General features: G+C 31.4%; 10 protein-coding genes, 1 long non-coding RNA gene and 2 other non-coding genes across 18 annotated transcripts; 2 read left to right on the top strand and 11 right to left on the bottom strand.

Annotated features, from left to right (window-relative positions):
- Window positions 1–3,150: 3,150 nt before the first annotated feature.
- On the bottom strand, window positions 3,151–20,733 carry LOC113401419 (protein brown-like). The gene is made up of 12 exons (XM_026641334.2): window positions 20,624–20,733; window positions 17,420–17,546; window positions 17,303–17,351; window positions 16,822–16,999; window positions 16,518–16,667; window positions 15,476–15,714; window positions 14,123–14,278; window positions 11,745–11,850; window positions 10,170–10,394; window positions 6,385–6,520; window positions 5,178–5,384; window positions 3,151–3,334 (listed from the first exon to the last, which is right to left on the bottom strand). The coding sequence occupies exons 1-12, from the start codon at window positions 20,639–20,641 to the stop codon at window positions 3,153–3,155; spliced, it is 1,773 nt and encodes a 590-aa protein (XP_026497119.2). The 5' UTR covers window positions 20,642–20,733; the 3' UTR covers window positions 3,151–3,152.
- Window positions 20,734–23,407: 2,674 nt separating this feature from the next.
- Rab32 lies at window positions 23,408–40,010 on the bottom strand. The gene is given in 6 exon segments (XM_026641338.2): window positions 23,408–24,495; window positions 28,041–28,184; window positions 28,663–28,844; window positions 30,371–30,581; window positions 38,849–39,002; window positions 39,004–40,010. Coding segments are annotated over 6 exon segments (1,809 nt in total). The 5' UTR covers window positions 39,996–40,010; the 3' UTR covers window positions 23,408–24,369.
- An 11,442-nt stretch (window positions 40,011–51,452) lies between these two features.
- Window positions 51,453–62,211, bottom strand: LOC113401421 (solute carrier family 25 member 32). The gene is made up of 6 exons (XM_026641342.2): window positions 61,849–62,211; window positions 61,041–61,194; window positions 60,293–60,545; window positions 55,282–55,395; window positions 54,388–54,533; window positions 51,453–52,266 (listed from the first exon to the last, which is right to left on the bottom strand). Exons 1-6 carry the CDS (start codon window positions 61,997–61,999, stop codon window positions 52,122–52,124), a joined length of 963 nt encoding a protein of 320 aa, XP_026497127.1. The 5' UTR covers window positions 62,000–62,211; the 3' UTR covers window positions 51,453–52,121.
- A 402-nt stretch (window positions 62,212–62,613) lies between these two features.
- On the top strand, window positions 62,614–64,270 carry LOC113401432 (mitochondrial-processing peptidase subunit beta). Its single transcript, XM_026641375.2, has one exon. The coding sequence runs from the start codon at window positions 62,700–62,702 to the stop codon at window positions 64,101–64,103; it is 1,404 nt and encodes a 467-aa protein (XP_026497160.2). The 5' UTR covers window positions 62,614–62,699; the 3' UTR covers window positions 64,104–64,270.
- Window positions 64,204–72,067, bottom strand: LOC113401433 (conserved oligomeric Golgi complex subunit 3). The gene is made up of 11 exons (XM_064216854.1): window positions 71,840–72,067; window positions 71,009–71,188; window positions 70,366–70,492; window positions 69,699–69,847; window positions 69,317–69,570; window positions 68,067–68,285; window positions 67,582–67,721; window positions 67,116–67,273; window positions 65,525–66,169; window positions 65,110–65,292; window positions 64,204–64,617 (listed from the first exon to the last, which is right to left on the bottom strand). The coding sequence occupies exons 1-11, from the start codon at window positions 71,984–71,986 to the stop codon at window positions 64,354–64,356; spliced, it is 2,466 nt and encodes an 821-aa protein (XP_064072924.1). The 5' UTR covers window positions 71,987–72,067; the 3' UTR covers window positions 64,204–64,353.
- A 2,484-nt stretch (window positions 72,068–74,551) lies between these two features.
- LOC113401392 (protein bunched, class 2/F/G isoform-like) lies at window positions 74,552–207,280 on the bottom strand. 4 transcript variants are annotated; one of them, XM_064216924.1, is made up of 5 exons: window positions 207,168–207,280; window positions 203,001–205,558; window positions 146,137–146,268; window positions 87,183–87,234; window positions 74,552–76,630 (listed from the first exon to the last, which is right to left on the bottom strand). In XM_064216924.1, exons 2-5 carry the CDS (start codon window positions 205,250–205,252, stop codon window positions 76,418–76,420), a joined length of 2,649 nt encoding a protein of 882 aa, XP_064072994.1. In that variant the 5' UTR covers window positions 205,253–205,558; window positions 207,168–207,280; the 3' UTR covers window positions 74,552–76,417. The 4 variants fall into 4 exon arrangements, with proteins under 4 accessions (XP_064072994.1, XP_026497085.1, XP_026497082.2 ...); XM_026641300.2 differs by lacking the exon at window positions 207,168–207,280 and adding an exon at window positions 205,852–205,989; XM_026641297.2 differs by lacking the exon at window positions 207,168–207,280 and adding an exon at window positions 205,852–205,982 and having other exon boundaries at window positions 203,001–205,757.
- Trnak-uuu (transfer RNA lysine (anticodon UUU)) lies at window positions 169,305–169,377 on the bottom strand. Its single transcript has one exon. It is a non-coding gene; the product is annotated as a tRNA-Lys (tRNA).
- Window positions 207,281–207,394: 114 nt separating the features above from the next.
- On the top strand, window positions 207,395–216,646 carry LOC113401393 (uncharacterized). Of its 2 annotated transcripts, none has more exons than XM_026641301.2 (13): window positions 207,395–207,877; window positions 207,944–208,107; window positions 208,505–208,701; window positions 209,039–209,153; window positions 209,237–209,436; window positions 209,516–209,769; window positions 209,841–210,095; window positions 210,302–210,446; window positions 213,732–213,883; window positions 213,989–214,168; window positions 214,461–214,603; window positions 214,805–215,023; window positions 216,293–216,646. In XM_026641301.2, the coding sequence occupies exons 1-13, from the start codon at window positions 207,589–207,591 to the stop codon at window positions 216,524–216,526; spliced, it is 2,547 nt and encodes an 848-aa protein (XP_026497086.1). In that variant the 5' UTR covers window positions 207,395–207,588; the 3' UTR covers window positions 216,527–216,646. The 2 variants fall into 2 exon arrangements, with proteins under 2 accessions (XP_026497086.1, XP_026497087.1); XM_026641302.2 differs by having other exon boundaries at window positions 216,297–216,431.
- A 1,796-nt stretch (window positions 216,647–218,442) lies between these two features.
- LOC113401407 (apolipoprotein D-like) lies at window positions 218,443–226,835 on the bottom strand. Its single transcript, XM_026641319.2, has 5 exons — window positions 226,732–226,835; window positions 220,072–220,197; window positions 219,312–219,442; window positions 218,836–219,020; window positions 218,443–218,621 (listed from the first exon to the last, which is right to left on the bottom strand). Exons 2-5 carry the CDS (start codon window positions 220,195–220,197, stop codon window positions 218,482–218,484), a joined length of 582 nt encoding a protein of 193 aa, XP_026497104.1. The 5' UTR covers window positions 226,732–226,835; the 3' UTR covers window positions 218,443–218,481.
- A 1,610-nt stretch (window positions 226,836–228,445) lies between these two features.
- LOC135193348 (uncharacterized) lies at window positions 228,446–232,636 on the bottom strand. Its single transcript, XR_010309173.1, has 2 exons — window positions 232,350–232,636; window positions 228,446–228,716 (listed from the first exon to the last, which is right to left on the bottom strand). It is a non-coding gene; the product is annotated as an uncharacterized LOC135193348 (long non-coding RNA).
- Window positions 232,637–237,204: 4,568 nt separating this feature from the next.
- Window positions 237,205–240,832, bottom strand: LOC113401371 (apolipoprotein D-like). Its single transcript, XM_064216849.1, has 5 exons — window positions 240,642–240,832; window positions 239,143–239,300; window positions 238,677–238,861; window positions 238,067–238,314; window positions 237,205–237,568 (listed from the first exon to the last, which is right to left on the bottom strand). Exons 1-5 carry the CDS (start codon window positions 240,720–240,722, stop codon window positions 237,380–237,382), a joined length of 861 nt encoding a protein of 286 aa, XP_064072919.1. The 5' UTR covers window positions 240,723–240,832; the 3' UTR covers window positions 237,205–237,379.
- A 3,383-nt stretch (window positions 240,833–244,215) lies between these two features.
- Window positions 244,216–277,801, bottom strand: LOC113401377 (transcription factor Ken). Of its 2 annotated transcripts, none has more exons than XM_026641274.2 (5): window positions 277,459–277,801; window positions 248,746–248,928; window positions 248,472–248,592; window positions 247,903–248,385; window positions 244,216–247,771 (listed from the first exon to the last, which is right to left on the bottom strand). In XM_026641274.2, exons 2-5 carry the CDS (start codon window positions 248,919–248,921, stop codon window positions 246,848–246,850), a joined length of 1,704 nt encoding a protein of 567 aa, XP_026497059.1. In that variant the 5' UTR covers window positions 248,922–248,928; window positions 277,459–277,801; the 3' UTR covers window positions 244,216–246,847. The 2 variants fall into 2 exon arrangements, with proteins under 2 accessions (XP_026497059.1, XP_026497058.1); XM_026641273.2 differs by lacking the exon at window positions 277,459–277,801 and adding an exon at window positions 270,834–271,174.
- A 179,034-nt stretch (window positions 277,802–456,835) lies between these two features.
- Trnav-aac (transfer RNA valine (anticodon AAC)) lies at window positions 456,836–456,908 on the bottom strand. The gene has a single exon. It is a non-coding gene; the product is annotated as a tRNA-Val (tRNA).
- Between the last annotated feature and the right edge of the window lie 30,679 nt (window positions 456,909–487,587).

Here is a 487,587-nt window from a genome sequence, read left to right as displayed (position 1 = left end):
GCCATGTAATGCAGTAGCCGAGATTCATAATTTAAAAATAGCAAACACTGCTGTACCAAAAAACGCGCAATCTTAACATCGCCTAATACAACGAGATTACCAAATCTGAATCGTCAGATTAGAATCGTCTAATAAGTGCATAATTCAATAAAGTATTATGAATTTCGATAATATATTGAAAACTACAATACAGTGTTGTAATTTTCAAGATAAACTTAAGATACAACTGTAATGACTAAGACATTTCACTCATCTGAAATCAAATGCACAGCCAGTATACTATTATTGATACTCCTACGTAAGCTGACAAATTACAAATAAGCAAATCTCATAAATTATATTAAGTGTATTTTTACAAATATGTTTATTTATTGATACTATGTACCTATTATTTATTTTATTTGATTCCATTTTATTAATGTTTGTAATAATTTACTTTTTATATTGTGTTATTTTATACTTAATGTGGTTTTTTATACTATGACGTCATCATAAGCAGCTGCTTCACTATATATTCTTTGAAAGTATCAAAGACGATATAGAGCTTATAGACCGCGTTTTGTATTATGTTTTTAAATATAGTAAAAAAAAGATAAATTTCAAAAAAGTAATTTAATTGATTAATAATAACACTATCTGGTGTGTGGTGGGTTTTAGAATTTCAGAGCAATCGATTGGGTAATCGCTTTTTAAATGTAGTTGCAAGAATTGAACCACACATGCAGACGTGTCAAGTAATAAAAAACTGTTGCTTGTTAATTTACTAAAACGGAAATATTTGGATTTAAAAAAATTAAGGGTGGTATTCAACTCGTTATATATTCACGTGAAGACCTTAAAATCCACATTAAGACCGGCTGTCATAAGTTTTGATTGCTGATTCTTACATCATTGTTTTTACAGTTATTACAGGAACTAATTATATAAGTGTTCCTAATAGACCCTATGAAATGAAAAATTATAATAAAATTATAAAAATTTACCAGTTTCAGATTTTTTCCTTTGTATTGGCCTAATTATCTACCTGCATGCCAAATTTGAACATTCTAGGTCACCTGGAAGTAGGTAATAGTTTTGATCTATAGGTCAGTCAGTGATAAAAATGTCGATTTTTAGACGTTAATATCTAAATAACCGTTTGAGATGCGTTTATAAAAATTGGAACACATATGTATCTCGCGAGTCTTAATATATGAGCCAAATTTGACACGTTTATGTCAAATAGCTTTTGAGTTATGAGGGGGTCAAAAGTGGCACCAAATGGTTCGTGTAATATTACACAAGGTGCTGCTTGCCAGTTCTGTTAATTGAAACTTGACAGATACGCTACCGCGTGTCTAGATATTGATTAAATGTCAAGATTAAAGATAAGTCTGAAGTCTGAATATTTTATAAATATTCATAGATGTCAACTGTCAAATTTTATCTTGATTTGATTTTAGATAAGAATTAATACAAATCATTGTTGAAATTATTTTAATCGTACGCTCTTGATCACTTTTCAAGACCAGGTAAGTCAGCAGAATCCCCACCATACTTCACTCTTGAGAGATTGACACTTCGCGGTAACAATTGCGAACTCATTAAAATATTATAGATTAAGAAAAAACAATATTATTTACTTCCCGAACGCAGCTATAGAGTAGGAGTAGTTCCAATACATAAACAGGTACAGAAAATTTATATATAAAGATATACGAGAAGTAAAGCAATCATATTGTAACACAGCTGTTTTTCGCCACCGCAAATTCAACTTAACCTTCCTTCGGTAATTTGTTCGTTTCTATACTAAAATTCCTTAAACACTTTTAGCTTAATAAATGAAAATTTCATGTTGATAAAACTTTGATTAATAAGGCGTATCTCTTAATAAACGATTTTATAGATGATAAAAAGTGGAGTTAGTATTCGTTGATTTCCATATGGGATAAGCAATATTTCAATTATTATTGTGTTTGGTAATCTATTCCGAACTAATTGTCGGAAAAGAGTCCGGTGGTAGCTTTGAATTTAATGTCAAATGAGGATTCAAAAGAGAGTAAGAGCCTACTTGAATCCCATATTCATATTCAAAATCGTTTACACCAAATTTATCCTATAAGACATTCATTTATTTTGTATTTATTTTATAACATTATATGAACAATTATTGACTAATGTAAGCAAATTATAATAATTTGTAATATTATAATTTAGAATATTCATTTTTAATTAATTCGAACCAATAATAATTTAAATTGCTACTGGTATCGAACGTAAATTTTGTTATTGACTTATTTCCTAACCTAAGATTTTATTATCTGTGGAAAAAAGGATAAGTAACGAAGGTGGCCTTTAAAAAAAATTTTGATTGGAAAAAATAAAAATGGCTTGTGTTTTATACGATTAGAAATATAAATCATAAATTGATGAAGTAAGGGTTAATTATGCCTTTTTTATTAATAATTAAAGTAATCTAAACTATTGAAAGGAGTTTCTTTCCACTAAGAACTACATATCCTAGTGCTGTGACGTAAGGCTAGATGTACAGAGTATATAATAATGTATTATTAATCGACTTAAAAATAACGCTATTCATTCTACTGTTTTATAATTAATGTATTATTAATTATACGTATTTTTTTATTTTTTTTTATGTTTTTATGTTAGAGGTGACAAACGAGCAGGAGGCTCACCTGATGGAAAGTGACTACCACCGCCCATGGACATCTGCAACACCGGGGGGCTTGCAGGTGCGTTGCCGGCCTTTCAGGAAGGAGTACGCTCTTTTCTTGAAAGTTCCCAAGTCGTATCGGTTCGGAAAAACCGCCGGCGAAAGCTGGTTCCACAGAGTGGTTGTGCGAGGCAGAAAATATCTTAAAAATCGCGCTGTTGTGGATTTTCGGACATCTAGGTGGTGTGGGTGATATTTGGAATTTTGACGAGATGTCCGAAGGTGAAATTCAGCAGCCGGGATTAATCCGAACAATTCCTCGGAACATTCCCCGTGATAAATTCTGTATGGCATTGAAAAACAAATATAGAATTTGAAATGTGTGATTATATGTCATTGCATATAATTTTGTTTTAAATAGAAGTAATAAATTAACATACATTAAATATATAAAAATCCGGCAAGGAGGTTTTAAAGGTAAAATAAAAAAAAAAATCAATCAATAAGCATATCCTTTATTTTCTTCTCTTTTTAATCCGTAAAATCCCAAGAGGCTCCATATTATAGTAACAAATAACAATCCAGTACTATCTTCAAGTATGAAGTTACTCGAGTATCCGTTTTCCAATAAAACTGCCTCTCCGTTGTTTAGACATATAGATGTTGTATTAGAAGAACATTCTAGAACAAAGAGAATAATGTATGTGGTTGCTATTTGTTCAAATATTGGTGACAAACTTATAAAACCATACATCGGACTATATTAATTCGTTAATATAATTAATTCGTTTCCGTTGAATACGAAATAATATTATAAATGGGGTTGTAAGTTTTTCATTTGTTTATTTGATTTTTGCGTCTTAACTCCTCGATCATCATGATATTTTGCATACTTGAAAACTGCTATATCAAGTCTGAACTTCCTGTCCCTCAACCAGACGGAAGTTAGAAATTATTAACTTTGCCAATTAATAAATTTAATGATGTGGAAAACATTAATAAAAAATATTATACGGATAATAAAAAAGTGTGGAGTTAGTTTACGTTGAATCTCAGACAGGATACATAAATTTAATTGTATTAAAAAATAGTTACTGAATTTCTCGATGGTTCTCATTTCATATAAATAAACTCTGTATAAAGTATACTTTGATTTGATTCTATGCTAATTACGCCGACGATCGCCTTGAGACGTGAATCGTCTAAATAAATAAATAATTAAAATATAATATTATTGTAAACATAAAATTTTGATTATATTTAATTATATTAACTTCACTGAATTTCTTTCGCCTGACATCTCAGGTCTAAGGAGTTTCTTTCAGACCCAATGGTTGATTTTTGTATCTACCAGATACGAGAGTAAATTTTTAATAACGCTCATTAATTCAAATATATGAGGTGTTTTTTGACCTTAGAGATCAGGGATATCATTTTATAAATGTAATCAGTTATGTGTGGTTAACCGTTATTAATACGTTTAATATGTAGCCATTTTTGTCAGTCCACAGAAAATATATTTCTTTCTATTGGAAAGAGCCTGTTAAAATAATTAAAATAACTTTAAATTATTTTATCAATTACACAGTACATATCATCCTTACCAATTAAAAAAAAACCTTTCACTTTGACGTTTTGAAAACACTGGGCCAGTTCGATTTCGTAAACCAGTAAAAGTATATTTGTTTTCAACTTTTACAAAAACTTTACCGTGTTACGTTCAAAATGAACTCAATTGTAACCGGTTAAACCGATAAATGTAGAAACGAATTATTAATTCGGTTTAACGGTGAAGGTTTTCGAATCTAAAGAGTAAATCGTTGGAGAAAATTACGAGATCATTACAAGTCGAACGGTTGACTCGATATGAGTGGATAAAATACTTATTTAATTAAAAATGCAAAGAAGTTTTCATTCAAAAATATTGTTTATGATTGCTAAATATTGGTATTGATTTGCTGATGTAATATTTCGTTCATTATAAAGTACTAAACGGAAAGTGGCCAGCACTGTTTTCATGATTTTGTGCAGTGGATAAAACATCGTGAAGTACAAGACTTACACGTGTCAGATGTAGTACTGCCACCTGTATATGTCTGCTACCCTAAACCTAAAGACCTTTACCCAGGATTGGGACATTTACTGAGTATTAAGCTAAAGGTTTGAGAAAACAAATGACGATATATTTCAATTAAAAAGTAATCTAAAAAGTTTTTATTCCACATCACCTTTTTTTAGAATTTTATAAATAACCAAGATGACATAAAAATGTAGTAGTATTAAACAGAAAATTCTTCAAATAATGAATAAAGTTTAAGTAATATATTTGACTTCGGCTTACATAGGCCGCTTTCGTTCTGCCAAAATCAATTTGTTATTGCAATGACGGTCTATAACCCAGTGTAAATTACAATATTAAGAACATTTGCTCTAATTCTGAATTACTTATCTTATTTAAACCTTTTTATCCTTAATATCTATTAACCATTAATCATAATTTTAAAATAAAAAAAAATTGTCTTACCAATCCAATCAATCTGACGCCAGTACAGATTGCTGAGGGCATCCAATCCGTAATAGAAGTGTGAGAAGAACTTTAGCGGGTAGAGCCAAATCGGGAGGGAGGATATCCGTAGAAAGGCACCAGACATGAGGAAGAGAGGGAGGTCTGCACAGGGCATCACGTCACCCATCATACCCGTAGAAATGAAAAGGGCTCCCATGCCAAGACCTGATGATAGAAATTAATATAGAATAAGACACTCTTACGGTATATACATATATATGTTTTATGTATATAGTATATATATCAAACTTATTTTAAACCTGGTATCCATTCGTAATAATAGAGCTCTGAGTACGAGATACGAACAATGCGTTGCAATTTTAAACTTTTACTAATTATTACAATATACAGTTTTGTTAATTCGATTTTCATTAATTCGAACAAATAGATAAATAAACATTAGGTAAATAAAAAGACAATTTTACAATAATTATATCAAGAACGGACAACAATACTACACAGAAAAATTATATATACGCCTCTTCTATATCCTGTTTAATCCTAAATGTAGCTGACATATAAAACTTATCGACATTTTTAAGTTCATAAATATTTATTAATAAAAAGCTTTTCTATTAATGCATATCTAAATATAGCCTGTTTTCAAGTGCCTAATATAATATTGTAGCCAATTCACATGTATAAATATGACAAATTTAATACAATTTATTTGTTTTAAAATTTATAGTGATGGCAACAACTCCTTAAGTTCCACATATCAAACGTTATTTGTTCGTAATAAATAATTGCTCATCTTTATATTATGAAAAAGATTACCATAGTGACGTTAGTTTATCTGGTTTTATTTATAAATTAGTCGTTGGTAGGTGTATTAATTTATATATAGAACCTAAATGCCAAACAGATTTTGATGAGTTATATTGTACCGATTTATATTGTGTAGAAAAATAATATGTTTGTGGATAAAATTAATATACGTTTGATTATTTGTGGCTTCGCTTTTATATTACAGTATTGTCAATAACAATAATAATGAATTATTATTTCAAATAAATAAAATAAATGTAATAATTGAGGAAAAACATATTCGTTATAAAACCTACAGAGTCTTTGTTGTTGATGTTGCTCAATATGTTCATTTCCATTAAATGATTCTAGACTCTTTAATGAGATTATAAATAACCCATATTACTATTGTCCTTACCATAGGCAGTAGAAGCGACGGCCATCGCGATTAGAGAAATTGTAAATTTCACCGCAGTCAGTAAATGGTTCGGCAGATCCACTGCTAATGTCGCTATGGTGACGAACACGATCGGCCATATTATACATCGAGGTACCTTTACAAAAAAATATTATATTATAATAAAAGTACAAATTCATAGAGAACCTATTTTCTATTTGTACATTGTTTTCGTATTTCACAAAAGAGAAGACACGTACTTGACTGTACCTAATTTACATTTAACCAACACACAAATACTTTCGTTGGAGCATTGAAGTTAGCCGTGGTCTCGCGCTCAGTTCCCTGGGCCGAAATTCTACTAATAAATTATCACTTTATCTCAATTGAAATGACACGGTATTGCTGCTGTTTGTTTTCCTATTATACTAAAACCACAATCTAGTTGCGATTCGGTCGTAGTTTGATCGCAATATAATCGAGATCGTGAACCGATACAAATAAGTAGAATTTCCCTCAGTTAAGATTAAACTGTTTTATTTTTGAGAGGAATATTCGAAATTGGATTGGATTAGAATCGGGAATGTATAATAACTGTTATATGTTAGTAGAATTTCCCCCAACTCACTAACATAGAAGTGGGCGGAATTTAAAAATGAAGTAACATTTTTGAGAAGATGAGCCCACGATAATGATTCAGATTCGATATATTGGGCGTTCTATCTACAAACACATATTCAATGTTTTTTATGTATTCTTTGATAATATTGGCCTTTGATTAATTAACAGTATGTTATTAACTAGTAGACTAATTGCTTATTAGAATATCTTCACGTCACGTCGACGTTTTTTTTACCATACAATTAAACTGTATTATAAGTGCCATGTGAAAATAACGCTAGAGGATGTTCATAGTTAATGCCAAGGATTCAATTGATTTCAAACGCAAAGAAAAAAAACATGGAAATGTCAATCAAGATGTGACAAGACATTGTTAAAGCGATTCGAAATTCTTGTATTTAATATAATATAATATATGCTACAATTTTCCTAAAAAGTTTAGACAAATAATACTTAATGTAGAGTTATATTGAGTCCTTTAAATATAAAATTGGCGTTTTGTACGGGACGAATATAGTCATTTTTTTTTTGTTGTAAAATATATTTAATTAATCAAAGTATGCACCCTTGTTATTTATACCCTTGTTATAGGGGCGAGAATCAATACAGTTTTTGAAGGTGGTTTGGACTGCCGCATCGGAGTTGAATTTTTTTCCTTGTAAGAAGTTGTCTAAATTCCAGAAAAAATGGTAATCTGTTGAAGCAAGGTCCGGGGAATACGATGGATGTCGCAGACATTCCAATTGTAGTTCATCTAACTTAGTGGCTGTTTGTTGTGCAGTGTCTTGTGTTGTCGTGAAGCAGCATTGGCCTAGAGCGATTGACCAATCTCAGTTGTTTAGCAGCTAGTTCTTCCTTCATGGCTTGCAGTTGCTGACAATAGATACCTGCCGTAATCGTTTGGCCAGATTTTAGAAATCTGCAGTGACCGACACCGGCGCTAGTCCACGTAAGTGGATTACTATAGTTTTATCACTTACCCTGAAGCCTGCAGCTATCTCTAAAGTGATTTGTGATGGATCCGCTTCCACAATAAACTTTAATTCTTCATTTTCCACTTTGGTGTCCGACCGTCCATAGGGTTGGTTCTGAAGGTCGAAATTTCCAGAACGAAAATTTTGAAACCAAAAACGTACCGTACTTTCTTTTGCGACACCAGCCGTACACATCATTTATCCTTCGAGCTGTTTCTGCAGCATTGGCGACACGGTAAAACTCGTACTCGTAAATATACCGGTATTTCATGTTTTCCATTATGCGGTAATAAGCGACGCCAAAGAAAAAAATAATGAGGAAAAAACAAATGAATGACTGTTTTCAAAACTCAAATGTACCAGCTAAATGAATTTATAAATTTTAATTTGGCATTCTTAGCCAAAGAGGAGATATTTCAGATCATAGTGGTCATCATTACAACAAAACGCAAATTTCATATGTAAGGACCTAATAAAATATTTTTTTTACAAAAAATCACCGATTTCAATTTTTTTCTTCAAATTTATATGAGACCAAACGGGAAGTACACTCTTTTAAAGTCGGTCAATAACCAAATTTTGAGTAAATAATAAAGTCTAATAGTAGATTAATTAGATAAATAGTTTAATTTGTAGAAAACAATTACAACATTAAAAATTTTCAATTATGAATTTTTGAAGGACGACTTTTAAATAATAGCTATGGCATCCCTTTTAAATGAAACGTTCCCTTTCATACCATTTCTACTGAAAATTTCATATTATTGACCTTATTATTAACGTAACACATAATAGTTATACACGAGGTACGAAAAAACGTTCTTAGTGTCTCTCGCCGGTTCACTCACCTCTGACGTATTTCTTTCCGAACCAATGGAATTTTACTAATCAATGAAAGAATATAGCTAGCTAAAGCTTCTATACTGAATACAGATTTTGGTTTTGAATTAGAAATATCATCAACACCATTCCAGGTGGACGCAGTGTTTTCCCAGCTCTTTTCACATGAATATTAACATTTAAATTAAATAAGTTAATTAATATGTAATATCTAGTATATTATCAACGTTATTCCTATGAATATATTCCTATAATATTTATATCGGGACGGGATGCGATCAATTGACATTGATTAATCACCAATCAAACCACAAATTATATATAACGCATATAATTAATGACTTTATACAAGCCCGCTGAGTTAGATAAGTAGGAGTCACCCACTCATTAGTTCTATAGATCCATACTTCGTATTAGTCGGTTTGAAGGCTGATTAAGTTTGTAATTTAGATTCCGAAGTAGGCAGCGCTTTGAGAAATGACAAAGCTACAATCTGTATACAGATTTGCCGGTGAATTAAGAATAAATAGTATTAAAATGTACTCCTGACCGATGCAAAGGACTAGCCAATTGCGTAGCACAAAATGTTCACCATACGCAAGCACTCTCTTTTAATTAATCATTTACAACCGGAAAGAGTTCAGGCGCAGGACCAACGTCGTGATGGCCTGAGGTGCTAGAGTGCTTATTTTCAAACATCAAGAAGATACTGCTGATATCTCGACCAAACCAGATAACTTGTTAATGGCACGATTTGAGTTCGATTCCAGCTGATGAACAGGACGTCAAAAATAATATTAAGTAAGAAAAACCAACAGCTCTACATAAAATTTATCAAAATTAATTTTCATTCTTTCAGGAAAACTATGTTGTTACATTATAAAATAAAAAATGATAAGTTATACAAAAGTAATTAAACAACAATCTTTAACACATTCTAAGCGTCGATCACTAAGATTTTCTGATTTTATGAACATACAAATACTAAAAGATGCTATTAACGAAATCAAGACTAGAAAAACGAAATGAGTTTTTGCCTATTTGAAACAGATATTTTATGATTTCATGCATTATAGTTTTTGCATAAAATCCCAAATTATCAACTTTTGAGTTTTACGTTCTACGCATTAAATAATTATAGATAAACATTTCTGCAGGAAAATCTGTTTTAAAATTAAACTACCTACAATAAGAGCAGCCAGAAAAGTGTACAAGCATATTCGCCATGCTAGGCAATTTAGTACCTTTCGCAATTTATATTGTTCATAATAAACGAATGCATTTTTTTTTATACAGCCATCGCATGATATCATACCAAAATTCAGGAAAAATTCAAAAGTTTTAAGTTTTGTTTTTCAAATTATCACTTACCAAACTTAAAAATCTGCTAACATAGAAGCTGGACGCCTTGTAGATGCCTACTTCCCTTTTAAACAAAGTAAGATCGCTTTCAAAAGCGTACAAAGCGCAATACGAGACGCTAAATGAAACCTCAGAACAAATTAACCAGAGAAATCCTCTAAAATCTTGAACACCTTTCTGTGTTGTCCCAGATATACCAATATAACATGTGTTTATAATAAGTGATGATATTATCTGAAAATAAAATTAGAATATTATTTACAGTTACAATACTGTACACCTACAAAGCTACAATCAGATTAAAATACATATGTGAGCGTGCACAAACACATGAGTAATGCGAAAACGTAATAAAATGTAATATAATAATACATTAAAATGATTATTCAAATAGAACTACCATTTTTGTAATTATCATAATAGATATGATCGAATCTTTGAGCGCAATTGTTACATTAATAAACAGGTTACGAAATACATATTAAATAGTATAAGTCTATATTTAGTTTATGAATATGTAATTAACACAATTAACGTTTCATATGTTTGTATACCACATTTTTATGTGTAATTAACAGTATCAATATCATTGAGACGCAATCACATTTTTTTCTTTTGCTTTAATATATTTTATTTTCGAGCATTATTCATAAAAACACGGCTTAATCCGTAATCAAGCACCACTATCCACCTTTAGCCTATTCCAATCACAGGAGTAAAGAAAAATGAACAAGGTTGTCATTGAATTGACATTATATCATTGGTCGAGATCATTGAGTTTTGAATATCGGTGAAGGTTTATGAGAACTTTGGAAGTAAATGTAAGTAAAATAATAAAACTAAAACATGAGTAGCTCATTATAATAAATAAAGATATATTAATCAGGAACTACATAAAGTGGAGCTGTCACCAAGTAATATAGGTTATGTAAATCTATGATTTACTAATCTCTGATCTACTCCTTATTTTGGAATTAAATATATCAGATTCACATCTTTTTTTAATATTATCCTTTAGGTCTTTATGACAACCAATTACATATTTGACAGTTGACGTCAATGATGTTTTTATTGCGATTTTAATAATTTAATAATCTAATAATAATTCCGACATATACATGACACATAGTCTGCTAATGAATGTCGCTAAACTTGGTCAGACCCATAATTTTGTTACTATTTGACAAACGTTTTTACGATTTCAGGGCTAAAACTAAAAATAAAAATTGTGTAAGCTAGTTAACAAGTTTAAATAATTTAATTTGAAATCGTTATATTTAATGTTTTTGCGGTTAATCTATGATAAGAATTACGATTTAAGGAAAAGTATATTAAAGTTAATTAATCATGTATTTAATTAAAAAAGTAGTTAAGATTAATTATTATTAATTCACTGAAGCTTATTTTCTGCAGCATAATATGTACATGATAGGTGCCCTTGTGCACAATTGAAGAAGATATTATTTTTGAATTTTGGTTTCTGATATCTGATATAGCCCAATAAAAGAACGTACTAAAATTTCTGATTGGCATTAAAATAAAATAAGAGTAAAATTATTTGTATTTAAATTAAATAATACTCACTGTATTTAGGAAAAGCTGAAAAAAATAGTTCTTAATATTACCCTTGAAGGCGAGTGACGATCGCCATAATAAGAGCTGCACTTGTCTGAACCAGTTCCTTTGAGTGCTGTGAAATTAGAGGTTTAAAAAAATGTATTAAAATTAAGGACAGTTTCCTTTTAATTATACTTGGTAAGATTAAACTTTTAAATTATATCTAGTGGTGACTCTGAGCGCCATCACAACCCAATTTTTCGAACAGCTTACTTCCCTAAGTTGACCCAGGTAGGTATTTCCACGGGGTACATGTCAGTCATCTCCTCGTGGTGTACCCTGGGCAACGGGGCCGGCTTGAGCTTGCTCGTCGGCCACGGCTAAGACTGGCGGGAAGGATGCCGCCGGCCTGCTCCTGATCGGCGTCAGGGCGGACCATGTGAGTGGCCTCGTTGGCTAGGAGGGAGTGGGAGCTATTCGAGCCTCCCAGGTGTTTTACACCGGCGGTCAGCGGAGGAGCCTACCATCTTATCCGCCGCAGGGCGTCAGCTTCGTTGACGCCCAGCCTCCAGTGGCGGACTGGGGGGAGTTCGCCACATTCTCACGTGGAGGATGAGGGGAAGGCGCGCACTAGGCGCGCTTTCCATGAATATTCAGCTGCCTCACGGCGGCTGCTGCTGGGTCGGTGTTGCATGCCCTTGGCGATCCCGTGGCCTCACCACTCGGCCACACCACACCATTTCCTCCTCGTTAAACAAAAAAAAAAGATAGGTATTTCCACTGGAACTTCGATCGGTTTCTGGTCAAGTGAATACCGAAACCGATAAGCCGGAAAGAGCGAGTCTTTTCGGAACTTCCGAAAAACTACGCAGCATTGCGGTAAGTTGTTCCAGTGACGCGGCAACAAAGAAGGTGTGTTACTCCGTTTACATTGAATATTCAGTCCAAACGAGTGTCTTGAAAACTTCTTCAGATGCGTTGGTGAACAGTTTCGGATTTCAGATATAGCAGCCCCCTGTCGCATCCCTCCCCGAAGTTGGATCGCTTTCATCTTACAGTACTGTATTTGGATAGTCATTGTAGCTGCGTTCAGACATCTCAGCAACTAGATATATCTCCAATCGATATGACATGTCTGCATTACCCCGAGCACAGCCCAAGTTTCGATAGTATCGGAGGTTTTCTCGTTATCCACAAAGGTCACACACAGCGGCTGATTGTACTCTTCGCTATTCCTCACAATATGCCGAACAGTATAGATGTGGTGCTATAGCCTTATTGAAATCAGCAAGCCCTGAGCGCTGGAACTCGTCAAGTCATCTGGCGAGCCGGTTCTTAACAACTATTGAGAACAGCTTAAGTATTAAGGGATTCTTATTTAAAGATTGGATAAATTTCAAATTCATCACATTCATAAATCCATTACCGTTGCAGTATATTTTTTTTCGATTGTATTAAATAACTTTAAACCTTTAAGGTTTCATCATTCTAAAAACTCTAAAAGGTCATAATAAAACATAAAATAGCTATAATTTGTACAAGAACAGTATTGCGCAACATTGCGTAACATTGTGCAACTCACGAGTTAACGGCTCATACTTAATTATTACAAAAACAAAGTTGAAAACCTATTAGCTATGAGTAATTACAGTTAAGGTACGACGAAATTCTATCACTAGCAACAAAAACATATAAATCGAATAAACAAATGACATTTTCATGTTCATCGACCTCTAACTTTTTTGTAGGCCTTTAGAATTTTGAAACTAACATAATCGGATTACGACTGGCTCATATGTAGATGAGCCGACGGAACATTTCTTACAAAAAACGTACTCTTTAAACTAGACGTCTTATCAATTTTACAGTCAATCGTCACGACTGTTAATATTATATTTATTGTACGCAAATTAATTAATTACATAAAACAATGTTAATTTCATCAGCTTTAGCGAAATAAAAAAGGGTAATTTATCAAAGATGATTAAATATTAACATCAATTCGGTGAAAAAGTATTTTAAAATGCAATACCTATTTGTAAATCGATAAACTATAGCATAGAAAAAAGCTAAAGATATCCGATATCTTAAATGTAAACTGCAATGATTTCCCTCCAAATTGCATAAATAATTTAGTCAATAGTTTCGAAGTAACATATCAGTTTTTGACTGGACAACTGGATTTATTTGTTTTTATTTTTTTATTTAGTAATTATAGACCGATTACTAAATAAAATGATTATGATTGTATATGTCCTATAAATATAATTTTTAAAATACTTTAAAATTAGAAGAAATAATTAGTGCTTGATATAATTTAGCAGCCAATACCCATGTTAAAAACAAGTTGCCATACCTATTTACTAAGGTATTAAGTCGTAGCGACACAATATAAACGGGCTTACCCGTGCAAGTCTTGCTGCGTCGCTACGGAACCAGTTTCATCTTCATCCGGCACACAGTTATTTTCCAGGCCATAGTTTTTATTACCCAAGTCCATGCACACGGCCTTGATATAAAATTCCGCTGGATTGTAGTTCTGTGGGCAGCGCAGGTTGAGCCTGTGAATGATTTTAAAAACACATATGTACACGCATTGATACTAAAACTCTTGAAAGTATCGAGAACATATTTTTTATAAAAGTAATGGGTGGACAAATGGGCTACTTGACGGTAAGTGGTCACCATCGCCATTATGTCGGTAATGCGCAGCCAATTTTGGGAATTAAATGTAGTAACGTGGGCTTACACATCTTTCGAACCGTATAACAACAATACTAAGCATTTCTATTTGGCGGTAGAGTAACGCGTTCCGCCTTCCCCCCACGTATGGGGTACGTGGGGCTCGCCGGTGCCCAAGGGTACCCTCTGCGTCTCTTAGGCGGGTGCCCCAGGATCGCTTTCATTTGGCGTTAGAGTCTGTGACGAGTGAATAATCTATCCAGACAGGCTTGCAGAAAGTCCTACCACTCTACAAATATTTTAATGATATTGACCATAATTATTTAATTATAATGTACATGAGCGATGGCCAAGCGTACTGGAATAAGATGCAAAGCTTCTCCTTAACAAGAGGTCTTTGTGACACTTGTGTGACATTTAAGGGCAGCTACAATAAATATATCATTTACTATATAACGGCATAACAATGCACCAATAGGTGTTGACCTTTATTCATTTTATGATGATGTAATGAGTCATAGAAAAAAAACATGTTTTAAGCTGACAAACTCTAAAAAACTATATCCGTGTGTTAAAGGTTTAATAAATAATGAACGTGTAATTAGCCATACAACGATTTTTTATTTCTATAGGTACAACTGTTATAGCTGCTACCATTTATCAGTTTCATGTTGCCATGTTAGACTTTTTACGATCGTGTTCAGCCAAATATTTAAGTGTCCGGTCGGTCCGACCTTTATAAGGCTTCTTGTCAGTAATGCGGAATACAACGGTAATGTATATGTGTATATTTTAGTGTCTGGTAAGGCATCAAGTGCACTGTTATGCCGTTGTGTGCCTCTCCCCCCACGCTCGCCTATCCCTTTGCATACGTTTATAACGCAAAATTCATACAATCTTCCCCCTTCCACTAAATTAGATTTAAAATATTCTTTAAAATACAAATTACTTCATATACGAAAACGGTTTTGTTCAGAGAATTTTTGCTTCAAAATATGTATGTTACAAAAATAAGGATATATGACACGTACGACATTTCATTATATAAGTAAAATTAGCATGCCAAAAATACGCACCTCTCAAATTTTTTTTTACAATCCTCTTGTGTTCCATGGAACAACAATTTGCCTTCAGCCATCAATGATATGGAATTAAAATCCTTAAACAGATCTGATGAAGGTTGGTGTACTGAACAGATCACTATCTTTCCACTCATTGACAATGCCTTCAGGACTCCTACCACGAGAGCCGCGTTATAACTGTCAAGGCCGGTCGTAGGTTCATCGCATATTAAGATTTGAGGATTTGATAAGAGCTAAAACATGTATTGAAAAGGGTATTAGTAAAACAGGCATTTCTTATAAAAAGCTATCTAAACTTTTTCATGGTATTGATTGCAATATGACCAACTTAACAAGACTATAAGAGCTAGTTCACCTCCACACTCCGCCCAAATCAATATATAGTTTTGTATTTCGTGCATATTCAAAAACTCTGTAACATCATAATAGATAAAAACGCCTAGATAAGGTTAACACTAGTATGTTATACAGCACATTAATTTGAATAGAAAAAAAACTACGAATAAAAACGTTAATTTCTGTTCAACTTGAACCTAATTCCAAACTTATTTCTGTGTTTTAGATTTCTAACACAGATTAAAACACACAGACCTCTTCTATGAATTGTAAGCAAACAGGCTAATGGGCCATCTGATGGTAAGTGATCTGCAATTTGGAATTTCGATGTTATGTCCCTTGTGCCTGTAATACACACTCATTCGACCTTCAAAACAGGACACAACGATAAAATTAGTATTGGGTTTTAGCGATAAAATAAGTGATTTGTGTATGCGATAGTACCTACATTTCCCTCCATTAAAGCTAAGGCTTACGATGCTGCTTACTTACTTACTTACGTTACTTGGTGCCTTAGCACCAAGTATACTTGGTGCTAAGGCACCAAGTAACCTCTACGTCGCCTTGTTTTTTTTTTTAAATTAATACAGGATATATAATATGTATTATTAAAGAATAATTAAGACATGACTTGCTAATTTTTCGTTCCGATTAAAATTTTTTAAGCCAACCAAGTAATTTCAAAGCACTAATTTCTTACCGAGGTAGCTAAGGATAGCAGTCTTCGTTCACCGCCTGATAGCGAACTTACTGGCGAATGACTTAGCGTCTCCAGCTTAAATTCGTGGATGAGTGATTTTAGCATTTCTTTGTTAGACGGTTTACTAACACTGCCCAATTTCATTTCTGTCTGAAACATAATTAAATAGTATTGTTTCTAATTTTAAATATAAAAACGACACGTGAGTGCTCACAGTACAGCCTATGTTTTTCATATTAAGCCACTTTAGTAAAATATATTAAGGATAGAAGAACTCTACATTAACCGTATTATGCATACTAACCATAAATATCAAGTGTTCCTCAACGCTAAGACTGTCCATGAAAACATCGAACTGCGGTACAATATCCACCAACCCCTGTGCATCTTTAATGTTTTTACCATTCACTTTAATGATACCGCTATTTGGAAGGGTACATTTTCCAGCCATTGACATAAGAAATGTTGTTTTGCCTGCACCACTGAAAAAGTAGCGTTTACATATTTAAAAAAAACAGAATCGAAACCATTGAATTCTGAACGAGTAAATAAGAAGGCTCCAAGAGAGTTACTCAATTTGGCTTTTTAACGACTGATCGCACGTCAATCAAAATTTATAAAATTCCGAAAATATAATTAACATATCAAATATATATTATGGAAAATTAATTTTATTTTAGGCAAAGATTGAAAATTATTTGACTGACGTTAACACATGACGGATATGTTATTAACCTCTTAAATACTGACCGTTAATGTAATAATAAGATTAATATAATATCTACCTCGGTCCGATTACCGCAACGAACTCTCCTGTTTTCATACAAACTGAAACTTTAAACGATATATTAGTCAATTGTTGTTTTTACAAGGTAACCCTTAAGGTATTTTATTGTATTCACCGTTATCTAAAACAACTACTGATGGCTTGGAAGATTTTCGTCGCCACCAAGACTTCTCTTCTGGTGTCCATACATTTAAATTCTTAACTTTAATGACGACGTCATTCTTGGGATATGTTTTTATTGACTGGAAAATGACATAATAAAACTGTAAAAATGTTTAAAAAATCGAAATTCTTCACTTCTATCAGGCCAAAGTTATTAACAATTAAACAAAAGATTGATTTATGAATTTTATAAATCTTTGTTCCAGAAATAATATAATATTTATTTGTTCTATAATAAATATATATATTCGAAGTCAAAGATATATAGTCCAAATTATTTATTCTATACGAAAACACCTTTTATTACACATATAATATGATTTAAATTTTTTTTCAAAAGTATTTTGTGCGTAATTCTCTGTGAATTAAAGTTGACGTTATTAACATTTAATTTACAAATTATATTAGATTTAAGCGTGCTGTGGATAGAGTATATTATTTCTAAAGAAAAAATGATACACACTACATTTAAATGCATGTAACCACTTAATCACATATTATTATAAAGTTAACTACTTTTGTTATATGATGCACGAACTATAGTATTAAAAAGCAATATGTCATAATATAGCTAAGGTTATGTCGAAGAGTATTTAAGTTTTTTTTAATAATCGTTTTCTGACAAAGTTGATATTAAACAATTTTACGCACCATTATGGTTCTTATTTGTTATTAATTTAAGACAATTTCGGCTTGGAATATAAATACGCATTTTTCTACTGCAATTATTATTTATTTCGTGTCAAAATTGTAGATTGTTTGTTATTAAGTTGTTGTCGGAATAGGTGACCTATCTCTGAGCAGTAACGTCGAAAACGTGACCTTAATTCTTCGTCAATTTTTTGTGGATAGAGTGATGATTTAATGCTGTCTATCAGTCACGAAGATGTATTAAAAGTTACCTAATAATAAAAAAATAACTAAACAAACAGTGTTAGTAAATAATTTTCAAGCAGATATGAATATATATGAAAAAATATTATCATAACCCACAACACTCCACTGCATTGAAACTATTTCAATACGAAATGAAGCTTAACCCGTTTAGTCAGAACTTCGGATCTCTAATGTTGAACATGTTTATTATGATGACATCCTACTGATCGATTTTGGTTTCTGTAAAGCCAACTTTGTAGGACATTTTATAGAACACAAGTGTGCGTTCAAGCACAGGCGCATTTTCTAGTCCTGCACTCTCGTCCCTCACTCGTCTTTTCGGAAAAGACGGCATTCGGACGACTAAAAGAAGCTCAATCATTAGCTTTGTGAATTCCTCGGTGTGGCAATATTAATACTGCCAGATGCTTCGAGCTGCTACTGAAAAATTCTTGGCCCATAAATTTTTACGGGGTCGACTCGGGTTTCGAACTCAGGTGTTCGGGGTGCAGCCTTATAAACTACACCCATGAAAACAGTTAATGTTGATTATACTATTATTATCAAAGAACAAATATTAATATACTCACTATATCTTATCAAAGATTTACATAATTATACAAATATTATATTTTCTGAGAATAAAATGAGAGTATAATATTCATTAAACGAAACACAAAATAACAAAACGACCATGTTTTTAATAATATCAGAACCATGTTACATATCTATACCGTGACAATTAGTTTCCTTTCAGCTTTTTTGGCATTGCTTGTACTTTTATTTTTTTCTGTTCTAAAACTAGTGTCTGTCTTCCGTGATATATCTTTACACAATACATACATAGAATTAAAAAAAATCGCTTCCCGCCATCTTGTATTCTTAGATCTTTAACTTCGCAACGCATTATAATGTAGTTTTCATCATTAAACTAAGTGATTCAAGGTGAAGGGTTATATACATATATATGTACAATTCATGCCTATAATAGTAGTACACAGTGCAATCGCTTCTCAGATTACTTAAAAGTCACATTCAAGTGCGTAATTTCTTGTTGGTCGTTGTATTATAATACAAATATAAATTAACTATTTCAGTCAAAAAAAGAAATCATCATCTAGAATCTAGATGGTAACAATTGCACGTTATGTTGCGGAAACAATTATTATTTTCACATAACCGTGTTTCTTTTCTCATCATATCACTTAATATCTCTCCAGATTCGGAGAACAATCTACGGAACTGGAAGCATTTTTGCATTTTAAATATATCGTATAATGTTTGTATTCAATTTGGTAATATTTTTAAGTGATTTGTCCAATTACTAGAGCAACGGGACTTCTTCGAATATTTGCTCTTTGTAACTTCTTTTATTTTATTTTATTCATACTTGTTATGGCCGGAAAGATTTGAAGGACTTGGGTTATTCATAATTCTATCTTAATATAATAAGTTCGGGTATTACTTAAGTCTGTTTTTATGCCAAAAATCTGTTTAAATCTGGACTGAGTAAGTCAATAGTACTAGAGAAAAGCCGAGTAGTACACCGCTTTTCTCTTGCACATCACGAATACTTTACAGTAACAAAACCCGTGATTGCGACGAGCCTATTAATGATGAACCTCGTAGTATTACTGAAGCCCGTAAACATAAGTGAATCCGGATTCATTTATTAAAAATAACTTTTCAATAAACTTGATTCAGAATTTAATTTATAAAGTAACTACTGCCTCAGGGCGTCAAATGATAAACTTCCCATGCGAACATGATCAACTAATCCTGTTCGCTAAATAAAACCGGAGCTTTTTAAAAGATATTATTTAATATATTTTTTTTAGTATTTTTGAGGCTAACTGTACCTCGAGATGAAGCACGAGTTTATCATTTCAAACGTTTGTTATTTATTTGTATGTAAACAAAAGGACCATGACACCTGATAACGCAGCTTACATTGCTCGTATTATTACGAATGTAACCTACTGATTCATAAATATTTATTTACGTAGTTATTAACATTTGCATATAAAAATATCTACAACAAAATGAAATATTATGTAACATAGTAAATTTTGTGTATTACAAAATCAGTCTTGATAATGTCTATTGATCTGAGCACCATCATGAAAATCATTAAATGGTTTTAAAGTCAATAACACGACTGCATCATACAAACCACAACAAGACAAGACAAATTAAAAGCTATAATTGGATGCCAATTTCGTTTTCTACATCATATGTTACAAAGTATATCGATTAAAAATAATATATAATAAGTACATACCATTTTATCCATTGTCATTTGTCGACATCAAAACGTTTTCTTAATTAACGACACAAAACTGTTCTAGTACACAAATCTTATTAAATGTGAAAGCATTCTGACTACAGCGACATATCAAATAAACACTGTTTGTTGGAGATAAAATGAGATAAAAACTCATCTCTGACTTGTATGCAAACATAAAATACTTTTGTACTACATAGCGTTGTATTAACTCAAATTTAAATAAATATTTCTAAATAAGATCTTAGTTTTAGACAACGTGACGTAGAGACTAGAAATTAATTGACGCAAGTAATTACTAGCGATTTTGTAAAGGTAACTGTAATTTGGTAATGAGGAAATAAAGTATAAGTAATCTCATAATTGTCCTAGAATTTTGAAGAATAACTTTGACTCCATAAAAGTGACAATAATTCCGTAAAAAGAATATTATTATTTAGTAATATTGACATATGGATATGGAATCTTTCAGTATTTATTAGTAGTTGTAGACGCATTATTTCGGCGTATTGGTTCGGTATGTGATAGTATGTGATCAGATATATATATGTCTTTTTTATATTTACGGCTCAAATAAAAATATAGATATTAATAGATTGAAACCTTTATCCTCTTAATTATATAGAAAATTACTATTAAGATATCTAAAAAACCAATAATATATAATGAAATCACTTAGAAGTGTTAACGCTGCTCCTGATCTCTTTCTCGAAATTCCTTTCTAATGATCGTGAGCGTCACGCAATAGTAAGAGTATTTGTACACTATTACATATACCATGCTATATAATGAACTAGTTAACAGAATAGTTATTTTTCCATCTTTGTTTAATGTATTTTTAATCTCTGTTAATCATCTCGTCTGTAATGACAGTCACAGCACCGATACGCGTCGGCCTCTTCGATCTATGTAATCTTTATACTCATTATCTACTTTTGAGATTACAATAATATATACTTTTTTAGAATAAACGAGTCTTGTATTCGAAATGTGATTATATTAATCATTGAACAAATGTCTTAATGATTGGCTGAAGACGTTCCTTATCATATTTGAGTCCGCTGTTAGTTTATTAAGGAGTTATTGGGTCAAAAACTCATAATAATACTTGAAAATACAAGATTACTTGTTAAAACTAATCTTGTTTGACATCATGGAGGATTTTTATTTTGTTACAACTTAGTATACTTTAAAAAAAAAAAACAAATTTTATATACTTTGTTTTTTTACTGAGTCGAGATTTTTTTTTTTTATAATGCGTTTTCTGCTCGGTGGTCGCTGCTGGTGGTGGTCTTATGGCTAATTAGCCATTCCTTCCCGATAACCCAATCGAAAGTGAGACTATACATTATAAGCTTTACTAAACTTAGGTCAAGAGTAGGAATCGTTTCAGTTTTTTTAGTGATATCTTCGAGTAAAAGTAATATATTGGAATTGCCCAACAAAAAATCCTTTTCATTGCTTGGACATACACATATGGGAATTTGATAATTAGATTATTTGATAATACAATTATGTATGTCCTTTAACGTTTGAATAATACAGTCACATTCTTAGCATTATGATCAGATAAATGTTAAAAAAAAGCGGTCGCCGCGTTCGTGGAAGCCAGTTCGTTACTACATATTTTTAAAGAGATTTCATTGAAATAAGACCATATAGGACTAAGACATTATCAAATATATTATTTATTGTATGTTTTGGATTTATTATAACTGATAACAATTAGTTTTTACGGATCGTTAATAAGGGTTATGTTATTAATAAAAAATAAATTAGACAAAATATGATATTATGATATAATTACAATAAAGGTAATGACAACGAGAAACACATTTTGTTATGAAATATTATATTATATTACGTGTTTTACATATTTAATATAATCACATTTAGCATGCAGTAGTGAAATAGATTAAAAACAAAGAATTTAAATTATTTAAACCAATTTACTAACAACCTAAAAATAGTTCTAACTTCGAATTTATCTTAACATAAATAAATCACCAAATCAAAAATATTGAAGTAACTACATACTCAGTTAATCTTACAAAATCAAATAAAACAAAACGAACACTTTACAAATTACAAGTCGCACCAAGACCTTACTGTCCGCGCCAAGAAAGAAAAATAATGGCGGTTTAATTTGTTTTGGGCGCTTTTGTGTTTTTTTTTTTTATTGTTTAGCCAGTTATATGGATAAAGAAATCTCCTAAATATCTTATATCATTCCAGTAATATTTTATTTTTTTAGTATAGGTTGCAGGTCCAGTTACGCCAAAATAGATAAAGCGACCGTTAAAAAAATGAGTAATTCTGAAAGTTAAAAGTTAAGATCATTTTTTCAGACAATAAAGAAATGCTTTGGTAACCGACGTAGAACTCGAACCACAGGGAGGAATACACAAAGGTTCCTTTAAAATAGTATTCTATTCAAATCAAATCAAATGAAATTAAAATAATTTATTCAACATTGAAACATTATACTTACCTGATTGTCAATATTTAGATAATTTATAAAAATACTAATTATTACATATCTATAATATCAAAAACACTTTGTCTTCGTTTTTATAGATTTTAGCAAAGTATTCGATACTTTTCGTCACAATACGTTATAAAACAAGATAGATTTAGACTTTAAAATTGATTAGACGATATCAAGTCAAAATTGTTTTTGAAATGGTCTTGTGATTAGATACAAAGTAGCTAATAATTCGAAAAAATATATGAAACTATGAAAGTAAGTATCTTGTGTAATTAAAACGAAATCAAACGCCATTTTAATCTCAAAACATTTTATTTTAAAATAAACTCACACGCTCTCATACAATAAGTAATACTTATTACAATAAAATAACTCGAATATTATACACTATTGTCTAGAATTTTTATATAATTATATATAACTTTAGCCGAAAATGGCACTTAAGGCGTTCATTATAAACTTTACAATAACTTAATGTACTCTACCTTAGTAGGCACGATAAAGAAATTCGATGTAAAGAGGCACTTTATTTCGTCTCTATTGTTTACGATATGTAAAAACAAGATAAACTATTAACTGAAAACTATTTGACAATTAAAATACGCAAAGATATTATAAAAGGAAGTAAGGACCATACACAAAAAGAAATTTCTCGTGTGTTTAAAGAATCCGCACCAACTTCTAATAATATTTTTTATTAAAATAACAAACTGAAAAAACTACACGACTTCTGTTTATACAATAGCTTGCTTTTACAACCGTGAAACGCATTTCACAATAAATATTTACCATAAATTCGACGATTATATGACCTTAAATATACGTAAATTCAATAAATTAAGGCCACAATTGAACACGACAACTTTTTATCTACTTAAGGTCTGACTCAGTATCGCGTCCGGTGATTTTTTTTAATAGATAATAAAATTCGATTTTAACAAAATGACTGTTTTCTTCATGAGCAAAATATTTAAAACGAATAACTTTAAAACGTTCTAATTTCAAAATAACGTTTCAAAAACTAAGAAAATAACCGAAAATGTATTTTTATGTTATTAATTTACAATCAAGTATTTTTAGCAATTGGCAAAAACAAGTTAATTTATATATTGTTGACTCATGAACAGAAATATGTTTATCGATTAAGTGTCGTCATGTAAATATATATAACATAACAACTAATAAATCACTATAAACACAATTTAATATGACCACGAGTGTGAGCCGAGTGACCACATTTCTTGCCCGTGGTCGGTCAGCAAGAGCAGGATTTGCTTGAACTTGTGTCGCGATTATTTTCTCCGTTTGCGATCTTGTGGTCGAGGGCGAATCCATCGCCATCTTTATCGCTGCTTTGAAGCAGTTTGTCGTTTAGAAGAATCTGGAAAAAAATATTGTCGTTATTATCATTTGGTCTAATAAATAAACTAAATAATCCTGTGGATATGGTCATATTAATAAGAAGAAATTTAGCGATATTGCATCTAACAAAACTTTGTAGATTCCATAATTTATTGTGTATTATGTTAATTGGAATGCAATAAATATGAACAAATAAATAAACAATAAGTTTTATTGAACTGGTAACTTTTGTTACTTTGTTTTTTTTTTATATATTTTATTTATTTTCTCTTATAAACTACCAATTATATGAATATGGAACCATTATATTTAGATTATAGTTGACAGCTATACAGTAAGTTTTTACGACGCATTGTTTTTATTAGATATAAGTTTAGTTTACTTTGTCAACATAATAAGAGAGAGAATTTTACGCGTGGATGTAAACAAAATGCATACAAATATATCGCGACAATTCATAATACCTAATAGAACATAAACATTAGCCAAATCCATTTGAAATAGTATACAAGATCCGCGAATACGCGTACGTAGGTACGGACACGACCGGTTTATCCATTAAGCAGTGTAGGCCACTCTCTAGGTAGATAAGCCAAATATTTTTCTTACTTGAATAGCATATATTCTTAATTATGAATAAAATTACAGTGTGGTAGAACTTTTTTAAAAAGGTCGAATAGGATAAACATGCGCCGAGAAGTAGGTACACTGCCTAGGGGCCCGACATCGTCAATCCGGCTCTGAGTAGAGATACATTCTCAATCGTAATAGATACTCAATCTAAAACCGTATTTGCTTATATCACATTATTTAAATTAAAAGAGCTTAAGTCTCACAAGTATAACCTTATTATTACCCACGAGAAGTCGAGACAGTAAGTCAAAACTACACACAAAGCAATTTAACATTTAATGCCATAGAGGTTTAAAAATGAATGGTACGGCATTAAGAAACGACGAAACAATATCATAAACGTTTACATAGAAATATAATGAGCTTAAAACATTTGTAGGAATTATTTGTCGCCGGCGTGCTAGACGACACCGCAATCCTAATACTTTTGGAAACATTAAAATAGTTTCGACCGTGTTATCTCAACAAATCAGTTTGTCATTTAAACTACGGATCGCCTTCAATTTAAACAGATGTGTAAAAAAATACTTTCAAAATAAGTATCCATCTCGAAAGACCCCCATATAACCCCACTATCGGTTGATATTAAATTTAAATTTTTGGAACTCTTAAATAGTTAACTATAAAAATCATTCATGTCCTTATTCATTGTAGCATCCATTTCTCATATAATGTTATTGTTTATTATACAACATTATGTCGATAAACTAGTAAATGTATACAAAATGCGATTATAAAATTATAACATGCTTTTATAATGACATGGTAACACATTGTATAATACTATTAGTGACGCTATTAATTTAAAGATTTCACAACATCGTTGAAACCACATTCCAAAGTAACACAAGATTAAGTAGGTATATACAAAAATATATATATACATTATTCATTGGTTTAAAATTATTTCACACGTATTGCTTATTAGAAAGCTTACGAAGGCGTCATTATTACGTCGTGATTTATATAAAAATTAAGGTTTTTTGAAGGATGGATGAAGGACAAAATATCATAGTGTACTTACGTATTAATAATTTAAAAAAACTAATATAAGACATCACTCATAATATATGTAACACATAAATAATTTAAAATCCAAATGTTTATATTAAATTATTTATAATAAACATTCAGGAGTGACTCTAAACAAAGTATTATCGCGTTAGTTACGACAAATTTTGTGTGGAAGTCGACTTTATCGTGGGATGTGACCATCCTTAACATTATGTATCTTCTAGAAGCAACGAAACCAGTTTAATTATTTAACCATCGGACCAAAATAAAAGACGAGTCTCAACCTCTCATGTGGCTTTTACGCAAGATACGATTACTATCTAGAATGCTTATAAATTATCTTTATTAAGGAATTGTTAGAAAACAATTCGTGATACAATAGAAATGTCTACTTAAGTATACATTTAAAATGCTATTTTGTCGCAATGTAACTTTTTAATAAGTCCGTGGTAAAAAGTAAAACAAAACACATTTTATTGTTTTTAATTATGCACAAACGTTTAATTAGTATATTTATTGTCGCCTTTTTTGCAACTTGTTTATAGATTTTTTTTTAATCATTTGGATTTAAATCCAATGTACTGACCTAGATATTCGAAATTCGAAAGTAACTTCCATGAACATGACAGCGAATATATTCATATTCTCAGTCTGATATATAAATAATAAATAATGAAGATATTATCAAACTGGGGTATTAAAGGATTAAACGGTACTTAACGTTTAAAAAAAAAATTAACATTATAAAATAATAATGACCTATATATACTTATAAGGTATGTTCGTACATGTATAGATAATACTTTTTTTTTTTTAAATACGACTAACGGCACTGTCTTGTCACATGTAGTGTCATAATTTGAAAACCACTATAGTATAATATAATATCATACAATATTTAATATATTATATACATATATTAGTGCTAGTAAAATATTTTATATAAATAATAGTAAATATAAATAATTAAAAAAAAAAAATTACATACAATACCCTGATGATTTTTAGCGCACCATAGATACATAAAATACATATTGAACTATTTTAAACTAATATTTCCTCTTTTGAAACCAACAATACAATTTAAATTTATAATATTAATATAATTTATATTATTTGAATCGAATAAAATAGAATTTTACGAATTTTTAATTTTTCAACCATGATCTGCTGGCACTTAAATGCGAGTGCTATGCTCGAAAAGTGTTCAATGTTGTAGTTCTTATACCCATCTATAAGAAACCAAAGAGTTCTAGTCTTTAGCGATGATTTAAATTTGAATCGAATAAAATAGAATTTTACGAATTTTTAATTTCTGTACCATGATCTGCTGGCACTTAAATTCGAGTTCTGGCCCTGAAAAGTATTTAATGTTGCAGTTCTGATATCCATGTGTGAGAAACGAAAGAGTTCTAGCCTTTAGCGATGATTTAAGTTTGAATCGAATAAAATAGTATTTTTAATTTCTCTTCCATGATCTGCTGGCACTTAAACGCGAGTTCTGGACTCGGAACCAGTTGTATGTTGCAGTTCTGGTGCCGATGTGTCAGTAACTAAAGAGTTCTAGCCATCGGGCATGATCAAAATTAGAACACATAGAATATAAAAAGAAAGAAATTTACTTTTCAACAGCTCTACCATGATTTGCTGACTCTGAAATACAATTCCTTGACTCGAAACGAGTTTTTTGTTACATATCTGTTACCTTTTTTTTAGGTAAAAACGTCAGAACTATTTCTGAAAACTATCAGGAACTATAGAACTCTTCTGCATGCTAACAGAACTCACATTTAATTTTGATCTGCTGGACAATGATCTGATAGGTTCACACACATTATTTCATACCAGTATGACCTATATCCTAAAAATAGCCTTTCTTGATTAGCTGACGATCTTAAGACAAAATAAATATCTCACCTTATTAACTAATGAACGAGCCGCATCCTCAATGTTGATGTTCTCCTTAGCGGAGGTCTCGAACCAGCCTGCGAATCCTTTCTCCCGGCAATACTCATCCATTTTCGCTGGTGAATTCACTATACCTTCTTTTTGCTGATCACACTGCAGGATAAAACAACACCACATACATTTTTATTTGATCACCAAACACATACTAGTCATAGTTGTAACAAAAGAGCATATTTGGTAAATATGGTATTTCTTGACGCCAAGTTATAATAATTTATGAAGCGTTCTGCATAAATTCATTATTTATTCTTAGAAATCAATACCGTTAATAAACTGGCATGCACTTTTTAATGTACGGTAAGTATGCAAATTAGAATAAATCCGAACAGCATAAAAGTAACAGATGTTTAAGGGTAAGAATTTTATTACCGGTTTATAAAATGTTGTCTGAACCTTATTAAAAAAGGAAAGAAACCATTAAAAAAGGAAGATACTAAATGTTATTTCTTGCAAATGTCACCCAATATGGAAGAATATTCAGCTTACAATATAACTTACATATGTACTGTTAAAATGTATTTAAAACGTTATTTATTTCCTTGGAAACTATAAATAGATATATTATATTCACCTTATTAGCCAACAGTATACACGGTATAGGCGACCCGTCAGGCAACTGCACTTTGGTGTCCAAGTCGTTCTTCCACTTGACCACTGCGTCGAATGTGGCGACGCGGGATACGTCGAACACTATGAACGCTCCCACGGCCTCCTTGTAGTATACGCGTGTCATGTTCCCAAAACGCTCTTGACCTATAATTAAATTTATTATTGTTACTTCTCGTATGTATCTTTTATTTATCCGTAAAAGGAAAACGCCTCTGCTATTTCGAGTAATGAATACGATCTGTGGAGCAATCTGTACGAATAAATTGTAGAACTCGACGATAATTCGTAAAGTATCTTTAAATCATCTATTGAAATGCTATAAACATAAAAAATAAAATTAATAAGAGTAAATGATGCAACAAATTACTTACATACATACCCTAAAGAGGAACCATTATTAGTAATGACATGAACATCAGCAAATAAATTATCATTAAAATCATAAAAATCCAAGAAAAAGTTAAACCCATGTCATCCATATTAACTTTTTTTACATTCAAAATGTCAAATGTTTTAATTTTAATTTTGTCTAGTTGAATTTTATTACTTTTAAAAAATACATTAAAACTATTTAGTAATACTAAGCTATAATTATATAATAAATTATTAAAGCATTTAGTTTTCTAAAGGTTTTGGTATTTGGTATATATTTGGTATTATGAAATAATAAAAAAATATATAATTTGTAGCAGAAAATAAAAGAAGTAAATATTCTTTAAACGCCTTGCCAACTTCCAAAATAATACATAGAAAATATTGTTGCTACTTTACCGCCAAATAACAGTACTCTGTATTGTTGTGTTCCGGTTGGAAGGGTGAGTGAGCCAGTGTAATCACAGGCACAAGGGACATAACATCTTAGTTCCCAAGGTTGGTGGCGCATAGGTGATGTAAGGAATGGTTAATATTTCTTACAGCGCCTTTGTCTATGGGCGGTGGTGACCACTTACCATCAGGTGGCCCATATGCTCGTCCGGCAAACAATGCCATAAAAAAATATATGTTATGTATGTATATCAGCTTATATACTTCGGTTTCAGTCCAGAATAATTTCACCAATGCCAATGTTAGTTACTATGAGAATCACAGGAGATTTTGGTCAGTTTTTGAAAAGTGTATACTGGGTTTGATTTTATGAAAAAAAAATCTTTCAGGTATATACTTATACTGTATTTGAAGAAGAATCTTACAATTTTAGTGGAGTTTATAAAAAACAAGAAACCGAATGTCTGTAGTATGATAATCTCACTCGGTAAATTGTCACAAAACGATGAAGGTTTATTTCTATACCCTAAAAGCATTATAACGGTTTTAATTCATGAAGATGATCTGACATAGGCATAAAGCTGAAGTGGCAGCAGGCCGGTCACATCTTTAGCAAAACCAATAACCCATGATCCTTGACAAATTCTTGATTGGAAGCCACATCTTTACAAACGTGACAGAATATTTTCAGTCTTGATAAGAAAATATGAACGATATTGATCGGACTCAAAGGCGTGCCGTTGTCAAGCAGTCGACGTACTTAGACTGATGATGATAATTAGAATGAAGTGTAGAGCAATTATTACATATAAGTTAACAACAATTAACAATATATCTTCCAAAATTACCTTTCATAGTACAGGACAGATAAATTTATTAAAAGATGTTTTTTTATTAAAACATACCCGCAATGTCCCATAATTGTAGACGTATAACGGTGTTCGCGTCCCAATTGAGAACTTTAAGTGCGAAGTCGACTCCAATCGTCGCTCTATAGTGCTGGCTGAAGAACTGGTGTACATATCTCTTAATGATAGAAGTCTTCCCCGTACCGAGTTCTCCGATCACGAGGATTTTGTATAAATGTTCTCGCCTCTCACCACCCGCAGATGCCGACTAAAACAAACAATAAAAGTCAGACAAAGAGTTCACGATTAGATTTAAGCAGGTACAGGATTTGGCGAAGCATTTTGTGATTAAAACTCTCGAAGTATTTTAAACAATTATTACATTTGTGAAATGTTATATGTATGATGATGTCCTTCTGACTGAATCTGGCCATAGTGGCCTTTCTCAGAGGAAGTTAGCTAATTGTGCAAGAGATAGTGCATTGAAACATATACACGATTTCTCTTTGCCCTCGCAGTCATAATCTGATGGAACGTCAATCCGACTACGACTTTACTTTCTTTCCAAGTTATCCGTAGTTTAAAAATTATATTATAATGTACCCTTTCGAACAACTTTCGAACTTCAGGTTGCTACCACGTTTTGAACGTTCATTGATCATTGAGATCAAACACATATAGACAGTTAAATGTACATAAAATATATTATTATAACGAATTTTAATAAACTACGTTTGTAACTATCAAATGCTTTCTAAACGGTGTATTTACTGTGAAATAGAGTGCAATATAGTTTTCAATAATTTCTCAGATAATTTTTTTTATATAAAAAAATATATTAATGAGAAAAGCGGTCATTTTAACCGACCTACTATGAAAATTATACTGACGAAGCCATAGTAGCTCGTCGTTAACGCGGTGGGAAGAATTACTGAGTAAATCACATAATACTTTTTCCTTATAATTTTTTTATTATATTAAATATAAATAGTTTTACACTTTATTTAAGTTGTTGAGACAATTATAAAACTTATTACCATCTCAAATGAATTAAAATGTATTTATAAGACTCCTTTTAGCAAAAAATCGCTTTTCGGGGCAGGGAATTTGATCATATTAAACGATGATTGAAATATTACAAAGAATTATTAATTAAAGAAGCCGCAGATAAAGAATACAGTAGGTACGACAAAAAGACGCCTTGTGCTGTGATGAAGATTTGTGCCGAAAGTCAATGACTTCTATTATATCGACCAAACAATAACATCTGTGTTGATAGTTTCGATAATTCTCAGCATTAATTTCGGACCCTGGCCTTACTCCCTTTAGTTTGAGAATGAGTTCTGGTGATATTAAAGAGCTTCGCATATAATAGTTTTTCCCTTTGTACCCATGGGTCGAGACGAGAGCTCTTTTCAACTTTACCCGAAACCACGAGGGCAAGGAAAAATGATTATTATTATTTTATATAAATATAAAAGTAGATATAGAAAGAGAAATTTACAAAGGTAGGGTAAATCCTTTGAAATATCTACTTTTATATTTTATAGAACAGCAAAATTGACAATTGTATGTCTAATTGTTGGTAAAAATAAAATATTGTATTTATAAATAATAATGCTGTCCACTTAAATAACTCTTATGTAAAGAAATAAAATGTTAATTTTCAATGTTTACGTATTAATGAAGTGCATTAATGCATTCAATGGCATTTAGAATGAATTGATGTAAAGCAATAGAAATACATAGAATAAATAAAACATAAGTCATTGCCGTTTTAATTTATACGTATATTACTTAAATATTAAATGACTTTTTTCTTATAATAAAAACGATAAATATTATATAACATACGTAGACGAAGGGGCAAATTCCTTCCACAAAATCCAATCACCAAGAAACTATGTATAACATAGTAAAATAAAAAAGTAACAATTAATTGTTACAGTGTAACAAAATAAAACTAAAATATTTTGAATATGTATCAGTTCGAAGTAAAATTAAGAAAAATGTTAACAAGAAACGATTATAATAAGGTTTCATAATCCGTAAAGTATATACTTACTTAGTTTAAAATTAAAGTAAAGACTGAAAACAATCTACCCACGATTTTAAGCTTAGCTAAAGCTTGTTTTGTCATTTAATAACTGTATGCAATTTAAAGTTAGGTATATGCTTTTTAGTTGTGTCTTCTGACTTCTGAGCAGTAAGAACATTAGTAAAGTTTTATTGAGATCCTTGTTGGAGTAGTGGCTAGCTTATTAGTCCACAGATTTTTTAAATGGATTCTGACAAGAGAAAACATTTCCGCCCTTCTTTTTTTTTGTTTAAATTCTCAGCAGCATACCGAATTTTCCTCGTTAGCAATATTTATTAGTTAGTTGTAAATAGACAGACTTGTATAAATAGCTAGAGAGATTGTAAACTGTCCGAAAATTAAGAATTCAATATACCAAAGCAAAAATATTAAAAGCAATAACTGCCCTTTAAAATTTTGCTACAGTAACGGCTATTATAAAATAAAACCCTTAGCCCAATGAAATACTAATATAGAATAGTAGGTAGTTCTCTTCTAACTATAACTAAATATAGTACTTCTTTCCTAAAATTTATCTTACTTTGATGTCGTCCGGACTCAACAAGTAGGTATAAAGATCGACCTCGAATGGTTAATTCTGCAGTTATCGTTAATTCATGTCAATTAACTTATGAACAGACAGAATAGAAATGGATTCAAACCTACTCCGTGCGTTACCATAAATAAATTAACAACAATATTTTATCACAGGCGTACCCCTACTAATTCTACTCATACGAAAATCTCTTTCTTATGGTATATATAGAGATAGTTAATGCCGAATGGGTAATGTTAAAATTGATAAAAACATTTAATATACATAATATTTTAGCTCCCAACAAACTAGGTAGTTTTGTTTTACTAGTAAACTATATTGTAATTGTATTATTATTCTGATAATTGTAAATAAACTTAAAAACACATCTCTTAATTTCGAACCTCAATGTCTTTTTTTAATGTTTTTGCAGAATGCACGTAGGCTCTACAGAATAAAGCCAAAGTTTGTACCAAATCTTATCCGAAGATCGTGGTCTAATCTGCAAGCACCATTGAGTTTTACGACTTAATTTGCATTTCTAACTCATCTTATGCATCTGGAAATAGTCATATATATATGTATAATGCATCCTTTAACCGGTTTTTAGATGTTATCATTAACCACGATCAAACACGATTGTCACATAACGATGGTTTAATGAACAAATATTGCAAGAATGATATATGCAATGGAGATGTTTAATAAATTTCAATTACCGTTAATCATTTTAATACTTAAATAGGATTAAGATTAGACAGTAACAGATATTCAGAAAGATTAAGTCGAATATTATTAATTATTGTATAATCGGATAAGAATATTACAAAGTTATTTGTTATTAATTACAAGTAAAGTATAACATTTTTAAATTTAATCGTAAATTCGCTAACAAGCACAATTAGTTTTTTATTCTATTTGTAGGCTAAAAAGCTTATATTATTAATTAACAATTACTTTTTAAATATTTATGTTAATACGTGAAGCAATAACTTTGTACCTCTTTTTACCAAAAAGTCGCAGTTCATGAAATTTTCCACTTTTAAAGTTTATGGAGTGCAGAAAGCTAATATTTGTAAATTCTGCATTAGAAATACATTAAAATTATTAAAGAAAAACATTACACATACTACGATACGTTTAACACATACCTACACGTTTATCTACATAATATTTAATGTGAAACATTCATACAAAGTATATATTGCCAATGACAACACCCGCCATGTCAAAGATGAAAATGAATGTTTTTTTTTATTTTTTTTTATTTTAGTAGTGACAAGGTATCGTCCAATTGAGCCTTATTTGTTCCACGTATCATTCGAATCAACGTATCTAATATTTTAGTAGCAATGAATTACGGTCGAATTTCGACCAATGGGCGACTACTAATTTAAGTAAATTTATGAATGGAAATGTTTTATGAAATTAGTACTTGACCTATCGTACTTTAAACGTGATTAAACTATTTCTACGAAGAGAATTATCGGCTATTACAATGTACAAACGACAAATATAATTATAAACCTATACATAATAATAATACTTAACAAGTTCTTGTTAAGGTAAACTAAGACAACAATATTTAACAAGTTTTATAAGAAAAACAATTCTAAAATCAGCCCATGTTAAGGTAAGGTATTTATTATATTAATGTTTATATCAAGTGTATACGTTTTTCACATTAAATTAAGCACTTTTTATTATATTAGATAATTACTAAAATAATCCGGTTCAACGTTACAGGCGGTATTACCGATAAGACCGTCTTTTTACATTTTTCCTAGCTTTAATTATAACTATTTTTTATAAACAAACCGTATATTATTTATTTTAAACATAGAAAAGTTAACATAATAATCAAACCTAACATATTCTTCTTCTTTGTTCTTTATTGAAATGGACAAAACTGCATCATGTATTTTAAAGAAAATATGTAAAATTAATCAAATCTCCTCTCGTCAAATCTGATAACTTTATTATTTTACTAAATTGGGAGTAACGGTTACAATAAATCTATAAATTAAATTAATTATTGATCTAAATCAAGCTCAAATCATTATGAAAACTTTATAAATCATTACGCAGAGTGAAACCTTTGATAGCATTTACGGAAAGATTTATTAAAATATCAGCAAAATAAATAATATTCTCGACATACAATCGAAGATAAATTATATAATTAGTAGGTACGTGTTGTATTTATATGAATATGATTTTGTTACAAATTCTACGATACGAAGTACTATACGGTTTTTGATATATAGAATTATAATCAACATATAATTATTCAGAATAAATTGCGGATAACAAAACTCTTAAAACTTTAAAATCAACTAGATATTTATAAAACTTACACTTTTGATCTGCTTGGGTGACATCTTCAATTATATTATCACGAAACACTAGAAGTAAAAAGGCTAGCGTCTATGGAAGATTCTCGACAACAAAACAAAACATTGCATTCCGTCGCCTTCTTATACCAGACACTGTTTTTTCTTACTTTTAACTTGATTTTCTTTTATTTTTTAATACTTGTCACGTGGTCTTTAATTACTAGACTTTTGCGTACTGGTTGAATCCATGATATTAAATTATTATAATTTTATAATTAGTTTAGTTTTAAAATATATTACCAAATTATTTTCCGTAATATTTAAAATAATTACTAAATTTTCACTCTTAACGATGTTTGTGATTGCTTAATATTTTTAATAAACTCTTTTTTTAATTTTATTTTGTGATTAATTAATTTTATAAACACGACACGTCACAGCCGATTTACGATATTGAAATATTACGTTAGTCCAATGACCGGCTATTTATCGTTGGAGTGGCGCTGCCTTATCGGACACCAGATAACAGTTGGGTAGGTAAGTACTCACAGATGTCATTTGCACTGTACGCGACAGTCAACTAAGTGTCACAAGACTTGGACGCCGTTTATATAGATAGTAGGCATCTACCTGACGTTAAAAAAAAGTTTAAAAGAACTTTTTGAAAACAGTTTAACGATGCCTTATACCGGACTTTGACGCCATCCTTTTATTTATTAAAATTCACTTCACACCGCAGCTCTTTTTCCCAAATCTTTTGACAGTACTACAATCTATTTTTGACAAATTCAGTTTGAACTAAATATTTTGTACTATAAAGCAATGGAATCTGATATCTCGACAAAAACGCATTTAGATAAAAGTCGTATGGCATATTGTCATTGTCAGGATATCATTGGCATGCCCTTATGGCGATTTATGACATAATATTTATCCTAAATAAATTTCATACATTAACTAAACATTGACTTGAATTTGCGATCAGCGTATTCTCTTCTTTGGAATGTCTTTCCTTTTGGGTTGGTTCCCCGCCACCATTCGGGTCGGGTGGTCGAGGTGCTTACGTGCCCGACTGATTGCGCGCTTATCAAAAAATCCCTTAGTCGGCTCTTACGACACCGACCTGTTTAGATGATATGGCTTATACTAAAAAAATATATTATCCTAGTTTAAATATAAAAAGGGATTTCCGAATTAAAAATCTATTACACCAAAATGACGATTATCATGTGTGACAAAGATAATAAACAAAAATAATTATTAAAAACACAACGGTTTATTAATAAAGTAACATTTACAGGATATGAGACTGCATATGAGACTGCTATAACAAGTAATACGGGTTTTGGTATGTGTAGCTTGGATCCTTTTTATTGAATCGATTTTGAAACAGTTTTAACAGTTGTAACTTACTTGGGAAAAAAATTCTTTCAAACAAGTTAAATAATGTAAACAGTAATTCTTTCATGTAACGTGTTTTGGACCCTGTTTCATTTTGATCGTTTATAGTTAATTCTTAATATCATAATTATCATTATTATGAATTAAAATGAAATATTAGTACGTAATTTAAGTAGCTTGGGTATTTAAAAATTTACCAATAATTCCTTGAACTACTTAAAAACTATTGTCTAATATAGAGAATGGCGGTTATTGATATCGGGAGGTTCATTGCATAACCATTATAAGTTAGAACATTCGAAACCACGACGAGGTAAACTTATATGGGGTGTCTAATTACGAATACGCATTAGCATTTACCACAATTTTAGGATTAAAGCGCCGAGCAGCGGCTGTATGTTATTATCAGAATATGTATAGATTTCACGATTTTAAAAGCCCCGCTATAAAGTCAAGAAAATATGAAAATATGTATATGTACGTACATATACGTAATATGTCGCTATAATTAAAATTATTATCAGATCAGTATATGAAATTTCAAGTTATAACGGTACAATATATACAACTTTAAATAAGGCGTTTACACGTATTGATATTAATTAGTACTTACAGAATAACTAGACCAAAACGAACTGACATACTTGAATGTGTTTACCGAGTTATCTAATATTTTAAATGTGTACAATGTATTGTTTCTAATGAAAATTCTAGTATTTTATGTAGAACGTTCTTTATACAAATGATCGTATGAACACCAAATTCATTTCAATTTTGAATGCGACACAATAATCTCTATCTAGGAGTTAAACATATGTATATAACTATAAATAATATAACTATATACATATCTATACTTTATAGTAATTCTGAGATATATTATCAATAAGGAATTGTTAGTGCAAGACCCACGAATTCTGTTTTAAATATTAATAGCAATATAAGTAAAGTCAGTAGTCATTTATTAACAATTAAAAAAATCTTTTATTCATATGTTATTCAGATTAGACTCTTAGAAAATTTTATGTAAGTAATCCTTATTTGGGTTGTATTTTTTTCAAGATTTGCTCATCTATCTGTTATTAAACACAAATACTCACGAACATTTGGACTTAAAATTTACGATGCAGATTAATATATTTTACATTATATTTCAAACTTGCAGCAATGAGAAGACAGAGCAGGACTATAGATTAACAAATTATTTTTTTGTAAGATTTCGGGACAAAAATTGGGACAGGTGAAACGAAATGAAAATGCATAAAAAGGAATCAACTGTTCACGAAGCTTGAATAATAATTCCTTGGTACATTTGACTAACAAATATAAATTAGATACATGGAAGCATATTAAATAATAATAATGTTAATTTCAACCATAATCTTTGAAACTGTTTGTAGTTAAACGCGTTATTTATATTGTTAAATACTAGTATTTAAATGATTACGTTCTTAATTTTGATTATATAGAGGTATATTATTCATAAATAATGAACGAATCAAGTATTTTTGGAAAATAGATGATAATTAATGTCAGCTTCCTCTTTATTAGAATGTCTGAATAAAATTGATAAAATTTAAATTAAATTAAATTAAAATTTTAATTCCAATAGTTTCTTTAAGAAAAACCGATAGAACAAGTTCGAAATAACCATAACCAACATACAATAAATAAATCGTTATTCGGTAGTTAATGGGCAAATTTATATTCGCCTTAGGTTTGCGTAATTTCTGAAGAAATATTCAATATTTTATATAGATTTGTCGTCTATTAGTTATGTATTGAGTGGTAATTAAATTGAGCGTCATCTTTAATTCACATTATAAGACATTTCACGGTCTATTTTAAATTTTTAAATTCCATCCGGAAATAGTCAGACGATTAGTCATGCATTAAATGTAAATAATTAATCTTTAATTACGCCTGTGTTTGAATACATTTAGAATCAAAAACACTTGCAATAAATATATACTTAAAGCCTTTCAGTATATCTGCGTCATATTAAAAAATGTACCGGGAAATATAATATTTTATGACGTATAGATAACTCGCATAAATAAAATATTTGCACAAGTGTGCCAAGATGCGGTCGAATGCAAAGCACACGGGCAGGCAAGCTTGACGTGTACTCACGAAGGGCATCGTGGCGCGTCCTCCGCTGTAAACTATCGTGAAATGTAACGTACTGGAATCAACAGGGACGTCTCTGCGCTGAAGCCGCAACACTCGCACACCGTCAGGTAGCACTCGTCACCGTTCTCCTCGAAGGTCATGGCGCGCGCGCATCGCACGGGCAGCTTTTGCCCACTGACGGCTATCGCGGCGCACAAGCGCCCACACTCCGCTAACACTCACCGGTGGTACGTCGTCATTGTCAGCTTTGTTTTCCGGCTCGATGAGGTCTCCGTAAGCCGGCATCGTGTCCGCTGCGTCCGTCGTAGTCGTGTCCGCACACCCCTCCTCTTCCGTTTCGTTGTTGTCGCTCGAATGCGGCGGCGCGGGCGAATGCGCAGCCATAGCGAGTCGCTGCCGGGCCAGTAAAACCGCCGCCTCCAGTGTCCCCACCTCACCCCCTCCTTCCTCAACCTCATCCTCGTCATCGTCACGATCCTCTGACAAGGCAACTGACGCCTGCGCGACGAATGCAATGCGTCGCTTTAGAGCATCACCCGGACTCGGTTCTTCTACAGGTTTCACGATTTCAGTTTTACGGCGTCGTTTCCACGCCTCCTTTGTAAAGGCACGCATCGCAACTGGATGTTCTACCGCTATAGGTATGAAAGGCGGTTCTGGTGATGCAGATGGCTCTGGCAATGTGGAATCTAATTTAGATTCCGTTGTGTTGGTGGATTGTTGTTCTTGCTTTTCGGACTCAACAGTCGTGTCAAGTTCTGGCTTTGGTAAAACTTGATCTTGATCCAAAGGGTTAACTTGAACTTCATGTTGATCACCTTGTTCGGGTTCTGGTCCAGGATCGTCAGACAGCGAAGGTGTCGTGGAGCTTTCGCCTCGCCGTTTTCCAATACTTCCCATACGCTTAAGCAATCCAGTGGACTTCTTTTTTTCAACGATCGGCGAACTGTCAGTGCTCCGCGAAGCGTCCGCCGACTCCGCGCGTAGTTTCTTATTTTTCTTGCGCATAGTGCGTTCGTCTCGCGCGATCTCACTGTCCGATACTGAGGATTTACTCGAACCGGTGCGCTTGAGCGACGCGATGTGGAAGGGCGCGCCGGAGCGGAACGGCGAGCGGAGCGTTTGTAGCGTTCGCTTCAAGCGGGAAGGTTGGGGGCCGGGGATGGGGGCGGCTAGAAGCGGGGGCTCGTCGTCCCGCATGGTGGTGTGTCGAGAGCGGCGCGCGGACTGCCGGGCTCGTTCGCCGCCCGCCTGCACACGCAGCGACCTTGCTCCTGATCAGCACGCGTGAACCGAGGATAAACTTTTGACAAGGTCCTCTGACTAACACCAATCCGATAAGGGTGGTATATAGTATATTACACTAAACTGTGACGAATTTAGCTTAATGTGATTAAACTTATTGGATGATGACACCGCAATATTGAGCATTATCACGTGATTATAGTTTGTTTAGCCACAATTTACTATGTTAAATTTGTACTGCATTTTAAAATGTTGAAATGAAGAGCTCTTAACACTGTAAAATCATGTTTGTATTTAACTACAGTAATAGATCTACGGTGACTACTGATATTATAACGACCAATGGATAAGTAAACGTAACAGGATTATGAATTCGATATAATTGCAAGAATTTCCTTTCTTTGTAAATGTCTACATTGTGTTGTACTTGTACTTTACTATTGTATTTACAACATATTTGCATAAATCGTTAAAGTAGGATTTATTTCGAGTTATAAAAATAAATATTGCATGAATCGACATTTGTTTTAACTGTTTATTTACATACAGTCAATAACAATTTGTGATATACTTTAAATGCATACGTTTTTAAAACAAGTTAAAATTTTTATTTAAATAAATGGACCGAACTATTACAAAGATAACCTTACATTATAATATGTTTCGCAAATTAACATCTACCTACACAAATCTTCTTCCGCTATCATTTTGAATGAATACATATAATTATAAATGCTTGGTTTAAAAGCGAGTACTTGCTAGGTGAATCGTAGTCTGAAGTAACTTAGCCCATAACTTTCATAAATACACAGGCTATCTAACGAAAAAATAACGTCTCAAATCAGACTGGTAGTGAGTAAGATGAAATAAACTCGAGCATAAAAGAATCCACTTTTATAATATAAGTATATATGATAATGTATTTGTGCATAATTATGTTACATGGAAAAATACAAAATATGTAGATAACTTAATATCTTATTAATATCATAATGTGTCCAAGGACCCATAAATTGAGAGACGTGCCTAATTTACGTTTAAATTAAAAAAAATACCAATAATACCATTGATAGGTCTTGGTTATTTATATATATATTTTAAATTATACAAACTGGTTTAATCTTGTTACAACACATACGTTGAATTATATGAGATGGATGTATTTACATATTTTAATAAAGTTCAAATAAAGTTTTAAAATTATATGAAATTAATATATTTTCCGTCATTATACAGTTGACTAAAATATAAATAACTATGCCTATTTTGCAGATAAACACTAGCCGCGTATAAAATCTGTTGAGCTCGTGATGATATTTTATGTTGTATACATACTATATGTTTGAGAAATCTATTATATAATATTTTAAGTGTGTGTGTGCGAAGTCAGATTTACATGTGTACTAGTTTACGTATGAGTAGTTTTAGTTTTTGTGATGAAAACGTCAAAACAATATAAATATTATTCTACACGATTTCCTAAAATCAATTTGGTTTAAATACGTTCCACTCATGAGAAACTAAATATTGATCAATTTATAAATGTCAAAATATATCACTGTCGGTCTTCCTCATTGCCTGTTGACCCTATGATTATAAGTTGATGAACCACGTACCATAACAAGTTGCATTTGTACGGAATCCGTCAACGGAAGAGAAGCCCTATAACTAGGACTGGAGTTTTGATATCGACCAACACAAATTCACTTTAAGCAAATAATTATGAACTTTATAATAAGAAAATAAGATTTATAGTTCTTCGTTTAACATTAATTCATATAAGATTTTTATTTTCTAGCTCTCATAAGAATTTTTGTTCTAATTGAGCACTTTGTTTTGCTATGAATTATTTTAAATGGAAATTTTTGCAACAGCTATCTTTTTTCAGTATTAATTGTAAGACAGATATACATGTACAAAATGTACACATAGTTGCGAGTGTGTATTGTTTTTAATGTTAAATATATTATCTATAGCATTAAATTATTTCACCATAGTATATGATTAAAAATTACATTTTTTATTCTAAGATTACCAAATCGTCAAGAAAATTTATTAATGAGATTTTATTTAACAAAATATTAAATACTACAATGTTATGGATATGTAACGCATAGTTGTAACATAAATGGATCTTTATTACAACAATTATAACTCAATACAAAATGTTGTTACTAAAACGAAATAAAATCTTTGTCAAGATGAAATTTTATTTCCAAAGTTTATAGATTCTATGTCTAGTGTATAATGTAATATAATTTTAATGATAAAACTGTGCGTCCACTTATACTAGTATAAAATATAATTTTGTCAAACAAACACTCTGTAGGCTTGGCCTGAAATAAACGTTTTATTGTTTTATTATTATTCTATATCTTTTGTTTTATTTATTTCCGCTTTTTATCAAGATTTGATTACAAAATTGATTATATGAAACATACACTAGTCTCTTTTTTTTGTCAATTCTATTATTTACAAATATTCGATATGAAAAGGAATAGCCAGGAGGCGATCGTTACATTCCCAATCAATCATAAACTCACTAACCTTTTGCAAACAAGCGTTCTCTAATATTTTTGTTAAATTTGGCAACAGAGACATTTTGATCGCTTTCTGGGATCATGTTTTAGAGCCATATACAAGCCATTTACAAGCCCTACAAGAGTTACTGACTATATGCAGTCGAGTAACAGGAGTAACAAGTTTGTGTTTGTTCTTTATACCAATCTTATGAGTATCAAGACCACCACTCACCAATTTACTACCCTCAAACATCAATACTTCGTAGTGTTTCAGTTTGAAGGGAGAATGAGCTAATGCCTTACTTTAATTTACATTGACTGATTTACACTTAAATGATTCTAATGGAATAAACTATACGCAAAATGGCTAAGTATTCAAGTGATGTCATTAAAATTATAATTTATTTAAATATATATACATATAACATAGGTTTGTATATTGAAAGAATTAATTATTCGTTTTCATTCATATTTATTATTTGAGATGATATAAATTTGTTTTTATTACATATTTTCGACTCATGTAGTGTGTATGTATATGTACATACATGTGTGTGTGTTACATTTAATTTTATTTTAAACTCATAGTTAATTAACAAAAATTGTAAAATGTGAAGTAGTATGTAACGAATCCTCTTTTTCTTTAACCACTTAAAATTTTTAGCAAGATTTATCAAATTCTTGTTGTTTTTTGTTTATTTATTCGATGGTTGATGAATCTAATGTATTGTTACTAACCAAATCGAAAAACAATCAAAATCAAATAAGGCGCAATAAAACAAGTTTTACACGAATTAAGTCGTGACTAAAGCTCTATTAATGTCTTATAGAGTGAGAACTATGAATCATCGATATCTACGAAACAAAAGCGTCTTGGTAAAAATAATTCAGATTATTATTATTATAAAACAAACATGTTTGGCAAAAGATAACCTCATCTAAAACTCTTAATCCATATTAAGATTTAAAAGTTCATGCCCAAAATCAGTTTTTGTTTTTCAATGCTAGAGGTGGCACAGGAGGAGAAGGTCCACTTTATGATAATTAAGTGGTCACCGTCGCCCATGGACACCTGCATCGTTAGGGGGTTGCTTATGCTGACGCCGGCCTAGAAGGCATCTGTATACCCTATGTTTGAAAAGTCCCATATTACAGCACACTGGAACCACGGAAGATGATCATAGAATCAAGTGATCTATTTTCAACCAAATATCAGGTTTAAGAAGGTTAATTTTAAAATTAAGTTAACAATTAACAGTAATTTTTATTTTCAGACTTTGTTGATACTTCTATACAAGATAAATATATTAGGTAGGTGGTAGTACTGGAAGATTGCTTATAATTTTTCTTGGACCAAAATTATATTGTAACGTAGGTTTATTGCTTTAAATGGCATGTTATAATGGGAACATTACCATGATGGATATTTCATTGTAGTACAGGAAGCATCAATGAGCATTCGTTTATCGTCTAACACGACTAGTTAACTATTTATAGAAGTAGGACCTTTATAACGTAAGGACGCAACGCAAAGCAACAATTAGTAAATTATTAAACATTTTGAGCTAGGTCTAATATGTAGTTTAATCCACAGTCATCATATTATTCTGCGTAATAAAATATAAAGCCAAAGAAGATTATTCCATCCATTACTAATTCTATCGTCCATATTTCTAAGTAAATTACTCAATTACTTACACTGAAACGGCCATTAGTTTGAGCTTCAAAAGCATCCTCAGCCATCATAACGAAACCTTTCAATTGACGCGCACAAATTAGGCAAATAATTATCAGTAATTTAATTTGTATTTCGAATGACGTATTGTAATAATAAACATTACAATTCACTTGGACTTAAAGTATATTAAGGAAATAATTTCCCACATTTTTTTTTATTTATAATATTCTAAGAAAACTGAACACCGTTAGTATTTATCTTACATACAAATCCTAAACATTTCACTTTAAAATTAAAACTGACATTAATAGGAGTCACTCTAGAAGATTGTGGATAACTGTCGATACGACGAGTATTTATTTTATCGGATAAACCTTATCAAACTTATCGATAAGAGCTACGCAAACTTCGTTTACATTACATTACATATTGGTTGAATCATTCATTAGTCCGTATCAATATTCAAAATGTATAAAGAAAAATTATATGTTGTCTATTTCTCAAAATCAAGGTCAATCTAGTAATTTAATTTACCGAATATTGAAATAATTTACACGTGCTACATTCTTGTGTCTTTTAGTTTGTTTAACATATTCAACAAATTACAATTTAGCATATTTTAAAATAGTTTTTGTTGTCTCTCGGCCAATACTAAGTGGTTAAGTGTAGATTCCAATGAAATTGAAAATTAAAAACTAGTTCTTTGACTTAAATTGAAGAAGCACGAGCGAAAATTAATGCAGAAATATTCGAAAACATCGACTCTCATCTAAAATCATCCTCAAACATTTTGTATTTCTTGCCTACCGGTTCAAGTCGATAGAATCAAGTTCTGAACCGGAGTGCTTAAATATTCAAAACTATGTAATAGTTTATTTGAATAAAATTCATTGTGATTTAGATTTCCGAAATATAACAGCGAATAAAATAATGTATTTACGCACCTGCGAATATCGCTTCCCATTCTTATTGGCTGGCATAGTACTGTACTTTCGCCTATTTCTTGATTCAACTAATTTTTCCTGTTGTAGTAATTGCTCATGAACAGTATTCTTATTTAACGGTTTTATCATTATATAAAATATAATTTAAAAGCACATTATTGAAACTTCTTTTTTAGACAAAATTAATTCGTAATTTGATTAAAAAAACCTTTCGAATAAGTCACAAAATGGCGCCAGAACAGAAGCGTTTGTTCGAAACAATTGACAGGACGCAATTATTGTTATCTAGAGGCACAGTGAAGTAGACATTATTTGCCCCTTTGTAAGATAAGGTCTAAGAATAAATGTTTATACATACATATAAAGAAATAAATTTCAATCATTCATCGAACTTCGAATCATATCATCGTATTCTCAGTTTATACAAATGATAATCATATATATAATTTTTTATTGAAAATGCGAAGGCAACTTTATTTATGTGGGTAACGTGATGAATGTACTTACTAATTTCTTTGTTCGAATCGTAATTAGACTTTTTACGATAATAGCTTCTATTTTTAGGTTAGGTAAGTACTTACTTTTTTATAATATAGATATGCGAACGGGCACATGGGCCACCTGATGGTAAGTGGTCACCACCGTCCATAGAGATTAGCGCCGTAAGATATATCTATTAAAATCGCCAATCCGTCACCAACCTTGAGAGCTATGTCCCCTGTACCTGTAGTTACAATAGTTCACTCGTCCTTTGAACCGGAACGGAAAGAATACTAAGTAATGCTATTTGTTTGTAAAATACCTGATGAGAGGGTGGTACCTGCCCAGAATAGCTCGCATAAAGCGCTACAAAATTGCTTTGAATTTTTTTAATTAATATAAAATCTACTTATATAGAAGTTGCCTGACTCTAGCTGCATTTCACTATTAAGTCACACTCCTCGTGCTTCGGAAAGCGCGTAAAGACATTCAGCCACTGATCGAAGTCCGAAGCCGAGGCGACTCGTTAGAATTAAATAAAATGCTTATAATGCCTTAACTAGTTCCATTATAGCCAATTTGTTATGTGCAAATGGTATTGTAAATAGTTTATAAAACAATATATATGAATATCACTTATGTTTCTGATCAACCGTTTCATTAGACCCGGCTGTGACGTCTCGTTTTAATTATTGAATTGATCACCTACAAGTAGTCTACCGTCTACTGAGGTCTGGTATAACTAACTACGGTCGATGGTCAGTTACGCCAAAATAATTATCAAATTATTTTACAGTACCAAAATTATGACATGCGTCAACACTACATTTTCGAATAACTAATTCATTTGGTTGTGTAAAAAATAGTTAGTACTTGCATATCTAACTAAAATTGGGTGAGGAAATTATATTACCTTAGTTATCTAACGAATTACGGAATTACAATGAAATGAATGAATGCCTATCTTCCAAGCAATATTGTCGTCTAATAGAATAAAAAAGTATTTTTAAATTCACAAAGTCTTAACTAAATTAAATATAAATAGAACATTTACTCTATGATACAATTTTTTTAGTTTCTAAGCACGTATTTTAATCAACGGTTTGTGATAACATGTTTAATAATAATAACAAATACAATTATTAACTATCATCTACTTAATATAGTATAATTAATCAAACATAATTGTATTTAATATATATATGTATAAACCTGTAAGCTCGGTGTCACATACGTGACGTCCGCTTGACCTGCCCATACGACCTTAGGGTCGAATTAATTAATCTTCGGAGGTATACATTGTAGACATATGTAGTCGTAATTTTCCATATAATTTACAAACACTATTTATTTTGTTTCTATATAAATAATTCTATAAAATGACAAGACTATGCTATTATTGTACATACGTAGGCATCAATAAATTCATATATTAAATAATGAATTCATTTTCGTTTTTATTAAGAAATCATTAGCGTCGATAAAGTTGTCACTATTCGAAATATTTTCTAGAACTAGTATACATATATTTTTTCTAGAAGCTGTTTATATCAAGGATACCGAAACGGTCGAATTTCCTCCTTTCATCCGGTATTTAGCATATTTTGCCGAATATACAATCATTCCTATTGAATTCTGGTAGGCATGTAAGCGATTCATCCAACATCACTACAAGTTTTTAGTGCGTAACTAAATATTTTTACATACCTGCCAGAAATTACGGTAGAGGTACGGTAACAATAAAAAAATGGAAGATCCATTCAGACATCAACACGAATAAGCAGGACAAACAACAAACTCACTTTCGTATAAATAATAATTGATGAGCCGAAATGGCAGTGGTTAGAAAGCGTGCATCTTAATCAAGCTCAGGCAAATACCACCAAGTTTCCATGTGTCACTTTTTATTTTAATTTTTTTTTTCAAATAGATAATACAATATATTGCTTACGTATTTTATTATTTTAAATGTAATATATTTTTTATTATTTAATCTAAGTATACTATACTAATATAATAAATGTAAAAGTAGCTGTCTGTCTGTCGCTCTTTCACTGCCAAACAAATAAACCGAATTTGACGACATTTGGTATGAAGCAAACTTGAATTCCATGGAAGAACATAGGCTACTCTTTTTGTCTAACACATGACAACCAACCCCTAAAACGCGAGCGAAGCCGCGGGCGACAACTAGTGTTATATATTTTTAAATAAATAGAAGAAAAATGTTAATAGTTATGACAGAGCGGCTTTCGATGAGAAATAAGAATTGGGAATACGTCATCATATTCTGTTTTATATAAATCGAATTTGAAGGAAATAACTTAGTTCACCACAACACTTTCATTGATAATAGATACTATAAAACAAATAAGTTACATCAATATAGCGTCTCTAACTAAAATTATAGTTTTAAAAATTACCCCTACAACTCAAGTACATATATCTTAACAGAATTAATAGTTTGTAGTATATTTTGATAATAATTTGTACCTTAATCAGTAGGTATACCGTATATTATGAAGGAGTTGTACATATTAATGAAATAATAATCTATGCAAATAAGAGATGTCTCAATAACTCTTGTTTGAATAAAATAATCTTACCTCCTCTGCTACCTTAAGTACAGATAACAGATGTATACCTTACAAGATAAAATGATAAGAATAATGAAACTACTTTTAACCTAAAAACTCTTAATGTGAATACATTCACTAATTCATACTACTAACGTAAATAGAGACTAATTATAAAACAATAAAAACTCTTCGTTTAATAATACGACTGAAAAAACGCTATCCTGGTATAAAAAAGAATTGAAAGTTGAAATTATAATTATAAACTTACCATTTTTGAATTCCGATAATTTCTAGAACTCATTGAATTTTGTTGCTCGTTTGAGTTCTTCAAAGACGCTGTAAACACTTTCTGACGTCGACATGTCTCAGTTTCCCGCGCAATGACTGCCGCCATGCGCGTAACACTACACATATCGGGTCGAACAAAACAGATAAGGATCTGTATGTAAATTATATTTACTTCTTATGCAAATGTATTGAAATACATAATCTAATCAAAACGATTTCCTGTGAAACATGCCTCAAAGACCACATTTTTGACATTTCATATTGCAAGGTCAAATATACTTTTTAGAAAGGCCAACGAAACTTTGCCTGATTTTTTTTCGCGCTGAACGAGGCATGGCAGAGTATACGACAATTCATAATATCATTTTAGTGGCCTCGGGATCTTGAACCCAGGTTCTCAGGACCTACGCCCTTGTACGCTAGCCACTACACCAAAGAATCAGTACCCTTTTAGAATATCAACCGACAATACGGATTAAAAAAAATGTATTTTTTTATATAATAAGCTTTTACAGTAAAAGTCACAGTAAAATTAGTAATAAGTTTACAAAAACCACTTTCTTGCGTCAATAAAATACTTTAAGCACTACGGTTAAACTGTTACGAACCAATTATGTTAATGTTTTCTACTCTATCCTAGGACTAACAGTCATCATCATTATATGTATGTCTCATTTAAATGATTACTAATGTAATTTAATTGTTATAGATTCAGCAGTCGTCAGCGTCGATAATACGTAAAAATATAAACCTTTGAATGGTTAATATTGCGCCTTTGTCTATGGGCGGCGCTTACCATCAGGTGGCCCATATGCTCGTCTGCCAACCAATGCCATAAAAAAAAAACACTCCTTACACCGACAAAGCACCGAAAACCCATATAATCTGAGATATTATCTCGTTTCTGTAGAATATCCAGCTTCCTTAGCCATTCGACCAACTCAAGGTAAACATACGTTTACAACAGACTGAGGGGTACTGATATAGTAAGAATAGTACCAGCCCAGTGTTTCTTGCATAAAGTTACTGTGAGTGTTAAGTTTGTTTCGATATAGGCAAATTATTAGCATCTATTTTTCATAAGCATTTCGTAGAATGAAAGGTTTTCCTTTATTAAAACTTTAACTTAATGAAACCTACATAATAAAAACTTTTTACCTTACTCTAGTTAAAATTTGCGAAGAAATAAAAAACATGTATTTTTTTTATTTTATTTATTTAAAAACAACAAAATAAGTAACACATTTAATGAGGAATTAAATGTTATGGCAATTCCATTATTTCCAAAAAACAAACTAATACATAATCTTTAATTACGATTAATTAGGATACTGGAAATTAAACTAATTTTCCATAGCAATGTTAAATTAAAATACTAAGTCAAAAGAAAAAACTAATATCTCTATTTTCACTTTTTAAATGTAGAACTTTTAACCTAAAACATTTTCAACTAGGTATGCTTCTTAAGCATATTATCAAAATTATTTTCTACATATATCCCGGCTGACACCACCTTAATAATCTAAATTATTTTTTAATATACGATATCTAAAAAAGAAAGATGTAAATGAAAACTAAATGGTAAGGTACGGTTTAAACAATATTCAGAAATTAGTAATTTGGATTCCAATGGATATTTAAGCATATCATAATTACCCACATCAACTCAAAATACTGTTAAAATGGGATAAATAAGTTACACAAAATTTGATTGAATTAATGGTTTCATGATGTGACAAAAATGATATGTGGATGTGGTTAATGGAGAGAATCAAAGTTAATACCTATTTGTAAATTATTTATTTAGGAAAACTTGTAAATACAAGTATTAACATACCTATTCAAATAATGCTTGAAAAATAACAAGGCAGATACAAAAAGAACGTTCAACATACCTCTAGTATAGAGTAAAAGTATCGAACGATTAATTTACCAGTTTTAGTGACTAAAACAATTTTTTACTCACTCAGCACTCATATCTTTCTTTCTCAAATAAGTTAAATTTTATTTTCCAAATTAGGTCAACATAAATTTAACAGCGTCGATAGGCGCTCCATTCCCAAAGATCCGCATCAGCATTTGGAAAGAATAATATAAAATATTTTTTTTTGGAATGGAATATAACTCACACTATTATAGTTAATATTATTTTTAATTCACGCAAAAAATAAAAACAAGACTATTTCTAATCACAAAAAGAACAAGTTTCTTAAAATAAAAGACTACCCTCTCAGAAATAACTTGTCATTGGCAGTTAGATTTTGAAAGAAAATATATGTATTAAGTAAAAGTATGATTCTATCTAAAGTCATCTTATAAAATTTCTTTAAAAAAAAATCTGTGACCTGAATTTTAATAAACATAAAAGTTTAACTGAAAACGAAAATCTAAATTATCTAATATAAACATTTGAAACACTATTTTTTATAGTTTCGATTTATTTTATATTAAGTACTATGAAATACACATCAAAAAAAATATATAAATTGTTACACTTACTTTTAAAAAAAAAATATATTGTAGTGACAAATTAATGAAAACTCTTTTATTTTTATCTACCATAACTAAAAAATATTTCTCCTACACAAAACATTATTACATGTTACACTAAAAACATAAAATAACCTCAAATAATTCAATATCATCACAAAAGGAACGTTACACAGCCTTTTTTTCTATAAGTTTAAAAAACTTGCTTAAATAACCTCAGTAATTATATAGATCACAATGCAAACAAATAAAATAATGGATTTATGACTACTGGTATTTCCAAAATTAAACTAACTCACCTTTCAAACATACAAAAAAAAAACATGTACAAAAAGTTGAAACTGTCGCTTGGTGGCTAACCCCATTGAGGCTGTTCCTGTAAGGATCTATTATATATAAACTAACTCCAAAATATGATGTATCGGGTGTGACTTAAAACTAAATGTGCATTTAAAATTTTTGGTACTGTCTTAATCCTAAAACACGTGCGTTCGTGCGTCAGACACGTGGATTATAAATTAACTTATTTCAACCATTTATTAAAATCAAAAACGTTTAAATAAGAAAGCTATTCTTTTAAAATATGGATTTAGTATAGAAATAATCGGAGTTATTTACTGTATGATATTAGCTCCGAAAAAACGAATTCTTTTGAAAAATGGTGTCTCTCTGTTAGTTACAAATCAACTTTGTTTATTAGACAAAGACATTGAAAGAAGCAATAACAATTTCTTACGTTTCCAAAATCGCTTTCCTATACAGATTAAAACATGCGTCAATGGTATTCATTTATATTTTATGTTATACTTTTGTTAATGATTAAACTAAGTTTGAAACTTTAATAAATATTTGTATTATGTAATTATTTTCAAGCATAACCTTATAACGCAAAAACCATGAACATCGAAAATTGTATAAATACAAAACGTACAGTACTGACTGTGTACTGACTGTCATTATACTAAAAAACTAAATATATTGAACAATATACAGAAGCATACAATTCGAAGAACGCGTAGAACATAGAACACGTCCGTCCCCTTATGGTTCAAGTCAGTTAAAAACCCACTGATTTAAGGTCATTTATGTGTCACTAAGCCTTAAGAGGGTAATTTTAATTCCTGTCTACGCTGAAGCATAAAATGCGACACATTTTCATATGTTAAGAATGTGATCATTGTTGCTGGGACCACACGTATCAAGTTCGGTTTGAGACCCTTGTAGAAGCCCCGCCATCCCTCGTGCCTGTAAAATATTCAAGTAAATAGATTATTTACAGTAAAACTTCCACGACAATCAAATAGTTTTATACTTACCGCATTTTTAATAAAATATTCACGATTTTTATATTTCATACAGTTATTTGATATTCAAAAATGTTGCCATATTATAATTTATTATCTGTCAACGATAAGATAACGTATTAAAAGGCTGTCCAGTTAAATAAAAACAACACTACGATTATCAATTTGCTATCATTTATTGATCACTCAAATTGAAAAAAGGCGAATTGTAACATGCCCTAATTATCATATATATTATAAAAATATATACATCTCATTGAATAATGTGGCCAGCCACCAAATGAGATAGAGATTAGCAAAGGAAAACTAACAATACGCTTTCATCAACATCACATGTTTATTGTAACAATTTCTTAGGTTACACGTCAGCAAACTAGTCCATTGAAATATTTTTGAAAGAAATCATTTGTAAAATACAAACTAATAATTTCAATTTTTTTTTTAATAAACACGATGCGATAACCATATGTTTAGATAGTTTTTACAACTAATTTTAAATAAATAAACATCCCGTATATAAATATAAAAGTAGCTGTGTCCTAAATTAAGATATAAAAGACTTTTTGCTGACATGTAACTCTCACTCTTCAATCACATATCTTTTTTTTTTTATTTAATTAACTAAAATCATTTGCTTTGTATTCAGCTATATGTTATTCTTATAAGAAATTTACCTAAATTGAACTAACATGGGAAGAATATCTGTTAAAAAGATCTAGAAAAAAAATATTACATTTCAGTAGACGTGGCTAAATCTATTAAAAGCCTCAATGATAGAATAGCTTCAAACTTGTGAATTGAATATTATAATAGAATGATTAATATTTTAATATAACTTGTTAAATTTGAAAAAACGTGACTAATCAGCTAAACAAGTTGAAACAAATCCTATCTTACATATAAAAGACCTAGCGTCGTCTCACCACACATGTAACGGTTATGTAAAAGATTAATTAAAAAATGTCTTTTACATCTAGATATGGGAAATCTTTATAAGACATTCTAAGTACTATTATCACAAAAAATTCAATTTACAACTAAGTTACAGCAACACAGCGATGTTGCTAGTTTAAATAAGATTTTATCACGATCTGATGGGAAATTGTACCACTACTATTTACCAGAGATTACAAATATGGCGAATATTAGTACAGATTAAACTACAAACACAACATATGTCGTGAGACAGGCTTTTAAAATCGTTGGCTTAGATATTATTTTTTTTTTTGTTTATTAATTATGACCTTTTTGATTTTATTGTTTAACGAAAAAAACGAAAACAAACAATACTTTAGAATTAAATTACATTTTCTTAATAAAAAAGCCAACGTATTTTTAAGGTTACATACATAAGGGTATTTTTACTGACTTAATATTTAAAAAATTTAATTTCAAACCAACTGGTACCTATTTCTGTCCATTTTTATTATAAAACATATATTAATATCTAAAGAGACAGAACTATAATATATAAACATTTACTAAAATCTATTAAGAGACAGAACTATAAGTCCAGGATTGACTTGTGTAAGATTTTTTATTTAAAAATTATTAATAAATTACATACCACATTTGATACAATTTAACTTATTAATTTAAATATACTACAAATACTATAACTTATCAAAACCTGTCACAGCTAAACAAATAAATATTTAAATCGGTACGATAATTCTATTACAATAACTTTACAAATTGTCAAATGAATTCGTATATGTCGAAATTTAAAAAAAAAAAACGATAGACGGGATTCACAAATTAAATAAAAAATGCACGTCAAAAAATAATAAACAATAAACAAATTCCCGCTTAAAGACAACGCTTACCTTACAAACCACGAGAACCCTGTCAGTACGGTGACAGCTGTCAAAATCGAAATATAATGAATGCATACAGATTAAAAAAAAAACAACAACATGGAAAAATAGTCGCGTACGTTTCCCATCAGATAGAATCGTTATTGGTGAATTTCTCCCATATGAGCATGACGAGGCATATGTTAGGCGTTACATGGAGGAGATACGGCGTGAGGCCCTTGTAGAAGCCCCGGACGCGTTCGTACCTCCAGGTCTCGGTGACGCAGTGCCAGGCGCCGGCGTAGCTGCGGTGCTGGTCCTGCAGGCGCGCGCGCACCACCTGGTACGGGTACGTGGCGCCCGCCGCCAGCAGCTTGGACACCGCCGCGAACGTCAGGTACTCCACCGAGCTCTGCGGGCCACGGGCACATACAGCTGCTACTTGTCCGACATTACTCACGCGCTCGTCTTTTATAATTCATTTAAATAATATTATGTCAAGGAACATTTGATAGACATTGAGAAGTAACCACAGCAGATATTGTCCTGCCTGTGTCTATGTCCCAATTATATCGTGGCAATCATAGTATATAAGTTGATATGCTGCAGCGCTATATAGTGTTGAGTTACATCAAAGTATCCCCATAAAAATAGATATTTTATACCAACTATCATAATGATCATATGAATCTTGAGCAGGTAGTTTTATATATAAGATTTTTATAACACACCAAATACTCAGCAGTCAGAGCGCCCTTTCCGGGGCAGAGTATTCGATTCTATAAGTAAATGTAAAGTTTAAGCCTTACATTAACGAATCAATAATAATTTATTTATTAAATCTTGCACGGTAACTTAACTTAATTCTTGTAAATTGACTTGTTGGACTGGTTAGCCTACTTGAATAAAGTATCAATATTATATTTTTTATTAACATTTCGCTGTCGAAATGATAATGTCTCCATATAATATATTGAACGGAAAATGTAAATATAGCACAAATTAGTATTGGAATAGTTATCTATACAATAAAACTGTTCCAAAATGTTACCTTATGCTTATTCTTGAATAAAAATATTGCAACACCAGACCACTAACAAAGTAGAATAAAATAATCCTACAATCCCAGATCTAATTAAAATACACACGCACGCACTTACCAATTTAATATCAATAGGTAGGTTTCTGTACTGATTGTACCTATTCTTCATCTCCTCGTATGTCATGAACTGCAAAGCGCCATGCGAAACGCCGAACATACCCGGAATGAAGCCCTGAAATCAAAGGATATATCTTTAAAGATCGTAGAAAAAACTTCATGCTAGTTAATGTATCATAATATTACAAACAAACAAATAAAAATACATGTCTTTTTTTATTTAGATAGTCTAAAGGGCAAAGCCTGCCGACGGTAAGACATCACCCATAGATATTTTCGACATCAGAAATATTAACCATTTCTTGCATCAACAATATAACAACAACCTTGGGAACTAAGATTTTACTTCATCAAACACTTAATGTCGGCCGGTCATGGAAAATAACCGCTCTGGTAACAGTAGTGTTAAAACATAACATTTACAGATTGTCATATTACAACATACAATTTTATTGTTTTGTACATAACAAATAATAGTAAATACTTAAAATTATTATTCTTTTATATTAACAGGCTTAATTTACTAATGTTCTTAAAGGTGGATAACATTTATTTCCCTGAACTTTTTCAATCTAGTATTATTGTTTTTCTAACCACAGAGTATTGTTATATTATAATAAATGTTTTTTTTATAACATAAGTACTCAGAAAGAATAAAATTGATAACAAAGACAACATTATTATCTCTATATGAGCTAGCCCTGAGTTAGCATGAACATTGAATATTATTATGTATATAAAGGATATAGAGATTTCTTTATGAAGACTTTTTTTTATTATGAGAAGGATAACGGACATACAAATAGTTAAAATTAAACTTTTTAATTTGGCTTTATAAAAATTTCATGCAACTATGTTGTTTATGTTGTAGCTTTTGAAAATTTTCGTATTTCTAATTCTTTAATTTGTAGTTTAATATATTATGCTACGAATAAAGCTCCAATATCATCCCTGATGTTACGTGGGGACAATCACAAGTATATGTATATGTATTGATTTTGGTTGGTATTTTCGGTCCTCTGTATTTATTTTATAAACCGACGTCATACTAAAATCATTAAATGTACATGTTGCAATAACATATAATTTTTATTTTTAAAATTCTTTTGTGACTTATCCACAACGTGAAGCCGATAAAAACCGGTAATAACAGGCCAATATTGCTTGTGTTTACAATAAATATTGTTATTAAATATAAGTAGGTACTAGTATCATTTTCTTATACACTAAACTAGTGGTACCGTGCAATTTTGCTCTTGTTTTATTGGACTATACATGGATGTTGCTGAGAAAGCCTACAGACAGGCAAAAGTACAAAGAATGTTAACAAAGTGTGTCATACTCTCATATAGTAAGATTTATGGGCAGGGTTGACCATTCGGTGACTCCTCGGCTCACTTTCCTTTCTAAAAATCTTAATTAACCAGTGTGTAATTAAATAATATGGGATATCAAACCGCCTTTTTAGTTCAAATCCACTTATACAAGATTTTTTTTTTTTTTTTTAATACTAGATGGAATCCTAAGCAAAGGTAACAATAAGGTTAAGATGTAGCACACAAAAGTGATTTTCAGGTTTGTAATTTTTGTTTATGGCCACAAATACCATTGGAACAGCATGGCAAAATAACCCATAAACCATCTCCTTAACAAAATAGCATGTTTTTGCCGATGAATAATATATGTAGCAATTACCGACTGCTTCAGCAGCAGCTATAGATTTCTTTAAGTGTACAAATAGATAATATTAGTGTCTTTTCATTGGATTTTTTGATAAAGTTACATACATTGCATATTTTTAATTAATATCCTCTTAAATATTTCTTTAAAAAATACAATTAATATACGAATTTGTTTTATGTTTGTAGTTATATCTACTTCGATATAACTACAATCATAAAATGAATTCGATAATCATACCCTAGTTTCCGAACGTTGCTCCAATTGACAGTGACGTCACAACAAAACTTGTCGAACAAATCAGACTTATCATATATAAACTTTGATCTGAAGTATTTAACTCCACAACAATAAATCTAACCAAAAGAAAACATCAATGAAAAATAGTCTTTACACATAAATTCTTAAGAGCTATTTTTGTATACGTTAATTATTTCAGGATCCGATGACTTAACCTTCTTGACTGATTACTATTTTTATTAATAAAATAACCTTCTGCATTGCATTCGAAAATGTAATAAAATCTTGATTTGCGACATTGAACTCATTATCTTTGATAACTAAAGATTAATGCGTTTTAAAAACCATAATATATTTCATAACAAGACTCTTTGTAGTTAAATACAGAAATAATTAAAAATCTACAGACAAACAGAGCTAAAAAATTATGGACTTGTCTTGTCTTTGACTATTTTTAGATATATAAGCTAAAATTAATCTCCCCTTACAGCAATTTAGTACGATGATACGAAGTATCACCTTGGACACTGACATTGGTTGAATATGTTATTTCCAGAGGCGATTTTTAAATGACATAAGAATTATTATTGTTTTGTAAATGTTGATAAACAAACGTTTTTTCTGTAATAAAAATATTAATAAATATTATTATAAAGAAAATATTTTTTCCTAGGCGCGGTTACTATAGTTTTATTTACAAGGTTACTCTACAACAATTTTTTAAAATTATAAAAGGTGATGAATTATACGTATACCATTCAAATTACACATTCTAAATTCCAATTATGTAAAAAAATATATATATATCACACTAATTTAGGATTTATACTTATCCATTAAGTCATAAGAAAATGATATTATTTTTTATTATCGCGTCAACGCGGAAATAATGTTATAAGATTGATGCATTGTCTGGTGATAAAAAATATTTTTAATACGTAATATGCTAGTGATCAAGATACAAAGAAAAATATTATAAATTTTTATTTACAGAATTTTTATTGAATATGTAATCCACCACAAAACGAGAATTATAAAATTCAATTTATAATTAGAATTTTTCTATATATTTTTCTATATTAAATAGATTGACAAATATGCCAACTTATATAAGGAGATCACTACCATAGACATTGTAAGAAATATTTACCAGCCCTTAAATTGTCAATGTTCCACCATCATATATCTACAATGTTATATCTTGTGCATAGTTACACTGGCTTACTCACTCTCTGCTGTTAGGCGGTAGAATATATGAGTGCGTGGAGCTACCTACACACAGCCATACCAATAGGTATTATCTTTTGAATGCCTATTATTAACCGATTACGAAACATGAAATATTACTATATGTCTAATTTGTTCCCACATACAATTACAGTAATGTCTCATAGAATCGAATCTTAGTTGGGTTGACGCCAAAACATCTTGAGAAATACATAAAATATGTTTAAATTTTCGCAGTCAACTTTTGTCCATATTTCAATATATCTTTTATCTCGTGCAAATTAATGCACAACTTTAAATCATACTTAAACCTTTATTATCCTCTAAATATAAAAATACAATCCATCACTTATGTCGATAAAGATATTTTTCGATTAGAGGTCCCGTCTTCACACGGGTACCATAAAAGAAGGGCTAAGAAAGTCGAAATTTCCTTCCTCTTGATTGACTCTGATTATTAAAGACAACCACATTAAAATCCATTGCGTAGTTTAAAAAATCTAAGCGTACAGACGGCGTGGAGCTACTTTATTTTATACATAGAAATCTAATACTAGCTATTCACCCTGGCTTTGTGAGGGTAGAATATGATATAACTACACTAAAAACTAAACGTTCATATCGTAATACATATTATAACTGTATTGGTTTATGAGACCTAAACATAAAGGCTAACAGTTGGCAAAACTTTTTCCGACATCTTCAACAAACATCGTATTTCAGGCAATTTAAACGAAACCTTAATGAATAATACATCTTCTTTATGAATCGTTAATCACCCCATCCGTTGGTGTAAACCGAATGAAAATCAGTTTATTCAATATTTATTTATTGATTGTCAAGAAAAAGAATTACCACCGGTTCGATAAGAGACAGATATTATATACCTTATAATATGTAGTGGAGTAATATGTTATATGATAAACACAAGTATTTGCTTTCTATTATAACGCCAATGAAACGACGATGTCTCATTGAATAAAACACTTTTGTTTTCATTGAACGGTGCGGGTTCAGGCAAGTACAACTCTTAGTGATGGTGCTGTTAATGTGTGAAATGAAATACTGTTCAAGTCGTTAGTCAATAGCATCGTTTCATCGACTTATACTATATCTGCACAGGTCGTATGAAGTTCTATCTATTATCTACGTGGATTTTTATTAGATTTACAAGGATTTTGATACAAATACTTCAATACAAACAATTTATCGTCAAGTAAATACGAAGTTGTTTCAAAGCAATTACGATTCCATATTTGCGATCATAAATACAAAGTTCAACAGCCAGTCGGTTAATAAACGACATAGTTATATAGCCATATACATGCCTAGTGTTAACTAAACATAATCTTTAACTTTGTTTTGAAAATATTTTCTTGATACTTATGCTATAAATAGAAAATCATATTATGTACTGTTGACGAGCCTGATTACCCAGAGTTTAAGGATGTGTATCTTAGTCGAAGACTGAGTTCAGACCCGGAGCGAGCACCACTGAATTCATCTGCTAATTTATGTTTACAATTCATCTCTTGCTCGGCGGTCAAGGATGACATCGTGAGGAAACCTGCATGTGGTTGATGAAAATCTACCACGTGTATTCCGCAACCAACTCGCATTGTAGCAGCTTAGTGGAGTAAGCTTCAAAGCTTCTCGAAAGAGATAAGAGGTCTTTGCCCAACAGTTAGAAATTAACAGGTGTTACTTTTACTATTTAGATCGTTATTATACAATTTCATCAAAGGTGATATTTTATTTAAATATGAGGGAGTTCACTAAAAAAGACATGATTGTCTCATATAAGGATAAAAGTGATAATAGATTATGAATATAACCAAATGAAATCATAAGAAAAACGAACTCACCCTGTATAATCCCCTGATGCCCTCTGTCCTGTAGATCTTCGACAGGCCGTCAACCATGCCCCTATATCTCTTGTGCTCAGCTAAGCTGTGCTCCTCGCTGTACTGGAGACACAACCTGGTCTTCACAACCCAGATAGGATTAGTCATCACCAGGGAGAGTATACCAGCTTGGGCAGCGGCAAGCATGTGAAGACCTGGGCCGAGCGGCGTGCGGGCATTCCCTCCTTGGATCCATGTCTTTATTGCATTATAACTGAAAAACATTTACAGAATATTGATTTATTCTATGACCATAACTATACTTACAAGAACATCTTTTCAAATTTTTTATATTCATTATTTTAGAACAATTTTATATACTAGTCTCAAGAATCTAAATCGCAAATAATAACAATTCAAAATTTTACATGGTAACTAGTTCTCAGTAAATTGGCACATTGTCGGCAGAATAGAATCGAGCCACCCTATCTCAATTAGTGGAAGTCGTAAGACGTATCCTTAATCAACTTGAGGATAATTGTATTTTTCTTATTTCTTTTCTGGTACACCAGAATTTTGGTACTAATCACAGCAACGCTCTACCACTATTTTTTACATCGCAAACACAATATACAAATAAATAATATTTAATATAATGCAACATATGTTTTTAATAGCAAAACTTCCATAGGTCAGAGAACTATCTGTTGCGGACAATATCATCATAAACATTGACAATGTCACATAAACTTTACTAAATAATACTTACAATAAAAAGTAAAACCCCCAAGCGGACCCGGAGCCCCACACGTTCGGAGTAACGCCTCGATACAAGCCGCGCACGCCTTCGTTTTTCACGATCGTTACAAAAGCGCTGCCCAAGCCATCGTAACGTGGAACAGTTGCAGTTCTTCCATCATTAACTGCATTATAATAATCAATTTAAACTTAAAAGATGGAACACACATTCCAGTGACATCTTTCTGAAGAATTCATGATTTTCATAAATATTTATTTAAAAATAGAATACCTGACGATCAGTTTTTTTTTTTTAGTAATTACTTGTAGAAATTTAATAAAAGTACAAGAGCATTAAGAATGCACAAATGAAAGGAGTTGACAATTTTTGTAAAAAATATTCAACCTTTACTGCTATTGACTATTGTTACTGTTGTTTGAGCTAAATATTGATCAAAATCAACATTGACTTATTCTTAAAATAAAATTACTAATAATGTAGTCAATATCAAAATGAAACAGTTGTGAAATAAGTGTACTTCTACCACCAGAGGTTAAAAAATCATAACAATTCATGGAACCTGTACAACTAGTTCGCAATTGCATCATTTTTGTGTATATTTTCAGATCCACATTCACGCTTCTTACCCAAGTTCAAGGTCATACAATAATTACGAACTTATTGATCAAAGCATGGTCTATTTTGACAAATGCAAAATATTTTTATACATACATTGTCTTTAACTACGGCATACGATTTATTAAAGTAATTCGAGAATATACTGTGGTATTTCTATGACGAAATGACATTTAATGCTTAAAATTGTATAAATACTCACCTGCGAAACGAATTTTAATAAGGTCCAAAGGATGCAAAATTAATGTTGATGTGACGCCACCTGATATCCCAGCTACCAGGTGTTCGTACTTGATATGGCTCAGAAGTGCAAGTTTTGAAGATGACGGATTAGGATTCTTCATTGTAGTCATGATGAACGTAATAAATCACAGGTAAAACATTTTGTTAGGACCGTACTTAAGCATATGCTTGCCGAATACTATTCCAGGTAACTTTATCGAAATTTACTAAATAACAATCGTCATTATACATCATTGCTTTCGTAATATTCCGACGAAATGGAATAGGCGTGAACTAGATGATTTCCACATGATTTCTTTCTTGTATTTTTTTTGTCGTTCCTCTATACGTTAAACTGCTACCGTTTATACTTACTCAAATAGTAATACGTAATTATTTTAATATTGTAAATTAATGTGAATAATTATTTGTAACGTAATAATATTGTAATTTGTAGTTTCGTAAATATTTATAAAAAAACGTATGTTTAGATTAAATATATTTCAAGTATTCCTTAATATTTTTAAAATATAAAAAAAATTAAAAATGCTTTTATTACCTACGATAATTGTTTATATTATTTGCAGTTGTAACAATAGAATATATTTGCACTTTGTTACTGAATACATTCAATATCATGTAGTATAATATAAAATAAAAATTCAATACGTTCCATTAAACGAAATTAAAGGTTTTTTTCTTATTGATAAAATTATCTATGGCAAATTTAGACATTTTCAAGCTCTATGATTTTTTGACATATTACAAGAATATTGCACATTACGTAAATCAGCGAGCAAAATTTCATTTAGTGCCCGGATAGGAGGAAAAATGTTGAAAGTAGCGACTACTCTGAGATTAGTTTCAAAACAGGGCAATAATGTCCGGGCCCTTGCAACTGCAGCGGCCTACAAGCAAGCTCTAGTTAACGTTCCTCCAACTCAACTTACAGTACTTGACAATGGGATCCGCGTTGCTTCTGAAGATTCCGGCGCAGCTACGGCTACTGTCGGTCTCTGGATTGATGCTGGATCAAGGTACGAAAACTCCAAAAACAATGGGGTTGCCCACTTCTTAGAACACATGGCCTTTAAAGGCACAAGTAAAAGGTCGCAGACTGACTTAGAATTGTTGGTAGAGAACATGGGTGCTCATCTGAACGCCTACACCTCGAGGGAGCAAACCGTTTTCTACGCAAAATGCCTTGCTGGCGATGTTCCCGCTGCCATTGAAATACTCGCTGATATCATTCAAAACTCATCCCTAGCTGAACCCGAAATCGAACGAGAACGTGGTGTTATTCTCCGCGAAATGCAAGATGTCGAAAGTAACTTGCAAGAAGTTGTATTTGATCACCTTCATGCTACTGCATTCCAAGGCACTCCATTAGGACAAACTATTCTTGGACCAACCAAAAACATCAAGAAAATTTCAAAGGCTGATCTTCAACAATACATTAAAACTCACTATCAACCTAGCAGGATTGTTCTTTCAGGAGCTGGTGGTATAGAACACAGCAAACTTGTGGATCTGGCTGGCAAGCATTTAGGTGGCTTGAAGAACACTGCCCTCGATGTACCTGAATTAGCTCCTTGCCGCTATACTGGTTCAGAAATTCGTGTTAGAGATGATTCAATGCCTCTTGCACATATTGCTATTGCTGTGGAAGGTGCTGGCTGGACAGATGCTGATAACATTCCTCTCATGGTTGCCAACACCCTTATTGGAGCTTGGGATAGATCTCAGGGAGGCGGCACTAACAATGCCTCGTTCCTTGCTAGAGCTGCATCTTGTGAAAACTTATGCCATAGCTTCCAGTCATTCAATACCTGTTACAAAGATACTGGCCTGTGGGGTATTTACTTTGTATCAGAACCGATGCAGATTGAAGATATGCTCTTCAACATTCAAAGAGAATGGATGAAATTATGTACAACTGTAACTGAAGGTGAGGTTGACAGAGCAAAGAACCTCCTAAAGACGAACATGCTTCTGCAGCTGGATGGAACTACACCAGTGTGTGAAGACATTGGTCGCCAAATTCTATGTTACAACAGACGCATCCCTATTCATGAACTTGATGCACGCATTGACTCTGTTTCAGTGCAGAATGTTCGTGATGTCTGTTACAAATATCTCTTTGACCGTTGTCCTGCTGTAGCAGCTGTTGGTCCTACTGAAGCTCTGCCTGACTACACTAGAATCCGTGCTGGAATGTACTGGCTCAGAGTATAAACTCATAGTGTATTTATATATTAGTAACTTGGAAATCAGTTAAGATAATTAAAACTCTCTCCCAAATGTCTTTTGTTTTATTATAATAAAACACAATGTCTTTGGTGTATGTATTTATTATAGTAACATAAGTAATAAAACATGTAAATAAATAATTGAAACACATATTATGGTTCTTTTAATTTAATGGAATTATCTGTTTTATTAACATCATTATGTAATGAATATATTTTTGAATTTATTTACACGTTTAAGGATTTTCGCTAGGAGGGCTTATATTTTTTTCCTCTAATATTTCTGGTACACTGGTAACACTAGGTCTATGAATGACATTTGTTTGCTTCTTTTTTCCATATGGAAGTACTGGTTCTGAATGACTAATCAAACTCGCTGATGAAATAAATACTGATACTTGTTCTGGTGTTGGGCAGGCAACAATTAATAAGTCATCATAAGTAAACCCGGAATTTGCTAATATTTGCTCTAATTGCACAAAGTACCCAACAACATTATTCTGAAATAAAAGAGAATACAAAATTAACTACAGATATACTTTCACATAATAAAAATATTTTTATAAAATAATACATAATCATTCGTTTAATAAAAATCTTAACATTGTGTATGTTAAGATTTTTATTACTAATTTTGGTGTAATATTTTATTACATACATACACTCATTGGAACTTATGGCTTCTTTCTATTTTGTCTTTATTATAATGGATGACGTGTTATGTAATACTGCAGAACTTAGTCTATAAGTATATTTGTTTTAAGGTACTTAAACTTTTTCTGCTATGATTAGTATAGATTTATATATCAATGTTACCTTTTGGAATTACGTCAGCTGGAGCATGTAAGTCTCTTTAATACTATTATGGTTATTTTTTTACATTATATTCCTTTGTTGCAATATTTCACATAATACCATATTATTATTATATTAAATTAATAGTATATTGTATAGTATAGATATGTAACAATAATAGTGATTCATTTACGTACCCTTATTGGTCTAAACAATATGAACTCAGTCTCTTTATTTGCCAAATATAATTGCATTGATCTCTGCAACGGTGCTAGATGAGTCTTAATCCGTTTCTGTGCTTCTTTTACGGCAACTGCCAATTTACCAGGAGTGGCCCAAAGTTGAGATTTTAATTGTTCAGGTGGCGTAATTGCTTGAGCCTAAAAAAAAATGGTAAATATTTTTACGATTAAAATATAATATAATTGAGTTAATTTAAATTATATTTTATATATAATTATAACTTGCTTAAAAATAGAATAAGTTTGACAAGTTTAAATGCATAATAGGACGTCTAACTTAAATAAGTATTGAAAACTTGATTTCTAATTTATCAAAATCTTTCCACTGCCTTTAATTACATATACGCAAATTAGGAATTGGTCAATTTACCTTCTCAATAAATTCAATCAATGGTCCAGCGAGTATTTCTGTGGAATACTTGATAAAACACTCGCAACAGTTCTTCAACTGTCTATCAACTTCCTTTCTGGAATCCAATAGATGTTCCCTAACTAACGGCGTGCCTTCTAAGAGAAATTCCAGTAAGGCATTGTTACTGTTTAGTGAAAATATCTGTCTCGGCTTTTGAATTAACCCATATGCTGCATTCTTAACATTACTGAAGTCCAAGGTCGTCTCTTTCACAACGAAGTCTACTTGAAAGGGGGCTATTTGCTCTCTTAAAATCAAAAGGTGTTTTATTTGGAACAATTCACCATCTATATTGGTTTTGTTCGCGGATATCTGCTTCGCTGCCATGTCCACGCTTTGGACGCAAAGCGAAATAGCTTCTTGTGCTAGACCTTGAAATACGCGTTTTTCAAGACATCTGTAAAGTCTGGATAGTGCTGCTAGAGTTCTTCTTACACCAGGATACCACATTCCATGGAGATCGGCAGGAGACGCTTGTGGTCTCCTCTGAGCTTCCACGTTAATGTTGGCAACTTCTTGAGATGTGGCTGATACATCTGACACCACTGAATTGCGGGAATCGCTTCGTTTTAGACTTTGGTCTTGAAGAGACATGGCTATTTGCTGTAAAATCAAAATATCATTATATAGGATGTTTTGTAACTATTAAATATTATTTGAATGAAAGTCTTGTGGCAGATTGTACTATATGTTCGCCGATAATTTTATCTTGAATTCATCGGATTTTAAATTTAACCAGGAGACAATTTTCAAATCTGATATAATAAGATTACTATATTAATGTACAATTAACCATAACTCTTAACCATAACTATTATTTTTAATGATAATTATGATCTGATAAATAAGTCTTTGTTTATGGCGTACCGTTTCTACGTTCTAACATAACTGGCGATTGGCCAGCAAGAGACCATCTAGGGTATGCTGAATTCATTGGTTTAACTACCAAAGGGTCAGTAAGACGAAAAGTGGTAATGGTATTTATAGATGCGCTTAACAGAATTACATTTATTCATGAGACCTACAGTTTAAGACGGAGTATCTCTAAATAATAATCTACTTTTGTGGGATACAGTTGACCTTAATGTTAAAAGACAATTTAACAAAGCGCTAAGCTAGTGCGCTAAAGCGTAAAGAAAAATTACCAGTAGGCCATTGCCTTTGAAGTCTCACGAAATGATGCTTGTCGTCATTGCCGCAGGGTTGTCACATTTATTTATTATTTTTATATATCTCGTATTTGTTAATCGATAGTACACGTATGTAGAGTACCTGCAGTACCAGGAATACAATGTGTATCTTTATTATGAATCCAAAACAAATCGAAAATAGTTAATCACAACTAAATAACACAATGAGCACGTCTGGTAAATTTAGATTTGTACATCCGTCAACGACATGTCCCAAGCGAGTGAAAGGCAGCTCGGACTGGCTACCGCCCCATCTCGCCCCGCAGACTCCACGCGATGTTCCTGTTCAGACGCGTCTGTCAGTTGGCCTACTGGTAGTTTTTCTTTACGTTGGGTCACTAGAGTCGGCCCGCGCTCACCTCCATCATGAGCAGCTTGTCGGGGTAGGCGAGGTCGCCCGGCGCGGCGCGGTACCGCAGCACGTCGGCGCGCAGGTGCACGTGCGCGCGGAACACGAGGCGCTCCTGCGCGTCCTGCAGCAGCGCGCGCGCCGCCGCGCCCAGCGCGCTCAGCGAGCCTGGCGGCAGCGCAAGCGACGTTTCAGTTATACCTTATCCTTTGCTGACCACCTCAGTTCGAACCCAGGTCAGGTCGATAAAAAGTTATTGGATTTTTCTATTGAAAAATTCTCAGTGACGGCCCGGAGTCTGGAAATTGGAAGCCGTACCCCGGAAAGTACCTAAAGCCGTTAGTCCTGCGCCTGAACTGTTGATGGTAAGTTCTGTGTCATGCGGCATCCAATATGATAAATTGCACTCACATACTATCACATACATACACGCTAAAGCTTTCCTTTAATTTAAACCTATTTTACTTTCAACTCACGATCGTTGTTGACTTGTTCCTCGATGACTTCGACCCTCAGAATTACGCAAAGTTCAGCGAGCGTCTCCAAATGATTGATGTGGATGATATGGGGACGAAGAGTTTCATACAATCCGTTGCATAGTGACTGAAGGTACTCACTGTAAAATAGAATTCTAGTTTAAAACTCAAAAGAAAAACATGGTGAATTCATATCGAAGATGCATTGGCTTAATAAGTTGTATAACATAACCGAAAGCTATCCATCTGGGATAGAAGAAACAGGAGCTTGAAATAAACAGATTAATGAAGTTACGAAATTCTTACAACGTTTAGCTCAAGCTTTTAATGAAGCCAGGTAAAATCGGGTTTAAATATTAATTGATTAAAAGCTTAAGTTTACTTTAATATGAAATACATAGCGATCATCTAAAAAAATATATTGCAAACCACCATCCGTAAATTGGAATTTTTCTTTATTTTCTAACCTATAAATTAGTACTCACTCGAGCGCCGGCGAAGGCTGCGCGAAGAAGTGTTCGTAGAGCGCGCACTCGTCGCGCACGGCCAGCGCCAGCAGCGAGCAGGCGGCGCGCAGCGAGGCGCAGTGGTCGCCCGCCTGGCGCCGCGCCGCCGCCGCCAGCGCGCCCGCCGCCGCGCCGCCCGCCACGCGCCGCCGCCGCCCCGCGTACTCGCGCTGCACGTCCGCTAGCAGCGAAGCGTAACTGTCGAGGCATAATGTACTGCACGACTGCGATCTGTAGGAGTAGGCATCGCCTACTCCTATAGAGTTTTCCCCCTAGGACCAACTTCAAATTCCCCTATATAAGGATATATATCGATTAAAAACCCCTGAAGTTTTTATTGTACACCCCGTTTGAGAGGAAATTTCAAATATAGGTGTAACCAAATTGAAATTAAACAATTTTTAATTTCTTAACTTTTCTTTTCTCAAATTTAAAGTTATATTTTATTTGCATATATTTTTTGTTTCTTTCTCATATTCTTTTCATAAAATATTTTTAGGTTTTTTATACTTTTGTAAAATTTTTTTTCCCTAAAAATCCCTCTAAATATATGAATCCCCTAAAACACTCTCTGTACATCTTGATCCCCCCTAAATTTTGGGGGAAAACCCCCAAGTTGGCATCAATTCACGACTGTGACCGCGGAAATCAGGCGCACTACCTGCTTTACGAATTTTTAATAGTATGACACTGTTGATTCCCAAAATACTAAGCGTTTTTGATAGAATAATACCTAATATTTTTTTCTGTCCCGAGGATAGGATCTCTTGATGTATTAGCTAGTCTAACGGTACGACTAGTAAATGATGATTCAGAAGTTACAAACACTTCTGAATTGAGGACCTATTTGAATAAAAGACACTTCCACAACAAAAATTGGCAATATGGTTTTAAATTTCATGTTTTAATGAAATTGTTGAGATTAATATTTTTCCAATTTGAATAAGATTACGACATCACTTCGTAATATAATAAATAAAACATCGTAATTATGTATAAATTACGTTCTAATAGAAGCAATATATTTTAGGATTTTAAAAGGGGGTAAAGGAGCCCCGATATGGTTTATCCATCCCTGTTTGTTAGAAGTATATATTAAATTCCGTCATACAACATGCGGGCAATAAAGATTGGTATTACTGTGCCAGTTTGAAAAGTCAATGAATCAATGTAATTACAAAATTATGAAATATGTAAATAGAATTTAATGTATTTCACCGTGTACTCACTCCTCGTTACTCGCAGCTCTTTTTTCAATTTCACTTATCACCATCCGTAACTTTGGAGCAGCGGCTTGAAATTTACCAAAATACACTGCGTACGCCGTGTCCATTGCTTCGTTCTCCATTGGGTCGTCCGGAGTAAGGACTTGCTCCGTAGCGTGATTCAGTATATGATTCACGTAACCGCGAATAAGGGATATAGCACGGCTTTGGAGGTGACGATACTTGACGGTGTATGTGTAAGCTTCTTTGAAAGTACTCTGAAATGTGGTTTAAAAATTTTAATAGAATCTTTATATTTTTACAATAACAGCTTCTTATAAAATTCAAGACACACATTTATCAAAAACTGTAAACTATAAAATACGTAATGTAAATCATTACTTACATTTGCCCGCATGTAGTCCAAGCATTCGTCAATCTTAGCTAGAACGTTGAAGAACTGTTCGCTATTTACTGACATAGTTGTACTGTTTAAACGCTGTGACAAATGTTCCACTTGAGTGAAATAGTGCATCTTCTGTTTTATATCATCACCTGAATAGATAATTGAATATTAATTATTAACAATATTGTGAACAAATTTAAATTCTAATATTTACATTACATAAGTTTGAATCGTATATATTATTTTAGATATAAATAAAATACAACTTATTTCTTTGGAAACCAAACTAGTGACTGAGATCTTTGTTAAATGAAGTCTCGGACTAGGGCCAGCGAAACTTAGTCCAATTCAACGTCGAATGTTCCGGGGAATTGTTTAGATTAATACTGACTGTTGAATTTTAGGTTTCAATTCGTAGATTGCATCAAAATTTGGAGTTTCATCCGTACCACCTAGATGTTCGAAAATACACAACAGCACGATTTTTAAGGCATTTTCTGACTGACAAAACAGCTCTGTGGTGCCAGGTTTTTCCGAACCTTTTTACCACACACCAACATTTCTTAATATGCTGTTGCAGATGATTGTGGGTGGTGATGGTCACTTTTCATCAGGTTGCCTGCTCTATTGCCTCATATATAATAAAAAATATGATGAAGTGTGTCACCTATTCCAGATAGTTTATTTTGATCGGCCAGTAACTGCTCACTCATAGTATGTAATGCATTTGTTTTATTAGAAACAAGATTATATTCATCAGATAACTTATTCAGATCCAACATGGTTGAGGATATCTGCAAAATATGATACAAAATTCTATCTATAGTCTAAAATGTCTTTTTCTATAAGTAATATTTTAAATTATTTACAAATAGTTACAATACACAATAATAATAATAATTACAAATTACAATCCTATAGCCTTATTATAGTGAAAGAGAAGAGAAACGAGAACAGAGAAATAAACAAATTTGACATCGAATTAATTCAATATATCTAATAGGAGAATAATTTAGATCCTGAATAATCTATGGTATTAATTGTCAATTTGTAAATAAATCCATTTTAAGTTGTTATTGGAACTTCGGAAGTTAAATAAAAGTGGAATCGTGATGTATTATATACAAAGGTGTATTAATCAAGGACTGTTTGTATTTCATAATATAGCAAAATTATTATGTATCACATGGAATATGTATATCTAAGGATTGTTCAACTTTACTCCATCTTCTAATTTCATATGCTATAAATTAATGTTTTATGTATTATAATTCAACATCAACAGCTTTATAGAAATATTAATTAAATACCTGATCAGTTAAAGCAACACACTCATTTCTCCTTTCTTCTAGCTGTTTGTAGTATGCTTCATATGGTGCATCATTTTTTTTAATATTTTGCTCATTCAAAGTTTCATACCAATTCAAGAAATCATATACAGTCTCAATTGGAGCTATATCTTCATTTTCTTCAATAGGGGTTTCCTTAATCTGGAATTGTATATAATTGTACTATTTTAGATTTCATGTTTTATTATTTAATAAACAATTAAAGCTTCACTTATAAAAGTTATTTATGGATTTGTTAAGCTATGTTGTGTCTTCCCATTCTAAATATCAAATTATTAACATTACATTAACAGCTTGTAAATTTCCCACTGCTGGGCTAGGGCCTCCTCTCCCTTTGAGAAAAAGGTTTGGAGCATATTCCATGCATGATGCACGCTTTCTAACCACTGGGCCATCTCGGCTCAGCAAATATCAAATCAATGATAACCTTATAATTGTACTTTTTTTTACATATTAATAGTGACGATATATGAATGCTAGGTGATCACAATCACGGTATAGCAGTTGCAATCACAATTGCACTTTTACATGATTTATTTTTGTCTATTAAGGTTTTTTTTATAATATCTAATCATAATTTAATAATTACTAACAATATTATATATTTAATTCAACTATAATTACATTAAGTAGTCATAAGTTATAGGTGAATAAAACAAATCTTTAACTCATGTTTTAATAAGTTCATAACTACTTTAAGAAACCTGTTAACTGGATAACAGTGAAAATATTTATGTACCTACTAAAACCTTTTTAAATTAAATATAGTAAATTGTAAGAATATGAACGTACCTCTTCAACTGAAGATGAACCTTGGATAAGAGCTTCTAAATCCAATATAGCTTCTCGTTGGCTCGAAGTTAACGGTGCCAAAGGATTTTCTGAAGCTTCCCATAGTAATAATTTATTCTGTATTTCTTTTAACGTCATATTATCCATTTTGATTTAGAATTAAATTGTTAAATGCATTGAAATAATGATTAATTGATACTCATATTTATTGTGACAACTGACAACCAAGCAACAAACGTCATTGATGACACTGGCTACTTGTCAGTGTCAGTGAATTACATTTACTTGTCACTTCGAGCTAGTGTGGCCAGCATTTAATAATTATAAGGGGGTTACATACTTATTTATTGTTTAAAATAAAGATTATATTAAGCGATGGTAGAGTTAATATAACGACGATTAAAAAATGCTTTATTGTACAGTTTACTCGAATAAAATTCATTAGATTTGTATGGTAATTAAATAAAAAAGAAATAGATATCGAAAAACTTACGTATATTTATATAAGTATACTTCTGTTGAGTTATAAATAAATCTTAAATTGAGGAATCACATAAGAATAAAATTAAAAGAATAAATATATTTTTCTAAACCTTAAGATATGACCACCACTGAATCAATACACCAGACTTTTTTTTAATTTTTTGACAGTTTTGACGTGTTTCATGCGAATTTTCACATACCTATACAAAAACTAAGAAACTGGTCGTTTATAGTACTCAGAATATATTTTTTAAATTTATGACAATTTGATACATAACTAGTCAAAAGAGCTGCCAAATCGTATCACTAGAACTAGAACTAGTGGATTTTGCACGCAGGTCACCTGTTATGTATTTTAAAAATGTATTGAGTTTTTGTAAAACAACTCGTTGCGTATTCGTAAACGCACGGGCTCTATCAACTTTATTCAATATAGAAGTGTTTACACTTGCTTATTGATAGTCACAAATCTACCACCGGTTCGGAATTTAACACCTCGGATCTGAGAAGAACCGGCGAAAGAAACTCAGCGGGATATTTTTTTTTTCCATTTTGCATGTACAATAATAATTACATTTTAGTTATTTGAAACAGCCTGGAGGCGATCATTTCATTCCCAAGGTGTGCAGTCAACTAAAAAGTCATTAGTGTTGTAATATCCTTTAGCACACAAACGCTCTTTAACGATTCTTTTGAATTTTATAATTGAATAATTTTGAACGTTTTCTGGGATCCTGTTGTAAAAACGTATACATTGCCCCAAAAAAGAGTTACTAACCCTGTGTAATCGGGTACTTGGAGTAACAAGTTTATTCTTGTTCCTAGTGTTAATAGAATGTACGTCACAATTTCTGGGAAAATCGTTTATGTTTTTGCGTACATACATAACATTATCAAAAACAAATTGAGAAGCGACAGTCATTGTTTTAATTTTTTTAAATTTACCTCTTAACGAATCTTTTGGGCCCAGGTTATAAATTACACGAATAGCCCTCTTCTGCAGTACAAAAATGGTATTAATGTCATTAATGTAATTCGCAGTCTGGAATAGGAGTCTGTAAAAGAGCAGTGTATAACAATCCATTATTAATTTCAAAAACAGACAAGAACACTATTATTTTTTAATAAAAAGTCTAAAATTTAATATGAAAACCTATCTGATTTAAATAAATAAACCAAAATGATTTGGATTGTTTGTCAAACTTTTTAAATTTTCATTGGCATTATGAAGATACGTAGCCTATTTAAATGTGAAAAAATTTTACGTCACAATTTTTTTTAAATCCATTGTTTCCCAAATACATATTAGTATCTAGTAGTATTAGCCCAGACTCTAGGCAGTTGTCTTTACTGCCTTAGACCTGAGTCTCGTTCAGTTCTTACCTGACATATGTACTACTCGTGGTCGTGTTATTGTTAAAACAGAATTCAAATAAGTTTATCCCTCAAATTCTTTCATTTAAGTAACAAAAGGGATTCAATATTCTTAAGTACAAAAATGTATATTTTGTTACGAATAATAAATTACTATATTTAGAGAAAAACAAAGTAATCTGCCTTAGTAAGTTTTTTTATTTTAAAAACTCTGGTTTATAATTTTAATTTTGTCTTATACAATTCTATATATACATTTTAATACTATTATTTTCACTTCACTGAATAATAACCATATTTAATAAATATCTAAGTACTGGTGTTAAAAAAAAAAAACAAGAAATATATAACACGTAAATATTTAAAGTTTGATACCATGTTTTGCTATAAAGGTGTGTGATAACCATATCTTGCCTATACACAAACATGTGTACAACAACAACGATTTCGTACCAAAATAGTAAACATTATGCGTATTAATGCCACGATAGTCGTAATAAATTAATTTAATAAAACCTTCTTTTGTCCTTTAGAGGCACTGCTTTGTTTTATTTATAAAATACATCTTATATGGCTTGTAAATGACAAATATGCCATGTGTAATGGGCTATATAAGGAACATATGATTATTAGCATTCCAAAACAAAACATTAGTTTAAATTTAATGATATCATGTCACCAATATGTTGTAAATTATAAATAGTAATCATCTGATTCATTATTAAAAAATATATTGGTATAACATATTTGTTTTCCAAGTAATTCTTTGCCATTAATAATTTATTTATGCCGTTGTGTGAGATAGTTGATTGGATAGGGGTGAGGGGTGTAAATAAAGGATAATAACAAACAACATTCTAATAATTTTGCATTTATTGGGTACGAGGAACCTTCTGGTCAACATAAGCTACATTGGACATTCTGTTTACAGTATATTTACAATATCAGAATCATATATCGTTAATCTAATAATGGAGTTAATTACTGCATATTCACAATAATCAAGACGACCTCATCATCATCTATACACATACGTAGCCTTGTACAAAATACTAATCTACTGATAGTAACAGTAGCTGGGCTTGCCCTCGTATAGACTTTAATATATTATACGATACACGTGACCTGACCCAGCCACTTTGTTCGATTATTTAACGATAAACAGTAAAGCATTTTAAATACAGCAATATATAACTTACATTAGACACGTCTCGCGGAGCGTCCCATATCATTTCATCGTTTCTAGACAATATACCCTTGCCTTCAAGCACTCTCTTTATTTACATTCCTACTCACGATTCTATTACAACTTGTACTATATACAAACAATTTTAATCATTAAAAAAATACAATGTAAAATCGCTATAACCTCTATTATTCGTATAAGTAAAGGGCTGGAATAAAAATAGTTTTTTTTTTTTAATTTCAGCGTGCAAAATTCTCTAAAGCCAGCGTAAGCGAGGCTACATCCCCGCAACGACTAAAAAACGACGCATTATTATTTATTACACTAACATCAATTACAGATGAATACATCCAAACATTATATTAACTGTATCAATTAAGAGTATAACTAAAGGACAAATCCACACATTCAAGAACGCTAGACAGATCATTACTCTTGAGGTTGACGAACGACCACGTGCAATTTATTTGATAAATATTATAAATACTGAAAACTTAGATGCCGAGAATTTACGTATCGCAAAACGTTGGTTATTATGGATTCGACTGCAAGATTTCATCTCACAGTATTTAAATAACGATAAGATCAAGTTAGTTAATCAGTAACAATATAAAAAATGTATAAAGTCGTTTCATTTTTTTACAGCGTGTGTGTGAACGATAATATAAAAGGAAGACATTCAGCCGAAGATGAAGGAATCTTAATTGTAAATTACCAACCAACCAAAGCTTTTATAATATATATCTACCGTATAAAGCTAAGAAAGAGTTAGGTCAGAGCTCAATCTACTGAGTCATTCGTTTATCTTAGGGAACCTCAACCTTTGTGAAGAATAAACCAGCTGCAGTCGTGCTGCTATTGGATCGAGTCCACAAAACTACTACAATGTCATTTTCAAATGTTACACGATAAAACTCGATAAATAACTTAAATTAAGATACCTAATAAAATTATAGAAAATAAATTAACAGTCATTGTTCAATGCGTAGATATATTCAAGTATTATATTATTGTTATAAACACACGACTTACGAGATACTTTCTTATATGGAATACGTTACGGATAGCGATGTCTAGACGTTAAACCCGAACAAAAATATAGTCGTACATCGTTACACTAAACGGACTCGTTACCGAGACGCATAGCGAAAGCGCGGCAGTTAGCACGATTCTGCACTCTAAAGATTAAATAACAGAAAAATATATTTCTATAAATCCAAGCATAATAGTACGAAGGATCGGCGTGCGCGGCAACATCTTGGAGCCGTCGTCGCGCAGCAGTGACGGGCTAACTATATACGAATGGTGTACAGCGTACGATGTCCACGGGCGACGCACGGCCCCGGCGTCGACGCGATCGCGGTGCAGCCGCGTCCCTCGGCGGGGCGGCGGTCGTCCCTTGTTAACATATGAATTAACATAGCACAGCCATAATGACTCCCTGGGTCCCGCGTGGAGCGTACGCCGAGGGGGAAGGCCGGAGGAGGCGAGCCGGCGACGGCCGGCAGGCGGTGTCACGGGCTCCGGGCGCCGGCCTACGAGACCGGGGGCTGCGGGCCCTGCGGCTGTGGCGGCGGCTTAGTGCCAGCGGCCGGTAGCTGTGCTAGCGTGTCCTGACTGGCATGCGCGCGCAGGTAGCTGTTTTCCACTTCGAGCTGGTTAATTCTCTCCATGAGTTCAGCGATGCGCTCCTTGAGGACTTCGACCTCTTCGCGCACCGCAAACATCAAGTGGCTCTTAACCAGATCCTGCAAAAATGAAAAAGTCTTGTTAGACATTTACGAAAAAAAAACTGACCTTATAAAATACTAATTAAAGCAGAGTCGTTATAAATTAAGAATAATGGAATTTCAACACATATGAATACATTTAATCAATAAACTAATAATTTCATGGAATATTTAACGAAAGACCGTAATGTTCTTGTATGTAAGACTGACACGTCCAAATTTTAAACGTAAGTAAATGTTACACAAATAATTTATTTTACAATATTAACGTACTTTTGTATCAGGCACGACCACGTAACAGGGGTTTTTCTGTCCCTTTTGCCTGATCTCGTAAAGGCATCCATCACGAGGTTTAATAACGTCAATCATGTTTGAACGTTGAACTTGTTTTTCGGGACTATTAGATACACGTTATAAGCCAACGGCGGCTATAATGCAACTGAGGAAAGGACAGTTGCGATTGCGAGTAGCGCGTTCGAGTAACGTCTACGCGTCCTACCGGGCGACTGATGGTCTGCGCTCGCGCATGCCCTATTTAAAATGGCGGCGCACACGTCATCGCCACGCGATCCGCGTGTGGACCCTGTACTTTACAACATTGATATCAACAAAGCTCTTGTTTTCAGATTCTATATTGTAGATTATATATTTATACGAGAACAAACAATACATATATTTAAGTATATTACTTTTTAATTACTAACACATAGCATAAATGTGTAACATGTTATATAATATCTTATACATATTATGTAATTAAATTATCGCTTTTATCACAATAACCATGATTTCAAATAATGATAGCAATCTTGGTTATTTAACACTATATTATACATACCAGAAATAGGGTCGATTCAAAACAATATATAAAAGAGAATACGTAAGTATTAAAGACAAAAAAAATTAAAGGAAAAATGTTATCAAAATGTCAGAGGGAGGGAGAGACACGGATAACTGCGCTATTTGGGATAACGATTGATGTCTAGTAACACAACAAATGTAAGTAGGCGATTTTAATTTATTTTCTCTGGATCCTTAATTAGTGTTACAATATAATGCCCTGGTGGAAACCCAGACTGTTAGGGACTCCGAATTCAATTAGTGGCGACGTACTTAGCTACAGTTCTCGATCATTATATTCTAGCCTTTTCAAAAAGAAATGAAAGATTATGAAAAGGACGATAGTGGAATGATGAGGAAGAGTTTTGTATTATAGATAAATAATAAAAACATTTTTCAATACAGACGTGGATGCAGCCGAACATGAAGAAACTTAAAACAAGTGTGTTAGTATCGGAAGGATTTATTTTAGTACCTATTAGACGAATTATTTCAGAACAAATATTATTACCGCCAGAAGTAAATTAGCAGCGCTCTAAAAAGATAGAAAAATATTCATGATCTAACTACAACTCAAACAACGCAAGAATAACTATATTTGGTGCCAACCGAAGATTATCTTATTACGTTTGTTCATTTACAGAAATATACATAGAGATTTATAAATAATACTTTAACATTTCAATATAACGTATTTATATATTTAATATAGATACCGAGTTCATTTATTGAATAAACAAAACGAACTACACCATGGGTTCTAAATAACCGGCCTTTTGTTTGTTCTTAGTATGTTATAATTTATCGAATCCATAATTATATTATATATGCAAGTACCTTGTCAAGCAAGTTTAAAATCATTTTAAACGTATATACGAATATTAACTGCACGTTGGCACAAATGTGACCGTCTATTTTCGCACCTTGTAAAGACGAATATGATTAACGGTCGGTCAGCAAACAGGTTTGTCGCGACTTCGTTTTAGAAAACAACGATTACTGTAAAAAATATTGATACGATATGGATAACTAACCTGATATTAATTGAACTGAGTTTATTTCAATGTTAATTGAATGTAAGAATGCGGTTATATACAATCTAAGACATTTTATATTAGATAACTCATTGAATCTATTAGCAACGACGGTATAGCCAATACATAAATAAGTGCAATTCGAAAAATGTGTCTCCTCATTCACAACAACGAGCTATTTTTCCATCCGCCTACGTGGAATCTAGACTTTATGACGTGCATGAGTCAAGGTACACATGTGCAGATGAACATGACACTAAATGTGGTCTCAACTGAATGTTCTGACATTATTATTAGCACGATTAAAAATAAAACTAAGTGCTGTGATCTTGTATTAACGTGGGTGCTGCGACCTCCAATTAGAATGGAAGAATTAAAGTGTTCAGCGCTACTAGTTTTCGCCAGTTTCACTCAGCAGTACTGCGTCAGGCTTGTAGATTGACGGGGCGCCTATAGGTCCATTGAAATCAAACAATATTGATAGTCAATTGACCACCTCGTTCGCTTCTAAGCAACCTGGGCGTACAGGAAACTGGTGATTAGACTCACATCACTCAAGCGATAAATTAGCACAAGCATAAATTAAACAGTCGGTTATCGCATGTGTCAATGTTAGCATGTTAGTAGGTAAACTAGATAATGATAAAGAGCACGAAAATTGCGTTAAGAGGACGAGATAAGATGAACGAGTTGATGTTAGCGATATTAAAACAGAAGACCAACAGTTAGCCGGGGAGTAATCGGAATCAGTGCAATGTCCCCGTTGCGAGTGCAGTGAACTTTTTCGCAGTCACGTTCAAAAATACAGATGTGATGACATAATGGACCCAAGGGCATAAGATAAAAACCTGCCGGGTTGCATTAAACGGCGATCGAACTGGCAGGAACAATGATCGTTCAAGAATTTCTGTTAAAATATTTTACGAAACGTCGATTTCGAATCTTTATAATGGTATTTATAGAAAAAGCAAGTAGAGACAAAACCGATTTTAAGATAATTGCAAACGTACGAAAAAAATTAATCACACGATCCTTAAATAACAAGATATAATATCTTAAGTACCATTTCATGTAATCATAAAAATCTAAAATATATCAAGATGATAAACAATAGTAAAGTAGATAAACGTCCGCATGGAAACGAAACAAAAACAATAACAACATTTTTGTCCGTAGGGCAAAAAATGTATATTCAAATCGTGAATATAAAACAACAGGTTTGACTGAAGGAATAGGTAAACAAGACAGCAAGTCAAAACGTAGTGGCGACCGTAAACTTTATGCTTGGGTGACATCATCGCCATATTAAGCAGCTAGCGCGGGTGATGCTATACAATTGAATATAAAAATAACACGATGAAACGTTTGCGTGCTGCTAATGACACAATTAATACGCAAATTCTTTTGTTTACAATATTACGATAAGAAAAACAATTGTTATTGGTTTTATAATGTGAAATTGCGTTACCTATATATGTAATGCATTTAGTAAAAAAAAAACGATGCAATTAAAATTGTTGTATTTAAATATTATATAAAAAAAAGTAATTGAAATGTAACAAATTAAATATGCGACAATATGAATTATGAACAATATTTCCACAGCGCACGCACAAAATAATAACCGTAATGTATGTTGCAGAATATAAATGTATAAATATGATATTGTTTATGATACGTTTACACGTAAAAATAATATTTTCCTATACAATTGTTGCACTGAGTTATTTCAAAACCATATGTTCAAACACTGCCGTAATAGTGCCTCGTTATTGTTATTCTAAAGATTATTCGCACAGCTGACAATCATTGTGCTATTTTTATATATGACACCGTTTCACTATAGTAAGTGAGTTAACGTTGCGACGGGTTTTAATAATAATAAATTAATTTATAAGTCACCGAAATTTTATGATTCATATAGGTGTATAAATGAAATTAAATCAAAAAGAAAACAATACAATATTTAAAAGTCATACGTAATAATTGCTTGTAACATGTTTACTAGTTCCGAACTTTTTACGAACAAATACGACATTAAGTTGTGCAGACGTTTTTATCAACTTACTCATAATATAATGTATTAAAGCAATTTAGTTATTATCCATTTAAAAAAACACAAAGTAAACATGTATTGACGTCGTCAACTTATCTTCGAGCGATAAGAACATGCGACTTTAAGTGAGAGCAAGTAAGGGTCATTGCAATAGTAAAACTCTTGACCTAAAGAGTACGTCGTTGACAAGAGACAACTCATCCTTACTTATCCTGATATCTTAAGAATTACTGACCTCAGAGATGAAAACATCATTATAGGTGTTTACGAAGATGTAAAGGTTCTTTGGCCTCACGACATGGATACAATAAAATAAAAGAGGTTTACAGAAATTTGATGTGTACAAAATAATTGTTATTTTACGATAACACGATTTGATAACGCGAGGCAATTATTTCCTGATAATTGTACTAAATATACGTTTTTACACAAGAAAGAACAGAACACGGAATCTAGATATTATTACTGAATGAGGGTGACTAACGACTAAGTTTTAATAAATAGGAACATAGTCAGTGTGGAAAACGCAAGGTGATATTCCGTATCGCATATTTTAATAAATATATTGGTTATATTAGAAGATTTAAATGTATAATGTATACAAATTTGTGTATAGGTTAAGGTTAAGAGAAAAACATCATTGTTTGCAATTTAACGGACAAAGGATTGCGGTGGTCAGGCGAATATCATTGGATAACTTATATTGAATTCCAACCAGACCAAGTTTTATTCGGCTTTTTGGTACTAATGCTAGAGTTATTATATATCATTAGCCGATGAGATGTGTTTCGAGTTACGAATTACTAAGACTTGAAAAAGGTGGCGGCATCCGTCAAGGACCTGACAAGGAGTATAAGGCGGAGAGTAGAGCCTTCGAGCAGGGACGCATTTTAAATGGCATACAACTCTACTTATCAAATAACAACATAATATGTACAACTGACGAAATAAATATCTCAATGGTAATTTCTAATACTAATAATTTATTAGTGATAAGTACCCATTGTTTACAGGTACCAATAAATACTATAATGTTAATGTATATGTCTCAGAACTACGATATATCTCAGAATTATTTTTAGCCCAGATTGATGAAAAACAATGTTTACAATATCACCTGATGGTTCGTAGGATAAAGCGAACGATGGTTACGATATAAATCTGTTGAAGTTGAAGTCAGTCCAACAATTTATGTATTTTTCCACAGTTGGATTAAACGTGGAAATATACAATGTTTGCAAGTAACAGATAAATATTCCGTTGAGATATTATTGATATTGTAATCTAATTTATGTTTTTCGATAAATATTTGTTATTCATTTTTGCAAATATTGTTTTAATAATTGCAAATATATATTTTTTTTATATCATTATTGAAGCAATATTTTTTTATATGATATGAGTTAAACGTTAGCGTCGAATTATAATATAGTCGCTTGTATAACTTCCTTCTCCAAAAAATAATACATACACATACTAACTTTCATAATCATCGGTCACACGATGTCGAAGTCTATAAATCTCAAATGGATATACCAACATACAATTTACATACCAAATACTTTACAATAACAGACACGCAGAACAAACATTATTGAACGGGAGGTTGTCTAATTAAGAAAACAGTATAAGAACAGTTTCATTTTATAGTCCACGATTTCAAAGTTAGTGTGAAAATAAAGAGCAATTTGCCGTTTTGCCACTAGTTCTCGCGACTCAAAGTTAGCACGCGACGGCCCTTGCGTGACCCCCTGACGTCTGCTAATCTTTATCTTGCTTCAACTAACCAATCGACAGTGTAATCAGTTGAGCACGTGTCTCCACTCCAGTGGCACAACGGGGCCAGCTTTCCTTCCGTGTCTATTCTTAGTCCCGGCAGGTCACGCCTGGTTCATGCAAATCACGTACACAAAGCAAATTAGCATACGGCGGCACTTGAACACAAAAAAATACTACCACACATTTATTTTTCATCAGTTTTAATGAAGGAAATTGTCGTGGAAACGATTTATGTCAAGAATATATATATGAGAATTCGGCTAGCGACATTTTTGTTATGACTATAAAACGATTATAGATAATAATGGTAAATAGTATTTACAAGATAAGTGTTACAAATTTGTTACGGAATCAAAAGGAAACAAAGACAAAATGAAAAAAGGCGAAGAGAAATGGGAAATTAAACAAACATGATGTTTAACATGCGGTGTTGCAGCAAATGATCAAAGAAAATATAAAAAAGATCATTTCACGCGTACAACTGAGGGAAACGGGGTCAGTAGTGTGAGCTATGGATCCTAAACAACAAATGGACGAATCTTGTGTAAACACATATAACTGGGTGATGTAATACGTGAAGGCGTGTGTGATCTTACGAAACAAGCAAGAGTAAAAATGATAAACCGAGTACAGACTTTATTCTTAACTCAAATTTACGCTACAGTTACATTTAATGGTGCCCCAAGGTAAACTGGTGTCACATTTTACACGTGACTATGTTTGTATCGTTATATCGTAACCTATTAATAGCCAGAATTAAAATCAGCACCTTGATTAAAATTCTGAATAACATTTGTACACTAATGCAAATCAGATATATCACGAGTATGTATATCTAATCGTGTTAAAAACATATTTAAAAAATATAACGAAGTGGATAATATTATCAACGTTATCAGTCAAGTGTTTATCTGTTACAAATGCTATAATAAATACGTATTTCATTGCAGATATATTGTTCAATTTTATATAACAGAACAAAGTTAAATCTTAATATTTAGCAAGAGATTTACAAGAGCGTTTTGATAAAGAAACCTTCGATTCACATTTCGAATTGTTATATTATAATATTCAAACAAATAAAAATCTTAAAAGATGTGATAATAGTAATAAATAAATATACTTTTAATGTCGACAAGATATAAACGATACAAACCAAGCGTATAAACAACATTAAAGCCGTTGCGTTATTAGAGCAAAAATAATCAGACGAGCGTACTGGACATGGAGTGATAAAAATACGTTGTGATGTTAGTGGGCATTAGGGCCGGATTGGGGTCAATCGCTTGAGGCCATCTGTGGCTGCTAATTATAGACGATGCGCGTCGACTCCAATAACGCACATCTATGAATCTCAATTGCAATCACGAAAATATCACGGGTTGTGGAAGAACGAAGTAATACAAATAACATCAAAAGTGATCTAGGAATCATTGCGGTATTATGAAACGATTCACTTTACATTACAGGAGCTGTTAAAGCCAAATTATTATATTATACTTAGCTTATATCAATCAAAGGGTATTTTCTAATATTTCACCTTAAAATAAAACGGATAAAGCTAAAGCTATATAGAGGTCATTATACTGTAGCTAGCAAAAGCATAAAAATTACCGAATACCTAAATTACAATTATTATACAAATGTACAAAAAGTTTTTTTTTATTTATTTATATGGCAAATATATCATTGTAACATTATATTAAAACTCCTTTGATTTCCTGGTTACTAAAAATAGGTAAATTATTAGTCTCAAGCTTCTCAGAGATCTTGTAACGGAACTTTGGAGTGTCTCTCGGATGAATTGCTATTATAATGAAGGACTGCATAGAGAAATTGTCATCTTCGTTAAACACGCGTGATAATTAATTACTCATACAAGACTTACTTTTTTTACTTTGAATTTATTAACGTTGCAACTGTTCTTGAGAAAACAAAATAAAAAAAAGATATGACCATCAATGTTTTGTAATTGCTATAATATTTAATTATATGTAATTTATATTTGTAACTTTACATTAATTAAAATGTTTAATTCTGAATGGCTATTCTATCTACGTAAACGGATGCTTTGGTTGCTAAATTTAGGTTTATTTTTAGATAAAAATGACTTTTGGCTTCACATAATTTTCTATTTATGCAAATCAATTATGTTTTAAATCTGTAAAAAAAAAAATGAGTAACGAAAAACTCCATAAAGGTATTATGTTTTGGTGATAATAGTTTCATAAATATGATCCATAACTTTCTACATCGCTTGAACAATTAAGTTTTATAGTCTAATAAAGGCGCTGAAAATTCGGTATTAACAAATAATACTGTGGTTTAATATTAGCTCTAATTTCGAATTGTTACCAAGTGCAGGAACTCAAAAACACGTTATGAAATCACATTGTTATGAAATATCATCAACTAACACACCCGGAGATACCCAGTTACATACTGTTTACAAATAAAATCTTATTAATGAATTTGATATATTTTATCATAGTTAAACGTAAATGCTCTAATTAATTGTTTAACTAGATTAGAAGAATACAAATTATAGGATATTTCCCTTAGGGAAGACTAGAAATGATTAGCCTTAGTTCAATTCATTAGTACATTTTAAATTTATTCGGAAACGTGAATGACTCAAATGTTCCCATGATATTAATTTGATATCTGAGCAGGCTTTTTATCAAACGAGCGGCTGTTTTCTCAGCCGTGTGCATACCGTTTCGTAGAATCGGTATCGAGCACATGCGGAACTTATACGGCACACTGACACAGCACCGTCTTGCAATGAAGTACGATTACATTTTACCATTGCATTAAATCTTTGATGTGTACGAATACTGGAAATGTATTTTTTTATTTACCGAAAACAGCAGTATAGGCGAACACCTATGATTAACAGTGATATAACATTTATTAAGAGACTGAAGTCTGACGCAAATCTAAAGACCAAAAATAAATATTATGTCCAAATAATGTTATAGCTTAAAAAAAGTATTAACAATTGATAAGGATGAACAAATATAACACTAGATAGTGACATTTTTCGTTTTGGCCGAATTGCTTTCTTCATAATTTTTTGTTGAAGTGCGATAATGATTGTGTCAATTAGCCCTAATAGCTATCTATAGTAATGGGTGGTTATCGTCAATGTAAGGTATTTTGCGGATCAACACATATACGATCATTGCATAATGTTGTTTTGACTATTCAATGTTTGTAAAGAATTATTTTTTGTGTAAGCTAAGTGTATTCTCTTTTGCTTACGTTAATATATAAAATTATATTGTAACTTCAACAAATTCACAATCATTTGGAATTGTTTACTAAAACTTACCTACCCATATAAGAATTACTTTCCATAAAAGTTTCTAGTACGTGATTGCCACTACAAAATAAAATTAGTACATTTGGAATGAACAACTAAGATTACGTGTAAATTTAATGTTTCATTTAGAACCATTCTTTCGTTTAAACTAATGTAGATAATTATCAAATTAACGCAAGTCTCATTTAAACTTTTATGTCAATAGAAATTCGAATGCAAAAAAAAAACATAATATTGGAACTAGTATTGTAAAACATTCTTCACACTCATTGCGAGTTCTCATAAGCTTGTCTGCAAATTCATTCCATTCATCTAAAGAGCCGATGTTTTCTTGCTAGCATTTTATTCAGCAATTTCCTCTATTTACAGCCAATTAAGATAGTACAAAGCGGCAAATATTAAACATAGCTGCGTAACTGGTATTATATAGGATAACATTAAATAAATGCTTTATATTTATCATGTTATTGCGTCGTATCGATCTTATCGCACAATCGTTATAAAAATAACAAAATACGTTACTAATAATCATAAGGTACTTACAGGAACATACAGATTAATTATTATAAAATATTAACCTTTTCAAATGTCTTTTACTTTAAAACTGCGTTACATTTTATTAAAAATTCAAAACGATTTAACAAAACGAGTCACTTCATACCGGAAAGTAAGATTGATTATTTTGTTTTGTCTATAGATTGTTGTTCGTATATACAATATACTTCGTCGGAAATTCTTGAAAATTATTTTACAGTTTACGAAATAGTATATATAAAAAACATTATTTAACAAAAAATTATCCACGGTAAATTAAACCGGTCAACGAAACGCAAAATTAGTTACGCCTTTAGCTTAATAGATTTTGGACAAGGATGCCAATCATAGTGTAAATGATCTAACCTATATAAAAGTTAAAAAAAAATCATTAAACATTTTATTAATATTGTCAAAGATTTTAGCGTCAGATATTATACAGATGGCTAAGTAGTGGTTCTCTATCGTAGAAAATGTATTCTTTAACACGGAGAAGAGTCGAAGTTTCCTCTACAAGGGAAACGGTGAGCCTACACAGGTATTCCTGCATCTCGTCAAACTCGCTTTACCATAAGTGGAAAAGGTTAACTTTTACCAATCGTCACGTCGTTAATATTTATTGATGCAAATTGTAAAGCAATTAAACTTGTTTATTTTATACAATTTCTATTTATTATGATAAAATAATTGACCTTAACAGAAAATAAACAGTTCGATTATGATTTTATACACATATCTAATATCATAACGACGTTTTGTTCATAACAAAATAAATGTATGAACCATATAGGAATTTTGATGTGATCAATGGTTGTGTGCTTGGAAGGAGAATTAGTTAACTAAATAAAAATAAAATCATTACGTTTCTTATGAGAACGAAATTGTACCTATATAATACAAAGATGTATTATTTAATTTTTAGAAAATATACGGGCTATAGTAATATTTGATAGCATGGATAGTGAACCTATCGAGGATAATGTGAAATAATTTATTACTTACCATAGCTTGCTCGATCTTGTTGTCGATGGCCACGGCGCTTGTACCCGATGCGCTGTAAAAAAATACAACCAATTAAATATACAGTATAATTTTTTTTTTTTTATAAACAACATATCAATGTACAAACATATGTATATTACTATTAACTCGTTATATTATATAAATTTTTTTCATAGCCGACTATATATAGAATTTATTATATATAAAAACGTAACGGAATATCGGATATCATATGATGAATTCCTAATTATTTACGTGCGGATGCAGCCGTGTCCTGTTGAATACAAAATTCACATTAAAAACATGCTCGTACGCGAGTAATTCCCACACATTTAGATCATTTCCCAACGATACAATATAAATTACATTGATTTACATTCAAATTGTATTTAAAAAAAGCCCTTTAAATATTTTCACTCTTTTGCTATCGTTTCGGAATGCGTACATAATGTTCTTATCAGTCGTTTTTGAATGTTAGATATGGTTAGTTCTTTTTTTAAAAGGTTATGCAAGGACGAGTATAAAAGAATATTAATACTAAATAAATTAGGTACTTGAAAATTGGCGACACAAGCAGAATCTCTTTGTATAAGTTGGTTTATGGTTGATTATATTAACATAGTGTCGAGGATAAAACAGAAGATCAGTGACCCACAGCAACTTTGTGTTGCAACAAAGAGAACAATAGATGAATAGTATCAAGTCTTGCTAAGTTTTGAGATACCTTTAACCTCTAATTTATAGTAAATGAAAGTATACATAATGCGTCGACAAGTATCTATGGCGATCGGTTTCATGAAGCAAGGAATTAATTATATGTTGAACTTTCGTATCTTTTTTATTTATTATAAAAAATCATCTACTCTTGACACTTGACAGTAATGAATGGCTCAAATAACCTGTTCAGTCGGATATGTTAAATGTCGAGCGAAATGCAAATGCGAGAGAAAGCACTTGAATTTTGGCTAGGACATAATGGTCGAGGGGTATTGATTGATTATATTTGCGGACATAAAACAAAAGACAACACGAAACCATGAGGCGGTTTACGGTTTCACAAACACACACGAAGTTTAACCACGTGCACACTAAACATACATTGTGCCGACACACTCTACTTGGTGGCATCTGGTGGTGCCATTATTGTCGGACTTATCCATTATGATCCAATCTCGCTCGTGTAATCATCCGGTAGCTAGTATGTGGCACGTTGCACGGGTACGTACTTGACTTTCTCCGGCTTCGGATTCCGTGCCGCGTCAATGAGGTGAACAGCACAACGCTTAAGTTGGGCCAAGTGAAGCATTCAGAATAACCGTGGCGGCGATTGCGTATCGATTTCGACCAGTCCGTTACTGAACTCAAGTATTGAATAACTCTCGTAGACCGCATGACCGCCGTCAGTGACGCACATAATCGATATCTTTAACAGATCAGTTGTGAATACTTTTGAGGATTAAACGCCTAATTACTACGGCACATTCGAAAGCTAAACTGAAGACATGGGAGACAGGAAAATAAAAACAAAACTGGCTTTCTCTTGTTGATTTCGTTGAAACAAGTTTTAGCTTTTGTGGCTGATTATGTAAGTTGGTGACAAAATTGCACACAGTAGCGGAGCATATGAAGAAGTTGAATTGGAAAACAAAAAACTGGAGAAAGCATTAACAATGAATGCTACTATCATGTCACGGACAATGAAGTGTACGAAAAGATGTATGGATTGTTGACTGTAATAGTCAACAATCGTTCCGAGATATTTAAATAATAATCATAGAATGATATGAATTTTATCCTAAATATATAAAATTTTATATTACATTAAATACGATAAGCGTTAACGTGGGTTTTGTAAGTGTATGCAATTCATGAAAACGAGCTATAAGTGGACAAAGGGCAGATAATGGTTTTGTCATCACGCACGTGTATATTTTCTTAGCCCTTCACTTTACTGCGTCATGAATAGAATCCGAACAAAGATCGTATCGTGAGTTTTGAAAAGGACAAAGTTGTGAAGTGGGAAGAAATACCTATTTATCATCAATTAAATAACAATCACTTAAAAATGGATTTTTGTTAAATAATATAATAAGTACTACTTTTTGCATATAATGTTTATACTCAAATTAATTTTGTTGTGTTGAAAATTCGGAAAAAAATAGGACCACATGTGATAAAGCATTTAAAGTTACACTAACTTAAGTAATAAATTTAAAATGGTAATTTGGCTTTTGTTTTACATGAGTCAGCTTGTGTTATTTAAGTCGTCAATAACAAAAGACAATAGGTATAAAATTAAATATATCACTGAATAAAATGCTATATATACAAAGAAAATCAAAACGTATCACATTTAGTGAATCATTCGCGATGATGTATTGAACAATACTGCTTAGAAGACAAAGGTGAGGATTTAAAATATGAAAGTGTCACGAAATATTTTGCCATAAGTAATATTAAATACTAATTTTGGAGATACAGGTAAAATATACGCCTAAAATATAACAAGATATAAAAATGTTATCATTGATAAATTTATAAATTATAAATGCATTATATTGTGGTTTATGACGATATCTTTGATGGACGTTAAATTAAGATTAAACACATTTTAAGATCAAAATAACAAAATGCATTTTGCACAAAGCTGTTTTGTAATATTGTGTTAAGTTAGATACACAGTAACAGAGTTTCGTGCTGCAGTGCAGTATGTTACAGTGAGGCGAGCGGCCTGCGCCACTTCCAAGGTCGTTGAAGGGAAATCGACGGGTGTCGATGTCGACATGCCCGCCATCAGCTCATGACGACCGTTACATCTCGTTGTTTCTTAATGCTGCACTCGCTTCGTTGTCAATTAACAGTGAAAATGGAGCAACAATTGTATTCCATTTCAAATAACCGATGATAGGCGTTCCCAAAAATATTTTTCTACTTTTATTAGAATGAGCATATGTTTAAGTGATTGTTAAGATAAAATAGATTTTTCATTCCTGAATTATCAGTAACGTAACTACGAAATAGATTCGGAATTAAATATGTAATAATAAGTAAAGGCTGTTTTTAAATAAAGTAGCCTAATCGATCTACCAGTTAAAACAAACGAAGGACCACTGTGGGACTATTTAATGAGTAGTTTTTATCCAAACAGTGTAACACACTAAAATGAATTGGACACAAAGGGCAAAGTGGACCAGTAAGGGTACGCGATTGGTCACTCGTTGTCACGCACTAAAGTCACGCAACAATTCTTTTGCCCGGTTTAAACATTAACAACACATCGTGATTCCAACTATGAATGAATTCATCTGAGACAACTCAGAAAACAATGTAACTCGGCAAATTTCAATTTTGTATTGTAAAATATATTTTATAATATAATTCAGTATTTAAATTTAGCACGTCTTTGTAAACTGGTATAATAAATTCACAGTAAAAGCTTAGCAAACTGATGGAAGGGTTTTTCAAGGATCTAAAAGATCAATGCCAATGTCTAGGCATCGCGAGGTCAACGACGACTCCAATATACTGTCATGTATAACGTAGCATGTTAAAACGATTTGGAGCTTAGTGCAGTGGATCGATACAGCAGCAGTGAGACGATAGAGATAGCTAGGCTCAATAGGAGGCGCTGACGTCAACCATTCACATTCATTTGTCCGGCTGCAGTTGGAGTCATTGCCGTGGAACCTTCACCGACTTACCGGTTCGCTAATCAGCTGAACTTCGCCACATCCTTCGCTATGCCATTCCTTCACTTCGCTGACATAACGAAAAGACGCACTGCGTCAGACTAAAGCGGTATCATAATATAACATAATACTCACACAGGGTAGAAATAGTCGATGTACTTGACGACGACTTCTCTGAGCAAATCCTGTTTGTTCATGATTGACGAGTAGCTTGCACTTATAAGTTTAGTTTGCATGGCTCCCGTTTCGGCGAGCAAATGTTTTCCAGCCTTCGGTTGTAGCGGAGCCGTTTTGCGAGTGAGTTTGTGAACGTTGTGCGTGTTGAGGTAGAGCTATATTAGGTTGTAAGTTTAAAGACGCGGGCGAGCTGTGCGACGCGTTGCGGCGAACTGGGACCGGGGCCGATGCGAGGAGCGCGCGGGAGGGGGACCGAACAAGCGGCGCGCGCACGGCTCTACCTACTACGGGCTACGATGGCGCCTCCAAACACCTAGGCAACGCTTTTGCGACACACCCGCTTCGCCTCGCCTGCCGCACTTAAAATCGAGAATGAATCCATAACTGCCGATTTTTTGCATTTAATGCTCGCTTTGAATTATACTATCGTTTAGGTTCAAGGCTGACGAGATTTGGCCAGTTTTTTGTTAAGCGCTGAAGGTAAATATAAAAATAAAACAAAGAAAACAGGTATCGGCCGCTAAATTTAAACCGGTTTTATTTAGAGTACAAGCTTTAAAAGATTAACAGATTTAAACGTTGTTTTTAGTATAATTATAAGTATGATGTAATTGAGCTAAATGCAAATTTATTTAAAACATTTACGATCATTAAGTATAAAAAGCCATCAACTTCGCTTTGTTTAGAAATTCATTAGAACAACTAATGCTTGAAACGGCAAAAAATATTTACTAATAGTCTGTCGGATATTAAAATAAAAATAGTTCCAAGTTTTGTGAGCGATTCTATTATTAATTAGTCAATTTCGTAAATCTGTTTTATACATTACGATGTTCACTTCCGTGTCATGTCGAAAAGAGTCATAGCCCAGAAAATACATAAAATTTGAGAAATACAATATTGCATATATTTTCAATACACTTGCTATAAGGGCTATCGACGTACAGTAAAACTTACGAGTTGATTTGTTTATAAACAATACGATTGATATTCGTATCTCTTTGTTGGCAAACAATCGGCAAGATAACATTCGATAAACTAAAGTTACGGCTATTGACGATAGGCATCTTACGACGTGAGATTCTCGTATTTAATAATGCAATACGACACAGATAAACAATATGAGATAAAAGTATGTATCAATTGCTATGGAACCTATAGTTAAGTTAGCAAGTGTGCAGCATAAAATTATTATCGCAGTCATTACGCAATTGCTTCCGCGCATTGTTCTCTTAGCGAAAAATTGAAAATAAATTTTACATTTACAACTTAGATAATAATAGCTTTACCTTACATCTGATAAAAGGAAAATCAAATAAATTACTTTTAAGCATAAGCATAAGATTCGGATAGTAGTGATTAGAAATAACTTTGCATTTTTTTCACCTGGAATAATAAATACCATCTTTACGTTGAATTAATAAGATAATTTAGTGTTTTACAGTAAGCAACCCACTGGCAATTTAATCAGAACCAAAACGATTTAACGTCATCCCAAGGCGAAAACACTGCTGATCCGCTAATCAATAAACACAGTTCATATGATAATACAAGGTTAATAAACGAGTTTTTACATATATTCAAACAAAATTTAATAGAAAATCTTATTTCGAAATCTGAAGACCTCCAAACGCGGAGATTTCTCGAAGGACTTCAAGAAATCGGATTCATATCATACGAAAAAGACTTAACTAAAATATATATTATCAAAGATCTATCGCAAAGACTGGACTAACATAGAATATAAGACGAGGATTAGTTGAATTATCAGATGTGAGAATATTAAATTATTACATTGAGCAGAAACGTACGAACGTGTTCTACAAGATAATCCGAATGATGGTGCAAGAATTTAACTAAAAGACGTATCTTACAAAACTCATATTATGAAACTATCACTTTACACGACTGGAAATATAATAATGAGTTATTTTTGCTACTGACGCGTGAATGTTTGGAAACAACGCGTCGAATAAATTTAATTTCCGTGCAATAAACGTGGACAAACGTTAGTGTGCCGCCAACTACATGCGCTGCGATAGTTTAACTTGCCGAGTGAACAAAGTTCTTAGTATTATGCGATTGATTCTGATAATAATATGCTTTGATATATTACTTTTAACTGGTATTATAATCTCTAAAAGAAATTGTACTCAGTATGTTACGGTATTTTTTAATTCTCTGAAATGTATTTAAATGTAGTGTATGCTAAATGTAAACGTTATAGAAAAAACTATAAAATTCGGGTTTAGCCTTTATTATAACGGCTTTATTGCATTATACTTCTAAACATGTAACAAAAACAGATCGATAAAGTTTTCACTGCCAACGTGATATAATTTCCCAAGACCCTGCTTGGAGGTTTACTTAATTTTAATGCCGGTTGTCGAATACACATGTGATAGATTTTTATCCGCGACATAAAGTTTTCCTTACGATTTTTTCTTTCACCAACTAGTTTAAGATGAACTACAAACACAAAGAATGCACATGAGTATTCAGTGTTGTTGCCCGGATTTAAACTCGCAATCTTTGGTTAAGATTAATGTGTGATCACCACTGCCGATTGGCTTGGTTCGCAGTGAAAAATATGAAATCTATATAACCATGGTTACTCGATATACAATCAAACAAAAGCATGTTAACGAGACATTAACAACATAGATCTGTGTATATACAAGCACAAAGTCAGGGTCAATATTGTATATGTAAACAGAGTCGCAGTTGTTTGACGAGAGGCAATGAATATGTATTACGCGATCCAAGCATTTGACGACGCTACAAGCTATTATATGTGATGCATTATAAAGTGTACTTTGATTCCTAGCTGAAATCATCATAATTACCTACAAACCGACCTTGATTCTTAATTAATACCTAACCCGATCTAAAGCCATGACAGCTCTCTTTTGACACAAACATACCTACTATATAAGTAATATTTGAATTTTGTTTTTGTTTTGTTCTGTTGTCGTTATATTATATATTGTGTTTTAAATACGTATTTATTCTAAAGCAACAATAAAGTTCATCTCAAACCAATTTCGGCAGAGCCAACAAATAGTTTACATATATTCACTACAGGTATATATTCCAGATATAGATCCGTTTTACATTTGTAATTATCTTTCTCAAGTCGGGTTTTCTTTAAACGAAATAAATATACTTATTGAAGTGATTACATTAAGTAATAATGAATATGAGGTATCAACAAAATATGCAAGTCATGTTTCTTGAAGAATGTATAACAATAGTAATTTTAACCGGTAACGCTATATAGCCTCAGGCAATAGTAATTTATTTAATGCCCCAATGACGCTATATCAGCAATGAGTTGATGCAAAAAGCCAATTAAATATTACTTAGTTACAACCTTGATATTTATATATGTATATAATATATAAGGTGTGGTGTTAGCAGACGCAACGATAACAAATAACAGAGCTATCGTAATCAATCGTAAATTATACATAATTCTAATAATTTAATGTTAAATTCGATCGAGAAAATTTTAAATCGTGGTTATATATATCACTCGGGGTTTGGAACTAAAGATGGGTTAAAATATTTAACAAACCCATTATAACAAAATTTAAACAATTAATATTATTTCGTAAAAAGCATTAACAACATATATGCTTTCATGTATATATGTCTAGTAGTAAAGTCAAATAAACACTTGGGTTATAAATACTTCGGAATATTTGCCGATTATAGTTTTGTTAAGGACGAGAAGGTAATTAATCAATATTTTAAATAAATTGTGTTAAAACATCTACTTTTGACTTCGCTTTTGTTAAGTAAGCTACTATGAGAACCCGTAAACGCATTTCACAATAATACGCATATAAACATACACAATAGATTATAATAGAATCCCGATTGTAGGCGTAACTTTAAAGACTTGCATATCAAGGAAAACGGCTTACCACAATATGCCTATAAAATGTCAATTATAATGTATATAATCTAAAGATATCAATTACAATTGAAGGTTAATTGTATGTTAAAATAATATAATCGAAAATACTAACTAACTATTAATAAAATTATGTAAAGCCTGTTCATATCCCGTTTGAAATAACTTTTATATGTTACAAAGGCTTTTCAAATTAACGTTAAAACGGATATGTCGTTTTAGCCCCGACACTCAGCCCACGTCAATTTTTTTTCCTCGCACATCCCGTAATTCTTATGTACAGTATACATGTACTTGGATATGGATATCCAGGTACTTGAGTTAATGTTTCAGCGAATATGAGGTAACAGACAGACCGAGTTGCTTTATATATATCTTTATATATTTTCGTATAAAATAAAAATATCTTGAAGATATAATAATTATGAATATGTTCAACCAGAATACATATTTTCTACAAGTTTAATTAATTTAATCCATGATTACTTCATTAATTTTTTTTTCGACGATGTCATGATGTATTTTGGTCTAAAATGTGCCTAAAATTCATCGATATACGCAGTCTAGAATAAAACAATCAATGCGCATCACTGCAATTAAACGTAGGCGAAGATAAATAATTTATTACAGGTGCAAAAACAATGTTTTGCTTTCCTCGTAGAGTAATTATGAAACAACTATCATTGTTGTCTATACAGGTGCAAACGATAACTAAAGTGGCTACAATTGTTATGAGGATTTTAATTATTGTGATATTGTAAAAGACATGTTTTATATATTAATATTTTTTGATTAAGATAATTATTTTCCCACGTCTCGTTATAAAATGTTTTAAAAAATATCGATTGTAAATGAATATCAGACTTAATTATATACAATTTCAAAATAAATTAAGTGGAAATTTATTTAACGCTACCGGAAATAGTAAAAATCTTTGCAGCTATATCAGAAAGAATGCATATTTTTAATAGAAAACTTAGTCGTCTAATAAAACATATAATATATATTTACATAATATATGAACGAATATATAATGTAACTAGTCATAATGCATATCATTCATATAATCTACGAAATGTCAAATGAAATATTGTCTCAAGTGAATCATTCTTGACTACATCCTTATTGTCAGAATAGGGCTAAGTTGAATAAATTGAAGTTTCCGCTAGTTTCGGGTTATTGAACGATAATGTTACCCAGATTATGCATAACAGTGATAGTAAAGGGATATTTTAAATGTTGTTAAAAATTAATAAACTCCTTTTAATCTAAACTAATTAATCTAAATGAGACGAATAAAATATGCATGGCATGTGGAAATACAAGCTTATGATTCAATCATAAGAACATGCTCGTTATTAAGACATACGTACATTATGCAATTTACAAACGTAATGATCACGCTTCTACGATATAAGATAATATGTTATATCAATTATAAAACACGAAAATAAGGCGAAAAAAATATATAATTAATCGAATATATTAATACATTCGTTTATCTAATCATTCATATAACCGTTTAAATTATGTTTCTGTGCGTAAATGTAATTCTTTATACTTTATTATATACAACACGGGTTATTATAGCCAAGGTTAATCTGAATGATAAGAAGTATATTATGACGTATTGTGAGTGTAAAAGATCGCTAATACATAAATATATAGAGAGGAATTATAAAATTGAAAGGCTCGATGTGATCAACCTGTACAACGCAGCGAGAATCACGTACTCCATACAAAACAAGGGGTAGATAAAGACAATGAGATATAACATGAAGTGATACAGACGATAACCGAGATAACGTAGCAAATAAATAGACAATAAATGTAGCACAATCAATTGCATGATAACGGCGGATTAAGATTGATCGATAAGTGTCACTAATACGATAAACATATTTAAATTAATTACACATGTTGGCACTTACGAACACCAAGTGTTTCGGCGAGCACAGTTCGTTCGAGTCGGTTCACTAGGGAAGGTTTTCTGGTTGATATCGGGCGGTAGGTTCAACTTAAAGCCCGCTATTGACTTCCGCCGCTTCGCAGCGAGGGCGCGAGACGCTAGGTCAGGGTCGTGCACATGATCCGACGGAGGTGGAACATGCGAACAGGTCCTGATATGCGCCTGCGCTGTTGCCACTTGGAGCAGTTTGCTCGAAAGACTTCGCCGCCCTAGGGCCTCACAAGTTGCACACCGTTTCTCCTCCATGAAAGTCCTCGTGTGTCCGACTCGCGCACGCCGCTTGCACTGAGCGCGTATTGTTTTCCAGCGGACGTGGTAGCTTAACTGATGTCATCCGACGAGCGACACGCGCGCTGACGCTCGCACTCGCTACTCATAAAATTCAAGACTATGTTCTTGACTGACCGCAAAATCGATCGATACACGACCGAAATAGGCTTAATGCGATAATAGGAGCGCGATAAGGTGTACACGCGAATAAGTGTATTGACCTAAATGGTGAGGCATAAACACGGCTTCGGGTCGACCTCGGCGGGCGGCTATGCGCGGGCGTCTCGGTGCAAGCGACTGCGGTCACCACTACAAAGCACCCCCGCCGCCCGGCGTAATCCGAACGTATGCTACGATATCGATGTTTGCGGTGAATAATATGACAAGCATCGAGTGACTTCCCAACATAAAAGCGTCATGGTATAACGCGACCTTAGCATCTCGACCATTCCGCTGGATTTCATCCAGGTATCTATTATAAATTATGATTTCATTTCAAGTTTATTTCATTCGACTCACACACGTTGAGTGCGGTAACGGGTAATTTTATGGAGTATAAAAACCACGGAAAGCTCCTGCTGAATATTTTAGTACACATATTTGTCAAATGTCCTATTTATCTTACAGATTTAGAATTCAGGCAAATATTCAGGCCAAGGAAACATTAAATCCCAGAAAACTGTTCTAGAAAAACATATTATGCTTTACCTTTGATTCAAAAACATAAGACATATATCACTCCGACTTCATGATTCATATATACGAAACGATTACTTTGAAAATAATATAGAAAATAAGTATCTATTATATAACAGTGTACTAAATATTTCAATTCATACGATAAAATAATATTATTAACTATTTTATATTTTATTCGTAAGTTCATTATACGATTTATATAACCAATATAATGAATACATTTTAGGATTAAGTCTATTTGGCCCAGAGACATAGGTATTATAATAGGTGTGTGCCGTACATTGTTTATTTTCGAGCGAGGCACGTGAGGTGTAAAAGATAAATCAAGTGTTATGCCAATTTAATCGAACCATATTCGACAACAAAAGATTGGCAATGCATCGGTCCGGCACGCCTCTTAATTTCGGTATGAATGGTATTGGCAACAGGTGAAATTATGACAAACGCCCGTATCAAGTACGATTGAATCAAATTGTTGAAGATTCATCGCTATTGATCACTGGAGACCGATGCTTTTACGCGTCGAATATTTAATTTAAAGTCCACGAAATCGCAGTTACGCTAATGATAATGAAATAACCGTAATCTTAAAAATACTATTCTTGTTTCATTTCTCAGTTACCAATTGTAGTTGCGTAATTACATATAATGTATTTAAAGTGGTCATGTTATATTTGTATGCATTTATTAATGAATGTTACGTGTAGGTCTTCTTTTTAATTTATTAATTGTTTAAGGTTGGAGATCATTTCACCTCCTAGCTCCTTAATTTGTTATTGTGTGTTTTATCATCTATCCAAGTATGGTATGGGTTTATTTTGCAATAACTTTTGACTTTAAACGTTTTCTTCTGTACGTCCTGTTCCTTTTTTTTTCCCGTGTCAATGGTGTACTATAATTATATAGCTTCGTATTGTTTATGATTTCTCAATATGATTCTTATGTACGAACGCGTCCATATAATTATGTTAAAATACTATGTTCAGTGACAACTTAATTAATAAAAGACTTATTTTTTGTGTGTATGTGATTATGATAAAATAATGAAATTATTTGTATACATTTACTTACTATGTAATACATTTTTAAATCGGCATTAACTATGTTGAAGTATTGTTTGGATATAGTGTTTTATGTGGCTATATGATTTTGAATTATAGGGCAAATCAAGTTGATCTATTTTATCTATTTTAAGAATAAGAACTGCTTACGGTCACATGAAGAGTAAGATATTAAATATTAATAACGACATCAATATCAAATTTGAAATCATGCAAGCATCCTGACCAGTCACCATTAGATGGCTTGTTTAGATAGTTATTCTAACTTATATACAAAATAGTCCAGATGCATGTATATGACGTAAACAACATCAAAAACATTCAGGTCATGATAATAATATAGATAATCTTCTTTTTACATTAGAATAACCTTAGTAAGGTCTAAAATTAATTTATACTCATAAAATCATTTGTCCTGACTATCAACGCACAGCCCAAACTACTGAGTCTATAAAAAGTGATATTAGGAAAATAGGTTTATTTTATAAGGTAAGCTTGTTAAATAGAAGGATTTTTGAAAATGTGACCTTTAAGGGGGGAAATGGGAGAGGTAACCATGTATGAATTTTACCCGCACGAAGTCGGGCCCGTTTCTAGTTCATTAGTGTATTAAAGTTTGTTAGTATTGATGAAACCATTTCATTTGTTTAAGGTTCACAAATTGTAACGTCACAGTAGCATACGAAAGCGATTTCGAGGCGCCAGCTGAAGAAACCGAGAGGGTGTCGCTGGGTTTTTAGTGGGTAGGCGTCCTGGGCACTGGCGAGTCGCACATACCCCACCATTTCACGTGGGGGAAACGGGTAATGCGTATTTCCAGCGAGAAAACAATAAAAAAGGTCAATTTGTGAAAATTGATATAGAATTAAATCATTTAATCATTATAATATCCAACAACGACACGATTATAGTAATCAATAATAAATAGTAATCCAATGCGTCTTAAGGAATATTACAATAATGATATATAATTACCAAGTTATTAATGTTACATCCGCTCAATAATCGTTTGATTCTTAATTTAGCTTTTTATTATCTTTACAATATTATTTTATTTTGTAATATTTATAGGCGGTCGTATCTCATATAAGATAGTTTATAAAATTAAATGAAAAACGACGTAAATTATATATGACCCAGAGAGAATACATTAGAAAAAATCGTAGTATCGTTATCAAATATCGCGAGTTTTGGCTCAATTTTGATTTGTTTATAAAATTTCATTGGGTCGTGTATTGAAATACTCCGATCCGTATACGTACGTTGCGAGTCCCTTTTACATGAAATTGTCCGATACAAATACTATTATTTATCTATAGGCAAGCAACTACCGCGCTGTTGCGATTGAAAATTTACCATCTATCAATTGTCGGTGTCTATCTATCTCGTTTGTTATACTTAATTAAAGTTTATCAAGTCGCGCAACGAGGGAGCGGTGATAGGTGCTTCTGCGGTTACCTTGAGACATGACTGTTATAACAGCCTTTCTTTAAACCACTGAGGCTAGTGTTGCGAAATATTGTATCACTTTGCTTCGCAACAGGAACTTTTCATGGTAAATGTTTTTATGTCCATTATTGAAGTGCTGGCAAAACTCATTTTTGTTGAATATTTTATACATTTATCTTCTGCATAAGTCGTGTTAATTATATTCCAATAAGGAGTAAAAATATTTATGAGAAAGTGTTCTATCAACGAATTCGAGTAGTACAAATTTTATAAAAATCACTAACCTGTCAAGAACGATACCCATATGTCTATTAAGATTTGCCTTGAGATCTTTTCGCGTGTACTGATGTTGCGAGGGCGAGACCGGGGGCTGGGGCGCGGGAGGCAGGCCGCCTGGCGGAGCCCGCTTCCCTATCAGCACCCGCAACTCGGCCATCAAAGTTTGCACCATGCGGACACGACTTATCACCACCGTGTAACACACACTAGTGTTGAAGATCCCTCAATCAATCGCCTTGCCAAGAAGCATTGGCGCGGCGGTTGCATTGCCACTTGACGTCACTACTATTGCACGTGATGAATAATGAAGCATCGATATCGACTCGGGCGTGTATACGGGTCGCGTGCGGTAGCCGCACTGTGCGTCCGAAGTCGACTCTGACCTCGCCGCTTTTTATAAGTGCCCGATGAGTGCGCAAGGTAGTGTACGAGGGAACGAATTTTGCGTTTATATTTAGGCGGGAACAACGTTGAATACGCATGATATGATAGCTGATAAATATGTAGACAAACGGGTGCTTACGATCTGACGAACAAGTGGAATTGGCAGCGAGCAAACACAATACATGAGAGATACGTACCTATACGTGGCCCCGGATATATGTTTATCAATAGTGTATTCATATTTTAAATAGTAAACAAAAAAAATTGGTAATCACAAAAACAACATTAAAATGATAATCAGATGCAGCAATATCCAATGCTTAAAAATGGCATATGTAACTTAAATATTGAATACCAATAATTATTTAACTTCAATCTGGGTCACAAGTGTGAAGAATTCAATATAATATAATTTCCGGAACCAATTTAGATCACGGTCATTCATAAAATTTAAGATGGCAGATATTTATCAAAGTAATTTATGCAATAATGTAAATATCATAAAATAAAACAACTTCCTTACTTAATACATATATAGGTTATCTTGTGTAATGAATAGTTATAACAAAAACTCTAAAAGCTGCACCATTAGATAAACTAAATAAAAGAAAAAAATGGCAATGACAGTTAAATAACAGTACAATCAAAATAACCGACTTTGAACGTGAATCGTGAGACGGGCCGGTTCACGGAGAGGTAGAAATAGCACCACCTGACGCCACAGGAAGTGTGGACGAGCGAGCGCACTACGATGGCAACGTAGACAATAATAAACTGAGATCGAGTGAAAAGTTTTTCTAAAATTATACAATTGAACAAAATAGAAAACAAATGTTGACGTTTATGGGATGTTCTTTGTATTCAATTTGATTTAATAGTAACTAACGGAGATCTTTGTGTCATGCGCAAACCGCAATGAATAACCGATTCACACCCATTGGGAACTTTACTACGAGTCTGACGTATTCACTGAGATTTTCGATTATACTATATTACTATGTAGTAAATATTGCAATACACTTATTACAATATGTTTTAATAAAAATAATTTGTAATAAGTATGTCTCTATTTGAAACCCTAGCGATACAACTGTAATTGAAAGGCAGTAGCCGCTTTCCATAATCAACAAGCGAATAGCATTACGTATTTTGTATCTATTAACTCATTATACATGCAATAACAAATGCACCGTTGTGTAATTGTGATACAATGTCTTCTGTTGAATTAACAAGACCATTCATATCTTAATGTATAACAGTATGATCCTATGGAATAGAACTTTCTCCTATCAAACTATGAATATCAAGATTATCGAAGCATAATGGACAAGCGTAGACTAATGCTTCCGACCATTGCAAAATTGGAAGGAAGTCTGTCTGATTTCCTGGCCTCCTCTACTACTTCTATAAAATCTAGAATTAAGTGACTGATGTGTGAATGATAAACATCACACAAGATCTTTAATGTATCGTAATGGTTAAAATTATAATTATAATCTAAAATCAAATAGCTTCCTATATCAGAAATATAATTATAGCACTGCACTTAATTACAATAAAGTTAGATTTACGTCCTATTTATTGCTTCTAGTAACAGGCCACTGGTAACTTTATAACTACTTGTTGAAACACGAAATGGAAAGTAATTTAGTATTTGATTAATTATATATCGAGGGATTGTTCACTGCCGTATTTCATTTATAGATATCAAATTTAGTACCAGACAACAGTATGTTTTATATGAGTAAAAAGTATTCGGGTTGAGGACGCGGAAGCATGACCTAGTTAAAACATACAAATATAAATGCCAATTGTTCGTTGGAGAGGGAAACTTACAAATGATGTTTCAATCGGTCTTCCAGGGTACCGGCTGATAGTTTTCAGTTATAACAGAACTTTCCGACACTTTCGCGAGAAATCTAATTTTTTTTAACGTTAAAATGCGACAATATACGTCTTTCCTTGGTGGGAATCGTGTACACACTGAGTTTGCGCGTCCCTATTCCCAGCGTCCTTGCGTGAATGGGGCGGTATGGAAGGGTGGCGCCATAGCTCGTGGCAACGTCAATCAATATACGAGATGAGATGCCCAGCTAATCATCAAATAGTCGACTTTGACAGACGATTACTTCATAAATATGTTTGTAATTGTAGCTAAAGGGTTGTTTCTTCCATTTTTTCAGACAATTTTGTATGAAGTAATTTTGCATCGATGTGGATTTTACCTAAATTTAGGTAATTAATTAAATAAGATTAATTTAATAATGCAAATAATAAACATATTAATGATGGGAACATTTTAACGATTTCTAATCAAGTTGTTAAAGAATTTAGGCAATAACAGTGCCCAGGCTAATTAAGTCATAAAATTTACAATAAATTAATAGACTACTGAATTCTGATGGTCTTAACAAAACTTCTTAATATGGGTAATGTAATCTACTTTTTAAAAATAAATTCAGTGACAGGTTTAAATAATGGCCAACTATAAAGCTTAGATTTCAGAATTTAGATGACACACAATATTCATTCTTTTGATAATAAATACTTATATTCTATAAGCGGATTTTTATAAAATAATTTTGTTCCATTTAGGAATTTTGGAGTCATTTTAGAGAAGTAACAAAATATTTAAATTTAAATAAACACACGCAAATACCTATAACATAGGATCATAATTGTTTTATTATATTCGTTCATATATGTATATATAATACTTTTGTTCGTATTCTATGCATTCAAGCATCGTTCATCGTTCATCGGAATTAATATGTTGTAGTAACAGTTGTTGTTGGCACTTGCGCGAAGGTTACTGTCATAGTAACATAATCGGACAACAGATGGCACGCCAGTGGTATTCATGATTTTTTACAATAATAATAATAATAAAAACCGATTTTTTTTTAAAGTTTTACAACAAAATTTTTGAGTGTTGCAATTATTTGAATATTTGTTAAAAGCAAACAAGCGATTTACAAATATTTTGCAGTTTTTAAGTACATAGAAATGAGACATTAAGCCGATTTTTATGGATTAGGAAGAAGTCTCAAAAGTACATAAGCTTATAAAAGTCAACGCCGATATCCGCAACAGGTTATAAGTATGCATCAGAGCAGAGTGCAAATGCAACAATGTTGTGTAACACTACGTAAAGATATTTATATTCACCTCCCCATATGTTTTCGAAATTTAACGACACAATCGGCTTTACCTATATATGTTAGGGAAACCTGTAAATATTAATTAAACAATGATGTGTCTTCTTCTTTCGCATGTCAATTAAATGTTTACACGAACGAGATACGAGAAATGGCCGTCTTTGGTCGACGACATCTACCACTCGAAGCTTTATAGATGACCAGGCAGGTACTAAAGCTACAATTATCAACTTTTTTTTTTAATAAATAAATTTAGAATTAGAAAAAATGTTTTATTGAATTCGTCGCATGTTTGTATTGGCAGATTAAGTAATATTAAGCCGAATGAAATACATATATTACTGGACCGTCTGTACAAAAGGAAGAAAAGCTACAATATAAATAGTTACCTATATTACGTGTTAAATAAGAATCAGAATTAGAACATCTGTGTCTTTAGTAAAAAAACATAAATTAAAACAAGATATAAATATAAATAATAAACATTGAATTGTGTAATTTTCAAAGAGTTACGAGTAGGAAGAACGATGGAATTGGGTTGGGCAATGTTTCGGCAACGCCAAGGATTGTCTAATGGCAAATGTATAATGTCCGAAGTGAGCAATTAGACTCTGGGGGTGCATTTTTCATCATCTATTTTATTATCATACAGACTGTTTTTAAAACCAGAAATATATTTCTGTTTTTTAATGTTATGCACTAAAAAGTAATTATATAATTATTATATAAAAATGTCATACCGCACTATATGTATAATTATATACAATTCAATACGGAACAGGACAAACTTCTATTATTAAGGTCACTGAAATAAAAATATAACGCTGGCCCCGATAAATATTTTCAACAACGTTTGAAATACGAATATATACAGTTAATTGTGACTAAATCATTTTGACATTTAATAAACATCTCAACGTCTTAAAAATATATGTATTTAAGTATTTATTATTCAATAAAAAGTCATGTAATAAATTTAATAAACGAGCCACAACTATGGTTTGGACTAGGTGCAATAAGAAAAACAACTAAGAAATTCGTAGCAACCTTAGAGCTGGATGTCCAAGTCAACATAGATCAAATTATTTGCTGGCCTATCTATTATAATCAAAAGACAAATAGTATCTTGAGCACATAAAATGAAAAACCAAACTAAAAGCGTTAAAGACAATTAAATTAAATAATGATATTGCATGGAACGTTCAATGAAAAGGTCATAATTGACTTATTAACTAAATTCGGTAAGATACAGTATCTAATGATTCTAATAATATGATATAACTGTATTCGAATGCGGACTGAGTTAACTCAAGTTATGCAACTTCGTTACGTGCGGTTGTAATGACACGCACTATCTCTCATCATATCGAAACGCATCGTTGCGAGAGCTGACAGCTGATAGGCAGAGTTGGACTTGAATAGTACGAGCTACGATTGTTAACTACAGCCCATACCAATAGTATCGAATAGGAAAAATATTTTTACATCGAATTCTATTCCTTCTTAAAATGAAACAACAAAAACATAATTCTGTAAAAGATTTAGTGTAGAGCTATTTACGACGACCAAAGGGATCTTAAGTAACAAAAAGATGAATAAGGATGCAGACACAGGAAACGGACAGGAGTCATCACAAGAACGAAATTAAATATTTATGGCAACATTAGTGTTGTTTTTATTTTAAATAGACAGACTGGCAAATCGGCAACCTGCAGAAAAGTGGTCTCGTACAACGTTTATGCGCCACTAGCGTTATGGAACCAAGGTGTTATGTCCCTTGTGCTTGTAATTCCACTGACTCATTCATTCCACAGTAGATATGTAATAGTAAAAAAACACATCAGTGTATATTTCTTTTAAAATATTTTCATATTTTATCTTTTTCTACATTAATAAAATAATTTAGATTTTTGTCGACAACGTGACAAAAACGATTGGAGAGATAACAAATACGACAAATACCGTACGCTGAATGCGTTTACGACTAAGATTAATATTGCGGGTGATAAAAATCAAAATACGTGCTATCGATTCTATCATCAACTTTACGTAAGACCTGAAGTACCTTACACAACTTTATAAAATATACAAAAAAATATATAAAAATATGCTTCGAACGACTACGAGCAATAATAAAGTTACGAAGGTTGTTAATTTTCGAAGGGAAATTATGCACTACGAGTGTTTTCGCAGTGAAATCAGTAGATATTAGTGGGCAGTCATTAGTGTGAAATGAAATAAACAAGAGGAATTAGCTGGCCAACAGCTCGAGCTAATCTGACCGCAAGGGAGCGGGCGCCACTGACTTTCCCTTTTGTTATTGTGAAAGTGATGATAGCTAATGGAACAAAGCAATGGTTTGCATCCTAATTTCACCCACTAATCAAATGTATCGTGTAATTATAGTTTCTTAGCTCTGCTTGGGTTATATCTCAAACTATCCATCTTATCATATAATGAAACTGTTATACTGCGCGAGACGATATTATCAGTGTATTATTTGTGCAAAAAAACACATTCAATTAAAATAAGTGAAATCATATTTCACTGCAAATCGTTCATTTTCATAAATTAAAATATAGACGCATTGTAATTAGAAAAATGCTCTGCTCAGAAGATTTTAGCAAACTGCAATTCGCTTTTCTTCATTTAGTACAACTTCAAGTTGGATTGACTATTCAAAATGCTCATAAAAGTCTTCTGAAGCAAAGTATCTGCCTCTTAGTATAACTAAGAATTGAAAAATATTTTCGATTTGATTTCATATAACATTGGATATTTGACAGTGCATAAATAACGCTATGAAAACAAACGATTCTAACAAAACTTAAATAAAATTAAACATATTAATCAAAAATAAGTAACATTTAGATGAAGAACGCAAACAAATGTTACGCAAGTATACACTTATATTTATCAACATTAAAATATGTACAAGTTTAAAGTCGTACAGCAACAAGGTAAATAGGACGCAAATTTGTTTATACATGTAAAATGAAAATGTCTGTGCGTTAATTGCGAATGCATTTGCTACCTATGCCGAGAAACGCTGAGTAACTGCCAAGTCGGTCAATGCAAACTGTATTAGAAAGAGTTTTGACGAACGCATTCATAATAATTATCATTTATCTATTGTATATCCAAGTCGGTGACTGCGTCTATAGAAACAAGGATCACTTATTTTAGGTGTTAGAAATAGATGTTTTCGACGGTTGCAACATTTGTTTATGAAAATAAAACGCTTTTCGTATAATTTCATAAATTGCTTACTACACCTTGAATATTGCTCTACTTCTACAAGTTCGCATCACAATTAGTCAAAAAACAAAAAAGTTAATCAAAATCGTTCCTGCGTTCTTCAAATATAAGAATCAATGGGGTTATTTTTCATTTTTTTTTTTCTATAAAATTAAATACAATTTTGTATTTCTCTCTATGCTAAGAAATTATGACTTTAATATTAGCTAAATTTATTAAAGTAAGTTTTTGCGAAACAGAAACTACGTTTTAAAATAGATATCGCCTTATAAAGGTTAACAAATATAGGTGTGGGCAGTTAGTATTCTGCTCAAGGTTGGAAACGGGTATCGGTTCGAATGGATCTTATCTTTTATACGAGCTGATATTACAAAAAATACGGAGGAATACCTTTTGCTAAACGCAGTATCGTCATATTCACAAAATATAGAATTACAATATATTTCGAAAGAATTCCTTTGAATCGATTACGAAGACATATGTTATACTAGATTATTATATTTCTCTTCTAATTTTTTTGTATAACCATCAAATATTTTAATTATAAAACCTAAAAACAATTACTTGAAAACTTATCTGCAAATGAAGGGTTGAATGACCAGTGTCATCTACCATCGAGAAACATCAAAATTGACATCAGAATTGATATTACGACCTTCTTGCAAGTACAGTTTTTAAGCCGTGTTGTATTGGGAGCAGTATAAAGCAAACCCATATCAAGCCGTGTCATAAGAGCCAGTTAAAGAAAATTTGTCGTAGTAAGAAAATCTATCAATACCTTCAAATCTTTCACAAAACGTATGGTGCCGTGATAACAACCCAACCCAAGTAACATTATTCATGAGAAGGGTTGGCGACAGGCAGGCAGACGGTCGGCCTTAAGAGTCTGCCAAATAAATGGGATAAAGACAAGCAAATGGTATTGGTATTGCAATTCTTTACATCGCATTGTTATTTTTCATCTATGTTACTCGTATGAATACTCCCGATTATGACAAAGCTGCCTTGACCGATAACATTATTAAAATTTCTTAATAAAACTATACCTCGAATTTAGCTTTATATATACATAAAATACAATCATAAATCATACGATGGCCTTGCAGGCATAATTTAATTTATTTGTGCTATGTTTAACAGTAGGTTACAGTTAAATCAACTTTGTAATTTAAAAAATATGTTTCGTAAGCATTGCGCTTATTATTTATAATTTAAATAAGCGTTATTATTTTCATATATGAATTTAAATGACGCCATTCTTGTTTTGTAATATTGTTTAAGTTTATTTTACATTTTTAAATATATAATAGCGATCAAGAAAATAACAAAGAATATACCTAATAAATGTTTTCCTACATGAGTTTTACATGTTATTGGACATTTCATAATACAATAACATTTAATAATTTTATATTCAAAAATATATTGAACCATAATATAACACTCAGTTGCCTGTAACGAGTAAATGATATCAAACGCTGAATTTCGCTATAATAATATGAAGGACTTACCCGATGAAATTTTTGATGAAACAATATACCGCAAACAGAGTTGCATCATTGAGCCCCAGTTCGGGCTTGATCCTGGGCAATACGACAGGCGGCGAAGCGGCATCGGCCGGAGGGCCGCGCACCTCCGGCGTGGCCGCGCTCATGGCGGCGCCGCGCGGCCGCGTGCCTGACGCGTGCGGAGCGATCTTGACGCAAAGTCAGCACCACACGCAACCGCTCCGCATAACACTACCGCCGGCACCAGCGGCGCTCCCGGCACGCGGCTGCACCGTCGCCGGAGCCGGAGCGCGACACCCGCGTCTGTCCTGCGTGCCCACCACACGCTCCAAGTCTCCACGTCGACCCGTCGCCGACCGCTACGAGTATCGATCGCGACGCCGCGCCTGCGCTCTGTCCACTATCCACTACCCTTGCCTCACACGTCCAGCATGAGGAACGCTAGATAGATCACGAGAAAAAACCACGGACAAAACAGATACATGCAAATGGACATCGTTCGAATTTTGGGCAACGTAAAATAAATAATTCCGAAAGAGATTTCAGTGATAAACCGGTTGTGTACGATCCAACTGGTTGCACGTGCAGGTCGCGCGTCTGTTTGGCAGCGCGGCGGCACTCTGACTGGACGCGCTCGTACCGCGTGCTCAGCGCGCACCCGATATCCGCTCACCACGATATCTATATGTACAATTGTACCTACATACGACGAATGTACACCTTGGATTTACATGCTGGAGATGCGATAGCCATAACATCACAAAAGGATAGTTCCAAACTTTCATCGTGATAGACTTTATTTGCGACGATATCAACACTAGAGATAACAATACAATACGATAATATATTTTTTTACTAAAATATTGTTTTTATGTAAATATGCTTAGTAATGCATTAATACTTAAGTGTAAAAGTGTATATACATCGTTTTAAAACTTAAGTGATTAATTGCTGACATTTTAAAATATGCAGAGCACATCACTTTGGCCGCGCATATTAATTATACTTAAAATAACAATATTACACCGGGATATACAATGCAAATATAACAATAGACAATATTTCCCACAAGAAGTTACAAAAAGGCTACGGGTATCGAAATCTTCTTTAAATCAACTAATAAAACTTATTTAACTAGGTTAGCATAATTTTCTTATCGCTTCAAAAACAACGAAATTACGCCGTGCTTGAAAAAAAACTTTCAGTCACGTGTTACATGTATTCGTATTCAATCCCTCGAAGTAGGACCACGGTCAACGTCCCCGAAGCGGACTGATGTTCCAAGTCGCGTAAGAAAAAACAATCCATTGGAGACGCGGCGAATAGATATACAATAGTTTTTGCGACAGCTACGAGTAATGTTTAAATTTCTGTGGTAATGAACAATTCCTTCGAGAATTGATGTTATGCTCACATTAATTTCTGTACAGTACTGTAAGTCGATTACTTTGCAAATACGTAAACTGCCTACTATATAAATATTGAGCGGAGGTATTTTCTTTAGGAAACAGCTTTGTATGTGAAAATAAAATCATTGAGATCATTGATATGAACTTTACTGCAGATGTAGGATTTGTATTTGGGAGTTTAAATATTTTATTTAGTTATTCAAATTTCGCTGTGACAAAATATGTTAAACCATATGTGCGTACAAAGTAGACACTTTCCGAAGTTTTGTACGAGGTGTGAAAATATGCAAACGTAAATTATTGATAGTTGTTTCTATGTGCGTAAATGTAACAGCGCAACGCAATGTGCGTTACATACAATGATCGCCTCAATAAGCAGATTGGTCACGTCAATTAGTGAATATAACACTGAGTATAACAACCCACGGCGGTCTTCAAAATCAAACGAAAACATCAAAGTCCAGTGCGGATGGCATATCATGTTCAAAGTCTATAGTATCCATTCACGAGCTATGTAGTTTTCATATAGCCGGTCACACATTTATATGTAAATATTTTTGGATTAGTTGATAAAAACTAGTAATTATTGTAACGAGTAACAATAAACGAAGGCAACAAGGAAGTGTCTGAGATCAATGCGGCAAGTGTCAGGACGTTTGACAACGTTAGACAATAAGCCGAGCAGAAGGGCAACAAGGCGACTAACTTTCTCAGAAGATTGTTCCCGACTCTCCGACAGTGTCCTGGGTGATTTCCAAGAACGTCGACAGATGCAGCTGCATTTCTCAATGATTAGTCGCGGTGTTATTGAAGGCAGCGAGTTTATTTTACTGAAAATGTAATACCATTTGTCAATGAGTCTAAAATATTACTCGATAGTACTCGAAATAAATTGAACAATAGGAACAGATATTTTAAGTGTACCATAAAAACACTATATTTCCAAAGTATTTATCGTGTTGCCGTTATTTCCCCTGCGAGTGTTATTTATTTCATGTACTATTTGTGGTTAAAGTAAAATCAATTACACATATTAAAACATCAATTCCCGTGCATTCTACATACGTTTTTAAAAGTATAGAATAATGAAGTTAATTTAAGTAATATATATGCAAAACTTACATAATCCTATATGATTTTATAATTATAAATAAATTATGCAAAAAGTGAAACGCTTTGCCGAAATAGATATTTTTAATATTACCTTTTCAAATTAGACATACATATATGTACATTGTCATAATAGTTAATTCTTTGTAACTTAAAGGAATAATATATTAAAACTGGTGTTAAATACAAAATGCGTCGTATTTGCCTCTCTTTAGAAATATACTTATTTAAAATAGTTGATATAGCTTTGCATAATAATTGTTTGTCACGTAATACATACATATAACTTTATTCTTAGTATACGATCTACAATTATAACGACTAGTTATTGTTGGTGACTTGGAGTACGCAATTATACATAAAATAATATTACAAAGAGGAAATTGCCCCGCGTCACTTGCAATCAGCGCTATGGTGTCTTGGACCGCGTGCATCGTTATATCGATGCAATGTGACCCAGTTGTTATTCTATGAAATCGTTCAGTTTTCTTTAAGACATCGCGGTTCTGCAAGCTAAAGGAAAATATTATAAGCTACATTTCTTATCTCAATTTTTGAGAACAGATATCTACTAGTGAACTTATCTTATTTTAAATCCAATAGATATTCTGGATCGATTGGAGTACTCTGATTAAATCCAAACCAAAATGTATTTTTAAATGTTTATACTGTAAATTTATATTATTCAAAATAAAAAATAACACATGCGAGAAAAGTTTATGTAAACTTAGAATGTTATATTTAAGCAAAACCATTTTGAAAATGACGCAGACTTCGGATTGAGATCAAGTGAAACTAGTCGGATAAAATTGAATTTTAAATTATCTTTCAAAAATAGAACATGGTATCAGAGTGCAATATAATCAAATTATATACACGGTTGTTCAAGCGAGAAAGCCGCGACGTCATTGCACATTCAGCGCAGCGGAATTATGATATCAAGAGATAGAGATCGAACGACAAGCATATTTAGGCGCGGGTTTATCTCGAGTGTTTAATTTTAACGCCGGCGGCGGTGGCTACCGTATTTACGCAAGTGTCGGCAATTTCCCGCTATCGGCAAGCTGCGCACGCGCAGGCTGATCTATGGCGCAAGCTTCCATCATTATTCTCATTACGAGCGACTGTTCGCAATCGTGGCACGCCCGTCTCGTGCCAAATGTTGGTATGTCAATTTTACCAGACATTCAGCACATCGTTACTCAGGAACCTTTTACTCTATTTTTATTGGAGAGCTTACTCAAAACCTACAGAATAAGTGTCTTTAATTACATAAAAAATTGTATATTTTTTGTTGCATGCAATTTAGGTACGAAAATTTCAGTTTGCATTAAAGACTTTACAGTAACCAGAAATCTTAGATTGGTTCACGTGCAGTTACATTTGCGAAGCTATTTCGGGAGTAAAATCATTTAAAGGTTCGTGCATAAACAAAAGTCAACTGAACCGATTATAGATTTTAGTGGTCGTAAGCAACGTACGATGTAGTTGTAGGTGTAGCGCAGGTAGAATTACTATAACGAACGTTATGCAGCGTTGGTGAATGTTGGGAAAGAATGCGATAAAGTGTTTGACACGTTATCAGAGGACTGCGCCGCTGGTATCTGATTACTGATACTAAATACTTGTGTGTACAAACAAGCTTAGCTGATCCTGCGTCGCTTATATCATACAGAAGATCACATTGAATATACCAGATTCGTTATATTTACCGTTGTTTCTTTTTTGAATATACAAAAATATAATCCTTCAAAATACGTCTATTTGTATATTTATATAGATAATAGTTAAATAGTATTAAATGGATCCAGTTGCATAAAAGCACTCATATGTTACGTCTAGCCATCTTTACTCAGTGTTCACGTAAGTTATGAAGTCTTAAAATAGCATTATCTGTATGAAGTACAAACATTTCGAGTACACGCCCGTATCCCTCATTGTGTAAAGATACTTCAGGTGTGGAGTGACGACATTGGTAGACAAACATGAGTCAAGAGTTACTTCACATGCCCTAGCTGAAACATTGTGGATTGTTCCGGATTTAGAAACAATAACTCTTAAATAAAATATTTTGGAGACTTACCATTTATATCATTTAGTTAAATAGAGAATATTACATTTTTAATACAGATGAAACTAAACCACCAAAACGTTAGGAAATAAAGAATCTTGCATAAAACATAATAAGCGACGTAGAATCGTAAATTTTATAAAAACACATTACATATTATAAAACGTAAGGTGTAGTGCTACTTACAGGGAACCCAAGAGAACCGGCCTATCGTCTGTGGGCGACGTTCTCACGCCACCGTTTATCTTTCGACAACAATTAGTGCTAGAGATGTATGAATCGGCGTTCTCAGTAAAGTGCATCCAGAAGGTTTAGTTCCGCGAAATCAAGACTGGGAAATTGATCATGAGATGTGGGTAAGATTGTGACGATTACTTCTTTGTTATACAGTTTTAAGAAAAGTTCCTTGTTTCTAATTTATTTCAGCTTAACACAATTTATGAAGATAACAATAGAATTGTTCAAGACAGAGGATTAAATGTTCTATCTTTGTTTATGTTATATATGTATTTATAATCATAACACACATGGTTATCAAAACAAAGATGGTTACGTTAAAATTGGGTCAATGCCTTCTTTGTCCAGTTAAACGTCCTCATTAAGTTATTTTAAAAACAATTCGTCTGAACCACACTTGAAATCAAGTCTCGCTTGCAACAAATCAACAGTATTCGTATTCAAACCGAGTGAAGACGTATTATTTCTGTAAACAAGGACATCAGGCAACATTGTAAGAAGCTTGAATTCCTACTTGTACCTTATACAAATTATTGCGATGTTATCTGATATTTTCCTGAATGTTTCAGCGACAGCAATTTTTACAGATAATAATTATTCGAATAGTTCAAATTTCAATCAGCTTCAAATATATGGCATCAAGCTCCTGCAAGCTACGTGAAAGCTACGGAGGCGGTGCAGTAAAGTTTAGCACGGGTGAAACTGTGTGGATCAGCTAGTATAAAATAAAAACACACTAGGATAACTTATACTGACATTTCTAGCGGAACATATGAAGTATTAATTCGAACGTTATTCGAAGACATGATGCAATCATATTGTGTATTATTCAATATGGCCTTTGTTGAATTCTTGGTAAAATTGTCAATACGCCATGTTGAATAATAGTTTTATAAAAATACATATTTTTAATTAATTTAATATACAGGGTTATTGGTAATTCGACGTATTCCGGTTAGGAGGTAATAGGGGTGACTATTTGCGATAATTTTAACCCCCATATGCATGATGTAAAAGTTAACCATTTTTGAGTTATCACGTTTTTCAGTTTTTTTTAAAATAAGTCAAAAATGCAACTTCAAAAATTTATTTTAATAAAAGTATAAATTAAAATCTATTTTTTTCTTCTGATTTGTAAAAACGATTAAACACTGAATATTTTTCAATATTAAAATAGTAATTATCCGTCCAAATTTAAAAATGTGAGAGGGAAAGAGATATTATTTCAATATATTTTTTATTTTTTTTCGACAAAAATGCCTTAAAAACTATAAAAATCGTTATGAAACTTGTCCTGCAGATTATTTTAAAAACATAACCGAAATTATTTCACAGCAATCGAAATAAAATGACCACAAAGGTCACAAGGTCACTAGTTACCCCTATCACCTCCTAACGGGAATACGTCGAATTACCAATAACCCTGTATAATTAAAATAGTCGTTCCTGGCGATGACTGACAAGAGACATAATACAGACCTTTTATATAAAAAAACGAGCGGATATTATGATGTGTGTGACCTCTGACATCTAATCTCAGTAATAAGCAACATTAACAATATCCTCTCGGAAAGAAGGTTGGTAGCATCTGACGGACAAAGCTAGCACCGCCAGCGATCATTGGTCAAATCAAATAGCGCGCACTTCTTCGTCTTCTTGTTACACACTTCCGTCTCTCAACGAAATAATTGAAAGCGGGTGGAAAGATGATAACATAAAAAACAAATCACCACGAAACGCGACCTTAATACGTATAAGTCTCAGTAACTATTTATAAGATAATAGAAATGAATAAACGAAGGTACCTTTAGGTTCATAGTAATTGTGTGTTCATAAAAAAATCCGGACATGTGATGCTTATGAAAATGCGTATGAAAACCATGTGACCATAACACAAACGTACATAGGGCGTGCGAATAATACACTTTATTAGCTTATCATATAAATATACCTGAGTTGAATGCAGATTTTTTGTAGTTTATGTCAAATTATTAAAAAATACATCATGAGGTATGTGTAAATCTACTATAATTTTACAACTAGAATCAGGATCAAGGCTACTAATTAGTCATATACCAACGGGAAAATATCCATAATAATAAACATTAGACCGCAACCAAATTCTGTGAGTTTTTACAAGAAAACACATCGAACTCTGAAATTGTTTGAGATTAATATTCATTTATACAATTTAATATATAACATATTAACATACACAGGTATAAAATATATATCATACACATATACATGTTTATATATAAATTTACAAAGACGTACGTCTGTTCAACAATTCGATCGGCTTAATTTATTACACGGCGACTCAGTAACTCTGCCAAAGGGAAAATTCAACATTAATTACTTTCAGGGAACTTCACACATTATAATTGTTTCTGGCACGAAGTTTGAACGTTACTATTTTTTAGTATGTAGGTATTCTGGGAAATCATAACTTCGAAAGCGCAGACTTTTTACTTACCATTTGCGTATGTTTTCCTTATACATGTTAAGTATGATGATCAGATACAATTGTTCCAAATTTGGAATCGCATTAAAGTAAGTACATGGTTATTGGTGATTAGAGAATGATGAACGAAAAATCAATCAAGTTCGAACCTACAATGGTTGCTGTGGAGACCATAAAAATATACATCAGCCGTTGTCTGATACTTCGTTTATTTTTTAACAGTTTATCAAATGAATATACATACACTTGTTACTACTAGAGTCTCAGCACCTAAGTTCGCAAACAACGTAGTTTAAAAAATTTGAATAATAAATTTGCTTATAAAGGTAAGTAGAGTCCGGAATATGAAAAAAATAATTCTAGAACTTGGTACAAATTCCAAGAATAATAATTGCAAACACTGACACATTGAACGTGGCGAGACACAAACGTCCCCACAAAAGGAATCTCCGTAATCTGAGCTATTAGTACTCCTGTCACTTTGCAGACCGCTAACTCGGGGAGTTCTTTGATCAATAAGCATGCAAAATGAACGCGTTTTTCGTCGCTAAAATTATCATTTCAGGGGTTAATAACACAACGGCAAATCTAAGAATATCAGGGTGTCAAAACCCGAAGACCGTGACTGAGGACCGGGGAGGAAGTTGCGATTAAAATAAACCTGGCGATACTAATGAATTTAATTAATAATTTCCTCAGGTCTTACGGACGTAAGCGGGTTGTAACATGTCACTTGATATTATGTACTTAATAGATAAGAGAGAAAGTTCTGGCGATATGTCTATAGCTGTCCCGTGTGAATGGGTTGATTTTCATTACAGATATTCATTTATTTGTTTTATTTTAAATTTAATGTTTTCGTTGTGCTTAAAAGGTTTAATCAGTCAAAGATAGTATTGTTTTGAAATCTAGATCTAAATAAATTTAATTATAAAGATATTATGCTGCAGCTTTCTAGTTATATCTTAGATTTTATTTCAAATACTTAGGAACACCTCAACTCTTTAAATGTTGAACTCCATAAATTTATTTATTTACATAGATAAAAAGTCAAAAGTGTTTCTAAATATTATTTTTCAGTGAATAATGATTTAGTGAATAATCAGATATATGAAATTAATTCCAAGGTCAATATTAATGACGTTTTATTCCGGGACACAAAAATGTTTTCAGCTATAGTGAAAGAACATCTATGTTACAAAAGTTTACAAATATATTTATTACAAATAATTATTACACAAAGAGAGTGCACGGCGCAAAAGCATAACATTTGAATAAATTAAAAGGTTTCGTGTATTTTGTGTGTAACGGCTAGTTTAATTAAGGCTGTTCCGGTTTAAGTTGTAGTGCAAATTAAAAAGATAATTTATATCCGATAACGTAGTTTTATAACGAATTTCTTTGTTTATATATTAGAATTTATAGAAGTTTATTATTTTGTAGATTAAAACATAATGATCGTTATATATAAACTGAAACTATTTTTCTTTTTAAACACAAATAACGTTGATTAAATTGGATTAGTATTATGTGATTGAATTTATCGTTTAGATTTTTCCATTAACATATACATATGTTATGTTTTCGTAGATTAGATTGATAGTCATATCTCAGCAGGAATGCTGATATACAAAATATTAAACGTAATATTGTAAGGTCAAAATGATTACATAGACAGAGGTAAGGTATATGTTCGCACCGTAAAGACTTGAATAGTTGTTTTTTTAGCATACAGAAACATACCAGCCTACACAATTTTCTCAGCACAAAGATTAAACGAACTCAACAATGTTGCAGACACAGATTAATGAAAGGTGATTCAATTCTCAGAGAATATTTAACCGAACGGACAATAACAATTAAAAAAAAAGTTCAATGAACTTATTATAATAAATACAATTTGAATTATTCAGAAATCTTAATACGTAGTTACACAAAGGATAGAAAAATCAAAATCAAAACTATACGAAATTCCCGTAATTAATCTAAACAAAGGCACACAAGAATATAATTGAACACGAGCATATAATTATTTTTTTATAGTATTTTATTTTTCACATTATATCGATGAATTGTAAAAAAAAAATAGCGTTAAAACCCTACCATTTTCGGCCATTTTTGTTGTAATTTGTCTGTCTATCATTTACATTCATCTGGACGAAAATTTGATAATTCTAAGAATGTATGACCCAAAAAACTTTGCAAATAAAAAATATGCTTCAATAGTAAACTAGCTAGTTAGTGTATCCATTGCGGCTCCGTCTGTGGTTAATGTCTCAGAATAACAAATTATACAAATCATTGTGTCTCAGACTCGTGAGTGCCACGTCACCGATGCCAGCACATAATTACAGAATTTGCAAATTATAGAATTTGCGTACTTGTTATATTTAAATACAATTTTACTAATTTTGATATATTTTTATAAATGTGTTATAATTACTTACGAATTTAAATCAACTTTGGATTTATGAAATTAAATTTATTATAATTTTTAATGTCCTTATTATACATATATAATTGTCGAAACATACTTGTTTGTAAAAACAACAAACTATTGACAATTATATTTTACGAATGAACGGAAGTGCAACGTATTTTGATTTCAATGTTTTTATAATATTGTTTTTAAATAGCTTTTTACATTCCAGTATTTTATTACAGATTTTAGTATAAAATTGCAGAAACAAAAGGGCAATGCCTTAATAATATCGAACGTTTTCATGATTGATTCACTTTGCCAAATAATACTCATAGCGGGGTATTACGTTAATAAAAGGTTGCACTGAATTCAAGGGCCGAGGCGTTTATAAGAGCAAATGTGTGTATGTGCCAGATTGCAAAATAACCGGTCCATTGCGAGTAGCCATAAAGAATTTTATTACGAAGAACCATCTAGTACTTTTCAAGCTGTGGCAACACGAAATAGCAGGAGACGATTAACTGTTTGACATATAAAGCATATTATTCTCGTTTTTCTGCCTGCGGAAAACGTTTTAAGTGATTTATAAGAATAAGACGCATCATGCACTCGCCGGCAAAGCGCCGGAGGCAGTCAGGGTATCATTAAAGGAGCTCTGACATCATCGCTGAAGTTACACGAGCATTGTTGTTATGCGAAGCGTTTAGCGAAAGGAAAGATAGGTTATCAGGTATCTGTGACCCGGAGAGAATTTTAAACGTATTTTAAATCATGAAACTATATACTCGCATTCGTAGTTGTATGTAGGCCGCGAGTGTTGAAGTTCAATGCCGTCGAATTCGTATTACGTGTTGCGATTCGTTGGTTCATTGGTTTAAATGCGATCAATTTTGCAAGCATCGTGTTAAATGATCCATCGGTCCACGTTCGGAACGATTAGCGGAGTTTAATGGCTGTAATAAAATAAATCATAATTGATAGTTGGAACAATAAACTACTGACGTTTGTTTTTTACGAATGAACGGAAGCGCGACGAATTTTGATGTCATGTATGTTTTTGTGAAAAATGTTTTAGTTTAACATATTTTTTTTAATAAAAGGCGTACGAATAGACATAGGCGCTTTAAGAAATTCTAACCTAACCTAACCTACATCGCCAATGTGGTACCAACTTAAAAGCTAAGATGTAATGTCCCTTGTGCCTATACTTACACCACCTCACACACCCTTCCAACTGGAACACATCACAACAACAATACTAAGTGTTCCTGTTTTGACAGAAGAATATTTGATGAGTGGGTTGTACCTACCCAGATGGGATCGTGTATAAATTTTAACATAAAAACAAATTCAGCATTTATAACTCAGTGGTGATTGCCTGGATTAACACTCCTAATCGTCGGTAAAGGTGTTTTATCCACTGGGCCTTCACGGCGGAGAAAAATTTAAAAATTAATCATAAAAATACTTACTTAAGCGGTCACGTTTTTTCTGGTAAGTTTCGTCGAAGAAATTGTTGGTAAAAAAAGCCAGTGTTCAATGAACTTACGCATATGTGTGAGTGCGTTATACTGTAACATCACTGAATAACACCATACATACATGATTTACATTCACAACTACTTAAACATGGTCCGAAATGATCACGGCGTTCTTTAACCTTTCTAGAATGTTCTTTGAGCATATTACTTTCAGATCGAAATTTCTCAACAGTATGTTGCGATGCCGATGTTTAAGGAAACGGATAAAGCAGATTAGAAACGAGTAAACTCTTTGACATTTTATATTCGATTGTAAGAATTGTATGTATTTTATTCAGAATAATCAAGGTAGCGTTAATTGTCTATTGTTTATCGAAGACGAAATTTGATTCACGAGCTCATAACTGTATTGTAATATCGTTTTTTTGTCTCATGATGTGATAAAAACTATTGTTTAAAATTAATTCGAAATTGTCTACTCTGCTTAGTAATAGATTTCAAAGTGACATTTAGGTCAATTTTGTTGAGCAGCTAACTGTTTCTAGACAGCATTTTAAATTATTTGTCGGTACTAATGTTTAGGTGAATTATTATAGACTAAAATTTATAAAACTAAAATCGCACTAGCCGTCTGTGTTACCAAATGAAGATTTTTTAATCTTTTTAAGTCATTTTCGTATTTATTATTATTGCCATTATAGCAAATAGTTAAACTAATTCTTTATACACATGAAATATTAATGTAATATTATTTTAATTAAACGAGTAAAGCCAGGAGAGGATTGTGTCCATACGTAGCCGCAGGAGGTATCTATATATTTTAGTTATTGTGAGAGAGAGGTGATGTCATTATTTTTTGCCATCGTTCCGTTAATGTCAGATGAATTGCTTTTTGTACGCTCTCAACAAATGGTACTTACAAGCCTTCGTTTGCATTTAAATTTAGACCGCTGTTAGTACTTATGGTGTTTGCTCAGTTGTTCTTAAGTATGTGCAGGTGTTAAATCAACTATATATTAAGAAAACACAATACTTTTAGGTTGACTAAAACATTATAATAAAGATTTTGCATGTATACGGAAGGAAATCTATAGAGTGAACTAGTTAATCAGTTCCTTAAACGTAAATGTAACAAATAATTCTTTTAGATATATTGCCAGCTTGAAAAAAAAATAGTTTAATGTGACATTTTATTTTTAAAAGTTAATGTTGCTAAGACCGGATAGCGGCAAAATGTAAAATGCTTACTAATTAAAGACGATGATGATCTTTCTTGGCACTTGACAACTTCTATTCTTGTTCGTGGCCAAATTAATCGGAGCCGTGAAAAACAGTTGACGAAGACAGATTTCCTTTGTAAAGTTAAATTTATTATCTATTACCTTGCCTTAAGGTTGAGATTATGGTGAGACTTTCAACCGGAGAAATTAGTTTAAAAATTGGCAGGAAGACATCAGTCACTCGCGAGCTTAGTGGGTACTGACACTTATTCTCATTCTTAGAATATAATAATAATGCAAACTCGTATATGTTAATACATATACATGAGTATTTTAATATTATATTTTCAAATTAAGTTTCAATTGATTAGAGAGAAGCTTTCGACGTCGTTAGTCACACAAAACTGTGACAAAAATTAAGCAATATTGGTATATGTTATTCAGCCCTGAATATTAATATTAACTGGACAACTGACATTCAACGCAAAAGATATTTGTCTGTTTAACAATTTTTTTTCATTCAATAAATGAAGCTCGAAAAGCCCTGCTCAGTAAATAGTATCTTTATAATTATTATCTACTTACGATGATTACTACAAAAACGGCTTATATATTTACAGTGTAAAAAAATAATATACAGAAAATTATCTAGGATTAATGTTAAATGACAAATTATCGAAGAAAATAAATATTGACCATATTTAATCTAAGTTGGCATATCTGACAGGTATCTAATGGAAAATGTCAAATTGTATACCTCGTAAAGTACGAATCATAATTTCTAATTCTATAAAAAAAAACCACACCTTAAGTATTTGATAGAAGTGTGAGCATTTGCATCGAAGTCAATTCTAAAAGAATTACAAACGTCTAAGCGTAAAGTTACCAAGTGTTTTTCCCTTATGAGAAGACTACTCTGTGAACGATACACAAATCTATCTACACCTGTACACTTATTAAAAAATATACTTTTAAACTCAATTCATTCCAGTATAATATTCAGAACTAAAATATATAAACACAATTTATAAAATAAAAACAAGTAACTACCTCACTATCCAAGAACATTGAATTATGGCCAGAAAAATGTTCTAGGGAACACTACTACATAATAAATAAGCTCATGGAATAAGCGATTGCAAAAGTAAATTAAAGTTAAAGTAGTTTTATACGTATAAATTTAATTACTAACTTCCTCTATCAGTGTAGAATTTGTTAAAAAAACTTGTTAAACATTAAGTAATCTCATTTTAAGTCAACTGCAATGTTCTTATGAGAAATAAATATCTTTAAATCCAAAATCAATTGTTGTTTTCTCCGATCAAACTCCAAATTGAAGTTGGATTGCCGTTCGTTAAAACGACAGCTTTTAATCTACGAGCCTGGACTAATTATAGTCTTAATCAAAGTTTCAATGATTCGTCCGTAAAGGTTTGACATTCATATGACGATGCTTAAAATAGTGTTTAAAACGTAGTGAAAATATACATATGAAGGGCTAACGAAGCTCTTGATATATTGTATTTAGATACTTTTATATAAATATTGAATACAAATTATGATAACGATTATTATTATAAACTATTAATAGCAAAAAATGCAAGCAGAGAAGAGAGAATTTATCTGTATCAGGATATTACCGCGTAATAACGACGATGTAAGAAGATATGTCAATAAAAGAGACATTTAACTGGCAGAGGCGCCGTCGTTTCGCTGCATATCAATCAGGAATGATAGATATTGATAGCAATAAAAGAAGGTTGTAAAAACGGACGGCCATAAGCCGATCTGTGTGAGTCTCTCGTTATTTAAAGGAAACCATAAAAACTGTAGCGAAACAAACAGACCACCGCAATGAGTCGCTGCAGTCGGAAACTACGCGGTGTTCTGTGACCACTAAAAATAATGGTTTGTACGGCGGTGAGCACGGCACGTTTTCCCCAAAATAAACGTAATTCAGCCAGCCGAAGGCGGTAAAAATATTTTGTACTACTTGCCAAATTCGCTTTAGGCAGACAGGCACGATCTCTCGATTTATCATTTTGCAATGTACAGAATTTTTAGCAATGTACCCGTCATCTCGTACTATCTTGGCATGATACTATTTCCAATGAGATGCTAATGTATTATTTGGCAGGCATGCTTCTTCGAGTTCAGCCTATCAGATTTCTACATTATTTATTCAGTGGACAAATAATGGTAGACTTGGAAATATATAAAAAACAATTTGCTCCCCAGGTAATTTTTTTTAATATGGCGTACGAGCAGGTGTTACTATTCAAACTTCGAAAATAGTTTTAGGGTTGGCAATAAAATAATAATAATTCCTTTCACATGCAAAGTTCATTGCATCGACAAGTGCATTCAAATTAGTTCTCTCCCGGAAACGGAATTCCGTAGGAGACCATGATATTCACGAAACACTCAGGGCCCCTACTAACAAATTTGGTCCAATAGCGGGAGAGTTACAGCAATGTGATTCGTGGAGGAAAACATGTCCAGCGCCCGTGACCTAGGGTTTTGTTTGCGTCGCGGTGGCCGTCCGAAAGTACCAGACAGCCTGTCGCCACGAACGGCGGACAAAGACGGATATATCGACGAACGCTGCGCGAGAGGGAGACGGCGCACCGCCATAGTGCGAATATAAAAACTTAGCGAGTCGTGGTGCGTGACGTAAGTCGAGCGATCATAAAACATAAAGCAAATCTTTATGATGATCGATAAGAATTACTTTAGACATACCTACAGTTGAGTTATTGAGATATTATTTTACTGTTTAATGATGACAGTGACGGCAATATGTCTTGTAACGAATTGTCACGTTTCTTTTGGTATTAGTATATTTGTCACACATTACCTTCAATTATCAAAGTACCGAGCAACTAATATTCCTGTTAAATTACTTGTATTATTTTGGCAAACATTCAGATTCTTAAAAACTCTTAAACTATGAACATTACTCGAGCAGTAGCAAACGTTGCTGAAATAATAATAAGACGAAACACAGCAGACTGTTTCAGGCCTGATAGTCTAGACATTGCAACCTATTTAATAATTTTATAATACATAATTCAATTTAAACACAAACGTTAAATTGATAATAATGAGTAGACTTACGTATATAAACAAAGAGATCGAGGAAACAATCTGAAGCAATAATACTTATATTGGGATTTCATTTAACTATAATTGTAAAATAAACAACTCTAACTTAACTCCTAGTTAGATAATCGCATAGTGTCGCATGTGCATTGAAATCGTTTAAGTGCACGCTAATAAAAGTTACGTGAAATAAGCGACTCGATACTGATCAGCGAATAACAATCGCCTTAAAAGGAATAGGATATGAGAAATAAACTCAAATAAAGACGCAAATTGGTGAAAGTATAATAAACTTGGCGGATAGAATGTTAATAATAAAAAACGAATAAAGTTATATCCCCTACATAGCTGCGAATAGTGACGTAATAAATGATATCATCAGGACTGTAGTATTGAGGTTAAGTTACGAAAAACAAGGAGTGACGCAATCGGTTAAATCCAGGATGGTAAATTTTATTTTTATTTTATTTTACACGAAAAGAAAAAACGCCTGTCATGGTCAATGTTATGGTATCATGTAATTATTTTGAAATTTTAGAACGTAACTCATTGTAGCGTGACTAAAATCATCAATAAATATTAATTATTTGAGCTTTTCAATGGAACAAAAATATTTGTAAATGAAAAGCAGTTAAAGAACATTATTTTAAGAATCATCATTGTAATATAATAATGAATGCTAAAACACTTGTTTAAAAAAATCATATTTAAATGCAGTCATTTTATTTCATAATATGCATAAGAAACATATTACACTTTTTTATAATAAATATTAATATTTTCCCCGATGACATAAACAGCATGTATGATATCATAACCAATTATACATTCTGACACTATACATGTAAACTATTTGTAGAAGTTAAGTTGTCTAGTCTAGTATATACCTAGTATGGACTATTTTGTTTATTCAGATATAGGTATTTATAAATGTACTGGAAGTTCTTTGAAAAGGAATATTCCAAAAGTTTAACAAAAACTTTTTTTCAAAATTTTCTTCCTCAAGATGTAGAAAGACGTGAAAAGAAATATAATGATATCGAATTATTTAAAAGACAAGCTACTTTGAAATGTTAAATTGAGTAAGAAGTAATAAGGCATCGAAGCCTTACAGTAAAGCTCACTTATAAGTAGGTTAAGTACGCCTTAATACCTATTCCGAAATGGACCGCAATTGGATTTGCTTTCCGTATATGTAATTGAAAAGTAAGACACCTAACCGAGTGGTAAACATAGAAATAACGCAACAAATCAACTAAATAGTGTCGCAATTATTACCAAAAAAAACTACATATAGCCTTTCGACTGTTAATATTCAAAGGCGTGCCAAAAACAAACTTAAAAATAAAAACTAAAACCGGTTTAAGAGAATGACACAAACCCACGCGGCCTGTTTTAGAGCACTTACATAAATCGCAGCAGCCGCTTTTATCGCTAATAAAAACTATTTTAAATTTATTTTGGATGCTAATTTATCAAATATATAAAGCAGAGCTGTTGGCGCAGTAAAACATATCGCGAGGTATCCGGAACGTGAGACAGTTGACACGGGATTTCAACATTTCGTAGTCCACGGATCGCGGTTTGCCATGGAATGCATAAATCACTAAGCAGATGACGACGTGTATTGCGCAATGCGGTAGAGGCACTGTCGCTAGTGTCATAGGAAGTTACAATTTTTGTGATTCATCCATACATTTGGAAGATTTTCAACATAGTCATCAGACATTTTAAAATTTTCTTTTATTTTAATTAATGCTCATTCCAAAAGGCATGCAGTTGGTAAAGTCTGCTTATTTGATGAGGAAGACGGTGTAAGTCCGTTGCTATGTCCGGCCTATAATGAATAATCAATTTTATATTTTAAGGTGCCTACTGTAGCTCCAAACTGCTCCCCTACGATGAACAATATTTTTTTAAAATTAATATCTAACGCGTTATACACTTTATGAGATACCATTTAAACAAAAATAAAATTAGAACTTACAAGATTTTATAGCGGATATTAGGCATTGAACTAAAAAAGACGATTTAAACTCTTATCAAGAGTTACATAACAACTAATTATAAGAACGTAAACAGTTACATTAGCAACTACATAAAGGGCGTTCAAATAAGAACATCTTATGTAGAACAATAATTAGAATTTACGGATCCTTGAACTGATACTTTAAATTCCAATAATTCCAATTGTTAATTAGCGATAATATTGAATGAATGTAGGGTACATAGCATTGAACCTCTACGTAACCTTGTAAGAATAATTAGAATCAGTAGCTGAAATAAGATGTTTTGGATATTAGCTTATGAATAAATGGGTTACAAACGAGGTATTTTGATTGCGAACTAGTAGAGAAAGATAAATATTTCGATGGGAACCTCAATATGGTTACAAGACGTACACGTGCCCAAATTATAGAAAACGATTTATATTAGGTTATCACAATTTATGAAAGCATAAATAAAGTCCTATGACGTTATGTAATGCTAATGAGCAATTATGAAGTGATTAGATATTCAGATATCGGAGAGATTTCTTGACGTCAATAATACTTACGACCTAAGACCTTTCTTTCAGTGTGACTAAATCATCATTGAGTCTGTAAGTGATAAAAATATATTCTTAATTTAACTACTTCGATATTCATTTATGTAAACAAACTCTTTAAAAATAAAAATAAAATTCGCGCTTTATAATAGTTTCACTTGCACTTTGTTTGTTAAGCAGAGTAGTAAGCATGTAAACAAAATAAAACAAGGAAGTATTTTAACCTACTTTATTAGTATCTATTAGTATAGTTTTAAAATTTTGCAAATGTATGTTAATCCGATAACATTACGAATCGAGGGTTGGGTAGAGGATTCTTCAATAGCAACTCGTTACGCCAATCTCCATATTCGTTTGTTTTGAAAACTTCGATACATTTGTGCTTAAAGTAGCCAAGGATGGATAGATGATATGATAATGTATATGTCAAGGGAAACTAGCTAACTGCGCAGGATATATTGTGTGCGCAAGCTATGATGCTCTTTTATTACCCGATGGGACGGCAAACCCGACACGACTGTATAGGGTTCAAGCACAGTGTACACAATTGAAATTTCCAGATTCCGGGCTACTACTGATAATCTACGAACCCAATTACTTTTTATCCACCCAATCTAGGGTTTGAACCTAAAACCTGCGGATATGCCGGCTATCTAGTCTCTAGACCAACGAGACAGTTAACAGTAACCTATAGGTAGGTACTAGACAAACAAAAAATCATGGTATAGCTTAATTCTTTAGTCATAAGTTAAATATATATATTTCTCATAGTATAATGTGGTTTATAAATTTCCGACTATTTTAACTGTTTGTTATTATATTCCAAGTAACGTTACGCAGTATGTCTCTCGTGATATTTTTTTACTGTCAACGCATGCAAAACATCGTTATCGTCGGCAAACAGCAGCCGTGTCAATGTAAACAAACATAGATAACGCTGATAACTGGATTCACAAAGATGGCTGCGAAGGTTTATCGAATGAAACGTGACCCCTTTACGAATTACTCTAACAGTTATCGAGGAACGACATTAAATTAATATAAATAAACAAAATTATGATACTTATTACATTAAAAGTAATGCATAATGTGTGCCAAAAAAATATCTCTGTAACGAGTGTTTTCAGGATAAACCTTTTATGAAAATATTCGTAGATTATCATTATTTAATGGGAGATGTTTAAAAAGATTAATTTTCACAACAACAATCATTTAACTACTACAGACTCTCAGTTTCCGCCTACAAATAATTGTGTTAGTCATTTGTATTTAATGTAGTCTTGATGAATTAAAATTGAAAACTTTTATAATAATCACATAACATATATCTCTAATGTGTCATAACTATAAGGGAATTTCGGCGATAGTTGTACTGTATATATTAAAAATATATATATTGTAGTAATAATTTGCAAAAAATAATGTTAGTCCTCATTTAAATGAAATGCAATTTCTTTTTTGAGTAAAAAAATATCTTCAACTAAAAATATATTTTTTAATAAATAAAATTAACGTAATGAACGTGACGTTTAACGAATACGACAGAATTGAATAAAACACGAAGTGTCAAAGGAGACATTCAGTGCACGATTACCGAAACAATAAATGATTCATAACATCGCATAATCGTTATCGTAAATGAAGATCGTACCGCGATGCAAGATAGCGGTAATGAAGACTGACTCCTGATAGCATCACAATCGACTATTGTTATGTGTCATTAACTCAACGAATTGCTGCATTCGAATAAAGAATTGCAAAACTATCAAATGCGATTATATTTAAGGCACGTATTTGAATAAATTATATATAGACTTTGGTTTTAGAAATGTTAAGGTTTAATAACAATTAGAAGAATAATATTTTAATCATGAGCGAACAACGCAACATAAAAAATATTCTGATACTTATAGAACTTTTGCTGTTGTGTTTCGACTATAAAGTACAAACTCTTATTAGATAATGTCTTGTGATTATTTGTCTTTTACGATAAATTATACAAACATTGAAATTTGTTCTAAACGGATGAAATGCAAAGTTATGATACGTTTATAATGTACCAAAATATTATAATATGTGTTCAGGTGTAGGTTGGCAGCTTGCCGACGCGTGCTGTAAACAAGCTATTTCAAATCTCGAATGTTAATTTAATCACGTTATTTATGAAGTCCTTCCTATAGCAGTATGTAGTAAAGGAGAGAATTAAGCAATTACTATGATTTATCCCAATATACACAGATAATTATAACGAAGCGTAAAATATATAAATTAAGCAATATTTACTGTAATGAATCACAAAGGTTTAATAAAAGGATTCATTCAAAAATTCGGAAACGTCACACGGTGATGTCATAAGGTTACCATCATGAGTAATGTCAAGTTCAAAATGAGCTGTTTGCCTAGGTTATCTATTGCGGTTTTAAACGAAATGATGCGATTGAATTATGAGGCAAACGCTAAACTAATATTTGCTTTAGCTCATGACTAATTCGTTGAACATTAAGTAACCATCACCGAGGTGGATGACCGCCTGTTTGTCCATAGCGAGGGCAGGTTCATGTATTTAAAGAGACTACAAGACCGTCGACAAATTTGACGTTCACTCACAACAGTCGGACATTAAAGGTGGGGTACGGTGATCTGGTACGTTGGCCGGTGTGACCTATACAAGTGTTTTATGTTTTTGGGACGAATGGTTTACCACATACCTCCGAGTCGGAAAAGATCTCGTTCGTTTGGAAGACATTGCCTTACCTGAAAAAATCAAAAGGAACATTTTTAACTACATAAATTATACTTCTGGTATATATTATAGAACATTTACTTTGAAAAAGAAATACATATAATTAATACAATGAATACAATCAAAGCACATATAATATGAATAATAAAATAGATAATAATAATGTTTCCACCAAACAATAAATATGGACAAATGCCTAAATAATTCGATATCAATGTTTGTAATCCTAAATTAATTCACACATGTAAATGTAATGTAATAGTGTTTTCATTGCAAACTTATGTCATGACAAATACGGTGATTATGTTCAATAATATAATGGACTTGTACATATTTGTATGTGTGACTACAAATCTTCGTGTAACGACATTGAATCTCATTTGTAGACCGCTCTTTACATGTGGCAACTGCATGTGAAAATTTTCCACTGTGGAAGCATGGTAACATATTAAATAAAAGCACTAATAGTACACAGAGTTATGTATATTGTACGAGTACATGTAAATTGACGGTATGCCGTGATTTCACTTGATGGATGTTCTTATTTCCAAGGCGCAATCATTAGAATGACATATATTTTTTTTTCTATATTAAAAGTTTACAATCAATATTTCATATACTTAGTCTATTATAGATTAGCATTTTATTATGTATATCTTTAAAACAACAATGCGAGTGGCATTGTTGTTTATACCGACCAATCAAATCTAAAGAACGTTTTAAAGTTATTATATAAAAACAACATGCCATTAAACTCGTGAATACAAACTACGTTCCCATATAATTATTTGCACAGCTGTGGAGTAGTATTGATCGATAAGCTGTTATGCATAAACATAGGCGCAACATGAAAACACCGCTTCATGTTTACGTAAACGTATATGGATTTCGATAAATGCGCGAAATTATCTTATAGCCAAATGAGTTTCAATGACCAAATATGTTTTTGCACGTGTAAACTACAGTGACCACCATTTGTTTTTAAATATTTGTCTGTTATTCTATGAACAAATTTTTATATATTGTAGCAGTAGTTGTAGCATACATAGTGATTGTATTTTAAAAAATATATATTGTAAGCAGTTACATTATTGGTACTCTCGTAATCAGAACCACTTTTGATTAAAAAACGACATTGAAATATAAATTGTCCGCCATTTCTTAAAGATTGAATAGTGCCAACTGATGCGGGCATTAAATTAAATAGAAAGGAACAGAAGAAGTGAATTTCATGATCAGTGAATTGAGCTCCCCGACCCGTTGTTATACACGCCCGGTATAACTGTATCACCCTTAGCGATACTATGTCGGCATTGTGCTGCAAACCGTTACGAGTAGGCACCGTCCATCAGATATAAAACATACCGACAGATGGTAACGGTAACCGACGTTTCTTATGCGCTACAGCACTGCCTAAAGACCGAGATGAATATGGGACATTCTGGGATGTTATTTGTCCAATGTTAGAATGGTAAGATAAATATATCTGTTCAATTTATATATGTGTAAAGGTTTCATTCTATCAATCGAAAATCTCTACTAATAACGACAGCGTATTATTTCATAATAAATGACCCTGTATTTATTTTTAAAGAACGTGCAGCACAAGGCTTCAGCGGCGTGGATGATCAATAATGTAATTTTTCATTAAAATTAATAAGAATCAGACATCGATTTTATTAATATCTTTAGCATGTCATGTTTTTTTGCGCCGTAACTTTTGCAATCACTGTCAAAAATAAATATATAATTATATACAAAATAAGCAAAGACATATTTTAAATTATTTTTGAATAAAAATATTTTTTATTAAAACAAACTGATTATTCTCTGCAGAGTACAGACTGATGAGTGATGTGATGTTGAATAACCAACCATCAAACATGCCTGTCATTACCAAGATACTTTAGTTGTATAATTGGAGGAAAAATATTTGGTAAGTTTCATCTCCACCCACAACGACTTGACGGTTTCGACTATCAGCAAGATATATTGTAAGTAATATTATTCAACTTGTTTTTGTAATAAAAAATCAAAGTAATGGATAACATTTTATAAATAATCTAAAATATATATTTTTTTTGTGTATTTTTAATTATATTTCTATACGCGGGCTGGGTCAATGTTAACGGGGTGCTAATTAGAACACGTTTCGCAACTACTTGCGTCCAGACTTGTCAATCTCAATTAGGCCATGAAGTTGATCGTGGTCGGCATGTATACATATATATATGTATACACTGCCGTATTTGATGAACTTCCTAGAATATATCGGATAGGTCAAACGACCGTTTTTTACTCTCGATTACATACAAAATAACAATAAATATATTTTGATTCCGTAGATTTTTTCAATCTCAAAATAAATAAGTTGTACAGACTAATCACATAATATTATATTATTCACAAACAAACTGAATATCATTAACGATTTTTACAGCGCCATCTATTAACATATAACTGAACTATCCGTATTGGTGTTCGTAGTTTATCGAATAAATATAATTTTAAACTCGATGGTTTCTGATTTTTCCATTAAGCTTCTATCATGTTAATGTAAAAATATATTCTCCGAAATTATCTTGTCTCAAGTCTGTCATGAATTGTTCCATACTAATGTTATAAATACGAGAGTAAATCTATGTTTGTTATTATGAATCTAGCTTGAACTCGGAATGACTACTGATATATAAAATACTTGCAAAACCCAGCAGACGTCCGGTCTGTGTTTATGCCAATCGTCATGACGGTATTGAGGTTATCATAAATCAAAGATGGAATTTTTGTAAATCTCACCCAATCAAGAAAGGTAATGTAAATGCCAAAATCACTCATTTGGTGGTGGGGACCTCCCAACAGTAATAATCAATAGTTACAAATATATCAATATGAAGTATATTTCTATTGAATATGGTAAAGACGCATTGAACTTGCAAACTGTTTTTAATTTAAAGAAATCCATGATTAAAATTTCTCAAAGCGTATTTTTTCTATTAATTATTATTATAATGTATAATATATTTACACTAATATTATTCAGAGGTAAAATTTGTTTGTATGTAGGGGTAATCTCCGGAATTAATTATCCAATTCTAAAAATAATTTCACAAATAGAAAACCAGTATTATTCTTGAGTTCTTTATACCCGATAAACTATATTTATATCATATCATTTTCTTTATTAACAAACTGTACACGTACGAAGCCGGGGCAGGTCGCTAGTGTATAATATAAACACCAGCTTACCCACCAATAACCCCCCTAAAAATAAATTTTAAAAACTAAGTTCTCTCAGAGGATTTTTTTAATGAATATACCTAGTTACCAAATTTCAGCTTAGTATCTGACTGGCTGTGCGTTAATAGTCAATCAAGATAAAATTATATTGAATCCTAATAATATTAAATCCTTGTAAAAGAAAAAGGTACATAAGTGACATTTGCTTCATTTTGTATTTATTTTGGTATCAAACCTATCTAATGACAAATCCATTACACTCCAGAACTACACGAATTAAAAATAAGTGATGTACTACATTTTTTATTGCAGAATATAAACATACGTTGTTTAAGTATCTATAATCATTAAATCAGTAAATTTGAAATCGCATAAAATCTTAATCCAATTATTTTTATTATTTACATATTTAATCTTTTTCCATTGTGATAAAGACTATAAACTTATTTAATGTAGTATAATTACCTTCACATCACGTTTTTAATTTATAGTTTTGTTTACAAACATTTCAAAGACATTCGGAGACTCGTGTATGACGTAAATAATTGATAAAATATACAGGTTTCAATAATTCAACATTATATCAAATTTAAAATCAAAGTATACTTTATTCGATTAGGCTCTACAAGAACTTTAAAATCGTAATATTACTAGGTTTTTCTGTCTAGGCAATCTCAGTATTCTCATTTAGATCCCCTCTTCTGAGAATCTATGTACTGATCGCATTGATAGGAGTATATTTATCCTAAACGGTCTTAAATAAATTTTAATAACATTGACGTATGATCAGAAGCAGAAGTATACTTAGTTTTGTAGGTTATGACGTCATACGAAATCAAAATGGCTGACTGTTATCGCGATTTCTTAAATCATTTATAGAATATAATTATTTACTATACAATGTATATGTAAATGTGACTATATAATATATATATATATATGTGACTCTATCGACAATAGATAAAAGGTGGCCAGAATAAAGTAAAATTAACCGAACAAAATGAATTGAATAATCCCGATATATAAGGAAGATTTCACCTACTTATTTTCTAGGTCGCATTATCCTTGATTATTTTAAGAGCCTTGAATTGCGATTCGAGTCGTTCCGTCCTTCGAATATCTTCTTCGAGAGCTCGTGTTGCTATTCTTGCAGTAATAGGGCGACCAATGTTAGGTCAAGGTCGATTTGTAAGTTATTAACGTTGAAACTGAGTTTATTGTAGTCTTGTATACGAACAGTAAATCAAGGAAGAAATCTACGTAAAGATAGATCGCCTTCTTGTAGGATTAATCCTTGTATATAAAAGCTCAACCGTAATTATTGATTTTATACAAGATTCTATTTAAGATAAAAAAGCTTAGATTGAGTATTTATTAATTTCAAGACAGGATATATAAAAAAATAATTGTACCATACTGAAATACTCTACTTTAATGATGGAAAAGAGTAAATATTGTTTTTCTTGCCGGTTCTTCTCGGTTGAATCAACTTTCCGAACCGGTGGTAGCTTTAATTTTAATTTAACACTGTAACATGACGATTCAAAGGTGCTTTTATGAGGCTACTAGATAAAGAATATTTTGATTAACCAGCCTAGTTTCATTTAAGTCTCAAACGAACGATAGAGAATAATCATCATCATAGATGTTTTTAAAAATAATTCGTTTGTAAACTAGATTTCCTAGTTGCATTACGACATTTGCATAAAATATAAATATTATACATTTAAATTCTAAATATATCCAACTAATTTTAAAATATGTTAAAAAGCAGCGTAATATATTTTTATAAATTGTAAATTTAATACGAACAGTATAATGTGAAATGTTTTCTTTAAATATCTACCGTTGGCCAATTATAAGGCCTTCATTTGACAGCTGCAAGTCTTGGAGGAAAAACAGTCATTACAATAAGTAATTAATGTAATCATATAAAATATCGAGTCGAAATCAGAATTATGCCAGTTAGTATGGTTTTTTTTTGTACTATTTATAACCTACATTTTACTTAGGTTTTGTGTAATATTAATTTACATAAGGATATTATGACTAATTATTTTTAAATGCGAAAATTATTTTGATCATGAATTAGTATTTATAATTTTACAGATGCTCGTACCCCTTGAAAAACAATAACCATGCCCAAGGAGCGATATCAATAAAATCGATTGTATTGATTATTGAATCTAATTAAAAAAACATTTAAATTGGTTGACACTTTGACTCTTTCAGTCTAGGGTTTTAATGATTGTGGTTTGCCCAAAAAATGATTTTCGGCTAAAAGATAGTCAATTTCTTGTCTTACATCCTCTAGACAAGAAATTGACATTGTTACACGGCTGTTTCTTGGAAAGCACGTCAGCTCGTAATAGATTGACATTCTATAGTACTATTAGACTGAGTGCATCTGTGTCTGTGCATGTGAAAAACATTTTGAGAAATAATTATATTCTACTAAAATAAAGTAAATAGGACCAAAATCGTAGAAATTATGACGTCATTGATAGACGTAAAATTATAAATATTAAAATATACCTAAGCATAAAGTCATAAAATTGAAAGGCGATATTTATTTTGCAAGCAGCCTTTCTTTCGATGTTAAAATCAATGTCTTCATCAATCTTTCTTGACAAACAAGTGTTACATAAATATAAAAAAGTGATGGAATATACCCAATGGCATGTTAATCGACCTTTTTTTTGTAAGCAATTTGTAATATTTGTGAGAACAGTCAAATCAGATTTAAACATGCAAAGACGTTTACTTCATTTATAATAATAATTTAAAATGCTTATAGATGTAAAATTATATTACTATTTCATTTCATAATTAAAGAATCGAGAGCGATGATCTATTTCGATTTTTTATATGATTGGGGTGATCGAGATAAAAATAATTAAAAGTGAATGTAATAAGGTTTAATGGTTGCGTCTAATGCGGGTCAATTTAGGCCTGGTCTCGTCTTGATGCTACAAATTATTTTGTTGTGACGAAATAATTATTGTACAACCTCGGATGATAATGTTTCGTAACCATTCCTGTCTATGAATTAGTATTTAGTAAGTGTAAGCCTTTTACTGTAAAGGCGCTTTAAAAATGAGTTGTCTAATATTGTATAGGTAAGATTTGCTTAAGCGACCCTTGACATCTCACAAAACAAATGAACATATATCGACTATCCATCCCTTCTCCATATTAGATATATTCCCTTAGCACGCATGAATTGGATGCGGCAGATTTTTGTCTAACACATGTATGCAATAATATAAATAATCCTGTACATACGTATATCTAATATTTGTCAAACATTTTAATGTTTTTAATTTTATTGGTTTTCAAATGTTTACATTATAAATACTCAGCACGCTAGAACTCGTATATTTCACCGCTATCGTAGTTTTGATTAATAGACCTACATTTTTGTTAATATAAACAATTGCAAGCTATGTATAATTTATTCTAATGTTAATAATTTAAAAATAATTATGAAATATTTCGAAGGAATAAACGTTAGACCAGTGATTCCCAAAGTGGTCCAGGTCCAGGACCCCCAGGGGTCCACGGGAGACTTGCTCTACGTAGGCCTAAATAAAAAACGGGGGTCCATAAGATGATAATGGGGGTCCACGAAAATTTATCTGCTTTTGATAGTAAAGAGCAAAAATGTAAGCATAGTTTTTATAAGGGCCTACTTACATTGTTTTAAGTACCTAACTAAACAGATAATATTTTAATAATGCAAGCTACTGTTACTTGTCCAAACTTGCGTATTCGATATTACGTACAATTTCGAGTACAGACTTGCAAAGCGCTATCCGCCCGACAATGCTTAATGCTTGTTCAGACATGAACTTGATCACCACTATAAATACTTGATCCCAAAGGTACCTATTTTTTTTTTCTTCTTCAGTTTGAGAGAATCACTAACAAATTCATAGATTTTAATTGCTGAAATACTCGTAGGGTTACTAAGGATAGAATTAAAAGCACCAATATTAAACAAATTTAAATTTAGTTAATATTTTAGTGTTTCTCTCAAACTGTGGTTACGGACACATGCCAATAGGTGGTCCACGAGAAAATAAGTTTGGGAACTACTGCGTTAGACGAATAGAAATTTAGATCACAACAAACAAATCAAACGATTATTTCTCACTTTGACCTTTTACAAAATTATCTTTCAAGTCAATTTTCATCGAAACCGGAAATTGTGATGATATGTAAAACATTTAATCAATTCATACCTGTTTTATATCAACTTTCATAAATAGATTCTAGCACGTGACTTTTCCTGTCTTAAAAATTAATATTGAAATACTGTTCACCATCAAGAAGTCTCAACGCATATGCGCAATAAAAAGTGAGTATCATATGTGTTACTTTGTTTTAAGTATAAAACTATAGCTAAGGAATTTATGTATTGTATGTATTTTAATTATAATAAAAATATCCATTACATCGTTAAATAATTTTTTTTTTAAGTTATATTATTTTTGTTGCTGAATATCATGAAGCTTAAATTCTGAAAATTATCTTTTTTTTCGGTACTTATAATATTATAAGCTATTGTTCACTAAGCCCAACTGTGTCGAGGTAACAAATATGTAGCCTATATTTTGAGCGTACTGTATTTGGTTCAAGATGGCACATACTAGGTTTAACATTGCTCATAATATAATATTAAACTCAATATAATATAAAATTGTCTCGATATTGTTTATAATAATAATTATGATTCACTTTTAATACTGCAATCAAGTTGGGGAGAGAGGCATAATAAAATTAATAAACATAAACGAGAACCACTATGAACTACTTTCTCAATAACAATAATATAAATTAAATATATCTTTCGAGAAGGTTAATATTCATAAATGCATATAACGTATCCAACTCTGATGTCATCTCCAAGATTACTTTCGTGTCAAGACCATTCTTAGGAATGATGACAGATTATGTGGTTAAAGACATTTAAAGCGGTTCGGTTTACAACACGTCGTAAACATAGACTCCATATTCGAGTGTAATTCATGGCTCAAGTATAACTTATATTGTAAGTTATGTCACCTTAGTATTAACTAACGCTAGCCACGTAGTATTGGCACTAGGGACCCGAGGGTTAAAATATTTAGTAAAAATATTTTTTTCCGTGGTGAAATCATCACGAAGTTTAGAAATTGACAGTGCTCATAATTTGAAGACTGTTCCGGGTATCTTTATTTTTTTTTTCTTTTTAAGTAAAGCTTTAGCAGTAGCAGTAACAGTAACTTACCTTCGTGTGTTTGGTTCAAAAATCGACAATACACCTATTAAATTCTTAAGTGATAATATACCAAGTAAACAAGAACTTTTGCAGCCCGTACATTGTTAGAAGGTTCTAGAGCTTAGTAGAGACCGTTAATGAATTTATGTTCTTATTACGATGATAATAGTTTCAATTTTAAATGTTTGTCCCTGTAAATGACGTAAACAAGTTCCCGTCCTTGTGCGGTCGGTTGCGTAGAGTTCCCAAGGCTAAGGCAACAAGTGGGATTAGTTTCAATGTCATATGAAACTACAGGAAGTTTATGTATTCATTGTGTAAGTACATAAGTAGTACGTAACTAAGATTTATTGTTGTTGTTAATATAATCTGCGACTTTGTATGTGTATAATATTATTTAATGTTTGTTTGCGAACTTATGAATATTTAATGAATGTTTCGTTTTGAATAACGAATTATTTGAAGATGAAGTTTCGACACGAAAATAAGGAAAACGCATATTGACTCCTTTTGCTTCTATAATTAATTATTAAATTTTAGTATATATTTCAGCGGGAAGCCGCTGGTTGCGGGCTGCACAAAACCGGTCGATGTGGCGATCTTTTGGGGAGGCCTATGTCCAGCTGTAGACGTCTTTCGGCTGAGAAATGAGATGAGACGAGTTTATTCCCAACAACCAGTTAAATACTCTAGCTTGAGTTTAGTGTATTGAAGATTTATTTACATATATGAAATTATATTTTATATGCCATTAATTTACAACAGAACGGTTCGATTTTGAAGTCCTATATAACCAATACGATGCACCTTTTCACAAATACCCAAAGATTAAATCCGGTAAAAGTTGTTCCAACTTTCCTGTCAACGAGTAATTTTCTATTTACATGACGGGCGGTTACCAGTTCGAGCACGGTAGAAGAATTACAGATTGATTTACCCGTTCCATAATACATTTTCGGCTTCATTACCGGTCACGAAGCGTCTTGAACACGGTGCTAGGTTCGCCGGGTCGTGACTGCGAACGCTCTCTATCGGTACGCCGAGAAATTTAATGAAACTTCATAAAATATTATGTAATATTTCTTATTTTATAAAGGACGAGGCATTTTCTATTAAATAAATGTTATAAAAACGTCAATGATAATAGTTGTGTGCTTATGAAAGTTATAACTTAAATTCAACTTTATAAGAATAAGGCGGTAGCGGTCTTCTTTCTATATATCTAGTTAGGTATTTTAATTTTGTAAATTTTCACTGCACGCTAGCTTACATGACAGAAAAATAGAGTTTTAAGAAATATATAAGCATAGCTCGGTAAAGGCTACGATATTTTTGTGATGATTTTAGCAGATTTCAAAATCTATCTTCTATATATCATAATCTACTAATATTATAAATGCTTAAGTAACTCTGTCTGTCAGTCTGTCTGTTACGCTTTCGTGACCTGAACTCCAAGGGACATACGCATATGCTATATACCAAACACCTGACGACCAATCCTAAAACGCGAAAAGAAAAGCCGTCCCAGTTCTAAGTATCTTTAAGAATTGTATTCAATATATTTCAATAGTATATAGATAGATATATTTATAGTTTATGACTGCACCGCCTATTCCGATCGTTTTATAAAATCTCTCTCAGATTGGGTTGTCTGGAAGAGATGGCCAATTAGCCGTAAGTCCGCCCGTTGTACACAAACATAATTGATTATGTTTTTGTTTTGATCATTATTTCTATATTTGTTTATTTTTTTGTTTAATCCTAAGATTTCTGTATTTTTGTTTGTGGTGTACAATAAAGTATATTACCATATTAACATTAACATATGGAGACTAATTAATAAAAACCTAGTTTTTTTTTAAATTTAGTGTTTAAGAGAACTAGTTTTAAAAAGTCTTAATAATATTTCGTCTATTCTAATGCATGGCTGCATTAGAGTAGACGGAAGCTCATGGTGCGTCTCTACTGAAATACAAATTTTTCACCGTTAAAATAGTTAACATAATTTATTTAAGATGTCCGAGAATCGATACAATGTTGTTTGTCTTATTATTACAAAATTTGCAAAAACAGACATCGCAAAATATTACAGTGAGAAACTCACCATAAGAAGTGACCTAAAAATAATTCGACTACGCCTGCTTGATTGACGGCAACCGTAACATGATGAATCGCGAATACCGAAACTATGAGATCGGATTGAGGCTTTTTCCGGACATCGAACTCTACCATCGACCGTTGCTAGGTAGTATGTAACGGGTCATATTGAAGTATATTCGGGTACAGCAAATCGAAATTTGCAAGTAATTATTAACCACTTTCAACAAATAATTTGAGTAATAAATGTAAACAAGGTTTATAATCCTATGGCAATTTTTCACTGGTAATATGATGGACTGTTTGTAGAGTATTTTTGATTGACAATAACCGATCCAACCTGCTTTAAAAGTAGCATAAATAACAGTTCATTAAGTAAATTTATTTGATTTACCCATTTCTCTATCTAACGATCAATTATAAGTTTTGCAACGGTATTGTGATTTGTTACCGTTATAAATGTAACAGTCAACAAGTTATACTTATGTTATATAAATGTTTTAACTTGTTTTTTAATAGGGTTCCGCAATCAGAATTGTAGTACCATTACTGTCTTAACAATCTAAGCCATGAAGGGCTTTTAAATTAACTAACATTAAAAAAATATATTTTTACAATGTCTGTCGTCATTAACTTTAACATTATATCAGTTGTATTTTATTATTTAATAAAATATCAAACGATATATAAAGCTTTTAAAAATGTAATACAATTACAGACCTATTTATTAAACAAACGTTTCTAGGCCACAAATACATGAAGTAACCCTGGGTAATCTCGATAATCTATGTTAGTAGAGAGCGTAGAACCGGTGCTAGCTATTAACCCCCCTTATAAAATTAGCGTTTTGAAATGTATGTATAAACTTCTAGTTGAATACAAGTCACCTTTCGAGTAATCCGTACATTGATCAAAATATTATTATTGTTTTGACCAATGTACGAATTAACGTTGTGTAACATACAAATAAATGATGTAATTTACCATTACAGAAATTTGGATCGATGCTTACACTTGGGTTTAAAATCCTAAGGCCATAGTTTATCGCTATCTGAGTTCCCAATATACTATTAGCATGAAATTATTCGTTGGGTTACGAAAATATGACAAACGACAAAACAAACTACCTCAATGTCTAATATTAGTTTAAAAAGATATATTTAAATTTTCCTTATTATAATGTATTAAAATGTAAATGTATTAAATGTATTAAAATTAAAATGTACACTAATGTTAGTTTATTACTAAACGTCAAGTTATGGAATTAAGAAATTAATAAATAACAATGGTTTCCCTTTCCCGTGGTCAAAACGCAAATTATTGAGGGGTGATGTAACCACGGCACTTATGTAATGCATATATTTGCATATATGACTAAATGTTATGGTCATAGCGGCCTAATACCGGTTTATATGAAAAAATTAACAAGTTTCATTCGTTTCTAAACAGTTCTTTTTCCCACTACTTATTATTTGAGTGGGTGCAATTAAGTGCAATTATTTAATTTCTTTTCATTAAGATTACAAAATAATAAAAGGTAATAAAATACGTTCACTTTAGTATATAATTGAATACAATCATAATGTTGATAAATATTGATACTTGATCAATTCATAGCAAAAGGTGAGATAACATAAAAAATTGACTTAAGATCTCAGTAATGTAATGTACATATTTATGTTATTTATTTACAAAATATTTCGTATTTACTAATGACTGATGATGAAATCATCAGATGTTTTGCGAACGTGTTTTAACTTTAATAAAGAACTAAAATAGTATGGAATGGAAAATATATACTTTTTTTCTTATGAATTAAATTTAAGTTAATAAGTTTTTATTATAATATAATTATAGATCAAATGGATATACCTTTGGCACACTATGCGAAAGGCAGGCAAGCTGACTGATAGACTGATGATCATCAGAGATAGTTAATACTTTACAGAATTTCTTGACAGATTGTAATTGTGATTACAGTCATACAAAATGTAATTACAGTCCATTCGGTTCAATGGATCTAAAGTTGTAAAACTTGACTAGTTTATACGCGTTATATTCTTATTTCACCTCTCTGCTAAGCTTATAACATTTGGGTTATTGGTCAAGAATAATTAATTCTTGACCAATAACTTAAATCGCAAGATGCTTGCTCTACCTTTGAGCTTTTGAAACATTTGTTGGTGAAATATTTAAAGGAACGATCAACCTTTAAAGGTATGAAAGAAAAATCGAGATACGAATATAATACGTAGTCGTATTTCATAAAAAATTTAAGTGCGTTTCAAATTAAACAATAACTTCGATTTCGAAATAAATTATAAATATGCAAATCGACGGAAACTATTATTAATGCTGACATCATGTTAAACAATATTTGCCTTATGCGTACATTGCATTTTAATAAGATAGCATTGCACTCTGTTGTCACTCGTAATAGTTTTAAAAATATAAGAAATTGGTAAGTAATTAATATTCTTTAAATAAGGTTTTTGTATACTTTGACAATATATTTCTATAGAAGCGATAAAAAATACCAAATATAGTATTAATTTTGAACAAGTCGAGTAGGTACTCATACATATGATCGATTAGTTTGCTCATTATATATAAATTAATAAGTTATACATATATAAATTAATAAAATTAATAACTACTGAGTTTTTTGTCAGTATTTTGTTGGAAGAATAATCATGTGAAAGTTTTTTATTTTATATTGAATGCACAGTTCGTTCAAATTTACACCGTTATGACAACAACAAGAGTAATCATGACATAATTATATTATATAGTAATTTATTAAAGTTAGTGACTGTTATTTAGCCATATTTAGCCAACTCTTAGGCAATATTACAGGTCCTATATATTTAGGCAATATTACCTATAACTGATAGGTTCGGATATACGTGGTTAGATTAATATAAATATCGAATGGAGCTATAAATTAAGTATTTAACTGTTTTGAATTTGGTACGCTTGAGATCCATATTAATTTAACCCTTATTTTAATGATAATAGATATAATAAAATAGTAAGAATATGTACCTACTACTATAAAACTATTACAAAATAAACATCTAACAAAGCAATAGATTTTTGATATTTTAATAATTTAAGTGCTGCCACGCTTATATTTGAAATTAATAAAATAATAATTAAGTAATTATTATACCTATGTACCTACCTAATTGTTCCGTAACGCTTGTCTTGCATTTTTAGTCAATGCGATCCAGCTAAGAATTGTTGTATTCATACCACTATTATTGGCAGACTTTTTATTTCAAACAACCATATTTTACAGTTTAAAAAAATATCGGTTGTTGTATTCATTTTTAAAACTGGTTAACTAGCTACTACGTTGTGTGCGATTAAAAAAATATGTATTATTCTAATACCTTAAAACATAAGAGCACAAAAAAACGTCGAAACAGATACCAGATTACGTGTCCGTCAGTAGTGCGCACCGCCGCATCCTTGCCATGACATCCAGAGGCGAGTCAACAACCTCGAGCAAAAAGATTGCGGTGAAAAAAAACGCAATAACTTCCCATTGACAGCCGCCTTCTATTCTCGTCGCATGACATAAGCACTTAGCCGTAGTCCCGAATTATGAGCGAGTTATAACAAACAACGCTGCGCCTCTAAAATGCCGCATTTAGAATGTGTTATGAGTTTGTGCAAACATTGAATTCGAAATGGATATATTATAGCGTTTACCTAAACGAGCGGATTGACTTAAAAATCTTATAAAAAAAGAATATCACCTTATGGCTCTCCATTCTCTGTTTCAGTAAATAAGAGTAATATATTAAGCTCCATAAATATATAAATATATTTTCCCAAAATCGTACGCTCTATAAAATGATCTCTTCATCAAACCATAATTAAACTTCAAAACATTATTAATTTTGTTAGCCCAATCATATAAAAGAATACGGCAAATCCAAAATCGCACATATAATTTGTTCAATAGTAAAAATAAAGATCACCTGATAGAGCAAGTGAGCTGTTAGCGGGAGATGCAACTACTAGTATATGTTGATTCATGGATACTTCTTTAACTATAAGTAAATTGAACGGATATATACTTTCAACAAGACCTTTATTAGACGTCTTACGAATCTGATATTAATAAAAACAAATACGGTGTGTAATTATAAAGTTATCGTGTTTTCGCTTTAATGTTTTGGTATAATTGTTTTTTTGTCTAAAATTGGTAAAAATTGTAATTAACACAATGTCATTTATCATCCTAAAATAATGTATCTTACAAATGGTAAACATTTTAGTAACTATCTCGTATACCTAGTATAAAAAGTCTTGAGAGGTTTAAAAGTTAGTGAAATAAGCGAGAGCTAATTAAGCACATCAACGCTTTTGCAATGAGGTGTGCAATTAAAATCAAAATTCCCTTTATGCGAAATCTGAACGTAATATACCGATACTTAAAAGTTCAAAAGGTAGTGAGAAAGCGCTCAAGTGTTTATACCACTATACGTATAGACGATAATTTAAATGTTTATAAATTTGTTTCGTCATATGGTTCTCATAAATTTTAAGTTACACTTGAAATATCTGAGAACCCATTTAAATATTGTAACTATGTATTGTAGGCAACATTGTTGCAATCTGTCGTCGCATATCCTACTTCAATATAGTCGTGTCGACTGACAGTCATTCATTGAAGAGACTGTATGACATGAAATGAGCATTGTTTATGGCAAGCGTTAGGCCCTAATGGAGAACGCTTAGTATTTCGCCTGTTTACATTGTCACTGCTTCCATATGCTAAAATTCGAAATATCACAAGTTTGTTTTGTAAAAACATCAGAATAGATAATTTATTTTAAAATGTTTGAAGAATAGATTTTTGCACATTATTTATTGTTCAATTTTAGTGGCCTGCTCGTTCTCATGCGAGCAATAAGCAGATGCTAACCATCGTCATTAGTACTTTATTTGGCAAGTTGCGACTTTTTACCGACATATGAGCCCACTATTCACATTGACGGCAAATGGTAATTACTCTTAATAACGGGAGAGCCTCAATTAAATTTTCTTAAACATTATATAATTATTATAGCATAAAAATATATAATTGTATAATACTCTATAAATACAACAGTAACAGAAGATAAATATGCAGACAGCAAAATAAGTAATAGTTACAATTTAAATAATCGCAGGACACCAACAGATCGAAAATTCAACCAACATAACGTACAAAAACAAACATCTAGCATGCATACACAATTTACAGGATCACAATGAACGCACATACAATACAGTTCGTGAAACAACAAAGTAACAAAAAAAAAAAAATACGACGGAACCAAAACCAAAGATCAATTCAAAATGAATGTTTAAAACCAACACCGTGACATTTCAGAAGAGAACGAAATACTAGCTTTGATGTTTAAAATTATTAAACTTCTGCAAATGCTGTTACACATGATACTTTACTTAAAATAGACGATTGATTTAGTGTAACAAACTATCAATTTATAACAGCTTATTTGCTTTAAAATTATTTTAATAAGGTTTAAGTTCGAAACACATGATGGTTTTATAATAATTAATTTACATCATGATTTATTATTTGAAACATAATGGAAAAACTCAAGTACTGTATAACAGCATTTTATATAAGGGTTTTATCGTTACAAAGCTAGTATTTGTAAACAAAAACATCATACTGAGTGAAGCCAAACGTTCCTAACATGGTGCTACCTTGAATGCTGCTGTCTTTCGGAGGGTGGTGGTGAAGGCGCGCGGGAAGTTGCGGTCGAATCACGCGCATCTGCCGCTGTGGTAGGACTGCCGGTACCGCTGCCACCCAGCGCCAACGCCAGCCCGCTGATACTGCCGACACATCACCACGTCACCACAGCCCTAGCGACGTACTCCGAATTCGGTACAAACTTACCTGCTCCACTTTCAATATTCCGAAAATGTCTTTACGGTGTTTGAGTCATAAATGGTGAAAAAATGTTTCTAACTCTATGATAACACTCATGAAAACACTGGAGCAGATAAGGCCGCTAAATGAAACTAGGATCGATGTGCTATCACTGAACTAGCCTAGTTAACGATATACCTAACAATCTTATCATTGTTTAACTACATTAAAAACGAACACAGTTAATGATATCCCGCCAAGTTTAGATTGTCCATGACTATTAAAGTGTTTGGTTAAATGTTTATAACTAGATAGCCGAGCTAAGCAGAACATTCTCAGCGGGGTTAAGAAGTATAAAAGCAGTGATGTTCAGTTAGTGGCAAGGCAATGAGGGGTGTCAGAGTAATTGGGTAACGCAAGCAAGCAATAAATGTTTGTTTATGTCAAATAAAGTGAAAGTTATGTCATGCAAAACCAAAAAATAAATATGATCCTAACGATTATGATATATGCATCAACTAAGTCTGTGAAATTAAACCATTAAGTAAGACAAATCGAGAAAATTTCACGTACGAAACAAAGATAAAATTTCAAGGTTTATTTTCCATCCACATATAAATCAATCTCGCATTGGATGTATGAAAAGTGGAATGATGATAAATTTACCATTCAGATGCCAATCACAGCGTGAGACTGATAAAGAGCCGGTAGGAAGTCGTCTAGAAATCCGTCACGCAGTAATAGTGGGCGAGAACACCCAATTAGCAGAGATGTTCACGTCAGCGAACGAGAAATGTTCCCGTAAAATAAGTAGCGGATTATGAATGGAGCCGAGTAAAATACCTACGACAGCCAGTCTTTAATGATTACAAAACGTCAATAATTTTGCAATGTTATTCTCCTCGTTTTAGCTTTATAAATTTACGTTCAGTTTATACTAAATAAAATATTGAAAAGCCTTCTTTTATTGTCAAAGATGTAAATTAATTTAGATATTTATATGTATATGTAACCATAAATAAATAAGGAACCTGAGAATTTTAAGTTTAATTTCACTTAACAATCGCTATCGTAAAACCATATTGACGATAATGTTGTGTAAGTTTTGTTTCGTAGCAGAAATAAAATTAAGGCATAATCACAAAATGTGTTTCCGACGTGGTGGGTAATTATAATTTCTGAGATACCTCGGAATTGAAAATGCTAATTTCCGTACTACTAAATATTATCTGCAGTCAAATGCGAAGGTGACGTCATATGGCATGAGGTCACACGTTTGGGCGGAAGTTTACATCGCAACAAAGGACATTAACATTGAATTTTCATCGCTTTAACAAGATAAAATAATAAGTTTTAATATAGGTTTTAAAATGGTTAATCTCGTGTTAATATAGTCTCTAAAAGATAGAGAAACGGTATCTCTCTTAAACAAATTTTTAGTCCTTATTAAAATGTTATGTTGAATACATACAATATTACATAATTCAATATAAGATGTAAAGATGAAATTTAAAAAATGATTAATTATTGAATATTAAAACGATAATATGAAACATATTGTTTTAATTAGTACCTAATCAATTTTAAAGAAATATTTGATCAAGAAATCGCATTGAATCGCAAAAATAAAAATATTTTACGAAAATGTAAAAGCATAAAGTAACATATTTTAATACCCTTTAATCTTAAATTTATTTAATTTCATTACACAACAAGTAATAAAACTACCTCTTTGAGTGTCATTTGAAGTACTAATTTCAATTTTAAGAAAAACAAAAGATCATATATTTTTGCATCACAATCGTATACATAACATGTAGCGTAGTGAGATTTTTAACGTCTTTAAATGTTCGAAGAATGACCTGCAGTGACCCGAACATGTAAAAAATAACACTCCAAAACGCTACGAGCAGACAAAGTTGTTAATTTAAAAATACTCAAGTTTACTTTTTAAAAACGGTGACGCATGATTAATAAGATAGATATAAAAGAAATTAATTAAAATCAATGAAAAATTAGTTATCTATACTAATGCATTAGAAGGCGTATTTTATTAATGCGTAACTGAAAAAAAATCTAAACCAATATACCAAACTTTACCAGTAAATGCAATTAGTTTCTTATATTGCTATCTAAGCAATTAAAAGTTTCACCTGGTTTAAACTTAGACTATTGACGTGACATGTATGAATTTTATATTCTTCTAGTTCTTAGTGTCTCCAGCTGATGGCTTGTAAATAGAAGTAGAGATGTTACATTTAATAAGACGATGTGTAGTGAAAATATATAAAACAGGTGCATAATAGGAAATGCAGGATGACCTTCTGTTTGACACATGTGTAACAGCGGCTGATGTCGTGCGGCCTCGACAATGTACATGCTAATAAATTTAACTTTAATTACCCAGAGTATATGAACGCAAACTATTTACAATTTGTGTAAGTGTTGTGCCGTTAGCGTGTTTGAGAACAATCTATGAATATCCTTTAATGTTTCGTATTTATATGTATTTTACGGCTCTTTTTGCATATATTGTAGACTAACCATCTTAAAAGAATATAATAATTAAGATTAAATCCATTCATAAAATTGAGATGTGGGTTTTTAAAAAAATCTCCAAAAAATCGAACAATGCAGGTATATCTTAGACAGGATTAAAATACAGTTACACGGCGATTTATTGAACTCGATGGGACGTATAACCTATTCCAATCGAAGTAGGAATAAAAATAAACAAACCTTAGATTTACGTATCTCATGCGATTTGTTAATAACCCATCTACAGATATTGTGTGCTACTAAGAGTTTATGAATAATATATCTTTATTTATAATGCAACACTTTTACAACTAACTACTTATATCCACTTTAATTTTACTTCCAAAATTCCGATACAGTTTCTAAACGCCATTTTTTTTTTGCAAATCAATAAATCGTGAATATCATAGATTAATCATGCTCTCGACCAAAGATATCAATTTGCTAAGTCAAATATTGTTTACTTGGTTTTTGTCCTCTTATAGTTGGAATAGAGTATAGGCAAGGTATATAAGTGTTAAAACTGACATAAAATTAATAGATTTTAACATAATATCACCATTAATTACGAGAGTGGTACCAAGATGTATGCGCGTTTATGGTAATCGATATTATTAGCAGAGTATCAGTCGAGCATCTTCAAAAAGCAATAACACGTTGCATCACCACACTCAGTCTAAGTTTATACATATATCCGGAGGGCACAAGGTCATTGGCGAAGGTTACGAAAGTGAAACGATTAAATTTATAATTAAAAAACTTATTACGCCACCTGTAGACAATGGTATGCAATCTGTCATTACAATCGTCAACACTAACGAGAAGCATAGAAATTAATTACAAGTATAAATTAAAACATTATTAAATTTTTTGCCAACACAATAAATTTAATTGAATTCTCAGTGACTAGAACAAATATACATGCATTTTTAAAATATGATCGCAGGTTCCAATTCGGACAAGTAACACAGGTTTTTTATCGGTTTATAATTCATGTTGTACTCAGTGTTGAAGTAAACCTCTTATAATCTACGCGTGTTGGACGACGATTTTGCTATTTGCGTATCCAACTCGCTCTGGATCTGCATCGTGAGATATTCTAATAACTTCTCAATAGGAGAGGCCCAGCAATGGAATATATACACAAGCTGTTACTCCACAAAACTCATTATCATCAAATTAACTTTTCTGAATTGAAGTGAATACAAAATAACCACAACAAACAATAATAACGAGATAGAAGCTCTAACCACTTGTGTTATTAATAACCAAAATTGATTATTACAAGTGGCGGCTATTGTTTACAAATAAAAACCCGCTCTACTTCTTGGTAAATCAAACTGGAACGGCAGACGTTCTTTGAAATAAACTGTTAATAGGTAACAAATGTAAATAAAGACCAGAAGCTACGAGAAAAACGGAATTACCCACTAATTGCTCAATAAAGTATTACTCAGTCTCATGATGATTGATGGCCTGATGAAGCTATTACTGTATACTGCAATACGACACATACTGCATCTAAAGGTCGAAATTGAAATGAGTCATAGAATCAAACGACAGCTTTTCGTGTCGACACGCTAAAACACCATAAAGTTATAAGCGCTATGACTCGAGACCTGGAAATGTTTTTCAACTAGTACTCATACTCGGTGTTACTAGTTTTATTTGAAACACCACCGCCATTATACTAAACTAGAACATAGTTTGAATTTCGGTTTTGTAAATTAGAAAAAGTCTTTGACAAAAATCACAATTAATTATGGACTAAGTCTATACAGAATTACACACCCTGTTATTAAGAGACGTTGTACAAATTTTGCTAATCACGATTTTCTTAACAATTAACTTATTACCAGATTTGACTGGAATCTTGAGAATTCTGGCATATATTCAAATTAGATGACGACATTAGTTTTTTAGTGAAATTGGCCAAGTCGTTTGAAGACTGAGCAATTGATTGTGTCTAATTGGATAGTTTGTTGGCAATAAATTTTATTGCTGTTTACATTCAATAGATCGTTCGAATATTTGTTTGATTTGAAGACGAATTTACTGTATAGAAGAATGAATACTGATTATATGCTAAAATGATATTTTAGCCTTCTATAATTACATTGAATAACTAGATTCCATTATGTGTGTCGGCATATAATATACTATATTATTTTCTATAATATTTGTAACATTACTACCTGTCCCGTCCCCTTGGGTCGTAGTGTATACTCATTTTGGTTGAATGGGGTATCTAGCGCAAAATGATTTTCAAATCAGGCTGGTAGATCTTGATATTAGCGCGTTTAAACAAAATAACAAAATCCTCGGCTTTATAATAATAATAGGTATGTGTAGATTAAAATTAATAGATCAATCTATCATATCGATTGTGAATATAAAACAAAATGTATTCAAGACCGTGTGTAATAAAAATCAAACAATTGGGTAAAGCGATTAAAGTTTATGCTTCACAAGATAAAAAAGACGCCTGATGTCTAGTCAAATACTGACCTAAATACCTTAATAATGTTTAATGTTACTACCAACCAATCCACTGAAAGTTTCCAGCAATACTATATATAGTATATCTATAACCTTGCTAAAGAGAAGCGCCGATGAATTAAACAAATGAGGGAGTAATTAAATAAAATACTAATTAGGCTCTACAGTAAAAAGAGAATTCAATTGATTCCTCAGAAACAGGTAATATTGATCGTAGAGCCTACATAATGGTCTCATTGGTCCAGAAGCACAAATGCCTGGTTTAGATCGTGAGTACGCGGATTAATTTATAGGTCGCACTAACAATTTAAAGTAGTTATTTTATTGTTTTTATCCGCATCGCTTTTAACATTTTCTTGTCACATATAAAGACTTAATTATACACAAGTAGAAAAGGAAGCGAATGTATGAATTTATTTAGTACCTTTCATAAAATGTGTTTTTTACAGTTTTTAACTCGAATACAATTTTAAAATCAATTTTATTAAGGAAATGTCATTGATAAATAAAAGTCATAGCTTTGTTTTGGTTTATACTTGCTTGTATGCGTAACAAAAAATATGAACAGAATTTGTAATAAAAATTGTGTATATCCGTATTGGAAATAATAAAAAGTCATCTGTTTCAGTACAATATTAATAACAAAAAAAATATATTTTGAGGATTCGCGAAGTAAAAGTATGTCATATGTAAATTGATAGACTCGCCTTCATTTGAAATTGAGGATTTCCGTAAAGAATAAATGAATTATTTTACTTTATATACAATACTTCCATGTCTTACTTGTTTGTTTAATAGGATATTGTGTGGACGATTTTATATCAACAGGGAAAATCTTCCATATTACAACGATGATAAATATTTCAAAATATTATATTGTATGCGTTTGATTTTTTTTTGCGTTTACGTCCGTAGGTGTATTACTGGAATATGTATAAAACTAAAGAAAAATAACTAAAAGATACATATAATGTATATAAGTCAGTTAACGATACTTACTGATTTTAATAACAGTGTTACGTTGGTATGTGTGGCATAGATCCAGATTTGAAGAGACTAGTGCGGAAATAACCGCTGGAAAATAGATTTTATCATTGAAAATGTAATCCTGATAATTTCAGACTTGAGAGAAAACATGCGGTATGTTTTAAAGATTTACAAGTTACGCCAGGTGTCTGGAATTGTAAACAAGGCATAAATATGTCAGTGGGCGTCGCTGTTCGTTTCCAAGCTGACATTGATCATAGAAAATTATACTATATATAATATAATTCTGAAATTACACGTGATCTTTTATTTTTATAAGAATATTCAATATATTTCTGGCATTAGTCAGTGGCAGCTAATGAAGAGAACAATCGTATATAGAGTCGTATACATCGTCGATAACAGTTTACTGACATCATCAGACATTTAGCAGATTTTCAAAATAATTTAAGTTTTCCTAAATTGTTTATTTTCACTCGACTCCCGGATGGCGCCGAACTCACCTTGACCGCGGTTCTTGGTCGGTACAACAAACCAATCAAATCTGACCTTCCTACCCCCGCGAAATCTTTTAGTACTCAACTAGCCTTGAGGTAGCCTTTGTGTTTCAAGAGATCTTATTATAATAGTCTTTTCAAAATCATGCATGCATAAACTATATTTAATCTACGAACTTATATTCTGTTTTTTCCGGTAAATATTGAATATATGATATAGTTAACATAAATCAATTTTATAGTAAACAGAGAGGTTTTTGTTTATGTTTATATCAGTGAATATAGTATATTTTAAAGTTAAACATCACTTGAATTTAAGAGTAAACAAAAACATTAATTAAATAAACAATTGACGTATAAACAATTAGTAAGAGGTGTTTAAACAAACAAAATAGGTTTAATTACCTCAGTGACTAACTTCAAGGAAAGAAATGTTTTATAACGAAAATATGTCGACGAGTACTTTAAAATAAAAATAAAAAACGAGAGGTTTCATGGGTCACTCGATCGGAACGTAGTTGCTTTCGTAATATCATGTATTAAATAACAGACTCAATAAAATAAATTAACAACATTTGAAAATAATTAAATTACAACGATAAGATTGTAACTAAAGTCCATTGCGAATTGAAACAAAAACAAAAAAAAATATTTTAAAATAATCACTACACAGTTTAAAACAAAGTCGCTTCCCGCTGTCTGTCTGTCCCTGTGTATGCTTAGATCTTTTAAATTACGCAACGGTTTAGAAATAATGGCATATTTACGAAGCGATTTTATGCAATACAGCATTAATCCTTATCCAATTAAATTAAACCTTAAATACATTGTGCATTTAATATAATCAATATAGCCCTTTACAGGATGTAATTTAAATGAATATTTTCGAAGATATTACAGATTTAAAATGCAGGTCATAGCGGCTTGTATTGTCTAATGGCAAAAAGTTATAAACGATGTATATAAAGACGATATTTGGTATCAGCATTGTATCCATGCGAAACGGAGTCGGGCAGCTAGTGTTAAATTAAACCGTATATAGTAGAAAGGGAAAGAGAGGAAAAGGTCGCCATAACGCTTCTTCCTCGTAAAAGAACTTCGTTCCAATAACAATAGAAATCCTAGTTGTCTCCAAATGTCTTCTCTCTTTATCTTTATGATATCAAAATGAAATTACGGTAATTAAAAACAATACATGTGCAATCCTCGTTGTTGAAATTATTTTAAATACAACGCGAATTTCTACAAATAATGTGTGAAGTATTATTGATGACGCTGAGATCGCCAAGAGAGAATGTGCGAGAAGATAATATCAAGATATCGGTCACGCCGAACACTGGAGGACTTAGATTAACGACAACTTTTAAAATCATTACAAAATTTGTATTACATAACAGTGGACTATTAAATTTAAATTCAAAAATGTAATACAATATCACTTAAGTTACTTTACAAGAACATTATCACATTGTTCAACTACAAAGAATTCGGTCGCAAAAAATACACAATGAGATAACCTCGAAATAGAAATAACAACGACGTGAATAATCGTAAACAAGACGAGACGGCACATACAATAAAGTGAAGAAACTTTCATTGATCTGATAGTGAAATTGAAAAAAATTACTGCGAAAGAGACAAAAAATATTTTTTTAAAAAAAAAACGAGCTGGTGTTAAAAACTAATAATGACTCAGTTTAGTTTGCGTAGAGTAAAGATAAAAAAACAGTCGAATCATATTCCACACAAGCTAGCAGACATCCTTGGCATAATCTGCATCAAATAAATTATTTCGTAGCGTGAAATTAGAATGCTGATTGCGACGGCGACACTAAAATGTTAGTTTCCACTCGGAAATTGTCGAATCGCGCTGACTAGAAGATTTATAATCTAATGATTACACATTTTCAATTCGCATTTTAATTAATTTAATTCTTAATTGATATTTAGTGTTTCAATAACAACACGGTCATCTGCAAGTCAACTCGCGAAATTATTAATTTATAGTGTCGTTCTTAATATTATATTCATTGTATTTCAATGGAATTTGATATGAGGCTTTATAAAACGTATGTAATTCCTTTTTTTTAATTGTCGGTATATAATTTTATAAATATAAACATTAAAAATCTTAATTCCTTATGCACTATATTTTATGACAATTAGAAATATGCTATGACGACTTAAGCATACCTACCTAATACAGGTAATCTAAATTTTAAAATTAATTAAATTTTAGAGTTATTCTAATATCTACAGTTGAATTTTAATTACATACATTGCTTTTAATGGTCATACTTCACAAGTCAAAGATGATATCTTTGTTATTATTAAAATGTATATTTTATTAATCATAAAGATATGTAGATAATTAAAATTTTTAAAAGCATTAAAGAAAAATATGATGTTATTACCTCTGAAGTCTGGCAGTTGGTCATAAAATGTTTATTAAGTCTTATTTTTCTATATTATACTGTTTTTGAAGTCTAAGATATAGCAGTGAGAATAAACGCCCCGTTTCATAAATAACGCACGGGACGCAAGTTTCTAAAATATTGACATAAGTTTATTATTTATATATATTATTAATTGAAACGGTATTATTGAAAGACCAAATATATTCAGTGCCAGATTACATTAAAATTGCTTTATTTATTAAACATTAATCGGAATTGTTTATTATTAATACCGCATTGAGTGTCTTTTCAATCATCACTTATTATAAACAGAATAATTTCAATTGAAAATTATCGAAATATATCTTAAATATGTAAAATATTTCTACACTTTAAAATGTACCTATTCGGTTTTTCTTTCGAATCGTTAATAGTGTTCACAAAATAATTTGTTTTCAATGCCCAGGAATAAAAGGCACGGACACGATCATATGAGTAATTGAAAATATGCAGTGTGGAGTACCACCCACGGCGTACCAAATTGTGGTGATGACGAACATCGGCGAAGCGACCGTGCATTTCATATATAAATACATTTATAAAGAAGCACAGCGTATATAGTGATTACAATTGTCTTTAAATAGTCTGATCAAGATTCCTGATTTTTTTTTGGGAAGCGGTGAGACAAATGTTTTTGTATTACATTTGAGTAAAATTCTTCTGACGGCAAAAAAATTTCATAGCCATATTTAAATTTTTTTGAATTATTATAAATTTTCCATCAAATAAGAGTTGCAGTATTGGTAATTACTTTTTATACTACTGGTGAGAAAGGCTAGAATAAATATCACCTCTAGACACAGTACAAGCGTGAATCAGGATCGTATGTGTGTTGTCAGTAACGGTACACTAATGTGATTAGTAAACAGACACCCTGATGAGTGAAGGACGGTCGTAGAACTCTCTATTAGGGGAGACACCGTATGAGGGGTACGTTAGAGGTTGATGACCTATTTGTAAATAATATAATTGGTACAAAAGTAACACGTAACATTTGTATTGACGTATGGACATGGATTTAATAATAAATTAAATATATAAATCTATATTTCAAATGAACAATTAAAACATACAAAACAGATTTCGACACGGGTTATGAACTTTAACGGTGTATGGACATAGGTAATGGGATTGTCAAGGTTGTTTGTCACGCTTTAAACACATTAAATGTGACTACTGTTAAAATAAAACATTTTAAAACGAGACTATCCTATTCAACTGAATTTAAATTAAACATGTTTGTTTTTAACTAGCTGCCTCACACGGTCTTAACGTGATATTAGATAGTCTAAGCCTCCCTCAATAATCATTATATAAATTATCTAATGTGAAAAGTATTTTTTAAATCGGACTAGTAGATTTTGAGATTAATGTTCAACCAAACGAACTCTTCAGCTTTATGTAATAGAATAGTTGTAGATTAAATTACAATGAAGTAGAGCTCTTAGATCGTACACGTTACAAAGTTGACTGCGACAATGTATTACCATTTATGGTATTAAGAGGAGTTTGTACTCCTAGCTAAGCGCCCTTGAGAATCGCACGCACACACTTACAAAATCGACAAAAACGGCAAGCCCGTGAACTAATGGTTAAGCGAGGTAACGAGGTTACGCCCGAATATTCTAATAGATGGCGCCAAACCGAGCGAAGTAAGATCAATCATAAATCTCTTAAAAAATAGATAGGACAACATAATAGTTTTTATTTCTTTCGATGTTAGTTAACAAATGATTATAAAATAAAACTGATTCAATTAAACTTACAATATCTTTATTTATATTTGTTACTACAAAAAAAAAACATTTAGTGTTAATTTTTTTATTAAAATCTTTTATTTAATTTCACTTGTATGTATGAATGTATGTACATATGTCCTGGAATCTTGCAATCAATATTACACCCACTTCCACTGAAGCTATGGAGCTGAAAGTTGGCACAAATATTTAGTCTCGATGACAATACATGATTCATGAATTGCTGCCATATTCAATCCAATATGGCGGACGTTACAAAAAAATTAAAATGTTTGAATTACGTACAAATGACACTTCTAAATATTCTAGTTCTCTGGTTCACAACAATTACATTTTTTTTTTGTTACGACTTTACTTTTTTTTATTATTTAAATTAGTTCATACATAACTTTAATTCAATTTAAATTCAACTTTAAACATAAGTATAGTTATTATTTGTTAAAAGATTTTTTTAGAGGTAACTTTGTGATTTTTTTCTATCGTATCAAATTAATTACATCATGTTTTCAAAATAAGAAATACTTAGCATGTGTCCTGAAGATTATCATATATTTTTTTCATTTGGTTTACTGCATTGAATCATATAGCATTGCATTTAGCTCATGTAGTCCCCTTAAAGCAAGTCGTTGTACCTATTACGGATTACAAATAGGCTTAGCATTTGTGTAACGATATTGATCGGATAGATAAAATTACGGTCAACGTGACAGTGATAGCAATAATATTAACTACTTATGTAATTCACGATCATTACAACATTTTAACCGATCTACGGATTTGCGCTCGATGTGGTCAGGGTCAGCAGCGTGTTTGGTAAAGTTGTCTAACTGTTCCACTTCGTTCACCATTGCTCGTACAATTGAACTAACAAGTCGTTTTGCACGATTCTGACATTTAGTGGCAGCTTTAGTAGTGAAACGTTATTTAGTGTTTCTGATTTTCCGCCCACCAACACCCTCACAGGTGCTAGGAAATAACATGATTCCTGTATCGCTTTAACTAGATCAGACTTCGCAGTGGTTAACATTGCTATACCATCGTTGATTAATTATTATTGTTGTTAATAGTAGAATACTAAGTTTATATTATTGGTTATGTAAATTTTATATCTTAAATTGCTTCATTTGAATATATAATAAGTTAATTTAAAAAATATGGCAAACAGATAATATCCGAAACGAATTACTTAATAATCAGAAACAATAAAACAAGCCGTTGTTCATCGTAGTCACGTAACTAATATTTTGCACGTCACTAAGTCATTCATACAAAGCCAAGTGTAACCTTAGCTCTAGTGCTAGTACGTACGGGCTACGTAAGATAATAAATACGAAACCACCCCTCGTGACCGCACAAGGTCGCTCGAGGGAAAGGTCGTGCGTCGAACTTTCTAGTCGTTTACGGGTGCTGAATGGATAAATGATGACGTGCAGACTATTGACATGGGTTAATAACCGGGGATGAAGGTACTCGAATCATTGTATCAAATATTAAATAAAGTTTATAATGCTTTTGAATAGAGATTTATTACTACTTTATTAGATACTGCATTGTTCATTTTTGCATAGCTATTAATATTTTAGACAAAAATATTTACAATTTTAAATGACTTATTTTTCGTAGGTCCGTATTTCACAAATATTTTAGAAGAACGAAACGTCATAAAAATATTGCAATTCATTATCATATTTAAGCAGGAAATCCTATAAGTTCAGCTGTAATAAGTCGACTAATTTCTAAGTAGCATGCGTTTTGAAATAACAGTTGCAAAAACATCGGTGCCTTACCGATAACATTACGGATAATTTCCGCCAATATTGTTTATCTCAATTTTCCAACAACGGTATCAAACATCCGACGATGATTCAGTGGATGCAGGCGTTTAGAATAATGTATGTTATAATTAAACGTTTAGTCATTTAAAGATATCGTAGTTGCCTCGTTAAACTTTTTCCCATCATTCTTATCGAAGTTACCGGGTTCTATTATCAGTTAGGGTCAGTATGAACTGTGTATAGTTAATTATATATAACATTTAAAATTTTACTTATTGTTATCTTAGTATTTGAGCTAGTGAACATTTCTATAAATTGCGGGCATATTTTCTTGAAGTGAGTTATGATAAAAAGTGATGAGAGAATATTGCATTTATGATCAACGTGTTGATGTCTTGTTTACTATGTTCTTTTAATTTCGTTCTTAGTATTTAACAGAACAATCCTTATAAGGTCTTATCGTGCATCGGAGAATTATCGTGCAAGTCAAATCGATAAACCTGTTTATTATCGTAAATAATAATCGTTTAATCTTCTCAGAAAGTAAATTTCGGCAATAGGATCGGAAATGGAAGAAAGACAAAAGAAAGATGATACGAAGGTAGATATGCAAGCTCATTGAAACTTTTTTGTAATCTTATTTTACTGGTTACTGACACTCTTTGGTAACAATAGTCGACCTTCTCACGCCAAACTTCATTCAAAACATTCTTTAAATATCAAGTTACAATTTGTTTTATTTAATTGATACGCGCGCAGGTTTACAGTCGTATATAAATATATGAAATGTATTTTTCTGATCGATTGATTAATAATCAAGGCACAGGTTAGTCATCAAACTAGACTTAAATTCGGATCCTAGTTTCTTAATGCATATTTTAATAAGTATCTCATATAAAGAAGTTTGCCAAATTTTGATAAATCGCGAAAAACATCGTTTTTTTAACTATGGTAGTTGTTAGTAAACAAAAAAAATTATTATAAAAATATATACAATAAATAATTTACAAAGAATGTATCTGTTTATTATATGTACTGAGAAGATAATCCCAATGAATTATAACAAAGGTTAACATGCACTTGCATCGTATTAACACAATAATTCAGTTTTAGTGTTCATCTTAAAAGATGTTTGTTTAATGGTACTCTATAGACCATTTAGTAAGCAGATACGAGAAAATCAAATACAATTAAGGCGAAGACACACCGAGAAGATAGTAGTAAATAGCGGCGGTGTCTCAACAGGTTGTTAATATCCATGTTACATTATTAGTGGGCAGTTAAATGGCTTAACTGTTTGTGCCGGGAACATTTCGCGAGCGGTTGCTAAATGCGACGCTAAACGCGTTATTTATGTGATTCCGCATTGCGGCCGGTATGGCGAGGACTTTACGTTCGTTTTATGGCCTCCGGTCACTGTTAAACTATTGAGCTTTGGAGACTTTTCGGGTTGTTCTCGGTACTTATGTTTGATGACGCGTAATTTAACATTTCATATCTCATTAAAGAGAGTGAGTAACATGATTGTATTATTGTTTTATATGTATATAGTTAATACAAATAATACGTTAACGTACTTATTACTTATAATACTGATTACTTATTACTTCTGGCCGCTTGCCAAAAATAATACGAAAGAAGTACGTATTAAGCGAATTCTACAATTTAATGTTAAATATTACAATTTAGTGCAAATTCATATTGTAAACAGTGTGAATAAACTTGGCTTAAATTTTACGATCGTAGCAAGCTGTAAATCTGCAGGATCAGCTACATTTCGTGGTACAATTTTATCGTCGGCAGTGCTGTATGTTAACACAGTCGTTTGCGTGTATTCGCGCCGTATGTCTTTCTAATACGACGAGTGAGTGCGACTTGTATTTGAGGTTTATTTATTTAGATGGCTAACAAACATTGTAACAATTTTTATTGCTATTACATTAATAAATTGTAGGTGAGCGACTCTCTTCCTTATGATTGCGAAATTAAAGTATATTTTTTTTATTGTGTATTTTAATTTTTAGGATGATGTCATTGCTTTTTACTGCGCTGAGATCACGGATATTAATAACGTATAACTCGCTGCAATAAAATTGTATATAATTTGTATTATCAGCGCGCTCATACGAACGGAACAGGACAACAACCTTACGCAGTCGACTCTGAAATAATAACGTAATGTTTGCAAAAACGCACAGATATTCCGAAACTTTTTCGTCGTATTTGCATTGCTATTATTCATTATGACGTTTAACGATATTTATCTTTAAATTAAAAAATTTCGTAGAGTTAAAAGTGGAAAAATTGTAAGTCTAGTATTAAATATTTAGTCACAGCTGATGGCGAATGAACACATGTTCAGAAGGATAAAAACTAAGCAATTGATTATAGTATAGCAGATCATCCGATCGTTAAGATTGAATCATCATTGTTTGACGTATGTATCTACTATGTAGGAGATGAATGTCTTGTGCCAGCTTTAATTAAAGCATCCGAGAATTTATCACGTGAATTATTGTTTGTCATTGAAGAAGAGATTAGGATAACCTTATTAAAAATAAAAATACAATGTTTAATTTAATTGTTCGTAGAGTTACTTCGTAAATTAAACGAATATTACAATTTTTTACTTGTTGGTAGGGTTTTGTGCAAGCTCGCAGGTACCACCCACTTATCAGATATTCTACCGCCAAACAGTACTCAGTATTGTTGTGTTCCGTTCTGAAGGATGAGTGAGCTAGTGTAACTACAGGCACAAGGGACGTAACATCTTAGTTCCCGAGGTTGGTGGCGCATTGGTGATGTAAGGAATGGTTAATATTTCTTACAGCGCCATTGTCTATGGGCGGAAGTGACCATTTACCATCAGGTGACCTATTTGCTCGTCCGCCTACTATAAATATATACTTTATAATACAATTGAAACTAACTGGACAGTACATCAAGTACTGTTTTAACGAGTGATTATTGCTAAGCTAATATTATGCTTAATTTTATTTAGAATAATTACATGGCGTGTTTATAATGTTTTAGCTACTTATTTTTATTAAAGTATTTAATGGGTTTTAAACACAACTACAGAAATTGTGAGCGCGACAGTACTATACAATATTAAGTTACAAATACGTAGTGGATGTATTAGCAGTAATTATAATTGGCATAGGCTAAAACTCCAACTGCTAAGCTAAACCAACAACAAATGACCATATGATAAAATATTGGTAATACTTTACTTATTACAACTTAAGAGTTTTCATAATAATCTATAGTGAGTCAAAAATCAAAATCAAAAGATTCTTTATTCAATCAAGTAGGCTCAGAAAAGCATCATCGAATCGTCATGTTACCGTTTTGAATTAAATGTAAAGCTACCACCGGTTCGGAAAGTAGATTCTACTGAGAAGACCCGGCAAGAAATTCAGTAGTTACTCTTTTCCATAATTTTAATTTCAGCGTATGTCAGAAAAGAACGATAAAAATTTTATATATCGTGCCTGAAATAAGTACTAAGTTTAAATAATACTTATACAGCTGTAGAGTTATTAACGGTGACTCCATGTACAATTAATCCGTAGGAACATTTCATACGCCTACCACGTGACTACGGAAATCGTTAGAATAGTGGTCCGATTCATTCATCAGATTGTATCAGTTTCCGCAAAGTAACTGCTTTAGATCGTGTGATAGAGATTAATTGTCTCAATCACTTAAGTGTTCTTTTAATTTACCTTATGCAATTTAAAAATGGTTTACAGTGTTAGTACAATTTCTAATACATTTCTATTAACAGTAAGTAGATCTTCGACGATATATTTTTTGCTGTTTTTGTTCATATTCATAGGTATGTCATATGTTCATTTACGAAGGCTATGTACAGGACATTGGTAACTTTAATCATAAAAATCTTGAACTATCTAACACTATCTAATACATTAAAATCAAACACAGTTTTACTTTACTCTTATTATTTGATGTTTTATACAAAATACGTAATTGTTTTTGTTGAATTACTATTTACAGAAAATAAATACAATATAGGTAAATATATTGGTATAAAATCATAAATAAACAAACGATTTACACGTTACATTCCGTGCAACATTTCTAAATAAATTTAACTCAACTTAATATATAGATATTATATATTATAAAATGTTGAATACAGAAGGACGTCTAGTTTACGCAACAATAAGTATTGTCTGTGGCACCATATTACTCATGTTGCTCTACATTTGCAATGACCAATAAAATGCAACCTAGTATTATATCTAAATGCAACATTCACACTGACAAAGGACTCGGGCGATCATGAGGTGTGTTTTTGAAATAGTTGCTCAAACATACAAATTAACATTATATTTTAATCATATCTTTATGATCTTTGAGTATTTAAAGTGTCTAGAATGTAAGTATAACATTGTGTATTAACATTCTAGGCAAATGTAAGCTTCGTAGCATTGAAACAAGGTTACCTACATGCGTTTAATAGATTATATATTCGGACTGGCAAATGAATAACCTGCAATATTGTCAAATCCTTATATCGCCTATGCGCAATCAATCTTGTGAACTAAGAAGTTATGTCCCTTGTGCCTGTAATTACACTGGCTCACAGCAGAACATAGCACTACTAAGTAATGCTATTTAGCGGTAAAATATGACGCAATGAGCCGGGCTTGAACAAGGCCGCACCAGTATCAAGAAATTCGCATAGGAACTTTACAATCTCTGCTTCATTAATTTAGTAACTCTTCACTATTTCACCACGGAAACGACAAAGATCTTGAAGTTCTTTAACTTATTGTAATTGGTGTTTTGTATAAAAATGAATACACAATTTTATTACACATAGTCAAAGTTATTTATATAATACAATAAAATAGTATTATATTATTTCTGATGTATATAATTATAAATTAGTGACTTTGTGAAATGCATAATATTTTAAGGTGGCACAACTTGCTTTGTAATTGTGACATAGGCCTACAAAGACATATTATTATTACTCGACCTATAAAGTCGGATTCTAATACGTACTATTAGATAGTACATACCCTCGTGGTGTCTATTCGCTGTTTTTATTACTTGGGTATGTTCCAGTCAAGGCTGAATAATGTGTTGAATACTTTTTAAACTCTGTTACATAATCGATTTGAAAGATTTATTTTGTACGTAAGTTAATGTTAGTGCAAAGGAACATAATCTTGCAAATCCCGTAGGGATACATAATTCCACATATAGCAGATAATGTGCCTCATATTCTGTAAATTTTATTAACCCGGTTAAATAAACCTCAGCATTATATTGTTTACAAAATGTTAGATTAGATTAAATTAATTGAAAAGAAATTTGATGTTACAACTACATAAAACTGTCTGCATTTTTATTTGTATGATATAGCGGACGTGCAAATTTGCCACCTGATGGTAAGCGGTCACCACCGCCCATAGACAATGGCGCTATAAAAAAAATTTAACCATTCCTTAAATCACCAATGCGCCACCAACCATGGGCATTGCACAAAGCCCTACCACCAAGAAAAGTATGCATGAAAAGTATATTTATAATTTTCTACCTAGGCACATATTATGTTTAAGCTATTAGACGGACTTAAAAACTAAGATATCCTATACATATTCCGTACCGTGTAACAGATTAGTATAAACCTTAGGTGATAATAGATAAGACTTTAATCATCTCATCACATCGACTCTCACGACATAATAATGTTATTTAATCTATACTGTTTACAGACTGTATGTTATTAGAAATATATCGTTAGGTATGTCGCAAGTAATCTATATAATTTTAATATTAAGCTAAAATACCCGGAGGCACGTGAAATATGGGAGTTTTCCTGGAGCTATCAATCAAAATAATAGAGGCAATTTACATTTGACACGCAACGACGCATTGCTTTGATGTTAAGTGGACGCTATTTTGCAATGAAGCCCGTAATAACTGGCGGCGCGTGCGCAGATTGACAGCAGGTAGCCTTCGTTGTATGATACCTAGTATTTACTATGCAAAATATCATAGGTCAAATGTTGTACAAGAGTTAATTAGTGCTTGATGATTTCTTGCGAAATTTATTTTATTATGCTCGCAATTTCGTTTGCAAAATTATATTGCTAAATTGCACATGCCTACAGGTATTAAGTTCGATATTTCAGTAAATTGCAACATTTCTCACAATTTAAAATACACTCAAGCCAAGTGATTCGCCAAGTGACTTCCCGTAAACATCCCAGCTAGACAAAGGCATCCCCAATTATAGCGACGGACATGGAGTTCAATCCTCCACGTTGCTTTGCTGTATAATTACATGAATTAGTGTATATACCTACATGCAGTCTATCTCAGGACGTTTTACTTCAAATTCCAGAAACAATTTAATTAGTAAACAAGTTGGCGATGCGGGATTATTGCCTAAAGCGTCGTTAAAGATCAGCGTATTTTACCCAATGGGTCATGTCGGGTCGTAAATATAGATTTATCATGACTTTATTATGAAAAATTGCCAATGCGTTTTTATTGATAGATATCTTTATAAAATGTCACTGCACCTACTCATTTCTTCACATCGACTTTGTATTTGAAGTATACGTCATATACACATACTGAGGACAAAAATATTATCTATGTATATATAAGTAACTTGTAAGCTTGTAAACTTGGAGGTTTGGACTTCGGACCTTTTTCCACTACACTGGTCTGAATTGTCAATGCGGGTTAGTGGCTATACATATACATAAATGAATCATATTCACCACTGAGCACAAAAACAAATTATACACACAAATTATGCACATGAGACCTCAGTCCTTACCCGGGTACCTGCAACTCTCGATTATGATTCGGGTGTTCTATATACAGGTTAATGCATATTATAATATGGATCTATGCTTTTATTTTACTTTGCTATGTTTCCGACACAATAATAGATCGAGACGATCCCTATTGGGCCGTGGATGTTGCAAGAGCCGATTAAATTAAGTGCATCCGTCAATATTTTCATCACTTGCGTCTAAATATGGGGTGGCGGAAAATCGAAAGAATCTTCAACGATGGCAGATAAGTTATTGGTTCTGAAATTCAATACAAGTCCTTTTTCTTTCAGGACCAGTACGAGAAAATGCCGAATTAATGGGTTAAGAGTAAATTATCCTTAAGATATTTTAATTCATGCTAACTAAAGTTTGTGAATTAGTATCTGATACGTATATTTGATGAACCGAACGATGTTTCCACCGATTCTCAGTCACCGTTTCACTTCGCTTTATTATTTATAAATTTTCCCAAAAACAAATAAATCTTAGAACGTTTCTTTAATCTAATGGTTAGTTAAGATTAAAAATGAATGAGGCGGTCTACAAGGAACATAAATAGATTTCCTCATACACCATTAACGAATTTCTAAGAACGGAGGCAGTCGCGTAAAAGGAGTTCAAATTAACCGTCTCTTTGACGGTTAATTTCAAGTAATCGTTTTTATTGTACTTGGAAAGCTATAATGAAATAACTTTTCCGTCCAAAACGCGATTAACGTCAGATACCAAGATAAATTACATTTGACAAACTTTTCCTTAGACAAAGCTTTTGTCACTCTCAATTTTAAGTAAAGTAAAACAGATTGTAAATGTTGTTTACGACCCTGACGGTCTTTATATCCTTCCCTCTAGAAGAATAAGGAGTTCATTCCGCCTTGTTGCGCGATCCCAGTTTTGTTGAAATAAATGTATGAAAAATCCTTCAGATACATGCAATTTTCATAATGATATTGTCAAACAAGAAGAGAAGAGCCATATTGTAAACATACTTCAGTTTATCATACAAAAAATTCAGTGGTACTCGCTCGGTGTTGGATCTTTGGTAGAATAGTAAAAAATAATATGCATTCTCGCTACCTACTGTAGTGATCACATCAAATATATTTTATTGAAGTAAACTTTGTAAAGTCACATTAAAAGACTTCTTTTTTGTAAAATCTAGCAACGTTTTCGAATGCAGCCTGTAGCGAGAATGGGAAGAAACTCGCGTTGTTGCTGTTTTAAAATAAATCAAATATAAAATGTGGATAGTATTCACAATTATATCATACTATACCAGGATCCTTTACGCAAGTGCCGACATCGACTATATTATAAAGTTTGAACTCAATTAGTTGAATGATGCGCTAATACACATCATTCATGCAAACAAAAACAAGCAATAATTTTATATTATATTGTATATATAATCAGTATTCATTTATATATAAATATAGTATAAAATGAATGCTGCTTATTCTACAGAGCAGTCATTGGGTTGTTTTATTTTCCAAAAATATTATTTAACAAATTTTCTTTAAACAATATGCGAATGTATAATTAACGCCTTTCTCTTTTTATTTTTAGTTATAAAATAAAAACAATTTCAATTTTATTTATAAACTCATATAAAGGAGTTATGGTCTGAAAACATTCAGATAAATTGTGTCAGCTCTCGAATTGGAGGATTCCATAGAATGCGAAATATTAAACTGGTATAGTGGCTCATGTAACGTATGTCTACAACTTTATAATTATACAATCTTCCGTCTTTTTTTATTTTTAAAACAGAATCAAAATAAAAGAATAAATGACGACACATTTGACTGAAACTTGAAATATTTCGAAGTTTAAGTAAAGTCGATTTTACTTTCTACGCGTACAGCAGGTAAGTACTGACATATATTTCAATTGACAATCGTAAGCCAAAAAAGTATACATATTTTCATAATTGCATATTACAGGTTAAGAATGATATAAGCGATAATAGAAAGATATATTGGACATTACGAAATAAGGGTTATGGATGCGAAACCCTAAAAATGATAAATATCTTTATCTTTCTAAGATAAAGCGGAGTTTAGTACATTGCAACAGTTACACCGACCCAGATTTGAGCTGCGATAGTGTGGATACGCTCTTACTTTCGTAAGCTCGGAGCGAGACCTTGTACAGGTGTTACTGGCAAATAAAATCCAGTTTTTTTTTTAAATTTATTTTTACAAAAATCCCTAATTTACAATCAAACTATAATTGCTGAACATACTTAGTAAAAAAATAGTTCAATATTCAGTTAGCATTTGGCAATAAATTTATTATTATTTGTTTGTACCATAATATATATTCGGAGTCAATTATAATTATTTTTTTTTTAATCTTAAAATCATAGAAATATATATGTGAGCGGGTTGATCTGCACTCTCTATCCCTCACTCTTGTCCGGTGGGACGATAGAGTTACCACGGGAGAGAAGAATAACACTCCAGTGTCACCACAGCTTTGTTATTTTCAGTACTAATTAATTAATATTATTATTGTTATGTAATTCATAATAGCTAATAAGGATAAAAATAATTTTATACAAATCTATACATTCGATAATCACGTAATAAGAATATTTTAATTTGAAACCTTTGTAATTCTAATTGGATAAATCATTTAAGGTTACTAGGTGAAGTAGACAATTTGGAAGTAATTATTTTAGAGAAAGATATACTTATGTATAAACCAATTTACCGTGATTAGAATATGTAGCGGCTCTGTAAATTGAACGACGTTCAAAAATATTCGTGTTATAGAAAGCATATTGCAATAATTATGTATTATATATTATTGAAACTGGTCTAGGATTAAATTGTGAGTAATAAATGCGTACGTAACGCTGTGCGTATTGCGTTACTTGACGTAATCTAAGTTTGTTGATGATTGCAGGATTTTATTTAAATAACACGTAATTGCTATAATTATTAAGTACAATTTTTAGATGTTATTACTTAATAATTTTATCGTATTTTGTTTCTTAACTTTTAATCTTGACAGTTTTTGCTTTTCTGATAAAAATTTCTCTATATTTTATAGTAGGTAATAAAAAATCCTCTACTTAGTAAATAAACTCATTAAGGTACATTATTGTCCAAATATTTTAAGTTAAGTTTTATGAAAAAAATGTGAATTGTAAATAGATTTTATTTAATAAATAATATGTTTATGTCAAACTCAAATAGTGTATGTTATTATTAATTATTAAGTATCAAGAAAAACAAATTAAACAATAAAAGCAAACAATTTGAACATTTCGAGCTCCACTCATTTGATATAAACCAACCACTTAGCGCCGTCTAGCGAATGCGTTTGACATTACTGCAATACGGTTACACTAGTGCTACCATCTAGTGGACATTATCGACATCAAGAGAGTAGTATTAATTAAACTCGAATATAAACGTTAGATGGCGTTGCAAAGCAGTTCGAAATATAAGCTAAAAATAGTTTCTGAGAATAAACAAAATGAAGTACACAGAAATATTACATACTGATTTTGAGCGACATCAATATTATTATTTTTTCTATTGATTGCAAAAAGTAAATAAGGTCCAGGGCATTTTACATATTGAATAAAAACAATTTAAAAAATATTACATGATTCATATACAAATTGTGGAAAAATATTATAAAAAGTAACGCCCGAACAGGGACTTGAACCCTGGACCCTTGGATTAAAAGTCCAATGCTCTACCGACTGAGCTATCCGGGCCGATGAGATTATGGACATAAAGTTTGAACCTATTGTACAACCAATTCTAAGGTCACTTATCAGTTACCTATTAGTATCTCGAAGGTATATTACAAATATGTGGTTATTTGTTCATAAACATATTCACATTTACAGAAAAAGGAACTTTTTTTTTAATGTGATATTACTGTGCGATATGTGTGCCTTACTCTGATATTATATTTTTTATTATATTCACAATTTGTAATTTCATTGTATACTTTTAAATTATATAAAATATAATTTCGTGGTATAAAATATGATTACAATATTTTTATTGTACGACTTTGCGGAGCGCCATCTAACGCTATAAGTGTGTTGTAATATCGCTACTCGACGATAGATGGCGCTACACGAGAATAAAAAAATTTAGCATTAAAATAAATTGCCGTTAATATTATGTTGAAATAGTAAACAGACTGATTAAATAGAACAACTATTAAGATGCAAACGATAAACACAACACTTAGAAGGAGATAGGAGGAGAGTATGCAATGATTTTTCTGATGATATAAGTAATGGTAGCCTTGCCATGAACCATGTAGAACTTCAAACCCTGAGGATGGTCTGCCGCTGTCCTTGACTTCTTGGCGGGAACATAGCTAAAATACTCGTAAAACCATTCAAAATATTAACATCTCTTACGAAAAATAAATACGTGCTAAATGTAGTATTTTGAATGACATTTTGGACGAAATACAAATAGTAGAAAACAATAATTAGGACCATTTCATTATTATTTAAATTGTACTAAAAATAGTTTTAGGATAAAAATATACTATTTACATTTGATTATTAAATAGGAACATCGATTTCAGGAAATTACTCATATATATATTATTTGAGTGATGTTAGTCAATAAATTTGTTTTGTTATAAACGAAACATAAATTGTCGCGTACTGACGAATCCGAATATAAAATTTAACTTCTTATTTACAAAACAGACAAGCTTTTTGGTTCAATATTTCATAAGGTCTCATAGTTACTTTAGTGTGTATTCATGTTTTAGCCGGTAGAAGAATGTATGTAATTGTTTCATGACAGTAATACAACAATAGATACATACACTTTTCTCATCAATAAATGCGCTGACTGTAAAGCTTATGAATGAATCACACTTAAAATTATATCTGAGTCAAAGATAACAAATAAGTTCGTTTGAAAAAAAAATACTGTTGATTTTTACGATGTGCTTATATTAATAAAAAAATATTTAACGATGTCGTGTATTACTTATGGCATCACAGCGACCTATAAGATCCAAAAAAACAATGCTTGTGCCATGCCAAATAACGAATTTAAAAAAAAACAGTGACTCGCTATCGATTAATCGATTCATCAACGATTATGATAAAGCGGATTCGTCAATAGGCGTTATACGTAGTAGGACTCACTGTGTGCGTCGAAGACTGTCATCGTACCTGCAACAGACACAAGGTTGTTCGGTTAGTTATTAGTGTATGTTTAATACATTTTATTTAGCGTCACATTGCGTTGTTATGCTCCAGGTACTAATGTACTTGGACTTGGATTGTTGATCGTTGACGTTGTTTAAGAACAAAAAATGTGACTTTGACTTGATTCTGTAAACATGAAAAGTGACTTATACCCTTAACAATATTTTTTTCATGGAGTCATAACCGCAAAAATTACTTACGACGCAATAATAACAGGATTATATTTATAAATAATTTAATGAATAAAAAAGTAATTATAGTATTGTAATTATATTATTTTAATAAATATATCATCTATACAAATATAATACAAATATTAAAATTTGGTAGAGCGATTATATTTTTGGTATATAATGTGCCACTAAAAAAATTTTAACACAAGATAATTTGCAATTTCGAGGTTGTATTCTACATTATTTAATTTAGTAAGGTAGTAAGTTCCTATATATCACAACACAACAATTATTTTTATTTTATTATTTCCTATTAAGCAACCCAAATACTTAAATAAATATATTTTATGATTAGGCCAGAAATTTTCTTGAAAATGTCTGTCAAACAATCTATAAATATGATAAATATTTGATAATTTAAAAATAAAAAAAGTAAAATCGAAGTACGAAAAATACAAACATAATTTGCCTGTAATACTATTACTTAAATATTAACCGTCAAAACGTAATAAATAATAAATGACATTGGCGAGCCGTTGCTTTTGATATTTTTTAGTTTATATAAAAGTCGATGTTAACGTTTTAACTTTAGCCGAAATAACTATTTATGGACGAAAGGTCGGCCTTAATAGATTTACCACATTCATCAGTTTCCCACAAATCCCTATAATCAATGTCAGACTGAAACCTAAAAGCTGAACTTAATTAGATTATTATGAATCGCTTGAGGTAGACGGAGACATGCCGTGCAATGAGCAAACGTAATGTTTTCCAGACGATTATAGCGTAAGGAAGACTTTTTTTTTTCATAAAAAAAATACTGGAAATATAAGCACGAAGCATTTAAAGTACAATAATGTAGTTGGGTAGATAGATATTCAAAGAAATCTTAAATATTATGATTATATTATAAAATGAAAGCTAAGTCGTTTTCCTGCAAGGATCAGAAGCGGAAGTTATGATAACTCTGCTGTAATGTTAACAACATAATCGTTCATCTCTCTCACGATAAAATATATGTATGTATATTTGAATAAGCTATAAAATGTAACCGGTAATCGCTACCTTTTGTGTTACATAAAATTTAATTATAAAATGCGAATCCGTCAATATGTTAGGTAGTTTATAATTCTAAGACTTAATTAAAGGTTCTAATAAATTTACTATTAAGTTAAAGATAATTATAACTATAACTTTAGTTATAGAATAAATTATAAAATATTGTAAGTACCTTTTTAACAGTTCTCCAATTATGAAATTAAAAAAAAAGAATATGGCAAAATATGGAGCTAATTAAACAATCTCGTATTCGTTATGCAAATCACTCTTACAATGAATTTTCGGAAAATAACGGTAAGCGATAAATTTATACGCCACTAAATGACACATTAGTGCGTGCCAGGCTTCGAAATTTCGAAATCATTAAGTACTCAATTAATTCTTTTTTTTTTTAATCCAGTATTTAGCCAAAATGTATATATAATTCGTGAAAATTGTAATTCGTAATGAGAACCAAAGTGAAGTAAAATTTTATTATAATTTACATTTTATATAATAACACTTAGCTGATGCCCGAATGCGTTATAATGCTTCTTTTAGTATTTCTGCACACACCTATTTAATTGACCGTGGGTGGTGAACAAATAGCGTTATTTTTTATTTATATATGTATATATGAGACATAGTTAACAGTTTTAGATGTTAAAATATAACTTTAAAAGTAAAAATCAGTGTACTAAATGGAACAATTCGCTGAATATAAGAGTCGCACTTGGTAGAAAAACACTCGAAGCTAGAAAAATCAGCTCTACTAAGTAATAATGAGGTGCATTATGGAAAAGTATTATTATTAATTTAAAAAAAAAATGATAATAGGAGATTTTTATGTAAACCATCAGGTACCATATCATACAATAGACAGATGCATACTGCACGCTTCCAACTGTGAGATTTTTAAGGCCTCTTTATACTCACCATTTATATTAGGTAACAATAATTGCAAATTAAATAGTTGCTGGTACGAACCGACTAGATTGCAGAAAGCCCTATACCTTCAGTATATATCAGCAGGTATTTAATCAAATAATACTTGAATTGTTAATAACCGGCAAAGATAATAAATACGATAACTAACACGGATAACTTAAACGAGAAAAGAGAGAAAACTAAAACATTTTATAAAACGATTTAAATTATGTTGAATACAATTAAATCAAAATGTATTTATATACCAAATTAATTTGAAACGTGATACTTTAAAATCTAGTACGTACATTAAAAAAAAAAACTATTACAAACATATCATTAATATTGTAATAGGTATATTGTTCATGGAAGAATATTTTAATAGAATCAACCCTAAAAATAAAACAATTATAACTTAAGATGACGAGAGAAGGAAAGAGAGAAATAATATAAGAAAACAGATAAAAAATTGGACTACAAAACCATATACATATATAATGAGGTGTCAGGTTAAAGTAACGTCCCACATCCTGTCCGTTTTGAGTTTTACATAAAATATATCTCGACATACATTTCATTATCTATAAAGTTGCCCATAGCGAGATTTAGGTAGGTCAATATAACAAAAGATTTTTACGTGACTAGCGACTCAATATAGTTACGACGGATATCCACGCAAGCCGCAGTGCGAAACAAAGCGACACAACCTGATTAACTTTATAACGACTGAAATAAAATTCAATTGCGCAAATAACATACTTCATATAACTGATCGTGTTCCTCTGAGCGGCTTGGGTAAAGATTACACATGAGTTATTCTGAAAAACACTGAATTCTCGTGTTCCGTTTGCAAAGTAAGTGAGTCAGAAATACCACAGTTCTAAGGGAAATAACTGTTAGATTGAATGGTTCGCAGCTCAAATTTCCTACATCTAAGTCACCAGAGAAAATAAACTTTTGTAGTACTGATTGAAAATGTTCTTAAATTCCATTAAGTTAAAATAGTCTTACAATGGTGACACTCTAATATACGTCAATGTAAGAACACGATCTGGCGTTGAAAATATTCCTTTATCGCACGTTGTGTTGTATTGCGGTAGAAAGTCGTCATTACCGGACAACGCCTAGCTACTAGACCAAACCAGACGACCAGGCACGATTTTAGTCGGTCATTTCAGTAAATATCTGTCTGAGACTAATCAATACGCTTTTAGGCGACCAAACATTTGTATTGTATTATATTCGCAGAAAACTAAACACGTAATATAAGTAGCGTTTATTTGAATATGTCGAATGGTTCAGAAAACCTCGTAAAATGGAAATGATTTATGATTTATTACCATTGACGTAATGTTTAAGACATACAAAGTAGGAAACTATTACTTTTTATATGTGATTCAAATCAAAAACCAGATATTTTGTTTCACGATTATTCCAAAAGTTTTATATAAGCGAGTAATTATTTTGTATTATTTATTACGTATTAACTACGTACTTTGAAATAAAAAGAAGTAGATTAAAAAAAAATAATATTATCAAAAAAAAAATGAAAATATTGTGTTTATGTCAATGTTACATAACTACAACATATTTAAACTTGTAAAGAAAGTGGTCACCAACTTTAATAAGTTTACGAGCGGTGGTACGCATATGCAGTGTAAGAAATATTAACTACTAGCGACCCGCCCCGGCTTCGCACGGGTACAGTGCTGATACTAAATATACTACAGAATGTCTTTATATATAACCTTCACAGCTTTTTTCTCATTAGACAATACAAACCGCTATGACCCTGCATTTTAAATCTGTAATATCTTATAAAATATTCTTTTAAATTACATGCGGTAAAGGGCCATATTGATCAAAATTAAATGCAAAATGTATTTAAGGTAGTTAATTGGATAAGGATTTAAGCCATTATTTCTCGTAAATTGTACAGGATAAAAATGGTTATTGTGGGTTATCCCTAAGAGATAGACATATGCCATCGTGGACTTTTTTGAAGACCTTAGGTGTACAATACTGTCGTACATTATTTTGATCTATCTCGTAGAAACGCCAGCGTTTGCAATGTAAGCGCAAAAAATGTGTTTATTTACGACATCACATTAAAAACCTCTAAAATTATCAGTGGTTCTCTACTATATTATGCATGTATTATATATACATAAACCTTACTCTTGAAACACTCTAACTACTAAAAAAAAACCGCAACAAAATCCGTTGCGTAGTTTTAAAGATCACAGTAGACTATTTTTTTTATATTACATATGTAGTGATTCCTTACACTACATATATACCTTGTGCCTGAAATTGCACAAGCTCAGATGTCATTAAAAATTGGAACTCAACAGTACTAAGTATATGAGTTGGGCGATAGAATAACTGACAAGTGCGTAGTATCCGTCCAGACGGTCATGCGCACAACAGAACCAGCGATAAAAAGGTTAGATGAAACTGGATTTTGGAATCATAAATAGTAAATATGTTCGTTTCCGGTTTCATTACTATTTTTTTTTTATCTAAAGTGTATTCGAATTGGATCGAGATTTAAATTTAATAACACTGAAAAAAATTCAAAGGTTTTGTTTTCAAAAATGATTAAAATTAAACTCAATTTCTTTTAAGGAAGCTTTAATACGACTTATTGGATGTAGAACATACCGAGAAGACTCGATAAAAACTCTGTAATTACTCATCAAATTAGTAGTTTTCATGAATATCAGCAGTTAACAACTATTTACTAAACCTTATAGTTTTATAAATATTTTAAAACAATATCATATAAATTACTATATGAAGTCAATATTATTCCACTCAATCCAGAAGATCTGGCTTAGCTAAACTAGATGTTAAGTTATATTGTCAGACAGATAAAATTACAAAATCCATTAAACTTAATTTGGTAGCTAAATTCGTATCAACATTTAACAAAAACAATACCAATAAAAAAATTAGGTCACGCGTATTGGGTACAAGCCACAGAAACATTATTCATCTATTTTCACATACCATTATGCTATTTATAACTAACTAAATTTTGTCTATGGGGCTTAATTCGCAGAATCGTACTACAAATAGTTGAAATGGACTGAAAGTGTGGTCTCAAATAATGCCTGCAATGTTCTGAGCTTCAGGATGATTGAGATTAATATTATTTCTAGCAATAAATGTAATCAACAAAAGCGAATGTATGATTATAGTATAAAATACATTATCATTTCATAAAATTGCCATGACATTGGACATTAAACAATGTCAAAACATAAAATCACTATTCCAGCTAAAATTTTGCAACTATTAAAAATTTTATAAATTTTAAATTGTTTTTACATAACTAATATGAAAATATCCATAAAGTAGCGGAAAACCAAAATAACATGGAACTCTTTGTTTAAAACGTTTTAAAGCAAATTAATATCAATGGCGAGATATTCCAACGCAGTTACAACTCGTAATTACGATATCGGTATCACAGCCGGATGTGCTAGAAGATACATTTGTAGAATCAATTGAGAAGTGCATCGTTGATCCTAATAGGCCAATAACTAGGTCGCTGCGAACCGCAAGGAGATCAAGGTCGAACGAAAATCAAATATTTACAGACAAATTTTAATATTTAGAATTGAACTTAGATTTTAAGAAACTAACAAATTAAAAACAACCAACTATTCGATTTTTATTTCAAAAGAAACGTTTACCATCAAACAACTTCACAAGTAAGCATTTATGTGATATGCTTTTACGAACAGTTAAATAATCAAGTCCTGATATTGGCAGTACCAGTGTTTTTTGCCAATCTTTGAAAAAGCTTAGAGTAGAGATAAACAAAAGTAATCCGAGAATGCCTTAAAGACACATTTTAAGAATCTATACCAATAATGAAATAGCATCTAAAAGAAAATTGTACCACAAACAATACTGTTCAATGGAATACTGTTATTATAAGCTGTTATAAGCCGGCTTCTTAAGATTACTTAGGATACTTAGATGGCGTCGTGATGAAATTAGGTATTAAATTTCTTCAAAGTATTTAAATATTATATTTAAATATTGTAGAAAAAAAAATATTCATAAGATGTCAATATAAAATATGAGCCTATTAGTTTATTCGTTTGTAGCGATAGAAATATGCGATGTAATCTTTGTACGGAATCCTATGCAGACGCGGACGCGCGTGAGCATATGATTACATATAGTTATAACGATGTCTGTCTGATTACCGAAACAGTAAAAACAAAAATCGAAATAGAGGAAGTAGTTGCAAACAGCCGGTAATCTTTTGTCACGCAAATTGTATAAGTTTAGGCAATAAGTAATCAATTACCTGGCTTTTAATGGTAGCGTATTCGAAGTTCCGAAACATTACAAAAAGAAACTAATTTAACGTCCGACAATAGATGTAAAGGAAATTGCATACTTATACACGTACAGTTTTTTTGTTGGTATAAGAACCTTACGGATAAGCAACATGAATAATACAAACTATTCGATTAATTAATTAATGTTAGTTGTTTTACACTAAAACATGAATGTAACTATTTTTTTACGAGATATGAGCAAATGGCTGGAGCCCGGCTGCGTTGCAATACCTCATTGTATCTGTCTGTAAACAATCCGATTACATTTGCGCTATTTAGCGCAAGCTATATTCTCCGTGATCATATTTATACTAATTGTCATAGCGATCGGTTAAGCAGTATAGAAGTCGATGCAGCGTCATCTAGCGGCGAGTTATAACAAGGTGGATGGAAATAAATCCTTCTCCATGAAAAAAACACTTTATGGTGATCGGTCAAACGGAGTCGAAGTCTATTAATCGAATCGAGATATACCAACATTCAAATTTATACATCCTTTTTTTTAATATGAAAACATTACTAAACTACTATGAACCCGAATATTATGCGCATCAAGAATTGCCATTTTATCAACGTTACTTTTAATTTTTTTTTGAACAATCCTTATTGAGTTTGTATAAAATTGTAATAAATTGAGATAACATTATCATATACCGAATTAGTTATTTAAAGACTAGTTTTCTTACATTGAAACGTAGCTTCTAGACTCTCGGCATACCTAAAACAGGTTGGTTCGATACCTGTTTAGGTAAATATAGGTATGTATAAACAACTACTTATTTAAATACATAGGAATCCACTCTCCGGGACGGAATGTGGCGTGTCTGAACATACACTATATTTAGATTCTACGTTGAATTCTAATCCTATTGTCTTGTAAGTTAATACCAATATCTAGTTGAATAAAGAACGCTTAAAAGATATTCCTATTGATTTATTCATAGGTTCATATGTTAGTATCAAAAGACATAATTATATTACAATTGCTTCCTCTTTTCCCAGCTTTATATATACATATTTACAATATTAAATATATAGCTGGGAAAAAGTACCAAAGTAAAACCAAGCATATTTATTTTAGACATAAGGTTACAATAATATAATAATTAATACAATTTCATTTTCAGATCGCTTATGTACCTACTGCCATACAAAGACGTACCTTACCGATCATATATTATAAATATATATGTATATGGTATTTTTCAGTTAAGTAATTAAACGCACACAATATATTAAATCGAATTCAAGGGAAAGTTATTTTTCGAATGATGTATATTACTTTATAATTTTTTTGATTAAAATATCTAATATTTTAAATACTTACTGATAGAGCTTAATGATATACTTTCAAATGTCACAAATAATTTTCCATTATTCATTAACAGGATAGAATTAAATATAAACTAATGTTATTTTGTACCGTCTTATGTTTATATATTGTAAACGGTGTTTATACATACTTAACACAGTGGCATAAAAACAAAAGAGTAGCTAGCCTTCTTAATAAAAAAGTGTCCTAGACGAAAGGTCAAAAAGCTTTGGGTCGTCCTCTACTTTATATATAATATAAATAACTCCTATACTTTTTCTATAATAACTATCACAAATATATCAATACAAAAGTTTTGATTCACTTAGTAGCGACCAGCGCCGGTTTCACGCGGGTGCAAATTTTTAATAAAGAAATAATATTAATAAAGGAAAAAAACTATTTCCTATAACACTCCGATATAATGTAGCTTTCTACCAGTGTACATAGAAACAAACAAATAAAACTCTTTAGATAGTAATGATTTATTTAAAAATCAATAAGACTTAAAGTAAAAGTAAAGTAAATGCTCCACGGCTTGGTTCTTAAGTCCCAATTACCAATTAACTTGAAACAAAAGATAGAATGAAAAGCGACAGGTTATTCGGTATATTTCCGTACTAACAGTCTAAATCACGATAAGACCATTAATAGGTTTTGAGTACAGCAAATCACAGTTGTAGAAAGCACCCATTTTGAGGCTTTACGTTCGAACTACTTTCCTGTCTATTTAGTCTTATCATTGATGCATGTGAACCGAGTAAAGAACCACCTCTGAGATACCTCTACACGTTCATCTGCAGGTAGGTCAAACCACCATAGCACATATACGATCATATTTGAATGCTAGATTCATATATATCCGTTATGATTAACAAAATATTTCAAGTCTGACATTTCAAGCTATTGATATAAATGAAGTTGTGGATTTAATAGACTAGCTGAGCTAGCCACACGCAACGACAGTGTGAAAAAAATTGCAATACTTTAAAGTATTTTATTTTAGACTAGCTGTTACCCGCGGCTTTGCCCGCGTAGAATATGAATATATTTACAAATTAACTTAAAATGTTACGTTAATGTAATACCTCTTTGTATTTCATTGGTGTGTATTTCAGCCCTTAGGGTAGAATATCCAGAAACGCTTAAATGCGAATCAACTCATATTTAATCAGTATCCCAAAAATAAAGTTTCATGTTTTTAATTTAAAAAATGACGGACTTCCATAAAAACTTTCAATCCTTATTTCACCCCCTTAATGGTAGATTATCTAGAAACGCTTAAATACGTATCTACTCATTTTAGATCAGTATCCCAAAAATAAAGTTTCATGTTTCTACCTTAAAAATGACGAACTTCTATACAAACGTTCAACACTTATATCACCCCCGTAGGAGTAGAATATGCAGAAACACTTAAATAAGTATCTACTCATTTTTAATCAGTATTCCAAAAATAAAGTTTCATTTTTCTAACTTAAAAAATTCCATACGAACGTTCAACCTCATTTAAGGGTAGAATATCCAAAATTCCCTCCTGAGTGGGTGTCATGATATGTTATTTTATGTGTACAGCCTAAAATATAAGTTTTATGCTTCTAGTTCTAAATATTCTAAACATGACAATACTTTCAACATCTTACAACCTTTCATCCCCCTTTTCAACCCTTTACAAGCCTATGTCCTTTCTCAGGCTCTAGACTATTTGTGTACGAAATTTCATTTAAATCGGTCCAGTAGTTTTGGCGTGACAGCGAGACAGACAGAGTTACTTTCGCATTTATAATATTAGTATGGATTGTTATTTCCCTCGCTAGAGAGCTCCGATAATAACCGCGTCCGATCGCTGCAAATTCAAAGTGCTACAGGGAGAACCGCGGCCTCCGACGCGCCTATAGCGCGCTCCCCCCGTCCCGGCCGGCGGGTACCACCGCAAACGCTACGTTCCGCAATTTTTAAATCTGTAATATCTTCGAAAATATTCATCTAAATCATATGCTGTAAAGGGCCTTATAGATTAATATTAAATCAACAATGTATTTAAGGTATTTCATTGGATAAGGATTAATGCTGTATAGGTTAAAATCGCTTCGAAAATTAGCCAATATTTGTGGTAAAAATAAATGACAAAAAAATGTTATTGTGGGTTATCACTTACAGATAGACACATACCATCGCGGACATTTTTGAGGTGTACAATTCTGTAGTACATTATTTTGATCTATCTAGTAGGGTTCAGCCAGCGTTTAAAATGTAAGAGCAAAAAATGTATAAATTTACGACATCACATTAGAAACTTTTAAAATTATCAGTGTTACTTAACTATATTGTCTATACATTATATACAAAAACCTTCCTCTCGAATCACTCTATATATTAAAAAAACCGCATCAAAATCCGTTGCGTAGTTTTAAATATTTAAGCATACAAAGGGACACAGGGACAGAGAAAGCGACTTTGTTTTATACGATGTAAAGATTCTGCGGTCACGCTATCTTACATATATGTGACTGCAATATATTATCAGTAGACTAAACTCGTTCCTTAAGTAAATATTAAAGAACTAACTGATGCAACCGCATTCTCGGAAGGCTCTCATAGCTTAGTATCTAATCATAGAAAACTCTGCAAATATAACTAGCATAATTTAAATAGCCACAACACGCAGGCGTAGATAGGCGTGCCAAGTATAAAGCGCGCAAATAAAATTTGCATCTCGTAAATTCTAATATCTATAAACCTGAAATAAAATGATAAATAATTTCGAAAATATCTTATCCTCTATTTTCAACTTGAAAAAAATCTAATATTATGTAAGAACCAATTCGAAAGTCATCCCAGAATGCGAACGTCAAATGTCAAGAAGTGATATTTACTACATTTACTATACCTAATAAATTATAACATTCAAAGGATACGAGCATCAACATAGCGTATAAAGCATTGCTCACTCAAAGAAGTTTAAAGTTTTCGATACAGTTGTTACTCCGTGTTAATATTATAAATTTAAAAAGTTATGTTCATTTTGTAGTTGAAATGTTTTTCGTTAATTAGTTCTTCTGTGTTATGTTTAAGCGCCGGAAAGACGCCACTGACACAGAGCGCCATAGGATAAAACGGGCGTCCGCCCAATGCCAAGTTTTTTCATTCGTGCACGCAAATGGGCGTGTAGAATTGCGAAACGTCACGAATCATGACGGTGACCACGTGACTCCAGTTAAAATTTATGGGACATCAACCAACTTCCCACTATCAAAAAAGAATTGTTTTTATATGCTTGAAAACTTTTCTTATATTTCGGTCCGCCGTAAAAATTAATTAACTGTATCTACGTATAATAATTATTACGTATATTAGGTAGGACGTTTTCAAAAAAACAATAATGTGATATCAGTGTTTTAAGAAAAGCGTCATTAATTTAAACCTTAGAAAACAAAAACGAGTGCGCCGTATAGTAGTCCCATATGTGTAACATCTGTCATCTTACATGAATATAATGTTAATGTTTCTTAATACCAGAAACATTAACAATATCTTCGTGGAAAATAGGTTGGTAGTATCTGACAAGCACCGCGCGCTCATTGGTCAAATCAAATAGCGCGCGTTTCCCCAGCTTCCTGTTACCGACTTCCGTCCCTTACCTTAAAATCACTCCTAAAGAATGCATAAAAGCTAGCGGAAAGAGGTTCTTTAAAAATGTATATTCGACTATACTTGATTAAACGTGGTATGTGGTCAAAGTGTAAAGTTTAGTGTTTATTTCTGTATATCGCAATGGTTATTGTTGACTTTATTAGATAAAAGTAGTAATTATATATTTTTTAATATATGTATGCCTGTTTTGATGAACATTATGAAGCTTGTTCGGTTAATCAAAATATATAAGCAACAAAACACTGTAAGGTTGACTTTTATTTACAATCAAAAGCCTAAATACCGATTCTCACATTTCCAACATTAAAAAAGGCGAATTTCCATACAAACTTACATACCCAATTTCACTTACTTGGGTGATGAATGTTCAATAACACTTTAACCGCTGTATAAAAACCTAAATATCGATTTAAAAAGTTCTAACTTTCGAAAATAACGATTTTTTCTAAGATGATGATATTGCAAAAAATCTTTAGTATGTGTTTTAACCAATGAATATAAACTAAATGATATCTATATTTCTAACATCATATGTCGAATTTCCCCACAAATTTTCATCCCACATAAAAAGAATAAATTTTGAAAAATCTCTCATTGTCTAGCAAGCATTCGTAAGGAATTTCTGTGCAAAATTTCAGTACTATTGGATACTGTTTTAGGCTGTGTGCTTTAAGTCTCATTTTAAGTTTTATTAAGTTGGTAGTATTAAAATACTGATTCATTTTTCTTATAAATATATTAAAAAAATGTTGTAAAATTGAATGAGAAAAAAATGTTTTACAACGTAAAACGTCGGTATATAATTTCAAGGAAAGCAAAGGAAGTAGATTCTTTTAAACGTGTAGTCACGTGCCAATTGGGTCAGTCGTCTTAACGTCTCGTCAAAGAGCATGTAGGTGTACAGTAAAACTAAATTATAATTATAAAATATTTTAAAGAAAACTCTTGTAGAATTACTCATACGTAAAATACCCTTCGTTCATGTGCTAGATTTAGAAAGAAAATTAAAGAAGTAATTTAAAATTTTACGTTAAACAAGGCAGTTTTTAATGGGCATGGTCAACTAAAATGAGCTCAACGATAATATATAACGATAACGATAATATTATCGTTGAGCTCATTTTAATACAAACTTAGAGAATCTGAACATATGAAAGTCACGATAAAGAAGATATAAAACCTATAATCAAAAAGATTATTCAATAACGCTTAAAATTTTAAAGTTGTCATCGTAAAACTAATATGGTGGTTTTTTTTAAAGTAATAAATTATTGAATATTATGCTAAAGGGGAAAGTACTATACTACTACTTGCCTTGTGACTGCAAACCGTATAAAATACAATAAATTGAATACTTATGTGGACTTAAAATGCAGAAATTAGTAGACATTTAACAAAAATGACGACTTTGAAAAAAGTGACCATGAGAAAGTAAGTTCCACCATATATTTCAGCACTTCATCCATATATTTAAGAATATATAACTAAAATCTGAAAAATTATCTTCGGTTACAAAAAAAATATGTTTATTATTAATAAAATGGCCAATTACTGAAAACAAGAAACATGCCAAGAATCTTGTATTTTGCTTAAACTTTTAAAAAAAAAGTTAGACAACACTTGAGGAAAAAACAAAGAAAATTGGCACGATATAAATTGATGTTATTATAGTAATTGTATGTACTCACAAGACACGTGAATTCGGCTCTCATGTAATGCCTTATCGTTACTGCCTTGCTTGCAACACACGCTTCACTTATACCCAACACGAACTGGTGGAAGAAAGCAACCAACGAGCAGACAAAAACACTATGACCTAACCAAGAACTGGGTTAATTGAAGATAACAGAAACTGCCGCCGGCTACCATCGAGATACGATTATTTTAGAACAACTACCAATTAATATTGTAATAACCAAATCATTGGTATAAAACGAATTGACTGATGTAAGAAACAAACACATAAGAAATCTGTCATGAAAAATCAATCATTGCATGTATTGTGTGAAACTTATTGATGATTAATTTAAAATAAAAGGAAAAGGTACGACAAACTTTCTCCAATAACCGGCGCGGGATGTATTGCCTAGGTATCTGCAGTGCGACACCATCTCACATCGATTTCCGAAACGTCTGGAAATAGGCTTCTCCTTAACTTTTCAGATAAAGTAGGAACTTGTATGCTTGAACACGGCAGTCACTTTGAATCATAAATTGATTTGCCTGTGGGGAATTAAATGGGTTTAAGTATTGTTTACAAAGGAAAAATATTTTAAATATAATGGTCTGCCATGTTAAAATGTAATGCAAAGCCTTATCTACACGTTCGATGACACGTTACAAATAAAATAAGCAAATGTTAAGTAGGATAAACGGTACACGGTTTCCTAGACAAAGAACATTTCGCGAATATTAAGTACAACCTTAAAGAAGCAATAATATGTGTCATTAAAAGTATTATGCTGCCGTTCACCATTGACTACCGGTTAGTATTTTTTTTTAATTCTTTCAAGTAGATTTTAGAAGAGGGCAGTTCTGTTTGATATTTCTGTTTAATATATATTTAAGGAAATTAACTCTCCAACCGGCTCCAAGTACAGGTTGATTGTAACATTAAAATTTTAAATATCAAATGATGATTACAATGTAGAATTAAATAACATTTTTAGAATAGAATACTGCCATTTCTCTTATCTCGAGAGTAAGGGACAGGATAAAAAATAGTATAAACATTAATAAAATTACGAATGTTCGATTGCCTTTAACGGCTTGTGTGGCACCATTCATAAAAGTCAAATATTTTATATAAATAAATATATAAATTATTATTATTATTTTATAGAAATATATACTATTAACTTGTAATTAAAACCCAAACAGTTTGCATTAAACGCAATAATTCCTGATATATTTAGGTACTGATAAAAATATCGCAGATATTAAGCTTAGACAAACATACTTCGATAAGTAGTTACCATATTCTAGCAAGCAGCTATAGCTTACTCTTATAACATACATATTTAAATATATATTCATTTACAGCACCCACATAAAAATAAACCAGACCAGAGTTCAGTGACATAAAGAGTGAAACTCATTCATCAAAATCACAGTTAGATTCGTAGTAAGTCGAGACGGCTGTTAGAAACAATAGAAGACGAGTGACAGGCGTCGATGACGTCACCGAGAAAGAAGTGTATTAGTTCAGACCGCTTTAATTTCTCTTGTCCCCAATTCGCTCGACGGACCATTTGTTTGGGTAATATGTGTGAAGTTAGTTGTACCAGTGATAATGATACTGTAGCAGGAAGGCAGTGCGGCCACCGGTTCCGGGAAGCGACCACAGACGGGGCGCAGACATGAATGACGTCACACAGCAACCAGCCAATTGGGGCAGCGTGTTTAGGAGTCAGTACGTTCACTTGTTATACAAAATCATATTCCAAAGTAAGTCATACTGACATGATTTATAATGCCGAAATTTAAATGCGTACTAAATTTCTATGACGCAAAAATCTATTACTAAATTAATATTTAAATCAACACCAGAAATTAATAGATACGTATTAAAGTTTAAGTCATTTATTTAAAACAGAATTTAATTTTAACGTGTGTGGTAAACATTCTATGTAGTTTATGAAATTTATATTTAAATAATATAAAAAATACATTTGATATAGTTCATATTAAATTTATGGCATTGACGTGATCGACCTTGATAAAAACATGAAAAAGTGGCGCGAGTACAGCATGCCATTGAGACGAGTGGACGCCAAGGTCGCGGAGTCAACGTACAGCAGGACGCCACCTGTCTCCGGCGCCATCACGAATATAAATAATAATAATCGCGACACTACGATTCATACGCAAGAATCTTCCGAAACTGCAAACATACAACAATAGCACAAATCTTGGCATATGCTAATAATATTTAAAAATCTTAAATTATTGATATTATACGAAGGAAATCATTGCAATGTTCAGTCAACGTACTGACTGCACGATACTGGATTGAATGCCAAATAGAAACAATTGCCATCACCTTCAGAAATCGAATAACCGTATTAAAAAGTAGGTTAGCACTAAAAAATTCAATTATGGGTTTTAGGTACACTAGCACCGAAGTAACCGAACCCACGCCAAGATGTTCTTAACTATTTATACACCCATGACAGCTTTTGTGAGAGCCGGCGGAGCTTTGTACCTAACTTTACTATCTTGATATTCGTGATTGATGCATTTAATAGTTTAGAAATTCAACGTCTTGAGAATGACGCATGGACCGTTTCTGAAGAGCTCTAATAAAAAGACATCAATCTTTTTGCTTCATAAAAGTTTAATCTACTCATATGAAGTTCGTTGAAGACGGAGAATTTAGAGGAATGGTTTTACATGTAAAAAGTATTTGTATTGTTATTTATGTTAATGCGGGTTTCTTAGTCACAGCATGAGTCGCAATGAGTTATGATTAACAGTATATTCCTGTAGGCGTAGTGGGCGATTGTATGTTTCCAGAAATGGAATCTGAATATTCCAGAACTTCTTTGTTGGTAAAGGGTCGACGTTCGCAGCTCTAACCTTTAATGAAACCATTTATTTAAAATATTAATAATAAATTAAGAAAGGTTGTCGAAGAATCTATTAAAATATTATAGTATGTTCTTAAGTATTCGCACATATGTTATAGTGTTCAATTGAATATTTGACGTAATATTTATTACGACGTAGCAGCCATAAAAACAATCAATGCCAGTATTTGGCAGGATCTTGAAATTAATGTTATATTAGAAAATATAAATATCTACATAATTAAATGACATGCAACAGCACTAGATATTATAAGCTTAAGAACATACTTGGATCGTTAATTTCAATATAATAGCCAACTGCAGGCACGCTATGCAGTATTTCATCGTTAGCTAGTTAACGACGTAGATCTTTTCAATGGTCGGTACGGCCGCCTTAAGCTAACAATATTGGAAAGTTGTTGGCAAATATGTATTTCGGTGAACATTTTGCTCAAGAGCAGCACTTTCAAGGAAAATGAATATTCTATTTTATATAAATTCGACATCATAAATTTTAGTAAAGCGTGTAGCATTTTGGTACGATATTTTTTTATTATTTCGATTACTATCGTCAAGTGAGAAATCAGTTAAACTAAAAGTAATATAAATATTTAAGCTAAAACCCCTTACCTAGCATATTTAGTATTGATATATTCTAGAATATAAATAAAGTGATTCTAGATTACTGTATAGATGATTTACACATATATTCTCTAACAAAAGAAAATTGGCCAACGATTTTGGTAATAAAATGCTTAATAAAAATAAACATGCAATAATTTAATTTCTTTATAACGTGTATCAACTAAAAACAACAAAAATCGAGTTAAATGTTTGTTTTTTTTAATCTAAACGAGTTTATTTAACGAACCCCTTCTGAGTCCGCTCAATTTTCAAGGCTTGAATTCCTTAACACAAGACGTAATATTTGTACGGCTTACGTAATGACATTTTCTTTAAATTCGCAATGTTTATACAGATAGGTCTGGCATGACGCCAATGGTGCTTTATAATCGGTATAATTCATTGAGAAATTGCTTTATTGCCTTGTGAGTGTGGATAGACAGGGACGACCTCTAGAAGGTCATTTCGAAGAATAAGAATTATAGTAGACAACGGATCCAAATCGAATATTTTGTGGGGTTCCTTATTACGTCACAACGTTGGATCCCGTGGCATACAATCGATAACACCAGTGAAGACTTATATACCTTGGAATTATGAACGAAAATATTGACAATAACACGTATTTTTTCGCAGTTAAATGCTGAGCACATACAATCTATTTTCGTACTAAGTATACTTTAAACATACAATGCGACACATGACTAATTCTCATGCTATGTGTCTTTATTCAGAATCACTAATCAATAAAAACATTCCATCTAAACTTGTTTTATTTATAAAATACCGGATTAGAATATTATCGCTAAATATATATCTTTATGAGGTTTCAATTTATTTAATAACGATAAATTTATTGACTTAATATGCTAGCCTTTCGAGTGAGACCCATATTGAACTTTACATTTGTTCAAGATATGGGAGATACAATATAATATAACATAAAATAACAAGGAGACAATGTTACATCGTTACGAAATACTTTATTCGTAGTAACTACAAAACGTTTTACCATATATTTTATATTTAAATAATTAAGAAAATAATATTATATACATACATATGTAAAATGTACATTACTCGCCAGCTAGAACTTTTAAAACCTGTTATCATATCTTAAGCTTTAAAGTCAATATTAATACAAGTTTTGATACGTTCAGATCTTAGTTACAGTAATCTACCCAGATAGTCACTCAGGATTAAGAATCAATTACTGTAATGGTTATTAAGTTATCAAAAAAAATATCTAGACGAAACTGACTAAATTACTAATTTAATTATATATGACTACGGTTTTCGAAAAAACCGCAAATCAAATAACTTTTCTGAACAAACAAGGATCAAAGACTAACGATATGAAAGACCGACAGGAACATTTCATAAAGAGATTTCTAACTTTAAAAATATTCGCTATTAAAACACTGAAATAAAAGACAAAAGAAAATTATACTATTAAGAGTTTTACATGAAAACCTTCATAGTATGATCCTAAAAAGTGAAAACAATTCTACCTTAAAACATATAACAGCTATTTATTATATTACATTTTAATTCCGAATGTATTAATAACGGTTCAATTTTTGTTAAGATACAAGATAAAAAAAATATACTTACATATACGAACACGAACAAAAAGTAAAACCAAACACGTTTTTTTTTTCTTCTTAATATTTAAAAAAAGTAACACACCACTTCCAAACGATATACGTGGTAGTTCTTAAATAAAAGAAATGGTAGTTGCTTTATGACGAACTGACAGAATAATAATTGTGCAAAGGATTGGGCACACGTTTGGATTCAAATTTCCGCTTATAATAGAATAATACGTTCAGAAATAAGATTTAAATAGAAAAAAAATCAAATAGCAAGACGTTCATTAAATATATTTAAAGAACTAGGTGTCGCTTGCGACTTAGCTCGCGTTTTAGAGGTTGATCGTCAGGTTTTAGGTATAAAAAGCTTATGTCCTTCCCTGTAGTTCCAACTTACTTCATAACAAATTTCATTAAATTAAATTCAGCGGTTTGGCTGTGAAATAGCAATAGATAGAAAAGAGTTACTTTCGCATTCACAATATTAGTAGATTGAAAAAAAAAAAAACAAAATAACCTACATTCTCAACTTTCTATAATACAATTTTGTTTTATGAGATGTGTAATTTTTTACGTAATTTAAAATTAATACACAACTGAGGCGTAGGCAAAATTCAAATAGAGAAAGTATAAGTCAAAGCGCTTAATAATTATGCGGTATAAAATCGAAAGTAACTATAACAAATCGATTTTATTGTTGTTACATACATGGGACGAAAGTTATAAATAAGAATTATAAAATTTGTTACATCCTAAAGATTGCATCTGAGCTTTAAGATTTTCAAAATCATTAAGCACATTATGTATTTTTCAACTATTTAATACAAACTCTTTTCGGGTATATTCGTTGGTTCGCTTCTTTCATCTCAACTAGACGTTAGACAATGATGCAATTTTCGGGAAAAAGTGTGCTATTGTCGATCAGTTTTAAAAGCACTTTGCGTTCTAACACTTAAGCTGACAAAACAATGTTCTATTCTATTGAAACGTAGATTTATAAAATGCTCACAGCAAAATAAAAGTCCGCAACGAATGAAAGAATAAAGTCATTGTACAAATAATTATTAAAATCTTATTCGTCATATGCAATACTGTGATTAATAAATGAAAATAAATAAGATAATAAAAACTTACTATTACATTAGTAATTTCGATCAGGACTTTGAAAAATATAACGATATCGATATATTTAAATGAGGGTATGAAAATGAAAAAACTTGCGTGTGGTAAGATTTATTACGTAAGGATAGAGGAGCTTAGCTCAACACTGATCATATCAAAATAATTGATTGTGTATATGATTATAAAGAAAAAAAATTACGTTTACAATCTCAACTCATAATATATGAGTATACTTGGGCTACTGGTCCACTTGCAAAGTGTAAATGATACAGTAATTTATAGCATTTCAAGTAAAATTTAAACTCTTGAAGTCGGGAACATTTTTAATTAATATTTACTATAATAATTTTCACTTCATAAATAAAAAAGAAATAATAAGTAATAAAAATTGTAAAGTATATAAAGATTTGTTACAATTTTTAATATAACAAAGCCAAGTAATGAGTAAGTGGTAGGTTCATGCGCATTAAATCATCTCAGGGCATATGCCGAGAGAAGACCATGTTATTTATTGCTTTTCCCCGCACCCACTAAGAAGGGCATTCAATATTGCATGATCAAACGCGTTTACGACAATCATAAACATTAAATGTATTTCCTGTAAGATATTGAAGCTTGACGTTGTTTATACGATCTAAGCATAAAATACTATAAAAGATGTACATAGAAATCATCATAAAATTATTTTGACAATTTCGACCATTCAGTGCAAATTATATAATCAAGAAAAATTCAAATATACAAAATTATATACTGTACCAGGTATATATATATACAGTACTTACAGTATTTATTTATTTTATAATAGAAGAGATTAATAACCAAATATAAATGACAAATCTGTAGGATTTTGGAGCTACTTAAAAACATACCTTATATACGCTTATATTAATTGGAGAAGAGAAGCTTATATAGAGAAGAAACGTAAGAAAACATTTGCAGATTTAATTTAATAAAATTTAAAATTACTCATAATATCTCAGCGTAGGTACACGTTTAGGCCATTCAATTTGATTTACGTTTAACTTTTGTGATAACGCTATTACGAAATAAAAACTACTACGCAGAAATGGTAGGGTTTTAATCAGAGTTGTTAATGATCGTTCTTGTATCAGCTCAGCGCCCACTGACCTCAGCGGAGTATAGATAAAGGCTATTTCGAGCGACGCGATAAATACAAATACGTAGAATGTTTAACAGATACGCCATTGGAGGCACCGGAAGAGTACGTACGATCAGGACTTGTCATATTCACTTCTTACAGTTTCTGTCAGTGATGCAATTCTTTGACGTATTCTCATTATTATAAGTCCGAGTAAGGCGTGCATCGCGTTAAATAATTGCATATCGATATTAAAATTACTAACATGTGACATTTAATGTTTATTGATATTTTATATTCCGCAGAATGCTCATTCTATATGTAGATTCTATATGCGGTCCGAAAATAATTCTAGTTACGTTAATAAGTTGGAGACGAGAGGCAATATTAGTTTCGTAATTAATAAATACTTTACTAACACAATGTCACATTTAATAATATTTTATTGCAATCACCTTCTAGTATTTGCTTTTCTGCACGTTTAAATTTGGTTTACTGGAAATTAGATTCATTTTAATTTTTGCAATCACGTATCATTTATAATAAACCGTTGGCGTACTTTAATAAAGTAGTTATAATAACTAAATATATGTATACAATAATACAAAAAGTTGAAATACATATTAATTACTCTCTAAGATTTTACATTTAGAATCTAAGCTAGAAATAAAAGTTCATAGATTTAAATACAATTCTTGTCTCCTCCTATAAAACTTATACTTATAAACTACGATAGCAAATGTATGAAAGATCACTGAATCTATCAATCGAAACGAATCAAGAAAACCTTGACAGAACCAAGTTAAACAATTATTGGACAAGAATTCCAAGTTAAACAAGATTAGAACATTGACACCCTAATGACTGCGCGCTGTTTGTTTGATTAAGTATTAATAAACAGTGGTTTAGATAAGTCGAGCACTATTTATAAGTCATGTTGTACTGAAAACCGAATCAATATTAATAACTCTTCAAGCGACAACGACTGAGAGAGAGGAGGCTACGACTGCCACACAAATCGGAATCTTAACGGAATGGGAAAGCTGCAGTTTTTCAGTTGCATTTTGTCGAGATCGACAAGTCAGTGAAAGCGCGTTTGCCGTTTGATCTCTAACTTTACGAGAGTATAATTGCACGTATTCTGTAAAGCTATCCAATATTTAAAATATATTTTATTTTTTATTTTACTAAATCTTGAACATGTAGGAATAATCAAAACGACAGATGGCTACGAATGGATATGGCTAAAAATTGATTTTAAAGATGTTTAAGTGTGAAGGGATACAATGCAGCAATTGCATCTCGACTTCGGTTCAAGTTGCGTCTGCGCCGAGCAACAAACTTTAATCCCATTAGAAAGTCGTAGATTCGGCTGAGGGGGCGATGACCGGCACAGTTCACGAGACCCGCCCTGTAATTGCGGAACGTGTTATACCGTGTACAACTATAATTGATATTGCACTTTACATAACTAGCTGCTGATAAATTATTATCTTTTTGCATACAACACTTGTGTTGACTTGAAAAACGTGTAATTAATAAAAATAATTATCGGCGACACCTGTACGTATGAGTATTATTGTTAACGAAAACACGACAACACTATATTGGTTATCTACAAATTAAATTCAAACATTTGCGATTAAGTAATCACAAATATTTTAATAGTTCCAAGCTTGTCTAATATTTATTAAGTCAATGATACTAGCAAAAAATTTCTAATCCAAGATAAATGACCCGTCAGCCAGACGTCGTCACGAGGCAAAAAATTCGGTCAGGAAATTACAGTTGATTTTGCGCTATAGAGGAACAAAAGAAACACAGTGAGAGTGAATCTACTTTTGTTTTTTAATTTCTAATATTAAACTGACTAATATCTAACAAACGGTTGATGGTGAATAATGGTGTTTAGTTTATCTTGGATCCATATTTAAAATAGAATATTTGTTCTAAAATTCTTCTAATATCCTTATTTTTATTTTTTTGTATTTTTAAATCACCACGTTAATAAATTTCCGTGATTTATTGTATATATTCACGGAAATTATATAAACAAGTAATACATTTGGGAATGCACAAGGTTAACCGTGCATTTTTAAATGACTGTATTAGTGAGTGAACTGTTGAAAGCAATGCGTTTTATCTAAAAGTGAATTGTAATGCCTTGAGTCACACTCTAGTCATTTTAATTTGTATATATTGTCATGTTACATCTTAATACATTAAATTTGTAAACGTTTAAAAATTAAAATAATTTACTCATGTTCTTATACAAAATTACAATAAAATATTACTCAAAAACGATAATTGAACTATAAATACTACATAGAAGCATATTTCATTGATTTATTACTTCATAAATGTTTTGAATATCACTTTCATAAGAAATCCAACCAATAGATCATCAGGGAAATGTTTTACAAGCTTCTAAGCTTTATAGCAGTCGCAACAGCGCCAATCCATCGTATATGACTGTATCACATTCTTTGGCTGCTGTGAAATTCTTGCCAGGATATTTTTAGACCGATCGTCGACATCAAATACTGACACAAAAAAGACCTACTCCAGTTACAAACACATCCTGGCGTTATTTTTAGGATTAATGGAAAGAAAGAAAGTCGGCCAAATCCATAGTTTCGAACTCTGAAACGCAATTTAACAAAAGTGATCCCAAAAAGTATTACCGGAGCGTAGTAGAATTATTTTATTTATTTTTATATGTCTTCATCGTTAAGCTAAAAAGCCACATTACATATTTTTATTTCAACTTTTTTAAAACGTTTCAAGATGTCCCCAACTCTCAGCCCGTTCTATGGCGTTTAAAGTTACTTTTTTTACAAAATTCATTTTGTAGTTTATGTAGAATACGTATAAATTATAATGGCTTTATATAATAAACTTTGTATAAAAACAATAATAACATAATTCTATTTATGTGATAAAAACGAAAGTAATAAATCGCTCAGTTTTGTTAAACATGGTGTTCACATTTGTTACAAGCCATAAATAAATCCATCGGTTATATATTATAAAAATATTATATACAAAGATTTGACATTTGCAAATACAAATAAACGATAGATCTCTAATTTTAACCCCCATATGCATGATGCAAAAGTGAACCATTTTTCAGTTATCGCGTTTTTTAGATTTTTTCAAAATAAGTCAAAAATGCAACTTCAAAAATTTATTTAAAGAAACGTATCAATTAAGATCTCCTTTTTTCCTTATTTACTTAACTTACTTACTTAATACAAATTTAAAATAAAATGTAGATACATATTTTTTTATTTTTTTCCATCCATTTGATGGAAAAAAATAAAACAAATATATTGAAATAATATCGTTTTCCGTCTCGCATTTTTAAATTTGGACCGATAATTATTGTTTAAATATTGAAAAATATCCAGTGTTTAATCGTTTTTATAAATCAGAAGAAAAAAGTAGATTTTAATTGATACTTTTTAAAATAAATTTTTGAAGTTGCATTTTTGATTTATTTTGAAAAAATCTAAAAAACGCGATAACTCAAAAATGGTTCACTTTTGCATCATGCATATGGGGGTTAAAATTATCACAAATAGTCACCCCTATCACATCCTAACGGGAATACGTCGAATTACCAATAACCCTGTATAACCGAAGGATTTGATCAATAGATCAATAAAATAGCAAACGATTACTGGACTGGGACTGACCGTGATATCATTTCGTTTTATGTTTTATTATAACTTTTTAATCAATAAGGTCGGACATAAGCCAATGTACCGAAAAAGAACAACATGGTACCACCTGGTGCGGTACCGTGACCTTGGCTTGTTTGTGTATTAATCTAAGTAATCGATAAGAGTTCACGACTAAGCAATTGGATTTTCGCAAGAATATTACGCAAGTTTCAGGCCATATAAAAAATCTATCAACTCTTACATTATTTATGTTTATTAAATTAAATATTTTAAAACTTAAATGGAAGAACCTCATGCATGTTATCTCAAAATGAGTGCACGTCTGCACGAATTTCAATGTAACGTGGGTAGAAACGCAAGTGAATCGTTAATGCTTCGTGTATCTCATCCGCTACTTGCAAAATGTAAAAAACCAAAATGAGCATAAAACGATGCCCGATGCAAATTTGAAATTAACGTTTCGCATACGAGAGGTCGAAATGGCACCAGTCGTGTTCGCGATGCAAATTTTCATTGATTGCAAATAGGCTCTGATCGCTTTCAGCTCATACAACAAGGTGCGTAATCCAAATGATCAATAAGGTTGGCAACACAGATGTTTAACATCTGCCCATTTTAAAGAGAAAATGATACGTCATCCCATTCCGATGAATGAGCCTTTTGTATGGTGTTATTCACTTTGTAAGCCGTGCATACTTAATATGGCTCGTTTAAGCTAAATAGTAACTAGTAAAATGCAGTATCCAATTTAATGATATTTTAATACGTAGTGACTGGTTATCAAATGAGTTTAAACCGAAGCTAAATAAAGCAGATATATTATTGTTATTATTTATAAATCCAGATGTATGACTTGAAACGAAAACTATAAACTTATGTCTTAGTTAAAGAAACAAACATTAGAAAGTAACGAACAAAAACATTAGAAATATTGCGTTGCATTCACTACCAATTTTATTAAGTCTATTTTTTATTGTAATCTTATTTAATCTCCCAGCAGTAACAATGTTATCGAGCCTTGATTGTAAAACACGGACATTGATAGCGAAACTACTTTCTTTTCTTTGTGATTAATTACATGACAGATTTAGGCTTGACCAATAGCGAAATAGCGATGAATGAGAATACTACCGGTGCCAATGAACTTAGCTTATCGCCAGAAAAGTGAGCACAGCCCCTCGCTACGGGGTCACCAGTGGTGCTGCGAAAAATTAGTTATCTAAGATGGACGATCAAACTAAAAATATGTTGTATAAGTAAGAAACGATTCACTGCTCAAGAAAATGCCCAACTGTACAATCATAAACGTTTAATTATTCCCAGATCAATTAACATACGCAAATAAAAAATGTCACAGTGAACTAGATAAATTCGGAGATAATCTTGACTAATTACAATATATTAAGGTTGACGTAATTTTATAGGTATATGTTGTTTTAAACGTTTAAAAGTTACATTTATTACGACTGGCATTTTGCCATTACGAAGACGTTTCCGGCAAACGCCGGCGGCTGTCGATTCGTTCTGGCGACGCCTGAATTGCAAGTAGATGGCGCAGCGGATGCGGCTGTACCATGCGTCATCTAATGTAAGACAACGTCATTTCTATGGTTTCAACGTCACTTGCCATAGATCGTAGAAACGACAGTGGAAAATGACAAAGGTTTACAAAAGAGAAATCAAGATTGGCAACTGCGAAATTTCTCTCGATGTTATAATGCACCAAACGAGTACTTTTCATTCGTACACATTTCTATGTCGATATAAAACTAGAACTGGACTGCGTCCGCAGCTTATCAGCCACCTACGCTTTCCACATTGCTATATTCTGCTGTTCAACTACAATGCATTCTCTGCTTTGTGCAATTTGTATTTCTTTACCAATAGAGATAGCAAATATATTTTACGATAGAGATTGCTACATGAAAAATATTTTAAAGCATGTTCACAATGAAATACTGTCTTGAGATGATTTTATTAAGTTATTTCGATTTACAGAATGCTTCGATAATTTGTATTGAAATGAAATAAACAAATTCCGCTAACCCGCATCGGTAAAACTTTATCTGTAAATGTTATTATTAGAAATATCATGGTTACGGAGGTCAATACAATACTGCAGTTCCCAATGCCTCTATTATATTCAATATTGCCACACTATTATTGGATTAATGAACCTAAGTATTATTCTTGGCATAAGAGCAATGTGATGATAACAAGTGTTACGTTATTGTGTGAACTAAAACGGCTATTTATAAAAGAAGTTATAATTAGGATTCTTATTAAAAAAAACCCTGGAATTTTCAGGAAAGGAGGACAGATTTTAGTATAGATCTTTGGTATAATTAGTTTATATATTCAATATTCATATTTCGAAACCATTGTATAAGGGATTTAACATAAGTACTAAAAGCAACAATAGGTTCTATATATATATAGGTTTATCTATAAATATATAGATGCTTAATTCAAAGGGGATAATGTCTGGTAGTTAATTTACAATATCAGTTAACGAACCAAGATATCGATTTGTTCGATTTTAACATAAACACGATAAGTTTGATTATAGATTTTGCCACTGACATGCTATGTTAACGTCATCGGAAAATTCATTTGTAAATGCAAAAATATGACGTAGTACTATCTATAGATATCATTAAATTGTCACGGTTTCTCAGCGTCTTCTCGTTAAGTAATTACATAAAATAAAAAATATTTAATTAAATATTTGAAAAATTTGTAATCAATATTTATTATTATTTATTTATTCAGAGCCAACCAACAGAAGTAACAAGAGTTTTAATATTTAAGACACATGTCATAATAAGTTACTTGCACTTGAAATTGTAGGACATTACGAGATAATAAAAAACATTAAAAATTCTACTGTAATAGCTAGAAGAATTACAGATTATTCTAAGTTTAAAAAGGAAAATAATATAATTAAATTATACGCAATACTCGAATAAAACAGTTAAACTAAAATTTTAACAATCCTATAAAATAAAAACTAGCCGTACATATAATACGGATGGTTATATACAAAAAGATTAGAGTCCTAAAACAGAAGTTATGACACGTCCAAAAGGTTACCCCGAATACTACAACTCGTATCTAGTTATTATACTAATAGCGCATGCAGTTAATTAAGTTAAAGAAATAAAATATATTTTTCAACCAACAAATTCGGCACGAGAAGGTCGAAGGCGATGAGTAATTAGCAGTTTTAAAATATTCTCGGAATGTACCGGTTATCCTGCAACTGATCGTCTTTTAGACCGAGTTATTTATTCACACGAAAACATTGTATTGTACTCGAATGCATTTTATAATCTAACACGAAACTCAATGGTCATTTTAATGTTCACGTACCGAAACAAAGAACTTGTTCGATACACTGTAGCGTTCTTTGACAATAATGAAAGAAAAACTGCAATTAATTCCTAATAGTCCTGAATAATAATGAATCTTCTAATATTTATGTTTAGTTTATATATTAGTCCTTTTTGCGTTTCTTAGCCATATATCCGATTGTGATAAAACTTTGGTGAACTCTTCAGCGTGCCGATCGTGAATGTTCTAGAATTTTTCTTGGTACATTTGTCTTTCACTATTCTGTCGATAAAATGGCCCTATATCAAAGCACATACATTCCAGTTACCATTATGCAAATACGTTTAACATTTATAAATAAAAAATTCAAAGTGCTTTTAATCATGAAAAAAGTATGAGTGTCAGACTTCAATCAACGAGTTTTTCAATTCCCATCTGTCCTTGTACAACTTGTAAGTGTCACGCATCGCCAACCGTCTGTTTGTTTGGAAACAAACATTATTTATACATGAATAAAATGACAGAACAATATTATAACGAGTAAAAACAAGTACAGTACCGGCCCGTCAATATCCCAAAGCCAAACAAGCCGAGAATTTCCTTTTAAGGAATACAATTTTGAGTGGAATCCACTACGATGCGCTTCGAAGATACAAGTTTGATACAGAAATTTTAATAGAATAATAAAACTCAATCAAATATGTATAAATCAAATGTTTTTATTTCAATATACTCATTATTAACAGGTATATTAAATTAAATAGAATTTAAATCTAAAAACGAAAGAATAATTAAGAATTGTGCGATGGATTAATTATTCCGTTAGGAAATTAATTGATTGCCAATTAATATAAGACCGGAAGGTGTCATATTTTGGTTTAGTATCAGTTTAAGCTGCCCTTTTTCACATTTTCATTGATTCAATCTTGATAGCCCATTACATAGATAATGAAACAACCTCAGACATAATTGATCACCGTGTCTGACAGTTGGCACCACATAACCTAACATCATCTTGTTTTTAGCACTAAAACGAAAGTAAATTTTTGGCCTTTTATGAGCTTGTCAGATTTGCATTCAAAATACTAAAACCTAATTATTGGGTTAAGACTCCTTTTAGCATGTTTCGATATTCCATGGACCATATCTGAAACTACTAGTAGTTTGCGACACAACCTATCCACGTCCACTAGCTGCATACATTAACGACCTTAGATCGTGTTTCAGTGTTAATGAGCTTTCTTACGTCTTTATTCTATAAATTACAAGTAAGATTGTTCGTGAATAAATTAATAAAAAACCTTTAATGAATCAGAAATATTTATTTTAGGAATCTGAAACAATTACAAACTTTGTTAGGAAAAAATATCAAAATAAAACAATGTCTAACAAACTATATCTCACTCGAGTTCCGTTATTTTGAAAATTTCTCGCAACTTCACTTCAGAAATAGACAAAAAAATATGACGTTTTAGACATTCTGATATAACATGCTGGTGGTATATTCTATTTGCTCAGCACAAAGTAAAATCGGTGAATAAAAAATCCTTTTGTATTATTAATGAATTCACATCTATAAATTGAATAATGAACAAGAAAACAATTCAATATTTCACCGCTTTATTCAATGAACGGTGACGTTTTAAAAAATGACACGCAACCTTATAATTGGATCATCATTAATTATGTTCTATAAAATACAAGATAATCTATACTCTTTACAAAAGAAAAAATACTATCGAGTCAAATTTAGTTATGGAATCAAATTAAATTCATCAGAAAGTACTAATTTGTGATAAAAAAAATAATGAGACAGAAATATCATAATGTTTTATAAGCGACTAACATGGATGGATATACTTTAACGACTTAGTAAATTAAAAAAAAAAATGGTTTATAGTTTTTAATTTCAGTTTCAGTGCCGAGTTGACGAGTTGTAAAAGCTAATTATGACACAAATAAGGTTCTATCCTTTTGACGTTTTCACCATCCAAATGACAAACGAATTCAATTGGAAAACATTTTTCTGGCGATTGAAAAATCGACCTAAATAACTTTGTACTATACATATTCGAAGCAATCTACATTGACGAAATTTATGTAAAATTCAACATCGATAAGAACTGATAGCGGCCACAAACTGAACATTAAGCAAAATTATGCCGTCAAATATCCAATAAACAATTTCTACTATTCGGTATATCGTGGATGCGAGCGCTTTATTTGACAATACTGAGAAAGGAGCGGCATTTTGTGCATCTACTTTCACCAATATTAGCACGCCAATAGATTGCATCGACTTCTAGAAACTACGTGCAGGTGAATCTTTCGAATTATTTTTATCCGAGACCATGGTTGGATTTAATTACTTTTTTTAATCTGTATCGAAATATGAGTTATAAAACTTTGAGGTTTTTTATACTCTTTTACTAGTTAATTTATTTTTTCACATTTACATCGTTTATTAATCAAGGGATATCGATTGAAGGAATTATAAAAATATCGAGGTATCTGGATTAATAAAAATATATTAATTATTACGTATCTATAAGATAGAATACTAACTCATATTGAATACTTACAAAAGTTTCGCGACTGAAACATAACATCAGTAATTCAATGTTTCCACTGAAGAGGACATAAAATTGTTAATCACAGTAAACTGCACGAGCAAAGTGATAATGATTCCATGAATGAGAGTTCAAAAACACGTTCAACAATAGGCTATTGGAAAAACTCGAGAATGTAGAGCTAATATCAAATTAATTAATTTTCGATAATCTTACAAATGACATTTTTCTTTAAAATTATGATATATTGTCAAGTTATGTTCACTTAAAAACTGAATGGCTATTGACTTATTTAGCTTGGAGTTATCCTATTGTTTCATAAAACATTTTCTTTTCGGACGTTCTACTATTATGAGTAAAAGTTGCCTAAGTATTTCAATCACTTAATATTCAGTTATGATTTATGGTATTTTTCTTTTTCTGGGTCACCGTGTTGGTCTAATCAACCGTTTTTATAATTACTAGTATTGTGATGGATATTAGTCGACCATAAGCGAACGACAATCTCATGTTTCACGGCCTTCCGATCTTGACTCGATTACCAACGACGCCAGTGACGTTGCGCTGGCGCCGGGTGTGACTCCTATTGCATTGTGATTTCGTCTTGGGAATACTCAAAGAACCTATTAGAATTTTAATACATTCTTCGCCATTGATATGGCAATCGAGTCGTTTTCTCGACACTGAAGAGAACTTTAGATGATTTTACTTGTCGCCGGTTATAATTAGTTAAATGTTTAGAAAGACGCACGATCTACTTAGCAGCCGTACGAAAAGAACGCCCAGTCACTTTTTTAGCTGGCTTATAAGTCGGATACGTTGCGAGTGAGTCACCGCCGACATACCGGCGGGCACCATGCACCGTACGTGTCAACTACCTATTTATGTCGCAGGACGAAGCGCAAATAAACAGCATCAAAGGGACGTCGGATTCCGCTCGGCAGTACCGAGCCGCGGCCAAAAGCAAAGAAAACAACCGCCATTGTCTACGGATGAGTTATTTTCGCAAATAGTTATATATAGGTGGTTACTTGGTGACCACATCGGTAATTGCTATGCAGTTGGAAACTTAAGTTTTAGACCCATGTCGTATATATAAAATGCAATTCGAATTTATTCAGAATCATATCTAAAAATTGTTAAGTGAAAAAATAAATATTTATAAAATGTAACCTTAATTATGTTATTTAAAAGTTGAACAGAAATGCACAGAAACTTCCCATTTTATACCACATTCAAAATACTAATAAGAAATGAAATCATAATTTACAGTGAACGAAACCAGAAAATGGGTTAATTTTAAAAGAAATTATATTGAAATAGTAGTATATGCACTTATCACACATTAACTTCTTTTAAATTATTCTTTTTTGGATTTCATTTAATTAGAATAAATTTACAAAATTGCATCTGAAGTTGTTAAATTTTATACATCATAATCACATTGACATTTGACATACTTAAATAAAGACGGAGTTTGTATATCCAAATTATAAAACAAGAATTAATTTATTTATTTATTTATTTATATATATATATATATATATATTTTTTGGGATTTAATATTTACTAAGTAGTTTTTAATATATGTAAATGATATTTTATATATTTATGCATTTATATTGGTCTGAAAGTTACTTTTAAAATTAATAGTATGCTAAATCTCATTTAAAGCTTAATCCCTAAAGATTAGGTACATAAAAACAATCTTATGAGTAATCATTCACTATGGGCAGTACTAATTAATAAAGTTGATATTAGATAATTATAATGAAAAATAATTTTCACCTTAAGTATATAACTGCTTTACTTATGAATTACTGAATACATAAATTAATTTTAAATTTTCAAGAAATAAAGATAAGTTTAAATTATGAACGAATCAGAGTAAGATTGAGAATAAAATTAGGACATAGCACCATGCATTATTTTTTCTTTTAGGCTAATAATTGTTATCAGTGCATAAAAATAATTATCATTTTTAAAATATCTTATCAACAGAGATGAACTGCTCATGTAGTAATTGCTTTTATTTTATCAGAAGCATATAGGGTAAAGAATACTCTAAGTTAAAAGTTAACTCACCTTTCATCCTCAGGAGGTGGTGCGGGTTGTGGTTCTTCCTTGCCATCTCCAGTATCTCCAGCTTGCAGTCCATCCTGGGCTACATCCAGAGCACCACTATCACATGCATTCACATTCACATTGCTCATCACTGCTCCACTGATAGCATGAGACACCACCGCACTGACTGGGCTACCGAAACCCTGACTATCATGTCCAGGCTGCACCGCGTTCGAAACATATGCAGTGGAATTAACTGGCATCGACACAACCGGCGAATTAGTTCCCGACACTGTCGCCTCAACTGGCGCGACACTACTCTGAGACATCACAGGCACCACACCACCATAGCCCATAGCCATACTGGTTTGTGATTGCACCACATTCGCATGAACTCCTCCCATTCCAACTGGCATAGTCTGTTGCATAGACATCGGAATGTTCTGGTGTGTCATAGTGACTTGGGACACAGGCTGATTAGGAACATATTGCACACCACCCATTTGTCCCTGTCCACTCACTTGCTGCTGCAACATAGTCTGTGGCTGGGTCATATGTGTAGGCATCTGCTGACCAACATTGGGTGGTTGTATGTATATGGTATCCGAGGGAGGTATTTGCATGTTGGGTTGATTACCATCTAATGTCATTTGCATACTTTGAGGTGGAGCAGTCATAATTTGTATGTTGCCTTGAGGAACATTTCCTTGCTGTGGTGCCATAGTATGCACTGGGGCTTGCTGTTGGCCTGCTAGGCTTTGAAGATTTGCAGGCAATGTAGAACCCTGTGGCTGAGTGACCATTGGTTGTAAATTGGTCGGCAGTGTTGCACCTTGCTGTGAAGTTACAATACTAGTCAGCACCTCTTGGGGTAAAGTCTGTCCCTGCTGTGACATTTGAGATTGTTGTGTATGATATTGGGGCACATTGTGTTGAGGTTGAACCATAGGCTGCTGTGATGATGGCATGGTCGCATTGATCATCGACTGAGCATTGGCTTGTTGATTTACCGCTTGGTTGTACTGGGTCTGAGTAACTCCCATGCTTTGCTGTTGCATTTGAGGATGTATGCCCGGTAGCACGGATTGTTGAGGCTGTGATGGTAATTGGTGCATTTGTGTTTGCATTTGTGATATCTGTTGATTAGTAGCAGTTAATTGGGTAGGTATTTGCATTTGTTGTATGTGGTTTGGCAACTGCTGGTTCTGCAATGCTTGAATTTGGGCCTGACTTGACAAATGCTGAAGTTGGGCTTGCTGGGTTCCCATAGTTTGTTGACCTTGTAAGTGATGACCTTGTCCAATATTAGGTATTTGTGCTTGTTGCATCTGATGGATTTGTTGCGGGTTTGGCTGACCTTGCATAGATTGCATTTGGATTTGCTGCATTTGTGGTTGCTGGCCAGGCACTTGGGTTAACTGGCCTTGATTGGGGATGCCCTGCATTTGTGGCATCTGCTGTTGTATTTGCATATTAGTAAGCTGGGCTTGAGGCAAATGTTGACTGATCTGTTGCATTTGTTGATTAGGGATTTGCTGCATCTGCTGCGGCATTTGTTGGTGCATGGGTATTTGTTGCATGGCAATGCCCTGAGACTGCGCTATCACTTGTTGTAACTGATGCTGAGGAAAGCTTTGTGGAATTTGTTGAACCTGTTGTTGCTGAGGAGGCTGAGGATGATTCTGCCCTGTATTTTGCATAGTGATATGTGTCATACTCTGTGGATGTTGTTGCCCAACTTGCTGGGTTGTTTGCATAGTTTGATTTGGCATTTGTTGAGGCATCTCTAAAGGTGGTGATTGCACAGAGACAGATTGATTGACAGGCATTTGTTGTTGCACTATATTAATTGGTTGTGTTAAAGATTGACCAGGGGAAGCCATAGGAAATTGTTTCTGAACACCTTGATCCATTTGCTGCACTGCATTCACTTGGTCTTTAGGCCCTTTGCTAGTCAGATCATTGCACATATCATCATGTTGGCTGTCATTTATTACAACACCACTATCGGGGGCCTGCAATGTATTAGAATCAGTCACCTCCAAATTGTTGTTTAGGGTGATTGGAGCATTTTGCTGAGTTGTGGTGTGATCAAGATAGTCCATGCACATCCACCTTCCACGACGGAAGGGTTCAGTGCTTTCTATTTTCACAACTTTAAACCTTTCATTTCTAACATGTTCTTGTATTTCCTTCATACCTTCCTGCGGTTTAGAATTACCTATAAGGTTGATAATGCTGCCTGTTCCAGCATTCGTGACACTGACGTGCATGTCATTAACTTCTGTGTTATTACTATTTGGCACTGCACCTCCGATTTGATTAGTATTAGATTCCTGACCAACGATCGCCAGTCCGTACTGCGAGCTGGTCGGGATGACAGGAGCACAACCTAGTGAAGCACTCGATGCGTTGTAAAAAACGTCGTCTTTTGAAAAGGTATCTTCTGAATAGCTTGGAGTTTCATTCTCTATGTCAGTCACCCTTGAGATGTCGTCGGTGTGAGATTCGTCTAGATCATCAGCGGAGTCTTCGCCTGCATCGGTGCTCACCCGAGAGCCAACAGTCACACTGGTAATCTGAAAGGAAGATATTTTCCTTGGGTTATGGGCGGATTGAAGACTCGTCGGGTGAGTCACTCCTTTCTCTGACTCGTTCAGTCGCAGAGATTCACTCGTAGTACGATGAACAACGTTGTTATACTTGTTTTTTTCACTAGTTTTATGTGACTTTTGAATCAGATTGTCAGCCATTATGCCGTCCGACTCGAATGACTACCTAAAGAAAATTTCACTGTTTATTGGCCTCAGAGACATTTGATAGACTTTTCAATCACAAAAACATATTTAAAATAAAACCATTATACACTCACAATTTCACAAACACAGTAATTTAGCTATTAAAGTTCTTAAAATTCATTAGTAAACACACACAGATGTGAACATCTTTCAGACGGCAGCAACATGGCGGCCATTTATGCGCAATGCATTATGGTTGACAATTTGCAGTAGACTATAGACATTTAAGACCTACATTTCTGACATAGTGCCGATGAGCCATAGATGTCTCTACAGTCGCATTAAATATTATAAAGTTTTATTAATAGGCGAAACTAAATAATAAAAATAATAGAATTATTATTGACTACTTTTAAAACAAAGGAATATTGAATTTGCTTAACCTTACTCCTTATGTTAGTGACGTTTACACAATGGTTTATTTAATTGATTTAATGTTTTGCAGAAGCGTACTTGTCTAAACAGTAGTTTTAATATAAAATTAACTATGAATATAAAATATTGTATTTATTTATTCATGAATATAGTTATTTGTATTTTATTAGATTGTGGTAAATCAAAACTGAATAATATGTAAAAGTTGATTTGTTTCTTTATGTAGATACAAATGTTTTAAAACTTATTTCTAAAACTATGTATTTTATTATTACAAAAGAAATACTTTTGTTATGATGAAATTAAAAAAAATATTAACTTAGATATTTTGAATCTGTGAGACAAATAATTATATTTTGATTTTGTACTATTCGACAATAGATGGCGTCAAAAGTGGTGACTTATCGTTAGTATAGAATACATAATATAGGTGGCGTTATCCTATAGAAAAGGAAAATGTAAGATTATTTAAATTATTATTTTATAACTAAAAGTCGGAAGATATCTGGAGTTTTTTATGTGTTTTATCAAAACTACATATTTATCTTTTTCGAATAAAGGATTGCCTAAAATTATAAAGGCTAGACTGCTTATGATATAACTTTATGTATATTCTAAGCTCGCAATTTCACTTATGAATAGCAATTTACTCATTAAACAGATTTCTTTTTTCTTTTTGAATGATCAACTTATTCAAAAACTAGTTATGACGGTAAATTATTTTGCTCAATTCTTTAACTATATAAGTACGTACAGTGATTAAACTATATTGTTAAGAAAAATAGTTTTCTTATTTGACATAACATAAAAATCTTCTATCAATAATAAATGCTTAATAACAAATACCTAGGACGAGAATAACATTATATTGATTTATAACTAGTTTGAATCAAATTATTCTTTTAGATTTATATCGATTTTGTTTTTTTTAATTTAATATTGTATACTAGAAAACTTATCAATATTGTTAATAGTAACTAAATATAAAAGGATAGTACATAATTTCATAACTCACATTCAAATGCGGCAAGGAAGTCGCGCGCTATTTCGCGATGAGCGGCTTCATCTCGGGAACTAAGATCCAAGCGGGAGCGCCCCGACCTCGGCTATTACCCGCAAGGTCTTCGGATCACCAGTCGATTTAACCAACATCCCCACCAATCGCCGTGACACTTCTTAAACGAGGATAATTTGCTATTATTTGTAAATTGGCGTACCGCGACGTCCGCTGCGGCCTGTCCGCTTCGCAGTCGTTCGGGAGCACGGGACCCTCCTGGCTTCCCGCTGCCACCGAGTCACGACGTGTAATTCCTAAATAAATAATCGTCACATCACCGCCAACCTCAGCCGCCGATCCAAGCGCCAGTCGATAAGATATAGCCCGCGTACAAACACTTAAACTTTGTAATGAAAATGTGAAAACTCGCGAACGAGATATGTCGAAATCTTTGGATGATATACCTAAGAAGTACGCGGAAGAGGAGTCAAACATGGACGAGGACAGTGAAGAACCAGAAGGATGCTACCGAAGAATGATTGTTTGGTTGCGGATCAATCCGAATCTCATAATGTTGAAAGTGACTTTATTTGTGATGTACGGGGCAACGGCGTCTCTCTTGCCTTATTTGACAATACACATGCAGAGTATAGGTCTAACTGTGCCAGAAATTTCTTTTGTGTATTTAGCATTACCATTTACTACATTTTTAAGTCCACCTATAACAGGCAAGTTTGATATTCGACGAAAATATTTAAATTAAAAAAAAGCATTATAATATGTACTGGTTTTAGGTTTTCTAGTCGATCGCTTCGGAGAGTACAAACCAGTAGTAATTACAGCCCTCATATTGAACGCAGCTTTTCACCATTCGCTGCTTTTGATTCCACATCAAGAGACTCCAGGAGTGATGCCGTCAGCTTACGTTATGCGACATCCTATTAAAAGGAGCGTTGAGGTATTTCAGATTAAAAACTAATTTAACTACCAAAAAGGAATCATGTCTTCGTAAGTAGTTACGAACTTTACTCTTGTCCTCAAAATTTGAGCAAATGGATCTCATCCGGTCTTAACGGATTAAACAGTTTTGTCACAGTACTCTGTGACATGGTTAAGAGAATAAAGCTAAATTTATGCATATTAATGCCTATGAAGTCAACGCTTGATTTGAATTAAAGTGTAACCAACCACCTTTAAGCTTACTTTCAAATGTTTTTATTTAATTTTGGAGTAACTTAACTTAATGCAAATGACTTACAAATAGATTAGCTTTATATTAAAGTTGTTCAAAAATATATTTAGCTTTCGATGAAGTTTAACTGTGATGCAATTTGTATTGTTCTTTATTTGTTTAGATTTGGTGGAGTCCATGTCCTAGTAGAGAATGTCCTGATGAGGATGAACAAGTGGACTTCGTTCTTGACAGATGTGTTGACCACTGCATGTTATCAAGACCCACTGAGAGACCATCGAGTGATCCAGCTGATGATAAAGACGATCTCGATTTTCATATTTCACACAAGATTCATCCACCGAATCTTTCCAACACCAGGTTCAAAAAAATAATAATTATTAAATTGCTTACGTCAGTTTACATTAGATTTAAATCGCTTTAATAGTCATGTAAATAGTCGGAAACGATTATTCAAACACAATTAATGTACATTAAGCCTTCCTCAGAGCCTACGAATTAGCTATAATGATAACATGCATGTTAACCTGTAGACTAGTGGAAAGTGGTTTATATTGTACTGTTACTAATTATTCGTTGACTTTATAGCAGCTTATGACAACAATGATCAGATTTAAAATTAGATTACCAGTTGTACCAGGTTTAAAATCTACCTTTTAAAGGCTTTAATCTAAGAATGTTATGTCATACTTTACAGTTTCCTTAATATTACTGATGATGACGAAGATTATAATGATGCAGCATTCTTTTTGATAGAAGTACACGACGATTTAGGCGAACCAAAAGAACAACTTGGAATCGAAATGGAAAGGGTTTGTAAAATGTTTAATGTCAAGATTTTTAAAGCCTCTCGATAACATTTAATAACATTAATTGCTTTTCGTTTTTTTTTTAGGACGACAATGATACAGTAACAGATTTCAGATCAAGGTTTGGCGAGAAACTTCTCCTTGCTCAAGGAGTAAATATTACCGCGCTTGATAAGGAAGATTTGAGATGTGGCGGTCTCGTGATGCTGCACAATATGACCAAACTTTCGCAACAGCGTCTTGAAACCTTATCAGCTGACTGCATGGTGCAAAAATGTGACTTTAGGTAACTATAACTTTATTTCAATGCTTATTTTAAAACTTATAAATAAAAGTTTTATTACCCTGTATTTGATGACTTTCAGGAAAGGTGGCCCGGATATATGTCCCCCAGATTACAAGGAGAGCGATGATAAAACATTTTACATTTACTTCTTTCTACGTTTCATGGGAACTATTATGTTATCAGCCGGGGTAACGATTATGGATCCAATAGCTTTAACGATGATTCAAAAATATGGTGGTGATTTTGGCAGAGAGAGATTGTTTTCAAGTATTGGGATGGCAATTTTCTCCCCTATAACTGGCATGCTCATAGATATGAGAAGTAAACAAGTCGGTAAGTAGCATTTTGTAATCGTTATCTCCAATGTCAATACGCAGTTAATGAATGTTTGCACCTTGTTACAGGCTACACGGACTATTCAGCAGCTTTCTATACTTATGACGTATTGTTGTTGATATCAGCCATCACCGTCGCTGTGATGCCCCTCGGAGCGAAGTTGCCAGCTGATAATTTGCTACACGATTTAGTGAACATAATTAAAATGCCCCACATAATTATATTCATATTTTTCCTTTTCGCTCTTGGAAATTTTTGGGGCTTCATTGAATCGTATCTCTTTTTATATTTAAAGGAACTCGGAGCACCCAACTTTTTACTCGGTAAGAATCTACTCAACGTAATAGATTACTATCAATAAAGAGATATTAAACATTTTCTTCCGAAATATGGGTCAATTGAAAGATTTCAATCAAATCATAGGATATTCGTAACATCTATTTTTTATTATATATAATAATGTTGAATGTTAAAAATATGTATAATATCCAGCTCATGGGAGTAATAATAAAATAATCTCGATACACAGGTATAACGGTGACTGTGGGCACTTTGAGCAGTATTCCCTTCCTGTACGGAGCTGACGCCATCACCTCCCGCATCGGCCACGTCAACGTCATCATCGTGGCCTTCTTCTCCCACGCAGCCAGACTAGTTGGTTATTCGTTTATAGAGTAAGTATGTGTTAACAAAGTAATTACAGGCACAGGGAACGTAACAACTTAGAACCCATGACGACCACTTTAACATTTCAAGGAATAGCTTTAAAATTACAATTGTTTTAGTCAGTCGTCTTGTATTTTCAATCTTACTATCAAGTGACCTTTTTATTCACATGCCCTTCTCATATATGCTATAAATTACTTCGTTCAAGATATCATTACCCCTGGTATGCAAGTCGACCTTACATTTATCAATTGAAGATGCGATTATAATATTATGGTAATCGGCGGGTAGGGAAGTTTCACAACAATGTTGAAAGATATATCTACTATTACAGATAACGAACGTAAATATAGGCTTTATTTTTAGCATCATCTAGGGCGTGCTCTAGGAATATTTACATGAATCACAATTTGTTCTGAACTCAACAATTAATGACATAACAATAGTCTGCTTATCTGATAAGCAATATTGATTGATTGATAACAAGGTTGACGATGTGTATTATTCAATTGTAATAACAGTGATTGAATGATTATACTGGAAGATACTGCAAGGAATACGCAATTAGCTGTAGGAATGCAAAGATTGTATATGTTTCACGGCATCAAAGACTGATGTTACAGATCATATTAGCAGAGACATACAAACGTGCCGCTCATAGATTAAATACGGCCGGAAAGAGTTCAGACGTAGAACCATTTACACGTTACCATTGGTACGTGCTTTTAGAAGCACTATTCTGCCACAAAAAAAAATCTAATAACATAATATCATTGACATTTATTTGTTTATTATTGAATTGATTTACGTTGTTGGTTTATAAGTTTAATTTTTTGTTTAATTAACTAACTACAACTTAATCGAAGAAAAGATTCCGACGAATTGACAGCCTTCTCCTTTTTAAAGTCGATTAGTAACAAAAATGTAACATTATTATAATGCCTATAGCACTTAAAAAGAGTCACAAGTCACAATCTAGCAATATATTAGTTTCAAAACTGACAAACTATTAAAAAAAATTTTTTTTTTAAATGACTATCCTTGCCAAACATTCCAAATATCTATTCTAATCTAAACCGGCAAGCAAACCACAGTTGTTAATAAAAAGTATATATAATATGATTACATGCATGTAACAAGTAGGTACCTACTTTTTTATGGCATTGGTAGGCGGAAATGGGCCACTTGATGGTAAGTGGTCATCACTGCCCATAGACATCAGCGCCTTATGAAAATTTAACCACTGCTTATATAACCAATGTGCTACTGATGTCCCTTGTGCCTATAGTTACACTGGCTCACTCTTACTTCAAACCGGAACATAACATATTTGTGGTACCGTCGTTACTTCTGATTTTCCATAACACAAGTGCTTTAGCTACTTACATTGGGATCAGAGTAATGTATGTGATGTTGTCCAATATTTATTTATTTATTATTTATAACATTATAATTATTTATAACATTTACCGTCAAGCAATTGTTGTTGCTTGACGGTAAAATATCTGATGAGTGGGTGGTACCTACCCAGACGGGCTTGCACGAGGCCTTGCCGCTAAGCGCTTATATATACCTACATTCTACATTCTATATATACCCCGTAATCAGTAATTTCATGGATTTTTGACAAATTAAATTCGTAATATTATGATTTAGATTTAGCGTGTTACGTCACTCGAGTGAAGTGCGATCATTTGTTCAATAGCGATAAAAGGTAGCCTATGTTTATCTCCATGACGCCTACATATGTCATTTCAATGGAATCGAGGCATTGACTTGTCAAGATATACAAATAAACTCGCTTGTCTGTGCTGTACCTCGTGGAATAAATAACCCGCGTTAGATTATACATGTTTGTTACATATAATTTGCCATATTGGTTGTCGAGTAAAGTTAATGCTCCGCTCTATAGGAACATAGCCTGAAGTTACAAAGCATATTTTTTTATAATCCCTAATAAAGGACTATCTAAAGCATAATAATTGTTCAAATAGGACTGACAGTTAAATACATAGATTCTATAAAGTCAATATTGTATATAAATATTTCCGTGTTTTGTTTGTAATTTTGAAACACAGCTCGTCATAACGTCTGTTTCAATTATAAAATTTACTTCGTTGAGGAATATTACGCGACGGTAAAGCATTGTCAAGTTTATGAGCACAATGATCGAATGTGGGTGTTATATCCAATCCCACTGCGTGTTCAACGCTCGCTGAAAATTTTGTTATCGTTTCTATGAATTTTATTTTTGCGACGAAGTTAACAAGCAAGAAAATCATCTGGAATGATGAGTATTTTATTATGGAAATTGTATATAATAAGTAATTTGCAATTTACTTATTATTAATGTTTCGGAACTTTCGCAATTTCGAGCGATATCATTTTTGGCACCATCAATGACTCTTTAGCTGGTCGAGTCTGTCACTACGATAAATAAGTATGAACTTAAAATAAATTATACGTGTATTTATTTTCATCTTATTATCTATAAAAGGTATTAAAAATATCTTTACCATCCACCATCTAATTCTAAGGTCAATTAGAGGATTGTCTTTTGCAATATAAGTTGGTGCTTTACGACCATTTTAAATAATAATAATTATTATTATTATATAGATTTAATACGAACCAAACACTTCAATACAAAATAAAAATTACTGTTTTCATAATACCATCACACTAATGTTAGTCAATGCAAACTACCAGAAGATCAGAAGAGAAGCTACCCATACTTGTGTGATAGTGTGCAATATTTCATTATCTATGACCTTAGCATTATCGTATGTCACCCCTTATTGATACCAAGAGTAAATAATCATCATTGTTACTAATCTTATTATTGATTTTGATTTTACGATATGTTTTATTGCGTCGTTTATTGGTTTGCTTATAATGATATAGTTCCTGAGCTGCCTGGTTCAAATCTCAGCCTAGGCCAACAAAGTTATTGGAGCTTTTTGTCAATAATTTTTCAGTAGCAGCTCGGAGTTTGTAAGCCTTTAGTTATATGCATAAACCTTCACTAGTCATATCGGATTATGAAATTGAGGAATGTAGACTTCATCTACATAACTACAATTTCTTTTATCTTCTAGAATGGTCGATGTGGCTGAAATCGTTCAAAGAAAAAACATCTTTTTATTACTATTTATAAATCAAGAGAAAAACCATTTTAAGTCACATTGCATTTTGTATTTGTGCATTTTAAAATAAGAGGATTTTTTCGATAATCAACCAAATGAAAAGGTAATCAGTTTTTCTCTGTATTCACTACTGTGTTTTTTTTTTAGAAATTCCTGGTGGTGTTTTCCTTTTGAAGCGATGGAGTCACTGTCTGTCCATTTGATGTGGGTCGCCGCTGCTACGTACTGCGCGATGTTGGCACCCAAAAGCTTATTAGCCACATTGATAGGTGTCCTCGGAATGGCACATTTTAGCTTGGGTTAGTTTGTATGATTTATTTGACTGAGGTCTCATTTTAACTCTTATTCGGTAAATTAATTCATTAAGCAAATCCTACAAAGTATAAAATTAGGTACTATCTTAGGTCGAGGAAGCGGCAGTTTTGGAGGAGGTCTACTGATTGCTTCTTTGGGGACCAGAGAAGCGTTCCGTTATATGGGACTTATAGCATTCCTGGGCGGAGTTCTATATGGTCTTCTGCACTATTTCTGGCTTAGAAAAATCAACATGAAGACTATTCATGACGTCTCTGATCCAGATACTGGTAAGTTTTGATTGGTTGTGTAACAAAATGATATGATGATAAACTATAACTATAGTAATAAATAAATTTTATTCATTTATATTATATTTGGATCCACTTTAATCTAACTTAGTATACACATATGTCAATACTTTAGTTGGCCATTTACATTTATATGGACATCAAGTTAATGTCCGTGCTTAAAGAAAAAATGATTGTCTTCATATGATGTTAAAGTAAATCTATAAAGTAAGTAATCCTAATTATTTAGTATTATCCATACCAATTTCATTAAGAATATTTATCTTCACAGAAAGTGGCGAAGGAGACAAATTGAATGGCGAACCTCTACGCAAAGATGCTGGTACTATGGTGTCTTTGGAGAGACTCCATATAATTACTCGCTTCAACCCCTTAGGTTCCTTACATTCATTATCCAGAGGCTCTAGAGCAAGGGTGAGTTAAAAAATGATATGATTTCCGTCTTTATATTTAGTCTATTAAAACAGTTTTTTTATATACATAATATCTCGTTATTTGTAAGCACAAACTCTCTATAGATATAGGTTGTAGATAATGTTAGTTTTATATAAAATATTATGATAACTTAGCAAAATACTTCTAAGGTCGACTTTCATCTTTTGATATTTTTCACAGCTTTCACAAGGTGATATAAACGAATTGTGCCGTAGCCGTAGCGGGAGTAACAGCCAGAGACGCTGTAGCAATATTGAAATATCTCCCAAAACGCCACAAGGTTCCGCATCTAAAGTTGATCTCTTGAGATCTGCGTTGGAGATCAACCATCACCAAGGCAGAGGGCATATATCTAACCCTGTCCTGTCCAGTCAGAATAGACCGACGCACCAATATAAGGTATTTTGTTCCTTTATTTAATTTTGTTATGCATTTGTATCCATACTTTTAAAAAAGGGATACATTTTCTTGGCAAATCTAATAGAAATTAGATTTCATTTCGCAATCAATTCTCAAAGTTATTTGTCATTACCTCTTATGGTTTAGCGGTTTTTAAAGTTTAAATAGAGTTTTTCTGAAAGCTGCCTTCCAAATTCGATTTCACTACCTAGGGCTTAGGTCTCGGCCAGGCCATATTATTATAAGATTTAGTTTTAAGGATAGCTTACTAACTACAAGGGCAATGTAAAACTTCAGGACCTGCTATTTATTTAAATATATAAATAATGTGCTTAATAGATTTGGAGTAACACGCATATTGAAATTTACAGCAGCGCAATCTTGTAATAATACATTTCGTATCTCACTCGTGAATTGTACCAACTTACGGTGTACCCTATAAGTTTTATAATTATTACAATCAATGTTGTATATCATATTCTAACATTTCATGTTCGTGTTCTGCGGTGAGTTCCGAGTTTCATCTTGCAGAATAACTCTACAGATTTGATTCATTACATTCCTAAGTATACGATACCCCATCTAAGATTAGTATAACTAAATGTGTTTATTCAAATCATCTTGCCAATCAGATTTATTATCAGAAATATATTATGTAGCCTCAAAATATTTTTAGAGAAACTTAATCTATACGCATCATAGCATTTTTAGAGTTTTCAATATTTTAAAATACAACATTCGTAATTAAACAGTCTTTAATAAGCAAATAGTACGTAAAATTCAAATACGAATTTGTGATTCTTCTATTTGACTAAGTTATCTTGTCGTGGCTTAATGAAAATTTATAGTTTTAATTACAAAATGATAACATATTCAAAATACACTCAGGAGTATATAAATAAGGATTAAACATTCTGTATCAATTAGGAAGTACGACTTTTTACATCAAAACATTATTATTTGAAGGTTTTAGGTTTGGTCGAGATTTGGTGGAACTGACATTATTTTAATCATTGATTTCTCTGAGTTGAATATTGCTGTCCGGTTAATAGGTAACTTCACGTCACATATTATAACAAGTGAGATATTAAAATAATGCTACAATAAAGAAAACATCGGCATCCTATTTAAGACTCGCATTGCTTATAAATTATGAAATAACCTTTTTTAGTGGATTTAGAAATAATAAAGAGCGACATTCCCATATTTGCCTTTTATATGTTGTTTAGATGTTGCACCAATCTGTTCAACACATATACATTTTCGTAGCTAGCAAACAGCGCCCCCAAGCTAACCCAACGCAACAACATATCCCAACCGGCGCTCTCCGAGTACGATCGCCGGAGAGACTCCATACCCGAGGAAGCTGAAGAGGACCGCCTCGCATCGACACCGAAGCCCGCGAAGACAAAGAGTGACCACATACCACCCCCACCCACTTACGACGAAGCTACGAGAGAAAAACGGAAAAGTTGGCACTCCGATGATAGCACGCCGACTTAGTCACGACGAAGGGAGTCTTAATGCAAATTTTTAATTAGATATTTTAAATACGTAAATATAACATTTTTAATAGTAACTATTTGGTTTTATATCGATGTGTTAATTTTGGAAGATCTTTTTAATAGAATTTGTAGGTTAACAAAAACATTCGTAATAAAATGTTTAACAAAAACAATGGTTGAGACTTGAGAACTTATCCCCGGCCATTGCTTGAGCGCATCGCAATGGCCTAGAACGTTCTCTGTGTTCATCCTTTTGTTATATTCTATTAAGACCATAAAAAGTACTAGGTTTTTCCGGTTGACTCTTGTTTTTTATGTTTTTAATGTTAAGCATTTTTACATATTTTATTCGAATAATGAATGATTATATTTATAAAGTCTAGCAACAATTTTCGTTCGACGATAATATATGTAGACTATTATTATTTTAAATTTAATAAGAAATACATTATATATCACGTGCAATGAAATTTATACTTTGGATGATAAAACAACTAAAACGATTAAAACAATTAATAAGAAGTATATATAATACTGTTTATCATGTGGATAGTGTTAATGTTTTTATTGCAATTCTAATTATAATATATATATTTTTTTTAATTTGTCATAAGTTTATAGCGAAAAATTTATAGTTTATTAATTGCTGCTTTATTTGATGATTGATTATTATTATTATATTTTTGGAATAAAACTGACAAAATAAATTCCGATCCGGTTCCATTCATACGCACAATCTTTAGTCGAAACACCATAATTATATTTACGTAGTTTAGTTTTATTTTTAAATTAAATTAAATTATTTTCTGTGTATTTGATGTTGAAATTTTCACATAAAATTTTTGGATACGTTACTGTAATATAATAATGGAATTCCATAGTAACAATACATTCCAATATTTTAGTCTTTTAAGTGTGGATTAACAACTTAACCACAAACCAAAATATTATTTACACAAATGTTAAAAATCATCTAATAATAATATATAAATAATCACGAAAGGCTGACGCATATATTTACTTTTATACAAATAATATCAACATGTAACTTTTGAAATTATTATTATACTTAAGTACGTAACAAAACCTTAAATCTAACCATATTTTAAAATGTTTAAGAATTGTTTTTGCATTAAATAGGTTTTATATCTCGTTCGATTTTTGTGTCTCATTTTACATTTAACAACCTTTAATCTTTAAATTCGAGGGTAGTGCCAACATAATAAATAATAATCAGAATAATATGTATGTATATGTATATATGTGAACATGTTACACTCATTATATTTACTGCTTAAAAAATGTTTCTCAGTCACAAATTGTACAACAATTTAAAAAACACATAGATTTTGTTCGCGATGATCTTAATATTAAGTTAAAACTTGACTTCCGAATAATATTTAACGTACTCATTCTTTAAAGGACGGCAACGTATCTGCAAGCCCTCCGGTTTTGTAGGTGATCCTCCTGTTAGTTTACCACGTATGCTTTTAATGTACTTTCTTCTTATATCAATTTATTGGTGAAAATAATTGGCAAACGGTTGCTGCGTATATAATACTAAAACTTAAAATTATGTTTCTTTCTTCATTTCCTTGTTAAATGTATTAAACATGTTATCACAATTAATTTAGAAATCAATTATAATAGGATAAAAAACATTCGTCTCTATGACTTTAAGGATTTTCAAGTAAAAAAAAAATGGTTTTAGATACTTGCCATAATAGGCAAAATACTTAAGGCAATCAAATTTTAAATATTTACCCAGCAGAGCGAATTAAAATATTAAATTGGAGGTGATTGAAGAGCGTTGTGATGGTGGAATTCAAATGAACCAGCACTATGGCCCTCGTTACAAGTAAGTTACTTTTAACATTATTAAATGCATTAAATGTTAATTACACAATTTCTTTGAATTCATATATATAATTTGTTTTGGATTTTTTTTTGTATTTAGTCATCGTCAGTGCAATTCTTTTGGTCTGTTCGCAGGAAGTAAGCTCGATTGATATTGTTCTTATCTGCGGCTGCGTATGCCTTTTCTAGAGTTTCAACAGGTGGGTCTCGTTCTCTGGTCAATATCCATGCATTTCCTACAAGAGACATACTATTAATCAATTTATTTTTCGTGACTTTAAAATAACTTAATAGATTTTTTAAATAACTAAACCTGAATAAGGTTTGATCAGAAAATATCTTGATCACAATACATTTACGGATACTCGTCCTTTGATATTATTGCTGTATACCTACGTACAGTGAATAAAGAACACAAACTATTTAAAAGTAAATAGACTTCATACATACTCGTATGAAATACGCCAAATTCGTAGCAACTCCACACCAGCGCAAAGTTGTCGTAGTCCGTGTCAACGACCCAGTAGGGTGCGGCCATGTTGATGGGTAGTGATGGGAACCGGACGGAGAGCTTGCCTTCATCGGACCGGCTCACTTGCATCGCTTCCCCTTCTATCTCAGACTTCATGCCAGTGCTGGTGATAGAAAAATATACATTACTTACCATTTTTAATGTTGGAAATATTTTTAGGTCATTTTCAAATAACACTTGTGAAAAATCGATAATAAAACAAATCCAAGTAAAACTTAAACTATCTTAACTTTTATGACAATATTATTAAATCCTTAGTATAGAAATAATATTGGCAAATATTGGGTCTAAGAAATACCAAAATCGGTTAACAACTTTCCAATAGGCTAATATATCAGCTTTATAAAAAAAAGTGACATAAATTATGATAATATATATTAGATGAATTACTTACAAAGAACTTATCTGTTTATTGACGACGCTTATAACACCGTTGTCTTTTTGATCATAATTGGCAGTAATACATTTGCCTCCGAACTCGAATACTGCGAAGTATTTCTCAACTTCGTACCATTTACCTAAATACTGAAATCAATAAAAGTTGAAATGTTAAAAAATAAACCATGTTGCTTTCGATTACCAAATAAAGAACAAATAAATAGAAAATCGATTTAAACAAATATAGAAAAAAAACTCAAAATAAAATTAACAAAATATTTATTAGAGAGCCAGTCTAAAAGTACGCTTTATACACAAATTAAAATATACATATAATATGTAAAAAAGAGTTACTTTTTATAAAAAGATTTGCTGTTATCACGACTTATATTTCGAATACAATAAATAAAATATTATTTACACAAATGTTAAAAATCATCTAATAATAATAATATATAAATAATCACGAAAGGCTGACGCATATATTTACTTTTATACAAATAATATCAACATGTAACTTTTGAAATTAATATTATACTTAAGTACGTAACAAAACCTTAAATTTAACCATATTTTAAAATGTTTAAGAATTGTTTTTGCATTAAATAGGTTTTATATCACGTTCGATTTTTGTGTCTCATTTTACATTTAACAACCTTTAATCACATATTATATTATCACATCATTAAAAAGGGGTATAAACGAAGAACGAACGAACGAAAGAAGAAGAGAATGATGTTCAGGAAATAAACGTAAATAAAAAGTTAATAACTTACTCGATTCGCATTAAAATCACCCATAACGGCTACATCTGGACAGGATCCAGGGAACACCATCTGCGCACTGCATACTTGCAATGACAACCCGCATAGGAAAATAGCGATCGCTCTCAATACAGACATCTACAAGAGAAGGAAGAACTATTATTTTTAGAGATTATTATAATTTTTTAATTAATGTTCTACATATAAGCTGATGGCAATTTTTCTATTCTTTAATCAATTACAATTTATAATTAGAAAATAAGCAAGAATCTCAAGATATTTTGTTTGCAATGGAAATATTATAGATTTTCATTGTTTAACTTTTGTCAGAGGTTCGCATTCATCGTAATACTTAAAATACGCCTAACAGACTAAAATTAATATTAATCATAGCCACAAAAATAGGTATTATTATATTTGTTTATTCAAGGTTCTCGTAAAAGCTACTGGTACGATGGTTGTCAAACTTTCATACTGTGATAATTTATAGTTTCATACGCTATATAGAGTTCTTATTAAATGAATGTCGTTATCTTTTGGACTACGAAATTTTTTGTTTATTTGGCATAGATTAGTATTTTAAATCAAATATATTTTTTTGTATTATTCGTAGCATATTTTAATGAAGTTTTTAACTTAATATATGTATAGAATATAATATACTATTGTTTATCATTATAATTTATTCAAAATCCCATTGCAATTATATCACATTAATATAAAATCAGATGTTGTTTGATGATTCTATGAGCTTTTCCTCGTTGAAAAATTATTATTAGTCGGCCTTTGAATAAAAAACGAACGTCCGGGCGTCATATTTTAAACTGGTTTCAGATTCGAGTACATTAACAAGTATATGCTAATAGAAATAAAGGTTTTGCGTATTTTTAAATTCAATGCTATTAAGTCATCAGCCACAAGTTACTGGCATTGTCAAATTTTAAATTAAATAAAAGCTCTATAAAAACGACAGAATCATAATACATGTTTTTGTGTTTTGCTTTGTTATATGGTTATATACATAATTATATATTCTGTATTGAAGTTCTAATTCCGCTATATTAAGTTAGTTAAAGTTGTAACTGAACCATCTTACATGTACATGTCATATTCTAACTTACATAACAACAAAATAGCATAAGACTTTACGAAAATACACGATTTATAAAATAGTCTGAGGTGGATTTAATACCTTACTCCCTTTGGCCAAGAGAATATGCCGCCCTCTACCTCTTGTAACCTTTCAAATCGCATGATAGTATGATGCGAATCTCGCTATGTATTATGTGTTTGCCACAAGGCGTCACGGGCGCTTCTACAAGAGCCAATAACGAATTTCACGAAGTGAATGTTTTACAGTGACGCCAACGCGATGTTGTGTTATATGTCGCTATCTTCTGTTATATCTTTTATTTAAAACCTTATCGAAAGGCGTATCGAAGTCGCTCATTTGATACCCACGACATTTTATTAATAAAAATGATATGATCGTATGAATGTAGGTATTCTGTCTGTTTTGTTATACCTATAAGTTAAATATACTCATCACGAGACTCAACGACCGAACGAAATACACATTATTATTAAAAAAAAACGATTTTCCGCACGTTCACTTATTCGCCCCTGAACTTATATCGTTTCTATATAAATATTAAACATTAAGTACGTATAAGACAAGTACTTATTATTAGTTTTACATGTTCGTAGAAGTGGTCGAGGACTAGAAAAAGTTAAAAACAAAAAATGTTGTTTGTCCATTTTGTCTTAATGGATAATTCCATTATGATGTTATTGGAAATGTACAGTCAATAACAAAGGGTAAATAAAATAATCTACGTTCATATATAGGTGTCAGATGAATCAAGGAATAAAGTAGGCAACACTAGAAAAACATCAAAAAACATCACATGAGAGTATTTAGTTAATTGATGTCGAAATACAATATTAAGTTTTGCAATATAAACAAGGAAAAAAGACCGATATAGACCATATAAATAAAAAAAACCGATTTTATGCTCTTCTATGCTTTAGGCATACCTTTTCATTAACTAAGTTACGATAAGAGAAAAATTATGTATGTTCTACTTTTATTAAAATATGTATAAAGTGTCTTTGTTATTGAGTATGTTTACTTTAAATAACAAAGGATTGTTGAAAATGTTTTTCTGAGTGGATTTACCTTACAATGCTAAGGGCCGTTATTGTGTGCAAATGATGTTCCCGTTTTGAAATCTTAGGCATATCTCATTAGACTTATTTATATGTTTATTTGTTTTATTCTTATGTAAAAACTTAAATAAATCATTTTACGACCAAACATTAAACTTATTGATAGCAAAATTAACTTTTCAGTATAGTTTCTTTAATATATTTTTAATAAGGTAATGTTTTATATTTATTATTATGATTTGATTGGATGTATGTATGTTTTGGGTCACATGGGTTTTAAAAAAAAAATATTGAATATGTAAATTGATAACGTTTATTTATGTTATTTGTGCTTAAATATATAAAAGTTTATTGAAAATAAAGGTCGTTGTTAACAACGAGCTGTGAATTCCGATCCGACATACATAATATATAAACAAAATTTAATGAATCATAATTAAAAACTCAACAAAAACAACGGGGACATTTAATATATTATATATATTATTACAATTATATGTATAATATTCTCCGGGCTTAGTCAATAAATTGATTCTACATATAAAATTAATATACGTCAATTCCTTGAAAGAAGCCTTGGTAACAACACTTTTAACCACGTCAATTTGACGTTTCACGTTCTTGGCGATGTCATTTCTAATACATGTACTTAGCCTAGGTCAGGAGGCTGTACGGTACTTTGAACGGTAATCTTGGGCATGTAAAGTATTTTAAATACAAGTATCAAGAATAAGCGAATGTTCTATTTTTATTCGAATGACATGGTTTAATTACATTTTGAATAATCAGTAACTTTACTTTTAAAATGTAATAACATACTTATGTTATTTCTTGAGAATTCAAATCCGTCGTCAAGGCCATAATTTTTATGCCCACAACAGTTAGCGTATCTACCAAAATATACGTATTGCAATATTTTATGTGAGGATATTATTTTATTTAAAGTTTCAAAAAAGGTATGGTAATTATGACTATGTTACCGTTAGTTTAGCCAAACCAAAAAAATAATATGGAAGTACTTTTAAAATATTATTTATACAAAATTATTCATAGTCAATGTTGACTTAAAAACCTAAAGAAAATATGTACATGCACTTGCACAAATAAGTAACATTATTGGGCTAAATATTTTAGTGATACGCCAATATTTTTGGAATTAAAAGTTACGAGGTAAAAACTTAAACGATAAAGCAGAATGTCACAAATGGAGAAATTAACGAATCACGTAGAAAACATTTTTAATTAAAAACTATAAAACATTTATTTACGTTAAAAACATTTAAGTACAGGAGATGTTGTTTATTTTATGCTCACATAATAACCTTTTAACTTGTTCCAATAAGATCAAAATAATTAATGAAAGCCGTTATTTCATACGCTTAATCCCATAACTTGTTCGAACGACCGGGGCGTCGGTATTATATGTATGTGAAGTATACCGTTCACTTGATGTACTTCTTCTTGTCCTATAATTGATTACTAGTAGTTTGTTATGGCTTCGTTTATATAAATAAAGCCTCCTATTCACCAATAAGGCTTATTTTAACATGAAGTTATAACAAAATCGAATTTACTTACAATTAAGTTCGAAACTAGTAGTCAATTTTTTAAATCAAATTTTCTTTATAATGACTATGCAATAAATTCCAACTCTATTAGAACATAAAAAGCCAGTTAATATTATTTTTTTTTTACGAAGGTGATTATTTTTTCTTCCTTTATTATCTGTTTGAATTATATCGACATTATATAGGGATTTGTAGAATGTGTTTAAATCGAGAGGTTTTTAATTATGTTCATTCTAGATTAATGTATGAGAATATTTTAGCAATGAATCTTGTATTTATTTTATAGAACATCCTCAGAAACTTGAAATAAGTTTTACTTGTAGTAATTTTTTAGGAAAGCACGTTTAATTAATATCGACTGGATATACTTTCTTACTTTAGAAAATACACATTTTAAGCTGCTTTTTGCAAAATTGCAGCTCTGGAAATAGTCAAAATATAAATCAATTGATATGAAAGCCAAAAATTAAAATTAAAATGCATGTACGTAGCCTCACTGTCATCCATTCTGGATTTTTGCTGATGTCGTTTTATTCTATGATATATTTCAAATATCTTATAATATCTCAATAACTACGAATCCAAATCATAAAGTGTAAGCTTTATGCTTGCTATCAGAGATGTTATGGATATGAAATTTCGGCTGTATGAATATTTCGGATATATGAATAATATTTTACCGGTTTTTACTACGGTTACGGATACGAAATTATTTCGGATTATCCGATTGTTTCGGATGATTTCAGTTACGAATAAAATTAGAGCATTTAGAAATTGTAAAAGAGAAAATGACAAGTTAACAATTTTACTTTATAAAAAAATCCTTACACTTCAATTAAATACTATGTATAACACTATTCAAAGTCAAAATTGTAGTAAATATAATTGTATAGATTATTATTTCGGATAGGCGATTATTTTGGTTACGATTACGGAGCTACGAAACATTCCTGATTTAAATGGCCAATGAATTGTTTTATAAGCTTTTATATTAATACATATAGATATATATATTGATACGGATTAATATTGGGTGACAAAAACATTAAATTAACTATTACACAATGTTTATTTTTTACTGTTTTTTCTAGTATCTGTTGTAGTTTTTGGCTTCAAAAGCGAATGGATCAACAATAATTTATCCGACTATGATGTCACATACAAATACAATAAACATACGACATATTTCAACATCATCATCCGTAACGTTTATCCGAAACTATTAACTATATTAATATTAATTTTATTTTACTGAGAAACGTCCCGTGAACATAAAAACTTACTGGTATCGGAACTGTTTATAATATTAATATCATGTAGTTTATGCACAAATAGAACTAATTCAACCTTTGTTATTGTTACAAATTACCCGTAATTATTGAAATTGTTTATCTGATGTTCAATTTATAACAATCAGCTGCAATCAACATCATTTATCATGATCTAAATCAAATAAAAAAAAAATATTATAAACTCTACGCCGTTTCGGTTTCCTCCTCGTTTAAAAGCAATAAACATTTAACTTTTTGTACATTACACATAATGAGTTAATAACATAAATAAGCCCATCTCAATAACTAAGTATCAGTACATTTTGATGGCAATACGACACTCAATGGCTACTGTTCCTGCCGTTACAGTTCTTTGGACCATCGCCTTATTTTTAGGATGCAAAATATAATTTCAAATTTGACTGTTAGTCCCTTATTAGCGTGTACAACATACTTATTCATTAGTGTTAAAAAATTAAGTAATAATAATATATTAGCGTAAATTGAATCTATGATTATTTAATTGAATCCTTAAGTCAACATTTTAACTTTGCTATAGAATTTTTTTGCTCTTATATTAAAAACCAATGCCAATAAGTAACTAACATGTTTGTGTGTGGCAACTTAGCTCCGAAATGAATGACCATTTATTTTGGACTTACATTATTTTGCATGTATAATTGTGCCAAAAATTCTATGAGAGACAATTTTGAAAAAAAATTGCTTTGCCCTATACTCCCCACCCTCGTGCAGGAGAGTAGCAGGGATGGAGAAGAGGCATAACGGCATATGAGTCTTACCCCTAACGTACACAACTATTGGTACTTTGTGTATGGATAAACGTTTGCAAAATTTCCTTAAAGTTTCTTAAGATAGATACTAAGCATCTTATAACACAGGAAAATCTCAGGTGTTCCTTTTGATTTGAATCTATCACGTTCGATCTTAAGATCCGCGCGTTCTATTCACTTGTCCATCTCTGTGAATTTATACATATTCGACGGTTAGTCGCTCATAGTACAGGCACTTTTTTGTAACTATAATTGCCTGTTTCAAGGTTTGTAAAATCATTTTGTCTAATAATATGATTAAATAAGAATGTTCATACAAGAGCACGATGATTTTCTTATAAAATGAGATAAACTTATAAAAATAATTGTACTTTATATTTTGTTTTCAAAGAAATAGGTATGTATATTCTGTAACTAAACGTTTAAAATTAATGTATGTTTTATTGAACTTGTAAATTTAATTTTGTTGAATAAATATTGACGGTCATACGAATCACGTCACATGTAAAATCAAGGCCATCAAAATTATTTACCGCATACATTATCAAATATTTGATATTATCGGATTCCATTATAAAAAGTTTTGAAAACGATACATCTGTCCCGTAGGATTTGAAGTTTAAACAACAAAAAAAAAAATTATTATATCAATTTAATATAAATTGAACAAAAATAGGAAAATAAACTTAATAATATAGATATAACGAACAATTAAGTAAATTGTATCTACACAGTAACTGTTTTTATTATTAACTTATGTAGTTTAACTGTTTTTGAATTACATACCTACCTTATAACAAAAGAAATAAGGATCGCATATAAATAAAATTGTTAGAATAATAAAATAGAAAACTAATAATTATTATAACTCACCTTCAAAACAATTATTTTTAAACTCGCGTATAGATCAACACTTGTATTTAAACATAAAAACGTCTGTTAGTGCGATCCACCTTCTGGTCAAGCGTCGACTGCACTGGCGCGCATAAAATCTACGAGATAAATATAATAATGATTAGAGAATTCTACCATATATATTTTTTCAATCTACTGTAAAATCCGTAGATGATCGTAGTATAGATATTAATTTTGTAAACGTATCGATCGTATAGATCGTATTTGGTGAAATCTTTATATACACATTATATTATAATACCCCGAGAGAAAAAATATATTGATAGATACTTAATATTATTTGTCGATCAATTTAATCAAAATCTTAATTATTTATTTATTAAAGATACTGTATGATGGGTTTAATGTTTTTTTTTTTTATATAGGAAGTTTCTAGACTCTTATTTTATGCAAGATTGTACGAACAAGTTTTTAGGGTTACGTGTATGTAATAAAATAGAACTCTATATTTTTAAAATGATTCAAAAGATCATGTAATCCACTTAAATGAAGTAGATTTTGATTTTAATAGATTTATAATGGAAATAACCATACCCATAGAGGTAGGTGATTCCGACAAATTAAAGGTGATACATAAAACTCAGGCATTAACCTGACTTTAGTTTAACCCACTGAGCGTAAAATTAAAAACTAAATAAGTACATAAAGTATAAGACAGTTCCGAGTGAAATAAAAAATAAAAATGCGGACCGAACGTCATATACATATACATATTTTTTACGTTAATATTATGTAGTTATAAAGCCTAAATAATAAACGAAATATTTTAATGAAATATTAATAATTTCCTTATGATTCTTAATGATTTATACAGACAACCAGGGTCCTACATTATGACGTGACGTAGTTTGAAAGCCCCAAAAAATATATACATAATGATACAAACCTATTTATATAATAATATCTAATATTTAAAACAAATCAAGAATCCGAAAGTGATAAGTGTAAAATGTATTAAAAATATGCTCTATTTACTACTACTGGTTTTGTTAATTTGGAAAAGGAATAATTAATTGAAGAAAGAAAAGAAAATTATAATTAAAATATAGGTAGGTACTTTATTCAAATAGGTTCTTAGAAGCAATTGTAATTTTACAAGACTAGTTTACATGAAAACCAAACAGAGGTTCGGAATTTAAATTCTACCAAGATGAATCAGTATGAAATTTAGTGCCTAATTCTCTTTCCCAATAATATAATTACAGTATGTTATTTATACACAGTAGGTACTTTTATAATTTTTTGTATTAACAATGCCAACTTGGTTACAAAATTTCTACGTTTAAGTTACTACACTATGATAAATTAAGTTATTGCTTTAATAAAATCTGCATATTATTTAGTTTTTTATTAACAACGCCATCTATACAGCAACATTTAAACTAAAGCTAAAACCGAGCTGATATACTGAAACTTGTGTAAGGAATTCTGATTTGTCACTTAACCAAAAGAGGGCAGCACAAAGTTATATAAAATTCAAAATAAAAAAGAAGAATACATATTAATAAATTTATTATAATTGTAAAATATTAACTTGAATAAAAAAAAGTCGATAAAAAAAAAAATCCTAAAAAATATATTTAATTGTAAACAAAGATTTGAACTTAGTACTTTAGACTAGATATAAGAAGTCCATTTTCGTCATTTACTTCGACTGGGAGCGTGGCGTCTCCTGTAATCCGGCTACTCGGAGGTCGGGGCCGGAGGATGGTTTGAGGTCGGGAGTCCTGGCGGTGTGTGGCCCATGTTGACTGGACGTCCACACTAAGCCCGGTATTAATATGGACCCCTTGGAGGAATCCGAAGGGTGCAGGTTCACTAAGGAGGGGCGAACCGGGCCAGAGGGGAAACCCAGCAGCCAAAAGTCCCCGTATCGGGCAGTAGTGGGATAGCGGCCGGGAGTGGGCGCTCATCGACAGCCCGACCAATACAACCAGACCCGTCTCTTTTTGTTGAAATTTTAGGCATACAAGGTAATATGTACATATCTAATCTAACTATTTATCTTACTTGAACTAACCTCATGTATTAACAAATTTTTGAAATTATATTTTAATACTGTAAATTAAGTGTTAGAACAAAATAAATATATATATATATATATTAATTTGGAGTTGTATGAAATATATAAGAAGATTAAGAAGTCTGTGAACTACACTGTTAGTCCATTGAAATGTTAGCATTTTTGGTCCAAACTGAACATTTCCTAGAGGACGCGATGTTATTTGTGGGACATGTAGAGGGGGTCAATACAACCTTAACCCCAAGTTTGTGTTATTGGCGCCCTTGTTCCCCGTCCACCATCTTGAAAAAGGGGTGGAAACATATTTTTAACTATATCTCCGAAACTATTAATTATACGGAAAATTTTAAAGACATAATTTATATCAAATCGTTGTGGCTACAATTATATCTATGTGACTTTTTAACAAAAATTTAAAAAGTTATAACCAAAAAAGTGAGAAAGTTTGCTCAAAAATTTTCTTTCTTGCTTAATAACTTTTTTACTGTTCATTTTAGCACAAAATTAGCTCAGGACGAATTTATAGAGCATGTCTTTCTGAAAATCTTACTCTATAAATTGTTCCATTTTCGGTCAATTTTAAACGCTGTTAAAGCGCTCCAAAGTCGACCTTATTTTTACTCTAGTTTTCTAGTAACATATTTTCGAACATTTTTTTTACAATTTCTTCTCTGCGTCTTATAATTCGTTTTCATATTCCGAAGATTTCTGTGCATTTCGACCTCCTCGTAATATTTTATCTCATGCCTTTTCGCAATTTGTTTTTGACAATGCCGATTTCAACAGCAACACAATTGATGGGAAAAATACTTTCCATGCGATGGAAGGTCTTCAATGAACTCAAATAATGTCTTTGTTTCATTTAGTAATATAACCGCCTTGATTTATTAACAAAAAGTAATTTGAACCTAACAAACTAAAATGGCAAGTTACTTTATTATAAGATTTTTTTTAAATACCTGAAGTAGCTCAAATATTTATAATTTAATATTACGCATTACGTCACCGATATCCGTTTTAGCGTTATTAAAAATCAACTCATAATCCATGAAAAGCCTATTTTGAGCAGTTACTTACTTTTTTACCTATGTACATAAAACTAAATACAGAATACAATTTTTAGGTTTTTATTAATATTATGATACATCTCATTATACTAAGGTTTTGTTAATACATCTTATATATATTAACGGTTTTTTCTTCAAAAATATATACTACTTTACATATAAATTATTTTATGATTGTAATGGTAATAGTTTTTATGTATTTTTTTATATATCCTTTGAAATGCTTATACATTTTTTTCAAAGTGAATGTTGACCTATCTGCTGATGGCTTATTTTTAGTGTATATATACTAGGGACCCGACCCGACCTGCCTTCGCACGGGTGCAATGCTGATACTAAATATACTACAGAATGTCTTTATATACAACGTTTACAGCTTTTTCAGTCCGTTCAGGGCTTTATTGAACCATAGTAAATGCACAATGTGTTTAAGGTATTTAATTGAATAATAAATAATTCTCTATTGCTTAAAACCGCTTCGTAAATAAGCCATTACTTCTCAGAAAATTAAATAATAAAAAATGGTTATTGTGGGTTATCCCTAAGAGATAGACATACCATCGCAGACTTTTTAATACCTTTTTAAGGTGCACAATTATATTCTTAAATCATTTATCTATTAAAAAAATCGCATCAAAATCCGTTGCGTAGTTTAAAGATTTAAGCAAACATAGGGACAGACAGCGGGATGCGACTTACTTTTATTATTGGTAAAACGAGATATAAATGACTTTTTTGATTGATTTGCAATTTCGCACAGTAACTTCTTTTGCGACGTAGAGGTTTACTGATAGATGATATTTATAAATTTAAATGGTGAGAATAGGAAGTAACTGTGTACATATTTTATCCGTACGAAGACAGGATGGACATCTTGTTTTGTATATGCATAGTTTCAAAAAAACATTAAGATCTGTTTATCTTTAGGTTATGTAATGTTTCATTACATAGAATATAGTGACTATTAAATGCAGTAAAAATATTTTAAATGTATGTACATTGTTTCATCCGAGTGAAGACAGCTTAAAGATGTTTATTGCATTTTAAACAGCGAAATAAAAAGAGACGGGTCTGGTTATATTGGTTGGGCTGTCGTTGAGCGCCCACTCCCGGCCGCTATCCCACTACTGCCCGATACGGGGACTTTTGGCTGCTGGGTTTCCCCTCTGGCCCGGTTCGCCCCTCCTTAGTGAACCTGCACCCCTCGGATTCCTCCAAGGGATCCATATTAATACCAGGCTTAGTGTGGACGTCCAGTCAACATGGGCCACACAACGCCAGGACTTCCGACCTCAGACCATTCTCCGACCCCGACCTCCGAGTAGCCGGATTACAGGAGACGCCACACTCCCAGTCGAAGTACACGACAAAAATGGGCTTCTTATATTGAGTTAAAATAGGAGGTTCGAGTCTTTAAGTAGTTATTATTTCTATTTTTTTTTCTTTTAAGAGTTTCAGCAAAATAATTAAAGGGCAAGTCCTCCTGTCGCAGGTATTTGTATGCTTAGCATGTACAAACGCAATATGTGGTTCTTTATTTAAAATGTTTTTTTTTTATGGTTTTGTTTTTTTTACATTTTTTTTATCCGTTGAACAAATGTATACTCTGTTGAATAATAAAGTAAAAAATAAAGTAACAGCCTGAAGTATCCCACTGCTGGGCTATGGTTTTCTTTCCCTTTGAGGAGAAGGTTTGAAGCTTATTCCACCACGCTGCTTGAATGAGGGTTGGTAGATACACATGTTACAGAATTCCATAGAAATTAGTTTTCCTCACGATGTTTTCCTATACCGCCGAGTACGTGATGTATTATAAAAATAAATTAAGTACTTGAAAGTTCAGAACCGCGATAGCCCAATGGTTAAAACGGATGCATCTTACCCTATGATTGCGGGTAAACTCTGAGATAACGAGAGGGCTGTCGTTCTTTTATAAGATACATGTGAATTTCGTGAATTTGATGCAACCTGCATCTATTGATACAAATTGAGTATAACACCTTGAAAGTAAGATTAATTATATAAGGTATATCTTCCCTTCATCGGATACTTTTTGTACTACGATTGTATAGAATCTCGATTACTGGAGATTCAATTGAAGTAGGTACCTAAGCATAAAACAAATGTTCATTTACAAACAAAACAAAATGTCAAAAAGCTTCAAAAAGTATATTTTTTATACTACGCACTTACTACATTTTGCCGTAACTCCCCTAGATGGCGCTACAGCACACATCCATTTCTATTTTATACGCAAGCAAATACGCATTTACGCACGGACAGTAGAAAACGTTTGCTGGATCTTGCTAGAATATAAATATATGTACATTTAAAAGGTGTGCTTAAGTATTTCCTAACAATATATAATATTAACAGAATAAAAAAAATATACAGCTAAAATAAGAAAATAAATAAAAATATATAATTTTGGATATCAAGGTTGGAACCCAGCTTTGAACGAAATATTACAAGCACATTTTTACCACATATTTCGACTGGGAGCGTGGCGTCTCCTGTAATCCGGCTACTCGGAGGTCAGGGCCGGAGGATGGTTTGAGGTTGGGAGTCCTGGCGCTGTGTGGCTCATGTTGACTGGACGTCTACGCTAAGCCTGGTGTTAATATGGACACTCTGGAGGAATCTGGGGAGTGCAGGTTCACTAAGGAGGGGCGAACCGGGCCAGAGGGGAAACCCAGCAGCCAAAAGCCTCCGTATCGGGCAGTAGTGGGATAGCGGCCGGGAGTGGGGTGCTCAGCGACAGCCTGACCAATACAACCAGACCCGTTCCTTTTTGCTACTTTTGCTGTCAAACTTGTATTTTATACCATTTCATACGAGAATTTAATTTCTTTTTAAATTTTTTTATTAATAACAAAGAAACTGCGCGGCTTGCTTGCCTAGTTGCGGAAAACATTTTGTATTCCTTCTCGACCGGATTGTCTCACAATGTGAAAGCCTTGTTTTCTTTATTATAATTTAAAGTAGAAGATAAGCATGTTCTATGATTTATTTGTTACAGAAATTCAATGTTCTTTGTTGACTTAACTTATAAGGTCCCAATTTCACCGTCATATAATATAGTTATCCTATTTGTGTGATTATAACCGAATATTTTGAATTCAGATTAACTCGAATGACTAAGTAGCATGCATCCATCGATATGAGCATAGCTTTAGCTTTAGAAATAAGAGAGTATACGTGTGTAAAAAAAAGCATCTTACAAATAAACTTCAGCTCTAGTGGTATCCAGCATAGTTCTATAAAATGCTCCAATGCGGCTTGGTGCATGCACATGTAGCAGATTTTCATTGAAATTATACACAAATATTATTGAATAATATATTTTTAAGTATATTTTTAAATAAAAATATCATATACACTTTACCATTTGTACCATTCTGTAATAGAAAGAATAGTTATAACCTACAACGTATTTTGAGAATTAAAGTAAGTTGTATTGTTAGTTTTTTTACAAGGATTAAGTAAGTAGTTCGTAATTATCGATACCGCTTGATAAGGGATTTTTTGATATATTATTTATATAATTATGTGATAAATTTAAATTTAACTTTTAATTCAAGGGTATTATTTTAATGTTACTCATACGAATGCAGGACGGATAGCTAGTATTGTAATATAAATGTAAATAGGTGTTTACTTAAAATTTAAAAATATGAATGGAAATATAAAATTTTAAAAAATTACTTAAAATAATTGTTTAGTTTTTATTTTATTATTTGATTTGTTTTTTTTTTTTTAATTATTTACTGATCATTACATCGTTTCATAATTATCGTTTTCCTTTCTTATTATAGCTACTGTATGTCTTCCATAAAAAATTCTAGATGTTAACTGTATAGTTATAATATGACTTTTATATTAATATTTGATGTATTTTTTTACTTGTGCATGTTGTGTTGTCCTTTAAATGAGAGTATGGTACATGTAGATTTAAATTAAAAATGTATTAGTAAAGGCGTTTATGTACAACCGTTGGAGATCCCAAAATAAATACATAAATAAATAACAATGATGAGAAAGTTTCTGCGCTAATCCGAAAAAAACTTAAACTTACTTTGTAAGACGAGTTTAAGTTTCCTCCTTCTTAAATATTTTATAAACGCAGCATACATAATTATGTACAAAGTGTGAAGGCAGGCTGCGAATTAATACTGTTAACTAGGTACATACACTAAAGATAGAACATAAATGTAACTGATACATTTACGGTACTAATAATAAGTTTGATGTGTCGATATATTGCAACGACGCGCCATAATTATAATCACTAGATTAAAGTTTGAGTAATATGTTATAATAATTATCTCTGTAATTGATAATTTTGACAATCTTGATGACTCTACACCTTGGCTAGAAATAATGTAGAAGTTCTGACTGCAGCACGTCTGTCTGACCCTAAATATATATTATCTGTCTTGTTATGATGTAGAGGGCGACATTTTTGATGATTGGATGAAGGTGGAAATTGAGAGATTGCAATAGTTCCCTCAAAAATATATTTTGCTTAATCTTTTATTAGCATCTGCTCTACAAAATAGCAGTATGATATATTTGATTAGGAAGAATAGACGATAGCAATTGGTAGACTACGAAGTAAGCTCTCAATTTTTTTTAGGGATATTTTATGCTATGCACTTAGCCGTAACGTCCCTAGATGGCGCTACAGCACATCTACATATTTACTATTATACCTGTAAATACGTACAGACAATAAAAAGCGTTTACCGGGTTTTGCTAGGTTTATAAATATGGTTGAAAAGACGTGCATAATTTTTTCCTAATAACACATAATAATGACAGAACCAAAAAATATATAATTTAAAAATAAGAAAATAAATAAAAATATATAATTTTTGGTATCAAGGCTGGAACCCAGCCCTTAACGAAATATAAGAAGCATATTTTCACCACATATTTCGACTGGGAGCGTGGCGTCTCCTGTAATCCGGCTACTCGGAGGTCGGGGCCGGAGGATGGTTTGAGGTTGGGAGTCCCGGCGCTGTGTGTGACTCATGTTGACTGGACGTCCACGCTAAGCCTGGTGTTAATATGGACACTCTGGAGGAATCTGGGGAGTGCAGGTTCTTCACTAAGGAGGGGCGAACCGGGCCTGAGGGAAAACCCAGCAGCCAAAACCCTCCGTATCGGGGAGTAGTGGGATAGAGACCAATACAACCAGACCCGTTCCTTTTTGCTACTTTTGCGGTCAACCTTGTATATGTCGGCGATTCGCCAGAAGTCTCCCCGGGATTCATGTAGAAATACAGAAAAACACTTTTTGCATTAATAAATTTAATGGTCTGAATAGTGAATAGTTCTACAATTGTCCGAGGAATGCCCGCCTGAACTTACTTTTCTACTAACTAAACTATGACATCCTTTTTTTATATCAACAACAAGACCATATTCATTTTGTTACAAACATAATAACTATTAATGGCTTATAATAATAAAAAAATAATATAAAATTATTTTTGATCTTAATTAAAAATCGAAATATATTGTAATTAGCTTAATTATTTATCACTATCTATATTAAAAATATACCGGACAAGTCAAATTTACACATTTCTTGATAAAAAGAAATCATATTTATATTTCAAAATTATTAAAACAAATTTTATGACAAAAATAGATCATATTTATATTTCTAAATTATTTAAACAGTATTAGTTAATAATTGCCATAACCAAAACTTCTACTAAATCTTAATTTATTTAATTCCTTACTTATTATAATAAATCTGTCCGGAAATCATAGGCTTAAAACGCCATAGGTACAAAACAAATGTTAATGACTTGCTTGATACATTCTACATTCCAAAATAAGAAATATAACTTAGTATTATCTAAGATTGATTCTAAAATGTGAATTACTATTTATTATTCTACATTTTACTTACTTTATTGCTAAGAGTAGATAATACTATTTCCTGTATTATTATATATTATATACTACATTTCATACCAGAATTTAATTTCTTTTTAACTTTTTTTATTAATAACAAAAAAACTGCGCGGCTTGATTGCGTAAGATAAGCATGTTCTACGATTTATTCGTTACAGAAATTCAATGTTCTATGTTGACTTAACTTATAAGGTCTCAATTTCACCGTCATGAAATATAGTTTATCCTATTTGTGGAATTATAATCGAATGTTTTGAATTCATAGTAGCTCGAAAGACTAAGTAGCAGACATTCCTTGCTTTGCGTAAGGTTGCCAGGTCGCCAAACCTAATAGCCGAACAGACCAGCTAGCTTGGCCGGACATTGGGGTAAAAAGTCGGACACCCTACATTATTGAAGATCTTGTGCCTCAGTATTAACAGATACGCTAAAAAGTGTATGTAAAATTAAGCTATTCTGATTATTACCACGAATCTTGTTAATTTCAAATGAAATTTTATTGATTTTATTATACCGCAAACAAATAAATAAATAAAATGTAAAAAGCCGGACAAACCGGACACTTTATTTTGGCCGGACATGCAATTAAAAAGCCTTACTATGTCCGGACATTATCCGGACGCCTGGCAACCCTAGCTTTGCGCATAGCTATTAGAAATAGGAAGATATACGTGTGTGAAGATAGCATCTTATAAATAAACTTCACTTTCAGTGGTATCCAGTATAGTTCTATTGAAAGTCTTATAATAGTTACGTCGATTAAACTACAAAAATCGCGCTTTGAAAAATGAGATGCCAGCTTCGCAAACAGACCATAGTATTTTGCCAAATTTCGAGAATTTGACATAACAAAAGACGAAATCTATTAAGTTTGATATGTCTTAGTTAATGGTTCCAAATAATACTGTAGAGAAGTAAGTAGAACTAAAAAAAAATCACACTCAATAATAATTAATAAAAACACAAAAAGTTTTTGAGACCATAGCTTTGCAGAAAGAGATGGTATTTATCATTTAAAACGACTAACAAAGGAAGAACTAATAAAAACGGTAAGAATTTTTCGTATATCTCAAAATGTATATAAATAAATTTGTGATCATTACTCTGCGTATTGGCGTTTAAGCCGCGAGGCCATATCAACTCCCCGTTTCCGAAAATTGCTTACAAACTAAAAGTATTGTTGATTGCAACTTGAGCACATTATAATAAAAAATGTTGACATTATAGTTTTACCAAGACTTTTGCTGACAAAAATAATAATATTGTAATGCCATATTATTAAAGAGTTTAATTATGGACGGGCAATGCTGTATTTCAAGACAAAAAGCTTGAAATTACAGTATAAACTTATTTCGTGCCGGTGCCAATTTTAAGTAATTTGTAGGATTTTAAATATGTAATAAAAATGCTAACTATTTCTTGTCGTCGTTTTATTTATTTTATCAGTAGAGTTTTTAAAATTATTTGATTGACATTAGTAAATGTCGGACGATGTATTTGGTACAAAAGCCTTTAAGAGCTAGTCATACTGTTCCGATACTAATAGTCCACACAATTGATTTTTACTATAGGACTCAATAAAAGCTATTTATTGTTTTAGCTTGATTTCTTTTTCCATTTCAGGTTTTTCATCTTTCATTTCTTCTGGCTTATCCATCTTCTCGTCTTTTTTCTCGGAGATTTCTGGCAACATCATTGGTTTGGGTTCAGCAGCAATTTCTGGAATGGCAGAACGTTCTTGCGGAATTTCAGACTTTACTTCTGGCTTTAATTTGTCCTGCAAATATATAACGTGATTTAATTTAAGGATTTATAGATTGAATACACATAATTCATTCAAATCGTCCTTATAATTAAATGAATAATAATGTATAGAATCTTATTTGACGAAAGACAGCAAAATATACTTTATCTATATTTAAATTCAAATTAATATATTATTATGTTGTATATATTCTTTATATAGAGTTAGATTATATCTGTAACAATATCTTTATAAATATCTGTAATTTATATTTGTGATAAAATATATTTAAAAAAACGTTGAATTTATTTATATAATATTAGCCTCCCGTCCCAACTTCGGTCGGGTGACATAAGAGTTTTATTAACGTCTCGATCGCAATACCACCTATCAGGTCCAGACTAAATCATCCAGACAGCCACTCAAATACACACAAAATGTTTAATCGAAATCGGTTTAGGAGTTCAGTTACAAACACACGTACAGAATATTTATATATATAAACAAAGGTATAGATTCAGATATTCTTACGTCAACCGTTGGAACATCATCTGCAGGTATTTTCGATAGTGGAGCATTTTTAGCATCCATGATGACTTCTATGACATTATTTTTTATTTCCATGGGATCGGCAGCTGGGTTAGGGAGGATGCTGCAATCTGCCTGATTGGTCTTCACAAAGAAAGTTCTGGAGATCTTGTAGCGGTCCAACACAGCGTATGCACTTTGCATTACCAATGATGGCGCGAGACGCTCTCTTGTTAAGATCCAAGCGTTTTCTGAAAATATAACACTAATTAAGTGACTGGAGTTTCTATGAATTTTTCTTTTTTAGTATTCTTTTTTTTAATTATTTTTGTTATTTGTCGTTAAATTACAATTTAGATATTTCTAAAATAACCTTGGTTACATTTTATTTGGTCAATAATGAAGATAAAAAGTTATCAGTTTTTAATTACATATAATATTCATAGAATACACAATTACACATACTACATTTAGAAGAAGTTCACGATCTTCTATATTATATACAGGTTATTGCTATTTTCCAGTCAGCTCTAAAAGAACTAGCCATAAATACTCCTAAGGCACTTTCAATCTTATATAGCAATTTTTTTCGATAAAGCTCTTTAAAACTTACGGATGTGCACTGGTCCAATACCACTGCAGGACCACATGACTGCGTAGTTGTCATAATCGGTTTCAAGGATGCTGTATTCATTGTCATTAGGCATAGACATTGCTGGGTACTTTATGATCATACGACCCTCACCCTCTCGGCCAATCATCTGAAGCGATCCTTCCATCACGCGTTTCATTCCAGTTCTGATAAGAAAGAGGTTTTGATTATAAAAGAGTTTTTTTTTGGTGGTGGTAGCTTTACATTCTATTGCACTCAGGAACCTCACTAACCTAACCTAACCTAACAGCTAGAATTACAATTATACCTCTTCATAATATTATATATTATAGAAAAAATTTGGTTATTGAAAAGTGCAATTTTATTCTTTAAATCATTTTTTGAATTATTTTAATAATGTTTTTAACTTAATAAAATCCATAATGATAGTTTAACCGCATTTAAATATAGAACTCTTTATACGTACAATGAGTTAGTGATCTCATTAGAGACAAGTATTCTGCCTTCAGGAGTGCTCTCGTACTTAGTGGTGACGCATCTGGTACCCAACTCTGCGATAGTAAAGTATCGCTCCGCTTCGTACCATGCGCCCAGAAAGCGGTTCACGTTGAAGTTAGCCATGGGCTGAAAGAATGTAAAAATAAATAAAAGAAACAGCCTGTAAACGTCCAACGGCTGGGATAAGACCTCCCCACTTTGATATACATGTAGCAGATTTTCATTTGACATATCCTTCATGATGTTTTCGTTTACTGGAGAGGATGAGATAAAATATAAGTAGGAACATGAAAATTCACATGCCTGGGTTTGGACACCCATTCTCCGGCTTGGATTCACGTCTTCTAACCACTCACCATAACGACCAGTATCTATAATCATAAGTCAGTAAACCCTATCCTAATGCTACAGGATCATATATTTTCATTTTAACAGTACATCATGTCTAGTAAAAAAAACTCCTAATTTAAAATAATGTAAATAAAAAAGCTTGATTTTTTAAGATTATGCAGTTTCAAGTGTAATCAACAAGGAGCAAGTGTATGAATGGCCTAAAATCGAAAGTACTATTGACAGAGAGTGAATGTCGTCGACCCCTTGAACCGGTCCAATAGCAATACACGTACATGTTCAAAAAAGTATTTTTAATATGATAAATATTTGTAATAAATGTAAATTTATCTTTCGTAAATTAAATATCGGTACACTTAAATTATCAGTATGTTCATATGTTTGAATCAATAAGTTTTTACTTAGACAAGCGTTTGTACTTTTAAATGTACAAATAGTATTGCTAATTATAGTGAAACGGTTTTGCTACAACTACAGATACTAAATAACAATTAGGTATCGACTTAAAGGGTTTAAACTCTAATATCTGATACTTGCTTATTTTACGATGGTGACGAAAACACTCATAAACATTTAGCACGTGACGTATGTATCTCGAAAAATAGTTACATATGTGTATACAATTTCATGCATCTATAAAGTTTTAAGGATTTATAATAAATGGAAACATTTTGTATCGATAGCATAGAACACTAACAAATTGACAGTCTCTTATTTCTACATTCTTGAATAAGTATAACGAATGGAATTGACAAGTATATAAAATAACATATTTGTAAATACAATTTTATAATAAAAATTGAAGCTAGGAATAAAAATAGAAAGTAAAAGGGAATATATTAATATCAACTTATTTCTTCCCTAAGCAGCGAATATATTACGACTTTCTTTTGTTCTGGAGTTTGGAAGGGCGACGCAAATACGTATATATATATATATATAATCACAAAATTATTTTGAATGATTATGATGAAGTTATTTCAAATGAATAATATTTAATAGAATATATTTTGTGGTATTTATGCATATACAAAATATTTGGTAAGAAATTAAATCAAACATTTATTTTTAAATATATATTAAATTAATACTTATTAATAGTCAAAACCAACATACCTGATAATCAGGGCACCATCCTAGCGAAGGGATTTGCGCTGATGCCGTCGCGACCAGAAGCAGCACCGAGAACCTCAACATCTTGGATATGATTGCCAGGAGATCAGGAGAGACCAGGGGATGTGTCGGGAATGATGTTTCACGCCCCGTACTTCGCTTTTAAACCCTCGCAGACGGGAACCGGTCTGGATCTAATGGAGTTAACCCTAGGTTGATTTATGTATGCTGTAATGAATTTTGCAACGTGCCTTGTTAGGCAATGCTTAGGCATGTGGTTGATAGCAAACTTTTTTAATGCTGGCAGACTGGATGGCTTTGTTAAATAATTCAGTTTTTGTTTATCCAAGAATAGTCTAAGAGAATTGTTTTTACTTTCCATGAAACCAAAAAAAAAATATATGGGGTATGGGAGTGGGTAATTTGTCGAATAAATGACATGTGACTTCTGTCTTCCTATTCAATGCAGTTTAAACTATTTACTGTGAACTGTTATAATGCTGCAAACGAATTAAGTGATTGTATTTAGTATATATCTTTTAATCTTTTATTATACCTGGGAGTTTAGTCATCAGAAAGATATTTAGTGTAACATTATTTTATATGGTAAAAAAGGCAGAGTTAAATTCGTCAAATTTGTCTAAGTTCTAAATTAAAAAATAAACTCATTTCAAAAAATAATATTTAATATAATTTATATAATAAAGAAAATATCACTTAATACCTACATGATTTCGATAAAATGTAATTTGATTCGTAGAAAAGAGTCGCAGGGTAGTGAGTTGGCCGATTCTTCGTCTTAGACTATATATTTAATGAAATATAACGATTAAAGACTCCTAGAAGCATTGGATTATTAATTAAATCATTTAAAATTTAGGTAAATATGTATCTATTTATGAGGATTTTAATAAAATAAAGTCTTAAATTAATTAATTCATACTGTATACAAAACGATATACATTACCATAACCCATATTGAACTTTAATGTATGGTTTTGGAATGTTCCCATGCCGGCCCATAGATCGCAGCAAAAAGATGTGAGCCATCTGCCTCTACCGGTTTCAGCACATAGCTTTTTTATTTTCTATCTTTGCTATCTATTTTTAAACCTTAGTTCGTTTGCGCACTTGAAGTACATCTTAAATAGTTCGTTGCTTACAGCGCAGAAAGTTTTACCGGATAGGTATCGATAATAGCTTGACAAAGATTTATTATTAACAAGGGTCGAAACATCATGTTATGGTAATAAAAAATGCTATGTAGCTAAGGATTTCATGGAGAACAATCTTGGAAGTTTTGAAACATTTTCAATGTTTTAAATGTAATAAAGAAAAATATAAATATTTGGGACACCCGGTTGGAAATAAGTTGCTTTCGCTATGTATACCTAATGTTTTAAATAAACAACGTTAAAAAATATATAAATGATTATTTATTTATTAAAAATCCCGTGTTAAACTGTAACAAAAATAACTTTGAATAATATTATATGAAACCGTATCTATACAACGGAAAGAGACAGAATGAAAGAGAAAGAGAGGTTCACTCTACTGTAAACATCGTAAAAGAAATTCGTTCCAAAGATATTGGTAAGATCTAAACTCAGTAGTTGTTAAGTTGATACTGTCTACTTAATAGATACAACTAAAGATGGCAGAATCTTCACGGTGTATGGTTTTCAAATAGATCTAAACTATACTACATTAATGTAAGAGAAAAGTATGTAATTTTATAGTAAAATATTTAATCTTTGCCTAGATATAAGGCCGCAAACATCGAGGTGTCCTGGGTTCAAACCCTAAGTCGGGCCGATAAGAAGCTATGGGCGAAATTCTCAGTAACAGACGAGAGTCTTGAACGTTAGAAGTGTGTATACTCCCGTGGCTCGGAAAAAACGTAAAGCCAGATCGACATCGCATCGGATTATAAGGGTGAGGGAATAGAGAATACACTGGTGTAGCGAAAACACTTTTCCACTATAAAATGACCTGCTTAGTTGGTTATTAGTGAGCCTGGCCAAAATCGGTTAGGACGACAGAATCATGATTTTATATTATATTTATAAAACATCACATTAATAAAGAGTTGTAATGCCAATGCTCATTAAGGGGTAGAGCAATCTCTTAGATGTTAGAAATAATTTCCCTAAAGGAGTTTAACTAAAAGAAAAAAATAATTGTTATAATACAAACGAGTAGCATTTTAGTTAGTAACGTCGAAAAGACCCATAATTAAGTGTCTCCTAATACTGTATGGTAGGTAAACACCTACCAGGGACGACAGGGTTTTAGCAGCTCGACATTTGAGCAATACAGTAAATTCAATATAGTATACTATAAAACAGGCATATTATGAGAAGATATATATTTGGATGGTTAAGACAAGAGAAAACTAGCAATAAGAAATATGACTCGGTTGAGGATTCTCAGTCCTCCACAAGTGAAGTGTGCAAGAAGTTAGTAACTGATGAGCAGATGACTGAATATGAAGATAAATGTAAAAGAAAAAATCTTTGCGCTGATCCCAAATAAATGAAATAAGGTGAAGCGAATAATGATAGCCTATTTATAACATGTATTTATTCACGTATTAAAAGTATATTACGTATTTTCTCGCTTAAATAACAAGACGCATTAAGTTCATAAGTGTGTTTGCTTCGATCTCAACCGGTCCACTAATGATCATGTTTACTCAGCATCGTCATAAGCAAGAAGCTACCTTTAAATGAGCTCTAACGATGCGAAATTGTTGTTTAAATGTTTTCAAGAAAATGACTAATGCTGATTGCTTTTAGAGCATTTAATATTCAAAAAGTGAAAAAAATGTGTTGAATTGTGTTCTGGTTTGAAGGGTGATAGGCCCAGGCTAATTAGAGGCACAAGAGACATAACAACTTAGTTCCCTGGGTTGGTAGCGCAATGTACAGAATGGTTTCCAAAATTTTCTTTCTTTTTAATAATGATTTTATAAATCAGGCCCCATATTTTTGCAAAAGGTTTTCGAAGTGTTTTGACGTTGCAGCATTGTTAAAACACCGAGAAATTATACTAAATTGAATAGATTTTATTAATTAAATTATATTTATATATATTTTAATTATTAATTATTTTTTATCGATATGACATCATCATTGAAATACGCGCCCAGTCTAATTATAACAGCACAACTGTAGTCATATTGCATTTTTTTTTTTGTAAAATCCACTTCTTTTATATAATTTTATTTTATTAAAAAACATTGAAAAATTCTAAATTATGTTATGTATATTTTATAAAATTAATTATTAAATGAAATAGTTTAAAATATTTTATTTGAAGTTGCTTTATTGACATGCTAGATAGGTCAATGGTGTCTGATTTAATCAGAGCCCTATCAACGCATAGGCAAACTGTATGTAGGTAGGTACTCGCTATGAAATACTGGTAATTTGTTATGACAGGAGGTATGAATGAGTATTTGGAATAATTTCTATTATCTAACTGAAGATATAGTTTAATAATAGTATAATTTTGATGGTTTCATTTTAGAGATTTAGTTATATATTAGGTAAAGGGTTTAAAACAAACATCGGACTGTGTAACTAAAATATTCTCGTTATTTAATTTACTAGGGTAAGAACACATTTTTACAGAATGTTAATATTCTAAATAATATCTACAAAAAATTGTACACTATGTGAAACCTTATAAACTATTTTATAATTTACAATTAACGGAGACAATCTATATTCAAGTTCAACAATATTAAGTTAAGCTTCCTCTCTCATTGGATTACGTATGTACATAATAAACTAAGTCATGTTCTAGATAACATTCCGATTTCAGTTAAAACACATTTTGAATTACATTTAAAAAATGGAAGAATCGAGCATTAACTTTTTTTATAATTACATCGAATAGGCGTTATCTTTTAAAGATTTTCAATGACCCTTTTCCTTGATAACTAGGATTATAAAAGAGAAATGGAGGTGTAAAGACAACAATTTGTACAAAATATTCAATTAAATTATGCATTTTTTTTGTTGGATAAAAGTTACAATGTGTTTTAAACAAAATGATTAATGAAGACATATTTGCATTTCTATTCAGAAAAATATTTGACGAGTATAAGTTGCATTGTTTAAGGCATCGCCGGATCGGTTCCGGAATATCACAACAATATCTTATTTTCTATGGAAATAGTTTAAAAGGTAGTAAAAAATATATAGACAATTTGTTCAAGTAAACGTTTTACGTATGAACGGCAGCGATTTGTTTTACGGACGATTTTGTCATGCAGTACTTAGATCTAAATATTTACATATAATAATCGAAAATATGGAAAACGCGCTGGAAGACTGCGTTCTCTGTTCGTCTTATACAATAATAACAGACAATTATCACATACATCTAACGAATCAAAATCACAATACTTAAGATTATGTTGTTCCCCAATTACAAAATTACGTCAATAAAAACAAAACATATAAAATAAAAAAAAAATATCAGGTATAACGATAGGTAACAATTAAATGGAAATCATTAAAGCGATTCGACAACTATGTCATTTAAACTAGGTTTTGAACAATTTTCTGGTAACTTTAGTTTTAATGAAGTACGAAGACTCGTTTGTTATTATGAAAATAATCCTGCGATATATAAAAAAAACGTGAAAATATTAAAATGTACCTTATTTTTGTGTATAAAAATGAGTATTACGAATGCTACTTTATAGGTCCTAAATTTGAAACACATCCTTATTGCTTCGTAATTAAATCGAAACTAACTCTAATTGAATTTAAGGCAATTGTAGCTTTTAGCCAAAATTTAAGCGACGTCTCAATTTTAGTATTCGACATTAGTATCGTAAGAAAAGTAAAAGAAAGACCCAAGTATAAAAATATATCAACCACACAGTTTTAACTAAGATATCAGTTTAAAAATAACTGGCCACAATACTAGTGCGCGCTAAAGAAATCTTTAAAGATTTTAAACGAAGCTTAAAGTAAAGATAAGACGTAAAATATTTTAATTTGAACATAATGCCTAGTCAGCATTAAAATTAATACTAAGATAGTACAAAAAATCAAAAAAATAGTTATCAAGCTCGTATAACAGCTCGCAGTGGAATTACTGAAGTGTTTGTAGAAGAGATACATTAATTATTAAGAAAATTTATTAATTACAGTCGTGAGATTATTAAATTGGTACCTAAATACGTTACGTTAAGTTTAACACGTCGAAATCAATTCAGGTCCCTATAATTTCTCTTAATTGTATACACCAAAACAACATCAATGCTTTACAAATCTTTGGTGTTCATCCACATTGAAAATAAAACGGCACGAACTAATTGAAGGCATAGTCAAATTTAATATTACGAACACATTATTTCTAATGTTAGAAATTACGTAAGTAATAAAAACTAATAATGAGATTTTGTATGTCCGAAAAGCTGCGAAACGCCAAGTCAGATTTACAATTGGAACAAAGTTGAAGTAATGCACGAATAGATAACCATTTCACTCAAATATTATCTGTAGATACTAGTTTCTATTCTCTGTTAATCTAAGCATAAGTTACAAACGGTTTCGATTGTTCTTTTTGGACGATAACTATTATACAATTTGTACCTTGTTAAGTGAATGAACAACACACTGATTTGTTTAATTCTAAGTTCCAATTCTGACTAGATACATCGACTGCATACTTTTTTACAATCTTACGGTGTATAAAGTCAATGCTGTAAAACCGCTTCGTCGGTATTTTTATAAAACACTGATTTAAATTAGGAGGTAGTTCATGTGACGTTCCTATGATAAAGGCTGTACAATCTTCGCAACTTTTCATTGACAATCACATCTATTTTCTATTCTTAAGGAATTAATGTGTCGGTGGCTTTTAAATAATATTTATGCTAATGAAAATACATCTTTCAAATAAATACTATCTCGGAAGGTATTGGTCCCGGATTATAATTTTTAAACAAATTATAACAATTTGGACCCATTCGGCAAACATGATTTTAAATTAAAAATTTATATCACACTCGCAGTGTTTTGTTTCTGCGAATGCCTTAATATGAATATCGCTCTGCGATAACGTACTTACAACTAAACACTTAGCAAATTATATCCATTTTAAACACATATCACAATTAAGCTCCCGAGTAGAGAGAAGTTTCAATGTCCAATAAAACGCGTATTTTCGCGTCACGTGGACAGGCGTCATTCATGTAAATTTTTACTTAAAAGAAGGCTATTATGTGGTCCTGAAAGATGTCTTATAAGTTCTGGTAATGCTTCAAACGTTAATTGACAGAAACAGCAATTAAACCGCCCTGGGGTATTCGTTCGACCATCATTTTCGCTCGATGATATAACATTCCGATGTACGGAACATAAATGTTTAAGCAAATGAGCCTTCTGTTTGAACATGGCGACACAAAGACGACATGCAAATGGTTTTTCTCCTGTATGAACTCTCAGATGAGTCTTGAGATTCCATGACATACCGAATTGTTTTCCGCAGTATTCGCAACGGTATTCCCGGACAGGCGCTTGTTTACTCGAACCTTGCTCATGATCTGTAGATGGTGCTTCATCTCCTCCCATTTGTGGTTGACAAAGCCAAGGACCCCATGATCCCGCACTCGGGGGCCGATATTTGAGAGCGTCTTCATGTACTGTCGCTGGAGGCGTAGCACTTCTTTCTGGTAAATAAGGTGGAGCGGAAGCGCTAAGTTGGTGTAGCGCTCCCAGTCGGGCAACACCCGCAGCTACGCCGGGTCCTTGGGCATATCGCAAGTGGGCCATTTCTTCTAAATAGCTTGGAGGGAACGAAACAAATGGGGGATTCTGTGATGGTGAATTATGAAATCCAGTTCTTCTTTTCCTGTGTGGTGTAACTACATAATTTTCTGGTGACGTTTGAACAAGAGCCATAAATTCATTATCAGATGTCTTAAGGTGTCCGTAATCTTCTAACTTTACTGTTCTTAAGTCCAGCTCGGGTGGTTCCAAATAGTGTGATTTTCTCTTTGCTCTTTCAATACCTCTTCCTAATCGATCGCTTAACAACTGTCTTCGGTATACCGTTTCCTGAGGTTGATCTTCTTGACTTGATGAAGTAGATCGTCTTCTTCCAATATTCTGTAAAGGGAAACAAATTTTGTGTTAAAGGTTTATTAAAATTACATTACACTTTTAATTAAAAATAAATACCTTATGTGCGTTTAAATAATTAAATTATATTATATTAATTAAATGTATGTATTAGATACCTTAGCCGCAACTGTTTCGACATCAAGGTCCTGTGAATCATCGTGTTCGCTGCTTGTGTTTTCTGAGTTCCTGGCTAGTGATAAATTTACAGGATTTGAAGAGCTTCGTCTACGTGAAGAAACTCGTCCGCATTCCTTATCTCTTTTTTCACCATCTGGATCATCTTCCTCCCTTTCATCATTACTGCTCGTTGACATGCTTTCCTTTTTTATACTCAAAGATTCCGATTCTCCTCGTTCTTTGTCTTTACTGTAGCCTGCTCCTGGCGTAACTCTTTCACTTTCCGAGTGTGAGGATCCTGATGGCGCGTCATGTTTACTGCTTTCGTTACTATTAATGTCCGTTTTGAGATTTTTGCCTTTTAATCGGTCACATGATCTGTTTCTTTCTTCTGCCTGTTGTCGTTCTTTTGTTGATTTCCACACATCCGATTTGATTTCCAACAGTTCAAATAATTCTTGCATATCATCGATTTCTCCCGACTGAAATAGGCAAAGAAGATAATTAGACTTATTAAATATTAAATGTATTTATTTATTCTCGTGATGTGCATTTATTTCCAACTAACCTCAATGTAAGCTTGTCCACTGTATAAGAAAACAAGTAAATGTCTCATAAGGGTGCTATTAATGCCGGACATGTGAATTGTGACTGGATTCTCGATAGATGGTGTGTCATCTAGGATTTTTCTGAAAATAAAGCATTTTGTTTATGATTAATTAATATTTTAAAACTGATTTTGAAAATTATTAAGTTGTTTATGAAAAATTTGGTTTATTGTAGATAAAATTATATATAAATAAATAGTCAAATTTATTTTCCGCTTAGTTAGTAAAATGTACCTTATCAAGGGACTAGCAGCAGCCATGACGATGCGGTGGGCAGCCAGCGGTACAGCGTCGTCACACACCAACACCAGGTCGGAGTAGCGGGCGCCGCGCCACGCCGCGCCCACCTCGTTCAGGATGCAGGCGTGGTGCTTGCCGTACGTGAGTGTCAGCAGGCCCTCGCCCATCATTCCAGCACTGGAAAGATAGAAAACAATTACACAATCTGTAAACTGTGACACACAAATATTTTTCGTAATTATTATAAACAATTTCAGAGGAACATTCTGAAATAAACAATGTATGTACATGTTCATTGAGCGATTTTTTTATTTCTAAGTTTAGCTATAATTAATGCACCCAAACTATAAATAAACGTTATAATCCGCAAAGTGGCGTGCCTCTTCCGTTCATATTAAACCAAATCCAATCGAATTACAGTTTCGTGAGATTTGAAATTTTCTAACACGATACTATGTGTGCAAATAAGTGAAATCATATCGAAATTGAGGCTCGCCATACTGTTTTCGGTTCATTAATCTCTATCTATGTCAGACTGAAAACCGCTGATTTAATGGAAGACAAGGTTATAGCCAGTGAACTGTTAAGCGATTAACGATTCAATATCATCGCTAGCAGCAAAATTATGGAAATTGAATAAGCATTAGGTGTGATTTTTGGATATGCGATACAATGGCCATTGAAAAGTATTTCTCAATACGATAAAAAGGTCAAAAGGTGACGTGAATTTAAATTAACTCAGTTGACGCGGTCTAAGAGTCCTAGTGGCAAGTGCTAGAAAGCCTGTCGCAATCGGACCTTGGCCTGATAAGGTATCGCAACTAGTTATTAGCGTTCTAACGCAAGATCGTTTAAAAGACGATCAGCTTGCGCGTCTTTGTGGCGGTTTAGCAAGAGCGGGGTCGAAGGCATTGTTGTTCGCAACAGTTTCTCTATTATTGCATTGTTTCACTTAAAAGTCATATTTAATTGAACGTCATGCACGTAATACTAAACAGTTAATCCAGCTTAAAATCAAATTATTCGATTAGTCTCATAATAATATTTAAGTCTTCGTTTAAGATTTAACAAAATTATTTATCTGTCAAATAAATGTTATTTTTAAAGAATTATTAATTATTATTATTTACAAATAAATTACCATGAAAATAAAACTAGAATAGAATACAATGTTCTTTTGAAAGTATGTTATACAATATTTATCCGAGTACATTCGCAATGTATTATATTACTCGCTTTGACTGTCTTAGTAAAAATATTTATTACCAGACAACTAATTAAGTCTAATTAAGTACTATGCTAATGAGCACCCATTAAAAATTTCCATCGAGAACAAAGAATCATTTCCTTGAGAATTTATTTAATCATTTTAATATTCAGTAACATATATATAAAAGCCGTTTTTTTTACCCGGAAGAAAAATTAACAGACATTTTAAAGGCCGAATAGATTTTTTTCTGCATATTTTATTGGTACGCAATTAAAATTATTTAATGGTTTCATCCAATATCAAATAAACCTCATCGACTGCGCGGGAGAATCAACTAGTGAGATCTTTCTCTATTTCCTCAATCTCATAGTCTGATGGGACGGCAATCTGACACCACTGTTGAGAGACTAGGCCAACTAGACCTACGACCCTGAATTTACGGAATTCGAAGCCCGCACTTCAATGATTTGCTCACCAATAAGCTAGAATAACGAAGAGGTTATCAATGAAAAGTGACTGCAATGACTGAAGTATAGAATACAATTGTTGAGTGCCGTGCTAGGATTTTTTATTGAAATATACTTATTGCTTTATTGAAAGAATCTATGACTCTTTCAAGCGGAGCTCAGAGGGAATGATAAGCCATCGGGTTTCTTTATCATGTTAATGTTTGATCTAAAAATTATTTTAAAGTTATTAAAAAATCTAAATCAATCAAGGTGAATAAAATATCTTGAGATAACTATGAGAATAGTGAGAGGGTAATAAATATATTGGTATTGCTAAAAAACCTGCATTACACTTTTTACGCGGTCAAGAAAAGCATTACAAATTCAGTGGTAAATCGTAAATTCACCTTGAGCAATGAACTCGGAAACGTTTTTTCAATTTATATATATAAATACATTAAATTACTGATCCTTTTCGTAATTTTATTAATGTAATTTAATACCTTTTGGCTTAATATTTGGCTGTAATGAATAAAGTATTAAGAAATTATTGCAAAAAAACATGTACCTAATGAGTCTTTTTCATTTGTGAAGATTTTCACATGAAAATTATAGTCATTGTGACATTTTCAGGGCGACGCGAGCGCAGTGTTGCGCATCAGGCTCGCCTGCCATTGTTCGTGCCAAGCGAATCGTATCGTGGGCTTGTACTCGCCTCCTAGGGTTGTTCGTTATTTATAGATATTTCTTGTCATCCTTTTCTTTTTTGTTAGAAATAAAAAACGTTTGCAATCAAGTTACAATATCAGTGATTAATTGAAACGCAAGATGTAAACTCAAATTAATTAAATATAGTTTTATTAACTATTGATTTGAACAATTTCAATTTTAACTTTTATTAATCCAGTACACTTTTATTTTTTAAGGAGAGAGAATTGGTTCCATCCACAATGCTCCCTGCTGGATTTAGTTTAAAATACTTAGGCACTAGCAGACTTTCACATGATAGTTTTCTTTATCTCCGATAGATGGCGTTAAAAGTTTACTCATATAGTTCAGAGATGGCGCTTGACGCTTTAATACTTAAATCGAATTGTAACGTTGCCTTCAGCGGACAGCGATTTTTATTTAGTCTTTCTATGGCCTTTCCCACGTGCGCCGACCTTTGTTCAGTAACTTTCACTTTCGCCTTAGTAAACAAAATTCCGGAAACATTTTAAATTCAATTTCATTGAGTAAATTAACCATTCACTGTGTAGTTTTAAATAAACGTAGGTGATAACTTCCCTAAATGAAGTAGGTAGGTATCTAACATTTAAAAGTTATTTTGTAAATTAGGGTCGAAATTTTCAACGTGTGAAGTTATTAATATGTGGGTCGTAGAATAAATTTACAACGCTTGCTTCAATTGTAGTAACAACAAAATTACAGTATTTCAAAAAAATTATAATAATTATCGAAAAATAACGAAATGTACCAAGATGGTGTTGTTAATATGAGAGTTACGTCCAACACATCTTACGGCCGATGGTTGAGACAGCGTGATTCAAATAAATACTAAGTCGTATTAAAAATAGAAACAAACAGGAAGCAACGCAACAAGATATCGCCTATGTTAACAAGGAGCAATAAAAATGTCTCAATACTAGAATCAAGAACAATTCAAGGTTGAATCATAAAAGAAACACTTGTTACATAATTCAACCCACACTAATTAAACACGTAGCAAGTACAAACCTAGAATGGACATGAAGAATGGACAACATTATTAACACTTAAGGGTAATATGTCACCTACTAGCCATGACTTATGGCTTCGTCTGTATTGTTTATCTCTGAACTACCGATGGTTTTCAACATTTATGCCTACACTTCTTAAGTTCTTAATTTATGTACAGTAAGAAAGTGACAGTCTATTAGACGAAACAACAAACAAAATTTAATACAAATTTATTCATCGGTTGATGACGAATTGTATTTCAAAGAAAATATACTTTATTTGAAATTTATTTGTGTTATCTAAATTGTTATGTATTACATGTTTTATAATATGTTTTAGATGCATTCGAAAAATAGCTATGAAAATTACACTTTTTTTTTACGTCGTGTGACAGATAGATTGGTTCCTGTTTAAAGAGCGTTTATATTTAAAGGATTATTTTAAAATATCAGTTTACCGCTTTACAGCTATATATGTTTATTCGTTGACTATATTATTATTAAATATAATATACATAAATTATAAACAAGAACATTTTATCAACCAAAACAAAATCGAAGTTATGCGCAATATTTTGATGGGTTGCGCAAAAATTCTTCGTATTATATTACTATGTTGAAGATCGAAAAACAAGATCCACTTTTTCTTATATTTTTATGTTAAATATTTATATATTTTAAGGTTATATTGCTTTAAATTACATTTTTTATTAAAAACTTTGTGTAATATCATATCATCAACCAGACGTCTTATGTACGCTTGTTATGTATTCATTTCTAACATATATCTGAAATATTCCTTTATACGTTAAGAATTCAATAAAATACAATAACATCCTTTAATAATGTTAGAAAAATGTTTACATTTCCATAAATACTGCTCATATTCGCGATAGACCGTACAAAAGTAAACTACGTGAACGTAGTATTCAGGGTACCGCTTAAGGTGTTTTATGATACTCGTGGCTGGTTTCTTTATAAGGAACCATCAAAGAATTCTAGTAGCGCCGTATAATTGAAGATAATTGAGATTGATTTAAATCCAGACAAGTCAATGTTATAGGTCCTAGGAATCAATAAATCTCTGCCCTGTGAAGGTTTGATTATGAATCAAAGGCTGGTATGTGTTTTTTTTAATTCATCTCTTAATTAAAATAACCACGAAAGGGTATCTAATTTATATGTTTAATTAACTAAATACTCTAAAGAATTAGAGTTAAACATAAAATGTGATAAACAAATTTAAGATTTAACGGGATGTCAAATACAGATAATTGTATAATGAGTAAGTAGCTTGATAATTATCCTTATTAATTGTCCAAAAAACACATTACGCTTGTTATAATTGTATAAATAAATAAAAAATGTGACACTTTCATTATACAGCTTTAGCTTGTTTTGTTTTTTTGTTATATATGAAGCTCATTCATTTCAAAGTATTACAATGTTAATTATTATGTGTCGTTTATTAATGCGCGTATACTATATTATGCTAGAAACTAGTTATGCTGTTAATAGCTTAATAAATGAGTCGAATTTGTATAAAAAAAATAATAATAATAATAAAAATGTAACGAAACGAGATTATACTTAGTAATGGTGTTTGTGACTACGATAGTCTGGCGCGCGTTTGACATATTTTCCTAGAAGGCGCAATTTCGCGGGCATTGTATGGAAAAACCTTGGCAAGTATTTATTTCAATGAAAAATTAGCAAATTAATAAATACGAGTTATACTTGTATTGCAGTTTAGTGTTTTAGTGTAAAAGTAATAATTGAAGAATACGCGAAACCAATTTTAAAACTTTCAATTACAATAAAATATCTTATATATTGTAGGTAGTTAACAGAAGTTACGAATTATATTATTGTTTTCTTAACCATCCATTTGTTGAGTTTTTTAAACACGCTTAACATTAAAACGAATTGAAACACCTAAAATAAAACGATATAAAACAGGTACAAGTCGATTGAAATTCCATAACCGAAGTTACTAAAATGACAGTAACTATTAATTGGTCATGTCGTAGGAAACAATGAACAACAGACAGACTTTGCGAAACGATGTCGTAAGCTATGAAATTGTAGCCGTTGGCCTAGTGGAGCGTAAGATTGAAAAAAAGCCGACTTTCCCTGCCGTTGCTAAAATTCTGAGTTACGAAAAAGACGTACAGTAATAACGTTTAACGTATAGTTATCTATTAGTATAGCCGAGTTTTTGCGAGATAGGACAAATAAACTGGTTCTGTGCATTTAATGTTCGTTACAAAAATGTTTAGGTAATAGAAAGTTAGGTATATTTTATTACCTTTTGCAATTTCTGTATTTATATTACGTACAGTTTGCGTTAACGTTATTTTAGGGTCACCGAGTTTTATAGTAACGCTGATCTAAGCCTCCTCCATCACTACTGAGAGTGATGATAACGTCCTCCTAACTGAATTCCAGGTATTTTCAACGGAGACTACCCAACCGTGCAGGAGATGTGTCCGTGTCATATTAAATCATATAAATCAAACTTAAAATATTTTTTCATATGATCTAATGTTGTAATTCCATAAAAACGATTAATGCATGATTATTCCAATTAATCTATCCTCAGCAGACGCGAGATCCGACTCTCGATAATTACGATTCATTAATTTTATTATTACCTAAATATACATACAAATGTAACTAACAATTAGTAAAAAAATATTTTTAACTTTTTTCAAATTTGAATTCCTGAAGCAAAATAAACCTATTAAGCTAAGCCATTTAACATTTAAGTATGAATACGTACTGGAAATGAAAAAGATAAAAAATGACAAGCGAACTAAGTATGAAAGAGCTTATTCCTTGAAGATAATTCTTTCAAGAAGGAAAAAGAATTTAGTAGTAGGTATATGTAAGGTAAGTAGACATGTTTGCGATATTGTCTTATTTAGCGATACCTTGTAAGTATTTTGGTTTAATAATTGAATTTTATGATACATTATTGTTATTGTAAATGATTACTGTTCTCTAACTGTTTCTAAACGCATTTTGTCTCGATTAAGTGTTTTGTTATTAATGTTCCTGTATTATGTCTTGTGTTGAAACTCGACGACGCGTTAAACCTGCTTTGTATAATGTAAATTATTTGTTAAACGTTTACTTCGTGTTTGACTAACATTAGGGTTTTAAGACGTGGTTATTGATATCTAAAAATATTTTAAACGAGTGAACTTATATATAATTAATCAACTAACGCTAGTTTTAGTCGATATACATACATATATCATGACTTTACTCGGGATATTGTATTTAAAAAATATAATATTATGTTAATAAATGAATCATGTCGTTTAATTAATAACGTAAGTAATTCAGTCCTTTTATATCAATAATCATTAAAAATATAAAAATATAATTAAGAACCAATATAGCTAATTAAAAATTAGGTTCTTAGTCTGTGAATTCTAAGTATAATCTGTAGTATCGTACTAGGATGTAACTAAGTACTGTTTCCTGTAGATCCTACAAAGAAACGAGAGTCATCTCATCTCTAGCGTTGTAAAAACGTTCCGGCGGAAGGATGTAGGGCGGCAGGCAGTTGGCGTGAAAGTCTGAAGAATTCTATCTATACAGAACTGAACCAACCCCGAATAATGGGATGAGCGATAATGATGATAATTTAAATGAATTATTTAAAAAAACAAACACTTTTTTTTGTATAGTAGGTACATTAAATATTAATTTTATTCATCCTTTATAGTTGGAACAAATCATCAGCGGATGTCGAAATTAATCCTACACGATTTATCACAATTTCGGAACGATATTTATAACATGTATAAATGTCAATGAGACAGTCAAACGATTACATTTTTATTTTACCCGTTGTCATTATTACTTTCTGTACTTATAATAATTATAGTCTCGTTGCATATTTGTTGGCAACAACAAATTGATATTGTTACTAAGCGTTTTATTAAAATCCATTATTTCGAGTCAGTTCGCATGAAGCAATAAATTGGGCCGCTAAGAATGCTGTACACAATTAAATTGTCTCATATCTAAGCATGCTCCGATGAGTTAGTAAACGAGGTTAGCTGTCAATGGATCGCTTGACCACACTCGCAGAAAATCCCATGAGCCGTATTTACGTGCGACATTTTCATGCTCTAATTAGATCGCTGAAATGATTGGTTAAATTGAATTGGAAACAGATTCAGAACGTTCGCTCAAAGGTTTTTGAAACAACACAATCTGCAAGTAATTTAAGATAGTTTCTATATGAAAAGGAGGTCATTAATTATGGCCCGTGTGATCAAAATATAAATAGATTGAAGAGTTTCGATCCGGAGATCGGCATTAATAATTCCGGTAACATTGGTTCAATGATTGAATGTAAAAAGTACTTAGCAACAGGCAAGACCCCTTTTCAAGCATCTAACAGCGGAGCAAAGTATGACAGAAAACGATAGTGATGTAAGTCGATAGTTGTCAAACAGGAAATGGCGGGGCGCGTGTGGTGAGCGATACGCCGCGCGCCGCACACGCTTTGTGCCGCCGGCCTTCGGACGAAATGTTTAGTGCCAGCACCGACTGCGCTGTGTAGCACCACATACAAACTATTATGTAACGCCAACTCCACAACAAATGCCAGTTCATTCATAAGAGCCACGGCCAATTTAGCAATCTGTGGTGCATCATCGGCGCTCTTGTTTAGATCACAAAAACAATTAACTTCTATAAAGATATCCGCATCGCTCTTGGCGTATGGAAATCGCTCGTTGTACGCTGTGTTTACTACACGACGTACCCGCGTCGTGTGAGTAGTGACTTTTGGGAAGCGATAACGAATCGGCGATAATTTCTTCTACGTAGGAAAATACGGAAATGTCTAAATTTGTTATTTTAATCAACGTCGCCATGAGTCGCGTGAGATCATTGTCATAATGATAACTTTTTTTGGTTGTTGTTCTTAATTTACGTATAAAATTTCGTCGATTAAATGAAACAAAAATATACTTGATTCATTAATTATAATGGAAAGTGTTTTTTATGTTTCTGTTCTAGTTATTTCCCTGTTTGTCAAAACGCGTAATGTTACAATGGTCGACTGTTATTGCTTAGATAATAACATGAAATATGCGTGTCAATCCAGTGAGCCATAGGATGACACAATAGCCAACACAGATATGCAAAATGATTGGCAGAATTTCATTGTTGCACTGGACTAAACTGTAAGGGCGTGGCATCAACACAAAGTAAAGCAATGTTCACATGCAAACAATACGCTTATTGACAGACACTTAGCAGCTGTACTATCGTGTACTGGTGGTGTATGAGCGCCACATAACGTACCACATATTTTGTATTGTATTCAAAATACGCACATACTTCCATGTACCAAGAATTGTTAGATGAGGCCATGCCCAAATAGAGCTCGTTGGCAACTGACAAATTACATTTGTTTATAAATAACACCGTTCCCTTGTGAGAGACTTCAGTCGAAAGCGCGAATGAGTTTTACCTTCGATGCTGCTAAAATAGCTTCCACAGTTATACTCTCACCTTGCGTTTGATTAACGATTGATCCCTTGTGCCAGATACTTGTTAACTGGCAACGCCAATAACTCCGTCTACCAACTCTTGAGGCGAACAGGCGAGAGTTACGACTTTGTTATTAGGTACAGGCGAACTTAACGTTCAATATATTATGTTTAAAATGTTCATAAAATTCGTATTATTGCTACACGTTATATTTGGTACGCAAATATGATTGTACGTCGTTGTCGACTTTGATTTTTTAACTAATTCTTAAGTGCAAAGTTATTTAAATATTAAATTGTTAAGCTAAATTTAGAAAAACCGGTTCGCTAGTAAGTAGAGTTTTACCTTATTTCTGTATTTTCGCAATATTTCTCCTTTGAAAATAAATCGAGTTCGTGTTCGACATTTCGCGATCACCGTGGCAGTTAGATGACTATTTATAAAGAACGTGTCTAGGAAAAGGTCGGATTTGATTGTCGACAGTCATTTGAATATCACTTGGGTTATTACAGCAAATTATTATGATAGATTAAGTCATACACACAAGCAATTCTCACGGCGCGAAATTGCTTGACCTTGAAGCGATTAGTTTTAAGTTTTAGACGTGTTCATATCATTTTACAGTATATTTATATATATTGTAGTCGATTTGAAATAGCAAACGAGCTAATTACGAAATTATTTAAATATGAGGACGCTACAATATCTGATAAAATCGATTAGAAATAACGGCTTCCGCTTACTCGTTCTCTCAACAGTCCGAGGTGAACCAGACTCGACCAAGGTCCGTTTTGAAATAGGATGGCACTTGACCTTCAGGATGAAAGTCAACAGAGTTGCGCAACAGATCTACGCGGTCGCAACATACTCAATGCTAATAACCGACAGCGAGACATATTGGAACCTGGTCATGACCCACATAGCACGTTCAAGGATTTCACATATTTGGAAGGCGAAGATTTCAAAACAGATAGAATTTTTAAGGTGCGCTTTGTTAGCGAGCTCAGCGCCAAGGTAAATTTTTTCAAGTTGTTTTATAATTTATAGTATCGACGTGATACATTTTTCATGTTAGATACTTTGTTTAAAGATCACAAGAAATATCGCAAGAGAAAACCGTTGTGAATCATTTATCTAGTTATCCGCTTTCCGGGTTTATTCCTAAGAACTCTTTCCGTCAACTTCCTTATATGGCAATATTAAGTCAGTTGTTTGATATATATAATTGGATAATTATTTTTTATTGTCGACTGTGGGATCATAGATTATAATTCACTGCTCTTTCTACTCGTCTACGTTGAACGTGTACGCACACATGTGTGTCACACGTGTTTGTCATTGTGTGGGTGTGGCGCACACAAAGATGCGCGTGCGCGTGTGGTGGGGTGCGTAGATCCGCGCATTGCATTGGAGGGGGAGGTAGAGCCGGCGAGTGGTCCGCGGTTTTGTAAGAACGTTTTATTTCAAGGTCACTCGAGCAGTTTTTAGAAAGTTACCTCATAATATCAACTCAATCAAGTAAAATTTTGTGTTACATTCGTAAAAATAATCACCGCTAGACACGTTACTTTCAATACGAGAAATGAAAGTTGATTAGTAACATTGGTCGTGATCATTTTGATTAGTAACATCGTTACTCCTGTGCGTAAAAACATTTACTAAATTTAATTATTCATGTATTAATAATAATAAAGATAAGAAAATTGTGAAAATTTAATAAAACATGAACTTATCTTTACAATAAATTTGTATAATTCAATATCTTAAATTAAATCTAAATAATACTGACTTGATTACGAAAACGTTATCAATGTAAAAATGCAACACGTGAAATTAGGGCGTGTAGATAACCAGTATGATTCTGAAGGTTCGTGAAATCTCTACATTTCACATTTCGAAACCAACGCTCACCGTATAAGTCTCGTTGATCTTCGTTCGCTCTTCAAAATGATGAAATTTAGTCGACTGCCATTTCGTGCTTGCATAACCGTTCACGCTAAATTTTGCTGACAGAGAAAGTATACGAAAGGCTTTACGTAATAAGACACGTAACTGTTGTAGCGACTCGGTTTGGATTTCCTTGCTTTTACGTCCATCATTATTACGTGAATTTTTCGGGGTAATTTCGGCTTAAATTAAGACAGCTAGCATCGTCTTGCAATGATGACTTTTATACTTGACATTGCTTTATAAAAACGTGTTCGACTAATAAATATTGATATAAAAAAAAAACAAGTTTGGAAAATTTCTCACTTACATTGAAATTACATTGTGTAAATAAAGACTTTGAGGAAAACAATATTTTTTTAACACCAGTACGTGACTTGTATGATGCAGAGGGCACAAAGCAAAGCAATTTTCCATTAGAAGTGTTCTCTAGAAAATCATGACGTCATTCGTTAATATTGTTGTTTATGAAAATACGACTTATGGAATCGTGACTATTAATAATAATTTAAGCGCTTTAGCTGGTTTACTTCCTGGTTCGAAATAAATGATTATAAGATAAATTAAATAATAATTAAATGAGAAGACTTTATAGACGTACAGCAGATTGTGTTATACAGCTATACTAATATAAAATAATTATTTTAAAGGGTATATTAGTGTTACTGTTAATATCAATTTTGCACTAAAAACAAACGAGAGTCTGAATTAAAAATAAAATAATACTTTTGATTTAGATTTCCAAGTCTTCCGCAATTTTTAATTCTTTGCAAGCCGTAGAAAGAGTACAATGTATTGTCTAGCATAAGTTTTTATGCAGTTGCTTTGTTAGATACGCATCAAGCGCTATGAGAAAATTGTCTTTTTCCTTTACAACATTTACTTGTTGAGAAATATTAGACCTTGGACGAAACAAAATATCACATTTTATTATTCAAATATATTATGCATTCAAAGTGTCTTTGTGAAATCATTTTGATGCGTTTCATTATATTTATCTCCGATCTCTTTTAGTCGTTAAAAAAAAATCTTGCATACTCTTTCAGGATTTTGAGGCCATTTTCTTTTAGAATTATTATAAACGAATTCCATTATATAATTGGTATTGTTACTAAAAACAACAATTTATTTAAAAAATATAACATTCACAATGTTTTTAAATTGTATTTAAATTAAACTTAAACTTATAATTAAAGGAAATGAAGTTGGGTATTTAATTACAGCACAATTAATTGAGGAACTGGTAGTATATAAGCAATTGTTTTCATTTCCCTAGACTGTTGCTCAAGAGATGTGTAAGTCTAGATAAAAATCTTATAGATGGAAGATCTTTTGAATTACATATATGGATATATATGAATATCTTAAAAGATTTCTTGCTTCGAGAATAAGACAAAGTTACTATAATGATCTAGAACAGTTAACAGCCCATAAATATCCCACTGTTGGGCAAAAGCTTACATTTATTCTTATTTATTCTCAACGCATCATGTTTTTAAGATAAGCCTGGGCTTTTATACAGGTATATTTGACAGATAACTTGCACAACTTAAATAACCTAAAAAATTATAATATGTTTATTCCTCATAAGTTAGTTTGATTGTAATAAATAGATCATAATTTCCTACGTTTCTATAAAGCGAATTTGATTGTGAGTTTTATTAAAAAATAAGTTTTTTTTTATATAATTATTATTTTATTAGAATCTATACATCGGAGGTCGTGCATCAGATTTATTATAAGGAAATCTTTAAGTTGAACAATTAATCAACACTTGTCTTCAACGCAATATGTTAATACATAAAAGATTCTTATGTAAGTTGTTGAATGTACTTCTATGTTTATCCTTTTTACTGTAGAAAATTAATTTGACCTCTGTTTGGCATTGGTTCTACAATTCAGATGTTAATTAGAAAAGTGCAACATTAAAATATATGAATATATATATACGAATAAAACAAATCGTACAAATATATGGTTGGTAACGAGTAGGTATGGAATTAACTACGTATTAGGTACGGTTAAATTTGTTGATGATCCAACATTATTCTTTCACTAAAATGGTGCCTCATAGTATTGAATCATGTCTGCATAAACTAAGACCGCAATGAGTCACACAACGTAAAAGGTACTCTAATATATATTTGGACGAAGAACGTAATAAAATTTATGTATTTCAGAATAGGAAAATTTACGAATCTCAAACTTATTCAAATTATCTATGACGGAACTTTGTTGAAAAGGGTAATGTAAATACAGTACTTTGACTTGGGGCTTTAATTAATATTTCCAGAAGTACAAACAGAATAAATATATTGTCTGATTTGTTAAACGTATTGCGTCGTTTTCAATTAAATTTTACATGTTTAGAGGGAAAAGCGTATTTGTAAACGAGATGAACAAGAACGTAAACACAACACATCGGTTATTGTATGATGAGAGTTGAGCAGTATGTTTCACGATGTTACAATGTATGGAGATATGAAATAGAGTATTAAAGGTTTGATCACGTCCGTATAGGAATTATCTTGTAGTTATTTTACAGTTGTTAGTGTATAGAAACGTTAGATTTTATAACTTTTGTTATGTCCAAATGTAGAATTATCAACATTTAACTTTGAATTATAATTACTCTTGTTTAGGATTTATTGCTAGTATTTTATCGTATTTAATGAGATCCCTTAATTATAGTGTAGTGTTTATCTAAAAATACAATTACAGATAGTTCAGAAACATAAGAAAATAATTCATATTCTGTTCTATGTATCGTAAGTTTTATACTTCACTTATTTATAATTATTTGAAAAAACAAAATACGTCGTAAAACTATAAATAACAATTTTTATTGTGACACTTTGTCTACAGTTTAATTTTTAAATGGAAACCTAAATAACTAGATTCAATTTTTAATTTACTCGATAACGAATAATTCTATTTTGTGAATACAGTTTATTTGTTAAGTTAGAGGTCATAAAAATAACTCTCAAAACGCAAATTTGTCTTTTAATTATTTTCACGGATGCATAGAATCTAAAATCTAATCTACTATAAATGTGCATGAAAATATTAATTGCTTTAGTATTATTGCTTTTAACAGAAACTTTACTTTAAGGGTTAACTTAAACCAACTAAGTACAATATTCATATAACAGTATTTAAAACGGGATATTTACCATGTTTTTTATTTTTATTTGGTGGAGCTCGATATTTCGACATTATCTACGAATGTCTTGTTCAGTCTCGTAAGTAATGAAAATAAAAATAAAAAACATGCTAAATATCCCGTTTTAAATACTGTTAGTAATATAAATAACCATGTTAATTTAAAATCAAATATTCATATACTTGTTACATTCTCATTTTAAATCAATTTTCTCTTAAAATCAGACAAAGATACGCGACGCTGAAACTGTTCAAATTGATATTTCACAAAGAGATAATATATCAACACGCAAATCGTTACAAAAGAAAGCGTGCACGCATAGAATCGAACAAAAAATATGCCTACCAATATGCAACAATGAATATAATTGCGTAAACATTCTGTTGACACGTTACAATCTAAAGTTCTATTAGCGCGAGCAAATTTTGTGGTAGCAAGTTGAACCAGTTACCAGATAGATAAGGAATGCGCGGTATAAATTTGTTATGGACTTGTGTTGAGATAATCTCACATTATTTCTCTTACAATTGACACAATTATTTACAAATAATGATTAGGTTATTAATAATATAACTTATACGAGTTTATGCCCGCCGCCATGACCAAGTAGGTACATTCAGCGTGTACGTCCCATAATTGCTTTTATTGTTTCGTCGCAGCAAAATAAAATACTACAGTTTTTGTGTCTGATCATAGTATTTATAATGTAACAATTTTTTTTTATCAAAAATTGTTCAGTATTAAAGTTTCTAAGCATAAAACAATATACAATTTTATAGTTGCATAAATTTGAATGTTATAATCGCGAAAGAATTGGCTTTTTTTTACAAGTAAATTAGTAGTACTTTAGTAAAATATATGATTTATTATTTATTTATATTTATAATTTATTTATTTATTTTTCAGTTTTAATAGTAACTGACCTACATGTACACTGACATTTCACTAAATATAGCTGTCGCTGTGTGAAACGTGCGCTTTCGTTCACGATCGTTCTGTTTTAGCACTAGGGCTCGCTCTATATGTTTGCGTCTTATGTTTACACGTGCGCGTGCGTTGAATATTGGTAGCTACTTGCGGGAAATCGTTTACATGTATGCGTTTTACACACACGCACCCTCGCCCTACTCCGGATGTGAACGCAGATTTGTAAGCCTGTGAATGTGCTAGACCAAATTGATAGGTGTACGCGTTATCTACGCTGTTGTGCAACAGTGTGCTGACTATGCGCGCGTGTGAGTTATTGTTTAGAAGCCTTGAGGCTTTTAACTTATTTTACAACTTACCTACAATCGAATTGACTATAAAATTGCAAACAATCAGAATTTACGCTTGGATGGGCTTTTTATTGCTATTTATGACACCTGTTCTCGCATAATTAATTTATATTTGTAACCAATGTTCATAAATATGGAATGAAACTATTTATATTTTACATTTAAAATGAGTCAATATTTCTGTCAAAGTATACAAAAATTATTAAATAATATAAATTGTGTTTCTGAGAATAATGAAAGTAAATGACCAAATTCCGATTCCAAAATATTGAATATCAAATAGTTACAAGGGTAACATCGTAATAAAATTAATAGGTTAAATCGTGGCCTTTGAGGTGAGGTCATTACAATGGTATTATGATATCATAAATCTGATATTTTTTCGATTTATTGACTCGTCGGCCTTAAGAAAGTTAATCAATTTTTCATACGAAAGCGGAAGGCATTAGATGAAATACCACAATTAAAGGCGGTATTCAAATGTGAAGGTGAACCGGTGAGGCTGAGAAGAGGATGCGTGAACCCTAATTGAACGAGCTGAGGGTGTGTGCGTAATCGTTTGAAAATCGGTGACGGACACGCGTGTGCGAGAGTTGCGTGTGCGCAGACTAGCCGATAACAATAAACTATTTCCGAAGTGACCCAGTTCGAACGTCCTTCGGTAATTTGTGCCGCAAGGAACAAGAAAGGGCTGGGAGCGATTTTGACAGGAATATTAAACTTTTTATTGTTAGCCGACAATACATCGCTTTGTAACGATGAGCTAACTGCTGGTTATTGTCGAACAAAAATAGGTTTTTATGACCTTCGGTGCTGTAAAGGGGTTTTTGATCTTTGACGGCAAAAATAAAAAAAAAACAATCATTTACCAGTAGCTTTTACGTACTTTATTTTTTAGTATATATTTTAGAAATAAGTTCAATAACAATGACCTGCTTTTAATTTTAATGATTCGAGAGTTTCTTAAATTGCAGCTATGTAAACATTTCATTGTTATTTAATACAATTATATCATAAAAAAATGTTTTATTTAGTCTTATAGAACAATAAAAAATAAAAGAAATATTTAACAAGAAAATTGATTCGTAAAAGAAAAAATTGGTATGTCATTGGAGATACCGCAGAATGTATCCAACGATAGCAAGCCAGTCTAATTGAATCGAAACTTGTTAAGTGTGTTAATAGACGATGACCGTCACAATCAGTAGCAGTGGAAACCATTAAAAGACGATTTAGTAACGATCAAAAGCGAGTGCAAAGATGTCACTTTACTGTATGCAAATGTGGTCTGAATTCATTCAAACAAAAGAAATAGAATTGCATGTACTAATTTGACAGGTAATTAAATAAACTTACAAGCGATATTCATCGTTAAATCAATTAATATACTGGTCGGAATCTTATGAATATTTAGTATCAAAGTGTTACGTATAGTTTCACAATCGCTCAGAGACGGATACATCGAGTCCTCTGATAACGTTTTTTTTTTAAATTCATTTCAATGTTAGACTAGGTGAAGAAATTTATAAATGATTAACTTTATTGTTACTCTGTAAATGTTAAAGGCTAATGAATAGCATACATAAACGAAGCAGTTAAAGTCGAAAAATAGTTTTTTTTTATGCAATTGAAAAGTAACAAACTACTTCAAATAATACAATTTTTTTTTTTTGCAATATTTATATTTCGTTTACGAACGTTCCGTGATGGATATAATTAAGGTTGGAATAAGAATACAATATATACTTAAATGAAATAAGGCTGAACTAATATATTTAACATTGAACATCGTAATTTTAAAATTGAAATACCTACTAGTCGATTCTAATTGGTAATCATTCGAGTCTAACTTCGCGTGTTTCTTAGTACAGATCTTATTAGACATTAAATAAACCGAAAATAAACTATATACATATATACTTATATAAGTAAATCAAGCGTTGAACATTGTAACTAAACTTATTTATTGACGACATCAAGGAAGAGAGCATTTTCATTTGTAGAATTTAAACAAACATTAACCGAAGACATAATCATAATTATCAAATCCTCCAAAATGTGTATTTTGAACAATATTTTAAAGAATAGATGAAAATACTCCATAGCTAATGAATAAAACAATACAAAGTTCAATAAAATAGATTTTAAATGGATGGATGTTCCCTCTGTCACGTATTTCGCAGTACGCCAATGACCGCGCTTGTATTGCGACATGAACGCTTGCTTTAAGATGGAAACGTTTTGGAAGCTGTAAACCTAGTTCCAGCTGGATTCTAATATATTGTTCTTGAATATCATTTTCATGTAAATTGCTCATGTCAATGACTCATTGTTTGTTGTTACTATAGAAAAACATCGTTTATATTGATAGATGACAGAAATATATTATTTTAATAATTTGGCTACATAACATTACGCTGTGAGGGCGGAGCTGTAACTGTTACTGGCTAAACCGGGAAGAGCATCTGTTATTTAATAATTCCTTATCATCATTTGGATACTTTTTTTTAAGGGAGATCTAGTGATAGTTGATAGTGAACAAAGACAGCCCGATTTATTAAATACTTATAAAATCGATCTTTTACGACTTTCTATATCATCATTATATTTTTTTTTTAATATAGCGACAAAACAATAACAAACAAATTGGCAGATATTACAAAATTCTATACAGGCACATTTTTGTATTTGATTATTGAGTGTGGTGTTGTTTGATTGTGTACTTCGAGTGCACGTACATATAAGCTATGGTTAACTATGTCCTATTAACACTCTACTAGTGATTGCTGTAGAAAATAAGTTATTTGAACTAAAAGGATTCAAATTATATCGTATTAATGTAACATTTGGTACGTTACCTAAAAAAAAACAACTAACAAGTTGCCGATCCAGTTAAAATATAAATGAATTGAGTTGAATGACATATTGTTGTTTATCCAATCTTGCTCTATACTAAATTTTTATTATAAAGTAATTAGTATAAATGTCGCAGTTAAGCGAAGAGTAAAAAATATTAGTGCGGCACGTCGGTCTAATCCAAGAACCATTAAACCATATCCCTTTGTGCTACAGAACTACACTTAAGGATGGGTTGATTGATAGAATTAAATAATTGATTAGGTGTAGCGGAGCCCTTAAAAACAATCGAAAATCATTTTCTCAGAACGTAAGAGAATACTCTTACGAGTCTTACGTTGTGAAGTAAGTGCCAGTTACCGCCAAATACGAAGTCTCTATGTGTTATAGTTTAGAAAGTGAATCGATACTCTGAACATTGTTTCTTATATATACAGATTTTTCTCAATAAGATCTCTTATCAATCATTTTTTCTCCTCTCATTACGAATTCAACTCAATTCTCTACGCAATACCAATTCTTACTACAAGCGTAACTTTTCCAGGAAAAAGGCGCACCAATGATTCATTGTCCAATTAGAGCCATTGCGGTTACCAACCGTTTGTTTGTCACAAATAGATTAATTTTTATATACTTAACCCTTTTATTGGAAAAATAAATAAATTGTAAAATAAATTGGAACGTCGCCACGTGCAACGATAATTTACGACGAATATAAGTAATAATCTTGTATGAAAATTTGTAGTAGTATAAAGTATATATTTATGTCAATGAATAATATGATATGAGGGTACATAATAAACAATATAGTTCTACACAAATGTAGCACTCATATTGAGTGATGTAACGTAGTTTGTGGTCAAAAACAAAAGTAATTTAAGTATATATATTTATTCTATCATATCAGATGGTATAATTTTTAAGGCGACAATGTAGTAAGGTTTTTTAGTTGGCTTTCATTGAATTAGTTTGACCCTGCTCTCCGTATTACCTAAATACTATACTGGTTTTAATCTTTGCAGAATATTCAAGTTAAAAATATACATAATAAATTAAAAATAAGCCGACGAATGTTTTACAAAAATGGACTATGAGTGTCTATTCTTATAAGAACGTGTCATGGTTTGTTCCGTTAACATTTAATTTATTTAGAAATTTGTCTTTGTCCCTTAATTTGTTTCTTGCTTATTTCATTAAAAATTATACAGATAAAAGTTACATAACATTAAAATGGAATAAGGGTAAGCAATTTAGAACACACTTAGATATTTTGTAATAATAAAATTAAGCAAAATAAATTAAAAGTTTGCCAAATAAACGCAGACATTATTATTTACATAAAGACAGTTGTAGCCTTCGATTTCTGTGGCAGCATTATGTATACATACGTATTACGTATATATTATTCTATAAATATTTAGTATTTAATTTATGTATGTTAATAATAGATATTTTTTATAATAATATTATTATAAAAAATTAAATAAAAAATATTTGATCCCAATTCCAATTACAGTGAATTATTTTAATGATAGAATTAGGAAAGTTATACAGTATATTCAATGTACAAATGCTTTTATATCGATGTTTCCGGACGAGGAGACGGATAAACTTTACGCTCAATAGAAATAAAGATAAGTACAAAATGTTACATATTTTATCGAAACCGTTGTAGCTTATCATAAAAATTTAATAAATCATACAAATCGAAGGTTACTATGATATTTATTAAGAGGAATAAATAACGCTTAAGTATTTCAATTTCATAACAACTTAAAATCAAGGTTCGTTCTATTGACGCATTTCGTTTTAAATTTCGAATACACTAACAGATAAATTATACAAAATATATGCATATACATATACAAAGGTCACGGCGATATTAACATAATTATGAACATCGGAAAGAAGTAACTTAAAAGTTTTAAACTGTTATTTTTATTTGTGAATTTCAAAAATAAGTTTTTTAAATGCATCCCTTTTAATAAATACTTTCAAATTTTCAATCGTATATAATAAATAGATCAACTATTAATTCATATAAACATTTCGTTTTTAAATATATAATGAAATTAAATCGAATATGTGTCACGTTTTTTAGTAATTTTACTGCGCGTTAGATTCATATGAAAAATTCGAGAATTGATATAAAAACAAATAGAATATTTATTTTCAAATTAATGCATTTTTTTAATACAAATATATCGAACTTTTCTTTAAATATTATAGTAGAATTCTTTATTATACCCTAGTCTACCCATTTAAAAAATATTTTAAGCTTTTTAATGAATATTTTGGGCATAATACGATTCTTATCGTTACTCTGAGCTCGATGCATTTGTTTAAAGATTAAATGACATTGGATCATTAAATTTAGGCTGCCCTTAAACCTTTAAAAACTGTGCCAACAGTTAGCATCCATTGACACAAACCAATAATAGCGATGACGTCATAAATGATGCACCGATTTGTAAAGAAAAAAATAACAGGTTAGGTTAGGTTATTACGGATATTATAAATATAACAATTCTACGTACATAATTTCTCATTAATATAAATGTGTTCTTCTTTATGCATTTAAATACATTTATTTCAGAGGATAAATGCGAAAGTACTTTGTGCGTATGTTTCGTCGTCACTAAGTGGATTTAAATAAAAATCAATAGAAAGTTATGATAAAATATCAAGTACGAATAAAACGCAAATAAGACTGCGTAAAAGCTAGTAATAAAAAAAATAACAGTTTATTTGTTTTGTACGCTTTTAATAAGTGTGATCATTTGTAAAGTGAGACTGTTAAGTTAATTGTGAGAGTTTTGACTAAAGTTTATTTTTATTTCGGTAACGTTATTAAAGTTTATGTTATTGAAAGCCACTTTTTTACAATCGAATAGAATACTGATACATGCTCATTTAGAATCGGTGGAATTCAGTAAAAATGTATTCATTGGATAAATGAATTATTGATAATCCATATTAGGCAATAATAAATAATTAGAACTATCAAGTTTATTATCAATGTTATAGTAATTGGTTTCAAAATTTTATCAATTGAGATTAAATGAAATCTTCAAGGCGACGCGACGGTAGCGAGTTACTTTCTGATATAAAAATGATAACAATTATTTTGAACCGAGAATTTTAAAAATATAAATTTATAAAGATATTTTTTATCCGATCATTCGGTAGGTTACCTTTCGAATATAATAAAAAAGATGTAATTAAAAAAGGGATAATAAACAAATATGATATATATAATATTTTATGGAATATTTTTTTGTTTATTCAAAATTAAAAATGTTATGTGAATAGAAGCTGTTTTTAAAAAGAAAGACGTTATCAATTCAGTCGTATTACAACCTATGTAAGTTAGAACTCTTAATGACTTGAAAAGTATTTTTTTATTTCGCAACCGTGTCTATTGCAGTCGTTGAATTAACTTTCAATTTTAAATATTTCATATTCAAATTCCGTTGGGATTGCTTAAAAATATTTATAACATTATAAATGTTGAAATTAAAAAAAAACACTAATACGTACAATAATGTTTTTGCAATGTAATTAAAATATACAACTATGTTTTTGCTACACAATTGCATATTTAGGCCATCTTTCCATAACCGCAAACGCATTGGTTTATAATAATGTACAATTTATTCATAGTTATTTTGCGCATCGAATGCGCGCGAAACTAAGCGTGGAAAAGCGGCGCGGGCGCATTTCATGCGCTGAGTTCAGTCGATTTCGCAAACCACGATCTAATGTGAACCTATTAACCTCTCCGAGTGAGGCTCAGAGGCGAAGGCGAGAGGCGGATGAAGAGACGAATAGTGCGTTCATTAGACACAAGGTTGTGTCAGTCATCCCGCCGGACCGCGCAAACACCAATTCACACGTAATAACGCAACACGAATTAAAAGTAAACAAACAACAATGCCTTACCTTGCCAACTGTAGTGCACTTCTATTCGCAATCTCATTGTAGAAATTCAAAAGTATGTTACTATCGAACATATTAGCACTGCATCACAGCCATTTCTTTCACAAAATGATATACGATAAAAAAAAAACAAAACAATCCGAAGCACCAGCGATCACAGGATAATCACAACGTCCGGTTCTAGGCACGTCCGTGCGCGAGCGACGTCAAATCAAACTGGCCCGGTCAAAATGACGAAAGTGAAAACATCGCACGCACAGAAAAAAAGGTTGGCGGCGCGGTACAGTCCTTGCAGGCCACCTCTCGCGCGGGCTCCAGTGACACAGTAACTGCGCGGCGCGCGCATCGCTCGACGCCTATATAACGAAATGCTCGGAGGCTCGAACTTCAAACGCCAGCGGACGGCACAAAAAGAAGATGGGTTCTCGCGGTAGCTAGGAAAGAATGAGCACAAAGAATAGCGACACGTGGGCGCGTGTGCGTGCACGTGCAACTATCGTTGTGTGCAGAGATAGGCGGCCGCAGGAAACTCCGTTCTCTTCCACTAGGAAAGACCTTGGATTTGAATCGGCACGTTGCAATGTGTACCGCCGTCGCCTACGCCGCTGTTACCTACTTGCCGTTGACGGCTCTAACTGATTAAACGATGATTCCATTGTATAGTTTATTTTAAAACTACACAGTAGTGCACTCAATTGCATTTGCAATCAAAACTCCATTAACCAAAGAAACTAAAATATCATACGAACAGTCTATACGTTCATAGTAGATTATTTCATATTACATCTCCATATATAAATACTGATTGATCAAAAATTGGTTTCAGGTTCGTCGTATAGTAATTGAAGATGTTCTTTTGTGAGACAGCAAGCAATACTCGAACAAATTTAGGTCAAAGTCAAGTCATACTAATTGACAGTCACAAGTAATATTTTGTTATACCGGTGTAAATATACAGCTGACCGTGATCGAGGAATGAAGTTGATGATATAAACCTTCGCCGAGAGAAATGACACAACTGACGAACATTGAAATATTTTTACAACGATGAAGGGAGATGTTGTTTTGCCAAGTGATTATTGCAGGACAAATAGCACAATTACTGAGCATGAAGCAATGAAAGTTGATAATGATGTTACTGCTACGACACGTTTCGGGCGCGAACAGTCAGAGCGTTGCACAACGAGCAAATGAAATTTGAGATAATTATGCAAAGTGGGTCGTTAGACATGCTTTCGTTTCAATATTTTATACAAGTAATTCAATGTAACACTAATAATAATAACTTTTTGAATATTTACGTGACATTGTATGTACATATTATCGAAATATTAAAACGTCAAAAGAATCTGTCAATAAAAAATGAAAAAATGTCAATGTTACCTAGTATGTCGGATAAACGTAAGAGTTATTCGAAATAAAATACATACTTAGTAAGATTTTAATAATATTAAGGTTGGAGAGTTAAAGGTTGAATTATATAGTTAAATTAAATCTAAAATGTTTAAAACACTTAAAATTAATTTTAGTATCGAATACCAAAAGTTTCTGAAGCGGTTATTTAATAACATATATTGTACGCAAACTCGTTCCGTTGATAACGTAACAGCATTTCACTTTTGCTTCCACATTCTCATTGTCTAGAAAAGCGATTGGATAACTTCGCAAATATCATCTGAACCGCGAACTTATATAAATGCCTCTGCATCTGTGAGAATTGCCTTAATTGTATTCTTTTTTTTAATTTTTAATTTACATATAAATATTGTTATTGAAACATTATTTTGTAACGAGTGAAAGTTATCCACGTTACTGCCTCTTTTCTACACACAATTGCAACATTTGAATTGGGCAGGTAGGTAGAATTGTATTATATTTCAATCTTTTCAAAAACACTTTGTTTTTTTAAGGCAAAAAATCTCTAAAATCATTTATGTTACGTCACAAAAGAGGTCAACTAGGTTTTAATTATGTATTTATTTATCAGTATCGTTTCGTCTACTAGTCTGAAGGTTATTCTTCTAACATGTTAATTCTGTATGTGAATTTATTTCTCCTATTTCAATAATTGCTAAATCTACACAAAGAACTTCTGTTGGTAATTAATAATGAACTGTCACATTACATGGATCTATTTATCTGAACGAGTAAGACCTTTCGTTTGTACCAAAACAATAGTCTATTCAGAGCTTGCAAAATATCTAAGCACAAGAGTTCACAGTGAAATGTCGACAATAATATTGTAACAGTAACCTAATCTTTTACATACTAAATAATCGAGGAATTTGCTTCACTTCGAGTAGGTTATAAAACAATTCAATATAATTATATTGTGAGGATACTCATTTGTTATGTTGAAATATATAAATTTATAGAACATTATTTTTAATACAATCACAACGGGAAACGGCTAATTAATTTATTGACACATTTACAAACGAATTTGTTGTATATATAAATATTAGATTGATATTTTCTTTCCAGACTTCTAAGGCCGCCTGGCATTAACAGTATGCGACGATTGAAGAAAAACATTAAATGAGAAATAAACAGCATAACTACATATTTATTTAAAACCTAAAGCCTTGGATATTACGGTGTCGTATTTTATTTATTTACTTATATAAATATAATGTAAATCCGCATTGGCATGTGTTGAACGAAACTATAACTATTCGTATAAAATATACTTGCGGATATTGTGATACAGATGTTAATCGCCGCTTTGATGAGTGTAAATTAAATTTATTTCTAAATAAAAACGATAAAGATGTAATCTACGTCATATTCTACGATATAATTCAATCGACATTTCAATGTATAGCCCTAATAAAGGTCGTCTTAGGCTCTAAGCTACTGATACAATGAATGAATAGATTATAACATCAACATATTATTTAAACTACATTTAAAAACATTATTTATATATTCACAAGTCTTAATATTGATAACGTTTTAACTTTTTTTTAATAGCTAATCTTAAGGTTGACCGTCGTTAAATATACTGACATTTCAATAAGTTTAAACTAATACCAATGCGCCGCCGAGCATTGGATCTACGTGTTACGTCCCTTGTGCCTGTAATTACACTTGACGCAAACACCGTTCAAACAAAGCAATACAAATTACTGTTGTGTGACGGTAGAATTAGTGAGAGAGAACTACCAAGACTAGCTTGTACAAAGTCCTACTAGTATAACCAGTATGGTTGGCTACGTAAAAGATACACTAAGCAGAATGCTACAAGAGACAAAATACAAGTAGTATATAAGACGTTATATGCTCGATTCTTTCCTTGGCATTTTGTTAGATAAATAATCAAAAAATTAAAAGTAAGTGTAAATTTCGGACGCTAAACAAGTATCATTCTAATATCATATAATCAGGGTCAGTTACATAATATTATGTTCACATAGTAACCTTTTGTGTATAGAGTTAAGCTTACGTTTAAGTTATACTTAAAAATCAGTCTACGGAGTTGACTGCTACGCAGTCTATTTCAACTACTAGAGAACAAAAGACAAATAAACAAGATTTAACATGGAAATGACGCGATATTATTCTTCGAGAGCTTGTATAATCTATCGTACTCATTAAGGATTTGCGATAAAGGGCGCTTTGAATGCGTGAAATTAAAGTGGATATAAGTAGTTAAGTGGAATAGTATATTAATCAAGAACTGTTACTAGTGTACAATATGGCTGGGCTATTAGCAAATCGCATAGTATGCGTAAAGCTAAGGTCTGTTTATATTTATTCCTTCTTCGATGGGAGTAGGCTATGTGAAAGTGCAAGCACATTAACTGGTTTTATAGAAGAGCATATTCAATCGTAATTTGTCGATGTTACCTATGAAGTCATGCATAAAAATCAGTTCAACAAATAAATTAAGCTATTGTTTAAAATAACGATAATGGTAGAAATAGAAGACAAATTAACTAAGGATTATAGTTTTAAAAATAAATAGTTCTCAATAAGTAATACCTTACTGAGAGTACTATTATTTCTACAAGTCTTAAAAAAATATTTTAAATATGAAAATGTAACTTTAGTCGATAAAGGTATGGTATTGGCGACAGGACTTTTTTATACTTAAGTACATACTCAGTAACGCTTACTTATTTTCATTGTATATGATAGAAATTCTTTTCTTTAAAGATTTCCATCGATAATATTGAAATAAATCACTTAAATGAATAAAATTATACGTATTATTCGTCTTACACAAGACAAACGTCTACGGGTATATTTTTGTTTGATTTTTTTGTTTCACTACGTATTATAAAATCAAGTACGCTAGTAGTCTGTTTGCTGTGTGTCTGAACGCGATAAACTCAAAAACCGAGGGGAATTTCATTCGGTTTTCACCAATGGATTGAGTGATTCATGAGGTTTAGGTTTATAATTCATTGAGTTTTATTGCTAATTTAATATTTCAAATATGACGATGTCTTTGAATATGTTGGAAATAATCATACCGACAAGGAGGCGTGCGCCGCGTCAACCATACATAACTATATAGACGTTTTATATAGACACTCATTCCACCCTTGCGAAGATGTGTAGAAGCTAGTACCGAAAATGTCTTAATGTTCGATATACTTACTCTGCCATAAGCCTTTATAGTTTCTTCGATTTCAAAAACGAAACGCCTTATATGATATGTTCGTACTTATGAATTTATATGAATTTTTAAACGCCTAATTTTAATTAAAGTCTATTTTAGAATTATCATTCGAATCTTTCGCTACTGTGTCGAATTGTTTTCGTTTGAGAATATTTTCTTGATTGTAATTTTCGTCACGATTTATATTACGCCTTTGTCTATATCTGGAATGTATTGTTTATTTGTAAATTCTAATCAATTCAAATTACTTGCAAATCTGTATCCGATTGTCGAGAATTGTTTAACCTTTAATAGGATCTCTATTTATGGATTTTTTATTGTCATAAGGATCTTATGAGAGTTTTTTATTTTATATAGATAGATTGTTGATATGTACGTTTGTTAGTAGTTGTTTTGAGACATTTCTATTGGGTGATAAATTGTCCTTATCCTATTATTTTGGGTTAGCGCAGTTTTGTTAGATCTTTGGTGGCCAGTTGCTTTCTCGATTGAAGAATGTGCTTAACAAAATTATTTTATGTGGTTCTCGCGGTACCTAGTGATTGAAACCGAGTAGCTATTATAATAAATAATGATTACGGTCAATTTTAATTAACTTCATATATTTAATACAACGCAAAAACTGACACTGAACTTCAAAAACCAAACGAATGAAGTAATGCATTTCAAAATAATCTAAAAAGAATTAATTATTTCATTTAAAAAGTTTTACAATAAATCGATTTTGTAATTATTGACTAAAATTTCATCCCACCGAAACGTTTACAAAGAATGAAGTCATCCGTAAGATTCGGTTGCGTACGACGCCGAGAAACTTTCCGAGTCGGTATTTCTCTGAGTGAAAGTTAAAAGTGTAAGTTACTATATTCATTGTACTTTTGTCACTGGCAAATAACGATCTTTATCGTATATCCTAATCTCGACATTTAAACTTACGCCCACATTTATCTCTCGAAAGGAAAGTTTTGTATTTTTATTGCGTAATTTCGCTATAGTAATAGACAAGGATTTAATCTCCCTAGGGGTATATTTAAATACAATTTGAACCATAAAAAAAACTACTATTCTAGCACTTTCTGTACAAAACCATCGCTCAGTAATCTACCTACCTATTGAGTAACTTTCTTTGTAAATTATCGCTTAAAATATTTCAAACTTATCGCGGTTGGTATTTTATTTTTATCTGCTTATCGTGAAAGTGTTATTCGAAGGTGGCAATGGCGGGCGGTGGTATGCATCCGCATCAACCATTGAATCCGTCACGATCGACCGTGGCTGCCATTTATTAATATTAAACGAAAATTCGTTATCCAACTGGCCTTGGACCGCGTTCCTTTCAGTTCTACTTAATGATGACAGTTGCTTGAAACGTGCTGTTTGTAGTGGCACCAACTCAATAACAGTAAAACTGCGGTCTGGAGATTGGAAGGTTTTCTAAATAAAGGTAACATCAAGACTTGACGATTCGTAAACTGCTTACATTATTTGATGACATCGCTATCATTAGAAATAAGAAAGGCCTGCAAACGCTTTCACTCATTAAATGACGTATGATCGATTGATGAAATGAGAATTTTAAGTGAAAACGACATGCCGAGATGTTTTGTAATAGCTATTGAAAGTGTTGCTCATAGAGTGAGGCTCGGCGCAGCGTAGAAGTCGAAAGTGAGACCGTGAGGTTGCGCAGGCGCGTTACGAAGTTTTTACTGTCGGCCGCGCGCGAAATCACTTGAAAGTTGTATTGTCCTTGGATATTTCACTTCTTTATTTGTTGCGTTTCCGACACCCAAACCGAAGTTCAGTCGCCGGTGACGCCAATTGTAGCACTTAAGTGTGTTGGTACTACTCTCGTGTCCCTTTCACTATGCTCTTAAATGCTTGCATTGAATACAAGCGACGATATGATTTTGAAATATATAAAGAAACGTTGAAACAAGTACAGTCTATACTAAAACCGTAGAAAGGGTCATCAGAGTATAATATAAGGTTGACAGCTCTTACCGAGGGACAATGGTAGATGAGACTTGATCCTCGCCGGGGTACTCCAGGGTGTCGGTGCGCGCAGGAGCGCGCGGCGGTTTCCCGGCGCTTGCGCCACTTCCACGCTTGCGACACGCTTCCTGCGGGAGAGTGCGAGGCCGCGCGCGAGTTCCGCGCGCGTTGCACAACGCTTATCGGCGACCCGGTTTCGACTTTCACCGCGGCACACTTAAACTGAATCCAGGGCTAGGAGCACTTAAGCACTGTAATCCGGGCACAGTCACAGGCGCGGGCGCGGGCTCTTCGCAGGAGAACGCGTAATGTATCGGCGCGACGGCGCTGCGGGCCGCGGGCGCCGGGCGAGTGGCGTGCGCCGGCGCCGCCGTCGGTTGCGCCACGCTGGAAAGTAAAAGTAAGCGGTGGGCGCGGGGCGCGGTGGCACATTTCTCCCACTTTCGCCGCAGTGATTCACGCTGCACCAAGGTCGCTTCCCGCCACTCCTGCGCCACGATTTGTAATGGTGCTCCTGTAAGTGTTACGGGCAGATGGTATACGTGCGCAACATAGTAATGTACGCAACGTAGCCAGAAACCCGTACAAAGGCAGTTTATTTCTTAGGTGATTGTATATTGGAAACAAGAATATAACTGTAATCACTACAAACCATATCAGTGTTAAAAAGTTATATTACTTAGCGATAGGTAACGTTATTTTTCTTGCACATTCTCCACCAAAGATTATTCGACGAGAATCGAGATGTTACGCTGTAGTTCGGCCGTGAGGTGCCAAGTCAATTAGTTACAGAACCACAATGGTTCGCGAGCCTGCACTAATATGTACATTCATCACTCATTCGCTTGTCATAGAAGTGGTTTACCACAATAATTCAAGGTCAGATGTACATCTTAACCAAATTCCTAAATAACTCAAATACTAGTTACAGTACTGGTATTAAGAATGAAAAAACTTTGAATATAAAACGATCATTGAATACGACACGCATAAAAACATAAAAGGCAATATCATGGGTATGAGAGAATGTTTTATGATCACCGAAGTAGGACTTCGTTAACACTTTCACCGCTTATTTAATCTGTAGTTGTTACTCAACACTAAACGCAATCTTAACACGATTATCTCATTAGTATTTGTGCTACCTTCTATAAATAAAGACAGAAAGCGTCTTTGGACTAATCATTATCAGTTTAATTAGAACTAATAAAAAAAAAATTCAGTAGATCATAAAGTTCCAAATTTATTTTTGTATTAAAATAAACAAAATCATCTACAGAACAACTTTCTTGTGTGTTCCTCAATTATAATATAGGCCGGGTAACTAAAAATGGAATTTTTCCTTCGAAATATTTTAACCATACTCTCGGAGGGTGTATGTTGGAAGTGTGCACACTCCCCTACCTCCGAAAGTACGTAAAGGCGAACGAATGAATATAAGTATAATACGAACTCGAAAAAACCAACGTCTTGCTCCTGAATACGTTCCAGTCGTGTCCGCTTTGTCGTCCCATCGGATTCTGAGAGTGAGGAAATCCTAGGAATAAACGAAGTAGTAGTACATAACATACATAACCCTCGAGAATAATCGCTGTGGTCGAAATCTGTCGGAGGAATATCTTTATCATTGAGAAGAAACATATTAACTAACACATTTTCACTATTGAGCAGCTGCGATTGTATACAAGGAGGCTATATTCGAATGTAGGTAAATGAGTCACGCTGCTAACCTAGTGAGCTAGTTATAATAATACAATTGTTAGTTTGTTATCAAAATTTTCAATTGGAGCGGATGGGAATGGACAGCAATATCATCCTTTATCATAGGAGAGAACTGCAATTGTTTTGTAATCGAACCTGATAATACTCGTATATGTACAATGAATTGTTAACAAACTGACAAGCACAATTTACCACCCACTGTATATCACATCTTGTTCGTGCAAATTATTAAAAGTCGACCAATTAGGTATCTTGAAAGCATTATTTAAGCAATAAAAAATAATAAATATCTTCGAAATAAACTTCATTATGAATGTTTCCCGCAAAAGCGATTTCGGTAAAAATTGACGACAAAGCAACAGCTATTTAAACAAAATAAAGTAGACAAACATTTTTTACATGACACTAAATAAAAGCTATAAATATAAACAGATCGTAATAATTGATATACGGTCCTTGAGCGTGCGGAATGCTAGCAGAATTTTCCCGCTGGTTCGCCATTTCGATATTGTGAAAAAGCGATCCTCTCACAAATGGAGGCAATGCTAAAAGAATAAATTAATAATTTAAATATGTAACTATATATAGGTTAATCATCTTTAGCACAAAAACGTTTCTTAACTTTTCTTTTGGGTCTTATTTGTAAAGCCTTTTTACACTATTTAGTAGGGTACAGTGGCAGATTTGAAACCTTGGCCACTGGGCTCGTGCTAATGAAGTGCACGTCACTATTTATAGAAAAATCGTTTGTGTTTATATACATACACCACATATTTATTTAAATAATCATATTATTATAATACGTATATGTCATAATATGAAATATAATCTAAAACTGGTCTGGATTTTTACCTTAACATTTTATAAGTTACGGTTAGATTAATATTATAAAAATGTCTTCATTACATTGGGTAAGCACATGTAACTAATCTTTGCGAAAATATACTTTATGAGAATATTCTTTGAACTGCCAAATCATAGGGAGGAAAAACGCAGAGAGATCACAAATCCTAATAAAATTAAATACGCGTAGATGTATTAAACTAGTGAAAGTGAAAAGTAGAAAGAAATGAAAGTATGACGTTAGAGATACCAATATATTACGCTTCACCTTACAAAGTAATAGTTTGATAAACGTTTAAAAACTAGTGAATTCAAGCTTATGGTATAACTAATGTTAAATCGAATTGAATACGATTAATAGGGAGAAAATATTTGGAAACTAACGAAAACATATATGAGTAAACATTTAAAGTTAATTTCACGCAGATATTAATTATCACATCACATGACAGAGACTGGATTGTCAGCAAAACGTTTCGAGACCGGTAAACCTGAATAAATTTTAGTTTAAATGGTATTATTAAAATATAAAGATGATATGATATTTTTTGTTTATATTTACGTGATTTGTTTTATTTAAAAGTTAAGAATTTATTAGTGTATAGGCTTTGCTATCAATCTGTGGAGTCGCTTGTGCGCCCACTTGGGTTATTCGAACGCCAAATACCTACTACTACGTTATAAATTGCAATGTTTCGGTTTTAATGCTTAATGAGCCATTGTAATGACAGGTACAAGGGATTTAAGATGATAGCGCATTGATGGATAAAGATGCTCATTTACTATCCTTTTTGAGGCAATAAAATACAAATAAAATATATTCTCTTTGTATTTACCGGAAACATTACCACTTGCTTCTAATTTTCATTATAGACAATGTGTTGGAAATATTAGTTGCTGCATTTGTACAGGAAACTCAGTATACGTAATCGAAGCACACCTTTAATAGGAAATGCCTATCGTCGCCTATTGCGACACTGTATTTTCGACTGTATCTTGGCGTGAGTGTGTGTCATAGTCAAAAATAAATTAAATTTCAAGAAATCATACTTAGTACTACTGATCGAAATACTATTCCTAGTGTCTTAAGACCGTCGATTGAGCGGACATAACCTATAATGAGTATGACATTAAGAACATTTTCACTCTAAATTATTAATTTAATAATGGAATGTACAATCATTATTTGAAATTGATTGTGCAACGATCCTTTTATGGGCAGTGATTCATTGCAATGTCGCCTGACATCACGCCCTTGTCATACCGTTTAATAGAACCGGTCAAAGGCGAATCGTACACACCCACCAGGGTTCCCTACCATGTAATTACGCACAGTAATTATAGTTTTCCTCATATCTCACGGTATACATAAACGAGACACTCGCTTGTGACGTCATGGAATCATAAATGATGGAAACTGGTTCGAATAGGTCATACGAGTGTGTGAAAGATTGAAATAAAATAAATAAGGTTTTGGCAATAACGTTGTATAGGCGAAAGTTTTCCGAGATTATATATTGCGTTCGTAATTAGTCATTTTGTGATGAAAATGTATTCTCATACTTATACTAAATATACACTGCGGTGACATCTGCGTTATATTAAGCTTTTTCATACTAATGATGATAGTGTATCTCATTGGTTATTAAACTGAATTGGTAGTTCCTGAAATCAGTGTGTTGAGCCTTAAGACGTCCAGTAAACTAATATTAGTGATAGTATTAAAGCTGTTCTTTATAGTTTTACTATATATCTGCGGAGATATAGTGCGATATGTGCGATATAGATCAGTCAGCGATTATTTCGATATTATAACCTTGGAAAATACCGTATCTTCGCCAGGGTAGAATCCTTCAACGCCTGCCAATTTCTCGAACAAATCCCATATAGATATACAATAATAAAATTATTAGGTAGCAGCGTAACTCTAAAATAAGGTATAATTGTTTTTGTAACTCGCAATAAGCCACATTAACTAAAAACAGTAATGTATTATGAAATCACATAAGTACACAGATACTTCAATTTTATGAGATGTGTTTTATTATTGATTGAAGTTAAAGTTTGTATAACGTTTTATTATATCTCAAACATCACCGGATTAATATTGTTTTTTATGTTGAAATTTTCTCCTGTTTTATAGTTCATATAATATATTCTTGTATAGTACTTTTTGTGATTAACTAAAGCTACTTTTAAACGATTACGGCGAAGTCACAAGGAAGGTTAACTTTTCGGCCCGTATGTATTTAATTTTATGTATAGATAATGTTAACAAAGATAATAATAAAATATACATTTCGAACAGTGTAAAGTTGTTTTAAATTATTAAGAGTTTTTTGAAGAGCGAGCAATAACGACTGCTGAATTATTAAGTGGACAGTGGACTATCACCGGAGGACGGACATCTTACACTCGGTCCCGTTTTATTCTCATCTATTATATATGGATTTTTTAATCATATTATTACATGTGTGTCTAAATAATTAATACACAACGCCATTATAAGTATTCATATCAACAAAAAACAGTTAAGTAAAGTTTATTTGAACAGAACACTGTAATATTCTCATGAAAACTCTATTGATGGTATAAGTTATTGTTTATATTATCAAAACTATTACTGTATCATGTTAGCAATCATTTGTGAATAAAATACACAAATTCAAGAAATTGTACTTGTATACCAATTGCTTTAAGAATGTTAATAAAATTCAATAAACATATTATGTATTTATAAATCACCGACACCAAGTTTATATGTTTCAGGTGCGAGGCCCAAAGTTGACGTAATAACCATTAAGAAAAGAATTTTATTGAAAGTTGACTTAATCGAAAAAAATACAGATAAATAAAGTAAACGTATCACTTTATCCGAAACAACCTTGTTGGAGGATAATATACATTAAATTAAATGCTATTAACGCCGCTGCGATCGGTCGATCCATTTACACTGATTTGGTTCGTTTTCATTTTGGAATCGGATTTAATTAATTCCAGAAGCTAGGTTTTTGGATTGTTTTTTTTTTAATTTATATTAGGTAGCGGAATGGTCACCACTATTCATTTAGAAGAGAAATATTAAACATTCTTTACATCGCCAATGCGCCACCAATTGTCCTTGTAATTACACTGACTCACTCGTCATTCAAACTGATACACAAAATACACCAAATAGTTGTTAAATAGTGGAATAAATGGTGAGTGTGTAATAACCACCCACAACGGCTTGCACAAAGCCCTAACACGAATTTGCTAATGTGGTTAAAAATGTTGTTGTAAATATTGTCATTTGTTAAAAAAATGCTCTCGTTGTTTACCAGTGGACATTTTTTAATTGTCGCCGATTTTGAATAACAATGCAGATGACCCAAAACTCTGTTAATGTCACGAGAACAATCGTCACTTTTACTTTTCACTTAAATAACTCACATGCGTATTTAAATTTACGTCATTTTTAAATTTAGTAGTAAAATTTATTTTCCAGTACTAGTATATACATTATTAAAAAATTTTGAATTAACTAAGTTCGAAAACTTACAGATTACAAATAACAAAAAAAAACTAAGTTGTTTGAGCGTTGGATGATTTTTATGGAAAATGAAACTTTGTAGTATCTCGAAAAATTACGATTAAGTATCTAATAATTTAATTGGTTCAAATTCTGGGAAGAAATAACGAAAGCCACACATATTTTCTTGAATAACCGTTTTCGTACTTTGAAATTTTCCAACACTATTTAAAGCTTAATTTGGACAACAACAAACATTTTCCCACCCGGATATATTATAGTAACATCATGTTTTAATTTTAAATTTGTAGTCGTAGAAGTTTTATTACTTGTACTTAAATGACATGACGACCACAATAAATATTTTTTTTGTTTGTGGTGGGGTGATTTTTGTACAATATTTTATCTCGCTACTGATTCGTATGCATCTAAAATAATATTTAGTAATACATAAAAATGTGATTTTACGATTTGAAGGGAAATTTCAATTAAACCAAGGAATCCAGCAATTAAATCTCAAAATCTTATGGAGGTATACTTTTTCAATGAGAGTTCTTCGCGCTTTTTATTCTATATCTAAAAAAAAACATAACTTGATTTCAATCAATTGATTGATTGCTTGATAAAGCCTTTGATTCAATAATGAATGTTTAAATAAGATAGAGCTCCTTGTATTAACCGCATAGTAAAGGACTTGATAATTCAATCATTTGGTTAAAAGAATATTGCAATTCATAGTTCTAATATCGTGAACATAATGTACTGGTGATTATTGTAACAAGTTGATGCAATACTTAATATCTCAATTTCTTAAAAACGAGTAGTTAATTACTTTAACAGAAAAAATAATATAAATTTAAAATGTAACGACGATGTGTTCATTTATCGCTTTTCCGGTATCTATATAGATTTTTTTTAAAATTATAATCGACATTAACAATTCACTTATGTAGTTACATGTTTAATGTTCTCAATTCCTTTATATAATTTACTTACAACATTTATGTTTAACTATTTGTTTTATTGCTAAGAATATATATAACTATAATATAATAGGTCACTTAAATAAGTTAATCGCTCTAACACAACATCCTATCAACTGTTATTTCAATTATAATCCAACAGTTGTACCAACTGAGGATGGCAAAACTCATTCGGACCGCGGCGCAGGCGCAGGCGACATTGAAAGTTGGCATTACATTACGTAACTCTAGACACATCGGGCGAATGTATTGAATATCACACCGGGTCGCACGTGGCCGACAATGCACATAATGTTATTATCTATGTAAATACGTATATTAATCATAGAGGCCTTTTTGTCAATTTAATACTTGGAGATAAGTAATTTCGGAAAATAAGTTGAAAGGGACAGACAATGACTGTACCTTTTTGTACACAACAATGTTTTCGTAACTGTATTATATGATCTATTAAGGTGTTGAAAATCAAAACTCATAAAAAATACATCAGACTATTAAAAAAAAATTTTATACTTTATAAAAGTTTATTCAATATACTGAGATAAAAATACCAAAACTAGGACATTAACATATACGGTTTTGGATAAACCAATGAAATAAACATTGCACTTTAAAGTGAATTTAAAAGTATTTTGCACGAAACAAAATAATTCATTCTTCGGCAATGACTTATACATTGCACGTGCACTTTTTAATTTAATGTGTCAAGTTTTATATTAAGTGAATAGCAGTCTGTAAATGTCTCATGCTGTGCTAAGACTACGTCTCCTTTCTAGGAGAAGATTAAGAAATTAACCACGCTGCTCTGATATACTCGTGGCAGATTTTCATCCGACACGTCATGCAGTGTACCTCGCGATATTTTCGAGCACATGATGAATTACGAATATAAATTAAGCCATAAAATTAATTGGTGCTCGAGTTTCGATCTATCCGAGGCGTTCGGCACACGTCGAAGGCTTGCAAGATAATACATAGTATGCCGATACATAACACGAAGCTGAGAGATAGTGATCTATTGTAACCAAAAGAATAATCATGATCCACGTAACTTGAATTATTTTCACAAATATTAAAAACATTTTACACATTTTAGGAGTTAAATAAAAACATCGGGCTTGATGATTTCTGAAACTGAGATTAAAGTTCTAAAATCATATTTCTAATACTGACACGGTCCTTCTTTCCTTCGTAACACCTTATTAATAAAACATGTTTAATTGGTGGTGGAGCTTATACAATCCCGCCTGGGTGGGTACCATCCACTGATCAGATATTCTATCGGTTTGAATGTTGAATGAACCAGTGTAACATCAGACACAAAGGAATATCTTAGCGTTCAAGTTTGAAGGCGCATTTATAAAGTCTTTAAAAATTTGGATCAAAATACAAACATGTAGGTATACTAGAGCTAGAGATTTGTTATACAACACTATTATTAAAAGGTTAAAGAAATAATACGAATCATTATGATATTGATTCACAATATAATACAGTTGTAAAAGGTGAGGACCCGGAAACAAAGCAAATGCTTATTTTAAATAAATGATGCGATGACAATGAGTAGACTAAAGCGAAGTTCTTTTTTTAAATTCATATCAAATTATTATTGTCTTTATATATACAGTGTTAAACACTTAATAGCGATAGGTTACCGAATATTAGATAACCTATTAACTTCACTTATCAATACACATTAACACTCTCTTTCTAATGTAGGTAACCTAAATTCGGATTGCCTTTAATCGGATTTTATGTATTGGACTCGATATTATGTATTTACAAGAACTGACTGCTTAGTTGGCTTATACGGCCGCAGATACTGATGTCTTGGGTTGAAACTCGAGTCAGGCTGAAACAACAAGAAGAAGAAGAGTATGAAAAGTGATGGCACGGGTATTCCGACACAGCCGGATAGGCGTGGGAATAATCCCTGAAAGGTTGTTACTATTCCTTAAACAAATGCAAATTTAAAGTTAATTGCTGTGCTAAAGAACGCTTCGAAAAGAAACAGCCTGTAATTGTACTATTACTAGGCAAATACAATCTTTCCTCTTAAGAAAAAGGTTTGATACTTATTCCACCATGCATGTTCAGTGTGGGTTGTTGGATAAACACATGGCAGTTTAATCGGACACATACTTGATCTTCGGTTAAGATTAACGCATTTTATCCTCCTGCCTATTATTCTGTCATTAAAAAACTTTATCAAATTATTTAAAAAAATATATGTAACATTATGACGAAAATACATCGATAAGTATTTATTATTAGACAAAGACATTTTACCAAATGACTGATAATTTGTATTTAACTTTCGAACTTTTTACTTAAATAATAAGGTACATTTTTGTTTGAACGCATAAATAATCTATGACTTAGAAGTCATATTACTCGAATTGAAAAGGCCTACTATCGTTCAAGTCATTTTATGATCAGAGTGAATCATTTAAAATCTATTTTTGTTTGACTTAAAAAATCCTTTCATATGGCTTATTATGAACCGTACACGATCCATTGAAGAAGCACTCAAAAGATAAAATAGATCGAAGAAAACTATGTCACAACCTTCAACGGTATTACGTTACTGATAACCCCGTCGGGAATCGAAGTGGCTATCAATTACGAGGTTTGGGTATTGTGCAACCGGAAAACATTGGAGTAAAAAGGACAGTTCGATAGATATAAAAATAGTAATTAACATATTTCCAATTATTCTGTGTATTTGTTGCAATATATTTTGGAACTAAGTTTTCCATTTAGACTCAACTTCAATATTAAATTTCATGGTCATAGAATTAGGAAGAATATTCTTACGTTCTTTGTATAAGAGATATCTTCTTTAAAATCATTTTTGTATTACATTAATAATATTAGGTTTTGAGTGAAATTAGAATTAAATGGAAATATGAAAAACCCGAATATGAATTTTTTGCACATTTTCCTAGACATCCTAAAGGTATTTATTGCTCATATTTTTATATGACCTCAAAATAAGTTTCTTTTTAAGGATCTGATCGACCTCCTTATTTTAGTGCAGTAGTATTTCTTTTAAAATCTTACCGTTTTGTAATTCAGTTGCCATACAAATGTAAACTTTTAACAATAAAATAAAGAATTCAAGACATAGTTATTAAACATACAATTTAATATAAACTTAATTTGAAAAAAATTGTCATCAAGGTTAAGATGATTACATTTGATTGAAAAAATATAATGGTGTATTAAGGGGTAATGATTGTATTGATGACATAAAGTTATTAAAAATATGTTGTTTGGTAAAATATATTTTATGGTGCATTTTTATTTTATAACGCGTAAGAGATTTTTCTTATTAGGGTTTGTATAAAAACTGTGATTGAAATCTAGCCATCGTACATTATAACGAGTTCGATAACGAACAATGTATAACTTTTTAAAATAATAATGATTAATATTAAAAAATAGGTATACCAAGATATTTACTTTACAAGAAACATAAATAAACACCAAATATATCTTTGCGGGTTAAAAAAAATGATACTTTTACAATTACATTTACGTAAAAATGAAATCACATATTTTTATCATTGCCATAAAGTCAAATACAATATATTTATATTATGTTGAAATATTATATTTATAAAATAATAAATGATACGCTCACGATAACTTTCAGAATATATTTTTCCTATCACAAATAGAATCGTTTATTCCATTCAGATATGAGCAATGCAGTATATATTAGGTTAAAAAATCGCTTTTATGATACGATTTCCGTAAGGCCTTCAAATCGCATTGAATATTTTCATTATTCTTTATTCTATGAATTGTTGATTTAAATAGAACGCTATTTTAAAGTGGAAAATTTCGAAATGTCCAGAATAAACCATCGTAATGTTTTATAGAAAAACTTATAAAAATAATTATTATTACACAATATTTACATCAGTTATGTGTTACAGATGTGTGGGTAAATATTTGAGCACCCAACTAGTTGACAATTTTGTTAGGGAACGACAAATAATTACATATTCATACCTCTATGCCTTGTTTAGTATCTACTGCTGAGTTTATGCTTATATTGCTACTGGTTTCTGGTTATGTTGTAATTTTCACGTGTATACAAAATCTCACCATGATTGTTAAATAGTCAGGACGTGAAATTGTATCAAACAAAATCACTTTCACGTTTATAAAATTGTTCAGTTAGGATTCTTAAAGATTGAAAAAAAAAAATCAAAATAGAAGCTTATTTTAAATCTCTTTTGTAGATGTGGTATAATTCTAAGTCTAAAAAAAGTATTAATATACACGATAAAGGCTTATTTTGTGTAGAGGTGACATACACTTGACTGTACTTTTGTAAAAAATACACATTTTATGAAGAAACCTAATGAGTTAATAATTACGTCCTGTATATGAAAAATACATCAGAATTGATTAAAATTCGTACCTTTTCATTCCATTATTTTATTACTCGTTTTTCTTTGCCGTTTGTTGACGAAAAAAGCCGCATAGACCGCCATTATATTAAAAATTTGAAAGTCAATTGTGAAAGATCAAAGTCAGTTGTGGTAACATTCGATTCATTGCTACTATGATATATTAGTTAGAGCTGGAAGAGTAACTCTATTTTTTTATGTTATAGGAGAGTCACCTGATGGAAAGTAACTACCACCGCCCATGGACATCTGCAACACCGGGGGGCTTGCAGTGGCGTTGCCGGCCTGTATGTAATGTAGTACCCTCTTTTCTTGAAGGTTCCCAAGTCGTATCGGTTCGGAGAAACCACCGGCGAAAGCTGTTTCCATAGAGTGGTTGTGCGTAAAATCTCTTACTCCGATAGCATCTTACAATAGAAAATCAATAAGCTACATAATGCAAAAAGAGATATGCCATGAGACACCCGGTTGGAACGAAGATGATACGGTGAAATAAATTAACAACATTTAAGATTAATTAAATGTCAATAATTTTTTTTTTATTATTAAAATAAAAGTTTAAAGAAATTTATACAAAGCCGTATATCATACAACAAGACATAGAAAAAGAGAAACATAGGGAAAGGTCGTCTGGATATTTGCCCTACCGTAAGCCGATTAAAAGAACTTCGTAACAAAAAAAAGTTATTATTTATATAGTATTATTCCCTCTTGTTACTTCATATTATAGTTGATAACATTCCAAAATTAAGACAAAACTACTGACACCCTGTCTATTAAGTCCTTTAGGCCAATGAAAAGTTTGACATTCATTCCAAAAACATTCATATATTTTTTTGTTTTTTGTAAACTATAAACTAAAACCTAATTACTGAATTAAAATAATAAAGCTTCTCCAATAATTAGAAAATGATTTTCCTCACCCGCTATCTAAGTATTACAATAACAATGTGTATTCGTTTGTACGCTTAATTTCCTTGTTAGTTTGATATGTTGTTAATTAGTTTTGTTCTAATGATACGACTTATTTGAAGGCCATGTGGCCCCTGTTTTATAGAGATTAGTAGTAATTAATCACATTGTAAAATGATTTTCCTTGAGAGCCTTGTTAAATGTTAGACTAGAAATATACGTTTATTGAAATCTTTGTGTATTCGTTATTATTTAATTATAATGAAATAGTTACGTCTAGTGTATATTTTGAGAATTTACATTTTTAACTTTGTCGTTTTATAAATTCAAATCATTTGTAAAAAATACACCGGTAAAAAAGGCATATTATTTAATACAAGATTATATAGATGATAAAAAAGCTTCGAGCTAATACTTGTTGACTTCCAGGCAGGATATATTATATACATATGTAATTGTATTTAACTAACATGACTTTGTATTTTTAAATATTGAAAAAGAGTAACTAATGTTTTTCTTGCCGGTTTTCATTGGTAGAATCTGCATTCCGAACTGGTGGTAGCTTCACTTAATATAGTTTGTTAAATGACGATTCAAAAATGCTTGTGCTTGAATACAGTATATTTTGATATTATTAAAAAATATAAATCTGATAAAATCAGCTTAGACAATAAATTCAAGTTATCTTGCAAGTACTTCTTTAGACATTAAAAATAATTTCAATTTAAATATTACTCTACAAAGCTTGATTAATTGTGAAATCGATTAATGACTAGACTGCGGTGACAACAAATATTTAGGGGCAATCAGGGGACAAGATGATTGACATTTGTACATTGTTTTATAGTTTTCCGGTTTGAAGTGGAAGTGAGCCAGTGCATTTAGAGGTACAAGGGGCGTGATGATCACTTAACAACACGAGAGGGTCACGTGACCCCCTTTGTTCGTCTGACTTTTTGCTATAAATAAAAAGGGTCACACCACCGCCGTGGTAAGCAAAATTTAGACATGGGGTCACAGTATATTATAGATCTGCAATTTCCTAGACTGCTATACAAAGCACAGGCTTAAATATAAGTTGCGTTTTGACTTATTATATTATTGCTGTAATAATTACAGCGTACATATAGCGTACAATATTTTGTATTGTTTTTATTTATTTATGAGTTAAATTTATTTGAAGGTTTTTTTGTATAATTCTTTGTTGTTGAAAGTAAATATTTTTTCCCACGTTATTGAGAAAATTAATTTTTTTTAAATATATTTCCTTGTAATACAAAAACATTTGTGTACTTACTTCTCCCATTTTGATATGAAAGTTTCATACATCGTGTAGTGTGGGTTAATAATATTAAATTAAGTTTTGCTCGGAATCCTTTTATAAACATATTACACATCTTACTGTTGTTATGAATAACAACATTGTGTTTTCCACTTATACAAAATAATTTTCAAATATTCTTCCATTTGTTATTCGTAAAAAATAATAATTCCAATTCCATTATAAGTTTGTTTATACCCAAAGAAACATTATACCGTGAAAAGTATAAATAATTTATAACTCAAATCTATAACAATTTAGAATATTATTTTGCATAATCATTGTCGCGACACACGACATTTATTGAACAAAAATAATAAAATAGTAATTATATTTTTATATTCACATATTTTTGTATAAATGTATCATAAGAGAATAATAAAATTTCCTCACATGATTTATATCGAGTATTCCAGATTCACGTTGAAGTATTTCACTACAACGTGACCAGTGACGATATTTTGAAGCAAAAACGTGATGTATTTATATTCCTGAAAAGCCGAAATGTTTATATAAAATCTGATTCGAAATCGGTCAAGGTATATGATACATGGTGAAGGACATATTGGTGTTGAAGATTGTATTATGGGAGAATTCTGGTGACATCGGCTTGTGTCGGATGTTGAATGCAGAGTGCTCCATCTTCTGTTGAATTTCAGCTTCGGATATCGTGTCAAAATTCTAAGTTGCACCCGCACCACCCTGATCGCAGATCCCTGAAAATGTACAATAGCGCAATTTTTAAGGCATTTTCAGTCTTGAACCGGCAATTGCCGGCGGTTTTTCCGAACCGATACGACTTGAAAAGAAAAGAGCCTACACATTCCTTAAAGTCCTGCCTGCCCCTGTAATTCCTCTATCCCTCTAGCAAGGCGGTGGTAGTCACTTTCCATCAGGTGATCCTGTTGCCATATTACTACATATGCCATAAAAAAAACACATTCTACAATTAAGATATAGTCCAATAGGTTTTTTTTCGATTCTTATTTCAATCTAGGCGTGCTCCGCCTTTTAACAATAATCATTTCTTATTATACACGGATTAATAAATAAAATTTAAAACCGAGCAATAATAAAGATTCAAGGCAAAGCCAGGTGCTTTTCTTTCCGGGTGAATTTCGCAAAATAATGATTCATGACAATAGTTTTTTTGTGGCCACATTGATTACTAGTAGGTATATGTCTTAATTAGCGGTAAACAAATATATACATAAACTGTAACTTTTCATAAACTAAATCGGTTTGAAAATTAACCCGGACAGGCAAACAAAACATTTAAATAGATATGTATCATAAATCTAATAATCAAGCACACCATAAATTTATATTTATTTACCAAAATAATACAGTTTTAGCTTCATTGATACAAAATGCTACGATAAGAAATTGAACATTTTTTTTTTAATTATATATCTGTCTAGCGCGTTGTTTTGATGTGGATATGTACGGGTTGTTATTTGTATAAAATTATATTATATTAGTGACATGGCCCAGTTTCGCACAGCTGAAAATGATCAACATAGAAAACAATATAATTATTGTGTAATAAAAATGAGTCCTGCGTGCTATAAACCTATAGTTTGTAAATAAAATTTATACTCTATAGCACTCAGGAATAATTTTAAGAGTTAGTTTTTTAGTTCTAGACATTACCCTCTACATACAAACACATTTTTTTAGATTATTTTAGATATTATAATAGATGTATAACATCACGCTACAACCTACGGGGGCGGAGTAGTAAAGCTTAATGGGGGAGAAACCACGCGGAGCAGCTACTTCGAAATATTTCCGTAAAACCTTTGGTCATATATAAGTTATAAGCATTATGTTTTGTATTGTATTCTTATATATATAACATTATTTGAGAATGATGATGCATTTGTATCGTATCATAATTTTTTAGTGTATAAAGTATTGATTATAAATTATTTTTGAAGCAGGAAGCTAGGCGAGTCGTACGGGGAAATTCAGTTATGTTTGACAGTAGTTCTTTAGATGTCTCATCTTCAAAGTACCAAGAATACTATTGAAATTATTTATAAAGGTCGAATATAAATTTGACACAAATTGCGCATTGTATACAACGTTCTTCTGATATCTAGATTGTAATAACATCTGATATGATCACAGATGCCGTTAGGTAACACATGTCCTATAAATGAATTTAATTGGGAATTATTGTTATGAATAATTTCTACCAACACTTGACGCGATACAAAAGACTATTGTTTTATAAGTGCGTCATCAATTTTATTATTGGATTCTATTTTCCGTTAGGTTTTATTTAAAATCAATTTAAAGCATGGGTTTTATCCATTTGTACCCAATATTCATTTAAAATAAATAATTAAATGTAGTTATTATCACCCAAAATGTTGTGCAACAGATATATAAAGTTGCTCACGACGGTAACCAGTTTCAAAATAAATCTCCTTCGAAACTTGAATAAAATTTTATCTTAAATGTTTCACTATTTAAGACATTCATTAGTAACAGGCAACGAAGTGAAGATTACTAGGAAAAAGAAAATAAAATTAATTGACGGTGGCCAATTCAAGTCGCACGTATCCGACGGCGCGGATCCAAGGCCGCTGCTGATCTCACCGGCCATTTTTTTCTATACAACTATAATATGACCAGCATTAGAAGACACCAAGACCTATGGGAACTAAGAGGTCTGTGGGAAAAGTTGGTTCCATCTAAATCGGTGAGGTAATACTGTGGAGTCGCACGTTAACCATTGTATACGAACAGCGATCTTTAAATATTTCGTGTTGTCGAAATAGTTTGGTTTTTGTATAGATTTTTTGTTGATGGTAGTTTTTTTTGGGAGTTTCATTTTCTCGGGCGCCATTTTTCACAGAGGCCGTTTAAGGACGTTCGTCACACGGCTCGCTTTGTTTTTGAGTTTGTACGTATGTAATACGTATTGTGTATCTACTGATTTGGCGTGTATAAGTAAAATATGTAAGTAACTAAGAAATATTGAGCCGAGATGGCCCAGTGGTTAATTTGTGATTGTAATTCATCTCGTGCTCGGCGGCAATGGAAAACATTGTGAGGAAACCTGCATGTGTCTAATTTCAACGAAATTCTGCCACATGTGTATTCCACCAACCCGCATTGGAGCAGCGTGGTGGAATATGCTCCAAACTTTCTCCTCAAAGGGAGAGCCTCCTCTCCTCCTTAGCCAAGTGGGAAATTTACAAGCTGCTAATGTAATGTAATGTAAGAAAAATAAAATCAAATTTTTTGATACCCACGCTCATGTACACGGTATTGTACATAGTTGCGTAAATTATTTTCAAACGCCATTCTACATAGATAAATGATAACGTTATTTTTACCTTTATCAACGAAAATAAATAAGAAAATCTACTTTAATGAAATATAATCATTTATAATAATTTATCAATTTGTCCGTGAGAAAAGATTATCGATATTATCTGTCTTTGACGATAAATTCACAAGGGTTCTTCACATTTTAATTGCATCTTATTTGTTTGTTTTCAGTACCTAGGACCCAGTCTGGTTTGGTTTTTTTTTGCCTTACACATTAGCCTGTTTTTAAGAGTAAATATGTTAAAGCTAAAACGGAACAGATTAAAAATAAAATAAACGTCATGGAACGTAGCAAACTCATTTTCGAAGGACACGTTAGTTACAAATAATACCTTTCAATTACTTACTCTATGAGTCATTATTTTTAATCAATAACGTAAGAGCGTCGATAATTCATCTCGTGCATCAAGATCTTGAAGAAACTTGGATGTTATTATATAACACGAAATATTTAGCGTTTTTCCATTTTACTAAGGATTACCAATATAGATTACGAGTCATACATGTTTTAATACAACGAAAACATTTTCTGATTCTATCTTTCCGTTATCAGCAAGAACATAAAAGGGAGACTTCAAATCCTTCTTGATACTACTTTCACAATATGTCATTGTGAAATTATCTTATCAGTACTACGAGAACGGCGTAGTAAATATCGTAGTGGATATAAATACATTGTATTTATATTGTTTTTGATTAGATCAGTGGTTCCCAGACTTCTCTTCTTTTCGTATTTTTCTCGTGGACCACTTTCAAAATTTTACTGGTTTCGGTTGACCCCCTGATGCTTCATAAATTTCAATTTCCCAAGAAAAGCCGAAATTATCCCCTTTGTTTTTATTAAATTCAGGCTGTCACCTTGTAAGTGCAAGTTAATATCATTAATTTTTTTAAACAAATCTGTTAAATACGCAATGTCTGCTTTGAATTTGATCAAGTTTTCTTTTAAATCTGGATCTCTACTTTCTAGGCACTCTAATACGGAATCGAAAACAGAGTAAAATCTCGTTAAGCATGCACCTTTCGACAACCAGCGTACTTCAGTATGTAAGAGCAGTCGTTGGAAGTCTTCATCATTTTCGTCGCACAATTGAGCAAATAAACGCGTATTCAATGCATTGCTTCTGATTTTGTTGACAGTTTTATTACAAAATGACGAGATTGGTTCAACATGTCACTTAAATGTTTTGCCACAAGATGTTGTCGGTGGATTACGCAATGAATAGCTGTAAGTCCTGGTATAATTCTTTTGAGATGACTTATAAACCCACGATATCGCCCGATCATTGCAGGAGCTCCGTCTGTTGCCATTGAAATAATGTTGGTAAATGAAATCGATTTTTCCGTAAAAAAATTACTCAGGACATTAAATATTGATTCGCCTTTAGTGTCAGTCTCCAAAGTTCTGGCAAATAGCAATTCTTCGTGAATTTCTTCCTCCATAATAAATCGGACATATGCCAATAATAATGCTTCATTACCGGGTAACGTTGACTCGTCCAGTTGTATAGAAAAATGAGTTTTTGCAGATGATTGCACAAAAAACTTTTGATATCAGAGCTCATTTCATCAATGCGTCTTTGTACAGTATTGTTACTTAATGGAATTATTTTTAGTACGTCAAATGGAGATTTGTGCAAAACTGTTTTTAAAACCTCTTCAACAGCGGGTAAAATTTTGGTAATTTTTAATGGTACAAATAAAAATTGGTGTACTCAGTATCGAATACTGGTCATATTTGTGTAGGAAAAAATAAAAGTCGAAATCGAAGTTCACGCGCTCCGTGTATTTGCGTATTTTTTGTCTGCGGCTTCATTGTTAAAACGTGACAAACTGGCATCGAAGCTCAAGCCCCGCCCTTTTCCCGTCGCCCGCGCACCGCTCGCTCTTTCCTTTCCTTTCTTCGAATAGTTTTGATAAAATAGTTACTTCAAAATCAATTTAAAATGATTGTGAAATTACTGTTTTATAAAATTAGCAGTTATTTGTAAGAAAAATTACAAAATTAATTGCTCTGCAATATTGCTTATTCGGTCTTTTTAGAGAGGTAGTGCTTCTCTCGTAAAAAAACAATTGAATATAACGTGCTGTGTTTGTCTTCAAATCGAAAGAGGACAATTAAAATATCTATAAGTTACTAAGTTACCTATCTATACAAGCAGTTGTGATCAACCGACTAGTACACGTAAACAAAATACTTAAGTACTATAACAAAAAAAAGGTAGGTACTTACTTTTCTCCGGCACTAGCAAACACTGATAGAAATTTTCTCACACTTTTTTTTTCGAAATTCCGGAAACAAATAAATGAGTTTGCGTTTGGCATCAAGTATTTATAGTGGTGATCAAGTTCATGTCTGAACAAGCATTAAGCATTGTCAATCAATGGACAAGTAACAGTCACTTGCCTTATTAAAATATTATCTGTTTAGTTAGGTATTTAAAACAATGTAGGTAGGCCCTTATAAAAACTATGCTTACATTTTTACTCTTTACTATCAAAAGCAGATAAATTTTCGTGGACCCCCATTAACATCTTATGGACCTCCATTTTTTATTCACGCCTACGTAGACCCCCAGCAAGTCTCCCGTGGACCCCTGGGGTTCCACCTGGACCACTTTGGAAATTACTGGATTAGATTGTATCGTATTCGCACTTCATCTAATTTGATTATTTGACTACATGTCTGAAAAAAACATACAGTTTTAGAAGCAGCTATTCAATTTTTATTTTTTTTTATTTTCTTTCTGTATTACTTATTCAAAGATAACTGTTATTGGATTTTTATTTTACTATTGCTATAAATGCTACCGTTTTAAACTACGTGTGTCTTTAGATGTGTAGATACTGGATCACACTCATTGACTCATCGGATTTCAATGAAATTTCATTCAGTAAAACCAATTCCTAATATGTGTATACGACATTACGAGTATTTAAAAAAATAATGTTATGTAACAAAATTATATTATGTAACATTTTATCAGCTACAAAACAATACACTTTAAAAGTGTTATCTTGTTTCAACTAAACTAGGGCTCCAGATGTGATTTGGTGGCCTATATACAAAATATGAAAGCGCTCATGTCCTTATTAAGTATGACATCAGCTGGGAGCTGTTTAAAAATTAATCAATAATCTATGACCACGCATGTCTCCTTACTGGCACATACAAGTACCGATAGCAAAAATAACAAAACATTTTTATAATTATTATATAACTTTATTTTGAGTTTGATAAGAACTAAAAGTAATGAAATATTCTGTAAATAATAAATGAAATAAATAAATTTCCTGTTTATTCTTATTCCGATTTGAATCCACAATCTTCATTTTACATAGACGTTTTATCCATTGGGTCAACTCAGCTATTGTATGAAAATAATAAATGACAATTTAAAAAGAAATGCATGCATTGTATTTACATGAAAATCATAATCCTTTATCGTGGGGTACATAAATGTTTTCTATTGGACTTCCTATAATAATCAATATAATTTAAATCAAATAATTTGATAATTAAAGATTCACAATTTAAAAAATTCAAGCTTTATTATTAAACTGACCCAATCTTTTTTATTTATGTGTTACATGATACGGTTTATGTTTTCGCACTGATAAAATTGCTTACTAGTTGGATCCGGTGATAGAATTTTATAAATTTTCAGTTAAAATGTAATTGGAAGAATTTACTTCAATAAAATATAGCTTGATTGTAACTAACTAACAAGCTTGTACGACAGTATTACAGATTAATTAGGTGGTAATTAATAATAAGGATATTTATTATCTTACATAGACGCTTGCATTGCACTCAATACAATGTTGACTAGTTTTAACTAGTTGTATTTTAATTGGTCTTATAACAATCTCGGAAAATGTGTTGAAAGTAATAAGCCTTGGTGACTCTGATATTTTAATTTATAAATGATACTTTCTATCATAAAATATAGCCGATTCTTATAAAGTTAATATTAATACGATACAAGTTTGTAAAGTGACAAAACCACATATTAGGTAATGATAATAATATCTAATATTTAATTAAAGGTATAATTATTTTGTAATTCTATATAAGTTTATTTTTGTATTGTTTACTTTTTGCGGCAAAATTATTAATATTGAATATATTTTGGTAAGATGTTAAAATTTAGGCATTATAAGACGGAGCCGGTGACTCGGTTTGTGAATATCTTTCACCTAATATCTATTTTACTGATTATTTACGTTGAAAAACAATGACTGTACCGACCGACTAGACCGACTAAATTTTATTAGTGCGGTGCGCAGGAAACTCAAAAGTTGTCTTCGTAGACGACATAATAAGGATATAATATATGTACGTTTAATTTATAACTGTACACATTTTACTTTAAGGAAATATTTGCTAGTATAAGTAAATAAATATTCGGAATTACAAGTTCAGTGTATGATACAAATATGTCCGTCTTGACGTAGTCGACCAAAAATAAATGGGTATTATTGTTTTTCAAATTATAATGAAAATAAGGAAGTGTATTTTAATTATTTCAAATCTTCTAATTAACAGGAAATTCGAAGCGTAAATACTTGTTTCATGTTTTAAAATGATTGATTAGTAGTTTGAACTATATCCTGCCTATTACTTTGCTTTATGTATTTGTTGTATTGAATAACGGTACAGTACGCGCGATGTAAGTTTTCATATAGATATATTTTTAGAAACAAAAGCGGTGACTGCATTAGCTTAGGCATGAGATGCAAAGGGTCATATGACGTAGTTACAATTAAGTAAATCCACGGTTAATATTATATTTTACCGTCTCCACGAAAGTCTCGGCAAACCTTATTTCAGACCGGCAAACTTAGAATGCGCGCTATTGCTAATAAAATTTAATATCAATCAAGTCTGATACATCTCCAGACAAACAAATAAGTTTTCAAATAACCTAAACAAAATTGTCACGTTAATTAAAGAACTCACAAGGAAAAAAACAACGATCGATAAATTTTATTATGAATATGGAAAATTAACTTACAAATGCCTGAAATATATTAAAACATTATTATCCTCTTCATTGTTTAGGTGCAAATAAAATTTCAATTTTGTCATTATAAAAAATTAACTCATTGTGGTTAAGTATCATTTTAAATTATAATATACAAATTTATAGTACAAAATAGACTGTCAAAAAAATAGCATTACTGGTCTATTTTTTCTTCTATCCATACTACCAACAAGTGCGCGTTTGTTTATAGCCAGAAACTGTTGAATATTTATTTTGTTAAGTCGAGTTTTATCGCACGCTCTCTGTGGGAACAAGTTGTAGAACTCGGATGTAAGTTGTAAACAATATAATTTATAACCAGAACATTTATACTTATGTATATGCAAACATTAAGCTTTCTATAACAATAGATCTCCAATCGATATTCTGAAAGTATTTTTCTTAAATCTATATATACTCGTATAAAAGCGAAATACCACTCATTGATTAATCACGAAATCTCAGAAATTATAACACCTACATATTTGAAATTTGGTAGGTAGGTTCCTTTAAGAACGGATTTTACGCAACGGCACCCATATGGGAGTAAAACGGGGGTTGGAAGTAAATCCGCAAGTTCAGCTAGTCATATTTAAAATTAGTAGGATTCTTAAAATTTTAAGAAAGATCCGTATTGTAGTGGGAACCAGTACACCAACATAAGCATTGCCAAGATTGGCCTGGCCTAAATATATTTTTATGAAATTTGCCACAGTGTAACTACAGGCATGAATGACATAACATCATTGGTCCCAAGGTTGGTAGCACATTGACGATGTAAGCAACGGTTAATCTTACACTGCTAATGTCTGAACTGCGGGAAACACCATCAGGATGCCCATTTGCCTAAAAATATTTTATAAAAATAATAATTAGAAATTTACATTATAAAAATGATAAAATTAGATTATTCCATGGCAAGAAGTTTCCGTATACGTATAGTAGGAAATGGTTATCGACACATGCATCGTTCATAAAATGTGTATAGGTGAGAATTCAAAAATTTAATGGTGTATCTGAGCAATATATTAGTTTAAGCTCATGTCTTTATACTCGTACCATGACTACTTAAATATATCCCTAGTTGTAATTCCAAACAGTAAATTGCGACTCGTATGGGTGATTTATGAACTGTTATATCACATGATTATATAATAAAATGTTTTAGTGAAAGGTCAAAACGGTTAAACAACATTTACGGCCTTCGGAATACTAGCAGTGAGTGACTTAATTTATTAATTACAAACATAGGTTTCTATTAAACGTTTAATAGTACTTTCAAATGTTGCTTGAATTTTCAAAGCATTACAAAGTCACGGAACATTAATGTAGATGCAAATTTAAACGTAGACTTTAAAAGTATGTATCATAGCATTAATAAAATCGAAATTATTATTATAATTGAAATTTTTTTACCGCCTAAAAAAATCTATCATAAAACACAGGAAACTAGTTATGTAACCTTGCAGTGTGGTGGCCACATGTCTCCAAATTACTGTGACCTTGTAGGCTATGTGGGAACTCGGATAAATCTCACTCTTGCGATATCTTGCATCGTAGATAAAGTCATTATTACACAGCTAAGATCAAACTTTGCGGCTGTGCTATTGTTTTAAATAGTAAGTAAGCAATTTAAATATTTATTAAAATATAAACACCTAATGTAAAATGTTCGAGTAAAGTAATTTTGGACATCAATTTGAGAATTATTTAAGTACATAGCATAGCTTATTTTTACTGAAATATGTTCTAAGGACTTAAAATAGTTTCTTTTGTATAAAATAGGAGCTCAAATAGGTTTTGTGGGCTTATGCGAGATTCAAAAGTGGCTAACTAATAAATATATGGACTTCTTCTTCAAAATCTTTTGCTGTACTAATGTGTGGTTATATTATGTGTCTGTGTTTTATAAATTTGATTCTATCGATTCTTTTTCTACTTTTATGTGGCATATGTGTTTGAAGAAAAATTGAAACATTAAATGAAATTGAAAGTACGTATAACGGCGGTACGGTAGGATGTGTAGCTGTTTTATTTATGAGTAAGCCAGTGCAATTACAAGCAGAGGCATAACATTTTAGAAGATTGAAAAGGCGCAAGGAGTTTGCTCCAATGTCGAGTATTGAGACTGAGAAGGCTGTAATATTTTACAGGCTGTAATAATATTTAGTTTCTAAATTGCCATGTGTTGCGTATTACGAAGCTAAAAATTGTATTGTGTGGATTATGTACCTACTCCTCTGAGAACTTCGACGAAGCGTCTAGAGGACCTTGATGAAAAGTATCTTTTTAATTGACGTATTTTTCCAAGTATAACGAACTATAATTAAGCATTTTGTGTAAAATTACCTAAACCATAAAAATAGTCAGATTACTAATTGTTTACTTCGTAAATAATTTAATTTATAGCTTTGTGTTGTTTTAAGCGGTTTGATTTTTCGATATACATATATATAATCTTTTAATAAAAAAATAATATGAATTTCCTTCATGAAGCCGATTGAGTGCATGGTGATAAAACTTGTCGTAATTTTTAAATCTTTTTAATTTTTTATTATTTCATTTATTTATTTTGAATTATTTCGATTGTTTGAATGGGTACCAACTCACCAGTTACTCTACCATCAAATACCACTACTTTGAATGGGCTAAGTTCAGGATTGAAAGCCAATTGAGCCAGTGTAAAATAGCGTAAGGAGTGATTGATAATAATTCATGCTAAGTCTATAATTGTGGTGATGTACTTATAACCATTGTATATTTACAATTATATTAATGTTTTGTAAAAACAAAACAGTTAATGACGCAAATACATTCTATAAATTATCAATATAAAACTGTGGTCATCGAAAACTAAAATTGCTATTAACAAAACCTAACATCTGTTATGTTAACAAAAAAAAATATTTACGATAGATTGAATGTAATTTCATAATAAAAATAAGATAAATTTATATAACAAAATAAAATAATAATAATAACCATACTGTAAAAAATATTAAAATTATAAAAATAAAAAACAGATCTAAGAACAGTTCGTTTTTTTTTTTAATATTATAAATACATTATAGGGAATTAGTATAATCGCTTAGGGTTAAAAACAAAACACTACATATACTTAATATGTAATCTTAGTATATAATCAATGAAATATGTACTTACATACATTTTGTGTGATATTAAATTAGAGATTTTGACCTTTATTTGTTTGTTCATCCTATAATTACTCTCAAATGTAACTATATACACATATAATATTTACTATGAGTTTTACTGTTTTCTAAGAGGCGCGGAATGTACGACCGTAAGTAATCCTAATTGGTTGAATCATTCGTTTAACGAAGAAAATTTGTTTCATTTCACGACCGCCGCTATTTACAACATTACCTACTTTAACAATGCGAGGCTCTCGATACAATAAATATTTTAGTTAGTAAATTAAAATAGAATTTACAATTTTAATTCATTTTGCTTAATTATATATAAATAGTTTAATAATTTAGAACATCATATTTGAAAATCGAATTAAGAAATATTTAACGTAAATTGATATTACATACCACAAAAAATGTATAAGTACAATTTTCGTACCAATAAAAATCAAAAGCAAAGTCGGGTGTATATGTAGTATTGATATTTGTCACTTCAGCTGTTTACGAAATATACCGAATATTTCTTACGCTTAAGGTCCACGGGTTTATTAAGGATAAATACTTGTTGGTGCTGAGTGAATGGGCCCAAGTATTCTACTTATTTCCACTTAAAAAACTTACTTAAATACATCAGCACCAAATCTGGACAAAATATGCGACTTGATATCGCATTATTTTTTTATTCGACAATGAATATTTCTATTCCCAATTATTTTCTAAGACCGATTAAAATATGTTTATCATTTAATGTGCTATAAAAAAAGTGATTTATTCAGTTAAATATGTTCTATTTAATTTAATACAACATTTACAAGAATGTGTTTTCAGTTAGGACTTACGTATCAAATATAACTATGGAGGTGTCAGCTAGAAGAAAAAAATCAACAAAGGAAATATAATGAATCCATTACATTAGGGGCACAACACCTTTGACCTCACTCTTGGCGACGGACGCATTGTCTTTGTCAGGAATAGTCTAGAATTTAATAGTGCAATTCATCAGAATCATTACTGATCATTTTCCCTTCGTCTCACTGCTATAAATAAGAAATAGTGTGTATATCAGTTGCAATATCCACTACAATAATCATTCATTTATTTTTAAATTATTTATTATTTTTACCTATATATAAAATATAAGTTACAAAAATTACATCTAGTTCTTCTCAAAAAAGTTGGTCTGACTAGATCGTCTGACTATGTTCGGCCTTGAATTGCAACAACATAAGTAATAACATTTGGTTTTTGATGTTTTTAAAAAAGACGAAACGTGAACGTGACGTCACGCGAAGTGATATTTCTTGAGTATCGCACAGAAATATGAAGCGAGGCGTGCCAGGTTTGAACAAAATACTGTTTAGTAGAGATATATGCGTGTATTCCTACGAAGTTAGATTGGGAGCCACTTAGTAAATAGAGCTAAGAATACTATCTAAGATTGAACATAAATATTCCGACAAAATGACTCGATAATTTTAGCTGTGAGAACTAAACCTTACACCAACCTCGAAGTTCCTACATTTTGTATAGTTATGTAAGAACAATTTTACCCACTACCATCTGTAAGCTCTATAGCAATAAAGATGAAAATTCTCTGAACAAGGTGAGAAAATTACACATCATTTTTTGTCTCTTAATGTTTCAAGACGAAAACTGACTCATTTCCTGTGCGTTGTTGTAAGAGGTACTGACTTTTTAAAATGTCACCTCTTGACTTGCGTCATTTATTTAGTTAATTTGTCTTACAGTAGGTATTGTATAGAAGAACTTAATTTAGAACCCTATACCAGTCCTGTATATCACATATGATTCATGCTGATTGTTTAACTATGATGTCGGCGGTATTGTGTATTAAGAAGAACTATTGGCTTTGCAATAGAATATATACCAGATGTTTGGGTGGTACCCACCAGATGACATTACAACTTAGCCTTCTAGTAAAAATACCTATATTAATACAATTCGCATATGACGTAACATTAGTGAAAACAATCAGTCAACACCATTGTTACACTATATTGCTCTCGCCAAGTACACCTTTAAGTGCTTTTTTTTTAAAATAACACTATGTCCACGACATCTATGTAAATAACATACAACTTGTAAGTGTTTAATAATAAGATAGTTCGACCGTATTTGTAACATGTTTTTAGGTAGGTATTTCTAAATGTTTTGATTGATCCTAATTGCCCGTATCCTATATGTTATAAATATTTGATGGTAATATTTATTAGATATATACAATACTAAGAACAGTAATCAAACATTTATCATGACCACCAAGAATAGTATAAATATAATTTGATACTAATTTATCACATATAAAACTCAGTAGTGCAAACTCTGGATTGTAACCGGTTATGACAATCGACCTACGGGTAAGATTCACGTGTCCTATTGCCTGTGCCATATTATGTCTCAAATATACTTTGAAAAGTCATTGAAGTATTCAAAATCATACTGATTCTTAGCTAAATGTATAAAACATAGAGCGCTGCCTATATTTTAACAAATGTATATGGATAAATTTCATTGTAAGACTTACGAAGTTAATTCTAGCAATAAGTCATCACTTTATTCCAATAGAAACGCAATGGCCGTTTAGCCGTTTTTCTAGTCTAATAATATAAGGGAGTAACATAATTGAATCGCTGTGGAATCGGAAGCGTATTATAATCATTTTAAATTAGTAGAATTGTAATGACTCAGCTGAAGTTTAGTTTCGTGAGGAAAATGGGCTGGATCGAAATAGAATCGGGAACGTATGGTAACCGTTATAAATGTCTAGAATTTTCCCCAAGCCACTGATCAAACGGTCGCGTTTTAATCAAATGCAACAGGATCGTAAATGTTATGTAACATTCTGATGTATTGCATCATGTTAGAAAGGATTTTTCCCTTCGCATTATATATTTTTTTATCTCCACATATTACTCATAGCTCCCACACATTACCGAAACAGTTCACCCGGACAGCCTCCGACACTTTCAAATTTTATTACGAGAAGCGAAATTTTACGCGATTAAAAACATAACTATAAGTTTAATTGAAATTTTATATTTATTTTAAATTTAGAATACGTGTTAAACACGAATATAATAAAAACGACTAAAAATCTTTACCTACACTAAAATAAATAATGAATTTTTATATCCGCAACGAAATGATATTAAATAGAACAATTGTTACAGTAATATAGACTTTATATTAAAGCAATTAAGCTTTATTTAATATCAAATAATATAAGTCAATCTGAAGTCATCTTGTATATAATAATATTACGTACGTATTAATATCAAGATCACTGGAGTAACGTAACTCCGTGACTATGCTTCGCTAAGCAATTTGCATATTAACGTGATTAGAGTGACCATGAATTTTAATATACTAAATCAAATCACCAAAAGTATATGTCAAAGCTAATTCAAAAAAAAACAAAAATTACTAAAGTCTTATTTACTTCACTAGTGTAATAATTATGTTGTTCTTTGTCCGATACCAAATATTTTTTTTCATTGTAGTTCTCAATAGTAACTAAGTTTTGATTGATGTAATACACAAAATGAAATTATATTATTTGCTTGCTGACTAATTATATTTATAAAACTATAATAATATACGAAAAGAAATACTATATTCTTAAGTAATCTTTAATTTATATTTTATGTATGAAATATTTTGAAATGTAACTGTTTAATAATATTATTTAGTGCAATTGACTGTTGTATTCTATAAAAACTACTATTTTATTTGAAGCATTGGATGAATTACAATTTTAATTAATCTTGCGAAGTCTCGTGTATCATAAATGCAATTACGATTTAAAAGTGGTTAAAAGTTAGCAGCCTATTTGAAAAAAGATTATTAAGACTTGATTTGACTCGACTAAATTCATTCGAATTTATGTTTACCCTAGTTACAAAGTTTCTGATTATTTCCTACACAACGATTTAGTTTAATCGATCTACATCACGCGTTGATTAGCATACATGCTCCGCTTATATTTATCTCACGAGAAAACTTTAATTGCATGTTTTTCAATGTATTTATTTCTATTTATCTTTGCGTTATTTTTTCGGATGTGAGTTGAATTTATATGAAGTATGCATGTAATGAACAAAAAACATAAATTAATGCATGTAGGGTATCTGTATAAACATTTGTTCATAATCTTATTTTACAATGAATTTCATTAAACTGATTTAAGTACATTTATATTTTTGTTTATTTAAGTATAATGTTCTTATTATTCGTATCGTATTCTTGTTTGTTTAAGTATAAATATGTATATGGCGCTTTTAGCGCCATATTAGGATAGTAAATAGTTTAGAAATAGTCTATATAATATAAATATTTTACTGTATTTGTAATTGTTTCTGTATTTTGTTATTCCTTATCCGGAAGACATCGATCTAAGGTTATTTAATGCCTAATTCATTATGAAAAACATAAACCAGTTATTACACCGGCAACCACAGGAATAAGGTTTTTGTCTCTTTTGCTTACATTTATTTAATTAGATAAGATTCTTGCCACCGTATAACCCTCGCAAATGGATACGCCACCCTATATGTATGTAATGACTACAATAACCTATTATATTTTATAATGGTTTCTTTATTTCTTCCTTACTGTAAAAAATACAAAGAGCACCAACAATTAAAGTACGGATGCACTCATTTGAGTACTAACACGTGATTCATCGTAAAAGATAAGTGTTAAAAATTTCCTTTTATATAATACATTAATATTAAATATGAATACATAAACACAGAGCTTGTGTCATATAATTATATGAGTCAATAACGATCGTTTAGTTCCTACGATTCGGAAACATTATTTCGATTATTCAATTAAATAATAAAGAAATCCTAGTAAAATATATAAACCGTAAAATTTTTAAACATTTGATTACTGGAACAAATGCCTATGCATTTCTAATTCTGAATTAATTTATTGTGAATAATATTAAAATATATTGAAGTATTGATTGATATGGATTTTTTGTCAAACTTCATGATTGTTTATGGTTTTCTATAAAATAAAGAAATAGCCTCGAGGCGTGCGACTCATTCCCAAGGTGTGTTTTATGGTGTTATCGTCTATAAAGTCATTAATTGTGTATTGTTTCGATGTTTTCAGGGAGTTTTGTAAATCCGTCTACATTGCCCCACAAAGGAGCAACTGATTCTATGCAATTGATTAATTGGAGTTAGCGAATGCATTATAGTGTTTTGTTTAATCACTGCAGTATAATTTAGTATCAAACGTTATGCCATTAAATTCTGTTGGTTTCTGCTTTCATTATATTTAAAACGTTCTACGTCATTACATAATTTTAATGTTTAATATTGTCTGGTTATGGTCAATCCCTGGCAATAAACTATTTGTATGCCAAGATCATGCCAAGCACTTTCTCAATTATGTATAAGAAAAACAAATTGACAAACACAATTTTGTTTTACATTGATAATGTAAATAAGTATTTTAAGTTATTTTGAATTAGTATAGTAATAGTCTTACATACAATTATATACAAAGTTATACTTATACGTTATAAACATTTACGTAAATATCGTCTAGTCGATATCGTATAATGTAAATACAATATCATTGAAAGCTGCTGTTATAATGTAGTCCTTACTCACAGGGAAGGGCAAAGTTCAGAAACTATTAACAATTCATAGAATAATTCATGGAATACATTTTATGAAACGATATGTTACGTGATTACTTTTATTATTATTGTTTGCAATAATTTTATATAGCTCGGTTACTTTATATTTCGGTTATTTATGACATTTATGATTTTTGAAAACGAAAGAAATATATTTTATTTTATAATTTAAAATATATATGATTATAAATGAACGGGGCAATGATTAAGGTAAAATGACTATGTTAAACTTAACCTTTCAAAGTAATACTTAAAGTAAGCTTCTGTTGCAAGATGATCATCCCAAAAATATATGGTTTAGAAATTTTTTACTCTCATACGAATGATATTATTTTACTGAAAACTCAAAATTGATAATAGTTTAAACTGGGTACATAAAGTATTAACAATTCTACACTAAAAAGAAAAAAAAAAGAAAAAATTATAATAAAAGTAGTGTCAATACAAATTTAAAAACTCTAAGCAATAAACAATACTCATTAACTAGCGACATATAAGAACAAAGTTTAAAATACACAATTTGTTCTAATATTTACTCCTTAGGTGGTATATTAAACAATTATTCAGATAGGATGCATATATTTAAAACAGAAACACAAAGTGATCTTAGACATTTCTCTAAATATCAAAACAGCACCATAATAATAATAATAATAAAACACTTTTTATTTCCTTAACATACATAGAAAAGTAAAAAAAATATATAAGAATACATACATTTCTTCTGTTAAGGCCCCTAGCGGGTATAGGCCTCCTCCATCAGTTTTCAGGTTTTCCTTACCTGTGCTTTCTTCATCCAGTCTATTCCAGCAATTTTTTTAATTTCATCTACCCAAACAGTACCATAAACAAATGCATAATGACTACAGAGAAAACCTTTTTTTCTCAGAATAAAATCTGTGGCATGTTTCCATAATGGAATATATAGTTTCAACTTAGGTTTGCCTAGGCTTCACTGTAGTACACATGCAAAATGTAATTTTAATTTATTTTATCCTATATGCCCATTAAACGTCGTCATAATTTGTAAATTAACTATTTTGTGCATTTTTTGTAAATGAAAGTCGAGCAAAAATACAGCCTGATGATGTATAGTATGTACTGTAAAAAAATGTGTGTGTCTATGTGTTGTCAAACTGGCTGACTCTCCGTTTAAATTGCAACACTTAAATTACAATACATTGCTTGTATTGCTGTTTGATGGTAGAATAAATGGCAAGTGGGAGATACTTATTTCGGCAACCTTTTACAGAGTCCATATACCAAGTAATATTCAATATTCAATGAAGTCGTCTGTTGCCTCAATTATATCAAATAATCAAAATACTAAGCTCTCTTATCCGTAGAAAATATTTTACATTTGGTTTGATTTTTAATTAGATATTATTATACTCCATACGTTTAAACATAAGTTGTTTCTTGTCATATATAGACTGCAGTGTTTGAAATCAATATTTAAGTATTAAAATACAATGCGGACAAAGCTTTGGTAACATAAAAACCTAAATTATGTAGCAATCGAGGCCAGATAACAAAAAAAAATACATGTGCAAGAATTGTAACAATTAATTGTATTTAATGACAAAAGAATGAAGATATTTTAATAGCCGGTTTTTGTTTAATGTTTATAACATTACATGTAGAATGCACTTAAAACACTTAAGACATGTTTGCATTACAAAAGGTTAAAGATACAAGAAGTTTACTATTCTATGTATAATGTGCTGTTAATAGCTAAATATAATCATTACTTACTCAGCTGACATCGCAGCTAAATCATTTTATAGATGAATATTCAAACAATTGATTCTATTTCTATAATACAAACGCAACACTTCGTTTCGGAAGAGCCGAATAGAGCCTTTATTTTAGAGATAATTTATTCGTCGCCTTGTAGTATTAGTAGTCCGTAATGGTCTTTTAACTAGCCTAAGATGCGGGGAATTATTTCTATCCGCTAATCCAACCACAGGAGGCGTAAAGACAAATAAACAACTTTGACCTTGAATTGATGCGTTGTCATTGGACGAAATCAATATGGATCTGTGAAAAAATGGAGTTAAGAATATTGGCGAAGTTGTTTGGAAAACTAACTTGCATATACATAAGCATATATATAAGTGGCATAGTGTTGTATTTCAAATAAACGTAGATCAAGAACTGTTTGTAGTGTATAATATAGCGAAGTTATTAGAGCCGAGATGGCCCAGTGGTTAGAACGCGTGCATCTTAACCGATGACTTCGGGTTCAAACCCAGGCAGGCACCACTGAATTTTCATGTGCTTAATTTGTGTTTATAATTCATCTCGTGCTCGGCGGTGAAGGAAAACATCGTGAGGAAACCTGCATGTGTCTAATTTCAACGAAATTCTGCCACATGTGTATTCCACCAACCCGCATTGGAGCAGCGTGGTGGAATATGCTCCATACCTTCTCCTCAACGGGAGAGGAGGCCTTAGCCCAGCAGTGGGAAATTTACAGGCTGATTATGTTATGTTTATTAACAATCACGTACAATATGTAAGTCTAAGGTTTGATTATGTTTACTCCTTCTTCGATTGGAATAGGGTGTATGTATATAGACGTAGATGATCTTAAATAAAATAAATCACTTCCATACAGCTTACACACTCAGCCAACGATAATTGGGGTAATGGTAACGTAATTAATGTTTACTATTAAGCAATTAATCGTTGCCTTATTAGTTTTATATAATTGCATAAGTATTTTTCTAATAGTATGGCAAAGCTATAAATAATTGCACTAAGCACTGCTGTCCTAAATGTGTTATATATATAAAACAGTTCCGCCTTCAACGCGAACCAACGTTAATAGCGCCGTAGGCCGCTGTGACGTTACTTATAGTTATTTTTACTATTATTATTTTTTACGCTAGTTAATTATTCGTTATCAAAACATAAACGTGGTCGTACTCCCACGTTAATCGTGACAGCGGCAAGTACTATGAAATCATTTAATTCTAATAAGATATGCCTGCGGCTTCAATCACTATGGCGAATTCTATATATAAATTATTATATTGTTGAATGTGTTTAAAATATTGGCAATCTCGTTGGTATGTTGGCCAGCTTAAAACGGTACTGATGATGACGTCCTGAGTTCAAATCCCCAGGCCAGCCCAATAAAAAAATATTAGCTATTCTGTTTTGAAATTGTCAACAGCAGTCCAACATTAATGTTGGCAGTATTTCCCGTGCATCGGAAAGCTTGTAAAGACGTTTGTCCTGCGCCTGAAATCTGCCCGTTCATGTCGGATTCACTAACCCGCGCATATAGCTCGTCCCTCTTCAAAATGTCCGCCATGATTAAATAAGTATTATTATTTAAGTATTATTAAATATTGTTTAAAATGTACAGTGTCCGATAAACCTCAAACCGCTAATGGCTATTAATGTGGATGTTGCCAGTAACCCGACAAACAACGCAGAGAATAAGGAAATATCGTTGTCGCTTTCGTATTATAAAAACTAAGCTATGTCTACATGAAGATTATGAGAAAGAAAATGGAATTTAGAATAATGAATGAATTTTAAAATAATATATAACCTTTTTTATAGAACACAAAATAATAAAATAAATATTTTTTGTTAATATTTGAGAAATCATATGATGATTACTTATAACTAATAATAGAATGAATTTGGTAATATTAGAGACATGAAGTATAGAATAAAATTCTTTATATAAACTTGACTACATGTTGTATGTATTCACTTCGTGTGAGCCGTGAGACGTGTCTTATATTCTCTGAGTCTGTAATTACACAAGAATGCTAGATATGCGTGTGAAGATTATGAAAATATATGATTCAAAAATGTTTATCTAGAAACAAATCCTAGATGAAACTTTGGCACTTTTTCATCTCGCTATAAATACTTGTTATGGTTTCGTGTTGTACACGCACAACGATAAAAGTAGGCGATTTTTTTATTTAATTATATTAATTTTTCTCTATATACTATACAACAAAGTCTTGAGCCGCGTCTGTTTGTCTCATTGTCAGAATACAATAAACATTTTTTTTTTTGTTTTTTTTTGGGTTCATATTTTCATCCGTGGACGGTTTCACGAGAAAGGTTTGAGTGTATAATTAAGGATTTTGTGGAAATTTCCTGAAATATTATTACGATTATAGTTGAAGATGTCTGAAAAATCATCCTACACATACATATATATTTTTTATTACTTGCTACTTAACATCCAAATCGCTTAATAATCAAATTAATCTGAAAGTTGCGTGTGATTGTGAAAACATAATCAACATATTAGAAAATATTTATAAGAAATTTCAAAGCACTGAAAAAAAGAGAACAAGCAACATTTACAACAAGGGGTTACAAAGAGGTAAAACTGTTAATAGCAGCTGATCATAATTCTCCTGTTAAATAATATTTATCATTTCAAACAATTCTTCTTCGGGATCGAGTAAGATGAAATTATACCGTCATTTTTAACGGATACCAGTCGGTCACAGTCAGAAAAAAATTAAAATATAAATATAGACGAACATTTAAAAAAACAGGACGTGTTTTAACCTTATTTGGGGCATTTCATTACCAGATCTCGTTTTGCAAAAGCAAGACATTTAGCAAAACAAAAATGTTGATAGATCGAGTAGAATTCAGTTTTGTTTTGTTTTATTGTAAAATAACTCGTATTATTATGTCGTAAATAATAGATAATAATCTTAATGGATATTCATTCTGTATTCACTATGGGTTCCGTTTAGCGTAACGTGAACATCGATGTTTTATTCGGATCATGACGATATCCTAACAGTTTCCTCGTATCTAGGCTTAGGCTTAACATCATAGTGCTTTGATTGGTCAGGCATATATAATAATCCTTTTTATCTATCTCTGAATGAAAATCATAACGATTTACATACAAAATACATTATTTTTAAGGTACATACATATATTAGCACATAAGCACTTAGAAAGTTGAAAGTACGTACTACGTAACGCTTTAAACAATATAATTTTGCGAAAAAAATGTTAAGCAACTTTGTATTTTTAAACTGAATTAAAACATTTCCAGAGTTCAGCGAATTTCGAGGTTAATTGTAATTATTAAATAATAACGAAATATGTTCAAAATAATTTTATGATTTGAGAGCTAGCTGGAGGAGGAAGCCTGAAAATTCAATATAAATTCATTTTGTCTATTAAATGAAGTCACTGGATTTTAGTTCTGAATCTAGGGTCCGTGTCAGTCTATGAGACTAAATGTCGATCGACGATCTTATCATCGTGAAATCAAGATAATCCACAAGGGGGTCTTGGCGCTTTGCAGTGTACGTAGTTGTGAAAATGAAAATAATACCTGTACAGTCTTGTGTTCATGGTTATTAATGCGTCCATTTAAATACTCTAATAATGACTATCATTATAAAATTTGTTTCGTCAGCTCTCTAATTAGTAATTAAAATTTCGTTTGGATTTGGAATATTTTGATTCTAATTAATTTTATTCTCCGTCGGTAAATTGGTAAGTCGTTTTTATGGTGGGATATTTGTAGGGTAATTTTGAGCTTATTAATTACTTTTCCGTTTTTTTTTAATTTGAAATGTAGTGATCATCTACACTTCATTTAGAAAATATATTCTTTCTTGCCTCTAAAAAATATGTCTAAACATTTTTTTATATTTCATGTCGTGTTTTAGAAGTCTTCTAACTAATAATTAAATTAAAATCAAAATATTCTATTTTCAAGTAGCCTCATCAAAGCATTGTTAAATCATCATGTTACAGTGTTGAATTAAATATAAAGCTACCACCCGTTTAAAGTAGATTCTACCGAGAAGAACCGGCAAGAAACTCGATAGTTACCATTATAATAACACAGTATGTCAGTAAAGAACAATTAAAATGTTATTTATCGTTCCTAGACATCAATTAATACTGGCATCGGCATTTAGATTCTGGCAAACATATTCTCATGCGATAGGAACTCTATAATATGATGCAGAACCTTCTAACCGCAACGTGGAAACAGCTTCTCTATGTAAAAATATATATACCAACGTATGTGCCCACTTTCATGGCGATCGGTCAAACGGCTAAGAAGTCTATTAAACTCAAACAGATACATCAATACAACTCATCTTGTTTCAATAGCTCAGATATGCAGAAAACAAGAGGATTACACTTTTGACATTTTAAAATTCAAATAACTTTAATATTCAGGAATCGTGATTTAATTTTCTTTTGCATGAATTATTTATATATTTATTTATTATCCATATAAGGCTTCAATAAAACAAATGTAAAGGAACGCTTATGCGTATGAATTATAATACAAAAAGTGAGTTCACCGCACACTTTGGGAATGAAACGATTACCTCCTCATTCTCTGGTTCTTCTCAGGTATTGTATTTCTTTATTCTAACCGGTGTGTAGTGCTTCTATATTGATTGAATGATTTTGATTTATAATGGCATTATTTTAAGCGGTGGCGTCGATCACTTATACCACACCTCGCCTCGTGTAACCGTGCAAGGTGACGCATCACGCACCGCTGACTGCATAATTAAGTCATCCTGATCAGGAAGAGCGGATTAAAATGTATAATATTTAGCTAAGATGTTGTTGTGTGAAAGAGAATAATTCGGTCACTGATAATTTCATAGTCAATATTTGCAGAAATTGAGTTCGTATTACGTATGTTTGACTTCAAAATTTGTAATTAAATTTATCTTATTTATGTGTGGATAAAATATTGCCACTTAATTCATATTATACTCATTTATAATGGTTTTGACACTACATATATTTGTTTTTTTTTTATATCTTTATATAAAGGATTAAATAAAAGTATATAAAAAAAATAACGTTTAAATTTAACTTTAGTATATATGTATTGTTAATGTTGAAAAACATGCTTACGTTCATGATTTTTGATAACAATTAAATATAATATTTAATAAATAAATCATACATTTATTTCCGGTCTTCACTTACGCCTATTTTTAAATATATAACATGACATAGAGTTAAGTAAAATGAAGGTTTACAATATTACTTGCTTAACGTTATTTTAAGATGTGAAATCATCTTAATATCTTGTCATCTTGATGGAAGGGTCTCAAGGTGTAATTCTCAAACACGATTACATTGTTGCAACATCAAGAAGTTGATATAACGGCTCTTAGAAAATCTTTGTATAATCCGTAGGTACATGTTTTAACGTGAAGATTAAACGGGTTTTGTTAATTATACATTCATTTACCTAATCTTAGAAAATTACTAATATAAGGTTTTTTAGGGCTTTTTTACTTATTTTGTTATAAAAACTGACTGTATGTATAACTGATATATTTTTTATATTTAATTAAAAAAGCTCAAATTACATATATAGAATGTTTGATTTGTATATTTATGTTTACACTTGATGAAACCTTAGCCGCGTTAATTGAGAAATAATAGATCGATTTGATCATTAATAACATTTTAAATATATTTTAAGTATCTTGTAATGTAAGGTATGTTTTAAGTTAAAGCTCGAGTCGACTCTATACGGGTAGCTTAATAATGTGAAATTTCTTACTTTAAAGTTACGCCTAATTACAGGGTAAAATTATATTATCTTTGAATTCGGTTGTTACTTGTGACATTTTTAATGTATTTACTGTTCACCTATTACTATGGACGCAGTTACAACGTAGATGTGATACATGCTTAATTATTGTCTCAGTATGGATGTACGAAGCGTAGTTATAAATTAAATCATCGATATTTGAAGAGATAATTACTATTAACTCATGTGACTTTTATTAAAACTTCATATTATTGAGGTAAGCAAGATTGTGGCTTTTGCTAACAATTACAAATATTATTTTTGATATAAAAAATATTTTGGCGCGCTTTGGGCGAAAGATCGACCGAGATGCTCCTTGCACCGTTTTCTGCTCTCTTCTGAGTGACACGTATACTAAATAGATACTTTATTGCTGTTGTTATAGTAATATTAAAAAAATAAAATTCTTTGATAACTGCATTTTTTTTAAAACTAGTGACCTCATTATTTTCCTCGTTTTCTTTATTTAATAAGACCTAAAAGCTTTATATTGTAGAGTTAATATTATTCTTTGCTTTGTTAGCTGTTAGTCTGTTTACGTTAGTTACAACACATAGTCTGCATTACTTTCATATTATGTATTCCGAATGTGTATGGCGTCAAGATTACATTGTAAAATACGGGAACATTAACATTATTTATTAATACATGAGCAATGAGTGATAGGTAATTACTACGTCTGCTTGTAGGCTTTAAGGGGCGTGGTTATGTTTAGACCGATCGCTCATCGGATATTAAGCCTTATAGCGCGCCTTGTCTGACAAACTTATATACATTAATTCGAAGTTTGAAATGATTTAATGAAAATTTGGAATTAATTAAGTCGACATATCTTACTATAGGGAACACATATTTAGTAAGGAGACTAGACAAGTTTCTCTTAATCGGAAATTTAATTCATTCATTCACTCCGAGATAAAAGAAAATATCAAAAATCTTTTATATTTCCGATGAAACCGCTACATATTATATATTTACTGATTTGCAGTGAAGCAGTGTACTGGAAGCTCCATCCGTTCTCTTAATCAAGTACATATTTAAGGGCTCAGACCTAGCAGTATTATATTGATGGTCTGTTATTTTACTTCTATTTTTTATAAAGTTTTTTTCATTCATACTGTCGATGTTGCGTTGTGAAAGCCCTTTTAAGATAATATTATATCGTTATTGTTTAACAATATAATAGCTTTCGAGTATGTTGACCAGCTGGAATGAATGTATAAGAAAGTTACACCATATACATAGTACTATCGATTAGAGAACAATGGTATCTAATAGCATCGAGTAGCGCTATAAGTCAAGTACGAAGATAGGTTTAGCTCTGTGTGAGAGGTGTTAATGAGCTGTCTTTATCTCGATCGATTGCTGGTTGTTACATATTGATTAATAGTTTAACAGTCAATATCCATACGATTTACACAGCATTAGTGTAAATAAGAGCGGAACCACGCCTTTGTTATTCAAAACTTTATAACTTGTTTGTTAACATTACAATGTTTTTTGTCTTTCATTTATTATATCTTTCTAATTATTACAGATCTATTGACCAACGAAGGCACGCCCCTCTACGTTAAAATATTATCGACGTGCATTCGTGTGAGTGACGCTCGTGCTTATTAGATGTCTTAGTGTGCGTTAGACTAAAGTAAAGACGGCAAAAAACCACAAATGATATTATTTAATATATTTTTTCTGTATAATACGTTACATAATATATTTAAAAGCATTTCTGTATTTTTTTTTCTGTATATATTTTCTATCTTTTTGTTCAAAATAAACTAAGATAAATTTCAATTAAACTTTGAACGTATCAATTAAAGTATGAAAGTATATACGACTAATACACACTAGTTGACACTTAATTGAGAAGAACTAAGTCCGTTATAAAAGCAGATTAATAGTAATTCCCTATTATTAATATTTATATTTATTGATAATTTGTAGACTGTTATCATGTCGAAAAAGAATACAATGAAACTGGTACACATTTGCATTATAGGATACAAAACATTAAGATTATTAATAATAACATACAATATTTATTTTTGTTATTAAACTGTACGATTAATACAAAATAGAAAAAGGAAAACTAACATAGGAAGACATTAATTATGCCAAAATGAAGGCGTTTTAGTGAAACGTCTTATTTATTGACGATAAATGTAAATAATTACACCCACATCGTAACAACCTCATGGATTCTGTTAGGGAAATGTCATTTTGTAACGAAATACTAAATCTAATATGTTAATTATTATTAATTCAAAATTGCGTAAACGTTGACAAGTTTTTGTTTTACTATTCGGAGGTATAGATAAATCGTGTACTTAATATTCATTTCCTATAAACGTATTTTTTTAAAGTAATTGTAACGACTGCGACCGCGCAATTTTTTCGCTCCATTAATTGGGAATTTGTATTTCTACTACATTATATTTATATTATGCACCTCCATATGCATTTACATCCATTAAATCCACATTCCGAATGGCTTGTAGCTTGAAGTAGCAAATGTTCTTGTAGAAGTATGTATGTATGAAAATAAAAAATCATTTGATTTGACATTGAAATATTGTTACATATTATTTATTTTGAGTAATTTACTTTTCTTCTGTATGGCAGTCCTTGGGTCCAGTTAGCTCCTCGATAGCCGCGATATTTTTGATAGAAATACTAGAGTATATTTTCGTTCATAGAACGAAGATAAATTAAATAATTCACTCAATATGGATATTAATTTCAATTCTATTCGATTAAATTAATTCGGACATTTTTTATTGGATCAGTTCAAATGACTCGTGGGAACTTTAATTCATTTCTGTAAAAAGTTACCGAATAACATGCTTAAGAATTCGTTAATTAAAAATGCATGTTTTTGTAATTTCAATGAATTTTTGACGTCGTAGTCAATTATTGAGAATTATCGACGTAATTTTATATTACAATACAATCTAATACTACTTATTGTGTTGTGTGGCTGAGGTTTATAATTGTACTTGAATTCGGAGTCAAGAAAACTTGGTAGCAATCCAGACTTAAAAAGTCTTGAAGTGTCACTTCCAAGCTTTGAAGAGAAGAACTAGAGTGTGTCTGATCGTATCGGATGGCCCAACGATCAGACTGTCAGGGGAGGACTGAGGACAGAAGGTTCAATAGTATACTGTGTTACCTTACTTGTATATCTCCTGTTCAGTTGGATATATTTCAGTGCGGTGCGCGGTTGAAATTCTCTTTATAGGACGTTAATATAAAATGTTGTATAATATTCAGAATTAAACTTTAAAATATGTTTCCTATACAGACTTGGCCTTGTTACAATTTTATTATCTGCATAAATATTACAAATATTTAATTCGTAATACGGTTATATACGAGATATTTTTTTTACTTTGACATATAACAGAAAAATATTTAACAGAAACTGCGCTTCCATTTTACGAGACTGACGAAATATGGTGATCGCTGAATATTAAATGATAATTTTCGTTAAGTCCAAATTATACTAATATACTAAACATAATAACAATTTATGTTGAAGATATGTTGATTAAATGTGTGATACATAATATAGCTACAATTTTAAATGTGTTTTTCTTCAAATATCTACATAATTTTATATGAATGTTGCAAATACAAAAATATTTTACTTGATGGGTTTTGTGCAAGCCTGTCCGAGTACCGCCAAGCAGCTTCAATTAGTATTGTTGGATTCCAATTCCGGAGTGAGCCAGTGTAACTACAGGCCAAGGGGCCAAAAACAAATTACATCCCAAAGTTTTTGGCGCATTGGAAGGGATTTTTAATATTTCTAACAATACAAAGTCTATGGTGACCACATCCCATTACCACTGGCCTTAATAAACACTAAAAACGTTACTAAAAAAAACTATAATACTTTCAAGAAATACCTGTGTGGGTCTCCTTAAAATATTCCGTTCTGTATACTTTGTAATAATTGTAAATATAAATTATGGAGAATGTTTTAATATATAAATATCGCAAGAATTACTCAAGTAATAATATGTAACAAGGTAAAAACTGTGTCGTATTTAACGACCTCATTTAAAGCATTCGTTGAAAGCGAAAGTAAAAGTACAAAGCAATAAAAATAGGACAAAAGAATAAAAATGCCGAGCAAGGCATAAAGTTTTATTACGGATGTACAAAGATGTTATCAAAGAATCTTATGTATATACAAATAAAGGTTAATATCGCACAATTAAATAGAATCTCTTATTGCAGATTGCTACTTTTACTTTCACATTTCTACAAAATGATATTCTTTTGTAATTATGCAATGACAAAATCGGCAGTCGTTTTCAAAAGGAAGACGGTGGCTTTTGTTTTGTACAAAGACACTATTGTTGCCATTCGGTTTATTTGACTACTGGCCATGTTATTGTATGTAATTTGCTATTGACCTGGGAAAGGTTATTTCTTTGAAAGTGATAGTATTAATTTGAACTCGTAGTGTATACGTAGTTCGTAGTGTTATAAATACTATATATTTTTTATGTTTCCGTACATTTTTATTTTAAGTTTTATTCAATATCATATTTCGATACATACTGGTTCCTACTTGTAATTTATTGGACACATAAAAAAACACTTTGTGTGTTTGTATGTTGTTCTATATATAAAAAAATATAGTGATATTTATAAAAAGCTGTAGAGATTATGTGGTTGAACGTAATAATCTTAATAAACTATATTAGTAAAAAAAAATAGTGTTGAAAAGACCACTTATAAAGAAAAGTTATGTAATTTTATGTTACATACGACTATCTGGAGTGGATCAACAAATAACTTCAAGTTATGTGGTAGGCGAGTATACATCGTTTGTTCAAACCGCGGACCACAGCTAGTATATTTTTATATAGAGGAGTACTTGTACGATTCGAGTTATGAAACATTAAAAGCTAATTTTACTTACGAGATATAATCAGAAGATCCTTGAATGATTCTTTATAAAAAGATCACGTAAAATAAATGAGCCGTGAGATTTTAAAACATTCATAATGTATAAAATTGAAAAGTTTAAGGAAACATTAAATGTAAAAATAGCTTCATAATTTTTAACAAAAGAATAAAGAGCGTGCACACGCCGATATTAAATTTTCTGCATTTATAATTATTATTCTATTTATCTAAATTGTTTTAAAAGTCAACAAAAAGGCGAAATAAAATCAACGGAATGTTTGATTTTAAGATTAGGCGGCACCCTTTTGGAGACTATATTCAAACAAAACAAAAATTGTGCATTTGACAACGACCAATTGTCATCGGCTCATGACAATTAAAAAAAAAACTAGATCGTCAAAAAGGTTGTGTTGGTAAACAAATTTTATAGGTTTATTAGAGCAAAAAGCTGTTTCTGAGCAGTGTTTTATGATCGTTTGTTCTCGACTCTTTACAAGAAGACGCCGCCTAAATTAGACACGTAACAAAATCTTTTCTTATGCAAATATGTTACCGTGAACTTCACTCGTAGTCTGTGTGTTTTTTCAATGACGATCATTGCTTCCTTTTAAACAATATTGACACTTTAGACACGCTAATAAATGAGTAATCCTCTAAAGAACTGTGACACAGAATTTTTATAGCAAAATGTGGATGGTAAATGATCGTCAATACATGATATGTTTTGTTTTGTATTTTTTTTATTTGAACACTTTTGCTTTCTTGACTTGTTTATGGTAAGGAAAAAATGTTTATTCTTTGGGATACATTGTTTTTAATACAATAAAGTAAATAGTTCAAAATAAGATATGAACACAATCATTTTTTTATATTTAGAGACATGTTACTAGTTGATTAGGGTTTTATTTTAACAGCAACTTATTAAAATAAAACCTTATTTAATGGATATTTTAACTTTGCTTTTGATACGTAAATTATGAAAAAGTCAATTACACTTAATTTAACTCAAGCGATACATTAAAATAATTTTGTATTCTTATCAACATTGTATTATTAATTAGCATGGGGTTTTGTACATATAAATAGTGTTTAAAAATGGCAGGTATTTGTAATATTAGATACTTATGCAAAACATCCGCTATTGTTATAAAACATGCGGACGTAAATACCTACATATAATAAATATCTACGAAAACCAAATGCAACAATGCATATTACACAAGCTACATTTTTACCAAATCATTTATAAAATTGAAATTACAATAAAATAAAAATTGGTTTCAGCAAAATAGTTGGAAATCACATATTATAGAGATCCGACCTTGTGAAAACTAAAATGATTCGAAAAACTTGCATATTGTGTTATTTTAAAAGATTCAAATGCAAAAAGTGATAGTTGTATTAAAAATACGCTAGCATACGAGGCGGATGCTGGCGAGGACGTTCTAAGCCAAAAAAAGCGGTGCAAAGTGAACGGGCAGACCTGAACGTACCATTGTTCAATTATCTCTGTTCCATACATCGAAAGGTCGATGCGGATGATGAGTACAATCACGCTATTTCTCATAGAAACCGTGTAATTAGAGTTTAAAATAAATTAGCTGTTTTGTAGTTTTTGAACGTTCTTCAAAGTTTTTTTGTCATGACGTTACCTTGAATATCTATAACTGTTTTATAAAGTTTTACAAATGGTTTGCTATTATTTAAAACTGTGTTGTGGTTTGAATTGCAAGTGAGTGTTAAACGTACAAGGGACACAACACCTCTATTCAAATTGCGAGCGTATTGACAAAATGTGAAAATAATTCTTTATAAATAAACTCAAACTCTAGTCTATGTACAAAGATGATAAATTTGCATGTAATTATGGTAACACATTTGAGTATGTTACCATAATATAAAATTATGAAATATGTTTTGGGAAAAAATCTTAAAATGCATATCAATATGATGCATTTAATAAAGAAGGTTATTTTTGTGGAATTTTAATTATTTATTTTGTCTTGAAAGTGGTACGATAGTAGGAGATTTTAAGTGGTGGCTGATAGAAGTATTTAAAAACAAACGCAGAAGAAAAACCGCAATCAAGTGATAAGTATCCACAACAGTTTAATTTATTAATAATAATTTAATTTATTAATGATAAACCAATTCCTTCAAGCCCCTTAATTTTTAAAATTATGTAATTTCAAAAGTTGCCATTTATAACGTTGTACCTTAAAAGTATAACTAACGTCAGACATATGAATCCTCGAGAATCAGTTAGCAAGAGTTTTTTAATAGTAACATATCTAAATGATACAAGCAGTTTAAAATAGATTCTTTAAATAAGGAAATCACTTAATTTTTTATTCGCATATTTACTTTTTAAATTGTGCAACAAGTAGCTTAAAAATGTTGTTTCAAGGCGTTTATCTCGTACTTACGAGAATTTTAGAGGCAATCGAAATATTTTTATATGGCTTAAAAGGATGACGACAAAATCGCGAGCACTTTCACTACCGTAGCCTTTATTCGCATTGCATTGAATTTCAAGGAAAAATTTTAGCTATGTCATGTTATACTCAACGCCTACATTGACCTAGCTTTAATCTTAATGATACCTTTTTAACACGACGTGCCCTGAGGTTTCCAGGTGGAGGTAACTTTAAACGTTACAAGTTGAACTAATGCGTATGCGAAATGCGTAATTAAATATATGTACAATAAGGTTTATAGTCGTAATACATATTAAAAGACAATACAAGTGACGTACGTAGAGCACGTAGACGCGTATAACATTTAAATATTATATAGCTACTCCTTTGTTCAATATTCGAAATCCGATAAAAATATATAATTTAATTTTTTAATTTGAACTTATTTTATAAACATTCACAACAACATGTTAACATTGTTTTCATAGGGAGAAATGTACTTTACCAACCAATTAAGGAGTTTAATGTCCCGAGATCATAAGTTAATCCATGCGAATTAAATTTAAACACCATATGTTAAGGTTTATTGTACAAATATCACAAATGTTACTTACGTCGTTTTGATATTAGATAGTTAGATGTTAGAACCTTGACTGAAGTGGGACGTTACGTTGTTACCACAGAGGGCCTAAGTGTGGAACAGAAGGTGTATTGTGGCGTAATCTAAGCTGTATTGTTTGATACTGTTACTAAGCAAGAATATTTTTATTTTGTAAGATTATTCTTATGTAATAGACTATTAGTGAGCAAGGTTAAGGCCATTTCTGAACATTTTTCTTAGCTTTGTGCACATTTTTAAAGATATTTATCCAAAGATTGATGTCTGTTAAAAATGTTTACTAAGCAAACTAAATAATCTTAAAAACTTGTACGTCAAAGAAAAAAAAATTGTGTTCTAGTCTTCAGTAAGTAATGAAAATATACAAGTCAAACACATACATAAGTGCCGGTTTTTATAGTTAGTTAGAATAGGTTTTATTTGGTTTACATGCAACAATTTTTAATTACCTAAAGCCCATAATGGAACAAAAAAGAAAAAGGATTATAAGTTCGAATATTAGTGTGGATTTACATTACAATTCTATAATATTTTGCTGTTTATAATATAACAATTAAAACTATCAGTACTTTCCTATTAAAGACATAATAATATTTATCTACGACCAAATAAGTCTTATCGTTTCATAATTATTATCGCACGATAACAAACACTTCAATAAAGATTTTTAACTATTTATTTTTTATTTAATGTATTCGTAATATCGGTCAGAATTCAGAGTCTACATCAGTTATCACTTATTAAAATATCCGGGATTACTAACTAGACGTTATTATCGTGTATCTATAAATATCTATGTCATAATTTTAATATGTGGACCGAACCCGCTGCGGAATAATCATGTTGAAGAGAATATTCGGCGCAAGTGTTTGTCTCTAATTACAAATGATGTATTTGTAACATTTGCCGTTTGAACTCTTGGGCTTTGAAGTAAAAGTGTGAAGAAATCTAAAAGATAGAAGACCTCTTATTGCTTCCACTGGTGACAGGAGGTCTGGTTAATTTTCGTCATGAATACCAAAGTATCGAAATTGTTGTTTCACGGAGAAATGCTGCTGGCATTGTTGCCATCAATCCGCGAGGTCAAGATATCTACAGTGTCTATTTTTAACTTTAATTTGTATTTATTTAAGTCCTCAATGTTAAGTTAATAAATATATTATATATATTTATGTACCTTACATTGATCATATCTACATTTATGTATTTATAGGTCAGTATGTAATGCATTTTGTAGTACACAAATCTTAATTATTAAAAAATCAAAATTAATATATTCTTTATTCAAGAAGGCTCGTAAAGGATCTTTTTCGTTATGTAATCAACGTATATTCGTGATATAAGTTCTATGTAAGAGATTGTTTGAAGCTGTAAGGCCGCCTTGGTACAAAGTCTACTATTAATACAAAATTAAAATAACAGCTTGTAAATATGTTAGAGTTTTCCTCTCGAGGGGAACGCTCACTCCTTAAACACGCTGGATACACAAGCCGGTCATATGGCCAAATTTCATTCGATGCGTGTAGATGTTTACTTGGTTGCAGTGCTTTGTGCAAGCCGATCTGGGAAGGTACCACCAACTCATCAAATATCTACCGCTAAGTATCAATTTGATATAATTATGTTCCAGTTTAAAGGGTGAGTCAACCAGTGTGACATCGCAACTTTTGTTTCTAGCTAGTTTATGACTAAAATTCACCTTTGCTACCCCAGTGGCTCTTTCTGCAGTGGTCATCTTGGCTCTTAGATTTATCTGAAATTATTATTTTCTTGTGACTCCAATTAGTAATTTTTTTGGTTATATATGTATAAAATTATCACTTATATTGGTATCTGAACTAAAACTATATGTACAAAAACTAGTTCTATATAAGCTTTACATTATTTAATACGTAAGAAATAGATAAATTATTTATTTATAGATAACTATGACTTGTATACAAGCTTCATGGATGAATGGTTAATTGCTTACATGGAGTCGTACAGACGATTATTATACGTAGGTAATATTGTAGGCTATAATTTCGAGTCATTACAATACATTACATTGTAAAATATATGAAGAAAATCACTAAGTTGTCGTTATATAGACGGAAACAATATTTATGTTTTAAAAATAGATAAATAAATGACGATGTTTTAAAATATATTTTACTTAAGTTATTTTTTCAATAAAAGTAATTCTATATTAATATCGCTTACGCTTTTTTTTATAAATATGAGTAAAATGTTTAAATTTATTCGCATAGATATTTGAAGTAACAAAAAGAAACGGGTCTGGTTGTATTGGTCGGGCTGTCGCTGAGCGCCCACTCCCGGCCGCTATCCCACTACTGCCCGATACGGGGACTTTTGGCTGCTGGGTTTCCCCTCTGGCCCGGTTCGCCCCTCCTTAGTGAACCTGCACCCCCCGGATTCCTCCAGGGGGTCCATATTAATACCGGGCTTAGTGTGGACGTCCAGTCAACATGGGCCACACAACGCCAGGACTCCCGACCTCAAACCATCCTCCGATCCCGACTTCCGAGTAGCCGGATTACAGGAGACGCCACGCTCCCAGTCGATATACATGACGAAAATAAACTTCATATAATTCGTCTAAGTACTGGATTCAAACCCTAGAAATAATCCCCAGTTGTATAACACATTTTTCAATATTTTTTTCTTAATATTTTTTTTAATGCATTTTTTTGGATAATTTTGTATATATTTTAATTAATTCAAATATATATGATAGCGTTTGTTTATAAAATTATATGTAAGAGTTTTTTTTTGTAGCGAATAGCCAACTACTTACCTTAATAAATGAATCACTAATAACCCAGACTAAATTAATCCTCATAAAGGTCAATAAGCAATCATTTACAAAAAAAAAACGGAGCATAAAAAAACATGATAAAGCTATTTTCATATTCATTGATTTGTTATGTCAATATTTTTTAGCATAACAAAATCTTATCGGCAATGTATTATAAACATCTCATAAAATTCACCTTTCAATTTAATTGGAGAAGATGTTTATTTCTGCCACTATCTTAGTTTATTTAGTTTATTTTTCATAGAATTGTGAGCATTTAGCTAAAGCTTAAAAATTAAAATTAAGCTAAAAACTTGCATAAAACCATCAATTTTAAACATACTAGGTACATTAGACAAGATTTACAAGATACAAGTGCTTATGCTTTATTTATGCGGTAGGTATTTAATTTAAATTATGATTAAGTTGATGTAAGATACATTTATTAGTTCTTGTGTGAATCCGAAAACAAAACATATGAAAATAATTACTTTATAAATCAAAATTAAAATAACCTTTTGTTATGTTGTGCTTAGACGAGCACTTTTGTATCGTCATTTTACAAGACTCATTTCAAAAAGTGTCCAAGTTCTACCGACGAGTACTGGCCAGAAACTCATTAGTAACATAATATATTTGTAGGTAAAAAAATATAATTGAGTTATTTTTCCACAACAGCAACAAACAAAATCCTCAACTTTTTTCTTCAATTAAAAACTGATCGTACAGAATCCATGACATCTACATATATATATATACACATATATGAAATGCTTATGTTCCACAGACGGCCAATATGAGTTTATCGTTTATCACCACTGCGTTAAATAAAAACGGTCATATTTGTAATACATAATTATCATAAAAACGATACAACTACTAGACGTCTAGCGAATATTGCAATAGCAAATAATATTAATAGTAACCGCTAGCTTCGCCTTCAACAAGCAAAAAATTTGGCAGACAACCTTACGTAGTAAAAAATTCTCCCACTATTATTAAGGTAGAGTTATCGTAATGTTAAGCTGTCTAGAACAATATTTAGCCCGTCATACATATATTTGAACAAAAACTTGTTGCGTTTTACGTTACATCATCATCATTCGACTGCCCTTAACCCATTTGTTTGTGAGGTTTGCGTCGTGAATAAACTTTACAACAGTAAATTTCCCACAAGTGCTGTTACATGTAAATTTCCCACTATTTTGCTAAAGCCTAACCTTATCCTCAAAGGGAGAGGTCCCTTTGAGGATAAGGTTAGGAGCACTATTATTCCACCACGCTGCTCCAATGCGGGTTGGTGAATACACAAATGGCAAAATTTTGTTGAAATTAGACATATACAGGAAAATAAATATTTTATGTAAAAGTTACTAATATTTAATTACACATCATCATCATTCATGTCATATCAATCAAATAATAATGAAACACGTATACTAAGAATGTATGTAACTGCATTATAGTTCTGATGATGATCTAAAATGAGAGCGATGGTTTGATGGTACGACTTGCAAGTCTGTCTGGCTTGTACCACTCACTGTACACGTAGTATTTTACCACCTAACAAAAATATTCACTATTATTGTTCACAGCTTAACACGTATATCACTCACAGTTGCAGTGGCAACTACAGGTGGAGGTTCATTGACGAGGGGTCGGTGGTTAACACAAATGACAGTTCTAATGTGTGTGGGTCTGTGATCACTTACCATCAAGTCGCAATTGCCACTCTGCTAGCAAAGCAGATTTAAAAAATAGCCGTTTTTTATTATACAAATAAATTTATTTATATTTAAATAGTATTTATTGGTGTGAGTAAAATAATAATCAAAGCATATCCATAATTGCACCTATGGTTCGGGAAGACAATAAAATACCGTGCTCTAACAAAAACACAATCCATGTTCGACCTTGATGGATAAGTCAAATTCTTCTGATGTACCAGCGCGTAGGCGACCGCAAAAACTATCCTATGACATTGCCAAGTCTTGTGTGAACATGGTTCTAAGATCAGATTATTAAAGTCTTAGTTGGAACTTTGTTATATTAAAACTTGGGATCGAATGTCGGCTGGACAATTGCTGCAGCCCACACTTCGCTAACATTGTCTGTGGCCGCATTACAAGCGGGTTACTGATATTAAATTTATAATAATAATTTGAAGAAAAAATTAGATTATTATTATACTTTTTCTATACAATACGTAATTGTCAATATTAGATATATAATAATCGATCACATAAGGCTTAAAACAAAAATAAGTGAAGGTAATTTATCTTTTACAATTTTCTAATGTCTTAGAATCTTTACTTTCAAACAAATTGTTATATTTTAAACATAAATACTTGTAAACTATCTAAATATAGAAACTGAGAAAGTCATTATTGTCACTTAAAAAAGTTACATGAAATCGCTTTCCGCTTTGCTCATGAAACCGCTAAAAGTATCACAATCGAATTATAAAATTGCAGCGTAGGCGAAGAAATTTCGGCAGGTAGTCTTATGTTAATTTACAACACGGATCTGATAGCATCGTTCAGGTCTGATGCATTTATATTTGTTCTTCGCAGTTAAAATTATTTTACAATGCGTTCAACCTCGACATTATCACAAGCCTTTGTTTTATAAAACACTGTATGTATAAATTGTAGAGAATAATTGTTTTCTTGCTTACTAATTTATTAATGCAAAACTATAGGTCCTATTTTGATGGAATTTAATACGAGCGAGCTTGAAATCTATAGACGCAAAATAATCTTTTCTTCATTTTCCCTTCCAAATGGGGCAAATTTGGGGATTAAGAGTTATAGGCAATAGTAGGACCTCATATGGTGTTGCCATACTTAGTCAAGATAGAACTAGTGTTGATAACACGTCAAGATTATTTAAAATTTCTAAAGGGGTTTGTCAACCTTAAAATGATTTTAAGAGGGTTGGATTTATATCAGTATGAGGTTCTTTTCATTTTTAAAGGTAGAAAGTTTAACTATTATAAGTTATAAAATTCTTAAATTTAAAAGAAAAGTTAGGTCATACTCCAACACAATGGCCCAGTGCTGGCAATACACACTGAGGCTTACGCTGCAAATTAATATTTTATATTTTGATATATTTAAATTAAATATGTATGTTTATTAGAAAATAACTTAAACGCTAAAATAGCACGCTAAATTAGCATTAATTTGTGACAAGCTGAATTAGACGTATGTCGCAACCGCAGGTTCAGCTCGTTTAGGTTTATAATATTACTGTCTAATATATGTATATTTTAACAATGATTTTGTAGGTTTTTTTTTGCTAGCTATAGTAGTATAATCGTATATAAGTAGTTGCCGTGATAAAGTTCTAATCGACATGCTTGTCCACGAAACTCACGAAAGGAAATATTTGGAAATAAAGAATCATAAATAAGGTAGGTTACCTTGTCATAATGAAGACTACACACCGAATGTCATCGCAAGCTCTTTCGATAAAATATTGTATTATTTTGACTTTTGTTTACTGATTTATTAAATAATTTGTAGTATCTATTTAAATCTGATTATAGTGATAGATTAATTATTAAATAACAAAATACATATAATGTAATTATATATATATATATATATATATATATATATAATATAAACAAATATTAAAACAAACCCTACAACGATTGTGTACTTTAATATGTCTAAACAAAATTCTTTCTAGCGTTAATTTTGCAAATTATTCAAAGGTTGTGTTATTTAGCGTTCTCTAACGAACACAAAATGTTTTAAATCTCCCGACCTTCCTCTCTACTCGGATCACGGCGGATGCACTCAACGCATAAGTATAATGACAGAAAAAATACTAATGACAAGGTAACAATAAAACCGATGCATAATTATATTATATTATGTCTAAATCTATCTTAGTGATGATATTTTCCAATGAGCATTCGATTGATACTGGTTTTTAAGATATGGTTAATAATATATATATATGGTTCTAAGATAACAATATTAAAGGCTTAAATGGAACTTTATTCGCATAAATATCTATAATCAATTATGATATGTAACATTTTTTTTTCATATAAGAAAAAAAAATCATGACGACAATGTATGCAAAGAAATACAAGGAGAATTATTTAGTTATGAGCAGGACCGGATTAACCGTATCAGGGCACCTAGGCAATGAACGTCTCAGGTCCCTTTACCCTTTTCTAACTCTCTGCCTACTCTGTGTAATGGATAATCCGGCCCTTGTTCTGAATACATCATATACATAACTATAACTCTCGTTTTATGAGCATATACTATGTACATAACTTATTCAATGAAAAAAAAACATTTGAATAACTTCTCAGTCTTCGTTTTATTTCAAATATATATGTTGGCAAATACCTTTGTTTTGTGTTCTTAAGTTAAAGGTTATACGGGTGGAAATTAAGGACTATAATCTATTTTCTAGCATTTGAAGCAGTAACTATTTTCCTAATATTTTTTACTGACGAGCAGTCCGAAATTCGCCCGAAAGAAAACTATAAATATACATGAATAGATTTTTAATAAGCAGGTTCTTAATTTAAATATTTTAAAAAATAATTATAAAATGTGCTCAACATAAATTAATATAACTGTAAAAATGTTTATAGATTTTGTTATGAGCGACCAAAAATTATTATAAGTATTTAGATAAAATGGTTCCACGGTCGTTTAATATGAAATTCTTTCTACGACCTACATTTAATTAGTACAATATTAAGTCAGCGTTAATTTTAAGAAATTAATACAATATATTGGGATTATATACATTTTTAATATAATTAAGTTTTTATAAAACCAAAATTTTTTGGAACAGTTTCATTAAGCAGAAGTAGACGCATTTGCGTTTATTGTTTTGTTCAGTTAAAAATAAATAAGCGCACAAACAGACGGATTAAAAAGTTTTTTATATATATATATATATATTATTCAATACACAGTGGAAGTAAATATCTACACAGATTGATAAATAACTATCTGTCGCCCGCGGTGTCTCTCTCGTTTTAGCAATTGGTCGTCAAGTTGCCTATGTTCGTCCTTGGAGTTCAAACTTGGTTTATATCTCATTTCATCGAATTCGGCTCAGTAGTTTTGCCGTGAAAGAGCAACAGATAGACAGAGTTACTTTCACATTTATAATATTAGTATAGATATAACATCATACATGTTATACACTTATAATGTACATATTTTAATCTAGAATAACATAACTTGTATTGAAAAAAGCGGGGCGTTATGTATGTACGCATACCTAGAAGGTAAATCTGAGGCTAATTAAGTTACCTGTGGAATATGCTCATAGTAGTATTCTTCGAGTTAATGTCGATGCAGTTACACGTGCGCTTGAGATGTCTGGCTCAACCTTTAAACTAGAAAAGAGCAGTATATGGTGATGCTGATTACCGGTAGAATAACAAATGAGTGTTGTTCCCAGGCGAGTATACACAGTCCCATTAACGTTAAATACTCAAGAATAAATTAGTAAAATCGTTATAGTAATTAAAAAAAAAATTGCAAACTTAATCTTATCTGATCTTAAACTAATATGTATGCCGTAATAGCCAATAAAAATCAAATCAAATAATTATATCAACAATAATTGTATAATACAACATTTTATTATTATACTCATTTCCCATTACCACATGCCCGCGTATGTCTGTCATAAATCATAATTCTACATTCCGAGAAGGTTTCGTAGCCTCTTTTTCAATAGCTGTCAATATAAATGCGTATTTAGGAATTCTTTCCTCGTCAGTACATAAATCCAGCGCCAGACATTCGACGATTACCAACAAAGATCAGTAAAGTTACACGTGTAATGTATTTACGAGTGTTTTTTGTGCGAATACTTAATTACAACTAGCTAAGCTGGAAAGGTAATATTTACCTCGTTTGTATGTCCATATATATCCGTATCATTTGGAACACGGATAACTCGGCTGATTATGACAAATTAGAGTAATTGCAGATCAATCGATAAAAGTCTTTAAAGAGTATGCACAGATCCATAAAAAGTTACATAAGTAATTGTTTATATAAAAACAATTGAACAAATATGTGGCACAAGCCTAATGCGTATCAGTGACTTCACGATGTTCGACCTTGTCGATATAAAGCGACGTAATGGCACGTAATTGTAGATTGAAAGCTATATACAAGTTGCGGAGTTGTGGACTTGGTTTATAATCGTTTTTGTTACGACTATAATGTTTAATGGCTTTTGAATTCTAACAGTTTTATGATAGGTAGGAAAATATCAGTGCATTTCAGAAATAAAGTTTAAAACGGCTATTTTATCAAATATAACTATTTATTTAATTTATTTATTGTGCTCCTTCTCAGATATTTCAATTGTACCTTTCACAAAAGGTTGCTTGAAAGAGATCGCTCCTATAACGATGAAGCCGCCTATTGCAGTCAATTGGAGTATTATGAAGTATAAATAAATAAAATAATGATATTAAAAACCGGGATTTGTTCGTACGATGAAAGCAATGATAAAGAAAAACTTCTCATTTCCGTATATGTATAAGAGACGAAGTTTTTGTCCCGCAATAGAAATTAACATATAGCGACATGTAATTAGTCATCAATCTAAACATTGCAGATCTGGTCCGATTCACGAAGGACAGTCATCGAGCCGGCAATTACGAATAATTAACATTTCTCGCCATATTTGCAAATTCATAGGAATCTCGACGAGCATAAAACATCTGTTTTTGTTAAGATGATACATAAGTTATTCGAATCTCATTTCCAAGCGCTCGTAGTATCGCATTATATGTTCCTTTCCCATAAATGAAACGATAGAACGCAATAAAATAAATATTCATCTACCGCTTTTCGACTTATTTAGATCGTATTCATTTATGTTAATGGCTATAGAAATGCGAATTATGTGATCAAGAAATGAACTATTTCAAGTTCACCGCAAACACCGCAAGTCTTTTTAATTTTACTAATCAATAGTTGGTTGTGATTCGTTATTTTTCACACGATCACACCTCAATCGACAAATAATAGAAAAACCCCTTGACATTTCAGAAAAGTAGCGATTCGACCTCGGTTGTACCTAAACAGATATATTTACCATCTAGAGAAGACATCAGCGTGTTTAAACACTCAGTAATTAACAAGATAATCTGTGTAAGTGAAGAACGACGCTATTGTTATAAGAGTTATTAGTACTTTGTTGTTTTGTTATATGGTTGGGTTATACTGAGCGGCCGGCCTTGGGCGCGATTGACATTCCATGCCCTTTCTTCCACCTTGCCTACATCTTCTTGGACGGTGATTGCATACGAGAATCGTTATTAATATGCCACGCTTCCCCACCAACCAAGGTCGTGTCTATGTGCAGGCCTCTTTATTTTTGCGAACTGCGAACTTTATTATCTGCCTTATTGCTTATGCGATAGAGGTTATATCGGTCTGAGTCAGATTCAACCTAGACTTGGTTTGTACGTGACCAGGTTACCAGCATTCAGTGACATCTGGCGGCCGAAATGGCAACTAATTTGGTTTCAAGATTACCGATTAGACATTTCCGCGTCACGTTTTGATGGGCTATCTCGTTATTAAATTAAAAGATTATAGTAAATGGAACTGAGCTGCATATGCAGGAAATTATTCTCAATTTCAAAATTTAAAATTTAAAATCCGTAAAAAATATTTTATGAGATTTTATGAGCATTCATTTCAATCGTTTCAATTAAACAGACAACGATAAAATTATTGTGTAGTTGAAATTCGTTTGGATTTATGAACCAAGGTTACTTATGAATATACACGAATATTGATCACGATAGTTAAATATAATTTTATAATTTAACCAACTGATATCGCTTAAAGAAGAAGAATAAACGCGAAGTCCCTCTTGCCGATGGAAATTTTAATATAAACTAAGCCACTATTAACGTTAACTACTACAAGCGACGTTTGAGTAATTTTTCAATTTACCATTATGCGGGTATCTCGCTAATCGTATTCAATAAAGTTAGTATATAACGTGTTACATAGCTTTGTGTTGCACCAATCCACATGCATTTAGTTCTGCAGTTGTAGTTTTTTTGCTAAGAAGGGCGGTCGTTGCTCGACGGCGTTAAAACGTCGCATGTAGAACACTTTAGTGACACATAATAAGGACTTTAATGTAAAGCAATACGGTTGAATTTATTGGATGAGTTATCGTCATTATCCTATCAAAGCGACGACCGTGAAGCCAAAAGGGTTACAATTTGGCCTGCTAATATGCAAGCGGGGAAAAAACATTTTGTGTTGAACCTTATGTATTAACAAATACTGTATCTTATGTACTTTATAACATATATATTATATGAATAGACTGTATAATACATTTTCAGTAGCGTTTATAAAATTAAAATAATGTAAATATAAAACATGTAATCATAGTGAGAATATGTACATATAAGTACATAATGTAATTTATTTACATAATGTAAATTATTGTAAAGTATATATTGAGCGTATTTTATCATATTCTTAATGGAATTTGACATTGCTTACCTGCTAGTACTAAATTATCTATTTATCGAATGAGAACGAGAATCGAACGAGAGGATTCAGACGCACATGTGCGATTGAAATTGTATCTCATCCCGTACTTGGTGCTTAATCCAAAATGCTATATGCTATAACCGTCCGTCCCGACTTAAAATGGGTTTTATATATTTTTAATTTATTTAGGTTACCCCTAACAATACCCCCTTTCAATTTGAAATTTCGGAAAATTCTTACTGAGTGAACGTCGTAAAATGAGTAATTATTCTTTAAATTTCAATCGGTCGTTAACTTTCGGAGATTTTGTGATGAATCAGTTAGTGGTATTTTGTATGTATATGTGTATATTTATTTGTACATACGTACCACAGATATAGAGTAGGCTAGATAACGCATGTTCATTAGACAGTTTGAAAACCGAGTGTGTCATCTTTTTTATACCTACGATGACGTCATCCCAGCCATACTTGAACATCATAATACATTATTTTAAATTTAATGACAGCTATTTGAGCAACAAAATAACTTACTCTATTTACTTTCCTAGAAGCGATTTACGGCTTATAACGGCACGGTTGGACATGTTTATGTACTAAAGTAGTAGCCTCAAGTTTTTGCATAGCCCAAACTTTGGGCACGTTTATCCGGCCGGCTTGCGATATATAGTTTACTATATATCTGTGCCATATACCTATTTTATGACTTTTTTTTTAAATATACCTTTTAATTTATTTTAAAAAACATTTTTAATAGTTACATATTGATTACTAAAAATAATATACTTTCATTGTGTCGGTTACAATTATTTGGTAAAATTCTTATTTTACCTTTTACTTTTGTAAAATTTATGTACATTCAATTCATAATAAAGCAATCCATATCCCTGCTAATAAATTTTGTCGTAAGCCTAACGTAAGCCCTCTATTTTCTTGCTTTTTAAAAAATATTAATTTTTACAATATTAGTATGTTTTAGTAATAATTGGATTAAATACGTCGTGTAATATTTTCAAAAATAGAATTAATTTCGAAAAACGTCAGCCAGTGTAAAAGTTGTACATTAATACTAATAAAATAAAATAGTCATTATGACACATAATTTTATCAGGAACATAACTAATGGGGAAAAGCAAGTGACTTAACCTTTGTAGAATTGCAAAATATTGGGGAAAGATATAGTACTTAATGTATTTCTGAGGAAATTGACGAAGGTTGTAAGTGCGGAACTGTGAGTTAATCGCATTCAAAATTGATCGTATTTATTCTAATGGGATAGATTTGGACTACAGAACAAAGGGTGACCTTCGGATGCGCTAACTACTCAACTAAAATTAGGTAGGCAGCCGCGCGGCATACGTAATTTTCTTTGTGAAAAACATTGAGACCTATTGTACTGAATTCGAGTTCCGTGAGCGGAGTGTTAATAATACAATGTACCTACATCATCATTTATTTTATGATTCTACTTAATTGTATTTTAATTTTACCGTAGATTGGTGACGTCATACGTGAAAGAGTCAGTTGACAACTAACAGTGAGTGTTAGCGTATTTTTAGTTACAAAATATTGCAATTTATTAAAATACTAAAATGCATGGCAATTATAAAATATAATTTTCTTATTGTAAATTAAAAATTTGTAAATTGTAACTGGAGAGTATTTTTATTATAAGAGTATTCGTATATTTGTTTTTTTTTTTTAAATTATTGATGAATTTCTTTTGTCTTTTCGAATTATAAACTTGTGTTTCGGGTAAAAAATATCTTATTTTATTAATTAAAACAATTGTACGAATTTAAAATGTATTCATTAATTTTAAAAAAAATGCAATAAGTTACAAGAACTAAGCTTGGACAATGCCGTATGCCAGTTCCCATAAATTAAAGGAATTTAAGGAAATACCATTTCAAAATTTAATCCAAGCAAGAAAAAAGTGCTTTGAAACAAAGATAATGACAAAGAAATGGATAGCACGAGACCCGGAGTACAAAACGTTCTTTTACAATAATACCTGAAGCCGTTTAATCATGTGATATAAAATATACTACGTTCATAGCAATCAATCCAACATAGTAACATGAAGAATCTAATAGTATACAATTTCATCACGCATCATATACGCAGACGTTATTAATATGTTCCTAGGCATTAACGCTCATATTATATGACGTTTCCGGAAACAGGCACGTGTAGTTTTAACTCGATTACTACCTGTAACAAATCGTATTTTTTAAATTACAAAAGGTCCTACTTATGTCAATCACGCCTGTCGTTAACGACAATCCTTTCGAGTTTATATCAACGCTGACACCAGTTATGCGTGTGTACTGAATCTTATTAAATGATTCAAGGTTCTGCGGGTATGATTTTAGTGATGGTATTAATTTATAGGCTCGAGGCGGTTATTGATTGATCGCTCTTTTCATGGTTCGTTTGTAATCTACAAAAGATTAGTTTATTTTTCTATTTATATTTCAAACTAGCTGTGCCCGCGACTTCGTCCGCGTTTGAATTTAATAACAAAGCGTGACTTTATTATTATTTTACATATAATTCTAAAATAAAAGTAGCCTAAGTTACTCCTTATTACATGTGCTATCTGCCAAAAAGTCCCGTCAAAATCGATCCGGCCGTTCCAGAGATTAGCTGGAACAAACAGACAGACAGACAAAAATTGTAAAAAATGTTATTTAGGTATATGTACCGTGTATACATACATATGCATTTAGTTAAACGCGGTTATTTTAATATTACAAACAGACACTCCAATTTTATTATATATATAGATTGTAATATTGATTGTATCGTCTATGTTTTATGTTCTATTATATTGTTGTATTAGTCAATACTTTTCAATTAACGCTTTCGTCTGTTATCATTTGAGTTTTAATAATAAAAAGACTTTAAACTCATACTATCCAACATAAAACTTAGCGCTGCTGGTTGTTATTTCTAGTATAAGTCGAATTCTTCCTTAGTATTCCGTTTGCATAGATTTTATATTTAAAAAACGTTTAACGCAATAGTAGCTTGCGTGCTAAATAAAAAAAATAGTAGATATGGCTATTGGCAGACCATGATACGGAATTATACATTTTTGATTAACGATATTTTTACGGTTTGCGTTTAAAACTCGCATTAGATAGGAAAATTTGATATTTGTCTTGATTTCTTTACAATAAAATTGATATCGTACTGTACTGTTAGTGAAACATTCCAAAGAAATATTTCTTATATAGAAGAAGTTTAAAGGTGATATAAACATATTATATTCATTTATATTATATATTAATGTAACTTACTGTAGGTAAACCCATTATGCGCGTTTTGTTTCTTGTAACTTGAACCATTTACAAATGATTACATTACTTTAATAGGTTTAAACATTATTTACATATTAAGTTTAGACATTCGATATTTAAATATATAATGAATTAAATTTAATTAGTAATGATTATTTGTAAGTTTCATAAACTATACAAATTTTCATTTAACCGTAAGTTCTCTTTCGTATATTAACTTTATTTAAAATGCTAAACTCATTTTAGCTTTCAGATTTGTTGATTTCATAATCGATTCCTTAATAACAGTAAAACTCGAAACTCACTTCAAAATATGATCATACAATTTTAAAAAGGAATATGTTATACCAAATGACTAAGGATATTCCTTCTAGAGATACTTATTGACTATAATAGTTAAATATAGTTGGTATTAATCGAAAGCATTAAATAATCAAAATATCCCAATAAAAAAATTATGAAGTCTCATCCAATTTTTATATTTTTCTAATTTATACTCGGTTGTGAGATGTCTCATGAAATGAAATTTTGATGGCTTTACGCACGCTCGTTAAGGATACACTGCTTTTGTCTAAAATCCTCTTTAAATATTTTACTGAGACAATATAAATTAAAATTATCTTTTAAATATATATAAATAATATAATAATATTTTAGTATTATATATATTTTATTATTTATTACAAGCACAGATGTTGCATGTCAATTTTATATACATAAAGGTAGTTAAACCTCTTTAAAACGCGCTGCTACTTCTGGTAAGATTCATGTATAACTCTTGGTAAACACTAATAAAGTGTTTTCAGTTAGGATTTTCTTTTTTGTTTTACGAAAAATTTATTATTTATTTATTAATCCTTTATTTACCTACTTTTTATAAATTATGAATATGAATTGCGTAATTCACTATTTTATTTTTAAATTTACAACAAATAAATGTCTGAAATTGTTTAAACACCCGTTTGAAACAGATCTAAGAGATTTTCAATCAGGTTTGTTATTATTTATAATTGATATTATTACATTATTTATTAGCAATTAAGGGGCTACCGTTGCCAATAACAATAAACTTGTCCTACGCTTATTGCTTGTATAAATAATAATTAATTTAACGTGAAACGGAATTTATAAGTGATTAAGAAAGTATTTCGAATATCATATATTTTTACTTTTGTCACATTATTTATCGAAGATTATTTTTTAATAGTTTCATAAATATTTAAAAAAAAAAAGAAAAAAAGTAAATCACAAATTATTTATGTGGTATAAATGAAATGTCACTCTTTTTGATCACTTCATCAATTTGAATAATGAGATGCTATGTAAGAACTATATATTAAATTTTAATTTTTATTGCATCTTTAATCTATACTAGTAGCTTACAGGTTCAAACACCAGATCAAGCCAATAAGAATTTTATTGGGGTATTTTTCATTAAGCAGGATAATCCGTTGCTCCTGCGCCTACTGCTGAGTTTATTGCGCCTGAACTCTTTCCGATCACGTTGGAATTCTGCCCTCATCGGAGAGAGTGAAAGAAACGTGCAGTGGAAATTAAAAGAGTTTTAAATGTTGTTTAGTAGTAGAAGGGCTTTATACAAGCCGGTTGGATAGACACTAATCTCTCATCAGTTACTCCACAACCAAAAATCAAAACATTCAGTTGCTGTATTCCTGCTTGTACACTCACGAATGAGCCTAAGTTGATGGTGCACAGAGGGCGAACAGTTTAGTAGTTTAGTCTCAGATTAGTAATATTTTAAATGTAAGTGGGTTACCACCTATCATCAGGTGGCCATTTTTTAATTTATAATAAGAATTATAAATAAAAAAAAAATGTATTATCTGGTTTTATTTTAAATTAATCAATATCAGTTATTCTATACTGATTGATAGATTTAGACTTAGAATGATGCTGTTCGTTAAAATTACTTAAGCCACGTCGTCAAAATTTTTTTTTGTTATTTATTGATTTATGATTTCAAAACAAAAGTTTTTTTTTAATATATGTACGAATATCGTACATCATATATTAAATATATTGTCTTCCTTGTGTGGTAAGTTAAAAGTAAATGCGGGTAGATTAACAATTGAATTAATACGACAAAGGTTTCATTAAAATTACAACACTTAAACTAAAACATGCTTTGTGTGTAACAACATAACATCCAGTTTTCTATCCGTTTAAATTTTAAACAAATTATACACGTATATTAATTTACGTCTTTGTTGATTATTTAAGTGAGAATAATGTTATTCAATATGGTTATTTCGAAAGGTAGGTATTATCAAAACAATAACATAGATTTTTCACATTTAATTTCTCGTAACGATATATTTTTATCATAGTTTTATTTTATGTGTATTTTATGCACAGAGTTAATAAGATATCTGAGAATCTGACGTTATAATATATGTTATTGTGTGTTGTATATTTTTAATAGCAGCTTACAAAGTAGCAATAAATTATTACTAGAAACGAACAATTTGTTCAACTGCTTGCTAAGGACACGGAAACCTGTAGCGTCTATTGCTTTCATAAAGTTGTGGTACAACTCAAAGTATCTTGGCGATATTACGGAAAATAATCGAACATTTATTTATTTTGTTAACGGCGAATACATCCGCTTCGACCGCTTTACAGAATATTAAGCAAGACTTTATACATTTCTTAAATATTACTAAGAAGTCTAGCAACAGTTACCCAGTGGTTTTTTTTTGTTACATATAGATCAGTCGTTAGCCAGCCAGGACCGTTTAAAAGCGGAAGTTTAAATGTTGGTCTCCGGAGAGATTTCGTTCTCTGTGTGTGTTCTACCGTCTGTACAATGGGCAGTGCTCCACAAAATTATTTGACTTGGCACCACCGCCACATTTCCGCTATTGGAGTGAATTTCATCTATACCACGTCGATGCTTGGCATTCCGCTAATGTGCGTGCGTCAAGATCATTTTTTCCACGCACGTGTAGCTTGTAGAATGATCTTCTCCCTGAGATTTTCCCGATGCGCTATATGGGAGTTTTCAAAGATCGGGTGTACATGTTATTTCTAGGCTGGCAACGAATCCGCAACTCCCCTTACGTTGCAGGTGTCCTTCGGCGAGACCACATACCATCAGGTGATGGTGACCTATAGCAATAAAAAAAATGTTTTATAAAATTGATTAAAAATAGAATAACTATTGAGAAATTGTATAAGAGAACTAACCTACTGACCTAAATTCAGATTCGTTTAATAACCACGAAATATTGGTGGCAAAAAGTACTGACTGAAGTGGCAACATATAAAATCCTAGTTAGGTTAAAATCGCACTTTACGTCAATTATTTACGTCACTGTGAAACAAAACGAAATAGCTAATAGTTTCTTATAACACAAACTACGTACTTGTGTTATGGGTTTAATTGACGGCCGCGCGAACGAACAGTGTGAATTGCGACTCGCAAAGATAGAATCTGCGATGGTTAATTAGCTGCGCAGGCGCACTGGAGCCGTGCGATTGTAACTATTAGCACTGACGGTGAAAGATAATAAATATGAAATACTAACTTCACTATATTCAAACGAGTTTGTGTGATTTGAACATGCTTAGTTTGATTTAAGTTTATAAAATATAGATAAGATAAAATACTATCTGAATCGAAGAACTAAGTTAGTGAATCCACCTTTCCTTTGCATATAATTAAAAAACCGGCCAAGTACGAGTCGGACTCGCGCACGAAGGATTCGGCATAAACATTTTGCATAAATATTTTTTTATTCTGTTTTTTAGTATTTGTTGTTATAACCGCAACAGAAATAAATCCTCTGTAAACATTTCAAGTTCTGCCTATCACGGTTCATGAGAGCCTGGTGACAGACGGACAGAGGGACGCACGGACAGGACGGTGTTAGTAATAGTTTTACCCTTTGCGTTACGGAACCGTAATGAAAAAGATTTCCCTTTACGACATTATCTTACTAGGAGTCAAGTAAAGTCCGTGATATAGTAATTTGTATTTAATGTTGCATTATGTAAATTAATTTTATTTAAAGGCTTTCTATTCAGATGTCATTGTCAAACATTCTGATTAATTATATTATTGAATAAATAGATTATATACAAATCCGCAGTGACACAAATATCAATCAACTCGCATTTAACGGTCGGTTCCGAGAGGTTTTCCATAATTGATGTTGGAATTGTCGTGAGTTCAGCCGTGTGACCTCTTCTGATGTCTCTCTACTGATGTATTAAGTAAATTATAAACAATATGGGAGAGGCAATACGTGACGTACGAATACTTATGAATATATATTTCATCAGTTCGCTTAATAATAATAATTATTACTGTATTTTTATAGACAAAATTATATTTATGTAATATGTGTCGAGTAGCCAATTATAATGTTGCAGAGACCGAAGATTTGGGCTGAAATTAAGGGACAGGCTAATTTTTTTTTTTCCTCAGTCATAGATATCAAAGTGGACGAGTGAGTAGAATAGAGAGCGCCTATGTAAATATCTTAATGTTGGGTTGATTTTTAAAAGTATATCTATTAAGTACTGCGACATAGTATGGAAAATTTTCATGTATTATAAATGTATTTGTCGTATAAATCGACTAGGGATTGTTGGTAAAGTGTATCCATCAATCGAGCTCATAGGTGTCTTACCCACCAATATGGTGTTTTTTATGTAATAGATAGATGGACTAGTAAATGGCTTTCCGATGGTAAGTGGTCACCAACGCCCATAGACATTGACGCTGTAAGAAATAAGCTGCAAGAAATGTAAGGAATGGTTATTCCTTACATTTACACCAATGCACCACCAACCTTAGGAGCTAAGATTTTATGTCCCTTGTGTCTGTAGTTACACTGGCTCTCATACTCTTCAAACTGGAACACAACAATACTAAATATTGCTGTTTGGCGGTAGAAAATCTGATGAGTGTTTGGTACCTATACAGACGGGCTTGCACAAAGACCTGTCACAGAAAAGTTAGGGAAACAATTCACAAACAAAAACTTTCCTAAATAACGATGGGGTCCAGAAGGTCATCCGTAATATTCTATTAAATTCTATCCATACTAAAACATTGCGCCCCCTATAAAAAGGTAAGACAAGATAATGTAAATGATATGTTTATATTTTAAAATGAAATTATATAGTCGGTAACATAATTACAATTGTTTTGCAACCATTCATATAACCTTGGAGGAGGGAACTAGGAAGAGGGAAGTAGAACAACTAAAAATTCAAAGCGCACGAACTTAACGTCAGTAATTTTCGGAGCGACGTGATGATGAATCTTCCTTATAAGGGTCGAGGCACACTTATCGTTATTGATTTCATTTATATATACATTTGTTAGGTGATCTGTCGTATAAATATACATTTCGGACATTCATCTGTTTTGAGAGTTATTGGAACTTTTCTGTAGAGAGTAAAGAAAATGAGTATATATCCATCACTATTCTTAAGGTGATGAAAAGTGTGCTTTTCATTGACTTTCGCGGAGGCTTCAGTTTAGAAACTGCTTTTACAATTTAGTTAAAGTTACTTTTATGTATTAGTTAATACATTATTTTAAAACATTTGTAGTTTTGTTCACTACTAGTTAAAACAAAACAAGTTATATACTCATTTATTTAGCTAAACGATTATTACATGAAATACGTTTCTAAACTTAGTAGTGTACTTTATGAGTAATATTAAAAATTTAGAAAAAGTGTTTAGTGTATTTAGGCCCTCAACACTTTTCTATTTATTAGCACTACAGCCTTTTTTATTATAAGCCCTTTAAACTAAGCTCTTAAAAAAATATTCAAACTCAATCCTACGCTGCCTTTTTAATTCGGTAGATAAAATAATCGAACGTTGAGGCAAACTAGCGCTCAGTGTACATCAGAAGAAAATCCTCGATGTTCGAGCAAGTATATTTTACTTGCGCGCACGCACTGAAGCTCGCACAGATCGTGAATGACAAATTTCATTGGACCTTGAAATCAGACATATTTTCCTAGTGCGTACGTGATTTAAATACGAGAAATTAATTTTTACGATCCCTTATGCATGTAACTTCATTAAAAAATCGTCGTTTATATTTAAATTGAATGGTTTAAGACATATAATTATGCCTACATTTCAATTAATTATAAAGAAAAAAAAACTTTTTTACGTTTTTAGATTGTTTATAAAAAAAGCAACTTTTATTTGTTACAGAGAATACAAAATAATCGTCAAAACAATGAGTGTAATTATTAACACATTAAGTTAATAAATGTGTTCATACTGACATCATGCGCGTTATTTGTAATAAATGGATCTTATAAGGATTTTAATGTTATTAAAAAAAAATACCATGTAAAGTTATCTATCTAAATTTAATCTTTAAGATAATTCACATTCAAATAACCACACACCGATTGCCGAGTCTTCAAAGAAATAGTAATTACTATTTAAATAAGACATTAAGTTAAGCAAGGTGTAAATACTTAGGTTTCCTATTTATAATACGTCGCAAACAATGCATGTGCGCTTGTACTAAGCAACCAATTAAGCGGCACGGAGCTATATCGATTAATCATGTTCTAGCCCACGTAACGATCAACAAAGAGTTATCCTAGAAAATGTAGGAAGACCATAAGATAGATGAGAATCGAATGTTAAAAAGTAAATAACGTTTATGTTTTTTACGTATTTCTAAAAAGGTTCGCGAGGTTATACGACCTACGTAGGCAAATTTTCGGAGGCGTTTTTTTCGTAGCTATTGATTTTTATTTAGTCGAATACATAATAAATATATAGCAGTTTTTGTTGCATTTAGATATCTTTATTTATGATGTTATAGTTTTAATTTTGTATTTGCCTCAGCGTATTAGCGACACGGATTTCATTAATTTATTGTTTATTGAATATAATCAAGATTTTTATTTCTAATGAGTTATACTAAAATTATGTAGTTATTTTTTTTTAAGTGTAATGTGTAAATAACTCTGCACACGTTCAGAATAAGTATACAGAGACAAAATCTTATTTACTAATTTTAAGCAGAAGCACTTGAGCAGCTCAGTTGTGTTTGTCTAGATTTGAACCACGATTTTAAGTATTTTTGGAACTTAAAATTATATCTTAAATTTTTTTAATACATCTTTTTTATAGTTTTTTTACAATGATAATGATCCTAGATTATCTATCATGACCGAGACAGTTTTAGACCCACGGATTACATAGAAATGTAACAAAGATGTTGAATCTTAATTCCCGGCGAATGATAATTCTGCAGTCAGGTGGACCGATAGACTGAAGAGGCGGGACCCGACCGAATGCGGAAGGGTGAGAACCGCAAGCTTCAGCACACGCTGAGAGTAGCCTATCTTTAGGGGTGGATTACAATAAGAAGATAATTATGATGTTGAATCGGGATTTAAAAATCTTTACTGATATTTTAAAATCTACCAACTAGGCCGACAAGACAGTTAAAATATATAGACACCCTACAAAGGACGCGTCCTTAACCGCTTCGCATTGTTTTTGTAGCAACAATCATTAATTATCGCAGGCATTCAGGTGGGCACCGCGCAGCGCACACGGTGGGTAATCGTCTACCCACTATGTATTGATGTTCGATCCGGCCCTGACGTTTGATGTGATGTCAAAATATTTTTTACTCATGCGTGTGCATATTGACATAACCTTTCGAAGTAAAATAACCTTATTATCTTATATGGATATATTCAATAAATAACAGCTATGAATATATATTTGAAAATGGCAATTGTACGGAAATAAGATTTAACTGTCTTGATTGGCGTACTAACATACTCCAAAGATTCGAAATAATTACTTTCTATTGAATATGTGATGAATTGTGAAAACAAATATGGTCATGCTTCCGTAGATTTAAACTTTAGCCTTTTTCAAATTTGGATTATATATAAATGATTATGTATTACAGTAGAACATCCGGTTCCGGGATGTATAAAATAACTATTCTCACAATATTGCTAATTTATCATCTATATAATTAATCAATTAATTATTAAACATGCATTTATTGCAATTTTCATTTGTTTATTTCATACAAATTATAATATGACAAATCGAGAGATGGCTAATAATGCACGTAAAACCCAAAACCGTTACGTAAGATGTGAAACCTTTTTATAAATTTTAGATATTATTGGTATTACAATAAAATAAGTTAAAGGTTTGGGTTTCGAAAAAAGGCAATTACTAATTGATATGCTCTTAGACATACAAAAAGTAAGCTATTATAATACCAGGGCGGCAGCAATTGATTGATTTTGACTAATGAATTTATATTAAATCCGTATCAAGAATTCTAAACCAGCATTTTTTCATTTCACATGCGAATTATTGCAATGTTGTTTCATTCCTTGCGCAGTATTTTTATACGTCCGATTAAGAGCTAAATACCTAGTTAAATCTTCATAAATCACCTATCTCGTTTTACTTCACACGTATGTTTTGCAAGAGTTTAAAAGCGGCGAAGTCAAATAGACGTGGACCAAATATTTAAGTTATTTAAATCTAATCCGACAAAAAGTAACGAGCTGTAGCAACCGAACGGTCTCAATCTGTAAACAAATAGTTTCGAAAGTGAAACGCCGATAATTAGTGTATTTTAAGCATCGATTAACTAACTAATAGCATTTTAATTAAAACGATTCCGTGAAATAGTGTTCTACGCTGTTTGTGTCGGTTTTTTAAATTAATGATTGGATAGCTCTATTTGATTAAAATTACCAAAATTAATGATATCACATTAATATTTATCTCTATGAATTGATAAATAAAAATCGTTTATTTTTTAAAGTTATATCATGCTTACTGTTATGGTAACACTAGATTTTAGTATGAAATTAAAGTATGTTGCCGTGTCTATCCTTATTTATATTCGCGCTTAACTCAAAAAATAGGTACAGCGAAGATTTTCATTTCATTTTGGTTTTTCCTGTGGCTTCACAAGGATGATTATATTTATCGATTAAGTAGGAAAAAATATGTCCATTGAGAACTTCCATGAGTGTTTTGCGTTAATTGATTAAATTGTATAAAAATATTTATGCTGGAATAATTATTCTCAAATAGTTAAAAATAATTGTCCATGACGTACGTGTTTTTTTATTTAGTGCTGCCCGTGCTCATACTAAGAGGATTGATTTTCAATAGTTCTCTAATATATTCATGGTAATAAAAACGGTACTGTAATTGTTATTTTTACGTATCTTATTAATGCATCCTTGACTTCCAAACTAGAATGAACTATGCGTCATATACGTTTCTATTTAAGAAGATAGCAAAAAACGTTTTGTTATTTCAGATCGTCAATGTTACTCAATATCTATGTAGCTGAAAATGTATTTTCATTTTATTTTTCATGCAGCTCAAGTATTGAAAAGTTTCGAGATTGTATTTATCTTATTGGAGAGAACGTGGAGTATGTTGTCTCACTCACCATTGTGAGTCTTCAGCAGTTCGCTTTAGAGGGCCTTTGTTCGTTGTGACATAGTGCTTCATAATTTCATCATTCATTGCAGATAGAGCTAGCCTCTCCGGAAAGGAAAGATTCTCCTTAGACACAACGAAGCTAGGGTAGCTAGTGTTTCTCTGTTATCGCAATGCCAATACTGTTAAATAAACAAAATTATCAAAGTCAACTTACAAATCAGTAAAATGAAAAAAATAATACTTAAAGTAATGAGCATTTGATTTAAAATTGCTGAAAGGCCATAATGATTAAAATAAACGAGTGTTTATTGAACAGCCTATAGCACATTATGAGAATGAACGAAATTTACATAGTTTGTTAATATATAGAATGTTGTAAGTGTTAAACTCTTGAACTTATGACCCTATGAGTTTACAAAACCGCCTACGGTCTTCGACCCCACCTTTGAACGATAACTATTTTATACAATGTGGGAAAGTTGCTCAAGAGACAGTTATTAGCAGATATAAATAATAATATAATGTCAATTTAACTTAAAACAAACTTAGTAAAAAAAATAACTGTTACTTCTGGAATCCTCATTTCTTTTTGAGGAAAAGGTTAATGCATTCGGCCACGCTACTCCAGCAAAGATCTGTACCAGGTGGTATCTTTGTTGGTAAGGTTTGTGCTAGCCCATCTAGCTAGGTATCATCCACTAATCAGATATTTACCTCCAAACAGAAATACTTAGTATTGTTGTGTTTCAGTTTGAAGAGTAAGTGAGCTAGTGTTACAGGGCCAAGTTAAACGTATTAGGTCCCAAGATTGGTGGCGTGTTGGAGATATATATAATGGTTCAGTGCAAATGACTATGTGTCTTGGTCACAACCACTTATCATCAGATGGCTACTAACCGTTCGCCTCCTTGTATTATAAAAAAAAAATTAAATACTCCTGAGACAGAATGTCATCACGTATTTTTTTTCAAAGTGAACACTTGATGAAACATATATAAAAATCAAGCAAATGCTAATTTGCCTGCTCGTTATGATTTACATCGTATAACCATCAAATTTCAACCAATGGGCGAACACTAGCATTAAGTAATTTACTTGCTAGTTAATTATCATTGGAGCAACAACGTCCAACTTTTATTGAGCCTATCAGACTAAAGTGAACCCTAATACATTAACAGGCACTAATACATTTAATAGAAAAACCGTTGACAACGTTGCGATCAAAATAAATCGCAACTGTTATTTTCTCGGCACTCTAACGCATACACTCTATGCTTGTGAATATATTTATGCATATGTACTATTCAGTATAAAATAATAAATGAATTATTCACGATATGCAATTTATTTCGCATGTCGGTTTATTAGATAGTTGATTGGATTCCTCTTGAAGGTTGTGTTGCGAACTTTGACTCTCGATGCGCATGCGTGGATCGTTGTCTAAGTACACGCTTTTTTAACATTTATTTTTATTGCCGTAGATACTACAATTGATTGCTAATGTGTTAAATGTTTATCGTTTATGACTTTATTATATGCAAGTTTCATTAGGGAAAATATCCTACAAGTATAATAAATTCATATTATATTTATTCATAGACTTGTCCATGTTGATATATTGACGTAAGGATAGCAAGGTGATAATATATTTTATTTCTTCCTAGAACTTGTATATATCTTGTATGTTAAAGATAAGATTTTTTGTTACAAATTTTTATTTTTCTAAATTCAATATTTCTATATATTTTATTGTTGTGCTTGCGGTTTATAACAAACTCAATTATTAATCTAGTAATTTCTTATAATATTTGTTTGAGAAACAAAGATAGACAAGACATTTGTTTCTCATATGAAGGCGGACTTGCATATCTCCTCGTCGTGGTAAGTAGTTATCACTACCTACATAGACTTTTGGGCTAAAAGAAATATTTCTTATTTTGTCAATGCTGTTGACCTTAGAAACTAATAAGTTTGTATATTCTTTGTAATTGGCTGGCTCAAACACCTATCGAACCGGAACACAACAATAATTCATTTAATTATTGTTGTGTTCCGATTTAAAACTGATTGATTATTCCATCTCTTAAGCTTAAGGCGATATAATTTTAGAAGGTTAAATAACAGCTTCACGAAAAACGGGATAACAATTATAGTCCAAATATACCGGTTTATTCTGTACCTATAAACCTCTTTACAAAAATTTAAGCGTGGGCGAATCAAAACGGCTTTGCCTGAAATTTATTTGCTCACTTTTTCCACCAATAACTCGTAAATACCTTCGTTATTTATGAATATTTGCGTAGCTGTTTTTGTCTTAAGATATCTAGCTATAAATGGAAAATATTAACCGAAACTTGTTTAGCATATCTCAAGATAAATTAATAAATAAAATAATTTATTAAATAGATTAATCTAGTTTTCTTTGGGGAGTAAAATAAATAATGAGTCCTTAATCCCTGTTTCGTTTTGTAGAGTAATATCGTAACAAAACAATATACACTTTACTCGTGTAGATTTTTTATAACATCTTTTGAATCACCACTGAATGTAGATTCTACTGCGAATAAGAACCTAATCAACTCATTCCACATGCAATTATTACGGTTGCTAAAAATTTTATTTTAATTGTCATACAGAAATTACAATTACCAAGAACAAAAACGATTATGTCTGAGATTGAAAATCGTACTCAATTGTAATTTGGCGGTGTTGACATTTCCGTGCTTTAACAAAAATATAAAGTCGTTGGTTCTGCTGAACTTCTAGTAGTACCGGAATTGCCGTCCTAGCGGATTATGATAATGAAGAGAGCACACCTTTATTTGTGCAAATCCTTGTACGTTATAATGTCTTTTGGACATTTGGTTAGTCTCCGTTGAAGGCCAATGTTCGATATAATAACATAACGCGTTGCCATCCTGACATAGTATTTATGTCATTTCCGCACGATTCTCGCGAAACCTAAAAATCTAATGGAAACATTATAAAAACGCTTTGTAGGAATTAAAATTAGGCACTTCCTGCGATTTGGTTTAGGAATAAAATAAAAGGGAAAGGTCGCTACGACCTGTTGAGTCATTTTAAAGGTGACTCGAAACGGGCTAACGATTCGAGAATATTTAATACTATCTGCGATATTTTTAAGTAACAACGCTTTCTTATTTGCGAATTATTTATTGCTTCTTTTTTTTTTCTTCTTTTTATAATTCTTTTTTTTTTGTGGATACGATCTGTTCTGCGGTTTGATGACTGGAATTTCCACTGCCACTTTTGACGCAGTATTATGTACCTGGAATGCATGGAATTTAAGTATGGTTTTTTTAACATTTATAAATGTTTACGTATTCTATATACTTATCTAAAATCAATAATTCTACAAAACAAACCACAATAAAAAATATAAAAAATAATAATAATAAAGAGTTACGAAATTAAAAATATATGAAAGCTTTATCAGTTTAGTTTCATTGCAAGAATCATTAAATAACTACGTGTATTAACAACTTTTACTAGCTAATAAAATAGCTGATATGCCTGATAATGATTTTCTTATCATAACTAAAATTTATTAATACGATAACTCAATAATTATGCTTATTAAAATAATTGGTATTAATGAATTGAAATCATATATAACAAGAATTTTAAAAGTAGGTAAGTTCTATATATTTTATTATTTCTAAGATATTTTGGTCAAATAAAACAGTTAGCGTTTGTAGTGTAAATATTTCGAGAACTAACCGCCAATTCAAAGGTGAGCCGAGATAAGGATAGACAAGGCAGTGGATAGCCTTGCGAGACGAAAGCTCGTCGTAGGCAGCGCTGGAATGTTCACTAGTTACTTTCCACTGCAACCTTGGGCTCACAGCGGTACCGATCGCCCGAACTTGTGCGAATATTGATCCGCGATTGTGAGATTTATCTTACTTACATCTGGATTTCAGTACCAAGCTGCATCGTTAAACCACCACTATCCGCGAGAAGACTGAGTTAGGTTAACAGCAGAAAGATCTTCTAAAAATCTTTTGTACATTATCTAAAAAAAATCGAGAATCTGTGACGAACAAGAAGGCTCGTTGATAGACCTAGCTTGTAGATAATGGTTTTACAGAAATTAATTCGAAGATTTTGTAAGAGCCGAGATGGCCCAGTGGTTAGAACGCGTGCATCTTAAACGATGATTTCGGGTTCAAACCCAGGCAGGCACCACTGAATTTTCATGTGCTTAATTTGTGTTTATAATTCTCGTGCTCGGCGGTGAAGGAAAACATCATGAGGAAACCTGCATGTGTCTAATTTCAACGAAATTCTGCCACATGTGTATTCCACCAACCCGCATTGGAGCAGCGTGGTGGAATATGCTCCATACCTTCTCCTCAACGGGAGAGGAGACCTTAGCCCAGCAGTGGGAAATTTACAGGCTGATTATGTTTATGTTTATGTCAGATTAAGCTTTATTATTAGTTATAACACTACTCATTGTTTAATGTTTTTTGGCCAAGTTTTGATCATATTACCTCCTTTTCGTTTATACTAAGACTATATTATATATATCATACATTCATTAAAAAGTCACGTATTGACTTTTTTCTAAATATAAATTTGACAGTGTGATTTATGAGAGATTTTAAGGTAATACTGACGTGTACACGCAAGAAATATTTTAACAAATGAATACACGGATATAATAACTCATCTTTGAGTTATATACTTTTAACGACATAATTTCAGTTTTGCAACCGTTCAATTTACACGGTTAGAGTTGTTGACGAGGACTGACTTAGTGACTATTAAAACTAATTAAACAGAAGACATTTAAATTAAGAAGGACCGACATGATCAAGTTAATAAGCATAGATAAACTACGCCAGAAGTAGCAAAGATGGCAGGACTGGGGACCTATTATTTGTTCTTCTACAATAATCAGAACGACTACTAACTAAAAACTGTTCCACTGATACCATTATAGTGAGAAAAATTTCACATAAATTTACTTCCAAGGAGGTCAAACATATTATGAAAATCTAAAATCTATAACAAAAATACACTTTTTTTTTGGCTTAATATTCAAACGTTAACCAATTACCTAATAATTTTACCTATGTTTTTGTAATTTCTTTAAAAATTATTTTATTATAAATTTTATATTAACGTCAGTGACACATGAATGATCCTTTGTAATAAATAATCTACTTTTAATGCCATTCGTCATAACAACATAGACTTTAATATATATTAAACTAATTCTAATCAACAAAAACATTAATGTTGATTTTATTTCTAATTATTTAATCTCAGAATTTGTTAACATTAATTGTAAATCATAAACGATCGCTTCTCTCAATAAATTATAAAATAAAAACAAGTACATAGAAAATAAACTTCCATTACACAATTAAAACCAACGTGTTAATAGATATGTAATTAAAGCTATTAGTGTTGAAAACAATTTAATAGCATATCAAACTACAGAAACGCATTACGCTCGAGGTTTATAAACGGCTCGAACAGTCGGGAAACAATCGATTACATCGTAGCAACGCCTCCAGCGCGTGCGAAACCAAAAAAATAGACCATGCCAACCGTGAAGAAGACATCAGACAAAGATCACACCATATAAATATATTCTTGAATGACAAAGATAGAAAATTACCTATCAAAAGAACGAGATAGAAAGCGTTAAATGACACCGGTGTGAAAGGGACGGAAGTTGAAGAGAAAGATAGGGTGGAGAGTGAAATTGCCGCGGTAACTTTCGCTGAGCTCGTTTCGGTTACGTCATACCTGCGCCAGAGTTGCGCAACAAGAAGATTATGACTATTCGTATGACACTGATTTGAATGACGGCTGGAAGTAATCAATTTCTTCACGTTTCCTTTCCGGTACCGTTTGGTGCTTTGATGTTTCTTAATACAGATGACCGATAAGCGCCTTATATTTATAATGTTGATTAATTGATGATAAAATTTATTGCTCGGTCTATAAATTAAAATTAAATCACATTATTGAAAATAAAAGTACTAAATCAACTAATATGAAATTGAATGTGATGAAAATTAATGAAATAGACAAGACAAAAATGGTGATACATATGGATGTACCTTATTTTACTTCAAGGCCGTTACCGGCTTGAAATGAAAAGATTGAGTTTAAAGATAATAAGTGGAACGGTGAAGATAGTTAGCATAGTATTTCTGAATACGATTGTATAAGTGGAGATGGTTCATTGTGTGGAACATGTAAATCCTATACTGGAGGTTAATATCGAACAGGCGTCGTCGAGAAATTAAGTGCTCAATTTGTATATACTGTATTTAACGGGAAAGAAAATCATGAGTATTATTTCATAATGTAAATTTTAATGGATCTTACATTTTGCTTTATCAAATAATGGGCATGTTTTTATTTCCCTACTGTTTTTCAATTATATTATCTCATTTATCATGGCTTAAACTAAACCAATTCTCCATAAAAATGAAAAACGATCACCATCAAGAGATTCATGAGTTTTTCTTTAATAAATAAATGCTGATTATGACTTTTTCCATCTCTGATTTGTGAAGGGCAAAAATACTCCTATATTCATTCATCATTAGTACATAATAAACATAACATAATCAGCCCGTAAATTTCCCACTGCTGGGCTAAGGCCTCCTCTCCCGTTGAGGAGAAGGTATGGAGCATATTCCACCACGCTGCTCCAATGCGTGTTGGTGGAATGTATGGTTGTATAAAATGTAGATCCTAGAATCTACATTTTATTCAAATAAGACGCCTGAAAGTTCTATCAAGAGGATCTACTTACGATTATACAAAGTTACGAAAATCTTTCCCGTATCATGGTCGTTTATAGTTTTACTTAATGCTCTTTTGATGATTCTTATATTTTATTGTCATACAATGACTGAATCAACTGACGTACAATTTACTTGCAAATACCAAGCATTTCTTTCATCATTATTCTATGTCGTTTGAATGTCTAATACATAATTTAGCTGATAAAAGATTCAAAGGCACGAAGACGTCTCGTTTGGAAAGTGGGTTGGATTAATATCAAGTTCTTACGCAACTCTTGTCCACTTCAGAAATGCACAATTACTTTCTTGTATTATAAAGCGGACAGAAATATGTATGTTTTACTAAAGTAATAAATGCTCACGAAATTGGCTTATCATCATCTAAATGTTGGGCAATCGACTCGGGTCAGGGTTAACGGTATTAAAAGAGGCGCGTGATCTTGGTTACTTGTGATGGAATCGTAAGTGGTTTATATGAATATTAACTTTAAATATTTATTTCAGTTCGTTCGTGAATTACACAAACTCTATTGAAGTCATTCATAAATCATTTTGAATTACATTTGTCATAATTATTACCAAATCTCCATTTGTCTTAATCTAAAATTTGCGTTGTCTGGGCCTTTGGTTTCCAGTCCTCAATCGATCATTTCTACATTCCTGTATTTAATTATAACTAGGCAGGAATATGTCCTAGTTCTTAAACGTTGTCTATATTATATTATACGTTTCTTCTCGCTCTAATGCCGAAGCACAATAGTCCACTGTAACTCACCCATTTGCAAACTGCTTGTAATGATTTTGCATGTGTGCGTATGAATTCAAACATTCACTGTGGACATGTGTGTTATTTTATTGAACATTTTGTTATAATCTTATCTAATCACTCCATTTTTCTATAGTTTTAATTATTTAATTATTTCCAAATTTACAATCATCAGAATCTGTTTTCTGTGCAATTTTAGTCTTGAACAGTATGCAAATTTCTTTTGCGTACTTGCTTATGGAACGTCACAGTTGTGTGCGTTAAAGTAAATTCAATGTGTAAATTTGCAGATGTGTGCATGTTTTGTGAATGTAAGTATTGTGTGTATATTTTAATGTGTGCGTGAGGTAGCGTTCACAATGAAAGTACTAGCAGTTGCGGGGATTTAGGTCACAGTTCCAACTTTGATTATAAAGATTACGAGTCGTGTGAATCATCGCACATCTTCTATGTGTGTTGTTATATAGCATGTATTTTATTAAGCATGCTTATATTTATTTTAATGTACTTATATTTAGTTTAAATGTTGCAAGTATTGTTTTGAAATCTGTTATTTTAATATTAATTACTTCGAAACTGTAGGTTTTTCATATTAAAGGTAAATACAAAACGATATCTATGTTTTTTTTATAATATAAATATAGCCCCCACTAAATACTATAAGATTATTAACGATTATATATGCTTATCGAATATACCTACAACTAAAAAAGTACCAAATATGTGATTAAATAAATATCGTTGACAAACAGAATTCAAAGTAAATTGAAAATTATATTTAAAAACAAAAAAAAAACTAGAAAAGTAGTTTACCTTCTCCATCATGATAATATTTGAATTTACCAAGAAAACTCGTTTAAATTCCCGATGTTTAGGTATTCATTTATTTTTTCAATAACAAACGTGATCAAATGTTTGTAGAATGTGTGAAGGTTGGCAGTCCAGGGTCAGTGATAACAAGGGACGATTACATAAGACGTGCTATCGATATATTTGTTAAGATATAAACACCTTATGTAAAATGTTCGAATACAGTATTATTGACATGAATTTGAGAAATATTTGAGTAAATAACAGAAGTATTTTTTTTGTATTATTATTATTATTATTTTTACTCAAATATGTTCCAAATTCTTACAGTAGTTTAATTTGTATAAAATTGGAGTTCATCAACATATATATATATGTTCATGGACATTCAACCTAATGAGAAGTTATGAAAATGTTATGATCGTAAAATAAGAGAATATTTAATAAATAATTTACCTTTTTATTAATGTCTATCTATTTTATGCATCTTTTTGTAATGTATAAATATTTTTAATTGCAATAATTTAGCTTCTTTTAAGGATTTGGAGGTAACATGTATTTTGCACTGACCGATGTACCTACTCATATGGTACATATGTTTTTTGATTTTTTTTGTTTATTCATCTCATATCGACTTCACACTTCGACTTATTTCTTCTTATTTGATATTAAATAAGTATCTCTAACCATATAAGCATTAAAAAACAAGTGTTACCTATTTCTTAAAGGTCCATTTTTACAATAATTTAATTTTATATATGAAACGGCTGAGAGGCCAACATAAAACAAAGACCCCGAGCATTCCTGGACTTGGTCAAAAACTTGTTTAACCTTTACGCTAAATTTCATCATTAATGCTAAAATTATCTAATGAAGGTTCAACTCTAACATATACAACGTGATAAAGTTTGAGTTATGAAAATGAATGGAACGAAAGTGAATGCGCTTGTCGCAATAGTCTTGCGCAACGCATAGCGAAAGGGGAATCGTGACCTATTTCATTATAAGTTCAACTTTGACTGTCCTCGGGCAGGGCTGATAAGACTATATAATTAGATTTGCTATTGGTTTAGTAGCTATATTATAATGCTGCAGATTTCAGCACCTAGGTTTGAGTCCCGGATCGGACCAATAAAAGTTATTGGATTTTTCTGTCAAGTGTATTTTAATAGCATCTGTTGGAAACCTGGCATTGTTTCATTACCATATTTCAAAAAGCAAGTTAATCTGTCGGTCCTGCATCAGAACCCTCTTCGGTCGTGTTGGATTGCCATCCTGTCGGATTATAAGGGTGCACCTGTTTTTGCGATTACACAATAATATCTCCTAACTACCTTTCTAGTATTTTCTGAGAACAGCCGCCTAGACTGGAATCGTTCAGCAAGATATAATCATTCAGTATAATTAAATATATAGTATAGTATATTATATTTTATTAATACTTATTGCTCGATGGTTCAGTAGCCAACGGTAAAGTTACTCAGTTAAAACCCAAGACAATGAATTTGATTGTTTTTTGTCGAGACATTCCCAATTGTAAACTGGTGTTAGGTAGTGATACACTCCCTTGCGTTGGAAAGAGTGTCATTCGTAAGGCCCTGTGCGTGATATCTCTCAGTCGTGTCGGATTATTGTTTGCTTGTCGTCGCACTTGCACTAGATGCACTAAAATCTTGCGTAGATAGCCAGTCTTTGAGATCGAGTTACTAAAAATTCGGACGAGATTAAAAATTATAAGTATAATCAATATTTTCTCGACTAATTCCAAACTCTTTAATATAACTTTCTAGAATATCAAATGTATGCTTGATATTTTTAAATGAAATTTCTCTGACGTTTTCAAAATTGAAGTAACATTTTAACACTGTTACCGTATTAAGTTTCGACACACTTTCGCTATCCCACACAAGTTACTAAATAAAATTAGGAGGAAACAAGACTTAAGTCTTTTTTAAATCACAACTGCATAAAAAATCGCATTTTTATCATAATTATCTGTTATCAATAGAAAAAGGTAATATAAATTGGTAAGTAAATACAAAATGAAATAAGTAAGTATATTTTTTAACGTATAAGTACAGTTAAAACTGTTTAAAATAGTATAATTTTATGATGATTGAATTTGATCAAAGTAAATACAAAGGACGGTGACGGATTCTTTAAAGAAGAAATCTATTGGGCTCGACGCTTGCGCAAGCGCTCAGGTAGCACACGTGTTCAAAGGGCTTTATCTATCGCATGTGTGTGTATACACTTTCTATAGAATTTATTTATGAGTGGACTCGTTTTGGTATACCACTTTCTTTGTTATATTTAATTTTAAATAGTTTTTAATATTTGTACTTTTTCAATTAAGTACATGTCTAAAGTTTTCATAAATCTTTGACAGAATATTACAAATAATAGAAATAAGGATCCTTACAAAAGTAAGGATAGGATTGGCTAATTACGATCCATAGATCGAATATGTAAAGACAAACACAATTCGATTTTTAATTCAGCAATGTCATCTTTGTAAGTAATACTTTATTCCAAACAAAATAATCACTAAGTATCATGACATTATTCTCGGTAGAAGCTACAGTCCGAACCGCTATTTTACATTTAATATTTTAAAAGAGCTTGTCAGATTCGACTTGAATAAAAAATATTTTGATTAGATTTAATTGAATGCTACTCGTCTGAATTAAATCCGATCATACTGTGGGTAGTTATTATGAGTAGTACTTATATGTATATATTGACGAAGTTTTACTTAACTTTGTGTAGTATTGGGTATTTTTTTAATTTGTCGTATAATTAAATATGGGGTTAATATTACATAAAGTAAGTTTCTGAATACAAAAATAAATCTGTTATATAATTTAAATAAGGAATCGATGTCATGGTATTTTGAATTCTTAATATGGAGGTAAAAAATAACTTATCTATGGGAATTACATATTACGTAACTTATAAAAATGATTACTTATATCCATATAACTATGGTTATCTTGTGTCATGAGTTTGTTATCATAAGTTTTCTAATTATTACTTCATATATGTATTATCATGTAATATGCAGTACTGAGTAAATAGTACCCTGACAGTGTTTTTGAGGCCCTCGACTTGTTTAAAACACTAGAGCGTCACATATTGCAATCCTACCAATTTAATATTACAATCGGATGAATGGTACAGGAATACCTGCGTGACAAATTCGTATATTTTGTGAATAAGACTATATATGTTTTATTTCTAAACGTGAACATGTAATTGACGCTTTTTACATCAAAGCGCGAACTGCGAAAAGCAGTTGCAGAATTATATAATAATATAATATAAGTACTAAAATCCTCCCTTAATACGTACTGCATCGTCAGATACATATTTGTGAATTGGTTTAGTAGTTTTCTTAGTTAGGCATTACAAAAAAAACTCTTATTCATTTATTAGTAAATATGTGCATATAGTATGTCGATATAAAACTTATGATAATTTATGTCAATTAAAAAAATAGGTTAAAAGAAACATCAATATATATATATTTTTTGATTGAAAAATCTTTACGAATATTTTCAAGGTTAAAATCGTTTACATTTTATAACATTTCAAAACCACATCACGTGACCTTGTAAAATGTCACTATCAAGGGATCTGGGTGCTTAGAGAGGTTCGTTTTTTGCCTCGCCTACCTGGGTCTATTATGTTATGGGGAAAGTTATGTGAAAGACGCGTACATTAAAAAAACCTTTCTATTTTTTTGCCTCTCGAAAATTTTGATTAAGGTTGGAAACACACAAGTAGAATAACGAAAATAGAGATCGTTGAATTTGATGCTTAAATACTTGAAATTATTATTAGGTTTTTTTTTGATAGCGAATATATCTCTGCTTGAAGTATATGTACAATAGAAAAAACTGATTTAACTGAGCATAAACAAAACTCAATATTTAGAAACTAAAAAACAGAAAAATAACTAAACAACAATTCTATAAACCATTAAATAATATTCTCGTCCATTTTTGAGTTGATTTAGTTACACTGGCTCACTCACCTTTCAAAACGGAACACAACCATACTAAGTATTGTTTTTTGGCCGTAAAATTTGTGAAGTACAACCTGTACTTACAGAGTAATTGTTCAAGTATGAAACTTAATTTTTTACGCAAACACTGGCAAATGTACACTCATTTACTTCGGGCTGCTTCTGAGAGTGTTTTGGTAAAACCTCAATCAACTGCTCTAGCTTAGAATTTGAATTTCGAACCTCAGCATCTTATAATAATATAATAACTTCACGAGATAGTCAACGACATCTAAAGATTAAGAAACCAAATCTGTTTTATTTCTCGATTAAATATATATTTGAAGAGATTGGAAATATTCTATTCGAATGATATAAAAATGCAAGTGTATAACCAGCCTTAGATCTGTTTTTGTCGTAACACAATAAAGGGAGTAAAAAAAAATCGCGTTTTATTTTATAAATTGCAGGGTTCACGTGTCTATTGATAAATAGGTATTGTACGTGTTTGATCGAAGTCTTTTGAAATTTAAGACCCGAATTGAATTTTCAGATTAATGCGGGTATGCAATGAAATAGTTTTTATAAGGTATTTTAAAAATAGAATAACAATTTATATTAAACACTAAGTTTAGATAAGCGATGCGCACAAATTATAATCTTATATATATTTTGACAGAATATCGATTATTATCCATAACAATTTTTGAAGACTAAGGCCTTCTTAATTTCGCTACATAGCACTTACCAATTTCTTTTGGTTAGTTTTTATTTTTATATTGTTATTATTGCATAAAATATTTGTTATAAAAAAAGAAGTTCCAAATGAAACGTTTTTATCAATTCCAACGAAATCTAAAATAGTAAACTATATAAATAAATTCGATTATTTTTGTTCTCGTCAAATATCTTCTCAAAACTTCTCATGTTAGAAATCTTGAATTTATGTAATGTTACCCAATAGTGCATGTCATTTTGTGCTAAACTGAAATAGAAGTACAATTTAATCAACAGACAAAGTGTTACTTTTCTAAAAAAAAAAACACAAACGCCAGAGAAAGTATTCGAAAGAACAAAGCATTGCTTTTTACTTAAATCATTTCAAGCATAACAATTTAAGCAGAGAAAAACCGCCGACTGGTCATTGGATTCGAAAGTCGTTCGTTGACAATTACAACCTTAATCCTTCTTAAATAAGAACGATTATTTATACCGTGCACACATCATGGAAATATGATTAGAAATTGCATAGAAGTGGCATAAAAAACATGAACGCATTTATACTATGAAACTGTATTCTAAAAGTTGAATATCTATATCGTATCAGCAACACAACGATATAAAACTCGTAACGAATCAATACATAAATTTTATAAATGTGCGTGCCATATCTGTGCTTTTTATTACTCTGTGTTACAAAACTCTCACTCTTTCCCCGATTAATTAGAGTCAACGAATCGTACACGCGATCGAACTGGAAGAAAGTGATGTTACGACTGCGCATCGGAACAAAAAAAAACGGTGATGTTTTAGCGCCATCCCTTTCTAATCCACAGCTTACAATGTCGCCTCTCTTTTAAAGAAAGTGCTCGTATTCATTTGTTTACGTCATAAACAATATATAAAAAAAGAGTTCAATTCTTGACCGAAACATATTTTTATATGGTATGCGAGTTTATGTCTATAGGGTTGAAAAATAAAGATAATTGAATATACGAACTTATTTTATTTCAGTAGTTTTTTTTTTTTATATTTTTTAAAGTATAATCGATTCGACCTTTTTTTACATGTACCTACATTTGTAGATAGTGAGAGTGAAAGATGACGTTGAAAGTGGTTTCGTTTGGAGAGATGGTAATGCAGTTCGCTGTTGAATGAAAGGGAAAAAGTATGACGTGCCAGATGAAGTGTGAGAATGCACGCAGGTAACATTTCTTTTGCTTACTTTCATGTGAATTTATAGTTTTACTTCGAGAAAATATTTCAATGTTTTTATATGAAATTTATTTAAATAAATAAATAATATGTCAAATATGTTTTCTAATAAATAAATTCTGTAGAAGATAAGAAAAGGTTAATATATAAAAGGCTAAATATTCTTATATGCTTTTATATCTTTTATTATACATAAAAATATGAATCGAAACAGTTTACAATAAACTATATACAATGAGCACCTTATTTTTTATAAAACAGAGACAAAAAATATAGACGTAAAAGTCATGCTTAACCTTTAAAGATACTTAGATTACAATGAAATAAAATACATCCTTACCCACCAGTTAATACTTAGTACCTACATAAATTATTCGGTTATATATCTCTGCTAAGCATATGCAGTGTTGAGAAGAAGTAAAAAATATGAAATTAAGTAATATGAAAATCGAATAATATAAAATCTAATAATACTATGCGTATATATAACAAATATATCAAGATAGAAAGTAAAAGCATTCCAGTTGTAAGCTTTTGTTCGATACAAAAAAAAAATGCCTTTGTGTCGAAATAACAATGCTGGACAAAACGTTACGTAACACGTGCAAATTAAGATCAATAGATACGTTTGGAGAAATATAAGAATATAAAAAAAAAAAAACAGATTCATTTGCATTTTTGCGTTTACTACATTTAATGGAAATATTTTATTGAATAAATTAATTGATATTATAATTTTATTAATCTTATCGTTATTATAAATTTTCATTTAATTAATGTGCTATTAATGTTCATTTTATCTTTCAGCCGTGTGAGGAAAATATCGTGAGATATCGTGAATATTTTACACATATAAAGGCAGGAACTTTGTTGATAATATCAAGGGAAGGTCTTAAGTACGATATTAAGATATAATGAATTATGCTTCTCTATAAATATTTATCTAATAGCATGCACTTATATATACATTTACTATTTAATAGTACATAAATTATTTAAATAATATTTGTTGTTAATGTAAGGATGGGTTTAATTATTACTAATAATAATTACTAATAATAATTTTCCTAGGTAAGTATAATTAAATATGTTAATATCGTGTGAAGATATTTTTAGACAAGGAAAGAGTTTATCTGTTCAGTAATTATTATTAATAGCAATTAAGAATTAGGAAGTTGGAGCTCTCGTGCCTCGGAAAACGAGAATATCTCTCGGTTCTGTGCCAGATATATGGACTGTGATCTATGTATGTGAGCAAGGGAATAGAGCGCTCACTTTCCATCACTAACCGATGTGGTCGAATTCCAGTAAGGAGGGATCTATAGAATTTAATTTTATGAGTCAAAATTGAAATTGTTCATATATGTGTTAGAGATAAATAAACAACATTAATCAAAAATACATTTTAAAACAAATACTGGCATGTAAAATAAAATATGATATTGAACGAGTGAGACCAACTGAAAGTAATTATGCTTATAATGGACTCCTGCTTATTGTCATATTTTTATTTTTATTAAAAAATATTCATGATACTTGGTAGTAGGGTTTTGTGCAAGTCCAACTGAGTAGGTCTCTCCACGCATAAGGTTTTCTACCGCCAAACAGCAATACTCATTGTTATTGTGTTGTAAAAGTCTGGCACAAGAGACATAAAATCTTAGTTCCCAAGGTCTTATAGCGCCTATGTATGTGGTGATCACTTCCCAGGTGGTCCACTAGCCATAAAAAAAATAAAAGAGTTATTATATTATAAAAAATATATTTCATTCAAAAAAGGAATACTTCAAGAATTATAAATCATTATTTAACAAGATAAATTACATTCAAATTTCGAACGAGGAGAACCGGCAAAATATTCAGTAGTTAGTCATTTTCATCACTCATATAGATGTAATAATTATTTAAAAGTGAATTTATTTCAAAATCATGATTAATTGTGGTTTAAAGGGTGAGTGTGACATACTACATATCACAAAGATTTGGCTTGGTTTGCCATTGGTTGGCGGCGTAAGATGTGAGGAGAGGTCTTATTGAAAAATCTATGGGTTTGAGTCAGTCTCTCTCTCTAAATAAATAATTTAATTATTTATTTTTGTTTTTGAGAGTATTGATTTACATTCCAAAAGTGTTGTTACAATTTCATCATCTTAATCGCTAGAATTATATAATAGACTATGAATTTAAAATATAAATAAACAAGAGATCCGTTATAATATTTATAATCCCATTGATAAACTCTCATATACTGCACTACTGTACTAAGTGCAGATTGCAAATTCTACGAATAGACGCAAGTACGTAGTTATTTTGTAATTAACTAATTAACAATTTCAATAAAATATTTAGTAATAGATTTTCAATACACGTCGTTAATACCGACATGTCGACAAATCTCTCAGTATCCATTAAATATTTGACAGGTGTTTCGACCAGTGGATATAGCTTTTGTATTATTGATTCGTTATAAATAGAAGTCGCACACATGAGACATTATAAAATCGGTTAAACTTACTACGGAATGGTTTATTATTAAATTAATTCATAAGACATCATGTTTTTTTTTTTGTGATGATTTTATTTTAGACGCATGTGGTATTCTATTTGTAGAACAAGTGATTTAAATCGAATATTGCTAATATGCTAATCCGCGCTGTCAAAAGAATTATTATTATAGTTTTCTGAACATAATTAAATTTCAATAGTCTATGTAAACGTCCACTACCAATCTATATCTGTATTGTTGTGTTCTGGTTTCAAGGGTCAGTCGCCCAGTCGCAGTAAAGGCACAAGATTAGTATCTTAGATCTTATATTCCGGAGCGCATAGATGTTGAAACGAATGATATGTATGTACTTCATGCAGATTCTATGGGCAAAAAATATTTTTTTCTACGCATTTTTACTATTTTCTTAGAAACTATATAAGAATAAATGTTCTAGTTTGAACACTATCAGAAATATTACGAAATAAGATTATTAATTAATACAATTATCTTACTATTTAAAATAATTTAATCGTAACTTTCTCGAAATTGTAAAAATAGAATTAGATATTACCATATACGATGGTCTATTAAAAACATTTATTGTCACAAAATCATTAGCTATCCCCAACATATTTTTTTATCACTTTCGAATTTTTAATCAAAGCAAGTAATTCGCAACTAACAAAAGAAATATATTTATCAGCTCCATATAATTTTATACGGTATGTCTTAAGACTGTCTTGTCTTGGACATGCGTAGGCCGCTAATCCACTCGTCGGTACGAAGGTCAACGAAGTCATCTTTAGATGCACTTTAGCGCATCGGTGAGACAATACGTTGACCCCTATGTCCTTATACGTTCTCCATATTGCAACATCTTACACAGGGTCGAGTGAATTCTATAATTTTGTCTATTAGAAAATTTATCTTATTGGAGAATATTACCACGTATTGTCTGCAATGTATGATTAATTGTCAAATAAGAATCGTGTTACAATAATTATTGTGTTTTTTTATTATTATTATTCGAAACTAACTTATTATTTGAACTATTTAGAATTCATGATTTATGCGGGATAAAAAATTGCCTCAGTTGGAATCGTGTATATTAAATATAAAAAAGTTACTTAGTATTGTATTGTTCCGGTTTGAAGGGTCAGTGAAACAGTGTAACTTCAGGCACAAGGGACATAATATCTTAGTTCGCAAGGTTGATGGCGCATTCGTGGAATGAGGAATGATAAAAATTTCATACAGTACCAACGTCTATAGTAGTAGTACATTTATCAGCATACCTACGATATAAAAAAAAAAATAGTATCTCACGTAAGAGAATGAGATCTTTGCCTTGAATATGAGTGTGTGGATGTGTAATGATCTGACTCGAATTTCTTGAGAAGATTGATTCTGCGTGACAAAAAAAGCCTCACGTTAAACAGGGCAATCATCTATCCATTGCAACTAAAGTAGTTTTTTGACCAATTCTTAATAAAAAATATAATATATTAAACGACTACAAATATACAATCTTTAAAATATTAAATATTTTCGTTCTTAATCTACATGCATACTACAGGAAGTAATTTATTTATCCTTCTACTGTGATACTCGACTTTATGACAAAAGAAAACCGGTCGGAATTAAATAAGTTGTTTTTGGTTACAAATTTTATTAGCTAAGAAAAAGTAACAGTAATTTACATAATAATTATTTACGCTCAATACACGAATAATTAAGAGAATTAAAATTAAAAATAGCTACTTTATAAATCAGAATTTGAATCGCAATTCCGATTTTCGAACGAAGCATTAAAAGACTAATAATAGTTACTAAACGTAGTTTAGTTAGTAATTTAAGTTAGTAATTAGTGTAGAAATTTACAGGCTGATTATGTTATGTTATTAATTAGTGTAGATATAAGCGACTTGGTGTAAATACTGTGATGCTTATATTATTTTTTTCAAATAAATATTATTATTATTATTATAAGATAAATGATAGGACGAAAACGTAACAACCTGTATTAAGCGACATCCGTTAAATACACCTGAGCTGTACACATTGTTGGGATAAAAAGTAACCTGTACTTACATTGTGAATTTCCCACTGCTGGGATAAAGGCCTCCTCTCCCTTAGAGGAGAAGGTTTGGAGCATATTTCACCACGCTGCTCTAATGCGGGTTGGTGGAATACACATGTGGCAGAATTTCGTTGAAATTGGACACATGCAGGATTCCTCACGATGTTTTCCTTCAGAGCCGGGCACGAGATTAATTATAAACACAAATTAAGCACATGAAAATTCAGTGGGGCCTGCCTGGGTTTGAGCCCGAAATCATCGGTTAAGATGCACGCGTTCTAACCACTGGGCCATCTCGGCTCAACCTGTACTACTCCTATTAAATTTTTTATTTGCCACTAATTGTCTCCCGTGGCTTCCGTCATCAGTTGTTAAGCGTAGAAAAGTACTCAACTCCTTCCTTGGAGTTCAATCTTGCTTCATATCAAATTTCATCAAATTCAGTTAATTGGTTTGGCCGTCATAGAACAACAGACAGACTTACAATATAAGTAGAGTTAAAATGGTTGCAATATCCCATTACTTTTAGTATAAACCAAAACTACTAGCAATCGTTCAAGTACGCTTGGAGTGAGATAAACTGGTACTATGAAATATTAAGCGCTTCTTACACCGGTAATGCACTTCTAGTCACAAAATCTAGATATTATCTCCATCGTACCTGTAGCTCGCCTAATCAAACAGGAACACAGATATATTGAATATTACTAAATTGCCTCATCTAGTGAGTAGTATAAATGTAGACAGGCCTATTCGAAATCCCACCCAGGTTTAATAACGTTTTACTAATAAAATTAATACTTTACTTAGTTTGAAGAAAATTTTATCAAAGTTAAATTCTATTTCAATCATAACAAAAGTAAATGTCCCACTTGGGCTAAGGCCTCCTATCCATTTTGAGGAGAAGGTTTGGAGCTTATTCCATCAGACTGCTCCAATGCGGGTTGATGAATACTCATGGCAGAATTTCATTGAAATTAGACACATGCAGGTTTTCTCACGATGTTTTCCTTCGCCGCCAAGAATTTGACAAAGTATTATATATTCAAGTATTTTATTTAAAATTCACGTGTGAAATCGTATTTTATGTACATAATGGAGATGTGTTTTGAGATATTTATATTCAAAGTATGTTAATTTTGTCTTGCCTGGGCTTGCGTTTTATGTTTAACATATATTCACTTGAAATGTCACGGAGAAACTTCTTGCGTAAGTGTCAGTCTTATGCATCGTTAGAAGACCAATTTATGTTTTTAAACGATCAAAAGATAAAATCGTGAACACTACTTGAATTCTTATATAATCATTATTTTTAAATACATTAACTATGTCTTTTTAACTTTGAACTTCGATAACATATTTATAATAATAATAAAGTAATATAACATTACAATAGGATAAGACGTTTTGGTTTTAGGTATATAAAATATAATGAGATTTTTTTTTTATGGCATTGGTTGGCGGACGAGCATATGGGCCACCTGATGGTAAGTGGTCACCACCGCCCATAGACAAAGGCGCTGTAAGAAATATTAACCACTCCTTACATCACCTATGCGCCATCAACCTTGGGAACTAAGATGTTATGTCCCTTGTGCCTGTGATTACACTGGCTCACTCACCCTTCTAACCGGAACACAACAATACAGTGTACTGTTATTTGGCGGTAGAATATCTGATGAGTGGGTGGTACCTACCCAGACGGGCTTGCACAAAGCCCTACCACCAAGTAAATTAAATTAAATTCATTCACAGTTAATCTCTTTATAACCTGCATTATACAGGATTACATTATATACGAATTACATTTGATAAACACATCCGTTAGACGAGAATTAAATTCGGGACGATTTACGCAGCACACAAGTGAAATGATCGATCTAACTAGTCAAAATAAAATGTTCATACTAATCTATAGCATATATATTGAATTAAAAGGTAGATAATAATCCTCATAAACAAATTCTACAGATTATATTACAATTATTACATAAAAAAAGATACTAAAGTATCTAAAGTTATCTAAATACATTGCATTATTGATATGCGTTCATTTATTAAATCACTTCTAAAACTCACTGAACAGTAGGTATTTACAAACGTAACATTCGTAAACATATCCTTTAGTTCCCAACAGATTCTAATGGCGCAGCACACGTGTGGACACAAGGGGCCTTTCATAGAATGTGGGACAGCCTTCCCCTCTAGATTGTAAGTGTTAGATTATTTCATTTACTTTTTAGGTTAGTAAGATAAGATGTGACGTTGTGGTCTATTTTAGATGTATTTTAGTTATAAGGTTATGTACTATATAATATAACCTAAAAGTACACATGTATAGAAGTTGGCTTTTATTTGTAAAAACTATTTGAATACATTTATTGAGATACTTTGTATTTAATATTACAATAGATAGTTTAATTAAAAGTTCTTTTTAAAAAATATGAATGATTTTGAACGAGATTGTTACGAGAATAGTACAAGGTATTGTTCTTTGATTTTTATACATATATGATGTACAAATTTAATTATTTCTGATTGATGAAATAACTACCTACTGAGTTCTTGTCTAATTTTCTTGGTATAATTTTGAAGTAGACTAAAGGTGAAGTCGGCCGGTGGGTCAAAAGTGCTCGTAAGTCGTCTTCGTATAATGTAGGTATATTTTTGATTTTTATTAGTTAATGTTTAAAAAAAAACGACTACGATTGTTCATAAGAAAAAAATGTACTCTTCAAATGATAGGTCATTATAAATGGATTTCATTATTTTATTTCATTTAAAAACTCGCAAATAAAAGCAAGCAAGCAAGTTTCCAAGCCTCCAAAACCCGAAACGTCTGAGACTTCTTAGAAAACTCATCACTTATCACGACGTTGACGAATCTTCTACCACAATGAAAGATGTTTTATTGTTTTATGAAGGCTCGCCAAAACAATTACACGTCTTATATTCGGTATAGCAACCTTCTGTCGTCCTATCTATAATTGACTTAGGTTATTGTCCGGCTCAAACGTACTGACTTTCAAATGATCCTTGCAATACGAGAATCATTTCTCGGTTTGCTTTTATTTCACACTAGTTGCTGTCTGCTGGTTCACTTGGTTTTTATTTAAATAAGTTTATTTTTTTGGGTGATTTACCAATGGAGCACTTTGGGCATTCGTATACCGTATCGGCAAACAGCATGACGCTGTATCATACGTATGAAATATACTTTCGATTAGATTCGAACGGTTCCACGCCTGTGGGGCCCCCTGGCGGTCATTTTAAGTTTTAATATGAAATTCTTTTAGATGTAATTTACAAAGCATATTTCGAGGTCAAATATAAGTGATGAATAATAACGTTTGAAGTTCTGACTCAAAAGGGGTTTACTCCAATTGAGTTACACGTATACAGACATTTTGCCGCCAAACAGCAGTACTTAGTATTGTTGTGTTCCTGTTTGAAGGGTAGGTGAGCCAGTATACCTACAAGCATTGGACATAACATCTTAGCTCCCAAGGTTGGTGGCGCATTGGCGACGATCAATACCTTGACGAATGTATATTATTATTATATTTTTGTTTCGCTTCAATTACATTCGCAAAAATTTTAAACATAAATTATTACATTTATGATATATCTATTTATAAAAAATATACAAATCATGATTCCATGTCACGTTAACATATTTTTTTAATCAATTAAAATTGATTTATTTTAATGATTTATCGATAGTTGCGTATAACGTTCAGACATACGAATTATACATTGTATTATATTCGAAGGTGAAATAAAAGATTTGCAACCATTTCGAATTAACTTGTTTGTTTTGTATTTATTTCATTTTCGGTATGAATTAGCTTTTTAACCTGTTACATTTGACTTTTGTTTTGTCAACTCTTCCTATCAGAAACGAATGTGCAATATTTTAGTTCCTTATTCGTTAAGAATAGTAAGCTAAACTCAAATTCTAAATAGATATTTTTCAAATAAGCTTTCTAGAAAATCAGTTAAATGTTATTTGAATTATCTGCTCGAAGATTTGTTTAAAAACAATTAACATGTACATTTAATGTATTTGACAGGCGAGATGGCCCAGTGATTAGAACGCGTGCATCTTAAACGATGATTTCGCGTTCAAACCCAGGCAGGCACCACTGAATTTTCATGTGCTTAATTTGTGTTTATAATTCATTTCGTGCTCGGCGGTGAAGGAAAACATCGTTTCCTTTTCTCGAAGGGAACGAACGAACGAACGAGGTTTCCTCACGATGTTTTCTCTGCATGTGTCTAATTTCAACGAAATTCTGCCACATGTGTATTCCACCAAACCGCATTGGAGCAGCGTGGTGCAATATGCTCCAAACCTCCTCCTCAAAGGGAGAGGAGGCCTTTAGCCCAGCAGTGGGAAATTTACAGGCTGCTAATGTATGTAAATTTTTTTAATGTTTAATGTATTTTGGGAAACTTTTGAATTCCTTGTCTTCCCTTCACTCGATACGCTGAATGTAATCTTGAAAATGATATAAAAGGCTACTCATACAATCTTGATTTATACAAAAGAACGACTGATGAGTGCTATAAATAAAACGCTTCTTGGTTATCTGATTAGATTTCTGTCGTCTCGTTAAAAGTAAATTAATGCAAGTGGATACGATAGATTAAAATTTTGCAACTTGCGTATGTATATTTTTAATATTTTTAAAGTTTTTTTTTAATCTATGTGTCTGTGTAACCTATGTTTGTTTTATTAAACATATTATTAAACAAAAATCTATGACTATTTTATTACGCTTAGGAATTAATAGTGTTGCCATTTTTAAGTAACAGGCTTGCAGTGAAGCGGTGTGATTGAATGAGCTCCTAATCTTTTCCTTGAAGAAACAGGCTTTTGCCCAGCACTGGGACATTAAATAAAAATAAATAAACACAACTAAAATCAATCATATTAACTGTTTATTAATAAAAAATATAAAATTAACGATTAATACATAAAATCAACGAATTATAAAACCACACTTTTTTAACATATATGTTCTATAGCTACATATATAAATATTTATTTATTTATTACTAAATATTGAATATTGAAATTATGCAAGTATCCCGTCTTGTATAAGTCGCGTGCTCGCCGCTAAATACACTATTGTTACATAAACGAATACAGGTTATTTACTGTATGAAACTGTTGTAATTATTCCTTTGTAGTATTTAATTAATTTATTTACCTACTTCAAAAAAGGAGGATTTTCTCAATTCGTCTCTATATGAACGATTTTGATGGTTAAATTTGCTTTCGGTTCAGTACAGCTCTAAGATCCATTCCTAAATTAATTTGTATTAAAAATTATTTTACTAAAGTATTATCATTAAAATTTTAAATTTTTACACATCTAGAAAAATATTTTTAAAATATATCTTAATGTCTATTTACACTCGTTGTTAAAGTTATTATACACTTACCGAAATTCTACGGAAGCTCAATACCATTATATAAAATAACTAATAACTATATGAAAACTTTAACAGTCCTAATAATTATCAAAACATACGAATATATACATCAGTGATGTCAATGTAAATCTCAATGAAAATGTGAGTGTCTATCAGAGCCAATACAAAAAAAAAGTTATTTATTAATTCAAATAATAATTATAAAGTAATAATTATAACTCTTAATCTATTTTATTACTATACTAATTGTATTCAAGCAAAACCGCTCATTAAGTTCAAATGAATATCGTAATAAAGTATATATACCGACTTTTCTATATTAGGGTTCAATTTAAATGCAAATGATTGTATTTTCATTGACTACAAGATATCAAGTACAATTGCAGCCCGATTGACGTTTCTCTACTAGCGCGCTGCTTATAGATCGGTAATATTAGTTCAGTTTAGATCTAGGGTCGAACATGAACAGCGTATTTAATTTGCTATTTTTTGTTTGTAAACGGCTATGGTTCTAAGTAACTATTTACATTAAGTAAATAACAAAATATACAACGATGTCGTTCTGATTGCTTTCAAGCCTTAAACATAACAAGGCAGTGAAACAGTCACACATAATTACCTGAGGTGGCCCAATAGTTAGAACTCGAATCTTAGTTTTCACCGTTTCCATTGGAGCAGTATGGTTTTGAGTTCCAAACTTTCTCCTCAAGAGTACTGGAAGCTTTTGACTACTTTACTATGACAATGTATGCACTGGAAAGCAAAGGTGCTTAGAGATATTATTGACCGAAGTTTTATTTAAAAGTAATAATTGCGGATTACGACTCCGGAATCGGGACGAATGTGCTAACTACATATTACAAACAAATACATAAGATTGAAATGTCTGCTTGTAATTTCAAAATACCTTGTAAGTTGGAATAAAATAATTACGATAAAATATTGAAATTTTAAATATAATAAAATCGACAATAATTGAAGTACAGAACATATTGGAACAATTTATGATTTCTGAATAGGTTTTATATATAACTAGATCATAACTGTATTAATCATTTCCAACGTTTGGTGCATCTGCCGTGGTCACCAGCTGGCTGGTCAGTATAATAATTATATTAAATGGATAATATACATCGTGAAATTTTAATGTGTACATTTTAGAAGAGTAATTTATAAATTCATCCTTGTTTTGTTTTGAAATGTTTTAAATGTAAAATAAAACAAGGTTCTACGTTAGCAAATTATCAATAATAAGCAATTTGTAAAAGAAAGTTGGAACGAGGATGAATATAACTTAAAATATATATATATTTATTTATGGAACAAATGGTATTTTACATTTAATAAAAATACATTAATAAAATGTAACCAGTAATATTATTATATTAATACAAACGTCAAAGGAAAGAACATGTAAAATATACGTAATATATAAATAAAAACTAACAAATTAAAGAAAAGAGAGTGATAAACTATAAGAATAAAATAAATAAATTAAAACATAGTTAGTAAAACACAAGCGGTCCGGGATCGCTTGCGCCTACTTTACCGTGACGTCCCGACGTTATGCCCACCTCTGCAGGCCTTCAAACTCTAGGGGATCTCAGGGACTGTATACTATATTCCTACACTAAATATATAAAATTTAATAAAATAATTTTAAAAAAATAAATAAATAATGGTAACACTCAAAAATGTATTCATGCAAGTGAACAGAGAAGGCTGATTTTCAAATATTCCTTGTGAGCTGTCTTCACAGTTTATATTTTTCTCTCTTATATCCTGACTGTACTGAAGTGAAAAACATAAAATATAAAAAATATTACCGACTTAGATACATTTAAATCAAGACGTACAAGGCTAGTTCTCTGACACCATTCTAAGGTCACTTCTCATAAGTCACACTCGAATTTAATAAAGTGTAAATAAGTACAATTATATTTATAATTAATAATCCTCTGATAAAAATATTTGCAAATTTTTTATATTGTAACCTGCTTAGGAGAATGTCCAAAATGCCACCATTTTTATACAAACTCAGATATTAATATTTTTTAAAAAAGAGCTCCAATGTTCTTACTATGAGGTGGCCCATTTGTTACTCTGCCTACCTATTTCATAAAAAAAAATACATTGATTGTCAAAGTGAAAACGAGCACTAGTACGGAAAAGATATTCCTCGATGGTTTTCAATATAACAAACAAAAATTGCTCAGGGGCAAATTTCATTGCCGAGGTGTGCATACTAATTTAAAAAAAAATGGTATAAAAATGTTCCTTTGAATTTTTTTTAACTTAGAAACAGTTGCTATTGTAAGTATTTTCCTGAGTCCAGTTGTAGAATCATAGGTAGGGCAACATGCCCTACGAAAGAATTACTGACTCCATGAACGTGAGTAACAGTAATAAGTTGTTATTTTATCAATGGCATAAGTATTACATGTTTGTTAATATTTTTCCGAACAACCATAACGTTAAGGTATTTGCATTGCAAAATAAATAGATTAAAGGAAATGTAATAAAAATATCAACATAAAAGTTAAAGGGATCTTGTATCCCTAACTAGATAAACAAGTGAAAAAAATTATATTTTAATTCTTTAGTTTATGTTAACCGACATAAATTTCATTGCTCTACAAATAACTTAATCTTGGTAGGAAGCCTACATAGTACGAATTTTCTTCATTAACATTAAAAAACCTTGTTTGTACATGACGAATAGTCATAGTGACATCAACATATCGAATATAATATGTTGTTTCTCAAGAAAACAAAGGGATTCCATTAGATAATATATCTTAGTAAGGTGATGGATTTCAAATATCTACTACATATATATATTATTAGCAAAAAGCTAATAATTAAATTAAAAAAAATAAAACTACTCCAAATAAAAGGTTTCTTATTTATAATCAATTTAACAATTTAAACTTAAATAATAATAAAAACAAAAACATTAAATCTCTTATTAGAATATCTTTAAATCAACAAACAAAACTTTTACTGAAATGTTCTAGCAATTATATTGTAATAAACACAAAAAATATAGATTAAAGATTAGGATTACAAAAACTCTCGTCAACGTCTTTACGTTCCGAGTGCCCAAGAAAAAGTGTCCGATCCCCCCTTTGTCATGCTCTTTTATAGCTTTATAACAGTAGGACACGTGACCACAACACCGGTGATATTTTTGTCGCTAACACGGCCTATCCTGACGACGGCGCGCCCTCGCCCGTTTGATATGGCACATCGTTTGGTGGATCTGGCATTTGATCTACGAACTCCTCATTCTCAGCTAAAACGAACAAAAACATCGTTATGTTATGAAAATTTTTCAATAAACAAACATATTGCAATCAAATGTTAGCAGAGCCCTCAGGATGCTACCCTCGAAATAATAACTTCATATGCGCATATAAAACATCTGTTGCAGAGCCCTCAGGATGCAACGAGACAGAGGCTTCAGCATGTCTACCCAGAGCAGAGCCCTCAGGGTGCTCTTTACCATAAAACTAATAATTGTAATCTCTAAGCAGAGCCCTCAGGATGCTTAAAAGACAGAGGTCTCAACATGTCTTTGAATGCTTACTTTCGAAGAATGATGTACAAGTATCAGGGGTCCATTCTCCATGCCACATAATCATGTATTCAGCTGCAGCTTGCGTGGTTTTACCATACGAGCCGGCTAGCAATTTCAACTCATACCTCCCATGAGGTAAAACTTTTTCCACTTTGTATGGACCCCGCATGCCACCATCCAGTTTGCCTGTCGATTGACAGGTCTTCAACACAAATACAGTGTCACCGATCTTAAACGTACGAGGCGAAACTCGAGTCTTGTTTGTGCGGTAATCCTGGAGGATTCTATTACTTTCCAGAGATTCACTGGCTTGTTGTCGGGCCAATTCACGCAACGACTCACGATTAGGACTTGTCCCTTCAAGCGCTATGTCTCGCACAATGGAACGTAGCACTGGTGTTGTGGCCTCGGTACCTATTAACAGATTTAAAGGAGAGCATTTAGTTGATTTTTGTATTGAAATATTTAATGTAAGTTGTAATTTCCATAAAACATCGGACCATTTTTCTTGTTTAAAATTACTTTCTATTCTAATCATATTCAAAATGGTTCTACAATAGCGTTCTACTTGTCCATTACTTTGGTGCATTTCAGGTGTAATCAAATACAAATCACTACCCATTTCCGAGACCCATTGAACAAATACAGTATGTTCATACATTCTGCCTCTATCAGCTACAATTAATTTAGGTGATCCAAATAATGACATGGCATTTTGAAAAACTCTTTTAAGTTCATTACAATCTTGTTTAGCAATTGGGTACAAAAGGCAATATTTTGTAAACGCATCTATAATAATAATAACAAACTTATAGCCATTCGAAACTGGTAATGGCCCTAAAACGTCACTATGCAATGTTTCAAACGGTACATTGGGCTTACTCCACGATTCGATTGGCTGTAAGGGTTGTCTAGCACATTTTTTGTAAGATAAACATACAATACAATGTCTAATATACTTTTGAACAAAAGATCTCAACCCTGGGAACCAAAAATGTTTTAAGATTAAATCGACAGTTTTATCAACACCGATATGCTGATGTTCATCGTGAAATATACGTAATAAACTAAGACGATGTCCTTTTGGTATATAACAAAGTAATTTTGCATCTTTACCCACAGAATTATACTTATAGTAAAGCAAATCATTGTGTTTTACATAACGAGATGAATCAAGTTCCCCATCATTCAATTTTTGTAAAAGAGTCCGAGTCTCTTCATCAGCAGCCTGTGCTATTTGAGCCCAATTTCGAGGTCTTTGTATTTCACAAATGTTTACCGGGTTGCGACTGAAATAGTCAGCATGTGCTAATGCTGCTCCCTTACGATACTCTAATTCAAAATCGAAATCTTGAAGATAGATCCACCATCGAGCTATTCTCGGTAATAGATCTTTCTTTCGTTGAGTGTGTTTCAAGGCATTACAATCTGTTACTACTTTGAAGTGAATGCCTATAAGGTAATGCCTAAAGTGTTGCAATGCCTTGACCACTGCCAATGTTTCCAACTCATATGAATGGTAGCGTGACTCTGCGCCAAGTGTAACTTTGCTAAAATATGCAACAACAGTCTTGCGACCATCCATATGAGTCTGAAGCAAGACAGCCCCGTACCCTAACGCGGATGCGTCGGTATGAACTTCTATTGACAAAGAAGGATCGAAAATATGCAAAACCGGTTCATTAGTAAGACGCGATATGATGTCTTGTCGAGCATTCTCTTGATCGTTACCCCATTCGAACTTTACCCCCTTGCGTAAAAGTTGAGATAAACAAGCAGTTTTTATTGAATACCCAGGAATATACCGTCTAAAATACCCTGCTAGTCCCAGAAATTGCCTAACCTGTTTAACGTTAGTTGGAACTGGGGAACGAATCAAAGCTTCAACTTTATAAGCGCTCGGTCTAACCTGACCATTTCCAATCGTTCTCCCTAAATATTCAACTTCATTTGTGAGAAACGAACATTTCTTTAAATTGAGCGAAAACCCAGCAGAAGTTAAAACTTTTAAAACATCCCGTAAAGTGTCTAAACCCTCATTGATAGTTAAACTAGGTATGAGTACGTCATCAATGTATACTAAGACGCGATTTTGTTCAATAAAAGGTCGTAATGTATTTGAGATAATGCGTTGGTAAACAACTGGAGCGTTAGCCAAACCGTACGGCATTTTTAAATACTCGTAGTGTCCATCTGGGGTAACAAATCCTGTCAAATGAATACACTCACTACTCATTGGTATTTGATGGAACCCAGTGGCCATGTCAAGGCTTGTAAAAAATTTACTTTTACCTAGTCTGTCTATGTGATCGTCAATAAGTGGTAGAGGGTAGCGATCTTTTACAGTTATTGCATTCAATGCCCTAAAGTCAACACACATTCTGTCTGTGCCGTCTTTCTTTTTAACCAAAAGGATTGGACTAGAGTATGCTGATTCTGATTCTCTTATAATACCTTTAGATAAAAGTTCCTTAATAATTTGTCTAACACGCAATTTTTCTTCGTGAGAGAGTCTGTAAGTTCTATAAACTATAGGGGAATTATTAGATAAACGTAGAAACATAGATCCAGTTTTGACCGTACTCGTGGCGGTGCCAGTAATAAAATGTTCCGCGAATTCATTAACAATTGATAAAAGACGATCTTTATCAGTGCCAACCAAAGGTGTTGTTATGATATTGTCAGATGTTGTTGTTTCAATATTAAATACATTTTGTACACGTGTCAAACATTGTCTGCCTTTCGATCGCGTGTAAATAACCCCATCCCTGTTCAAAACGTCGGTACCTATTATTATAGGCGTATTCATGTAACAATCAGCAATAATATGAAAATCGATTTCTAAAGTAATTTCTGGAAATTCTACAGTCAACACGGTCGAAAAGCATGACTCTACTTCTTGACTTCCAATACCGCGTAAAATACGAAAACAAAGCGTCTTGTGACTTTTAAAATGTTTTATGATAGATTCCGATATTAAAGAAATTGTAGACCCACTATCTATTAAAATATCAACAGGAACGCCTTGTATAACGGCCGCGCAAATATCATTTTTCCTTCTATTATCAACAACTTCACGACAAAAGTTTACATTAGGTTTACCCTGAGCTTCAACACGTTGTTTTGTAAAACAATCCTCAACTTTATGGCCTATCTTTTTACAGAAAGTGCAAAGATCTATTTTATTTTGCATGTTATTTGTATTATTGGGGGTAGTTGATGGAAGGTTACGCACATTCCCATTATTGTTATTTGATTTAAAACGTTTCGAACATTTATATTGCTTATGACCAAAACCACCACAAAGAAAACATTTACTTTTTGTATCACTATATTCCCTCTTACGCGTATTAACGTAATTAGCTTTATAATCAGACATTTCGCGATGCCCTCGAATAATCTTATGTTGTATCGGCTTAGTATAAATTGAAAAAAAATTCACTAAATCATCAGGTGTAAGTTTGGCGTTAGTGGCGGCAGCGCGTATTTGAGGATCAACTATACCCCTTATTATAATTGCTACTATTAATTCATTACTTAAACCATTAACAATTTTTAAACGTAATAATGATCGCCTCGCATATTCAGCATAAGTAGGATAGCTATCGGAATTAGTACTCATTACTTCAAACAATATATTTGCGATGTCAACCTTACGAGGGCATAAGGCCTTAAAGTCCTTTTTAAAGTTAGACCACGTACGATTACTTGTAACCCACTCGTTTAACCATAATGTCGCGTCCCCTTTAAGGCAATTACCAATATGAGATAAACACTCTCTATCGTCCCATTTATTAAGAATACGTACGTGATCGACTTCATCACACCATGCATCTATATCATTATACTGCGGGTCAAAGTTTGAGATATAAATATGGGTGGATCTTACCGGGATTAAGTTGATGGCGTTAACAATCCTGTCGGTCACCTCACTCACTATGGTATCGGAGGATACCGATGGTCCCGGCTGTACAGACATGTCCAGACTAGCAATATCGGATACCTCGGTGGGACGCGGCAGTGGTGATGCTGGTTGTCTTTGTGACTCCGGGTGACCAGATGTTGATGGTAGTACAGGCAACAAATCAGCAGTGCCTGATCCAGAAGCCACTGCATTGCTTAATCGCCCGTTACTGGAGCTATCTTCCAAGGCATTGAGACGGTCTAGAATTGCATGCAACTGCTGTTCCAAACCTTGTATTAGTGTGTCATTAGTATTTTTACCTCGTTGTCTCTTATTTGTGCCCGACATGTTAGTCAGACACAATTAATGAGCCCTAGTCAGAATGCCAAATCAAAAGGAAATCTAGCTATGGAGCCAGATCCCACTTCTGATATTAGCAAAAAGCTAATAATTAAATTAAAAAAAATAAAACTACTCCAAATAAAAGGTTTCTTATTTATAATCAATTTAACAATTTAAACTTAAATAATAATAAAAACAAAAACATTAAATCTCTTATTAGAATATCTTTAAATCAACAAACAAAACTTTTACTGAAATGTTCTAGCAATTATATTGTAATAAACACAAAAAATATAGATTAAAGATTAGGATTACAAAAACTCTCGTCAACGTCTTTACGTTCCGAGTGCCCAAGAAAAAGTGTCCGATCCCCCCTTTGTCATGCTCTTTTATAGCTTTATAACAGTAGGACACGTGACCACAACACCGGTGATATTTTTGTCGCTAACAATATATATATATGATAAATATTGTTATCTCGGGTAATACAAACAAACACTCTATTTCAATAAAAAATCGGTAATACTTACCATTTAAAACCCTCCATGGTGTTCTTTATAATGCAGGTTACCTGGCTACGAATAAGAAACTATTTCAATCATTTAAAATATTTCATTTAACTTAATTTTATTACGAGCCAATTAACTACTAAACATTTTTGTAACCAGGATCTGCTTATAAAGTCAATAACAATCGTAAGATCAATTTCTCATTTAATAAAAATATCAAGGCCAAGAAACGTATATATAATGAAATGAGATGTGTAAAATTTTAGTCATTACCTTGATTTTATATTATATTACAATATTTCAGTGGTTAACTTATAAATTATGTAAATATTCCATTAAATATATTAGGTACCACATTGCCATACTTATTCAAATATAAATACTGTATAAAAATCATGACTACGTGGAATGCTGACAACAATTGTAGCATCATTTCCCCTATTTGGTTTTAAACATATCGTTATATTACAAAACTACTATAGATCAATGCATAGATATAAGTAGTTTTATTACGTTTATTTAAATATCTTTAAATAATTACTAATAATTTACTATGTCTAAGAAAAAACTCGAACTCACATTCGTCAGTAAAATTAAAAAAGTATATATAACATTCATTGGGTACGCGCATGAAACTAGAGTATCACCAATTGTCAAAAGTGCGATTCTGTAAGAATTCACTTCGTATGTATATCTCATTCGTGGAATGTTGCGCCACTTACGATGATGCGCCATTTGATACCTGTATTGTATCCTATAAAATTTATAATTATTATTTCAATGTCGCATATCATATTCGGACATTTTACGCTCGTTTTCTGCGGTGAGTTTCGAGTTTCCTCTTACAGAATAACTACTGGTTTTCAAAATTCACGAGTGACATTTGAAATTACTTTTTATTAATACTCTTTTTTTAAATATAATCTTTCAAGATATTCGTGTCGTTGGTGAATCTTTTTAATATTTGAATGAGTTGAGTAATTTGATGCGCCTTCATATTTTTATTTCCAGACAGACAGGCAGACATTGTTAGTCTAAAATGCACAGAGGTAATTGTGATAAGAATCAATAGTATGGAAAATAAATTGTACTAAGGTTACCGTCTATGACATCAGAGTTTTTAAATAAAAAAATATCATTTTGATTCATATTGAATATTCTATATGTGACGAATTCTTATGGTCATTTTCAAGCTCTACAAATCTTAGACACATATACGTTGCAGTATTGCCTGGATCATAATTCAGATTATATTTCATCATAAACATTAAACATTTGCCTATAACCCTCCCGAAACGTTAAACTATCATAACGTGAAAAGTTACATATTATCAATCAGATATGTAAGTCGACAAAATAAATGTGACACACAAATCTATAAAATAAACTAAAAAAACTTATCTCTTAATATTAGTATGATAATTTGGTGCAGAACAGCATTTAATGAAGATCGACGCCAGTAATTTAATGTGTCGTTTATACTTGTTTTGATAAGCTAAATAAAAGCGATATGCCACGAGTAATTAAGTTTGAACGATTATTTTAAAGTATGCGGTATTAGCATATATCTGCAAAACTATATGATAAATTGTCCATGTGTAGCGAGTTTTTATAGCGATTTATTATTTTCGTGCTTAACGTTTTCTAGGAAATTATGTTTCCTCAATATACTTAATGTTAGTTAAGTTTTAATAGCTAAGGTTTTGTTCACGTGTATTTTATAATATAACGTACTTGTTAGAGATTGTATATAAGTTATTTTTGCTGATGGAATACATCATTTATATATTTTTTAATCTTAATAGTGAAGCAATGAAATAGAATATAATTATTCCTAATCTTCTCGGATCATCTTCCATAGCGAAAAGGTTATTCATCAATTTATAGAAAAAAAAAAAAATGTTTTTTTTTTATCTTAAATTTATATATTTAATATAAGTTAAAACATTTTTTTTATATTTGGAAATTTTATTATTTATCATGCACAAAATAATAACTCGTTTCGTGTTTATGATTCGTTGAAAAAAATATTATAATAAAAAATACTATTGGCAACCCTATGCAGTAGCAATAGTAAATCCATTAGGCACACTGGACAGGTTCGGTTCTATTGTTGTCTGTTACACACGTGGGGTTATAGGTTGGACTATGCATGTGTATTATTCGCTACATTTCAAATAAAAATTCCAATGTGCACAAGCTCATTACTCCATACAGTAACGTAATAGACTAACATATAAATTTTTTGCAGTCTTAACTAAGAGTACTAATTACTAAGTACTAGTAACTTTGTAATCTATACTAATATTATAAATCCGAAAGTAATTCTGTCTGTCTGTTTATTGCTCTTTCACGGACAAAACACTGAACCGAATTCGATGAAATTTGACATGAAGTGAGCTTAAAACTTAAGGAAGGACATAGCCTTTTTATGCCTGACGATTAACTCCTAAAATTTGAACGAAGCCGGGGCGACAACTAGTATATGATATTGTATTGATTACCCCGTTGGTCAAGTGGCTAGCTCGTAGAACTGCAGATCATGATCTCATATGTAAACCCCGCTCGAACTAATAAAATCTTAGTGAGTTTTCCTGTCAAAAAATCTCAGTAACGGCCTGAAGTTACGAAGTTTGCAGTGTTAACACTTAAAGAACGTGTAAAGCATCTTTCCTAATTACATGACATGATATTTCGTTTCATCATGGTGTTGTATATATTCAATAAAATCGTTCGATTCATTTTATATAACATATACACATATATAAACATCTTTATAATGAAATATAATTTCCTAAGGATTTTCAAAAGAAATATCTAGAAACATTACCTCGTCCCACAAGCCTAAGAAGTAATTTTACAAGTGACATTTCACAGTTTGCAAATCGCTTATTTCGTTTTGCATTCTATAACTTTTATATATTTTCCGTCACAATTTGTCACGCTTTTAAATATTACATCAGAGCTATGTAAGAATTTCTAAACGTCTGTTTGTTGTTTGTGTGAGATAATAATTAAATTGTTTAGAAGAAGCGGAGATTTTCCGTATGAGTATATTGTAAAATTTTAGAATGATCATTCAAAGATTCTTTATGACAATATATTGTTATTTATAACTTTACATTTTTTTTTTCAATTGATAATGAATTATTGACTCTGCAATAAGGGAGAGGTAGATTGGTAGTCGATTGAAACCTATTAGTTAGACTAGACCTAAGAGGCAATTATAAAGGCTAATAATAGCAACAGTAGAAAGTTAGGAGCATATTCCACCACGCTGCTCCAATGCGGGTTGGTGAAATCACATGTGGCAGAATTTCGTTGAAATTAGACATATGCAGGTTTCTTCATGATGTTTTACCTCACCGCCGAGCACGAGATGAATTATAAACATAAATCAAGCACATGAAAATTAAATAGTGCTTTTCTGGGTATGATCCTGCAATCATCGGTTAAGATGTACGCGATCTAAGCAATGGGCCAACTCGGCCATAAAGGCTAAACCCATATGATATATTGACAGCACAACGTAAATTGTTAATCGGTCCTTTATACAAAATAACCAATTTTTGTTGGTTTTTCTTGTTACCAATGGATGGGTACATTCCAACAAATAGCAACTTTCCAGATGGGCCTTAACACAGGCCAGTCTTACCTATGTCTTATAATAACAAAATGGGATAATTCGGTATTCTAATAAAGTATTCAAGGGTACACCTGCTTCCTAAAACGATTATGAATGTGTAATAATCATCTCTATATGGTACAGAAATGAGGTGCCTGTTACATTATCTTAATATTATTCGATTAGACATTAAATGTAAAATTACTTTTATTTTTAAACTATCCTCATTATATTGAGAATCATATCGTAGTACAGTGACGTAACTGCATATTAAAGGGAAGCCTCTTGATGTTTGATATGGGCTTATTGCCATAATTGTGTATTGACTAATGTGTATCTATTAAATAAAAACGTCGAGAAATAAACCGATTTGCAAAAAAAAAAAAACGTGCACCTAAGACTTTCCAGTACAACTATGAAATTCTTAAGCAAAATTGGTTTTATATTCATTAAATTAATTAGAAACATTTGTTTAGGTGTTAAAAAGTACTAAAATGTTCCGAATTTGAAAATTACAAAGTTATTTTAAAATACTCTATTCGATTCGAACATTTGATCGCAGTTTGTGCTTAGGTATTGTGCTATAAATAAATAAAAAATGGATTTTGTAATTTTAATGATTTGATGATGTCAAATTGTTTAAATTTGTTTTTTCGTGACAAATTTTATACTAAAATATGGCAGACAAGTCAATTATCGCTGGTAATATACTAACTCTTCTTCAAGAAGGCTGTCCTCATTGCTATGTATCGGAACGGCTTGGTGCCAGTCGTTCTACTGCTCAGAGGACCTGGACTAGGTTTCAAGAAACCATTTCTTTTAAAAGAAGACCAGGATCAGCATTAAAACTATGTACTAAGGCCAGGGAAGATCTATATATTGTGAGTCAAGCTTTTCGTAATCGGAAGTCTACCTACAATAACATCAATTTTTTTTTTAAGATGTTTGAAATGTGAGTTTTCACTGAGAGAGACTTCAAGTAGTCGATATACACAGTCGAAGATCAGCTAGGTGTCTTAAATTACTCTGTGGGCACAGTATTGCAAGGTTAAGATTTTCCAAAATTGTGCGACGTAGACCGATGTAGAATGGAGCATCTCTTTATTTAGTGAGGACTGATGTCGTAAAGTACTATGAAGACCAGGGAAGCGATATGCAGAGGCATGTTTTAAGAAATTACATCGTATGGTGGGGGTTCCATCTCGTTTTGCGCTGGAATAACTTCTGAAGATCGTACAGAATTAGTTTTCGTAGAAAATGGATATCTAAATGCACAAAGCTACATCACAGAACTCCTTATTCCTCATGTACAATCAGCGTTAGCAGTTACAGGTAGTGCTGCTGTGTTTATGGACGACAATACTCGAGCATGCCGACCGGGCGACGTAGACGCTTACTTAAGTGAAGTCGGGATCCACCGTTTAGATGGGCCAGCACGAAATCCCGACCTCAATCTCAAGCATCTATGAAACTTTCTAAAACGACGGACGGGTTAGAGCTGTGCACCCAAACCCACAGAACATCCGAGAGCTTAAAATTGCTATTATGGTCGAATGGGAGCGTATTCCTGAAGAATTCATAAAAAACCTCGTCCAAAACGTGCCACGAAGAATTTAAGCAATTACATCAGCCAGAGGAGGCAACACTCGACATTGCTTTTTTATTATATTGTTTGAAACTTTTAGTAAATTAATAAAAAAGTCAATTGAAGTTACCTTACACTTTTGTAAAATGAACAATTTCTTAAAAATTTAAATAAAACAAATTAAAATCGACTTATCTATCAACCAAAAGTGTTTTTAAAACCTGTAGCTGGCTTTTAATAATTTTATTGACTATATTATTCCAAGACGTTCTTTAAAAAAAGCTTAGCTCTATGAGTGTGTTAATCAAAATAGCGCCAAAGTAATTCTACATTGCCGTATAACCTTTCCTGTCGATAATGGAATAAATGAAAGGTTTATCAAAACCTGTCTAAACCCAAGAGGTAAAAAATTAATAAAACATTTATTGGTTTATTAAATGGTGTAGACTAGGTTTTGCTGCGGTTTTGTCTGCTAAAAATTAGTTTTTCATTTTGTATCATTGTTTAATTTTTGAAAAAAATGGTTTGATCACGTCATTTTTCTGAGGAGTTATATAATGATTAATCAAATTAAAATCTTAAACCAGTATACTTATTGTCTTATTTAGAAACGTTATTCAGTGGTCGTTGAATTAAAAAAGATTTTTCTCTCTTTGACATCATTTATTTGACATACGAAAGAAAGAGAAACATTATCGTAAATGTAATGTTGCTTAGGGAGTGACCACTAATAACTCCCTAAGTGACATTTACATACAAAGTCGTTAATTTATGTTTCATGTATTAATTTTTAGTAATTTATTTCCTTAACAACGGCGAAAATAATAAACATTGTCGTATTCAAGTAATTTCTTAACGATCAAGAAGCACTTGAAAATCAATTGAAATCATATACAAAGAATGACACTGTGACGCGAATTTAAAATGCTATCTGTAACATTATTTACCTTTTAAGGGTAACCGCAGTCATTAGTACTAACGACACAGCTGTGGACTGCAATCGTTCTAACGCGTTAGAACTAAAAATAGTGGGCAGATGCGGTTTTAATTGGAAAGGTCAACATGCATTTGTCTTCATTTATATTCATATGTTTGTAATAAGCGTTAAATATATGATTATAATAAAAAAAAAATGTTTAACGCGTCTAATGAATTTATGGTCCAGTAATGTAAGTTAATTAGCTTCTAACAAGTTCTAGGCGATTTAAGTATTAAGTAATAGCCTCAAAATGTTCAACTGCTGGGCGAACGCCTATTCTCCTTTTGAGGAAAAGCTTAAGCGCTTAACCACGTAACCCCAGTGCCAGACAAATATGTGAAAGATTTTCAACCAACATAACATAATATGCAGGTTTAATCACGATATTTTCCGTCGTCACAGAGCCCGATATAAATTATAAATATAAATCAAGCACTTTAAAATTAGTAGTGATTAGGTTTTGAACCTACAATCATCGGTTAAGTTACAGGTATTCTCACCACTGGGACATCTCGGCAAATTAATACTCAATACTCTGTAAAGCTCATATAATAATGCATTTCACATTCCAATACAATTGAACGCAAACATAAAACGGCTACATATAGCCTTGCGAAAGGCGTATTTATATACAAAATAAAAATATGGTCCATCAGAGTCAGACTATACATTTAACGGAAAGGGCTATTAGTACAGGTTTCTTAATTATATTTCTCTTTTCATGCAACCGATACGGGTTCGACGGTCCGTCAAGGCTGCTCGGGTAACGGCCGGGATCATTTCTCTTTAAAAACAAAAAAAGAATAAATGAAAAACATGTTCTGTTAATTTATTATCATTAATAATGTGCTACTGTAAATAATTGTGCATTAAAAGCTTTTAATTAAAAATCAAATGCAAAACGAATTTATTTAAATATTATACATATATATCAAGGCGAGGCGAGATATTTGACAAGACGTGAGATATTTAGGGCTGTTAATTTTTTTTACATGTATGTACAAAAAAAGGATATTATTTTTGTGACATATTTTTTTATAAGTACATATTAATACAAGAAACGGAGATCGTTTTGTATCTTACTTTATGTTTTTATAAAGTGATTGTATGTATATTTTTGAAATTCTGTAAAATATTCTTTAATTGCTTAATTCATTATTTTGCTTGTTTATTTTATAGAAATGAAATTAATTAAAGAATTATATCCTTCTGTTGATTGAAAATGAAAGCAAGCATGCTCAGAGAAGCTCAAGTAAGAAGAAGCTCAAGAAGTTCAAGTGAGAAGCTCAGGTAAGCTAGTTAACAAAAACATGATTACAAAAAAAAATACTTTGTAAGATAATAATATACGATCAACAATAAATAATAACCATTCCTTAGATCGAAAATGGACTAACTTTGGGAACGAAGATGTTACGTCCCCTGAGTCTGTAGTTATACTGGCTCACTAACCCTTCAAAACAAAAAATACAACAATACTAAATATTAGTAGTCAGTATGGGTGAGAGTACTCATCACTAACTCTAGAATATGATGAGTGGATATCTATTCAGAAGAGCTTGCAATAACCTTCCCACCAAGTTAAGCCCATAGAAATAGTTATTTGTAATATCTGAAGTTATATTAACTAACATGCTGCAATAATTAAAGAAAAATATTTATAGATAGTTTTAATAATAGATTCGAAAATAGATATTTTTTTTATCATTTTCGTTCATATTTATAGACAAATGACATTTAATTTATATAAATTCAATTCAACTTAATATAGATAATTGCAAATGTATATTATTTGTAATTTATCATTGGTTGTAACGAAGGTTTAATTTAAGTAATAAATATTTCTTTAAACATGCATCTTAAATGGGAACTTATATAGCACATATAGAGCAGGTTCCCGCACCTTACCATCTATTGACTGAAACAACCAAAGGTGTGCTTTGAAGCGATAGTTTTTCTTTTTATACTATGTATTATTCAAGGCTTAGCTATTAATTGTAACTATAAATATAATTATGTGCTTCCACCTGTTCGTAGCATGTGCTTAGGAAGTATCGATTATAATATAATTTAGATGAATATACGATTTTCATAATATGAGCATTTTTTTATATGTATTTGTATAACATTGGTAGGTGGGAGGGAAAATAGGCTACATGAGTCGCTACCACTGCCTACACACATTGTTCCTTAAAAAAAACATTCCTTACATTACCAATGGCAATTGAAACAAACTTTGGGAAGTGAGTTGTTACGTCCCTTGTGTCTGTAGTTATGCTGGCTCATTTATCCTTCAAACCAGAACACGATAATAATTGTAAGTAACTACAAAGTATTGCTGTTTGGCGGTAGAATATATAAGGAGTGAGTGGTACCTATCCGGACGGGCTTAACCCTACCACCAAGTATTTAAAATTATATTAATGATTTTATTTTTAATTTTGAAGTAATAGTATTCATTGACATTTTCATTATGTCCAAATTCATCAAAAAGGTTGTTTAACCATGTAATTTGGGTATGTGATTGGTAGCAGTGTTACTATCAAATTATAATTGCAACAAAATCTGATATATTATTGCAAAACTGTCACTTTGACGGGTTCCAAAAGTAAAAAGATTAAAATTAAAAAGCGGCCAAATGCGAGTCGGACTCGCCCATGTAGGGTTCCGTGGTTATGTCTATGAAATTAATATTTTATTTTTATATCTGAGTTAGAATGAAAGGTAAATTGCGGTTTACGATTTATAACGTATTAAAAAAAATACTTATTACATCTCATTCAAACCAATTTTCGGTGGAAGTTTGTATGGTAATGTAGATCACCACATAATTTGGAAGTGTCTCTCGTGCAAACTATTCAGTTTAGAAAAAAATTATATTAGAAACCTCAATATCATTTAAGACCTATTTATAGTTGTATGGGTATTGTTTATATATATTATATTTAAATATGTGTAGAAGTACGGGTTTGATGAAAAAAAAATTTTTGAGTTTCAGTTCTAATTATGGGGAACCCACAAAATTTATTGTTTTTTTATATTTCTGTATGAAAATCTTAATGCGGTATACCAAGTTTTAACAGGATAGTTCTTATAGTTTCGGAACAAGTGGCTGTGACATACGGACGGACAGATAGACAGACATGACGAATCTATAAGCATTCCGTTTGATACTAATTTCAATCGAAGTTCCGTTAATAGTCCTGCTGTTGTTTTAATAAACATAACATATATTATAATATTAATAAATTAAAAAGTATATTTTCATGTTTATCCGGAATGGTTTCTATTTATCTGATTGTAATGAAAAATTGGTAAGGGGTTCCGTAGAAGACAGCAAAGGGCCGGCTCCAAAATAAAAATATAGTTGTTTATTTGTCTATCAATATAAACGTTTTAGGTAGATCCTATCCGTGCGGAACCCGTACGGGTAGTTAAGTCATTATATTCCAAGAGCATTGAAAAATTATAAATTATTTTTATAAAATAAATATATAAAAGTGGACTTAGAATATATTTATATACTATCTAATTGTCAATAATATATCTAATTAATCTTTAAATACATTCAAAACATTTTATTTATTTGCGTAAAATAATTAACACAAAGGATCCTCACAAATTTATATTCTTATGTACGATATATGTTATGTGTTGATCGGTCAAACATAAGAGATTCATAAATATTGATACAAATACAAAAGGTATATATATGCCACAATTCAAGCGGCTTTATTCACTTAGACTTGTGCCCCGTATTATATTAATGACATGAAGCCTTTTTACTAATACGTATAAGTTTATTTCCTTCCATTCAATAATGTAGACCTTTGACAAATGTCAACAATAAATATAATTTAGTAGTAAGTAATATTCATTACCTTTTCAATAGAGTGCGAGTTTTTTATGAGAGGTAAGATTTGTAACTAATTTAATATGTATTACAATAATTTCTACTTAATTTAAGTTCCTTATTATAAATTGTTTCGAATATCTACTAATACTATTATCGAAAAGTATATGTATATATATATATTGTTTGAATAAATTAATTCTTTTAACAGAACGTAATGTAATTGAACGCACTAATCAGAAGAAAAACAGTCGAATTTGAATAGTTATAATTTTTCATGAGATAGTCCGTTTATTTAGAAAGGTTTAGATAGTATTAATTAATGCTACATCTATGTACAAAATAGCAGTAATCATAAATTTCAATATTTATAGAAAAAAATACAAAAGAAGTATATACTCGTGTAATGAAATTTAACGCAGGTATATACCCAATTTCATTTGCTTTGCCCATGCTAGTATTAATAAAGCCGTTTAGTTATTGTTGGGAGGCACGTCAATGTTCTTTAGTGACAAGCCAACTGTCACATAAAAAGTTTGACAGCTGATATTATAAGAACATATGATACTAAGTAGATCAAGGGAAATAAGAAAAAAAACTTATTTCCGTACACATCTGCGTAAGCTACTTATATGGAACCAGCCCATAGTAAAGTACTACGAGTGAATACATATTAGACATAAACAATTTTAGCATCGATACAAGCTTATACTAATCAAAAACTTAATGAAAATAATTCGAATTATATGTTATTTTTTTAATGACGCTAACATGGGAAATTTTCTAAATAAATCTTTATAAGATACCAAATGTTCAGTAACAGTCTGTAGATGTCCCACGATTGGGATAAGCCGTCCTAGTCCTTCTGAGGAGAAGGTTTAGAGATTATTCCATCACGCTGTTCAAAAATAGGATACGTATGCTCTAGATTTTAATCCGAAACACGCGGGTTACGTCACGATATTTTCGCCGAACACGAGTTGAATTATCTAAACAAATTAAGCCGATGAAAATTCGGAGGTACTTGCCGTAAAACTAAACCGTCTCGACTCTCATAATAATGAGATATGAGATGAATAAAGTATTACGTAAGTGCAATTTTGTTATACAAAGTACATAATAGTTCGTTACACAAATGTATCATTGGTATAAACAATTTTAATCATATAGGTTAACACTAATTACCGACTAAGTTGCTAATGTTAACTATGTCGCTAATTCTGAAAACGTGCCACAGACTTATACATAAACTTTCTTGCAACCGCAATGAAAATATTTGTATAAAAATACAATACGTATTTCAGAAGGAGATAATTGCTCAACGTTGTAAATTAAACGTGGATTAATGTGATCGTATATTGCGTTTTGTTTTTTTTATTATAAGCTATTTTGTAGGGGATTGTAAATCTTCCTACGATTTATGAGCAATTACATGTAGGTATCATAATTTTAGACTATCTATTATTTCTAATTAGAGAGTGTGGTGTAATTAGAGGTGGTTAATAAATCGAGAGTCGGAGTGCTCAATTTGCTTATCGTAAATGATTTATTAATTCAGTTATAAAGGTGTCTTTCAAATTAAAACATAAACTAAGGACAGGCAAAGTCCACCTGACGGTGCGTTGACATTTTGCTGATGCTCCTTTTTTACGCAAGAAAAGTGAAATGAAAACTGAAGCTAAAAGATCAGTCCGAAAAAGCGGTCTCGACCAGGTTAAGGCCCACCCGTGGCTGAAATGTCTCAGATGATTGTAACATCGGTAGAGGTGTTCAACATTTCGATTTCGTTTAATGATGAATATTTAACTATATTTATTATCAGTTCTTCTTGGTAGAAAATATATTCCAAACCATTGGTACATTTTAATATATATTTCCTTACTGTACCCGCGTAAAGATGCGAAGGCTAGCTAGTATATAAAGTAATTATGATAAAAAAACACGTGTAAAATTTTGTACAATTAATTCTAGAAAATAGACTATAAACATGAAGAACATACTATGAATAGGTATTCAGTGTGGCACTACTAGTGGTAGTGCATACCTTCATACCTTCTGCATTTACCACTGCATACCTTCGGGTTGCAGCCGAATAGGCCGGAACGCCCGGGGAAGTACCACTCTCTCACTTAAAATCGGCGTAAAGTGGTAGCTATGCTACCGCGTTTCGTCCGGTATGTGAGAGTCCCGGAGGCCCGATCCCCCTCCACCCCAAAACATAATGGTTGTGCAGAATTTCGTTTCATTACCCCAGAAGGGTACCATCAGCGACTCCGGTGGAGAATCCCTCTCTGGGCATCCATGCTCAGGACGTACACCACCTGAGCAGGGATGCCCAGGCTGCCCTCCAAATTCTGGGGGGGGGGCAATTTTGCGCTCCCCACTGTTGGGGGCAAGCGGAGCAGGCATCATAAGGCAATTCACCCGTCATCTGCATCACCCGCACCACCTAGATGTCCGAAAATCCACAACAGCGCGATTTTTAAGACATTTTCTGCCTCGCACAACCACTCTGTGGAACCAGCTTTCGCCGGCAACGCACCTGCAAGCCCCCCGGTGTTGCGGATGTCCATGGACGGTGGTAATCACTTTTCATCAGGTGAGCCTCCTGCTCGTTTGCCGCCTATAACATAAAAAAAAAAAATCAGACAGGTGGTATTCCATATTGGTCTCGCAATATGCCTAGCTGTAATTAGCCTAAGCGGTTTAATCCTGTTAAATGAGGCTGAGATAACGGTATAGTGGGAGAGGATACGGGATAAGAGGAAGCGGATTGGAGTATAAGAATATATTTTTATATGTATTAATAACATTATAATAAGTTATAAGTACTCTATTGTGGGGAAACTCCTTTCTGCAGTTTAAATTACTTTAAATTTATTAATTTTTTTACGGTTATTTCATCAATTTATGTTTTATATTTATATTTGTGGTCAGTTCGAAAACACACGATATGTTAATCCAAGCTTGTTTTTAAAAGTCCGTCAAAATTACTTATCCTCTTTCCACAGATAATATAATCTTAAGTTGGGTAATAAATCGATTAACAAAATTAACGTCCGATTCCAGTAGACATAAATATAAATGAAATATAAAGTATAATTAATACTGTAAATTATATTATCATTTGCTTACAATATAAAGATCGAACAAATAAATCAGTAGAGAAATAAAATGATAAAATTATAATATCAGTTATTTATATTCAATGTATAAAACTAAAATAAATTAAATAAAATATACAATAAAATAATGTTATTTAATACCTTTATTCCTAATATATATTAGATGTATATAAATAAATTAAATTAACTACGGATGATTGGAAATTATCCGAACATTTGTAAAACCCTGACATTTCTATATATAGAAATTATATGAAATAAATTATCTCACCGAATGTTGCATAATTAAATATTAAATATTTTAAGGAAGTCACATAAACATGATAAACATATATATGACTATATAATTCATTAATTTTTAATAAAGGTCTAGGTGTAAGGTAAAGAGCCGAGATGGCCCAGTCGTTAGAACGCGTGAATTTTAAGCGATGATTGCGGGTTCAAACCAGGCGAACACCACTGAATTTTCATGCGCTTAATTTGTGTTTATAATTCATTTCGTGCTCGGCGGTGATGTAAAACATCGTGAAGAAACCTGCATGTGTCTAATTTCAACGAAATTCTCCTACATGTGTATCCACCCATCCGCATTGGAGCAGCGTGGTGGAATATGCCCCAAACCTCCTCCTCAAACGGAGAGGAGGCCTTAGCTCAACAGTGGGAAATTTACAGGCTGTTAATGTAATGTAAATGTAAGAAAGCTCAATTAGAAACGGTTAAAATGAATGTCACTTGTAAAAATTAGCTTGTCATTAGGGCTTTGTGCAAGGTGTGGTCCCAGTCATCATTCGGCCTATATAATACGTATAAAGCTATGTTAGTCCAAAAGTGTGTTCTGCGTTTAATTACATTTTATGCCAAAGTCATGTATCTGTAAGAAATTATATTTTTTGTGAATTCTGTATTTTTTAATAATAATACTACAATTGATGTACGTTTATTCAATTTATTTAAATTGTTATATAAGTTATTCCTTATATCACCAATGCGCCACGAGCCTAGGAGATTAAGAAGTTATGTCTTTTTTATTTAAACTGGCTCACACACCCTTCAAACCGAAACACAACAATACTGAGTACTGCTGTTTGGCGGTAGAATATCTGATGAGTGGGTGGTACCTGCCCAGACGGGCTTGCACAAAGCCCTACCACCAAGTGTTTACAATTACGGGTATAAAAATAATTACTAACTAAATAAATAATGATTTATACTTTAATTTATTGATAATATTTTTATGTGTTGACGTACTGTCTTGTTTATTGATAACGATGTAATTATTTTAAAAAAAAAAATACGAAATTTCGTTTGAATATTTATTAGATAAAAGTCACGCGTAGTATTTACAAAAATATAACAATCGAAGTCGGAAACTACAATTTGTTTTACGGTTTGAATTTTAATCGTCGTAATTTTGGATATAATTATTGATCTATATGATAATTAGCAATTAATTTCACCCTTTGGGCAGGATTGCCTGGGTCGGGTACCATCCTTTCTCCATTTGTCTACGGGCTGTGAATCGGCAATACAAAGCATTGCCGTATTCGGGTTTGATAGACGCTAAGTGAGCCAGTATAATTAAACGCACATAAAAAAGAAAATCTTAGCAGTTCCTAAATAAGATATAATCTCTTACGGTCTCGCATCACTTATAACACTGCTTTCTTAAAACAAATAAATTACATACAAATCTATAATTTTATAACTAGTGAAAATTATACAAAACACAGACGATTAATAGCAGACGAAATCTGAAGAAAGAAGGTGACCTGAAGAAGAGGGACCCGATTGGATGCGGTAGGCGGAGAACCCGGAGCTCTGGTTCACTTTGGGATAAGCATACGTCCAGCCGTGGATTGGCTTATGATTACAAAATCTATAATAAGACGGCGCTGTATTTTCTGTTGATATAAAATAGTAATCATGTTTAATTTTTTTAACTATATTTGAAGTAGAGAGTACAAAAATGTCGATGGTCAAAAAATAATTATCATTTAGTCATTAGCATCCTGTAAATTTCCCACTGCTGGGCTAAGGCCTCCTCTCCCTTTGAGGAGAAGGTTTGGAGCATATTCATATAATAATAATCAAGGTTATCTTTCTGCCTCCGTAGTAGAGATTTAAAATTCGTTACATATTCGAGTGTTATTCCAAATAAGTGTAATAAGATATTTTAACTTATAACAATTTGTGTGGAAAAAGACTTACATATTTATAAATACCGTCAAAAACTAATTATAAATTCAAAATCACTATAAGTCATATAAAAGTGTATGTTATGTACAGTCACGGTCGGTTAATTTTTAATTATTTTTATTGCTATTGTTTTCCGCTCCGCTTCTGTTCTATATACATATTCTAATGATCAAAGGTTGTCAATCGCTCGTGTCGTCACCGGATGCGAGAGACCATCTGCGGAACTGGGAAAAATAGAAGAGTTTATTTACTGATGAATAAACCTATCTTCGTGTCACCTTTGCACGTGCAAACACCTTTTTCTATATAAATAATATGTTGAGAGCTACCACTGCTATCAGATACGATATTAATTCGAAAAAAACCAGACGCCGTCTGAATAGGTAACGACAATGTTGTATGAAAATAAGTTGACTTGTTTCTTATTTAATATATTTTCATATACTAGTTGTTTAATTTACTTGTTAACTTCATATTTATTATTGAAGTCACTTCCATCCATAGGTCTATCTTTAAACATCCAACAAACAAATATATTTAAATAAGTTCAACAATTTCGCGGACAGTACACTAAATACTGTAGATAAGTATGTTATAAAACTCATTAGTGTTAAAAGAATAACTTTTATAAATGTTAATTCGGACAATAGCTTGCCTAGAAACTAATTTATCTTGTAAAGATTATTAAAAAAGCAATTGTCTATAGCAATACACTATATATAAATTTCAAATAATAAAGTTTGTCTTTATTTTGGAAACCGACAATACGAGTAGCACGTGAATTTTAATCGGAGATAACGTGTTATAGCCCAGTTATCACCAACATTTATATAAACTGTGTTTTTTTGTGCTTGATTTGTGTTTATAATTCATTCCAAGTTCGACAATGAAGGAGAATATCATGATTAGGGTGAAATTAAGCCACATGTTCATTCATCAACTCGCTTTGGAGTAGAGCTGTGAAATTAGCTCGAAAACTGTTTCCTTCAGAAAATAAATCTTTTACAAATAGGATAATTTTATACGAATGATAAAATTTTCATTTTGTTTTAGAATCATTATTAAAAAGTTAGAGTTAGAGTAAGTTAGAGTTTAGAGTCATTATTAATAAAAAAAAAAACAATATAATTGATAAATATTTTTTGGTTTGCTTGTTTCAAAGACAATAATATTGTAGTTCAGAAGTAACCTGCATATTCAATTTAGAAATATAAAATTTAAGATAATTTTAAGACATTCTAAGATATAACATTAGACTTAAGTTTCTTACGTTATCAAAATATGCATACATACGATGCTCGGCTTAAAACAAATGAAAATAGAATAAAACTAAACACACCTTTGTTTACCGAACAAGGAACGTATGTACATAAAACATCTTGTTTAGATCGTACGCTGAAAAAAAACTCATCATAATTTTATTACAAGATCGGTGTTATAAATAAACAATAAAAACAGCTGTCATCGTTTACTTAAACAAGTAAGCGCTATTAATTACTTTGGAAGAAATTAAAAGAGTTTAATAAAATGGCTACTACTTCTACATGTCAAATGAAATCTTTAATAAAATGTGTTTTTAGATTTTTCATGGATGGATCTTATCATGACAAGGGTTATATTATACAAATTACAGCTAGGCAAACGACCTTTGCTCCACGTGATTTCAAATATACTCAGTAATTCTACCTTTTGTACAAAACAGTTTTCATACTAGAGTTGTGCATTTATTGCTCATCCTTTTCCTGATTAGTGAACTAAATTTCTATGAATAGGTCATCCAGCCAGATTGTACTCGTAGTCTGTTGTGCAGCAATATCGTTCCATCGTTTGTTTCTTTTATTTCTAAAATAATTACAAGAAAAGGCCTTGAAATATTATTAATATTCATTTATATTTATAAAATATATCTAAATACAAAAGCACTTATCTAGGATAACTCTTTCAAGGCAAATTCAAATTTCATTTTGATAATTGTGCAAATCAAAGTCGTTTCGTTTTTGTCCCTAAATAATATTACGATAATATAATTTATCAATAAGTCACAATCCTAAATATTTGAATAGATACACAAGCTAATGATTCTGTAGTTAATTTACGATGTTTGATGTTAAATGCTTATTGTGTGACCGTTAAAATGATTTTCTTTTCCGTAATGAATTTATGTCGATCTCACACGAAGCTTACATGTAACCGGCATCGCTGTGAAATTTATATTTGTAAAACTATAGTAAGACATCCATGTCCATAAGTCCACTTATGCCCTTTGGGTTTTATCTTAGATAGCAGTAATGTAAAATCTCTATAAATGTATGTAACTCTACATGTGTAATAAAATGAATGATTCGTTTGTCCAAATGCGGTACTACATTATTTATCCGAATTAGTTGTCACTTTCTACATTTGTTGTTGTTTCTGCAACATCAATGGAATATACAATAAATAAAATAAAAAAATATTACAACGCATGTCAGGCATAACCTACTCGCATATTAAAGTCTAGAAAAGCCTACAGAAGTTTGATAGCTCGGCAAAGATGACTTATCTGGTTAAAAAGGATCACGACTCACTCATTAGTCCACCAAAACGAATATTTCATTAATTTCTTGTGAACATATATGTTCATGACATTGGGGACAAATGGGCAGGAGGCTCACCTGATGGAAAGTGACTGCCACTGCTCAGGTACATCTGCAACACTGAAAGTTTGCAGGTCCGTTGCAAGCCTTTAAGAATTGTGTAGGCTTTTCTTGAAGTTTTCGAAGTTGTTTATTTATTGGATCGGAAAATTCGTCGGTTAGTTGCACAGAAAAATAAATAATCGCACTGTTTTAGACTTCTAAATGGCTGTAGATATATTCTGTTATACGCACGTTTTTTTTTTTAATTTACCTTGATTTCAAGAGATGAAACATAAACAAAATGTTTTCATTTAAATAACTTGATATGTTATTCATTTGTTACGAGACTTTCGGTTGAAATCCATAACAATTATTTCTTAATATAAATCCATATCTATAAATAAATCGATCGGCGTTTATATGGAAAATAAAAATGTAATTTATAGACATTGCGAAGGAAACAGCTGACATCGAATTCATTTTATTTCTCTAACGGTGCTTTGCCTGCATCCTCCATCCATAAAAGGGAACATCAAGAGGCATGTGTCTCATTACCAAGAAGATCATATTAATTACTCTCTATCAATATTCACACAGGTGGGGATACTTTTTTCTCACGTGACAAGTAAAACGACGGTGCTGGTGCCAGGTGGTGGTATAATTAAACTCCAATAATCCAGAAATATAACGGTAAATATGATAGTCATGCGCAATGGACGCACTTGAATTTTATTAATTATATTTATTTTAATATCTATTTTTTTATTTAGTTATTGCCTGACTAAGGAAAAACAAAAATGAGGGTTACGATTCTAGCTGTGTTTGTTATGTAGGTATGTTTATATTTATCCGTGTAGGTACCGAGCAAATTATCTTACTCGTTTTTTTGACTTAATAGGAAATATAAAAAAAAAATAATATCAAGTCTAATAATATCAATAAAATATTTTGTCATATTCTGAAAGTGTAATAATTTTAACTCGTTTTCTCGTGGTATTTTGTAGTCATTTAAACATAGACTTTTAAGTTTACTAGTAGAGTTTTGTGAAGGCCTGTCTGAATGGTTACCATCCAGTCAATGATATATTACTTTGTACCGACTTGAAGAATGAATAACGCTCTATAATTACAGGCTCAGGTGACAATATATCTTAAACGCCATGGCTGACACATTGACTTTGTACGAGAATTAACAAACGAAAGGTACGATAATTATTTATATATGTATATAATAATATATACGTATGTAATAGACCATAAGTCTATTTGTTATATACCTCTTAAATGTTCTATTTAATTTAATGGTTTTATTAATATAATTATTAGTTATAATAAGTATAAATATTTCGTCATTCAATATACGAATTATATATAATAATTTTTTTATATATAACTTATATAAAACGATATTCGTAAGATTCATCTTAATGAAGTTGAGAGAAAAATAAAATAATATAAAGCATATCAAAAAAAAAAAAGGTTATTATATTGTTGAAAGGTTTTTTAAATCGTTATTCTTTATTATTTTATCAAGCTATAATACTATTAGGAAGTACTTGGATTTACGCACACATTTGTGCACTATATCCTGCGCAGATGGTTTTTCGCCAACAGAACGCGCCGTGGCCGAAATTGATTAGCAAGTCTTCATCATCAACTTCTCTATTATATAAATGGATTATTTAATGCAGAGAGCCGAGATGGCCCAGTGGTTAGAACGCGTGCGTGCATCTTAACCGATGATTTCGGGTTCAAACCCAGGCAGGCACCACTGAATTTTCATGTGCTTAATTTGTGTTTATAATTCATCTCGTGCTCGGCGGCGAAGGAAAACATCGTGAGGAAACCTGCATTTGTCTAATTTCAACGAAATTCTGCCACATGTGTATTCCACCAACCCGCATTGGAGCAGCGTTCTGGAATATGCTCCATACCTTCTCCTCAACGGGAGAGGAGGCCTTAGCCCAGCAGTGGGAAATTTACAGGCTGATTATGTTATGTTATAATGCAAAAGATATTTTTAGACCAAACTGGTAGTTCCTGAGATTAACGCTAATCGCGTTACAAACACATCGGCTTTCTAACATTATAAATAGGCATGCCTTGCCTAATAAAACAGTAAGTTTATTATATAAATATATACAAAACAATCGGCGTGTATTGTCGTCAATCAATACTAAAAGCTTCTCCGAAATGTTTTAGGCATTTTTTCAGTAATGGAAAACAGAAGAGCGCTTCAAATTCATTAATCTAAATCTTTATCGTCTAATGTTAATACAAAAAATACATTAGACGAGAAAAAGTAATAATACTAATATCGTTAATACGCTTAAAAATGACAAGATTGATCTAAGGCATCAATTTCGCATCAATCGCTTTATAAATAAAAAAATCATATTTTTGCCTCATTGAAATCATTTCGAAATAAATCAATTAATGTATTACTCGTTAAAATTTACTATAAAACTATTTTTAAACGTTAAAATTTTAACTCTACTCCACCTTTTCTGAAAGTATCTTCTTCGCGTTGTTACGCGAGTTTCTTGCCGTGTGTTCTCACTAAGCTGTTTTTAAAACAATAATGTTTTACGTGTAAAATATATAATTTACAATTTCTCATCATCCTCGATCTATTTATGTTTATTAATATCTTAATACAAAATGTATTTTTATGTATGGTAAAGGTGTGTTAATTTTATTTGTTTTTCTCATGCGAATGTTCCATGAAAACATGTTTAGAAGACTTAAAATAATCGCAAACAGCGGGCGTTAACATAATGCTTAATGGATGTATTAATAATAATCTTCAGATACATTAAGTTAAACTAACTTAGCTATGTATATTTTCACTTTATAATATTTTGTATTGCAATCCAAAATTATATTCTGCTAGTTTTCAACCGCGCCTTCGTTCGCGTGTTGGGAGGGGGAAGGAGGTATTAGATCTTCTTTCAGGTTCTTTGAGGTAGCAAAATTTCATCAAATTCGGTTCAGTAGCTTAGCCGTGAAATTGTAATAGACAGACAGACATCTATTTTCGCATTTATAATATTAGTATAGATGAGAGAGATCATGGTTATTAAACAAAAAATAATAAAAATTAATTACACTTAAAAAATCTTTCGTAGATATTTAATTGACTTTAAAATAGAAAAATGTTGAATGAAATTCGGTTGAACTTTTCTTTTTTTTTATGTTTGTTATTTCAAAACTCCGCCATTTATAAACCGATTTGGAATTATTTCTTCGAGCAGGTATACTTTTCGCTTGGCCCCATTTCAATTTGAATAAAATAATAATAAGTCGGTTATTTTTTGTTAAAAATCTAAGTTATTCACAATCAATAAAGTGCAAGCAATACCGGATATTATTGTGTACAAAAAATTTATCAAATAAAATTCGAACTGTTTGCGCGGATTCGAACCTGTGGCTTCATCGGAACATATATATATATGTATGCTAGACTTAGCGCAGATTAATGTTTTTTCTTATTTCAAAGAAAAATAAGCTTTATATTTTCGGAATATTTTTTGTTTGCAAAGATTAATTTATCTTGATTACGTTAATTATCTTGTTTGTATATTTAATGTTCTAGAAGAAAATCTACTAAATATTATAAAGATGCTTTATATTTTTTATTTGAAAATTGGAGTTTCTTTTTTAGTTTCGTTTATTTTAATTATATGGGTTACAATGACTTGAGCTTATCATAATCTGAATCAAAAATTTGTATCACAAAATAATATAAATACGTAGGCTAGGGGCCTACATACACAACACAATACCACAAACTTTTATATTGAAGGAAAAACATACAATGAAATATATTTGATTTGTATATGCCAGGAACTTCGCTGGCATACGCAGAGCACCATATGAAAGTTTCATTACAACGGGAGGAATACTACTTTTATCTTATTGTTATCTATATAGAAGTTAGAGTAAACGCATTTGTTCTCTTTTTATTTTTTTAAATAATTCTTATTTTAAATATGAAACGGTGTTGTGGATACTTTATGGTGTCTAAAAAATTATGACACTTTTGTTTACAATATAATAATATAATATTATTTATAATCAGCGAATATTATTACAATCCCATTAAATTACTTTGTATTGCTGTGTTTCTGTAATTAAAAAGATGTGAAAAAATATTTTAAAGTTAACTACCGAATGAGGCTATATATTATATTATAATTATTAAATGATCCGCTTATTCTGAATATTTATCCGATGCAAGTCTTATTAATATTATAATTACACGTAAAAAATAAACTAAAATCAGCAATAGTTTATAGTTTTGGTTTAGTGGGGATAACGACATAGCCCAGTAATTAACACGAAAATCTTAAAAACGTCAAGGAAATATCAATATATAGTATTACCATATGGATATCCACCAACTCGCAATAAAGAACCTACTTTTCGGTGGTCGTTGCGCTAGCCCGTCTGAGGGTATCTGGGTGTATCTGGAAATATCTTATGAGTGGGTATTATGTACGTACAACCCATTCATCAGATATTTTACCACTAAACAGTAGTATTCAGTATTGTTGTGTTTCGGTTAAGGGTGAATGAGCCAGTGTAACAGGCACAAGGGACATAATTATCATGTTAGTTCCCAAGGTTGGTGGCGCATTGGCGATGTCAGGCGTGCTTAATATTGTTTACAGTGATATTGTCTATGGGCGGTTATGACCACTTACCAACAGGTGGCCCACTTTCTCGTCCGTCTACCTATCATAAATAAAAATAAACCTTTTCCTCAAAGGGAGAGAGCAGTTGGCTGCTGGGCTGAGGCCTGTATATGTCCCAGCATTTACGGTCTGTTACCGCAATTAATATTAGTAATTACTTTATACTAAAACAATTAAATGACATATAATACATAATTCAATGTTTGGACGACATTGTCAAGTCTGTCTATTCCTGTATGTTAGTATCCACAGCTGCGCTTTGGAATATAATACTACTCATACAAAGCTGCGCTTTTAAGTCTAGTACACAAATATCCTATTTTATGAGCACAGCACAAAAAGTATATATATTTGAATCGTCTATCGTCTTTATATTTTATGAACACAATTTTAGATTAAAAAAGGAATTTTCCATAGAATAGGCAATATCAATAATTCCAGAAGTTACCAACATAAACACAATGGCGCTTCCATTAAATGGGTACATCGCAATGCGAATGATGCGTTCGATCGCCAGTGCGAGTATATTGTTTATTAGCAATGAAAGTCTCTCCCACATGCACGGGAGTATAGAATTGATATAAAAAGAAAGAATCGTAGTTCAAGATCAAGGTACGCTTCCCACGGTTAAGAACACCTGTGTCCTGCTAGACTTACTACTAAAGGATATACTGCAAATGTTATTGCAACTATTTTACGTTTAAATATTTTTATAAATGATTTATTTGTATCAATACAATTTTAAAATCTGTTCCGATTATGAATAATTACATTTGATTAAAATTTAAAAAATATGATTTTTAAATATTTAATTTCGTAATAATTTGAGATTACTCTTTTTCAGTAAAATACCAAGGACGTTATGAATGACATAAATATTCGACATTTGAGAATTTGAATGCTTATTTCAATTTACATAAATAGTAGCTATCACTTATTTTAATTTTAATTCTTTAATATCGAAGATTAAGCAGTGTCCGTGTTTGTCTTTTCTTGTACTCAATAACTACGGCGAAATCATTGATAAATATATTATTCTGTATATAATATGTTTGTATAAGATTGTATTTAATTTAGCCTGCGGTGGCTTAATACGCGGTGGTCAAACATTACAACTGAATTCAGTTCTTTTAAATTTAAAATTAGAACGAAAAAACCCATTAAGTAGTATTTTTATAAATAATTTTGGCGCTGGTGACGGTACAGAAGAAAATAATTGTGTACAGTACACATATTAAAAATAAACTAAAAAATGTTTTTAAGTTTTTTTTCTAAGGAAGTGTTTAAATATTTTTTTTAATTATGAAATATTTCAACTAGTATTACATTGATAAATATTATGAACGTTATTATGATGAATAAGACTCGTGTATTTTATTTTTTTTAATCTCATTAGAGGATAATAATTCATTAGCAATGTATTAGTAATGTCCAAGAAAATTATTATTTCCTGCATCTAAGTGACAAGTTATTGGGTTATGATTTTACAATTAATTTAACATAACCATTACATAACTATTGATTAGAAAAACATATTGTATGATACAAGATATAAAAAAAAATTATATAAAGAATTATTTATACAGTTGTTTTTTATACTCAGAGGTTTTAATTTTTTATTGATCCGTGACATTTCAAGTGTATATAATTTAAGTAGTAAGTAATTTAAGTTAATGTTACAACGATTTTGGTATCCAAGGTCAAGTACAATTGATGAAATATACAGCAGGAGCAGCTTATTGATAATAAAATAAACAGAAAATTATATAAAATACATAATAATATATGTAATTTATACCCAGGAACTCTTTAGCACTCAATAATTATGTAGCTTACTACCAGTGAAAAATATTTAGCGTTCAGGAGATTACGCCCCACATACAAACAAACAAATTGTACCTTTTTATAATATAAAAGTATAGACAACACCTGTAGTGACAATACCTGGAGCTGCAGGATGTCGGTTTTACAAAGCAACGATGAAAGCAAATCGTATTAATTAATAAGAAATTACTAATAGATAATATAATTAAGTCGTATTTGTTTGAATTTTTTTTTGCTTAGGAAAGAAAATATAAAAAAAATGAAAAGTAAAAAATTTTAATTAAAGTTGCATCAATGTTTTAAGAACGTAGTGTAGTCGCGAATAGCTCGATGCCGCATTAACTGCAATTATAAGAACAGTACAAGCAACCAGATCTTCCAGTTACTGTAACGGTACCACCTCATGGAGCCAGCGGAAAGTGGTTTGGTGTAAGTGACGAGCTTATTTAGTTATTATTACGATACGATTATCTGACATCCGATATTTTATGTCAATCTAACTTGAAAGGTACAGACTAGTTCTTTCCAAGCGCAACTGTAATTCCATTTTATAACATGGGTTGGCGTACGAGTAAATGGGCCTGTTTTTAAGTGATTACCTCTGACCAAAGACATACTATATTTTAATCATAGTTTACAAACTAAAATGGTACATCCCTAATGCCTATAGTGGTTCATTATTCCTTTAAGCAGGAATTCAACAATACTAAGCACTGCTGCTTGTCGGTAGAATTTATCATAAATGGGTGGTACCTACCCGGATGGGCTCAATTGCCAAATATAAATGTCAACTAGTATTGGCTGTATGTATTAGGCTCAGTTGAACGGAATAGAGACAGAAGGAGTGTATATGTGATGCTAGTTAATAATATGACCTACCTACTCAGTTGAAATTAAGACCAAAGACCCACAATTTGTAATGAAAGATACTTTTTTAAAAATCATAATATATAGTTTGAAAGGAACATTACGCCTCGGAGAAGAAAATTAAACTGGTTATCGCCAGTTTTCTCTCACTTGGGTCACTTTTATTACCAATGTGAGACAAGAACAAGATTTTGTCAGGCTGATCATTAAGGCTCAGCGGATGCGCGGGCGCTAGTAACGTTAATTGGAATACTTTTTCATTTCTCCTTTTTTTACAACATTAATGTAAGCTGTACTAGTGTTGGCGATTTTATCGAGATCAATATGTCGATTCGCAATCTTTAATAACGCTAAAGCAATAACATCTGTTACTGCAAAAACGTATGAATTAATGATATTCGCATCGATTATTATTTTTATAACGAGACAAATTTCAGTCTTTAATTTTATTGGACTAGTTCATGTTTCAGCTGTGCGTCATTTGTAAATAGAAATATAAGTTAATTATAATACACCACTATACAACACCGCACACCAAACTATTTACTGATAATTATGACCAGCGAGAAACTCAGTAATTATTATTGTTCCTAACTAAGTTTAGTACGTATAGGGTATGAGGGACAATGTTCAAATTTTGTGCAAGCCCAACTGCGTTTGTGTGTGTGCTTAATATGTGCTTGTATTTCATCTCGTGTTCATGGAATTTATATGACGATGACATTTAATACATATAGTAATATTCGCCAATATTCACTGGAGCAGCGTTGTGGATTAAGCTCTATACTCTCTCCTTAAGAAGAGACTGGTCTTTGGGAGCAGGGTGACGTTACGTTACTTCTTCTTCTAGTTACAAAACTTTGAAGTTGCAAACATATCAGTTCTCCAAATATTTAAGTTCATCTAGAATTACTTCTGTATGCTTTGATACTTTTTGTCACAATACTATGCATATAAAATATCATTATCTTAGAACCATCAACAGATTAATGCTTATCACATGAATTCTCTATTTTTTGTATCATTGTATTGATTGTATTGATATAAATTTAACGTTTTATAATCTTAAATATATAAAAAAAAATATCAAATATTATTTACAACCATAATGAGGGTTTATACTATGTAACTTTAATAAGCGATCACAAATTAGTCAATTAAATAGTTAAATTTATATTTATCTGTCAAAAAAAAAGAATATTTTAATTAATTAAAATAAATGTAAAATGTATGTATAAAATACTTTAAAATTTTGTTATATTTTTAAGTTATAATAATTAGTTAAGTAAAGGAAATGTAAACGGAGTCTTCTGGCACAGACATGTCATACCAAAAAAAGATGACTCCCTTTACACGATAAACGTTGTTTATCAAAGAAGTTTATTATTAGTATTATAATGATCGTGTGACTTCATAAAGTTAATGAGTCAAATAAGCAATATCGATAAATTATAGCAAGAAAAAATAAACCAAAATATATTTGCTGTAACACGCACCAACATTACGTACGTACTGTGTATGCTTATAGCAATATTATAGAGATCGGTTAAGTGTCGATATTACAGTGATTATAGTCAAATAAAAGTGTAAACTTGATGATTTTCCGCGTTATTCAATAGACCAGGAACTTAGTTATGTAACTAATTGAATCTCAATGTGACATACGAGTACACTCGAGTAAGGTAAGATTGGATGAGTAACTCATCGAATCTTGTTATTTTCTACAACGCATTTGAGGCTCAACATGGAAAATATCTTGGAAATTCTACAAATGGAGGTACGGCGTTTTAATTGCCTCGACCAAGAAACATCATTATTACTGATGCCAATTAGTCTAGGTTCAGCTGCCAATGTTACATTAACAATGATGTACGATTTTATTTAAAGGGTATTGTCAGCCACGTGAACTCTTGTCGCCCGAGATTTGTTCCAGTGCGGACATCTTTAGGTAAAACGAACAAGGACATCGCAATTCTAGGCATTATTACCACAGACATACATGAATTATAAAAATAGCCCATGGACGACAAAAAATCGAGTTAAGAAGCATCCTTCGTTACCCGTATCTGATTTGAATAGATCAAAATAATAACATGCCAAAATTAATCCAATATAAAACACAATATATAATTTGAACAGGAATTAAGTCATTAATTAACACGCAACAAATGTCTCACGACGAAACCGGTTCTTAAACCCCTATTATCGTAAACACACAATATCAATCAAGTACACTATAGACAAAACATTGACAGAACCAATAAATCTTTCAGCTATTAAAGTTAATCCTATTAAATTCAGACATTATACCATTAATTTACTGTTCTATAAAATTATAATGAACTTTGTTTTTTTAATCTATCATATAAAGCGTTATGGTCTATATATATCGAGGCTGACAGTTGCCTGACATGTGTCGAGATTGGTCGGATCGCGATTATTCCTATTATTAAGTTAACACGTGTTTTAATGTTTTCGTAATAGTTGGATGTTTTAAACTTTCGTAAATTAGTCGTTTACGTCATTGCCCATTCATATGCATAAACATCATTTATTGTTAAATCGTGAAAAGGCTGGAAATTTTGAATCTTGAAATCGAATCGAAAAAGCCTGTTTAATTCGAGGTAAGCACCGCGGAGTTTTCATGTGCCTTATTTGTGTTTATCAATGTTAAACCTGCATGTGTCAAATGAAATTCTGTCACATGTTTATCTACACAAGTAGATTGTGCCAGATTATATAAAGGGTGATTGTAGATTGAATCTGATGTATTGTGCCCCATATCTCCAAATAATATTAGATGCACGGCTTTGGCACATTTGGAGCTGCTACTTTATTATTATATTTTAAATATATAATTATTAGTACGTAGTGTTTCTTTTCGAATGTCTGTTTTAGTGATTTAAATCCAGTCATCAAATATTCTACGGTCAAACATCTATTTTCTGAACAACTGTTTCGTTTAAACATATGAGAATCAGTTTAATTACAGGCATAAGGGTTATAGTATCTTGGATCATTCTTGTGGATGGCAACTTAGAACCCTTTGCCATGGGTGATGTCGGGATTAGTTTATTCTTCTTTCAGAGCTATGGACGAAAGTGACCACTTCCCATTAGATATAATATTTACTCTTTATTCTTACTAAAATTTGAAAAAAAAAACAAAGGGATCAATTACGGATCATAGTTGCATCTTTTTTTATTTTTAGATTACGGTATTTTTTTTTTTTTTTGTTTATTTAATTCACGAATCTCCAACAAAAGATACACACTAAATACATATTCTTAAAATTAAACAATATAAGGCATACAAGTTGTGCGGGTATAAATAAAAGTTTTAAAAAAGATTTAATAGTATCCGTACGTACGTTCTGACAAATTTATTATATTTTTTTATTTACTTTAACAATGATTCTCTAATACGCATCGTCTCTCAAGATTTAGAGTAACTTCTTGATTTGCAGTTGTAATCTTAGTTTACGTACTTAATACATAAAATGTATGCAGCATTATGCAGTTTTTTTTTTTAATTGTAATAATAAATACAAATCATTATATTCATAGAGACATTGATATTTTAATATATTCAATACAGTTTTTATTGTTTCGTTTGAAATAATTATAACTTAGATATCCATAAGTTGTAATGTTTAAGTATGAATGTGCTAAGTTATACAATGTTTAAAAAACTCAAGCAATACCTATAAGAATTTATTGCAATTATCTGCATTCCGATTGACAATAAATACTCAAGTAGTCTAAGTTAAAAATGTTTATTGTTTATTTCCTTAACTGTTACATGTATGGACAAAACTAATTTTACTTTATTGTATTATCACGATGACTGATAGATACGGCGCCTGTATTACTGCAGTCTGTGCATAATCATCTACTCTTTCCATAAACTGTTCGTAAGAAATCAAAGTAAAATGTAAACTGATATTAAATACTCGATAAACTTCTTGCTATCTTATGGGTAATGAAACTACAAAACATCGTTGTTTTGAGTTATTTCTTTGTCATAAAAGTTATAACGTTATACGTTTACGTTAACGAGAGGAAACATACAGTAATATTCGTAGAGTTGTGTAAAATATTTATAAATGTGAATTAAAAATAACATTACATAACATTAACAGCATGTTAATTTCCCACTGCTGGGCTAAGGCTTCCTCTCCCTTTGAGTACAAGGTTTGGAGCATATTCCACCACGCTGCTCCAATGTTTGTTGGTGGATATGTGGCACATGTGGCAGAATTTCATTGAAAAAAAAGACACATACAGGATTCCTCACGATGTTTTCTTTCACCGCCGAGCACGAGATGAATTATGAACACAAATTAAGCACATGAAAATTCGGTGGTGCTTGCCTGGGTTTGAACCCGCAATCTTCAGTTAAAATGCACGCGTTCTTATCACTGGGCCATCTCGGCTCGGGAATTAAAAATAGTTACTGTATAAATCATAAACGCGTGATGGGAAGAATGCTAGCAGCATTTCCCTGGGAAAATAACAAACCAGCCCTCCTGTCACCAGTGGAGGCAATAAACCGAGGTGGTATACTTTTAATGAACAATTTTGCACTACTACTCCAAGGTCCAAGTGTTTCAACAGCAAATGGGACAAAACATTATTTGGAATAAGACACGTATATTTAATAGTTGTGTATTTATATAATACTTTGCTTGTGCAAACGCGTCAGCTTACGTTTGAAATTAACTGTGTACTAGTTTGTGCAAATAAATGCACACGATACTTAATGTGTAATGGTCTTTATTTCTTAAAAGTTATTTGTATACTCAGCTTTATATTTTTTAACTTAATAGATGCTTAGAACTAAAATAAATTTTATAGAAAAAACATTTAAAAACAAAAACCTTTTTAAAAATGTATTGTCTATACTGATGACTGTTTGCGCTTTTCGGCCTTTTGGTTAAATTCAAAATCAAATAGTTACGTATTTAGTTGGTACGTAAAACTCAAAGGCGCTGACTGCTCTGGAGTACCCACAAAAAACCAGCGATACTCGCTCCGTATTTTTGGAGGGCGTCACGGAATCGCTTGGGCCTACTACCGCATATTCGCGATAAGACCTCCCTTGATACTTGATTTTCGGGTATTTAATTATTCTGTTCAGAAATGAAACAGAAATTGGGGTTTTATAAATATTTGGTGGCCGTGAATATCAAAAATTTGAATTTATTGCTAGAGCTGTTTCAGAGACAAGGAACTAATGCAGAGAAGTTTGAATATGTTATGTTTTTTATTTAAGGAACCCTTAAGTAATATATGACTAATTTGGTTTTTATTCAGATTAATCAACGATGTTGTAATGCATTCATAGGATTAGTCCGGCTAGTCATACTAGCCAAAAAATGCGGTAAGCTTATATATTTATTTTTTTAAATAATTAAGTGGACTCGAAACGACTCGGTGAGACAAGAAACTGGGAAGTTATGTCCCGTTATAGTTAAGATTCTATGTCCTTGGTTAGAAATATAAAACTTTTCGACCTTAAATCATCGTAAGATCTCAGGATATCGTATTCATGTTTAATAATTATGGTCTTCCTATTTCGATTACCAACAATTGCTTCTCTAATTATTAGTCGTTTATTTTTCCTCCTAGCATTGATCGTATCAGAGGATGTGAAAATATTTACTCTGTGTTAGGTAAAGTAGTAGCTGATGGTTGGGCTTTGTAACAAGCCCGACTGAGTAGTTATCACCCAGTCATCATATATTTTCCCTCAAACAAGAATTCTTAGTATTGTTGTGTTCCAATTTAAAGGGTGAGTGAACCAATGTAAACTATCTACATGCACAAGAGCCATAACATTTTGGTTAATATATCTTACATAAATAAGATCTATGGGCAATTGTGACTTACTTACCATCGTACATACCATCAAGTGGTCCATTTGCCATTCCGCCTACCAATGACGTAAAAAATATAAGTATATGCTTGAATGAGGACCTCGGGGCCTGCAGTTTCTTAACTTGCGCGCCAAAATGGTACATTATGTAATGTTCATACGAGTAATAAATATTTTGGAATGATTTATTTATTTATTTATAATACAAAAATATTAATATTAATATTTATGTTGCCTTGTTTCACAAATAGGCAATAGTTTGATGTATATGACGTTGAGAATATATGTTTAAAATAATATTTGATAAATACTATGTGATAAAGCTTTTGATTAAGAAATTATACTTAATAATTGTCGAATAAGCAAAGATCAATTTTTATTTACATGATGACAAAAACATTATATTTTCTTTTCAATTTTTATAAGGTAAACATACAACGCCCTCTCAAATATAGTATACAAGTATTTATGCAAACACATATGTCTTCCTTTATTCTTTTACTAGTAGTATAACGGAACGGCAATCCGACACGACCAAAGAGAAATCATACATAGAAAATCTTTTCAATGGCTCGCCCCCTGGTTGAAGCCCTTTTAAGTTCTGCAGCCGTATAAGCTAGCCAAATTTTTCGCATGAGAAATAATTTACGTACCCGGATTTAAGACCCGGAACCGGTGTCTTACCCATTAAACTCCCTGCATCGCTCGTGGCTCAGCGGAACTCTCTTATAAGGTAGACCAACGATGCCTGTTATAGATTTTATCAATTATTATACATCTATCTCGTAATAAGTGGTACACGCTCTTGATACAGTGTTGACAAAATGAAGAATGACTAATGCCATTAAAATTCCATGGAACTTCCCATCATAATAAATCTGGAAGCAAAAACAGATATCAATTTACAACGACTCAGTTCATTGTTTTGAATTAATTACCCACTTTTTCACTTTCAAGAGTAAGGAAGCGTGTTTCTGTATATTTAATTTGCATGAACTATGATAGAAATCAAACCGCAAGGTCGAATCAGTAATAACATTAATTGTACTCGCATTGCTTGTAACGTTTAAGATGGACGATTACAACAATTATTTTATAATATGCTATCGGTAAATGGTGGTTCGTTCTATGTTTATTAACTTCTAGGAGTGTTTTATTTTAAAACTTCGTTATATCATTGTAATTATTTTTACGTAATCTTGTGTATGTAATTTACATACTATTCGTTGTAAATAACCACGCCGTCAGTCAAAATATTGTATCAACTTAAGATAATTTTAGTTGGATATCATTTAACTTTGCAATAATTGCGGCCTTTACTCAGTACTAGCTTATTTACATATACGATGTATTATATAATTGATATTTGTTGTTTCGTAACATATGGATTTTTATACATTAACGTAAAGGTAGGTTCAGTGGTTGAGGTAACTGCATTTTTGGACGAAATTCGACCGAACTTTTTGTGTAGTTTTGAGACAAGGACATCAGTTGAATTCCTGTTCTTCTGTAATAAATATTGAAAAAATGTAGTTTACATTATTTATTCATACAAGGAATAAACGTAGAACCTTTTACGCCTATCATTTGACTATAATTAATTTTATGATGGCTAATAAAATTGTGTACTAAAAATATAAACCTTTGTACTAAGAATTTTATAAAAAAAATTTAAAAATAAGTACTTAACACTTTATTTATATATGACTTTAGGCCTTACGATATTAAATCTATTTATGATAGGGTTTTTGATTAATATTTCTGATTCAATTTTGCAGGGAAACTCCCGAAGGGTTGCCGGACTGAAGTGGCAATGGGTGGGGCACATAGCTCGTAGAACCGACGGCCGTTGGGGTAGAATTTTTTTATGTGGCTGTGCAATGTGGACTGACGATTTAGTGAGGGTCGCGGGAAGCCGCTGCATGCGGATAGTGTAAGACCGTATATGTATGTTTCGGTTATCTCTTATCACTGAATGTGAATTCTACGATTTATAATGTGACAATTTTTTTTTTTAAACAATTACAGTCCAACGCAGCATTATATATATGACAATTATATAATTGTTATGTGTAAATAGCTGATAGTCTAACGCCCGATCTCTTTCCCTTCCCCGATTTCTTTCGCAAACACACATATGATCAATCAAATATTTCCTATGTAGTTGTTTAGTCTTCCATGATTTACTTGACGGGCTTTGTGCAGGTCCGTCTGGGTAGGTACAACCCACTCATAATTTTTTCTTCCGCTAAATAGGAATAATCAGCTTTGTTGTGTTCCGGTTTGAATTTAGTATAACTACACACAACTCAAGGGATATATTAACTGCCTGTAATTTTCCCACTGCTGGGCTGAAGCCACCTCTCCTTTTTGAGGAGAAGGTTTGGAGCATATTCCACCACGCTGCTCAAATGCGGGTTGGTGGATACACATGTGGCAGAATTTCGTTGAAATTAGACACATGCAGGTTTCCTCACGATGTTTTCCTTCATCGCCGAGCACCAGATGAATTATAAACACTAATTAAACACATGAAAATTCAGTGGTGCTGGCCTGGGTTTGAACTCACAATCATCGGTTAAGATGCACGCTTTCTAACCACTGGGCCATCTCGGATCTTTAAGGGACATATAAAAGCTTAGTTTCCAAGGTTGGACTACATATATATTAACTTACGACTACTAAAATTACATATATATACTGACATAAATAAAAAAACCGTATTGTAGAAATTCTCAGCATTTGATATATTTACCATACATACTTAATATGTAAGAATTTAAATTAACATGGTTATTTTTATTACTAACAGTATTTAAAACGGGATATTTACCATGTTTTTTATTTTTATTTGGTGGAGCTCGATATTTCGACATTATCTACGAATGTCTTGTTCTCGAGACTCGTGTCTCGTGTCTCGTGAACAAGACACAACATAAAAATAAAAAACATGGTAGATATCCCGTTTTAAATACTGTTAGTAATACTTAATATGTCTCTGATAAAAACTTCTTAGTTAATAAATAATAGGTACGTAAAGCAAGAAATCTTAAGAAACTATTTCATGAAAGGATTTCAAAATCTTCATTTTATAAGGAAATACTTTTATTATGTTAAATATACTATTGTTGCATACAATAACTGCTAATTAACACGCGATGCTCATAAAGAAAGCCAATTAAATGCCATTTGCATGATGACCTAAGTCTATTTCTAGTTTACATAATCTTAACATTACATATGTAATTAGTCTATTCTTTTCATATTTATATTTTTCACAGTATTATTATAAAGTTTGTTTATTTTTCGGATTTTAAACAAAAACATCTAATTAATATGAATCTTTTATACTAGATATATTGGTTATATATCGTTTATAGTTTCAGGCTATGCAGGATATATAGTCCGTTAATATGTTGCACACTATTTTAAATACAGTATTATATCCGCAGACAGAGAGAAAATTGTTGATTCGATTTATGAGGCGAACGATAACACAACTATAACTGATAAACAAAAACTTTATATGAAAAAATATATCAAGCCATTTAGGAATATCTACAAAATTCAGCAACAACATTCTTAAAATTCGAAAAAGGAGATAATTGTTGCAATTGTAGTTTAGTACAAGTCATAAAAAAATATATTTATTTAAACATTTTCTCTAAATAAATATTGCCTTTTTTACTTTGCAATAAGACAAAAAAGATAAGGGGCGTGTTGTATTAACACCATAAGGTGAATAGATCAGTTTGCAAATATCTCTTCCGTTGTAATATATCTCGGGTTGAAAAAGTAATTTTTTATTCTTACAAAAGTTTGAAACGGCAGCTATTCGATAAAATGTAAGATTTCCATTACTTGGATTGTGTTCTAGATAGATTACAAATTATATTATATTAAGTACCTATCAGCAAATACAGCATGTTGAAGAAGATGGGATCTGACTGCATATAACGATAGCGGAGAACCGGGATCGTTGGATTGCGATTGGCAAATAATGATGAAAATAATCATTTCAAATATATTATTATGCAATATTACAATATTTTATTTACATAAGAATTATTAACAATAAGTCCTTAGATATATACAAACATGAATTAAAAATAGTTATGATATATTATATACTGTATAAATCCTGACCGCATGGAATGATGGCAAGACTGCTAGCAGCATTTCCCCGTTGAATCGCAATTCCGATCCTCTGGGAAAAAAATACATTATGCAATTATATTTTTATATCTTACATGCAAATGTTGAATACTTACTCCATTCTTTTTGATCATCAATCATCTTGTATAATAATATGTCAATTATTTTAATGATTTTGTAACGATTACATACAGTTTTGAATACACGAGGATATAAGATAATATGTATCTTCTTAGTAGTAGTATGTTCTATGTTCTGTTTAAATGTCATTTTCATAAGCGTGTCATAATAGATTTACACTATATCAAAGGTTACATATTACGTCGTGAGCTTACTTCTATAGTAGTTTCATTTTTGGCAGTTTTAGGCACTCCACTTTAGGTGTGGATCTTTTACCATCACGCTGCTCCAATAACTTACTCTTTATATTAATACTTACAAGTTTATTAATATAAATAATATACTAGAAGCGTTATTTTTAAATGTATACTAACAAAACACGTCTTTGAATATGTAATAATAATACCAGCTGTCAGATCCTAGCATAGCTATGAGCCATCGTCTCGACAGAACAAATATATTGTGAGAATATGACCTCAATCGTTAAGTCGTTCAGAAATTATACGATCACTAACAGATGCACCAACGATTAAATATCATATAATAAATATTTGTAGGTATCTTAAAAAGTGTTTCCTTTATACCGATGATATAAATACTAAAAGACTACCTCTACTGTAACATATCTATTCTAATAGATTATATTTGTGAACTACTTAATACGTAATTACGGCATCATATAAATATATGATGTTGTAATTGTTGTGTATGCTATGCCCATAACGGTTAATTGGTTTTGTTTATTTTGATTTATTTAGTTTATTTTTGCTCTGTTCTAACTAAAGTTGTGATATATGGAATGTATTGTACATTTAGTTAGAAAAAACGAATGTCTAGTTTAAGCGTTCTAAGCTACAAAAAATATTGTAAACCCATTTTGAAATTGTATAATTTAAAAAAAAATGTGCTTAGGCAACAACCAGACATACGAAGTTTCTTTCGATTATAATCTTAGTCTATTAATGCTATATTAAGACGTTTAGTATAAATAAATGTATATCAGGCTATACCCAAACTATTATTGTAAAGCTGAAGTTTGTTTGTTTTAACGCATTGATTTCATTACCCACCAGGTCAATTTGAAATAAGAAATTTTATATATTTATTGAGAAGAGAGATTAAATACCATACTTTGACATTACACTACGATTCGCGGGGCTTAAACGGTGGTTACCGCGCGGAGCAGCTAGTGGTACATAAATGATTATTATAAATTAACATTGGAATTTGTGACATTTTTCAATGTTTTATCGTTAAAAGATAAGCACTCGATAGGTACCTACTGTACCACAGAAATGGAGTATCACAAAAAACATATTTGTGTAAATACATGAATATAATAAAACATGACAAGCCTGAACATATAAATCAATTAATTTATTATCAGTGTCACTCGGAATGATCTAATGGTGCCCAAAGTTACGGTGTAATAAAAAACTCACATGCATACATACATGAGAATCCTGGCAACATTACACTCTCCTTTTTTGGACAGTCGCGGAAAAAAAATAACCGAACTTAGTCAAAAATTGGTCGAATTTCGGCTACAGGCGATAATATTAATAAAATATTATAAGCAAAGCTTACTTACACGCTAAGGTGTGTTAGGAAACGTCGATTGACGGCTCTAATCACAAATGCCTCTCAGAAGGTTAGCTCACAGGGACCTTGGATGCGAGCGGTTTTCACATCAAGTACTTGTACATTAACGAGCACGTACTATGCTTATATAATTACATTGTTACTACTTCAAAAGCATTGTTTCGATGCTTTTTTAAATATTTAATGATTACTTACAAGGTTTCTTTTGATAATTCATACACTATCCTATAGGATACGGAACATCATTCTACCCGACAACACTAATCGATCGTCTTCGAGTGGTTTAATAAAATTAACATTACCTTTAGTTAAGTTTTTAAATGGAATAATAGATTATAATATTTGAGAATTGAAGTTAAAATTTATTAGTACGATTTTTTTTTCGTTTCCATCAATTGAATGATTATATAAAGTTCTGAAATGTATTCTATTATATATAAAAATATATATATAAAGTATTAGTAAATTAATTTTTTATAAAATATATTACGTGTGTATTATCTTGTTCTTCTTCCTTGTGTTTTTTTTTTGAAGACGGCCGTCCTCGTTTTTAATTGGGTTGTATCTTTTTAATCTATAGGTGTGCCCGTTACAGATACTTGTGCACTTACCATCCAGTGTAATAAAGTATGCACAGGCACAGGGAAAATAAAATCTTAACATCTCATGGTAGAAAGAAAATTAACGCTATGATAACGTAACGAGAAAGTGTCAATGTATATCGACAATGGGAGTGACTAATTACTAGATGGTACATTTGGCATTCTGTATATACCTTATAAATAAAAAAATATATATATCATACTGCGAGTACAAAATGTATTACTTCGTCATACGACCGAGAATCGTCAAAGTCGATTTGGTAATTTCAATTTGAATTTATATACATAAACAAATACAGTTACGCTATAAAATATTAGCATAGATTTGTGTCTGAGTGTTTATTTGAACGATATATTTGCAGCCTAAGTCGGTATTCAATAGCACAAAGGATCTCCATGAACTAAATTACTGCGAGCGCTGAGCGACCACACACGGCCTCGCTCAGAGATTTTAGCTACATAGCCATCTTTACAAGTTATAAATTACACAGAGTTATGTTTAAAATATAACTTATATATTATATATTTGTAATTAAAGTATACTTTATTTATATAAGTAAATATAAATTGTGTATTAACATCTGCTTTAAATTCTTATGCGATTTAAATAGTAATATAATTAATGGCTTGCATGTGTATTTACGATTTAATTTTGTAGTTAAAATGTAAAATAATATTTGAACATTAATTTAGAATAATTATATTATATTTTTAAATAGTAGGTACTTCTTTTCGATCTCGTGGGCTTACTTCAACGATAAGTAGTATTATTTTATTTTAAAATGAAGATATTTGTATGAATAATAGGTTTCTATTGATCATTTGTCATTTATTTAAATAATTAATCGGTATAGACCTATATGGACCTAGTGGCATGAGAGCCAGAGGACGATGAGAGACGGATAGATGAAATTAAAAAAAATGCTGAAATAGACCGGATGAAGAAAGCACAGGTAAGGAAAACCTGGAAACTGTTGGAGGAGGCCTATACCCGCTAGGGGCATTAACAGAAGAAATGTAGGTATTCTTATGTATTTTTTTTTACTTTTCTATGTATGTTAAGGAAATAAAAAGGGCTTTATTATTATTATTATAGACCTATATATATTTTTGTAACCTATTCCAATTTTTTACGGAATAATTAAGAATAAGAATATTTATTTATTTCTATACCACAATTAACAAAGACACGATAAAATTTAATTTAAATCCACGAGGGTGACGTTGAGCAAGATAAATATCTACATATATTTCACACAGTTGAAATTAACAAGTTTTTTTTTTTAATTTTTGATTTAAATAAATTATTAAATCTTGTTTTTGTATAATGAATTATGTAGTGGTAGTATTTCCAAAACAAAAAATATATATTTCTTTTATAACAATGAAATGAATCCGACAAAAACTTAAAATATAATACGTAGCCTATGAAGTCCATTTACACCAATAAATTATGTACAAAATTCATAACTGTTAACTTTATTTAACGTTTACTTGGCGTTGGGGCTTTGTGCAAGTCCGTCTGGGTAGGTACCACCCACTCATCAGACATTCTATATAAGTTGTGTTCTGGTTTGAAGGGTGAGTGAGCCAGTGTACAGGCCCCAGGAACATAACTTCATAGTTTCTAAGATTGGCGGCGCATGGACGATAAAAGGAATAGTTAATATTTCTTAACTATTGTATATTTGAGGTGGCACGTTGTGTGGCACAAAATAATAATGACTACAGATATTTTATTTTAAAAATATATTTGATTTTTATTCGTCAAATACTTTATTTATGTAATAATTTCGCGTTTAATGATAATTGAGTTTTGAAACTGTACAATGTGAATTATATTTTCATAACGCGGAAACATACAAACAAGTTTAACCTCTAACTGTTTTCGTGTTTGTATAAACAATAAACATTTTCACATTTTCGTTTTCCAAATTCTGACAACATAGCGATATAAAAGTTATCTTTATCTTGTAAAATAATGTTAAATTTAATTTCATTTAAGGAGAATATTTTTAACATAAAAAAAGTAATATTTTTGAGGTTTTTTTTTATTTCTCGATAGGCGTCCCATTCACTGAAATATGTTTGAAATATAATATATAAACCTTTTCTTATCCTTTAAAAACACTAGCACAAGATTAATCAATCAAGATAAGATCAACCAATCTAGATAAGATGTCCCTTGTGCCTGAAAATACTAGCTATAAAAAAAAAACCAAAGTATTGCGATATGGCGGTAGATTAACCAATGAACTATCCCCGACGGAACAGCAAGAGCCCTACCCGGTAATAATTCTTGTATTTCTACAAATACAAGATTAATATAAAAACATTTTTCATACAATTTTTTTCTATATTGATTGTAATATAGTTACTTAATATCTATTTAAATTAAAAACGATTGAATCAACAAAAAAATAATTTTCAAGTCAATCATTTTTCTTAATAGATATAACCTGACAACGAGTTAGCACAAAAATAAAACTATACAGCCTTAAAAATATTCCAAGTAATCTTATTCAGTTATTTCGATAATATAAGTGTTAATCCGAGTTAATACATCTCTTCCTACGCCAAGTAATTTGCGTCAGAACAACAATGGTTCAATGACGGAAAACTACGAATGAATTATGTATGACATATTAATCTGGTGACAGTGTTTAGTCGAATTATAAATTTTGACAATTATTGATAGAATAAATTCTCACCTACATACATTGTAGCTACTGCTATAACTATTTGTAGCTTGGATATCTTTCAAACAATATAAATAAAATAAAATAGCACTTTATTGGTTAGTATTTTCACAACTGAAAAGTATTTTATGACTAAATTTTGGTCTGACATGTGCTAACATTTACCATTATTTACCATACATGCTCAACAGCTTACATGTTTTATAAAAAAAATAGCACAATAATCACATCAAATATAATTCGTATATAGGTATTGTGTTTTTTTTTATCTATATATTTTGCAAATAAACTAACTCGTTGGTAGCCTTCGTCGCTAGTCGTCTTGTCTAATGGTTGATCTAGCTTATAGAGCTGCAGATATTGAGGTACTAGATTTGATATTCGGGATAGGGTATACAGTTATACCGTTTTTCTGTCAAATATTTTTTCCAGATTTCGGAAGTTAGTCCTATAACGGTAGTGTTTATCTTCGTGTTTCAGATAATACTGTTGCGCCTGAACTCTCCGAGTCCGTCCGTCTATATCGGCTACTCGACAACCAACCTATTGCGGCCAGAACCAGTTAACTCAAACAATACACCATCATTATAATAAATGAATAAATGTTAATAAAAAATGGATTTCAAATATTCATAATATCGTTTTCAAACAATCAACTCTTCTATTGAGCGTGCTGTGTACATTCCAATTAATGTATACGCATTAACACCATTGGTTTGTGCCATAATCAGTCACGATTTGGATTCTAATGTTAAGATATTAATTCATTGGTTAATTTAATATTTAGATTGCGCTATCAGGGAATACGATCTTTCGTACACGATTGAAAGGTGCGTAATACGAAGCTTAATCGGAGTAACGGTGAGGACTTGATACGCTCTTATTGGTTACTCGGAAAGGTTATGATTTTTGGTACTTATTCTAGAACTATATGAATGAAGGATTTCGTAATTGTTCTTGTTTTTTCAACTTGTCTATCTAGCATGTGTACGATTCTTAAAAATATACAAATATATGTGCTCAAATTAATATAAAATTCAAAACTGATTCAAAATGTCATAAACATTTTTAATTAATCATTTAACAATAGCTTTTGTAGAAATATAAAACAATAATTGCTTAGTATGTGTAATTAAATGGACTGAGAACACACGAAGCACTGTATAGTATTTTGAATTAATATAATATGTATATGCTCTATATAAAAAAGTCGCTTTATTTAAATTTTCTTAGAAATATTTCTAATTAATTAGGCGACCTTTTGAATATCGGTAGTCAAAAAGGAGATACATGTTAGCGTAAGCGGGACCGCCTATAGCAGATCATTATCTCCATAAAATTATGGCATCTAAAAGCCATACGTCGGCTATAATACCGCCAAGAATGTATTACCTAAACCTAAACGACGATTCTAAGAATTGAAGGCAAAAAGTTAGGTAAATTCACCGGACGAGTATTTTTTTCGCGCTAAAAAATCGTTCATCACTCCCAAGGTTGTCGGCTAGACGTACAAAGAATGCTTGTCTGCCAGTCTGTTTGGCGTTTTTTTTGCAATGTCATACGTGATACTAAGTTAAGTCACGCTAAGGTCGAATTTTGTTTGATTAAGATTATTTTTTTTTTTTATTTGACAACACGGGAAAGAGTACTCGTCGAAGCGAGGTCTTTCTCACACTCTTAAACCATTTTTTTGATAGCTCAAACGATTGTATAAGCAAGGTTATTGAAGTGCAACTATAATAATGTATTGCATATGAAATTTTATGTCTAGTAATTAAGATTAATGTTCATTTATAAACTACGTTGTTCGATAATTATATCTGTCAGCCATTTCATTCTATGATGTATTAGTACAAGGATTATCTTCAGCGTTAAATCAATTAAAAATTTATAGGAAAGAAATCGTGATTTCATTTACAACGAAGCGATGAAATTGTAAGAATATTCATGTTATTTAATTTATACTGAATGTATTTTCTCATCTATCGATACTAATATTCTTAGTGTGAAAGTAACTCTGTGTTGCTCTTTCACGGTCGAACCACTGAACCGAATTTGATAAAATTTCGAAGAACATATTATTTGCGCCTGTACCAGACGACCAACACTCAAAATGCGAGCGAAGCCGCAAGCGGCAATCAGTTGCATAATATGTTACTCTACACTATAGTAACATCTACATATTAACTAATAGTCAGATTCTAAAGATTAACTATTATTGTTATTGTTTTGACATAAGCACACAATCAGCACAAAATATTGATGTAATTGTGGATGTTGTTTAGATTTACAGAAAGTAAAAGATGGATTATGATGAGAGTCGATTTGTATTTCCTTTTTCCTGGGTTTTTATTTAAAAGAACATTAATATGTAAAGTTTATGTATTTGTTTTCGTGGTCAGAACGTGTACATTTTAAGCGATGATTGCAGGTTTAAACCCAGACAAGCACCACTGAATTTTCATGTGAAAACATCAACATAAGAAAACTTGACTATGTATAATTTAAATGGAATTCAGATACATGTGTATCTAACAACTCCCATTGGTGCAGCGTGGTGCGATTAGCTCCAAATTCTCTGAATGGAGAGGAGGCTTAAGTTCAGCGGTAGGAAGCCGCGAGCTATAAATCACTATATACAGTAATCTTTTATTAGAACTAAAATCCCATTGATTTCGGCTCAATATTTAATGTTTACTAAACACAAAAAAATCAATAATATCATTAAACATTTAGCTGTATCGCTTGCCTGCAGCCATCAATCATTATATATATATATATTATAATGATTTATTTATAGTATATGTTTATAGAAGATTTAATTATTGTTTTGAAGACATTAAGTTTCCTTACCTCAGACTTATCAAGGTCCGTAAAAAAGACATGTGAGTCTAATTCGATTTCATAATTTTGTAAGAAGTTGTCTTGTCTGTCCGTTTTGATATAATCTGTTTTATTACTATGACCTTACTTAAGTAGTACAATAATATTTTGTTGCGTGTTAGAGCAATAATGTGTAATCTTTCTCACGGTTCGCTTTGTGTAGAGCAGTAGTTCCCAAACTTATTTTTCTCGTGGACCACCTATTGGCATGTGTCCGCAACCACGGTTTGAGAGAAACACTAAATATGAATTAAATTTAAATTTGTTTAATATTGGTGCTTTTAATTCTGTCCTTAGTAACCCTACGAGTATTTCAGCAATTAAAATCTATGAATTTGTTAGTGATTCTCTCAAACTGATGACGAAAAAAAAGGAAAAAAAAGATAGGTAACCTTTGGCATCAAGTATTTATAGTGGTGATCAAGTTCATGTCTGAATAAGCATTAAGCATTGTCGGGCGGATAGCGCTTTGCAAGTCTATACACGAAATTGTACGTAATATCGAATACGCAAGTTTGGACAAGTAACAGTCGCTTGCCTTATTAAAATATTATCTGCTTAGTTAGGTACTTAAAACAATGTACGTAGGCCCTTATAAAAACTATTCTTACATTTTTGCTCTTTACTATCAAAAGCAGATACATTTTCGTGGACCCCCATTAACATCTCAAGGACCCCCATTTTTTATTCACGCCTACGTAGACCTCCAGCAAGTCTCCCGTGGACCTCTGGGGGTCCATCTGGACCACTTTGGGAAACACTGGTGTAGACATTCGGAATTGAATCAGCGTATTGCGGCGTATATATCAAAATCATGTGTTTTGGTGTAATCTTAATAAATTGAAATTATAAAATATTTAAGATGCGACTTTGTTAAGATGTTCTGCGGACGCCAGCGAGTACTGCGTTAACCATATTCCTTGCGTCCCAAAAAACGAGACATTTTCCTTTCTGTGTTTGATTTTGATTTAAATGAAGTTTCTCTTCCCGTGAGAAGACGATACGGGTAATACGAAAATTTTGATATTTAGATGTTCAATCATTGCTTGAAATTTATTTGCGTGATCTGGTTAAATCTTTTAAAGCCACATAAATTCGTTTTGTTTATGAGTAACTTTGGTCATGGAGAATTTCAAGGAGATTACGTGATGGTACAGTAATTATTACATTTTTTGTTTGTTGAAATTTCTTAAATTCCCTTGGTGGATATTACATTATAACGAACACAGTCTTCCATCGACGAAGTAATTTTAGCTGTGATAGTCATTCAATAAAAACGATTTCATAAGTTCCTATAGATTTTTTTAGGGCATAATAAATTGCAACATCTGTTTCGAAAATAAATAAAAAATAAAAATTATCTTTTCACAGAATGCACACTTTTTTAAATAACAACATCCGTTGCCATTTCAGTTAACTTAAAGGGTGTCGACAGACACACACCGATGTTATCTCGAGAATAAACATATAGCTGTGATCACGATCGAATGTAGGTATATAACAACCGTATAACTAAGCATTTACGCATTCATTATTAAATAATTATATAACGTTATATAATAAATATAGTAGTTAAAGAAATATTACTAAAGCATCCTTTACATATTGTCTTATTTGTGCGATGATAAAGGTCTTTTCAACATATAATTAAAATCTGTATATATTATGTTCAATTAGACACAATCGCAATGTCAAAGAAAATATAAGTAAAATATATAAAAAAACTGTCCGTAGTTTTATTCAAGTGCATATCTATATCTCGTAATTTAACAATTGTGATAAAACATTAACATATCTCGTAACAAAATAAAGTTTCTTATGAAGCAGTGAAATGAATATTTAAAAATAAGAACAAGTGGCTGACCCGATGGTAAGTACTTACAAAGTACTATTAGTTTCAACGTGTATGCGTTGGTAATTAGTTACCCATACTAGCTTTAGGTACAGTAAGAAATATTAACCATTCCATACATCGTAAATTCTTTCGGAACAAAGAAGTTATATTCGTTGTGTCTGTTAGAGCTAGAACACAACAATACTAAGTAAAAATAGTTCGTTAAATAAAATAAACTTTTACGAACATTCTTTTTTTTCGTTGGAAAAACGCGTTCACGCCTTTTCCTCACATGCAGCGGTACCCACTCCGGTTCTTCAGGGGGCGTCAGGGGATCGCTTGCGCATCCTACCATGACGCCACGACGGCTGGGCCGCCTATGCGGGCCTCCAAAACCTCATAGGGTGCCTGGGGGACGCTTATGACAGTGACGTTGCACTGACTTAAGCGTCCCCCAATTGTATCCTTGAAATGTAGTTATACGAGTATATATATTATTTACAAAATGTTTTCTGAACAAGTTACTAAATACAAAGTAAAAACATTTTTACTAGCCAGCTTTTTTTAATAATTATAATAAATTGTATATCAAGTATGATTTCATTATTCTCAGATGATCTTTGCATGCATAAAAGTATTCATTAGATGTTACGAGAGTGTATACATGGATATGTTGTTTTATTATGCTAAGCATTCGGTAGATAACCTTGTGGGTTGTAAAAAACCGAAGTAGGAAACACGCGCTGTGTTACTTCTTTTATTTAATTACAAGTTTTTTTTTTTATTAAAACTATTTTTGTTATGCGCTTAATTAGGAGGAATACGTCGCGCGTGTTATTTGTGATGCGTTTCGTTCTATCCAATAATAATAATTATACCGCCTTACTTATAAAAGTCGCTTTGTGAAACATGAATTTGTCTCTTTTGATTATTATTTGAATTAGTTGTCGAAAGACTAGGACACAGATATGTTTAACGCTCACCCCTAAATAACATTTATAAATTATTTTAATAAAATTATGTACTTTTTTCTTTATTTCGCTATTATAATGTTTTGAAAATCAAGTTATTTATGTATAAGTTGTTATTTTCTTGCCGCAGATCTCACACTGATTGACTTCTCAATATTATATAGGTAAGTAATAAAATCGATTTTAAAACAATTACTTTATAGATTTTAATATTTTATAAATCATAGATAACAATTCAATAGACAAGGAAACTGATATTACATATTTCTTTCTTATTAATAATATTTATTTAACTTTATTTATTTCATAAATGTAAAATCGGGCATAAGCGACACCTAACGGATAATTTTTGTACTATAATACAAATTTTAGTTTTTGGCGCGTATGTTGCCATCTAGCGGCTAATATATGAATTTGATATGTATACTCTTTAATTTAATTTGAACAATAAGCAAAACTATAATTTTAATTGTTGTATTAAAAATATTCTTGTTCTCCTTTTTAGGTTTTGAAAATCTTTAAGTAATAAATAAATATGAATACAACTAAATACGCGCCACCTGTTGAAAACACAATGAACTACCTTGGATTGTTAACTTAATATTTAATTTACCCAGCAGATGGCTGTGTACTAAACGTCAAAACTACTAATATTGTTGTTATTGTAATTTCATTTGATTTACAGTTTTATTAAAAACAAAACATTTAAACTTTTTATTACTAATATGTCTGAATAGACTGTCAAAGCTATGTATAAAGTTATGTCAAGGATACGTCAAAAATTGGTGTACCATTACTAGAATATTACTAAGATTATAAAATTCGCTCGTTTGTTTTACTTCTATTGTGATGTTACATTCTACTTAGATATAAATCGATATATAATAATCGATAATTTATACGCATAATTATTTTATAATATTGCATCAAAAGAATAATAGCAATTTAATATATTCTTCATAAAACATTAATATTTATAAACTGCCTACCTAATAACTGCCATACCTAATATCTATCATTAATACATTTATTTAATAATAACAGCATTATTTTTTGTGTAAATCTATACATATTACATATTAAAAAAATGTTAATACATTTCCCATGTTATAAAACTGATTTAAATAATTTAATAACATCCGAAAAACACATTAAAACTAGATAGCAGTACGAATATTATTTCACAAAGTTTTAAGAAAAAAAGCTTACTTAATCAAAATTTATAGTTAAAGCTTAAAGTAGATACAGAACTAAAAGAAAGTTTGCTCAGCCAGTTTCATAACACAGGATAATAAACTAAAAGCCTTTGAAAACCGCGCACAAAGAGCTAATTATGTTAAAATTATCTTTATAAGCGCTGCCTGCAATATACTGCCACTCCACTGCAACGTGAACGCTCATATTATCTGTTGAGATTGCCTCTTAATAATTTTTGACTCGACTGCGCTGTAGCCAAGGAGACTTATATTGTTTATTACAATAAATACTTATATATGATTTCTAACTTTAATAAATATTATTTTCATGTAACGCTATATAAAAACAGCTATATGGAGAGAGTTTTTCAAGTTTGCCTATTTGTGAAAATGTCCATAACTCTGCTGTTTCGCGTATTTTAGTCGAATTAATTAATGTAACATATTCCTCATATAGTATAATGATTCATATCTAGAGACAAAATTTTGCAGGAAAAGTATACCAACAGCTTTAATAGTAGTAGATTACAAATAGTTCATCTTAAATTATTTAAAAGTCCATACAGAAACTTTATTTGAATAAAGTATATTACTAGTATTACTTAATTTATATTATTGATTGTGACTATGAAGTATGTACTAGCGGGTCGCCCGTGAAACTCTTTCCCTCGCGTTTATTCAAAAGTTTTTTTTTAAATTTAATTTAATTGTATACTGCAAGCCACGCATCAACATTTTGCGCCGAAATCATGAAACATTATTAAAATTAAATTTTTAATATCAAATAGTAAGTAACATTAGTTCAGTTATAATTGGACTTTTTCGATAACAGTTGATTTTAACTTTGTTAGATCGAAAGAACTAATCGCTTAGACGAAATTTTCAACTAATATGTAAGAAAATAATATATATATATACGTTTTATTTATTTATACATAAAAGTTTACAAACAAAATACTTATAGCTAGCATCAGAAAATACTTATATTGACTGAAAGACTAAATTAATTAAATTAAATAATATTTTATACCCAATATACACAGACATTCGTTTGCTAGAACACAGCTCTAATCATTCGTTTACATAAATTTGAATGGCGTTTAATATATGTATACGTACATATACAGCTATACCTGCATATACATAATATAAACGAACAAAACATTTTTTAGCCCATAATTTCCTTTCTCAGTACGCGTGGACCAGCAACGGAATATTGTTTCCATATTTTATAATAATATGCGTAAAAAATCAAAGATTTAAATGTAAAAGCATGCCCACTAAAACACGAGGCTATTCATTATATATTGTCACCATACAAAGTCAGCCCGCACCTTTCGCCGACAGCCCGCAAACCGCAACGCTTTTAACACGCGGCCGAAACGCGGGAAACAATTCAATTTTCCCTGCATTTAAACTTTAAAAGCCTCTTGATTACTACCAAACTAATAATACCAAGCCGAAATACGAAACAACGCCTTATATCCATGACATACGAACCAAAGATTGCAATTTAAAGTTCATCTTTGTTTGGTCCTGTTCGTTTTCTACAAACACCATTTTACGGAAAACTCATTCATAAATAATGGCTGCAGGTGACGCGGCTCTTTGATCTCGACTTCTATATTTTTTCTAATATTCCTTTAAGATTAGGGAACGAAAACGTATAGCCAAGTAATGTTTGATGTTTCCAAATGCGATTTGTTGTTTGCTATCGTCTGAACACATATTAAACGTTTGAAAGGTTGATTTTTTTTTCGTTTTATTTACCGATAAACTTATTATTTATGGTAAATGTATTTTTTATTTTATTTGAGTCAATAAATAGCAATTTATGTATTTTTTTATTTTCAACAGTTCCCTAAGGGATTTTTTATATAAGAAATAAAACTCTTATGAAATCACCTAAAATTTTATTTAGGGTTCAACATTAAAGTAGTTAAACATTGTTGTTAATTCTTCTTTCGGATGACAAAAATAATGAAAATAGAATGAGAAATCAATACTCAACTAAATAATCGCTAAATATTGTTTATAAGTTTACCAGTTAAATAAAACCAATAAAAAAATATGGAGTAAAATCAAAACATGTATTATTTTTATTATTATAATAATACCTTGTATAGCATACGCGCATAAGGACATAGTATATGCATCACGCCCACACAAGGATGCAGAGAACGGAGAGGCTCATGAGAGTATAAGATGGTCACAGCTTTTTGTCATTAGACAATACAAAACGCTATGTCCCTGCATTTTAAATCTGTAATATATTCGAAAAATTTCTTTTAAACTACATATTGTAAAGGTCCATATTGATATATATTAAATGCACAATGTATTTAAGGTACTTAATTAGATAAGGATTAATGATGTATTGCCTAAAATCGCTTCGAAAATTAGCCATAATTTTTCGTAAATGTAAGAGATATAAATGGTTATTGTGGGTTGTCCATAAGAGATAGACATATGTATACTATTGTAGACTTTTTATAGATATATTTAAGGTGTACAATACTGTAGCACATTGTTTTGATTTATCTCGTAGGATTCAGCCAGCGTTTGCAATGTAAATGCAAAAAGTGTTTATTTACGACATCACTTTATAAACCTTTAAATAATCAGTGTTTCTCTACTATATTGTGCATGTATTATACATATAAACCTTCCTCTTGAATCAATCTATCTAATAAAAAAACTGCATCAAAATCCGTTGTGTAATTTTAAAGATCAAAGAATACACAGTGACAGACAGACAGCGGTAAGTGGCTTTGTTTTATACTATATTATGACTATCATGACTAATGAGCAATGGGAAACCTTTTGGTATGTACCTTCGAACGTAGCCAGTATAGGATTTATAAGCTTATGAAGTATATAATTTATGATCTCGATACTTGAGATGTTTGCCTACCCTATGTTTTTGTGTGTTAGTACTAGTGATGTGTATAGCCACCATCGAAAGTAACTACACTCCTTACAACGACAACGCACCGCCAATCAAAGAGGCTATAATTTTCTCTTACGCATTTAACAACACTGGTGTTGATAAACTATTATTCTCCTGCCTTAAATTCGTATATGTTTGTTTTATAAAATAAAAATATATTTATATATAGTGAACTAACAATTAGCGAGTAAATAATGAAAATTGTTTTTCATATAATGGAGCAGCGAACGAAATTGTTAATTTGAAAACAGTCACACGTTTCGCGAGACTCGTACGTTTTGTTTGAGAGGAGGCTGTGCGAATAATTTCCATATGGCGCGGGTATTTTTTTTAACTTTATTGCGTGCGCGTTTTTTAATTTCAACCAACTATACGATTACGGTTCTCTAGTATGAATATTACAATGAATTCAGTTTTTTATAATGTTTTTTTTATAATTGCATTAATTATACTGCTTTTAAAACAAAAAGTAAAAAGATACCAATAATTTTAACTAAGCATTTCGGAATCGAACTCAGGCAAGCTTTATGTGTTTATAAATTCATCTCGTGCTCGGAAGGTGAAAGGAAATACTGCGAGTAAAACGTAAGTGTCGGATGAAAGTCTGCCTGCCTGACCTCAGTCTCATCCGAGAAGTGTGTTGGAATAAACTCCGAAGCTCGAAGTTGTACTTTAGAATTAATTTTTGATTAATGTTGGCAATTTAGTTATATATTAAAAATAAATTAATAAGAATTATTATTAGTTTTATATTATTTAATAGTAATCATTATTACTTTCGTTTATCGATACTTCATTATTATAAGAATAGAATTTAACAAAATACGAGAATAAAATATATAATGTAACTACTTTTGTATATAATAATCTGTTAAACAGTATTCATTGAAAAAATATTCGTTGATAACGTTGAGTTTTAAATAGAATTTAGATTTTTCACATATTATTCCGTATGTTGTACAATAAAATAACTTATTTAAATGTTATTAAGCTCGGTATTCGCTCAAACCCTTTGCAAATTTTTAATTTCATAGGCTAATAACTTTCGTCTCAAGAGCGAAAGGTGTAAGAGCGGCAATTAAAACGCAACATCGCTTTGATCATAATAAGTGTACTTATTACTGGGTACGGTAAAAAGACTTCGACTATTCCTTATACGTAGTGTAGTCTGCTACGTGTCGCGGCTTTGTTTTCACGATATTCTAGTTAGAGTTAATTAATAGAAATGTATCCCCAGATATTTAATGCATATTAAAAACGATTACATTTATATTCAAGTAAGAGGAAAACTTAGTAATTTTAGAAAAAAAAATGTATGTTGATTGCTTAATCATTTCCTACGGATACAACATAAAGAATAACAGTGCAAGCCTTGTTGCTCGTACTTCGAGTATTGGCTCAGCCAGGTAATACTGGCTTTCTTTAATATATTGAATATATTATGTAAACAATCAACCCGCTGAGTTACTTCATCTCAAGTCAGGGTATTTTTTTTCCGAACCGATGATAGATTTGAAATTGACTACAACGAGTAAGTATAATGCTTCTACATATATTGAATAAAGGAATGATTTGATTTGATGTTTGTAGCCCAATTCGAACCAGTTTAGCCTAATATCCATATTAATTTCTTGATGTGAATCTCTTGAAACATCTAGGAGGTATAAGCGATTTGTATGCCGTGAAGGCAAAGGGCATAACGCCATCTTATACTCTCATGAGCCTCTCCGTTCTCTGCTTCCTTGTGTGGGCGTGATGCATATACTATGTCCTTATGCGCGTATGCTATACAAGGTATTATTATTATAATAAAAATAATACATGTTTTGATTTTACTCCATATTTTTTTATTGGTTTTATTTAACAGTAAATTATTTCTGTGGTCATCAATTTCATTCAATTGTCCTTTTTTATGATATCGGTAGGCGGATGAGCAAATGGGTCACCTGATGGTAAGTGGTCACCACCGCCCATAGACAATGGCGTTGAAAGAAATATTATTTGCATCACCAATGCGCCACCAACCATGGGAACCAAGATGTTACGTCCCTTGTGCCTGTAGTTACACTGGCTCACTCACCCTTCAAACCGGAACACAACAATACTGAGTACTGCTGTTTGGCGGTAGAATATCTGATGAGTGGGTGGTACCTACCCAGACGGGCTTGCACAAAGCCCTGCCACCACGTAACTTCGGCTGCCCCACATTTTGTAAACAATAAGCCAATAAAACAATATCTAAATAATTATCTTTCGATTTTAAAATTTGTAGACCTAATCCTTTAATACTTGAAGAGTTTTCGATAAGAATCGACATCATTTAATATACTTTTATGTGATTATAATCTATATGGACAATAAATTCAAATTTAAAAAATTAATACACAAAATTGATTTCGGTATTTCATTTTTTCATGGCTTATCAAATATAATCAACATTTTATAAAGATAAGTGCGGTTCGAATGTAAATTATTGATGTCGTGAAATGATTGATCGTTGATGCCACGCGACATTGTGTACTTTGATTGTTTGGTTTAGTCATTATTCAGGAGTAATTACCGACTTATATTTGTTTTCTAGAAAATGGTTGATACTAGAATTACAATAAAATATTCGATCAAACGAATATAGACCTTATGGTAATATGATTATTTTCCGTTTATACAATAGGAAGTTTTCTTATATTATTTATCAATGGTTTGATGATTATTAGGTTTCCATTTAAAATGATCATATATTAATATCCAACAAAATTAAAAAGGTAGGGTTTGTTAATGTTATTTTAGGTTATAGTTTACATGTTTGTATTGAAATTCTTTTGGTGGTTAGATCTTTTCATTTACATAATCGCGCCCCTCAATTTTAAATTATTACCGGCATGCATTAGTACGAGTGAGTGACTCTCGTACTTAAAACTTGTCTTAGTGTGCGTGAGATGACGCAGAGTAAAAAACATTCAAATTAGATGTATTTAACGTGGAAACGTTACTTCGTGGATGAATAGATATTTTATTTATTTATTTATAATTTACTTGGTGGTAGGGCTTTGTGCAAGCCCGTCTGGTTAGGTACCACCCACTCATCAGATATTCTACCGCCAAATAACAGTACTCTGTATTGACGTGTTCTGGTTAGAAGGGTGAGTGAGCGAGAATTATCATAGGCACAAGGGACATAACATCTTAGTTCCCAAGGTTGGTGGCGCATAGGTGATGTAAGGAATGGTTAATATTTCTTACAGCGTTAATATTACTTTCACCCTCTCAGAGGTAGAATATCAAGAAAAGCTTAAATACGTATCTACTCATTTTTAATCAGTAGCCCATTAATAAAGTTTCATCCTTCTAACTTAAAAAATGACGGACTTCCAGACTAACCTATATAAGAAATGTCAACCCCTATTAAACCGCTTAGAGGTAGAATATCTAGAAACACTTAAATACGTATTAATTATTTTTAATTAGTATCCCAAAAATAAAGTTTCATATTCTTAGCTTAAAAAATGACTAACTCCCATAAAAACTTTCAACCCTTATTTCGCCCCCTTAGTGGTAGATTATCTAGAAACGCTTAAATATGTATCTACTCATTTTTGATCAGTATCCCAAAAATAAAGTTTCATGTTTCTATCTTAAAAATGACGGACTTTTATACAAACTTTCAACCCTTATTTCACCCCTGTAGGGGCAGAATATGCAGAAACACTTAAATAAGTATCTACTCCTTTTTAATCAGTATCCCAAAAATAAAGTTTCATGTTTCTAACTTAAAAAATTACGGACTTCCATACAAACGTACCACCCCCGTATTTCACCCCTTTAGGGGTAGAATCTCCAAAATTCCCTCCTTATTGGGTGTCATGATATGGTAGTTTATAAGTGTACAACCAAAAATGTAAGTTTTAAGCTTCTAGTTCTAAAAATTCTAAAAATGACAATACTTTCAACAACTTACAACCTTTCATCCCCCTTTTCAAACCTTTACAGCACTTTTTTCTAAATAAAAAGTTCTATGTCCTTTCTCAAACTCTAGACTATTTGTGTACCAAATTTCATTTAAATCGGTCCAGTGGTTTTGGCGTGAAAGCGAGACAGACAGACAGACAGACAGAGTTACTTTCGCATTTATAATATTAAAATAATATGGATAATGATTAATGACCCAAACATTTGGTTTTAAAAAAAATCTATTTTCATATAGAATTTCTTGGCTGAAGACCAATGGGCTTCGATAACTTCGATCTTTTCATGGAGAAGATTTTTATGCTATTTAATAGCTTATTGATTGCTTGCTTGGAGAGATTTATGTTATTGCATGCACTACTTACCTTTCAACCGTATGTCAAGTTTTTTTAATAATATACATTTATATAACCTAATGTAGGTAAATGAATATACGATTTGTATACAAAAATATTGCTATATAGTTCAACACAATATGATAAACGAGTTAGGGATTTGGCAAAAACTTCAATGATATATCAAAGGTTTCTAGAAACGTAACGTCGAAAATGAATGCCAATAAAACTCGCAATAAGCCACTTTTTCAATCGAATGGCCCGCGAAATACAAAAGAGAACTAATGCTCTACTAAGCATCAATAGGGATAGAATTTATCGTCGAACCATCCCCTCTTTACGAAGAAAATATTGGTCTTACGAAGTACCCAGACGTGGTTACTGAATGCCGTCTTTTGTGGTAGCAGGGGATGAAGATGGTCTGAGTGAGCAGCGTTATGCGATTCAAATAATACTAATTAAGGCGAAATAGTCTTAGAAAATCCTTCACCTTAATAATTAGTAATAATTATTCTCTAATAAACGTTACTAAGTATTAAGCTAATTATAGATATGCAGCTTATAATAATATCCATGTAATAATTTAGTTAGTCCTGAACGATTAGGCTACATTAACATATTTAAGGGACTAGCATACCTATAGGAAATATTGTAGTGCACAAGCTTATATGCAAGCAAGTGTGCCACTCACTCCCTCTCATTTAAAAGAATCACCAATCTAATTCAAACACAGAGGAATTGACCGCAGAATCCGTTGATTCTGATGTACTTTTTGATGCACACAAAATTACTGTAGTGGATATCCTGGCAAATACACTCGAGTTATAAAAAAATTAGTCAATATATTTTTTATATTTCTAATAAATAAATATATGCAGTATATGTGTGTGTCCCAGATGAGACAAACACATACACTGCTAGCTAGACAGCTTATTATTTTGTTTCTAATTTAAAAAGTGTACCGCATACGTACAAATAGTCACACCAAGATCAAAATCAAATATATCTCGTCGGAGTCAAATTCTTATAATAAAAAATACCATTCATATAAATCCGCTCAACGTTTTAGAGCTACAGTATCAAAGTAACTTGGGCATTGTAAGCAGGAGTTACTTTCACTAGCGAAAGCAACAAGAAAACAAGTCATCCTGATGTCAGTTCATGTAGTTCTTGAGAAAGTCGAGAATATTTGTGACTATTATATTCTGAATGAATGAAGATTTTATTCAATATGACTAAAGTTTCATTCGGTTTATTTTACAATAAATTTAAACTAACGTGAATTGAATCACGATGAGTAGACGATGAAGATGATGATCATCAAACTTTGGGCGGAAAACAGTCTCTATATAAAACTCTGGTTCTGAAGATGAATTTAGAAAGCGGATTGGTAGATGAACAATGCTTTATTTTAAATTGATTATGCTCTTTGTCTAATTATTTGTCTTGTCATTAATATAATGGATAAATCCGAAATATATTATCGTTTCATAATATACTGTGTGGAAATTTTCCAAAATCCAACAAAATTAACTCTCATTAGCCGCTAAAATTAGTAGTAACAATAATGCGTTTATAGCAAATAGCTTGTTAAGGCCAACCGTTCGATCGGATAACCGCTTCTCCATCGATAACATCCATATGATGATCCCCTGTTGATTGTGTCCAAATAATTGGATTCCTCACGCACCGATATTGTGCCAATCCTATTCAGCTAATTTCATATCCAGTGAAGCGAAAACATCACTTATAACATCGCAATAAGGTCGATGTTTCCCAGCAATTTTCATTTCGAGCAGAAAATAAGAATCCGTCTCGATATGGTTGGAGGATTAATCGAAATCGAGTTATGCGTGTAATCACATCACTGTTTGAATTGAAAGAGTTGCGTATGACCTGCCCTATGAACTAGCCGGTAATTCGTTTTTCACTGAAATCCTACCAATTTTTCAATATAACCCAATATTTATTATACCTTTTTCATCAAACTACTACAGTTGAATAGAATAAACATTAAACCAGCACCATTTTTTCCACAGATATTATGTAATTTTTAGCCGTAAATATGTTTGTTTTTACTTAAGATTTAAGACCAGTAAGAAGTTGGACTAGCTTATTCATATATCAATGTCACTGTTTTTCATATATTAATAATTTTATTACAATATGCTTTTTTGTATTCAATAATTTAATATTAATTAATTTGTCTTGAAATTAAAGCAAATATCAGCAACAACGTTAAAAAAAAAAACATTGAAATGCACATAGCGTACAGGGAACAGCGTCGTGACAAATAAATTATTGACAGAGTTCATTATGTTCAATGTGAATATATTGTATCGAAAACCAAGATCGTTTTATTGACATCCGTGAAAAAAATGTGCAATGTGATTTATAAATATTATCCTAACTATTATTCAAGGGAAATGTTCCGAGGAATTGTCTGAATTTGGCCTATGGACATCGCGTCAGAATTTTAAGTTTTATCGTTACCACCTAGGGGTCCGAAAATCCACAACAGCGTGACTTTTAAAGCATTTTCTGCCTTCAACAACCACTTTGAGGTATCAACTTTTGTCGGCGGTTTTTCCGAATCAATGCGACTTGGGAATCTTTTAGGAAAGAACCTACACATTTATTAAAGACTGGCAACGCACCTGCAAGCCCCCCGTGGTTGCAGATGTCCATAGGGTCGTAGTCACTTTCCATCAGATGATTCCATCCATTACATAAAAAAAATGTCATTTTTTAAATTAAAAATAAAATTTGGCCGTTCGTTAATCCAGACATCTGGATTCGAACCTTGGATCGGCTGTTAAAGTTTGGAGATTTAACTGTTTTAAACGGTAGTACTTAGTAGAAGTAAAGAGTCTGGAAATTGACAATGTTTCCTCTCCCATGCCTCGGAAAGAATGTATAGTCTAAGACTTTAAAAGATCTAAGATTTTGTTTCGGTCAAGAAAAAACAAAAAACAAGCGATTGGACACTATAATATTATATTCAAAATATTATAAATACCAAAGTATTCGTTGTATGCTACAAAGTTATTTCATATCGAGAATAATGCTCTGTTGTATAGCCAATGTACAACCCTACAATCGGCTTTTGTTTCCATTCAAATCTGTACTCCACCGTTGTGCAAAGTTTCAAATAGTTAATGGATGTATGCGGTCGGACGCACTAAAGACCATGTTCGCTGGCAAACAGATTCGAGCCTCCAAAAACTCGGTTAGCTCGAACGCGAGAGGGAATGGAGGAACGATGTTCTGCGTAAACTTATTAAGGAAGATGTTATTCCTGGTCCTGTCATTGAATTTCTCGGCTCAGCGGTGTAAGAATACTTCATGATGGCTGAAATTTTGCCAAATTACGTACATCCAACCGGTATTTGAGAAGAATAATAATAAGCTCTAAACGTTCTCCACTAAAGAAAAAGAGCAGTAAGCTGTTTGCTGGGTGTTATTTGCTTAATTATATCAATTTTTTTTTTTAAATCATTCATATTTTTTATAAAGCATAAATATAAATTTGTTTTCTTTATGTAAATCTAATTCGAAATTTGCGATCGAATACCTTCACCTTAACGGGAATGAATAAAATTCCCCAGAAGACCGTCAAGTTGTGTTAGCAACCATTTGTCGACAAACACTCGTTGAGTCTATCTTAAAAGCGTTCATTAACCACATCACACATACATATTATGATAGATACTTAGATGTTCACAAAATAACTTACAATTACAAAAAGATTTATTTAAGGTAAAAAGTATGACCAGATTTAAAAGTATAATCATTCTGTTTGCTTGTGAAAACATTACAATGGAGTAATTATTGATATAAATTATTGATACTTTTGGAAACCATTATGTCAATCAAACTATTGAAACCACGAATGATATGCAGGTTACAACATTGTGTGGATTATTGAATGACAATTAAAAAAATGATCGATTTGGAATCAAAAAAGTTAGAAGTCGAATTAAGAGGACCAAGGCTACGGCGATGGAGAAAGATCCACCATCATCACAAATCACGAGGGTAGATTACGGAACGGTCATCCACCATCAAATCCCTTGCAGTGGTTGCAATATCGCGTCATAAGAAAAAAATCTTATTTTATACCGACGATAACGAATACGCGTTGGGAACACCGGGCTGAAGGTGACTACCGGTTTCTGTATTAAAACCTTAAAATGGCAGAGATTATAAACAGACAACTGAAATCCATCCAGACCGGCTAAGATATCCAAAATCTGACAAAGACAATTAACACCCCTCAAGGTCACATTCTGAGTCAATGACGATTTAATAATAATATATTTAATCCTGAAACTTACATTGTGATGCTAATAAAAAACTAGGCATATTAAAATAAAAAATAAAAATTGAAATTAAATATCTTAGGTACGGAAGCCATGTCTGTGGAAATACAAATACTAAAAAAATAGTTGAATTAAGGTTTCCTTTTATCGAATTGATTGTCGTTGCTTCAATTTTATTAAATTACCGCTTAAAATCTTCTTTCGTTTCTTTCTTGCTTTCGATTTAGCAAAGCGCGCGAATCCCTTGAACGTGGTTTTAGACATGTTATAATTGCCATCGGTGTTTTAAAATATCATTAAATCAAATAACCCAATAATGCAATCAATAAGAGAAAACGATTTTTTGGGTAATGACACTACAGACATATTCACAGCCAAATAAAGGCGTAGCATTCTTATACTACTTTTTCCTTCTAAGGTTTGAAACATATACGAAGTTATTGATTGAAAACAACTATGTGAAATTCACGAATTGATTGTCAATGGATCCGTAGGTAAAAATTTGAAGCAAATTAAGTCTTCTCGTTTAAATTAAATCCCAGAAAAATCTCTTCACCTCACTCTTCGATTAAAATTTAAAATGGTTTTTAAATTAAGTTTAAAACAGGGAAATAAATTTAAAAAATGTAGACTCTTAAAAAGCTCACATCCGGGCGTCTGTTTGCTCCCATCTTCCGGCCGGTAGCAAGATGTTTTCTATTACAAAGTGTTTGAACAGCGATATTGGAGCTGGATGGATCTTATGTATAAATTATGTGCGGTAACATGCTGTTACATTTTACTTTAGGGCATTATTTATTGCTGATATCTTAATTCGAGAAATGCTTAAGATATAGATACCGTTTCTTTTGTAGGCTTATTGATAAATATGCGACAAGCTTACTTTTCAAACTCTTTAGATGTTGCATATTTATTATGCTAATATAATATATTTTATCTTTGTAAAAAAAACGTCACGCAATTCTAGACCGGTAAACAAAAACCTGAATGTTGTCGGGAACTCAGTCAAATAACCTAACAAATAGTTAGCCAGAAAGAGATATTTGCCATTTTGAGTTAAAGCGTTTCAGATGTAAAAATGTCCTTATCTACATATTTCAGGGCTATTTAGTGCATATAAAACATTTTTTGAAATTATTTATGTAATAGAAATATCAATAAATTAGGTATAAAAAATACAAATGAAAACATATCTAAAAATCACAAGGATAATTATAGCTATGTAAGTAAAATATGTAGATTATTGGTTTTATCTTAAGCCAGAGACGAGTACTTAAACGAATTAATCTTATAACAATCAAGATAACTATTAATCTGACTTCAGAGTAGTTCATAACATACTCCAAAATTCAAATTTAAATTACTTGAATAGTAATATCCCTGAGTAGGGGTAGTAGTAGTATATATACTCCTATAGCTAGATAAAGATAGGTAAGTGAGGAAGGTATTTTCGGTATTAAGAGTGAGTTTTGCTCAATTTCGAAAGCAAAAACTAAAAACTTACATAAATCTTTTTGCCTGTTTTTACGCCTGTCAGTCGTGGATAAAGTTTACCAAGCGCAGCTACAATTTTATAAGAATAGAATATAATAATGTTTTTCTCTTTCTAATGAAGCATTTACGTTTTGGCAGTGCTAAAGCCATGTTTGCTGCTGCGAGAGTCCCTGACTTCTTTGCATTCTCAGAACAAGGACGACTTCTTTTTAGCAGACTGACTTTTGACTATTATCGTTAAGGATCTAAGTAATCTATTTAAAATTATTTATTTAATAGAAATATCAATAAATTGTGTATTGTAATAAACACAAATGAAATCATATCGAAAAATCACAAGGATAATGTATTTGATTGCACTATATTTGTCATACTATGTATTCGATTAATTACCTGAAATAAAAGCTTTTTAGTCATTGAATTATTATTAAACAAGCAAATAATGTTTTTGGACGAAACACATTAAGCTTTAAAAAATGATATAAGTATAAAAAATAAAATATAAAGGCTTAAATGGTGATAAGATAAAATAATCCAAGAATGCAAATAAATATGAAAAAAACACATTACATTTAAACAAGAATTAATTTCAATAAAAGTTATAACATCGTCTTAACAAATTGGCTATGCACTTAGCTCGACGTTGACTTTGGTTTGAGTTAACTCAACACTAGTTTACTATTTTGTCATAACATTTATAACATTTCCATGAAACTATAACAGGTTAATAGAAACTGATACTGCTTATACAGTTAATTCGCACAGAGTGGTATTACTTTCGTATAGTAATAACACTAAGGTAAGGTGAGCAAGGATAAACGACAACTTGATTAGATCGTAAAATTTTAAATGAAATAATGTCTGAAGAGAAGAAAAAGATAATTAATCATAAGAACGATATTTGTTTATTCAATATTTTTCAAAATGTGGTAATTGAGAGAGAGAGATAGAGAATAATCGCTATTACAGCAGCCCTCGGTATTGAGAGGACGAGGAAACGTTTCAATTGACACTTTCTCAGAACTGAGCTACTGCTTTGGGAGCGAGTGTGATTTGCGTTTCTCGCTGGTTTAAGCTATAATTCGAGTCCATCTCGGCTGTTGTCATTCTTCAGGGCTATTTGAAACAGGAGACTCCAAACTCACGCGTCCAAGGTATGAGAACACGTCCTATATTTAAGCCCAGAGTGTGCAGGTTGTATCTTAATCGTCTCCGAGCGAGATCACTTGTGAGTGTTCCAGTGTCACTTGATCGCGTAAGAGTATTGCAGTGTCACGAAATGTGGTTACAACACTCATCACCTAGAAATTATTACTGACGTGATTGATATTTGTATATTCTGTTCCAAAAAAAATGGGAACAATGTTATACTTTATAAATAACTAGTAATTTAATTCCATTAATGGTATTGTTTAATTTGACTATCAATAAGTAAGTGTAATGCTTCTATATTGAATAAAGGAATTTGAGTTAGAGTTTGAGTTTGGTAGACTTTGGAATTAATTCAATATATATGTACATATGTAGATATATATCTAGTTCATCTTTAGTCAAAATAATTATGATGTCATAATGGGACGAGTATTAAAGATATTCAGTAATTAGACGCTCATATCGCGTCCTCCATCTTCCGTCAAGCAAAGTTCTTTGACAAGCGATCCGTCATAAAGAAAAGCAATTATTACTTTCCACGTTAGCTTGTTTGTTACAATATTATAATGAAGCATTTGATATGAAGATGTTTGCTTTGACAACACTTTCGTAACTTGCCTTCAACACAAATTGATAAAGTTACGACTTTCTGGTAATTGGACCGAGAACTAGTAATGAGACTTTTTGACGAGTTACCAAACAATAGATGATCTATTTAAATTAGTTCAGTATTTTGTATTTACGACATATTTTTAAAACTTTAGTCAATAGACTTATAGTTTTAAAACAATGTGAAGCTATTAGATCGTGTTTTGAGCTAGCATGTAGTTTCTTAATTTAATATTGAATAACAATTTATTGTTAACAGGGTTATTTTTTTCTAGAGATTTAGTACAATAATTTCGACAATTTTTAAAATGAAAACTTGTTAACAAAACGATTGAAAAAGGATTGTGATTGTGTTTTAGACAGTTGAAATTGATGTACCTTTATATTCTAAGATAAATAGGGTACAAATGACTCGTTTCTCAAAATAGCGCTGTCACATTGATGTTTAATGGTTTGAAAAAAGGAATATTTTTAGGTTTAATCTTAGGTAAATATGCTATTTTCAAAATCCATAACCTGGTTTGACGGTGGCAACCCTACAGTACAGTAGCGGGTTCCATTAATAGTCACCTGTGTGAGACAATTTGACATTGATGTACATTGTCCGTAGGTACATACGTCGAATACATGTTGACAATATGTATGGGTAATTAACGATACGTTAAAATTGAGTTAATTTACTTCCTGTCATTTGACCAATTAATATTGTTTATATTAAATAATATACACACAAAGACATATGTAGTTTGTTAGTCTCACAAAACGCCAGAGATACATTTGTTAAGTATAACATTTTGAACGGGGGCATGGAAGGAGCTGAAGTTTGATTAATTGTAACAACCCATTTCAAGGATAAAAATTATTCAAATTATATCTCTCGTCTCTACGCTATAAAACAAAGATATACTACGTATTATAAAATCGTGAAGAATGTGAGAAAAATACCCCTCGTTAGACGTGTATTGTAGGCTTCGTTAATATTTCTCGTATATCTCGAGAAAAAAATAAATATAATAATTAAAATTTATCATAATTATCATCAACTATTCTGGTGTGAAACGGTAGTACTCCGTATTGCTGTGTTCCGATTGAAGGGTGAGTGTGAGTGTGTCATTGTAATTACAGGCACTAGGGATAATAACTTCCTGGTAGCAGCGCCTTAACGGTGTCTTTGGACTGACATGGCCTCTTAAAATCAGAGCAAAAGGAGCTCGTGTATTTCCTAAAAAACATGTGTAATGGAGATAGCATGTGTTTGAACTAAATTAAGCACACGAAAATTAGTGCTTGCCTGGGTTTGAATCTGCAATCATCGGTTAAGATGCACTTGTTCTAACCACTAGGCAATCTCAGCTCGCCTTGGTCTATAAGGCCTTTTTTTATTATCAATTTTGATACATGAAAATAATCAAAACGAATACATAAATTCTGTAATAGAGCGACGATAATTTTAGTTCACATATTTATCAAATGTTAAACACAAATAGGTACTTCATGAAATGTACATTAGCATGGAAAGGGTGAGTCCCCTATTTACAGTACATAATAATACCTAATTGTTTCCTAAACAGACAGGAAGGGAATAACTTCATTAGTAAGATGTCTGGCTGCTGTTTGGATCGCCAGTACGTGGTTAATTACAATGGCACTCTAATACGTACATATACTAATATATTATACCTGATAAAACAAAACCGTAACTCTTAAAACTTACTTGACTGTAATTATACTGAACGAGATATCACCCGGAATGGAAAATGCATTCGTGTTGTCGTACAAACTAATGCACTATTATATACCTTTCACAGTTGGTCAGTTGGTTAGTTAGGTCAGAGGACATCAAAATATTCAATTTTAGAAAATGAAATATTACCTATAAGCCAATACAACCACAAAAGGACAAAGGTCAAACAAACGCAATGTCATTGTTCGAGTGCTTCAATGATCATGACGATATTTATATATTTATAATGATTATTTGATAAGTAGTTTATACCTAGCTTGATCTTTTTGACAGAGGTAAATTTTTCTGATCGACGTAACTTTGCAATGACGAACAAATTATTTTCTTAATTTAATTATTTTAAAAATTATAAATTTATTTAAAAAAATACATATAATACAAAAGTTCCTAAAGATTCAAGCGTTATCCGAAAATTTTAAGACATTTTTTAGTATATATTATTGCTTCAAAGTAAAATTGAAATAGAAACACTGAAAATAATAGACGCTTGTACAATGTTACATCGGTCAGACGGTAGGGACTCGAATAACAGGCAGTAACTGCTACAAATATCGATTATAAAAACGATCCTTATTTAAGATCATTGTTAAGTTATTGTTACAAACGGGGGTCCTTTTGGTTGGGGTCTCTTTGGCTAGTCGTTGGGGACTCTTTATCTGGTATAACTCTTTTTAGAAAAATAAGTTAAAAAAAGTTGAATTCTAATTTGAATTACGCATTCCATCCTTCCATGGACTGTTATATATGTTATATTTTCTGTTTCTCATCACTAGCCCGACTGTCAAAAAGATCAAGCTAACTTGAATAGGGAACAGTATAGTGTAATATTATAATTAAATATATAGTAGTCAAGATCTGTTAGAAGTGCACAATATAGTTGAGCTATTATATACAATCAAGAATTCTCTTTATTTTTCTGCACGTCTACGGCTTGAACTCTTCAAAATGAGACCGTAACCGATTTTTTATTTTTTATTCCCTGGGGCAACAATCGGCTTACGCTATTTATATATAAGATGCTAAGTAGCAAACTTATAGTAACTTTTAAACTTATTGTACTGAATTTTAAGTCAGACGATAAGTATCAAACAGATCGTGGTAGATTTAATCTGTGTATCTAACATCCATTTTTCATTTCATAATTCTAACACAAAACATAAACGTAAACGTGGTATTTTCAAGTTTTTCTTTATTGTATGGTAATAAGTAGTTACATTAAAAAATATATTTTAATAAATTTATAAATTATTATGCAAATTCTCGTTTTTATTCTATCAATTCCGTCCACCAGCTTCCTACGTCTCTAATTCGGTGTTGCCGACACAATTATTTGGTTTGGAATTTCCCATAATTAAAGTATCAAAATATATTAAATTGATTTTCATGTTCGCGTGAAATTTGCTTTTATTAATTTGCTTTTATTAACTATTTATGTTACAATATTAGTTTTGGCGTTGAACTGGCAATCTACTACAATGGTTTGTATTACAAATTGTGCGTAGTATTTATTATTACGGATTCATTTTGCCTTATAAATGGCTAATATTTAATTAATTGAATATTCAGTATTTGTTTCTTATATTTGAATACGGATTCACTACCAATTAAATTAGGGTAATTATTGTATTTGCACTGTTCGCGCTTGGGAGGCCTTTTAAAGTTTCGAGAATTTTCAGTTTTCTATAGGTTTAGCACCGAATTCGTATTTCATATTATTATTACACGAAATTTATCAGAATATTTCATTATTTTAATATTTATATTATAATTTGTTATCATAAATTGTAATTATAATTGTTAATTCGAACAGTACTTCATTGCTTTAATAGCAGATGCATTTTCAGAGCGTGATAATAATGGTGTATTCAAGTTTGGTAAGACTTTATACAGCATAAACATAACATAAAACATAATCAGCCTGTAAATTTCCCACTGCTGGGCTAAGGCCTCCTCTCCTGTTGAGGAGAAGGTATGGAGCATATTCCACCACGCTGCTCCAATGCGGGTTGGTGGAATACACATGTGGCAGAATTTCGTTGAAATTAGACACATGCAGGTTTCCTCACGATGTTTTCCTTCACAAGACGAGCACGAGATGAATTATAAACAAATTAAGCACATGTAAATTCAGTGGTGCCTGCCTGGGTTTGAAACCGAAATCATCGGTTAAGATGCACGCGTTCTAACCACTGGACCATCTCGGCTCTTTTATACAGCATGTTCCTACCAATCTTTAAAAATATTGTAAGTTTTTAATTAATGTTTTATTGAAATGTTTTTTGATTAACTTGTAATTCGTTGCAGTATGTATTTTATTCGTTGGTTTTGATAACTTATCTTACGCTTTTTCTTATGATTTTGTATAGTAGAAAGCTTTAAATAGCCTTGATATTAGAAATGGGTGAGAACATTTTATAACGGGATTAAATCTTCTAATGAAACACAGCATTAATATCAGAGTTGGATTACATTATCGTTGTCTTAGAGCCTGTAAATGTCCTACTAACGGGCAAGAAAATCCTCTCCTAAAAAAGGTTTAAATTAAAACGGCCGTTTACATAAAAATACAAGTCTTGATATCGAAAAAAGACTTAAATTTCTGTTTTTTTGTTGATGTAGTATGATGGGTACCTTATAAAGTTAAAGACGCCTTGCGTCCGTCCGTCCCAAAGTGTTCTTGGTTTATTTATGACGACATATTTAAATAGATTTAAGTGATTAAAGTGATTATATACCTACTAAAAAATTGACACTTATCAAAGACAAGCTTAGTGCTTGCTCGGATTTCGCTAGCTTTTGTTATTAATATGTGCTTAGTATCTCTTCTTTAGATATTATAGTGGAAATTTGTATTGACAGGTGAGCTTGACAGATGACTTAAGCTTAGTAGGAACGTGTGTGATTTAATTTCCCTAGTAGTGAAATAAATTGTCATTTCGTAATGTCGTTTTATCGTACTTCCTAACAATTAAAAGCCCTGACAAATATGACAAATTGTGTTAGCTACCTGCCTGTCATGTAACCGCCTTTTTACTTTAAAACATGACAAGGGTATTACCCTGAAAATAAAATATTAAATACCGTTTACAAGCAATTTTATCCGGCTCATATGTGAAAGGTATACTTGGACAGCTAGTATGATATATAAGTATAAAATTTGACATAAGAGCTACAATTTTTCATTTAATATACTATATTTATAGTAACTGAATTGAAAACTTCTACTCAAACAAATATACTGAAAATATACACACAAACACTTTTACTTCTAATAACGACATAAGCTAGTTAGTACAAAATATGTAAATGTAAAATTGTTTAGTACAATTGAAGACTTTTATCAATAATTGAATTTCAGATAGTTCACCTAAGACAGTACGTTCAGGTCGAATACCAAATAAAAACTCCAACCGAGATAAAACCAATAAAACTCGTTTGGCTGGAAGATATTTCGCCTACAAATGGATCACTTGCAGTCGCTACACTCCACATTTTAACAATAAAAATATATAGTATAAATATCAAATCGGCCAAGATATACATTTTCAGGGTACAGTATTATTATTTTTAGAATACCTAATTTTTATATTACTTAAAACAGATTACTACCATCATAATATTACTGTTTTGATATATTTTTATGCAATAGGTAGCAAACGAGCGAGAGGCTAACCTGATGGAAAGTGACTACCAACGCCCATTTATATGTGCAATACCGAAGGGCTTGCAGGTGCGTATTTTAGTAGTAAATAAAAAAGTAGAGAAACAATCTGTAAATATTTCACAGCTTGGCTAAGGCCATCTCTCTGTTCGAGGAGAAGGTTTGAAGCTATTCCACCATGCTACTCTAATGATTAATATCCATTTAAATTGGGCCTAAAAATGATGCCAAGGAAATATTGAACCGAATACAAGACTCATAAATCAAAGAAAATATTCTTTTCCTTTGTGCCCCTTGTGAAAGGTCGAACATAACAACATAAATATCCCTTTGTTAATAAACAATAAAAGGGTTGTAGTTCAAAGGATCGCTTAAGTTTAATTTATGTTGGAAAAATTGAATGATCTTGAGCGTCGTTAAAATTTTATATAGCTATAAAAGTTATGTACGCCGGTTAAATATAAATTCAGGTATTTACTAGAAGCTGTTAAATTTGAAGCATCAGCATTTATTACATAATCATATTCTAAATGAGATTTCGATATAATTATTAATTAAAAATGATAAAAAACGTTAGAAAATATTAAGTAGGTACATTTATTTTTTTGTTTTCGTATTTTTTTCGATTTTAGATTCAAATTTGTGTTATTTTAAATCCCAAGGTCATAATTTTGTTGTTACAACCAGTCTTTCTACTGTAAACAAATTTTATATACAAAACTACAATTAATTTCTCGACAAAAACAAAAACTTTCTCGTTCATCATTCTTTCTATTAGCGGAAACTGATAAAAAACGAGTATCGGAAGGATCGAAATCCGTTGAGTGGTTTAGAAGCTGTAAGTGAAGATAAAGATAGAGGCAAACAGCGACTTCGTTTGATACTATTAAACGATAGATCTCGTTTTTGGACGTGAAGAAAAAATTAAGAGAAAATTTGAATGACCTGGAAAATTCTGCTACACTTATATCTACCCACTAGTTAAGTCGCGTTGTGGAATAATCTCTCATTTTTTTCCTTAAATGAATTGTCTACAAATTTACGGACTGTTACGCAGCACAGTATAACTACACCTTAAACTATACTAACATGTTTTTCACGTCCTTCCTACATTTTCTAGACCGACAATTGCTTTAGTTTACAATAACATAAAACATAACATACATAATCAGCCTGTAAATTTCCCACTGCTGGGCTAAGGCCTCCTCTCCCGTTGAGGAGAAGGGTATGGAGCATATTCCACCATGCTGCTCCAATGCGGGTTGGTGGAATACACATGTGGCAGAATTTCGTTGAAATTACACACATGCAGGTTTCCTCACGATGTTTTCCTTCACCGCCGAGCACGAGATGAATTATAAACACAAATTAAGCACATGAAAATTCAGTGGTGCCTGCCTGGGTTTGAACCCGAAATCATCGGTTAAGATGCACGCGTTCTAACCACTGGGCCATCTCGGGTCTTACAATACCGAATAGTAATTATAATTATAATATTATTATAATATAGTATTTATTTCGAATAGCACAGATCATAATATATAAACGCATTAGCAAATATTATAAGAAATTAATAATTATTATTAAAATAATAAAACGATACTAATTGAATGGAATTTTATGGAAACTAAGTGAAATTGATACAGTTAAATTAATAATTGAAATAAATTAAATCTGTAATTAAAATAAAATCAAATGAGATCAAATTAATTATTTTGAATGAAACCAATATAAAGATCTCGTATACACAGACACCAAATTATAATTTTCATTATTAATTGTACGATGTTTCAGCTTTATATATCTTTGGGAGATAAAATAGAATATATGAAAAAGTACCAAAAATATTTTCAGTTTTAATTGTTTTATAATAACGGCTGTCCTTAAAATCATAACGATTTAAAACCTAAAATAGTTACTGCTACGAATGTGAGTTTCGAAATGCATCTCAGTAAAATCAAATCTATGTTAATTGAAATTAGTATTTTTCAAACACGGGGAACGCTTTAATCAGATTATTGTACACTCTCGATCCAAAAAACCCCTTCCTTAGTTCCTGTTGAAATTTATTACAACTACGTGGTAATTGCAGTATAACACAAAGCACAAAACAGCCAACATTATGTTTTCGTCGTTAAGACCATATATGTATTGTGGCAAACCAAACGCAAGCGCGATTCAGAATCCAGTACTTTAATACTTTTCAGTACAAACATTTAATACATTTTTTACAGCTTAACACTTATACATACATAATATGCTATAATGAATATCTCAGCGGTCATCCACTTATGTAAGCTATATCTGAGTTAGCTGAACAATTATTTTGCGGTTGGGAAAAAAAAAACTTTTCAAATTTGACTTTTATTCAATAGTAATAAAGTTCACTTGATATTAAGCTAAATGGAATGGCGTTGCATTATACACGATGAGAGGCGTCGAAGTGTGCATCTGTGTTCACAGAGTGTTGCTAATACGTAGCTAACTCCACACTATTGAATATTACTGTTGGTAGTTGCATTAAAACATATACCTATGTTAACATAACGTAACATTATTTAGATACACAGGGAATGTAAACGAAGGCACGCCTTCCAACGTTAAATTCATTATTTTTAAACGAAATAAACTTAATATGCCTAATCTAATTTGTATTTTTGAAGTTATATTTCTTTTGTATTGTTTGTGTGTTATATAAAACTGATGAAATGATTTTTTATGATATGGTGACGTGTAAACTACATTATTAAGATGCTTGCTAAGCCGCCAATTGCCAAGAAGCTCAAAATAGAAAACTTATCTTATTTTGCAATGTTTATTGTATTAAAAATTTAAAATGTGAATATTAAAATTCGGGATTGAGTGTTATAACACATCTTAATAATAATAATTTTAACAGTAGGTACATAAGTACAAGCACCTTTTTTTTCTGTACTTGTAGATATCTCACGCACACTAAGACATTTTGTAATCTTTAATGTCAGTCATTCATACTAATTCATACTAATGGTAATAATTCAACATGGAAGGCGCGCCGTCGTAAGTAAATAGATGTATAATATATTCACTTTGAGATATAATCGGCTATACACATGAATGTTGTAAAGCGAATGTTTAAATTTAAAATTTATCTACTTTCAAATGTCAAATCATTGATTAAACTCGACGGTAGGGCTTCCTGCATGTCAGTCTAGGTAGGTACCACCAACTCATCATATTGCTACAGACAAACAACAATACTTAGTATTGTTAGGTTTCGGTAGGAAAGATGAGTGAGCCAGTGTAATAACATATGTATGTGATGTGATGTAAATATTGATTTATATTTTTTCATTCATCCGGTGGTTTCTATGGTCGTCTACTAATCAATATTAAAAATATGGCAGAAAGTACGTAGCCAAATGACATTTATAAGAAATACCGTATTATATAAAAAAAATAAAGTGACATTCCATAAATGTCACTTGTTAGGTAAGTAAACTTTCCAATAAATATGACTTTAAATTTATAATATTAATTTACTATTAGTTACCAAACTTTTTTCTTAATATGAAATACTAGCGACCCGCCCTGACTTCGCACGGGTGCAATGGTGCCACTAATAATATATACTACAGAATATCTTACAACGGTCACAGCTTTTCAGTCGTTAGACAATACAAACCTGTACTGTACTGTAATATCTTCGAAAATATTCACTTAAATTAAATGCTGCAAAGGGTTATATTGATCTATATTAAATGCACAATGTATTTAAGGTACTTAATTGGATAAGGATTAATGCTGTATTGCTTAAAATTGCTTCGAAAATAAGCCATTATTTCTCATAAACGTAAAAAATAGTTATTGTGGGTATCCTTAACAGATAGATATGTACCATTGCGAATTTTTTTGGAGACCTTGTAAGGTGTACAATACTGTATTACATTATTTTGATCTATCGCGTAGGATTGAGCCAGCATTTGCTGTGATAGAAAGTGATAAATGTGTTTATTTACGACATCACTTTGGAAACCTCTAAAATTATCAGTGTTTCTCTACTATATTGAGCATGTATTATACATATACACCTTCCTCTTAAATGAATCTATCTATTAAAAAAAACACATCTAAATTCGTTGTGTTATTTTAAAGATCTAAGGGATCGTAGGGACCGACAGCGGTAAGCGACTTTGTTTTATACTATGTAATGATGATCATGACGAGTATGTCGAACTTGTCAATATTAGTGGTAATTTTTCTTAAATAATCTGGTGTCTTTGAAGTATGTTTTATATTGTTTCGATTGACCTTTTGTATTATTTTATTTCCAGGTTCAATCGAACAGATTTTATTCATTATTTATTTTCTGACATTAGACAATGGACGTTTTCTCAAATCTCATAAATCACGATTTTTACTATCATTCCACTTAGTTATAATTTACATAAGATTATAATATTAATCATTATAACATATTTGATTCATTTAACAAGTATTCGTTATAAAATTACTTCAATTACTACGATTTCAATGCAATTATATATCGCTATCACAGATATTCGATCGTGATCGTCTAATCAAAATTGATCAACAGATTAATCAAGCGTTGATTAACGTATTACTAAGCCCTTATAGAATTAATGGAGATTAAATAAAAAGCAATTTGTGTAAAAACAAGTACTTTCCTTAAAACATTAATAAATGCAAGAAAATATATAATGTATTTTTTTAAAACATTAAATTCTTTCATATAAAAGAATTACATTCGTTAAATTTAGAACATTTAAAATCTTGTTAACATTTCAAGGTACGAATAAAAATATTTTCTACGGTCTTTTTAAACTGGAGAGCTGTTTTACTTATGGTGTAATTATGTTCTTGCGATTTGCTTACATTTTAGAGCAAATTCTTAGGTTTTAAATGAAAGTTGCAAAGATCTTGAAATTTTTACTGAACAATTATTAACACAGGAATGACATCGTCCTTTATTACAGTATTAAAGTCGTTTAAAGTATCATTGAGGCTGGAGGGTGTTAGACGAAATAGAAACCCCAAAGCACACGCGAAACCCTCGTCAGAAGGCAGTCATTTCACGGGTATCTTGTTAGTCGAACCAATTACATTGTGATTGACCACCACCTAACAGAGACCTTCCATACCCCTCACCATGAACCGTTTTACGATCAACGAGACGGAGACCTGTGAAGTTGTAAGGGCATCTTAGTCTGGGCAACGATATGTACCAAGCATTTGGTCGAATGAAGCGATTGATTGGGATGCCTTCAGGACTCTGTTTCAATAATGAAGTGATAGAATGTTACCTACATTTTCTGTAAATGGAGGGTATGGGCTGTTTTAGGGTCACTTATGCTTAGTATATATCTTGTATGTATATATCTTGTTTTCAGGGTAAAATATTACCAACCTCTATTTACGTTAACATTAAAAAAAACAACGATTTAGTCTGGAAGAGTACTTTAAAATTATATTTATTTTAATTTCGAAGAAAAGTTTTTAAAGATAATATATAAAATATTTAAAACACTAAATCAATAACTTCATGATCAGTCATGGTTCATTGTTTCGAAACTAACAGAGAATTATAATAGAAAGGTCGTATTTTTACTTTATTATAATATAAAACCTCTTTAGCAAAGGTATATGATTGACAGGTACTTACAAAATAAAATATACCTATTATCACCTAGAAACGTTAAATTTTATTGTATTCATTAATTTCCACTATTTTACCAAGTGGTAACCCTAGAGACATTTATCAATTAAACGTACATATGTATGTGAATGTGGATTAAGTACAAATGCCAATTAAATTAAGAAAGTCTTATGGCACAACAATTTTATTTGCTGTAGTTACGCATTTACAAGCATGTGTTTGTATATAAAATCGAGTTTGAAACCTACGAAAATCTAAAGAATGCCATAAAACAGCATCATTTGTATTTCAACTTTCAACGTGATTTATAAAAAAATAGTGTAATTCAAATGAGATTTCATATTCTGAAACAAATATATTTTAAAGATATTTTTAACAAAAGGATGTCATATCAAACCAGTTCGTTCCAGATATAACATTAAACTCGAATGTCTTGAAAATCTCATGTATAGAATTTGAACTGATTCTCAAATTGGATTGAATTGGATAGAAAATTCTATAATTACAATTTTTATAATAATTAATATTTTGAATAATTTATAGTTGTATTTAATATTAGTCTTATATTTCTTACAACGAAGGTAAAATAATTTTTTTTTGTTCTATTTCTTACCAATACATTACCTTTTGACAAGTGCATATTTACGTCATTTTATTATATTCTCTGTTAAGGCTATTTTTAGAATGTTTTTGAACTGAATTCTATGACTACGAATTCAAGTATCGGCAGGTTATAACAGACAAACCTGAAATGAATGAGAACACAAACAAAAGGAGGGCTGTCATGTTTTATGAAGTCATAGTTGACTGTTAAGCAAAACACTCAATGTTGCGTACATCATTATCTCGTTGTTGGCACCCCTATTTACTTAACGCTTTGACAAATGAAAAGCAACTTTATCGCAAGGCAAAGCAGTCTTGAATTGAATAGATACATCGCTTGTGAAATTATTGTTCGCAACTTTAACACTTGTAACGTTAGTTGTTTTTATGGTAAAGAATTATTTGTGTTATGGCTAACCCTTTCATAAATATTATGATATAGTTTTTGATAATGATTCTATTTAAATATATTTTTTATAACGTTGGTATATACATATACATTTTAAATATAATATACATTTTAAATGATAAATATATTTATTAATATTACATTTGCAATATTTATCCAAATTCGATCGATCGATAAATGATTATTATCTAAATAAAAAAATATATGAAAATTAACTGAAGATTGCAGATTAAAGTATGAAGATTAATCTATAGGTATATTTATGTATATAATTAATATTCCGTTTGGCGGTGATAGAAAACATCGAGTCAATACACTGATTTGGTAGACCAAATATGTATTCAACAACCCGCATTGGAGCACTGTGGTATGTGCCGTAAACCCTCTCCGGAAAAGCTGTGCAATTTGCTCAGGAGTGGCTTATTTACAAATAATAAGGCGAACATAGCGAGGCGCGTATGTGCCTTAACTTCCGGTCTACTGAACGAAACTCGATCGATACATTTGATATTTTTGTTTAAGTATATTTATAAAAATCCACTTACTTTTTAATTTCCTTAATTTATTATTTTGTTAATTGGATTTTCAACGAAAATACAGTTTCCGATTTTAAATGAAAATGCTAATGGGAAATAAAAAAAGGCAACAGACTCGAAAAACTCTGCGTTTGACATGCGCCTATTAAACTCGGTGTTCGTGAATTGGATCGAATTTTCATGTATGATTTTAAAGTCTCAAAAAAATGTTTTGAAATTTTAATTTGCACGAATGTTTTGTAAAATCTTAGATAGAGGAGAGCGACTTAAATATTATTTATTTAAATATAAAAGATTTAAAGGCGTTTTTCTTAGATTTCTTAGGCGCTCATTAAGGTTTTATTATTTCGAGACTAGAAGGTAAATAATAAGTTATTTAGTTGGTTTTCTTACGTTTGAAAAGTCATCTGAATAAAATTTACCGTTTACTTGATTCTGATTCTTATAATTTCTTGATGTTAGGTAGTAGATAATTCCCTTATTACCGATTTACCTAAAATTTAAATTTTTGGTAACTTCTCTCAAGATTTTTTTTAAAACCTTTGTATACATAATTATGTTGAGCTGTATATATTAATTTGTTAAAAAGAATAAAGTTATATACCTTTGTTTTTTTTTTAATAGAATAAATACAATTATACTAAAGATTAAAAATTTAATTTCACATAAACATGTTTAATTATTTTACATGATTGTTCATAATCAGGGTTCATTAGTTTCTATTACAATAGATCGCTATAGCGTTAATTTCACACGTGCTTAAATCAAAACTCGAACCATTTAATGGAGGAATCTATAATATTGCGTTAATTAAAATTAATAATTGTACGAGGCAGGCTGTCTTTACCACATCAAAGTGAATTTGTAAATTGATACCGCTCGATAAGGCTGCGTCAAACGTTGTCATAGCTACAGTTTCTACATCGGCACTGAAGCTTTTGTTAAGATTTTAAAGATGTTTTATAAATATTTGAATATTTTTAAACTATGTTTCATTGAAATTTCTAAAAATCAACACCTTGTATGCTTGAAACCAATAATAACAAGAATTTCGCGACATTATTTTGAATAAATAACTAATTTAAAAATAATGGATTCTTTTTGACGGGAAAAAACTATTTGTACGCCTTGGGGGAAGGCTGACTCTTATGCTATAATAAGAAACGTCATGACAATTTCGTATGTTGTCATGCCCTCTCACAGTCACAACTATTTAATCCTACTATATACTCCGTTGTTATATTTTTATAATTAAAAAGAAATATATATTTATTTTGGTAGGTAACAAAAAGCTATATTTTAATTTATTTTACTCTATTTATTTATATTGGTTTTCTTTTATTTTCTTTATTTTGCTATTATAAGTAACAGTTTCTTACAAATATTAAATAAAAATAAAACATTAAAATTAAAACATATGTTTCCGCCCGGGATCGAACCGGGGGCCTTCTGCGTGTTAGGCAGATGTGATAACCGCTACACCACGGAAACTTGAGAACTAGTGTCGGATTATACATTCTTATTGAAAGATATCGTAAAAGAGAAAGTTCATACTGGTTATGTTTTTATAATTAGATTAGACAAGTGTTGGGTTTGCCAATTTAAATAGTAGTAATATGTCTTGTACCAAAACTGGTAGCGATATAATTATCGATTAGAAATATTATGGACACTTTAAATTCTGAAAAAGAGACATAAAATTGTTGTTATTCCTGCTCTAAAGAAAAATTATTTACATGCTGAAAAGAATTTTAGCAGTATTAACTTACTGAAGTAGTTTCTTCGGCGACCTTAACCCTTAATCTTAAATTAATAGTACATACTCTTTGTATGTTTGTTTTAATTATTATTATTTTAGTATTATCTATTATGGCATTTTTATAATTTTAATTATTGGTAATAGGTTGAACAATAATAAGCATCGTTAATTAAACGTTCACTAAAGATTGTTCGAATATCCTTTTTTTCCGTTACAGCGTTACTAGTGTCACAAAAAAAGCAACTTGATTTATGATCGTGTCAAAAACTTGATCACTGAAACAGAGTGCTGATATCTCGAAGTTCACAAGTGTCAAAAGTTTATCGACATAATTAATATTGTTTTTTTTTTTTTTCTATTTACCGTTTGTCTTTCGGAGAATACTTATTTATATATAACATTTACTTGGATATGCGCGCACACATATACTCATATACTCACACAGATAGAGACGCGTTATCTACTAATGTCACGTATAGTTATAAAATTCACTACCATCTATTGATTCATCGATAATCATTCAATCAAATATAGTTCATAAATTCCTAATTCATATGATAATTAATTAATATTATTGTTTACTCCAAATTAATTACTTTGTGTTAATTGCCATGACAACGACTATACGTAATACCATATACGTTAAGCAGAAAACCAATATGAATGACGTAAAGAAATGAAGATTAACTGGATTTTCGGCTTTGTCCTGCAGTTCGATTCCGTCGGAATGCATTTCGTATATCACTCAAGAAATGTTGACAAATGATAAGTCGTTTTAATATGCGTATTCTATAAATTTTATAATGATAGTCAATGTAGTATCGATTGTAATATTTCACGCTCGTGTTCTGCGGTGAATTTCGAGTTTCTTCTTACAGAGGTAAATTTCGAGTATTCATAATTTAGGCAGTATTGTTAATTTCCAAATCCTATCTTAAATTACATTAATAATATTTTAGTAACTATTAATAGTATAAGGACCTTAAATATTAAATATATATAGGTCGTGACTTTAAAAAAAAATATTGAGGAAAAAAATGCTGTCATCGTTTTTTATAAACGAAATGTTATATTTGAGAATACTTAATGAAAATTATGAAACAATATATTTGTTATACCAATTAACACTTCTAAATAAATATTCTCAGAAGAATGTAATTATATTATAAATATTATACATATTTTTATTTATTATTATGATATTTTAAACCAAAAATCTATATAAACTACGTTTTTTTAATGTTCAATTAATTTGCGAATTAAACCATTTCAGCAGTTCTGGATGTGATAACGATTTCTTCGTTTTCGGATGGCCGTCACACACTTGTTATTATAATAATTCCAGTTAATAACTATGAATACTAATTGAGAGTAGGTACCGTAGACAATATCCGGTCAGGAGGACCAATTTAGCAATTTGTCGCATTGGTAATTAATAATAGCTAATGTTTGCCAAATTCGCTCATAATCGTTATTCAAAATTTGAGGAAAACAGAATACACGAATTAGCATGTTTCGAACATTTTTATTCTAAAAATGAAAAATATGTTCACAGAGGCGAAAAAGCCACTAAACTGTTATGTCTTTCTATAGATTAATATAAACATACATAAATATAGATCAATATGACGATAACTAATTTTAATTTTCAAGTACAATATAATATATTATAGTTGTTTAAAAATGATTTTTGTTGTTGTTTAGTTTGATTGAATAAATTTATACAAAATTAAATTATCTATTAAGCCACTGTAATATAAAAAACACAGTATTAATTGTAATATTTTATCAACTTAAGTATGCACATATGTATTTAATAGTCAATCCTATGATATATGTTTATAAGTTATATGGAATTGAAGAGGCTATAATAATAATAATAATTGTTCCAACAATGATTCCGCTGTAACAATTTTCAGAAATTCTCAGCTAGACTTACCGCACTGACATGTTTGTGCAGCAATTTGATACTGAGACAAGGGTTGGCAATTTTCCTTATTTATTGCCCTACGAAAATTTATGAACGCCTCTTAAGCCTTGTTAGGACGCGGACTTTTCATGTGAGACCTTATGCGGAGTCGGGTTTTTATATTAATTTAGATAGTCTTATAAATGAGGCAAATATATCCTCACTATCATGGGACAATGAAGTGTACACATTCTTGCTTAAACATCAGTGTTACGGCAGGAATATGCTTTGAGCAAGTAATTACATATTAGTAGTATATTATTAAATTTACTCTACTTAATTTAATAGTCCGTAGTTTGATGTAGTTTAATGATCATATATTTATTTAATTTAATTTTCATTGTTTTGCATTGATTGCACTTATAGCCAGACACACGAAGAGGTATAGGTTGGATTTATAAGATAATTATCTTTCTGTCGTTACGTAACGGTCGGTCAGTTTCACGTTGCATCATTTAGGTTCACGAGTATTACATGTCATAATATTACTTGTTATGTGTACTTCTACTTATTTAATATTATGAATGACCTGCTGGCAATATTGTGTTTTACCATTGGCTCATATTTGTATAATACAATAAGTAAAGCGCTTAGGCTAAAGTTTAAAGTCTAAGGATCAGATATATTTATCTAAAAAGAGCTCACATCTTGAATATTCATATTATATCCAAGTGGTTAGAATATGAATATTCATGAAATGTAATGGCAATGCGGTCATACGTATTTCTTACGTAAGAAAAAAAAGTTTAATTTTGTACGTGTTTGAATATTCTTCCCTAAATTGAGAATATTATTTATATCGCATAAAAATTCAATTTCCTTTAAGCTGAATAAAAGTTTTATATAGATTAGACGCTTGACCCTTATACCCCAGGGCTGTAAACAATGAGACTGTCTCCTGTCCCGAGGCAGTGCCACCTATTACCACTGAAAGCAAAGCGAGTTGTATTACCATTTTTATAGCAGTGCCTGCAAATTATGCAGATTGGCATCGTAGCAAGTAAGATGCGGGGCGCGAGCTACAAAATTCAGTTTTAAAATGCCCTTTGTGTTCCAAGCAATTTTAGAATGTGCAGTACTTTTGTCGTTTCATGTAAAACGCTTATCCATTGAGTGTATACTTTGACTAATGGTGTTAATGTTTTGCATATTTAGCTATGAAATCACTCCATTTATTTGTCGTAGGTAAATTAAATTTATCATTAAATAATCAACTTATATTTATTTACTAATATTGTTTTATATTTTATGCTGAGATGTTATTATTAATTAAATATTATTCAAATTATTAGTACTAAATTCCTTTAACGATGTAAGTTTGAATATAAAAACCAATACATTATTCCAACTATTAGGTATCGGGAGAATATAGTTGATAAAATTACATGAGTGGTGACTTGTCAAGGAGATCTAACAAGAGACATGACGGTTGTTCTGACCAATCAAAACCATTTTGTTCGAGTCCTAGCTATGAACCCCACAAAAACATAATCCACTTAAAAATATATATTATTTTGCTGAATCGCCTCGTCGATTACTCCAGGCATAAAATTCATTCAGAAATTAATTTTGTTAACATTTGATTCTATAGATATATCTTAAATATATTTTTTGATACAATTATAACCTAACAATACTAAATCAGAAAACACGTATTAAAACTGTCAAAAATATTAGTATTAATGTGAAAAAAATGCAATTTCAGTTATGTCAACGTTCCTAAAATGAAAAGCTTTTGATTAAGAGAGGACGCAAGAGAATTGTCCACTTTGCTCGCAATTCCTCTTTGAGCCGCACTTAATAGCGTTTTTGAGCGAGTGCAGCGTTAATCTACGCAGACTATTTTAAAATTGGCTTATTTGTATTTTGTTTTATGAGTTAACAAGCTATATGTTTACCGGTAGCATAATTTTATTCTATTAAACATTTTGTTATATTTATCAAATACGGCGTGATTATGATATTCCGATCGGTTGATTAGCGACGCATATTTAAAATTAATTAATATTGTTAATAGGAGTAAAATAAAGTATAAAATAGTTGTAGAAGTAGAGTGAGAGAAATTGTACTTATCTTCAATAAATCCGAAATAAAAAAAATCATGACTTATTACTATATTTTATGATTTTTTTTATTTTCTTAAAATATATCAATCAAATATTTTGTGCATATATTTTGACAACTTAATAAAAAACACTTGACACAAAAGGATGACACTACAATACGTTGTAAACATACGCTTGAACTATGTGTGTTATCATCACATACACATTCCCTTTTCACAGGGAGATGAAGAATCTCGACCTTATTCCAAGATTCTCCACTGCGGGTTACTCGGATAAACATATGGAAGAATTTCATTCAATGCAAGCAGATTAAGCAAGTTAAAACTCAGCGGGACTTGACATCTTAGTTCTTCGTGACAACTATGTGATATTTTTATTACTGAGTGAGTGAGTCTCGTGAACAAGACATTCGTATATAATGTCGAAATATCGAGCTCCACCAAATAAAAATAAAAAACATGGTAAATATCCCGTTTTCAATACTGTTAGTAACAATAACATAAATATGATCATTTAAGTATTAAGATCATATATAAGCTTTCAAATTGTATAAGTTTTAACACTAACAATAGTGTACTATAAAAAGTATGTAGAGATTTAAAGTAAGCGACTTTAGAGACGCTTCATGGCCCTCGGCTATTTGAGAGCCACGTAGCGTTTGCAAAGTACACTCAACGCTTTCGCGATCGAGGTGTGCAATAATTGTCCATGAACGATGCGGGATGCACAAGAACAGTTAGTAACGGTTTTGACTTCTCTTTGTAGAGCGAGTACAGTGATAATGTATTCAACCCTAGATATGCTGCTACTGTAAATGTCTGTTGTATTCAACTGTGTTTCTCGATGCTCCAATATATAGTGTGTGTAGAACGGAATAATTGCCTCCACTAACTTAGTCACCGAATAATCACTTCTAGTCTTAAAAGCTACTAAAATCTTTGTCATATCATTGGTATACGTTATTCCTGTGACAGTTGAGAGTACTTTAAATTGTAAGAGAATTTATAATAAGTTAAATAATTATAATGAATTATTTTAACTAAGTAGCTAACGAACATAGAGCTTAATAATTCGTAGGGAGACATAGAAATTGAATTAAGCGCCGTTCACACTTGTGTAAATATTTTACGAGAGTACTACGTACTGATCACTATGGGAATTTCAAAATGTGATTTATATTTACTCAAAGTCTTACGTGATAGTGTGTGTGTAATCTGGCAAATCTTTGTAGTCCTAGTTAAGTCCTTAAATTAATATTTGCGCACCATTTCAAGCTTGAAATAAAATTAAAAACCAGCTTTATAAAAATGCATGTCGGTTTTTATTTTACATTTCAATGTTTAATGGTAAATAGGAGTTAAAAAAGTATGTATACGAAATATGGGTATGCCTTTTCAAACGCGTTGCTTAAATGAGATAGCGTGGTTTATACAAATAATTGACGAACCCGCCGCTATGCAACTCTATTCAATTTTTCGTTAGACTTAAATGGGAAGACTCTCATAGTATGTCAAACCAACACAGAGTAACTGAGTTAAATATTTTTGTATTTGTATGTAAATTATTATATAGGAAGAATAATTCCGAAAGATATTACTCTCAAAAATGCAAAGAAGCAACTACTTTGATCAAAGAAAAATGTTTTTGAAGACAAACAATATATATTTCAAAACATCGCGACTAATGTCTTATTAAACAAAAAATGACTCAAAAGTACCTTTTAAAGACGTGTTACCAGCATACAAACCGTATTGCCGCAGAGTATCATGACAAAGTGCCTCCATTCGCCGCTACAGTGCAACTTTTATTGGTATCTGACTCCAATTCTATTTGCCCCTTTGAAAGAATAATAAACAATAAAGCTAGCATCCCACTACTGTCACGGAGAGCGTGGAGGAAGCAATAATCGTAAAGTGCGGCGTATTTCCTCCTACCGGATCAGCCTGTATCGCAGTTTTATGCAGCGCTTTGTAAGGATTTGAACTGCATCCAAGTGCTGTACTAAATAATAAATAGTGGCGTAATGAGTCGTATCTCTGCTTGTTTGTGAATCTGAAATGTGCTTTTTGTATCTTTCCATTTATAATTCTCATATGGGACTTCTCTGGGAAGACTAGTTTCATTTCAATAACTGAGTTTATAAATTTAGTTTAATATCATATTCGGGTTTCATTCTAGTAATCTACAATGATTATAAAGTCATTTATTAAACGTCTAGTTGATAAAAACAGAGTAAATAATATAAGCGATATTGATAATAAATAATGCGACTGATATTTTAGTTACCCTAGAATGTATTTGTATATATATAACATAATATTTTATGTCACGTTAACGTTATGTTACGTATGAAATAACAATAATACTAATTTATCATTAGATAATAACAATAACATAACATTAGCAGTGAAGGAAAACTTCGTGAGGAAACCTGCATTTGTTGACAGAAAATTTACCACCTTTGCATTGGAGTTGCTTGGTGGAATAGACTATAACCGTCACAAAGAGGCTTTAGTCAAGCAGTAAGTTATATATATTATTGGAATATTATTAGTTATTTCAAATCCTCTATAAATAAATGACGTAAAATTGCCACGTAAAATTGATACATATTTTATTCTTCGCTTCGTATGGCACCGGCGACAAGCTGATTGGGCATTGTAAATATTTGAATAATAGTAATTTTATTTATCGTCCGCATTGTCCTATTATATACAAAAAAATGATATATTTTTTTGATTTTAATTTTTTTTTGTTTTGTAATAAATAAAGGATTTTTCATTAAACCTTAAAGACCAACTGATATAATACCTTTGTTGAAATATTGATATCTACTACTACTCTTAGAGTAAAATGATATCTTAGTTCTCAAGGTTGAGCTTTGGCAATGTAAGGAATGGTTAATATTAATTTAAATTACTGTACTACTTACAATGTATTACATTAGACGACTGTCACCCTACTTTAAAATAAACAGAGTTAAATAGCGAGTAGACAATCTTGAAATTTCTAATATCAACTCTGTTAACTGGAAAACATATAGAGGTAACAAGCTCACGTAACGGTCTGTTGTTTTAGACAACATTGGAATATTCCTAGCTCTCGGCGCTCTATCGAGCTGGCAGACATTAACAATTATAAATGAACTAGCGGTTGACAGCTGGCGTAGGTTCGTCCGTATATTTTGAAATTTAAAATAGCAATCTTTGACACCGAGTTTTTGTACTTTGAAATAAAAAAATAACATACTAAGCATACAATTAACACCCTGCGTCAGCATATATTATTTTATATGAATTATTTTTATTATTGAATGACAAACAGGAGAAAAGGGTACTCACTGAATAGCCATTTATTTTTGCCATTTTATATATCATTGTAATCGCTCATTGGTCGAAATTTTACCCCATTCACTGTTAACAAAATTATAAGATGAATTGTTTCGAGAGATCGGAAAAATGAGGCTCAGTTTGACGATACTTTGTCATTATTACATTTAAAAAAAATCTCAAATGTCAAAAGAAGCGTCATTGATTTTTAGATTTTTAACTTTTCGCACGTGACATTGACGAAATAATCTGTGCCCTGTCGGCCCAAATTAAAGCCAAATTAAAAAAAAAAAAAACTTTAACTTGACGTGTGTTATCATTGGCAGTATGAACGTAAGCAATGTATGTTTCATATTAGTTATATGTATATATATAATATTAATTGTGCGTCAAATGCATGAAAGAGTATGTAATGTTTTTTGACAGTTCTTTTACGCGGCAAAAGATTGAACTGGCAGAAATCGTCACGTGACGAAAAAGCGTTACGCTCCAGGCGATCTTCTCTGTTGTTTCTTTCTTTTGTATACTGTTTTATTTTACATAAGTTTTTAAATTAACATGGTTATTTTTAATACTACAAAAATTTAAACAAGGGACAATAGTAGGGGTGAAAGTGACAATGGTAGTGGTGGCCCAGCAAACGTACGAGAAAGGAGGTAGTCCGATATGGACACTTCTAATGCCGTCAACATCTACCCGCAAACTTCAGTCTCGTGAACAAGACAATCGTATATAATGTCGAAATATCGAGCTCCACCAAATAAAAATAAAAAAAAACATGTTAAATATCCCGTTTTAAATACTTGTTTTATTTTATATTATTTAAACTCGTTATTTATTAATATTTCAATTCACATAGGATTGTAATAACAATTTCGTCTTGTCATTTAATTTATTTCATTTTGTTTAACGATTTTGTTTATTATAACACGTTCAACTCACTCGCGTAACTCTCAAATAAGAGCTATTGAGTAGCTAACAAAATTAAAATATAATTTGTTCAAGTAGGCTCGTAAAAGCACTTATGAATAATCATTTTATCAAATTTAAATAAACTTAATCGAATACTTTCGTCATTCTTGGTAAAATTACTGACTTTAATTCAATATATAACAATTTACATTGCATATAATGAAAATGTTCAGTTTCATGTCGGTTCTTCTCAATACAATTCTAAATAAGTCGTTGTGTTACATATTCATATAATTAATATATATTTTATGAAGTTTACATAAGCAAAATCTAATTTGCAGACGTTAACCTGATTTATGTATATCCTAGATAGCCTTAAACCTATAGTCATGGTTGTCGAATGCTTTGATTCTGTTTAAGACAACATAGGAATATATCGCCTCTGGTTGTTTCTCAAACTGGCTACATAAACAATGTTTATAACGGATCATGTTCCACGTAATTATTGTATTTCGTCTTCGAAATTTGAACTTCTAATTTGATGATAATATTTATGTGCACACATAACGTTGTTTTTGAATGTTCGTTTTAAAAATCATATTATAAAATCTATGTATAGGTTGTAGTCAATAAGAATAATAATAATGACACCAAATAATTTTGTTTTAATAATTCTCTTAGCGAATTACACTTGGATATGAAGTGTGACAATTTAATAAATAAAATCGTATTTTTTATTCCAACTTATCGGTCTCCATTCTATGTTTAATATTAAATTAAATATAAATTAAGTGGGCTATCAAATTACTAATTAACTTAACGAAGGGATATTTTTTATGGCACTATCACCAGGAAGACCTAGATACCCCATCAGTTTTCAGGAATAGTCTAATAATAGTAATATATCTGTAGCAGCAACAAATATGGAAGATCCATAAAGACGTCACAGGAATAAGGAATGTAACTAATTATCTAGAGCAAACCTCGAACCCTAAAATTAGTCGTGCTGACGAATAAAGCCTGTCCTTGTTTGAAGCTCGAGTGACATGCCAAAAGCACTAAGAGTAGAGAATAGAGAAGGGGGTTAAATGTACCGTCAAGCATTGATATTATTGAATAATATATACAAGAACAAAACGAAGTTTAAAAAAAAAAACCACTAAAAGGATCAGTAGTATAAGCTGTAGTATATTTATCAACTGATTAAAAACTTATATGGGGAATATTTCTATAAACTACGTGGTATATAAAAGACATAGTGCAAGTACTATTAACTTACATTTATCACATTTAACATAAGAATATTACATTTATTATTATATATTATGATTGTGTTCAATTGTGTAGATACGAGTATGTTTATGTAATGTGTCTGGTTCATTCATTTATAATATTAAAAATAAAGGTGTGCAGATATTAACATTTATTAATTGAATCTTTATAATTATTCACAAAATATTACAATTAAAACATTCATAGTGAAACGATAAATTCACGGTTAATGAGAAAACTTTAAGCTACGTATAATCGAAAATGCAGACCATTTTGTTGAAATAAATTCCTATATATTCTACTAAAATAAAGTCTTCGATAATAAATTTACAAGAAATATTATATTGCAATTATGAACCCTATAATATTGCGACAAAGTTGTTTTCTAAATATCACAGCCTATTTTGGAATGCATTATGTATACTGTGTGAAAATGACATTTGTTAGTTAAAACTGCATAGTTGTTTCAAAGGAAAGCTTAAGAAAGTAAACTCCTGATTTATTAGTGCAGTAAATACTACCTACAAGGTAAATTTAGTGACAGTAAAGTCTTATAAATAGGTAATAGACAATATTCATTATTGTGATAAAATTCAACTCTATATTGCAAATTAAAATGAAATAGGTAGGTAGGCAATTGGGTCACCTTATGGTAAGTACCCAAAGACATTGGTGCCGTAAGGTCCCTAGCACATGGCGAATTTAAACGCGCACTTGACGCGCGTATACGCGTTTCAAACGAGATTTGAACGCAACCTTGTTACCTCAGCACATGCAGCGGTCGGAAAACGTGCGGTTACTGCGCGTATACGCACAGATACATCAATACAGACGCGCTTTAGTCGCTCGTAGCTTTCACGTTTTGGTCATAAACTCATCGTCAGTTATACAATGGCTACCCCTGCTCTGGCCCAATGTAAGGCCATCAAATGAGTTACGAAAACACTTCACACGCGCGTTTGTATCTACAAAAACGCAATAATAAGCATCTACGGCCCAGACGACGCGCGTTATCTGCGCGTTTAAAATACGCCATGTGCTAGGGGACTAAGAAAATTGAATCACTCTTTACAGGTTCGATCCACCAGCCTTGGGAACTAAGTTAGTATGTCCCTTATGTCACTAGTTACACTAATCCTTTAAACTGGACACTGATACTAAGTATTACTGCTTGGCGGTATAATATATGATAAGTGGGTGGTACCTACTCAGACGAGCTTGCACAAAGCCATAACAGCAAGTAAGTAATATTTAAATAATACTAATTATACTCTGTATAATGCCGCATCGTTAAATTGATTACCTGATTGTGATATTGACGTTTTTATTATGTTTTTTAAGGTACTTGTTTGTACGATTAAAGTATACGTATTACCTCAAAAATTACGAGTCCAGCTGACGCCGAATGACTAATAACAAAGACTTTGTAATATTTATTATTTTTAATGATTAAAAAAATAATTTTGAGTAATTATTAAATCAAATTTAGAATAATAAATTGATTCATTGTGGAATTTAAATAAATTGGATTATGGTTGATTCTGCATAGATGATCTCGAAGAGATAGCACCAACAGTAAATCTAGCTATATGTAACATAAAGTTATCTCCACTTTTCATCGCTTTTTTCAAATTTGTTATATTTCTTAACGAACGTCTTCTCCCCCCTCCTCTTTAAGCCGACGCCTTCACTCTAATAGTTAAGCTTGCTACAATATAAGCAACAGGGTATGTCATCGAATCTGCGATATTCTCATTTGAGCGACCGTTAATATCGATTTTGAGTTCATATATCTAATTGGCTACTTCAGCAATATTTATCACTTTGCCGTTTGGTTAAAACAGGGACATAAAACATTGTAAATTAATAGCAACATTATAAGCCCTTTGTCTGATGCTATCTTGTCAAGTTATATACGACCTCTTTACTATACAATGTCGAATGGGGTGTCTGAAAAGGCCTTTAACTAGTAACGTAATTGAAATACATCGATAATTTATCGGTAAACATGCATTACCCGCGCATGCTATTTTGCTAATTTCCGCCTAATGGTTCATTACGGCGCCAATTTACGCCTTGTAAAACCATAATGTATGCCTCTTAATTTATCGCTTTGTGTGCTACGATCCTATAAATGATAAACGGAAGAGTTTAATGTGTGTTACGAACCATTGGACGTCTACGTACTTTTATAATTACAATTATATTAATGTCCCTTTCGATTACGTTTGAAATCAATTACGTTACGATATTAATCGCATTGTGACAAAAGAAGGGAGGAACCTATGTTTTGTAATTGTTAATAGAATTATAACTATAGTGTACCTACGGGTACAAGGGACATCTTAGCTCGCAAGGCAGGTGGCGCATTGGCGACGTACGTATTGGTTAATATTTCTTACAGCGGCAATGTCTAAGGGTGGTGTGACCACTAACCATCAGGTGGCCGATTTGCCCATTCGCATATTTATATCATGAATGTCGGAAAATATACGAATGGTCGATTTATTGATATGAAATGTCAGTAGTTAAATTCTTATTACATCTTGATAACAATTTTTTTATCATGATGTTAGTAAGTAAAATATCATCCTGTAATATCCCAGTGCTGGATATAGGTCTTTCCTCTTCTCGGTGAGAAGGTTTGGACTTGGAGCTTACGCTGTATACTCCCAGTTGATGAAAACAGATGCGGCATAATTTTACCTTCTTATAACTTAACGCCGCAAAGCTTGCCCGTATTTGAACTTGCGATCGGCGGTGGTTTAGCCACTGGGCTACCTCAGTGCCTTATTTATAACATCTATGCCTAAATCATAATTTTTATTCAGACAAAATTTAAGTTTTTAAATATAATGATATTTTTTTAGTAGAAGGCTTAAGAACGCAATTTATTACATAGTATATTAAGATAGAAATTTATAATAGTAGAGTTTAAATGTACCGAGATCCTAATTCAGGAAGGTAGAAGCTAATTCGGAGATGATAGTACTCCAGATCAAGTGTAGTTTGAAGTGTTGTCGGAGAGTTTCGGCAAATCGATACTCGATGGAACTCATCGGTGAACATATCTACATCCCTTGATTAACGTTTGAGAATGATTGTGATCGAATAATTTTATGTTTTAATTTTTTGTATCGTTGTAATTTAGACGATAAATGTTTAATCAGAAAATGATGTTTTCACAATCATTTTAAACAGTCGTTTTAAAATTAAGATATTACGATAAGTGTTACTACCGCCTTAAAACATTACTTATACTTGTGTTTTTTTATGGTATCGGTAGGCGGACGAACAAATGGGCCACCTGATGGTAAGTGGTCACCACCCCCCATAGACAATGGCGCTGTAAGAAATATTAACCTTACATCACCAATGCGCCACCAACCTTGGGAACTAAGATGTTATATCCCTTGTGCCTGTAGTTACACTGGCTCACTCACCCTTCAAACCGGAACACAACAATACTGAGTACTGCTGCTTGGCGGTAGAATATCTAATGACTGGGTGGTACCTACCCAGACGGGATTGCACAAAGCCCTACCACCAAGTAAATTGTGTGTCGGCCTAGGAACCTTTATAAGGACATAGCATGTTAGTTCCCAAGGCTTGCTGCGCATAACGATGATTAATTTTTTTTTATAATGCTAATGTTTCTGTGGTGGTCACCACCAGATGGACTATTTGACAGTCTGCCAAGTAATCTGAAATATAAAACAATCACAAAAGTAAAAATGAATATTGCGGTCCATTAATGGTACATGTCGCTACTCCGCACACATTACAGTTTATCGGTCTACTAATAGCCAATTAGATTTAGTTACTCGATGGAGAGATAATAATTAGTAATCGACTAGGGGTGACGTATCCGTGCTATTCTAAAAATCACTGTTTGTTGATTTGTTTGAACTAGTTTAAAAAACTTATATAATATGTTTGTTTCAAGATATTGAAAATGTTTGTCGCTTGTAATATATTATTTTATACAGTGTTTTTTTTTAACGTAAAGGCGATATATGATTTATTTTTTCTGTACAAACAATGATCAAATGTTTATATCAAAATTAGGTGCAGGATAAAATGAATTTGAACCCGATACCCTTCGTCGTTGATCGTCGTTCTTTAGATAAAAAATATAAAAGAAATGATAACTTCCAAAAAGTAACAATTTATTTTTTTATAATATTTTTACGAATCAGAAGCGGTTTTACTTAAAAAAAATATATTTCACAACAAAAAAAAAAAATATACAAAAGATAGAAATTAAAATCACATTTTAAATAATAAACTTGATTAGTACTAAATATTACATGATTTCAAAATTAACAATAAGCAAATCGTAATAAATGACAAAAAAATAACAAATCGGAATTTCAAAGTTATAACACGTTCGTTCAGCACAACGACCCAAAACAAAAGTGAACCTGAGTAGACCACGCTGCCTGTTTTTATAGGGTATCGGCAGTTTTTTTTTTTGTTTTGTAAATTAATGCAGTTGTCATCTAATAATATGATAAATTTACTATGCCTTTATACACAGTAACACTAAAGAACAACTGCAGACACTGCCTATTAAGTAAAATCTTCCACAACCATCGTTGTGCCGATATCCACGTGGTATGAAATATTACGCAATGTGTGCCTGTAATTAGATTACTGGGTATTCAAATCAAAATATAGGTACTAAGATAATAAAACATGAACTATCGATAAGCGAAAATACTATTAAATTATAGCTTAACTATCAATACTGACAATGTGTATACTTAATTAAAATATATATTAAAGGTAAATTAATTTAAAATCTTTTCCTTTACAATTTGCAAGAAAGTCGATCGGGTTCGAGTTTTTTTAAACGACTTTTACTAATGTAGCAGTCGCCTCAATTGAATGAAATTAACTTTTTAATTAACCTAAATCCCGTTTTTCCATTACGAGTTCAATGCGAGAATTTAAAATACTAAAGGTGTCGTTGCTTTGACGTAGGAGACGTTTAAAAAAAAACGAATTAATTAGTAACAAGTAATAGCCCTTGAATGTCCCAATATTGGGCAGACCTTCTAAGAAAAAGTATTAATACCAATATTTACTTGATAGTAGGGTTCTTTGAAGACAGACCACTATGGGTAGATACCTTTCCCTCAACGCTTATTCTTCCACCAAAGAGCAATACTTAGTATTATTGTGTTCCCGTTTAAACGGTAAGTGAGCTAATGTTGCTACAAGAACAAGGGACATAACATCTTAGTGCATCATGTTAATATTGGTGATATGAAGAATGATATTTCTAAGAGCGGAAATGTTTATGAGTAGTGATAACCACTTACCATAAAATGGCCACGTTAACAATCCACCTAGCTATTTTAAAAAAAATATCTGCTGATTGATATTTTGAACTTCCACCGAGCACGAGAAGAATTGTTTAAACATAATGCATGCTCAGCTCAATAATGCATGCTCACATGTGAACTGACTCTACTTTCGGTTCAAACTTGTGTGTTCTATTTACTTAAATATATTGGTTAAAAATCATAAATATTGTTTGATAATAGTTATTTACATTTTTAAAATGGTTTAAAGAATCAAAAACCAGTCATAACATAATTATTTTTCTGATTAACAATAATTTAATTTAGAATGTGGCTAAAAGCTAGACAGAAACATCGCATGTCCGGCGTTCAGTAATGGAGACAAACTCAGTAATAATACTTAATTGGCCAACTACTGCTTTTAAAGTGGCGTCACACTGCGATGTTTGTATTGAAATAGTACCGTAGTTATTAGTTATCTGTATGTACAAATAATAAAGACTTCCAACTATAACCAAGCGATTTAGGTCGAGTTGTTTTATATATAAATTTTGTAGAGGAATGGAAAATGTATTCATTGTTTAATTGAAATCGATTGAAGTTAGAGGTAACTCTTATTTTAATTTAATAGTATTAATAAAATATGAAGTACTTTCTTTTAAACAATCGAACAAAGTTTGAAATATAAGTTTTTTTTTTTACTTCAATTTATATTTTAGCAATATTTTATAAACACAGTTTACTTCGTCTTAAACGCATGACATAACTACCTTGGAATTATATTTTGTGTGTATTTAGCAACTAAGCTGTTTGTAGTTCTAATAGAAATAAATAAATCTTCTTTAAGTCGATCTTCTGAAGGTTGGTTAGTCATGAAGGCCATGTATCTTCGATGCCACGGCCCTGAATATTGAACGGGTGCTCTTTCCATAACATTACCGCAAGTTTTTTAGCCAAGAGGTTCTTGTACGACCCACACTTCATCTTCCTTCCTTCCTTTATTGCCTTTTATGAGTATATGTATGTAATAACCCGTAATATCGATTTCTCATTGTGTGGCCGAATAAATAAATAAATTACCATTAAAGAAATAACCTCTAATATTCCACCTCTGGCCATAAGCTTCCGTCTTAGGTACAGAGTTAGGAGCTAGCTTCACTTTGATGCTCCATTTTGTTTTCCATCTGTTATATAAACATTCATGACGTTTTCCGTCACAGATTAGTTCGAGATCAATTTTAAACGTAAATTAAATACATCAAAAATCATACTCGGGATTGAATGCCCTTCTTTTGAGAGTCACGTATTCTTTTAGAATATCTCTGCTTTCAATTAATACTCGTAGTAATTGCTCATTGATATCGAATATATACTGTAGCGATGTTCGGTATGTCTAGCGTTCGGCATCAAAGCTTAACGCCCTCGTCCCTACTTAAGATGCTGTATCCCTTGTGTCTCATTACATATATACCAACTATCATTCGGTATACATATTACACTTGGGAACACTACAGCAACCACAATAGTTACTAGTACCATTATCGTTTACTTTACTGTAATTGTTCAACAATTCACGTTAGATACTTGGCGATAACGGAGATGTTGATACATATATTATACATGTAATTTACTAACACACCAAACTATGTTGATACCACCACGTAAATAATACTATTTTTTATAACATAAATTTTATACACTTTTATGAGACGAGTAAATGGACCACCTGTTGGTTGGTTGTTATTATGGCTTATGCCGTGTAAGAAAAATTATAAACCAACCACGAGAACTAAGATATAATTAATTTAATTACATTGGCTCAATTTTCGGTTAAATTTAAGCGCTGTAGAATAATTGATATTGAGGGGGTGGATATCTAACCAGACGAGTTGAAAATAGTTTAACTAAAATTTAAAACAGCCCGTATATGTTTCACAGCTGAGCAAAGGCCTCAAGATATTTCAATACTGCTCCACCAAATACAGATGTGGCTAAAATTCATCCGAAGCATGCAGATTTCCTTATGATGCTTACGTACACCGACCTTTAAGGAATAATGATTTTTAAGGACATTAAAACTTGACTAACCGATCAACAAAATTTATTATAACAACATTAAATATCCAAAAAAAAATATTCTACTAATACGCAAATCTTATTACGTAACAATAAATATTTCTTTCATTTATTCTACATTTAATTCGTAATTCGGTGTACTATGTTTCGAATCCAGATTTAGTTTAACATTAAACTAATAATTATGACTCGTATACTAAGTATCAATTTATATTTGTACTTCCTAAGCAAATAACAATTCAGCTATGGCTTTTATCAAGACTCGCCTAACAGCGAACTAACAAGGACAATTAAATATTCACCTCTCCAATGCAGTACTTGAACGGTTTCCTATTCTAACTTCTGTATTTAGTTCGGTGAATTCAAAATAAAGGTATTTTCATAACGTAGCTTCCGAAAAATAACATATACTATTATAATATTCTTATCATGAATGAAAAATATTGTTAACGTATTTTCTTAATTCATTTCAGAACGGTTATTTTTGCTATAGTGATTTTTTAAATTTAAACTAACAAATCTCTACTCGACGGCAAGAACTACTGCTACCATATTAATGTTATGGTTGCGTGAGTCAGTACATATGGCCATTTTAGTGTAACTTAAGACGAGACATTTAATTTGGTTTTGTAGCACGCCTTCCTATGTAAATTAGAAAAAAAAACAAGAATTGTTAAACTAATTTTTCTTTCAGTCGCGGTACGGTCGAACTTGGTATCATGATGAAACCAGAAGCTTGATAATGGAGTGCACCGATAGTGAGTTTACTTTAACGAGACCTAACCTCACCAACAAGTGCGTTTTCAGTTTATTGAATTACAAAATTATTTTACTTAAATTTTGTAATTGTTATTTATATAAACCTACGCGATTTTTTTTTTAAATTGAAATAAAAATAATATATTTTCAAATACAAATAGTCTGGCTATGACGAATATTATCTATGTATGTACATATGTATAAAAATCACTAAATCTGTAAGACTTACAAGTTACCTCATTCGCAACGAAAAACCTTAAGCCCTATCCACTGTCAATCCGCAGTGTAATTTCACCTGCACAAAAGCCTTATTGTAGGTAGGTGCGAAGAGATTTGCTTGCCAAATTGGAAGGCCCAGTGTCAGCCTTAATCGGCTTATGACAGAATCTCGTCTACAAGCGAATATGAACCTTATCGTCCTTGCACGCCATATAAAATTTCGATTGATTGAAATGACGGCTAGTGCTGTAACCAGTTTCATTTAAAATATAATGTAGTACTTACAGTTCAAGCTAAAACGTTTTAAATAGTAAAATGGCAAAGTACGTAAGTCGGATATGGAAGATTTTTTTGAAATATAAAAGCGTACTTTTTAAAATTATCAAAAATGAAGTCAAGATTTCTACATTTCTATGAGTAATATAGAAATTAAAAAAAAAAAAAACAGACGGATGGGACGTAAGTAAGATGGTCAAGGAATAAATATTTTGGGCTTATCTTTCATTCGCTCGTGACCACCATTCAATTAAGTTCAATGTAATCCGCTTACGAGCGTCACAAACATAGCTGAGACCGGATTAATTATGTAAATTGATGTTGTTTTTGCTAACATGCCAGTATATAACAAAATACCCGCTTACATCATCAGGGATAATTAATTTTTCGACCTGCGCTCGCCCCTTGTACACACCATTGATGGATTATGCACAAAAACCGCTTTGCGGAAGCTTCCGGAAGAAATATACATTTTTGGTCAATTTTTCATCTTTAGTAAATTTATTAATTTTTAATTATTGTTGCGGTACATACATTTGTACATTAATTTTCTCGACAGTTAAGCAGTATATATATATATACTATAATCTATTGATGACGTGGTGAGTTTGAACACTTTTGTGAGATATAATATTTCTTGCACAGTTTATGAATAGCTTGAGCGAAATTGTTAAGGAAGCCCCTGAAATATTTTGCCCGCAGCAGTATTCATGACATTTTTACAAAAAAGAATACTAAGCAAATAATTAAAAAAAAAAGTCTTAATACTATGGCGTTCCTTTTCTGTCAACCTAAGATGTAGGCGAAATAAGGATGTATATAAAATAAATCATACCAAGCACTTCTTACATACTCTAGCTTTAGGTAGTACTAATTATTATGTGTTTCGGCTTAAAGGACGAGTAACCCAATACTAATTATAGGCACAAGGGACATAATGTCCTAGTTTCCAAGGTTAGCAAAATGGTGATGTAAGGAATTTTTAATATTAATTCTTACAGCGTCAATATTTACGGGCAGTGTTCACCACTGTTACGTAGTGATTTGGAATACACACTTTTGAATCATCACTTTACCAGATAAATTAAGTGTTAAATTAAGCTACCATTATTTCCAAATATATTTTTACATGTGTATAAATATCAAATACTATCACTGTACATTCGAAAGAATATCGTAATACGAGTACCATAAATGATCAATATTCAACTATGGTTCCCTTTATAAAAATATCATTATCCTTCATTTCTTTTCCCTCTATTAGTCGAAGGATTTCATTAGGTAACGAATTCCCCTATACCCCAAATCGTTTAAGATATCACTGATTTTTTCCAAGGAAGGAGCATTAAAGGTGGATTTAGGGTACTAATTGAAAAGTGGGGTGGGGTGCTCATCGACTAGCCATTTGATTTTAATAAGATAAAAATACAAATGCGTGCTATATTAATATATTGAGAATATTCTTTAAATATAGTATCTATTAATTAATTGAGCTGGTATTTACCCAATAGATAGATTATAATATTGATCAAAGATTGCAGGTTCAAATCTGAATGAATACCACTGAATTTTCATGTGCTTAATATGTGTTCATACTTCAACTATACGCTTATCGGTGACGGAAAACGATCGTAGGGATTTAAATCAACGAAATTTGTATCCACCATTTGGTTTTGAAGCAACTTTTTAGAATATGTTCTAAACCGTTTTCCATCAGAGTAGAGGAGGCTTTAGCCCAACAGTGGGTCATCTAGAGCCAGTTTTATTTGCCAATGATTTCATTTTATAGGCTACGAATATTTATAATTTAGGTTGTGTATAGTAAATATATATGTATGTGTGCCGAATAAATTTTAAGTTATTGCACTGAAATTGGCTATGACTATTCATGTCTCAAGGGGATGCAAATTCAACCCAGATAACTCTCAGCTAGTGCTTCAACTAAATTGATCTTCAGAATTCTAACTTGTACTAACATGACTTTCGGGGATTTTACATAATAAGAGAGCTTAGGATTATTGTGTGTATTTAAAAGTTGAGCTCTTATTTAAAAACAGGAATACACGATTATGTAATACAGTGTAATTCAATAAAGAAATATTAGAATGCTATAGTTAAGATTTAGAATAAATATACTTCTAGTATTAACAGCTAAGGTAAAAGAAAAATTAACTTATCAAATACTAAATTTTCAAATATTAAAAATATACCAGACTCCTGTTTTAAGTTGTAATATTTCTGAGCTTTCGTAAATACACCAAAGATTCACATTGAAATTACGACCGCACTATTACAAAAAGTTATTTTATCTTCGAAATAATACACTTTAAAATGCATATACTTAATTTAGAAAATGTTAAATAAAACTTTTTCTTACATAAGAGATTGGATTGGTATTGAATATCCGCTTTGCGGTTGTCGTATATGTGTTTTGATTTTCTTAAATGCATTCCTGCCTTACATTGTCTGAGAGCGGAGCAATTTCAGATAGTGAGCACTGCGGCTAAGGGGAACTGGGGAATGCGTTAAAACAACGGCTTTTCTAAAAGTTTCATATCTTATTTAATGTAGCGGATGTAGCTATTTTACTTAACCTTTTGGGCATTGTTTTCATCTATTGTTAACAAAATATAAATTTTAACTAGCGACCAGTTTCTTTTAGGTTTTTTTTCTGTGGAACCCTAATTATTTTTTTGAAAATAAATGCAGTTTATTTATTAAATATAGCATACAAAACTGATTGTCACAGTTAACAGGTAAGTTAAAAGATATACAACATTCAAGAGCTATGTGATAATCCTGAGCATGTTTATACATATAATTTACAAAGCACAATAAAAAAAATATAAACTAATTTCGTATTATAAAAAAATAAGAACATTAAATGGTAATAGTCTAAAAGCTGGCAAAACCATTACGTTATTTACAGTCAAAACCTCGGTTTTAATTGTAAATATCTAACCGATTAAACTTAAGCTATTGTCCTCGGACACCGAGGAGTTTAAGTTACTTCTCAAAATAGTAGCTATCAGTCTTTACTAGTCTCATCAAAATTTGTTCAGCCGCCTGGAAATGAGCCGGTAAACGGAAGCACCGAAAAAAAATATTTGAAGGATCCTGTAACATTTACGCGTATTTATTCATTTGATATTATATTGATATTATTAACATATAGGTATTTCTTTTTTTTTAGTTGTATAGATAATTAACGTTAGATTTAGCTTTAAGTCAAACTACTACTATGATGCATTGCTTGTGAATTGTGGAGATTAAAGGTTCAGTAATAATGTAACATTTTCAAAATAAATTATTATTATTATTTTGATATCAAATTATTTTAAATTCAAATCTTGCATCATATTTCTTCAAATGACCAAATAGACCAAGTAACTAAAACATACAGATTTAATTTCGTAATTGGTTGTAAAAAAAAATATCACGAGGCAACCTATATTTCATAAAATGCTACTATATAATTATGTTTTAACCGTAGAATAATGTAGGTTACATTTGAGTATCGTGGTGGTATAATCTCCAAACATTCTCCTCAAGATTAGAATGGGCCTTAAAACAGCAGTGGGCCATGTCTACAGTAATTTCCTAACAGGCTGGCTGTTGCTTTTATCCGCCAAGTTTCTGTATTTCCATCTTTATCACTAGTCATATCCCCAGTAAGTACCTCACTGTGTATGTTATCTCTTTCACACAATTTATCTTTATCTTGCTTGCACTTGCAATTTAATGTTGTTGGTGGACAACACACAAATAAAATAATTAGCTTATTTTTTACAATAAATCGTATACGCCAATTAAATCATAGTGTAACTATTTTCCGAATATTCCGAACCGTCTCTACACTACAATATTGTAATTAATTCAAAATCACGTTCATATTCTGAAACTCAAACGTTTCACTAATCGTTCCAGTCTCTGAGGTCACACGTTCTACTCAGCTACCGCACAAAATCCCTATTACTGGTGCGGCCTTATGCAGGTCCTGAGTGTAAACTTTGCTTTTATGATAAAATATTATTTTATGATATGGTATAAAAATATACGTTAATTTTATAACTATACTGCCCTAATCGTTCATTTTCAATATTGTCACGATCCTGTCATAGATACTATTCTATAAATCAAATTAAAATATACCAGCTTTATTTAAATAGGCTCATAAAAGCACCTTTGAATCGTCATGATGATATTGTACCACTTATCATCTTATTAGCTACCTTCTGGCCTGAGAGTGATTTATTTAGTTTTTGTTACTATATAAAAATAAAGTTTATAAAAATAAAGCAATGATAAAAGTTATAATTTTTTAATTTTTATTTGACATTTATTAACACGATTATTTGGATCGCAAACTGTATGATGTAACTTTAACAGACCTACTAACTTTTAAATCATATTCAAATTCAAATATCTTTATTAAAATAAATTATACTTTATTTCTACTACTGATTTTTCTAACATGGTTTGCAAAAGTAGCGGATTAAAATGTCAGTAGTTTGATCACATATTATGTCAAACGGTTGTTAGCCTTGATGCAGATTAAGACAGCGTAGGGCGCCTTCCAACAAGATCTGAAGAGGGTTAGTAGAACCCGACTGAATGTATAAGAGGGTGCATCGATTTTGGCACTATTTCGTAAAATCTTATTATCAGCAATAGATTGCGATTACAGAAACAGCTTGTAAAATTCCCACTGCTGAGCTAAAGGCTACTCTCCTTTTGAGGAGAAGGTTTGGAGCATATTCCACCACGCTGCTGAATATGCTCCATACCTTATCCTCAAAGGGAGAGGAGGCCTTAGTCCAGCAGTGGGAAATTTACAGGCTGTTTATGTTTTTTATTATGTTATGTCTTCATAAATCACTCTTTGATAAATTGGTACTGTATTATATATATAAAAAAATTCAATAAATCTACTTCACTATATTAAAATCGAATTATTCTTGTCCGATAACCTCACGCTGTGCACTTAATAATGCTCCACTGTACGTAGTGATAATTTGAAACAAATGGAAATGTTACTGGATGAAATGCAAATTTATTCAATTAATCCGCCCGCCAGCCTGTATTGGGTGTCGCAAAGCCGTGATTGGCGTTAAGTCGTCGGTTCAGAGAGGTTTTGCATTTGCAGGATACAGCATGGGGTGCGTATGGTAATATGCTCGGTGAATGCACAGTTAACACGTTAGACTGTTTCTTGGGAGATAGATTGTTTACCTGAAACGTATACCCGACATACGCAATGCTGAATATCCTGACAAACAGAACGATATTAAGTCGGATCAATCAATAATCAAAATAAACTCAATCTTGTTAATAGTTAACAAGAAAATGGTTTACGAGGAAAACGATTTTGTTATCAATATTTCATTTAACTTAACTATTTAACTAATAGTCTACTACTATTAGGTTTTATTTTGAAAGATCATTTGTATAGTTTAACAGGAACATGAATCTGGGCTTTCCAGTTTCCTATCGGCTTTGTAACATTCGTGTTTTCACTATAAAGCTTGTAGATCTGTGCAGCTTAATATAGGAGTGTTACTAAACTATACTATTATATAAAATGATCTAGAAGCTTGCTAATAAAGCTTTCAATTTCAATGAAAAGTTATTGAGATTATATCAAGTATAAGATTATTTTTTTATTGTATAGGTTGGCATAGATTGGTTGGTTGGTTGGTTGGACGAGCATATGGGCCACCTGATGGTAAGTGATCACCACCGCCCATAGACAATGGCGCTGTAAGAAATATTAACTATTCCTTACATCGCCAATGTACCACCAACCTTAGGAACTAAGATGTTATGTCCCTTGTGCCTGTAGTTTCACTGGCTCACTCAGCCTTCCAACCGGATCACAACGATACTGACTACTGTTGTTTGGTGGTAGAATATCATATGAGTGGGTTGTACCCACCCAGATGGGTTTACACAAAGCCCTACCATCAAGTAAATATATATATATTGATATCAATAAATACTCAGGGGTTATGTAAATTTGTTTACAGTCCAATTCCTCGAAACGAATTTAAAAGCCGTTTGACCTGCGCTTGTTCCACCTCCGGACATGTTGGATTATCCTCCCATTGGACTATCACGCTAAAAGCAGTCCAACTATTTTTCTTCATACTATGTGCAGAAGCGAGTAAGACTGACCGCTGGAAGGGTCTCATTATTTTCTGCATTCAGATGCCGCAGTAGCAATTGTGAAGAATAGTATATCTAAGGATATTTGAAATGAGATAATAATTATTTAATTAAAAAAATTTTTTTTTTTTCATGATGTAGAATGAGGGCCGGCCCAATAGAGCACCTGATGGTAAGTGGTCACCACCGCTCATAGATATAGACGATATGATAAATTCCTTTCGTCGACAATGTGCCACGTGCCTTGCCTGGGGACCTAAGGTATTTAGTTGCTTGTATATACATTAGCGTTGTACACACCCCTCGAACTGGAACACAACAATACTCTCTCCCGGTTCTTCTCAGGTCTGAGGTATTCATTTCCGAAACGGTGGCAGATTTTTAACTATCAATAAGCAAGTGTAACACTTCTATATTGAATAAAGATTATTGACTTTGATTTTGACTACCATTTTTGCCTAACATGGGTTTTGATAGGTTTTCCATACAGGAATATATTTGTATATATATATATATATATATAATAAATGATTTCATTGTGCAATTATGCTATACGAGTGAAAGTATGGGTGAAAACGTTCTTTACATAAACATTCACATCTTCGTTTCATTTTAAATCTATATGAGCAGATTGTGCTGTTATTGCATAGGTTTCATTGCATTTATTTATATTGTATGTCTTTTGGGGTAGAAACTATGTATTTTATTAATACGACAGAAATTGAAATAAGTGTATCTATCTAAACTAAAAAAAATATATAATTCATCTAACTTTGCAAGCACTTTTACAATTTCTGCTAAATTAATACTTATTATGTACGGAAACGGAAAGAAATTAAAAAATATACTTATACTTAATTATAAAAATTAATGATTTGAACCTGCTATCATATATTAAAATCTACTCGTTTTAACCACTGAGCCATCTCAGCTCTAAATTGAGCAAACATAATAATATCCCAAAAAGCAACTTATTTTACTTATTTTATTAATTCACTATTAAGTAATTGTAATTTATTAAAAGCAATTCTAATACTACTAAAATATTATATAATTTAAAACATAAGTTTATAAAAAAATACTATTCAAAACTCTTTATAGCTATTTTATTGCAGGAAGAAAATAAAACGACATGATACGAAAATTATCCATTCGTAATGCAAATAAACTTTATGAATATAGTCAGCAGCAGTTTAAACTCCGTATCTAGTTATACGAAGCTATCCATAGGTTTGTTTGAAACTGTATTGTTGGTACATTGAACGGTATCTACATGCAAATTTGGTGTGCATTGTGAATCGCGTCAATGGCGCGATGGGGGAGTTCGCGACAATTGTTCGTTCGGAAGTTGAGTCGTGTTGCTATCCATGGATTTGACGTCGTTCTTTTTTCAAAAATAATGCTTATTTTATACGAGTTGTCGCTCCTGAGATTTCATATGCATGGTAATTCAATATAAGTATATAATTTCCCGACATGGCCATGAGATTTTTTGCATAACTAAGAACAAAAACAAAAAACAATATAACTTTATAAATTACAAATGAACAATTATTTACTATTAAAATGTATCAAATACGAAATAGGTAAATAAAGCAAGTTCTACCTAATATAAACCTAAATTAGTAACGTTTATTAAGATTGAAGATATGTAAAAACTTTATTACGCTCAGTTAAAATGAAAATATTTAATATAGAAATCTAAATATGCTTTTATTCAAGTGGGGTCTTATTAATACTTTTGAATCGTCTTGTTACACTATTAAATTGAATGTGAAGTTATCAACTGATAATGTTACTTTCCATTAGGTGAGCCTCTTGCCGTTTGTCCTAAAATAACCTAAAATATACTCGGTACATATTATTTTTCCCAAATATAAATTATATCTACTACAGTTTTTTAACGTATTACCAATAGATGATTTTTAGCGTAATATTTTGGGTCTATATATACATCTCTTTATAATCAACCAAATAAGTAATCAAGTAAAAAGTGTAAAAAATTACATTGAATATAATAGAACTCCTGCCAGTCTTTCTTTTCTAAATATTATCCTTAAGATAACGAGTGGATTATGGGAATAAAAAGGGATAAAGGAATATTCTGGTTCCATCGCGGTCGTAATTTGAATACATTAAGAACTGGATTTTGGTTTTTATGGATTTAGAACTGTAACTGCGATTTCAGTAACGATGTAGCATTCAACGGGTCTTAGTATAATGGATATTTTATAATGATAGAGTCGTTTATGTTGATGGCGAGTTTCAAAGGCTTATTCGGATTCCAATAGGAGGTCACAAGTTTGGATTATTTATGAAAAAAAAATGATTATAATTAATTTTGTGGTATGTGATGAAAAAGAAAATATTTTTATTTTAAAACTTGTGCCTCCCCTTAAATAAGAATTCTAACGGTTCTGGCTTCGCCCACTAGAATAATAGAGAACCTAATCGTGATGATAAGAAGGATTTGATATAGCTGTTCACTTCTATCTATGAACAATAAGAACTACTGTCTATTTCATAAATATTTCTTTACTTGAAAAGAAAAGTAGCTACTGGAAAAGAGTAACTTCTAAGTTTCTTGCCGGTTTCCACGATAGAATCTACTTTCTGAATCGGTGGTAGCTTTATATTTAATTCAACACTGTAACGAGACGATTCAAAAGTCCTCTTATGAGCCTACTATAATGAGGAATATTTTGATTTTGATTTTTAACTTTTACTGCAAACTGTGACCTAAATTGTACAAACATATAATTACATTAACACTCATCCTTCAGACCGCAAGGCTAATTGCTAAACACACTCTTAATTAAAATCATATATAAATTATGCAATCCTGAACCAATTTGTTGATATCAAACGATGGAATTGTGTGCAATTTGTATGTATTAAGTGTAATCGGCTTTTATAATGAAGTTGATTCCACTCAACAATTAGCCGCCGAAACTGAAACAACATCGTACGCACTGTTGCTTGGTGATATTATGTTGGTAAAAAGGTTCAAGTTACGTCCGATCGTTTTAAAATATTTTGACTAAGTCAATTGAACCAATGTAGCTAGAACACACGTCTACAGTAATGTAGATATAACGTATATCTGTTTAAGTTCTTGAGAGCCTTAAGAAACTCTATTTGTCATTAATATTCTTTGTTTTTGTTTGTTTGTTTAATTTTAAAATACTTTTTAAAAGACATAATTTTATATACTTTGATTATCTGTTAATTACTGGTTCTTATTAGATACATACATACTTCATGTTTTTATGTAAGAGTGGAAACTTTGTTGGCTTTTTAATGCTTATTTTGGTATTAAATGTTTGTGTATTATACTATGATGTATGTTTTCCGAAAATAAAAACTGAAATAACTTTCATGTGTTCAGCTTTTACTTAATCTCGTGTTTGGCGGTCAAGAAAATTTAAACGTGCACCACCAACTCGGATTAGAGCTGCGTGATGGGATAAACTCAAAAAATTATCTCTAAAGAACACAAGGTCTCAGCTCATATATAGGACATAGTAGCAGTAACTTCAATTTTCTTACAATTACAAACTAATCGTTACTCTGAACTCTCGATTACACGAACTACTCCCGAGAGACGAGAAAGACTGTCGTGTCATTTATAAGTTATACGGTACCAAGTTTATAGACTTATCTTACTAACGACTTGTACGTTGGTTGTTGCTTGACTACGAGTCAAGTATTAGTATCAAGCTGTAGTTAATGTTATCATTCGCTGGGGAAAGGCTTTATTTTATATGTAGTTGAAGGTTTGGACATGAGACTCGGAAGAAATCTACAAAATGCTTGTAACGGTATTCATCAACAAATAAATAATAGGAATTATTCAATATAGTAAATTACATTTCCTTCATTATATACAAAATCGTAAATAATTATAAAATTTGCCAAAATAAGTCACATAACTTCTTCCGCCAGTTGTTTGTTCTCTGACCAATCAATAAATTACTGAAATGCGTCTCTAGCATATCTATACTAAATTTGTATAAAATTTATTCAGGTATTTTAACTATAAAGTTATGTTTAGTTTAATAATTGTATAAAAATCAAAAATTCTATATGAAACAAAAGAGAACAGATAAATTTAAGTATGACTAATTTGACCAGCACAAACTGAAAATATAATAAAAAACAGTAAAAATAATATTGAAAAAGATATTATGTTGTATTTTATTCAAAGTAAAAGGAAAAATCATTATTTCGTAGAAGCGGTACATTTTCTTATTGATCAATATATATTAATAATACTTTATTTCATATCCAAAGATTTAATTTCTGGTATATCTAAAGTCCCCGTATTTCTAACATTGTACTTACTTGCTAATCGCTTAAACCTCGCTATAAAAGTTCATAGCACCAGCGTCTTAATATAAACTTCGAAGTTTATTAAACAATGTATTTATATTGTAAAATACGTTTTAAAAGGTTATTTATCACAACAAACACAGTAAATATTTATATGTTTATATGAATGGATTTATTGAAATACACACACTTATATAATATTATTATACATAAATTATATAGCACGATGTATAATATACGTATCTTGTTATTTGTACGTAGTGAATCGGACGGAGTTATAGACAGTTTATTATATAAGTAAGGGCACACATCTCTTTGCGATCCGATATTACAACAAAGCATTTCAGAACGAAACCAAATATCAAAGGATGAGAGTAAAACTCGGTCTGAACTCAATAAAATCTTGGGAAAAGGCAAGAAAGGCGAAATCCAATAAACTCCCACCTGCTATGTCTTCGTATCCAGGAATGTGGGGAATGCCGTTCATTACTGCTCTGCACTTTCAACTTGTTACCTATCCAATTTAGCCGGATTTTAGGAATTCTAGAAATTTTCTACAGGATTTTCGTAATAAGAAATTTCTTCGAGTTTTGGATGTCGGTCTGATTTCAATGGTTTAAAGCGATGTTTCATATTTTTGAACGATTACCTCAAATATTATTAAAGCTTTTAAGTGTATACACAGAATTTTATACACAGAATCGTTTTTTATGTTTTAACGCATTAATATTGAGACAGCTAAAAACGCAATCAAAAAACCTTACTCAGAGAAGTTTTTAAACGAAATTAACCAAATCAGTAAAATTGAAATTAACGCAAAAACCAATTATTTTTAAACTTTTTCAAATATAAAGGTTAAAAATGTAATACTTTCATTATCATTTATTCCATATAAATCTGCACTACGTAAATTAGCTATAGAGCTCACGACAATACATCCAAATAATAGAAAAATACAACCAAACTTAACCATTCCTGATTTATTCGATGCCTGAGGTTTATTATCGCTGGCAATAAAATTCAAACGCATTAAACATAAAAAAATAACATATTCATTGTAAATATAATGTGATATAAAAAAAGCACGGATAGTATTATTTGTCAGTAAAATATCTACATAGTGAAACAAAGTCGCTTTCCGTCTTCTGTACGCTCCGAACTTCAATATACGCAACGGATTTTAATGCAGTTATCACCAATAACCGAGTGATTCAAGAGGAGTTTTCGAGTATATAATATCTGCACATTGTAACTAGAGAAAAGCCGAGAATTTCAACCCCTCATATATGGAGAAAGTCATTTTTTAATATATTTTATATAGTTATATATTGACCCTTAATAATTGTACTCGTGTGAAGCCGGTACGGGTAGCTAGTAAGTGATCAGTGCAAAAAAAAACTCTTAAACATTTTTATATATCTTACTTCGTAATACTTTGATACAGTACGTCTTAGCTACAAAGGAGACCGTTGAAAATCAGTTTTGGAACCTACCTTGAATGTCGAATCGTAACCTATTTGGGACACTGTTGCAGTTAGGATTTTTTATATAAATATTTTTCTATTTATTATTATTTTTTTGTTTATATAAATATTAATGTTTCTTTTGTCTATTTTAAATATATATTTTTTGTTAATCTCAAAATATTCACAAAGCAAGTATTAGCTTAGAACTTGAAGATATTCACGAAAGGTATTTAATATTTGCAATCCCTATTTTTATATTGC

This window comes from Vanessa tameamea, chromosome 2 (assembly GCF_037043105.1).
Source record: "Vanessa tameamea isolate UH-Manoa-2023 chromosome 2, ilVanTame1 primary haplotype, whole genome shotgun sequence".
In the NCBI taxonomy this organism is placed as follows: Eukaryota; Metazoa; Arthropoda; class Insecta; order Lepidoptera; family Nymphalidae; genus Vanessa; species Vanessa tameamea.
Note: the sequence above shows the minus strand (reverse complement) of the source record. Positions and strands in the feature narration are given on the sequence as shown.

Excerpts from the sequence above, each read along its gene's own strand:
- LOC113401419 (XM_026641334.2), bottom strand. Across the intron at positions 17,000-17,302 it reads GTTGCGGTAATCGGACCGAG|TGGTGCAGGCAAAACAACAT; the intron begins GTAGATATTATA and ends CTACTTTTTCAG. Across the intron at positions 11,851-14,122 it reads ACGCAGCAAGACTTGCACGG|CACTCAAAGGAACTGGTTCA; the intron begins GTAAGCCCGTTT and ends CTAATTTCACAG.
- LOC113401421 (XM_026641342.2), bottom strand. The coding sequence starts at position 61,999 with ATGACTACAATGAAGAATCCTAATCCGTCATCTTCAAAACTTGCACTT. Across the intron at positions 60,546-61,040 it reads TGGGGGTTTTACTTTTTATT|TTATAATGCAATAAAGACAT; the intron begins GTAAGTATTATT and ends AATGTTTTTCAG. Across the intron at positions 52,267-54,387 it reads TGCGTCACCGAGACCTGGAG|GCACGAGGGATGGCGGGGCT; the intron begins GTACGAACGCGT and ends AATATTTTACAG.
- LOC113401432 (XM_026641375.2), top strand. The coding sequence starts at position 62,700 with ATGTTGAAAGTAGCGACTACTCTGAGATTAGTTTCAAAACAGGGCAAT.
- LOC113401433 (XM_064216854.1), bottom strand. The coding sequence starts at position 71,986 with ATGGATAATATGACGTTAAAAGAAATACAGAATAAATTATTACTATGG. Across the intron at positions 70,493-71,008 it reads GTGTTGCTTTAACTGATCAG|ATATCCTCAACCATGTTGGA; the intron begins GTATTTAATTAA and ends CATATTTTGCAG. Across the intron at positions 66,170-67,115 it reads ACAAGCTGCTCATGATGGAG|CAAATAGCCATGTCTCTTCA; the intron begins GTGAGCGCGGGC and ends TTGATTTTACAG.
- LOC113401392 (XM_026641297.2), bottom strand. The coding sequence starts at position 205,732 with ATGGCTGACAATCTGATTCAAAAGTCACATAAAACTAGTGAAAAAAAC. Across the intron at positions 146,269-203,000 it reads CCACCTCCTGAGGATGAAAG|TATCAGCGGGCTGGCGTTGG; the intron begins GTGAGTTAACTT and ends ATGTGTCGGCAG. Across the intron at positions 76,631-87,182 it reads ACAAGATCGAGCAAGCTATG|GATCTGGTTAAGAGCCACTT; the intron begins GTAAGTAATAAA and ends TCATTTTTGCAG.
- LOC113401393 (XM_026641301.2), top strand. The coding sequence starts at position 207,589 with ATGTCGAAATCTTTGGATGATATACCTAAGAAGTACGCGGAAGAGGAG. Across the intron at positions 208,108-208,504 it reads CTATTAAAAGGAGCGTTGAG|ATTTGGTGGAGTCCATGTCC; the intron begins GTATTTCAGATT and ends TTATTTGTTTAG. Across the intron at positions 208,702-209,038 it reads CCGAATCTTTCCAACACCAG|TTTCCTTAATATTACTGATG; the intron begins GTTCAAAAAAAT and ends CATACTTTACAG.
- LOC113401407 (XM_026641319.2), bottom strand. The coding sequence starts at position 220,197 with ATGTCTGTATTGAGAGCGATCGCTATTTTCCTATGCGGGTTGTCATTG. Across the intron at positions 219,443-220,071 it reads GTGATTTTAATGCGAATCGA|TATTTAGGTAAATGGTACGA; the intron begins GTAAGTTATTAA and ends TATTGATTTCAG. Across the intron at positions 218,622-218,835 it reads ATTTGGCGTATTTCATACGA|GAAATGCATGGATATTGACC; the intron begins GTATGTATGAAG and ends TGTCTCTTGTAG.
- LOC113401371 (XM_064216849.1), bottom strand. The coding sequence starts at position 240,722 with ATGTTGAGGTTCTCGGTGCTGCTTCTGGTCGCGACGGCATCAGCGCAA. Across the intron at positions 238,862-239,142 it reads AATGAGATCACTAACTCATT|AACTGGAATGAAACGCGTGA; the intron begins GTACGTATAAAG and ends CTTTCTTATCAG. Across the intron at positions 238,315-238,676 it reads TATTGGACCAGTGCACATCC|AAAACGCTTGGATCTTAACA; the intron begins GTAAGTTTTAAA and ends TTATATTTTCAG.
- LOC113401377 (XM_026641273.2), bottom strand. The coding sequence starts at position 270,904 with ATGTTCGATAGTAACATACTTTTGAATTTCTACAATGAGATTGCGAAT. Across the intron at positions 248,593-248,745 it reads GCTGCTAGTCCCTTGATAAG|AAAAATCCTAGATGACACAC; the intron begins GTACATTTTACT and ends CTTTATTTTCAG. Across the intron at positions 248,386-248,471 it reads GTGGACAAGCTTACATTGAG|TCGGGAGAAATCGATGATAT; the intron begins GTTAGTTGGAAA and ends TGCCTATTTCAG.